General features: G+C 47.3%; 1 protein-coding gene across 1 annotated transcript; it reads right to left on the reverse strand.

The window, feature by feature from the left end:
- Nucleotides 1-3,404: 3,404 nt before the first annotated feature.
- Nucleotides 3,405-352,240, reverse strand: LOC138287453 (cystine/glutamate transporter-like). The gene is made up of 12 exons (XM_069227882.1): nt 351,935-352,240; nt 320,870-320,996; nt 315,763-315,878; nt 262,449-262,574; nt 199,949-200,048; nt 193,979-194,023; nt 180,289-180,412; nt 130,362-130,465; nt 121,716-121,812; nt 112,301-112,450; nt 72,636-72,813; nt 3,405-5,069 (listed from the first exon to the last, which is right to left on the reverse strand). The coding sequence occupies exons 1-12, from the start codon at nt 352,149-352,151 to the stop codon at nt 5,005-5,007; spliced, it is 1,449 nt and encodes a 482-aa protein (XP_069083983.1). The 5' UTR covers nt 352,152-352,240; the 3' UTR covers nt 3,405-5,004.
- Between the last annotated feature and the right edge of the window lie 224,476 nt (nt 352,241-576,716).

Raw genomic sequence — 576,716 nt, forward strand, 5'->3', positions numbered from 1 at the left:
CCTAAAAATAATAACTTCTAACACAAAAGTAATGAAACATAACAGAATTTAAAAAATGATTTTATATGCAACTACATTAAAATAAACAATATTAAACAGTTAAAAACTGTATTTTTACCTATGATATTCTATCCCATGGTATACTTCACATTGCAAACTTCTTTGCAGGATATTTGTATCTAATAATATTTTGTGCACCGCAGTAAGCCTGTCTCTTTTAGCATGAAAGTTTTATGTTAAACCCAACAGGCTTGTAAAGGTGGTTTGTTAATATCTTGTGCTAAAGCCTGTAGACAGGTATTTTGTAACATGGAATCTCACAGATTACTAAGGTAGAAATGGTATGGTGTTCATTACCCCATCTAATAAATGCCAGTTGAGGAAGATTGTGCATAGTGCAGTGGGTTGGCCCTTTTCAGCCATTGACTCTCTAGTTGTGTTAGAGACATTCTTTTCACCTGATCATATGTGCACATCCACCCAAAAAAAAACTTGAGTTCATGGGATAAGTGGCCAGTCCTTAGTCCTAGTTTTGCATTTTCTGCTTACAGAGGCCCCACTTCCGTTTCTTCACAGGCAGTGCTACTCAGTGGGCGGCCATCTTGAAATACAATTGCCTAGAAAAATAACTTAAGTTCATGGGATAAGTGGGCAGTCCTTTAGTTTTGCATTTTCTGCTTACATAGGCCCAGTTTAATTTCTTCACAGGCAGTGCTACTCAGTGGGCGGCCATCTTGGAATACAATTGCCTAGAACGCATCATTGTTTTCATTCTAGGATTGCTCTTCTTTGCTTCAAACTAAGAGTAAATGCAGCACTCCTAGTTTGAGTAATGTATTTATTAAGGCACTTCTCAGATATCAAAATAAAGCACACAAAAATATGAACACTAGCATTTAACTTGAATGCAGTAATACAGGCATAAAAAAGTACAATGCATCAACAATGAATATGTATGCAGTGAATATATATATATATATAGATATGTATGCACAGCAAAGCTAGATATTTAAGAATCAAAATGCAAACATGCATCACCATGGGGATCGAATCCAACAACATCATCCTGGTGCCAACATCAATCTCTGGAACCCTGGACAGCTGAGACGGGAGAAACCTTCTCCAATGGGATTTTGTTCTGGGCAGTGCATCCACCCCCAAAATGAATTCCTTCTACCTCAGTGCCAAGCTACCGCACCTTATATACCTTAAAAACACTTGAGAGGAAGATTTGAGCAATTTACCCCTCCTTTCCTTTGGTTGTTGACTTCAAATGTTGGCTGTACTCAGTCTACATTGAAAACATGTAAAGAAATGGGCCCTGCCCCAATGCGCATTCCAGAGGCAGAGGAGCAGTACTTTTCCATACTGAAAACATTGAAACCATTCCCAGTCTGAAACTCTCTTATCATGTCTACCGTCCACATCCCCCATGCTATGTTCCTGCACGGTGCAACCCGGTGCTGGTGAGAAGAAATGAAAACACATTTAGGGGGTCATTCCGACCCTGGCGGTAAATACCGCCAGGGCCGGGGACCGCGGGAGCACCGCCAACAGGCTGGCGGTGCTCCCTTGGGCATTCTGACCGCGGCGGTTCGGCCGCGGTCAGAACAGGAAAACCAGCGGTCTCCCGCCGGTTTTCCGCTGCCCTGGGAATCCCCCATGGCGGTGCAGCTTGCTGCGCCGCCATGGGGGATTCCGACCCCCTCACCGCCATCCTGTTCCTGGCGGTTCCGCCCGCCAGGAACAGGATAGCGGTGAGGGGTGTCGTGGAGGGCCCCATGGCGGCGCAGCAAGCTGCACCGCCATGGGGGATTCCCAGTGGCATGGGCACTGCAGGGGCCCCCGTAAGAGGGCCCCACTTTGTATTTCAGTGTCTGCATTGCAGACACTGAAATACGCGACGGGTGCCACTGCACCCGTCGCACATCCTCCACTCCGCCGGCTCCATTCGGAGCCGGCATCCTCATGGAGGGCTGTTTCCCACTGGGCTGGCGGGTGGCCTTTTGGCGGTCGCCCGCCAGCCCAGTGGGAAACCCAGAATGACCGCCGCGGTCTTTTGACCGCGGTACGGTCTTCTGGCGGTTCCCTCCAGGCGGGCGGCTCCCGCCGCCCGCCGGGGTCAGAATGACCCCCTTAGTGTAGAAAACAAGCTTTGTGGAAAAATACCTGCACCACTAATGTGACAGCATCTGAAGCTAAGCTAAGCACAAAATGGAGTCAGTGGTTAAATACAGCTAGCATTACAAGGATAGCCCTCACACTTAAAAGCAAGTTGTCAGCCACATTGCTTTGGTAAAATGATTACCTCTGCAAAAAACTATTTTAAGATGTTGGTCCAGTGCAATGTTAACCTTTGAGCAGTCATATTCAAATAGTATTGGGAAAGTATCATTGTTTTACTATTCTAAGGTAGGCGACATATTACTGTGAATCACATGGTGGCAATCTTGGACAACAATACTTTGTGCACATACCATTCCAAGATGGCTGGCTATTGCTATGTTTAACTTTTTGCTTAATTTTTATTGCAAACTTATGTCCACCAAATTTAATCAGTAGTATATATTTGTTAAGTTTGTGTGTGTTTTATTATGAGTGAAAGCAAGAATGAGTCACTGGCTGAATTCCTAAGAACGTGACAATATGCATGTATGACTTAATGAGTACCTAAACCCACCAGTGAGTGACAAGGCAATTTCAGCCAGTCCTATTGGCTTTGCCAATACCTGTTATAGCTTTGGTTAATATTTTTGGGAGTTTGGTAGGTCAGAGGAATCCCGGCTGGCTCTGTTCTTTGGTAAAAAGGTTACAGTCACCAATACAAATATAGAATCCCAGTTGTCAACTTTATACCTTCTCATCTGGTTTCCTATAAGAATTATGTCATATATTAATTGCAATGTGTTAAACAATATTTAGTAAAATGCAGCTGTTCTCTTTTCCCAGAGATCAATGACAAGCTGACTACTGAACTTGCGGGGAAGAGGTGGCCATTAACCTGGCTGCCTCATACCCTGTAGTATTACGTTGTTCTCATTGGACTAACCAGTGGGAACATTGCATTACGACATTCCCACCAGTCAGCCGGGCGGGAACAGTGCTACCATTGTGGTCTCGACTCACTTAAGGGAGCCAAGGCCAATACTGTAGCAATACAGCACCCTTGTAATGCACACTGTCTGCAAAACATGGGCATCGGAAGTGCAGGGGATCCCCTGTGGTCCCCGGCACTATGTTTCCGCCAGCCTTTTCATGGTGAGGTCGCTGCCCTGAAAAGGCTGGTGGAAACCGGACTTGTGATCATTGCAGCAGTGCTTAACTTAGTGCCTCAGTGGCTGACCATGAATCTGACCACCGTCAGCCCATCAGAAACCATGTTCCTGGTGGAGACAGAGGTTCAACCACGAGGGTTGTAATGTGGCAGCTGGACCACCTGGAGTGCGGCAGTCTGACTGCCGCCCTGGCATTGGAATTCCTATGACCGGAAATGCCATAATGAGGCTCTTAGTCTATTTAAATAATTCTGTTTTTGTTTTTATTGCTTTGGACTTTATTACTGTTTGGGTACTCCATAAATAGTTTACACAATATACTAATGTAAGCATGTCTGTTCTCCGTGCCATAGAGGGGTTCATCTCAGGTTAATTTAGTGACTTTGAGGGTTCATCTTGACAAGGAGGGCTATTATACCTTGACATAGCAAGAAACCCACCCCAAATTATAATCAACTTTCTTAGAGGTGGATTGGGACGAGCTTCTTCTGCATGGACTTGCTGCTAGGAAGCTCTGTTTTCAATGTAATTTGAGGAACTTGTGGAAGTGGAATATTTTATTTTCATTACAAAATTGCGACCCACTAAGGCTGTTTTTATTGGTAATATTTGTTTGTGATCATAAACTTGTTCATGAAAGTTACAGTTGTACACAGATGTATGACATTGGTTAGATTGTATCTGACCAACATGTTCCCCTCTGGATTCCTCACTGCACTTTCAAATACTATAAACAGACAAAACAGTGAATAGGTTGGAAAAATGTAATGCTAAAAGCAGTTACAGCAACTGGATGAGTGTAATGTGTCAGCAGTTCTGCATGATAGCTGCTGATATGTCTGATTATTTACAATTATTCCAAATATACAAATATTCATATAAAGATAGGAGGAAATGATCAACAGACCCAAGTAGTGTGCCTGTTTCCTTTCCGATGATAACATCTCATTCCACCACTGCACCCCATCTCCTCCAGCCTTTCCATGAAATTGCTGGTGGAGAAGGGGGTTGTAATCCCCAGGGCAGCGCCCTGGATTAGGACTGCCAGCACCACCAGACTGTCATGTAGTCGAAATCTGGCAGTGCTGGCAGTCGTAATGTGGCGCTCGGACCACTGCATTGGCAGCGATCTGACCTTCACCACGACCCTGGTGGTCATTGGACCTCCAATGTCATAACGAGGCCAGAGTGTCCTAGTAAAGAAGCTGGGGTTTTAGGAGAGTGTCCTGTTTTCACACTGTGCAATTCAGCCTGTGATTGGATTTATCCCTCAATTTCTCATTGAACAAAAAAAAACGTTGATTTGTGTTTCATGAGCTAACTTAGTGCACACATCCACTATGACACCACGTATATAGAGACTTTCAAGCAAAAATACTACTGTTGAAGAAAGGAGAGGAATTCAATTTGTTGTTATAATAATATTGCTGGCTTCCCATGACTTAGGGCCTCACTACAACAATGGTAGACCTACGACCGCTAATGTCACATTGGTGGTCCGACCACCGCACTCCAGATGGTCTGACAGCCACATTACAAACCTATTAGGCGAACCGCCTGGGGCTGCCATTCCCACCATGAACATGGGTTTCGACATGCTGATGGAGGTCAGACTCATGCAAAAGGTAGCTGTTTACTATTGTATGATGGTGCCGCAGGATAGAGCTATTTGATGCCACAGTGGTGTATTTTCCTATGCACAGGTGTTTGAACCTCTGAATCCTCCTGTTCAATAGGTCTTTATTTCTTGTGGAATCACCGTCAACAAAAGCTGTAGCTTCATTGTCAGGAAATCTAGAACCAAACACAGAAACTTTTTTACTATGCAAGACCAGTGTAACAGGAAAGTAACTACAGACTAATGTCTTACAGCAGTTTTTCTTGCTATGTCCACACGCACCAATTGAGAATCACTATGTGTATAGTACAAAAATAACCCTAACAATGCCCCATCATGTCTCTAACTCTAATTTTAATATTAACCTAATTATGAGCCTAATAATGACTATAAATTGTATTCTAATTCTGCTCAAAATCTGGTCACCATCTTCATTCTGTCATTAGTTATTACTTGTAAATAATTTGTAAGGATACATTGTAAATTAAAATATAATTGAAAAAGGAAAGTACATCACATACGTCAAAGTAACATCAGTCATAGTAAATAACCAGTTTCTAACATCCATTTAAATTTGTCAATTTTTACAAAAACATTTTTCCTAATTTTCTACCCCATCATTTTACTGAATACACACTTGCTTGGCTACAAATAGATACAGACAGAGCAGAGGTGGTCTTTAATTTGTACTCTAGTACATTACATCTTAACCTGCAATGTATGCATCAGAGGACTCTATTTCATTTTAATGGACGCCTGCGCAAATGTTCCCTCTGATTCTACTGAACAATGAGAATTGCTTGAACTTTGGATCCCAGGTGAGTACCTTGTGTCATACGTGTTTTAGTTGTTGTAAGGCGAACAGTTTTTGGGATGATATTTCCTAAAGCGAGTACTTTGTATTACGGAGTATTTTACGCCTATGCCACAGCTTAGGTTCTGATTTTCTGGAGAGAACTTGCAGTCAGACAGGAAGTGTGCCGATGGTTATTTAGACTACTGGTTGAAGCTAAAAGTAAAGAAAATTAAACTGTTGGAAAGTGGGTCATTGGTAGTGGTAAGTATGAACCTACAACTGGCAATGAGGCTACGAACACAATACAGGGTCTTTAAAGGTCTCAGTAAATTAGCACCTTGCTAAACCCTTGGTAGCTGTAACCGACCAGGCAGGCCTAAGTTAGGAGACAAGAATGTAAAGCATTGAAAAACACAAATACAGTAAATAAGTGAGACACACCATACAATAAAAATCCCACACCAATTTATAAAAATATGTTATATTTTTTATGAGTAAACACCAAAATGACAAAAATCGAATGTAGAGAACCGGAGATATGATTTTTTTAAGAATAAACACTTTCTACTGCTTAGAAGCACAAAGCATCAAATCAGGACATCTGGTTGCAATAGACCGGACTAAAGTCAAGGTTTGAGTCTGACCGCGATGGAGTCCCTAAGCAGGAGGCCTCAGTCAAAATGTTACCCTCACACTTAGAAACTTTTCTGAAGCTTTTTCTTCTGAGGGCCTTTGATGCTCTTCATCAGGCCGGATTCGGTGAGGGTTTGCCGGCTTGATTTTCAGGGATCTCCTGGTTAAATCTGGGAAGTCACATCTCCAGAGCTTTTCAGCTGGACAAACTCGAAAGCTAGGCCGGGTTGTGGCGAGGGTTTGCCGGCTTGACTTCTCAGGCCAGCTGATCACCTCCTGGAGCCTTTTTGCCAACATTCTCCAAACTTCAGGTGGTGTTTCCTGGAGTCCTCCTTGCAGGTTCAAAGGGTCCAAAACACAAACCCAAGGGTCTGGAATCTCTTGTATGGTCCTTGGAAAGTTAGGACCACAATTTCCACAGTGCACCTGACCAAATCCTTAAAAGTCCACTGGATGCCCTCCAGGCTGGAGACTCTTGCTGGAGCTGATACAGGTGCAGCTCTTTTAACCTGTAGCTGCAGGGAGTCCACTCCTGAGGCCTTCTTAAAGCAAGGCACCATCCCCAGGGCTGTAGTACCAGATTGTGCAGCAGGCACAGTTCACTCAGAATTGCAGGCCAAGAGTGCAGATCCAGAGTCCAACAGGACAGTCCTTCTTTCTCTTGTAGTTTCAGGCAGCAGAACTAAGAGACTATGCAGATCACATATATATTCACAGCTCCTGGGCATCAGGACGGGTGGCACTCCTGAACAATAGAATGCAGGGCGACACCCAGGTGCATGACCTCTTCCTCCAAAGTGTGGCACATTCCTGTCCCAGAAAGCACCATTCTTCCAAATGGCTGAAATTTCAGCAGAGCAGTCGGAGCTAATTAAAATAACTCATTTCCATAGCTCTCCTCTTCTTAACATCTGCAAATTCCCTCCTTAAGCCTGCTACCTGGTGGAGGGGTATAGGGTGTGAGGGTAGGTGGCCTGGCATTCCCTTTATCTCCTGCTCTCCTTTGAGGCTGGATGTTTTATTATCCCTCCCCTTGCTCTGGCATTCCTGTGCAGCTGCAGAGCCCCCTTCAGCAGACAGCCTCTCCCCTAGACAGCCCATTATCACCTAATCAAAACATCCCTGCTAATCCTGTTAGTTCCGACCAATTAGGGGCGACCTCCAGAAGGCTGAATTTTGGCTTACAGAAAGAAAAGACTCATAACCTATTTTCTGTACAAGTTATGATAAATTCACCAATTGCAAATTGTTGGATTTATCAAAACAACTCTTTTAAGTCCTGGAATAACATTTCTATGCCTTTCCTAACAATATTTGCAATCAAGTACAATATTGCAGTGTTAGCCTGTGGAGCCCAGTCTTTACAATGGGGGGAATGAAATGACCAGTTTTCCCTCACCAGGGTTTATAAAGCCTATTCTATAAGGACCATGCTTATGGTTACACAACCCCCCACCCCTGGGACACCTACGAGAGTCCCTGGGGGCACCTAAATGGTAAAAATAATGTAGATTATCACTTTTAAAGTGCCCAGAGCACCAAAGTTGAATTGGGACACAATTTCCATTTAAATGCAGTCTGCATCATCAGGCTGCATTTAAAAATGACAGAAAACCTCCAGCAGTGCCCACATGCAAAGAGCAGCACATCTGCTGGGCTTCTAACTTCCATGCCCCATTATCTACTAGAGTCTTCTAGGTAGCTGGGACACCCTTGACCTATTATCTACTAGGGGCTTATATGGCCTGTCATGCAAATGTAAGGGTACCCTAATACATAGTGTACTGTATTTGTTTCAATGTAGCACTGTCCTGAGTCTGGCTAGCAGAGCCCAGGGCACAGTCAGTCAGTCAGTTGCCATCACTATCAGTCATCAAAACAAATGGGGGTGAACAAGGCAAAATTATGACTTTGCAACAACAACCAAAACTGGTGATGAAACATTGGTTGATAGAGATGGTGATTCTGTCTGATGAGGTGTGTGTGTGTACAACAGGTTGTATACAGTAATGACATACATTTTTTGGTGTGAGCTTAAATAGATAAATATATAAATATATATATATATATGTACCAGTGTTCATTGGCTGGGTGCATTTATGACCCTGTTTTCTTTTCCTGTTCTCCATTTAATTGTTTATATGTTATGGATTTTTATAGCGCTGCCCTCTAAGTGCTTTATAAATAATTAACAGAAAGGTTTAAGGTAACTAATCACTGAATCACAGAAGAAAGTTGACATGAGCTCTGGCAATGGAATACCTGGATTATTATAGCATATAGTCAAATGTTCTACTCTGGCTGCCCAAAAAGCTCAAAACCAGACCACCACAATGTGCAATGCCAAGCCAGTCTCAGTGGAATACAAAGTACTCTGGGCCTGATTTTGGGTTTAGGTGTCATTGCACCTGATAAATACAGTATCACAGGTTTATTTGTCAATTGTGACAAATAATTGCAGCTTGTAGATATTGGTATTTAACGCACCAAAACCTGCGTGATATAGTAAATACTGTATGCTTTTCTTCCATTACATTTTTGTAGGTTGACCTGCTGAAATTTAACAAAGGTTGAGGTATTTAATGCATAGGATAATTATCGGATATGTTAAATAACTTTTAACTTATAATTCTGACCCATGTGTAAACCAGGGTTTACTCAGGAGCATAGCTTGAGTGGGTGGGGTGTTTGGGGTGTTACACCTCTCTAATAAATGTATTTTTGGGTAAATATTTGGGTACAAGTACTTTCAGTCACGTATGGTGAGGCGTCTTTCAGATTGTACCAGGAGTTTTTCCATACACAAAGACAAAAAGGCACACCCACCCTCTTCCTCGATCTGGTTTGAAAGCCTTTAAAAATGCTGGTTATTTTACAAAATATGTTTTTCTCTCAATTAGTACCCCTACCAATCGAGATTCGTCTGTCTCCCCTTCCACTGCCCCATTAGCCCCTCTCATGCACCCTGCTGGTCCTGTAGTGTATTTAAACATGCCAGCATGATCATTGAAAAGTCTAAAACTTACCGCCCTCCCAATTTTTCTGACTAAGCTACACCTCTGAGTTTGCACATGGGTCAGAGTTAATTGACCCACTCATTATCAGGCCCAGAGTATCCTGCATGAAGCACAGGGGTATAGATCCTGGTTACCTCCAGAAGCTCACTATCATGTATATCTTCCAGGAACCAGTGGTCCACTTTATTTCAGCTTATCAGCCCCTTCAAGAGACTAAAATATACTGGAAGATCCTTAGGAGGTCCTACACTGTGGAAAACCATTAACTACCTTCAATTCCAAAAGCTGTTCTGTACAGTGATCATGCCAGGTCAAGCGTAATTGTTTACTTCCGGTGGGAACCTAACCTGCTCTTTACAGGTTTTATTAGTGCTTTGAAATGACCAGGTATCAGCACCTCATAAAAACTATATATGTATTACCTATGTTAGTCAACAGTAGGGAGTTATAGTTGGAACCTAGTTTCCATAGGAAAAACGTTTTGTTTTGCCAATAACTTTATTACCATTTGACAAATCTTCACTGAATTTTCAAAATTAGTATGCCACTCACTTCAGTTGCTGTCTTGAACGTTTCTGGGTGATTCATTAAGGGGGGGGCAAGGAAAAGGGGGAATCACAAAATGGGCTTTCCCTATGCAATTTCCACTATAGATTTTAGACAAAACAACAGCTCGAACAGCTTGATGAAATTACAAAAAATTTGGCAGAAAGTAGTCTCTTGGTCCAGAAAGCATACTTTTTGTGATTTGGTGTAAATCTGTACAGTAGTTTCAGAGATATTTGAAGTAAAAAAATATAGATATCTAGGGACACAGATCCTCTGCAGATCCAACAGATCTCAAGCTGAGATCTGACTGGCTGCCAATACTTTAACCAGGAAGTGTTTGCAGCCATTTGGGACTCTGAACCAGCGGAGTACCAAACAAAAGTTAAAAATAAAGAAATGAGGGCAGGGTTGGAATACCCTGACCACCTAGGCCTGGTGCTGGGGTCCCCCATTAAACCCACCTGGGGCAAAAAGCATTTTTTAGCAGCAAAAATCTCAGAGAATCCATAAATCCCCATTATTATTTTTTTTTTTTAAAGCAAGGGTGGTCTCCCACACTTGTTTGTATTTCCGCCCGAGTGGACCAGGTCCTGGGGACATGTGATAACATACAACCATCCTCTCCATGGCCGATATAGGCCCTGAGAATTGCTACCTACCAGGGGCCAGGACAAGGTGTAGTTAAGAGGAGGAGGCCATGAGGCCCCCCTCCAGAGGCCTTTTAAGGCCCTGGGACCACCACCTCCCTGGGGCTTGGTCTTCAAATTAGGCATTGCCCTGGGGACCACCACCGCCCCAGGAATTTTAAAAGGAGAGAGGGTTCACTTGGCCCATCTCCTGGGCTGTTTTCAGCCTGAGGGACCATCACCTCCCCAGTGCTGGCCCTACATCAACAAAGGAGGGGACCGTATACCCCACCTTGGAGCCATTAATGGCCCTGGGGACTGCCACCACCCATGGCAGGCCTTTTATGTCCACAGGTGCCCACCCTAGGGACATAGTAGTTTGCTGTTGCTTGACAGAAGCTATGACAGCTCCCACCAAGCGAGATCAAACTGTAAGTCCGTACCAAAAAGTAGTAACATTAGACTTTTGGTATAAGTTAGACTTTTGTTCTACCTTTACCTTTGTGAATACTCAAAAGTTGTAATGTTAGTCTTTCATCTAACTTCACCTTTGTAAACACCGAAAAATATTAAAGTTAGACCTTTAGTCTAAGTTAGACTTTTGTTCTAACTTTACCTTTGGGCATATCGAAAAGTAATAAAGTTAGACTTTTAGTCTTACTTTGTGTAGGAGGCTGGCCTGGTTTGTAGTGGGTACCTTGGTTACTTACACCTTATACCAGGTCCAGTTATCCCTTATTAGTGAAATGTAGTAGTGTTCTAGCAGCTTAGGATGATAGAGGTAGCTATAGCAGAGCATCTTAGGCTGAGCTAGGAGACATGCAAAGCTCATGCAATACCACTTATAGTTACACCTTACTTATACACAAGTAAATACAATACTCAGTGTTACCAAAAATAAAGGTATTTATTTGGGTGACACAGTACCAAAATATCTTAGAGACAATGGGCCTCATTCAAACCCTGGCGGTACAAGACCGCCAGGGCCGGGGGCAACGGAAGCACCGCCAACAGGCTGGCGGTGCTTCATTGCCCATTCTGACCGCGGCGTTAAAGCCGCGGTCAGAAAAGGGAATCCGGTGGTTTCCCGCCGGATTTCCCCTGCTTGGGCAGAACCTTCATGGATTCCGACCCCCTTCCCGCCATCCTGTTCCTGGCGGTTTTTACCGCCAGGAACAGGATGGCGGGAACGGGTGTTGTGGGGCCCCTGGGGGCCCCTGCACTGCCCATGCCAATGGCATGGGCAGTGCAGGGGCCCCCTAACAGGGCCCCAGAGAGATTTTCACTGTCTGCATTGCAGACAGTGAAAATCGCGACGGGTGCAACTGCACCCGTCGCACCCCTGCAACACCGCCGGCTACATTCGGAGCAGGCTTCAATGTTGCAGGGGCTTTCCCGCTGGGCCGGCGGGCGCTCCTTTGGCGGGCGCCCGCCGACCAAGCGAGAAAGCCAGAATGGCCTCCGCGGTCTTTTGACCGCGGAGCGGCCAAGTGGCGGTTCCCGTTTGGCTGGCGGCAACCGCCGCCAGCCAAACTCAGAATGAGCCCCAATACTCCTTCTGGAGGTAAGTATTATACACAATATATACACTAGACACCAAAATTAGACACGTAAATAGTCATAGAACAATGCAAACAATAGGAAATGCTATAGAATGCAATGGGAGAAAATAGGTCTAGGGGCAACACAAACATATACTAAGAAAGTGGAATGTGAATCACAAATTCCCCCCTAGACAAGTGTAGTGTGTGCGGAATTGCTTGGAGAGTAAGACAGTAAAGGTAAGTAAACTACCCCACCCCAGAGCCCAGAAAAGCAGGAGCAAAGTATTGCAAGTTTCCTTAGGACACACTACACCTCATGATTGGGATTATGCAGTAACCAACCAAGTCTGCAAACAACAACTGCTGGATTCCTGGGCCTGAAGACTTGCAAAGGAAGGGGACCAAGTCCAGAAGTCGAAAGAAGTTCCAGGAAGGACAGGAGCCCCGGCTAACCCAGAAGAGGGTGCAAAAGAAGAGTCCCCAGTTAGTCGAAGACTGCAGGAATGCACCCTAGGAGAATGTCAGCAGTTTCCTGCATGATACAAAGGATGTCCGACGACATGAATATTGATGCAGATGTGATTTTGTGTTGGAAGTCGCCAACAAGCCTTGGTTACGACAAAAGTGGGTTTTGAATCAAAATGGCGCTGGCTGGACCCAGGAGGAATCTGGGGGCATCAACTCTGTGTGAGGAGGAAGAAGGGGCTCTCAGCACTTTAGAGAGCCCTCGGGATGCTGAACAGCACCCACGGGAGTCCCAGAACACAGGGACAAAGGAGGTGCAAAACACGGTTGTTGCAGCACAACAAAGAAAGGTCCCATGCCACTGGAGAACATCTCAGCGAGTGAAGCGTTGCAGGATGGAGTGCTAGGGACCTGGGCCAGGCTGTGCACAAAGGAATTTGCACAGAGGCCTCAGGAGTGAAGAAGACAAAGTACACAGGGGTACCATTGCTCTCAGGGAAGGCAAGGTCTTACCTCCTCCAAATTGCATCAGCAATACCTCAGTACAGTCTATGTCAATGGGGTCCAATCTCTGAGTCCTTAGGAGCACGCCCCTTGATGTGAGAGGAGTCCAAGGGTACTGGTCGTCGTCTTAGAAGGTGCCTGCTGGAGCAGGAGAGTGACTCCGTCACCCCACAGGAGATTTCTTCGGTCCTTCTGGTGCAGGATCAAGACAGGGAGTCCTCAGAGCGTGCACACTGTGGAAACTGTTGCAGTGCTGGCTGGAGCTGAAGTTGCAGAGGAAAGGTATCCCTTGTGGATACTTTGTTGCTGTTACAGCTGTTCCTGGAGCAGGCTGCGGTTGATCCGAGGTAAGAGGATGATGAAGTAATTGCAGAGGATTCCTGAAGGAAACTTGCAAGCAGAATCTGAAGAGAACCCACAGTAGAGACCCTAAATAACCCAGAGAGGGGGATTGGCTACCTTATCAGGTATGGACCTATCAGGAGGGGTTTCTGACGTCAACTCCTGGCACTGGCCACTCAGAGCCCTCCAGAGTGCCCCCACACCTTGCAAAGCAAGATGGCTGAAGTCTGGGACACATTGTCGCCATCTTGTACTACCTGAGGAAGGCAGAAGCCGAAACATTGTAGTGGAAAAATATTTTTGTTCTTTGGTGAGACCATCTGTTTGATTCACTTCTTTCTTGGATATTTCCTTTTCTTGTGGCACATTGTATCATTTGGGATCCAGATTACATCCCTGGTTGGTTGTTGTTTTGTTGTGATCTCTCATCTACATATATATATATACCCACGTTGTTTCTTTCTTCTTTTTTGCTTAGAATATATTCAAGATGAGCTCAATTTGTCCTTTCTTTTAAAGGTACTTTACCGTGAATCAAGAATCCCAAAATGAGGGGAGAAAACAATTTGACAGTATTCATAGAATAGATGTACCTTTAAAATGAAAAATAATTCTGTTCTATGCACCTTATAGATGTTGGAATAGGATTGTGTAGATATAGGTACTTTACTCAAATTCCCTTGCTCTAGCTTTTTTCCTTTTCCTTTGATGGAATGATATTAATTTGTTCTCATGCTCAAAGGTACTTTACCGTGAGTCAAAAATCCCCCAAAAATCCCAAAATGAAAGGAGATGAAAACTTGATAGGATTCATAGAACAGATGTATCTTTAAAATGAAAAATAATCCTGTTCTTTGCACTTCATAGATGTGTGGAATGTGAATGTTTAGATATAGGCACTTTACTTACAACAATAATAATTAGAGAGGAAGAAAAATCAATAGAGATAGAGTAAATAGTAGTTCAGGCTGAAACGCGTTGCCATTTTTGTTTGAATAGCACTATGCACTTTTGTACTCCACAGGAAATAAGAAAATAAATTACCTTTCGAGTTGATGGACGGTGCCGGCGTCATTCCTGCCATGAGAAGCTGGTAAATATTGCCTCTCTAATGCTGTGTAATGATTTTTGTTTTAATATATAATCATTATTATTATGCTTTTTCTTCCCGTTTATATAACCTGTTGGGAGTGTGCTTTCACATGAGGACAACTTCGTTTTTGATAATTAACCGGCCTGTCCAGCCGGGAAGGCAGCACCACTGCACATCGAAGCAGGTCTGTGTGACTAAAAATGGATTGTCACATAAGAGCAATCAGGTTGGGTTATTCACAGCAAATCTGACAATTTTACTTTGGATTCGCCTACAAAGGTTTTGCACTTTGGGTCATTATTTCGTTTGGCTCCAGCAACCCACTTGGGGCAAAATGAAAAAATTGCAGGACCACCACAACCAGCATGCACTGCTCACTTGAGAGGCCCACTGGGGCGGACTAGTATTTAAAGAGACCAATCAGGTGCCTGTAATTAGACAAGCTGAAGCCATGCTGGTCTTTTCAGTAAGAAAGAGATGCCTGGAACACCTCCAGCACTGGCTTCACCTACGAGGGAGAAACGCTTTTAGATTTTTCTCTGCTGAAGAAAGGATTGACCTTGAAACACGTGTCCAGAGATGATTTTATAACTTAAGGCCTGGAATAATGAAACTGCTTAAAGAATTCACTGTGAGTTGCTGGCTTTGCTTTTTCTTACCGTTTATATAACCTGTTGGGAGTGCGCTTTCACATGAGGACAACTTTGTTTTTGATAATTAACCGGCCTGTCCAGCCGGGAAGGCAGCACCACTGCACATCGAAGCAGGTCTGTGTGACTAAAAATGGATTGTCACATAAGAGCAATCAGGTTGGGTTATTCACAGCAAATCTGACAATTTTACTTTGGATTCGCCTACAAAGGTTTTGCACTTTGGGTCATTATTTCGTTTGGCTCCAGCAACCCACTTGGGGCAAAATGAAAAAATTGCAGGACCACCACAACCAGCATGCACTGCTCACTTGAGAGGCCCACTGGGGCGGACTAGTATTTAAAGAGACCAATCAGGTGCCTGTAATTAGACAAGCTGAAGCCATGCCGGTCTTTTCAGTAAGAAAGAGATGCCTGGAACACCTCCAGCACTGGCTTCACCTACGAGGGTGAAACGCTTTTAGATTTTTTTCTGCTGAAGAAAGGATTGACCTTGAAACACGTGTCCAGAGATGATTTTATAACTTAAGTCCTGGAATAATGAAACTGCTTAAAGAATTCACTGTGAGTTGCTGGCTTTGCTTTTTCTTCCCGTTTATATAACCTGTTGGGAGTGCGCTTTCACATGAGGACAACTTCGTTTTTGATATATATATATATATATATATATATATATATATATATATATATATATATATACAGCATATGAAGTAAATCTGCATCTACCACATTGCAACGGGGGCAGGCAGCATAATTGCTGTGGAAATAATTTATTTTGTCAGGGGTGAGGTAGGCCCTAAGGGTAACATAAATTGAATGAGTCTGAAAGGAGTGTTACGTTGAACTTGGACAGGGTTTCTATGAAGGTAGACCACTCATTGTCCATGCAGGGACGAGACAGGTCACTCTCCCAGGGTCGACACAGGGGTGTGAGCGGCCACACCACATGAGTTCTCAGTGAGTCAGAAGGCCAGTGGGTCAGATGCCTCCCCCATCACATGAAGATACAGCATCTGGTGTTCTTGTGCCATGTTGCCCCATTTACTCCCCAGTGCCCCGATTCGTGAATTATATAGAAGGAAGTGACCGGGGGTAAACCTTTGTCTTCTATCAGAGACTCATACTGGAGGACAACCCCACCTCAGGACAGATCCCCTAAGGTATGAAGACCCCCCTCATGCCAGATGGCCAGCTCAGTTGGGGAGGGAACATGGCACCTTCTAGGTTTACCAAGCAAAGCCAATACCGGAGCATATGAGTCAGCAAACTTGTAATGTAAAGGCATTAATGATAGCAGCAATACGCTACTCGTAAGAGTGTGGGATCAGATGTTGCCACCTTAGACCAAGAAAGAAACAAATGAAGGATAATGGGTAAGGTCCAGGCCATTGATGTTGTGGCACTGTCAGCTATCTGCTGGCACACTAACCATCTAGCCACCCATTGTATTTGGAATGGAAGATAATAATAATCAAAGTTCGGTACCGTTAGTAAGCCCTTAACGGTAGGTAAATAGAGTTTTGAGAGTGCCACCCTGCAACAGGAGTTATTCCAAATTAATTCCCTCGTTAATATCTTGAGGGAGCATAAGAAGGGTCTTGGGATCTACAGGGGGTAAATTGGTGAAATAATATAAAAGGCAGGGCAACATGACCATTTTTAGAAGGGCAATACGTCCCACCACTGATAGTGGCAGTGACCTTCAGAAGTTCGTCTGCACCCTTAGCAATGTCACTGTGCGAGTGAGGTTGCTGTCTAAGAGATCCGTAGATGAGTGGTACACACAGATACCCAAATCCCACAACAAGGTGGGCTGCCAGAATAACCAGATACCACTGAGGTTGAAATTTGGGTTTTGCAATGTGGATGGAAAGGGAAACAAACAGGATTTAGCCCAGTTGACTTTGAGGCCTGAGAGGTCAGCAAAATGGTAGAGTGTTAAACATATTGTGGTGGGGATTCGAGTCCACATCTCTGAGATAGAGGAATAAATCATCAGCTTCGACAGAGATCAAGTAGATTCCGTCCCCCAAAGGTATTCCCCACTTTCTCCCCTGTTTATTGCCAGGGGAAAAAGCAAAGGGGAGAGTGGGCAACATTGGCCGGTGCCTCTGTGTATCTGAATGGGCTCAGAGATGAGGGTGCCCATTTTAACTCTTGCCAATGGTAGAGTGTATAACAACTTAAACAACCTAACCAAAGGATTCCCCAAACCATAACATGGCAACGTTTCAAACAGGAAGGCCCATTCCAGAGAATCAAAGGCCTTCTCCAGGTCTAGTGATAGACATCCAGCCTGAGGCCACTGGTGGGGAGCATATTCCATTATTAGGAAGAATCTTCCATGATTAAAAGAAGTCTTGCGAGCCGGTAGAAACCCATTTTGGGCCGGGTGTACTAGTGCCGGGACCATAGGTGCTAGTCGGTCAGAAAGTATTGTATCAAAACTTTTATAATCTATGTTGAACGGTGCCAATAGTATATATGAGCAGTGTGGCCTCTGGTTTGGAGAGGGAAATAAGCAGTGCCTTGCAGAAGGAAGCAGAGAGGCATGAGGCCAGTGAGGTCTCTTCACCTACTTTTTCCAGCTGAATGGCTAAGAGTAGGGGATATGCCTTGTATAATTTGGCTGGTAAGCCATCTGGCCCCGTGGTCCTACCAGGTGTGAGGGCCAGTATGGCCCCCTGAAACTAAAAAATGTAACAGAATCATCTAGCTCTGCCCTCTTTTCTAGTGTGATGTAGGGTAGGGGCACACTAGACAGGAAGGAGTCGATGTCACCCGTGGTTGTGAAGGTCATTGACTAAAACAATGAAGTGTAATGATGTGTCTGTTTATTGTGTATTTCACGTTGAGTGTGAAGCAAAATTCTAACATCAGATCTTAGGTCTGTTATAGGATGCTTATGAGCCATGCTAGCAATAAGCTGGATTTATTAGCTCTGGCATGAGTCTTAGCGGAGCGATCTGCATAGTTAAAGCAGCGCAAATATTTCCAGCAGTGCAACATGTTTGCGCTATGCTGCCACCAAATGGTATCTGCTTGTAGTATAGTGTCTGGGTTTCGTGGTCCAAGAGCTTATGTTTGAGCTGAGATATATTCTTATCAAGCTGTCGGCGCATGTTTAAAAATATCTCTAAGCAGTGACTCCCTAATTGTCATCATAAATGCTTAAATGCATCCCATTCAATTAATCTAGTTGTCTCCTTGTCGGTGTTGTGTTCAAATTTACCGATGATGGAGGTGCTGATGGGGAATCTTCTAATGCTGCAGGTTGTAGCCTCCAGGTAGAGATGGGGGGAGGACCTACATCCCAATTGAACTGTAGGTATTGGGAGTTGTGACCAGAATGTGTACAGCCTAAATAATTTGGGTAATGGAGGGAATCAAGTCGGATGTACCCGACCAACGTCTATTCTGATGTGTGGGTTGTGTGGAGAGGAGAAAAGGAGCACACCCTGGTGGTGACGTTACACAGACACCATATGTCAAACACTGCCAGTGCTTAAGCTGTTCAGTTAGCACCTGGGCATTGGATCTGGCAGGTGTGTGAGGTAGTGGAGGGAATGATTGGTCAAGGTCAAAATGTAGGACACTTATGAAAGGCCGCATTTAGATCTTGGCAGTGTTACCACCAAACCTCAGCTGCGACGGACCGCATAGGACTGTCAAGTCAATGGTGTTCTGCCTGTCATATTTAGATGTATTTTGGCTGAACCGCTGACTGCTACAATGGAGTGCTCTTGCTAGCAGCCAAACAGGTGGGTGTGTACTGCCGACAGTTTGCTGACGAAGGAAGGACATCGCTGGACCTAACAGACATTGGACAATGGTAGCGGCACATTTACACTCTAACCTTGCCATATCTGTCCCCTAGCATCACACACAACACAACACACCACATACATGCCATTATTCATTGCCATCCCACCACAGCATAACACGTACATGCCACAAACACACATTCACATACATCCATACACAACTTACATACACTATTGATGCTGTCCCACACACAGCACAACCAACACAACTACACACTCAGATACACAAACACACACGCACACAAGCACACCTACACACATCATGACAGTGACCGCCAAACAACACTCACCTGAATGTTGCACACACAACACACAACATACACAAAAACATACACGCCATATACAAGTGGCACACATACTGACAGAACTGCATCACCCACTATACCTCCCTCTACCTGAAACAGTCAATTGCATTGCACACACATAAGCAAGGTATAGATCCCCTTCCAAGGTGCACACATGGACACAGTTGGCAAGTGTGATTGTAGTCATTGTGGTGCCAGAATTAATTTGCTAACGAATACTGATGACATAATGGCAGTTGTGTGTGTGTTCGAATTGTATCAGTGTGACCGCATCTGTGTTTGACCCACTTGTGTCCCAACATATGGATGTCACAGTTATTTAAAAAATTTACTGTGACATATTGGATGTGGTCCTGAGCTCATGAGCAGTGACTCCCAAAGTACATAGCCAATGTGGGTTGCCTACCTTTGTGTCCAGTGATGGGGAGGTCGTGTTTTCTCTATGGTCCAGTGGCAGCAGCAATGGAGGGTCTTGCCAGTAGTGTCCAGCCAGGAACGGAAGTGGAATCGGGAGAAAAGGTACTTTTTCCCCCTTTTTCCCCCCAATCCACCAAATAAGAAGTTGAGGTCGGACCACCACATTTGGCATGGCGCTAAGGCACATTCAAATCTGCATGGCGGAAAGTGTGGCTGGAGTACAGCTGCCAGCAACTCTTTCCTATGGGGCCGTTGCGGCGGCTTGGAATCCTTGGCGAAGTCAGTAGGACTCAGGTGGGTTAAAGTCTGGTGGGCGAACTGTCAAGGCAACAGATGGATTTTCAGTCAGGAACCCGACAGTGTGACTGTTACCATCAAGACCTAAATCTGGCCCGAAGTCTCAGCCTATGTTACACGGGATTCCACTTCAGCAGTAGAGCACCCTAGACAGTCTGTGCAGGAATGACAGTAGATCTGTATTGGGGTGTACAGACTGCCCAAAATGATAAGTCAGCCATCCAAGTGACCTTGAATGACCTTAATGGATATGTAGTGACCTCCTGCTGGGTCTGTCATAATGGTATCTGCTGTGAAAGAGATACCAGGCTCGACCCATATCAGTACGCCACCTGCATACAAGGAGAAATTAGCGGCATACACCTGCCATGCCAACATCTCTGTAGCTTTGTTGCTTCAGTGTGCGTTAAGTGTGATTCTTGTAGGAAGATAATATCTGTGGAGCGACATCTTAGATAGGAGTTGACAGAATAACGGTGTGAGGGTGTGTGCATGCCCCGTACATTCCAGGTAATATTATTAGTGCATGTCATGTTGATGTTTCAGGAGGACATGGTTGTCGGCCACCGCTCCTGGAACAGTTATCTGGTGTAGCAAAATGAGCATTTTGTTGGTGTGAGTAATAGAGTCAATTCCTACTGAACAGGTGAACACAAAAAGAAAAGAACCTAACATACCATTACAGCAGAGTGACAACATGCATCCGCCCAAACTGTTGAACAACATTAGCGAAAACAAGGAGAGCAACAGAAATCAAAGGACATAGTGAGACATCAAATGACCCATCTGGGAAATCTGAGACACGGTTCAGATTAGGTCATCAGCCATTTGAGGAACCACTTCGGGGGAAGCCGCTAAGTCCATTCTGGATGACCAAGTGATGGTGGAGCCCTTGCGGATTTATGGAGTCATCTTCCAAGTCCAAAATCAGAGTAGCATCTCATATCGTGGCAACTATCTGTAGGGCGAGGGAATTGTTTCAACCGGCGTCCTTGGCGTTAGGCCCACATCTGGTGCATGAGGCACTGCCATCTCAGCTCAAGACCGGTGAGTGTTAGCAAGTCCAGACAACTCCAGCCAGTCCCAGGCATCCTTTGGATTCGCAAAAAAGTGCCTTGCCCCATCGGCAACGACACTGAGACATGCAGGGAACAAGAGAGAGTACCTCATCAAGTTTACGGATCCTACACTTGAGAGCTAAGAACATAACACATGCACTATTCATCACAATATTGTTGAGTTTGCAGGTTTCTCTGAGGATCCTGGTATTGAAGCAAGTCGAACACCAGTGGTCTATTGTTGGCACCAGGGAGGGTTTCCACACTGGGAGACAGTGAGCCTGTTTAATTGAGGAAAACTGTGAGAGAGCGGACTGGGGGAGCAGGTCTCGCATCCAGCATCCCACATAAGCAACTATGTTCTGTCCTTCAACTTCCTCAGGGTGGCCCACCACATGGATGTTATTCCTCCTGGAGCGGACTGCAGCATCCTCTGCTCTGCCCAACAGTATAAGAGCATAGTCCATGAGTATTTGTAGGGACGTTTCCATTTGCTGGGATCACAGTTGGAGTGTGACAATAATTTGCCCTGTGGTGCGGACTTTGTCGGGCAGCTTGCGATAGTCTGTGTATAGCAGTGTGAGATCCACTGCCATAATGTCAATGTTGCTCTCTAGAGAGGTCGTAGTTTTCTCTATGGCCTCTAGGACAATGTTTATTACATCACCATGGGGTAGGGGTAATCAGGAGTGATCCGAAGGATCTGCTCCACCAGTTGTCGGCCCAGAAGCAGCAGATTGGCATGTAGTTGTGTTCGGGGCACCCAGGCATAAGCGACCTATGGTAGCTTATGGTTGGAATCCATCACAGAGGGGGATCTGTGCCAATGTACGAAAGGGCCTGCTTGATTGTGCCTGTGGCTCTCAGCAATGGTGCCCAATTGATTGAGAGACACAAGAACAGGGGTATGCACCCCAATAAACCTTGTGCATGCCCCGATCAGGTGAGGGGAAGAATGTGGGTCATGTACAGCCAAGGAATGAGGGACAGATGGAGGATAGGTGCAGGTGCAACTCCCCCATGTCAGACTCCCGGGGGGCCCAAGCAGACGCCACTTATCCCCAGTCACACAGTGCCCACATGTGGCTTGCATGTGGGGGTTTGAAAGGAGTCGGCCGTGGGCCAACTAAGGAAGCAGAAGTTAAGCCAGCTCTCCTTGTGCTGCTGCTGAGTTGTATTGCTTCTTCCTCATTTTCTGAGTTCTTTCTCCCATTTTACCTTGTTTTTACTTCTTTCTCCTTCATTAGTTCCATTTTGTAAGTGCTTTCTCCTGTTTTTCCTCTTTTTTAATGATCTCTCCTTCAATTCCCCCTGTTTTCTGAGTGCTTTTGCAGTTGTCCCTCGTTTTTACTGCTTTCTCCCTCCTTCCTCCATTTCTGAGTAGTTTCTTCTACTGTGAGGTACTGGGTTTTTCAGAACCGGTACTGATCCGGTAACCCAGTGGTGCCAGGGTACACCCAAAGACCTCGGGTACTTTCCTGATTCAGACTACAGAAACTCAGAGTCTTCTAGGTGAAGTAAAAGATCAAATTTATTGGCTGCAACCAATTGACAAGCGTCCTAGAAGTACAACAGCACGACTTGTATGTTCTCAGGAGACTGTGGGGGTCATTCTGACCTCGGCAGTAAAATGCCCTTACCGCCGGTCATAAGACCGCCATAACACCGCCGCGGCCGCGGTCAACCGCCACGGTCATTCTGACCCACAACGGCCAAACCTCCAAAAATCCATCCTCCACTGCAGCCCGCCACATCTGCGGGCAGCGATAAACTGGAGATGACCAAACCTCCACCGTCACGCCAACAGAAATACGCCCATGCCATTACGACCCACGAATCCACACGGCGGTCATTCAAACGCGGTATTCCATTGGCGCTACACACCGCTTACTGAGAGAAGGAGAGAGAGACACAGCAGACAATCCATAGCAAGACACACTGAGGCACACTACACCATCACACACACCACATAGTTCACAAAGCACCACTCACCAACATACTCCTCATCACATACACCACCCCACACCTCACCCACACCACCCCATGGCACCCCAAAGGCACCCACGCTTTTCGGACCAAGAACTCCGGGTCATGGTGGAGGAAATCCTAAGAGTGGAACCCCAGCTCTTCGGCTCGCAGGTGCAGCACACCAGTATAGCCAGGAAGGCGGAGCTATGGCAGCGGATCGTGGACAGGGTCAACGCGGTGGGACTGCATCCCAGGAATAGGGAGGACATCCGCAAAAGATGGAACGACCTACGGGGGAAGGTCCGATCGATGGTCTCCAGGCACAACATCGCGGTCCAGAAGACTGGTGGCGGACCCCCACCCACCCCTCCCGAATTTACATCGTGGGAGCAAGAGGTCTTGACCATCCTGCATCCTCAGGGCCTCGCTGGAGTAGCCGGAGGAATGGACTCTGGTAAGTCCCATCTCAACTACTATATCCCCCCCACCCCACCAGCATGCCAACCCACACCCCCACCCTCACCCCCAACCCCCCAGCACACATCCTCCCTGACAATGTCTCACCAGCACAACCCACCCATCCCAACACCAACTCCTGCATGCCAACACAAATCATGGGCACCCATCACCTAAGCATGACCACTGCACTAACCCCCCCCCCCACTAACTACCCTCACAACACCTCCCTCAAGGGAATGCCTGCACTGGGGGACAAGGGCACCCATAACACGCACGCTATTGCACACACAGAAACAATAACCAAACTCTCTTACCCCATGCAGGACCCGAACGACAACACACCAGCCAGGAGGGTCCAGAAGTGTCCATCCCACCACCGGAACAGGCCCACACTGAGGATAGCAGCTCTGTCGACAGTGAACCTGATGACCAGCCCGGACCATCGGGGACCTCTGGGCAGTTGGTTCCCCTCAGGCAGCCACAGGCCACACCAGACCCGACCCCCTCTGCCAACACCAGCACAGCTCCCACCCAGCGGGCCCATGCCTCTGTCTCTAGGACAGCTCAATCAGCGGTGTGTCTGCCACTACAGGGCACCCAGGCTAACCCAACACCCCAACAACAACAGGGACCTGGGGGCAGTGGTAGCGGGCACACCGTCCAGGGGACAGAGGCCGGGGGAAACCGGGCAGCTCGGAGGGCTGCTGTGCGACAGGGGGGGGAGGAGAGGCCCAGGGAACCCACTCTCCAAGAGGCCCTCACCACCATCATGGGGGCCTACCACCACTCCCAAGAGACGATGGCGACGGTACTGGCCAGGTTCACGGAGATCCAGGCACAGGAGGAGGAACGCTACATGGGGTTCAGGGAGGAGCTGAGAATCATCGGGACCGCAATGGGGACCATCGTCTTGGCCCTCAACAGGATAGAAGACGCGTTGCGGGACCATGTGGCACCACACAGGGCCCCTGTCACTAGCCCGGACCAGGAACAGCCTACCACCTCCGCCGGCGCTAGTGGACAGGAGGCCCCAACACCACGGCAGGCCACCAGAACCCCACCTCCTGCTGAAGAACAACCACCCCGTAAGAGGAGCCTGAGATCCAAAAAAAAGACAGAGTAGGATGTCAAGACCCCCGCCAGCAGGACATACCCCCTGAACTCTTCCCACTGTCCCACATTGCCACCCTGTCCAACCATGAACTGCCTCTGCTCCATCCTTCCACAGGCAAAAGGACAATGCACCTGTGAGACTGAGAACTGGACTCTGCCATGGATATTACTCCACCCCCACCCATCACCCTTATAATCACATGTACCAATATCTAGCCCTGTAAATAAATCACATATTGCACACAAATCAGTTTGGAGTCATGCTGTATTATTAGCAAATGTATTACATATTACTGTTCAATATCTGTTCTGTCAATTAGTGATGACAACATACCAATGTCAATACGCTGTAGTTCATGGGCAAACCAAGCAGAAGTCAGGCACTGCGTCATACAGCACTGAGAAGGGAAGGGAAAATCAAAAATTACCCAAAAATATCTGGTGGGAACTACAGAAAGTACAGATGCAGGAGGCTAGAAGCAATTGGGAAATGGCGTGGGTGATTCTTACCTGGGTGTTACTGGAAATACTGTTGTATCACTCTGTCCCTATTGTCTGTGTCGTCCTCTGAGTCTTCCTTCTCTTCACTCTCCACAGGCTCCACGGCTTCTACAACACCACCATCTGGACCATCCTCCTGCAGGAAAGGCACCTGGCGTCGCAAAGCCAGGTTGTGAAGCATACAGCACGCCACGATGATATGGCACACCTTCTTTGGTGAGTACATTAGGGATCCACCTGTCATATGCAGGCACCTAAACCTGGCCTTCAGGAGGCCAAAGGTTCGCTCAATCACCCTCCTAGTACGCCCATGGGCCTCATTGTAGCGTTCCTCTGCCCTTGTCCGGGGATTCCTCACTGGGGTCAGTAGCCACGGCAGGTTGGGGTAACCAGAGTCACCTATTAGCCACACACGTTGTCTCTGTAGCTGCTCCATCACATAGGGGATGCTGCTATTTCGCATCACATACGCGTCATGCACTGACCCTGGGAACTTGGCATTTACATGGGAGATGTACTGGTCAGCCAAACAGACCACCTGGACATTCATCGAATGATAATTTTTTCTGTTTCGGTACACCTGCTCATCGTCTTTTGGGGGTACCAAAGCCACATGGGTCCCATCAATGGCACCAATGATGTTGGGGATATGTCCAAGGGCATAGAAATCACCCTTCACTGTAGGCAAGTCACCCTCCTCGGGGAAAAAGATGTAGCTCCGCATGAGTTTCATCAGGGCAGACAACACTCTGCTCAAAATCTTAGAAAACATAGGCTGAGACATTCCAGATGACATGGCCACTGTGGTCTGGAATGACCCACTGGCCAAAAAATGGAGGACTGACAAAACCTGCACCAGAGGGGGAATCCCTGTGGGTTGGCGGATGGGGGACATCAGGGCTGGCTCCAGCTGGGCACACAGTTCATGGATAGTGGCACGGTCAAGTCTGTATCGAAGTATTATATGGCGTTCTTCCATTGTCGACAGGTCCACCAGCGGTCGGTACACGCGAGGATTCCTCTTTCTCATCGCAAGTCCCAGCGGACGGTGCCTAGGAAGGACAACATGGAGCACAGAGTCAGCCAAACCACAGGTACGTACAGACAGCTTGCACAGTTAAAGAATGGCAATGGGTTGAAAGGCGTGTATGTGTGGCAATGCAAGGCCTAGGCCTGTGTGTCGCAGTCAAAATTAAGCCATGTAGGCCCTTGAAATGGCGGCTGCCTGACCTGTGAAGTGGGACAATGGGATGTGAGGTCAATGCGCTGGTGGGGCACACCGTGGCAGTAGGCGGTCGAAGACCGCGGCGCAAAGCCGCATTGGTTAACATTGAAGCCTATGGGTTTCAGGAGCCAATTACGAAGTGCGCCGGCGGTCGCGGTACGCACCGCCGCGGTACGCACCGCCGCGGGCGTGACCGCCATTTTCTATCTGCTTAATCACTCGAGACCTGATCATCCACAGGAGAGGACCTATACTGCAAGTGCTGCTGTGACCTCGGTCTGGAAGATACAATGGCTGCTGCGACTGGGGAAAGGGCCCCTGCCTTCACGTCTGAAGAGTTGGAGAAGCTCGTGGATGGGGTCCTCCCCCAGTATGCGCTACTCTACGGTCCTCCAGACCAACAAGTGAGTACACCGGGTGCACATGGAATGGGCTATGCCTGTGTGGATTGGGGTGGATGTAAGTTTGTGGGGTGGGGGGCGGATGAGGAGTGCAACGCCCCACAGATGAGAGCATGTGCCATATGGCAAAGTGGGTGGGGGGGGCCAATTACATCTAACATGCAGGTCATTGATGATTTCCTCGTTTCCACCCTGTACATGTCAAATAGGTCAGCGCCCATCAGAAGATCGAGATTTGGCGTGCCATCGCCAAGGAAGTCCAGAACTTGGGGGTCCACAACAGACGGGGCACCCACTGCCGCAAGAGGTGGGAGGACATCCGCCGCGGAACAAGGAAGACCGCAGAAACACTGCTGGGGATGGCCTCCCAACCTAGGAGGGGTGCCAGTCGCACCATGACCCCCCTGATGTCCCGGATCCTGGCGGTGGCCTACCCTGAATTGGATGGGCGCTTTAAGACATCACAGCAGACACAAGGGGGTGAGTATCAGCACATTCTCCTATCTTTCTGCGCAGTGGAGGCGTCTGGGTGGGGGAGGAGGGCTGTGGGTGACATTAGGCCAGGGCGCTTTCTGTAGTGTAGTCCTCTCCCTTAGGCATGGCCCTGTGCCCCCGGCCCCCACCTCGGTAGGGTGACAAGTACAGCCATTGAAGGTCCAGCATCTCCCATGTGCGCGTTTGACGTCTCTTGGCCTGTTGTCTTAGTCAGTAGTACTGAGTAGTGTACCCCGAATGCGCGGCTTAGTGCATTAGGCACCTGTGTCTGTCCTCTCCGCCAACGGTGTTGACATTGCATGCACTCAACCTGGTCTTCTTTTTTCTCCCCCCACCCTTTCTCTTCATCTTCTTGTGCATGTGTGCATTAGCATCATCAGGTGGAGGAGATTTGGCATCGGAGCACGAGGGAGCTGCAGGACACAAGGCCCCGGTGGGCCCAGGAACAGACACCGAGGGCACCAGTGATCCGGAGGGCGAGGGGAGCACCACGACGGGGACCGCTGGTGAGAGCAGCGAAAGCGACACGTCCTCGGATAGGAGCTCCATAGGGGTGGCGGCAACATCCGTGCCCCCCGCCTCTACAGGTACAGCCGCCACCCAGCGCACCAGCCCCGCCCTCCCAGCAGCCCCTCAGTCTTCGCTCCGTGCCGGTTCGCCCAGGAAGGCGCGCGTCTCCTTCGCCCCAGGCACCTCAGCCCCTGCCCCTGTTGCCCCTGCTGCCCTCAGTGCGGAGCTCATTGACCTGGTAAGGACGCTCATTGTTGGGCAGACGACCCTTTTGAATGCCATCCAGGGTGTGCAAAGGGAGGTGCAACAGAGCAATGCGTACCTGGAGGGCATTCATTCGGGTCAGGCTGCCCATCAACGAGCGTTCACTGCTCTGGCCTCAGCACTGACGGCAGCCATTGTCCCTGTTTCCAGCCTCCCTCTTCTTACTGCCTCCAGCCTTTCTCTGTCTCCTGTTCCTCAGCCTATCCCATCCACACCATCAGACCAGCCTGCACACACCTCAACACCCAAGAGCAGCTCATCCAAACACAAGCACCACAGATCCCACAAACACTCACCCAAGCAACACCCAGATGCAGACATGCCAACAGCCACTGCCACCCCTGTGTCCCCCTCCTCCTCGTCTCCCTCCTCCCTCCCTGTGACGTCTACACTCACACCTGCATGCACCCCAACATCAGCCAGTGCTTCCATCACCACCTCACCCTCCAGGACAGTCCACACTCGTGCAGTCACCACCCCCACTGCCATTTACACGTCCCCTGTGTCCTCTCCCACTGTGTCTGTCACCCCCTCTTCCAAGACACACAAACGCAGGCAGACACCCACCCAACAGCCATCCACCTCACGACAGCCTACAGCACCAGCACCTTCACCCAATGACAGCACACCTGACTCTCCTACAACCACCTCCTCTACCTCCACTTCCATCTCCACTTCTCCTACCCTTTACCTTGGCCCTAAAAAACTTTTCCTGGCTAACCTTAACCTCTTTCCCCCCGATGAGCTCCCCCATCCATCTTCAAAGAGTCCCAAGAGCACCGCAGCCACCACCAGCCCAGCTTCGGGTGTCACTGTTGTGCCTGGGTTCTGGAGCCCACCCTTTGCCAGCAGTGACACATCAATCAGCAGCAAGGACACGTCCAGCCCCCCCCCGGCAAGAGGACCCGCAAAAACAAGGGCCGCCGTGCGAGGACCGACAGGGCTGCCCCCAAGGAGCAATGTGCGGCCACTTCACCACCCACACCATCTAGGGGAGGCAAGGGACCGAGAGCCCCATCAAAGGAGCGGAAGGGCAGCAGGAGCGCGGAGAAGGTGGACCCCACATGCCACATCCCAGCTGGGAAGGAGGACACTAAGGAGGCCAGGAGTCCGTCCCCGAAGGGTTCAGAAACGTCACGGTCCGAGGGCGACTGAGCAGGGAGTCCAGGCCAGGTCTGGCTCCCTTGACCTGCTGGATGAGCACCGCTGAACAGGGCCCGCGGTGCAGAAGAGCACCGCTGAACAGGGCCCCGCCGTGGAGAAGAGCACCGCTGAACAGGGCCCGCGGTGCAGAAGAGCACCGCTGAACAGGGCCCGCGGTGCAGAAGAGCACCGCTGAACAGGGCCCGCCGTGGAGATAGGCACCGCTGAACAGGGCCCCGCCGTGGAGAAGAGCACCGCTGAACAGGGCCCGCGGTGCAGAAGAGCACCGCTGAACAGGGCCCGCGGTGCAGAAGAGCACCGCTGAACAGGGCCCGTCGTGGAGATAGGCACCGCTGAACAGGGCCCCGCCGTGGAGAAGAGCACCGCTGAACAGGGCCCGCGGTGCAGAAGAGCACCGCTGAACAGGGCCCCGCCGTCTCAAGCACCGCTCCGCTGGGCACAGCCGTCTCAAGCACCGCTCCTCTGGGCCCTTCCTCTGAAGCACCGCTCCGCTGGGCCCTTCCTCTCAGGCACCGCTCCGCTGGGCACCGCCGTCTCAAGCACCGCTCCGCTGGGCACCGGCGTCTCAAGCACCGCTCCGCTGGGCCCTTCCTCTCAAGCACCGCTCCGCTGGGCACCGCCGTCTCAAGCACCGCTCCGCTGGGCCCTTCCTCTGAAGCACCGCTCCGCTGGGCCCTTCCTCTGAAGCACCGCTCCGCTGGGCACCACCGTCTCAAGCACCGCTCCGCTGGGCCCTTCCTCTGAAGCACCGCTCCGCTGGGCCCTCCCTCTCAAGCACCGCTCCGCTGGGCCCTTCCTCTCAAGCACCGCTCCGCTGGGCACCGCCGTCTCAAGCACCGCTCCGCTGGGCACCGGCGTCTCAAGCACCGCTCCGCTGGGCCCTTCCTCTCAAGCACCGCTCCGCTGGGCCCTTCCTCTCAAGCACCGCTCCGCTGGGCACCGCCGTCTCAAGCACCGCTCCGCTGGGCCCTTCCTCTGAAGCACCGCTCCGCTGGGCCCTTCCTCTCAAGCACCGCTCCGCTGGGCACCGCCGTCTCAAGCACCGCTCCGCTGGGCACCGCCGTCTCAAGCACCGCTCCGCTGGGCACCGCCGTCTCAAGCACCGTTTATGGTTCACTGTGCCCCCCATGCCTCCTCCTTGACCAGTGGAGACTGTCATCCACCTGATGGACTGTGGCTTTGCACTCCCCAGGATGGTCCAGTGGGCAGCCCACCCACTGTAGAGACATTGAGAGACTGTGGCTTTGCACTCCCCAGGATGGTCCAGTGGGCAGCCCACCCACTGTAGAGACATTGAGAGACTGTGGCTTTGCACTCCCCATGATGGTCCAGTGGGCATGGTGGCTCCTCGTGGATCTGGCGTCGTGGACTCATGTGGCTGTGGTGCCCCCCCCTTCCCTTCCCCCTGTGGTGCCTGTAGTTTTTACATCTGATGCCCCTGCAGTGTTCTCTCCAAAGGACTCAGGTCTCCTGTGTGGGCTTTGCCCTTATTTCTCAAGACTTTGGCCCACGGACATGCTGAATTCGTAGGATGTGCAGGACTTGGTACTTCAGTTATACACTGATGTGTATGTCATTAGTTTTGTTGTGAATATCTTTCATGGTTGTACGATAATTTTCTGGAGCTTTTTGGTACATAAATATTTATTCCAAATATGATTATGTCCTAGCATTTTTCAGGGGTGTTTGGGTGGTGTCACTGTGACTTGGTGCTCTGCATTGGTGAGTACATAGTTGGGGGGGGGGGTGTCGCATATGTGTGTGCCCGTAACCTTTCGTCCTCCCCCTCCCGTGTGTCGTAGGTGCAGTACTCACCGTTGTCGTCTGCGCCGGACTTCGTACTCGTGGTAGATGAGAAGGTAGACGAGAGCAGGTAGGATGTTTAATTCGGGTTCCATGCTGTCCTCCTTCCTCCTGGAGTGCGTAGTGGTGAGCGTTTTCCCGTCCGTAGTCTGTTTCCGCCGTGTTTTTATCAGCGGTGCTCCCGCCCCGGAAAAGGTGGCGTATTGGTGAGTTGTAATAGTGCGGGCGGTACATTGTCTGCCGCCTGTCTGTTGGCGGTGACCGCCGCGCTGTTTGTTTGTACCGCCGTGGCGGTCGGAGTGTTAAGGTGGCTGTCTGTGTTGGCGGTTCCCGCCAGGCTCAGAATCCCATTTTTTTTACCGCCAGCCTGTTGGCGGGTTGGCCGCCGCTTTAACACCGACCGCCAGGGTAAGAATCACCCCCTGTGTGTCAATGCAAAATCAGGTTTCCTTATATACAGTTTTTTAAGCTTCAGGCAAACATTCTTGACATTTTGGTTGGTCATTCACATGTTTTCACTACAAAGGAAAAAACAGTGTCATGATGAAACCTCATATTTCATGTCATCCAACCCATAATAAATTACCCGGCAAGGCCTAGAATTTCACATCAGATAAGTGTGGACCCCCAATAAAAACGGGCACCTCCCCCTCGTAAAGTAAGAAGAAGAAAAGAGCAGGTGCAGGTGGGAGTAAGATTAGGCAGGGTGTGTGAGCGATAATAAGGGTTTTATGGCATGGTGTGCCTTGATGCTATCTGATTCGGCCACTGGGAGAGGGACTGACCAAACAGGTTTGGCCTGAGGCAATGGTTCCAGCTTGCCCAGGTCAGAGAAAAGTCAATCAAGGTGTACGTGTCCTTGGAATCAAATCCGACTGTATTATAAGCCTATGTGAGGGCAACCTTTAAAAATGGGAGCCACGAGTGCAGGACGAAAATGGCGATTTCGAGGTGAAAACGCTGCTGGAATTGAGCGAAAATGCTCATGCTTAGTGTACTAGTCATTATCGGTCTTTTAAAACTAAAATCGTACTGTTGTGGCAAAGTAAATTACATGGGTCCAGAATTTTTAGAACCACAAACCCTCCTTTTGCCCTTACATAGGCAATAAACCTATTCTCCTGCTAATCTGAGTCCAGGTCTATGTTTCTAAAGTCGTTGAGATGTTGCTGTAACATCATCCTAGTATTTAGCTCGTCTCTTGGTGCAGGTTTCCTTATGCATGATGTAACACAGAGGCCACATATCGCAGGAGCACACTGCACGCATAGACAGAACAGGAAAAGAATGGCCAAGATCATCCCAATGACCATCAGAATCTTCCATCCCCATGCTGATATCAGTTCCCAGAGCCATCCCATTAATGACCAATCTCCTTTATCTAACTGAATAGATTCGGAAATTCTATGCAGTTTGGAGATGGCCTGGTATACTGTTGGAGCGTTATCTGGGACAAAAACACAGCAACTCGACTGGATCAATGTACATACTCCACCCCGGTCTGCAAGTATGACATCTAATGCGACCCTGTTCTGAAGGGTCATAAGACGATCCGACTGGAGCTCAGCAGTCAAGTTACCAAGGGCACCAGCGGTTTCAGCCACGGTGGATTCAACCACTCTTATCAATTGCCTTATGCTCCTGCTGTTGCTTATTTGTCCCCAGAACGGCAGAAAACCCTTTACGAAGTCTCCAAATTCTTGTCCTGCAGTGTCTTCTTCACTGAAGACGCCTCTAACTATCCTTGTCTTGTGGTAATCTGCCGCTGCTGTGTAGGTAGGGGGCAACAGGAACGAAACGAAGCATGTGCCCGAAAAGTCAGGGGGCAACCATGTAAAGGCTCTATCATGGCAGATGAAATAGGTGCCCTTAGCTGCCAAGAGCGGAGGGGAGGTCTGAGATGCGAAGACATATGTCTCAGTGCAGACGCTTTCCCCTAGCTGAGCTCTGGGATTCTTGCCAGTACCTTGCAGACACAGGTGACCCTGATGGGGTACAACCCAAATCAGGGAAGATATCTTAGCTTGCTGTTTCTCACTCATTGTGGCTTCATATCCGGTCATGTTCCATCCTATATATGCCATTGTCTCATCTCTGGGGATAGTCTCGTAGGAGATATTGTCCTTCATCATGTCTATGATACCTTTAACTACAGCATTTTTCTTAGGGTTGTCTTCCGCAAAACGTAGGGGGTAGTGTCCATAGATGAATATCGTTCTGAATGCCCACACGGAACCATTGTGGCTAAAAGGCAGGATCAGATAAGGGATACCTTTATCTGCTGTGTGAGGCATAAGGCCACACACCCAACAGTTAGTTGTATTTATCACTAGTTGGTGTTGGTGCAAAAGCTGGATGAAGGAGTTATTAATGAACTCTAGTCTCCTAGCAGATTCATGTTTAGGGAGGAGTTGAAAAGAATGTGGGGAAACAGTGGAAGGAGGAGGTGCAGACGAGGTAGTGGGTGCCAATATCACATTAAAACAGAATAAAATATATCCTATAAAAAACATAAGTATACTAAATAATATAAAAATGCACAGCAGCAAAAACCGTTTCCTGGTTATCGTTTCACATATTCTCTTCTTGAAACTCAGTCTTTTAACATGTTCTCCATTTTGGAAAGATTCCATCCTCTAACCGTTGCCGCTCGTGGCAGTTGGTTTACTTCACTTAGGAGTGTTCTGAAAGTTCCAGGCCGCCCTAGAACAAACCAGACCTGTAGACCTTGTGTCCACAGGCTACCCCCCTAAGTCTTTTCAGCCACGATCCTACAGCCGAACCCGGATGGAGGTTCAAAAAAATACAAAAAGCAAAAAGTCATTCAAAAATAATTTTCCATATTGGAGAACTTTGCTAAAGAGAAGAAAAGTAAACTATTTTATTTGTCCTTTATTCTTGGTCGTAGATTATAACGGTTAGTCCCAGGTATCGTGTGGTCCTGAAAAAGGAGTTCAGGTTCTGTAGTGTCCAATCGAACTGACGGTGATACTGCTGATTGTAAAATGTCATCACTTTCTTTCTCAGTGAGTGTTCCTTTTATTCGTGCATCGCTGAAAGGCAGAAAACTTGGCACGGTTTCAGTCTCTGAGTCGGCGACACCTTCCTGGACCCACCGGTCACATGGCAGAGGTAGGGGTACCCTTTTGCAATGGGTCCCATGGATCCAGTGTTTCTTCCCTTCTACTCGAACAGCTGATCTTGTGGAGAGAAGAACGAGGTGTGGTCCGGTCCACCTGGGCTGCTCGTTTTTGGTTCGCTGAAAGTTCTTTATTAATACCCAGGATCCAGGCTCAATAGGATGACCTGGAGATTCAGAGACCGGAGGCAAGGTGTCGTGGACCTGTTGATGTAAGACACGCAATTTAGCCGTCAATTCATACAGATAGTCAAGCAAGACAGGATGCTCTATCTCGCTAAACTTCTTGGGCCTAGGCACTCCCCATATATTGGCCGGGCGGCCAAAGACTATTTCGTAAGGACTAAGTTTCACTCGTGAATGCACAGTCATTCTGGTTGATAGGAGTGCTAAGGGTAGAGCGTCAGGCCATTTGAGACCAGAGCTCGCTTGTATCTTGGCCAATTTTAGCTTTAGAGTGCCGTTATAGCACTCTACTAATCCAGCTGATTGGGGGTGATTTGCAGGGTGAAACTTTTGGTTGATGCCTAGCCCTTCGCATACTTTCTTCATCACTTGACCCACAAATTCACTTCCATTGTCACTCCAGATCATTCTCGGCATTCCGAATCTAGGGAAGAACTCTTTCACAAGGGCTTTGGCTGTGGATAGCGCAGTATTGTCTTTTAGGGGATAGGCTTCCACCCATCTTGAAAAGGCACAAACAACAACGAGTACATATTTTAAGTTGTTGCACCTCTCCATGTGGATGAAATCTAGCTGCAAAACCTCAAACGGATACGTAGGAGGTGCAAAATGACCAGCTGGAGTTGGGGTTCCTCTACCAGGGTTGTGTTTCAGGCATACCATGCAATTTCTAACCACATTTTCTGCGCACTTGGGAATTCCTGTATTTTGCCATACTGGGGCCAACAACTTACAAATTCCTTTCACACTGAGGTGAGCCATTCCATGAGCCATTGTAACTACTGCAAGCACATACGAATCAGGTAGCAACCATCTCTGGTGTTCTGACAACTCGACCCAACAACCATTCGCATCCAATTTACCCGTACTTTCTCTCCACACACTCAATTCTCTCTCTGTGGCTTCAGCTTGAATCGACTTCACGCTTTCTATCGTGTCTTCACACATTCCAACATCACCAATCCATCTTGCAGGGCCCGCGACATACATTCGGCTCATCACATTCCTTGCCGTTTCTTTTGCGACCTCGTCAGCAAATGCATTCCCACGACCAACATCATCAGTCACCTTTTTATGTGCGCTACACTTCACAATCGCAACTTGCAACGGTAAAGTAAGTGAATCAAGGAGCTCATTTACCAACTGACCATGCTGTATTTTAGTTCCATGCGAGGTCAGGAACCCACGTTCCTTCCACAAACGCCCAAAATTATGGGCCACACCAAACGCATATTGGCTATCGGTATAGATAGTCACTTTCATTCCTTTTGATACTGTACATGCTCTTGTTAGGGCTATTAACTCAGCTGCTTGGGCTGAATTATGTGGGATACGTGCAGCTTCAACAATCGTACACAAAGTTGTCACAGCATACGCCGCAGTCGTGTCACCATTCGGGAGCTTAAAGCATGAACCATCCACCCACAAAGTACCATCACTCTTTGCAATGGGAGTGTCCAGAAGGTCTATTCTCCCTTTCGTTTCCTCTTCTGTTCTACGGAGATAATCATGTTGTTCAGAAGTATCTAACTCCATCACAATTGGCAATAACGTAGCTGGGTTAAGTGTAGTGCATCTTTTTATATGTACATGGCTTGCTAACAATGTCAACTCGTAACCTGACAATCGAGCACTAGTTAAATGCTGTGTCTTGGTTCTGTTTAACAACGTGTCCACTGCATGTGGAACCATTACGACTAATGTGTTATTCATCACTAAACCAGCAGACTGTTGGATAGAAACAGCAGCTGCCGCTGCCGCTCTTAAGCAGCTCGGTAGTGCCTTCGCTACTGGGTCTAAGGTTGAAGAGAAAAAGGCGCATGGACGCTCCCTGTCTCCAAACTGTTGTGTCAAAACTGCTAACGCACAACCTTCTTTCTCATGGACATACAATGTAAAAGGCTTGCTGTAGTTGGGGGTACCCAACACAGGAGCTGAACATAATGCATCACGTAATTCGACAAAACTTTTCTGACAATCTTCAGACCATGGGACGGGATTCGGTATATCTTTACAAGTTAATGCCACCAAGGGTTTGGCTATTAACGAAAAATTAGGTATCCATTGTCTGCAATATGATGTAATACCCAAGAAAGCACGCACTTCTCTTTGTGTTCTTGGAACACTCATTGCTGCAACAGCCCTGATTCTCTCTGGGGTCAGTTGCCTTCCCTCCTTCGAAAAGAGATGACCTAAATAGGTCACTTCTTTTTGACAATACTGTAACTTTGAAAGGGACACTTTGTGGTGTAAATCAGACAAATGACGCAATAATGACAATGTTGCTTCTTTGCAGATCTCCTTAGTATCTGCGGCAACTAGCAAATCATCGACATATTGAATGAGAGTGGCGCCATCAGGTAACATAAGAGTGTCAAGTTGTGCTTTCAAAGCCTGACTATAGATAGATGGACTTTCACAATAGCCTTGAGGAGCTCTCTTAAATCTGAAGCTTCGTCCTCCCAAATTGAAGCCAAAAATGTCCCTGCTCTCTTCTGCAATAGGGATGCTGAAGAAAGCATTCTTCAGGTCTATTACTGAGAACCAAGTGGCTGAAGCTGGAATCATTGTCAACAATGCAGTGATATCGGGGACGACTGGAAACTGTGGCACAACTATTTTGTTCACCTCTCTAAGATCAATTACAAACCTATAAACAGGTGGCTGAGTAGGGTCAGTGTGCTTCAAGACAGGCAAAACAGGACTATTGCAAACGTTGCCTCTTGTCTCTTCAATTACATCCTTCTCAATCAGATCACGAATAATTGCCATTAACGCTTTTTCCCCTTCACTAGAGATCTTGTATTGGGGAATACGTGGCATTTTAACATTGGCTTTTAATGTTATCACATATGGCTGAATTTCCAAAAGACCTACATCATTAGGTCCAGTAGCCCAAAGAGTATTAGGAAAAGACGAAAATTCTGGTGGAAATCTGTCCTTTGACAAATACATTGGTGAAACCACTTTCTTACCCAATGTGAGTTGCACTCCAGAAGGAGAGCAATACAATGTCGCATACAATCTTTTTAACAAATCTAATCCTAACAAGTTCTCGCCACAACCTGTCGTCAAAATAAGGGGTGTTTCAAATTTACAAGGTCCAAAAGAAAGAGATATAGGGTTAGAAATCGGATTTCTAACTGGGGCGCCGGAAAAACCTACTGATACATTTGTTTCGCCAGACAAAGGTGCGCCAGGGAGTTTTGAGTGCATAATAGAACTCTTGGTAGCACCAGTATCCAACAGAAAAGGTTCTGACACACCTGATGCAATCACCTCAACATAAGGCCCACTCTGATCTACTGGAACTGAAACAACTCCCTCTCTTTGTCTATGGCTGTCCTAGCAATCATTACTGTCCAAATGCTCACCCTCTGTATAGTAATCATCAGTATAGTACTGAGCCGTCCTATCAGATGCATTAACCTGTTGATCAAATCTGTTCATTGAGTTTTGAGGGAGGAATGGGCGCGCGCTCTGGGGAAAATATCCACGTCCTCTTCCTCTAGGTGCTTGTGGAACACCTCGACCTCTTAAACCAGAAGTACCATTTGCGCGCTGTAGCAAAGCAGGGCAACTATACTTGAAATGACGCTCTTCCTTGCAATATGAACACTGATTGGGACCTACTGGGATACGTGGTTGAGCATACTCAGCTCTTTGCGAGTTTCTCTGAAACGGTTGGGGCTGATAGTTATTCTGATAGTTGTTCTGTGCACCACTATTCTGACCACCACGTGGCGGGTACGCTTGTTGTAACAGAACCTTCGTTTTCAAATCTTTTGTTTTCTTCTCTATTCTATCTCTCTCATCTTTATCTCTATTTTCGTAGTACTGTGCAGTAGCCAATATCTGCTCTGAAGAGGAAACTGCCCAAGAACTTTCTGAATCTTTTAACTTTTTACACAACTCAGGAAGCAGATTATGCACAAATTTATCGACGAACAAACGTTGACCACCTTCCGTGCTCATATCTTGACCACTGTGGTCCACAAACGTTTCTTCAAACCTGGTGAAGAAATCTGATACCGTTTCTTCTTTCTTTTGCTTACATGCAGACAATTTATCCCAGTTTACACGCATCGCAGGCATTATAGTTTTCATGTAATCAATAATCCTACCAGGAAGCTCTGTCACTAAAGGCTCAGGTTTAGCACCACCAATTTGTCGGGCATCTGCAGCAGCAATATTGGCCCATGTGTCACCTAACTCTTGAGCATGGTCTGCATGGCGAATCTTACCCCATAAAGGCTGTGGAACAACATTCCCAAACAACATGTCTATGTCAGCTAAATTCATAATGCAAGACATCGCAGTCTGTGACAATTCCTTGTAATACCCTGTAGGATTCTTACGGGGATCAGGCAATGTCTGCTTAAGGGCTAAAACTTCAGCTCGCTTCCATGGAACGTGTACCCATACACGCTGGAAGTGAGGCAGGACAGGTGGATTAGCATTTGGGTCCCCTTCCCTCCACTGTGGGGGAACTTCTCTCATGGGGTACTGTTTCCCTTTCTTTTTAGCAGAAGAATCATATTTAAACAATAACCTGGAAACACCTTCAGTCCTAAACGACAATAACGTCGCAACTGCTTTCTCGACATCTGAACCCACAATCAAACCTGTCGAAAAATCAAACCGTACACGACACAACTTAGGCGGATTGGGCTCCAAACCATTTTCCTCTAAATCCTCAGAAAGGAAAGTACACATTTTCTCAAAAACGTATCTCTGTTTCGGTTCTTCCCACTGATGGAAGACATCCATAACAGACTGTAGTTCATATCTCGCTGGTTCAGTAACCCATTTATGCGCCAAATAATTCAGTGTCTCTTTCTCCATACCATCAGGCAATTGGCTACGCAATTGCTTACGCTCTGTAACTGGGTTCGTAGCTAATGACCCAAAGAGAGGGGATAAAAGACTAGTCACAGTGTTTGTCATTCTCTGACGAATAGAGGGAGAGGTTGACAAATGAACAGGAGGAAAAACAGAATGAGACAAGGCAGAGACAGAAGCAGTGTCAGAAACAATACCAGGAGTGGTAGTCGCTATAGTAGTCAAAGTTGTAGGAAGTAAAGGCAGAGCAGATGTCAAAGCCGGTGGCCCTTGAGGAGGCTGCACCGGAGGAATAGGAACCAACTGAAGAATAGCTGGTGGGTGCTGGGGAGGAGCAGGAGGCAATGCAACCACTGGTTGTGCAACTAGAGGTTGCGGAGGTGCCGTTGCATTCTGCGCATAGGGTGGTGGCGAACTTAGCAAATGCGACATTAGGGGATCTTTTTCAGAGTCTTTTGCTGCATCTTGCTGAAGAGGCGACAAAACTGGATAGCATTTATCTACTGTCATTTTGTGTCGCCTATGCAACTGCTCATTCAACTGTTCTGCTTCGTTATCTTTAAACTGTATAGCAGCTTGCATAATCGAAATACCTTTTTCTCTCTTATTTTTCTTAGCTAATTTAATTTCCTTTTGCTTGGCTTCCTTACGCCATAAGCGGAAAGAATCAAACATTGCCGGCCGGGCTTTCTTCTTAAAAAGTCTAACTTCGAGGTTATCTAAGATTTCTGTGTCAAAGCTACCATTTTGGGGCCATTTTAAAACACCATCTTTTCTGGTGTAACGGATCCATACTTCATTATATGTGATGGGGCCTACTCCGTGCTTCACATATAGTTCATAAGTTGGAGTTCCAATCGGAGGAACCGGACATGAGTCCTCCAACCGGGAGTCCCTTTTGCAACCAAGACAAAACAAATTTCCAAGTCTGCTAAGACCAGGCATCTTCGCTCACTAGTCTAGCTTCAAACTTCAAAGGATTATCGTTTACGATAGTCTCGTGAATACACGAGTCCTTCGGCTTTGGTACTTGCAAGTTCCAAATCAAAGTGATCCCGAAGGGATACCAAACCAAATGTCCAACTTAAGGACCAAACCAAGTGTCCAACTAAGGACCAAACCAAGTGTCCAACTAAGGACCAAACCAAGTGTCCAACTAAGGACTGGGAGACGCTCCACTTATACTTAACTGAAAATATCAATGACGTCACCAGAAGACTCGTCTTATCGTTTCGCTCTACCAAAAATCAAGGGTCCAAATCAGGGCGATAGCCAGGGCAGCAGTCCTTCGTAGCCGTCTGGAAGCGGGGAACCTCGCAGCAAAGACTTTCGGACCACGTCGACATGCAGGGGTCGATGAAGTGGCGGCCTTCCTCCAGAATTTTCACACAAAGCTCCTCACGAACCTCAGGCTTGGACCGGTACCGCTGGTATCGCCCCACGTTGGGCGCCAACTGAGGTACTGGGTTTTTCAGAACCGGTACTGATCCGGTAACCCAGCGGTGCCAGGGTACACCCAAAGACCTCGGGTACTTTCCTGATTCAGACTACAGAAACTCAGAGTCTTCTAGGTGAAGTAAAAGATCGAATTTATTGGCTGCAACCAATTGACAAGCGTCCTAGAAGTACAACAGCACGACTTGTATGTTCTCAGGAGACTGTGTGTCAATGCAAAATCAGGTTTCCTTATATACAGTTTTTTAAGCTTCAGGCAAACATTCTTGACATTTTGGTTGGTCATTCACATGTTTTCACTACAAAGGAAAAAACAGTGTCATGATGAAACCTCATATTTCATGTCATCCAACCCATAATAAATTACCCGGCAAGGCCTAGAATTTCACATCAGATAAGTGTGGACCCCCAATAAAAACGGGCACCTCCCCCTCGTAAAGTAAGAAGAAGAAAAGAGCAGGTGCAGGTGGGAGTAAGATTAGGCAGGGTGTGTGAGCGATAATAAGGGTTTTATGGCATGGTGTGCCTTGATGCTATCTGATTCGGCCACTGGGAGAGGGACTGACCAAACAGGTTTGGCCTGAGGCAATGGTTCCAGCTTGCCCAGGTCAGAGAAAAGTCAATCAAGGTGTACGTGTCCTTGGAATCAAATCCGACTGTATTATAAGCCTATGTGAGGGCAACCTTTAAAAATGGGAGCCACGAGTGCAGGACGAAAATGGCGATTTCGAGGTGAAAACGCTGCTGGAATTGAGCGAAAATGCTCATGCTTAGTGTACTAGTCATTATCGGTCTTTTGATACTAAAATCGTACTGTTGTGGCAAAGTAAATTACATGGGTCCAGAATTTTTAGAACCACAACTGTACCCTCATTTTTTAATGCTTTCTCCTTCGTCCCCCCATTTTCTGAGTGCCTTCTCCTGCTTCTCCCTTTTTTTTAATGCTTTCCACTTTGTTTCCCCGTTTTCTGTGTTCTTTCTATTGCTTTTACCTCATTTTTTAAAATGCTTTCTCCTTCCTTTCCCCTCATTTTCTGAGTCCTTTCTTCTGCTTTTCCTTTGTTTTTTGCTGCTTCTTTTGCCTCATTTGCCAAGTGCTTTCACCTGCTTGTCCCTCATTTTTTTAAAACACTTTCTCCTTCCTTTCAACAGTTTTGTGAGTGCTTTCTCCTGCTTTTCCTCCTTTTTAAATGCTTTCTCCTGCAATTCCATTCACAGCTTCTCCTTGTTTTTCCTCTTTTGCCCCTTCCGCCTGCCATCTGTTTTCCCTCTTCCTGCCTAGCCCTGCCCATCTCCTCCCAGTGACCCTCCCTCCTTCCAGGACCTATTTAATGGAGACTGCAATGGACCACGCCCAGTGCCAGGAACATTGGTTCTTCCACCCCATGCAGCTACATCTCTGCAGACCTCCAAGCCGTCAACCCTAGGCACATGAACAACTTCTGATGCACCACCAGAGGCCCGTTCTCCTGCCAGCACTGCTATTTCACCTGCAACACTGAAGCAACCAACATCGCCAGAGACACCACAAACACGACCGCACCTATCATGCAAACTGAGACCGCAACAGCACAACTCAAGTGCATTCTACTCAAAGCACGTTTGCTCAACAAACATGCCATGCAGATCTGGAATACAATCTCATCCCTCACCCCGGATGTCATCTTTTTCACAGAGACCTGGTTGAACCCAGTCTACAACACACCAGGACCAAATCAACAAACACGGAGGTGGAATTGCCATTATCTACAAGGAGCCAACCCCGATAATGGGGCCATCTCAATTTACAACTTCACACAGATGAAAAAAAAAAACATCTGAGACACCCTCGCATACAGACCACCGAGACCATGGCCCAGCTTCTGCAACACCATCCCTGACCTCAATGTCCCAATCGTCATCGACTCCGAACACTACATCTTCCTAGGAGACATTAACAACCAACTTGACGACCCAGATGAGACCAACACAACTGACCTCCTGGAGAACATGAGCAACATTGACTTCCAACAACTTGTCAATGACCCCAACCACGTCGCAGGACACATGCTTAACCCCATTTTTATGTACAACAACAGAGTCAAGTACAGCCACATATCACAGCTCACATGGACTGACCACTACAGCGTCCACTTTATCATCTCAGGATCTATCAACACTGGCTCCATTTCCCCCCAGTCCACAGTTAAAAACTGGAAAAAGGTATCAGAAGACCAGTGGAACAGCACTCACAACCCCCACCTCCCAGGCACATCACCCAACCCAGAAAAGACTGAGAGGAACTTCTCCTAGTGGATCATGGAATGCACCAACACAATCGCCCCCGCCAAGCCAGCCAAACCCAAAGTACTAGCCAGGAGAGCCAGCTGGTTCACTGTGGTGCTGAAATCCTCCAAACGCAACAGCCAGCAACTAGAAAAGAAGTGGCGTGCTAGCAAAAAAACAGAAGGCCATACCACTTTCAGAACAGCACGCAACCAGTATCACCACATCCTGAGGGAAACAAAGAATGCTCTAGCAGGCCTCATAGAAGCAAGAAAACTTTTTCCAACCCCTCAGCCACCAAGAACAACCCTACCCCCTCCCGAGAACTGTGTTACACCCTGGCAGACTTCTTTCACAACAAGATCTCAGCCATTTACGAGAACTTCAAACCTCAGCCCCTGCCAATAACAGCATCACCCTACTTACACCCACAAACATATAATCCAAATAACTGCTCAACCATTGGTACCCTCTCACATCTCAATCCACAATCTCCATCATGAGCTCTGTACGCTCGGGAGCACCCACTGATTCATGTCCCCACCACGTCTTCAACTTTGGTAGTAAGACAATTGACGATGACCTTAAAAAAGTCCTGAACACTTCCATCACCACAGCCTCCTCCCCTGATGATTGGAAACAGGTCGAAGTATGGTCTCTCCGGGAGTAACCATTCGCTGATCCAGCAGACCCGAAAAACTACTGTCCCATCTCCCTGTTCCCCTTTCTGGAGAAGGTTTGCATCTCACCAAATGCATGAAACTCTAGAACCTCCTGGACCCCTCTTAATCCAGATTCCGAGCCAACCACAGCACCGAGACAGCCCTGATTACAGCCCCTGATGACATCAGGACCCTCCTAGACTGCAGTTAAACACCAGCCTTCATCCTCCTCGACCTTCAACATCCTCCCACCACATCTTGATCAACATACTCCACCGAATCGGAATCCAGAGAGACACCCTCAAATGGATCACCTCATACATCAGCAGAAGAACCCAGAGAATCCGTTTCCCACTATTCACCTCGGAACCCAATGAGATCATCTGCAGTGTTCCACAAGGATCACCCCCCTGCCTCACCCATTTACGGCCAATACGATCAGATCGCATGGACTCAACATTATCTCCAATAACAATGACACCCAGCTAATCATCTCCCCCTCCACCACCAGAACCAACTGCCACAGATCTATGGTGAATGTCACAGCCTGGAACTGTCTCAAGCTCAAGACCGAAGTCCTTATCTTTGGGAACAACACCTCGCTGCTAGATCCACACTACATCCCCCAGTTGTAAGAGCATGACCACGCACCTGAAAGGCAGGTTGTCTGCAGGGGCAATGACTGTTACCCCATCCTTCCAGAACACCTCTCGGCACTGCCGACGGAATACAGGAGTCCCAGCAAGTGTCCCCAAAAACGTGGGGAGATTGGATGAGAGAGAGAGAAGAAAGATATTGTCTCTGCTGCCTGGTCCAGTCAGGCTCCCGATGCTCTGGGAGCAGGTAATCACTGTCAGCATTAGTTGTTGAGTGTCCAGGGCTATAATGTGTTGAGGGCACTCTTGTACAGTATTTCTGCACGCAATCTATTATCTTAGCTAATCACCTGTCACTCAAGACGGTCCTCGCACTTCCTCTCCACTCAATTGGGCTTACAGGAATGCGCCATACACTCTCTTAATCAACCTCAAAACTTTTGTTCTCTCTTGGAAATAAAGTCATTTAGCTATACACAGAGGTTCTTAATCTAAAAAAAAAGAAATTCGCTCAACAGAGCGTGCTCCCTCCACTTAGCTTATGTAAACAGCTGCTAGAGCACAGAGGCTGAAGAAGTTGTTTTCTCTTTTGTTGCACAGCAACGACACAGAAGCTTTGCAAGGAATTCCCAGGCTCTCCATGTCAGCTTCAAGAAGAACCGGAACGAAGTCAAGCGCTGACTAATACCTGTGAGGCTTTTTATAGTTTGTGCAGGAATGAGTCATGAGTGATGAGTCATGATTAGCACCTGGATCTTGAAACACGAATCATGAGTGATGAGTCATGATTAGCACATGGCTCTTGAAAACAGGAGGGCTGCCTAACAATCAGAGAAGGCAGATGTCCAACAACGTGCAGGGGCTCAGGTGTTTCTAACTAACCCTGTAGATGCCCCAAAATTCTCACAGAGGTTGAGTAAACAAGCCTTGATAAAATCAAGCAACACTGGGTAAACATTACACCGTAACCTAATTACCCCAACTGAACATAAACAAGTCTTGATGAAATCAAGCAACCCTGGGTAAACATTACACATTAACATGAAATCTCAGGCTACTTGTAATCAAATTGCAGAATTTTTTTAATCTAAAAATCGGCAAATACATGTAGATTTCCCCTTGATGGATCCTTGGATAACCCCCCTGGATTCGCCAAAGCAGTATATCCCGCTGCTTATAGGCTTCCCTCCGTTGCTGCCGGACAGGATTAAAGAAATCCTTCTGGGGATCAAATCAGGTTCACCTATGGATCCCTGTCCACCCAGCATCTTGCAGATGATTCCTGATTTGGTGGCTCCGAAATTAGCCACCATTTTTATGGATGTGCTATGCTCAGGGGTCTACCCTCTTTTATGGAAGCAGGCCACCGTTATTCCCCTCAAAAAGAAGGCAGATCAAACTGCCTTTGATTTAAGCAATCTGCAACCTATTTCCTTGCTACCGACATTGGCTAAGATATTTGAAAAACACATTAATCATGAACTGTCCATGTTTCTTAACGAGGCTGGAGGCTTTGATCAGTCTCAACATGGTTTCAGAAGGGCACATAGCACGGAATCAGCGTTACTAACAACTTCTGACTCCATCCGGAAACTTCTGGATGAGGGACATGGCGCAGTTCTTGTGCTATTGGATCTTTCTGCGGCTTTCTATACCATTTCACCTGATATCTTGGTCTCTCGCCTTTATAATGCTGGAATAAGACATGCAGCGCTTAAAATCCTGGAGTCCTTTTTAAGTGACAGATCTAACATTGTAAGCTGGGAGGGCTTTAAAGCACCGGCCTTCCATCTGCCATGTGGGGTACCCCAGGGCTCGGCGTTGAGTCCTACGCTTTTTAATGTCTATGTGGCCCCCCTGGCAAGACGTATTCGATCATATGGTTTCACTCCATCCTCCTATGCTGATGACCCTCAGCTTATCATTCCAGTGTCTAGGAGCAATTGGGAGGAAGTGGCAGAGCAGTTTAATAGCTGCATGCAGGATATTAATCAGTGGATGAGACAGAATTGGCTTAAGCTAAATACCAACAAGACGGAGATTGTCTTGTTTGGCTGCAGTAAGGATCTGTGGAGTCTGCGATGGTGGCCGGATGAATGTGGGCAAATACCGGTCCCATGCGGAGCTACTAGAAATCTAGGAGTGATCTTTGATGAATCATTCAGCTTTAAACCGCAGGTTAATGCCTTAGTTAAGTCTTGCTATTGGACCCTGAAAACCCTGAGAAATATTTTACCGTTTTTAAAGCAGGAGGAAAGAGTCACGGTTATGTTAGCTCTGATCATGTCGAGAGTGGATTATTGCAACTCGTTGTTGTTGGATATTGATGATTGCACTTTGAGGAAACTGCAACTAATTCAGAATAATGCAGCTCGTATGATTTTAGCACTTCCTCGTTTAGCGCTGGCTTCCTTCAGTCTAAAGTGTCTTCACTGGCTGCCGGTGGTCAAGAGGATTTTTTTAAAATCTCTCTGCCTTACCTTTAAAGCACTACATGGGGATGGTGTGGAACACCTGGTTGACAGACTGAGATGGTATCGTCCAGGACGCGTCCTAAGATCGGAGAAGTCTTTCCTGATCCAGGTCTGTAGAATGCGTAGAGTCAGGTGGGGAGATAAAGCGTTCACAGTAGCGGCTCCCAGACATTGGAATGGTTTACCGCCTGATATCAGGAAAGAACAGAATCTCTCGATTTTTAGGAAAAGTGTGAAAACCTGGCTGTTTCCACAGTAGGGCTATTGGCTTTCTGTCGTCCTCTTACCTTTTATGTCCTCAAGCGCTTCAATGCTAAGGCAGGAACGCGCTATATAAATGCTCATATACATACATACATAACTACCCCAACTGAACATGATCAAGCCAACAACCTGGTGGCAGTTTATTACACACAATACAAAAAGCAGATAAAGGTGAAGAAATCACAACACAAGGGGCCAGAAGCAATGTTCCCCAGCAATATCTGAAAGAGGCCTGGTGGGGGGGGGAGTGAGGAAGAGGTCCTCCATTGCCAAGCCCCTCAGTGAGTATATGTAGGCCGGGGCCAAGATCACGGACCCTGTTGAACAGCATGGTATGGTGGCCGTATCACCCCTGCAGCTAGACCGCAATCAGCAGTAGCCCTGTCAAGGCAGGGTAGGCCCAGGAGAGCAGGTGTTGAAGGGAGACACCCATGTGGGGACAGTGACACAACAGGTGACCCTCCAAGGAAATGTAGGCCTTAAAATGATTCAGCGCAGCCAGGAGCCCCATCAATGTGAGCGCTGGCCTTGCTGTAGGAGTCAACTGTGCCTCTTCTCGTTCACGTGCCAGGTCCTCCAGGCGTAAGCGTCAGAGAAGTGAAAAGAGCACTCAGGCGCTGAGCACCACCGGCACCGCAGGGCTCCTATCCAAGGAGTAACGTTGCTTGAGGTCTCAATGTCAGCCACAGCAGGATAATGGCATTCCCCCACCTCCAAACAGTGGGCAGTCAGCAGCCGCAGTGTCATGGGGAAGGAAGAAACAGTTTCACAGATACTGGATAGGGCAGAGAGTGTGGCAATTAAATTCTAAGTTGCCGATGGCAGGTGACGAACAGGATATTAGGCACATAAAAGGGGTTTTACGGCAGAGCCTTGCCAGTGTGCATCCGCCATTTTGGCTATACAAGCCACACCCACTCCATTGTGATCTTCGTGCAATTTCTCTGTGGATAGGTGAACCAAAATACTGACTGTCGACTGATTTTCCCTTCTAGTTCATGTAGCTGAACTTGGAGAGATAAGTGTGGAGATATTACACTATCATGACACATTCCTAGAATTGGGAGTGCTTTGTTTTACGGATAAGAGGGGGGGGTGATGTGTGGGAAGTGCAATTGAGATTGTTTCAGAGATTGGTACCAAAAGAAATTAGCACCAAAATAAACCAAACTGTTTGAGCTACTACAAGGAGATAACATGCTTGGAACTGAGGAATATTACAAGACTTCCATGTTTCACATCACCAAAGGCTTTTTGACTGCCTGCCAAAACTCTGGAGAGTGTTGCCTCCTGCAAGCTCTTGAACAATTACCTCCACCAAATTTCTCAGAACTACTAGCACTCTTTTCCTGTCTGTTGATCCACAGCTCTATTTGGACTCATTGCATCCTGCCTGCAGGACTAACTTGTTCCATGAATCTTGAGTCCTGTGGAACTGAGAAGTGCCTATCTGCTAGAAGATGGTACCCTCCCTGGGAATAACTTATCCTGGGAAGGAGACTGTTAGTTCATTGGACTGGGAACAGGCTGTGCCCAGACAGAACTGTCCTGTGAGTCTGCTAAGGAGGACTAAGGGCCAGATGTACGAAGCCGTTTGCATGTCGCAAACTGCAAAAATCGCAGTTTGCGGCATGTAAACGGCCGAACGCGATGCTCATTCCCAAATTGCGAGTCGGTACCGACTCGCAATTTGGGAATGCGACTCGCAAATAGGAAGGGGTGTTCCCTTCATATTTGCGACCGCATCGCAATTCAGAGTTGCTTTGTGACCGCGAATGCGGTCGCAAACCAACTCGCAGTTACCACCAGTGTCACACTGGTGGTAACTCATTCGCAAAAGGGAAGGGGTCCCCATGGGACCCCTTCCCCTTTGTGAATGCCGAAAAAAATATTTTTTCAGAGCAGTCAGTGGTCCTATGGACCACTGCCTACTCTGAAAAAAACGAAACCAAATGGTTTTGGTTTAGTTTTAATTTTGCAGCTCGTTTTCCTTCAAGGAAAACGGGCTGCAAAATGAAAAAAAAAACTTCTTTATTTACAAAGCAGTCACAGACATGGAGGTCTGCTGACTACAGCAGGCTACCATCCCTGTGAGTGCAGGGACTCGCTATGGGGTCGCAAACTGCGACCCACCTCATGAATATTGATGAGGTGGGTCTTTGCGCCCCTATAGCGAGTCGCAGAAGGTGTCTGAGACATCTTTCTGCATCCAATTTTGCGAGTTGCAAATTACGAGTCGGTCAGACTCGCAATTTGCAAGTCGCAAAATTGGAGTTTCCTACATCTGGCCCTTAGTTTAGTCAAAGTCAAATATACCTTCAGCTATATAGCTGATTTTACAACATATGCATAAAATTGAAATTTTTTTAGGCTTTGTATATCTTGCCTATCCCAGTCAGAAAAACCCTTATTGAGCCACTGTAGGCACATGTACATTTTCCATAGCATCACATGGAGCCATGCATAATTGAGAAGCCTGCACTTGTGATCAATTCTGCCTTGACTTTTAAGCTATCAACTCCCTGTTCCAAACTTCTTAAAGGAGTTTCACTGACTACAAGACATTTCACGTCAGACTCTGCAAATATGATGCAAACTTTGTAATACAGTTTGTGCCAAGTGATTTAACATTTCCTAATCGGCTGATTAACTTCTTTGAAGCACAGTGTAGGAGGCTGGCCTGGTTTGTTGTGGGTACCTCTATAGTGTCTAGAAGCCAGGCTCTCTAGAGGTTGCTGTAGCTGAGCAGCCAAGAGTTATACAGGAGACATGCAAAGCTCATGCAATAACACTAAGTAACACAGTAATCACACACATGAAAGAAAATACTCAGGGGGTCATTACAACATTGGCGGTAAAAGCCGCTTACCGCCGTGCAGAAGACCGCCAATACACCGCCACGGCCGTGGAAATCCGCCACAGCTATTATGACCCACATCTCGGAATCCGCCGAAATTCAGACACCCACACAAGTCCGCCACACCAAAGGTCAGTGATAAACTGGCGAAAACAAAACCTCCACCGTCACGCCAACAGAAACACACCCATGCTATCACGACCCACGAATCCACGCGGCAGTCTTTTAACCGCGGTATTCCATTGGCGGTACACACCGCCGCGCTCAAAATACACACACATCTCCAAAACACCGCCACATTGGCCAATTCGAAATACACACACCTGATACACATACAAACACCACTCCCACACACCCAACACAATATAAAACACACATCACCCACAAACCCCTACGACCAAAAATTATTGACGAAGGCCAGAGAGACTGCACAGCATAGACAACCTCACCACACAGAGGCACACAACACCATTACCCACACAACATCCACGCACAAAACACCAGACACCACTACACATCACCACACTCATCACCACATACACCACCCAACACATCACCTACACCACCCCATGGCACGGCAAAGACACCCCAGGTTCTCGGAGGAGGAGCTCAGGGTCATGGTGGAGGAAATCGTACGGGTAGAGCCACAGCTATTTGGATCACAGGTGCAGCACACCTCCATAGCTAGGAAGATGGAGCTATGGCGAAGAATAGTCGAAAGGGTCAACGCAGTGGGACAGCACCCAAGAAATCGGGACGACATCAGGAAGACGTGGAACGACCTACGGGGGAAGGTGCGTTCCGTGGTCTCAAGACACAACATCGCGGTACAGCGGACTGATGGCGGACCCCCACCTCCTCCCCCACAACTAACAACATGGGAGGAGCAGGTCTTGACCATTATGCATCCTGAGGGCCTTGGATGAGTCGTGGAGGAATGAACTCTGTTAACTAAAATCTTAACTATCATATCCCCCACCCTACCTGCATGCTATCACAGACCCCCACCCTCACCCCTTCCCCTATCACTCCAACTCCTCACTAATGTACTAATAACACAAACCACACATCCCAACACCAAGCCCTGCATGACACAACAAAGCATGGACACCCCTCACTAAAGCATGCCCACTGCACATACCCATAACACCCCCCAACCATCATCACACAAGCCCCCACACAGGAATTCTAGCACCGGGGTACACGCTCACCCACGTATTGCACAACATGACACACACACATGCAATAATCATGCTTTTACACCCCTGCAGGACCACTACCCAACGTCACCAGACAGGAGGGTCCAGACATCTCTACCCCACCCACAGAAGAGGCCCACAGTGATGACAGCAGCTCTGGCCAACTGGATCCAGATGACCAGCCCGGACCATTGTGGGCCTCGGGACAGTCGGTTCAGCTCGCACAGGCACAGCCCACCACAGACCTTCCACCCTCTGGTAACACCAGCACAGCACCCACCCAGCGGGCCCATGCCTCTGTCCCCAGGACACGTCAATCAGCTGTGTGTCCACCACTACAGGGAACCCAGGATAACCCACCACCCCAACAACAACAGGGACCTGGGGCAGTGGTAGCGGGCACACAGTCCAGGGGACGGAGGCCCAGGAACACAGGGGAACTGGGAGGGCTGCTGTGCGACAGGGGGCGGACAGGCCAAGGGAACCCACTCTCCACGAGGCCCTCTCCTCCATCATGGGAGCATACCACCACTCCCAGGAGACGATGGCTACGGTACTGGCCAAGTTTCAGGAGACCCAGCGCATGCAGGAGGAACAGTATATGGGCTTCAGGGAGGAACTCAGAACCATCAGCTCCGCCCTGGGCACCATCGTAGGGATGCTGAAGGACATACAGAACACCATGAGGGACACCGTGGCACTCCAAGGGGCCGCTGATGACCTGGCACACCTTCCTTGGTGAGTAGAATAGGGAACCACCTGTCATATGGAGGCACCTGAACCTGGCCTTCAGGAGGCAGAAGGTGCGTTTGATCACCCTCCTAGTCCACCCATGGGCCTCATTGTAGCGTTCCTCTGCCCTGGTCCTGGGATTCCTCACTGGGGTCAGTAGCCATGACAGGTTGGAGTAACCAGAATCCCCTAATAGCCACACCCGGTGCCTCTGGAGTTGACCAATCACATAAGGGATGCTGCTATTCCGCAGGATGTAGGCGTCATGCACTGAGCCAGGGAACATAGCATTTACCTGGGAGATGTACTGGTCTGCCAAACATACCATCTGTACATTCATCGAATGATAACTCTTCCGGTTCCTGTACACCTGTTCATTCCTGTGGGGGGGACCAAAGCCACATGGGTCCCATCAATGGCACCTATGATGTTAGGGATATGTCCAAGGGCATAGAAGTCACCTTTAACAGTAGCCAAATCCTCCACCTGAGGGAAAACGATGTAGCTCCTCATGTGTTTCAGCAGGGCAGACAACACTCTGGACAACACGTTGGAAAACATAGGCTGGGACATCCCTGATGTCATGGCCACTGTTGTTTGAAAAGACCCACTTGCTAGGAAATGGAGCACTGATAGCACCTGCACTTGAAGGGGGATCCCTGTGGGATGGCGGATAGCTGACATCAGGTCAGGCTCCAACTGGGTACACAGTTCCTGGATTGTGGCACGGTCAAACCTGTAGGTGATGATTAAATGTCGCTCCTCCATTGTCAACAGGTCCACCAGCGGTCGGTACACCAGAGGATTCTGTTATCTCCTCACATGTCCCAGCTGACGGTGCCTAGGAAGGACAACTGCGACCACAGAGTCAAGCAACTCAGAGGTATGTACCCACAGCTACACAGAACACGAAACATAATCCAAAAAGTTGTCTGTATGTGTGTTGAGTCCAGGCCTAGGTATGTGTGACGCAGTTGAAAATGAAGCCATGTGGGCCCCTGAAATGGCGGCTGCCTGACCTCTAAAGTGGGACAATGGGATGTGAGGTAACTGCGCTGGCGTTGTACACCGTCGCAGTAGGCGGTCGAAGACCACGGCGCAATGCTGCATTGGTTAACATTGGACCCCATGGGTCCCAGGAGCCAATGACGAAGTGCGCCGGCGGTGATGATACGCACCGCTGCAGACGTCACCGCTGCGGACGTGACCGCCATTTTCTATCTGTTGAATCACTCGATACCTGATCTTCGACAGGAGAGGACCTATACTGCAAGTGCTGCTGTGACCTCGGTCTGGAAGAGACAATGGCTCGTGCGTCTGGGGAAAGGGTCCCTGCCTTCACTGCACAGGAGTTGGAGAAGATCGTGGACGGGGTCCTCCCCCAGTACACTCTACTCTACGGTCCTCCAGACCAACAGGTGGGTACACTGGGAGCAAGTTGTATGGGCTATGCCTGGGTGGAGAGGGCTGGTTGTAAGAAGGAAGGGGGCAGAGTTCAGCGAGCATGAAGGACTGTGAATGCATGTGCCACATGGCAAGGCTAGGGATGTGGGCCACTCACTTCGACGGTGCAGTTGCTAATGACTTCTCTTCTCCCCCTGTACATGTCATGTAGGTCAGCGCCCATCAGAAGAAGGATATTTGGCGTGCCATCGCCAAGGACGTGCGGACCCTGGGGGTCCACCAGAGACGGAGCACCCACTGCCGGAAAAGATGGGAGGACATTCGCCGCTGGAGCAAGAAGACGGTGGAGGCTCAGCTGGGGAAGGCCTCCCAACGTGGTAGGGGTGCCCGTCGAACCATGACCCCCCTGATGTTCTGGATCCTGGCGGTGGCCTACCCTGAGTTGGATGGGCGCTTGAGGGCATCACAGCAGACACAAGGGGGTGAGTACAACATCATTCAGCGGACTTTGCACGCAGTGAAGGTGTCTGGGTGGGGGAGGAGGGCTGTGGGTTTCCCTAGGCCAAGGCGAGTTCCGTAGGCTAGGCCCCTCCGTAATGCAGGCCATGTGGCACTCCACCCCACCTCTGTAGAGTGCCAAGTACAGGTATACATGCCCCTGTGTCATCTATGTGTGCTGATGTCCACCATAGCCATGTAGGCCATATCCCAGGAACTGCATCAGTAGAGCCCAACAGCGCGGCGTAGTGCAGGGGGCTGCTGTGCCTGTATTGTCCGCCAACGGTAGCGGTAAGCCATGCACTCAACCTGTCTTTCTTCTGTCGTCCCCCCCCCCCCTTTTTGTGCTCTCCCTGTACTTTTGTGCATCAGCATCATCAGGCGGAGGTACAGTGGCACCGGAGCACGAGGGAGCTGCATCCCACATGGCCATGGAGGGCCGCAACACGGACTCTGAATACACCAGTGGGATGGAGGGCGAGGGGAGCTTCACGGCGGGGACAGGATCAGCAACAAGCGACACAGACTCGTCCTCCGATGGGAGTTCCCTTGTAGTGGCAGCAAAATGTGTGTGTCCCACTTCTACAGGTACAGCCGCCACCCCCCATACCAGCACCAGCCCAGGAGGGTGGGCATCACCTTCGCCCCAGGCACCTCAGCCCCTGCCCCTGTCACCTCTGCTGCCCTCAGTGAGGAGGCCATTGACCTCCTCAGGTCACTCACTGTTGGGCAGTCTACCATTGTGAATGCCATCCAGGGTGTAGAAAGGGAGTTGCAACACAGTAATGCATTCCTGGAGGGCATTCATTCTGGTCAGGCTGCCCTTCATCGAACCCTGCAATCTCTGGCCTCAGCACTGATGGCAGCCATTGTCCCTGTGTCTAGCCTCCCCCCTCCAACTTCCTCTACCCAGACCCAATCCCCTGTACCACAGCCTATCCCAAGCACACCATCAGACCAGCCTGCACACACGTCAACACACAAGGGAAGCTCAGGCAAACATAAGCACCACACATCCCACAGGCACTCACGCAAGCATCACACACATACAGACACAGCAACATCCACTGCCTCCACTGTGTCCCCCTCCTCCTCGTCTCCCTCCTCCCTCCCAGTGTCGTCTACACTCTCACCTGCATGCACTACCACTACAGCCACTATGTCCCGCACCAGCACACCCACCACCACACCCCACTCACCTGCACTCACCACCCCCACTACCATTTAGACATCCCCTGTGTCCTCTCCCAGTGTGTCTGTGACGCCCCCTCCCAAAGTACACAAACGCAGGCACACACCTACCCAACATCCATCCACCTCACGACAGCCTCCAGCGAATGCACCTGCACCCAAATCAACAAAAGTAACACCTCCTACAACCACCTCCTCGTCCTCCACTCCCAGACCCCCTCCAACTACCCGTCCCAGTGTTCGCCAGAAACTTTTCCTGAGCAACCTTGACCTCTTTCCCACCACCCCCCCTCCAATTCATAGGTCCCGTACTAGCGACTCAGCCAAAAAATCTCCGGTACCAGTGGTGCCTGTTAGAGGTATGTGTAGTGCACCGGGCACCAGGGCAGCCAGTGTGACACGGAGCCACAGCACAGCCAGCCCCCCCCGTGAAGCACCAGAAGTTGGACAGTGCCCGACGGAATAGGGGGAAGACTCCAGCCGGCAAAGCCGCTCACAAGGGTCCCGGGGGGACTGTCCACTCAGCCGTGACTCCTCCCAAGGTGGGGAAGGGGCTGAAGAAAGCGCCAAAGTCTGGGAAGAGCAGCACGGCGGAGAAGCCCGCCATCATCCCCGCTGCCCAGGAGGCCACCGCCAGCCCCATTCCCGCTACCCAGGAGGCCACCGCCAGAGTCAGTGCCCAGGAGGGCAGTCCCATCATCACTGGCCAGGAGGCCACCGCCAGAGTCAGTGCCCAGGAGGGCAGTCCCATCGTCACTGGCCAGGAAGCCACTGCCAGAGTCAGTGCCCATGAGGGCAGTCCCATCGCCACTGGCCAGGAGGCCACCGCCAGAGTCAGTGCCCAGGAGGGCACCGGCAGCCACAGCCCGGCTGGGCAATGAGGGACCGCCATGGCAAACACCGCTGCACATGTCAGAGACAGCAAAGTGAAGCACCGCTGAACAGGGCAAGCACCGCTGAACAGGGCAAAGAACGCCATGGCATGCACCACTGAACAGGGCAAAGACCGCCATGACATGCACCGCTGAACAGGTCAGAGACAGCAAAGTCAAGCACCGCTGAACAGGGCAAGCACCGCTGAACAGGGCAAAGACCGCTATGGCATGCACCGCTGAACAGGTCAGAGACAGCAAAGTCAAGCACCGCTGAACAGGGCAAGCACCGCTGAACAGGGCAAAGACCGCCATGGCAAGCACCGCTGAACAGGTCAGAGACAGCAAAGTCAAGCACCGCTGAACAGGGCAAAGACCGCCATGGCAAGCACCGCTGAACAGGTCAGAGACAGCAAAGTCAAGCACCGCTGAACAGGGCAAGCACCACCAACTCAAGCACCGCTAGCCCATGTGCGGCAGGGGCAGTGACGGAACTGGGACCGTCACGGGGAGAGTGATGCACTCTGGGCACCAGTCCCCCTCCAGAACCAGTGGAGAACAGCATCCACTCCGTCTGTCCTTAACAGGATGAAGCACTCTGGGCACCAGTCCCCCTCCAGAACCAGTGGAGAACAGCATCCACTCCGTCTGTCCTTAACAGGAAGAAGCACTCTGGGCACCAGTCCCCCTCCAGAACCAGTGGAGACTGTTATCGACTTGAGAGACTGTGGCTCTGCACTCCCCAGGATATGGCAGTGGGCAATCCACCCACTGTAGAGACTTGAGAGACTGTGGCTTTGCACTCCCAAGGATGGTACAGTTAGCAACCCACCCACTGTAGAGACTTAAGAGACTGTGGCTTTGCACTCCCCAGGATTGAACAGTGGGCAACCCACCCACTGTAGTGACTTGAGAGACTGTGGCTTTGCACTCCCCAGGATACATCAATGGGCATGGAGCCCCCTCATGGATCTGGTTTGGTGCTGTCATCCGGCTGAGGTGCCCCCCTTCCCTTCCCCCTGAGGTGCCTGTTGTATTTCTATCTGATGCCCCAGCAGTGTTCGCTCCGTTTTGCTCAGGTATCGTATCATGTGTGGGCCTTGCCCATGCATTTTGGGCCCAGTGGTCCACGGACATTGAATGGTGCATTACCTGGACTACTATTTGTGATGTATATTTTGTTAATAGTGTATATATGTATATATTTGCTAACCGAATTTTGATATATTACAATGGTTGAACTCATTTCCTTTTGTCTTTGCATTCTTCTGGGGGCTTGGGGGTTGTTACTGTACTGTTTGGATATGCATTGGTGTGTGTGTTGTAGTGGGTGAGGGTCGGGGTGGGGGTGTTGCGTGTGAGTGTCCCTGACTTTTGCCTCCCCTATGTCGTAGGTGCAGTACTCACCGTTGTCTTCGGCCCCGGCGTTGCTGATGATCGTACATGAGCAGGAAGACTATCGCAGGGAGTATTTGAAGTTCTGGTTCCATGGTGTCCTCCTTCCTCGTGGAGTGTGTAGAGGTGAGCGTTTTCCCATTGAAATGGCTGTTTCTGCCGTGTTTTTATCCACAGTGAATCCGCCCCGGAAAAGGTGGCGGATTGGTAGGTTGTGATGCTGTGGGCGGTACTTTGTCTCCCGCCTGTCTGTTGGCGGTGACTGCCGCGCTGTTTGTCTGTACCGCTGTGGCAGTCGGAGTGTTAAAGTGGCTGTCTTTGTTGGCGGTTTCCGCCACGGTCATAATTCCCTTTTTTTTTCACCGGCCTGTTTGCGGTCTTACCGCCGCTTTAACACCGTCCGACAGGGTTGTAATGACCACCTCAGTGTTAAAAAATAAAGGTATTTTATTTTGGTGACACAAATGCCAAAAATACCTTAGAGACTATATGGAGGTAAGTAGTACAAAAAATATATATTTTAGTATGCAAAATCAGGTGTACAAACAGTGCAAATATTGAAAATCACAATAGTTAGAAATTGGCCTGGGGGGAACACAAACCATATACTAAGAAAGTGGAATGCGAATGTCGGTTTCCCACCAAGGCAAGTGTAGTGTGTGGAGGGTCCACAGGATCCCAGGAAAGCAGGACTAAATCACAGTAACTTTCGTAGAACACACAAGAACACGAGAAAGAAGATAATGCAAGAACCAGAAGAGATTGCAAGACACCAACTGTGGATTCCTGGACCTGAAGACCTGTGGAAGAAGAGGACCAAGTCCAAGAAGCACAAAAGATGACCCAGATGAAGGTGCAAAAGAAGAACCACCGCTGAACCACGGAGCCGGTCGTCGTTGCAGAGAAGTGCCTGCTGAAGCAGGGGAGTGACTCCTTCACTCCAAGGGTGATTCCTTCACTCTTCTGGTGCAGGTTGAAGACAGGCTGTCCTCTGAGGATGCCCGACCAGGAAACAGTTGCAGTTGCTGGCAAAAGGCTGAAGATACAATGTTGCAGAAGCCATCTTTGCTTTTTTGTTGCAGTTTGTAGAGTTCCTGGAGGGTCCAAATGCAGTTTCTTTGGTGAGAAGATGAAGTAAAGAATGCAGAGGATTCCTGTTGGAGTCTTGCAATCTGAATCTGAAGAACCCCCAAAGGAGAGACCCTAAATAGCCCTGAAAGGGGGATTGGTCAGCAGGTAAGCACCTATCAGGGGAGGGCTCTGACATCACCTCCTGGCACTGGCCACTCAGATGCTCCCAGAGTTCCCTGCCAACTTGGTATACAAAATGGCAAAACCCAGCGACCCTCTGGAGGAGCTCTGAGCAACATCCCTGGGCTGGTGATGGACAGGGGACTGGGGTCACTCCCCTATCCTTTGTGCAGTTTTGCGCCAGAGCAGGGACTGGGGGTCCCTGAATCAAATATGCCCTTCAAAGCATTTCCAGTGGCTTGGGGAGGCTACCCCTTCCAAGCCTGTAACACCTATTTCCAAAGGTAGAGGGTGTAACACCCCTCTCCCAAAGGGAATCCTTTGTTCTGCCTTCCTGGGCTTGAGCTTCTCAATCAACCGGAGGGCAAAAACCTGTCTAAGAGGTGGCAGCAGCTGGGGCTGCCTGGAAAATCTCAGAAGGCTGTAATGGCAAAATTGGGGGTCCTCTAAGGAGTCCCCAGAGTGCCTGGATTATACAACCAATGCTGGCATTAGCACTGGGGTATGATTCTAACATGTTTGACACCAAACATGACCATATTCAGAGTTATCATTATATAGCTGGACATAGGTATAGACCTATGTCCAGTACATGCGTAAAATGGCATCCTCACACTCACGAAGTCTGGGAAAATGGTCCTGGAGTTTTCTATGGACATGCACCCTTTCACACAGGCTGCAATGGCAGTCAGGTAGAAGCCTTTGCATGGGCTCCCTATGGGTGGCAAAAGATATGCTGCAGCCCATAGGGATCCCGTGGAAGCCCAATGCTCTGGGTACCTAGGTACAATATACTAGGGACTTATAAGGGGGTACCAGTATGCCAATTTTGGATGAAATACTTAGTTACCAGTATGCAACAACAAAACGTAGAGGAGAGAGAGCATAAACGCTGGGGTCTCGGTTAGCAGGATCCCAATGAACACAGTCAAACACACTGACATCAGGCAGAGAATGGGGGTAACCATGGCAAAAAGAGGGTACTTTCCTACACACAGCATCATGGCTGCATCCAGCATCATCAAGCTTTCAGGCTGACTCACACAAACCAGACTAGACGGTGCTTCATATGGTGAGGAAGTGATTTCAACTGCCTTATCTGAATTTGAACTGCACTACAAAATGAAATCGATCCCTAGATTACCTTGTATTATTTTTTACCCATTTTTTTTTTTTTTGATTGACTTGATTTGGATATGTATTTATTTCTATCTAAGTGTAGTGTTATTTCACTAATTGTTGCATTCATTCTCTGAGCCTTGCTACTGAGGGTGAGCTAAGGATTCCTTCTTGAAACCAGGTTAATTCTATGAGCAGTCTGAGCCTTGTCAGAGCTCCATCATAGCTCACATCGAGAATGTGACCTCTCCCCAGCTCAGAAATTAGATTTCCTACAATGCAGTACTAACTCTAACTCTATATCTAACTCTACTATAACTCTGTTCTTCAATCCATGATACCATTATTACATCTATACTTGCATGACATGGAATTTGCTTACACTCTGCTTTATCTCTAGTCTTAGGTCCTCACTGTGAGGCTGGTGGTCTTGAGAACACCAGCCCTACGGTGACGGTTGAACCACTGCATTCCAGGGCATCCGACCCCTCCATTACAACCCTGGGGTCGGACCACCAGGGGACCACTGTCACCACCGGGAACAAGGTTTCTGACAAGCTGACAGTGGGCGGACTCATGGTCAGCCACAGAGGCACTTAACTCAGCACCGCCATGCTGATCATGACTTCTGTTTCTGCCAGTCTTTCCATGGCAGGGACCCCACCACGGAAAGGCTGATGGAAACACAGGGCAGGGGATAGGCAGTGCAGGGCCCCTCCCCTGCACAGCACCTTCAAGAAGTTTACAGTCTGCAGACAGTGCACATTCAAATGGTGCTGGTGTGCTATGGTATTGGCCTCAGCTCCCTTAAGGGAGCCAAGGCCAATACTGTAGCACTGTTCCCGGCGGTCTATGCAGCGGGAGCATCGCAATACGATGTTTCCGCCGGTCAGCCTGGCGGGAACATCGTAATGCAACTGGGGGGAGGCAGCCAGTATGACGGCTGCCTCCTCCCCGCAGCTTTGACAGTCGGAGTATTCTGACAGCCAAAGTTATAATAAGGCCCTCAGGGCCAGATGTATCACTATTAACAATAGCGATTACCAAATTACGTTTTTTTGAGAATCGCAATTAAGTAATCGCTATTGGAATGTATGAACCCCCAGGAGTTTCATATAGCGATTCGCAGGTGCTCACAAATGGAACTACCTCATTAATATTCATGAGGTAGGTCGCAATTTTTGACCCATTGTGAATGGCTACAATCACAGGTATGGTAGCCTTATTATATGAATCATTGTTTTGAGGTGATAGTTTAACTGGATAAACAGAAGTGATCTATAAATCCCAGCACACATTAACCTCTTAAACGTAACCCCAGATCTGGTACTTCAAGGTATGGATTCATTTTGTAACATCAACTATACATACATCCAAGCCATATCCTACAAATTGTTTGCCATTGCCACAAACCAGACGTAAGTCCTCACCTTTTCTATTACTTTCTGTCCACAATAGACTTGTATTTCAAGCCTTGTTCTCACCTGATATACGTATTTTATCTATTTCATCTGTCACTGTGACCTTTCTCACTTACCAATACTGTTTAAAGTAACCTCTTGAATTCTGATGGAACCTGTGTTTGCATCAAGCAAGTCATTCTCCCTAGGGTGAGTATTCTACTGCCATGCACAGCAGGTATGGAAATAAATGGGTACGTTTCTAGATACCTCCATGCATGCACTTTCAAAACAACAATACAAAGTTAGGAAATATCTTGGCAAAACCCTAACCAATTCTAACCAACAACCAACAACACTCTGAGCATATACTATTCCAATAATGAAACCCAAGAATTAAAGCAACATTATATTATATAGAACTTGAGACGCAAAAATAACAGTTTCCTTTTTATTGAAGCCTCCTCACCCTAAACTTAACATGGCCCTTGATCTCAACCTGACCTTTTCCTAAGCCACATACTACTTCTAACTGTTTACTCATTCGCTTTTGACACACCGATATGTTGCCACTTCCTCTGACTTACAATACATATTCAACTAGTTCCTGATCTCTACAAAACAATTGCCTTCTTCAATATATTGGAACAAATGACAAATTCAGATAATGCCTGTCAGGACCATCTGCTGTGGCAAATTCTCCAACATCCAACTTTATTTACAATTTTAGCCAACACATCACCATCACAATTTTCCAACCTGACCTTTTCTTTCAATTAGTCAAAGTCAAAAGTCAGTTACTTATCGGTTATCTTTCTTACACAGTTGTCTTTTTCTCATCACAATATTTATGGTAGAACGGTTGTACCTGCAGACGTGTGCATTAATTGCTTAATTTCCCACACCCTTTTGTTTCAACCCTACCAACTTATTCTTCTCCTGAGTTAGGTCTGATATGAAGGTGTCTCCTTTCTCACTTCCTCCTGGATGAATATCCTCAGCAATTACTTTTCTTTTCAACCTCTCTCAGGTGATAAAATGGCATAGAAGTAGAAGAGCATGCAAGAGAATGCTTGATGTATGTAGGCTAAAAGAAAAGTTATCCAGCTTTACCACTTGAATACTATCCTTTCCACACTCCTTTTGATTGTATGATTGTGAGAAAATGCCATTTTCAACATAAAGGACATTTGTTATTTCAACCAATAAACATAATAGAGCTTCCACAGAACTCTGTCACTTTTCTTCATTCAGTGAGGACAATGAATTCTCAACGTGCACAACATGTGAGTCTAACTCAAATTGTGCAAGTTCCACCAACTGAACATAAGAATAACTTATAAAAGCGTGCAGAGAAGAAAAGGTTTCTCTCCTGTAGATATTCTCTGTGGAACCCCTAAAACATGTAATGAGTGGGCATTATGCCCACATTCCCCCAGTTGTAGGCCAGTTTATAACATCTAGGGTGGCAATGTCACCATGGACAGCTTCTAATTCATCTAAGTTGTAACACTGTCACCTGGAAAAGAAGAGAATGTCTTGTATGACACACGCTAGATGTCTCAATTCAGATAAACATGATATCAATGGCAAACTTAGAAGATCACTGTTTTTCCTTGTTTAGACTATGGGAACTCATGGGATCCCAGCCTGCCGTCTTCATCAATATAAATCCTCAGAATGCAGCAGCACAACTCTTCATATGGCTACTTTCTCAATCCGGCATATAAAATCATTGTATAATGGTACACTGGCTTCCGTGGCCATTTTTGGGTCGAGCATGGCAGCGCGCAAGCAATGGTTTTCTCTGACGTGTAGTTATCTATTTGGGCTCTTAACCATGCCCACCTCACGCCTATCACGTTCACTCGTTCATGGGCTTGCCCTTCAAATGCTTTATTTTAGTCCCTCCTGTGGGAGGTTTGGTTACCGCCTTGGGCATCGCCCCTGTTACATCGCTAATTGCACTTTTGCCAAAACGTTTGACTACGAGCTAACTTCTTTTTGCTTTTGTGTGTCATCTCCACACTAATGCTCATGGCTGATATCGGCACATGTATGTGAAACTGTTTCACTTTTCATTTTCAATTTATGTGGCAAGAAAAGTCTGGTTAGGAGTTTACAGTGCCAATAGGTCTAACTTGTTAGACTCTGCTATTGTGGAGGAAAGGAAGAAGTTCAAACGTGTGCGGCTTTGGTTCCTTTTTTGGCCTCCCTGCTGGATTCGGAGGCATGCTGCATTCCCAAAAGTGCCTGTGCCACGACCCCACTGGCTGGCTCTGTATGTAGCATCTATTGCCCAGAAAGCCTCCCTGCTCTCGGTGGTGGAAATTGTCCGCCTCCTACAGGGTGCTCGTCGGGCTGTGCACGCAACTTCGAGTGAGGTCATCAGAGCCATAAGAAGCCCTTGTCAACCTGCTGATGTCACTTTCGACCCACGTTTTTGTCCCTTTGAGGTGAACGGGTGAAACCAATATCACAAGTGCAACAACATGTCTCAATCCAGATATAAACACAAATGTGTACATGAAATAAAAATACATAAACAATATACAAACAGAATTCATTTTGGCATATGTTGGCAAGCAATGGGGAGGTGGATGGGTCAGTGAGGAATCCACAGGTAGATACCGTATCCACCAGAAAAAGCATTACTGAAGGTACGTAGCTTGTTCTTCTGATGGATACATCTACCTGTGGATTTCTCACCTTTTGAATAGAATCCCCAAGTCCTGCACTTGGAGACGGGTGCCTCCCTACCCATACCACAAAATCTTGCAAGACAGAATGGGCAAAGTGACCATCCCTCCTCACCTCGGAGTCTCAGCAATAGTGCTTCGAAAAAGTGTGGAAGGAGGCCCAAGTTGCCGCTTTACAAATGTCATGGCATAGCAAATCTTTATGCACAGGACGAGCCACCAGGCAATGTCCTCTTATGTAAGACTTTCTTTTAATTTTGCCCACATAGTCAATAAACAGTTGATCATCCAGCAAGAGATCACATGTTCTGAATATATGAAAGCTAACAGCCATTTTAGGGTCCAATTAAGCCTTTCCTCCTCTTTAGCTGGATGTGGCGGAAGATAGAAAGAAGGAAGGGTGATAGACTGGTCCAAGTGGAAGGGAGAAACCATCGTTGGCAGGAAAGCAGCCCTGGTTCTAAACACCAACTTTTCTGCATGGAAAGTCATGAAGGTGGGTTTTCACTTAATACCTGCAATTCACTAACTTGTCTAGCTGACATTATGGCAACCAGAAAGACAGTATAAGAGCGAGTAGTCTCAAAAGACAACTATGTAGGGGTTCAAACAGAGTACTCATATGGTTAGTTAGTACCAAGTTAAGAATCCACTGAGGCATGCTAAACGGAGTAGGAAGATACCTACTAGTACGTCCCTTAATAACCCTTAGCACTTTAGAGGACTTAAAAAGGGAAGGCTGGTCGGGTAAACAAAGGAATGCCGAAAAAGCAGACAAATAACCCTTAACTGTTGCAACTGCATAACCTCGTTGGGCCAGGGAAAGCGCAAAATGTAAAATATTGAACAAATGGGCTTTTAAAGGGTCAACTGAATTTTCTTCAAACCACTTTACAAACAACCCATTTGCCAACATACACCATGGTGGCATGTCGTCTGGCCAATAGTATAACATTCACCATGTCAGGGGGAAGAGAAAAATAAGTCAGGTTGGCATTTAGATGCAGCCTCTGGAAGTGGGGGTGTAGAACCAGAGGTCTTCCCTTTTGAAGGAGACGGAGCAGAGGGCACAGTGAGAGGTGATGTAGATCCATGTACCACACCCTTCTCTGCCAATCCGGGACTATTGATATGACTTGGGCCCAGTCTTGGTGAATCTTCCTCAGAACTCAAGGAATCAAAGGTATGGGGGAAATGCGTAAAGCAGCTGGGAGCCCCAGTCGAATTTAAACGCATCGCCCAATGTTCCCTGGAGTGGATAGTGGAGTCTTCAGCATGACATGCAGTGTGCATTCTCATAAGTGGCAAAAAAATCTATCTGAGGGGTCCCCCATAGCCAAAAGATGCGAATCACCACTTCAGGATGGAGACACCAATTGTGATCGGCTGAAAAATGCAGACTGAGACTGTCCCCACACAAGTTCAGAACTCCAACCAAGTGCTTTGCCATGATGCAAATCCAATGGTCTTGAGCCCAGGACCAGAGTGGTAGAGCTTCTTTGCCAAGAAGATACAACCCCATACCTCCCTGTTTGTTGACGTACCACATTGTGGTAGTATTGTCTGTCAAGACTTAGACTGACTGACCACAAATGGAAGGGAGGAAGGCCTTGAGAGCCACACATAATACCCACAATTAGAACAGATTGATGTGCAGCAACTGTTCTTCTGGAGACTTAAGTACTTTGATCTCCAGATTGCCCAGATGTGCTCCCCACCCTAGAGTGGAAGCATCTGTCATCACTGTGGCCTCCAGAGGACAAAACAGCTTCCCTTGAGGTAGATTGCTGCCCGCATCCCACCTACAAGGATCCACTGCAGTGTCTCTGAAGATTTCGACTGACTCTGAGATCTCTGTTGGATTGAAACCACCGCCTGCTGAGGCACCACTGAAGGTGCAAGGGTGACCAACAGAATGCAGTAAGCTACGAGAACCATTGATCCAGTGTGAAACATCCGAATCATAGCCTGAGTATCCAAATTCTCTGAAAAGGAGGGTAGGCACGATTCAATGTAGTGTCCAGTACTGCCCCTATGAACAGGGTGTGCCGAGTGAGCTCAGGTGAGATTTGGGCAAGTTGATGGAAAAACTCAGGTTGTACAACAACTGAGTTGTCAATTGCAAGTGACCGAACACCACCTCTGGAGACTTGGCTTTGATTAGCTGAACATCCAGTTTAGGGAGTACTGGTACTCCCCACCTTCTGAGATGTGCTGCAACAACCACCATCATCTTTGTGAAGACTCAAGGCGCGGAAGTAAGGCCAAAAGGAAGGACTGCAAACTGGTAATATTGTGACCCCACCGTAAAGCAGTGATACTTCCTGTGCGACTGCAGAATGGGCCTGTGTTACTTGACCAGTACAAGAAGCACATGTGCCAGGGTCAGCATTTTGAACTTCTCCTGCTTGAGGAACCAATTCAAAACCCTGAGGCCTAGGATCGACCTTTTTGGGAACCAGGGAGTACCATTCCTGACCCCATTCCTTCTCCAGAATGAACTCCACTACCTCCTTTTGGAGGGTGGAATTTACCTCCTGTTGGAGTAGTGGAAGATGGTCTTCTGAACTGAAACCTTGTTGGGGAAGGAAAGACGGGGAAATTCCTGGAAGGGTAGAGTGTACCCACTTTCTGCTATAGTCAAAACCCACAGGTCCGATGTTATCGACTTCCACTGTGGTAGAAAATGGGACACTCTTCCTACAACTGGCAAAGCATACTCTAAGAAGGTAAAACTAGAGTTGATTTACTGTGACTTTGGATAGGGAAGAAGAGGAAGTGGAGCAGGAAGGAGCCTGATGGGTGGCTCCTCGCTATCTGCCTTTACCACACCCTCTGTAAGATTTGTAAAGGAGGGATTGGCTGATTGCTGCTGCTGGAACTGCTGCCTGCTATTAAAGGGATAGTTCTGGCCAGATCCCCACAACTTGCAAAATGGCCTGTAGTCCTTAGGCTGAGATTAAAGGCCTAAAGATATCGCTGTTGCTTTGCTGTCCTTGAATCTCTCCAAGGCAGAACCAGCCTTGGTGCCAAACAGTCTTGCACCATTAAAAGACAAATCCATTCGCGTCGCTTGCACATCACGTGACAAGGCAGACCCTTTCAGCCAGACGTGCCTTCAAGAAGCGACTGGGGCTCCCATCTCTCTAGTCACCAAATCAGCTGTGTCCAGGATCCACTGGACAACTTGGCTTGCTGCCGCCTGGCTGTCATTCAAGAGTTCTGCATAGTGTCAATGAACATCTTCTGGTAGCTTTGGAACCACAGCTCTGGCAGAATCCATCGAGGATGAGACTACCCTTTCCCTAGTGAGTCTTTATTATCTAAGTGGAAGAACCTGGAAAGGCCATCTGCATAGGCATGGGCAGTCCCAAGTCTGTGTTCCACTTGAACGCCCTTTCCCTGTAGGGATATAGACCACCTAAGCAGTTTGGGATTTTCATATTTCATTTGTTGAAGTCATCTGAGAGGCCTGTGGTCTGTTTGAACTATGAAGTGAGAGCCAAACAGGTATGACCTAAGCTTCTTCACGGCCCAGACCACAGCAAAGGCTTCTCTCTCTATGGCACTCCATTTTGTATCCCTAGGGAGTAGTCTTCTGCTTATAAAAGCAACAGGCTGATCATGTACCTCATCTCCTTTTTCTCACCTTTGTAGTCTGGCCTGGGACTAAAACTCTGGGCTAGCCCAGGGGCTCTCTGAGGGTTCATACACACCCAAATCCAAAATTTTCTTGACTTCTGCCTGGATGCTCTCTCTGACATGGTCTAATTGTCTGTAATTTTACTTTTTGACAGGCAAGCTGCCACCAGTGTCCACATCATGGGTATACCAATCAGACTTACTGTGGGTCAGAGAGAATAACTCAGCATACTGGTTGAAGACTTGCCTGCAATCACCCTTCTGTTGTTCTGTGGGTGTGTCTGACAAGACCACTTTATCCACAGAACCATCTTGTGGGTTGCTGGAGAGGCGATCAGGGAGAGGTTCACGTTCTTCTTCCTGTCCCTCATCTGTAACCATGAGCCTGGTCACATCAGCTCTGTCATAATAGGGCTAAGGCGGTTGATATGAATTATTCATTTGGGATTTTTGCAACTGCCAAGTTCAAATAAGTAGGTGGCCTCCCCTTTCTTTTCAGGTATTGAGTTGGGCCCAGATCACTTGTCTTGAAGAGCCCTAGGAGCCACAGGCTCTAATACTCAAACGTTCTTCCCTAGTTGGAATTCCACCACAGCAGCATTTTGGTCATACCAGTGCTTTTGAAGCTCCTGGTTGGCCTAAAGGTTTTGGCTTGCTTTGTCCATGTACCATTCTGGAAAATAGTCCAGGTACATAGTTCACTATGTTTTGCTTGGGCTCTTTGAGAGGTCTCTCCCAGCCTTCCCTTACATGACTCAGTGGTCCCCTAACAGGATGCCCAAACAAAAGCTCAAATGGTGAAAATCCTATTCCCTTTGGTGGAACTGTATTCAAAAAGCAGAATTGCAAATAAGACATCTCATCTCCTTCTGAGGTTTTCAGGGAGTCCTCCAATCATGCCTTTTAGGGTTTAGTTAAATCTTTCAACCAACCCATTAGTCTGCGGATGGTATAGAGTGGTGAACTTATAAGTTACACTAAATTCCTCCCACGTGTGTTTCAAGTATGCAGGCATGAAGTTGGGGCCTCTGTATGACACTACCTCTTCAGGAAACCCAACTCTAGTAAAAATATCTAGGGGGGCTGTGGCTGCTGCAGGATCAGTGATGATCCTAAGGGGAATGGCCTCAGGGTATCTACTGGCATGATCCACTAGGATATACCTATTCCCTGATGCTGTCTGGGGGTCAAAGGGACCAACAATATCAACCCCTACCCCTTCGAAGGGCACCCCAACCACAGGTAGCGGGATAAAGGGGCCTTCAGGAGGCCACATGCTTTGCCACTAGCTTGACAGGTGACATAGGACTGGTGAAAGTCCTTCGCCTTTTGGGACATTCCAGGCTAGTAAAAATTATTGACTAGCCTGCTCCAAGTTTGATTTTTGTCCAGATGCCCAGCTAGGGGAATGTAATGCGTTAGAGAGAGGAGAAACTCTCTGTACTACGGAGGTGCTACCACCCTCCTGGTTGCACCAGGTTTGAGTTCCCTGGCCTCAGTGAACAAGAGTACACCCTCCCAATAAACTCTGTGGATACCACTGACTCTACCTTTTTCTTCCTGTGCAGCTTCCTGCCTCAGGCCTTCAAGAGTGGGACAGGCTCTCTCCCTGGCACAGATCCTCCCTGGAGAGTCCCCCTGGGCCTAAGAGCTCTCGGTGGTAAGGCTCAAGCTCTGCAGGCTCAGTTCCCTCTAGGAATAACAAGTCTTCTTCCTGAGAAGAGTGATTCTGACCTGTGATCTGTATAGAAGCTGACTTCCCAGTCTTTTTGACTTTCCTCTTGGAAGGTTAGTCCACTATTTCAGGATCCATTACTTCCTTTTCACTCTGATGTTTTCTCTGTGCCCTAGTCTTAACACATGCCTATTCTGGGATCCCAAGCATGACTGCATGGCTCTTCGGTTCTACTTTAGCCCAGGAGGAATGCTCCAGATCATTTCCAAGCAGACAATCTACTGGGATGGATGGGGACATAACCACATTTTTTCTGTCCAACTACTACCCCCCACAGTCAAAGATTACCATTGCCATGGGATGGAACATTGTCTCATTTTCAGCATTGATGACAGGATAAGACTGTCCTACCAGAAATTGATTTGAGTGGACCAGATGCTTGGTCACCATGGTGACACTAGACCCTGCGTCCCTCAGGGCTTCTACTTTTTCACCATTAATCAAAGGATGCTGGCTGTAGTTGTGCATATTACTAGGCCAGACAATACAGGATAAATCTACCACTCCCTCTGTGACTAGTGTTGCCTCTATGGGCTCACTAACATGGTGAGGCCACAACTCTGATCCCATCTGGAGATTAGCAACTGCATTTACTGCAGGTTGACTAGAAGCATTCATCTTGTTTTTACAACTATGGTGTCCAGTTTGGTGCCCTCTATTCTTGTAGTCATCGCACCAAGCCTTGTTGGGATCAAAGTTCCTACCTTTGTACTCCAGAAGGGTCTCTGAGCCCACCCTCCTGAGCTGGTTTTCGTGGGCCTTTGAGAAGACTCTTTATTTTTGTTACAGCTCCCATCTTTTCCTTTGGAAGGGGGTGGGGCTTTTTGGCCACTTTCTTTTGGTCTTCCCCACCAGTGATAGTTTTGGTCAACCTTGTCTTGTCCCAATGGTCTGCCTTCTTCCCCAACTCTAGCGGAGAAAGTATATCTAGATCTACCAGGTATTGATGTAGCTTATCATTGTAACAATTACCTGGTTAATGCTCTTTCATAAATAGCTTATACAGCCCCTCATAATCTTGTACCTTGTTACCAGTTAAACAACTACCCAGCATTTTTATTGACTAGTCCACAAATTCTACCTAATTTTGACTCTGAGTTTTTCAAGCTTCTCTGAACTTTAAGTTGTACTCTTCAGTTGTAAATCCAAAACCCTCAATTAGGGTACCCTTCATAAAGTCATAGGATTTAGAATCTGCTTCATTAAGTGCCATGAGCATATCCCTACACTTTCCTGAGAATAACTCCCACAACAGTGCGACCCAGTATTTCTTTTTCAATTTCCCACCCATTACACGATCTTTCAAAGGCAAAACTCTATTTGACAATATCTCAAAAAGGTGGGATAACTCCTTTGGGGAGTTTTAGGTTGAAAGGCTTTTCTTTCAGTACTTGTATGCTGCCACCAGAGATCGTTCCTAGGCCCAACTCTTTTCTCTTTGTTTCTATCTCCAAAAGCTGAGCCTCCATGCCCAGTCTTTTGCTCAGCCTGGCTAAAGCAAGGTCATCTTCTGTGGGTGCACTAGTGCTACAGGTAGAGGAGTTACCTTCATCCTCATTGTCCACAGTATTATCTTCTTCTCCAGAGACTTCATCTTCTTCTTCCTCTGCGGAGTTAGTTGCCTCATACTGTGCCACTAGAAGCCGAAGTATTTCTGAGGTGGCATGTTTCCCAGACACTTTATAAGGGGTTATGCAGCCCTTTGTGTGGGGACAGCCATAGCCCTATTCAGGTTTCAGTTCCTCCCTCCATCTAGCCCAGAAAGGCCCATCAGCCTGATGATGGGCCATCAGGATGCAACTGTCAAACCCCAGCTCCCTGTGTGTGTGTGACTGTTTAGAGGCAGTGCACAAAGCCCAGCTGTCACCCACCCCAGACGTGTATTCAGAGAGAGGCAGAGGGACAGAAGGGTTAAAGTAAGGAAATGTCAACTTAAGTGAGTTCAGAGACACCAAACTCCAAATTTCTATCCTTCCCCAATTGGACATTACAATTTAAGGTTGCCTCAAGGTAACCCCAATGCTACCCAATGGGGGAGATAGACCTTGCTTTAGTGAAAAACACATTTAATAGTATATCACTACCAGGACATGTTAAACTTAAACGTACATGTCCAACTTTATAATTACACAGCGCACTGCCCTTGATGCTAACTAGGGCTACCTTGGTGGTGACTTATATGCAATAAAAAGAAAGGTTTGGTCCAGACAAGTGGATGCGCTTGCCAGGTCGAATTGGCAGATGAAAACTGTACACACAGCCTGCACAGTGGAAGATCTGACACATGTTTAAAGGGCTAATGTATTAGGATGCACAATCAATACTGTAGGCCCACTAGTAGCATTTAACATACAGGCCCTGGGCACATATAGTGGACTTACAAGTAAATTAAATATGTCTATTGTGGATAAGCCAATAGCACCATGTTTTAGAGTTCAGAGCACCTCCACATTAGCACTGGGTAGCAGTGGTAAAGTACACAGAATCCTAAAGCCAGCAAAAATGAAGTTAGCAAAACAGGAGGTTAGAAGTCAAAAAGTTGGGGAAAACCATGCCAAGGATGCCAAGTCTAACACCACTCAGGTGTAAGTCAGTTTTATCATGTTTTAAGGGGTGGGAACAAGCACTTTAGTACGAATTACCAGTGGTAATGCTGAAACATTCCTAAGGCCAACATAAATAAATTAAGAAAGATAGAAAGCGTGGAGGCACAAAGTTTGGGTGTGCACCTGCAGAGAGGGCCAAGTCCAACAGCATTCTACACATTAGACCTCATAGGTCTCCCAGACACCTACACAAGGTAATGGACAATCAAAATATGTTTTTTATGAATGCCACACCAAAAGAGACCTCCACTAAAGACTCTACAGAATGGTACTAAAATGCCCACAAAACTATTGGCAGATCACTGCTTGAGAGATGGTTTAGATCAAATAATTGATCAAATTGGAATGGAGTACATTCATGGTCCTCACCAGTCTTGCCACAATATATTACATCATCATTATAAAAATTATATTTCGGCTAATGAGCCGTAAAAGTATACACACCGTAAAATAAGCACATTAACATTTGTCTATTCATCAAGAAGCAATTAATATAGAAACTAAAATCACAAATAAATAATTTTCTTAAGAATCCGCTTAAATACAGTAGGGCATATTAAGAACATATCACTGTATATATCAGGTTCATTATCACTAAGGTAAACAATCCCAAAGTCACAAATGAGAGAGCAACATAGAGGTGGTCCCACTTCAGGGTCACATACTGGCTTTCTCCTTCCCACAGAAACATTTGAGCTGCCCCTAAGGCAGGTAGGCAGGCAGGATCCCTTTCATAGTCATTCATTTATTTATAAAGTTTGATATAGAGCGAACATGACCCTTGCGGATATTAGAGTGCTTTACAATGTTCAAGGGGACCCATGAAAACCTTTCATCTTAATCTAAGCCTCTTTAAGCTTTGTAAACCTAGTAATTAGCGATGATAAATTGGTACGCCTCTTCATCCTGTAAAGGGTTCTCAGCTAGCTTCCATAATTGCAGGACAACCTTAAATTTACCATGCCTCATGACTTGCAGGCAATAGATCAACACTATGGTGGCAGACCACTCAAATTTTTTTTCAATAGTTGTCATAGAAATCCTCAACCAAGCTATGATAATCTAAATATGTAAATAAAATATGAACAAGGTCAGTCAGAGTAAATTCACGTCTCAGCTCACTTACATCCAAAGTACACAGTTACTCTTCTTCTGAAAGCACTCATTCCATATTATTTAGTCAGGTGGTGGATGCCCTCCTATTTAAAACAATAAAAGTGATAAGTTCTCACTTACTGAATGCTGCCATACATTTTTCTGGTACTCTTGGCTTGTAGATCATCAGGTAGTACAGAGGTATCCCACTGAGGGTAATGGCGCAACTGATGCCGGTGCTAAAAGGGTTGGAGTAAAGCGACATTCCTACCATTAGGAAGCACATGACAGTGAAGACAATTGGGATGAATATGGGAACCTGCACAATGGAAGAAAAGAGAGAGAAGTTAAAAAATAAAAATGCAAGTGATATTTACTAAAATGATAAGTATTTTCATGTTACAAATTAAAATGCAAGTACATTGAAAGCACTGTGTTTGGCATTTTGTTACAAAGTATTTTAATTTGCTATGCATACATTTATACATCTATTGCTATTTACTGGGAAAAAACTTTATTTAAGGTTTAGTTAACATTTACAGAATTATCAGTAGATTGGAATTTCACAAGCTACAGGCCATAACCCCCACTCCTTCTCCCTGTATTTGAATAAGGGACTAGCTCAATGTGTCTGTCGGTTTCTAAGAGGTGAATAATTCAGTCTCCAGGATCACAGGGTGAGGCATGTATACAATCTCTAATTGTGTTTTTTCTGTTGTGTGTGGTGAATATTCCTATTTTATGAAAACATATGACTGTCATGAAATTATCAGTAGGTATGTTGTTATGGGCATGATGTTTTATCCAATGTTACTTAATATTCATAGCATTGCTTTTTAATATTGTCTATAGTATGCTAGTGTTTCATGTTTTTCATAGAAAAGTGGAACTCCATGCATGGGTAGCATCCACAATTTACACCTCTAGCTATGCTGTAACTAGATTATTAACAACACTATGACGGTCATTACGGCCAGGGTCACTGTGGCGGACGGACTGTCGCCAATGTGGCAGTTACGCAGCCACATTACAACCCTGGCGGTTGCGCCACAGTCAGGCCGCCAGCACAGCCACTTTTTGGCTACCCCACAGCCTGGCGGTGCTGGCGGTCCCAATCTGCCAGGGCAGCGCAGTAAGCAGCGCTGCCCTGGGGATTATGACCCCCCTCCCTGCTGGCATTTACATGGCGGTTGCACCGCCATGTAAAGGCTGGCAGGGATGGGGTGCTGCACTGCCCATGCACTTGGCATGGGCAGTGCAGGGGCCCCCATGGCCAGCGCCATTGCACTTTTCACTGTCTGTTTTGCTACTATTGTTACTTGATTCAAGTCCTAAATTTCCAAGCAAATCATTCAAATTAATTAGCAGTAAAATAATTTAGGTCAGGTGTCGAGGTTTGACAAGTGGTTGCAGAGTTAGAAATAAATAAACTTTGCATGACGTAGACTGTAATGTTTACAGGTTGTCAAGGGAGCGCTTGATAGATGGTCAAGTCACTGATTTTCACAGACAGCAACACAGAAGCAGATTAGAGAGTCACATAGCTTTGAGCTGTTTATTCACTTAATTGAGAGAACTGAACTTACTGAAAGCGTTATTTCTAATGTTTACAAAAGGCTACAAAATAGTACAAAACTTAACAGGCCGAAAGGCCCCACATCTATTTAAACTAGGACATGTATAAAACTTCCTGTAGGTAGCCCCATTGGGTACCAGTGTTATGTTATTTTATGTTATGTTATTGGGATTTGTAAAGTGCATAACAAATCAACCCCAAAGGGGTCCCTCTGTGCTATGGCACACAGACAGGAAGGCTGAGTTAGAAAGAGAATCAGAAGAGCCAGGTCTTGAGCAGTTTTCAAAACTGGTCAAGTCAGGCACGACCGAATGTTTAAAGGCAGTCCGTTCCAGTGGTGGGGAGCAAAATAGGAGAAAGACTGCCCACTATATCTAACCATGGGTATGAGGTCTGGACGCAGCAGGATTTGCCCTCTGGACCTGAGATTACATGAAGGCAGATAAGGCTGCAGTTTCTTTTGTAGTTAGAGGAGGCCCTTGCCAGACAGAGATTTGTGAACCAGGCAAAGGAGCTTAAACAGAGTACGTTTTCTCACCAGCAACCAGTGCAGGGATTTCAAAGTGGGGTCGGAAGGAGTGTCGGGGAAGATTATAGACCAGGTGGGCAGCCATGTTCTGAACCACCTGAAGTTTGGATAAAAGTGACTTTTTTGCTGCAACCAGGAGTACATCGCTGTAATCTAGTCGGCTTGCAATTAGTGCCTGAGTGAGGGTTTTCCTGGTTTGCAGAGGTAGCCATTGGAATGCCTTCCTCAGCAGATTCATGATGCAAGCAGGCACCATAGGTAGAACGTATCTGTTCTTTCAGGGAGAGGTTCTCATATGTCCGGATGCCAGAATTTTCTCTCCCTTTTTGGGCAGTAGGGTCATACCCATTCCAGGAGGCCCCAAGTTGTCCATGAGCTTTACTTAATAGCAGAATCTTTGTCTTATCACAGTTTAATTGTAGACATTTCAACGTTATCCAGGAGGTTACCTTCTTCACACAATTGCAAAAATCTACTTTTGGTAGATTCAGGATTGGGTCCCATGGAGATGCTCAATTGAGTGTAATTTGAGTAAGAGATGACTTCAAAACCACAGGATCTTACCAATTGAGCCAGGGGATCACGTAAATATTAATTCACTGAGGAGCCATGTGGCAACCCCTTGTCTAAGGTCATGGTACCAGATTTGAAAGACTCTAGAAATACAGTCTGAGACGGGTTACAAAATATTTTTGGAATCCATTCAAGAGCTTTTCCACCTACACCAATATCGAAGAGTCTCTGGATCAAGATGGAATGTCAGATGGTGTTGAATGGGAGAATAAGTTTAGTAGTACCAGTATAGCTGGGAAAACTTTATCATGAGAGAGCCTGAAGGCTTCTAGTACTGCCACCTTTGCAGTTTCTGTGCTGTAGGAGGCACGAAAGCCTGACTGAGAAGGATCCAGAAGGGAATGGGTTTGGTTTTCCAGGAAGGGAATACTAGAAAGTGCAGAGGAATGGAGTTATGTTTCAGAGATAAAACATTAATCGCTTGATTAGTGGATAGAAGATCCCACAGTTCAATTGGATGTTTAGGGATAGAGCATTACAGTGAAGGCCACGTAGGAGAAACTGGTCTGTTACATGGTACAATGAGGAGCCTACTGCTGACCCAGAGAAGAGAATATCATCCGTGCACTCTGGCTGTCTGGGGTTGGTGTCACTCTGAATGGTGCTGACCTCTTGAGAGATGCATGAAGAGCACACAAATTCACAGGATCTACAAGCTTAGTGGCCCTCCAGATCCAATGACAGAGGGGAGGTTCAAAGCAGATTAAGGATTCTGTGGAGGACTGTCTTACCCATAATATCTCTTAGTCCAGCGTTGATACAGCATAGGGGAAGTATTTCATTTACACTGCTAGAAAAAGGAGCAGGGTTCCTGGTAACTCACGGATTTCAGGCATGGACGGATGCAGACGGGTTTGCCTATGACACTTCAGCAGAGCATCCGTGCCAGGATTCTGCTTAAGCACCCCTCGGAGTTGCACGACTGGACTGGTGACCGTATTCCAAAAATGACAGTTGCCGTAGTTTGGGAATAATTCTATTGGTTCCTTCCACTCAAACCACGTTAGCCGGGGAGGACAGGGAAACATTAAGAATAAAGTGCAATGTACATCAAACAGTGTGGATAGGGAAATGGTGGTGAAGCGAGCAGGGTAGTCCAGGTATAATGTACAAGGCAGGCAAGTACATTCTAAAATCAATTAATTTTTAAAAAGCATTCAAGTGTTCCATATTTAGTAAATGAAACAACCTGTTTAGTGCTAGACTAGAGGATCAAATTTAAAGTTCTAAGTTATCAAGCCTCTGCAGCATGTACCATTCTTGCTTAAGACACCACTTCTCAGAATCATTCTGGGATTATAGTGCAATGCTGTTTTCAAATCAATGTGAGGAGGCTCTTCCCTTGTCTAATTGGGCCCAAGACTGTGGAAAAACTTTCTATTCCACCTCTGCATCATTTAAAATCATCATAGATTTAGAAAATGCATAAAGACATACCTCTTCAGCTGTAGTAATGCAAAGGTAGTTTCAGTTCCCCTCCTCCGAGATAAACTGAGCTGCTGTGGGTTTCAGGTATCTCAGTCTTCCAGGAATGCAGTTAGCTGTTTAACTGTAATTTTTAGTTATTTGAAGTTGGCAACAGTTGTGATAACTTGCCTCTGAGTGTTTTTTCTAAGATCAGAAAGATAACTATGGCTTTCTATTCATCCAGGACAGCCATGAGCAATATATACAGATTGATAATGTCCCAAAGTCCTGGAGGAATGGCAGCATTGAAAATTTGAACAGTGTAGATGAGGCAAATGTTACTTAGAGAGCCAGATTTCAGGGTGAGTACCAGTCTATGGATTTCCTTTTCTGATGTAGGAGCAGAGCAAAACCAAATTGTGGAATCAGATAATGGGTGAGAAGGTAAGAGTTGAATAATGTACTGAAAGTTTTTTATGCTAACATAGAGATTCTGGATTTTTAATTATAAGAAAGAAGCTAGTTCAATAAAGAACTTGTGGGAGCTAAGTGTTCTTTACTGACCATGATGGTTGAGAGAAAGATGTAAATTCTAAAAATAAGCATTGTGTGCCATTATCAGTTTGGTGGATCTTTGGAAGTAACTGCACTGGTCTTAAACAAGGCTATTTTGTTGTCTTCCCTGGTACATTTAGAATCATTGTACACTCAGAGTGCAATGCCTAAAATTGAACACTGACAAGGCTTCATTCATGCCTGAACCAATTTACCCGTCTTGATAAAAGAGTATAATGTTATGAATAAATGCAGGTTTTTTCACACTGTGATAGAGCATAACACCAGGTAATGATCAGTCCATGTACATGTAAGAGCACTGAAGACATAGCATGGCTGTGTGCTGCAGAGAAAAGATCTACCCAGTGGCCTCTGATTTGTGGACTCAGAAACAAGTTGAATGAGGCCCAAAGATATCATGGCTAAAATGGCACTGCTTCAAAACTTCCCAAAAAGTAATAAATATGGAAGTTAAAATGGCTCACTATGATTATCCTATTTGTGTGTAGCACCATGCTAGAATGGTAGGTTACTCTATGAAACTGTGGCAAGAATTAGGAAGTTGTATGACTGTGGCTGTATCTTCAGATGATACAATACAGCAGGTTGTAGCATTCTCAGCATATATATCATCATACACAATGCCAGCTCCTCTTTAGAATGAATGCACTGTGACACCCTCACTCTCTAGAGCAATTAAGGCAGAAATGCTTATACCTATCAGGGACAGATATTGCACAATACGCACCAGATCCTTCAGGTACTCATGTCTCTGTGGTGAATAACAGGTATCAGTTGTATAATATCAAAATACTGAGAACTTCCCAGAGAATTCATGTAGTGAAGAAACCCACATCCAGGAAAGTACATATATAAAATGTATATTGTCAATAGTAGAAGAGAAGCAAACAGCTGTGAGAGGCCTAAAGAGCTCCTCATTAACTGCTTTGATGGTAAACGTTATGCATTTAAAAGCAGAACATGACAGAAGCCAGTGACGTCAAATGTCAAATTACAACTTGAACATTCAACAAAGCGTAACAAGTGAGAATGCTACACATCTGTCGCCACACACAGTAGCAAATGATATTGAACATATATAATGAATGGCAAGCAACACTAAACACCCAAAAGCAAATACAACACACAAACATAAAAGACAAAAGCAATACTAGTACAAATAATAATAACTAAACAAATGACCAAGAAATGAAGCACATCAGTCCAAAAACTTGTGAAGAACCCACTCACTATGATTACTTCTGCAAAGCTTTTGAGTTGACTGTTACAGAAGGCTTCCTTTTGCTTAGAGTCAAAGTCCACAACATCCTCCACAGATCTTTCCAAACTGTGATTCTTTTTGTCACTGACACAAACATTTATGCCATATTTAGCTACTCATAAAATATTAAACCATTGGCCATTTGAAATACGTACAGCATTTCCCCTCAACTAAATAATTTGTACATGTTCCCTGAATTTAGACAACCCCATTCACAGTAGCAAAGGAGTTTTAATGCTGGCCCAATCCCCCACATATATATTTGTAGTTTTCTTACTTTTTATTGAACATCCTCAAACATACCTTGCTTCACCCACATCATCATTAGCTCATTTAGCACTACTGCTTGACACCACAACATCAGCCTGGTGACCAATGGCATCTACTATCCAGAAGGGTGAAAGATTAGAAACCATATTTCTCCCTCCCACCATCACTATTTTAAACAGAATTTGACCGGTGGTGGAGTATGTCTTTGTCTGGTAAGCCCATAACAATTTCCTGATGGCCCAGTACAATCTTTTCTTGACTTAAGCTGTTAGAAATCAGGTTTCTGGTTGGCAGAGGTATGCACCCTGTCTGAGCAGGAACCATAATCCTAGTCAGGGTAAGTCAGATACACACCATAATTTCTTCCTAGCCCTGGCACAAGACTCACTACAGGGGGGTAATCAGTCCTTTGTATAGTAACTGGACAAGGCCCATTCAGGTGTTAGTGTCTGCTCCTCCCACCCATCCTGCTCAGCATGAGCCATCCAGGCTATCAAGGTGGTTATCAAGCAGGAATGCACAAAATCAAGCTGTCACCTACCGCAGACATATGTTGGAGACAGGCTAAAAGCACACTGAGCTTTAAAAGCAGAGAAATACCAACTTTCGAAAAGTGGCCTTTCTAAAATATTAATGTTAAATCCAACTTTGCCAGCAAAGACGATTTACCATTACTATTCCTATGATATGAAACATGACAGAGCTATTCCTTCTCAATCAGGAATTGCAGCATAAAAGTGTATAAAAAACCCAATGTTAACCTATGAGAGGGGTTGGCTTCACAGTAGTGAAAAATCAATATTGGTATTTTTCATTACCTGGACATTCAAAACTTAAAAGTACATGTCCTACTTTTTGCTTAAACAGCACCCTGCACTGCGGGTTCTAGGGTCTACTTTAGAGATGGGTTATATATATTAAAAGGGGAGTTTTAAGGATTGGCAGAGTTTTAACTGCCTAGTCAACATGGTAGAAAAACTGCACATACAGGCCCTGCAGTGGCAAGCCTGAGGCATGTATAAAGGGTTACTTGTGTGGGTGGCACAATCAGTGATGCAGGTCCATTAGTAGCATTTAAGTTACAGGCCCCGGGCACAGGTAGTGCTCTCTGCTAGGTACCTAAAGATACATTAAATATCCCCATTGCGGATGAACCAATGCTACCATGTTTTAAGGGAGAAGCACATCGCATGCACTTTAGCACTGTCAGCAGTGGCAAAGTGCTCATAGTCCTTAGACCAACAAAAAGAATCAGAAAAAGAGAAAACTTTTGGGACAGGACCATCCTAAGGCTGGCAGGTCTAACATAAGCCTACTCTGGACACATTCTGCTAACATTTTATTAAATCTTTCTATTTTTAGCATTGAGTTATGGGACATAGTGGGGTGCTTGTGAGTGTTTAATCCCACATTTGTCAAGAAAGTCTTTCATAACCACAAAAGTAAATTGGACACCATTGGCTGTCAAGATCTCACATGATATGTCTTTTTTGCAAAGACGTCTTTAAAAAAAAAAATCATGACACTGCTAGTAGTAGGTTCAGATACCCCCTTCACTTCTACCCAATGAAAAAGATGGTCAGTCAGAAGAATGAAATACCTCAGCTCATTAGATAGGACATTGAAAGGATCCACAGCAATATTCTTCCATACCTTGGCAAGACATTGAGATAACATAAAAATAGGTGCAGCTGTGACCATGTCTTTATCACTGAAAGTACATCGAACACAGTTATGGATCAACTATTGTATATTCCCATCCATCCCAGCCTACCAAAAATTGCATTGTACCCTCAGTTTGGCTGCACTCATTCCAAGATGTGCAATTTTTAAAATTGAAGCCTGAAACAATGAGGTGAGTAAACTTATCATCTCTTACCAATAAGACATCATGGGATCATTCATCTGCAACCTTACAAAAAGACTGCAAATTACCTATCAGCATCTTCTACTTTGGCCATCTTCCTCTGACAAAGGAAATTACTTCATTTCAACATCTGTCTCCAGTTCTTTGTGCCAGTATCCATATTCATAAACACAACTTGATATTAAACTTGAGCAACTTTAGCAATAATGCATTCTTAAACCTCTTCCTCCACACAACCATGTTGACAAAATCTGCTCTGCCCTTCTTACCACCTGAATTGTGTACAATTTCGAAATTGAATTCCAGTAACTTCGGGGACAATGTGAACAATCGAGCAGTAGCTTTCTTAATTTTTTCTCCAGACTGTATGTTAACCAACTGTTGAGGATCCGTTCATAAACATGCCTTTACCCACAAATAGGGATCACATTTGTGTACACCCGCAAAGCAGGTATTCTTTTCAATGTCAGAATACCTAGCTTCTGTACTCCTCAAACCTCTATATGCGAACCCTATTGCCACTTCTTTGGAGGCATCCCACTGAGACAACATAGCCCCGATTCCATACTCACTTGCATACACCCTCACCAATGTTTTGATGGCTCTCTGAATTGGGCTGTAGTGCAGGGTCAGAAACAAGGCTGTTTGATAATACCAAAGTTCTCCTGACATAATTGTGAAGAAACAAAATTAGTGGTGTGTTTCAATAAGTTCTTGTAACACTCTGTGAGAGAAGCATAATTTTTCATAACTTTTGAGTAGAATTCACACATGCCTAAAAAAAGAATGAAGCTATTCTCTGTCACTCAAAAAGTTGCAGGGCTTTTACTAAGCGATTGACTAGCCCAGGTTTGAGTTTGACTCCATCTGCAGTCAAAACAGGGCTCAAATACTCAACTTCATTTACCCCAAAAATTAATTTTTCCTTTCTTTTCCTTTCCTTTCCTTTCCTTTCATTTCCTTTCCTTTCCTTTCCTTTAATTTCCTTTCCTTTCCATTCCTTTCTCCAACAATACATTGAGTACACAATTTAAGACCACATCATGAAATCTCCAGTGTATCAGCAAATATTAAATTATCATCCTGGAATACAACAACATTAGAAATACCTTTCAGCATTTTAGTTATGACCGTTTCAAATACTGACATAGTCAAGGCCAGTCCAAATGTCATTCTGTGAAACTGAAATGCACCATAAATTGCCAAAAATGTAGTTAGGTGATATGAGGCTTTATCCAATTACATCTGATGGTACGCTGCATGCAGATCAAGTTTTGTACACCATTTGGACTGACCTAGAGCCTTAGGTCCTCAATGTGGGGTAGAGGAAAATTCTCAACCCAGGTGTTATTGTTGAGGCCTTTGAAGTTGATGTAGAGATGAAAATCCCCTGTGTTTTTATTGTTTTGCTAAAACAATGGGGAAAGTCATAATGTTGCATCCACTGCCTAAATAATTCCATCTTCCTGTATTTTATGAAGTATTTTAGAGAGATCTCCACTTACACTAAGAAGATTGCTGTGTAACTTATGTTTAATAAGGGTATATTCTTCTTTCACTTTAATGACATGTAGGAAAAGTTTGATTCACCCAACCTCCTCTGTGAAAACATCTGAAAAAATAAAAACCATTGATCGTTGGTGTTAAAAGAGACTGCTGAAATATGAACGTTTTCCTCTAGAGTCACAAGACAATTCTTTCCAGGTCTGATCATCATTTCAAAGTCCACCCAATTCCATCACCCCAAAACATGAATCAAGAAGTCATCAGGTTTTCAAAAAAGTGTGGAATTACAACATACCTCCCATAGCATCACAGATGAAGCTCTTTTTACATGATTGAGGGGAAGCAAAGTAATTACAAATTTGGGGCCATATGTACGAACACATTTTCCCATAGACACAGAATGGGTAAAACCCTTTGCTACATCTGGCCCTTGGTTCCTAATTGGTTAGAGAGTAAAACAGAGAAAGAAAAAGTAGTTAAATGTAATGAGAATGTTTCTCGTGCTGTTGCATTGTATTTTAATCAGAAACACATTCCCATGACAAAGATTTTAGTGTAAGAGACTGATTCATGGGTAAGAGCCTAAGAAAAGTTAAGAAAGGTGAATCAAAATTCTCTTTACTAGCTCAAATTTTGAAAGTCAACAAAGACAACATTTTATCAGAAGGGAAAGGTTGGTGGAACAGAAGGCAACTGGTAAAATAATTCCCTCCTGCACAAGCCAATATTATCAATCGGAGAAGAAATATAGAGAGTGAGTCTGACTGGCAGACCAGGTTGCAACCAGAAAATCATCAGGAAGTTGATGTTCAGCAACCAGTGATAGCTAACAATAAAATTCCTAGTTTAAGTAGGAATCTGGCATGATTTTGTTCATGGGTGTTAACATTTAAAGATTATGCAATGTATTTAACAGTTAATTAATTAATCAATTATTTAATTTATTTATTTATTTGTGTATTTATTTATTTTTTCTTCATTGTCACAATATTACCAATCTTTTTTTAATCAGTTGTTTAAGGGGGAAGATATTGTAAGGTGCTGTAAATTTGATAAGACAGTAGTGTTAGAATAAGAATGTAGAATAGAATGTTAGAAAAGGAATATAGAATATGAATGTTCATGTGGACCTAAAGTTCTAGCAGACAGTATGTCATTTGCTTCCAGGATCTTGGTGGACTAAGATGTATTTTACTATGTCATGTTGTGGGCACTTTGTGCTACAGTAAATCTTCCCTGTCTCAACTTCCTATGAGCGTGGCCACTCACTTCAACGTCCAATGAGTAGGAAATCAGGTTACTTGTTAGCTACATGGTATCTTCCAGTAGAATCATAGGCAACCTTTCCCACTAACCACACAAACTCAGCATGGACCGGTGCAGATGGACTTCACTTCAGCGTGCATGTGGTGGTCTTAAGGCTTTTCCATAGCGTGCATGGTGCAGCAGGTCTTAAATACATACTAGCTACCCTGCATGTTTTCAGGCAACTGACAGTTGAAATGGCAGCTATATGACAGCACACTCAATGCCCACCCTAAGATGACAGTCTTCCACTAACCAGTATGGCATTGCTGGGTATTGAAATCTAGCAGTAGTCACCCCATCCTATATAGGGCTGGCTGACTGCCTCCATGATCTGGCAGCTCAGGGGCAGCCCAGGGGCAACTCAGTTTCTAGGTCAAGGGGTTGCACCAGCAGAGCCAACTGCAGCACCACAAGCACAAACTCACAAAGGGGTGAGGTAACTCAAAGCTTGGTGGAAGAACAATTTTTAGCAGTTCACTCAGTTGGCCAAAGTGTAAATGACCCGCATTTTATTTTCAAAGTTGCCTACGGAGTTATGTTAAATTAGAATATCTATTGTGTTTGCCCAGACCCAATGAAGGGCCTTCTTCAGAGTTTGACGGTTCCAAAGGATATAATGGATTTGTAATAAAGCGGATGGGATATCTGCCATGTTTGTGGCAGAGTAACCTCAAATGTCAAGCTCCAAATCAGGCCCATGATTTTCTAACCCTTTTACCAATAACCACCTGTGAGAAAACAGGGCTGATTGCAGAGGCCCCATAACTTTTTGCCCCCATTTTCCACTTTTTGCTGGTGTTTTCCTGACTTTAAAGGTGCCCTGGGTACTGCTAACCAGTCCCAGGGCCTGTGCTCTGTGTAAAATGGATATGCAAATTAGGCTAATTATAATTGGCTAAGTTAACCTACCTATAAGTCCCTAGTATATGGTAGGGCATGTAGGTTTAGGGACCACAGCATAGGTGGTGCACACCTAGGTGCATTGCTGAGGTGCCCAGTGTCATTTTAAAAGCAAGCCTGCCTTGCTGGCTGCTTTTAAATTAAAGTTATATGCACATTCGACTTTGGAATTAAAGATACTTCCAAAGTCTTAAACTACCTTATTTTTACATATAAGTCACCCCTAAGGTGTGCCCTATGTGCCCCTAGGGCTGGGTGCCATGTAACTATAAGCAGGGACTTTATAAAAATAGATTTATAAGCCCTGGTGAGGTAAAAACAGCCAAATTCGTTTTTCCCTCATTGAAGTAAATGGCCTTCATAGGCTAGAATGGGCAGACTTTATTTTAAATTTTAAAGTCTCCTTAAATGTTACATACCAAGAATTTGGTATCAAATTAATTGTTGTAATAAATCCCACAACTTCCAGTTGTTGGATTTAATATAACTTGTTCAGGTAAAAAGTTTAGACTTTACCTAAAAAGTTGCCAATTTCAGCTCTGCATTGTTTTTGCTGCTGTGCTCTGATTGGCCAGCCTGCAGCAGCTTCTGCCAGGCTGCCTTGATTAGGTGTGAAGTGGCCTGGCTTCACACAAAGGAATGTGCTTGGGGGAGAGAATCTCCCCTCAGCAGATGGTGAGGCAGGAAAGGGGAGGGCTGCCAAACTGGTCTTCAAAGGCAGAGAAGGACGTTTGCAGCACCCAGCAACACCCCCACATCCTGCAACCCCAGACAGCTAGGTGCCCCCTTGATTAGATTAGGAGAGGGCAGGAGAGGGGTGTGTTTATGATTTTTAGCCACACCAGTGGGTGGGCTCAGCCAGATGTAACCTCCAAAAATCAGATTCAGCCATGTTGGATTTTTAGAGACTGTTGCCTTTTGGGATGGATTTTTGCCACACTTCCCAGGAAGTGGTCATCACAGGGGGACGACCCTGTACCTGATTGGAGAACCAGGGCCCCCCTGCTTTTCACCCAGGAGCAAGGATAAAACTGGCAGACCTGCCCCCACACCTCAGATCCCCGCCAACTTTCAAGAAGAAGGAACTTAAGGAGAAGAAGGACTGCCCTGCTGGACCCCTGGCCTGCACCTGGACCCTGCACTCAGAAGGACTGCACCAGCTGCACACTTGGGCTTCACCACAAGAAGGACTTTGCCTGGCTTCAACTGGTTCAAGGAGGGACTCCCTGTTTGCTATAGGTGAAAAATTGCTATCCAGAGTCCCCTGCACCAACTCCTAAAAAAGAGACCAGTTGACCACTGCCCAGTGGCCCAAAAGGAGTTTGCGCCAGGTGCATTCTGGGAGTTGAAGTCCGCACCCCCCAAGGACCATCACAGAACTTCTGGACCCTTGGGGTGAGCTGTGGACCACAAAAGAACCTTAAAAGAACATCTGGGTGAAGCCCCAGAAGTTTGGAGAAGATTTGACAAATTTTGTAAAAAAGCTCCAGAGAGGGACCGACCCACCGCGGAAATTCTAGCCGGCTTGCCTCAACCGCGACCCGGCCTGACTTCGTGGTTCGTCCCGGTAAAGAAAAACATCCGAAAAAGAGACTAAGTCCGAACGTAAAAAGTTGACCGGGACCTCCCAGCCATCGTATCCGAGAAGGGCTCCATGGACGTCGGATCAAGATCCAGGTTTACCCCGGTCGAAGGATTTTCATCTCGAAAAAACGACTAAGTCCGAAGGTAAAAGTCTCCACCGAGGAAACCCACATCGCGTATCCGGACAAGGGCTCCAGGAGGTCGGATTCAACTGGCAGGTTCGTCCCGGTGAAGAAAAACTTCAAAATAAAGACTAAGTCAGAAGGTAACTTTTTAACCGAGGCCTCCCGCGACCTGTAGCCGAGCAGGGCTCCACCGCGGTCGGCCTGAAAGTTTGACTTTGCCCCGGTCGAGGTGCAACCAGATGACCCGATTGTCGCTTTTTGTTTCTAAGCCCTAGAAAAGTAATAATTCTTTAAAAATTCATATCTCCGGTTCCCCTGAACCGATTTTAATCGTTTTTGTGTCATTTTAAAGATAAAAATATAAACTATTTTTATAAATTGGTTTTGGATTTTTAAACTGTTTCCTGTGTTTTATTTAATTACTGTTTTGTGATATTTGAATGCTTTACACTTTGTCTCCTAAAATAAGCCTTGACGCTCGTTGCCAAGCTACCAAGGGTTGAGCTGGGATTAATTTACTGAGACCTAACTGTACCTATGTGGAGGTTAGTGGCTTGTTGCTAGGTGTAGGTACCTACCTGCCCTACCAATAACCCATTTTCCAACATAATTGGAAGCAGCGACGGGATCCTGTACTTGTGTTCAATATCACGTTACAGTTTTAGGTAAAACAAATTAAAAATCCTTTAAATTGTCCTAGTGCAAAAATTGTTTTTAATTTTTAATTTGGATTAATTTCAATTATTTAATTTTTGTAATTTTTCTAAATTCTTGTTTCCAATTTTTGCAAAAAGTTTTTGTTGACACAAAACTAGGGAACCATGGAGCTTGATCTGGCTAGCCTACCCACACTGACAGTAGTCCAGCTTAGGGGGTTGAGTATTGAAAGAGGGTTGCCTGCAACCACTGATCTCAGGAAGCAAATCCTGATCACATCCCTGACAGCATGGGCTGAGGCCCAAGAGGTAGAGTCAGAAGAAGCTCCAGAGGAGGGAGAAAGAAGGGAGGATGCAAGCTCTAACCACTCAGGGGAGGGAAGGCATCTGACCCTAAGTGAGGATGAGGAAGAACGGTCCTCAGTAAATACAGTCACTAGGGGCAGATCCAAAGCTAGTGGTGGGAAGGGGGTCCTTTCAGGAGGAGAGAACCCATCCATCAGAGAAAGAGAGCTGGAGGCCCAGCTAGCATACATAGCTTTGGAAGCAGAGAAGCTGGCCCTAGAAAAGAAAAAGTGGGCATACAAAGAGAAAAGAGATGGAAGCAGCGATAAAGAAGCTGAGGTGTCCATGGGTGGGGGAGTTTGCCCCAGATTACCCAAGGGGGTAGTTCCTGCTTATGTAGAGGGGGATGACATAGATAAGTGGCTGGGGGCCTTTGAGAGGGCACTCCAAATGAGAAGGGTTAGGCCTCAATACTGGGGTTCCCTTTTGTGGGAGTTGGTCCCCAACTCAGGGAGGGATAGGCTTCTGACCTTAAGGGGGGAGGAGGCAGATTCATACCCTAGTATGAAGAGGTGCTTAGCCAAGAAGTTTGGTCTGACCCCAGAGCAATATAGAATGAAGTTCAGGGACACCCAAAAGGTCAGTACCCAGTCTTGGGTTGACTTTGTGGACATTTCACTAAAGGCACTAGAGGGCTGGATTATTGGTAACAAAGTAGATACTTATGAGGGGTTATACAATCTGATCATGAGAGAGCACATCTTGACCAATTGTACCCAAGAAAGGTTACGCCAGCATCTAGTGGACTCTAAGCAGACCAACCCTAGAGAGCTAGGGGAGGCAGCTGATGAGTGGTTGAGAACCAGGGTGGTTGTCAAGTCCCAGGGGGGAGACTCCAAGAAGGGGGGGACAGGTCCCCAAAAACCTAAGGAGGGAGGTGGTAAGCCCACCACAGAGACTCCCTCTGTACCCTAGAACCCTAAGAAGGAGGAGAGTAAATCCCACTCCCACTCTGACAAGCAGAGACAGGGAGACCCAGGGTTAAAAAAACTCTTGGACAGTAGGGCTTGCTTTGACTGTCAGCAGACAGGTCACTTCAGAGGAGATGCAGCCTGTCCAAGGAAGGTGGTCAGCACTGGGCTGTCCAGTGTAGCCATAGAGGAGGATTCCTCAGATGATGAAGTCCTCCTAGCATTGTGCTGGGAGACAGGACCAGATGGTAAGCTGGTGATCCCTGAGGGTGGGAGTAGGCACTTCCACCACATTCAAGTGAATGGGATCCCTACTACTGGCCTGAGAGACACCTGTGCCAGTCACACTATAGTGAGTGACCGGTTAGTGACCCCAGACATGTATGTCCCAGGAAAGACAAAGAAAGTCAGGATAGCCACAGGGGAGGTCACCTCCAAACCTGTAGCCATAGTGCCCCTAGAGAGGGAGGGTATCCTTGACTGGATTAGGGTGGTAGTCAGTGCTGACCTTCCCCTAGATTGTATCCTGGGCAATGACCTCCCAGAGGTGAGTCTGGTCACAGATGGGGTGGTCGCCCAGGGCGCCCCCCCAACCCAAAGTCCTGGGGAGTCAGTCCCTACAGTTAGGAGACAGGGGTCCCCAAGAAAAGGAAAGAAGAAAAGGAAGGGTAGGCCACTCTTAAAGAGAGTTCCAGGGAGCCAAGGGCCTTCTGCCCCAGTAAGGAGGGAGCCCAGAGTTGGCACTGGTGAGGCCTCACCTGACCCCAAGGAAGTCCTGAGTAGTCAGGCAGCTGTCCAGATGCAAGGTGTTGCCCCTGCACTGACAGAAGGGAGAGTGGAAGGAGGGTGTCTGCCACAGGAGGTGGTAGGCCCCCACTCTAGACAGCAAGAGGGGTGCCAGGACCCCAAAGATGCCCCTAAAGCAGCTCAGCCACCTGTCAGTGGAGAGCTTAGGGTGTGGTTCTGGGTACTGACAGCTGTCAGTAGCCTCTGCTGGGTGCTAGCCTTCCTGGCAGCACTGTACTTGGCCTGGGAGGCAGACCCCAGGGCCAATAGCAAAGTAGGCCCCCTGACCCTATTGGTCATGGTGGGGTTGCTCAAGTGTTGGGTGACCTCTTTGGGTAAGCTAGGTGTTGCCCTAGCAAAGTTTGGAGTAGGGGAGGTGGGCACCTCACTATCCAAGTTGACAGAGAGAAAGGAGGAAGACCCCCCTAGAGGAAAGTTTAAGTTTGAGTTGGGTCCTTTTACTGTTGGGATGGCTTCACTACCCAGAGGGAGTGACCCTGACAGGAGGATGTGAGTCTGAGTAGGCCCTGCAAAGGGACAGCCAGTTTTCTTCACTGTCTTCCTCGCCTAACAAGCCAGGAAGACTCTCCCAGGGTTGGGCTGAGTCTCCTGGGCGTGTGGGCTGGGGGGGGGTTGTGTGAGAAAACAGGGCTGATTGCAGAGGCCCCATAACTTTTTGCCCCCATTTTCCACTTTTTGCTGGTGTTTTCCTGACTTTAAAGGTGCCCTGGGTACTGCTAACCAGTCCCAGGGCCTGTGCTCTGTGTAAAATGGATATGCAAATTAGGGTAATTATAATTGGCTAAGTTAACCTACCTATAAGTCCCTAGTATATGGTAGGGCATGTAGGTTTAGGGACCACAGCATAGGTGGTGCACACCTAGGTGCATTGCTGAGGTGCCCAGTGTCATTTTAAAAGCAAGCCTGCCTTGCTGGCTTCTTTTAAATTAAAGTTATATGCAAATTCGACTTTGGAATTAAAGGTACTTCCAAAGTCTTAAACTACCTTATTTTTACATATAAGTCACCCCTAAGGTGTGCCCTATGTGCCCCTAGGGCTGGGTGCCATGTAACTATAAGCAGGGACTTTATAAAAATAGATTTATAAGCCCTGGTGAGGTAAAAACAGCCAAATTCGTTTTTCCCTCATTGAAGTAAATGGCCTTCATAGGCTAGAATGGGCAGACTTTATTTTACATTTTAAAGTCTCCTTAAATTTTACATACCAAGAATTTGGTATCAAATTAATTGTTGTAATAAATCCCACAACTTCCAGTTGTTGGATTTAATATAACTTGTTCAGGTAAAAAGTTTAGACTTTACCTAAAAAGTTGCCAATTTCAGCTCTGCATTGTTTTTGCTGCTGTGCTCTGATTGGCCAGCCTGCAGCAGCTTCTGCTAGGCTGCCTTGATTAGGTGTGAAGTGGCCTGGCTTCACACAAAGGAATGTGCTTGGGGGAGAGAATCTCCCCTCAGCAGATGGTGAGGCAGGAAGGGGGAGGGCTGCCAAACTGGTCTTCAAAGGCAGAGAAGGACGTTTGCAGCACCCAGCAACACCCCCACATCCTGCAACCCCAGACAGCTAGGTGCCCCCTTGATTAGATTAGGAGAGGGCAGGAGAGGGGTGTGTTTATGATTTTTAGCCACACCAGTGGGTGGGCTCAGCCAGATGTAACCTCCAAAAATCAGATTCAGTCATGTTGGATTTTTAGAGACTGTTGCCTTTTGGGATGGATTTTTGCCACACTTCCCAGGAAGTGGTCATCACAGGGGGACGACCCTGTACCTGATTGGAGAACCAGGCCCCCCCTGCTTTTCACCCAGGAGCAAGGATAAAACTGGCAGACCTGCCCCCACACCTCAGATCCCCGCCAACTTTCAAGAAGAAGGAACTTAAGGAGAAGAAGGACTGCCCTGCTGGACCCCTGGCCTGCACCTGGACCCTGCACTCAGAAGGACTGCACCAGCTGCACACTTGGGCTTCACCACAAGAAGGACTTTGCCTGGCTTCAACTGGTTCAAGGAGGGACTCCCTGTTTGCTACAGGTGAAAAATTGCTATCCAGAGTCCCCTGCACCAACTCCTAAAAAAGAGACCAGTTGACCACTGCCCAGTGGCCCAAAAGGAGTTTGCGCCAGGTGCATTCTGGGAGTTGAAGTCCGCACCCCCCAAGGACCATCACAGAACTTCTGGACCCTTGGGGTGAGCTGTGGACCCCAAAAGAACCTTAAAAGAACATCTGGGTGAAGCCCCAGAAGTTTGGAGAAGATTTGACAAATTTTGTAAAAAAGCTCCAGAGAGGGACCGACCCACCGCGGAAATTCTAGCCGGTTTGCCTCAACCGCGACCCGGCCTGACTTCGTGGTTCGTCCCGGTAAAGAAAAACATCCGAAAAAGAGACTAAGTCCGAACGTAAAAAGTTGACCGGGACCTCCCAGCCATCGTATCCGAGAAGGGCTCCATGGACGTCGGATCAAGATCCAGGTTTACCCCGGTCGAAGGATTTTCATCTCGAAAAAACGACTAAGTCCGAAGGTAAAAGTCTCCAGCGAGGAAACCCACATCGCGTATCCGGACAAGGGCTCCAGGAGGTCGGATTCAACTGGCAGGTTCGTCCCGGTGAAGAAAAACTTCAAAATAAAGACTAAGTCAGAAGGTAACTTTTTAACCGAGGCCTCCCGCGACCTGTAGCCGAGCAGGGCTCCACAGCGGTCGGCCTGAAAGTTTGACTTTGCCCCGGTCGAGGTGCAACCAGATGACCCGATTGTCGCTTTTTGTTTCTAAGCGCTAGAAAAGTAATAATTCTTTAAAAATTCATATCTCCGGTTCCCCTGAACCGATTTTAATCGTTTTTGTGTCATTTTAAAGATAAAAATATAAACTATTTTTATAAATTGGTTTTGGATTTTTAAACTGTTTCCTGTGTTTTATTTAATTACTGTTTTGTGATATTTGAATGCTTTACACTTTGTCTCCTAAGTTAAGCCTTGACGCTCGTTGCCAAGCTACCAAGGGTTGAGCTGGGATTAATTTACTGAGACCTAACTGTACCTATGTGGAGGTTAGTGGCTTGTTGGTAGGTGTAGGTACCTACCTGCCCTACCAATAACCCATTTTCCAACACCACCATAAATTTTAAAATAACATTTTTAATTTCTGAACTGTGTCTAGTACAGATTGTGGCAAATTGATCAAATTATTCTACTGTATTGTGTCATCCTTCAGTACATGTCAAAATGCCACGTCTTTAATTTACATACTTCTAGTTATCACCAATAAAGACTGATAGGCAACTCCAGGGTTTAATATGGAACCTGCAGTGGGAGAGGGGGATAGGTATAAGATCATTAAGACTAGACCTTGAGGAGCACAACAGTTGTGGAAAAAGTACCATGCACAGTGTTGTCACAAATTATGTCATTTCAGATGCCACTAAGGAAGTCATCAATGCTGTCATTGAACATGTCATGAGTGATGTAATATGTGAGTATATCAGATGTGCATGGCAGGGATGCAAGTTATAGTTACTTCAGTTAACTATAACCAGTACATTTCAGTGTGTGTTTTAGTTTAAAATGTTATCTTGCAACTGACATTGTCACCTAACCATACGTAACTTTAACCTGTTTTTTTCAGTAAAGTGTTAAAGTTTTTCTAAATATCTAACTATAATTGACACTTTAACCTTTGTTTTTCAGTAAATGTCTAGAATTTTTGATGTAGATCACTATCAATATATAAACACAAACCTATTGGTTCTGTCAAGGTGTCATTACAATGTTTGTCAATAAACAATTAAAGCATTTGTGATAAAAACTATAAGGGGGCCCTGCATTCCTAAGATGAAGAGGAAAATCTCCACCTCTGGAACTACTTTAAAATACTGTCACATTGTCCTGTGGTGATGTTCTATAGACACCAGGAAACAAAGGGTTACATTTTTGTGAGTATTTCTTGGGGACTGCTGCACTCTTTGCAGCACCCACATCACTTACAAAATATGCTAATGATGTCCATGCCCAGATTAGGTCACCACTAAGCAGCAAAGCTATATCTAAATTACCCCATCAAGGGCATTATGTGGAACTGTTTCCTGGGAGCAATGAATAATAATTTAGCAGCTCTGGTCTCTCATATATGATGCCTTCCAAAATGTTCAGCTTTTTTTGTTTTATTTTATTTTCTGTGGGTGTCCTGGTCCCACACTGGACACCCAGAGGTTTTTCTTTTGTTGGGTGCCGCAGGAGAGCCTCAAGACTTCTGTGGCCCTGTCAAATTCCTGTAAGCAGCCTCATTCCATTGGGCCATGCAGGAGCTGGCCACTCTTTTATGTCTTTCTTTTTTTCCGTCACACAGTATGATTAATGTTAACATTCGAATGTATTCCCTCTTTCTTTGTATTATTAATTTAGGAAGGTTTAAGAAATCTCAGGAGATGGAAACTGTAGGAGGCTGGCCTGGTTCATAGGTGGTACTTAAGGTACTTACATCTTATACCAGGTTCAGTTATCCCTTATTAGTTAAATGTATTCAGTGTCTGGAAGCCAGGCTCTCTAGGGGTAGTGCGGATGAGCAGCCAAGGCCTAACTAGGAGACATGCAAAGCTCATGCAGTACCACTGTTGTCACACAGTACTCACACACATGAAAAAAAGGTACTTTATTTTGGTGACACAAATGCTAAAAATACCATAAAGACTATACTCCCTTAGGAGGTAAGTAATACACAAAATATATACACTAGTATGCAGAAATAGCAGTAAAAACAGTTTGAAAACAGTGTAAATAGTGAAAATTACAATAGTTAGAAATGGGCCTAGGGGGAACACAAACCATATATTAACCATATATTAAAAAAGTGGAATTTGAAAATCGGTTTCCCACCTAGGCAAGTGTAGTGTATAGAGAAGCTCAGACTGTTAAAAAATACCAAAGGTAAGTAGTAGAACCCACCCCAGAGCCCAGGAAAGCAGGAGGAAATCAGAGTAACTTTCCTAGAACACACAAGAACAAGAGAAAGAAGATTATGCAAGAACCAGAAGAGAAAATACAAGACACCAATGATGGATTCCTGGGCCTGAAGACCTGTGGAAGAACCAAGTCCAAGAAGCACTGAAGAGTCCAGAGAGAACCCGGATGAAGCTGCAAAAGAAGAACCACCGCTGAAGAAAAACAGTCAGTACTGCACCCAAGAAGACAAATGCGAGTTCCTGGTTGGTGCAGAAGATGTCCCACACCGGATGGATGATTGCAGTCTGGTTTGCATCGCTGGATTCTGCCAACTAGCCCTGGCACACGGCATGCAAAGCTTGCGATTAGCAAACAATGCCGCTGCCCGGGACCAGGAGGGACCTGGTGGACTCTACCCAGGAGGAAGGCACCATATATGCCCTTCAAAGCATTTCCAGAGGGTCTGGGAGGCAACCCCTCCAATGCCTGTAACACCTATTTCGAAGAGGAGAGGGTGTAACATCCCTCTCCCAAAAGAAATCCTTTGTTCTGCTTTCCTAGGCTTGAGGTGCTCAAGCAACATTAGGGCCGAAACATCTCTGTGAGGTGGAAGCAGCTGGGGGTGCCTGAAAAACCTCAGAAGGCTGCAATGGCAGTACTGGGGGTCCTCTAAGGAGCCCCCAGAGTGCATGGAGTCATACAACCAATACTTGGAAAAGCCTTGGGGTATGATTTGAACATGTTTGATACCAAACATGGCCATGCTCGGAGTTATCATTGTGAAGCTGTACATAGGTAGTCACCTATGTCCAGGGCAAGCGTAAAATGGCATCTCCGCACTGATGAAGTCCAGAAAAATGGTCCTGGACATCATAGGGGCACCTCTGCTAGTGCAGGGGTGCCCTCCCACACAAGTACTCTGCACCCAGCCTTCAGGGTTGGAAGGCCTGACATATGGGTGACTTATAAGTGATCTGGTGACGTGTAAATGGCAGTGAAAGTTTCACACAGGCTGCAATGGCAGTCCTGTAGACACCTTTGCATGGGCTCCCTATGGGTGGCAAAAGAAATGCTTCAGCCCATAGGGATCCCCTGGAACCTCAATGCCCTGGGTACCTAGGTACCATATACTAGGGACTTATAAGGGGGCACCAGTATGCCAATTGTGGGTGGAGTACTGGATTACCAGTATCCTATAACCATAATTTACAGGAGAGAGCATAACTTCTGGGGTCCTGATCAGCAAGATCCCAATAGACACAGTCAAACACACTGACAAACAGGCCAAAAGTGGGGGAAACCATGCTAGAAAGAGGCTACTTTCCTACAGAAACTGTGTGTTATCACATTGAGCTCAATTCCCTGGAATGTGATTAATCTTATTTGGCCTGGATCCTAAATTCAGGACATCAATTTTACCTCACATGATTCAGGCTGAATATTGTTCATTTTTTAGTTGCATTCCATGGACAGGGAACCTGGTTTCCATCCTGCCCTATTGTTCTTGCAATATTCAGCCATGCTCTTCCGGGCAGGAAACAGTGTACAGGGGATAGGGTCACTGAGAGACCAACAGTGAACAGCCTAGACCAAACTTAGCTTGGAAGTAGCCTTTGTTCAGAATGTATAGTTCCAACCCAGTAATTTAATTGGTTGGTGTCAAAAGAAAAATGTCTCTTGTGGCAGCTATCTAAGGACACAGAGCACAGTCGAGCCACCCAAAAAAAAAGTCATATAAGGGGGTATTGGGAGCACACCCTGGCCCCAATGCAATTTTTGAGGTGACCTCAAAGGTCTCTCAATAGTCTAAATAGCAAATAAAAAAGAGTTATGGGATCCAGAGGATTCACAGTACCCGACAACTAAAATGTTTGCTGGTTTCTGTGGTTCTAAGCAAGTACTGCACAATTGTACAAGTTAGAGCACCTTGAGACCCGGAGAGGATTCTTGGACAGGGCAAGCTTCATATATGAGTACTGTGAATACTGGGCAAGCTTTACTAACTTATGCATTACCATGCAGGAGTGGTGGTCATTGATGATTCAGAACTACAAACTCCTGAAAGGAGAAGCATTGGACAGAGAGGCTTGCCCTGTCTTCGTAGTACTCAGACATGAAGCTTGCATTGGTTCGTGGTACAAACCAGGATCCACAGATCTAAATAAAAATGTAAAACAAAAATAAATGAGGGCCCTGGCCAAAGACCAAATGCTGTAGGGCAACCCATATGCTCAGTGGGGGTTGGCTATCTGCAGCGGGTTCGGTCCAGGGCTTGAAACCAACCCTTGCGCTGCAAGGGTGAAAGATGTGGTAAGTCGGTGTGGGCCTTAGGAAGTTGTTTGGGTGCACAGCCTTGCCAGTCGCCGCACAGGGTACAAATGACTCTGAGCCGTTTATATCTGATGAGTGCTCTGTCTAGGATGACATCACCAGTTAGAGTTTGCATTCAAAATACTGCAGTGCCTAGATAGGATTCTGCAAATTGCCTTAGCCTCCTTACCATATGTTGTTAGAAGCCTTTCGCAACTTAATTTTATGAATAAATGTATTAATGTCTGTCCTAGTTTTTGCATGATCAAAGGTTGCATATGGGCAGAATGATAAATCTAATTGCAGAACCTATTCCTCAGGTTTAGTGAGAGTGACTGCTCAAGTTATTTACCGTGTTACTATCCCCTACTACTTCTTTCTCCCCATCATGATTGTCTCTGTTCATGCATGTTGTTTCTCCTCATTCATTCATAGAAATTGTACTTATACTAATGAACTCAATGAAGAGATGTTGAATTTGAAGGTTGGTAACTATGTAATAAATATTTTTGAGTTTGTAAATGCTCCAATTCAGCATTTGTGACAGTAAAAATTATTTTTCAGGTGAACTAATCTATTTTGAGGAGTTTTTTTCCGGCTCCTAAAACAGGATTGTGAATCTGTACCAATTTGTTAACAGAAAGGGGTGTGTTGTAGGTGTTTTATCCAAATATGGAACTGGTATGCTACGTGCCAATATTTTACAAAAGAAATCCAATTGCAAACCATAGAAAATTTACAGAGACCTCAAAAGAGGAGGTAACCCATTAGAAACTCTTCCTATTTGTGAATGTAAAAAAAGGGTTTATTGAAGAGTAGGCTGTTGACCAGGTATGGGGAAATTGACTACAGTTTAAAAAAAAGCTTACTTTTTTTTTAAAAAGCCATCACAGTGTGATGGTCTACTGCTCCCAGAAAGTCACCATACCTGTGATAGCCTTCAATCGTAGAAGGTCACAATTTGTACCTCATTCATATTCATGAGTTAGGTTAGAATGCGACCCAACACAATACAGAACCAATGTCGACCAGACGCTCATGCATCTGGCCCCTAGGGCTATATTGACAGTTTGGTGGATGTGATCAGAAAGATGGCAGGTGGTCCCTCTGTGCTTGTAATACAACCCTTGTAATATAGCGGACAGGATTTCTGCCATATTTTGACAGGAATTCTATGTGCCAGGCTCTAAATACAGCTTTTAATAATTTTGGCTGAACTGCAGGAACGTAATGAATCAAAGCGGCATTCAGGGCAATAAAGTTAATGATATGAATTTTTTTGCATTCTATCAGTGGCAATAGTTTTTCACCCTCTTCTAAATTCATACCGCAGTTACCCCCTGATGGTCTAGATACAATCAATAAATCATTACAGACTAGAACGATTACTGATATAAGTGAATTTTGTCTCAAACTAAACATCTTTATATGTAGTTATATAACGTGCAGGCAAAGTAGGGATGCTACAATTGGTACCAACTTCAACCCCAAGGCTTGCCAATCATTTGATGGTCTGATGAAAGGAGCAGGTACTATGCAGATTTGACTTCATGAGATATGCCAAGAAGTTAGTGGTTTGATTATGTTACATTGCTGACTGATTTTTGTAATTTGAAAAGGAGAAAACATAGGTCTAAGGAAGTAAATAGCTGAATTATACAAGAATCATTTGAATAGGGAGAATATTGAGTGATTTTGTTTTAGAGATTAAAAATAGCTTATTGCTCATAATTTATAGTATGATAACAATACCCCACAACCACAAGCACAACCTTGTAGCAAGTGAGGATCGGCCAATATCACAGGATAGTATGCAATAACAATCCTTTTTCTGTTGTAAATAAACAGAGCTTAACAGTCAGGATAAACCAAGCATAAATACACATAGAGAATGGAAACCTATGAGAGAAAAATAGAAGAAGAGAACACAGGCAAAACATTTGACTGCATTCATTTCACTGAATTTTACCACTTAAATGCAGTGGACAAACTGTTCACAGCCACCTCATTGCCTTTGTAGTGCAGTGAACCTGAGCAGTTAATCTACCACTATAAAAAAGAAAATCCTTATAGTGCACACTTCAGAAGGAATTTCTATTAAAAATGAAATGCAGGACATGAAAGAAGAGCTTCTCCTGGATACTGATTTTCAGTTTTTTTGTCACTGTGATACTCATCATGCATAGAGCTCTGACATCACAGTGAGAAAATTGAAAGCAGTTTGTGTCAACTGCTTCCACTTTCATGGATGCTCGGGAGGGAGACATAATTTTACCTTACCCTCTCAGCATGATTAGTGCCGGGGAGGTACCGCTAGAAAGAGAACACTGAAGGAGAGGTGAGTGCAGAGGAGGAGGCAGCCACTATATATCCCAGGTTCCATTGTGGATGTTGTTTTGACCTTTGTGCCCAGAAGCGCTTTACTTAAGGAGGCTCTATCCCCTGCAGCATTGGACGTGCGCTGAACACACACAGGTACATGCCCGGATGAAGACCGGGCAAAGAGCAGGCCCGTCTTTACCCGTCATTGCCTAGAAGAGGCTGGGCTGGGCCACCCTCCTTGGTTCTGCTTGATGGCCTACATTCAATCTTTGGTAAGCCTGGTTTGTTTTCCCTGCTGGTTGTAAGACACACTTGTGATGGGTAAAAGTAAGTTGGCTGTTGGGAAGGATGGATCCACCACTGTTCCTCAAACAGATTCTACTATTGACTCCTTTCTGGTTTGTGCAGTAAACATGGTCTCAATGGAGATTGAATTGACTCAGAGACATCTATCATTAGAGATGGGGGAGAGGCCCAGTCTTGACTTTCCTAGTTTGGATATTGTTCAAGAGTTTGTCTCGTATCTGATAATCGCCTTGATTCAACCCCCACCCCCAGTATTATTAGGTTCTACCTCTCAGATGGGGGTAGATAAGGAGTTGGTTTGTGATACCCCTGATTTGAATTTGTCTGTTATTCCTTGTCGTCCCTCATCAAGGAAAAATAGGAAGACAAAAGCAGACTATGTACCTGGCATTATTAAAAATATGGGGCCCAAAGTGCAATCCTCCTCTGACCTACGGCCTTCTATTGTTGGCTGTCTTCCTGAAGTGGACACGACTCAACCTAGCTGTCCGGTAGTGGATGGGGAGGGTCTTAGCACATCTTGGAATAGTATTACAGGCCAGGTGAAAAGCATGGTGACTGCTGTGATTGCTCCCTTAGTGTAAAGGATTTAGCCCCTCATTACGAGTTTGGCAGATGGTGGAGGCAGCCCGCCAAGCTGGTTCCACCTTCAGACCGCCTGTGCTGCCTGAACCTCGTTGGCCCTATAAAGAGCTCACCACTGGGCCAGCAGTTGGAAACAATGTTTCCACTCACTGGCCCTGCGGTGAACAGGGCCTTAACATTGACGCCGGCGCCAATGTGGTGGTGCGGCGGGTGCAGCAGCACCTGTTGCGTATTCCACTGGCCGTAATTCGGGCAGTGGAATGCGTGACGGGGCTGTGCATGGGGGGCCCTGCACTGCATGGGTAAGTGCATTGGCAGTGTTGGGGCCCCCAGAGGCCCCCGACAACCCCATTCCGCTAGCCTTTCCATGGCGGTGTAAACTGCCATGGAAAGGCTGGCGGATGGGGACTCGTAATCCCCAGGGTGGCGCTGCAAGCAGCGCTGCCCTGGTGGATTACAACTACCGGGACGGTCAGGCTGCTGGTAGCCTGGCTGTGTCGGTGGCCCGACCGTGGCAGCCACAGTCATAATGTGGCGGTCCCACCACTAGCCTGTTGGCGGTGGGACTGCCACCACGAGTCTGGCGGTCACAAGACCGTCAGACTCGTAATGAGGGCCTAAGTGTCTGGAAAGGAATACTCAGGCTCTTGCCTGCAAATTATATGTTTTATCTTCACCTGCACCCAATGTGCAATCTCAAGCCAAAGCTAAGTCTTACAATGGCCCCATTACTCATAAGAAACTCAGGGGCCTGCATCTTTTATTGAGCCAGTTGCCCCTCTAGCAAAAGAGCCTTTGTCAATATTGGGGGTAGTTGATCAAGTAGCAACTTGTTCGACTACATCAGCTGCTGGGCTGCCAAGGCAAGAAGCAGATAATATATAAATGAACCTTTTTCGCAGTCCTTACCCACGTAATCCAGCCGCTTATGGATTTACCTCCAGAATGCTGTCCATAAGTGGCGGTGGTGGTGGGAGTACCGCCTCTCTTAACCCACAAGAAGGAAACTTATTGGGAATTGCAAAATTAAGTTTGCCATTGGCTCTTAAGGGACAGTTCCTCAAGGTATAATGACATTCTTTTTGTAAGGAGAATGGGGTATATTGATCACTCAGTCAAGTCTTTCAAACGGGACTGTGTTTTTGTAAATTGTAGGTGCCTGGCCCTGGCACAATGGTTGTTTAAAACTGGTTACAGGGCTGGTGACTTTGGTCGAGAAATGGACATTGCTTCTCTGGGATATTTCTATACACCTGTTTCATCCTGCCCCTTGAGCAAAATGGCATGAAGGATATATTTGCCACTTTCCGATCTTGATGCTGACTGACTGAAGCAACCCTTGGCCCAACTGTGGACTACTTTGCGGCTCAGCAGAGAAGATGTTGGAGGTATGTTGGGTGGCTTATTGTAGTCTCACGGTGCTGATGATTTTCCACCTTGTGATGCTACCAGTGTCTCTCTTGATAAATTGGTGCAACTATGCAAATCTCCTAGTTGGTTCTCCCCTGCATTAGTGCAGGGGAGTTTAAAATCAGGGATCCTAATCCTGGAATTGGGAGTTTTAACAAAGTTAGTTTCCTGGAATCTTGCAGGAATTAGTAACAAGCTTATATGTCAGGAGTGGTGATTTTGTTGATCATCATGACATTTGTATGTTCTAGGAAACCTGGGCCACTTCTTCACCTTTCAGGTGGGGGTTGCCACCTTTGATCAACCTGCCCTATCCCTCCAGAGGGGCAGGCTGCCAGGGGGCTTTGTAATCTGGTTGAAAATATCCCTGGTATGCACTGCTAATGTTGTTGATCTTTGTGCCCCAGATATTCTGTGTGCAACCTTATGGTTTGCTGGTGGGACCACAATATGTTTAATCAATGTTTATTGTCAGCATGATGGTAGAAAGTCCAGGTTGGTTGCTATGGATGCTAATAATGCCTTTTAGCCAACTCTTCCTGCTGATGTATACAGGATCGTGGCTGGTGATTCCAACTGTAATTTTGAACCCCTTGACACCGTACCATTTTCTGGGGAGGAGGATGAAGTGTGGGGTGTAACCACTTTATCTCTTGATCCTGCGAAAAAATGGTCGGTGGCTGCCTTGCCAATGAATATGTTCACTCTTAATAATAGGTTGAGAGCTTGCAATGGGAGAACTACCTCAGATAAGGATGGGAAGTTTACCTTTAATCGACAGGTAAGAACCAGGCGTATAGATTATGCTTTGGTGGACATATAGCTGTGGAGACATGTTGTTGATATGGTGGTGATTACGTAACTGCATAGCCATAGCAACTACAAGCATTGGCTCTGTTACTTAATTCAGTGGGTAACTCTATTCCACCTCACAAGCATGAATCATTCTATAGGGAGCTTCTTCTCACTCGTAGTCAACACAGATTGAAGTGGGCTCTATTGCCTCCTCCTCCACTATCCAGCAGTGCTTGTATGGGTCTTTTGTTGTTGCTCTGGAAGCAGTTACGGCCCTGGGAGGGAGGTCTCTTTCAGAAGGTTCATGGGAGGCTCACACTGTTATTCATAACATCCTGTTTTGCACCTGAAGGAGCTTTTTATAATGGAACACAGGTCCCTCCCCAAATGGACCCATGAGCCACGCTGGTACACTAAAGCCTGTAGGTAATCCAAGTGTTCATTGATGACCCCCATTAAAAGAGGTATTAGAGCCATGTTCAGGAAGCTAGAGCTTTTCATAATGCAACAATAGTTAAGGCCAAATGAGATTATGAAGTAGCCTATTGCCAGGCCCTCCTTCAAGCAGCAAAAGGAAACGATCATTGTACTTTTTGGCAAACTCTGGCTAAAAGGAGTCCACCTTTCACTGCTTCACCCTCTTGTAATATAATGGCTTCTGCCTGGGTTGAACATTTTTCAAGTCTTTACGTGAGCAATCCCGGAAGTAATGGGTTTGGTGCTACTTTAGCTCTCGTTGGGAGGACACATCTAATTAGCCTGTTTGACCTACCTGTCCCATTACTGTAAGCAAGGTTACAAAAGCCATCAAGCGGATTACACCTGGGAAAGCGCCTGGTCTGGATAAGGTCCTGGAGGACCCATTGAAGCCAGAGAAAGAGATTTGAGGTCCATATTTATGTCTGCTCTTCAATAGCATTATGAATGGGCTTCCCATGCCAAGGACTTGGACAGGGGCCGAAGTTACTCCCTTTTATAAAAAGGACTTAAAGTCCCTTCCATATAACTATCAGCCTATTAGTTTAATTTGACAGCTCGCAGAAACTTTTCAATCGTATTTTATTGAACTGACTCCAAGTCTGGATGGAGGAAGCAGACATACTCACTCCCCTTCAAACTGGGTTCAGAGTGGGGATACGTACCACAGATCAAGTCATCCAGCTGCAATTAGTATACTGCAAACATGTTGTGATAGGTGGTGGACGGTTCTACATAATTTTTGTTGGCCTTCTGCCTCATTTAATCTTGTCCCCAGAGAGGCACTGTGGAAAGTCTTGCCCAATGTGAGTGTGCCAAAATATACTTGCTGACATCTTTGGAAGGCTCACCGAGAACAATTATGCCCAAGTCAGGTGTGGTCCTACTGGGGAAATGAGTGACCTCATCCCAGTGTTGAGGAGTGTGAGACAGGGATGTGCATCAATTCCAACTCTATTGCTGTTATTTATTTATCTTGTGTCTTTTTTGGATCAATATAACAACAATGCCCAGAGTTTTGGCTAGTAGGGGGGGTACCAGCTCTCCTGTTTGCAGATGACACCAAACTGATATTAAAGTCTCCTATGAGTATCCAGAATTTGCTGGATCAGTTTGGTGTTTTCTGTCAACAGAGGGGGCTGGAGATTAACCTTAGTAAAAACAAGTATATGCCATTAAGTCCTTGCCATTCCACTCAATCTCACACAAGGCTAAATGGTGCTTGCTTAGAGAGGGTTTGTGCCTTTGAATATCTGGGGGACACCCTCAATGAATCTTTTGGTTGGTCTCCACAGATTTTTAAGTGCAAGCTTAGACTGGAGTACTACACGGGTGGTATTTTGAGGGTTCTAGCTTTTGCCCAGTGACTGCTGCACTACAAATTTATAATTTATAAGTTTTATGTGGGATGTTATATGGTGGGGAACTTTGGTGACATGGCAATGTAAATGATCTGGAGTTGGTGGTGAATTGCTTTTTTTGTCTCCTTACCAATATTCAGGCCAGTACCCTTTTTGCCCCCCTTTGGTTAGTCCAGGGTTATCGATCTCCTACCCATAAGACAGGGGAGGATTTGGTCCATCATGGAATTGGCGCCCTTTTGGTTGGGCTTTGATTATATCCTAAAGTTCCCTGGAGCTGCCAGGATTCCATGGCTGAGATACATAAAATGATGCCTGCCTGAAAATAGTTGTTAGCACCTATGGGTAAATTTGGAATCTGCATGTCAAGTACCTAAGTCTATGTTAAAGGGGATATACTGGAAATGCGTTGTTGAAGGGCTACATATGCGTGAGAGAGTGGGTACCTTGACTTCTGCTTTTTTTAAATTCAAAGATTCTCACTCACGGGAGGAGTACATGGATGATATTGAACCCCCAGCTGCAAGAACACTGAACATTAAATTCCGGATTGGGAAGCTGCTGGTCCAGTCATTTACAGTGAAGTGGCTGTGTTCTACCTCTGTAGCAGAGATGATCTTCCCTTTTTGTCCTGAGTCACATAAATCTATTGAGCATATCATGTTATTTTGTCCTCATTATCTTGCCCATAGGAGGGCTTGGATCATCCCGATATGTCGCAGTTTGGGGATTACTTAGATCGAACACACAGTATTCAATTGTATTTGCTGTCTCACGGTTTTTATTATATATGCAGAAATGCAGATCAAAAGGGGATGCTTCCTTGATAATAGATCAAGCCTAGGGTCCTGTTTGTGTATGTTGCTATATGCCGCCATTGCAGAATGATGTTTGATGGGCAGGGATTGGGTACTGCATTGAGGATGTTTTATTTCCATTTTATTTTATTTTTTAACTTATGGATGTTGGAGTAGTTCTAAGACTGGTTCATTGATTATCTGTGCATATTTTATTTAATTTTTTATGTTTATTATTATAAATAAGTGTTTCACTATTTTAATCTTGTACTAGTTTTCAGGACTGTTAAATATTTATGAGAGGTTTTATCTATTGTTCAATTATTTTGTATTTCTAAGGCCATCTGCAAAAATAAAGTTATGATGATGATGACACTGTCCCAAGAATGGGTTGGGGTGGCAACCCCTGGTATCAGGCCATGCCCCTGGTCTGCTCTGGAGGGAGAAGAAAGCCCACTAGACATCACAAAAAACATAAAAAAAGAAAAGATGGGGTGGCTTCTGCAGACATCAGGCCTGACCCCCAAGCCCCAAAAGGAACGTGAGTCTTTCTGCTGTTCCAGGACAGGAAGATTGGGGTTTTTACCATAAATTTACTCAAATCCTGGAATCCTGCAGTAGATTGTCAAATCCCAGGATCCTCAGATCCTGCAGTGGATTCTCAAATCCTGTTGTAGCCAGCCACTCATATGGGGCGTTCTGTCAAGGCTTTTGGATTAACTACATGTGGACACCACTGGCTGTGCTGGTGATGGAGGAGTTACTTCTGGGCAGCACCCATGCAGTAGCCACAATCTTAGCTAGCATGACTCCTGTCAAGTCTGTGCGGACAACACCTTGAACGGCAGTCAAGGAAGAGATGGCCAATAATACCCAGGACCAGAGGTGTATGGGAACTGGGGTGAGCGCCAGTGATAAGCTATGACATTTTGCTTGATGAATTTGAAAACAAGGATGTTATTTCTCTGTTTTGGTTAATTTACTAAAGTGGGAATGAGGAATAACTGTAGACATTAGTGTTTCTACACCGACTCCACATTCCTCTCACTTTTTGTGCCTTTCCAACCTCCTCAAATATCTGAAGGTTTTACCTTCTAAAACGCGCTGATAAAACTATACAAGTGTGCACATGTTAGATTTCATTATTTGGTTGGTAACTTTATATAGTTTGTCATCAAAACAGAAAAAGCACACCTGGGTGAGGTAATGCCTTGCCCCTTTGGGCCAGTTAAGGCACAGAGTCGGGTCCCTTGGTCACTGTTCTCAGTGCTGGACTTATGTGTGATATTCTAATATAGTTTTGTTTCGCTTCCATTGAAGTAATTAGACAAACACACCTGAAACCAATGATTTGTAGGTGAAAAGTTGAGGACTGGACAGAGTGTTTGTGATGAACTGAAATTAAGTGGTCACGCAAGTGCAGACCATACAAACCTTTTTCTTTGCACTGAATTCAAGTCAGGAAGAACTGGACTCATTGCATACCTCTGAGAAATGATCACAATGACCTTATAGTTGCACAAGAGCGATGAGGAATGCAGTTTCTTTTTTTGTTTTGTTTTTACAGAAATTAAAATACACTGTACTAATGAGTATTCCACTTTTGTATTAAGGGGATAAGGATCAATTGGTCTCCTCAACTGAATATTATCTGAGTGGAATACTGTGATGCTATTAATTTTGTTTGACCAATGACTTTGTGTTTCACCACTGCGCATATTAGTTGCTCAATGTTCACCAGTAGCACGTTATGGGGGTCATTCCGACCCCGGCGGTCAAGGACCGCCGGGGCCGGGGATGCGGGAGCACCGCCAACAGGCTGGCGGTGCCCCGCAGGGCATTCTGACCGCGGCGGTTTGGCCGCGGTCAGACCAGGAAAACCGGCGGTCTCCCGCCGGTTTTCCGCTGCCCTGGGAATCCCCCATGGCGGCGCAGCTTGCTGCGCTGCCATGGGGGATTCCGACCCCCTCACCGCCATCCTGTTCCTGGCGGCTCCGACCGCCAGGAACAGGATGGCGGTGAGGGGTGTCGTGGGGCCCCTGGGGGCCCCTGCAGTGCCCATGCCAATGGCATGGGCACTGCAGGGGCCCCCGTAAGAGGGCCCCACTTTGTATTTCAGTGTCTGCCTTGCAGTGGCACCCGTCGCACCTACCCACTCCGCCGGCTCCATTCGGAGCCGGCTTCCTCGTGGGGAGGGGTTTCCCGCTGGGCTGGCGGGCGGCCTTCTGGCGGTCGCCCGCCAGCCCAGCGGGAAAGCCAGAATGGCCTCCGCGGTCTTTCGACCGCGGAGCGGCCATATGGCGGCTCCCTCCAGGCGGGCGGCTCCCGCCGCCCGCGGGGGTCAGAATGACCCCCTATATGTTTTGTTCAGTTTAGCCGCCTATTGGCTTTGACATGGCATTAGCCATTATTTTCTGTCTTCAGTTTAGCTGCCTATTGGCTTTGACATTGCATTAGCCATTACATTCTGTATTCTGCCTATTGGCTTTGACATGCTGTATTCAGTTTAGCTGCCTATTGGCTTTGATATGGCATTAGCCATTACATTCTGTATTCTGCCTATTGGCTTTGACATGCTGTATTCAGTTTAGCTGCCTATTGGCTTTGACATGATATTAGACATTGCATTTTGTATTCAGCTCAACTGCCTATTGGCTTTGACTTGACATTAGACATTACATTTGATATTAAGTTTTGCTGCCTATTGCCTTTAACGTGGAGTTAGACATTGCAGTTGAGAATCCAAACTGTATTTTTCCAAGCTATGTTTTTGCACAAGATGAACCAAGATGTTTTTCTCACACCAGACTAGACCTGATAAGAGAGAGTACATTTGGTGTTTTCCTTTCTGCTCAGGCTTGGGAAGAGGAGAAGTCTAGGATATCTGGCCAGTCTCCAAAGGCTTGCGTAGTTTTCCCGAGTCTGAGAGGAGGGGACACGCTTTTGTAAGGATGGCTCGGGGCTCAGAGAATTAGATTCGAATCTGCTTGACTTCGGACTGGAACTTGGCGCCAGTTGCCAGTCTCCTGTGTGGGTAGATAATCTCTTTCTCGCAGTTGACCGGAGTCATCAACTTGCAGACCCCAGAAAGATGAAGATGTAAATAGTTTCTCACACGGTGAAGTATTTGTTTTGCTTTGCATTCAATATCTTATCAATATCATATATATATATAACCTGCTGTGTACATTGCAACTGAGAAGTACTGTGATATATTTTGTTTTCATTGCTGCAATACTTTTACTCATTTGAACGTGTGCTTGAAATCTATTAATTCGTCTCTCACGAACTTGTGGGTGGGGAAGAATTAACAACAATAAAGGTCTTCTTTGAACTCAGAAGAGCATTCCAGATATGTTCTGTAAGCTCTGATACGAGATAAGAAGGAAAACAGAACATTTTGGTACCAGGAGTGGGGTAGGGTCGAATTATATATTTCTACGTGCACAATTTAAAAGTGTAATTGTTTTTTGTTGTTTGGAGAATTACAGAAGCACGGCAGGCCATGTTTGAAAATGCATGTGTAGTTAAACTGCCTGATGGTGCTGTGAGAAACATGTTTTGCTGTGATAAAGCATATTTAGAAAATGTGCCTTTTGAGAGCAGTGATGTTGCTTTTGTTTTTGACAGAAGGGTTTCGGAACTTTTATCTGCTTACAGAGAAATGCAGGAGAAATGTAGGCAGTTGGAACATGAAAATGAGAATTTACGTGAGCAAATTAGCCAGAATACATTAATGCAAGATGATGCTGAAAGTTATAAAACTGCAGTTTTAGAAGAATCTGTCTTTTCCCATTCCAGTAATGAGGGGGTTAAGACAACTTCGAGCTACTCTGAGCCTCCGTGTGAGCCAGGTTTTTTGGCAGTCAAAGTGCATTCCTTAACTGATAACAAGGAGAAGGACGACAATGTGATTTACGAGTTACCCTTGCAAAATGAAGTAAAACGAAAGATTTTAAAGTTTCTTACTGTTTGCATTAAGCAAGAGACACCGAGTTTCATTAGCTTGTTTGATTTTTGGAAACAGAATAGCCCTCATCTGAGTGAAATCCTAACACTTTGGTACAGAGTCACAAGGAAAAATTATATGCAGCTGCGTGCTTGTGATTTGGCAAATAAAATAATGCAGACTTTAGGTTTCTGCGCAGTGCAAGAGGGAAACACTGATTTACATGTAAATCAGGAACAGGGGAAGAAAAGAGTGCCCCTAGCTAGGATCATACACTGGATCTGGTACATGCAAGACAGGGCTAGAGTACCACAGGTAAAAGAGTCACCAGTGAAATTGTGTGCACCATTTGAATTCGTGTCCACTGAGGATAAAAAGCATGTTTGTTTTACTAATGATTCATTGACTGAAATGTTGTTTTCTGGCACAGGAGAAGGAACAGCGTTGTACAATGTGTGTCAGATTTTAAAGCAAGAGCTGCGTGAGATGTGTCATTTTTACACTGATTCTTGGTTTACTGCCAATGGTTTAGCCGTTTGGTTTTCCACACGGCTTGTACCTAACTGGTTCAATTCCCTTGCAGATATTAAAGAGAAAAATTCAGAGAGAGAAGTGTTCACCCAGAATTCTGACTTAGTGGGGATGGCTAAGTGGGTGCACCAGAAATGTGAACAGCTGGGAGAAAAAGCCACTTACAGGTGGGCAGAGATGAAAGAGATGCACATTCCCCTAGATTTGATAAAAACTGTGCAGCACGCACAAGCGCAATCTGCCCCACAAACAGTCACAGAGCCGTTGGGGAGAGAAAAGTTACCAGGACAGATATGGCAAATTGATCAGGTTTTAGGGGGAGTGATTGCTGCAGATTACCAAGGAGAAATCAAAATTATGCTGATAACTAGAAAAGAATCTGATTCATTCATACAAATTGGAGACAGAATTGCCCAACTTGTCACAAGTGCAGTGAATGGAGGTTTGGTAAAGAAGGAGTCTGCCCCAGCCCTTCTAACAGTGCAAGAAAAGGGAAGCTGTGGTGCAGCAGATAAAAACCTCAGTGCTGAGGTGTGGGTTGAAGCCCTAAGTGACCCTCCAGAATCTGCAGAAATTATAACAAAGGGCCCCAAAAACGTCCTGCTGATTATAAAACAGGGAAAGAAAGAGGAAGGGTACATTTCAAATGACAAATGTTATTTGCAAGAAAAGTCATACTTTTTTCTTTTGCAGATCCTACCACGTTTCGCCACTGTCCCTGAGTGTGCTGTGTGGTCCCCCTTCGGGTGTGTGCGTGTGGGGTCGGGGAAGGGACCGAACCCCCAACCTGAACCTGACTGAGTACAGTACAAGCACCATGGATCCATTTTGCGCAAATGGCGCCTTCAATTCAAGTTCAACTTGTTTGATTACATTCTTCCACTGGAACTAAGCAACCTTAACAGCTAACTGTCTGTGTTTTTTTGTTTGGAACTCTGACTTTCACTTACTTTCCAGCACACCTTTCAGGTGGACCGTGCACCTTTACATGAGTAGAACTCATGCTACATCAAATTGCTATTTTAGAGACACTATAATCTCATTTAGAGTATAAAAGTTTCAGTCTTTTCTGTGTAGATGTATCTGATGTGAACGGTTATGAGATCTATATGTTAATCCACTTCCATTGCTTCACAGTGATTGCTTTGATCATTCAAATCTGATTTGCTGATAATGTTTTTTTTTTTGTGCTGATGTTTTTTTTGTTTTTGTTTGACAGAAGAGATATGTGAAACAAAAATTCATTGGTCATAGGGTGGAATGTGATGCTATTAATTTTGTTTGACCAATGACTTTGTGTTTCACCACTGCGCATATTAGTTGCTCAATGTTCACCAGTAGCACGTTATATGTTTTGTTCAGTTTAGCCGCCTATTGGCTTTGACATGGCATTAGCCATTATTTTCTGTCTTCAGTTTAGCCGCCTATTGGCTTTGACATTGCATTAGCCATTACATTCTGTATTCTGCCTATTGGCTTTGACATGCTGTATTCAGTTTAGCTGCCTATTGGCTTTGATATGGCATTAGCCATTACATTCTGTATTCTGCCTATTGGCTTTGACATGCTGTATTCAGTTTAGCTGCCTATTGGCTTTGACATGATATTAGACATTGCATTTTGTATTCAGCTCAGCTGCCTATTGGCTTTGACTTGACATTAGACATTACATTTGATATTAAGTTTAGCTGCCTATTGCCTTTAACGTGGAGTTAGACATTGCAGTTGAGAATCCAAACTGTATTTTTCCAAGCTATGTTTTTGCACAAGATGAACCAAGATGTTTTTCTCACACCAGACTAGACCTGATAAGAGAGAGTACATTTGGTGTTTTCCTTTCTGCTCAGGCTTGGGAAGAGGAGAAGTCTAGGATATCTGGCCAGTCTCCAAAGGCTTGCGTAGTTTTCCCGAGTCTGAGAGGAGGGGGCACGCTTTTGTAAGGATGGCTCGGGGCTTCAGAGAATTAGATTCGAATCTGCTTGACTTCGGACTGGAACTTGGCGCCAGTTGCCAGTCTCCTGTGTGGGTAGATAATCTCTTTCTCGCAGTTGACCGGAGTCATCAACTTGCAGACCCCAGAAAGATGAAGATGTAAATAGTTTCTCACACGGTGAAGTATTTGTTTTGCTTTGCATTCAATATCTTATCAATATCATATATATATATAACCTGCTGTGTACATTGCAACTGAGAAGTACTGTGATATATTTTGTTTTCATTGCTGCAATACTTTTACTCATTTGAACGTGTGCTTGAAATCTATTAATTCGTCTCTCACGAACTTGTGGGTGGGGAAGAATTAACAACAATAAAGGTCTTCTTTGAACTCAGAAGAGCATTCCAGATATGTTCTGTAAGCTCTGATACGAGATAAGAAGGAAAGCAGAACAAATACTTGTAAGGGGTGAGTCTTGGTTCTGCTCATATGAACTTATGGCCTTTTCCTGAAATTACTGCAGACTCATCCTTTGAGAACCAATCAACGATTTTCATAGTTAGGTAGGTGTGAAATTGTTGTTATGGTGGTATCATTCATGGCAGTTGTTTTCATGAGCGGAATACCCTTGCAGATAACACTTGCTTGCAATACCAGCAAATTGCATTTCACGTAATAGGCACAATTTCATGAGAATCACATGCATTTCCTGGAAATCAAGTTTGCACACTCCTACTGATAGCAGTTTCAACAGCACATTGTTATGGAGTTGCTTACAAATAGTGCCCGCATTATTTAGAGAACTCCAACTCCCTTGAGACCTTTGCTAGGTACTGGAACTGTAACAAAACAAACTGCTCACATACACCTTTTATTATGGATTTGCCTTAGAATTTATGCTTATCTTACCTCTTTCCACATTGCTTCATTCAGTTGCTGTTCTTATATTTATAAAACATGACTTTGCTTTCCTGTCTATTTGAAATTTTCATTTTGAGTGTCATTCACCTATGTAAAATTATTATACCCTCAAAACACACTGCAGATATACATTTGCACCACGTGTCCGCTGTTATACAGGTAACACTTCATTGCATCTGACTTACACTGTTAGATGAACCTAGTTATTATTTTTCAACATTTATGGGGACTATGATATATTTGGGAATGCAGTTTAATATCGAGGATATTAAACCACATTCACAAATATATAATTAAGAAATTCAGGCGGTCATTCTGACCGCGGCGGTCGGCGGTCGCCGCCCGCCAAGCGGTTCCCGCCGAAAGACCGGCTATTCCGGCTTTCCCGCTGGGCCGGCGGGCGACCGCCAGAAGACCGCCGGCCGGCCCAGCGGGAAAGCCCCTGCAACAATGAAGCCGGCTCCGAATGGAGCCGGCGGAGTTGCAGGGGTGCGACGGGTGCAGTGGCACCCGTCGCGATTTTCACTGTCTGCAAAGCAGACAGTGAAAATCTTTGTGGGGCCCCCAGGGGCCCCACGGCACCCGTTCCCGCCATCCTGGTTCTGGCGGTGGACACCGCCAGAAACAGGCTGGCGGGAAGGGGATCGGAATCCCCATGGCGGTGCTGCAAGCAGCGCCGCCATGGCGGATTCCCTGGGCCAGCGGGAAACCGTCGGGAAACCGCCGGCTCCCCTTTTCTGACCGCGGCTTTACCGCCGCGGTCAGAATCGCCCAGGAAGCACCGCCAGCCTGTTGGCGGTGCTTCCGCTGCCCTCCGCCCTGGCGGTCTTGGACGGCCAGGGTCGGAATGACCCCCTCAGTGCCTAAAGCAAAGGCGCCATAATTTTAAATCATAATGAGGGATTCAGAAAACTCACTAAAACCAGGCAGAGATGCCACAATTTAGGTAATCAAGGTAGAAGTTTTCCATCCATTACCTTAAATGGCCTGGGTCGATCTGGATACTTGAAACGATGGATGACCAGACCTAGAGTTGTCAGTCCAATGAAAAGCCAGCGAGGGAAGCTAAAGAAAGTCACCAGCTCATCGATATTTCCAATCCATACCATCAAAAATATCAGGGGCAGCTGTCAAGCAAAAGATGAACACCAATTAGTTGGGTGCAGAACTTCTTAGATGCATTTATTAATTCATTATAGCAAAGTGATGAAAAGTTATTTATAAAAAAAATACAAATGCTACTCAAATGCACAATATAAAGCAGTACTAGTGGTCCTGTTGCATGATGAGACAAGGGGACAGATTTATTAAGGGCCTGATTTAGAGTTTGGCAGATGTGTTACTCCATCCGTGACGGATAGCCCTTCCGCTGTGTTACAAGTTTCATAGGCTATAATGGAATTGTAATACAGTGGACAGGATACCCGTCACATTTGTGATGGAGTAACCCCGTCCGCCAAACTATGAATCAGGCCTTAAGTCTGAGCACACAATGCTAGCGTGACACAAAGTGATGCAAGGCAACACAAACTGGTCTGCACTATCTACCACAAGTATTTTGCTCTGAAAAGATCATCTTTTCACAGCTCCAAACCCACTTTCAATGCACGCAGCCTTGGATTTTGATGCATTTTGATCTATTAAGATAGCCAGACCGAGCTTTGCATAAAAAATGAACAACTGCTTAAGTCAGGAACAAACAAGAGGAAAGGTGTTAATTCTTTAAAAAGATATGGTCGAGAGGTTTGCGTCGCCGGAGTGGCAGAAAGAGTGACGCTTCGGTGGCACAAGCCTCTCATAAATAATCCTGTGTTTTTATCTTCACGCAATGCAGCACAGCTAATTTGGATGCTGCCTTGTCCTACATTGAAAAAAAAAATTGTAAATCTGGGCCAAAGTGTTTTTTCTGCAGTATTTTGGAAACTGGCAAAAACTTAAAGAAACAGGAAGCACTTTCTATAGATTGGGGACTAATTGAGGAAAAAGCAGATGGGGAGAAGAAAAAGCTAGAAAGAGGCATAGAGCAAAGAAAGGGAACACAAGTTGGTGGCACCAGAAAACTTAAACACTTAAAAACAATAGACCACAATCTAAATTTGCACCAAGCAGAGCACGACTGCTGTCTATGTAGCACAATTAAACTATCGACTGAAGGCTTTGTGCTCCTTTCTTTTTTTGTGTGGATATTTAAACATTCCTCCTGTGTATGGATTGTGTAACTCTTTATTTTCAGTCATGGTGGAATTAAGACTGTGATCCGTTCTAATTAGGGTACACCATTTTAGTGATGAACAAAAGTAATTCATTCCTCCTAATAGTCTTAACATTGGCAACATTCATCCAGTTTAGCCATGGGAGTTAATATACCTCTAAACATACACCATATAACACGGACTGAAACATTACATAACTTGGACTATTTAGTTATTCCTATGATTCAGGCTCTCCTCTAATATAGCTACATTTCTGAAAAAGCCATTTAACGACAGGAGAAACCTGGATCATTTAAAGCCCAGCGGATAAATCATGTTCCCTCTAGTATGATAGGAGAAACACACGCCACACTATATTTTGAGCTTCCTGCCTACATTGCAGATGTTTTCCCTGTGATGGCTCCTGTTGTCACAGCTGGAGCACCACAGGGGGAACGTGGCTTATGGCTTGGCCCTCTGTGGCTTGGCCTCCTCTTGAATTTGCCCTCTGACATCGCTCTACATGACTGCCCAATGACATGAAACTTCCTTGACTCCATGCCTTTGTGACCATGGACGTCTTTTAGGGGTCTCAGCTGCGACCCCTGGCTTACCCTTTGCGACCACTAGCACTGCCTTTGAAACCCTTGACCTCAAGGGGGAAAGATTAGTGACTGGAATAAAGCAGCATCTCCTCCATAGCTCGACCTTATAGATGTCCATTGGAGTGCCATTTACCTTGTTTTCTATTAAGTTTCTATTACACTAATAGTGAAGAAAATTACATTTTCACTAGTTAATAAAAAATAGAGCTGAAATAGGTATTTCCCTAGCAGCAGAGGTAAGTAGAATACTTTTAAATGTATGTGATGTACATGTTTACAGGTGAGAGTGTGTTTACGAGAGAGAGAGTGTATGTGTGAATGAGTTTGTATGTGAAAATGAAGATCGAAGGGTGCTTGATGTCACTTCCCCTGGCATTTTTGGTAAACTGACCTCCATGCTTTTTACGCTGCCCTTTGGAAGACTTCCATACTCCAGACCCATGGGCTTATTATGCATCTCAGAAATGTACCACCACACTGAGGAGTGAGAGCAGCATTTAGTCTTGCATCCAGACGTACCTCTACAGTTTTTTGCCACCCACGGTTTCTAAGTGAGGATTTACAGCTTGGACTTACTTTGCATCTTGGAAATGTACCACCACACTTGGGAGTGCACTATTTCTAACTGGAGATTTACACCTGAGCGTAACTAAGTTCCTACTAGTAACCTTTCACCATTAGGCACTGATCTCCACTCCGGGGGCAGAGATCTCCCTATGGTAAATTATGGAGAAAAAAATGAATTGTATTATTTCTGTCAATACATTTTTTGAAGATATTTTAATGCAAAATAAAAATGGAAATTAAATGGAAATAGTTATTAATAGCCTAGAACTAATAAATTAAAATGTTACTGAACAGTTATAATCAAATGTAATAGTTATATTATGAATATAATAATTAAAATATAATAATTCAAGTTATCAATATTTTTAAAAATTCCACTCTCACTAGCATTCTAAAATGTAATTAACATTCTGTAAATTTACTTAAAAGTCATGTTTTCAATCAAAGTTAAGTTTACATTTCTATTGAAAGTTTCATATTTTAAAAAAAGTTTATTTTTACATTTATATTCCCTAAATTTAATTGAAATCGTATATTATTTTTAATGTTTAAAGCAAACAAATACATATACATATATATATGTATATTTATATATTGCCAACAATTCTCCTGTTACATGCAGAAAGTTCCCGGACACCAAATGGAGGTCCAAAAAACTTTTATTCACCAATGCTTCCTCCCAGAACAACGCGTTTCAGCCATAGCCTTGATCATGTAACAATTGAGAGTGTCTCACAAACCAACTATATACCACACCCAACATACACATAAGGACAAAAATAAAAGAAGGACTATCAGGTCACCCAACTAGCCCACAGTGTGCAAATCTCAGCACCCTCTTGGAATGTCTAGAACTACCTACCACTAATCAAAACACCTCCCACACTTTCACATCTATCACAAAAACTTATTATATAAAAACACAACAACATTGAATAAAATATGATTAGAATAACTGGCAAAAAAAATATAAGTACACATGTCCAGCAGCTTCAATTAACCTTAATGCACATTCATCTCCTCACTTGAATTTAAACCCCCAGGGCTCAGGGTGCTGAGTCTAATAATCAGTTTTGATTCCAAAATCCTCATTTTTCTCTCTCTATTGCCTCCCCTGATACATCCGAGGCTACTAATTCAGTAGCGGTCCAGGTGTGGACCTAGTCATCCACATATTATTGCCAACAATCCTCCTGTTACATGCAGAAAGTTCCCGGACACCAAATGGAGGTCCAAAAAACTTTTATTCACCAATGCTTCCTCCCGGAACAATTGAGTGTGTCTCACAAACCAACTATATACCACACCCTCCCCTGAAACATCCGAGGCTACTAATTCAGTAGCGGTCCAGGCGTGGACCTAGCCATCCACATATTATTGCCAACAATCCTCCTGTTACATGCAGAAAGTTCCCGGACACCAAATGAGGTCCAAAAAACTTTTATTCACCAATGCTTCCTCCCAGAACAACGCGTTTCAGCCGTAGCCTTGATCACGTAACAATTGAGAGTGTCTCACAAACCAACTATATACCACATCCAGCATACACATAAGGACAAAAATAAAAGAAGGACTATCAGGTCACCCAACTAGCCCACAGTGTGCAAATGTCAGCACCATCTTGGAATGTCTAGAATGGCCCATAAGCTATACCAAAGTTGATCTTGCAATTACAAAATTATCCACATTATTTGCTCTCTTTATACATAAATTCATTGAATCTCAATATAATCATTCAAATAACTTACATATTGCATATAAAATATTACATATTACATATTAAATACTGTTAATAACCCAAATGGTCCAGAGCAGTTTTATACAGTCATTACATATATGGTATTAAATATTAAATATTAATTATTATTAATATCCAAAATAGTCCAAAACAATTTTTCGAAAACATAATATGCACCGAATACCATTCTGTTCCTTAAAATATCCACATTAATCACTCTCCATGACCTAATTAATTATAATCATTTGATTGACATCCATATTAAATATTTAAATATTTTAAATGCGTTGTTCTGGGAGGAAGCATTGGTGAATAAAAGTTTTTGGGACCTCCATTTGGTGTCCGGGAACTTTCTGCATGTAACAGGAGGATTGTTGGCAATAATATGTGGATGGCTAGGTCCACGCCTGGACCGCTACTGAATTAGTAGCCTCGGATGTCTGGCAACGTTGGTGTTTTATTGTATATTTATATATATATATATTTCATTTTAAAAGTTGAAATAAAGTAATTATTTTAACATAATTTCCTAAGGGGTGTTATTTTAAGCTTCTGCCTCTATTATTTTCTGTGGAAGTGTGCTGCACTACCTGTGAGTGGTCATGTGCTACACATACTCCAAGGTGGGATAGAGTATATTTATGAATGTCGTATTGGTTTTGGGGCTATGGTAACTTTAGAAGTGTAGTTTGTGAATAGCAATGGGCTTACTCTTTTGTGGATGGGTGTTTTTATTTGCATGTCCCTCCCTAAACACATCCTTAGCTTTTTCTACAACCCTAAACCCATCAGAATTAGTTGTAAATGTCCCCCTATATCCCACTACTCCCCTGGTACTTCCCCCATTCACTACTAAGTAATAAACTTGCATGTGTGGAGATCGCCTCATAGAAAAGATAGTAGAGGTAGAGGCAGGGAACTCCACCCGTAGGTTTGATAATTCAATATTGTAGTAGTAAGTAGTACAATGATAGAACAACTTTACATACTAGTAAATGCAGTTTGTGAATTGGTCCCAAAGTACCAGAACAATACAGCTCTTGTCCTCCATCAATCAGGGCATGGGCACCATCTGCCTTCCTCGCAGTGACTCAGATTGTCCCATACCTCCTCTCCCATATTACACAATTAGCAGTGAGAAGATACAGAATCATGCTGGCATGTGTGATGCCCGTACCTCCTAAACCCACTTGAAAATGGGCTTGCCATTCCAGCATACTGACTTAGGTAAAAATCATTGATGGGAGTCTTCCTCCCATTGATTAGTATAGTAGGGTCCTGCCAAGTTTCCAAACTCATCAACCTTGGTTAGTAGCTCAATCAATGGTGACCCTTTAGCGAGTCACACTCTTAGGGCCATATGTACGAACACATTTTCCCATAGACACAGAATGGGTAAAACCCTTTCATACACCTGGCCCTTAATGTCTAACCAGATAGAGGTGCAGGTTCCAACTACTCTTCATCTTCTACACCATCATGCCATGTGAAGATGTGCAGGGACAAGGCTGGCACCAGGGAATCTGCCAACCGTTACTCAGACCTACGCTAGGACCAAATAGTTCAGCATTTGCATCCTATTTGGTCCTGGACCCCCGTCATTCCCCCTCAAGAAGGTCCTGTTGGTGTTTCTTGTATTTCTGAGGCGAGATTTACTTTCTACAATACCTTCAAACACTGATTTAAGGCCCAATGGGCAGGTTGTCTGCAAGCTCCATAATGGCTTTCTGCGGGCCTGGAGAAACAACTAATCTCTAGAATAGTCCAAAGCATTTATACTTTCATCACAACTAATCCCATGCAGAAGGACACCCAAAAACCTCCTTACAAGTCCCACCAACCATTGAGCCGGTTCTGGCTACCTCATCTGCCCTTACATCCAGAGATACAATGTTTCAGCCACAGGTGGTTGGATTCAAAGGGCATGAGGGACTTTGACCTCCCACTGGAAAAGAAAAAGATGAAAAGGCAGAGCAGCTGGAAATAAATTGCTTTCGCTGCTCTGTAATGCTGGTGTGAATCCTTGTTTTTTTCCTGTGGAATAGGGGTCAAGGGAATGTGACCTGAGGCCTCCTCAGCATTACGCATGTGTTAGCAGGTCGAAAGATTCCTCGCCCAAGAGGCATAAACCAGGCCGGTGACGACAAACTGGGGGGTGTGGTGAGCTTTTATTTTCACAAACGAGTTTCCCTTTTGGGTTTTCTTCACATGACCCGGGTCGGGAATAAACAGTGCCATTAGACTAAATGGTCAGGGTGAGCCTTTGTTAATGAGGTGTTACAGGCATGGGAGGGGTAGCCTCCCAGAGCCTCTAGAAATGCTTTGAAGGACACAGATGGTGTCCTCCTTGCATAATCCAATCTACACCGGATCAGGGACCCCCAGTCCACACTCTGGTGTGAAACTGGACAAAGGAAAGGGGAGTGCCCACTCCCTTGTCCACCACCACTCCGGGGGTGGTGCTCAGAGCTCCTCCAGAGGGTCCCTGAGTTTTGCCATCTTGGACTCCAAGGTGGCAGGGAACTCTGGGAGCATCTGAGTGGCTAGTGCCAGCAGGTGATGCTAGACCCCCCTCCCCTGATAGGTGCTTACCTGTGTAACTGACCAATCCCCTTTCAGGGTTATTTAGGGTCTCTCTCTTGGGTGGTTCTTCAGATTTGGATAGCAATACTCGAGCAGGAATCCTCTGCATCCTTTACTTTACCTTCTCAACGGAGAAACTGTATCTGGACCCTCCAGGAACTCTACAAACTGCAACAAAGAAGCAAAGACAACCTCTGCAACATTGTATCGTCAGCTCCTGCCAGCAACTGCAACTGTTTCCAGGTCGTTTATCCTCTGAGGATAGCCTGTCTTCAGCCTGCACCAGAAGAACGAAGGAATCTCCCTTGAAGTGATGGAGTCACTTCCCTGCTTCAGCAGGCACCCCTATGCAGCGACGACTGGTGGCATGGGTCCCCTCTCCTGAAGAAGTGCGTGGATCTGAAGTGGTCCCGACAGTCCTGACACCCAACTGTCCAACTTTGGTGGAGGTAAAAGCTCTCCTCCCCACGCAAGACAGTACCCCACTGCACTGCGTGTTTTGAAGTTACCAAGGCTTGTTGGCATCCTTCCACAAAGTTTTTTGTGCACCATGCAGCTCTGGCCCCCAGCACTCTATCCTGCGACACACATCTTCCTGAGTGGTTCTTTGGCTGCATGGGATCCCTTTGTGTAGCGTTACATGGTCCTCCTTTTGCACCTTATTTTCCTCCATGCTGTGGGACTCCTGTGCACACTGCCTGGTCTTCTAAGAGCTCTCTGAGTTGCTGAGAGCCCCCTCTGACTTCTACTCCTGTGTAGAGTGCTCCAGGACCCTCCTGGTCCCGGACAACACCATTTTCCGCTAACAGCATGCTTTGTGTGTGCCAAAGCTTGTTCGCGGAATCCAGTGACACAAACCAGACTGCATTCATACATCTAGCATGGGACATCTTCTGCACCAACCAGGAAACCTGCTTCTGTCTTCTTGGGTGCAGCACTGACTGTTGTTCCTAACTGGTGGTTCATCTTTTGCAACTTCATCTGGGTTAGAAGGGGCTCCTGTTCTCCCTGGACTCTTCAGTGCTTCTGGACTTGGTCCCTTCTTCCACAGGTCTTCAGGTCCAGGAATCCATCATTGGTGTCTTGCAGACTCTTCTGAATCTTGCAATATCTTCTTTCTCGTGTTCTTGTGTGTTCTAGGAAAGTCACTGTGATGTACTCCTGCTTTCCTGGGCTCTGGAGTGGGTTCTATTACTTACCTTTGCTGTTTTCTAATATTCCCAGTGCTCCTCTACATAGTACACTTGCCTAGGTGGGAAACCGACTTTCGCATTCCACTTTCTTAGTATATGGTTCGTGTTCCCCCAGGCCCATTTCTAGCTATTGTGATTTTCACTATTTGCACTGTTTTCTAACTGTTTTTACAGCTATTTCTGCATACTAGTGTATATAATTTGAGTATTACTTACCTCCTAAGGGAGTATAGTCTCTATGGTATTTGTGACACTTGTGTCACCAAAATAAAGTTCCTTTACTGTGTATTTTCTTTCATGTGTGTGAGTACTGTGTGACTACAGTGGTATTGCATGAGCTTTGCATGTCTCCCAGTTAGGCCTTGGCTGCTCATCCACACTACCCCTAGAGAGCCTGGCTACTAGACACTGTCTACATTTTACTAATAAGGGATAACTGGACCTGATATAAGGTGTAAATACCTTAGGTACCCACTACAAACCAGGCCAGCCTCCTCAACAGGGTATGAGCTGTACAAAAATGCATTAAACTGGAGGAGACACTTTGCAAAATGCAATAGACAGCTAGGGTCAGAGCAATAGTCTAGAGGGTCAGAATTTGTCCTATGTGCTTGGTGCCCACAGGTGTGCCTGGATGTCTGTATATAAATGTGCACAAGGTTTGGTATATATAAACAAACGTAGAGGTTTCTCTGCATGGGTACTTGTATTTCTTTAAACAGCTTCTTACAGACTCAATATATATGGATCTATATGGATATGTAAATATGGAATCCATATACTGAGTTTCTACCAAGTCCCACTCGGGTCTAAAATTTCTGACCCACCACTTTCAAAAACAACCAGCCGCCACTGGTTTCAGCTTTCTTTTGGGCTCACTAAAGGTCACTGGCAGACACCTGCAAAAACACTACACCTGCTGCAAAACACAATCCTTATACTTCATATACAGTATTGAAGGCATCCCATATTTACTTTTACTGTTTCACTTTTTTTTGGACCCCGCTTTCTTGACTTGGTTTAATACTTTCTGGTTCTTTGTTTCTTGTTCGTTTCACCACTTTCTTGTCTCTTGTTTACTACATGCCCTATTAATTCCATTTGACATTGAGTTTTTATTTGGCCCTGGTCTCTCTCAAGCTAAGCAAATAATGACTCCATGAAACAACACTAAATCATTGACACTAGACTTCAGATCAATTGTCCATCAATCCTGGTACAAGTTCATGTCTCTGGCACTGAACCTTTAAATGACCTCTCAACAGAGAACACTAGACACTATCCACATGGCATTCAGCTCTCTAAAACTACAAGAAGAAATAAAAGAGCATCACAGCATAGAGCTTCAGTGTCATTCTTGCAATCCACCTTTGTTCTCTGTTTACTGTGCATATAACTGATTTCCGGACAATATGGCACATTCTAATGCTATAGTGCAGAACACTGGGTTGGGAAGAGAACTTAAAGATTTAGAAGAAAAAGTAGGCATTTAGGCATTTTGAGATGTAGCTCACCATAAATATTAGAGCAGGCATAGGTGTGTGTTTTCGAATATGGATCATGGAGAAGAAATAGGGCCACTGTCTCTCCCTCGAGGCTATAACAAACATCCTGTTGGTGAAAAAAAGATATGAGAAGGCTTAGGTCAAGTAAAAGCACAATTGGACTTCAGTAGGGCTAGATATTACCCTCTTCAACACTTTGGAGGTTACAAAAGCATTTAGATTTTTGTTGGCAGTACTTCTTCATGGTTCTAGAATCACACCCTAGTTGAAGGCTCCCATGTAAATGTGTGCATCATTAGCATGCAAGTGGAACATGCAGGTATTCACTCATTACTCTTTTATACTCACCACTTACACATGACTCACTTTCGTAGCACAATATCACATCTGCTCATTTCTACCTACACAATAACAACTATGTTACAGTGATCTCAAGTTCACACAAGTAGCGGATCTATCAGGCTTTGAGGGACTGAATTTTTTTGACCAAGTACATCAATTGCTTTCTTACTTTAATTCTTCTAACAAGTTTTGCTTTTAATATTGAATACCCTCAGTTTGCTTTCCATTTGGGCAAACGTACTAGGATTACCTATACTCATTAAGTCATTTTATTTATTTTTTTCGATTTCCCCTTCAGTCCTAAATGCCTAGATTTGGAGGCATAGTTCTTTGTTTGAACTCCTTGTGTGTGTGCAGTTCCCTGATCCAATGTCTCTAATAAACACTCTGAATATGTCTGTGCTTGAGCTATGCCATTTGTATGCCAAAGGTAAGCCCATGTTTGCTCAACCATATGCAATCCAGGTGAAGGACGCAGAGCATTTTACCTACTGATTCCCTATTACTGACTAAACCAACTTATGACCAAGAGTTCCTACTTGCTGGTAAGACCTTCACTCTAGTGGAGTTAGATGAGCTTGCCTCACATCTGCCATTTCATGTGTTGAATGGTTGGCCCTTATTCCCCATGAACGCTTATTGTAGCTCATTTATTATTCACCGCTTCTTGAAGGAGCATCCCATAATGCCCTGCGGGACCACTTTACACTTTTTATGTTGTTGGAAGCTGCAGGGAGTGGTGTCACAATTGAAACCTAAAATGAAGATTCAGAGCCTAATTCACAAACATCAAAAGAGGACTTACATTCAGGTGAATATGGGTGTATAAACAAAATATTTGTGCCACTGTTGGAATGTAGCGGTGCACACTACGTGCTAATGTAATGCATGTCATATTGTTCAAAAAAGAATATCAAATCTAAATGTGAATTTAAAACCACCCTAATCTGGCTAGTAAGTGGGAATGAATGACATTCATAAACAGACAATGGCACAGATTATCAAAGCTGTCAGGCAACACAGCGCAACACAAAAAGATGCTGCACTGCGTTGCATGACAGGAAGAGAGCAGGAGAGCACCATATTCACAGAAATATTGCTCTCTCCTCCTCTCCCCCTAGTGCCAGTGCTGATTTTAGCTGCTGTGCGCCACAGAATCACTAGCACCATAGTGGTAGGGTGTGTGCATGAGTCTAGCATAGGTTTTGTAAAAGACTATGCCTAGACAAGTTTCAAAGCTGTTCCCACTCTATATGTGTGCCGTATAGTGCAGCACACATGCAAAGTCAGAAAAGCACATAGAAATGAAAACATTTCTCTGTTTAACCCCTGCTTTCAAAAGGCGTTAATTTTTGGCACTAAACCTTGTCTACTAATGTTAGTAGATGGGGTGTACCATCAGAAAGAATGGGTGGTTGCATAGGAATGCCCATGTACCACCCATGTAACGCCCCATTGACGCAAAGTTTCACACTGCATTTCACACTGCTGTGCGTTACATTTCCATACAAACCAACACAAATACACATTTGTGTTGGTTTACTAATCCTCAAAATGGTTTATTATCGGTTTTCTGCAAAAAAGTAATGCTAACCCAATACTAAACCTTTGTGAATCTGGCCCAATGTGTGCTGTCTGAATGGTCGCCATCTTTGAATGGTCATACACAGTAATTGAGTTCAAACAAGCACAAAAACTACTATTGCATTCCCAAGATTCTGTGATGTGGTTGAACAATTGCTAAGCTTGTATGAACAAGATTAATACAAGACCACTTAAAAATGTAAAATCAGATATAAAATGTGTCAAGAAGAAATACATTAGATGATAATGCGATGTTTGTGTTTCAATAGTCATGCATTGCCGATGTATGAAAAGTGTATTAGCTGATGTTAAGGGCATCCGAGGATCAGGTGGATTCCAAAACACGTTTTAACTGCCTAAGCGTTTTGATAAAATTATGCAACATTGTTTCGAAATGTAAATACCAAAAAAAAACTCTGAATTGTTTTTTTCTAAAACATGAACGCAGTATCCCTTAAAACTGTGCAAACCACAAGCAAAGAGCAAATCATACAAGTTATTGCACTAATAGAAATATGCTCAACTCTATTATGTTGATTATCACACAGTTGGAAAAATATGCTTCTGGGGTAATTAATAGAAAGAAACTATATTCCATTCGAACGTTCAATCCCGTGGGTACTAGTGTATCGAGTTTTTTGATCCAATAGATTTCCTTGTGCAACGGTTCTTTCTTGTTATCACTATCATCGCAGTTCTTTATCACTTCCAGTATCATAAAACATAGCTACACAGGACCCCCTCCACTGTGATAACTATCAACCAATTTCTCTCTTAAATGGGGATATTAAAATATTGGCCCGGCCAGTGCCTTAGCGGCCCAGCTGCACAAAGTTACCCCATACTTTGTCCCAGGACACACCTCTAGAAACCACCTATGAACTCTCTCCCATGCCTTACGGGAAGCCAGGAACATGCCAGAGGAAGCTATAGCCTTATCTTTGGATGCTGAAAAACGTTTGATCGCTTAGAATGGGAATACTTTTTTATGACCTTGTGAAAATTTGGATTGGGCGACCAATTTATTGCTAAAGTACGCCTACTAAATGATGGGCCCTCGGGTTAACTTTGGGGGCTTCCTCTCAGATCCTTTCCCCAGACGCAGGGGAATGCAACAGGGATGCACTCTTTCACCATTGCTATTCATACTACCCCAGGAACCACTAGCGGCCGTTATATGTCACTCTCCACTACTTACTGGTACACCAATACAAGGGGGAATTTCCAAACAGACCGCTGAGGTACCGCCGGGCTGAAGACCCCCAGTGCAGGCGGTCTTCCACCCAGAGTATTATGACTGCTGGCAGCCCTCTGCCCTTTTTCGGACGGATAGCCGCCAGCAGCCATACTGGCAGTCGGCGGTGAAGTGGAGGCTGCTCCATCTCCACCGCCATGTCATCAGGACACCGTCCATCAAATCATGTCCCAGGATTCAGCGTGGCGGTGTTCTGGTGACTGGCGGCAGAGAAGCCCCCATGGATCCCGTTCCCTTCCGGAGGATCACCGGACAAGGTAAAGTGATCGTCCGTTAGGGGAGGGGAGGTGTTGTGTGCGTGCATGGGGGTGTGTGTGTGACTGTAGAGGGGGTGTGTGAGTGCGTGTATGCATGCTGGGGGGTGTTGTGTGTATGGGAAATGTGTGCGTATATGTCTGTGTGCGTGTATGTCTGCTTGTATGTGTATTAGTTGTGTGAGCATGCGTGTAGGGGGGTGGGGGGTGTGGGTGTCAATGTTTTTGTGGGGGGGTGGGGCGGAGGTGGGGAGAGGGTCCTGCCACCTTTGGGGGATAACAGGGGGGTCGTGGGTTTGGGGGGAGGCTCTGGGGAGGGGGGAGGGGATGGGGAGACCCCTATCAGTGCCAGGGAACGAATTCCCTGGCACTGACAGATTTCATGGCAGTACAAAACCCAACAAAATCCATGGCGGTATGTGGGGTCCTGATACCGCCGGCGGTCTAGTGATGGCCGCCGGACTGGAGATCGAAGTCTCCAGCCCAGCGGTCGTTACCACCCTGGCGGTCGGAGTGTAGAAGTGGCGGTTTGGCATGGCGGTAACCGCCATGCTTGTAATTCAATTTTTTTTCTGCTGGCTTCTTGGTGGTATTACCGCCACTTCTACACCGACCGCCAGGGTTGTAATGAGGGCCTATATCTCTTTGCAGATGACATTCTACTTACCCTGACAGACCTCAACCGTTCTCTCCCAGCATTAATGGAGATTGTTGAAGACTTTGCAGCCCTCTCTGGTTACCGAGTAAACTGGGACAAATGCGAAACATTACCCCTCTCCTTCATCACCATCAAGTGCGGCATTACATGGATTTCTGTTCCGATGGACGCCATTCCGTCTTAAATACCTGGGCATCCTTGTCAATCGAGGGTTGCAGAACATGGTGGCCCACAACCTCGATCCACTCATTGCACGCATGAAACTGGACTTCGAGAAATGGTCCCAACTCGGGCTCTCAATGTGGGGTAGCAAGCAGGCAGTACAGATGGTCACCTTACCGCGCTTCACTTATGTGTTAGGCATGCTCTCTATCCAAGTACTGCTATCAACTTCAAGACCAATAGAGGCCGCAATCAGAGCCTTTGTATGGGGTACTTCTCGCCCCCCCCTCTCCTCTGCTAAACTCTTAGCACACCGCTCCTGTGGAGGATAGGGGATCCCATCAGTAGAACACTACACCCTTACTCTTCACCTTTCCCAGCTAGGATATATGCTACCCGGAACGACTGACCCACCGCAATGGATTACAACAGAAGGTTTACTACTCTCTTACCGGGGCAGACTTAGAGGCCTATATAATACTTGTACCCTGCAAACCCACTACCATCCACAACCTACCAATCCAATGTTGAAACATATGCACGCAGCTTGGCGTAGAGCGCATCACCTCCTAGGCGTTAACCCACTTTTCCACTTTCGAGCTTCCCTTTGGGGAAACAAAGGCATACTGATCGGAGGGCATCCCTTACACTAGGTACACTGGAGTACAGCGGGCATAGAAAAATTGGACCAGATCATAGAGAACGGTAAGTTAAAATCATTTGAGCGTCTACAAGGAGAATATGGCCTCTACCCCAATCGGGCATGGCAGTATCTGCAACTTAAACACTGTCTGCCCCATGGGCACTTCAGATATCTCCCATCGTCTCCTATCTTACAACTCGGGCCACCTCAAAGGCGTGATGGCGAGTCTGTACGATGTTATCACACAACACCTCTACTCACAACCTCTTCTCAAAACATTACACCTCAAATGGCAGATATGCCTGCAAACAGAACTCGAAGTAGAAAGATGGGCAGAGACATTGCTGTCCGTGGATAGAGGCGTCGGAGAAGCCCGATTGAAGTTCTGCCATTTTAAAATACTCCATGACTGGTATTGGACCCCTACAAAATTACAGAGAGTGGGCCTACTACAGCATGCGGAGTGCTGGCGTTGCCTGGAGACTAGGTGTGATCTGTGACATATCCTTTGCGAATGTCCATCGGTCCGACCCCTATGGACAACAGTGGGCGCTATTCTATGAACCACAATGCCATTACAGACACCGCTTTCCCCTTCTCTTATTCTAATTCATGATATGGGACAGCTTCCTGACCTAGCCCGGCCGCAATGCCGACTACTGCACACAGCCCTGGCGACAAGTAAGATATATGTGCTGCGTCACTGGAGGTCTCCCACAACCCCTACCCCGGAAGAATGGATAGTAGCAATCTATCGGACTGCAGCCTTTGAACGTCCTATAAATAATATGCAGGATCCAGCTACCCTATTTCAGCAAACGTGGGCACCTTTTCTCACTGATGCCTCCTAGTGAGTTTAATACCTGTTCACCAGTTTATAAAAAATACCCCTCACTGTTGCTAACAAGAATCGCTCAGGACTCCCCCCCACATACCCCTTTTCCCTTCACCCTTACCCCCACCTGTTTCCTTAAAATAATACCCCACATAGGGTGCTGGGTGCCCCTCTCACCTCCTCACCTTCTCATCTGCTTACCCTTCCATTGTCTCACTTCCTCACTCTCCCCCCTCATCTAACCCCACTCCAGCCTGGCTCAGTTTGTGCTTTTCATCGCTGTCCTGCCTCCCCATCACTTCCCCCTCTTCCCCCCAGCACTTCTTCATAGCACCTTGCTTTTTTCTAACTCTCCGCCTTTTTTTGATGACCTACATGACACCATATCTATGACATACCACCAATTCTCTCCTATTTTTAAAACCTACCCCCACCACCTCTATGACAGCCTGCTTTGTCCGTTTCCTTGCCACCTTCTGTAGACACACTCCCTTATATTCACCCCAATTCAACATCCCTCAGACCTGTGAAATGCAGCATTCAAACAATCCACCTACCTCTAAAAGCTGCGACCTCTAGTCACTGTTTCCCCCGTTCATCCAGAGGGTAAGTAGAATGCGTTCATGGTCCTGTTAGAGTCACTCCCTACAACCCCCTTCATCAAAGCAATGGGCCTAGTGTGGGTAACACAATAGGTGACTCTGAGGCGCGGTCCAACACCCGATCATAAGTACAACTGCAGCCACCCCCCCCCAACAGCTGAGACTGGACGACTGTGAGACATTTCATCACCCCTACCTTCAGGGCCTACGAGACATGAGGTGCCAAGAAAAATTGCCTGGTCAGATTCCCCTGAGTCACTAGGTGTAGAACATGCCAAAGGGTGGTCACTGAATGCGGCGCTCTCTGAACTGCTGGAATACCATACTATAAGACATGGGGTTGTTTGCAAACCAATAATAGGTGTCCTCTAGACGTGGTATAAAGATCTATTTAGCGTATGTCTAACTGCTTTACTTGAATGTATAGGCAACTCTGTCCTCACCCCTCTCTGACTCCAGACCTTCTCCCTCCATCTTCCTCCCCCCTCTGCCACCAATCCTTCCTTCCCAATCAGACTCAGCAGACCTGTTAGTAATGCCTTTCCAATGTTAACTAAGAAAAAAAGAAGGAAAACTACTCAATGTAATTGTATAATGTTGCATTTCATTAAATAAAAAAAATTACAAATCAAAAAAGAAACACTTCTGAAAGTGAGTGTGACAGTGTTAACTCATGGGTGGTCTGAACTCTGGACTTTGCCCCTTTCCAGTGTGACCTTTTTTAACCCTTTGAGCGCTAGTTGCTTCCATACGCTAGAAAAAATTCATATCTCCGGTTACCCTTATCCGATTTTATTTGTTTTGGTGTCATTTTAAAGATAAAAATATAATTGATTGTTATAAATTAATGTTTTGTAAATTGATGTTGGATGTTTAATGTGTTTTGTGTTTTACTTATTCAACCAAGGGTTGAGCTGGGTTTAATTTATTGAGACCTAACTGGACATAAGTGGAGGTTAGTGGTCTGTTGCTAAGTGTAGGTATTCACCTGCCGTTACCAATACTCCACTTTCCAACAATCAGCATCATTTGAATGGTGCCGGGGGCCATTTTCCTGGGCCAGCTTTGGGCAGGGACTTAGTTGGTAAAGTACATAAAATATTAGTGAAGGAATTACTCATAGGCTGCACCCACCTTCCCCCTCCCGGATTCCAACTACTGGTATTCAGGACAATTTTAACCTTGCTAACATTCTCTCCTGACTTTTTGATTCAAACTGTCTCCGTCATAATCCTCCTGAATATGCACCACATGCGTGTTTACTTGGTGGGACTTTTCCAGTTGTAATTATGGCATCTTCGTCCTACTATAACTTTAGTTTCAGTACTTTCCTCAGGATTCAAATAGTTTTCCTTCAAGATTAAGCTTTTATTTACCTCTGGACTGACAATAAGCAACTACCTACTTTCCTCAATACCTCAAATGCTGTACCAATGCCAATGTCACGGAGAGATGTTGCCATTTCATTTTTCATTTCTCACCTCAGAGTTGGGTTGGTAAAAACCAAGAATCCAAAATTATTGTTATTGCTGAATATTGTGTTGTTTTTCTTTACAAAGTATGCACTACAAACAGAATCCATTTTCTATCCTAAACTCAAGCAAAAATATTATACATTACTTATGTTTTGGTAATAGTTGGGAATAAGACATAGAAGAGTGTAGTATTAGAAAACGGAAATAACACATTAAAGTGAGATTCTAACATTGCAGGCCATCTAGTGACATATTTACATCAGGTAAACCTAGCAATATTCATGAGCATGAAACAGGTAATCACCATCTGTTGATAGTAATAAGCAGAGGATACCTAGTGGGGTTTGATGTGTGAAGTAATTACATATTGTTTGATTAGCAGGTCAAGAGACCAAAGGAAAAATATACCTGGGTAGGAGGAAAATGAGCTCAAAATAGTGTTGTACCAGAGGTGGCCGTTTAAAAGGTTCTTAAATTTAATTACAAATGCAGGATGAGCTACTGCTGTTCTGACAGACTTTACTGCTTGAAACGTTGCAGTCCCATTTACAACCAAGAAGTTTGTTATTCCTTGGATTCTTTCAGGTGCTGGATTCCCCTCAATTTTTAAATAGTCCTACTAAACAAATTTACCTAGAACTGAATCAACTCTCAGTCTCAAAGCAATTGTCAGTCCCCAAATGAAAGTATATAGGTGCCTCAATAATGTTGCTTTTTTCTGTAAATAGGCTAAAATGCATGGCCCTAAGCCTATCCTGTTAGCATGACACATCTACAACTCGCATTGGCATTCAATTCATGCAGCTAGGCTCTGTATTCTCTCCGCAACATTCCTAATTCCTAACCTTGCAGATGCGAAAATCCCTCCATTTAGAGCTCCAAAGCATGACAATGCCACCAGGAAGGGGATGGCGGTGGAAAATCCTTTGAGAGCAATATCAGCAAAGCCCTAGAATAAAACATATGACAGGTTTAGAGCACTGTTTATAGCAGAGAATATTTAAATATAATGGTTTAAATCAAAATGTAATAGTAGCATTTGGAGTTAGGACACCATTTTCACATGATGTGCACCTTGCGTTCAACACATGTCTATAACTACTTAGATTGCAGGTTTTTCTTTGCCAAAGTCATCACCTCTGCAGTAGAACTCAGCAGTAACTGAGCCTAAGACTTACATGCTCCCAAGAACAGGACTCATCACATTTTCAGGTTGACATGCAAATAGGTCATGGGGTCCAGAACACAGGCCTCTACTGTTCTTAACCATAGTTCATAATACTTGAATCTTCCAAGACAAAGGTTTCACAGATTTCCTCAAGTGTAAGACTCATACATTCATGATGGCATCCCAGTACAGGACACATGTCTTCAGAATAGAACTAACAAGTTCTCCAGTATAGTATCCACAAGGCATTTTTTTCTATGCATGTGTTTTAATATTACTGACCATTTGTAAACCATTCTTGCTTTTTTGAAAGAAAATAAATATCAGCTGTTTCTTTCAAAGAAACCTTGAGGAGAATAAAGTCAGGTTTTCTGGCGACCATGCTAATAAAACAGCTTAAAGCTTTTCCATTGATCATGTTCCACAGTAGAAAACCTTTTTGTTCTACAAACTAAGCCCCAACAACTTTAGGACATAATTTACTTCAAGTCGGGCCCATGGGTTATGTGCTTTTCATCATGGCTTTTGTTTCTTCCAGCACAGTGCTCATTTTTGCTCTCTCTCTCTCTCTTTCTTTCTCTCTCTCTCTCTCATGCGCAATTCAACGTACAATAATGTTGTACAGCACTGCAAACTCCTCCCCGTAGCCATCAAGTATTTCAACAAATGGATCACCTTCGGCACAGACTCGCTGCGCCCCTCAAACACAGTACTAAAAGAAGATCCAGACCCCAGGCCAGTTGGTACGCAGAGGAATCCAGACTGATGAAATGCCACTACAAATGACTGGAGGGTAAATGGAGAATGAGACAGAAAAATGCAGACATGAACACTTTCAAATCCACTTTCAAATGATCCGGACCACCAAATGCACCATTCTGAATGACTGCATAAATTCCAGCACCAATAGACCCAAAGACATCTTCACCATTTCACCTCACCATCGACCACCTCAAACTTGATCACCCCCTTATGGACTTCTGCAAGAATCCCTCTCAATTCTTCAGCAATAATATATCCACTATTTACAGCAACTTTAACCCATGACCAAGCCCAACAGACCTCACCAAACGCCTCCCAATTTTATACAAATAACCAATGCTAACCAAATGGTCTGCCACCACCATAAAGTCCATCCACTCAGGGGCCCCATCAAACCCCAGCCCCCACCACACCTAGGGGACCACATAGAGGGGACCTCAACCCATCAGATGCATGCTCACACCCATTCTGAAAGCCTCCACCTCTTCAGTGACCTTCCCAGATGCATGAAAGCTTGCAACTGTCCTCCCATTGCTGAAGAAACCTTCTCCGTTTCCTTCAATACTCCCCAACTACAGAACAATCTACCTGCTACCATTCCCGGCAAAGGTCTTGGAGAAAATCATCAAAAGAAACCTCATCAAGTACTGATCACCAACTACTTGACACCACTGCTTTCAGACCAAACCACAGCAAGGAAACTGCCCTCATCGCTGCCATGGATTCCACAGTGGCCCTCATTCTCCCAGACCTCTTCGCAGCATATGATACAGTCGCCCACTACATCCTCATCCAGCAACTACACAACATCAGAATCCAAAGACATGTACTCAGATGCATCTGCTCCTTCCTGACTGGAAGGACCGAGTCTATCAAGACAGCCTGGAATTGTACACCTTGGATGTCCACAACCTCATATGCAGAGTTCCGCAAAGATACTCCCTGAGCCCAACGTTTTTCGAAGCAAACATGGTCCCTCTAGCCAGCATCACCCACTCTCACATTATCAGCATCCTCTCCTATGCCAATGAAATGCAACTCATTCCCTCCCTCACGGACAAGACTCTCGGTATCCGGATCAAGTTCAATATCTGCATGAATGAAATCGCCCACTGGATGAAGACCAGCTATCTAAAGATGAACACTGACAAGACTGAAATTGTGATCTTTGGACTGAGTACATCAACATGGGAACAACCTGGTGACCAATAGAATTAGAACCGATATCCAACCCCACTACCCATGCCAAGAACCTTGGGTTCATCATGACTTGACATGACAACCCAACTCACTCCTTTCCCCACCTCATGCTTCCATAACCTGAAGATGCTGAGGAAGATTTTCGAATGGCTCCCAATCAGCACCTTGAAAACTGTCAAGCACTCCAAGGCACAAAAGCAAGCTAGATTATGGGAACAGGTTCTATGCCGGGAACAACAAAAACTCACCAGAAGGCTGTAGGACCATTCATAATTCAGTGCCCAGAATCATTCTCAACTTCCCATGCAACACTCACATCACACTAGAAGGGACTCCACTGGCTTCCTATTCACAACTAAGCACAATTCAAACTCCTGATTCACACATGTAAGGCAAAACTTAACACTGGTCCAGCATACCTCCACAAGTGCATCTGTTTCACAAACCTTCCTCCAGACTCCTACTTGCACAAATCCCATGCACATGGAAAAACAGATATTGTGATTGAGCCTTCTCCTACATCACTCGTCAAGCATGGGACGATCTGCAACAACACATAGGGGCCTCCTCCTCACCTCTTGCATTCCACAAGTAGCTGAAGACCTGCCTTTTCTAGCAGTCCCACCACACTCTAGATGTTTTTTAGACTCACACCTGCTCAGCGCCATGATGCCCTTCTGGGTGATAGTGAGCTCTACAAATCTGCATAACAAAAAATAACATAAAACAGTGCTCACCGGCTGTGTAGCTCTAGATGTGGATGCTCTGTACCACAGTACCCCTGCTTTCTGGCTCTAGATGTGGTTGCTCTAAAGCATAAGACCAGTTATCTCCAGCACAAGGAGATATTGCCTTATACCACAGGACTACTGTTACCTGACACTAGATGAGGCTGCCCTATAACTCGTCTTTCTTGTTTTCAGTGTTTATTGTTTGTAAATTCAAGTGGGTATTTTCCAGTGTTTTCCAGACTTCTCAAAAAAGGAGTGCTAAATCTGACATCCTTGGTGTGGCCTTCCTCTTTGGTTTTTGCTGGCATTGGGACTTAAGCCAAGAGTGAGCCCAATCCACCTTGTGTATCTGACCTGCATTCTATCGTGGATGGCCTTAACTATTTACTTTGCCCCGGTCTCACATGACCAGATACCTGCTGTTGATTCTTTGGTGTTTTAGGCATTAGATTTCACTAAAAACTTTTTTAAATCACACCTTCGATTCTATTGATTGGATTGAATTTGTGTTAGGGTAATTTTAGTTATTAAAATGTATCCTATTTTTCTAAATTGGTATAGGATTTTTCATATGTTGTGTTTCCATGTTACTACTGTTGGTATGCTGCATACATACTTAAAACAATAACTCTAAGTTAAGCCTCACTGCTTGTGTGCCAAGCTACCAGAAGGTTGAGCACAGGTTATTTTTAGTGACGTTTGTGGTTCACCATGACAAAGATTGCAGTTGTTGCTTGAGCAGGGTTTCCACCCCCTCATTCAATAACCCAATTTATTTCAAAGGATAATTCAGTGTTTACAAATTTCACCACCAATTTTTTTTGGCAGAAACTCTGTTTTTCAGTGTTCACAAAATATGTTTAAATCGTCATTGTAGCAAGACCCTGTCTAATATGAGGTAATATTTACAGAAGTGTCACTTGCTTTATGTTTTGTAAGGTACATCTTTGATGTTATATTTTATGTAAAATAGATCAGTGAGTTCATGCTTTTTCATACTGTGGGAATGGCTAAAGAATCCATTTTGTATTGCCCCAAGCCGGTCCTCATCCTTTGATACTCAAAGATAAACAGGCCTGAAAAATGTATGCAAAAGTTTAATTGACTCTTATCAAACTAAAGCACCCTGACAGATAGCGTGTAATGCAGGGCTTGCTTAAAAGAGACACCACACGTGACATGCATTTCTTCATTTGCCCAGCAACATTCAGACATCTGGCTGTCCACATAGGTCTGGACAGGGGTTGTGAAGAAATTGGTTTGTTGACGCCTTGGAAAGTCCGAGCCATTTGAATAATGTGAAGGTCATGCTTGTGGTCATCTTGCTCTGCCATCACGAAATCTTGATTTACTGTAATTGGTTAGATGCCTAATATATGTGTATATGTGTACCACCATGCATTTTCTGACCAACATCATGCCATGTCTTTGATGAAGAAATAACCTTTCTTTTATTCTGATGTATGTGTTTTCACACCTTTGTGGTTCTCATGCATAAACGATCTGATACATCTTCTTCAAATTTGACATGGTATTTCTAATCACATGGTCCCACGAATTCACGAATACAGCTCCTTTTGAAACTTGAGCATATTGGTGGAGAATGCGGATCTATGCTTGAATGCAGTCTGGACACTGTCCAGGACTCCTTGAGTTTGCTCTGGATGCCTGTGACATGACAGCTCTGCCCTTCTACCCAAGTGGTGTGAGATTCCTGTCTTTTGCGTCTCCCCACTCTCCAAAACGAATACCTGTCCAGGGCAGATAACGAGGGTGTTTTAAACATTTCCATTTATTCTCCTTTCCAGTCTTTTCCTTACTTCGGTGGCAAGAATGCTGCATCTGCAGCACACTTTTTGTCTCTGTAGAGACACTCTGCTGTGTGTCAGGTGTGGATACTTTTAGTGAACTGGCTTTGCAAGCATTTCTCCAGTGGATATGGGTTGCCTGAGCGCTCCTCTTGCTCCCACTAATAATACTGAGCAGGGCTGAACGTGTATGTGTGCATGTGAATGTGAATGTGGCACCCCCTTCCGTTTTACATGGATATGAGCTTGGGGATGAGAGCCCCAGTCTAGCGACAGGGACAGCTAACACCTCCAAAGGCAATGTAACAGTAGATGGTAATAGGGATCTGGACAGTTGCAAATTTGCCCAGCCCAAGACATCTCCCCCTTATCAGATAGGGATATGCCATGGCACAAGTTGACTGCTAGAAGCATGGAGTTGTGATTTCCTTTACATGGCACGTTTGACTAGCAAAGGTTAGGTTATTTGAGGCAGTTGTTGCTGTTGAAAGGTTAAAAAAAAAAGATTTAACCAACTGAGTGGGATGGATTATGCAAGTGGGATCTGAGAGTGCGAGATATAAACACAACAGGGTGATGTATAGGCGAAAGTACATAAAGAATTCTTGAAATTGTGAAGGGAGAGAGGGAAAGTGTCATGCAATGAGGATGATAATAAAATGTGGAGGTAGTGCAAGCGTGATGTTCGGGGAGTATATTCCTGTTTTCTCCAGCCAAGCATTCCTGTGCCCCCACCCCTCATCACCCAGCATCTTTGCCCGTAAGCACTACCTAAAACAAGACAAAGGAATGTGCATTGGACTATATGCAGATCTAATAGAGGGCTGCCTGCAGTTGCAACAATTTAAACTAGATCACGATAATGGGTACCCTGAGGGGACACTTCAGTTGGCCAAGGCAAGGCTGCTTAAGGATAAGGAAGGGGTGGAAGGCATTGCTCCAATATTAGCTTACCTACTGCAACAGGGAATAATAAGAGAGATAGGGAACGTTAGAACAATGAAGAACGAGCATGTCAGATCACTCTGTGAAGTGATTAGGGTTCTGAAGTTTAAATAAATCAACAATCTGCAGATGTTGCAGCAGGTGCAGAACCAACTCAGCAAGTATTTGTTCAGAATGCAACACACAGGGGGTCATTAATAGTTTGTTGGACGGAAAAGGCCATCTGACAAACTTCGCAGTCAGTGTGGTCCCCTTCCCACGGGCCCAATTACAAGTTTCCAGCTGGCTCAGTGGGAAACAGCCCACAACATTGACAGCAGCTCAGAAAGTGAAAAGCTCAATGGGGCTGGCCATGGGGCCACTGCACTGCGTCTCCGCCATCCTTTACGTGGCAGGGCAACCGCCATGTAAATGCCGGCAGAGAGGGAGGTGATAATCCCCAGGGCAGCGCTGCAGACTGGGACCGGTAGCACCGCCAGGCGGCCAAAAAGTGACAGTGCTGGCGGTCCAACTGTGGCGCAACCACCACGGTTGTAATGTGGCTACCAGATCCCCACATTGGCGGCGACAGAGTTTTAAAAAAAAAGGTCTGTTGAGGGAGTTTCAGAATTTGGCTCAGTCGGTCTGTAGCTTACTGAAGGTCAGGAACTACCAAAGAGAATGTCCGTGCCTGTTACCAAAACACAGTCTGGACAGACTAGTGACTGGATGATGCAATGTTTCTACTGCCTTTCCACATAAAGGAATTTCAGTCGAAAAACATATCACTTCGCAACAATTGTGATTTTATCTTTGGTATTCACTGATGAGCACAAGTTTTCCATTTATTTGAAAGGACCCTGCATTAGTTATGCCAGTTAAGATGAGGTTCCCCATTTCTGCTCACCATAGACTGTGGGCATGGCTCCAAGAACAAAGCCACATATTGTTGAAATATCCAGTAACAGGACAAATAGAAGTGTACTGTACATGGTAGAAAGGATAGCTTAGTGGGTTTAGCATGCATTCTTTGAAGTGGATAATGTACAATGAAAGTAGAAACTGAATGTTGGTGCCTGATAGACATTTGGATACACTTAACTTTAAGGTTCGTATGATTTATATATATTTTGTAAAAAATTATACTGCAAATATTAAATTGATGTTATCAATGATGTTATCAAAGATGTCATGAGTGCTGTATTTTTTGGGGTACTTAGCAGTGGGTGGCGAGGACGCAAGTTATAGTTACTTGAGATAATTCTAACTATAACAGTTGAATTTCAATGGTTTTGGACGTTTAAAATGTGTGCTTAACTATAACGTCCCTGTAACCTTTGGTTTTAAGTGAATTTCTATGTTTTAAAAAAGAAATTCTATTCCCTAGACTAATTTTCAGTACTATGCGTTAATCCAACCACCACTATTGCAGCGAAAGTTGGCCAACTCCTATAACAACCCAACCCCACAATGCCATGCACAGCGGGGTTTGGCCGCAGGGACTGGCCACACTGCGCACAGCCTTTGGCCGTGCGCAAAGGGTGTTGGCCACAGCGCCTGGCCTGTGACCAGAACCTGCAACCCAAACCCTATACCAACCAAACTCTGCATAGCCCCCCTTCAACAATCTATTTAGCCCTGGGGAGGTGATGGTTCCCGGGCAGAGGGGGGTGCACATCCCCCACACATATTTACACAAATGCTCTGGGGAGGTGGTGGACCCCGGGGCAGTGGGAGGCCATACAGCCCCCGGCACATAATTATTTAAATTCCCCAGGGAGGTAGTGGTCCCCGGGATTGCGAGGGGACCACATGGTCCCCAAACATAATTGCATAAATGCCCTTGGTTGGTGGCGGTCCCCTGGGCTGCAGGGGGGCAAGGCCCCCTGCATTGAATTTCAAACCATCCCCATGGAGTTGGTGGTCCGGGGCTGTGGGGGTGACTAGGTACACCCCTCACTTAAAATATCAATGCCCAGGGGAGTTAGCCCACTCAGGGACTTCAGCATTATCAAGCGCAGGAGCCCGGGCTTGGTTTATTTTTACATTTTTGCCAGATCCGTGGATCTGCCATGAATCATGCAAAAAATTGAAAAAAATACTTTTTAGCCCTGCACCAGAGCCAAGGTGCCAGGTTGTCACTACTCTGGCCCCTTTTGTTTTTTTTACATTTTTGTTGTGGTACTCGGCTGAAGCCGAGTCCCAAGAAGGCTGCCAACACTTTCTGGTTGAAGTGTTGGCAACCAATCACAGCTCTGCATTTGCTGTGCACGAGCTCCTAATCTTCACGAAGTCGTTGCAGAGAGTTCAAGACCTCAGATATACCAATTTGTTTTCCTTTTATTATCTCAAAAACTACTGAACAGATTTACACCGAATAAGCAAAAGCACAATCTGCATACCGAACCCTAGCTTTCTGTCAAATTTGGTGACGTTTCTTCCAGTGGTTCAGGTGGTAGTCATGTTCAAAGGTCCTATGAGAATTAACATGGGAAACACAACTTTTTTGACTCCCCCTTTTTCTGACCCCCCGCTTGATGGATCACCCTGAAACCTGAAACTTTCAGTGCGCAACAAGAATCACTGGCACATTTTTTGTGCAAAAGTTTGTGAAGATTCGTCAAACAATGCCAAAGATATAGGCAAGTCAAAAAACACTTTTTCTATGGTCCTAACTATAACTACCTAGTGGTGACCGCTAAATATATGTATATATATACTAATGTCACTGATTGGTGCAAGAGTATTTTTCTATCCATGTTTTTCCTAGGTTTCATAACACGAACGAGAAGATGTGTTTCCTGTATATATCTGTCTGTGTTCCGTTTTGTTTAACTAGTTTATGTGAGTTTTAATATATAAAGTACAGTGACATGGAGTGGCTTCATGTGTTGGTAGATTGCAACTATGTACTTTCTGGCTTTGACGATTGAACATACCCATATTAGAATATTTATTTTCTCTCTCTCTACCTAGTCCCTGTTTTCTTGTTCCTTACAGAACAGAATGCTCTAATGTGTCAATGACGCTGACTATACTTGCGTGTGTTATTGGCATCAGCAGCCTTGCTGTGCTTGCACTGCTGAGGTTTGGGATAGGTGTAAATGTAATGATGTGTGGCACTTGTGATACCAGGCACAGCATTCAGGGACTATCCATTATTTGAGAAATGAATGAAAAAATAGAGTTGTCTCTACCTCAAGATGTGCAATGTGGTATTACAGTACAGCGATCAGTAATAGGCTTCTGATAATAAGGGTGCCAAATGCCACTTTTTTGTGTTTTCGCACTATGCAAGAGTATAGCCACACAACACCTACAGACCCTGTGCACAGAGTGAAGACTGGTGTGTGCCCCATGCCCCACCCATATCTTTCTTAAAGGAACATTTGCATTTCACAATGTCACACTTGTACAAGAAAGGGGAAGTGGCTTCTGACACTACTGATGTGTAACACCGTGCATCTCCTGATCAACATCACACCATGTATTTGATGAAGAAATCACCTGTCTATTATTCTGATTGGACAATGTATTTTCACTCCTTTGTGGTTTTCATGTACAACAGATCTGATGGAACTTCTCCAAATTGGACATGTTATTTCTAAGCACATGGCCCCATAAGGCAATGAATAGAGCTCCGTTTGAAACTTGACTTTGCCTGTGTCTTTTTATTTAGCTCCAACAATACCGCAGCCTATTATCTAGGTTACAGGCATCACACATAGCAGTAGCCCATTACTTCATCTCAGCTCCACTGTAAAGCCTGCCATGAGCATAGTAGACTGTGTCAGCTTTATAATTTGAAAGTGAAAAAGAATAAATGTCTGCAAAAGTTTAGGTAAAGGCAAGGTTTCACTGAATAATTTCTTAATAAATTGTTGGGGTTGCTTGGATTAAGGGAGTGTTGTTTTGTTGAGTTTACTTCAAAATTGCTGCTATCAATGCTTGTTTGTAGCAGATGAAGAACTTAAAGAGCATATATGGGCTTTTCTGCAAGATATAGATTAGGATTAACTTGTGTAAAAGCACAAATTATGTATGTCAGTCAACATGTTCCCAGCAATTAAGCACAGTATTTGAATCTAATTTTTCATGTTTTGTCTTCATGTGTGCTTGTTTCAGACCTTTGTTTATTTTAATGAAAGAGGGTACTTTACTTATGATTATTCATTTTAAAGAGAACTTGGCAAATTAATTGCCATATCAACATTTCTGACCACACTGGCCTTTTTGTCAAGTGTGTTTCTACCGTTTCACTATCAAACTCACTTTTGATGTGTGTCTCAGGGTCGGTTTGGGATCACATTCTGGCCCAGGCACTCCCACAAAGGTGACCCACATTCCCTGATCATCCCTTTCATGGATTACCATCTCGTTAGTCTCATTGGAATCTGGCTGGTAATTTTTTATTATTTTTTTGTAGTTTGGCCCAAAGGCACTGGAGTAATTTATATGAGCACCAATTACATTACACAAGATAAAATCCATTTTTATTTTAGGTGAGGTGCTTTTATTTCGAGGGAGGAAGGGCAGGTGAGAATGCCCCAAGGGCTAAAGCAACACCTGGCACCCAGCCTCAATTTACAGCATGACAGGGGAGTGACTGAGATACTAGCACCACTTTAACATGGCCTGGTGGGGACTGGGGAAGAAAGTAAGTCTCTGTGGCAGGTTAATAGACTGGCACACCTCACAGTCCATGGGTAACTGTACCTCTTTGCAGCAGTGTAGGGTGAAGATCTCTTTTTGCCCCTGCACTACTACATAATTAAATGTGCTTCTCTGTTTCAGTAGCACAATCCTGAAGGTGCCCTCAAACGTTAGCCAACCCAAACAACCATTTGCCAGTGGTATGATGTATGAGGACTTACAACAATCGAAAAAGCAAACATTTCCAAGGCAGAGGCCTACTCTGACACGTTATGCCTAACAGGATCCAGAGTGCTCCGGATCACATTTGCTGCATTCTTATAGATTTTCTAGCTATGTCTACAGTATTACTATCAAAAGCTTATTTTTGTAGTATTCGTATTCTCACAGTAAATGCAGAGTGCCGCTTTTGACTAGCTCCTCTGTCATGCCCCCCTGTGGAGCTTAGCCAATAAGGGTTACAAAGTTGCGAAAAGCCAAGCTCCAGCAGAGGGCCAGATTTGGTGCCACACTGAAAAACTGGATTATTAGTTGGGGGGAATGTGAGTCCTCACCAGATAATAATGCCACAGTTCAGGAACAGGTTCACTTAGCTCTCAATAATTTAAACCTGAACTAAACCCTTGGTAGCTGAAGCACAGAGCAGACAGTTTTAACTTAAGAGAAATGTGTAAAGAATTTATCATTACCAAAACATGAAAAAATAGACATCAAAATGGCAAACATTTGCCTTAGGGAACTGGAGATATGATTTTTAGATATTTTAAGTCATGGTAGTGCCTAAAAGTGCAAAACAATAATCATGGTCATCTGGTTGTGCTACTCTGGTTCCAAGTCAAAATTAAAGCTGATAGCAAGCTTCTGCCAGTCGGATACAGAGACCAGGTTTGTGCTGGAGAAAAATCTTCATTGAAACGTCGTCAAACTGCAGGCTTGGTTCACAGGAGGGCTCAACAATGGTGGCCTAGTGAAGCTGTGAGAAACTTGGCACAGTCATTACCAACAGCGGGAAAGCTCTAGGGGAGCAAAATCCAGAATCTGTGCCCATGAATGTCTTATCAGCAGTTGGATATTGTTCCACGTTAACTTTGGTGGAGCCTTTCTACATTTGGACTTAGAAACACTTCTGGAAGTTGAAGTCCTTTCAACAAGTGGAGTAGAACCTGCAATTCAATGTCAGCGGCTGCGGCTTTGGCAATGGCCCTAGTCTCCTTTGGTTCTGAAAAAGTTTCCAAGTCTCCAGTTTTGCAAGTGTTAGGGTCAGAGGAGTACACTCTAACACCAGCAATGGGTTTAAGACCTTGTAGGCACCATTTGAGAGCTCAGACTCCCTCTCCCAGAAGGTACTAGCAGGGTGAATCCAGTTAGAAGTGATCAGCTAGGCTCTTGGATAGTAGGCTTCTTGCAGCTTTTGTGACCCTGTGGCTTAATAGGAGATCAGCCAACTGACCATTGGAGTACTTCTTTCCTTTGAGTACTTCTTTTTCCTGGTTACAAGTGGGAGCAGGTCCAGCCCTTGGGCTCTCTCTCCATGGGTTCAACATCAGGTACAGTCCTTCTTCTGTCTTTCGAGGGCCAAGAGGTGTTTTGAAGAGGGTACTGGGTGTTCTGAAAAGGGTACTGGGGTTGCCACTTTTATGGCCAGTGGGTGAAACTCCTGGCCAATCCTTAACTAATGGGGTGCAAGTAACAAAGGGTGCCCCTTCCCACTTTTGCAGCACTTCCTTTTTGTTTTACTGTGAATTATCCCATAGAGCCCCCTGTATCTAAAACCAACATGGCAAAACCTTTCTTCCCTCGTGCAGAGCTCCCCCTGCCCACCCAGAGCTGTTGCTCTGATAATGGACAAACCTTCCCTTGTGGTCACTAAAAACCAGTTTTGGGGGCAGCCCCTCTCCTTCTGGGATCGGTACCTCATTAGCTAGCTGGGCAATGAAGGGGGCAGCCTTCTATGCAAGTTACATTTGCTTCTGCCTCCCACTAAAGTAGTACTGTGACACATGCCTCTGGCTTGCTACTGCAGCTTGTAGTACAGTTTTAAGCTGCCATTTCAACCTGGCAAAATAAACCTTTTGCCAGGCCTAAACTTTCTTACAAAAGTCACCCCTAATCTAGGCCCTAACAGCTCATATGGCAGGGTTCATTGTTTTTAACATGTAAGACATGTGGGTTTATATTTTACATGTCCTGTTAGTGAAAAACTCCTGAAGTCGTTCCTTACTACGGTTAAGCCTATCTCGCCTATACACTAACCCTGGGTTATCTTATTACATTTAATAAGTTATATTATCGAATTGGGAGCAGACAGAGATATGCTGTTTAGGATCAAAGGAATTGTAATTTAAAATCCTCTTTAATGGTAACGTCAGATTTTAAGTCACAAGTCGGCAAATGCCATTTTTAGAAAGTTGGCATTTTCTTGTGCTAACTAGGTGTGCCTTTTGTCAGTGTCCTGGGTCACATGACTATAAATGGCTCGGATGTTGGGGTTTCTGTATTCCTCCCAGACAGTGGCATAAAGGAGACTAGGTGTGGGCAGGATGGGCCAGGATGGCTGGAGGTATACCTTTGCCCCAACCACTTACACTCAAAGACCTTGCCTCCAGAGCACATAAAGGAATCTGACACCAGCCTTTTATTACCCCAGACAGTTTGGAGCCTTGCCAGAGAAAGGGAATAACTTTCCAGAACCAGATGTGGGGGTAGGACAGTCCCCCAGATACAAAGGCTGGCACCAGATATACATATTGGGCCCTCAAAACAACACTTCAGTACACTCCTTGATCTGTGGATGAATTTGGAAGGACTGCCCTATTGCCGAAGGGACTGCCTTGCTGCTTGAGGACTCCCTTGCTGCTTGAAGGACCGCCTTGCTGCTTTAAGGATAAGTGGACCAACTTCATGAACCCAGTGTCACCAAGTCCTAGTTTTGCTGGCCTCCTTTGGGAGCTACAGGAACCTAAGTTCGAGAGTGCTTGAACCCTGCTTCTGGCCTCTGCTGGAGTGTGTCCATGCCCCCTAAGAGGGGCCCGCAGGTCCTCGACCCTTGGTAGTGGTGTTGATGGCAGTGCCCCTGCCTCTTTTAAAAGCTGGAACTTGGAAACCTTTTCAAGAAAAACTGCCTGGAGAACAGACAGAGGACCAGAACCTACCTGCCATTCCAAACGTAAAAATGTTCACTGCGACCTCGTCTAATGGCTTCCCGATTACGCCTCCTCCTTGGCCACTGCCTGCTGCCTAGCCCCACTGAAGACTCTACTTTTCAAGAAATTGTTCTCAATCCAAAGGCAACACAAGAACCGGTCCAATCTGCCCACTGTAGCCAACCCACTCACCATCACAGTGAGTCTTAACTTTTGACTTTGACCTGGTTTTGCAAGACCAGATACCCTTAGATGAGTCTATGATCTTTTAGGAGCTATTACACTAAACACTTACAAATGTATAACTTCAGTTTTACTGATTGGATTTAATTTGTTTTGGTTATGTCATTTTTCTTGTGTTGAGTTTTCACTTTATAACTGTTTGTGTAATGAATTAATATGTAACATATTGCCTATAAGTTAAGCATGACTGCTTTTGTGCCAAGGTAGCAGAGGGTTAGGCGCAGGTTAATTTAGAGACATTTGTGGTTCACCCTGACAAGTATTTTGCAGGTTGCTTGAGTGGAGCTTCCACCTTCCTCAACCAATAACCCTATTTCCTTTGGGGAGAAATACACATCTCCCCACAGGAAATCCATTACCGGTTAAGTGACATTGAACACTGGTAGAAAAGTACATTTATCTTAGGTAGGAAAATGTTAACTTTCTAAAGGTGTTTTTTTTTCAAAATAGTAATCTAAAATCCAAATGGAACATTATGTTGAATTTTAAGTTATTATAAGTTAAGGAACTTAAATCATTTTTCTAGCTACTCCCAAACTAAGTGTATTTATTATATGAGGTTATAATATGACCTAGTCCTTTTCTATTTGAGAGACAGCCTTGACGCAGTGAAAAACAACTCTGGAGATTGTTTACTGCCAGTACATGAAAAATGTAAGCACATATGTCCTACCTTTTAAATACTATGCACCCTGCAAGTGGGTATTTAAAGCCTACTCTAGGTATGACTTATAAGTATTAAAAGGAATGTTTAGGCCTGGCAAAAGATTTATTTTGCCAGGTTGAATATACAGGGTTACATCTGCACACTCAGGCTGAAGAGGCTGGCCTGAAGGCAAGGATTGCATTGACACTTTAGTGGTGGCACATTATGTGCTGCAGTCCACAACTGACATTTAACTTACAGGCCCTGGGTACACTGTGCACCACATACTAGTGTCTTATAGGTAAGTTAAATGTGCCAATCGGGGTTTTCAGTGGTGGTGGCTAGTCCTCTGGGGTTTTAGAGCAGTACCCCACCGTATAGTCTGAGCTGCCACTGTGTCACAGCCCTGCATTAGTGTACATGTACAGGAATCTTACCAAAATCCTGCCAGCAATTTTTGCTGCCTACCAACATGCTCTTGTTAGAACGTGCTTTAAAGCAAACTGACTCTTTATGTGTAAGTGCTGAACCCAACCTTCAGATGTCCAATGGCAGAGAAGGCTGACAATTTATATGTGATGATCTACAGACTGTAAAATAAACACATGTTGTACATGTGCGGGGCATAATTTAGAAATTTACCTTCGTGCAGGCACAGTTTGCTATCCATAGCAGACTGTACTGCGCATGCCTCATAGAAGCACACAATGTCAAAGGGCAGGTAAAAAAAAAGCCCTGTCACCAACTAATATCAGATTTAAACAGCTGGGGTGGGAAGACAACCTCTTTTGGCTTCTGGTAGTTGTTAAACTTCCACTCTTGTCAGAGGCTGAGATGGTACCCAGTCAGTCAGTGAGAAGAGATTAGAGAGAAGAAAATGCATCATCACACTATCAGGGGAGCCAGTGGAAGTAAGAGAAGTAAGAGAACTGTTTCCAATCTTGCCATGTAAATTCACCCAGAAGAACGCATGCTTGGTGTAAGAAAATGGGTTCCTGGTTGGGGGTGTGTAAACCCTAGTCAAGCAGCAACTACAATCTGTAGGAACATCCCTCTTTTTGGCATGTTACCCTCAATTTCTGCCTGATGTCAGTGTGTTCGACTGTGTCACTGGAGTCCTGCTAACCAGGGCCCCAGTGCTTATGTTCTCTCTCCTATAAAATTTGTCACTACATACTGGTAACTCAGTATTTCATCCCAAATTGGCATACTGGTGCCCCCTAATAAGTCCCTAGTATATGATACTTAGGTACCCAGGGCATTTGGGTTCCAGGGGATCTATATGGGCTGCAGCATTACTTTTGCCACGCATAGGGAGCCCAGGCATAGGCTTGTGCACGACTGCCATTTCAGACTGCGTGAAATGGTGCATGCACCCTTTCACAGCCATTTTTCACCAGGTCACTTATAATTCACCCATATGTCAGGCCTTCCAACCCTGAAGGCTAGTTCCAAAGTACCTTTGTGTGAGGGCACCCCTGCACTAGCAGAGGTGCCCCCATGTCACTCAGGACCATTTTCCCAGACTTCGTGAGTGCGGGGACACCATTTTACGCGTGCACAGGACAAAGGTCAATACCTATGTCCAGCTTCACAATGGTAACTCCGAAGATGGCCATGTAAGGTGTCTAACACCTGGGAACTGTACCCCAGTACTGATTCTAGTATTGGCTCGTACAATCCTATGCACTCCCTGGGCTCCACATTGGACCCTCAGTACTGCCATACCAGTCTTCTGAGGTTTTCCAGGCAGCCCCAGCTGCTGCTACCTCACAGACAAGTTCTGCCCTCAGGTTGCTTGAGCAGCTCAAGCCCAGGAAGGCAGAACAAAGCATTTCCTTTGGGAGAGGGGTGGTACACCCTCTCCCTTTGGAAATAGGTGTTACAGGCTTGGGTGGGGTAGCCTCCCAGAGACTCTGGAAATGCTTTGAAGGGCACAGATGGTGACCCATTGCATAATCCAGCCTACACCAGTTCAGGGACCCCCAGTCCCTGCTTTGGCACGAAACTGGACAAAGGAAAGGGGAGTGACCACTCCCCTGTCCATCACCACCCCAGTGGTGGGGCCCAGAGCTCCTACAGGGTTTTGCCATCTTGGATTCCAAGGTGGTGGGGCCCTCTGGGAGCATTTGAGTGGCCAGTGCCAGAAGATGATGTCAGAGCCCCCCCAGTTGGTGCTTACCTGTGTAGCTGACCATCCCTCTTTCAGGGCTATTTATGGTCTCTCTCCTGAGTGTATCCGCAGATTCAGAGTGCAAGACCCCAGCGGGAATCCTCTGCATCCTTTACTTCAATTTCTACTGAAGGAGCCACACCTGAACCCTCCAGGAACTCTACAAACTGCAACAAAGAAGCAAAGACAACTTCTACAACATTGTGTCTTCAGCTTCTGCCAGCAACTGTTTCCAGGTCATGCATCCTCCAAGGACTGCCTGTCTTCAGTCTGAAGGAATCTCCCGTGGAGTGACAGAGTCACTTCCCTGCTTCAGCAGGCACTTCTCTGCAGTGACGACCGGTGGCGTGGGTCCCCTCTTCAGACGCCGAGCGTAGATCCAGCAACATGGGTGGTGGACAAAAGTGACCGCGACAGTCCCAAGGTCCGGCTGTCCAACTTTGGTGGCGGTAAGAGCTTGCCTCCCCATGCAAGACAGTACCCCATGCACCGGGTTACTTGCAGTTGCCAACGCGACCTTCCAGGAAGTTCTTCATGCACAGCACAGCTTAGGCCCCCAGCACTCCATTCTGTGACTCACAACTTCCTGAGTGGTCCTCCGGCGGCATGCGTTCCTTTTGTGTCATGCTGCGTGGGTCTCCATGTGCAACTTCTTTGTCCCCATGTGTGGGACTCCTGTGCTTGCTGCCTGGTCTTCTGAGGGCTCTCTGAGTTGCTGAGAGCCCCCTCTGCCTCCCCGTCCTGGGTAGACACCGCCAGGTCCCTCCTGGTCCCAGGCAGCGCCATTTTCTACTAACTGCGAGCTTTGCGTGTGCCAAGGTTTGTTGGCGGAATCCAGCGACACAAACTAGACTGCAATCATCCATCCAGCGTGGCACATCTTCTGCACCAACCAGGAACCCGCATCTGTCTTCTTGGGTGCAGAACTGACTTTGTCTTCTCACCAGTGGTTCTTCTTTTGCACCTTCATCAAGATTAGCAGGGGCTCCTATTCTCCCTGGACTCTTCAGTGCTTCATGGACTTGGTCCCCTTCTTCCACATGTCTTCAGGTCCAGGAATCCATCATTGGTGTCTTGCAGTCTCTTCTGGGTCTTGCATAATCTTCTATCTCAACTTCTTGTGCATTCTAGGAAACACCGTGATTTACCCCTGTTTTCCTAGGCTCTGGGGTGGGTTCTAGTACTTACCTTTGTTGTTTTCTTACACTCCAGTGCACCCCTACACACTACACTTTCTTAGGTTAGGGCCCAGACTTTCGCATTCCTCTATTTTAGTATATGGTTTGTGTTCTCCCTAGGCTCATTGCAACCTATTGTGATTTTCACTATTTGCACTGTTTTTTAACTGTTTTTACAGCTATTACTGTATTATAGTGATATATACTGTGTATATTACTTACCTCCTTAGGGAGTATAGTCTCTAAGGTATTTTTGGCATTGTGGCACTAAAAATAAAGTACCTTTATTTTTGTAACACTGAGTATTTTCTTTCATGTGTATGAGTACTGTGTGACTCCAGTGGTATTGCAAGAGCTTTGCATGTCTCCTAGATCAGCCTTGGCTGCTAGACACTGACTACATTTCACTAATAAGGGATAACTTGACTTGGTATAAGGTGTAAGTACATTTGGTACACACCACAAACCAGACCAAACCAGACCAGCCTCCTACACAATCCTTGTCAGGGTGATGTCACAAGCAAGCCCCAGATTAACCTATGCTCAATACTCTGGTAGTTTGGCACAGAGCAGTGAGGCTTAATTTAGAGGCAATGTGTGAAGTATTTATGTAGCATTGCAAACAGTGATAAAGTGAAACACTACACATGAAAAATCCTACACCAATTTAAAAAACATATGGGGCCTGATTACAACTTTGGAGGAGGTGTTAATCCGTACCAAATGTGACGGATATTCTACCAGCCGTATTACGAGTTCCATAGGATATAATGGACTCGTAATACGGCTGGTGGTATGTCACTTTACTGTCACTTTTGGGACGGATTAACACCTCCTCCAAAGTTGTAATCAGGCCCATAGTCACATTTAATAATAATTTAAGATCAAAACAACAAAAGTCCAACAAGTAGAACTGGAGATACGCAATATTAGAGATGTAAGTGAAAAAAGCACCAAAAAGCACAAACCACCAGCTGTGGTCATCCGGTCACGCCGGACTGGGACAAATTCACAAGGATACAAGGACCAGCTTAGGCCCGTTGAAAAAGAGAATCTTAAATCCTGGCTGGGGAGGGTTGCGAGATCCTGTGTCCTGGATGTGTTGCACAGCCGAGGCCATTCAAGGTCCTGGTGTGGAGATGCATCACGCAGTGGCGGTCCGGAAAGCTGCTAGGATGCAATGCAAGGTCCTACATCGTCGAGTATGTCATTGACGAGGGGCTTTCAGTGCAGAGTCCAGCATCGAACAATCGTCAGCTGCAGGGCTTGCGATGTGGAGTCCTGCGTCATTGTTGAGCATGCAGTTGTTGAGAGGCTTGCAATGTGAATACCTCCGTTGAGGATGTGTCGCTGAGCGGTGGGTCTGAGGAGGCTACAGACTGAGAAGTCCTGCATCGTGAATATGTTGCACAGCATTTTCAATGTAGAGTTTTTGTGAGGTCATGCGTTGCAGTGCAGTCCCGGAGCAGAGTTTTGGGAGGTGATGCATCGATTCTGCAGGGACCACAGCTGGGCTGGCAGAGCACCTTCAGGCCCACTTCCAAGGGTGCAGGTCTAGGGTAGCACCACTTGGGAGGGCAGGACTCACACTTGGCAAAGTTCAGGTGCTGGGTTCAAGGGTGTGGGAGTCTGTTCTGTCCCTGGGGCTCTGACCAGGAGGCCGGCCAGCTAGCCCTTGGAGTCATTCTGGTGGTCCTGGGTTCACGGTGCAGGTCCAGTCCTTCTCACTCAGGCAGGAGGGCAGCTGGGCACCACAGCAAGGAGGCAGAGTGGGACTCCTTCTAGCAGCAAAGCAGCACAGTAGTCCTTCTTTTGATGTATACTGAAGAGTTGGGTCTGAGAGTCCAATATGTATCCCTGGTGTCCACATTGAAGTAGAAGAAGGTTCTGGAGGTTTCCACCCCCTGAAGTGTCAGGAGTCCCCTTCCTCCTTGCCTTGTCTGGAGACACAAAAGACTGGTGACAAACCCTTTGTGAGTGCGTTCAGGCAGAGCCTTTGTGATGTGCAAGTGTAGTAAGTTACAGCTCCTTACCCTCGTTAAGTCAAAATGGCCCATCCTGACAACACCTACCCTCCTTTTGTGTCACTATCTGGGAGAAATACACAAAGACCAACTGCCAGCTACACCTAGTCAGGTGACCCAGGAACAGGCTGCAGACACCAAATGGTTAGGACAAGAAAATGGCGCTTTCTAGAAGTGCTATTTTCGAACATCTTGTTTAACCATTAAAAATGACTTTTAATTACATTTCTTTAGACACCAAACTCATACTGACCACCTGCTCCCAATTGAAAGCTACCATTTCCGTAAACATAATAAGGTAACCCAATGTTATCCAATGAGAGTAATAGGCCTTACAGTAGTGAAAAATTAATTAAAGAGTGTTTCACTAACAGGACATGTAAAACATAAAACTACTTGCTCAGCTTTTTAAATACACTCTCCCAAATGGGCTGCTTAGGACCTACCCTAGGGGTGACTCGTATGTATTAAAACAGAATGTTTAGAAATGGCAAAAGATTTGTTTGGCCAGGTCAAAATGGCAGTAGCAAACTACACACAGGCTGCAGTGGGAAGCCCGAGACATGTTTTAAAAGGATACTTTAGTGAGTGTCACATAGAGTGCTGAAGGCCCACTAGTAGCAATTTACGAAACCTGTGTACATTTAATATCACTTTACTAGGGACTTATAAGTATATTAAATGTGCCAACTGGTTCTAGCAAATGTTACCATGTTTACAGGAGATAGAACAAGACCTTTGGCACTGATTAATAGTGGCAAGGTGCAAAGTCTCCTAAAAGCCCACAAAAATAGGTTCAGTAAACAGGAAAGAAGAAAGAAAAGTCTAGAACATATCCATATTTATTCTTCTCTGCGCATGCTGCATGAGGCTGTAGGAGGCTGGCCATCTATGTAGTGTGCAAAGCTAGGCACACTGTGCAGGGGGTCCACACAACCACACGTTGGTTTACAAGGGTAAAAACTAGATCACCTAATGCTCCAGTTTTTAAGGTAGCTTGGTCGAGCAGTTAGGCCAATCTTGGAGAAGTGCAAAGTATTTGTTGTACTCCCAGCATCACACTTGCAACCCACACACTCAGAGGAATAACTTGGGAACAATTTATAAAAAATATTTTATGTAATTTTTAAGACCAAGATTATTAAAATTAGTTAAGTACTTTTTAAGTATGAATTTTTGAAGTTTAATAAAAATATACTTTTTGTGAGTAATTAGACACCATAGGAATCAATAGAAGATCACCTTTAAAAATACATATAAAATCATACAGTTGGTTTACCAAGTTCTTCTTTTGCAGGTTGGTCGAAGTTGTAGATGGGCACAATGTGCCGGCTGGAGAGGTTTGGGCGGTTCCTGGTTCCGACGGTAGCAGCGGTGAAATGTCTCTGGAGCTGGTGCAGGGCCACTGCGGGAAACCACTTTGAAAAGCCCTGCACAGGTAAGTTTATAGGTGGTTCTTTAGGGTTCCCTTGGAGTGTCAGACTCCTAGGGCACAGCAGGTTCTTCGGTGGAGGGCAGGCGGTGGCCGGGTGCAGAGCGAATCGGTGAGCCAGGAGCTGTGTCAAGGATGCCCTCAGAAGTAGGAGGTAGGCTGGTTCAAGAGTCAGTTGCAGGACAACGGAGGCCCTCTGGCAGGAGGTCCAGTGTGTTTCTGAAGTCCCACAAGTGGGTCTTCCTCTTGGTCCTTTTCCAGCCCAGGGCAGGCTGGCTTTTTTGGTGTCTGACATTGGCTGACTAGTACCCTGGGTATTGGTATCGTTTGACCACTGGAGGGTGCAGTGCCGCCAAACTTCGCACACTAGCAAGGTTTGTCCTCATAGTCATCAGTGTATCATTTGGTCCAGTTGCAGCATCAGGTTCGGGAGTTAGCAGCTGGTTAGTGAAGTGACTCTCACTGGCGTGCTGATTTCTTGCAGTTATAAAGTGGTACCTCCACTCTGGAGGGAGTTCTATGGTGATCTTTGAAGCCTGGAGGTTCTCTGGGGTTCTTTAGAGTTTTTCCAATTGCAGCATGCAGGGTTTGGCGCCTTTTCTTTGTTGCAGCACTTCCACAGTTCTCGTGCCTTGAATCTTCTTGGTGAAGGTCTTCTTTTGTCCATCAAATCTGATTTTCTGGTCTAGGGATGCCCACTAAATACTGTATTTAGTGGGCGTTGTAGGGGGAACCTAGTACCGACCAATGAGTCACCTACCTTTAGCTGGCTACACCCACTACAGTGACCACTTCCTGTGGGAAGGGTCACTTCCCTATCCCTGATTGGCTATTATACTTCCATCCAAGATGGAGGAAAGTGAAATGGAGTGCCCACCTCGCAGGCAACACCTTAGGGGTGGTGCATGCCAGATGGAGCAACTCCTCCCACTCTTTAGTTGAGTTTCCTGCTGTTGCTCCCACCAAAAGTGGGGGTTGCCATCTGCTGCTACCAGCAGGCGTGGGGGTCAAGTTTCCAATGCAGTTAGCCCTTTGAAGCTTGCCGCCAGTCAGTGCACATTCCAGAGGGAGAGGGTGTTGGCACCTCCACCCAGGAAGGGCTTTGTTCTACAAACCAGAAAGATGTATCTCTCCCCGAAGGTTTGTAGATTGGGTGTCTGGGGGTGGCAGGCCGGATAAGACCAGTCAACAACTATGCCAGGGTAGTTAGCTTTGGCAGGTGGCTCCTCTAAAGTGACCCCTGGTCACTTTTTCATAATAAATTCAACACTGGCACCAGTGTGGATTTATGATTCTGATGCCAAACAACCCAGGGTTCAGAGTGGCAATCATGTTGCTGTGAAACTTGTACTGACCAGTGTCCAGCACATGTATTTTAAAATGGCTGCTTTGTTCACTCACTAAGGGGGTCATTCTGACCCCGGCGGTCTAAGACCGCCGGGGCCAGGGTCGGCGGGAGCACCGCCGACAGGCCGGCGGTGCCCCGCAGGGCATTCTGACCGCGGCGCTTCGGCCGCGGTCAGAAGAGCCAAACCGGCGGTCTCCCGCCGGTTTACCGCTGCCCTTTGAATCCCCCATGGCGGCGCAGCTTGCTGCGCCGCCATGGGGGATTCTGACACCCCCTACCGCCATCCTGTTCCTGGCGGTTCGCCCGCCAGGAACAGGATGGTGGTAGGGGGTGCCGCGGGGCCCCTGGGGGCCCCTGCCGTGCCCATGCCAATGGCATGGGCACGGCAGGGGCCCCCGTAAGAGGGCCCCGCAAAGTATTTCAGTGTCTGCTAAGCAGACACTGAAATACGCGACGGGTGCAAACTGCACCCGTCGCACCCCTGCAACTCCGCCGGCTCAATTCTGAGCCGGCGTCCTCGTTGCAGGGGCATTTCCTCTGGGCCGGCGGGCGCTCTTTTGGAGAGCGCCCGCCGGCCCAGAGGAAATGTCTAAATGGCCGCTGCGGTCTTTTGACCGCGGTGCGGTCATTCAGCGGCGGTAGCTTGGCGGGCGGCGGGAATCAGGCCCTAAGTCCCAGATTTGGCAAGGGCACAGTAGGGGCATAGTGCTCATGCAGCTATGCCCTCCCATACAATATAGTGCACCCTGCCTTAGGGCTAAAGGCCTGCCAAAGGGGTGACTTACCTATATGGTATGCAGTGTGGAGTGGACAGGGCACACAGGTAGTGTGCCATGTCAAGTCTGTGTTTTAGGTTTGCACCAGGACACCCAGTCTGCAATGGCAGTGCTGGGTGCATCTGAATGCATGGCCCTATCAGTTCTGCTGCCCTCAGGGGCCTACCATGAGTACCCCATGCGTTGGGTACCTAAGTACATTTTACTAGGGACTTATAGTTGTAGCTAAAGGTGTATCCAATTGTGCCAATGCATCACTACAGTTTTAGGGAAAGAGCTCTGGCCCAGGGAACCTGGTTAGCAGGGCCCCTGGGCACTACACTTTCTAGGCTGCATCATACATCAGGCAAAAAGTGGGGGCTAACCATGTTAAAAAGAGGCCTTTTCTCACACTCCCCCCCCCCCAACGAAATAGGATGAGACTACCCTTTCCCTAGTGAATCTTCATCATCTAAGTGGAAGAACCTGGAGACGCAATCTGCATTGGCATGGGTAGCCCCTGATCTGTGTTCCACTTGAAAGTTAATTCCCTGTAGGGATCTGGACCACCTAAGCAGCTTGGGGTTTTCACCCTTCATCTGTTGTAGCCATCTGAGAGGTGTGTGGTCAATCTGGACTATGAAGTGAGAACCAAGCAGGTATGGCCTCAGCTTCTTCAGGGCCCACACCACAGCAAAGGCTTCCCTCTCTATGGTACTCCAATTTTGTTCCCTAGGGAGCAGTTTCTTGCTAATAAAAGCAACTTGCTGGTCATGTCCATCATCATTTTTCCGGGAAAGGACCGCTTCTATCCCCATTTCAGAAGCATCTGTTTGGACTATGAATTGCCTGGAGTAGTCTGGTGTGCTTGTAGGACTGGAGCAGAGCACAAAGCATTTTTCAGATTGCCAAAGGCCTTTGACAACTCACTATCCAGTTAACCTTTTTGGACATTTTCTTGGAGGTTAGCTCTGTGAGGGGGGCTACTATAGTGCTATAGTCCTTCACAAATCTCCTATAGTACCTAAACAAGCCAAGGAATGCCCTGACCTGTGTCTAGTTTGTGAGAGCTTCCCAAGCTAGAATGGTCTGAATCGTGGGTTGGACCTATCTGGCACTTACAGGCCTTGATAGTAAGGTCTGCCTTCTGTAGAGCCTCAAGGACCTTTCCAAGGAGGATCAGGTGATCCGGTGAGGTGAAACTATATACAGCTATGTCAACCAGATAAGCTGTACTAAAATATTCCAGTCCAGCAAGGACTTTGTTCACCAACCTCTGGAAGGTGGCAGGTGCATTCTTTAGTCCAGAGGGCATAACAATGAACTGATAATGCCCACTAGGAGTAGACAATGCTGACCTCTCTTTTGCTCCTGGGGTCAGACCAGGTGTCAATACAAAGGTACTCAAATATTTGGCTGCCCCTAGCCTGTCTATGGGCTCATCAGCTCTTGGGATTGGGTGTGCATCAGTGTTTTTCACAGAATTGAGTCCCCCTATAATCCACACAAAACCTCATTTCCCTTTTCTCCCCTTTGGAATGAGGTTTGGGGACTAAAACTACCGGGCTAGCCCGGGGCTATCAGAGCGTTCAATGACACCCAAATCCAGCATCTTTTTAACTTCTGCTTGAATACTCTCTCTGACATGGTCTAACTGTCAATACATTTTGTTCTCGACAGGCAGGCTGTCACTAGTGTCCACATCATGGGTACACCAGTTCGTTTTTCCAGGGGTCAGAAGGAACAAGCCAGCATATTGGTTGAAAACCTGCCTGCAATCAGTTTGCTGTTGTTTTGTGAGGGTGTCTGACAAGACTACTCCATCCACAGAACCATCTTGGGGGTTGCCAGAGAGGAGATCAGGGAGAGCCTCACTCTTATCTTCCTGCCCCTTCATCTGTAACCATGAGCATGGTCATATCAGCTCTGTCATAGATGGGTTTTGGGCGGTTGACATGTATAATTTTTTTTTTTTTTTAAACTGCCTGGGTTAACAGACCTCCCCCTTTCTTTCAAGTATAGATAGGCCCCAGATCATTGGTCCCGGAGGGCCCTTGGAGCAACAGGCTCCAACATCCAAACGTTCTGCCCTGGTTGGAACTCCACCATAGCAGCTTTCTGGTCATTCCAGAGTTTCTGCATCTCCTGGCTGGCCTGAAGATTTTTGCTGACTTTCTCCATGTACTCAACCATTCTTGAACGTAGGCCAAGCACATAGTCCACAATGTCTTGCTTGGGCTCTTTGAGAGGCTTCTCCCAGCCTTCCCTAACAAAACTTAGTGGTCCCTAACAGGGTGCCCAAACAAAAGTTCAAATTGAAGGAAACCTACTCCCTTTTGTGGGACTTCCCTGTAGCCAAAGAGCAGGCAAAGAAGCAGGACACCCCATCTCCTTGGGTTTTTAGGGAGTCCTGCAATCATGCCTTTTAGGGTCTGGTTAAGTCTTTTAACCAGCCCATTCGTTTGATGATGGTATGGGGTGGTGAACTTATAGGTCACCCCACATTCCTTCCACATATGTTTTAAGTATGTAGACATGAAGTTGGAACCACTGTCTGATATTACCTCCTTAGGGAACCCTACCCTGGTGAAGATACCCATGAGAGCTTTGGCAACTGCAAGTGCAGTAATTCTCCCAAGGGTATAGCCTCAGGATACCTAGTGGAATGATACACCACCAATAGTATGTATCTGTGTCTTGTTGCTGTTTGAGGGTCAAGGGGGCCAACAATGTCAACCCCTACCCTTTCAAAGTGTACCCCAACCACAGGTAGTGGCACTAAGGGGACCTTTAAGTGCCCACCTGAGTTGCCAGTGGCCTGGCAGGTGGGGAAGGACTGACAAAAGTCCCTCACTTTTTGGGACATTCCGGGCCAATGAAAGTAATTAACTAACCTACTCCAAGTTTCATTTTGGCCCAGATGTCCAGCTAGGGGAATGTCATGAGCTAGAGTGATGAGGAATTCTCTGGACTCCTGGGGCACTACCATCTTCCTGGTTGCACCAGGTTTGAGGTCTCTGGCCGTAGTGTACAGGAGCTCCTCCTCCCAATAAACCCTGTGGGTACCACTGACATTCCCTAACTCTTCCTGTGCAGCTTGCTGCCTCAGGCCTTCAAGAGTGGGGCAGGTCCTTTGCCCCTGGCACAGATCTTCCCTGGAGGGTCCCCCAGGGCCCAATAGCTCTGGGTGTTAAGGCCCAGGCTCTTCAGGCTCAATTCCCTCTAAGAAGATTGGCTCCCCTTCCTGGGAAGAAGGTTCCTGATTTGCGATCTGTTTTGAAGCTGGTCCCCCAATCTTCTTGCTTTTTCTCTTGGGAGGCTGGTCTACTATTTCAAAATCCAGCTCTCCTTTTTCTCTCTGAAGTCTGCTTGTCTTGACACATGACCACTCAGGGATCCCCAGGATTGCTGCATGGGTCTTCAATTCTACATCTGCCCAGGGGGAAGGTTCCAGGTCATTTCCAAGCAGGCAATCTACTGGTATGGATGAGGACACAACCACTTATTTTTGCCCTACTAGCCCCCCCAATCAAAAGTTACCATAGCCATGAGATTAAACTTTGTCTCATTCTCGGCATTGGTGACAGGATAAGACTTCCCTACTAGGAAATGATTTGAGTGAACCAAGTGTTGAGCTACCATGGTAACACTAGCTCCTGTGTTCCTCTCTGCTTCCACTTTCAACCCATTAATCAAAGGGTGCAGTCTGTATTTTTGCATATTACTTGGTCAGACAGCACAGGATAATTCTACCCCACCCTCAGTGACTAATGGTGCCTCTGTGGGGTCACTGACATGGTCAGGCCACACCTCTGATCCCTTCTGGAGATTAGCAACTGCATTTACTGCAGGTTGACTAGAAGCATTATTTTTGTTTTTACAGCTAGGGTCTCCAGTTTGGTGCCCTTTAGTTTTGCAGTCATAGCACCAAGCCTTTCTGGGATCAACATGTCTACCTTTGTACCTCCCCATAGACTGTGAGGAGTTTCTGGGCCCACCCTCCTGTGCAGGTTTTTGGGGACCTTGAGAAGACTCTTTGTTATTTTTGCCTTGGCTCCCATCTTTCTCTTGGGGGGCCTCTTTCTTTTTGTCTCCCCCACCATTGGTAGTTATGGTCACATTTGTCTTGACCTAGTGGTCTGCCTTCCTCCCCAATGCTTGAGGGCAAAGTGGACCCAGGTCTACCAGATGTTGATGTAGACTATCATTGAAACAATTGCTCAGCAGATACTCTTTCATGAACAGGTTAAACAGCCTGTCAGAGGCTGGCCCTCTATGTAGTGGGTAAAACTAGGCACACTGCGCAGGGGGTCCAGGCAACCACCTGTTGGCTTCCAGAGGTAAAAACTAGATCACCTAATGCTCGAATTTGTATGGTACCTTGGTCGAGCAGTTAGGCTAATCTTGGAGAAGTGCAAAACATTTGATACTCACAGTATCAATCATACACCACACACACTCAAAGAAATAACTCAAGACCAATTTACAAAAGCACTTCAGATTTTTACATAAATTATAAGACCAAGATTGTTAAAATTGAGTAAGCACTTTTAAAGTTATGAATTCTTTGAAGTTTTAATAAATGTAGTCTTTCTGTGCGTAACTACGCACCATAGGAATCATTGGGCAGTCAGTTTTAAAAATGCATATAAAATCACACAATTGTGTTACCATGTTCCACTTTTGCAGGTTTGTCAAAGTCATTGAAGGGCACACTGTGCCCGCCGGAGAGGCTCGGGTAGCTCCTGCTTCTGGCTGAATTAGCATTGGAAAGTCTCTTGGAGCAGGTACCGGCCCCTCTGGGGACCACTTTGAAAAGGGTGGTTCTTGCAACTTTAAAGGTGGTGCTTTGTGGTCCTTTACTGGTGTGGAGGTTGCAGGGGGTGAGGGACCCTTGGAGCACTGCTGGTTCCTCGTTGTAGGGCACAGGGCGGCCGGGTACAAAGCAAGTTTGTGATCCAGGAGCTGTGCGCAATGGTGCCCTTTGGAGCTGGAGGTAAGTCTCTTTGAGGGTGGCTCCATGGACAATGGGGGCACTTTGGTGGGAGGTCCAGCGTTTTCCTGAAGTCCTTTGAAAGGGGCTTCCTCTTGGTCCAGTTTCAGCTCTAGAGGAGGTTGTTTTCTTAGTGTCTGACGTCCACTAAACAGTACTCGAGTATTGGCATGATTCTGCCACTGGAGGGCGCAGTGCCACCAAACTTGGCACACTTGCAGGGTCTGCCAGGGCGGACATAAGTGTGTCGTCAGGTCCAGTTGCAGCTCAGGAGATATCGGCCAGTCAGTGAAGTGACCCTCACTGGGTTGTTGGTTCTTTGTTGGTTGCAGAGTGGTACCTCCACTCAGAAAGGAGATCGCGGGCTATTGGAGAAACCTGGAGGCCCTCACAGTTCATTGAGGTCAGTCCAGTGGTCAGCTCCTTGCTGCGGCAATTGACGGTTCCTGGGTGCAGCAGGGACGGTTTGGCACCTTTTCTTGTGAAGCGGGTCCACAGTTCTCAAGCTTTAGTTCTTCTTGGTGCTGTCCTCACATCTTCCTTTCAAATCTAAAATCTTGTTCCAGGGATACCTTCTAAATACTGAATTTATTGGGCATTTTAGAGGGAACCTGTTAGTGTTTAATGGGACACTTACCTTTGGGTGGCTACACCCACTATAGTGACCACTGTGGGAAGGGTCACTCCCTAAACCTAATTGGTTATCTTCCTTCCATCCAAGATGGAGGAACATGAACTAGAGGGTCCACTTTTCAGACCACACCTTAGGCGTTCGTGCATGCTAGGTGAGGACACTCCTCCTACCCTTTGTGAAGTTTCCCTCCTTTACTCCTGCCAAAGGTGGGGTTTGCAAAGGGGGAGGTCAGCTGCTGCTAGCAGCAGACTTGGGGGTAGAGTTTCAAGGGTGGAGAGCCCTTTGAAGTTCACTGCCAGGACAGTGCACATTCCTGAGGGAGGGGGTGTTAGCTCCTCCACCTAGGTAAGGCATTCTCTTACAAACCAGAGAGGCAGGGCTCTCCCCCAAGGTTTGTATATTGGCTGTCTAGAGGCGGCAGCTGGTTAGGACCAGTCAGCAACCGTACCAGTATAGTTAGCTTTTGCAGGGGGTACCTCTGAGGTTACCCCTGGGTACATTTAGGGAAAAATCCAATACTGGTACCAGTTTGGATTTATCATTCTGAGGTGTTTGATGCCAAACAACCCAGGGTTGAGAGTAGCCATAATGTAGCTTAGAAACTTGTGTTGACCACTGTCCAGCGCATGTATTAAAAATGGCTGCTCTGTTCACTCACTATGTCCAAGGTTTGGCAGGGACACAGTGGGGGCATATTGCTCATGCAGCTATGCCCTCACATATAGTATGGAGCACCCTGCCTTAGGGTTGTAAGGCCTGCCAGAGGGGTGTCTTACCCATTACGCCAGAACCTCATGCAACCTCCTTAGCTGCATCCTTCTCAACACCCGCTCTGTCCACAAGCACGCCGTCGAACTCTGGGACCTACTCACCTCATCTTTCTAAGACGTTGCCTTCCTCACCAAAACCTGGATAACTCCCTCCTTGGAACCTTACATCGCCATAGCCATCGTCGAAGGCTATAAGATCACCCGCAGAGACCGCACCAACAGACTGGGAGGAGGAATCGCCATAGTCCACAAGAACATCATCAGAATCTCAACTAACACTGATGACACCCTCGATGCCGCCGAACACTTACACTTCTGGATCCACATCAACGCCAACACCACCGTCAGAGGAACCCTTGTCTACAGGCCCCCAGAGCCCTGACCTCAGTTCAGCGACTCCATCGCCGACATGATCAGCACCCAGGCCCTTGCCTCTACGGAATACGTTTTTCTCGGCGACTTGAATTTCCACCTCGAGAACACCAATGACAGCAACTACACTGCTCTGATCACCTTGCCAACCTCGGTCTCAAACAACTAGTCACGACACCCACCCACTCCGCCGGCCACACACTTGACCCCGTCTTCTCTGCCAGCAGCCACGTCACCTTCAGCCATACCACCGAACTCCACTGGACCGACCACAGCTGCATCCATTTCACCTTCCAGAAACCCGCCACTCACCACCGCCCACAACAAATCCCCCGCCACAGCTAGAACAACATCTCGGAAGACCAACTGATCTCCACCCTCCCCAGGGCCCCACCACTCAGCACCACCAATCCCAACACAGCCACCCTCAACCTCAGACATTGGATAGATGACTGCGCCAACACCCTCGCTTAGCCCAAGAAATCCTCCAACAACCGCACCAGCACCAAGGCCATCTGGTTCACCACCGACCTTCAGGCCTCCAAGCGGTAGTGCCGGAAAATTGAGAAGAAGTGGCACCACGAAGCAACAGAGAGCAACCACGCTGCCCTCATTCATCCATCCGCAAGCACCACCAGCTCATCTGGACCATCAAAAGATCCTTCTACAAAGATCGCATCAACAACAATGCCCCCGACAGCAAAGAGCTCTTCAGCATACAACTCACCAACCCCAGGTCATGCTCCATCGACCCCCCTCCATTGCAAGGCCTCTGCGACTCCCTCAACACCTTTTTCCATCGCAAGATCACGGAAATCCACGACAGCTTCAACTCCTCACCCTCCACTACCACCTTGGCCACCACCAACCGCAACGCACCCTGCCACACCAACCTTTTTCTCTCCTGAACCCACATCAACGACGAGGACACCATCAAAACCATGAGCATCACCCACTCCGGATCTCCCTCTGACCCCTGCCCCCACCATGTCTTCAACAAAGCGAGCCCCATCATCGCCCACCCAACTCCATATGATCATCAATAACTCCTTCGAGACCGCCACCTTCCTGGAGAGCAGGAAGCAAGCCGAAGTCAACGCCCTGCTAAAGAAACCCAAAGCGGACCCCGAAGACCTTAAGAGTTACCAACCCATTTCCCTCTTTCCATTTCCGGCGAAGGTCATCGAGAAGATCGTCAACGACCAACTGACCCGCTTCCTGGAGGAAAACAACACGCTGGATATCTCCCAATGCGGATTCCGTAGGAACCACAGCACCGAGACTGCCCTCATCGCCGCAACCGACAACATCAGGACCATGCTCAACAAAGGTGAAACCGCAGCCCTCATCCTCCTGGACCTCTCGGCTGCTTTTTACACCGTCTGCCACCACACCCTCTGCACGCGCCTCTATGACCCCGGGATCTGCCACAAGGCCCTAACCTGGATCACATCCTTCCTCTCCGGCAGAACTCAGAGAGTCCGTCTCCCTCCCTTCCTGTTGGAAGCCACCAAAACCATCTACGGTGTCCCCCAAGGGTCTTCTCTCAGCCCAACTCTTTTTAACATCTACATGGCACCGCTCGCCAACCTCGTCCGATCCCACAACCTCAACATCGTCTCCTACGCCGACGACACCCAGCTGATCTTCTCACTCACCAATGACCCCACCACTGCCAAAACCAACCTCCACGACGGACTGCATGCCATCGCCAACTGGATGGAGAAGAGCCGCCTCAAACTTAACTCGGACAAGACAGAGATCCTCCTCCTCAGCTCCAACTACTACGCATGGGACAACTCCTGGTGGCCAGCCACCCTAGGAACCGCACCAACACCCACCAACCACGCACGCAATCTAGGTTTCATTCTAGACTCATCGCTCACCATGACCCAGCAAGTCAACGCCCTCTCATCTTCCTGCTTCAACACCGTCCGCATGCTTCGCAAGATCTTCAGATGGATCCCCACTGAAACAAGAAGGAGGGTCACCCACGCCCTCGTCAGCAGCAGACTGGACTGCCAAGCCAAGCCAAGCTCCAGAAGAAACTACAACGTATACAGAATGCCTCCGTACGCCGTATCCTCAACATCCCACGACCACATCCCACGACCTACACTGGCTTCCCGTCACCAAGAGGATCACCTTCAAACTCCTCATCCATGCCCACAAAGCTCTTCACAACACGGGCCCTGCCTACCTCAGTGAGCGACTTACCTTCCACACTCCCACCTGCCAACTCCATTTCGCCAACCTCACCGCCGTCCCTTGTATCCATCGAACTACATCTGGCGGCAGATCCTTCTCCCACCTTGCCGCCAAGACCTGGAACACCCACTTACGACAGGCCCAGGACCTCCTGGCCTTCAGGAAACACCTCAAGACCTTGTTATTTGAGCAGTAGCAGTCCTTCCCAACCCCCTTTCAGGGCCTTGAGACCCTAGCGGGCGAGTAGCACACTTTACAAATGATTGCTTGATTGATAGTTCAGTGTATGGTGGACAGGGCACACAGGTAGTGTGCCATATTGGGTTTGTGTTTTAGGTTTGCACCAGGACACTCAGCCTGCAGTAGCAGTGCTGGGTATATCTGGATGCATGGCCCTAGAGGGTGGCACAATCAGTGCTGCTGCCCTCAGGGGTCTACTCATGGTACCCCATGCCCTGGCCAAATAGGTGCCCACTTACTAGGGACCTGTCAGAGTCACCAGATCCTCGGGGTCTGTGCACGTTCCCAACACTTCCACCACAAGACAGCTCCAATACTCTGATTAGAATTGTCACAGAGTCTAAGAGAGTCCAAGTGGGGAAAAAGGGATTAGGAAGGGAACAGCTGGGAAGGAGACCTGTAGGAAGCAAAAAGGTTTAATCAAACAATATCAAAATTACATCACATGAATATCGATACTAGGCTATGACTCTAAGCATTGTCATTCTGAAAACATGGACAACCTAAGCATAGCCTTGAAATGAATAGGCTTCAAAATGACTGGATACCTGTGAGGGAATCAAGAAAGGTTAAATGCAATTTTCATATTCAAGAATTATCATTTACATGAGGATCAGGAAAGAATCTGTATGATTTCTAAAACATCATATGAATCGTGTTTGAGAAACATATTAGGAACACACAACATTACATCTAGAAACCTGGTTCTTTCTTCTCTCAAATTGCTGGAACATGACTTGCGCACATTGTAGATCTTTACATAGGTAGTAAAAATACCATAGGTTGATTGTTCACCATGAATAACACAAATTAGACTCGAGAAATAAATCACACGACTTGCCAACTCAAAAGCCACCAAGTAAATGCCTTAAAATGGTAGCGCGTACTGAACAACGTGATTTTAAGCACCAGAAACGAATTGCGCGTCTTGCCTATTCGAATGCCACCATGTAACTGTCAAGGAATGATAGCGCACAATGAACATTATGAATTCAGGACGAGAAAACGAATCGCGCGTCATGCCGATTCGAATGCCACCATGCAACTGTCAAGGAATGGTAGCGCACAATGAATATCAAGGGTTAAAGCACAAGAGAACGAATCGCGCGTCTTGCCGATTCGAATGCCACCATGTAACTGCCAAGGAATGATAGCGTACAATGAATAACATGAATTAAGCACGAGGAAAGAATTGCGCGTCTTGCCGATTCAAATGCCACCATGTAACTGCCAAGGAATGGTAGCGCACAATGATAACATGAATTAAGCACGAGGAAAGAATTGCGCGTCTAGCCGATTTGAATGCTACCTTTGTAAATGCCATAAAATGGTAGCGCACAATGAATATCAAGAGTTATCACACAAGAAAACGAATCGCGCGTCTTGCCGATTCGAATGCCACCATGTAACTGCCTAGGAATGGTAGCGCACAATGAATATCAAGAATTAAGCACGAGAAAAGAATTGCGCGTCTTGCCGATTCGAATGCTACCTTTGTAAATGCCATAAAATGGTAGCACACAATGAATATCAAGAGTCAACACACAAGAAAACAAATTGCGCGTCTTGCCGATTCGAATGCTACCAAGTAACTGCCAAGGAATGGTAGCGCACAATGACTATCAAGAATTAAGCATGAGAAAAGAATTGCGCGTCTTGCCGATTCGAATATCAGCATGCAAATGCCTCGAAACTACCAAGCGCACATTCACACGCACAAGAGTACTTTAGATTATCATGCAAAGATTAGGCCCAAGAACTTGAGAGTTTTCGATAACGGGGTTGGGGACCCAGCCCTACCTCCGTTTTACCGCCCTGATCTAGGATCACCAATGAAAGTGAAAAAAGGGCAAGGCCTGGAGGATCAAAGTAGGCCGCCGGAACAGGAGCTTAGGAAGTTGCTCCTGCTCTGCACCGGGACCTCTGAATAGTGAGCACGTGGAGCTGGGCTGGCTCCCTGTTATAGGCGGTGATTCTAACCGCGGCGGGCGGCGGTCGCCGCCCGCCATGCGGTTACCGCCAAATGACCGCACCGCGGTCACAAGACCGCGGCGGCCATTCTGGCTTTCCCGCTGTGCTGGCGGGCGACCGCCAAAAGGCCGCCCGCCAGCACAGCGGGAAAGACCCAGCAACGATGAAGCCGGCTCCGAATGGAGCCGGCGGAGTTGCTGGAGTGCGACGGGTGCAGTAGCACCCGTCGCGAATTTCAGTGTCTGCTAGGCAGACACTGAAATTCCTTTTGGGGCCCTCTTACGGGGGCCCATGCCATTGGCATGGGCACTGCAGGGGCCCCCAGGGGCCCGCGGCACCCCCTACCGCCATCCTGTTCCTGGCGGGAGACCCGCCAGGAACAGGATGGCGGTAGGGGGTGTCAGGATTCTCAAGGACACCGCCAACTTTCAGTTTCTGGCCGCGGCTGAACCGCCGCGGTCAGAATGCCCAGCGGTGCACCGCCAGCCTGTTGGCGGTGCTACCGCGGTCATTCGCCCTGGCGGTTTTTACCGCCAGGGTTAGAATGACCCCCATAGAGTCTTAGCCCAGCCCACCAACCACACCCAGTCATGCTGCAGGGAAAGCTTCTAGAAGACCCTGGAAAGGGACCACACCCTGACACAGTCTGAAAGCCTGCAGAAGTACATTACATGAGAACAGTATTTATGTGCATGCTGAACATAAGTCCTCAGGATTAAACTCTGCAATGCAAAAGGTTAAACAACATCATATCAGCACAATGCATAAATTATGTTAGCTTGAAATTATTTGGTTTTTGCATTCTAGTTGCCTGTAGAGCGCGCACTGGCCTGATGTTGACAGGACCTATAGTGGCAATTAAGGGTGTATCCAATTGTACCAATGCATCACAACAGATTTAGGGAAAGAGCTCTGGCCCAGGGAACCTAGTTAGCAGGGACCTTGGGCACTACAATTTCTAAGACACATCAACATCAGGGAAACAGTGGGGGGATAACCATGTCAAAAAGAGGTCCTCTCTCACAAAGCCCATCATAATCTTGTACCTTGTTTTCAGCTAACCAACCACCCAGCATTTTTACTGAATAGTCTACAAAGTCTACCCACGTTTGGCTCTGGGTTTATCGAGCCTCCCTGAACTTTATTTGGTACTCTTACGTTGTAAATCCAAAGCCCTCAATCAGGGTACCCTTCATGAGGTCATATGATTTAGAATCTGCCTCATTCAGTGTCAGAAGCCTATCCCTGCACTTTCCTGAGGATAACTCCCACCACAGTGTGCCTCAATTTTTTCTCTAACTTTCCCACCAAATACAGGCTCTTTCAAAGGCAGAAAAACATTTGACAACATCATCCCCTTCAGTGAAGGGAGGGACAACAACTTTTGGGAGCTTGATGTTGAAGGATTTCTCCCTCAATACTTGTATGCTGCCACCGGAGATGGGTCCTAACCCCAACTCTTTTCTCTGTTGCTCTATTTCCAAGAGCTAACTCTCCAAGGCCAGTCTCTTGGTCAGCCTGGCAATATCCAGGTCTGTTTTTGTGGGTGCTATAGTGCTTCTGGTAGAAGAGGAACCACCCTTATCCCCATTTTCCACAGGATCTTCTTTACCCACCACAGATGCATCATCGTCTTCTTCATTTGGGGGATTATCTTTTTCATGCTGGACCATCAGAAACATAAGTTTCTCTGCACTGCGGCTTTTTCCAGTATGAATTTGGTACAGCTTGCAGAGTCTCCTTAATTGGTCATAGCTATATGCCTCATAAGGTTCCAGGTCAAGCTCCTGGGTCTTGGTCTCTGCATCCGTCATTTTTACTTTACTAAATTTGGGACCTTCTTTCAGAATTTAGGCCCATAGTTATACTTTTTTTTACGCTGCATTTGTGTCATTTTTTGTTGCAAAAACAGCACAAACTTACAAAATATAATTGTATTTTGTAAGTTTGCGCTGATTTTGCATCAAAAAGTGAGGCAAATGTGGCGCAAAAAAAGTATAAATATGGGCCTTACAATCACTTTTTTGGCTAAGCCAACTAAAGTAAAAACCTTTTACTAGAGTTGTAGGGACCTAACCAGGGCCCTAACAATTATTTAAAAAATTTGCAAAAAAAGTTTAGTCAATTCAAAATTACAAATAATTAACTAAAGGCAATTTGGAGAGTTCTGCGTGTGCTCACAAAATTGACAAGGTGGTATCAGCAAATGCAAAGTCTTTATCCCACAGCTGATCCATCAAATGTAGGAGGCTGGCCCTCTACGTAGTGTGCAAAGCTAGGCACAATGTGGAGGGGGTCAAGGAAACCACATGTTGGTTTACAGAGCTAAAAATTAGATCACCTAATGTTCTAATTTTTAAGGTAGCTTGGTCGAGCAGTTACGCCAATCTTGGAGAAGTGAAAAGCATTTGTTGTACTCACAGCATCAGTCTTGCAACCCAGGCACTCAAAGGAATAACTTGAGACCAATTTATAAAACTACTTCAGATTTTTATGTAATTTTTAAGACCAAGATTATCAAAACTGGTTACGTACTTTTTGAGATATGAATTTTTGAAGTTTAATAAAAATAGTCTTCCTGTGTGTAACTATGCACCACAGGAATCAATGAAAGGTCACCTTTAAAAATACATATAAAATCTTACATTTGGTTTCCCAAATTCTTCTTTTGCAGTTTGTTCGAAGTCGGTGGTGGGCACACTGTGCCAGCTGGGGAAGTTTGGGCGGCTGCCGGTTCTGATGGGAGCAGTGGTAAAAGGTCTCTGGAGCTGGTGCAGGGCCAATTCAAGGGACCACTTGGAAAAGCACTGCACAGGTAAGTTTATAGGTGGTTCTTTGGGGTCCCCTTGGAGTGTCGTGGCACAGCAGGTTTTTCAGTGCAGGGCACAGCGCGGCCGGGTGCAGAGTGAATCGGTGAGCTAGGAGCTGTGCGCAAGGATGCCCTCAGAAGCAGGGGGTAGGTTAGTTCGAGGGTTGGTTGCAGGTTAACAGGGGCACTCTGGCGGGAGGTCCAGGGTGTTTCTAAAGTTTCTTGACTGGGGCTTCCTCCTGGTCTTTTTCAGCCCCAGGCATGCTGGCTTTCTTGGTGTGCAAGGTTGGCTGACCAGTACCCAGGATATTAGTACGGTTTGACCACTGGAGGGTGTAGTGCCACCAAAGCTTGGCACACTAGCAGGGTTTATACTTGCAGTTGTTAGTGTATTGGCTGGTCTAGCTGAGGTGTGCGGAGTTCAGGAGTTAGCAGCTGGTCAGTGAAGTGACCCTCACTGGCTTGATGTTGTAGAGTGGTACCTCCACCCTGGAGGTAGTTCTATGGCAATTGTCAAAGCCTGGAGGTCCTCTGGGGTTCTTTAGAGTTTTTTCAGTTGCACAGCAGCTCCTCAGTCATGATTGTCGGGTTCTGGCTGCAGCAGGCACTGCTTGGCTCCTTTTCTTTGTTGCAGCAGGTCAACAGTTCTCGTGCCTTGAATCTTCTTGGTGCTGGTCTTCTTTTGTCCATCAAATCTGATTTTCTGGTCTAGGGATGCCCAGTAGATACTGTATTTGGTGGACATTTTAGGGGAAACCTGGTAGTGACCAGAATTACCACTTCCTTTGGGAAGGGCCACATTCCTATACTTGATTGGCTATTTTCCTTCCATCCAAGATGGAGGAAAATGAAATGGAGTGCCCACCACGCAGGCAACACCTTAGAGGTGGTGAATGTCAGGTGGGGCCACTCCTTCCGCTCTTTGTTTGAGTTTCCCACTGTTGCTCCCACCAAAAGTGGGGGGTCACACAGGGGTTACCATCTGCTGCTAGCAGCAGGCCTGGGGGTCAAGTTTCAAAGGCGGTTGGCCCTTTGAGGCTTGCTGCCAGGGTAGTGCACATTCCTGAGGGAGGGGGTGTTGGCACCTCCACCAAGGAAGGGCTTTGTTCTACAAACCAGAGAGACGTATCTCTCCCCGAAGGTTTGTAGATTGGGTGTCTGGGGGTGGCAGGCTGGATAGGACCAGTCAGCAACCATGCCAGGATAGTTAGATTTGGCAGGAGGCACCTTTAAGGTGACCCATGGGTACTTTTTATAATAAATCCAACACTGGACCCAGTGTGGATGTATCATTCTGAGTTGTTTGATACCAAACAACCCATGATTCAGAGTGGCCATCATGTTTCTGTGAAACTTGTACTGACCTGTATCCAGCACATGTATTTAAAAATGGTGGCTCTATTCCCTCACTATGTCCCAGGTTTAGCAAGGACACAGTAGGGGCATATTGCTCATGCAGCTATGCCCTCCCGTGCAATATAGTGCACCCTACCTTAGTGCTGAAGGCCTGCCAAAGGGGTAACTTACCTATATGGTATGCAGTGTGGAGTGGACAAGGCACACAGGTAGTGTGCCATGTTGAGTCTATATTTTAGGTTTACACCAGGACACCCTGCCTGCAATGACAGTGCTGGGTGCATCTGGATGCATGGCCCTAGAGGGTGGCACAATCAGTGCTGCTGCCCTCAGGAGCCTACCCTTAGTACCCTATGCCCTGGGTACCGAAGTATCTTTTACTAGGGACTTATAGTGGTAGCTAAAGGTGTATCGAATTGTGCCAATGCATCACAACAGCTTTGGGGAAAGAGCTCTGGCCCAGGGAATCTGGTTGGGAGGGGACCTGGGCACTACACTTTCTAGGCTACATCATACATCAGGCAAAAAGTGGGGGCTAACTGTGTGAAAAAGAGGCCTTTTCTCACAGATGCCCCGTAAATTGCACTAAGCCCTCCTTGAATTTACCACTCTCTCCCAAATGTAACAAACAACTTTTCCTCATTTACTTTCAACAACACCACAGTCTTATTGGGAGTGTCAGTATCATGGAGAAAACAGATAAAACAATGCTGCTATCTAGTGGGAAAGTTTAAGTACTTCCCATCCTACCCTCAGATACCACCCCAGCAAACCCACAGATATCCACCCCTATCACCACACCTACCTGCAGACACCACAACTACTGACACACCTACATGCACCACATCCAGCATACCTGCAGTCACCACCCCAACAGCCAGTCACCCACCTACCACGGCATCCACCAGCACCTCCAACCCCCTCAGCCCAAGACACATTAACGCCCTCACTCAAGCATACCTCCCACAATCATACACCCAAGACATCCACTACTACACATCAGACAACCACTCCCTCAACCTCCAAATCCCTACCCCCTTCTGATGACCATCTCTGTGTGTCTAAAAAACCTTTCCTTTGTAGGTTAGACCTTACCCCTGTCCTCTCCACACATACCACACCCAAAAGGGTTGCATCTCTCCCCAAGGCCATCCCTTCCACCTCCAAGGCCTCCCCTGCCCCCTTGCAAAGACCCATACCCTGCCCAGAAGAAGCCCACCCCTCCCAAAAAAGGAGCCCCCTCCAAAGCCCAAACCCAAACCCCTCTCCAAAACCCGATCTCAACCCCCAGATAATCCCTGAGGTGGCTGCCTGCCCCCTTGATGCCCCTGTGTATGTCCATTGCAGGGTTATTTCATGGTGGTGTTGTATGTGTTCCATGCCACATCGATGGATATGTGTGTTGTATGTGTGGAAAGTTCCTCTTCAGTGTTGGTTGGGAGTGTGTAATTGTACATGTGCAGTAGTTGTGTTGTTGTTGCTGTGTGTGACAATGTTGTGTAGCTTTCAGTGTCCCTGAGCATGAGCTGTGTGGTAATGTGTATTTGTGTAGTGTTGCAGTGCAGTGTGTGTGCTGACTAAAGTGTGCTTATTGTTAGTGTGTGGGTGTCCGTGTTGATGTCTGTTTGTGGGTGGGTGTAATGTGACACTTGTAGGTGTTGCCTGTAGCATACACCCCCTATGATGTGTTTCCCGGCACTTTGTGCTGTTTTTAAATGTTAACGATACAGGTAGGTGTGTGTACTTACGGTTGCCTTCGCCCACGGCGGCATTGATTTTGTTGTCTTTGGGTGAGCAGGAGCAGCGGCATAAGGTTTTTGAACGGCTCCATGGATTCTCCGGACGTGTGAGGCTTTCTACAGGTGAGTGTCACCGTCTATACTGTCCATTTCTGCCAGCTTGTACATGGTGGTTGGACCGCCACGATCACATTGGCGGTGTGCAACCTCATAATGGATCCAGCCAAACACAGACTACTCAGGCCTGTTCATGTTTCCAGGTGACTGTGGCGGTTTGTACTGCTTGGGGGTGGAGGCGTACTGACAAAATCTACATACAGGAATCTGCTCTGTCGATGGCGGTCAGACCGCCTTCGCCAACATGGCAGTCCTTGGACTGCCATACTTGTAACCCACTCCTAAGTGTTTTATGTAAAATGTTACAAAGTTGGATAATAATTGGAATATATATATATGCAAAAATATATAAGAAATACAAGAAAATGTAATTATTCTTAATCTTGGTATGATTTTGTATGTTGTGGAATAATATCTATGTATATATGTGTTTTTTAGGCCCTGATGAAGTCCCCGCATGTGGGACAAAACGTGTGGGCGGGGTCTGTTTTTAAACTGGCGAGTCCATGAGAATAAAGGAGTTTGAAAATTTACAATTTACGTCTGGAGACTTGATTCCTGTATGGAATCAGCCCTGCCCAAACTGCTGGGCCAGGTTCTCCATGAACTGGAACACAAGCAACTCAAAACTGGTTTGCCCTGATTGGGGCCCTTCATCCCAGGTTTTTTTTCTAGTGGCACAGTGTGCAAAAGATGTTTGTGCAATTTTCACTACATACATTGCTCTCCCGCATTGCTAGTTCATGTTGATCCTGCTCCTAATGGAAGCAGTCCTTCCCAAACTGCTGGACCTTGTTCTCCCTGAACTGGAACATAAGCAACTCATAACTGGTTTGCTCTGATTGGGGCCCTCCATCCCGGTGTTTGTTTCTAGTGGCACACTGAGCAAGGGACCTAATTCTGGGCATACCCTAACATTCAATAAAAGCATTGCTTTTGCCACACCTTCCATTAGAATGACCATGGGTATCCATACAAAGATCAGGCATCAGAGGCCTCTAAATTAACCACTCCAAGGGCACTAGTTACTAACTCTCTGACAGAACTATCTGGAAGCCATTTGACACACTCCAAAGTGTTGACTCATCAACCACACTACACAAAAACTGAAAGAAAAGATTTTAAAAGATATAAAAATGTTCCCCATGAGGCTCTCATTGCTGACAAATATGCAAGTATCAAAAATATTTACCAAGGCCGACATAATATTCTTCACAAGCAAACCAGAATGCATTATTTCAGAAGGTCACTTGTTAAAATACTTTATTTCGGTGGTTTGCCCTAAAAGCATGCATAAAAAAATATATAATACAAAACAATACATTAATAAATAAAGAATTATATATTACTAACATAAAAACAGTAGAATTAAATTCTCATAAAAGACAGCAAAGACTAATCGATCTCTAGACTTCTAAGGTGCTCCATTTCTTATATTCCCTATATTGCTTGTCACAATATATTACTACGGCCATCTCTGTGAGGGATTTGTTAGCTCCACATAATCAGCTTGTAAATCCTTAAAACATTTTCAGCAATTAAAAACACCAGTTTAAAACATGTATGCCCCTCCTACACTACCACCAATGCTCATTCAGAGCATGGCTTCTATGTTAGCCATAGAACTAGCCCACTATTGATCCTCGTAAAGTGGCAGTGCAACAACGAGCCTATCAAGGGCCTTTCTTTACCAGAGTCCTTAAACTTCATGTGGAATAACTCCCCCAGCCCCCTCGTATGCCCCCTCCCGAGCCAGAGCCCTAGCTCTTCTGATCCACACACCCAGGAGAAAACGGCTCATAAGATAGACTAAAGTCTTTTCTGTACTTGTCTTAAACAGGTGCATCACCACTCAATAATCCCCAATCCCCAGGGATAAGCAAACTGGCCTATGGCACCGCCGCCTTAAGGCTCGATGCCCAAGGTAGACAATAACAATATGATTGACCGTTTCAGGCTTAGATTTACACAGGGGGCATACGACAGATGGCCCATCTCCTCGCCACGAACTACAGAAAGCGTTTAAGGGCAAGCAGCCGAATCTAAATCGCAGATACAAACCTTTTGCTCTAGGTGGCGAGACATAGTCCAGGAAATCTTCAAATTTGGGCACAACTTTGAATTCCAGATATGTTTCTGTGAGATGACCCAGGTTAGCCCCATACTGTTGGCACTCCCTAATACACTGCCAGTAAGCCACCTTAACTACCTGTTTGTCTTCATGGCAGATTTGGTCCAGCTGTTCCCAAAGTGCCTCAAGCTTCAACTTTTTAAACCATGCGAAGACAAAGCCCAGCCAAGGGACTTTCCGAGCTGAGTCTATCCTTACCAAGTGTCTTAGATATGCACTATACGTGGCCAACTCGGGGGTAGACCAAATCCGTACCCAATAGAGTAGGGGTTTTAGCTGTATTTAATCAATCACCTGATTAATACCCATTGCATATCTCAAGGTTATAAGCGGGGTACTAGGTAGTACGGCTGCTAGCGCCCTAATAAAATTGTTTTCAGCTATCTTTGTCCTATCTGAGTTAGCATATCCCCATATTCCTGCTCCATAGGTTGCCGCATTGAGGGCCTTAGTTCGATAAGCCTCAAGAGCTGGTGAGATAGAGCGAGTGCTTGTGGCTCAGAAGAATGGCGTTAGATCTATGTGCTAGTGTTAGGGAACTTTTTACTACTTGAGGGTCCCATTTTAATTTTGGGGACAAGGTGATACCTAGATAATCAAATTCTGACACCCTTTCAAGGTTGGAATCACCCACTTTTATGTTCCTCGTCCTGACTGTAGAATTTTCAAAGACCATAAACTTGGTCTTAGAGCAGTTTATCTCCATCCCCCTTACTCTACAAAAGGACCCGAATTTTAACACCAGATTTTGCAGTCCCATTGGAGGCTTGGAAGTTAGTATTGAGTCGTCTGCAAAAGGAAGCATGGGAATTTTCCCATCATAAATGATGGGAGAATCATTTATACACTATCCAAGATATTTGGTGATGTCATTCATATATAGAGAAAAAAGCTTAGGGGCCAGCACACAACCTTGTTGAACCCCCCAGCTTATCGGAATTCTAGTTGTCACTTCTCCTTGCCCACCCCAGCAGACCTGGGCGTAGTTTCCACACTGTAGTCTAATCAAGATGTCCACTGGACTACTAGGGACTCCTATCTTCCTTAGAACTTGCCACAGTTCATCACGTGGGATTACGCCAAAAGCAGTTTACAGATCAACAAATACTACATAAAACCTCTGACGTTGGAGGAGGACATGTTTCCAGTACAATACTGAAATCCAAAATACCTGATCGATGGTACTTGTCTTGGGCCTGCAAGGGTGAGAATATCTGTACGGTAACCGCCCAGCCCAACAGTTTGTCAAGAACCTGCCTAGCAAATATTTTTGGGAGATTATCCAGCAGGCTAAAGGGCGATAGTTCGCAGGGCAGCTCACGTTTCCTTTTTTAAACACAGGAATAATGTCGGCCTCTTTCCAGGTATCCCACATTCTGCCCCCGCTTGCTATTGCATTAGAAAGAAGATTTATATACCCTGCCCACACTCGTGGTTCGGACTTGTATAGGTCTCCGGGAGTTCCATCCAAGCCTGGAGCTTTAAGAGGTTTCAGACTATCGATAGCTGCCAACGTGACTTCCATTGGAAAAAAAATTAGAGGACTATGGGCCAGATGTATCATCACAGCCCTTTGCGATTCGGAAATACCGATTTTTAATAAATCGCTATTTCCGACTCGCAAAGTGCCATGTATCACATTTCGGTAATAGCGATTTCTTAAAAATCGCAAATGCTATTACCGAATCGCAAATTGCGATACCGCCCCCATTCGCAGCTATGGGCCTGTCGGCCCATATCTGTGAATTTTTTGCATTTCCAAAACTGCGATTTCTGAACCAGAAATCGCAATTTCGGAAATGCAAAACCCCAGGGTGCTGGGGGGCTAAGGCCCCCCTCTGCTGCACCCCAAACATTTTTTTGGGGACATGTAAGGTGCACACATGCCAAAAGGGCATGTGTGCTTTACATGTAAAATTTAAAAATGCATTTTAAATGCATTTTTAAATTTTGCACATGGTTACCACCAAGTTCAACTTGGTGGTAATTAGCGATTCCTAAATGCCCAAATCGCATTTAGGAATTGCTTCATACATGTGCTAAGAAATCGCAAATAAGGAATCCTTATTTGCGATTTCTAATTTAGAGAGTCGCAATTTGCGACTCTCTAAACAGGGTCGCAATTTTAAGGAAACGCTATTTTAGCGATTCCTTAAAATTGCGTTCAGAATGTATTTCATACATTCTGAACTGGCATTTTGCATTCGCAAATGGCCATTCGCACCGTTTGCGAATGCAAAATGCTTTCATACATCTGGCCCTATCTGCCTCACCTGCCTCACCCAAAGCTATACAAGGGTTATCTGCCCCTAATGCTATATTAAGGTCTACTAAGGGCTCCCTGTGTTGATGTGGGGTACCACCAGAGACCTCTCCCTTATCATTTACACTCACGAATATAAAGCACCAAAGTGTTCCTCCCACTTATCTGGTGCAATGTTGCAGCGCCTCAAAGTACCCAATTCACCAGTTCCATCTGATATTATGGCCCAGAAGGCATGATTATCTCTTAGCTTCAATGCCTTAAGTAGCTTTTGCCAGCTTTCATCTTCTCTTTCTTTCCTTGCCACCATTTGAGGCTTTTTTTTTACATTGCTTGTGCGTACTTAATATCTGCTCAATTACACTCCCTTATGGCGGTTACCAGCGCCCACTAAGCCATCCTACAATCCTGATTAAACCAATGTGGATGTTTTGCTCCCGGGCTATGGCTGCCTCGGTATTCACTAGAGAAAATCAATTTAAGTTTATCAAACAGTAGACCATGAGTTTGTAAAAAAAGATTGGGGTCTATATGCAGATCTTCAAATTCATCTAAAAACTGTACGAACCACTGATAGATCTCAGCATGCGCTTTCCGATCAGCCAGGACTCTAGGTCACGTAAGTCGTAGCTGATTATTAGAGATACTGGGTCCCGGCAGGTCTGAAAGTCCCCAGTTGGGAGACCTAACAAATTTCCCTCCATTAAGCCATAATGCTAGCGGGCGATGGTCACTCTCAGTGGTGTTAAATACCTCCATATCTACCAGATCCGGCCATAATCGCACATCCAACAAGATATAATCAATCACACTCCTCTGGTGCCGCCTTCTAAAATTGGGCGCTCGCGCTTGATATAAGTTTGTTAACAGGCACGTAGCCCGTGGGCCGCCACCATTGCCACTATCTGCAGGGCCATGTGGGAAAGATGACTTATTGGCCTACCTACCAGCTGTGGGACACCCCATTGCTTATCCTCTTCCCTGATTACCATGTTGAGGGCAAGACATGGTTCAAATGAAGTATTGAAGTCTCCAGTCACTATTAGGCTAGACTTACTTTTATAAGTTTACACTAGCATTTCAAGCATTGCCAAAAACCAAGGACTCTGTTTGCTGGCTAAGTACGTTCATACACATTCAATATAACCAAGGTCAATCCACTTGGGAATCATAAGCTAATGCCCATTAGGTCGGGGGAGTCTATTCTCAGTAATTCCTGTCTACAGACTATGTCATTTCTGACCAAGATCATAAGTCCCCCCATTGCCTGGTCCATTTTCCTTGGTGGCAGGACCTCAACGCTATAAGTGGTAAATCCTCTAACAAAGACCTTGTTAATAGCCCATGTTTCTTGGAACACACAGACATCATATTTCCCTATAAGGGAGTTCCATGCTTTGTCAGCTACCTTAGGGTTCACCCCCGCTACATTCCAGGAGATTAGTGATATGTTTGTCCTTTATTCGGCCACCTTTTAGGAAGGATCACTCCTTTGTCCACAAGATGCCCCCCCTACCGGAGCCTCTAGGGTTGATTCGGTGACGGCTGGTCCTTGGGGTGTAAGAGTTCCCCTGTCCTTTGTAACCCCAAAGGACCTAGTCAATCTAACTGGTCGAGTGTGGATAGCGGGTAGTAACGGTTGCAAATAGGTACCTTAAAGGTAGTATGTTGTATACATCCGGTTTGTAGTTGATGTTGGTCAGACAGTATACAGTATTCCCAAAACCCCTTGCTACTGGGGAAAAAAAAAAAACAGGGGTAACACTCTAATACCCCCATTCACTTGGTTTTTAGCACCAATCATATTTAAAAGGGATTGGACACTGCTAGATGACTTTAAGTTCACAATTATACAGTCCCCATGTGAAGCTTTTGGCGTAGGACCCACCCACGCTACCCTTGAGGTATTGAGAATTTCCTCATACAGGACAAGTGGCCAGCCCGACTGTTTCCGTAACCAATGTGCAACTTTATTTAGTAATGAGTTATGCGACTCACTTGTTCCTCTAGGTAACCAAGGAACATTCTCTAGGATAATAATGTAGGGGGTACACTCCGGAAGAATGCTAGGTCGTATATCAAAGGGGTCAGTACGCAAACACACAGACCCAGCTTCCTCAGATCCGCTGACATGGTCTCCTACCCCTTCCTCATCACCCACTCGGTGTCCACTACTTGGGCATTGGAAAAGTCCCTTAGGGGGTTTATGAAATACAGGTGGACCTCTACCTTTACTTGTTGTTTGGTGGATCAACGATTCCTCTCCGTTCCCTCTCGGGCATGTTCTCTGGGTATCAGGGATTTCACCTGGCTCATGGGTCCTGCCACAACCTCCCTCCCTAGGCTTGGTAAAGGGATTTCTGTTGTTGTGGCTAAACTCAATTTGTTTAATCATAGCCTCTATCGAGTTGAGACACTTGATTAGAGGCTGCAATTTTAAGTCAAGGATGCTATGTAATTTTTCTTCATCACCTCACTACTACCTCCCCTACCAACCAGCTCTTCATCATTAGAAGCTCCTATTAATGAGGCCCCCAGCACCTCCTGGGGCAGGGAATATAGGGAGGATACAGAAAGCCAACGCTCTGCCAGCTCAATTTCCTTATCGATTATCCCCACAGCCCTTACTATAGATTTGTCCATACTCGACTTGCAGGGACCTACTTGACCTATAGAGTTCGTAGGCCCGGGGGCAGCCTTCCTAGTTGTCTTACGACAAGATGTCTTAGCTCTACGCATGCTCCGAGATTAAAGTAAGGGGCCCCACCAAGCACCAACCAGAGGCTCAAGCACTTATCTCCTAGCTAACTTCCCGCTGCTCATGAGATTGCAAATAAGAATCGAAAAAGTGAGCACAGTCCCTTCTGTGGACCCCAACTGCCGGAAGTGGAGATCATTCAGTGCACCTCCGGTCGCCGCAGTAGGCAGTATGCAGCTTCCTCCGCCACCTGGTCTGCTGTGAGATATAGTACGGACCCCCTGTCGATTTGCCAAGTTCTTAATGATGGATGTTAAAGGGGTGGCCTAGCCTAGCCTCCTTCTGGCTCCGACGGGTGTGGACGGGCCCGCCCTTGGCCTGGGCTTTGCCCAGGCGCTGCCCGAGTGCGTACCGCACTGCGTTGTCCCCCTGGCTCTTTATAGCACTGCTGGCGAGGTGATTAGGGACAGATGGTGCAGTGAGATGGCCGCCTTCTGGAGCCTAGAGCTGTCTGGGATTCATAGTCCCCCTTCCAATGTTCAGCGCGTCCCATGCTGCATTGTCCCCCTGTCGCTTTATAGCGCTGCTGGCGAGGTGATTAGGGACAGCTAGTACAGTGAGATGGCCGCATCCTGTGGCCTAGAGCAGTCTGGGACTCGTAGCCCCCTTCCTATGTTCAGCGCATCCCACACTGCATTGTCCCCCTGACGCTGTATAGCGCTGCTGGTGAGGTGAATAGGGACAGCTGACGCAGTGAGATGGCTGCCTCCTGGGGCCTAGAGCAGTCTGGGACTTGTAGTCCACCTTCCAATGTTCAGCGCATCCCACGCTGCGTTGTCTACCTGGCGCTCTATAGCACTGCTGGCGAGGTGATTTGGGACAGCTGGTGCAGATAGATGGCTGCCTCATGGGGCCTAGAGCAGTCTGGGACTCGTAGTCCCCCTTCCAATGTTCAGTGAGTGAGTGTGTGGGATAGCAAACAGTTCCTTCATAAACTTCCACAACCATGTTTACCTGGAATGAGATGGGGCGATGGGTCCAGTGAGTGAGTGTGTGGGACAGCAAACAGTTCCTCTATAAACTTCCACAACCATGTCTACCTCAAGAAAGAGGCAAACAGTCACAGCTCAAATCGCCAAGATTTCAGGAGGTCTTCACCACAACAAAATTCTTCAATGTCCAATGGGACCTCAAACTTGATGGTCTACTTTTGTCTAATTCCAACTAAAAAATCTCACATCAACACTAATAGAAAAGTGCAGGCCTATACCAAAAACTTGTATGTTTTCAAAGACAAATAGGACACAGAAGTGTCCGCAGAACAAGACCATAATATACCAGACCCTGGCTTCAGACCACTGAGGCTTATTTCAACCTCACCCATATTGCTGATAAATCCAGCCTATCATCTCCCATCAGCAAACACCTCAAATGCAAAAGTTAAAAACCTGGGATATTATTGAATTCTGAGCTCTGATCATTTACCAGATAAACGACATGGTCAAGGACATCAATGTGCAGCTCTCCCTTCCCTGCATCTCCTACTAGCTTGCCACTCTGTAGAACTGGCTAGGGCCTTGTTCTATCTCACCCAGACTACTTAAACATGTCTTATACCAGGTTGACTGGCAACAAAGGCTCCATAACTGAGTGGTCATATTAGAACTAAAGCGACAACACCACCACCACATAAAATCAGCCTTAGGACAGTTCCACTGACTCTTGGTAGATACAAGAGAAACATTAAAAGTTATTTGTACCATGAACATGGTTTCAGAGTCTGAGGTCCAGAATACCTTTGGAACCTGGCTACAAAGTGTGTGCTAAGCTGAAAACTGGGATGAGCTGTGGAAAATCTCCCAGGGAGCTTAAGATGAAACAAACATAGAGGGAGATCCTTGAATACAGGAACCAGTTTTTGGAAATCACTGAAGCGTAACCACAGGGTGGAAGCACATGGCTAGGTCCAATCTTAGGTGCCATTGTGGGTGGGTGGTGGATTGGGATGCAGCCCCAAGGGATTGATATTGACTAGGATTAATTTAATCATTCCATCCATCACCTTGTTGTTTTTGCATTTACTTTTACCAGGACATACACCTTCTTCCTCACAGGGGAAGAGAAACAAGGACTTACCAGCACAGGTCTCCATGCAAGTGCTCCTGGGCAGGAAAGATAAGCATCCCCTGGCAGGACTCATGGAAAATCTAATATGTCACATTGGTTGTAACCAATAGGATAAGGGTTAAAAAAATCTGCATTTACAAACAGACTCCAACTCACCATGGCCACAGCTTCGGATGCCAGTACCTCCTCAGCTGTCAGGAATGTATAAAAGGAGATGTTGGTGAGGATATAAGCAATAGTTACGATACTGAGGGACACTATCACTGTTAGAGGGATGTTGCTGCAATAAATCAGAGAATATATTTTACATATTTGACACTTTCAGGATAGGTATCACTAGATACAATAAATTGCAACTTCTGAAGCACTTTCACATAAGAATGCTTGAAGAGCACTAAACATTTGAGAAGTACACAGAGAGATACCTGAAAATTAATTATCTTGTTTCAGACATTATTGGAAATTGTGAAATATAAGTATGTAATAACATATATATATAGATATATTGGAATGTGGTTGCGGAAAACAATATGTTGGGAGTCATTTATACAATATATGCACCTTATTCTAGCACCTGTCACTTTCTGACTTGACCCAGGGTAAGACTGGGAGGCAGTTGTGGGATAACACGATAAACAATATATCTATACATATGTATATATATATATATATATATATATATATATATTCAAACAACAGTCCTCTCACAGCACGCTCTGCAGCTGGTGCTGGCGTCAGGGATGGACCATTTCCCTGCATTTAATTTTCTTCCAAAAAACAAGCGCAGCACTCCAAAAGACTTCATCTAATTCCTTAAAGTGTTTGAAAAAAAACCATCATCACCACCAACGCGTTTCGACTATCGCAGTCTTGATCACGGTAAGTAAGTGCATCTTTTGTTTTGCCTACATATATATACTCCCACCCTCTGCCATTATCCAGCATTCTGGGAGATGAAGTGCAAAACAACCATAACCACAGTGTAAATTAAAAATGTTCCTCATCAACAGCATTAGTGTGGGGACGTAGCCCATGTCTTATCTGCCCCAGTTCTTATACCTACAATGAACACATACAGACCGCAAGTTTGGTTGTGGAAAAAAAACACAAACGTGACAGAAAACACAATAGCAAAGTAGGGGTGTACCAAGCTCACACCTTAGTAGCCGCAGCTTTAACACCCACCACCAAATGTTCACAAACATCACATACCAAACACCATGACCACATAAACCACACCAACACACACTTACATGTACCACATACCATGAGTTATTTTGGGCAACAAATAACATCAATTTTGTTTTCAGTTTTTACAATGCACTCATGACCAAAAGAGATTCAGGGGCATCAGGGAAGAAGAGGAGGAAAGACAAATGAAGGATTAAAGTCATCCAGGAGTGAATGATAAAATGAAGATATGACTTTCCAATTGATTCTAAAAAGATGTCAGGTGGGTTTTATTGAGAAAGTTACAGATGGATGAGCTTTGGTGTTGTAGAGTCCTGGCCTCAAACTGTTCAAATTTGATAGGAGCTATGTGAGACGGTGCTGGGAGGCCAAAGTTTGGTGTCTGGTCCAACAATGTTTATGAACATCACTCAAAAACACAGCAGCAAAGTCACTGTAGACAAGTTCTACACATTGGCGGCCCCAACCGAAACAGCTACCAAACATACATACAGACAACAAACTATGATAAAAAATCACCATGGGTTTGCAAACATTACACAAAACACAAAACACAGCCCCAAAGTCTGCATTATCTTACATAACATCCATGACATACACATAAATGTCAAAAGTTATATTGTGTTACAGAAAGCATACAAACATATCACCAAGCTCTCAGTAGCCTTCTGAAACAGCTGCACTTACAGGTCACAAATTACTGACAACTAATGCCCCTAAGTCATACTAGTGCAACCATTTTAAAAAGCTGTTGCATAACTACAAATGCTATAGCATCCTCAATTTTTGCAAACATTACAAAACAAAAAGCAAACTTATATACTTTGAGTACAAACTTACATACTTTGAGCTATAGATAACAAAGCAAATAGAAATAAACTTCATCTGTAAAACAGATGCAGATAAGTAGGCAGAAGCAATATTCCTGAACATCGAAAATATAAAAAAAAAATCCACATCCTTCTTCAAAAAGTAAGTTACATGAACAAGAAGAACTAAAATTAAGGGTAAGTTGAGACTGACAGTTCAGTACAAACTGCAACAGAAAACCTAAAAAGTACAAAATTTGCTTCCACCATACTATACACACTTTAGTACGCCCAAATTAGTCAATGCCAAAATATCAAATTAGATAATCTATAATGTTACTAATTAACTAAATATTGAGTACACACAGATAAAATATCATTTTTTATTTCAAAACTATTATGTCATCAAATAATCCCGAAACTAATTTCATGTACTACTACGTGTCTTGTTCATAACCAAAAAAATGTATAGCATGTGCTTAAAGCCACATTCTTTCCTGACAGCCCAATAAGTACTGACCCAAAACAATTGTGCAATTGCAATTTCATTTTAAGCACCACTTAATGAACATAGTGAGGTTGTCACACAAGCCATTACATACTCAACAATATTCTCACTCTGGGGGCTATCCACAAAGGTAACTTTACACATAAGTAAATCTACACGTATAAGTTTACTCTTACACATTTGAGTGACTTTACTACTTTCGGCTATTCACCATTTCATTTACAAGTTTAAATGTACATGTCTCTACCCCCTGAAACAGGAGGAGGAGACAAATGTATGAGGGTAAAGGTACTAATGCCTTAAAAGGATCAATAGTAAGTCCAGGGCTTTCATGGCCAACCATTAATACTGCAACGTTGTCCCACAGAAAATAATGGGGGTAGTGACATAAAATACAACCCCATATGAAATAAAGTTCAATTAAAATATTTGAAATAGTTAAACATATAATTAGAACTAAAATTAAGTCTTTTTAATTTTATTTTAAGATATTTCAATAACCTTTTTGAATTAAAAAAATAATTGTACCATTCATTTTGATTAGAATATAATTACTTTTGATTCATTCTTGTTAGACCTGGCATCCTTGACGTGGCCTCCCCTGTATTTTTTGCCTCTGCTTCCCATGTTTTGATTGTGTGCCGGACTCTGTTTTTGGACTCTGTTTTTGGACTCTGTTTTTGCTGTTTTTGGTACTCTGGGCACTTTACCACTGCTGACTAGTGCTAAAGTGCAAGTACTCCTGTGTAAAGTGTATGTGTAACTGGCTTTTCCATGATTGGCACATTTGATTCACTAGTATGTCCCTAGTAAAGGGCACTAGATTTGCCCAGGGCCTGTAAATCAAATGCTACTACTGGGCCTGCAGAACTGTGTATGCCACCCAACTTAGTAGCCCTGTAAACATGGCTCAGACCTGCGACTGCAGTGTCTGTGTGTGCAGTTTTAAACTGCCAATTCGATTTGGCAAGTGTACCCACTTGCCAGGCCTACATCTTCCCTTTTTATACATGTAAGTCACCCCTAAGGTAGGCCCTACGTAGACCCATGGGCAGGGTGTAGTTTATGTTAAAGATGGGACATGTACTGATGTGTTTTACATGCCCCAACAGTGAAATACTGCCAAATTTGTTTTTCACTGTTGCAAGGCCTATCTCTCTCATAGGTTAACATGGGGGCTGCCTTTAAATCTTCTTAGAGTGCAGATTCCCTTTGAGAACAGATAGAAATGTGGGGTTTGGTGTCTCTGAAATCACAATTTACATCTTTTAGTCAAATTTGTTTTTAGATTGTTAGTTTGAAAATGCCACTTTTAGAAAGTAGGCATTTTTGTGCTTAAACCATTCTGTGACTCTGGTTGTTTGTGGATACCCAGTCTGGGTCAGACTGACAGTTGGGCTGTGTGTGAATCTCCTCTAGACAGTGAGACAAAGGGAGCTAGGTGTAGCCTGCATATACTGATGAGCCATATGAGCGAGAGTGGAGGGAGGAGTGGTCACTTATACCTGAATGGCTATGCGTGCCCTCACACAATGTAGTCTCCAACCCCCTGGTGTGAGTCTGAGGCCTGACCTAGGCAAGGCAGGATCTTGTGAACAACAGAAACTTTCCTTTGAAGTTTGCCTAAATCAAAGGCAGAAAGGGGTATAAGTAGTGGACCCAAAACCCCAGACTTGAGATCACTTCTGGAACCAAGAGAAACCTCTGCCAAGGAGAAGAGCTGAAAAGCTGAGGAGAAGTGCTGTCCCTGCCTGTGACTGTGCTTTGTTGGGCTATCCTGCAGTTGCTGCTTCTGCCTGTGAAAAGGTACAAAGGCTGGACTTTGTTGTGTATTCCTGCTTGAAAAGAATATCCAAGGGCTTGAACTGAGCTTGCCTCCCGTTTTGAAGTCTCAGGGCCATCAAAGGCTTCCTCTGCCAGCACCTGGACTCTTTGCCGAGACTCCTACCCTACCAAGTGGTGCCCTATCCAGTCCCTGGGCCCTTAAAAGGTGAAGTTGGCAGAACAAGAGCTGAAATCCATGCACAGAATGCCCTGTGGGGAAATTTTTGATGCACCATCTGCAACACAGCTAATAAACGACACACCACCCGCTTTGCGGCAAGAATCGGTGTTCCACCTGCATTGCGGCTGGGAGATTGGCGCATCCCAGCTGGAGAAATGACACAACACCACTTGCGTCTGCTGATAACAACGCAAACTCCACACACACAGTTTTCTAACACTGTGTAGCCGGATTTCTCACACATTGTCCCTGGGCATCAAAAGTCATTGTGAATCGGCGTGGATCTGAGGTGCCAGTCCTGAAATCGACACATCGCTCTCTTTCGTGGGAGAAAAAAAGAGGCATCACTGACCCAACTGGAGAAAAAAATGACGCACAGCCTCACTTGTGAGTACGAAATCAATGAATCGCTGACTTTTCCAACGCACCCTCGCCCATGTAGCTTTATTTTTTACGCAAACCAGGTACTTTGTGCAAAATCAACATTTCCATTGTTTTCAATGGAGTAAGACTCATTCTTTTGAAAATTCACATCTTGACTTGTGTATGTTGGATTTTTGTTGTTTTGGTCTTGTTTGATTTAGATAAATATTACCTATTTTTCTAAACTGGTGTGGTATCCAGTTTGTAGTGTTTTCATTGCATTACTGTGTGTGTTGCTACAAATACTTTACACATTGCTTCTGAGATAAGCCTGACTGATTGTGCCAAGGTACCAACGGGGGGTAGGCAGGGGTTATCTAACTGCGTTTGTTGTGTGTGGCTCTCATTGAGAACCACTAGCATGAACATTTTCTAGATCTGGCAACTAACTGCTATGACATACCAAAACTTGCTAACAAAAGCTGTTGCTATGTCATAAAGGAATTCCAGGTTGCTCTGGCGGAGCTCTACATAGCTTATCAGAGCAGTGCTAAAAAGCTAATAATAATGAGTAGATCATTTTGGGGGCTGTACCTAACACAAAACTATAAATGGATAAAAGTGAATTACAGGGATGTTTTTCACCTCAGGGTTCGTAGTGACATCATAGACAACTCAAGCTTTGAGCTCCCCGTCTTTTTGATATCACTCTGAACCCCTCAGTGAAAAACAGCTCCCTAAATCATGCTGACCCATCTATAATTCAATATATAACACAAAAATATAATAATTTTTCTAAACTATATTAATTTGTTAAAGTTTCATAAACTACTTTACTGTAGGGAAAGTTTATCAGATTTGAAAAAATATTAAGAAGATGTTTATGTTAAATGTGAGCATACATTATTTTATTAATATGTGATATTTTTTTAATGTATAACGGAATAAAAAAGATACAGCATTAATAATAATTTAAATTAACAAGCTGATTGCTTTGAATATATGAAATTGAATGAAAATTATTTTTCTGAATAACGGAATTCACCCGGTCTGACCACTCCATCGTAATTTTCACCATCACCAGACCACCCCGCACCACCCCCACCATCAACTACTCCCCCTCCCATTTTGATTCTTTCCTTCATTCATTTCTATGGGATGGTGTTGCAGTACCATTGTTAGCCATATGTGGAGCTGACTATCTCCATCTCTGAGTTGGAGTACATTTACTGCTCTTTGGGGTCCTTTTTAACTGTAGTAACTTTAGAAGTGCACTTTGTGAAAAGCGATGTGTTTACTCTTTTGTGGGTTGTTAACCTTCTCTCCCCAAGCACCTCTTTGGCCTTTACTGAACTCCTCCTTACTCCTCCTTACTCCTCCCTAAACCCCACCTTTTTGTAGTAAGTCCATCCCATTATTCAATCACTTTCCCTGGTTCCTCCCCCATTTACTACTGAGTTGCAAACTTACATGTGTGAGGATCTCCCATAGAAAAGATATGAGAGGTGGAGATTTAAACTTGTATGTTTGTGAATAGCATTTTTTAGTAGATTAGTAGTAGTATATTGTAGTACTACTCAACATATTACAAAATGTAGTTTGTGAATAGGTCCCAATAAATCTAACAGCATGCAACAAGGTGTAAATTTTTCCTTCTAAAACTTTGTTTCTCAGCATATATTATTTGAAAAATGCATTTCAAACTTCCAAAGAGGCCTACACACATATTCTGGTTCCCTTATGCCCTGCCAAAACATAATTCCAGGCTCCACGGTGACTCTTGATCAGGCCATTTACACCTATTTGCTAGTCATCTGACTAACACTAACATATTAATGCATTGACTTTGCTCTTGACTCATTGGGCACTATGTGTGTGACCTCCACACATATAGGCGTTTGAGAATCTCAGCTTTACAGCTATACCTCTTTTGGCCTGCAAAGCGACAGGCGATCACAGTAGGATGCGATTACTTGGCACATTCACTCGACACCAGGGATTTCTTTATAGGGAGAGAGGTCCCTTGTTATGTTATGTATATTTGTAAAGCACACCATTGCAAGCAGGTATGTGTGGTTAGCCCAGCATATAGTACGTTAGTTATTTGTAAAGCCAATTCTTCAACTTCTTGCAGAATTCAAGGAGGCTCTGATGTAGAGTGGAAGGATGTTCCATGCTTTCTTTATAGGAAGAGTAGGCAGATGCCCATCCACCTGATCTAGTTAGGTGTATTTGTCGAATGTGTGCAAGAAGAAGTCCTGTGCAGCAGAGGCGTTTGGGTGGTTGGTGGAAGGAGATGTGACTGTTCAAGTAGTAGGGGCCTAAGTTGTGTAGTGCTTTGAATATGTGTGTGAGAAGTTTGAAATGAGCATGCTCGTGCTCGTGCATCGGGAGCCAGTGCAGCCAGTGGAACTCCCTGAAGCGTGGTCTGATGTATGTTCTGTGTGCGAGGATGAGGATGAGTCTGGCTGCTGAGTTCTATATGGTTTCTGGTCTTCTAATGATTTACTTGGTGATCCCAGTGTAGAGGGTATTCCCACAGTCCAACATGAGGTGAATAAAGTGTGAGTGACAGTTTTTCTACTGTTGCTTGAGATCAATTAGAAGAGCTTCCTCAGAATCTTCAGGGTGTGGGAAAAGGATGCAAAGTCAGCTTTGACTTGCACAGTTGTGTCTGGTTTGCTGTTGGTTATTATTCTGTGAATCCTGGTGTGGGTGATGGGTGTGGATATGGGTTTACGTTCGGTTGGCTTTCAATCAGTTAACAACTTTGGTCATGCAGGCGGTGTTAGGTGTCTTGCTCAAGATAAAGAGTATGAGTTGCATAAAATCAGCATAGAAGAGGATGTTGATGATGTGTGCACAGATGACATTGGCCAGAGGGATCATGTATTCATTGGAGAGGGTGTGGCTGAACAATGAATCTTATGGCGCTTTGCAGATTACTTTGCAAGCTTCTGAGGAGTAGAGTGCCAGGCTGACAGCTTGTGATCTGTTTATTAAGAAGGAGCAGATCCAATGGAGAGCGGGTCTTAGCAGGCCAATCTTGTGCAGGTGCCTGATGAGGATGGGCTGTGAGCCCATACCAAACGCTGCAGAAAAGTCCAGGAGAATGAGACCTGTTGTGACTTGTCTATCAAAGATCATGCAGATGTCATCTATGGTTGCAGTGCTTTTTCTGTGCTGTGCTTGGGATGAATCTGATTTAGGAGGGTTTGGTAGGTTTCTATGGGTTCCAGCTGAACAAGGGCCCAAATTCTGCAGCTACTAACATTGTAAAATAAACATGTCATTTTTTAGATCAAATGTGATGTCTCCAGATCGTGTTTTGGGGTGTGTTGTGTCGCAGCTGCTAGGCCCAACAACACAAATGGGGCACCGGTTTTATCGGGTCACGTATTGGAATCACAGGATAATAGGGCTAAACATAATTTTAGAGGTGTTAGAAATTGGATCTCTAGTTGGCAGAGGTATGAACCCTTTCCAAGTAGAGACCACAATCCTAGTCAGGGTAAGTCAGATACACATCCTAATTTAACCTGTGTTCATTCTATGGTAGCTTGGCAGAGAGCAGTCAGGCTTAACTTAAGAGGCAATGTGTAAAGTATTTGAGCAACACTTAATTACAATAGCACAATGAAAGACACCAGAAAAAGACACCACACGAATTTAGTAAGACAGTGGTTGCTTTATCCATGCAAATTAAGACCAAAACTACAATAATCCAATAAATATAATAGGTATTCATTTTCGAGAGTAAGCAGGCAGTGCTTTTAGCAATTGTTGTGGTTCAAAGCAATGCAGGTAGTCTCAGAAGCAAATGTGTTTCTTTTACCTTGATTACTGCCCCACGGGGAACTTGTGAGCGATCCCAGGCTGCGATTAGCAATGCTGAGAAGTACTGTGGTGTCCTTGCTAAGACCACTCTGGTCTGAATACAGGTATTGTGCCCAGCAATTACAGTTGCAGATGCAGTGTGGGGGCAGACTACGATACGGCTGGAATCCGTTTGTGCTGGGGAAGTCATTGACAAGGTACTTGGTGGGAGCCCATTGAGGTAGTAACTGCTGGCCTTAATCCGCAGGTGTGCATCGCTGTGCACTCCGCCCAGAGGACAACCCCTGCATGCAGGGTCCATAGGTCAGGACAGAAGTTTTTTGGTCGTCGGTGATCACAGAGCCGGAGCGCCCAACCTTCGGGAAAAGATGCATTCAGTGACACTCGGTCTGAATACAGGTATTGTGCCCAGCAATTACAGTTGCAGATGCGGTGTGGGGGCAGACTACGATACGGCTGGAATCCGTTCGTGCTGGGGAAGTCATTGACAAGGTACTTGGTGGGAGCCCATTGAGGTAGTAACTGCTGGCCTTAATCCGCAGGTGTGCATCGCTGTGCACTCCGCCCAGAGGACAACCGCTGCATGCAGGGTCCATTGGTCGGGACAGAAGTTTTTTGTTCGTCGGTGATCCCAGGGCCGGAGCGCCCAACCTTCGGGAAACGATGCATTCAGTGACACTCGGTCTGAGCGCACTGCACATAGTCGAGGATGAGCACTAGCTCTCAACGTGTTCCCCACAGGAAAGAGGCAGGTTCAGGACATACTGCGCCAAAAGGGGGTGGAGAGCGCAAGTCCTCCAAGTGCTCTCAGAGTAGTAATGCCGGCTCCAGGGACACAAGGTTGAATGACCCTTACATCAATGCAGGAGATTTTAGAAGTCTTGCTGCTGGAGAAATAGTTGGTCCCATGACAACCAGGCCAGCATGACAAATTACCAGAAAGTTGCAGATCTTGAGTTGCAAGGTTTTTAAATTCCCTGAGACCTCAGGGAGAACAGGAAGCAAGCCGGCCGGCCCAGGAGTCACTCTGGGCACAGTCTGTAGCTCTTTTTTTGCAGAGCAGAGGACAGAAGGCATCAGGGCAGCAGTTCCTATGAACAGTCTGGCAGAGCAAAGTGGTAATCCTTTCAGAGTAGCAGCCTTCACTCTAGCAGAGGTTCTTCCTGGTCCAGAAGTGTACTGATTTCAGGGGGTTAGAGACCCAGTACTTACACCCAAAAATGCCTTTGAGGTGGGGGTGACTTCAAGGATTTTTTTTTCTGAAGGGCACGGGCCCCCCTTTCATCCTAGCCCTGGCTCCAGACTATCAGTGAGGAGAAATCGGCCCCTTTCTGTGGGTTCAGTGAAAGTGTGAGCCCTTCCCAACCTCCTCCCCAAGAAGACCCATCATTATGCAGATGAATGCAGAGTCAGCTGAGTGTCTTTTGGGTGTTTGAATGTAGCTGTCACCCAGCCCAGGGCAAATGTGTATTGAAGACAGGCTGTCAGGCACACAGGGCAGTAAGGGCAGAAAAATGCCTATTTTCTAAAAGTGGCATTTCTAGAATAGTAATCATAAATTCAACTTTACCAGTAAAGAGGATTTATCATTACTTAGAAATGGGGTTTCTGGTTGGACGTCAGTTTGCACTCTGTCCAAGCAGGGACCCTCACTCTAGTCAGGTTAAGGGAGTTACACTCCTTAGACAACCCCTGCCCATCCTCTTGGTAGCTTGGAACAAGTGGTCAGGCTTATATCAGAGGCAATGAGTAAAGTATTTGTAACGATACACACAGTAATACAGTGAAAACACTACAAAAGGGACACAACACCAGTTTAGAAACATTGCCAATATTTATCTAAATCAAACACAACCAAAACAACAAAAATCCAACATACACAAGCAAAGTTATGAATTTTTAAATCAAAAAAGAGTATCAATCCATAGAAATCGATAGATGAGTTGTTTTTACACAAGGTACCTTGTTTGCGTCAAAAATAAAGCCACACTGGGAGCGTGCATCGGAAAAGTAAGCAATGCGTTGATTCCTGACTCGGAAGTGAGGCTGTGTGTCAATTCTTCTCTGGTCAGGTAGGTGATATGTAATTTCTCTCTCTCACAGAAGAGTGATGCGTTATTTTCCGGACGGGCAACCTCGGATCTGTCCAGCTTCACTGTGGTTTTGACGCCCAGCAACGATGCATGTAAAATTCTGGCGCACGGTGGTAAAGAGCCGTGCTGCATGGGTTATGCGTCAATTTCGGAAGCCGCAAGCGGGTGTTGCATCGATTTTTCAGCCGCAATGCATGTGGTGCATTGATTTTTTCAGCCACAAGGCAGGTGCTGCGTTGATTTTTGTCCCGCTCCGCTCCGGTGCGTGGATTTCAGCCTTGGTTCCACCAGCTTCTCCTCTCAAGGGCCCACGGACTGGATAGGGCACCACTTGGCTAGGTAAGAATCTCAGCAAGAGAGTCCAGGTGCTGGTAGAGGAAGCCTTTGATGGCCCTGAGACTTCAAAACAGGGGGCAAGCTCAGTTCACGCTCTTGGAGACACTTCACAAGCAGGAAAACACAGCAAAGTCCAGTTGTTGTCCTCTCTCAGGTAGAAGCAGCAACTGCAGGCCAGCCCAACAAAGCACAGTCACAGGCAGGGGCAGCACTTCTCCTCAACTTTTCAGCTCTTCTCCTTGGCAGAGGTTTCTCTTGGTTCCAGAAGTGATCTTCTTCAAAGAAAAGTCTCTTTTGTTCACAAGAAACTGCCTTGCCCAGTCCTGGTCCCAGACACATAATAATAATGGAGACTTCATTATGTGAGGACAGGCACAGCCCTTTCAGATGTAAGTGTCAGCTATTCCCGCCCCACTCTAGATCAGGAGACTCATCAGAATATGCAGGACACACCTCAGCTCCTATTGTGTCACTGTCTGGAGGGAATTCACAAACATACAAACTGTCAGTTTGACCCAGAAATAGATTCCACAGGCAAGCAGAGGCACAGGATGATTAAGCAAGAAAATGTTCACTTTCTAAAAGTGTTGTTTTCAAACTGACAATCTAAAAACCTACTTTATCAAAATATGTATTTTTAAATTGTGAGTTCAGAGACCCCAAACTCCATTCTCTATCTGCTCCCAAAGAGAAACTACACTTCAAAGATATTTAAAGGCAGTCCCCATGTTAGCCTATGAGAGAGATAGGCCTTGCAACAGTGAAAAATTAATTTGGCAGCCTTTCACTATTAGGACATGTGAAACACACCAGTAAATGTCCTACCTTTTAAATATACTGCACCCTGCCCATGGGACTTCCTAGGGCCTACATTATGGGTGCCTTATATGTACAAAAAGGGACGGTTTGGGCCTGGCAAGTGGGTACACTTGCCAGGTCAAACTGGCAGTTTAAAACTGCAAACACAGACACTGCAGTGGCAGGTTGGAAACATGTTTACAGTGCTACTAATATGGGTGGCACAATCAGTGCTGCAGGCCCACTAGTAGCATTTAATTTACAGGCCCAGGGCACCTCTAATGCACTCTACTAGGGACTTATCAGTAAATCAAATATGCCAATCATGAAAAAGCCAATGAGGGGTACAATTTACACAGAGGGCCCATTCTTTAGCACTGGCCAGCAGTGGTAAAGTGCCTAGAGTACCAAAAAACAACACAGAACGCAAAGGCAAAAATATTTGGGAAACAACGCCAAGGATGCCCGGTCTAACAATTGCCATTCCACTGATATCAGACATGATGCAGCTATTCCTTTCTGATCAGGAATGGCTGCTTACAAATATTTTATGGAATTTCCAATGTTGGCCTATGAGAGGATCAGGCCTCACAGTAATGAGAAACGACTTTGGGACCCAGACCATGTAAAACATAAAAGTCCATGTCGTGCATTTTACATGGCACCCTGCCCTATGGACTAACTAGAACCTACCTTGGGAAAGACTTATATGTAAGAAAAGGGATGTTTAAGGCTTTGCAAGAGGTTTTAAATGCCAAGTCGAAGTGTCAGTGAATTGCACACATGGGCTGTGCAGTGGCAGGCCTGAGACGTGTTTACAGGGCTACTTAAGTGGGTGGCACAATCAGTGAAGCAGACCCACTAGTATCATTTAATTTACATGCTCTGGGTGAGTAGTATACCACTTTACAAGGGGCTTAGTGTTGAATTCAATATGCCAGTTGTGGATACACCAATACTATCATGTTTAGGGGAGAAGCAAATGTTCTTTAGCAGTGGTTAGCAGTGGTAAAGTGATCAAAGTCTTGAGCCAACAAAAGGATACAGCAACAAAACAGGAGGGAAAAGGCAAAAGGCCTGGGGTAAGACAACCCTAAGGATGCCAGGTCTAACAAGAGGTGTACAGATGAGAACTGTTCCTAAACTCAATATCTTCTGTACATTTCAGAAATACAAAGGTTTCCTTCATGCCCTTTTTTCATTCATTTTATTTTACAGTATGAATTGCTTCATCATCAGTACACAAACAAACATTATTCAAAGCTTCAGCTCAGCTTTTGGCTTCTGGTATCGCATGTTTTTGGAGAACCTAGGCCCACAACCAGAAGGGCCTATTGGATGTAACAGAATATTGCTTTTGTAAATCGCCATTGTGATAAAAAAAATTACAGATGAAAACATTATCACAGCTGGCTGATTTTCTACTCATTTACATTATTTCTTGATTTCAACTATTAGTTTCTTGAAAGATAACCATGGAGGGCTCTACACAAATGACCCATTGCTGAATTCTGAATTTTGTCTACAGTTCAGAATGTATAGCTTTCAGAGATCTCCACCCTTTTCCAGACTGCAGATAGGTTGAAGTCACATAAATTAGGAAACCTCTGTTTGTTCCATAAAGCTGGGAGATCCTAGTACAGCAAATCTTTCCGTGATGCCATGCCCTGCCACCAAAAAAACTAAATGTGGCTATATTTTGGCTAATTTCTCATGAGTGGCAACTTACTCATTATCACCACCTGCCTTGTAAGAAGGGCTTCTGCCTTAAAACTGAATCAGAAGGGAACTTGTAAGGTCATGGTATTTGAATTTATCATAACCAATTTAAAGCAGTGCAGAATTGTACTTTACACTAGCACTGCATGTCATGGTTAAAAATATTCACTGGCATGATTCAACTCACCGCTCAGGGTTTGTGATCTCCTCTGTTATGTAGGTGGTGAAAAACCTGAAAACAATAAATAAGAAAGATGTCAATCTGACTTGAAGAAAAGGTGTGAAAGGAAAACACGATGGAGAGCAACTTAAGAATCTTGAACAGGGTTGTACTATGGAGAAAACATACTGGGCATGGTGTAGAGATGGACTGAATAAACAAGGTGTATGAAGCATGCAATTAGACTTGATGACCTGTGAGCAACAGATTCACAGCTGATACATTGTTGGTAATGTAACCGTGATCACGGACCTCCTGGCTAGCTTGAGGTTTTGTGTCATGAGTGATGATTACTAAAATGATATTGTCTTTTACCACTGGTGTCCAAGGGCCTGTGGTACTATTGTCTCCTAAAGGAAAACCTTTTATACCCTTTGTTCTCTTGACTGTTGAGCAGTTGGTGGTTGCAGTAGGTTGTAAAATGTTTGGTGCCCAGATGACATAGTAGTCACTCACAGTTTACTCAATGGCCATTCAGAGGTATCAGTATTAAATGAATAACAACTGTAATTACATTTAGGGAAGATAGGGTGCCTAGAATCAATTATACCAACAACAGAATGTTCCAGGACATTCCAAGGTTTAAACCTCACCCTTCAAAGGTTTCTAGTGCTTACAAAATTCTAGAGCATAAGAAACTAAAATCTGAACTTCTAATGGTTATACATTGCAAACAGTGGGTCTTTGGCCAGCTAACAATCTGTCTTCGAGACACCTTTATTGGTTACCACTCATATAATGGATACCACAATGTTTTGCTGGTGTCATGATAGTGCTGGGACTTTGTCTTAGTTAAGGTGGCTGCTCTTGGTTCATACAGGATAGGTCAGTGTGACTGGGCCATTGATGTTGGGATTATGTCCAATACCCAATTTTTGTTGCCTAGTTTGCAATGGTTCCTATCCCACAAGGTCAGACACATTCTGCTGCAAACATAAGTGGACACAATGGGCTGAATACAAATGTCATTGCAAGCATAAATTAAAATGATCTTTTTATTTATTATTAACAGTTTGATGTATTGCTCATGCAACAAAGGGCATTATGGCTTCTTCTAAATTATTATATAAGAACAGTTGAACAATTGGACTTACAACAAATGTGTGAACTTTGCACGGAATTTATAATGAACATCACAGAATGAGGTTTTTGTAGGACAGTTATATGGTTCAGGAATGGAGGGAGCATTAAATGAAAAATAGGCAGAAATATTGTTTTGTTAAGTTGGGAATTTTAGAAGATAATTCCAGGTGGCAATTGCATCTCACATAAAGGAGTACGTCTAGGAAACAGGCATAAAGTGAATAAGAGAGTTTCAACTTTTGAAGCCTCTTTGGTGCCTTATATGGAAAGCAGATCAGATAAGTAGGGCGGATTTTTCAGTGCACATCTTCATAGACAAAGTAGCATAATCTGAAGTTGATGCTTGGTCAAACTATTTGCCTTCTCCCATCCTGTTTGGCTGACATTTGTTTTTGTTGGGCCTAGGACCCTCTGCACTTTACCAATGCATAGCAGTGCTAAAGGGTTTGTGCCCACTTCTCTGAACATGATGAAATTGGCTTACGCCTTATGGGCCTGTAGCACCTACTGTTCCATCCACTTACGTAGCTCTTTAAAACATGCCTCAGGCCTGCCATTGCAGCCTGTTTGCAGAATAAAAGGCAATTTCGGCCTGGGAAAATAAACCTTCCAAGCCTAATCTTCTTTTTTTATACATGTAAGTCACACCAAGGGTAGGGCCTGAACAGCCCATATAACAGGGTGATTGGTATTTAACAATTTTGACATGTACTTTTAAGTTTTAGATGTCTTGGTAGAAACAAAAACCTTACATTTGTTTTTAACAACAGCAAGGCCAACAGCTCCCATAGGATATCATTGAGTTACCTTATTACAAGAAATAAGATAACTTTTGTTTCGGAGCAGTTAGGAATGTCATTTTTACACTCAAATGAATTGTACTTTAACACCCTCTAACCATTTGGTGCCTGCAGCCTATTTCCTGGGTCACATGACTAAGTGTATTTGGCATTTGTCCTTTGTGTATTCCTCCCAGACAGTGTCAAAAAAGTAGGAATGTTTTTGCCAGGATGAACCATTCTGACAAGACAGGTGGGGCATGCACTCTCCTCAGTACAATCCTTTTTTCTGTGCCCAGCCTGCACTCCATCGGATCAGTCTGAACCTATGACTCTGTCCCCGTCCAGCATGACCATATAACCTCAGGTGACGCTTTGCACCTTTTGATAATACTTTTATCTAAACCTTTAAAATTCAATGTCTCCAGTTCTACTAATTGGATTTTTTGTTGTTTTAGTCTCAAATTTTAATCTAGTTGTCTAACTACTTGATTTGGGATTATGCTTGTGTAGTGTTTTCACTTTACTACAGCTTCTGTGCTGTATTTGCCTCTAAATTAAGCCTGAGTGCTTTTGTGCCAAGCTACCAGAGGTCTAAGCACAAATTAATTTAGTGAGTTTGGTGGTTTATCCTACCAAGGATTGTGGTTGTTGCTTGAGAAGGGTTTCACCCTCTCAACCAATAACCTAATTTCTCACAAACACAAGCATCCTCTATGATTGGACTCCAAGTATATGATGAATAAGGCTAAGAAAAGGATAAGGGTGTGGGAAACACTATAAGACATTTCATAACTATGAGAGATATATTTCCCAGTCTTGGGGAAATGAGGAAAACTAACCATGATCAACTGTGTTGAAAGCCACTGACAAGTCCAGCTATATGAGTAAACAGGTAGTCTCCATTGACTGGCATGCGATGCACATAATCCAAGATTTTCAATATAGATGTTTCTATGCTGAGACCATGACGAAATCCAGAAGCATAGCCTGCAAGTAGATGTTTCTTGGTAATGATAGTATTCAAAGATTTCCAACATATCCCTCCATGTTATTCCCCTACCCAAAAAAGGTTGGATAACAGTCAAAGGGTGGACAACATGCCTGGATCAAGACTGCATTTTTTTAGGATGTTCTGGTCTTAACTAGTCTGGGAAAATTCCTTGGGTGAGGAATGTATTTATACATTAGCTAGATGAGAACATTTTATTTGGTAATGCACACAGGTAGATGTGCTAGGTAACAATGCCTTGTTTCGGTCAACTTAACAATGTACAGATGGATTATTCTTGCTGATGGGAAGAAAATAGATTTTGGTGGAGTAGCATTGCCCTATGAGTAGTCAAATCTAAAGCTGTTTCTGATGGAAGACATCTTAGGAGATGCAATTCCCCATATTTTAGTGAGTGAGGGTGAGAGTATGGGTTCCAGACCAGGGATAGAATTGAATCAAATGTGCTAGAAGAGGGTCTCAAAAGGGTTAGGTAAGCTTGTAATCTTGCAATGCTTGTCATCTTTTCTCATCCTTCTATGATGTAGGTCATCTAATTAGACTCATGTCATTTTATAGGACTTTGGAAAACTACAATTGTCTTGGTCTTTTCCGTAATATTTTAAATATTTTTAATTGAATACAGTACAGTGAGTTGACTACCATATGAGTGATAACATTATAATTGTTGACAGTGGTATTTGTGCCAACAAATAGTTTCAGTTGTTTTAGTTAGGTGGAGTATGATAGTTTTCTTTCAGGGTGGATACAGCCTTTTATGAAAGAAGAACTATTTGTCTATTTTCATGTGGAAGCAAGAATATGGAAGGGAATAGCAAAGTGGTTTGAACAGTCATTTGGAATAGCACAGAACCATTTAATGATGTCTAGATCAGCAAATATGAGATCAAACATATTGACCTTTTAGGTTTAGCCAGAGAGGAACACCACAAAATGTAATGTTGTGTAATGTACGGTGGATTTGTAGAGTGTGCTTGTCAAGCTGGGAATGGTTACTGCCCTCTGACCCCTGTGGCTCCCCTAAATCTAGTATTTAGGGGCACCCCTGAACCTAGCTCAACAGATTCCTAGTGACCTCAAGGCAAGACGCAAGGAAAAAGAAGAAGGACTGCTAAGCCAACCCCCCAACAGAGAAGGCTCCAGATACCAACTGATTTGTCCCAGCCCTACCAGCCTGTCTGCAGCTCCAAAGACTCCTTCTCCAAAAGGCGACAAATCCTGCAGGACCAGCAACCTCTACCAATCCCCTGCCTAGCAGAGGACCAAAAACTCCAGAAGACAGCAGCTCTGTCCACAAGAAAGGACTCCAGAACCTCCCCGGATCTGCAAGTCCTGCCCACTCTGCACCCGATGCCCACAGCCCATGTCCAGGTGACCCACTGTAAGTCCCCAGGTGATTCTGACCTTGTGTCCATCCTGGATTGACCCCTCCTGGCCAACACAGTGAAGTCTGCAGCCTGAAAACAGAGGATCTCCTGACCACGACTGGATCCGACGAATATACCTGCAGCCTAAAGGTACCCCTGCAGGAATCGGGTCTTATGGAATCCGACCGACGGTCCAGCGACATTCAGCGAGCGGCCCTCCTTCCTGTCCAGCCTGTGGTTATCTGGAATCAACCCCCTGAACCTAGCCTGAAGCATCTTTTGTGACCCCCGGGGTCCCCCCATTGAAAAGCATTTGGAGCCCAGCACCCAGCTGCCCCTGTGCCACTGAGGGTGTGTGCTTGGTGCCCACCTGCGGCCCCCAGTTCTCACCTAAACCCCCTAGGTTTGTTCTCCAAAGACGCAGGTACTTACCTGCCAGCAGATCTTTTCCGAGCACCCCCTGTTCTCATAGGATTTCATTGTACACCTGACACCAACTTTGACCTCTGCACCCAGTTGCCCAGTGTTGCTGGTGGGGCCCTTTTGAGGTCAACCTAAAGTTCGACCAATGGACCTCCTAACCTCCGAAGGCTGGAGTCATAAGTGAAGTACTTACCTATAAACTGTACTAATACTCCCAGAGAACTCTATGAACTCCCATAGAAAATTGCACTGTCAACTTTTGAAATAGAATTTTGTTACAGCTAAAAACAAGCAAAGTATAATTGATACTTATGCTTGAGACCTACTGCAAAAACGTTCTTCTGGTTCTAGAGATAAAGTAACAAATATATTTTTGCTATGTAAAAACAATTGGCCTGGAGTTAGTCATTGGGTATGTGTCTTATGTCTTGACTGTGTGTGTACAACAAATGCTTTGCACTGCCTTCTGATAAGCCTAACTGATCAACCACACTACCACAAAAGAGAGCATTAGTATTATCTGCTTTAGCCTATGTTAAGCCTGTGGGGAACCCCTGGACTCTGTGCACTCTATATCTTATTTTGATATAGTATATATAGAGCCAGCTTCCTACAAATGTGGCCGTCAATTGACTGCAGTGAGGGAAAAAGTATAGGAGAGACCGTTGAGGAGCTAGTAGTAAAGCAGATGGAAGGAGAGTAGGGGTAGGGTTAGTGTAGTCAAGTAGATGGAGCAAAACAGTAAGCAGAAAAATAGAAGAAGAAATAATGAGAAAAATTTGCTAGGCTCCAATGGATCATACTTTCCAGTTAGAGTAGTCTAGATGGTGGAAATGCTTTTTACCACATGGGACGGTGTTTTGAGACCGTACTGCTGCTGGCAAATCTATTATAAGAAGTAGTTTATGAAATGTAGGATTTGGAAGAAGACAAAGTGGTTGGTAGAATGTGGAAACAGAAACTGTGAAGGTCATCTGTATGACTCTTATTTCAGAGTTTTGTTTTTTGGAGGTGGGGGATTAGGAAGCTTAAATAGAGGAGAATACAAATCACAGACTAATTGTAAGTCTCCCAGCAGTCCAAAAGATTTGAAGAATGAGGAATTGAGAAATTAATCATGATGAAAATCTTCATAGAATAGGTATCACTGGTGGCTGTTCTGCTAGCCAGGGTGGTATTTAGGACGTAGGCTCAAAGACTGTCCTAAAGATCACCTTGTTCGTGCACATATAAAAAATGAATTCATAGCAAACATACTTATGAGGTCACTCACCAACCACCGTAAGCAAACATTCCTGAGTAAAACGCCAGGGGCAGTTTGTCCAGTGTCAGTGAGCTGCTGTCGAAAGGATTCTGGAAATTTTCACTGTGTCCTACAAAGGAAGAAACACAAAAAAAAAAATTGTGCCCACAATGCTACCAGGTCATATGTTAACTGTGATGCTATCAATGTAATAGTTGAAATTCAATGTTCAATACAGTTTGAAGAAAGGTGTATTGGAAGCTGATCATGTATTGCTATTTTACCTGCTCTTTGATCAGCACAAATAGGGTGCTGTGCTTGTTCTTCCTATTCTACATTGATTGACCCCACTGCCTTGCAAGTGCTATTACAACAGATATGAAACACAAACTTTACAGTGGTTCAGACGAGGCTCACACCTTTTCTGCACATCTCATATTCATTTGAACAAGTGTATTATTTTTTTCAAAGCAACTTAAATTCATTTCAATATGTCCCACATTTATTATATATGTATCATAATCATTTTATAGTGTGTCATATTCATTTCAGTACACCTCATTGTTGTAGAATGCTCCCCAGCCTGGGAGCATGCAAATGACCACTCACTGAGCTCTGTAACAGACATCCTTATTCCTCAGCATACTACCACAAAAGAGAGCACTGCACACTGATTAAATCAGGACCATTAATAACCACACCTTAACACCTCCCACCAAGTTGCATAATTCCTCTGAATTGACAGAGAAACATAAGGATGCTAGCGCACATATGGGCATATTTAAGAGCCCCTAGCATCACCTTAGTGCTGCCATAGCATAATTTTTTTTATGCTAAAGCAGAACTAAAGTTGCATTTTCCCCACGCCATATTTACAAAGTGGGGCCATTTTGTAAACCCTTGTGCCACATTATGCCTGCGCCAGGCATAATGTATGCAAGGAAGAGATTTGCTTGCACCATTTTTTCCCCGCACTTTTAGCGCCTACTCAGAGCAGGAGTTAAAAGGCGGCATACCATTATTTATATTTATAATGGGCCCCTATATCCTCTGCAGGAGTAGAGGCAACATTTTGCTGCTACTCCTGCAGAGTACATCTTTAGCGTAAAAACAAAATTACGCTATTGCCCCCTACACTGCGCCATGGTGCACCGTATTTTAAATATGGCGCACACATGGTGGTGGTAGGAGAGTGCGAAGAGCGCAAGGAAAGTGGCACTGCACTGGGTGCAGCGCCAATCCTTAAATCTGCCCAATAGTTTCACATCTCTATAGCTCCCCGCTTGTTAAATAAAAAGTACAAACAACAATCATATTATATTGCTGAAATAGGTCGTCAACAACTCTGGTTGTGTATGAAGGCACAGGTTCTGATTCTTGATCTGGACAGTTAGGCGGGACCGCCTCATTCATGATTGCAGGAGCTGACGAATGTCGAGGTAGGTGCTTAAAGATTTGCAAGTTCAATGTGATGGACTTTCTGGGCCATTTTCGAGAAGTGTCTGTGACACGAACCTTATCAGCATTCATGGATTGGTCCACTGTCCATTGTGGCAGTTTGGATCCAATGGTTCTCCCAATTAGCAGGGTGGCAGGACTCTCGCCAGTTGTAGAGTAAGGGATTGACAGAGGTCCTGATTTAACTCGATCCCCTCTATCGATGCTCGTTGAATTACCCTTTCGAGGGTACTCTTAAATCGCTCCATAACACCATTGGCTTTGGGCCACAGAGGTGTGCTCTTCTTTTGTTTGACATTTAGTCTGACTAGAAATGCCTTGAATTATTTGCAATTGGACATCAGACCAGTGTCAGATTTGAGAATGGTGGGGATACCCCACGCTGCAAAGATGTCATCCAGCTGCTCAATGAATTTGTCATGAGTTCTTGATGACTACTCCTCTACTAAAGGAAAGTGTGAAGAATCATCAGTGACTACCATGAGATGATGTCTGTTTCCTAAGGGCCCAAAGAAATCAACAACAACTTTCTCCCAAGCCTGTGCAGGAAGGTCAGGTATTGTCAATGGATGCTGCATCACTTTGGGGGAAAGACGGTTGCAAAGATGGCACTCTTTTATTTCCCTCTCAACTTGCTTGTCTAGGGGTGAGAACCACACTTGGCCTCCCAGGGCTCTTTTGGTGGCTATAATGCCACAATGTCCTTCATGGGCTACTTCAATGACTTGCTGTCTTAGGCTGATCGGCATGAAGATTTGTGAGACTCTCAGTATAACACCTTCCATGGACAGTTCATCCTGTACATTTTAGAATTTTTGAAATTCAACATTTTTATCAAAAGGGTGAGTACTCCTCTATGACTGAGTTGAAATGATGCCTTTGAGAATAAGCATGTTCTTATCAGCATTAGTAGCAGCAATAATCTGTTCAATCGATATAGCTGCTGGTGTGCTGGACCGTGCAATTAAGTAAATGTACTCCTCAGCTGTTTTGAATGTCACACTGTGGCGATGTAGAGGTCCTTGTGAAAAGTAGTCAGCAGGGTTCAGATCTGTACCCGCTTGTGTACAATTGCATAGTCGTATTCTTGTAGTAGCAACCCCCACATCTCAATGCGAGGGGGCATCTTGGCTTACAGATTTCTAAAAATAGTGAGCAGTGCTTGGTGGTCTGCAATGATAGTGAAACATTTTCAATATATAAACACATGAAAATGTTTGCAGACCCATTGGAGGAGGCTAAGACAGGTAAACAGATGAGGAGGCTGCTTAGGTTTCTGAATGGTGGAGTTTTTAATATATAGTCACAACAAAGACATAATACTGATCCAGTGTTTAAGAAGTGTTTCTGGCAATCTATCTATTGTTTTCCTCCCTTCATGATTGATGGCATTTCTTTGTCTCTCCTCTAGGAATCTCTTAGGACAAGATGGCGTTGCTGGGATACTCAGAAAGGAAAAGAGCGTTAAGTTGGTGCTCCTACAGTCTTAGTGACGTCTACACCGTCACCGCACCCATGACAGGCTCAGAGATTTATAATCAGGAGGATAGCCCCTGGTCTTTTCTGGGTTCTAGATCAGCTCAACTTGCTTCCACATTGATTGGTGGACTTCAGCTTAGTCATCAGCTTCATGCAGAAGGTCTGGCAATGTTCAGCTATATCAGGGTAGGCCTACAGTGGCTGCTTAACCAACTTGCATTTTACACAGCCCTGAACTACCTGGAAGTATATCTGTTAAAAATAAAAGTGGTTTCTTTTGGTAGGAAAAGGTTCTTGGGAAGCAACTGGTATTATAAGAGCAACAACATTATTTCAGACCACTGTTATAAATACTATGGGGTACATTTTGACACCAGGGGTAGTGTGGTTAGACAGAGAAAGGAGGTTAAAGTCAAAACCGTGGCTCTGCAGGTGTCTCTTTCAAAATTATTGGAAGTCATGAAATCAAAGATCACACCCTCATTGACCTACGGTCAGGAAGTCATGTTTTGGTAGAGGTACATGTTTGCTAAATAAGTTGGTTACCAAGATATATTAGAGGGTTTTTCGTTTACCGCAATTCTCATCCCCTACGCAGATTCTGCTGGAATTTTGCTTTTTAGATCAGCGGGCAGTAGGTGCTAGTGCCTTCTTGAAACTTTGTCATAAGCTATGGAGGGTAAAAGTGGATAGTTTGGAGTTGGTTTTGTGGCTCGAAATTAGCGCGAGGGTGGTAAAAAGGTCACACTCCTATTTTTTGGCTGATTGCAAACTGTTATTGAGACTTGAAGGTCTTTGGGCTAATAATCCACCAGAGTCACGTTTTAAATTTGGTATTAAAGAGAGTGTTCAATATTTGTTTTTTCCACTCATCGAGCTCTCCTTGCCAAATGTAAACATGTCTGGGCGATAATTAATACTTTCCGGCCAGCTACCCCAGATAGTTATTTCTCTTGCTCTTATGGCATCCATGTGAAAGAGAAATTCATAGCCCTAAGGATGGGTGATTGGGCTTTCTTGAACATTTACCCACTTGGCTGCTCAACCCTGGGGAGGGTATGATGTGCAGGGGTTGGGGTAGCTGGGAAGAATTTTTTGTGCATTTGGTCTGTCTGTGTCCAGCTTTGCGGGAGGAGCGTAGATTCTTGCTGCGGAACAAGTGGAATGAATTGGGAGTCCGCTCCTGCAGGCAGACCATTATTACGTCCTTGGATCCAGACAATATGATGTTGAATGTTTTGTTGACCAAATTTATCATTGTTGTTCAGGTCAAGTTTGCTAAGGGCACTGCGAGCAGTGATTAATGGTGTAGGAAAATGTTTTTCTGCTCTTGCTCCTTAGGGTTTTGGACCAACTCTGCACAGTTTTTAGTTTTTTTATGGTTCTTATGATATGGCTGCTATTTTATGATGGATTAACCAAAGCACGAAAGCACTTTAAGGACCTATGCAGTCGTCTGCTCCATGTTTAAGCATTATAAATTGAATATGTCTATTGCTCATGGAAGGGTGTATGGGACCTAGGGAAGCACTTTATGGATCCTTGAAGTTACTTTAGTAACAATTATGTGCAATTCGTATTCCGCAGTTGGACCTCTTGCTATTATTGGAATGTCTCCATGTTGATGTTAATTTACTTTCTTTTCAGCTGATACATTTTGTTTTTGTATAGTATTTAATGCAACTGAGTATTTTATTTTGATTGTTATGTCTGATATTAGTATTGTGTTTTAGTGTTAGCATGGGGTTTTGAATTTATGTATGTGTTAAGACATGGGTGTGTATTTTGTTTTTGCACTATTCGATTGGCCTTGGTTTTAAATTGTAATGGATTTTAATGTCTGTACAGTAAATAAATTACATTTACATGCTTCCACATTGCGGTCCAAGGTAATAGGGGTCTGGGTCCCCCTTTTAGCCCCCTGAAGTCACTACTTGTTTCCCTTCGGTGCGGGTTCTTGTGGGCTGTTTATGGCACTTCTAACCGGTAAGCTTCCATTGTGGTTCCAACATGCTGGTGGAATTGACATCAATAACATAATGTGCAAATAAAAAAAATACAAAAAATCCTCTTGGACCCATGAACACACATAAAAGAAATAAGTGGGGGTGGTCAGGCAGCAAATCCCGAGCATGTAGCCCTAAGAGTCTCCACCTCGCAATGCCTTCCGATTGCTTTGTTGGCCTGGCCCATAACAACACAGATGTGTACTGCACCTCCACTGCCCACTGTCCGTTTTTGGCATCACCACTTTGGGCGAAACCCATTGCGTAGGATCGGTGGATCACTCAATGATGTTGTGCTTCAAAAGTTACTAGTTCTTTCATAACAGCTTCTTGCAAGTGAAAAGCAATTCTGCGGTGCCACTGGGCAACATGTTAAATGTCCTCATTAATGTGAAGTCACACTTGCATTGTCTCGAGCCTTCCTAGGCCATGAAACAATGAAGGAATTTGACAACACAATTTCAGATTACCTGTAGAGGTTGTAGTTATAGATATCAGTCCCTTGTCGGCAGCAGTGGCAAAACTGAGTAGGCATGCAATGGACAAAGTTCCTTAAAGAATGTGAATTGGTGCTTGCACTGATACTGTTTTGTATCACATTGTTGCCGTGAATGACCCTTGACTCTGCAATGATTTAGAAGCAGCTCACGTGTATACTTTTGTGTTTGACAGATTGAGGCATGGCACAGGAGGCAGACGATTGAACTTCTCAACTGGCATAATGTTAATCGATGCACCATTGTCCATGATAAAGATTATGGAATAACTGGTGACTTTTTTAATCTTGGGGCAATGTCCAAATGAATGTGGTTGTTTCATTTGATAGTTTGCTTTTGTATTTTGTTCTTCCTTGCAAGCAGCCAAACTGACATGCGCTCCTCGTTCCTTGGTCGGTACCATTATAGCACATCCATCTTCTTCACTGGTGCTTGATAATAACATCGAAGAGCTTTTGTAGGATGAAATTGACAACGATTGACTGGTTTCTACTTGTCGTACCTGTTTCTTTTTGGTGGGCATGGCGAGAATGCTTCTGGAATCTTATGGGGTCTATTTTCTCTTCTTGCTTTGACATATTTAATTTCTCTTTTGCTTTGCAAACCGTTTTGAAGTGGTTTCTTTCCTACAGCCTTAGCAGCTCTGTCCTATGTATGGACATTAACCTTCATGTGGAAATAAAAATCCACATCAGAAACTCAACTTTTCTTTCTTTGAAGATGTCGTCTTATGTGCCTCTACCTTGTACTTGTGTTTGCTTTTCATGATCAACACCGATTCATTTTTCACTGTTTCAGCTTCCATATCAGCAGCTTCTCGATCTGCTCTTTTAATCAGCTTTTGCAGTCCGTAGTATTTTCTCTAAACTGAGTGTCTCTCTCAACATGCACCTTCTGAAAGAGTCTGAAAGTTGTCCATCAATGACTCTGAGGCGTATGTCTTCTGCATCATTAAATTCACTAATCTTATAGCGTTCACATCAAGTCTTTCAACAAACTCATCCATCGTTTCACCAGTTTGCTGTTTCTCTTTTTGTAATGTATCTCTTTATGCAGTTTTTTGATGATTTCAATAAATACACAGTATTTGCAGCAAAAGATAGCCAGGGGCGCAGCCCTGATTAAATTCGGTGCAACCCAATCATGCATATTCACCTATGTACATAGGTCCATTAACAACAAGTATGGCATCCAAGGCAATCAAGGAAAATGAACAATCAAGAAAACATGTCTACATCGAAGGGCATGCACCAATGTAAAGTGGTAGTCATACCAAAGGATTATATGACGGAACACCGAATTAAAAACAACTACTAACCTTAACAACGAGGTCGGAACACCGACCTCGTCCTTACTACTAATGATTTTACCACGAATGCCTTAACAACGATATTTAGTTGTAAAGGCATTCCTGATAAAATCATTAGCAATAGGCACCATTCACCCTACATCCCTCACCCCACCCCCCCAACCCCACCCCAAAACCTAAAACCCCCTGACCCCCCACCCACTCCCCAAAACCAAAAACACCCCACCCCCCCAACCCCACCCCAAAACCTAAAACCCCCTGACCCCCCACCCACTCCCCAAAACCAAAAACGCCCCACCCCCCCAACCCCACCCCAAAACCTAAAACCCCCTGACCCCCCACCCACTCCCCAAAACCAAAAACGCCCCACCCCCAACCCCACCCTAAAACCTAAAACCCCCTGACCCCCACCCACTCCCCAAAACCAAAAACGCCCCACCCCCCCAAACCCACCCCAAAACCTAAAACCCCCTAACCCCCCACCCCCTCCCCAAAACCAATAACGCCCCACCCCCCAACCCCACCCCAAAACCTAAAACCCCCTAACCCCCCACCCCCTCCCCAAAACCAAAAACGCCCCACCCTCCCAACCCCACCCCAAAACCTAAACCCACCACTTACCTTCGCCAACTCCCTTCTTTGTACCTTAACCACTTCTGTGCCTTGGACGAGATGATCTCGTCCAAGGCTACAGTTCCCCTGTGCCTTGGACGAGATCATCTCGTCCATGGCACAGGGGAACTTGGGGGCGCGCTAGCGCGCCCCCGTGAACCCCCCCTCCCCCCCCATGTCGGGGATGGAAGGGGAAGACCTTCCCCTTCCACCCCCGACCCCCCCCCCACCCCCCCCCTGTGACGTCAGCGCGCTCGCGCGCGCTGATTAGTCACAGGGGCCTCCCTCGTCGCGCTGAAAGCTCTGCTTCCAGCGCAATTGAAAAAGAAATGCAAAAGCATTTCTCTTTCAATCACTTGGGAGGCCCGGAGGGGCTTCAAAGGGAAGGAAAAGTATTTCCTTCCCTTTGAAGTCTCTCTGAGGGTTTCAAAAGCCGGATTGCTTGCCCTTGGGGGCAGATTGGCCGATTTTAGGTCAATCTGCCCCCAAGGGGGCAGAAACCACTAAGCACCGGGGATTTGTTTTTTGGCGCCAATGTCACTCAGGGGGAGCGACCCCGTAGGCAAGGGTCGCTCCAGCGGGGGGGGGGCCTGGGGGGGGCAAACTTATTTTAGGCCATTTCTGCCCCCCCTGGGGGCAGATCGGCCTATTATTAGGCCGAACTGCCCCCAGGGGGGGCAGAACCCTCTAGGCACCAGGGCAAATTTTTTTGTTGTGTTTTTTTTTTTGTTTGTTTGTTTTTTTCGAGATGGGGAGCGACCCATCAGGCAAGGGTCGCTCCCCTGGGGGGCAAATTGTATTTAGGCCATTTCTGCCCCCCTTGGGGGCAGATTGGCCGATTTTAGGTCAATCTGCCCCCAAGGGGGCAGAAACCACTAGGCACCTGGGATTTGTTTTTTGGCGCCAATGTCACGCAGGGGGAGCGACCCCGTAGGCAAGGGTCGCTCCGGGGGGGGGCAAATTTATTTTAGGCCATTTCTGCCCCCCCTGGGGGCAGATCGGCCTATTATTAGGCCGAACTGCCCCCAGGGGGGCAGAACCCTCTAGGCACCAGGGCAAATTTTTTTGTTGTGTTTTTTTTTTTGTTTGTTTGTTTTTTTCGAGATGGGGAGCGACCCATCAGGCAAGGGTCGCTCCCCTGTGGGGCAAATTGTATTTAGGCCATTTCTGCCCCCCTTGGGGGCAGATTGGCCGATTTTAGGTCAATCTGCCCCCAAGGGGGCAGAAACCACTAGGCACCTGGGATTTGTTTTTTGGCGCCAATGTCACGCAGGGGGAGCGACCCCGTAGGCAAGGGTCGCTCCGGGGGGGGGTGGCAAATTTATTTTAGGCCATTTCTGCCACCCCTGGGGGCAGATCGGCCTATTATTAGGCCGAACTGCCCCCAGGGGGGGGCAGAACCCTCAGGGCACCAGGGCAAATTTTTTTGTTGTGTTTTTTTTTTTTTCTTTTTTTTTTTTCGAGATGGGGAGCGACCCATCAGGCAAGGGTCGCTCCCCTGGGGGGCAAATTGTATTTAGGCCATTTCTGCCCCACTTGGGGGCAGATTGGCCGATTTTACCACTAGGCACCTGGGATTTGTTTTTTGGCGCCAATGTCACGCAGGGGGAGCGACCCCGTAGGCAAGGGTCGCTCCCGGGGGGGGGGGGCAAATTTATTTAAGGGCATTTCTGCCCCCCCCTCCCGGGGCCGGCTGAGCTAGAGGCCAAACTCCACAGGTAGGCACTTTGCAAAAAACACCTCTGTTTTCTGTGAAAAAAAATGTTCTGTCCACGTTGTGTTTTGGGCCATTTGCTTTTGTGGGCGCTAGGCCTACCCACAGAAGTGAGGTACCATTTTTATTGAGAGACTTAGGGGAACGCTGGGTGGAAGGAAATTTGTGGCTCCTCTCAGATTCCAGAACTTTCTGCCACTGAAATGTGAGGAACATGTGTTTTTTTAGCCACATTTTGAGGTTTGCAAAGGATTCTGGGTAACAGAACCTGGTCCGAGCCCCGCAAGTCACCCCTCCTTGGATTCCCCTAGGTCTCTAGTTTTCAGAAATGCACAGGTTTGGTAGGTTTCCCTAGGTGCCGGCTGAGCTAGAGGCCAAAATCTACAGGTAGGCACTTCGCAAAAAACACCTCTGTTTTCTTCAAAAATTTTGGATGTGTCCACGTTGCGCTTTGGGGTGTTTCCTGTCGCTAGGCCTACCCACGCAAGTGAGGTATCATTTTTATCGGGAGACTTGGGGGAACGCTGGGTGGAAGGAAATTTGTGGCTCCTCTTCGATTCCAGAACTTTCTGCCACAGAAATGTGAGGAACATGTGTTTTTTTAGCCAAATTTTGAGGTTTGCAAAGGATTCTGGGTAAGAGAACCTGGTCCGAGCCCCGCAAGTCACCCAATCTTGGATTCCCCTAGGTCTCTAGTTTTCAGAAATGCACAGGTTTGGTAGGTTTCCCTAGGTGCCGGCTGAGCTAGAGGCCAAAATCTACAGGTAGGCACTTCGCAAAAAACACCTCTGTTTTCTTCCAAAATTTTGGACGTGTCCACGTTGCGCTTTGGGGTGTTTCCTGTCGCCGGCGCTAGGCCTACCCATGCAAGTGAGGTATCATTTTTATCGGGAGACTTGGGGGAACGCTGGGTGGAAGGAAATTTGTGGTTCCTCTCAGATTCAAGAACTTTCTGCCACAGAAATGTGAGGAACATGTGTTTTTTTAGCCAAATTTTGAGGTTTGCAAAGGATTCTGGGTAACAGAACCTGGTCCGAGCCCCGCAAGTCACCCCTCCTTGGATTCCCCTAGGTCTCTAGTTTTCAGAAATGCACAGGTTTGGTAGGTTTCCCTATGTGCCGGCTGAGCTAGAGGCCAAAATCTACAGGTAGGCACTTCGCAAAAAACACCTCTGTTTTCTTCCAAAATTTTGGATGTGTCCACGTTGCGCTTTGGGGTTTTCCTGTCGCTGGCGCTAGGCCTACTCACGCAAGTGAGGTATCATTTTTATCGGGAGACTTGGGGGAACGCTGGGTGGAAGGAAATTTGTGGCTCCTCTCAGATTCCAGAACTTTCTGCCACAGAAATGTGAGGAACATGTGTTTTTTTAGCCAAATTTTGAGGTTTGCAAAGGATTCTGGGTAACAGAACCTGGTCCGAGCCCCGCAAGTCACCCCTCCTTGGATTCCCCTACGTCTCTAGTTTTCAGAAATGCACAGGTTTGGTAGGTTTCCCTAGGTGCCGGCTGAGCTAGAGGCCAAAATCTAGAGGTAGGCACTTCGCAAAAAACACCTCTGTTTTCTTCCAAAATTTTGGATGTGTCCACGTTGCGCTTTGGGGTGTTTCCTGTCGCTAGGCCTACCCACGCAAGTGAGGTATCATTTTTATCGGGAGACTTGGGGGAACGCTGGGTGGAAGGAAATTTGTGGCTCCTCTCAGATTCCAGAACTTTCTGCCACAGAAATGTGAGGAACATGTGTTTTTTTAGCCAAATTTTGAGGTTTGCAAAGGATTCTGGGTAAGAGAACCTGGTCCGAGCCCCGCAAGTCACCCAATCTTGGATACCCCTAGGTCTCTAGTTTTCAGAAACGCACAGGTTTGGTAGGTTTCCCTAGGTGCCGGCTGAGCTAGAGGCCAAAATCTACAGGTAGGCACTTCGCAAAAAACACCTCTCTTTTCTTCCAAAATTTTGGACGTGTCCACGTTGTGCTTTGGGGTGTTTCCTGTCGCCGGCGCTAGGCCTACCCATGCAAGTGAGGTATCATTTCTATCGGGAGACTTGGGGGAACGCTGGGTGGAAGGAAATTTGTGGTTCCTCTCAGATTCAAGAACTTTCTGCCACAGAAATGTGAGGAACATGTGTTTTTTTAGCCAAATTTTGAGGTTTGCAAAGGATTCTGGGTAACAGAACCTGGTCCGAGCCCCGCAAGTCACCACTCCTTGGATTCCCCTAGGTCTCTAGTTTTCAGAAATGCACAGGTTTGGTAGGTTTCCCTATGTGCCGGCTGAGCTAGAGGCCAAAATCTACAGGTAGGCACTTCGCAAAAAACACCTCTGTTTTCTTCCAAAATTTTGGATGTGTCCACGTTGCGCTTTGGGGTTTTTCCTGTCGCTGGCGCTAGGCCTACTCACGCAAGTGTGGTATCATTTTTATCGGGAGACTTGGGGGAACGCTGGGTGGAAGGAAATTTGTGGCTCCTCTCAGATTCCAGAACTTTCTGCCACAGAAATGTGAGGAACATGTGTTTTTTTAGCCAAATTTTGAGGTTTGCAAAGGATTCTGGGTAACAGAACCTGGTCCGAGCCCCGCAAGTCACCCCTCCTTGGATTCCCCTAGGTCTCTAGTTTTCAGAAATGCACAGGTTTGGTAGGTTTCCCTAGGTGCCGGCTGAGCTAGAGGCCAAAATCTACAGGTAGGCACTTCTCAAAAAACACCTCTGTTTTCTTCCAAAATTTTGGATGTGTCCACGTTGCGCTTTGGGGTGTTTCCTGTCGCTGGCGCTAGGCCTACCCACGCAAGTGAGGTATCATTTTTATCGGGAGACTTGGGGGAACGCTGGGTGGAAGGACATTTGTGGCTCCTCTCAGATTCCAGAACTTTCAGCCACAGAAATGTGAGGAACATGTGTTTTTTTAGCCAAATTTTGAGGTTTGCAAAGGATTCTGGGTAACAGAACCTGGTCCGAGCCCCGCAAGTCACCCCTCCTTGGATTCCCCTAGGTCTCTAGTTTTCAGAAATGCACAGGTTTGGTAGGTTTCCCTAGGTGCCGGCTGAGCTAGAGGCCAAAATCTACAGGTAGGCACTTCGCAAAAAACACCTCTGTTTTCTTCCAAAATTTTGGATGTGTCCACGTTGCGCTTTGGGGTGTTTCCTGTCGCTGGCGCTAGGCCTACCCACGCAAGTGAGGTATCATTTTTATCGGGAGACTTGGGGGAACGCTGGGTGGAAGGAAATTTGTGGCTCCTCTCAGATTCCAGAACATTCTGCCACAGAAATGTGAGGAACATGTGTTTTTTTAGCCAAATTTTGAGGTTTGCAAAGGATTCTGGGTAACAGAACCTGGTCCGAGCCCCGCAAGTCACCCCTCCTTGGATTCCCCTAGGTCTCTAGTTTTCAGAAATGCACAGGTTTGGTAGGTTTCCCTAGGTGTCGGCTGAGCTAGAGGCCAAAATCTACAGGTAGGCCCTTCGCAAAAAACACCTCTGTTTTCTTCCAAAATTTTGGGTGTCCACGTTGCGCTTTGGGGTGTTTCCTGTCGCCGGCGCTAGGCCTACCCACGCAAGTGAGGTATCATTTTTATCGGGAGACTTGGGGGAACGCTGGGTGGAAGGAAATTTGTGGCTCCTCTCAGATTCCAGAACTTTCTGCCACAAAAATGTGAGGAACATGTGTTTTTTTAGCCAAATTTTGAGGTTTGCAAAGGATTCTGGGTAACAGAACCTGGTCCGAGCCCCGCAAGTCACCCCTCCTTGGATTCCCCGACATCTCTAGTTTTCAGAAATGCACAGGTGTGGTAGGTTTCCCTAGGTGCCGGCTGAGCTAGAGGCCAAAATCTACAGGTAGGCACTTCGCAAAAAACACCTCTGTTTTCTTCCAAAATTTTGGATGTGTCCACGTTGCGCTTTGGGGTGTTTCCTGTCGCTGGCGCTAGGCCTACCCACGCAAGTGAGGTATCATTTTTATCGGGAGACTTGGGGGAACGCTGGCTGGAAGGAAATTTGTGGCTCCTCTCAGATTCCAGAACTTTCTGCCACAGAAATGTGAGGAACATGTGTTTTTTTAGCCAAATTTTGAGGTTTGCAAAGGATTCTGGGTAACAGAACCTGGTCCGAGCCCCGCAAGTCACCCCTCCTTGGATTCCCCTACGTCTCTAGTTTTCAGAAATGCACAGGTTTGGTAGGTTTCCCTAGGTGCCAGCTGAGCTAGAGGCCAAAATCTACAGGTAGGGACTTTCGCAAAAAACACCTCTGTTTTCTTCCATAATTTTGGATGTGTCCACGTTGCGCTTTGGGGTGTTTCCTGTCGCTGGCGCTAGGCCTACCCACGCAAGTGAGGTATCATTTTTATCGGGAGACTTGGGGGAACGCTGGGTGGAAGGAAATTTGTGGCTCCTCTCAGATTCCAGAACTTTCTGCCACAGAAATGTGAGGAACATGTGTTTTTTTAGCCACATTTTGAGGTTTGCAAAGGATTCTGGGTAACAGAACCTGGTCCGAGCCCCGCAAGTCACCCCTCCTTGGATTCCCCTAGGTCTCTAGTTTTCAGAAATGCACAGGTTTGGTAGGTTTCCCTAGGTGCCGGCTGAGCTAGAGGCCAAAATCTACAGGTAGGCACTTCGCAAAAAACACCTCTGTTTTCTTCCAAACTTTTGGATGTGTCCACGTTGCGCTTTGGGGCGTTTCCTGTCGCGGGCGCTAGGCCTACCCACGCAAGTGAGGTATCATTGTTATCGGGAGACTTGGGGGAACGCTGGGTGGAAGGAAATTTGTGGCTCCTCTCAGATTCCAGAACTTTCTGCCACAGAAATGTGAGGAACATGTGTTTTTTTAGCCACATTTTGAGGTTTGCAAAGGATTCTGGGTAACAGAACCTGGTCCGAGCCCCGCAAGTCACCCCATCTTGGATTCCCCTAGGTCTCTAGTTTTCAGAAATGCACAGGTTTGGTAGGTTTCCCTAGGTGCCGGCTGAGCTAGAGGCCAAAATCTACAGGTAGGCACTTCGCAAAAAAACACCTCTGTTTTCTTCCATAATTTTGGATGTGTCCACGTTGCGCTTTGGGGTGTTTCCTGTCGCTGGCGCTAGGCCTACCCACGCAAGTGAGGTATAATTTTTATCGGGAGACTTGGGGGAACGCTGGGTGGAAGGAAATTTGTGGCTCCTCTCAGATTCCAGAACTTTCTGCCACAGAAATGTGAGGAACATGTGTTTTTTTAGCCAAATTTTGAGGTTTGCAAAGGATTCTGGGTAACAGAACCTGGTCCGAGCCCCGCAAGTCACCCCTCCTTGGATTCCCCTAGGTTTCTAGTTTTCAGAAATGCACAGGTTTGGTAGGTTTCCCTAGGTGCCAGCTGAGCTAGAGGCCAAAATCTACAGGTAGGGACTTTCGCAAAAAACACCTCTGTTTTCTTCCATAATTTTGGATGTGTCCACGTTGCCCTTTGGGGTGTTTCCTGTCGCTGGCGCTAGGCCTACCCACGCAAGTGAGGTATCATTTTTATCGGGAGACTTGGGGGAACGCTGGGTGGAAGGAAATTTGTGGCTCCTCTCAGATTCCAGAACTTTCTGCCACAGAAATGTGAGGAACATGTGTTTTTTTAGCCAAATTTTGAGGTTTGCAAAGGATTCTGGGTAACAGAACCTGGTCCGAGCCCCGCAAGTCACCCCTCCTTGGATTCCCCTAGGTCTCTAGTTTTCAGAAATGCACAGGTTTGGTAGGTTTCCCTAGGTGCCGGCTGAGCTAGAGGCCAAAATCTACAGGTAGGCACTTCCCTAAAAACACCTCTGTTTTCTTCCAAACTTTTGGATGTGTCCACGTTGCGCTTTGGGGCGTTTCCTGTCGCGGGCGCTAGGCCTACCCACGCAAGTGAGGTATCATTGTTATCGGGAGACTTGGGGGAACGCTGGGTGGAAGAAAATTTGTGGCTCCTCTCAGATTCCAGAACTTTCTGCCACAGAAATGTGAGGAACATGTGTTTTTTTAGCCAAATTTTGAGGTTTGCAAAGGATTCTGGGTAACAGAACCTGGTCCGAGCCCCGCAAGTCACCCCATCTTGGATTCCCCTAGGTCTCTAGTTTTCAGAAATGCACAGGTTTGGTAGGTTTCCCTAGGTGCCGGCTGAGCAAGAGGCCAAAATCTACAGGTAGGCACTTCGCAAAAAAACACCTCTGTTTTCTTCCATAATTTTGGATGTGTCCACGTTGCGCTTTGGGGTGTTTCCTGTCGCTGGCGCTAGGCCTACCCACGCAAGTGAGGTATCATTTTTATCGGGAGACTTGGGGGAACGCTGGGTGGAAGGAAATTTGTGGCTCCTCTCAGATTCCAGAACTTTCTGCCACAGAAATGTGAGGAACATGTGTTTTTTTAGCCAAATTTTGAGGTTTGCAAAGGATTCTGGGTAACAGAACCTGGTCCGAGCCCCGCAAGTCACCCCTCCTTGGATTCCCCTAGGTCTCTAGTTTTCAGAAATGCACAGGTTTGGTAGGTTTCCCTAGGTGCCGGCTGAGCTAGAGGCCAAAATCTACAGGTAGGCACTTCGCAAAAAACACCTCTGTTTTCTTCCAAACTTTTGGATGTGTCCACGTTGCGCTTTGGGGCGTTTCCTGTCGCGGGCGCTAGGCCTACCCACGCAAGTGAGGTATCATTTTTATCTGGAGACTTGGGGGAACACTGGGTGGAAGGAAATTTGTGGCTCCTCTCAGATTCCAGAACTTTCTGCCACAGAAATGTGAGGAACATTTGTTTTTTAGCCAAATTTTGAGGTTTGCAAAGGATTCTGGGTAACAGAACCTGGTCCGAGCCCCGCAAGTCACCCCTCCTTGGATTCCCCTACATCTCTAGTTTTCAGAAATGCACAGGTTTGGTAGGTTTCCCTAGGTGCCGGCTGAGCTAGAGGCCAAAATCTACAGGTAGGCACTTCGCAAAAAACACCTCTGTTTTCTTCCAAAATTTTGGATGTGTCCACGTTGCGCTTTGGGGTGTTTCCTGTCGCTGGCGCTAGGCCTACCCACGCAAGTGAGGTATCATTTTTATCGGGAGACTTGGGGGAACGCTGGCTGGAAGGAAATTTGTGGCTCCTCTCAGATTCCAGAACTTTCTGCACAGAAATGTGAGGAACATGTGTTTTTTTAGCCAAATTTTGAGGTTTGCAAAGGATTCTGGGTAACAGAACCTGGTCCGAGCCAAGCAAGTCACCCCTCCTTGGATTCCCCTACGTCTCTAGTTTTCAGAAATGCACAGGTTTGGTAGGTTTCCCTAGGTGCCGGCTGAGCTAGAGGCCAAAATCTACAGGTAGGGACTTTCGCAAAAAACACCTCTGTTTTCTTCCATAATTTTGGTTGTGTCCACGTTGCGCTTTGGGGTGTTTCCTGACGCTGGCACTAGGCCTACCCACGCAAGTGAGGTATCATTTTTATCGGGAGACTTGGGGGAACGCTGGGTGGAAGGAAATTTGTGGCTCCTCTCAGATTCCAGAACTTTCTGCCACAGAAATGTGAGGAACATGTGTTTTTTTAGCCAAATTTTGAGGTTTGCAAAGGATTCTGGGTAACAGAACCTGGTCCGAGCCCCGCAAGTCACCCCTCCTTGGATTTCCCTAGGTCTCTAGTTTTCAGAAATGCACAGGTTTGGTAGGTTTCCCTAGGTGCCAGCTGAGCTAGAGGCCAAAATCTACAGGTAGGCACTTCGCAAAAAACACCTCTGTTTTCTTCCAAACTTTTGGATGTGTCCACGTTGCGCTTTGGGGCGTTTCCTGTCGCGGGCGCTAGGCCTAGCCACGCAAGTGAGGTATCATTGTTATTGGGAGACTTGGGGGAACGCTGGGTGGAAGGAAATTTGTGGCTCCTCTCAGATTCCAGAACTTTCTGCCACAGAAATGTGAGGAACATGTGTTTTTTTAGCCAAATTTTGAGGTTTGCAAAGGATTCTGGGTAACAGAACCTGGTCCGAGCCCCGCAAGTCACCCCATCTTGGATTCCCCTAGGTCTCTAGTTTTCAGAAATGCACAGGTTTGGTAGGTTTCCCTAGGTGCCGGCTGAGCTAGAGGCCAAAATCTACAGGTAGGCACTTCGCAAAAAAACACCTCTGTTTTCTTCCATAATTTTGGATGTGTCCACGTTGCGCTTTGGGGTGTTTCCTGTCGCTGGCGCTAGGCCTACCCACGCAAGTGAGGTATCATTTTTATCGGGAGACTTGGGGGAACACTGGGTGGAAGGAAATTTGTGGCTCCTCTCAGATTCCAGAACTTTCTGCCACAGAAATGTGAGGAACATGTGTTTTTTTAGCCAAATTTTGAGGTTTGCAAAGGATTCTGGGTAACAGAACCTGGTCCGAGCCCCGCAAGTCACCCCTCCTTGGATTCCCCTAGGTCTCTAGTTTTCAGAAATGCACAGGTTTGGTAGGTTTCCCTAGGTGCCGGCTGAGCTAGAGGCCAAAATCTACAGGTAGGCACTTCGCAAAAAACACCTCTGTTTTCTTCCAAACTTTTGGATGTGTCCACGTTGCGCTTTGGGGTGTTTCCTGTCGCGGGCGCTAGGCCTACCCATGCAAGTGAGGTATAATTTTTATCGGGAGACTTGGGGGAACGCTGGGTGGAAGGAAATTTGTGGCTCCTCTCAGATTCCAGAACTTTCTGCCACAGAAATGTGAGGAACATGTGTTTTTTTAGCCAAATTTTGAGGTTTGCAAAGGATTCTGGGTAACAGAACCTGGTCCGAGCCCCGCAAGTCACCCCATCTTGGATTCCCCTAGGTCTCTAGTTTTCAGAAATGCACAGGTTTGGTAGGTTTCCCTAGGTGCCGGCTGAGCTAGAGGCCAAAATCTACAGGTAGGCACTTCGCAAAAAACACCTCTGTTTTCTTCCAAAAATTTGGATGTGTCCACGTTGCGCTTTGGGGTGTTTCCTGTCGCGGGCGCTAGGCCTACCCACACAAGTGAGGTATCATTTTTATCGGGAGGCTTGGGGGAACATACATTAGCAAAACAAGTGTTATTGCCCCTTGTCTTTCTCTAAATTTTTTCCTTCCAAATATAGGAGAGTGTGTAAAAAAGACATCTATTTGAGAAATGCCCTGTAATTCACATGCTAGTTTGGTCACCCTGGAATTCAGATATGTGCAAATAACCACTGCTCCTCAACACCTTATCTTGTGCCCTTTTTGGAAATACAAAGGTTTTCTTGATAGCAATTTTTTACTCTTTATATTTCAGCAAATGAATTGCTGTATACCCGGTATAGAATGAAAACGCACGTCAGGGTGCAGCTCATTTATTGGCTCTGGGTTCCTTGGGTTCTTGATGAACCTACAAGCCCTATATATCCCCGCAACCAGAGGAGTCCAGCAGACGTAACGGTATATTGCTTTCGATAATCTGACATTGAAGGGAAAAGTTACAGAGTAAAACGTAGAGAAACATTTATGTTTTTTTCACCTCAATTTCAATATATTTCTTTTTCAGTTGTTATTTTCTGTAGGAAACCCTTGTAGGATCTACACAAATGACCCCTTGCTGAATTCAGAATTTTGTCTACTTTTCAGAAATGTTTAGGTTTCTGGGATCCAGCATTGGTTTCATGCCCATTTCTGTCACTGACTGGAAGGAGGCTGAATGCACAAAAAATTGCAAAAATGGGGTATGTCCCAGTAAAATGCCAAAATTGTGTTGAAAAATTGGGTTTTCTGATTCAAGTCTGCCTGTTCCTGAAAGCTGGGAAGCTGCTGAGTTTAGAACCACAAACCCTTTGTTGATGCCATTTTCAGGGGAAAAACCACAAGCCTTCTTCTGCAGCCACTTTTTCCAATTTTTTTGAAAAAAACGAAATTTTCACGGTATTTTGGCCAATTTCTTGGCCTCCTTCAAGGGAACCCACAAAGTCTGGGTACCTCTAGAATCCCTAGGATGTTGGAAAAAAAGGACGCAAATTTGGCTTGGTTAGCTTATGTGGACAAAACGTTATGAGGGCCTAAGCGCGAACTGCCCCAAAGAGGCAAAAAAAGGCCTTGCACAGGAGGGGGAAAAGGCCTGGCAGCGAAGGGGTTAACCACGCATGTTCGTTGTTCAGAACATACGTAGTTAAGGCACAAAAATACGAAGTCGTGGTTAAAAAAAGCGTTGTTACGCTTTCGTTAACCACGACTTTCGTAATAAAAAAGTCGTAAAAAAGGATATTTACCATACCAAAGTGGTCCTTTAATAAATGATTGTTCGTAGCATTGCATTTAGGGTGAAAAGATTCAGTATTTTCATAAAACATAAAACTTCAGTTAATAACAACTACAGTTGTAACAGTTGTAACTGGAACCTGTATCAGTAATTCCCTGCAACCCCCATCCCCTGTACCCCATTCCACACCTCAGCACCGCAGCAGCAAGGCCAGGGAAAGCATGGCCCACCCGGATCATGACAGAGAGGGAGGTCATGTGAAAGGGCCTCAGACGGGACCCAAAGTGCTCTGCCAGGCCATCACAATGCCACCATGTCTCCTGCATCAGTGCTCTAAGATCAGACAGTATAACATCCCAGCTGGATACTTGCGCAGCCCCCTCTTATCCTCCCTGCGCAGTGCCACCCTTTTTGCCTGTGTCCACACCAGAAGGGACTGCATCCATGCTTTGAGCAAAGGGTGTTTCGGAGCTTTCCACCTTTTGGTGATAAGGCATTTAGCTGTCAGAAGGCCTACGTCTGGAAACCTTGAGGTCACTTTATGTTTCTTAGCCCTAGTGAATATACCCAGCATGCATGCTCCCCATGTATGCAGTGCTTGGCATGTTGTGCAAATGGAGTACCGGGTCGATACACCTTGCCACTAAGTCTGCAGAGAGGGACAGGACCACAACATGTGCAGTAGGTCCGCCAAGACCATCTGTACAAGGTCAGGCAAGGTCACCCTCCGAGCGGGCATGCAAGGTGGCACATGTAGGTGTAGTGTGAGCTTGCAATGCGCTAGCTAGCCAATGTACCAGGTGCCTACCTGTTCTCATAACCTGCATATACTGTACCATCAGGTACGTTGATAGTTCAGTCGATAGGTCCCCTCAGTGCTGTGTCAGTGATGTTAATACGGAGATGTATAAAATAAACTGTCCTGGCACAAACCAGTTTCGTCTGTCAGTACTTCAAAAGGAGTCAGAGTGCTTTAGCTGTTTAAATCCCCCAGCTTGTGCAGCCCTGTGGCGTGCCAGGTTCCCAGATCTGCTGTGGATGTGGACATGGCATTCCTAGGTGTGCCCAGTAAGGCTAGCGCTGGTGCATAAGAAACAGTGGCACATGTGAAACTGAGACTTCGACGATAATAACGGTGCACAACGCCTAGGAGCAAGGACTTTGGTGCCCTTGGGTGCGTGTTCAGGTGCAACAGGTGGGGCATATTAGCTAGCGTCTAAGGTGGCAGCATGGTAGAAGTGTCCAACAGCTGCAGGCCCAAGAGCCATCTACCCACCCACTGTAATTGAGAGGCTAAATATTATTGTTCCAGATTCAGCACCGCAAGACTGCCCTAGTTTGGTGACATGTATAATTTTGCTAGTGCTACTCTAGACGACCCATGTTTCAGATAAATTCCCCGATCCTGGGCTCAAGTTCCCTCAAGAACTTGGTTGGGACATATATAGGTAAGATGGAAAAATAATATAAAAGCCAGGAGAGTACCACCATCTTTAGGAGGGCCACTCGCCGCATCACTGACAGTGGCAGTGTCTGCCAAAAGATTATCTGGGCTCGAATAGATGTGACCACATGCTTGAGATTCCTGTCATATAAATCTTCCATAGAGTAGTGTATTCGTACACCCAGGTATCGAAACGTCTTGGGCTGCCAAAGGACAGGAACCCCAGAGAGCATGAGGCCCGGATCTTGCAATTCCGGTGCAAAGGGGAACAAGCATAACTTCACCCAATTCACACGTAGACCGGACAGGGAGGTGAAATGCTGTAGTATTCCAGTGATTTCGTCAGGGGTATTGGAGATGTTTCTGAGATATAAGAGGGGGTTGCCTGCATAAAGCAACACAATATGTGGCCTGTCACCCAGTGGGATGCCCCAAGCCTCTCCCCGATGCAGGAGAGTGATTCCATCGCCAATGAGAAGAGTTATGGGGAAACAGGACAGCCTTGGCAAGTCCCACTGCCGATCGGGATCAGCCCATAAATAGCAAAGGCAGTTTTGACTCTGATCAGGGGCTGAGCATATAACAGCTGCACTAAGTGCAGAAAGCGGGAGCCGAGGCCATATAGGTGCAGTACCTGGAACAAGAAAGGTCACTCCAGTCAATCAAAGGCCATTTCAAGATCCAGTACTAGTCATCCAACTTCAGGCCAGATTCCTGTTGAATATTTCATGACATGGAAGAAACGCCTGAGATTCAGCGAAGTGCTGTTTGCTGGTATAAACCTGTTTTGATCTAAATGGACCAACTTTGGGACTAGAGGCGCTAAACAAATCACCAGGGTTTTAGCCAGGATCTTGTAATCTGTGTTAAGCATTGCTAGTGGCCTGTAGGACCCCATTTCTATTGGGTGTCTGCCAGGCTTAAGTAGGGAGACCAGCAAGGCCTCACACTGGGAAGCAGTTAAAGAAGCCACAGACAGTGCCTCCTCATACATGTGCAGTAGGAAAGGAGCAATCTAGGGGGCGTAGGCTTTATAAAATTCTGCTGGGAGGCCATCAGGGCCTGGAGTTCTGCCGGTGGACAGGGCGCGTTGTTCTCCTGTAGCTCAAACAGCGTTATAGGCTTGTCCAGCTCTGCTTTCTGCTCATTCGTAAGGAAGGGCAGGGAGAGCGGGGAGAAAAATGCATCAAAGTCCATAGAGTCTGCTGACACAGTTGTTTGGTACAAGAATGTATAGTATTGCGTAAACTCTTTGTATATCTCATGTTGGATGTGTTATAGGGGTACGCGGCTGAGCACAATGTCAGGATAGGGGTGTTAGATTGCTCCTGACGTATCAGTCAGGCCAACAACCAGCTCAACCCGTCTCCCGCAGCATGTATGCGAGCCGAGTGTGTCGCATAGTTGAGGCAGCATAGCCTCTCCAGTAAAGACACACCAGTGATCCCGCGCTACTCTGCAGTGTCCTGTATTGCATGTGTTTCGTTCTGTAGAAGCTCATCTTCCACTCACGTTAAGTCACTTTCAATTGATCTGCACATGTTCCACTGACTGCCCAGGCAATGAGCACGTATGGTGACCTTAAATGCTTCCCATTCAAGGAGCCTTGAGGATGCAGTGTTGTCATTACAGTCAAATTAGTCAGTTATGGCAGTGCGCAGAGATGTCAGGAAGGAGATATCCTCCAGTGCCTCAGGTCGTAGTCGCCAAGTAGGAATGACAAGGGCAGAATTGTCCCATGCCAGCTGTAAATATTGTGGGTTGTGGTCACAATGGGTACGGCCAAGATAGTCCATATGCCGCACTGTGAGTATCAGATTGTCTGTGCAGAGGATTCTGTCTAGTCGTACGTGTAGCTGGTGCAGGACAGAATAGAACAAATACACCCTGATCGTGTTATTTCACTGATGGCAAATGACGGTCAAATGCCAGTGCTGGAGCTGTATACATCGTGGTTGCAGTGGGTAATGGCGGCAAGGATCAATCAAGCCTGGGTTGATGACACTATTGACGTCCACTCCTATGAGCCACGGGAGACCAGTCCAATGGGAGAATATTCTAACCAACTTGTTAAGGAAGAGAGTTTGTTTTGTGTTTGGTGCATAAATTACCCCAATAAGAGTATGCGGCCATCGAGGCACCCGCAAACAAACATGTAGCGGTCTTCAATGTCCACAGCCTGTTCGTCAGCCACAAAGGGGGTGCCCGTCCTAATCTATTTGAAAGCTCCCCTAGCATATGAGGAGAAATGGGTTGCAAATAACTGACCTCACCAAGGCCGCTGCAGCCTAGTGGCCTCTGGGAAAGTGAGGTGCATTTCCTGCAAAAGCGCAATGTGCATGGAATGCCTTTTGAGGTATGAGTAGATGGAGTACCTATGTGCAGGGATGTGTATACCTCTCACATTCCACGTGAGGATGTTAGTTGGGGCGTTGCTGGTCAGTGGGGGTTCAATAATGCAACTGTTCATAAAGCATCCATGGGCCACCCTACAATCAGCAGCCAGGCTGCATGCAGGAAAATAGAGGCAGGGCTCCATTCAGCAACACACAAATGTGGCTTAAAACAAACATGTGCCACGAGAACAGTTAATACCAACAGTTAGGAAATAGAATAAAAAAAATAATTAGAAATTCACTTAAAAAAACAAAGGTTAAAGGGATGCTATAGTCAGGCTTACATTTTAAGCGTACCAAACAATAGAAATTCACCAGTTATAGTTAGAGTTATCTCAAGTAGCTATAACTTTTGCCCCAAGGTAACTATAACTCACGCCTCTGCCATGCACAGTTTTTTCGTCAAAAATGTTACTTCAATATTACATTGATATTATCAATGATGCTATCAAAAATGTCATGAGTGTCATAATTTGGCTACTTTTCTTTATTTTTAAAACATTTTCTGGGATTCAGCTGAAGCCAAGTCCCAACATGGCTGTCAACACTTTGTTGTTGAAGTGGGGGCAGCCAATCAGACCTCAGCACAAGATCGGGAGAGGTAGCAAATCCTTTGCATCCCTATATAAAAAATTTGGATTTCCTTTAATTTCTCTAAAACTACTGAACTACCGCCAAATAACAAAACAGCCTCTTCCTACACCAAGAGCTACCTTTATGCCAAATTTGGTGTAATTCCTGGGGGGCGAGGCCTGGCTGCCGGGCAAGATGGCCGGCACTAAGTGAGGCTCTGCCGGGCTGCGGGACGTTTATCCTGATTATTTCCCCTGCAGGCGGTGCTGGCTGGGGCGAACTGAGGCGCAACCCCTGGTGAGTCCCGCCGTCATTTTGGACGCGGCCGAGACCCGCGATCGGGGCCGGTGTTGTGGCCCAGACTCGTGCGTGGAGGCCTAGCAGCAGGCCGCTGCCCACGCGCGCGCTCCGGAGGGTGGGACGCTAGCGGAGAGCTGCTCCCGGCGAACACGCTCAGCCAGGAGCGAGAAAACGTATCGGAGGTCTGATCGGTGGCTGGATCGGGCCGTGGCCCCCGTGGACTTTGCGGCCCTCGTGGACTCCGCGGCCCTGTGGACCCTGCAGCTCTGGTGCTTCTGGTCGTACTTGCGCTCTGGCGGCCTGGTGGTGCAGGCGGGCGCGAGAGGAGTCGAGCTGGGGCTGGCAGCGGACCACCTCAGAGAGGAGGCGGGACTGGCACAGTGGACTGGTGGATACCTGCTGGATGAGGGGGCCGGCTGCTGGCGCGTGAACGGACGGAGGTGTCAGCGGAGTGCTGCTGAAGTGCTCCTTCTGGGAGCGGCGTCTTAGAATTACTTGGCTGGTCTGGATCGGCGGACATGTCTTGAGCCGCCTGAGAGGATCTGGCTGTACGTGGTGGACGGGCGCTGGAGAGCAGGTGGTGGCGAACTGATCCTGGTGGGCTGCAGCTGGGTCCGAGGTGATCATTTGAGGACCTGGAGTTAGAGGGGGCCCCCGCACCGGAGTGCTGGTTCTGGCTGGGGCCCGGACGCGGTCCTGTGCACCGAAGACTTCCTGTGCTGGCTCAAGGTAATGCTGGCACGGATTGGCCTGCTGTGTGGAGTGTCCCGGCGCGGGTCTGTCGTCCTGGGTGCCGGCTGGTGGGCCTGAGGTGAGATTTAGGCGGCTGTGAAAGGGTTGCCTGATTGCGGACGTCCCCAGATCTGGATATCACTTACCTCTCTTGCGTAGGCAGGAGTCGGTCACGGGCTGAGCTGGAATCATGGGCAAGGCTGATCAGCGTCAAGCAAAGCTCACCTTCGAGGGTGGGAAGAAGAGGAGCGCGGCCTCTGCCTCTCAGCCCTGTGATGCTGAGGTCGGAGAGGGGGGCCCGGAGGTGTCTGTGCGATCCATGTTTTTAGAGATCAAGAACAGCCTGGCTGGTATTGATGCGAAACTGGACCATGTGACTGAACAACTTGACCGCATTAAAGCCCGGGTAGATGATCATGATTCCAGATTTGAGGTTCTGGAGTCGCGTACGTCGGAAATGGAGGACGCACGTCGGGGGGATAGAGACCAGATTGCGCAAATGGAGCGCATTTTGGAGGTGATACAGAATAAAAATGAGGACTTGGTGGCGAGGTCGCGCCGCAACAATATTCGTATTGTAGGGCTGCCGGAGGCTACTGATATGAGCCGCATGGAGGATTTGTGGAGAGCATGCTGTCGGATCTGTTTGCGGGCAAGCTCTCTCGGATGCTGGTGGTTGAGAGGGCGCACAGATCCCTGGGGCGTCGGCCTCCGACGGGAACTCCTCCGCGCCCAATTATAGCGTGCCTATTGAATTACCGGGACCAAGATACTGTTCTTCGTCTGGCGAGGGAGAGGAAGTCACTGGTATACAAAAATTCTGAACTCAGTTTCTTCCCTGATTATACCCCGGGTGTGCAGGCACTGAGACGTGCTTTTTTGCCGACTAAACGATTGTTGAACCAGGCTGGAGTCAGGGTTGCTTTGCTGTATCCTTCCAAGTTGAGGGTGCGGCATGAGGGGAAAGTATTGTATTTCACAGACCCGAAGCAGGCAGCCAGGTTTGCTCGGCGATTGCCTAGACTGCCGGGGGCTGTGGAGCCGGGGGGGTCGGGAGCGGAGAGTGCCGCCTTGAGTGACAATGACTAGTCGGCTCTCTGCTGGGCTGGTGGTACTGGCTGGGACCGCTGGGGTGCGCGGGTCCGCCTCTGTGTATGGGACCGCCTGGAGCTCAGCTTTGCTGTTCGGCCCATGTGCTCCTCTTCCCTAGTGGATACTGGGTGGAGAGCTGTTAGGCTGGCTATCGCCCCTAGGATGAGTCCTGATAGTTGTGGCCTTGATCTCAAGGGGTGGGTTTCGGGGTTGAGTGGGAGGGTTTTTGAAATGGTCCAATTGGGGGGCCTGAGTGGGTGGGGGTTGCGGGATTTGCTGGGATGCGGGATGTCTGTTCACTATGTTGTTCTGACTGTTTTCTTTACAAGTCATTGGCAGGCAGGGATGCACTCTCTGGCGAAGCGGCGTATGCATGTGGGGGAGAGATGGGGTAGATGGTGTGACTGCGGTTCGGTGCTTGACGTGGAATGTGCGTGGGCTCAATGACAGGCGGAATGCGAGGTTAGTGGCAGCATATGTTAAACGACATGACATTGATATCTGTATGCTGCAGGAGACCCATCTGGCGGCGTGTACGCTGGGCAGACGGAGAGCTGGGTGGGTTTGGCGAGACCCACTGCTCGACATACTCTAGTTACGATCGTGGAGTGGCAATCTTGATACGTAAGGGTCTGCAGTGGCGTACTCGAGATGTGATTGTCGACCCAAATGGCAGATATGTCCTACTGAGTGGTACGCTGTCAGATAGAGCCTGCTGGCTTGTTGCGGTCTACGGGCCGAATGTAGATGACCCGGAGTTTTTCCTGGAGCTGTGGCACTTGGTGGAGTCGTTGGGTGCTGGTGCAGTGATTTGGGGCGGTGATTTTAACGTGATTCTGGATTCTAGGATGGATCGCGAGAGTGTGGCCAGAGCGCAGCATGTTACGGCAGCGAAATCGCTGGCGGCAGTGATGCAGAGTGGTGCGTTAGTAGACCTGTGGCGGCAGAAGCATGGAGATGCGAGAGAGGGTACGTGTGTGAATTATGTCCACGGCAGTTGGTCCCGTATTGATCGCTGGCTGGGCACGAGAGACGTGGAGGCCTGGACGAGATCTGTAGATCATCTCTCCCGCACTCTATCGGACCACTCGCTGGTTAGATTGGTGTTGGAGATACCCAGCGAGTTGAACCAGTCATTTATGTGGCGGTTGCCCTGCGGGGCACTTCGTGATGCGGCCTTTCGGGCGGAGGTGCGTGAGGCTATTATGCTGTTTTTTGCTGAGAATCAGGGCTCTGTGAGATCGGCCGGTACATTATGGGAGGCATTTAAGGTAGTCATTAGGGGAATATGTCTCTCGAAACAACATGGAACATTGAAGGCCTTGAGGCGGGATATGGCTGACATCGAGGGGAGGCTTGTGGAGCTGGAGCGGCGTCTGACTGAGAGTTGGTCTGGCGAGGTACTAGCGGAGATCCGCCGAGAGGTGTCCTTATATGAGGATGCCTCCCTAAGATAAATTTTTTTACGGGGAGTCATGCGCGGGCTCGCCGCTATGGAGAGGGAGAGAGAGCTGGGCGCACGCTCGCTGATATGTTGCGCAGGCCTTGGGCCAGTAGCTATGTCACTGAGGTTGTTGGCACTGGGGGTGAGAAGGTGACAGGAACGAATGGTGTAATGCAAGTTTTTACAGAGTATTTTGCGCAGCTGTATGATGCCCTGGAGGCCTGGATGCGACAGCTGCGCAGATGTATTTTGCGGATATTGCACTGGTGTGGTTTGATGAGGCACACAGGTCGTACCTGGATGTACCGTTTTCTGTGGAGGAGGTGGCGGCAGCGATTCGCAGCCTGCCCGGCGATAAGTCCCCTGGCGTTGACGGCCTGACTCCTGCGTTTTATAAGGAATATGCGGATATTCTCGCCCGTGCCTTCTGGAGGTATACGCAGAGTCTCTGGAGACAGGGTCCCTTCCTGCCTCGCTCCGGGAGGCTTTGATAGTAACGATTCTTAAACCTGGGAAGGATCCGGCTCGATGTGACTCGTATCGCCCACTTTCTATGATCAACATTGATAATAAAATCCTGGCAATAATGATTGCGGTGCATTTGCAGCCACTCCTCCCCAAGCTGGTGCTCCCGGATCAGTCGGGATTTGTCCCCGGGAGGTCCACGTGTCACAACTTGCGCACATTTTTTGTGGTGGCGGGCTCTTTGGGGGAGGAGGACAGGGCGGCGGCGGTATTTCTCGATGCCGCCAAAGCTTTTGACTCTCTGGCATGGGAGTATATGTTTGCACTTCTGGCCCGGGTGGGTCTCAGCGCGCAATTTGTGCAGCTGATTAGATTATTGTACACCCTGCCCACTGCTCGGTTGCGTCTCAACAGGTGCGTGTCGGGCCCATTCCCTGTTGCCCGCGGTACGCGTCAGGGATGCCCACTGTCCCCGCTACTCTTTGCGGCGGTGATGGAACCTCTGGCGGCGGGGTTGCGACAGAAGTTTAATGACAGGGGTTTGCAGTTCCGACAGAGACCTATTTTGGTATCTATGTATGCTGATGACATTGCGCTATACGTGCGGAATCCCGATCGAAACCTGGACATTTTATTGGACGACATCGTGCGCTTCGGCACCTTTTCTGGCATCACGATCAACCGGTCGAAGTCGGTGGTCTTGCCTTTGACTCCGAGTGTGGCGAAGCTCGATTCGCGATACCCCATGGCTTGGGCGGAGGGGCCGGTGCGCTATCTGGGAGTTCAGCTGAGCTGTGATGTTGATACACTTTGGCTGGCTAATTATGGTGCTGTAATGTCGTGGCTTGAGGAGAAGGTTGAGACTTGGAGCGCCCTACCATTATCGTTAATTGGGCATATCGCCATTACGAAGATGGTGGTTCTTCCTAAATTCCTGTATCTCTTCATTAACCTCCCCCTTCCGCTCACGCAGGGTTTCCTGCGACGCCTGCGCTCTGCGCTGATTCGCTAGGTATGGGCGGGTCGCCGGTCTCGCCTCACCTGGGAGAGGCTGACGCTACCGTTTGAGTAAGGTGGGCTTGCTGCCCTGGATCTGGAGTTATACTATAACTGTGCACAAGCGCACTTTGCATACTATTGGTTGCATCCGATTCGATACTTGCCGCATCTGGCGCCCGAGAGCGATGCAGTGTGGCCGGATGGATTGTTGCGTGTGCTTGGGGGCCGGGCTCGGTCTCGGCCTAAGGGAATTGATACGGTGGCATGTACAGCGAGAGCGTGGGGGATGCTGATGCAGCATTCTGGGGTTAGCGCGCCGTTTGCGCCCTCGTTGCCTGTTATGGCGGTTGCTGATGCTCAGATGTTCCGAGACGGCGGGGTGCGTGGTTTTCTTCGAGATGTGGGCTTGACGGGGCTGGGGGACTGGTTTGTGGACGGTCGCCTGATTAGTCTTTCGGAGGTGCTAGATGGCAGTGGCGGGACGGCGTTGCAGCGAATGTATGCTCTCAGGTTTCGTGCTTTGCTGCGGGACAGATTTCTTGGATCGCCGGTGGCACCCACGGAGTTCCGTGCTCTGGAGGTGCTGTGCTGCGCGCGGTCGCCGAGTTAGCTAGTTACCAAACTGTATAACTGCATACAGGAGCAGAGAGGCGGCTCTGGGGAGTCCTCTAGGGTCATGTGGGAGAGAGACGTTGGGGAACCTATCGCAGAGGCAATGTGGCGAGGCTGTTGTGCCCACATGAGAGTGCTGTCCCCGAATTACAGGTTACGGCTGCTGCACTTTAAGTTTTTGCATCGTCTATATTATACACCCAGCGGGCTCCACTCCATGGGTTTGCGCGCGGATGCATGCTGTGAGCGCTGTCGTGCGCCGGATACGGGTTTTCTGCACCTGGCGTGGGAGTGTGCGGAAGTTCACGCTTTTTGGGTGGAGGTCTTGCATACAATTGCTGAGGTAACTGGCTCTGAGATACCCATCTCTCCTAGGGTGGCGCTGCTTGGGTGTGTGGATGAGATTAAGGGACCGCATAGGCGGCTGGTGGGCTTACTTTTGCTGCTGGCCAAGCGTAGAGTTGCCATGTGCTGGGGCAGGGGGCGGGCGCCGCGTAGATCCGAATGGCTGCGGGATGCTGCCTTTTGTCACGATCAGTTGACGGTCCTTTGGGAGCTTATGCCTGAAGGTTCCCGGCCGAGGGATGTCTGGGCTCCGCTGAGCGAGTATCTGACGTCTAGAAATGTGCAGGCAGACTGATATGAGTTTGCCCGCGCTTGATGCTTCCTATCCCCCCCGATTGGGTTAGAGATTGTGTATAGTTGAGGTCTGCTGGTATAGTCTGCTTTGTGTGCCCTACCTGCCTTTCTCGTTGTTCTTTTTGTTGCTTCACCCCTCTTTCGCTGGTATATCGACCCTGATGTTTGATATGACAAACCTCCTGGACTGAATATGCGGACTATGTCGAATGGAAGTCCGGCGGGATGGACCGGAGATGTGGCCCCCGATATTGATGCATAATGTGAGAAACACTTGGAGTTTTGTTGACCGGGATAAATGCTGAAGTTGAGGAGGGTTGTAGTATGTACAGTTTGTTGCTATAATGGAGGGGTTTGTTTGTGTTATTAGTCGTTTAGTATTTTGCAAAACTCAATAAAAATAAAAATAAATTAAACAAAATTGGTGTAATTCCTACCAGTGGTTTCAGTGCTATCACTGCTCAAAATCCTTATGAAAAAATAAAAAAATAAATGGGTGAACTGTGTTTTGGGACCCCACCTTTTTTCTCTATCACCACTTGAAGGATCAACCCCGAAACTTTCCAGACAGAAGCTGAAGTGACCACCATTGTTTTTGGAAAGGTTCAAACAGCGCCAAAGTTATTTGCAAAACAAAAAACGCTTTTTCTATAGAAACTAGATCCTAACTACTGCCACTAGGGAATATATATACATATATATATATATGTATATATACATATATATATATATATATATATATATATATATATACTTTTATTTTAATCGGTATATGAAGTTCTTTCAATTGCCATATATAATGCAACAATATTCACCTGAAAAAATTAGCATTTTTGTACATTATATTTCATAAGGAAATCGTTTCTTTACATTCTTGCATTTCTTTACATTATGCATTTGGCATATCTCTGTGCCTGGCAAACCATGCACTGAGAGAGTCACTCCAAATAACACCAACATTCTGCATTTTCCAATATTTATTTTCAGAAGTATATAATTCATGTGAAAAGATTATTTCCATCTGTATTTATGTATTTTATGACTGCAGACCAAATTCAAATAGTCACTGACTGCATAGGTGCATTGTACTTCAGAATCTTTTCAGATTGCTGCTGCTGTTCACTTGGACCTGTGCCTTCTGCAAGCACCAGCCTTGTGTTTGCACCTGGGTCAGCATGCATGATCCGAGGTCGTAGATCATCATCTTGTTTCTTGACGGTGAGTAATTGTTCTATTTTTCGCACTTGATCATTGTTGTGTTTAGCTTTTTGCATCGTATCTATTTGTCACTGCCTTTAGCATTTTGCTTTGAATTGATGATGGCTCTGTGTTATTGCGCACCACAGTATTTCTTCTTTCAGCTGTACCAACGAACTCTGGTGCCTTTCCACAGGGCCTTCAACTCTTTCAATGGCCCTATCTGGGCTGGAGCAGGACTTCAACTCCACACACGCCAACTTCGATCTGCTTCTCAGCAATTTGGGCACACATGGCAAGCGTGAGCATGTTGCTGTATTGTTGCAAACTCTCATGGAGAGCAGTCTTGTTTCTTCATGGCACGTATCCACTACTTGTTGCCGGTCGTAGCATTCTCCCCAGCCCAGGAGCATGCAAATGACTACACCACACATGGAGCTAGAACAGACGTCTTTAATCCTCAGCAAACTTCATGTACTGCACACTGATTATTTCATAACTGCTAATAACACCTCCTAGCAAGTAATGCTATTCCTCAGTTGAATCCGCCGAGAACTGCAAGGGTCCTCGAGCACATGGTGTCGTAACACTACAATATTTATTTCAATATGGGTTATATTCACATCAACACCATTTACAATAATCAGAATACTTGTAATGCACACTTAAATAAATGTCATTTTCTTTTCAAGATGAATTAAATAATTTTAAAAGACAGTGGCCCTCATTACAACATTGGCGGTAAAAGGCGCTTACCGCCGTACAGAAGACCACCAAAACACCGCCGCGGCCGCGGAAGTCCGCCACAGCTATTATGACCCACATCTCGGAAACCGCCGAAATTCAGACACCCACACAAGACCGCCACACCAAATAAACTGGCGAAAACAAATCCTCCCCCGTCACGCCAACAGAAACACGCCCATGCTATCACGACCCACGAATCCACGCGGCGGTCTTTCAACCGCGGTATTCCATTGGCGGTACACACCGCCACGCTCAAAATACACACACATCTCCAAAACACCGCCACATTGGACAATTTGAAATACACACACCTGATACACATACAAACAACACTCCCACACACCCAACACAATATAAAACACACACCCACATCACCCACAAACCCCTACGACCACAATTCATGGACGAAGGCCAGATAGACAGAGAGCACAGCAACTGAGAACCCCACCACACAGAGGCACTCAAAACCATCACCCATATAACATCACACGCACAAAACACCACACACCACTACACATCAACACACACATCAACACTTACACCACCCCACACATCACCCACACCACCACATGTCACGCTAAAGACACCCCCGGTTTTCCGAGGAGGAGCTCAGGGTCATGGTGGAGGAAATCCTACGGGTAGAGCCACAGCTATTTGGCTCACAGGTGCAGCACACATCCATAGCCAGGAAGATGGAGCTATGGCAAAGAATCGTGGACAGGGTCAATGCTGTGGGACAGCATCCAAGAAATCGGAGGACATCAGGAAGAGGTGGAACGACCTACGGGGGAAGGTGCGTTCTGTGGTCTCCAGTCACAACATTGCGGTACAGCGGACTGGCGGCGGACCCCCACCTCCACCCCCACAACTAACAACATGGGAGGAGCAGGTCTTGACCATCATGCATCCAGAGGGCCTTGGAGGAGTCGGTGGAGGAATGGACACTGGTAAGTCAAATCTTAACTATCATATCTCCCACCGTACCTGCATGCTATCACACACCCCCACCCTCACCCCCTCCCCTATCATTCCAACTCCTTACTAATGTACTCATAACACAAACCACCCATCCCAACACCAAGCCCCGCATGCAAAAACAAAGCATGGTCACCCCTCACCAAAGCATGCTCACTGCACATACCAATACCAACCCCCTAACCATCATCACACAAACCCACACACAGGAATGCTTGCACTAGGGTACACAAACACCCACCGATTGCACACCATGACACACACACATGCAATAATCATGCTCTTATATCCCTGCAGGACCACTACGGAACGTCACCACACCGGAGGGTCCAGACATCTCCAATCCACCCACAGAAGAGGCCCACAGTGACAACAGCAGCTCTGCCCTACTGGATCCTGATGACCAGCCCGGACCATCGTGGGCCTCGGTACAGTTGGTTCCCCTTGCACAGCCACAGCCCAACACTGACCTTCCATCCTCTAGTAACACCAGCACAGCACCCACCCAGCGGGCCCATACCTCCGTACCCAGGACACGTCAATCAGCGGTGTGTCCACCACTACAGGGAACCCAGGATAACCCACCACCCCAACAACAACAGGGGCCTGGGGGCAGTGGTAGTGGGCACACGGTCCAGGGGATGGAGGCCCAGGAACACAGGGGAACTGGGAGGGCTGCTGTGCGACAGGGGGCGGACAGGCCAAGGGAACCCACTCTCCACGAGGCCCTCACCTCCATCATGGGAGCATACCACCACTCCCAGGAGACGATGGCGACGGTCCTGGCCAAGTTTCAGGAGACCTAGCGCCTGCAGGACGAACGGTATTTGGGGTTCAGGGAGGAGCTCAGAACCATCAGCTCCACCCTGGGCACCATAGTAGGGGTGCTGAAGGATATACAAAAGACCATGAGGGACACCGTGGCACTCCAAGGGGCCCCTGACACTAGCATGGACGATGAACTGCCCACCACCTCCGCTGGTGCTAGTGGACAGGACGCCCTACCACAGGACCACCACACCAGCACCCCACCCCCTGCAGACAGACAAACACCCCGCAAGCGGTCCCTGAGATCCAGGAACAGGACAGAGCAAGATGGCAAGACCCCCGCCAAGAAATGAGACCACCCTGATTGGCTTCCCACTGTCCCACTTTGTTACCCTGTCCATACTGAAACAGCCCCAGCTCCACTTCCTATGCCCATATGGGCAGTGCACCTGTGTGACTAATGGACTGGACTCTGCCATGGACATACCTCTACCGTCCCCCATAACCATATTACTACCCCTCTCCATTTTTGAGCACTTAAATAAACACCCTTGAACCACAAAACAATCTGGAGTCAGTCTGTGATTTGATAAATATGTATAATCAATGACAGTGTCAACATGCGTTTCCATTTGTAAAGCCAACATACCTATGTCACACATCACAAGTCCTTGAAGGATGCAAGCAGATGACACACGTTGCTAACCACACCTGTGAAACCGTAATGGAAAGGTACAACTCAGTGACCAAATACTGTTATGAAATGACAGACAGGATAGAGGTAGAAGTGTGAAAGTGAATGTAATGGTTAAAAGAAAACTTTTCTCACCTGTGTGTCACTGGAAATATTGCTGGATAACTGACTCCCTGTTGTCTAAGTCTTCTTCTTCAGTGTCCTCCTCATCACTGTCCACAAGCTCCACATGCTCCACAGCTGCCACAACACCGCCATCTGGACCATCCTCCTGCAGAAAAGGCACCTGGCATTGCAAAGCAAGATTGTGAAGCATCGAGCAGGCGATGATGATCTGGCACACCTTCTTCGGTGAGTAGAATAGGGAACCACCTGTCATATGTAGGCACCTGAACCTGGCCTTCAGGAGGCCGAAGGTGCGTTCGATCACCCTCCTAGTCCGCCCATGGGCCTCATTGTAGCGTTCCTCTGCCCTGGTCCTGGGATTCCTCACTGGGGTCAATAGCCAGGACAGGTTGGGGTAACCAGAGTCCCCCAATAGCCACACACAGTGCCTATGGAGTTGACCCATCATGTAAGGGATGCTGCTATTGCGCTGGATGTAGGCGTCATGCACTGAGCCAGGGAACATAGCATTTACCTGCGAGATGTACTGGTCTGCCAAACATACCATCTGTACATTCATAGAATGATAACTCTTCCTGTTCCTGTACACCTGTTCACTCCTGTGGGGGGGGACCAGAGCTACATGGATCCCATCAATAGCACCTATGATGTTGGGGATATGTCTAAGGGCATAGAAGTCACCTTTCACTGTAGCCAAATCCTCCACCTGAGGGAAAACAATGTAGCTCCTTGCGTGTTTCAGTAGGGCAGACAACACTCTGGACAACACGTTTGAAAACATAGGCTGGGACATCCCTGATGCCATGGCCACTGTTGTCTGAAAAGACCCACTTGCAAGGAAATGGAGAACTGACAGCACCTGCACTTGAGGGGGGATTCCTGTGGGATGGCGGATTGGTGACATCAGGTCTGGCTCCAACTGGGTACATAGTTCCTGGATAGTGGCACGGTCAAACCTGTAGGTGATGAGTAAATGTCGCTCCTCCATTGTCAACAGGTCCACCAACGGTCGGTACCCCGGAGGATTCCGCCATCTTCTCAAATGTCCCAGCTGACGGTACCTAGGAAGGACAACAGCGACCACAGAGTCAACAAAATCCCAGGTATGTACCCACAGATACACAGAACACGACACCAAAGACAAAAATCTTCCTGTATGTGTGTCGAGTGTAGGCCTAGGTCTGTGTGACGCAGTTGTACATGAAACCATGTGGGCCCCTGAAATGCGGGCTGCCTGACCTCTAAACTGGGACAATGGGATGTGAGGTAACTGCGCTGGCGTTGTACACCGTCGCGGTAGGCGGTCGAAGACCGCGGTGCAATGCTGCATTGGTTAACATTGGACCCTATGGGTCCCAGGAGCCAATGACGATGTGCGCCGGCGGTGATGATACGCACCGCCGCGGACGTGACCGCCATTTTCTATCTGTTCAATCACTCGAGATCTGATCTTCGACAGGAGAGGACCTATACTGCAAGTGCTGCTGTGACCTCGGTCTGGAAGAGACAATGGCTCGTGCGTCTGGGGAAAGGGCCCCTGCCTTCACTGCTCAGGAGTTGGAAAAGCTAGTTGACGGGGTTCTCCCCCAGTACACGCTACTCTACGGTCATCCAGACCAACAGGTAAGTACACAGGGAGCACGTTGTATGGGCTATGCCTGTGTGGAGAGGGCTGGTTGTAAGAGGGAAGGGGGCAGAGTGCAGTGAACATGAAGGACTGTGAATGCATGTGCCACATGGCAAGGGCAGGGATGGGGCCCACTCAATTCGACGGTGCTCTTGCTAATGACTTCTCTTCTTCCCCTGTACATGTCATGTATGTCAGCGCCCACCAGAAGAAGGACATTTGGCGTGCCATCGCCAAGGACGTCCGGACCCTGGGGGTCCACCAGAGACGGGGCACCCACTGCCGGAAAAGATGGGAGGACATTCACCGCTGGAGCAAGAAGACGGCGGAGGCCCAGCTGGGGATGGCCTCCCAACGTGGGAGGGGTGCCCGTCGCCCCATGACCCCCCTGATGTTCCAGATCCTGGCGGTGGCCTACCCTGAGTTGGATTAGCGCTTGAGGGCATCACAGCAGACACAAGGGGGTGAGTACACCCTCATTCTGGGGACTTTGCGCGCAGTTGAGGGGTCTGGGAGGAGGGCTGTGGGTTTCCCTAGGCCAGGGCGACTTACATAGGCTAGGCCCCTACGTAATGCAGGCCATGTGCCACTCCACCCCACCGCAGGAGAGTGCCAAGTACAGTTATACATGCCCCTGTGGCATCCATGTGTGCAGATGTCCACCATAGCCATGTAGGCAAGATCCCAGGAATTGCATCTGTAGAAGCCAAGAGCACGGCGTAGTGCAGGGGGCTGCTGTGTCTGTATTGTTCGCCAACGGTAGCGGTAAGCCATGCACTCAACCTGTCTTTCTTCTGTCGTCCCCCCCCTTTTTCTGCTCTCCCTGTTCTTTTGTGCATCAGCATCATCAGGCGGAGGTACAGTGGCACCGGAGCACGAGGGAGCTGCATCCCACATGGCCATGGAGGCCCACACCACGGACTCAGAATGCACCAGTGGGACGGAGGGCGAGGGGAGCTACACATCGGTCACCGGATCACCAACCAGCGACACGGACTCGTCCGCCGATGGGAGCTCCCTTGTTGTGGCGGCACCATCTGTGCCCCACACTTCTACAAGTACAGCCGCCACCTTCCCTACCAGCACCTCCCTCCCAGCAGCCCCTCAGCCTTCGCTCCGTGCCCGCTCACCCAGGAGGGTGGGCATCACCTTCGCCCCAGGCACCTCAGCCCCGCCCCAGTCACCCCTGCTGCCCTCAGTGAGAAGACCATTGACCTCCTCAGGTCACTCACTGTTGGACAGTCTACCATTGTGAATGCCATCCAGGGTGTAGAAAGGGAGTTGCAACACTGTAATGCATTCCTGGATGGCATTCATTCTGGTCAGGCTGCCCTTCATCGAACCCTGCAATCTCTGGCCTCAGCACTGATGGCAGCCATTGTCCCTGTGTCTAGCCTCCCCCCGCCAACTTCCTCCACCCAGACCCAATCCCCTGTACCCCAGCCTATCCCAACCACACTATCAGACAAGCATGCACACACCTCAACACCCAAAAGTAGCTCAGGCAAACATAAGCACCACACAACCCACAGGCACTCACACAAGCATCACCCACATACAGACACAGCAACATCCACTGCCTCCACTGTGTCCCCCTCCTCGTCGTCTCCCTCCCAGTGTCGTCTACACTCTCACCTGCATGCACTACATCTACAGGCAATAGAACTCGCACCAGAACACCCAGCACCACACCCTGCTCACCTGCACTCACCACCCCCACTACCATTTACACGTCCCCTGTGTCCTCTCCCAGTGTGTCTGTGACGCCCCCTTCCAAAGTACACAAACGCGGGCACCCACACACCCAACATCCATCCACCTCACGACAGCCTCCAGTACCTGCACCTGCACCCAAAACACCTAAAGTGACACCTCCTACAACCACCACCTCTTCCTCCACTCCCAGACCCCCTCCAGCTACCCATCCCAGTGTTCGTCAGAAACTCTCCCTCAGCAACGTTTACCTCTTTGCCCCCATCCCCACCCCTCCAATTCATAAGTCCCGTAGTAGCGCCTCAGCCAAAAAGACTCCAGTACCAGTGGTGCGTGTAACAGGTGTGTGGAGTGCACCGGCCACCAGGGCAGGCAGTGTGACACGGAGCCAAAGCACTGCCAGTCCACCCCCTGTAAAGCATCTCAAGTTGGAAAGTGGCCGACGGGACAGGGTGAAGACTCCTGGTGGCAAAACTGCTCACAAGGGTCCCAGGGGGATTGCAGAGTCAACTGTGACTCCTCCAAAGGTGGTGATGTGCCAGAAGATGTCTGCACAGTCAGGTGAGAGCAGCACGGCAGAGAAGGGCGCCATCCTCCCCAGCGGCCGGGACGCCACCGCCAGCACCGTCGTCACTGGTCAGGAGACCACCGCCGGAGACATTGCCCAGGAGGGCAGGAGTATCGTCACTGGTCAGGAGACCATCGCCGGACTCAGTGCCCAGGAGGGCAGGAGTATCGTCACTGGTCAGGAGACCACCGCCGGAGTCAGTGCCCAAGAGGGCAGGAGTATCGTCACTGGTCAGGAGACCACCGCCGGAGTCAGTGCCCAGGAGGGCCCCGGCTGCCACAGCCCCGCTGGGCAATGAGGGACCGTCATGCCACACACCAATGCACAGGTCAGAGCCCGCCATGGCAAAGCACCGCTGAACAAGGAAATCAGCGCCATGGTGAAGTCCGCTGAACAGGGCAAAGCACCGCTGAACAGGGCAGAGAACCGCTGAACGGGTCAGAGACCGCCATGGCAAAGCACCCCTGAACAAGGAAATCACCGCCATGGTGAAGACCGGTGAACAGGGCAAAGCACCGCTGAACAGGGCAGAGAACCGCTGAACAGGTCAGAGAACCGCTGAACACGGAAACACCGCCACATCAAGCATCGTTATCCCATGTACAGCTGGGACTGTGACTGAACAGGAACCGTCACGGGGAGCCTAATGCAGTGTGGGCACCATTCCCCCTCCAGAATCAGTGGAGACTGTTATCCACTTGAGAGACTGTGGCTTTGCACTCCCCAGGATGGAACATTGGGCAACCCACCCACTGTAGAGACTTGAGAGACTGTAGCTTTGCACTCCCCAGGATTGAACAGTGGGCAACCCACCCACTGTAGAGACTTGAGAGACTGTGGCTTTGCACTCCCCAGGATGGAACAGTGGGCAACCCACCCACTGTAGAGACTTGAGAGACTGTGGCTTTGCACTCCCCAGGATGGAACAGTGGGCAACCCACCCACTGTAGAGACTTGAGAGACTGTGGCTTTGCACTCCCCAGGATTGAACAGTGGGCAACCCACCCACTGTAGAGACTTGAGAGACTGTGGCTTTGCACTCCCCAGGATGGAACAGTGGGCAACCCACCCACTGTAGAGACTTGAGAGACTGTGGCTTTGCACTCCCCAGGATACATCAATGGGCATGGAGCCCCGTCGTGGATCTGGCGTGGTGCTGTAATCCGGCTGAGGTGCCCCCCCTTCCCTTCCCCCTGAGGTGCCTGTTGTATTTCTATCTGATGCCCCAGCAGTGTTCTCTCCGTTTGTGGACAGGTATCTATTGTGGGCCTCGCCCATGCAATTTTGGACCAGTGGTGCACGGACATTGATATGTGCATACCTGCACTACTTCTCGTAATGTATATACTTTTGAATGTGTATATATATATCTGTATATATTTGTTAACTGTATTTTTATACATTACAATGTTTGAACTGATTTCCTTTGGTCTTTGCATTCTTCCGGGGGGGTTGTGAGTTGTTACTGTGATGTTTTGAAATGCATTGGTGTTTGTGTTGTAATGTGCGAGGGTGAGGGTGGGGGTGGGGGTGTTGCGTGTGTGTCCCCCTGACTTTTGCCTCCCCCCTCCCCTATGTCGTAGGTGCAGTACTCACCGTTGTCTTCGCCGCCGCTGTTGCTGGTGTTCATAAATGAGCAGGAAGACAAGGGCAGGTAGGATGTGTAATTCCGGCTCCATGGTGTCCTCCTTCCTCGTGGGATGTGTAGAAGGTGAGCGTTTTCCCATTGCAAAAGCTGTTTCCGCCGTGTTTTTATCCACGGTGAATCCGCCCCGGAAACGGTGGCGGATTAGCGGGTTGTGATACTGTGGGCGGTACATTGTCTTCCGCCTGTCTGTTGGCGGTGTCCGCCGCGCTGCTTGTCTGTACCGCCGTGGCGGTCGGAGTGTTAAAGTGGCTGTCTATTTTGGCGGTTTCCGCCACGGTCATGATTCCCTTTTTTTGTCCGCCGGCCTGTGTGCGGTATTACCGCACCTTTAACACCGTCCGCCAGGGTTGTAATGACCCCCAATACATTTTATTATGCTTCATATTCTATTCACTGAGATTTACATTTATTTCAGTGCATCATATTAATTTAAAAATGTGTCATATTCCTATGCCATGTGTCAGCAACTTCAGTGAATACCATATTCCTTTTACTGTATGTGACATTAATTTCTGTGCTTGCTACATTCTTTTCAGTCTGGTTGTTATACGTTTCAATATATGACAAATTAAATTTAGTATATGTTTAATTTATATTATTCACTAGGTAATATTTTCATTCTGATTTGTTTTTCATTGACTTTGCTACACTTTATATTGATTCTGCCATCTGCCATATTGGATTTGAAACATCCTGAATGGCTTTCCATGGCCTTGTAGATATGGAGTGAGGCAACACAACGCAAGTCGCTGCATTGCCTCGTTTTGTGATAGGAAGGCATGCCATGCCATGCCATGTTCCCACATAACAGCCATGGCATTTGACACATTCCCAGATTTACCCCAAGGGGAGGCGTAAGGGAGGCGCAATGAGGAGAAATACCATTATGTCTTCTTGTTTTTTCCCATTTCTATCTGTGCTGAAGAATGCAGCAAACACAGTAAGAGGAAATCACATCCATTGATTGTTTTTGTGCAGGAAGGTGCGCCTTCATACAATCATACCTACAACACGGACACCCTTGCACCATGGTGCAAGGATGCCTGCATTGGTGCATGGCCGCCAATTGTGACCCAACACTATGGAAGAGGACAGGAAGGCGCCATATCTTATAGATACACTGCATTCCTGCCCTTTTCTTTTGATGCAGGGCAGCGCAGCAAGAAAGCTTGCAGTGGTGCCCTGTGCCAAAATATTGTAAATATGCCCCCTGGCCTGGAGCTAGGGCCTGAAATCAGATATTTGTGGCACTGGAATGCATTCCATGAAGATGTCACCAAGGAAATCCTCTAGACAACCTTATTTGATACATTGAAGGAGCCTGAGGCAGTCTCTCGACCTACTTTACTTACATAACTATTACTGAATAGCATAGTCCTCCATGGAAGTGAACGAGCCACAAGACCCAGTGTTAAATATACTCCAAAGGTTTGAAGGCAGCCTCATACTATACAACTCTACATGCTTCTAACGTTAGAAGGGAAGATGCTGATGACTTGGGGCTCTTTTTACTCAAATAGCTACAGCTAGACATTCACGTTTATTATGTGAGCGAGGGTCGCTCCAACCTCGTCATGGCAGCAGGTAAGAATACTTGGGGTCCACCCGTCCCAGAATCCAACAACTACCTGAACTCGAGTCTTCAGGCAGTGGGCACCTTCAGCAGTTGACAGTGCATCTAGATGCCTGGACACACCTCTGTCCTGGGGGTCAATCAGTGATGGATTACGCTTGTGATGGCCAACTCTTGCTCATAGGGGTCTTTATGTTCTTTCCGAGGTTACAAGAAGATTTGCATGGAAATTAAAAAGGAACAAATTATAACATTGGTGGGAAGGACTTATTTAACTTTCACAAATTTCCCATATACTCATATCCCTCTTTTACAGTGATATAGAGGATATCCTTCTTTAGGAGTTTGCTTTGTGGCTGTAAACTCTCAACCTCTTATCAAGGGAGAGACAAGGCTTCCTAAAGCAGAGGTCCTTCTAGCCCTTAGTGCCTGCCATTACCTGCTTATTCCAGCTCACTAAAGAAAGTAATCCAATCACTTTTCTGCCTTCAACTGCAAGGCCCAACGACAAAGGGACTTATTACAAGACAGGTGGAATGCAATTAACACATGCTTTTACGCATTAATTTTGCTCTGCTTGATTACTACTGGTTAGGTTTTTCTGCACCCTCTTTAACCGGATTTGGAGGAAAAACAGGGAATAAAGATCACATGAGAAGAATTCAAAGCTTTCCCCCGATAAAGAAAATGTTCATGTCACTCACCTACTCGCCCACCAGTCTACTCCACTCCCCACTGGCTCCTAATACCTTTAGTACCTGCTAAGATCAGGTGGCAAATGTGTGCAGTAAAACCGCATAGAATAGGGGATGTAATTGGTCCAATGTGGTTATTCCCTATTTCATTGGGCTTTACTTGTAACTGCACATGACTGTGGCGATTTTCCTGGACAGAAACAGCAAAACTGCATGTGGTTTTACTGCGAACCAGTACCATGCAACTCAGAATCAGGTCCAAAGTCTAGCTAGCTCACTGTAACTGAATAAAGGAGGTTGTAAGGGGATTATACTGTTTAACAGAGGACACATAACTTAATGGGCTACATCTGTCTTCCATTGGCAGGTTATTATCATTATTGTGCTTTCCTCAATGAAGCCAAATTCTTCACTTAGGCATTTGTACTTTGTAAGTAGCACTACAAGTTTTTTGGTATTTATTTCACAGACATTTCCTCCTGTATCCAACATATAGGGCCATATTTATACTTTTTGTATACAGTTTTGCGTCAAAAAAATTAGCGCCAGCTAACGCCATTCTGAAGCGCCATGCAGGCGCCGTATTTATACAATGACGTTAGCCGGCGTTAGCCGGCGGAGCTGCCTGGTGTGCGTGAAAAAAAATGACGTACACCAGGCAGCGGCGGCGTAGGGGAATATGGAGCTTGGGCGCCAAAAAATGGGGCAAGTCAGGTTGAGGCAAAATCTTCGCCTCAACCCGATTTGCCCCATTTTTTTTTACTCCCAACCCCCATTGAAATGACTCCTGTCTTAGCAAAGACAGGAGTCATGCCCCCTTGCCCAATGGTCATGCCCAGGGGACTTTTGTCCCCTGGGCATGGTCATTGGGCATAGTGGCATGTAGGGGGGCACAAATCAGGCCCCCCTATGCCACAAAAACAAAAATAAAAAAATTACTTACCTGAACTTACCTTATGTTCCCTGGGATGGGTCCCTCCACCCTTAGGCGTCCTCCTGGGGTAGTCAAGGGTGACAGGGGGGTTTCCTGGGGGCATGGGAGGGCACCTCTGGGCTCCTTCCGAGCCCACAGGTCCCTTAACGCCTGCCCTGACCAGGCGCTAAAAAACGACGCAAAAGCGGCTGGATGTCATTTTTTTGGACCCGCACACTCCCGGGTGTGATTTTTGCTCGGGAGTGTAAATACGGCGCACATGCCTCGGAGTCAATTTTTTTGACGGGAACGCCTACCTTGCATATCATTAACGCAAAGTAGGTGTCCACACTAAAAAGTGACGCAAACTCCATGGACTTTGGCGCTAGACGCGTCTAACGCCAAAGTATAAATATGGAGTTAGTTTTGCGTCGGAATTGCGTCAAAAAAACGATGCAATTCCGGCACAAACAGAGTATAAATATGCCCCATAGTCGCCACTAGGTAGTTATAGTTAGGACCATGTGTATTTTGACTTGCCTATATCTCTGGCACTGTTTGAAGAATCTTCATGATCTGTCAAGTGGGGGCTGAGAAAAAGGGGGCTAAAAAAACATTGCATTTCCCATGTTAATTCCCATAGGATTCTTTAGACACAACTACAGGCCGAAAAACTGGGCGGAATTGCACCAAATTTGACAGAAAGCTAGCTGTCGGTTCACAGATTACTCTTTCGCTTATTTGGTGTTCAGTAGTTTTATGTTCAGTAGTTTTTGAGTTATTAAAGGGAAAATACATTTGTATATCTATGGCAGAGAATAATTGCAAAATTTGTGAATTTATCGCGAATATGCATGAGCAAAGAAGCGTTGCAGTTGTCTGTCCCCAACTCGACTACAAAGTTGCCCCCACTATTTTATTTCACGGAACACAATCCCCGGGGGTGAAAATCCAAATTGAAAGTGGCATGAGGATTCAGGGTGAAGGTACCCTGACCCCAGGGGTGTGATATAGGTGTGTTTTATGTGCCAATTATGGGTTTAAAATAATTTTGCGTCACTGTCTGTGATATTGGGGAAAATTCACAAATGTTTGTGCATTATTCACGATTATGGAAACATTTAAAATAAAAACCACACTCATTCATACACTAATTTATTCACTCATACATGCACTCAGAGACTTATGCGTCCACTGGTACACTCACTCAGATACTCATGCACCCTCCTTACACCCTCTTAGGCTCACACACCCACTTTTAGACCCACTCACGCACCTACTCACAGATGCACTGAAAGCCCCTGTGGCCAACCTGTGATGCCCACAGCCAAAAGATGTGCATGGCCTGGGGTTAGGTTGGGTGGGGTATAAGGGCTTGGCTGCAAGGTCTGGCAGCAAAAAACAAAGCTTACAGGGACGTTATAATTAGGTTCTGAATTTACTCATACAAAACCATGGAAATTCAGCAGTTATAGTTAGAGATTTTTAAGTATCTATAACTCGCACCCTAAGGTAACTATAACTCGTGACTTCGCCATGCACAGCTAATTACTCCACATATTATATCATTGATGAGATCTTGTATGGCATCTTTGATATTATCACTGCAACATTTGCAATAAATTTATTGATAAGAAACTGTGCTTGGCAAGAGCACAAGTTATAGTTACCTTAGGACGCAAGGGCTATAAAGCATTTCTTTTTATTTTACGCCTCCAGTTGTAAAAAATAAAAATAAAATTAAGCGTGGTCTCCCTCGCTTTGTTAGGCTAATACCCCTAGGTGGGCCAAGTCCGGGGATTTTTTTTTTTTTAATGGGGGGGGGGGGGGCTCCTGGCCCGTTCCCAATGCCCCAGGGACCACCTCCTCCCCAGAACTTACATTTATTGTATGTGGGAGAGGTTTGTGCCCCCTCCGCTGCCCTGGAGGCCGCCACCTCCCCAGGGCTCTTGTAGTATGCGGTAGGGGGGGTCTCCTGTCCATCTCTTGCTGCTCCGGGAACCACCACCTCCCAGGGGCGATTTTGTAATTAATGCAGGGGGCCCTGTGACCCCCCGCTGCCCCAGGGACCACCACCCCGCTGGGAAACACTATATTTGAATTGGGAGGCAGCGGGGCCTTAAAAGCAGGTCCAGATGTCAAAATCCAAAGTTTCATCTTTGTCCCCTGCACACGTGCAAAAATGCTTCAGCAAGCATAGAGCTGCCGTTAAAGCAGCTCCATGCTTGCTGGAGCATTGGCAATGCCTTAAGGCTTTCCCCGCAGTGCCAGGTAGCCTGTAAGGACTTTTCAATAAAAAAAATTTTAAACAATTAAAATAGTTGGGACCACAGGGAGAGCCCTTGATGGCTCCCTCACGGTCTCACATAGCCCATAAAAGGCATCAACATACAAATATAATTTAAAAACAAATTCAAAATAATGAGCACGGGGGAGCCCTTGAGGGTCCCACATAACCGACAAAGGGCTAAAAAAATAGAAAACCTCCATATCTCAGTGTGAAGGGGGTGCGAGTTCAGCTGGACTCTTCTTTTTTTATAAAAGAAATATACTTTAAAAAAAAATATTAAATACATTTTCTGTGTTAAATCCAACAAAAATATCGCATTCTAAGAATATGAAATATTAAAGCCTAAAAAAACTCTCACTTTCTCTTTTGCTTTCTTTATGTCTCTCTTTCAATCAATTTCTCCCATGCACAACCACTTAGACACTTATGCACCCACTCCCTGACCCACTGAGACACTCACGCACCCACTCACAGGCCCACTCAGACACTCACGCACCCACACACAGACCCACTGACATCCTAATGCAGCCACTCACAGACCCACGCACACACTGATGCACACACTAAAATACTGATGTACGCACTCTCACACCCAGACAATCTGACAGCCCCTCTAAACCCCAGATACACCCTCTTAGCCCTATTCTCGCACCCAGAGAAGCTGCTACTAACTCCCGCCACACATGACAAAAGGGCTGTGCACAGCGTGGGTTTGGGTGGTTAGGGGGTGTTGACCACTGGGTCTGGCTGCAGACCCTGTGGCCAACTACCGCTGCGCATGGCTGAAGGCTGTCCATGGTAGCGGTTGGATTAACGTATAGTAATTCAAATTACTGGATGTTTAAAAAAGCATAGAAATTCACTGAAAAAGCAAAGGTTATAGGGATATTATAGTTTAGAAATAGAATAAAAAACAAACATAGAAATTCACTTAAAAAAACAAAGGTTACAGGGTGGTTAAAGTTAGGCTCACATTTTAAACATACAAAATCATAGAAATTCAGTAGTTACAGTTAGAGTTACATCAAGTAAATATAACTCATGCCCTAAGGTAACTATAACTCATGCCCTCACAATGTACATATCAGGAATGGAACATAAGCACAATTGAAATTGTTTTTTGGGATGTTAAAATATATGTAAAAGAAAGAAAATTAGAGACAACTCTTTTTCGAAAAACCCACAGCAACAAACAGCATTCTGCATGGAACAAGCTCTCATCTGAAACATCTAATAAAAAACATACTATTTGGGGAATTCCTGATATTACGTAGAAATTGTTCAAATGATGATGAAATGAAAAAACATTATGCTGAAATGAAAAAGAGATTCTAACAAACAGGATATAAAAAAAGTGAAATACATCAAGGTAATAAAAGAGCTTGTAAAATAAAGAAGAGACACACTCTTAATACAAAAGAAAGAGAAAAAGCCAGTGGAAGATGCACAAATAAGAGTGATATTGGATCATAGCAAGAAACACTTTGCAATTCAAAAAATTTTAAACAGATTTTGGAATGTGCTATATAGAGACCAGGATATCAAGGATAAAGTAGGACCAAATTCTTTGATAACATATAAAAAAGTACCTTCATTGAAAGACATGCTTGTAAAAAGTCATTTTTTATTACCTCAAAAAGAAATGTGGTAAAGTAAAAACAATGGATTTTTCAAGTGTAACAAATGCAAAGCCTGTAAAATTGGAGTAATTGGAGAAACGTATTTCGAAGAGCACAATGGAAAACAAGTAAAGATAAATCAAAGAATAACACAATTTGTGGTATATGTCATAGAATGCATGCGTGACAAAAATACGAGGGCAGCACAATATGCAGCCTGAAAAAAAGAATCTTAGAACACACAAGAGCAGTACAAAAAGAAGATATAAGTTATGCAATAGCAAAACATTATCTTAAACACTCAGATGAAAATTGGACAAGTATGAAATACTATGGCGTAGCATACGTCAAAACGAATGAAAGAGGAGGAAACAGAGAACAAATACACCGGAGATGGGAATCTAGATACATCATAAGGCTGCAAACAAGAATACCATTTGGGCTCAATGAAGAACTTCACATACATTTGTAAACAGAGGAACAACAAATAAGAAAAAGACTACACTTAAAAAACTTGAGCGAAAAACGAGGCAAAATAAGAGAAATCAAAGGGCAATTAAAAAAGAACATGAACAAAGCATTCTATGTGCATTAGGATCAAGGTAGGATGACAAGGAAAAGGACACACTTCAAAATCCAACAAAGAAAAGGAAGAAGAACCCAGTCAAAAAGGAAGAAACTAAAGGACAATGGGAAAATAATTAATCTAATCAAAATGGATCAATACATCATAGAAAAATAGATAATATCGTAAATAGCCAGTTAAAGCTGAAAATAAACAAAAAGGAAAAGAATCTGTGACCACAGACACTAATAAATTAATAGAGTTATGATAGGAACATTAAAAAATTAATAATCATGAGAAATAATTGCTAGAAGTGAATAGTTTATAGTATTAAGAGATTGCTGCGAATTGAATCTGATAATGTAAACAACTATTCTTCATTGATTATTTTTTTATCACATAATAAAACAAAAGGGACTTCAACTCCCAGAGTGCTTCATTATAGCGAAGAGGGATAAAGGGTGAAATGGAAAAAAGCACACATACCATGATCAAGACTTGTGTAGTCGAAACGCGTCAGTGTGCAATTACTCTGTGTGGAAACCAACAATAAAGCTGGAAATAATCAATCTCAGGAGAGCGGTTTTGAAATTATTGGTACTGTGATTTAACACAGAGCATGGTCGGGCTCCGAAAACCATCACTGGTTGAAAGTGTGCTGTAAATGAACTGGCCATGGAGGAATGTTTTTTTGATATATATATATATATATATATATATATATATATATATATATATATATATATATATATATATATATATATATATATATATATATATATGTATATTCACGTTTATTTTAATGGGTATATGTAGTTCTTTTAATTGCCATATATAGTACAACAATATTCACCTGAAAATATTTGCAATTTTGCACATCATATTTCATAAGGAAATCTTGTTTCTTTACATTCCTGTGCTGCCATTCGACATAGCTCTATGCCTGGCAAATATTATTTCCATCTGTATTTAAGTATCTGTGAACGCAGACCAAATCCATAGAGTACCACCAGCACAGAGACAATAATTGTTTCAGTAACTACTTGGCGTACCATTGATCATAGGTGCCGGAAGTAGGGACGTGGGGTGCTGCAACACCCCCAGAAATAACAGTGATGGAGATAAGAAGGTAAATGCCTAATAAAGATGTCTTTTAATTTTGTCTTTTTCTTGATACATTTGCTGTGTATTAAAAGTCAGAGGTCAGATCTCAGGCTATCAAATTGCTGCTTATTCTCACTACAAAGTGAGAGGATTTTGTAAGTGGAACTAGGAGACAATCTTGCTGGCGTACAGGGAGTGTGAAAGGAAAAGCTGTAGGTTGTTATTTTTTTTCTACTCGCAAGCAACATTTAAATACCTGTAGATGGACTGTAAACAATATATGAGCAGATAAGAAAGCACAAGATAGGCACTTTTTAAATAATTCTGAAGAGTGATGGTAAAACATTTGTATAGTATCACAACACATTTAGGCCCTCATTACAACCCTGGCGGTAAAAGCTGCTTACCGCCGTGCTGATGTCCGCCAACATACCGTGACCGCGTCAGAAATCCGCCACGGGTATTATGACCCAAACATAGAAATCCGCCACTCTACAGACACCTACACAAGTCCGCCAGACCAAAGGTCAGTGATAAACTGGCAATAGCAAAACCCACACCGTTACGCCAACAGGAATTCACCCACAGTATCACAACCCACAAATCATAGCAGCGGTTTTTCAACCACGGTAAACCATTGGCGGTAGACACCGCTGCGCTCAAAATACACATACACAAACAAAACAACACCAAATTGGACAATTCAAAGTACACAAACCTGTCACACATACACACACCACACCCACACACCCACAACACTATAAAACACCCACCCACATTACCCGCAACCCTTTCAATGAAAAAAAAGATTGCTAACAGAAAGAGAGACAAGCCAGGAGCACCCAATCAATCTGAGTCACAGAACACCAGCACCCATACACCATTCATGCACATCACAGCATACACCACAACACAGCACCCCATACCTCACCCCACACATCCTCACACATATCACTCACACCACATCCATGGCACCTCAAAGACACCCCAGGTTCTCAGAGGAGGAGCTAAGGGTCATGGTGGAGGAAATCATCCGGGTAGAGCCACAGCTATTTGGATCACAGGTGCAGCAGACATCCATTGCAAGGAAGATTGAGCTATGGTGGAGAATCGTGGACAGGGTCAATGCTGTGGGACAGAATCCAAGAACAAGGGATGACATCAGGAACAGGTGGAATGAACTACAGGGGAAGGTGCGTTCCGTGGTCTCAAGACACCAGATTGCAGTACAGAGGACTGGCTGTGGACCCCTTCTCCTCCCCAACAACTAACAACATGGGAGGAGCAAGTCTTGGCGATCATGCATCCTGAGGGCCTCGCAGGAGTAGCAGGAGGACTGGACTCTGGTAAGTCAAATCTTTACTACTTTATCCCCCCCTACCTGCATGCCATCACAAACTCACCCCCCCACCCCATCACTCCACCAACTCACATATACCCCACTAGCACAACCCACTCATCCCAATCCCAAGCCCTGCATGCAACAACAATGCATGGACACCCATCACAGACCTGCATGGACACCCATCACCCCAGCATGCCCAATAGAGAGACGCACCCAGCCCACAAAATCACCAGTCACACAAGTCTAAGATGACAGGGAACTCACAGTCATAGAGGGAAACACAGCCATGCACAAGATGACACAAGCAGATACATTGACAATGCATTTTTCTCCCAACAGGACCCCTACCCAACGTCACCGGAGAGGCGGTGCCAGCCACATCCAGCCCCCCCCCCAGAAGAGGCCCACAGTGATGACAACAGCTGTGCACGCCTGGATCACGATGACCAAGCTGGCCCATCTGGGACCTCCAGACAGTCGGTTACCCTGCCACAGTCCCAAACCACCACTGAGCCTCCCCCCTCAGGAAACACCACCGCACCCACCCAGTGGGCCCATGCCACTGTCCCCAGGACATGTCAATCAGCAGTGTGTCCACCATTACAGGGAACCCAGGCAACCCCACAAACACAGGACGATCAGGGACCTGGGGTCAGTGGCAGTGGGCACACGGTTCAGGGGACAGAGGCACAGGACAACAGGGAAGCTGGGAGGACTGCTGTGCGACAGGGGGAGGACAAGCCCAGGGAACGGACCCTCCACAAGGCACTCTCAAACATCATGGGAGCGTACCACCATTCCCATGAGACCATGGGCCAGGTACTGGCCAAGTTACAGGAGACCCAGCGGCTGTAGGAAGGACAGTACCTGGGGATCAGGGAGTACCTAACAAAAATATACACCATCCTGGTCACCATTGCAGGGGTGCTGGCTGACATGGGCAAGACCATGAGGGAGGCAGTGGCACAACAACAGGCGCCTGACACTAGCCAAATCAAGGAACAGCCTTCCACCTCCGCCTGCGCTAGTGAGCAGGAGGCCCCACCACAGGACCAACAGGCCACCAGCATCCCACCCCCTGCAGAAGGAGAACCCCCCCGCAAACGGTCCCTGCGATCCAGGCAGAAGACAGAGAACATTGCCAAGACCCCTGCCAGGAAATAAGACCCTCCTAATTGTCACCCTTCTGTCCCACCATGTCACCCTGTCCACCTTGAACTGACATTCCTCCACTTCCTGTGTCCCCTCAGACAATGCACCTGTGATACCAATAGACTGCACTCTAACTGGACATTCCTCCACCATCACGCCAGCCCCTTGCACATACCCCCATACTTATTGGCACAAAAATAAACACCCTTGAAACAAATACCATATTTGAGTCAGTGGCATAAATCGAGAAATGTATTAGTACAGCATTATCAAAGCATTGCAATGAATATGTACAGTGAAATGTACTGCAGGATGACCTTTGGTGGGCAGCAGTACATATAGCAGGAGCCAGAATGGGGCACACAGATCTGAGAATAGAGAATCCAAAGCGTACAGTCTGTGTCCATAGACAGAGGGTAAGAGGCTGCCATGTACAATATCCAAAAGTTTACTGAAAAGTACATTTGAGTTACAGTCTCATACCTGTGTATCACTGGAAGTACTGTTGTATAATGTTTGTTCTGTTGTCCACATCTTCTTCATCTGCCTCCTCTTCCTGACTGTCCACAGGCTCCACCGCTGCCACAAGACTATCTCCAGGCTCATCCTCCTGCAGAAAAGGCACCTGACATCTCAAGGCCAGGTTGTGCAACATACTGCATGCCACAATTATCTGGCACACCTTCTTGGGTGAGTAGTACAGGGATCCACCTGTCAGATGGAGGCACCGGAACCTGGCCTTCAAGAGGCCGAAGGTTCTCTCAATAATCCTCCTTGTACGCCCATGTGCCTCATTGTAACATTCCTCTGCCCTTGTCCTGGGATTCCTCACTGGGGTCAGTAGCCATGGGAGGTTGGGGTAACCATAGTCACCTGTAAATATCGAGGGACAACTGTTAGACACACACTAACCCTTAAGGACAACCCCATACCCAGACACCTACTTATAGTGGGTGGGACCTTGGGCTCACCTATAAGCCACACCCGGTGCCTCTGGAGTTGGCCCATCACATAAGGGATGCTGCTAATCCTCAAGATATAGGCGTCATGCACAGAGACAGGATATTTGGCATTCACATGGGAGATGTGCTGGTCCACCAAACACACTATCTGCACATTCTTTGAGTGATAGCTTTTTCTATTCCTGTAAACCTGTTCATTCGTGCGGGGGGAACAAATGCCACATATGTACTATCAATGGCACCAGTGATGTGGGGGATATGTCCCAGGGCATAGAAGTCAGCTTTCACTATGGCCAAATCCTCCACCTGGGGGAATAAGATGTAGCTGCGCATGTGTTTCAGCAGGGCAGACAACACTCTGGACAACAGGTTGGAGAACATTGGCTGAGACATTCCTGATGCCATGGCCACTGTAGTTTGAAATGAACCACTTGCCAGGAAATGCAGCACTGACAGAACCTGCACTAGAGGGGGAATACCTGTGGGCTGGCGGATAGCTGACATGAGGTCTGGCTGCAATTGGGCACAGAGCTCTTGAATTGTGGCATGATCAAGTCTGTATGTGATGATAATGTGTCTGTCCTCCATTGCCAACAGGTCCACCAGGGGTCTGTACACCAGTGGATGCCGCCATCTCATCATCTGCCTCAGCTGTTGTAGCCTATGGAGGAGAACGGTGACCAGAAAGTAATATTTCCACATAGAATACACAACTGTGCTTAAGTTAGGTCACAGAAGCAGTATGTGAAGTTGAGAGTCAGTTGGTGGGCCTATGTCTGCTGTGACGCAGTTAGGTGCCATGCTATGTGCCCCCCTGAAATGGCAGCTGCCTGACCTGTGAGGAAGGACAAGTGGAAATGAGGTAAGTCCGCTGGCGTTGTGCTCCATTGCGGTAGGCGGTCAATGACCGCCGCGCAACTTCGTATTGGTTATCATTGGGTCCTATGGGTTCCAGGAGCCAATGGCGATGTACTCGGTGGACATGACCGCCATTTTCTAACTACTCACTTGCTTCCTGACCGTCAACAGGAGAGGACCTACACTGCAAGTGCTGCTGCGACTTGAGTCTGGAAGCGACAATGGCTACAGTGTCTGGAGAAATGGCATCTGCCTTCACTGTGGAGCAGTTGGAGAAACTGGTGGATGGGGTCCTACCCCAGTACACGTTACTCTACGGTCCTCCAGACAACCAGGTGGGAACACTGAGAGCATGATATGTGGGCAATGCATGTTTGGAGTGGGGTGGATGTAAGCCACATTTTGGGGGGTGCTGACGCGTCCTGGCCTGAGTGCGGCATGAGAGGTGGTCAGTGTATGTGCGTCAGGGCATGGGTGGGAACTGGGGGGCAATGAGTATCCTGGTCTGGACGGGTGAGTAATTTCCTTTCCTCCTGTCTTTTCCCTCTAGGTCAGCGCCCACCAGAAAAAGGGTATTTGGCGTCCCATCGCCAAGGAGGTACAGACCCTGGGGGTCTATCACAGGCAGAGCACCCACTGCTTCAAGAGATAGGAGTACCTGCGCCGCTGGACGAAGAAAACGGCAGAGGCCCAGATGGGGCTGGTCTCCCAACGTGGAAGGGGTGCCCGTCGCACCATGACCCCCCTGATGTTCTGCATCCTGGCGGTGGCATATCCGGAGTTGGATGGGCGCTTGAGGGCATGACAGCAGCCACAAGGGGGTGAGTACAGATTCTGAATCCTGACTTTGCACGCTTTAAGAGGTAGCTGGGTGGGGTATGTGGGCTGTAGGTGACCCTAGGCCACGGCGATCATGGCAGGGTGGGTCTCTTGTGTTGAGGCTCTGAAGCACTCCAAACCCAATGGTGTAAGTGGGCATATACTACTGGGGAGGGTCCTGTGGGTGTCAGGTGTGCAGATGCTGGCGTTAGCTATTGTACCCCATGGGCTTGTGACTACCTTAGTGACTGGTTCGGCATGGCCTAGTGCATAGGGCAGCTCCCTGTGTGCTGTGTACGCCGACTGTAGTGTTGTTGCTGGCATTGACCAAGTGTATCCTCTGTCTCTTCCCCCCTTTTTTGTTTTGTCACCCTGTCCTTGTGTGCATTAGCATCATCTGGCGGAAGAGCAGAGGCACCGGCGAAGGAGGGAACTGCATCCCACATGGCCCATGAGGGCGAATCCACTGAGGGTGAAGGCACCAGTGGGACGGAGGGCTAGGGGAATACCACAACGGGTACAGGAGGAGAGACAAGTGAGAGCGACTCCTCCTCCGATGGAAGCTCCCTGGCGGTGGCGGACACCTCTGTGCCCACCCCAACACCAGGTACAGCCGCCACCCCCCCTACTAGCACTGCCCTCCCAGCAGCCCCTCAGCGGGTTTCCCGTGCCCGCTCACCCAGGAGGGTGGGTATCTCCTTCACCCCAGGTACCTCAGGCCCTGCCCCAGCCAGCCCTGCTGCCCTCAGTGAGGAGGCTATTGACCTCCTGAGATCCCTCACTGTTGGGCAGTCAACCATTCTGAATGCCATCCAGTGTGTTGAGAGGCATTTGCAACAAACAAATGCATACCTTGAGGGCATTCACAGAGAGCATTTCAGTCTCTGGCCTCTGCACTGATGGCAGCCATTGTCCCTGTGTCTAGCCTCCCTCCTCCAACTTCCTCTACCCAAACCCAATCCCCTCAGCCGGAGCCTATCCCAAGCACACCTTTAGACCAGCATTCACCCAAACACACAGAAGTGGCTCAGGCAAACACAAGCACCACACATCATCCCACAGGCACTCACACAGGCACCATACCCATGCAGACACACCAACATCCACTGGCTCCACTGTGTCCCCCTCCTCATCCATCCCCCTCCCCATATCGTCTCCACTCACACCTGCATGCACTACATCCTCATCCACTAGGTCCATCACCAGCACGCCCATCACAACACAGCCCTCATGAGTGGTCACCGACCTCACACCCATGCACACGTCCCCTGTGTCCTCTCCCGCTGTGTCTGTGATCCCTCCTCCCAAAGTACACAAACGCAAGCACCCACCCACCCAACAGCCATCCACCTCACAACAGCATCCAGCCCATGCACCTTCACCCAACCTCAGCAGAAAGACACCTCCTGCAACCACTTCCACTTCCTCTACTCCTAAACCCTCTCCATCTTCCTGTCCCAGTGTGTCTCCATTTTCCTTGCAAACTTTGACCTCTTCCCTACACCTCCCCATCCTTTCCCTCGGGCCAGGGTGTCCAGATCCCAGGCCAGCACCTCAGCCACCAAGTTGGCATCTGCTGTGGTACCTGCAAATCCCAGGGGTTCAAAGGGGGCACCCATCAGGGTAGCCAGTGTGCCTGCGACCCCTGCAAAGGACCAACCCATTCCGCCTTCTGCCAAGGTGAAGAGGGCGCCAGCAAGCAGCACAGCCAAAAAGCATGACCCACCCAGCAAGGCCTCCTCCAAAACTGCATCTGCCAGTGCCAAGGTCCCAGCAGCATCTGCCAAGGTGGGGAAGGGCAAGAAAACCCAAGGCAAGGCACTTCAGGCCTCGGAGCCTCCAGGTGAGGGACTGGTGCCCACCATAAGTAGTGACAGCTCAGCAACCTGTATAGCGGAAGGCACCTCCACAGGCACCGCCACCTGCACCGCCATCTGTCCCGCCACCTGCATCGCCTCTTGCACTGCCACCTGCACCGCTGCTGCCACAACAACAGTCAGCAGCATCATCCCTAGTGGGCAGCGTCCGAGGCTGCAGGAGACAGCCTGGTGTCTCCCTCCACTACTACCTGCACCACGGCCTGCACTTGCAGCATCTCCGCCGCAGACACCGCCGCAAGCACCTCCACTTGCACCGCCACATGCCCATCCGGTGTCACTACATCTGTCATCAGCAGCATCCCCAGTGGGCAGCCGTCCGGGGATGCAGGAGGGGGCCTGGACCCTCCACCCACCACTTGAAGCACCACCACCAGCACCGGCACAACCAGCAGTTTGCAGCCTTACTCGCCGCAGGATGGAGTGTGGCTCTGCCTCCATGGAGTATCATGCTACCTGTTCCCTGCACATCTTGTGTCTCAGACACCCAGGTGAGGGAAAGGGAACTGCCACACCCCAGTAGCAGCATCACTGGGCACAAGGCCCCCTCCAGAACCAGTGGAGATGTGCATCCACTATCACTTTCCTTGGCAGGATGAAGCAGACTGGGCGCAAGGCCCACTCCAGAACCAGTGGAGATATGCATCCACTATCACTTTCCTTGGCAGGATGAGGCACAATGGGCACTATTCCCCCTCCAGAACCAGTGGAGATATGCATCCACTATCACTTTCCTTGGCAGGATGAGGCACACTGGGCACTAAGCCCCCTCCAGAGCCAGTGGAACATGTCACCCACTGAGAGACTGTGGCTTTGCACTCCCCAGGAGCAAGCAGTGGGCAACCCACCCACTTGAGAGACTTGAGAGACTGTGGCTTTGCACTCCCCAGGACCAAGCATTGGGCAACCCACCCACTTGAGAGACTTGAGGGACTGTGGCTTTGCATTCCCCAGGACCAAGCAGTGGGCAAATCACCCACTTGAGAGACTTGAGAGACTGTGGCTTTGCACTGCCCAGGACATCGCCGTGGGCATGTTGTCCCATGTAGGAGCAGTGGTGTGGTACCATCTTCTGGCTGAGGTGCCACCCCTTCCCTTCCCCCTGAGGTGCCTGTGTGTTTTCGACCTGATGCCCCTGCAGTGTTCTCTCCGTTTTAAGGCAGAAGTCGAGTGTGGGCTTCGCTCATGTTTTTTTGCCCACTGGGTCAAGGACATTTGCAAAGGACAGTGTACGGCCTTCTGTACATATTGTAAATATTTGTATATACTGTTGTTTACAATCCTTAACTTTATCTGCATATTTCTAAATATAACTATTTGCACTCAATTCCTTTTGTCCTTGTGTTCTTCAAGGGGGTTACGGGGTGTAAATGTAATGTTGCTGCATGTTTTTGTGTGTATGGTGTTGTGGGTGAGGGTGGGGGTGGGTATGTTGCGTGTTGCGTGTGTGTGTCACTCCCTTTTTCCTCCCCCCTCCCCTGTGTGCTAGGTGCAGTACTCACCGCGGTCGTCGTCGTCGTCGTCGCCGCCTTCTTTGATATTCCTGGTGTATTAGCAGACACACCAGCATCAGCAGGACCTGTAGTTCGGGCTCCATGGCGTCCTGGTTCTTCGTTGAGTGTTGAACGGTGAGTTGTTTCCCTTCCAAATATTGTTTCCGTCATGCTTTTGATGCCGTTGGTACCGCCCCGGAAAAGCTAGCGGATTGGTGGGTTGTGATAATGTGAGCTGTACATTGTCTTCCGCCTGGCTGCTGGCGATTACCGCCCCGGTGTTTGTTGCTACCGCCGTGGCGGTCGGAGTGTTGAAGTGGCTGTCTGTGTTGGCGGTTTCTGCAATGATCGTGATCCCATTTTTTTTACCACCGGCCTGTTGGCGGTATTACTGCCGCCTTAACACCGACCGCCAGGGTTGTAATGAGGGCCTTAGTTAGGTGATGTGAAAATTATAATTTTTCACTGTAACTTGATTTCCACATATTTTTGTTTATGCTCCATATAGTTTTATCAGCAAAACTGCATGCCTGTGCAAATTCAGTGGCCATTTCAATGACAAATGGGCTCTGTAAATGGCAGTGTGCTCCAAACTCCTCTACCGGCAACAGACCACAAACCTCCTGATGAATGGGTGTGGCTAGTTTGCCTCACTTGTTCTATTTACTGTGTTTGGATGTTTACAATCCCTAAGACCTCAGTGATGTCACATTAGTGGCAGCAACCCCAGTGATGTGACTTTGGTGGCAGCTCTCCCACTCTGATAATTGTTCCAGCACCACTACGATTGATGCAACATTATTGCTAAATTAAACAAACAGCTTAATATATGACACACTATAGGGATATGACAACATTGGATTACTTTTCGCTACTATTACTGATACAAATAGACCCAAGCTGCTTGCAGTGTAAAGATAGCATACAATGTCTCAGTTATGTTACTATTTTGAAGAGAGTGCACGTACATCTGGGGTTCGCTTACAATGCTTGGATGCAGTTGAGGGCTAGGCTGGAGTGGGAACCCACAGCAGCCCTGGCAAATTTTGTCACACCAGCCCCCATATGATGTGTAGCGAGTGAGCCTGATCACTGCTAGAAGGAGGATTTTAGGGGCTTTCTCCCCAAGAAACTTTTGGAGAAAGAAAGACCAAAATGGTGCATTTTACAACACATTTTTCATTACATATTTAAGTATATTAACTCCCAATGCATAGTAAATAGTAAATGATGACCTCAAGAAGCACCAGGATATCCAGAAATATGTACCATAGACATTCTTACAGAGAACACCAAAAATAGACACAAGAGAGTAGTGAATCAAAGAACACAAAGTATAGGTCAGACCAGCCCAATACAGTGTGTACCTGGACCAGAAAGCATAGAAATGTTACACATATGCACCAAGGCCACTGAGGCCAGAGACGGTGGAAATGTCACACAGAAGCACCAAGGCCAGTAAGCATGGAAATGTCACAAATGAACATGCAGGCCAAAAAGAATGGAAACGTCAACGTAAGCACACTAGCCAGAAACCGTGGAAGTTTCACACATAAGCATCCAGGCCAGATGGAAATTGGAAATAAGCACCTAGGCCAGAAGTATGGAAATGTCACAAATAGGCACCCACCCAGTCCAGAAAGCATAGAAATGTCACACATAAGCACCCAGGCCAGGAACCGTGGAAATGTCACACATAAGCACCCAGGATAGAAAGCATGAAAATGCCACACATGTACACCCCAGCCAGAAAGCATTTAAATGTCATATGTGGCCAGGGTATGCCCAGACGTGGTGGGTCCCGTGCTCACTGTGCCACTGGTTTCAAGCTAGCCTGGCTGATGAGGGGTGATGCCCCAAAACCAGTCCCAGGATACTTGTTTCTGGTTCAGGAAGGACCTGGCCTGGCAATTTGTGCTGGACTTTTCCCATGGGGAGCAGGGTCAAGACTGATTTGCATATGCCTGGGTCCAAACTAGGGTGGCATGGTGAGCAAAAGAACAATGGATTTGACCCAGATCTGTGACTGGGGGTGAGTTTGACAAGTTTTAGCACTCTATCCATCAACCTCTTGTATTATACATGGCACACAGGCCAGAAAGCGTGAAAATGTCACACATAAGCACCCAGGCTAGAAAGCATGGAAATGTCACACATAAGCACCCGGTCAGAAAGCATGGTAATGTCACACATAAGCACCCAGGCTAGAAAGCATGGAAATGTCACAAATGACACCCAGGCCAGAAAGCATGACAATGTCACACAAAGGCACCCAGGCCAGAGGTGCTGGAACAATTTTCAGAGTGTAGGTGCTGCCATCAAAGATACATATCTGAAGCCAAAGGATTGTGAAAAACCCAAGCATCACAGAAAGAAAATGCATAGCAAATGATCCGTGCCCATTCCGGTGGAGGTAGTGAGGGTGTGGTATGTAGGCAGTGGGGTATTTTAAAGACCACGGTTGCAAATATATTACGAAAGCATGTTGTGGTAGCGCTCTTTCATTTACACGCAGCAAATTTTCCATTGAAATTGCCAAGAAATCCCACTGAGCTGCAGTTTTACTGATAAAACTATGTAGCATTTAAATAATTATGTGTGGAAATTGGGATTCAGAAAGTATTTATAATTTACACACCACCAAGTAAGGTGTCTTGATTTATTTTGAGCATATTAAAATCATGGTGGTCATCACACTTCAGAATTGCAAAATAATGTGCTTCGTTTTTCTAAATACTGATATACTTTGAAATATTTTGTGCAGTTCCTTTACAGATAGATAGTTTTACAAACTCCTCTAGCTTTGCAGCCACATAAATAAAAGTAAATATCACTTTCCATCAAAAAAGAATAAACAGCAATTTGTCCGACAGCATAGCCAGACATTTTTCCTGACTTTGAATACACAGCAAATGCAACAAGATGAAAAGAAAAAAAAATAAAGGCATTTGTTGCCCATTCCCCTTTTGAACTGTGCGCTGACTACTTTGGGGGGGGCATCAGCAGCATCCCCTATTTCCAACACCTATGTTCGAGGCCATAAAACATGAAGATGGAACACATTAAGGTCGGACAATGCAAACTTAGCAGGTCATACTCATCACCACCAGTCTGCTCTGCTTGTGCTGCCCTCTATCCTCGTGGCTCAAGGACACTGGAGAAAGCCGCACACAGTCTTGGTTCAAAACTCAAGGTCACTCTGCCTCAGAACGGAAGCACCCAGGGAACCCTGTGCATGTTTGCAAGGCAAGGAGCAGCCAGCGTGGGCTTAGATATCCCCTTCTTTTCCTCTGACTCTGCCAGAGGTTTACTGGTGAGTCTGGACAATTGGCCTTTGAAGTAGCCCATGGATAGACAGACTCTGGTCCCCACCCCCTAGACATAGGAAGGATCACCACCATAAGCCCTCATACTCATATAGCACAGCAAAACTCTCATGGCTCAAATCCTTGGGGCAGCCCGCTTTGCTCTTTTCACAGCTATGTTACAGGCAGCAGCGATATGATTGCACAATCTTGGCTGGTCTCTTCTCAGTGCAGTGAGTGGACCCCTGCTATCTGCACCGTTTGATCTCTGCAAGGACAGCCGTCCCCTCATCCTGAAGTCCCTGGTGGCTTATTAGAAGCTGTATTGTGGGTTTAGCTTAGCGTGTTGTAACTGAAGTGCATCATCACAATCACAGTTAAAATAAGCATTTGCATTGCAATGGGTCTCAAGTTAGAGCTATTAGCCCTTTAAATTCCTAACTGGACTTTTCTTGCCGCATAAATTGAAAATGAAAAGTAGAACAGTTGACATAAGTGAGCCAATTCAAAGCATCACGGCCACCATGAGTGTGAGTGCGTAGGAGCGACACAAAAGAAAAAAGAAGTTCACTTGCAGTCAAACGTATCGGCAAACGTGCAATTATCCATGTAACAGGGTCGATGGCCACGGAGGTAATGAAACTTCCCGTGCGGTGGGTGTGGTTAAAAGCCCAAAGATAGATTACAACAGGTCAGAGCGCTTGCACGCTCGACCTAAAAAGCATACACATGCAGCCACTTACTGCCAAAGTCACCTTTTCGTCTTCTGTCATCTCTGTAGCAGGTGCAAAATACAAGTGTATCATCAGCCAGTGCTGTATGCTGTAGTGCTGAACTCCGGTAGAGCAGGCAGCACACCAAGAATAAACAAGGCTGTTCTCTGCGAGGTGTAGGAGGGGGCGTTGTGGTATAGGGTAAAGAGGGGGTGGGAGGGAGGGGCTCCTGTAGATGCCATTCGCGAGCTTCTGGTTGTCGGCCCTCCTCGTTCCTGCACAAGTCACTTCCCAGCCCAGAACTAGAAAGACATCATCCCACCGGGGACCGCCGGGAAAATTGTGCTGATTTAATAAATCACAAGCAAATTGTATTTCTGACGAGGAGGAAGGCAGGGCAGGGGTTTGGGTGAAACGGCGAGGTGGGAGGGTGACACCGTGAAGGGCGGGGGAAGGGTGACAACACCATGGAGAGGGGGAGGTGGGTGGGGGTGCAGGAGATGAACTGCATGCCAAAATGTAAACAAGCAGGAAGAACAAGCATTAGTAACTGCAAGAAATAGAGCTACCGTCAGTAGAAACAGAGTAAAAGTAAGTGCCAAGAACAGGAACCAATAAAAAGCAAGGAAAGCAAGGGGGCAGGATGTAAGCCCCTTTTAAGATTTAAATTAAACACAACAGATTTCACAAGCACAGCGCAAGAGCTGTGTAGGTAAAACCTAAAAAGAAACAAAAGCAGTGCAGGCTTCAATCAACACGTGTGACGCTTGCATGTGCTTGCTGCTGGTGCGGGCCAGGACGGGACGGGATGGAGAAGTAATGGCTGGCAGCATCATGGGCTTGGTTGCAGACTGCAGAGTGCACACTCACAGTGGCCTTCTGATTTTGTTGAATTGGGACAATTTTGATAAAAAATCAGCCCCCAGTAACAAAACTAGCCCCTGTTTCAAAACCCGTCCCCGCCCTTCCAGCCTCCCGGTAGGATCGCCCGGTGGCCGGCATTGCCAGTCCTGTTTGGAGGCCTTTTTTTTTAGAGTTTAGCAGATGGGTTACCTTGTTGAAACATGGCAAATAATTTGTCCCCTGTATTACAAGTGGCATAGGCTCAAATGTGCTTGTAATTCAGAAAGGACACACAAATAAAATAAAGAGCTTGGGTAATCAATAAATGCAAAAAAATATGGGAAGCACACAAAGCAGGGTGAATTCTTCAGACCCTATGCCCACCTTTCCCACTCTTTATATCTACATACAGTCGTCCTATTTGTCCTAACCTGAAAAGAGAGCCACCATTCCAGGAACAATGCACACAGTGATGGTCACAAGTTTCAGAGCTGCAAGAACAGTTTGAAGGTTGGCAGCCCATCTTACAGTCAAGCAGTTCAACGCAATAATTAGACCTGTGGGTAAACAGAGAGAAAGCTCAGAGCAGCCCGAACTTCACATAATACAATAAAAATGTATTCTTTTCAGGTTATGATTTTCTTGAAAAATGAAATGTCATCTTTGTGATATACATTAGCCTTGCAATCACACAGTTTGTGATACTATGATAGTAGTTAATGTATATTGGAAAAAATAAACTCCAGCTGTCACTGCGTCTAAGAAAAGATCATTAGGGGCTTATTTACAAGCTCCTGTGTGTCGCCAGAACATCACTTTTATGACAGTCCTGCGGCGCACACTGCAAATCCATATCTACAAGGCCACATAAAGCTGTCCTGTGTGGCTTTTCATGGCCTTGTAGATATGGAGTGAGGCAACTCAGCAGAAGTCGCTGCATTCCCTCACATTGCAATAGGGAGGCGTGGCATGGATGTTACAGTGGGTGTTTCCATGTAACACCCATGGCATTTGACACATTCCCAGATTTACAAGATTTCGTAAACCTGGAAATGCATCATAAGCTTACGCCTCCCCAGGGGACGCATAAGGGAGGCGTAACAAGGAGAGATAACCTTATTTCTCCTTGGTTCTCATCATTCTATGTGTGCTGCATTGTGCAGCACAGTCCATGAATAGTATGTGGAGTGGAATTAAGCCATCAAAAGTGTTAAATGCAGCTAAAATATCAAGGAGATTGGAATGAAAGTCATTTGCGGAGAGCTGTGCCAATGAAGTTGGAAACACGAGTAAGGGCATTTTCAGAAGTATGGGCTCCATGGAACCCTGACTTGATGGATCAAGTAGTTTATTAGAAGAGTGATAGGTATGGTTTAGCCATTCAATCATAGGCTCTAAGGATTTTGTAGATAAGGGGTAGATGGAAAAAGGCAAGGTTGAGGGAAGGATAAATGAAATCACAATTAGCATTTAAGGAGATATAATATCACTGCTTACTTGAAGCACTGATGGTATTCATCAGAGAGAAATGAAAGGTTGACTGAGTAGGGGAAAAAGGTGTGGGAGCAAGAATAGGGTTCTAGTTTTGACAATGAGGAAGCAGAAGAGGTCAGAGGAATTACAATTGGGGTTGGCAGGTTTTAGACTTAGAAGGCCCTTAGCATAGTTTTTTACAGCAGCAATTGACAGCGGGACCACAGCAGCCTTTGGAAATAGGTGTTAAGGGCTGGGGAGGAGAAGCCTCCCCCAGCCTCTGGAAATGCTTTGAAGGGCACAGATGGTGCCCTCCTTGCATAAGCCTGTCTACACCGGTTCATGGAACCCCCAGTCCCTGCTCTGGAACGAAACTGGACAAAGGAAAGGGGAGTGACCACTCCCCTGTCTATCACCACCCAAAGGGTGGTGCCCAGAGCTCCTCCAGTGTGTCCGAGACCTCGGCCATCTTGAATTCAGAGGTGTGAGGGTACAGTGGAGGCCTCTGAGTGGCCAATGCCAGCAGGTGACGTCAGAGACCCCTCCTGATAGGTGCTTGCCTGACTAGGTGGCCAATCCTCCTCTGAGGTCTATTTAGAGTCTCTCCTGTGGGCTTTTCCTCAGATAACAACATGCAAAAATTCACCAGAGTTCCTCTGCATATCCCTCTTTGACTTCTGCCAAGGATCGACCGCTGACTGCTCCAGGACGCCTGCAAAACTGCAACAAAGTAGCAAGAAGACTACCAGCGACATTGTAGTGCCTAATCCTGGGGCTTTCTCGACTGTTTCCTGGTGGTGCTTGTTCTGGGGGCTGTCTGCCTTCACCCTGCACTGGAATCCAAGAAGGAATCTCCCATGGGTCGACGGAATCTTCCCCCTGCTAACACAGGTACCAAACTTCTGCTTCACCGGTCCTCTGGGCCCCCTCTCATCGTGATGAGCGTATTCCCTGGAACACAGGTGCTGGATCCAAGTGACCCCGACAGTCCAGTGGTCCATCTGTCCAAATTTGGTGGAGGTAAGTCCTTGCCTCCCCTCGCCAGACAGTAATCCTGTTTACTGCGTGAACTGCAGCTGCTAGTGCTTCTGTGCACTTTTGCAAGGAATCCTTTGTGCACAGCACAGCCCAGGTCCCCAGCACTCTGTCCTGGATTGCTCAACTGTCTGAGTTGACCACCGGCTTCGTGGGACCCTCCTTTGTAGTGTTGAGATGACCACCATGCTCAGTTTTCTTGAACCCATGTTCAGGTACTTCTGCAGGTGCTGCCTTCTTCTGCATGGGCTCTCTGTGTTGCTGAGGGCCCCCTCTGTCTTCTCTTCCATGTGGCAACCTCCTGGTCCTTCCTGGGCCCAGGCAGCACCCTTTTTCTCCAACCACGACCTTTGCAGCTAGCAAGGCTTGTTTGCGGTCTTTCTCCAAAGAAACAACTCTGCATCCTCCAGCATTCCATGCAACATCTTCTGTGCAAAGGAAAAGTTCCTGGCACCTTTAGTTGTTGCAGAATCTTCAGCTTCTTCTACCTGGAGGCAGCCATTTTGCACCTTCATCCGGGGTTTAGTGGGCTCCTGCCCCACCTGGACACTTTCGTGACTCTTGGCCTTGGTCCCCTTCATTTACAGGTCCTCAGGTCCAGGATTCCATCTTCAGTGCTTTTCAGTCAGTTGTGGTCTTTGCAGAATCTCCCATCACGACTTTAGTGTATTTCTGGGGAAGTAGGGTAACTTTACTCCTACTTTTCAGGGTCTTGGGGTGGGGTATCTTGGACACCCTTAGTATTTTCTTACACTCCTAACAACCCTCTACACACTACACTAGGCCTGGGGTCCCTAAGTGGTTTGCATTCCACTTTCTTAGTATATGGTTTGTGTTGCCCCTAGCCCTAATGCATCCTATTGTATTCTACAGTGTTTGTACTACTTTTCTAACTGTTTACTTACCTGATTTTGGTTTGTGTGTATATTTTGTGTATTTTACTTGCCTCCTAAGGGAGTATATCCTCTGAGATATTTTTGGCACATTGTCACTAAAATAAAGTACCTTTATTTTTAGTAACTATGAGTATTGTGATTCCTATAATGCTATATGATATACGTGGTATAGTAGGAGCTTTGCATGTCTCCTAGTTCAGCCTAAGCTGCTCTGCTATAGCTACCTCTATCAGCTTAAGCTGCTAGAACACTACTAATCTAGTAATAAGGGATAACTGGACTTGGCACAAGGTGTAAGTACCAACAGGTACCCACTATAAGCCGGGCCAGCCTCCTACAACCATAAGCAGTGGAAAAGTGACTGTACACAGGTCAATTATGGCCAAAATGTAAATGACCAATTCAGCTTAAGCCCCTCCAGCACTGAAGCTCCGAAGTACTGCATCATGAGATCAATACACAGATTAGCTGGTGGGAGCTCCAGTACTAGGCTTTGCTGAGATGGGACAGTTGTGTATTAAAAAAATAGCAGAAGCGGAATGCCACCAACCAATGCCAAAGTTATTAGGAATCCACCAAAGACACTCAAAAAGAGTGAATGGATGGCTGAAGGTATTGCTGCAAATATAGTCTGGAGGGTGCTATCGAATCCAGAACCAACAGCCCTAAAAAAGTGCACAATTCCTGCAGTGTTAGATGCATTGAAAATTCTGCTCATCAACTCTTCAAAATGAATGGGGAAGTTGGTAAGGACTGTACCTCTGTTGATGTCCTTGCAAGTTGGAGGTCATAGGTCTCTCTGGCTGATGAAACAATAGCACCTTTGGTCTGCTCAGCTTATCAAAATTGACATTTGAAGCAGCAATATGCATCCACATTTCTGCTACTTTTATTTCTCATGGCGGGATATAATACATGGTCGCAGCAAGTTACAATCTGAAAAACCGAAATTACATAGGCAATTCCAGGCTTTCATTCCACAACATCTTTCACTGTTCAGTATCACATAACTTCCATCCGAAAGTATTTGAAATACCGGGTGAATCAAAGAGACAAATTCAAAATTTTGCACCCTCCCACTTAGTAAATACCATCTCTGTGTGTGAGCCGAAACCGCAGAGATATACTTTTTTGTTTCTGTTTTGCCGGTTTCGGTTTAGGGGCATTCTTCTTTTTGCGGCTAATCGCCCTTACCACAAGATTTATGTCCCACCATGCCGTCATCACTATTCACTGCCTCTCATCTACTTTTAAGACCAGCACCATTATGCAGGTCGTTTCTCTTACACCCCTCCCTTTTTATCACTCTACTGCCGGTTCCATTCTTACCTGCTTGGATAAAATATCTTTTAACTATTCCTCTGCACTTAAATCTGTATTACGGTCACTCCTGACTATAATTCCACTGTGAGACTAGCTGCCTCTTATGCGCTACAGTTCAACCATGCCCCTACACCCCTCCTTTTTACCGTACCTTAGCATTTCTCCAGTATCTCTACCACCAACTAACATCACATACTTTTAATTTTCTAGTCTTCGATGGGCTTATCACGACCCCTTCCTACAACACCAATTCTGGTTTACATGATGCCATAACAATACTATTTCTCGCCCACTACGTTACATCTAACTGGAACTCCTTACCTGGATCACCACAAGATACCGGTGGACTACATGACTGTCCAGACTCTCACATGTGAACTACATTTACCCATAATTTTCGGTACGTTGCCTCCTCAGTTTCAGGAAATTATTACATTACCTCCTCTCTGGTTTTTGTTATTCTGGTGCTTAAACTTATGGTCACAGAAATACTTCAACAAGCTCATTTAACATTCTGACCTTCTGAGCAAGTTATGATTTTACGTTATTTCACTGGTGCTAAGTACACAACTCTCCTTTTAAACACTTGTTTACCTGTGTGCTCACGAATCATGGTTTTTTCCTATCACATCTCTGTTTTGTAGATCTAGTTCATCCTCCTGTACACATCTTAATCCTCCGTCTCATCTTTTCTTAAAGTCTGGTATTTTGGTTCTGCTTGACGTTTTACCTTCACCTGCCCTTTGATCCATTCGTTTTCCTTCCTCTCACCATCCTACTTTCCCTTTATGCTTCCATCATATTTTCTTTTTACTCTTCTTACTCCCGAGTATCTTTTATTATAATGCTTTTTCTTTTCTTGCACCATTATATTCTGTTTTTGATTTCTGATTCACAGCCTTGAAAAAGTCCTTTGGACGAAACACGTGTTGGCTGTTTGTGCAATGCACATGCTTACCTGGAATAAAAGTCATTATTGGAAAAACAACCTCGATTAAACTTTGGACTCTTATTTCCATTTTGGAATATACTGCTCAGACTGCCTTCTGGAGTGCCCTGGTATTTTCCTTCAACCACTTCAAGATGGTGACTGCGGTGATGAGGTCTAGTGTTTTAGGATCCACCACATAGATAGCGGGTATGAGCGTGTGGCGTCTTCTCAAATGCACAGACTGAAACGCGAGGGACGTTCTAGGGTATGTGGATTCGTACACCCTCTGATCCCAAGTATGTCTTTTTTGAATATTTATGGTCTATAGTGAAGACTGGTTTGTAAGATGGGTCCGTCTTTCCTCTTTCTTTTGAATGTTCACAGAAGAGGCGAAGTAAAGAAACTTCCCTAGTGCATGGCTGCAATTGGATTTAGCTTTACAATGGATGTTGTAAGTACGATCAATATTCCCACACCCCTTTTAGTTATGACCCTGACAGAGGGTTGGTGTTGTGAGATTTATATTTCTTATGTCTCTCCAGAATACACATGCTGATTACCCTGAATAAGAGTACATTTGGGGCATTGAATGACGCTATATTTAATGTGATTTTTTTCTATTGATGAACTCTTAGCGAGCACATTCTTTGTCATGATGAATTAGTTAAGTTGTGATGTTCACACACTGGGACCCTCACTGGATTATTCCACACAGTGACCTAAGCACGGGTGCTATAATTTTGATTGGCTTTTTAACATCAATATGTATGTGCATGTAGCACTTATGGCTGTGGCTGGCATGAGTGATGGTTGATACCTCTGTACTCCATTCACTATTTACCCCTCGCTTTGATGCATGAGATGCAGGAAATGAAAATTATAGCTAATTTGTGCTTATTGAATTTTGTAGCTGTGGTAGGGAGACAATAGTGCCCTGATGACACTCTGAAAACATTTTTGGGGTCAGAACGTCAACAATATTCACCTATTTGGTTGTAACATGAATAATAATATGGATATTGTTTATGGTGTAGGCTTCCACTGTAAATTTGGTGAAATTTACAGTTTGTCATTGTATTGTATATGGATTTATGTTTTTTAACCCATGTGAGCACTGTGTCGTCTGCACTATTACTTTTTCAAAGTTTGACAAAGTCTATGTAAGACAATGAATTAAATATAGAGTTGAAATATTCACAGTATTGGCTGGCATCCAAGATATATATGTGGGGGATTTATGCATAGGTATATACAGTGAATGAATTAAGTTTGATTGAACAGAAGTAATTAACAGAGGCTAGCAGATCTTTGGTGGTGCTAGTCCTGGTGGAATGAGTCCCATGTGACGTTTGTCTTGTATATAATTATGTAATTACCCCTGTCCTGTGGGCTTATAGGGTTGTCTCTGTTGGATATGTACAGAGACAGATAAAAGCGGGCAGTAATCCTTTCGGCTATGGAACAAAATCACCGAGACTCAGCTGGGCCCGGCTGTAAAGGAAGGCTGGGAGGTAGCAAAACATTTTCATACGTCTGCCTTGGAGGCATTTAATTCAGGCTTAGTCCTCGCTATGGATAAGCTGGCTCCGTTGATAGTAAAGCCGGAGGGGAGGCCTAAGAAAACTAGTTGGCCCTGGTTTAATAGCGACTTGAAGGTGCTTCAGAGGAGGTACCGTCAACAAGAAAGACAATGAAAGCTATATCCCAATGAGATAGAGAAGATGAAACTAAGACCTGCTCTAAAAACGTATAAGGTAGCCTGTTTTGAGGCACAATCAGCCTTTATTTCTACAAAAATCAAGAATACATCTAATGCTCCTAAAGAACTATTCAAGGTAGTTCCTTCTTTAATCACGCCTCCGGTCCCCCCTACCAGCTCACCTAATTCTCAGGCAACGTGTAATCAAATTGCGTTTAAAAAAAAAACTAAAATCCGTCAAATGCATGCAGATTTCCCTTTGCTAGACCCCTGGATAGCCCCCTTGGATTCTTCAAGTCAGGATACCCCTCTGCTTACATGTTTTCCTCCGTTGCTGCCGGATAGGATTAAAGGATTTCTAATGGGGGTTAAGTCAGGTTCACCTATGGATCCGTGTCCACCCGACATTTTACAGATGATTTCGGAACCGGTTGTTCCGAAATTAGCTACTATTTTTCAGGAAGTCCTATCTTCAGGGATTTTACCTTCTACATGGAAGCAGGCCACTGTTATTCTTTTAAAAAAAAAGCCCGATCAAACTGCATTTGATGTAAGCAATTTACGACCCATTTCTTTGCTACCTACATTAGCTAAGATTTTTGAAAAACACATTAATTACAAACTCTCCATGTTCCTTAATCAGGTAGGAGGCTGCGACCAGTCACAACATGGGTTTAGAAGGGCTCATAGTACGGAATCAGCACTACTAACGACATCTGACTCCATCCAGAGACTACTGGATGAGGGTCAAGGTGCAATTCTTGTACTATTGGATCTTTCAGCGGCATTTGACACCATCTCGCCTACGATCCTGGTTTCTCACCTCCATAATGCGGTAATAAGACATTCTGCTCTTAAAATCCTGGAATCTTTTTTAAGTAATAGATCTATTACTGTAAGCTGGGTGGCCTGAGGAATGTGGAAATCCACCGGCCCCGTGCGTGGCGACCAGAAATTTGGGAGTGATTTTCGATGACTCATTAAGCTTTAAGCCACAGGTTAGTGCTATAGTCAAATCTAGCTACTGGACACTGAAACTCTTCAAAAAATGTTTTCCATTTTTGAAGCAGGAGGAAAGAGTTACTGTTATTTTGGCATTGATTATGTCCAGATTGGATTACTGTAAATCCTTGCTGTTGGATACGGATGGGGGTTCCTTGAGGAAATTGCAGATAATTTAGAACAATGCAGCTTGTATGATTCTGGACCTCCCACGTTTTGCCTCGGCTTCTCATAGCCTAAAGTATCTTCATTGGCTTCCGGTTGGCAAGAGGATCATTTTTAAAGCCCTTTGCCTAACTTTTAAAGCACTCTATGGGGACTGTGCTGAACACCTGGCTAATAGACTCAGGTGGTATCGTCCAGGGTGCGTCCTAAGATCGGACAATTCCTACCTGATACAGGTTTGTCGAACTCATAGAGTCAGGTGGGGAGATAAAGCTTTTCCAGTGGCGGTTGCCAGACATTGGAATGCTCTACCGTTGGATATCAGGAAAGAACATAACTTGCTGATATTCAGGAAGCGAGTGAAAACATGGTTGTTTCCACGGTAAGGATGCTGGTCTCGGTCGTTCCCTCCTCATTTATGTCCTTGAACGCTTCGATGCTAAGGCCGGAACGCGCTATATAAATCTCCATATACATACATACATACATATATGTGAAGTTTGCTATGTCAGCATTACAAGTGCCATGCAAGGACACCTGCTTGCAAATCATAGAATGACTAACAGTAGTCTCACATTTGCTTCCACTAAGAAAGACCTCTGTTTCCCTTTGCAAACATTTGTAAGTAAAAGCAACTTCCACACCGTGTGCACCTTGTCCCCTAACTGCTCAAATCTGCCAACTTCAAAATGTTTTAAACATTTGCGAAACTGAAATGTTGAAGCAGGATTATTGATTACCCCGTGTATTAGCCATACTGCTGATAGAATTTGGGCTACAGAAAAAGGCAATTTTTCCAATTTCTTGATGTTAAGCATGATGTAACTAGCTTTTCTTTCAGCCATTATCTCTTGCTGTCTGGTCAAATTCAAGGTGGCAAATGACTCAGTAGAGTTAACGTGCTGCCAGGGCACTTTTAAGAACCTGCAGTGTCCAACCCAGCTGCATAATGGACTTAAGTTACCTCTGTACATGATGTAAAAACGACATATCATTCTGAATGATGTCTATTGCAGAGGACACTAAGGACCCCATTATGAGCCCGATGGTCCATGGGCCTCCAGACTCGCGAAAGGGGTGGTCAGACTTCCCTATTATGACCATGGCAGAGCCGCCACGGTCCACCTGCCGGCACTGCCAGTTTGCCGCCAGCCTGACGGTGCCAGCGGTTTCAAACCACCAGGGCAGTGCTGCCCTCCAGATTACGAGTCACCTTTCTGCCATCCTATGCATGGTGGTCCCACCGCTAGGCAAAGTCTGGCGGAAAGGGTGTGCCGGGGGCCCCATGGTGGCCCCTGCACTGCCTATGCACTTGGCATGGGAAGTGCAGGGGTCCCCATGGACAGCCCCGTCGCGCTTTCCACTGCCCGAATGATGCACAGCCACATTGCCACCGGCTCGCTTACGTCAATGTTAAGGCCCTGTTCAATGCAGGGCCGCGGCAGAAACAGCGTTTCTGCCCGCCGGCCGGTGGTGTTCTGGCTGCACTGGTGGTCAGGTGGTGGTATGAGTTTGGCGGGTGGCGTAATGAGGCCCTATGTTATTTAGCGTGTAAATTAGGTTGAACAACGTGTTCATAACATCATCGACAACGGCCAAAGGCTTCTCCATGCTTTCTTTGTCAATCTGCCTTAAACGTGCAGCAGCGTTCATTTGTGAAAGCTTCCAAATTTATATATGGCATGTAGAAAACATTTCTAGCATGGTTTTCTAGGACCCATCAAAAAATCTTGTATGTTGACACCCTCTGAAGGAGACTAAGGCCCTCATTCCAACCCTGGCGGTAAATCCCGCTTACCGCCGCGCAGAAGACCACCAACACACCGCTACGGCCGTGGAATTCCGCTACAGGTATTACGACCCACAGCTCGGAATCCGCCACAATACAGACACCCACACAAGTCCGCCACACCAAAGGTCAGTGATAAACTGGCGAAAACAAAACCGACACATCACGCCAGCAAGAATACGCCTACAGTATCACGAGCCACGAATCAATGCGGCGGACTTTCAACCGCGGTAAACCATTGGCGGTACACGCTCAAAATACACACACATCTACAATACGCCACCACATTGGACAATTCGAAATACATACGCCTGATACACGTACACATACCACACCCACACACCCACAACACTATAAAGCACACACCCACATTACCCACAAACCCTTACTACCAGAAATTTGAAAGCAGGCCAGAGAGAGACACTACCTAAAACAACACCAGCATCCACAGACACACAACACCATCACTTACAAAAAATCCACACACCTCAAACAACACACACAAACACATCCCCTCACACATCACAACAGACACCACCTCACACATCACCCACACCACATCATGGCACCTCAACAACACCCTGGTTCTCTGACGAGGAGCTCAGGGTCATGGTGGAGGAAATTGTCCGGGTAGAGCCACAGCTATTCGGCGCACAGGTGCAGCAAACATCCATTGCAAGGAAGATGGAGCTATGGTGCAGAATTATCGACAGGGTCAACGCAGTGGGACAGCATCCAAGAACACGGGATGACATCAGGAAGAGGTGGAACGACCTACGGGGAAGGTGCGTTCCGTGGTTTCCAGACACCAGATTACTGTACAGAGGACTGGCGGTGGACCCCCACCTACTCCCCCACAACTAACAACATGGGAGGAGCAAGTCTTGGCAATACTGCATCCTGAGGGCCTCACAGGAGTAGATGGAGGACTGGACTCTGGTACGGCAAATCTTTACTACCTTATCCCCCCCACCCCACCTGCATGCCATCACATACTCCCACCCTTACCCTCACACCCATCACCCCAACAACCCACAGATACCCCACCAACACAACCCACACATCCCAAACCCAAGCCCTGCATGTAACACCAATGCATGGACACCCATCACCCAAGCATGTCCAGTACAGAGACTCACTCCTGCCCCAAAATCACCAATCACACAAGGACCAAGCCAAGAATGCAAGCACAGGAGTAGAGGGTCAATCACCCATTGCACACGATGGCACACACAGATAGAATAATTATGCATTTACACCCCAACAGGACCGCTACCCAACGTCACTGGACAGGAGGTGCCAGACATATCTAGTCCCCCCACAGAAGAGGCCCACATTGATGACAGCAGCTCTGCACGTCTGGATCAAGATGACCAGCCCGGCCCATCAGGGACCTCGGGACAGTCGGTTCCCCTGCCACTGTCACAAGCCACAACAGAGCCTCCCCCTCAGGAAACACCATTACAGCACCCACCCAGCTGGCCCATCCCTCTGTCCCCAGGACACGTCAATCAGCAGCGTGTCCACCACTACAGGGAACCCAGGCAACCCCACTAACATAGGACGATCAGGGACCTGGGGGCAGTGGCAGTGGGCCCACGGTTCAGGGGGCAGAGGCACAGGATAACAGGGAAGCTGGGAGGACTGCTGGGCGACAGGGGGAGGACAGGCCCAGGGAACCCACTCTCCACGAGGCACTCTCCAACATCATGGGAGCTTACCATCATTCCCAGGAGACAATGGCAATGGTACTGGCCAAGTTTCAGGAGACCCAGCGGCTGCAGGAGGAACACTACCTTGGGATCAGGGAGGACTTGAAGTCCATTAACACCACCCTGGTCACCATTGCAGGGGTGCTGGCAGACCTTCTCAACACCAGGAGGGACACAGTGGCACAACAAGGGGCCCCTGACACTAGCCTGGACTATGAACAGCCCTCCACCACTGCCGGCGCTAGCGGACAGGAGGCAACGCCACAGGAACAACTGGACTCCAGCACCCCACCCCCTGCAGATGGAGAGCCACCCTGCAAACGGTCCCTGAGATCCAGGAACAAGACAGAGAACATTGCCAAGACCCCCGCCAGGAATTGAGACCCCCTTCTGAATGTCACCCTTCTGTCCCACTTTGTCACCCTGTCCATCCTTAAACTGCCATTGCTCCACTTCCTATGCCCCTTTGGACAATGCACCTGTGAAACAAATAGACTGGACTTTGCCATGGACATTCCTCCACCATCCCCCCAGCCCATTTTACAACCCCCTCCACTTATTTGCACAGAAATAAACACACTTCAATCACAAAACAATCTGGAGTCAGTCTGTGCTTACACAAATGTGTAATTGCAATAACCATGGAATATAGCAATGTCAATTTACTTGTTCACATACCAATGTAACACAGCTGTAGGCCAGGAGGAAACATAACAGAGGGCACATAGTGGGACCCAGATCTGTGAAATGGAAAGTCAAAGTGACAAGTCAGGGTCCATACACTGAATGAAAATGACAGACTTATGCTCGCTCCAAAAATAGTATGAGATGTGGGAGGCAGTGACATCTTCTTACCTGTGTCTCACTGGAAGTATTGCATGATAATGTTGTTTCGGTTGTCGATGTCCTCTTCTTCTGCCTCCTGTTCTTCACTGTCCACAGGCTCCACAGCTGCAACAAGACCACCAGCTGGCCCATCCTTCTGCAGAAAAGGTACCTGCTGTCGCAAAGCCAGGTTGTGCAGCATACAGCAGGCCACGATGATCTGGCACACCTTCTTTGGTGAGTAGTATAGGGAACCACCTGTCAGATGGAGGCACCGGAATCTGGCCTACAGGAGGCCGAAGATGCGGTCAATCACCCTCCTAGATCGCCCATATGCCTCATTGTAGCGTTCCTCTGCCCTTGTCCTGGGATTCCTCACTGGGGTCTGTAACCATGACAGGTTGGGGTAACCAGAGTCACCTGCAAATATAGAAGGACAACTGTTAGACACACACTAACCCTTAGGGACAGCCCCATACCCAGACACCTATTCACACTGTATTGGGACCTTGACCTCACCTATTAGCCACACACGGTGCCTCTGGAGTTGCCCCCATCACATAAGTGATGCTGCTATTCCACAAAATGTAAGCGTCATGCACTGAGCCAGGAAACTTGGCATTCATGTGGGAGATGTACTGGTCTGCGAAACACACCATCTGCACATTCATCGAATGGTAGCTCTTCCGGTTTCTGTACACCTGTTCATTCGTGCGGGGGGGGACAAATGCCATTTGTGTCCCATCAATGGCAACAATGATGTTGGGGATATGTCCCAGGGCATAGAAGTCACCTTTCACTGTGGGCAAATCCTCCACCTGAGGGAAAACGATGTAGCTGTGCATGTGTTTCAGCAGGGCTGACAACACTCTAGACAACACGTTAGAGAACATTGGCTGGGACATCCCTGATGCCATGGCCACTGTTGTTTGAAAAGACCAACTGGGCAGGAAATGTAGTACAGACAGGACCTGCACTACAGGGGGTATCCCTGTGGGATGGCGGATAGCTGACATCAGGTATGGCTCCAACTGGGCACACAGTTCATGGATTATTGCACAATCAAGTCTGTATGTGACTATGATGTGTCTCTCTTCCATTGTCGACAAGTCCACCAGGGGTCTGTACACCAGAGGATGCCGCCATCTCATCACCTGCCCCAGCAGACGTGCCCTATGGAGGAGAACAGCGAGCAGAGAGTCATCCAACACTGAGGTATCAGAATGTGTTATTTGCAGAAACGTTATTTATCCGCAATGTGCCTGTAACTGTGTGTATTCAAGACCTAGATAGGTGTGATGCAGTTATTATCCATGACATGTGGCCTCCTGAAATGGCGGCTGCCTGACCTGTAAGGTGGGACAAGGGGATATGAGGTAACTGCGCTGGCGTTGTACACCGTCGCGGTGGGCGGACGAAGACCGCGGAGATAATCTGCATTGGTTAACATTGGGCCCTATGGGTCACAGAAGCCAATGACGATGTACGGCGGCAGTGACGGTACGCAACTAGCCGTGGGCGTGACCGCCATTTTCTGTCTGTTCACTCACTTGATACCTGACCTTCAACAGGAGATGACCTACACTGCAAGTGCTGCTGTGACCTGTGTTGGGAAGCGACGATGGCTCGAGTGTCTGGGGAAAGGGCCCCTGCCTTCACTTCCAAGGAGTTGGAGAAACTAGTGGATATGGTCCTTCCCCAGAACACGCAACTGTACGGTTCTCCAGACAAACAGGTGAGTACCCAGTGAGCATGGTGGATGGGCAATGTCTGCTTTGAGTGGTGTGGCTGGAAGAAACATGGGGGGGGCTGAGGCCTACATGTGCGGATGCTGAGTGTATGAGCGTCATGGCATGGGTGGGAACTGGTGGGCAATGAGAATGATGGTCCGGCCGGGTGAGTAATGTCCTATCCCCCTCTACCATTCCTCTAGGTCAGCGCCAGAAGAAGGCTATTTGGCGTGCCATCACCAAGGACGTCCAGACCCTGGGGGTCTACCACCAACGAAGCACCCACTGCTGTAAAAGATGGGAGGACCTGCGCCGTTGGACCAAGAAGACGGTGGAGGCCCAGCTGGGGCTGGCCTCCCAACGTGGAATGGGTGCCCGTCGCACCATGACCCCCCTGATGTTCCGGATCCTGGCGGTGGCCTATCCGGGATTGAATGGGAGCTTGAGGGCATCACAGCAGCCACAAGGGCGTGAGTACACTTTCATTCAGCTGACTCTGTGTGCTTTACGAGGTGTCTGGGTGGGGGAGGTGGGCAGTGGGTTCCCCTAGGCCAGGGTGAACTTGGTAGGCAAGGTCCTTTGTGAGGCAGGCTATGTGGCACCCCAACCCCACTAGTGGTAAAAGCCATCTACACCTAGTCAGGCTCCTGTGACTTCCAGGTTTGCAGCAATTGGGCTTAGGCCTCGTACCCCATGGTCAGGTGAAATTTCGTTAGTGCATCACGTAGTGCAGAGGGCTGCTCCATGTGTGTTGTGTCCACCAACGGCAGTGGTGTTGCATGCACTGAACATGTCTTTCTTCTGTCTCCCCCCCCTTTTGTGGTCTCCCTGTTCTTGTGTGCAATAGCATCATCAGGCAGAGGAGCATTGGCACCGGAGCAGGAGGGAGCTGCATCCCACTTGGCCCTGGAGGGTGAAGCAACGGAGTCTGAAGCCACCAGTGGGACGGAGGGTGAGGGGAGCTCCACGACGGGGACAGGAGCAGAGACCAGTGACAGCGACTCCTCCTCTTATGGGAGCTCCCTTGTGGTGGCGGCCACCTCTGTGCCCACCGCATCAACAGGTACAGAGACTGTGGCTTTGCACTCCCCAGGATAAGGCAGTGGGCAATCCAGCCACTGGAGAGACTTGAGAGACTGTGGCTTTGCACTCCCCAGGATAAAGCAGTGGGCAAACCACCCACTGGAGAGACTTGAGAGACTGTGGCTTTGCACTCCCCAGGATAAAGCAGTGGGCAACCCACCCACTGGAGAGCCTTGAGAGACTGTGGCTTTGCACTCCCCAGGATACAGCTGTGGGCATGGAGCCCCCTCATGCAGCAGTGGCGTTGTGCGTTCATCTGGCTGAGGTGCCCCCTCCCCCTCCTCCTGAGTTGCCTGTGTATTTTCGATCTGATGCCCCAGCATTGTTCTCTTCGTTTCCAGTCAGGTATCTAGTTCGCCCATGCATTTAGGGCCCAGTGGTCCACGGACAATGATTGGTGCACTATCCGGACTTGTGTAGTTGGTGTACATAATTGTATATACTGGATTATGAATTTTGACAATGAGATTTCACATGATTACATTCATTCAAATCATTTCCTTTTGTCCTTGCGTTCTTCCAGGGGGTGGGGGAGTGTATATGTAATGCTGCTGCATGTGTTTGTGTGCCTGGTGTTGTGGGTGAGGGTGGGGTTGTTGCGTGTTGCGTGTTGCGTGTGTATGTCACTCTTTCCCCCCTCCCCTGTGTTGTAGGTGCAGTACTCACTGTGGTCGTCACCGCCGCCGTTCATACTCCTGATAGACGAGGAGCTAGACCAGCATCAGCAGTATCTGCAATTCAGGCTCCATGGCGTCTTGGTTCCTCATTGGGTGTCGAGAGGTGAGTGTTTTCCCTTCTGTGTACTGTTTACGCCGTGTTTTTGTTTGCGTTGGTTCCGCCCCGGAAAAGGTGGCGGATAGGCGTCTTGAAATACTGTCAGCTGTACTTTGTCTACCGCCTGTCTGTTGGCGGTTACCGCCACGGTGTTTGTTTGTACCGCCGTGGCGGTCGGAGTGTTAAAGTGGCTGTCTATGTTGGCGGTTTCCGCCATGTCGTGATCCCATTTTTTTTGCCGCTGGACTGTTTGCGGTATTACCGCCACTTTAACACCGACCGCCAGGGTTGTAATGAGGGCCTAAGTTGTTCTTTGGCAATTGCTAACATGGAGGAACGTAACCACTGTTGGCAAGCTTTACCCCATCTATATGTACTAATGATACTTGAGTTTTGAACTGTGATGGTTGTGAGGGTCCAGTCGGCTTGCTCTGAAACCATGTGTGAAAATAACAAAACATGTCTGACAACCATTTTTGTCCACTGGCCACAATAACCAACTGCCGGGACGTGAAAGTCAGGAATTAAAAGTACCATTAGTACTTTTAACAAACCCAACTACTAAGCTGCGCTTCAGTGACATTTAAAAGTGTTTGCCAATTGTGAAATTTTGCTGGTATCGTGATGCTGGGTGCATGCAGTTCTTTTATTTTTACGAACCCCAGGCTTGTTGTTTGGTGAATTGTGTCATTCAGAAATATTATTTGTAAGTGAATAAGGTGTGCTCTAAACAAAGCTTCCCTACCCTGTATCTGTCAATCATGTGTTCCCCATACACTCTTTAACTCAACAGAGTTCTTCCAAAATTCATAGACCTCAATGGTCAATCGAGAAACAAAGGAGTTTGAATAAATTAATTTGGTGTTGTTTATTGATGTAAAGGATTGCTTTAGATCTCGATCTTTACTCTCCACAATAGAATTTTTCTCAGGATGATATGTTGAGGAGTAATAGAGTTGAACACCTATCTCTGCCATGGCGTCTCTGAATGCCCTGAAGACAAAAACAGGGCCCTGGTCTGAGTGGAATGCTGCAGCTGCAAAGGTACCAATGAAGACTTGCGAATCTTTAATAATAGCCCAGATGTCAGCGAAACATTATGGCCATACCCACAGGATTCTAGAACATGAATCTACAGCAACTAAGATGCATTTGCATGCACCATCAGATTGTAAGGGACTGCAATGGTCCAGGTACACACATTGTAATGGTTTGCTTGGCACTAGAAGGGGTCTATGCAGTTAATTTGTTGACAGGTGTCACAGCAAAGGATATACTGCTTCGTCTATTTGTATAGACCTGGCCACCAATAGCTTTTTTGTAGCAGGGATATAATAGCCACCACACCAGCATGGGCAGAAGCAACACTCTCATGCTCTGCTCTCTGATCTTGTTTGGGGATTACACAGTCGCTGGTATTGTTGCAAAGGCACTGTTTTGGTCACGGAGGTGGTAGGTATATTTAGCAGGGTATGCTTTAGGTAGGGGCTTGCCTTTAGCAGAGGCTTTCACAGCAGTCAATGTATCATTGTCCAGTCCTGTGTGAGAATGAGTAATTGCAGCAACAGAAGCTACTGCAGATTTGGCAGCTTCATCAGACAAAGTGTTTCCTACTACGTGTACTCCTACACATTGTTGGCCTAATGTATGTACTACATGAGCTCTTGTGTTTGATAGTGTTCCCTTTTGAATCCCTGAACCCGTTTAGGCATCAATGATGTAAGTAAGCATTGTGGGATTGGACACAGTAGTACGAATCACACACGATCAATGTGGGCTGTTCAGGATCCATTGTAGGAAGCTAGCCTGGTGTGTGGTCGGTACCTATGGTACTTACATATTACACCAGGTGCAGTTATCCCTTATTAGTGTAGTGTAGGGGGTGTCTAGCAGCCAGGCTCTCTAGAGGTAGCTGTGGATGAGCAGGTAAGGCTTATCTAGGAGACATGCAAAGTTCATGCAATATCACTGTAGTCACACAGTACTCACACACATGAAAGAAAATACTTTTTGGTGACAAAATTACCAAAAATACCACAGAGACTATACTCCCTTGGGAGGTAAGTAATACACAAATTATATACATTAGTATGCAGATATAGGCATACAAACAGTTAGAAACCAGTACCATTAGTGGAAATCACAATATTTAGAAAAGGGCCTTGGGTGAGCACAAACCATATACCAAAAAAGTTGAATGCGAATGTCGGTCCCCCACCTAGGCAAGTGTAGTGTACAGAGGGGAGATGGGAGTACTAGAAAAGCCCAAAGGTAAGTACCACAACCCACCCCAGCAACCAGGACAACAGGAGTAAATCACAGCAAGTTTCCCAGATCACACAAAGGAAGGAAAATAAGAATTATGATAAAGTCCAGAAGTGACTGCAAGTCACCAACAGTGGATTCCTGGATAAGAAGACCTGTGGAAGAAGGGGACCAAGTCCAAGAAGCACAGAAGAGTCCAGGAAGAACAGGAGTCCCTGCTAACCCGAATGAAGGTACAAAAGGAGAACCACCGGTGGAGAAGAAAAGTCAGTACTGCACCCAATAAGATGAAGTCGGGTTCCTGGTACAAGTGATGTCCCGCTGCGCCTGGAGGCGGATTGCAGTCAGGTTTGCGTCGTGAGAGTCCACCAACAAGCCTTGGTACATGCAAAGCTTGCGGTTAGTGGAAAATGGCACTGCGAGGGACCAGGAAGGACCAGGTGGACTCGACCCAGGAGGGGGAAGTCAGAGGGGGCCATCAGCGACACAGAGAACCCACAGAACACCAGGTAGCACACACAGGAGTCCCACAGGATGGGAACAAGAAAGTTGCAGAAGAGGTCCATTCAGCACTATGACTAGGGCTCCCACGCCGTTGGAGAACCACTCAGGAAGCTGTGCGTCGCAGGATAGAGTGCTGAGGGCCGGAGCTTCAAGATGCATGAAGATCTTGGAAGAAGGAAGCCAATGAGCCTTGGCAGCTGCAAGAGACACAGTGCAAGGGGGTACTGTCGTGTTTGGGGAGGCAAGGTCTTACCTCCACCAAAGTTGGACAGTTGGGGGGTCATTACGACATTGGCGAGCGGAAGCGGTAACCGCTGTGCGGCCGCCAATGCGGCCGCACTCCCGCGGCCCCCATTCCGACATTCCCACTGGGCTGGCCCAGCAGGGATGAGGCCGCAACATAGGAGCCGGCTCCTAATGGAGCCGGCGGTGTTGCAGCCGTGCGACGGGTGCAGTTGCACCCGTCGCGCTTTTCACTGTTTGCTATGCAGGGGCCCCCTGTTAGGGGGCCCCTGCACTGCCCATGCCAGGGGACCCAGGAAACCCCTTACCGCCAGCCTCTTCCTGGCGGTGCAAACCGCCAGAAACAGGCTGGCGGTAAGGGTGTCATAATCCCCAGGGCAGCGCTGCTTGCAGCACTGCCCTGGCGGAGTATCACCGCCGGGGCTAAAACGGCGTGAAACCGCCGGCCCCGGCGGTGCGACCGCGGCGCTACCGCCGCGGTCGTAATAAGGGCCTCCGTACCGCCAGCCTGTTGGCGGTATGGACGCTACATTACCCCTGGCGGTCTCCGACCGCCAGGGTCGTAATGACCCCCCCTTGGAAGAGAGGACCATCAAGACCACTTCAGTCCACCACCATACATGATGCAGGATCCATGCAGCTCAGCAGGAGAGGGTATCCATGCAGCTGGTCATCGTTGCAGGTGGTGCCTGCAGAAGTGACTCCTTCACACCAAGGGAGATTCCTTCTTCCTTCTGATGCAGGCTGAAGATGGGCTGTCCTCAGAGGATGCATGACTGGGCAAATGTTGCAGTTGCTGGAGGGAGCCAGAGATACAATGCAGGAGACGTCTTGCTTCTTTGTTGTGGCTTGTTGGTTCCTGATGAGTCCAGATGCAGTTTCTTCATTCAGAAGTCAAAGTGGAGAATACAGAGGATTCCTGATGGAGTCTTGCAATCCGAAACTGAGGAACCACCCAAAGGAAAGACCCTAAATAGCCCTGAAATGGGGATTGGTCATCTAATCAGGTAAGCACCTATCAGGGGAGGGCTCTGATGTCACCTACTGGCACTGGCCACTCAGATGCTCCCAGAGTTCCCTGCCAACCTTGAATCCAAGATGGCAAAACCCAGGGACCCTCTGGAGGAGCTCTGAGCACCACCCCTGGGGTGGTGATGGACAGCAGAGTGGTCACTCCCCTTTCCTCTTGTGCCAGAGCAGGGACTGGGGGTCCCTGAACCAGTGTAGACTGGTTTATGCAAGGAGGGCACCATATGTGCCCTTCAAAGCATTTCCAGTGGCTTGGGGAGGCTGCCCCTCCCAAGCCTGTAACACCTATTTCCGAAGGGATAGGTTGTAACACACCTCTCCCAAAGGACATCCTTTGTACTGCCTTCCTGGGCTTGAGCTTTTCAAACAATAGGAGGGCAGAAACCTGTCTGGGAGGTGGCAGGAGCTTAGGCTGCCTGGAAACCTTCAGAAGGCTGAAATGGCAATACTGGGGGTCCTCTAAGGCGGTCCCAGAGTGCATGGGATCATACAACAAATGCTTGCAAAAGCCTTGTGGTATGATTCCAACATGTTTGATACTAAACATGCCTATGTTCGGAGTTACCATTATGTAGCTGGACATAGGTAGTGACCTATGTCCAGTACAAGCATAACATGGCATCTCCGCACTCACGAAGTCTGAGAAAATGGGCCTGGAGTTCATGGGGGCACCTCTGCTAGTGGAGGGGTGCCCTCACACACAGGTACTTAGCACCCTGCCCTGTGGGCTGGAAGGTCTGACATAGGGGTGACTTACAAGTGACCTGGTGCAGTGAAAAGTGGCAATGAAAGGGTGCTTGCACCTTTTCACACAGGCTGCAATGGTACTCCTGCAGAAGCCTTTGGATGGGCTCCTATGGGTGGCAAAATATATGCTGCAGCCCATAGGGATCCCCTGGAGCCCCAATGCCCTGGGTACCTACGTACCATAAACAAGGGACTTATAAGGGGCCACCAGTATGGCAATTGTGGGTTAAATACAGAGGTTTTGGAGAGAGACCATAATCACTGGGGTCCTGGTTAGCAGGATCCCAGTGAACACAGTCAAGCACACTGACATCAGGCAGAAAAAGGGGGTAACCATGCCAAGAAAGAAGGTACTTTCCTACATCCATATGTTCCGGTGCCAAAATGAGAGCCTTAAACCCTGCAAGTTGTTCAGTACAGTCTGCGTGCAGGTACGAGGAGGGTGGAATGTACCATCCCACATGACTCCACTAATTGTCGCACAAGCAGCGGAGTACTGATGTTTGGTACCTACAGCTGTTTGTGCTGAACCATCAGTATAAACGAAGCTTCTGTATTGATTAAGAGGCATGATGTTAGAGGATATGGGATATTTAATCTCATATTGTAGAAATTCTGGGGTCTGTAGTTTGGGGTCAAAAACATAATAGAAGTCAATGGCAGTCAGGGAGGTTCCACATTGAATCTAGTGTGGATGTAATGCTTTTGCGTTTTGGACGCTAGTTTTGGTAACCTCCTTGAGAGCTGGCACTGAGGTAACAACAATAATGCATTTCCCTTGGGCAAGTGGCCTCTCCTCAATGACAGCCATCTGTACAGCAGTCAGTATTTTTTCTGTTGTGGCAAAATGTTGTTCTGCATTGGAGTAGGAATGTGATTTGTATGCTATGGGTATTGTGTCACCCTATTTAAATGTGTCATAGGTGAACCCAATGACACCAGGAATTATTGTGATTACCATTTTTGTTTTGTTGTCACATGTGTGTAAGTGTTGTGCTTCGAGCATGTCTTGTTGCAAGTCTCTAAGTATGCATGTATGTCTGGATGAATTAAGTCATAAAGTGGGTTTATGCGTGTGACCATAATCTGGAATATATGTTCTGCCAAAATTAAAGAAACCCAGTAATGATTACAGTTTCTTGATGGTATTTGATGATTTAATTTAAGCGCATTTTTCTAAAAAAGTGCAGTGCTAGGTTTTTGCCTTAATCAGATAATTTATATCCTAAGAATAGGAACATTAAGAAAAGAAATTTGAGCTTTCTTTTTTTATTATTTATTTTATTATTATACAATAATAACAATATAGTCAATGTCCCACATCTGAGAGGCCAGCATTAACAGCACATGAAATAAGTAAAGCACATTCATCAACAACAACATGCAACCTCCTCACAGTGTCAGGATTCAGGCTTCACTACGCATGATATAATACTATCAAAATTCGGTGCACTCCCAATGAGCACACTGAAAATCGAGAGAGCTAGACAACAACCAGCAGGTTCAACCCAGGAAACTAAGAAGAGAGAAGGAATTGAAGAGTAAAGTGAGGAATAGGGAAAGGTGAAAGAAAAAAAAAGTTCAGGACAGTTCTGCCACCGACATTGCGTCAATATTCCTGCAGACCTTATGGGAGAGCATAGAGGGAAGGAAACCTTCTAACGCAAGCTTTAGAAAATGCCAAGCTTCTAGTCGCTGCCAAAATCTCGATTCACCAAAAAAGCTTGCAGTGGGCCCCATATATCTTTCGGACGCGAGCCCTCAGGCATGAGCTCCCAGTATATCATCAGCTGCTCCTGGCAGTATGAAGCATCCCGCAGCCACTCACGACTACGAGGCACTCAACCACATTGCCAGCACATCGCAACCCTGCGCTTGGCCAGCAGCAACAGCAGCCCTATCAGTCTTCTGTGAGCAGCGGGGACCCCTTCCACATAGCCTAAGAGGGCAAGCTTAGGAGTGTGCAGCAGCTCAGTATCAGTCATCTCCTCAATAATTTGCAGCACCTCTGTCCAGTATTCACTCACCCTGGACAACTCAATGCGAAGTGCAGAAAGTCAGCATCAGGTACCCCACATTTTTCACAACACGCGTCAGCACGCAGACCCACGCGTCTCAAGCCACGGGGCGTATGATACAGCCAATGTAAAAACTTAAAATGAATAAGGCGTAGTCGATAATTAGGAGACAACTCTCTCATATGCGCGCAGCATCTGTGCCACACCTCATCCTAGATGGCCTCACTGATGTCCGCCTCCCAGCACACTCTTGCCTTCATCTCAGTCTCAGGCGACTTGCTCCACATACAAGCATAAAGCTTGGTGATAAGTCTACGCGGGGACCGCGTTTTGGTACAGCAGCTCCAACGCACGACACACTGGAGGCATCGCGGGGAAGCTGGGGTAACGCGAGTGGAACATAGCACTGATTCTAAGCACATATAGCTGGTTCATCGCAGTGTCACACCCATCACTTAGCGCCACCTCAGACAAAATGACCAGTCCATCAGAAAACCAGGAGCCCAAGGTGGCCTGGCTGGACTCCTGCACAGCTGCTCGTCCACAACATCCAAAACTGGCATCGCAGGTGCACACGGCTCACGCACTTTAACACACCTCAACAGCGCAGACCAGGCCCTCGCTGTGCAAGCCACAGTATTGATCTTATGCAACTTGGGCTGAACCGGGTTCCCCAACACAAGCGGCAGCCTATCAGGCCATATAGCGTCTGCTGCAGGTGCCAAATGTGGCAGATACTGCACAGGGTACAGCCAAAAATGTGAGAAATGTGCCTGCGCACAGTAATAATAGAGCTCTAAATCTGGGGCCGCCAGACCACCCATCTCAAACGAAAGTGTCAATCTCTCCCACGAAATTCTAGGCTGTCTAGCAGCCCAGACTTACTTCGTCCTCCAAATGTCTACCATAGCACCCCCAGTCATCACATGCAAAAGGGCCCTAGCAGCCCCCACATGCTGCGGCCGAGCTGAGCTCTCACGATCTGCCACAGTATCCAATATCACATTGAAATCCCCCCCACAGCAAGGTCCCAGATCCCAACGAGTCAATCAGCCGACCCACCTCTTGGAAAAAATCTGGGTCATCAGTATTTGGACCATGAAGCAACACCAATCTGCAGGGCCTATCCAGCAGCGTGCCGCGCAGCACAACGTAGTAACTGTCCGGATCTACAAGCGTCTTTTCGATGCGCCACTGTAGCCTCTTCCTTATCAGAATCGCCACACCTCTGGCATAGCTCGAGTGTATAGCAGTATGATACTCTCCAATCCAGCCAGCATTTATCCTACTACGAGTGGCCCAAACCAGGTGGGTTTCCTGCAGCATGCAAATGTCAATCACGTGACGCTGCATAGAGGCAGACAGCAGTCTCATCTTGCACCCGTCATTCAGCCCACGTACATTCTAAGTAAGGCAGCGCACAGGCGTCACACTATTTCCAGCCATTCCAAGCAGTCATCCAGCCACCCAACCCTCCACACCACAAAGTTGAGGTGTCGTCAGTATGCAGAAAGGGAAGCAAAGACAAGGAAAGGAAGACATATTAAGAAATCCAAAACCAGAACAACCCTAACCCCCACCCACGCTGACCCCCCCCAAACGTGTCTGTGCAGCAATCCCCCCCAAATACACCTCCCAAATACCAGTATTAAACAGTTTCAAAGGACTCATCCAAAGGGGCGTGGAACAGGCCATCCCAGACACCATCCCATGCCGGACGGGTGGCAGGGGGAACTCGCAAAGCAACAAGTACAATAGAGCAGCCATCTTACATATTAGAAACAATAACCAGTGTATTAGCAATAAGGCGGCGGGCGGGGCCACCATTGCCCCGGCACAGCAGAGACCATTTAGTCATTGTCACTCAGGACACCTCTCTCTCTGCCAGAATCTCTCGAACCCTCCGACAGTGCCTTTTTGGGAATGGACTTTGCGAACTTGGCGGCCAGTTTCGGATCAGTATAGAAATGCAGCTTGCCCTTATGCTGCACACGTAGTTTGGCTGGATAAATGAGGGAGTATTTGGCGTCTGTCTGGCTTAGAGTGCGCTTGACCGGCAGGAAGGCGCTACGGGCAGCCTGCACCCCAGTACTGTTGTAAATCACAGGTCTACGCTCTCTGGTGAGTCTAAGCACAGTTTCTCTGTCCTGGTAATTCAGCAAATGAACAACTATAGTTTGCGGCGGATGCGGCGGTCGAGGACCCAAAGACCTGTGGGCCCTCTCCACCACCAATACCTGGGGGGGTGCACTGGGAAATAGCTCAGACAGCATCGTCTCAATATATTCCTCCATACGGCCCATAGCCGTCGCCTCGGGAAGACCAGTAATGTGTATGTTATTGCGGCGTGACCGGGCCTCCAAGTCCTCGTTCTTGGTGCGGATCACCTCCAGCACGCGTTCCATGTGTAGCAATTGTTCTCCATCTCCACGACGTCCATCCTCCAAGTCCGAGGTGTGGGATTCCAACTGCTCAAAACTAACCTCATGATCATCCACCCGTTCTTTTAAACGATCCATCTGCTCAGTCAAACGGTCAAGCTTAGCATCGATGCCAGCCAAGCTATGCTTGAGATCTAAGAACATAGCCTTTACGGAAGAAGCTGAAGCCCCCTCCTCAGGTGACGAGTCATCCGCCGAAGGACCGGCAACACCGTCCTTCTTCCCCCCCTCCCCCTCAAAGGTGAGTTTAGGCTGTTTGTGATCAGCCCTCCCCATCCACTGCGCAAGTCTCTGGGTTAGCGATCAAAGTGCGTCACACCTCTCCAGCACTGGTCGCCCACCAGGCAAAGCCACCCAGGACAAGAACGCCGCACAGGTACGGACTCCGAGTCGCCGGTCCCGTCCGGAACCGCAAGACCAGCACTGACGCAGATGTCCACAACAGCAGCCCAGATGGACATCCGCTACACCGCAGGGGTATGCGGCTCGAGTCCCGCCGCTGATCAGGCCCGTCAGTCAGTCACAGCTGGGCCCAATTCAGGTCAAGGTGCCAGGCCGCAGCACCCCAAGCAGTCACCCACTCCCCACATGCAAAGAGGGGGAGGGGTCCAAACCCCGCGGGCCCCAGGCAGCAGCAAGCACCAGCAGAGCGCCCAGGCATTGAAACCGCGAGCCGGCAAGGTTGGCCCCCAAACCCCCGCAGGCACCCGCAGCCCACCCCGGCCGCCGAACAGGCCCCAACGGGGAAAGAAAGCAGGCCGCTGAATGCATGTACCAATAGGAGAGGGGAGGGGGATAGCCTCCGAAGCCCCCACCGGCTGCTAAGGGGACATTAAGAGGACCAAAAATCAAAGGGGTCGCTCCCCCTTGCTACCCGTGAGAATGCGCCGACAGCAGCCCAGCCCACACCCCGTCAGGCGCCTGCGGCCTACCCATACTGCCGAACGGGCCCCCCAGGGTACAGGAACCAGGCCGCCAAAACACGCACACCCAAAAGAGAAGAGGATGGGGCTGCCCCTAAGGCACGACCCCCTTACACGGGAGCAGAAAACGGCCAAAACAATTGAGGGGTCGCTCCCCCGTGCCACCTGAAAGAGCGTGCCGGCAGCGGCCCGGCCCACCTCCGCAACTGAGGCCTGAGCCTCACCGAATCCGGTTGGGCCCGTCTGGAGACGCCGGGCAGGCCGGCTCACCTTCCGCCAGCTGAACGGCTCTGACGCCACCCGCAGCCTCCTGGAGCTTCCACGCGCCGCTTACAGTGCGACCCGGGGATCGGGAGGCTGCTCAGCAGGAGAATCGGGAGGATTTCTTTCCCCGCCATGCAGAGCCCCACAGTGTGGCGGCCATCTTACTGGTCGGCCACGCCCCCCAGAAATTTGAGGTTTCTTGAAGCTAAATTTGTAGCCTTGGGCAGCGAATCCTAGAATGGTGTGATCCACCCGGGTCAAACGTGCATTGAGGACGTCATGTGTAAGGTATATGTCATCGACATAGGACAATGTCTCAGGTCAATTTCCTGTAGTATTGATGATACAGAGGCAGAAAATTCCCTGGGGCTTTTCTTATACCCCTGAGACAATCTCCAATAGTGCCTAAGGCCTAAGGTGTTGAAGGTGCTAATATCCCAGCATTCAGGCGCTAGGTTGTTTTGTATTTCTTTCGCACTGTATTGTTGCTAAGTGCGATGCTGTGTGCATTTTGGATTGAAAATGTGCGTGTATGACTGTTCAAATGTCTGTAATCTAACACTGTTCTATATGATTGGTCAGATTTTGCTACAGGAAATAATGCATTATTCAATGCAGAGACACAGGATTCCACTACTCACTGGTACTGCAGTTGTGTTGGAATCTCTCTCACGGGTGCTTTAGCTTCATGTTTAATTGGGTATTGAGGCTGGATCTCTGTATGAGATCTGATTGGTATTACATGGTAGGGGGAATTCTATCCCACCCTACGTGCTTGCAGTACAGCGCAGGAGCCTGAGCCAAATCCCAATCAGCAGCGTAGGCTTCCTTTACTATGGCAGTCATTATGAACACGGCAATAAAGACCGCCGACCGCTGTGTCGGCGGTGAACAGAATCCTGGCGTTGGCGGTGAATGGAACCCCGCCATATAATGAACGAAAAACCCAACCCCGCCAAAAATCACCAAACCACCACTCCCCGCCATGACTCTGTCGACTGGAATCCTTGACCTACCCACCCCGCCACCGCCAAGCACACCCACATCCCGCCCTCCAAATAATGATGCACAAATCACCTCGGCGACAGTGGAGGCCGAACGACCATTGGCGGCTGCAACCGCCACGGGCGGCAAGTGGACTCAACATCAAGAAGTGCACACATTGGATAAGCGTATGACCCACACACCTGACACACATCCAGAACCCCATAAAACACCCCCAGACACACCCCACAATCCCTTGCAATGAAAGCAGGACAAGAAGATGGAGGGCACCAGAGGCAGACAGCGAACGCCAGCATACAGGAGATGAACACCGACCCACAGAAGAGCACGCTTACCTCGTTCCCAGCCCCAACACCATTCACCACACTCACCAAGTCCCCCCCAAACATCCACGCTTCACCGAAAGGGAGTTAAGGACCATGGTGGACGAGATCTTGGAGGTGGAGCCACAAATCTTCGCAAGGAAAATGGAGCTGTGGCAGACCATTGTGAACAGGGTCAATGCAGTGGGACACCATCCACGCACCAGGGACAACATCCGCAAGAGATGGAACGACCTGCGGGGGAAGGTCAGGGGCATGGCATCAAGGCACCACATTGCAGTGCAGAAGACTGGGGGAGGACCCCCACCAACACCATCCGACTACACTGACTGGGAGGAAAAGGTACTGGCCATTCTGCACCCAGAGGGACTCACTGGACTCACTGGAGGAATGGACTTGGGTAAGTCATCTACAATTACCCCATATCCACCACACCTGTAATGCATGCACCACCCCACCCCACCCACACCCACCAGGACCTACACCCCACCCAGGCATCAGCCACTACATCCACCCCCCCTGCATGACCACAAACCCACTAACAGGCCCACATCCCTCCCACTGTGCACAGTCACCCACCCCTGCACGTACCCACAATGGAACGACACCCCCCACTACAATGAAACCCCACACTGGCGCTAAATGCAATGTCATCCTCACAAAGGCACCCTGGAAGGCCACTGAAAGTAACACTAGCACAAAATAGCCCAGTCATGTTCACCTCAAACGTTCCTGCAGATGTAACAGACATGTCTATGTCCCCCAACAGGCACCACCACCCATGCAACCCTAACAGACGGGACAAGGAGTGCCAGTGCCCCCCAGGGAGACAGAGGCACCTCACAGGACACTGGTGAAGGATCCCTGGACACTGATGAGCAGACAGGTCACTCACACAGTCCTGGACTCTCACCATGCAGCAGCCCCACCCAGGAAACCACTGTCACCCCTACCACCCAGTCAAGACCAGCAGCCCAGGGCGGGGGTCCCCACACCAGTGTACCCAGGGCACAGAATGGTGGAACACAGGTACAGAGGCCACAGTCTCCCACTCCCAACATGCAGGAAGGCGAGGGCCCCAGTACAAGTGGTACTGCCAGACCTGTGCAGGGGACACAGGCACAGGGGGCTAGGGCAAGTGCAAGGGTCGCAGTGGGCCAGGGTGGAGGCCACAGGATGGATGCAGCAGCCCAGGACGTGATATCAGAGGTATTGGGGGCCTACCAACATACCCATGACAGGTTGGCACAGATTGTGTCCACCCTGGAGCACAGTCAGAGGATGCAGCAGGAACACCACCAACAAGCCATGGAGCAGTGGAAAGAGCACAATGCCACAATGGCCACCATAGCAGGAACACTGCTGCAGCTGGTCAAAAACCAGTCTGACACCCACACCGGACAAGAGGCCCCCACAACAGCACCGGATAACTAGCACCAGATGGCCCCAGCAGCAGAAACATCCCAGGAACTACCCTCACAGGAAACACAAGGGCCTACCATGTCATCCCATGAAGCTCAACAGCAGGCGCCCAAACGGACCCTCAGGCCAAGATATGGCACTGGAACCTCAGCTAAAAACATGGCCCCCTCCAACAATTAACTCTGCAAGAAATGCAAAGCAACCATCCCACCCAATCACCAACCACACATTGCTAAGAGGCAATATGAAGTACTGTTAGACAAGATGGACCCATCAATACTACCAACACGGCTGCCACCATGTTGGTCTTGAGGACCCCCACCCTTATGACTTCCCATCACTGTAAATAGCACAATTCACTCACTTCAACCAATAAAACACTTTTCACACCTGTAACACTGTCCCCTGTGTTAAATTGTGAGCAAAGTGGAGTATGGATGCAACTGGCAGAGAACAACTTTATTATCGAATCTGTGCATGATGGGAGTCCTGTGTGCCTAAATGGTGGCAAGGAGGAAATGCATATATTTTCAGTCAGTACCATGCAGAATTGGGCCATGGTTCCCCTATCATTGCTAACCCCCTATATGACAGAGCACACTGACAGTATTAGTCACTAACCCCAATGACAGGCCTAAGTCCCACACAGTTACTGGAAGTAGAGTTGAATCAGTTGCTTCCTGGAATTGATATCTTCCCCTTCCTCATCATCACCATCACTCTCCTCACCTCTCTGAGGTAGCTGAACAGGACCCATAGAACCCTCCACCTCCAAGAGGGGATAGAATGTCTCACTGCCACGTTGTGCAGCATGCAGCAGGCCACCACTATTCTACACACCTCATCAGGCCCATAGGCCAGGGAACCCCCAGAGATATGTAGACACCAGAATCTAGCCTTCAGGAGACCTATAATTCGCTCTATTACCCTCCTAGTACGTACATGGGCCTCATTGTAATTCCTCTCTGCATCCGTCCTGGGATTCCTCACTGGTGTCAGGAGCCAACGCAAGTTTGGATAGCCAGAATCACCTAGAAAATGGTGCAATACAGACTCGTCATTGGTATGACCCTTAGTCAGACAGGCTGGTTTTCTTCAATGTGTCAGTTACTGACAGGCACACTTACCTATGATCCACCCTCTGTCCTCTTGTAGTTGTTCCATCTTCTGTTGCACACTACTGTTCCTCAACACAAAGGAATCATGGACTGAACCTGGGAACATGGCATTCACATGTGAAATTTACTGGTATTCAGTACATACCAATTGGATGTTCATGGAGTGAAAGTTCTTTTTTGTTTCTGTACACCTGTTCACTCACTCTTGGGGGAATGATCGGAATATGGGTGCCATCGATGGCACCTATGACATGGGGTATGTTGGCAGAGGCATAGAATTCAGACTTAGTGGCAGGAAGGTCAGTACTTTGGGGAAACCGCACATAGGACTGCAGATGTCGTACGAATGCATTCAGAAATCTTGTCAGTACCTGGCTGAACACTGGCTGTGAAAAACCAGCACCCATGCCCACTGTCACTTGAAATGAGCCCGTGGCCAGGAAATGGAGTGCGGAGAGCACCTGCACTTCAGTTGGAATGGCATGCTGATTACGATTTCCCGGAGTTAGTGCAGGATCCAGTAATGCACAAAGGTCCTGAATAGTTGCACCTGTGAGTCTGTAAGTGATTATGATCTGACTCTCCATCATGGTCTAATCAAAACGCAAAAAAGTACACTGTTCCAAAAAGAGAAGAAAAATCCAGATAGGACGCCGGATATCGGTATGATATTAGGAGTGCCCTCATGCGTCAATGAAGACGCTAAGCATCATCATTGGGCTAACTCCTCGCCAGACCGGCACTGCAATATCTGACGGGTCACCACACAGATGGTGGTGGCTCTATACCGAAAAAGTGGTTGTGCAGATCCGTAGGTATCTGCAGTTTGTGCTGACAAGAAGAGAAGGAGAGTGCAATGTGGGGTTAAAATTGGCTCTGCACATCCAAAGACTAAATTTAATAACTCAAAGATGGCTGTCAGGGCAAGATTAAAATCGGTGGCGGAGTGTTCGGAGGAAATAATGACCGCCGATCACTCCTACATAGGGGGAAAGAAGAGATTTGCTCTAACCTTCCACTAAGGGGTCAACATGTTTCGTGCTCATGCGCTTCATCAGGACCAAAGTTCGTCACTTCTCCTACAAAAGAGGGTGCAGTATGTGCTAAAAAGTCACTTACTGTACGTCATTAGTCGTCAAGGTCAGACACCCAATAGGTCGCCCTAAAAACAGGAAAAAGAACATAAAAACATATATTGGTGCCTAAGCACAAAACATGTACCCATAATTAAAGGGGGTAAACATCATACCTAAAACGGCATCATCAGGCACAAATCACACTATAAAGCGAGCTTACCATCCCAGGTGGAAACCAGGCATCCTTGGGACGCGTAGCCCTCAGACAAACGGAGAATGCACTGTGTAGAAGCATAGTGGCAAAATGTTTCATCAAAAAACAATCATGTGACATATACAATTCAAAGAATATAAACTCATGTTAACCTCTCTGTGTACACATGTAGTCATATCCAAGTGACGCCGATGATATAATGAATATAAGGAGTAGTAAATCATTATGCTGGTGTAAGATGAAAGAGTCAAGCTAATGTGACAGTCAAAACTAATTCATTAAGTACAGCTATAATTTAGAATTTGCATCAAAATAATATTGTTGTAATAAACGGTGAAAGCACGTAGCAATGGTCAAAATTCAGACATTGCCGCTTAATCAAATTAGGAGCCAATGTAACGTTCTGATATAAACACACAACGCCGTGTACGATGGTGTCAGTAACGTATGGAGAAGCCGTCAGAGCGGCTCTCACAAAAGCCGGTCAAATCAGTAATGGACTAGATGACCGCCACGGTGAATCCTCAAGTAGGCGCACATACTAGGGAAGATACCAGAAAGTAACCCAAAAAGCCCCCAAAAAAGGGGGGGGGTGTTGGAACCATCCCGGGTGTTTAAGCGATCGATAAAGCATTGTTACGTAAAGTAAGTCGGTAAACTTCATTACCAGCAAAATTTCCTCACAGGTACCAGGGTTTTGACTTACTTGATATCTTCCTCTTGTCCAGCCGTTCAACCTACCCGGAGACGCGTGCCTGAAAAGTAAGGCGCGACGTGTGTGGGAGGTTTTAAATCAATATCGGAATCGCAGGGCTGTGGGCCGGCACAACATGTGACCGGCTAAACACTAAAAAAGGACTAACTAAGCCAGTAAGAGCACAACTGTAAAACTGGCGGCCATCATGGAATGGTCCTCAAAGTAACTTTGTACTTATTCAATTCCTATGTCATATAGACCACCAGAGATGAAAGTAAACCCAGGAAGGCCACACAGAAACCAAAAGTTAAATATTCATACTCCACTCAACAAGTATGGTCCAAAATGAGAATATATCAAGTTATGTCGACTGAAAATTAATATACATGGACGTCAGTATATGAACACAAAATATTGGTATACATAAGGATCAGAGGGTCCACCAAGGAATCTCGTCGTTAAGGCCTTCGTTGGATGTCTTAAGTTTGTGTATCCAACGTTGCCTGGTTTCCACCTGGGATGGTAAGCTCGCTTTATAGTGTGATTTGTGCCTGATGATGCCGTTTTAGGTATGATGTTTACCCCCTTTAATTATGGGTACATGTTTTGTGCTTAGGCACCAATATATGTTTTTATATTCTTTTTCCTGTTTTTAGGTCTGACCTTGACGACTAATGACGTACAGTAAGTGACTTTTTAGCACATACTGCACCCTCTTTTGTAGGAGAAGTGACGAACTTTGGTCCTGATGAAGCGCATGAGCGTGAAACATGTCGACCCCTTAGTGGAAGGTTAGAGCAATTCTCTTCTTTCCCCCTATGTAGGAGTGACGGCGGTCATTATTTCCTCCGAACACTCCGCCACCGATTTTAATCTTGGCCTGACAGCCATCTTTGAGTTATTAAATTTAGTCTTTGGATGTGCAGAGCCAATTTTAACCCCACATTGCACTCTCCTTCTCTTCTTGTCAGCACGAACTGCAGATACCTACGGATCTGCACAACCACTTTTTCGGTATAGAGCCACCACCATCTGTGTGGTGACCCGTCAGATATTGCAGTGCCGGTCTGGCGAGGAGTTAGCCCAATGGTGATGCTTAGCGTCTTCATTGACGCATGAGGGCACTCCTAATATCATACCGATATCCGGCGTCCTATCTGGATTTTTCTTCTCTTTTTGGAACAGTGTACTTTTTTTCGTTTTGATTAGTCCATGTACAGGGAGAACGTACACTGGACCAGTAATCTCCCAGTCCCTCTTATTGTTTAATCTCCATCATGGTCCCCATATCCACAAGTGGTCTGTACACCGATGGTGCCCTTCCTCGCCACAAGGGTCGGTACCTATGACGGGTTACAAAAAGGAGTGATGAAGACACATACATAGGCACACAGGTCATCATTTGTGCACTGCATTGTTCATTTTAGTGTCTCTACAATAACTGCTACCTGACAGATATACATGTACATCACAAGGAGGGAAAAGAGTATTTCATGTGTGCTACAATACTGAATGGACAGAGGCCTAGGTGCTTCATGTGGCTCATAGGGCCTGCATTGTGAGTAGTAATTAATTCTAGATGCGTAGGTGATGGCAAAATGTCTTCCCACTGTAAATCTGCCCTTTCGTTGTGGAAGTGACCTCATACCGCTAGTGGTTGACGTCACAGAGTAAGGCGGTGTTTACTGCTGTTCGCACCCTCATAGGTAAACATAGATGCCAACGGGGATCCTGGCGTATCATGATCGCCGCCGGCGGTGACGGTGCACACCGCCGCGGAACGCACGCGCGTTCGTAATCGTTTGATCACTTGACTCCCTGATCTCGTGCGGACAGGTACTCCACTCTGTGTACTGCTGCGGCCTCCCTCTGGCTATGGATGTGCCACGTGTTGCAGGGGAAAGTGCCCCGGCCTTCACCCAGGAGGAACGGGAGAAGCTAGTTGACGGGGTCCTGCCCCTGTACGCAAAACTGTACGGACGGCCAGAGGTACAGGTGAGTCTGGGTTTCGGGGGCACTGTGTGTGTGTAATGGATGGTGTTGATTGCACATATGTGTGCACCTCTGAGCCTGCCTGGGCCATGGTGCATGGCATGCTGCGTGCGACTGTCCTGTATGTCTGAGAGTACTGTCCGTCCCATAGTGGACGATTAGCCAGCTATTTCTATCGTGCAAGTGCCTGGCCTCTGTGTTCCATTTATGTGTCGCCCTTTTAGGTCAGGTCCCACTAGAAGAAGGTACATTGGCATGCCATCGCAAAGGAGGTGCGGACATTGGGGGTCTACAACCGGCAGAGCACCCACTGTAGAAAGAGGTGGGAGGACCTGCGGCGCTGGGCGCGAAAGATCAGTGAAGCCCAGCTGGGAAGTCCTCCCAATGTGGAAGGGGTGCCTGTTGGGCACTGACCCCCTCATGCGACGGATCTTGGCGTTGGCGTACCCAGACCAAGATAGGCGCTTCAAGGCTGCACAGCAGTCACAAGGGGGTGAGTACTCATTTACCATACTTCAGTCTGGAAGGATGTCTGGGTATGCATTAGGGTTCATGCTGCTTAAAAGCAGGGACTTTGTGTCCATCTACTTTATGGTCCCCAAAGGGTGTAGGGGTGTCTCTGTCAGGTTTCACCTACGTCGGCTCCTTCTCCTTAGGTATTTCACGGGATGGGTGTAGAGCAGTATTCTGGTCAGTAGTCAAGGCAAGGCCATGGGCATAGTGAACAGTGCTGCCTGTTGGGTGTGTCTTCTGGGTGGGTGTAAGTGTGGCCATTATGTACCTGCATTCAACTATTTATAAGTGTCTCTCCTGTTTTGTCTCCCCATCCCTGTTCTCTTGTGTTGGTTTGGTACAGCATCAACATCAGGCGAGGGAGCTGAGGCACCGGCAAGTGGGGAGGCAGCGGCCCACGGATCCTCCGAGGCAGAGACAACCGACGCCCAGGGGACCAGTGGGTGGGAGGGTGAGGGGAGTTCCACGGGGAAGGATACTACCACAGGAGGTAGTGACTCTGAGACCTCCTTGGATAGGGGGTTCACCGGCGGACCCTAATGGCCACACCACTACCGTGACATCTTCCGCCACCCCCATTCCATCACCGCCCTCCCTTCTGCTCCCCACAGAGTTGGCTGTGCCCGCCCACCCAGAAAGGTGGGCGTCTCCTTCGCCCCAGGCACCTCCTCCCCTGCCCCAGTCAGCCCTGCTGCCCTCACAGAGGAGGCTATTGACCTCCTGAGAACCTCTGTAGGGAAGACAACCATCGTCAATGCCATCCAGGGACTAGCATCAGAGATGCAGCAGACAAATGCCTATCTGGATGGCATTCACTGTGCTGTGTCTGCCCTACAGAGATCTTTTTAGGCTCTGGCCTACTCTCGGACGGCAGCCAGTTTCCCTGGCCATTTCGTCCCCCCTCCAACCTCCTCTACCCCTTCCAGCACCCCACTCCCTTCACCCGTCCAAGGCACAAATTCAGACACCCAGTCAAGCAAATAAACACACAAGAAACACACTTCAAAACACAAGCACCACACCTCCCACCACAAGCATTCACACAGCCAACAGACACCTGCACACACAACAACGTCCACTTCTCCCAGTGTGCCCACCTCTTCCGCCTCCCGGTCTGTCCCCTCTACATCCACACCCTCATGCACTGCACCTTCACTCACTGTTGCTGCTCCTCTTCCTGCACTCATCACAAGAGCAGACATCCATAAATGCACCCCATACACCACACCTGCACTCACCACCACTACTGTAGTTGACACATGCAGCACACTCACCAGACTTGCAGACACCCACACAACATATATCCACACTAGCTGTCTGTCTTCTCCCACTGTGTCCACCCCCCTCCTCCCAAAACACACAAACGCACCAAGACACCCACCCATCAGACATCCACCACACCACGGCATACTGAGCAGCCACCTGCACCCACTACACGCACCCCTACACCACATGCATCCACACCCTCTGCCTCCACTTCCACGCCCTCATCCACGCCCACTCCAATTGCTCCAAAGAAACTTTTCCTCTCCTGTGCTGACGTCTTCCAACCCACTGGCCCACCCCGTCTTGTCCCCAAACGTGCTCACCTCCTTGCCCTTTCCGCTCCTTCCACATCACAGCCCACCCCTGTCTGCCCTTCACATTCCTGTGCCCCTTCCCCAGATAAGAAAAAGGCCAGGACGGAGCCTAGGCCATCTAGCTCCATCCGATCCAAACAGCCCCCACCCCCTTCAAAGGACAAGCCCACTCCCCCTCCAACTTCCAAACGAAAGTCAAAGGCCCACCCCCGTCAAAAATCCCCACCCCCCACCACCCACTGCCCCCCTTCCGTGAGTTGCCTGGATGCCCATATGGTGCCCCATTAGGTGGAGTACCATGCACTTGTGGGAGTCAGGTTGGGCCCGTTGTGGCCCATGGCAATTGTCGCCATGCGGACTGGCCATTGGCCCTGTTCAGACTGTTTGGCTCTGTGAGCTTCATATTAACGTTTCTGTGGGACCTGTGTTTGGGCTGCACGCCGTTGAACCCTGGTCTTTTGTTTCATTTGTTATGGGTGTGGGGCATCTGTATGTACTATGGTCAACTTGGATGGGCCTTGTATCGAGTAAGTACCTCTTGCTGTGGGGGGTATGGGTTGTGCTGCTGTTAAGGGTTGGGGGGCGTTACAGGGTGGGTGGAGTGGGTGGGTATGTGACTGTGCCCTTTCTTCCCTTGTTCAGTAGGTTGCGGTACTTACCGTCGTCGTCTTCGTCGGCGGTCTCGGTCGTGGAGGTATATGGCAAGGAGCAGGGCTGGCATGGTCTGCAGCTCTCTATCCATGTCTGCCGCAGCAAGTTCTGTGGGACTCCTGTGAGTGTTTCCTTATATTTGGTTCATTTCTGCCTGGCTTTGTGTGGAGGTGGTTCCCACCCTGGAACTGGCAGCGGAATAGTGGTTCATAATTTGATTGGCAGGTTGGGCCTTTCCGACGGCCTGTGGGCGGACTCTGCTGTCGTCGTCGGCACTCCTCTGCTGGCGGTGGGTGGTTCGCGGGATGCCTGACTTTCGTTTGGTTCTTTATTTGCGGCCGGCCCGCTCCTCTGTTGGCGGTTTCTACCGCCACTGCCGGCGGAGCTGAACGGACCGCCATGTTCATAATGAGGGCCTATGTGTGGAACTAGGTTTGAGAAATAAGGCAAAATAAGATCTTCCCCTTGTGGAAGCATGGGGACAAATTTAGGTGGCCAATCTTTTTTTTTTCACAATAGGATATCATAATTTAGTTTTAACCATCTCCAGAAGATTACTTTAATTGTGTGCTCAATGTCTCCCTCAATCTGTATATTTAATCAGTACACCCAGATGGGTGGGGAGATGTGCCTGTCCACTGTTTGACTTTAAGGATGTTGTTAGTCGGTGTCACATCCAGATGATCTATAAGACTCTAGCAACATATCGTGACCTCTGCCCTGCCGTCTAGCAGAGACAACGCCCAGGTCCTGTTCTTCAACAATGTTCACAGTACAAGTGACATCTTTAATTAAAATTGCTGCCACCTTTTTCTTTTTAAGTTTAAGTTTCTTTTTTGCTGTTGAAGTGTATCTTTCTTTTTTGTGAAAGTCTCTGTGGAGTGCTGTGAGTCCTTTTTCAGCTTCACGTAGTCGCTTCAGTGTTTTGACCATCCTCCTCTGTCACTACATTTATCTGGTGTGTCCTGGAAGGAATGAGATAGGCGACTATTAGCATATTGATATCTATCTGGTGTTTTTAAAGTAACATTATTTCTAAAATTGTAACTTTTTTGAGAGGTCTCCGGTGGAGATTCTCCTTTTTGCGGTCTTCTATCTTCATTTTGCTTTGGTTTATCCCAGTGTTTTTTAGAGCTCTCTTGTGCTTGCTTAATACCCTCCTTAGAGGAGGTACTCTGTAGATATGGTTTAGTTGGCCTGGCCCCCAGACTATCACAACTTATATTCGTATCAGTTTTGGAAATAATCTTTGGCAGCTCATGCTCCTGGTCCGCTGAGGAACCTGCCTCAGCTAGGGCTGGGCTAGGGCTGCTGCTTCCCCTTTGATATTACTTAAAATTATTGAGGAGACTGTGTCAAAATTGAGCATCAGCTTCATCCCCAAGTCCAGGGCTGGGGCTGCCCTGTGTTCATTTTGAATTTATTTTAACACTTCCAATAAATTTGTGAGTGTCAGTATACCATGTGTAGTGGTATATATTGCGGCAAAGATTGTCCCCCAAGTGGTGCAGTCTACTATTGAGCAAACCATCCCAAATGGCAAGTCCATTGTGACAATTCTACATTTACCTTCAGGTCGCGTATGGGTAAACACTGCTTCCAGATGACTCATTTTTTGCGCAACACAGAACGGAATCTTCTCCTGCTCAGTGGGCGCTTTTCCCATTATTGAAGGGACAGTTTGTGGATTAATCCCGGTAACGGGCAATTGAGTTATAGCTGGAGAAGCACTCACTGGGGCAGTGTTTAAAGTCTGCATTACAAATTGTGTTAAGCATCTGTATATTGCTAATAGCTCATTGTATAGTGTGTGTACTTTAGCCACTTGCAGAGTCTACACATTGGTATGTGGTGTATTTGTAGGCAATGTTGGCCACATTGGACCTTTATTGCTTGAAGGACCTAACCTAAAGGGTTGTAGTACATGTGGAAGGGTGCCATTAAACCAGTCTTGGTGTTCTTTATAATTTAGAGGCATTTCTAAATATTGGTAAGCTCTGTACTGTAAGGGTACATTCACTACTCTGCATGCATGAAATGTGTTAGAGTCAGTGTTTATTTCAGGGAAGGTGATCCATGAATAGAATATTTACGTTCTTTGAGCGTCTTGAGCTCCAACTACGAATGTGACATCCCTGCCCTCATTTGTTAAGCCATTAGCTAAAAGGAACTGTGTGACAGGTTGTCTACAATTCTCTCTGATATTTACTGGTTGTGCCATGTTAAGCAATAGGTATCAGAGTCGGGAACACCAAGGGGGGAATCCTTTTAAGGTACAATCATGATCAACCTACAGCCTAGATAGGTGCTCTCTATTCATCTGAGGAGGATTTTCCCTAAAACCACGGACGTCTACGTAAAATGGTACTTAGGGTACCTTAGTGTGCGCGACACAGACATACTCAGGGCACCTATATAATTAGTGCCTAACCATTATTGGCGGCGCCATGTCATAGGACTCCTATTGTTAGAACAAGACTGCTGGATTAGGTGCGACAGCCCCACTGTTTTGGGGTAATTGAGTCAATCCCACAACGTCTTGGTAGCTGTCGCCTAAACCCTTAAGGCTAGCTAGCAGCACCTCACCAAAACCTAAAAGAATATGTGAATTGTGGCAGCCTGAAAATGATGCTCTGTGACTTCTCAGGGGAAGTTGTGGTCGACAAGTCCCACCCCTTTCTCTTGTTAGCAAAAGGTCTTATACACACACACACAGGCAAAGAAGGAGTTACAGAATGGTTTTCAATGCATTTAATGAAATGACTGCAATCTACGATAAAATATATGTGCGAAATTATTAGGACAATGAGGCATAACAGTATTAGAATGGTGGTGACCTGTGAGAAGAAAATAAACAGTACCAACATATTGGATTAATATGCATAAATGAATCCTACCTAAACTCTAACTCCTAAGAGAGAGCACAGAGGGGATAGCCCAATCTGTACATACTTAGTCCATGAGAGGAGTACCCACTCCCATTTCCTGCTGTCTCCTGGGTTGGCTGTAGAGACAGGGTCAAGGTCAGCAATGAAATGGCATGCAGTGTGGATGGAATGTTGGCTTGAATTACCTCCCTGTTGTCCCTTGGCCTACGCAGTGTTTTTATAAGAAAACATATTTTCGTTCCATGAAAGGGCCTGACATGGACACGTGCCTAAGTGTCGGACAGATTGCAAGCTCTTGTGGTGACAACTGCTATCTGGATTACCATTTACTAGGAGTCGTCAACCTTGGACAGATGTACACAGTGAAAAGACGTGCAAAGAATAATAAAACCAATGCTTTCGCAGAATCACAAAGTTACAGCTGATAGAAAATTAAAAAATCCCTGCTGAAAGCAGGCTAGCTAAAGATGAATTAAACTGAATAAATGAAATCAGAGCACATATGTAGGTATGAGGGCATGGGCCACAGTTCTAAGCTAAGCTAAAATACATGTGCCTAGGCAGAGCGTAAAATGAACTCATGACAAACTGGTTACTATTACTTCCGTGGGAATTATTTTGGGGGCCTTTCGAATACTTGTTTTTATGTTTTTCTCCCCCTTTGTTCTTCTGCTGGAAACCGAGACCAACTTTGTGGGTGTAGTGTGATGTAGTGTGGCACTGCAAGACATCTTGCTGCGCCGCGCTGTGTCATTTTGAAAGTGCAGGGATGCGAAGTATTTACAGAAACATGACTCATCCCTGTATTTTCCTCTGTGCTGGCACACAAACTGCTGCCTAGAACCAAGGCAAGCTCCCTTGTACCATGGTGCAAGGGTGTCTGCATTGCAAGGACAATAGTGTATGTGCAGGAAGGGGCACCTTCCTGCACATAAACAATCATTATTGGTGTTTCAATCTATCTGTGTGTGCTGCAAAATGTGGCACACATAAACTAAGGAAAAAGCGGGGAGAAATAATGTTATTTCTCCCCATGTGCCCCTTTAACGCCACCCTGAGGTGTCGTAGGAATCTGACTCATTACCAGTCTTGTAAATCGGGAAATGCATCAGATTCCATGGGTGCTGCTTGGGAACACCCACAGCAACACCCACGGAATACCCCTTTCACACAGAGTGATATGTGAAAGGGGGCCATATTTACAAGGCCATGAAAAGCCACGCAAGGTGCCTTTGCATGGCCTTGTAAATACGTGTGGGCACACTGCACCATGGCAACGTCAGAAAGCAATTATGCTTTGGTGGTGCAGCGTGCCCCTAGGGGCTTCTAAATGAGGCCCTGAGTGACTTACTAGAGTTGTCAACAATATTTACCCAGGATTGGTTGGGAACTTCTGGCTGACCCCCAAACTTTAGCAATACATTTTGGGAGTCAGCCCAATTTTCTGAATCAAACTGTGCTTGGTCCCCAACCTCTAATGTTAGAAGTGTGTCCCTCCTAAGTGTTGGCATGTGTTTCCACAGAGCCCTCCCCACCCCCAAGTGTGCCACAGGAATCCTGTGAACTTTCAGTGCAACCTCATATGCAGAAAAACATTTATGAATGTCATCTCCCTCCACATAACTGGGCACCAAATACTTGAGTATATGAACCCTTTTTTTCTCCATCAGGTACTGCATGTGTCACGTAAGCTCTCATTATTCTAATGAGACTACTGGATTTAGAGTGGCAGAATTGCCTGCAGTGTGGGAGACTGAGTCTGACCCACTATAGGTGACACCTGTCGTTCCTATCCAGGTTTTGCTCTGGCTAACTAGCAGTGCCTCACCTCTACCCAAGGGCAGGGGTGATTGGGAAGCCGAGCGCATGACATCATTGGTTTCTCAGGGAAGCCGTGGTCACTAAGGTCTCATCCGTTTCTCTCAGTTACCTTAGTCTCATATATGCAATGAGAAACAGAGGCAGTATATGTTTCAATAATGATTTTAATAAAGCAACTGCATCTTGGATAGCAAAGCATGAGCTGCAATAATCATGACGATGCAGCATGACAAGATTAAAATTGTGACAAGGAGAGTAAAGCATAGAAATAAGGCTACCTTGTTGTCACTAGAATCAATATTCCTACTTAGGCTATACTAGAGCACAGCATGTTAAGCTCTAATTCTGCCCTTCAGGTTCCCCTGGGAAGACATCATCCCCCATACCTGAGCAAAGGCCTGAAGTCTACAGAAGCAGTTGTAGCAAAGCATTCAGCAATCAGCATACAGTCGTGGTTCTCTGGCTGGAATCTCCCTCTAACGTGTAAGGGACAAGGAAGTGTTTTTTTAATAATGCAGCTGATGTTCTGAGAAAATGTCCTACATAGGTATGTGTGTTTTCTATGAATGTCAGAGACAAAACTTTATACCACGTTCATCGGCAACCTATCTTACTGCAGCCTTGGAAGAAGAGTGAGCAAGAATATCTTGTTTGAGAACAGAGTGCTGGCCTAGGCAAAAACAGCTATATAGAGAAAATAAAACAAGACCGTAAAAGTAGCTACTGTAACAATAATAACATAAAGCTGAATAAAATATATCTAGGTTAAAGTGCACAGCGGCAGGCCTAGTATGCTAAAATAATGTGCATAGAGCTATAACTAAAATGGCTACACAACACATGTATCTTTCAGACTCAGTTCATGATCCGGTAATCTTTTTCTCTGCTGTTGCTCTCCCTGGCTCGACCTTTTTGGCCTCCCTTTCAGCCTTTTTTCTCTTTGGCCTGCATCTTCAATGTGGCCATCTGCACCTTGAATTCTCTCCTTCCCTTCTCTTTCTCAGCTCTTCTGGTGATAGGCCACGGGAGGAGGCACTGCTTCCTGCACTCAAATTCAAGGATTTCACCCTCAGCCACTGCAGCTGGTTCCTCAGAACAGCCATTCTTAGGCTCCCCCAATCAATCATTCTCCTTGGAATGGGCTTCTCCCAGACCCTCAGCGCCTTTAGAAATTCCACCTTCTTGGTGGCACTCTCAGTAGGAACTCCCATCTCCTAACAAAAGTCTATAAGCTGGACCATAGTGTATGCTTCCAAATTGGCCAGCTCATGTTCTATGGCTCCAGTTGTGGAAACCGTGGGCAAAGACATGATGCAGAGGAACATTTTAAAAATGCAAAACAAGGAGAAATTGGAAAAATCCGAAATGGTCTTGGATGTGGATGGGTAATGTACACCAAATTACTGTATGTCACTGCACAAACACAAGTCCTATTCTCTCAGCTGTTCATCAATGTTAGAAATTGGATTTCTGGTTGACAAGGTATGCACCCTGATCAAGCAGGAACCACAGTCCTAGTCAGGGTAAATCACAACACACTCTAAATTATCCTGTGCTCACCCTGTAGTAGACTGACACAGAGCAGTCAGGTTTAACGTAAGAGGCAATATGTAAAGTATTTGTACAACACAGTAAAACAGTGAAAACACCACAAAAGATTCCACACCAGATTAGAAAAATAAAGAATGATTTTATGAATGAAGCAAAATCAAAATGACAACAATCTAACCAGTAGAAGTTCAGCTATACATTTTCAAAGAATATCACGTAGAGGGAATACGCTTTTAAATGGGATTTAATGGGAATATAACCGCAACAGCCAATGCAATCTGTCCACTTCGGCCCTTTCAAGCCCTCTGCTGACTCAAGACTCAGGCCTAGACTTTGATTCGGACAACATCGTCCACCCCTGCTCATCTGACTGGATTTCCTTTCTGGCAGTCTCCGATTACACACATGACTGACTGCTCTAGGCCTTTGACAAGGAGGTCCGGAATAGAGTCCACTTTGAGTGCCACGTCCCACACAAAGTCACTGAGACTCTAGGACTTGACACCAATCTTGCCACCTTCCTCAGACAATCCTATTAGGATCCCAAGAAGGGGATTGACAGGCCCGGGAAGGCCTGTCAGGACAAACTCCTTGACCTCTCTGGCCCCTAGTGCAAAATTCTCAACATGGCTGTCTTTGCAAAGCAATCTGATACCCCTATTGATCCTGACACTTTGGGTGCTCCTCTCATTGTGTTCTATGTCCCGTAGGCAATGCCAACTGCGCGGTTTCAGTGGAGCGCAGACGGTTGATGCTTATGACCATAGACCCTAAACTCACTGAATTGACAAATGGGATGCTATTCAGCGATAAATTCATCAAGGACCTTGGAAAATTTGTCCACACATTTATGGCCTTGGACAAGTCCCAGAGTTCCATTCAAAAAGTCGGCCGTTATAAAGGGTGAGCGTCCGGCTGTTCTTCCTCTCACAGCCCCCATTCCTCCACCTAAACTGGAGGCAATGGCTATGCCACCCAGACCACAGAAACTTTCTACCTCGCCAGAGCGTGAGGTGGCCAACCTCGTTTTAACAGGGGCACCTTCCATGCCCAACCCAGTTACAATTCCAGATCAAACATCCAAGGTAAGATTGATTCCATCCACTTTTGTAGTGTTGGGGGCAGGACACAATTGTTCCTAACCATCTCGTCTTCCCTGATGTCATATCTCTGGGTACTGGAGACACTAATGGGATTCAGAATGTAATTCTTTGGGGCTCCCGTCCAAGACCTTCCTCCGCCACCTCTCAATTTTTCCCAATCAGATCGGTCTTTTATTCAGCAAGAAATAGACCAACTCCTAACAAAAGAGGCACTCTGCCCTTGCCTCCCTGATCCCTCAGATTTCTGCAGCAATATCTTCTTAGTGACGAAGAGATTGGTGGCTCCCAACTGGTTATAAACTTGAAGGAGTTCAACAGTTAGATCCTCTATCATAATTTCAAGATGGAAGGGATCCATCTCCTCAGAGATTTCCTTCAGGAGGGCGACTGGATGGTCTGCCTCGACCTGAAGAATTCTTATCTCTCCATCCTGGTTTGACAACCACATCAGATATTTCTCCAGTTCAGATGGGAGCACTTCAAGGTTCTTCCCTTTGGTCTTTTCTCCGCCCGTGGTGTTTTACCAAGGTCATGCGCCTAGTGGTGGAGAGACTACTTTCCAAAGGTGTTCATCTGAATATTTACTTAGATGACATTCTAAGCCCAATAACTACAGCTGCCCCTGAGTCACCTGGATTGGACCATCGAGCTCTTGCCAGATCTAGGTTTAACCATCAACAAAAAGAAATCAGCCCTTTCTCCCTCCAGTTGCATGGAATTTCTTGGTTCCAGATCAACTCCTCTTCCTCCCAACTGTCCCTTCCATCTCAAAAGTTACGAGCAGTTCGGATGGAAATCAAATCCACTCTTCAATTCTCTCTGACAACTTTCGCCAGGATGGAAGGTCTCCTGGCCTCCTTGATCCAAGCGATCTTCCTGGCTGCTACACTACCATGCTCTACAGAGCTTGAAGATACAGAAACTCTAAAGGGGAGTGACATCCTCAGATTTAATCTCACTCACCCCCAGGACCAAATCCGAACTCCTGTGGTGGTTAGACCACTTATCAGCATGGAACAGCAGGGCCATTTTTGGCACTTAGCGAGTGTTTGTACTCGAGCCCATGTTGTAGTTTGAGAGGAATACAGAAACAGTTTTATTGACATGATTCCTGGATTGCAGTATCTACAGACAAAATTCAGTTGACCACGGTCTTTGATAAATGTTGGAGAACACCAATGCAGTATGAGGGGAAAGTGACATTAATTTCCATCACTGTGCACAATCATGAGGTCTGAATGTTGTCAATCCACAATGCTTTCAACAAAAAGCAGCAATTGATGCCATTTTAACTCTCTCTGACCAACCCAAGTAATGTCTACATTAGTTAAACCTAGGTTCCTGTCAATGCCACTCTTTCTCAATCAGTCAATCAGTTATTATTTGTAGAGTGCAGCACTGTTAACCCCTAGGGGTATCTAGACGCTGGGGTGTGAGGTCTGGTTGAAAAGTCAGGTCTCAATCTTCTTTCTGAAGTCTGCAAGGATGTTTGCTGTTCAAAGATGGAAGGGTATGTTGTTCCAGGTCTTGGTGGTGGATGTAGGAGAGGGAACGGCTGCCTCTCTGGCTGTGACAGATGCGAGGGGTGTGTGTGAGGGCTAGTGAGGAGGAGCGCAGGAGTCTGGTAGGTTGATGGAAGTTCTTTTGGTGGTTGATGTAAGCCAGTCCTTGATTGTGTAAGGCCTTGCTGGCCTGCATGAGGATCTTGACCTGGCATCTTCTCTGGATGGGGAGCCAGTGGAGGTTTCTGAGGTGTTAGTGATGTGGGTCAATTCGGGGAGCTCAAGGATGAGTCTGGCTGCAGTGTTCTGTATGGTCTGGGGTCTTTTGAAGAATTGGGTGGAGATACCCGAGTAGAGTGCGTTGCTGTGGTCGAGGCAGCTGGTGACAAGGGTCTGGGTGACTAACTTTCTGGTGTTGACTAGGATCCATCTGAAGCATCTGTAGAGCATGCAGAGAGGATGATACTGAAGATGCATATGTGGTCTGTTGGCTCAGGTGTGGGCCAAGTTCGGCTGACAAACTGCTGCAGCCCCATATGGATGTGTCTCTGCCTTAAACCGGGATGTCTGTCTTGTTGGAGTTAAGTAGAAGGCAATTGACCCCCTTCCAGTTGGCTACAGTGGTCATGGTGGCACCGAAGTTAGTTCTGGTGGTGGGGGGGTCCTCCCTGAGTGAGAGGATGAGCTGTGTGTTATCTGCGTAGGATATGATGTTGAGACCATGGGATCTGACGATGTCCGCAATGGGGGGTCATGTAGATGTTAAACAATGTGGGGCTGTGAGATGATCCTTGGGGTACGCCATATATGATGTTCTTGGGTTTGGAGTTCAAGGGAGTCAGCCAGATGCTCTGCATACGTCCTGTAAGGAAGGAGGCAGTTCACTTGAGGACGTTCTCATGTATGCCGATGTTGAATCGTCTGTTGATTAAGGTGTGGTGAGATATGGTGTTGAATGCTGCTGAGAGGTTGAGGAGGATCAGGGCTGCAGTCTCTCTGCAGTCAAGGAAGGTTCTGATGTCGTCTGTGGCTGCGACCAGTGCAGTCTCTGCACTGTGATAGGTTGGGAATCCTGATTGGGGATGTCAAGAATGTTATTTTGTTCCAAGTTTTCGGTGAGCTGTTGGTTGATAGCCTTCTCAAGAACTTAAGCGGGGTAGGGAAGGAGGAAGATTGTTCAATAATTTTGGAGTTTGCTGTGATAGGAGAAGGGTTTCTTTGAGAGGGACTTGATCTTTGCATGTTTCCATCCATCCGGAAAGGCTGCCCTTCACTTTCTTTGGCCCAAAACACAAAACTATGGCCCACAATCCACAGTCTGACCTTTTTGGAGACAAACAGGGGTAGCACACAGGAAACAGCAGCAGAATGAGGAAGTTTTGAAGATGAAAGTCAGTTAAAATCATGGACAGCAACTAAAATATGAAAGAGCATATTTGATTGGATGGTGGAGATGTGCAGGGAACAAAAATTAGGTAGTGACTTTAAGAAAAAAAAATAACCAACTGCTTAGGGAAAATAAAAAATTTATGTTGATTGGGATATGCTTCGAAATTGCAAACAGTCAACCACAACTGTTATGGTTAATGTGAAGCTAGTATGCTATTGAGAGAAAGTCTTGTGAACTTTTGACCCACTGGTAGGCAGAGACTATTGGAAACATGGTTACTTTGGAAATATGGAGCTAAAAGAGTGTTGGGGGAAGGAAACAAGAGCGTGCAATGTTAAACTGAAAAGCAAACTGGTGCACATTAATTGCTCAGTAAGAAGTGTATGTGTTGTAATTGACAATATTTTAAAAAGTAAAACTCAAATGAAAAGGATTGACAGAAGATTATTGAATTCTTTTACAGACTGTGTCCCTCATTTGGAGACCGCCATGTTACAAGTGTGGCGGTTTGGCTTCTGCCAAACTGCCACCTCCCCGCTGGTACCACCAGGGCGGTAGGACAGCCGGGCCAGAAGTCAGGACCTCTGGGCCAGCTGTCCACTGAAGACCTCTGGTGGTATTAGGAGTCACCTGTCTGCCAGGGTTTCCGCCGCAGTAGCACCTCCATAAAAACCCTGGCGGAAAGGCTGCCGGTGACAGGGAATTCCTTTCCTGTCGCCGGCAGATGACTCCCCTAACCTACCTTCGATTCCTTGACCCCCCAAGTCCCCTCCCATGACAGCGTCCCACCCTTCATGACAGCACCCCCCTCCTCCACCCTCCCTTCCATGGCAGCACTACCCTCTCCGCATACACTCACCCACAAGCACCCTGTATACACGCATGCACCAACATGCGTGCATACACACATTCACCAACACACATACATACACACATTCACCAGCATGCATACATACATGCATTCACCAATACGCATGCATAAACGCATTCAGCAACTCGCATATATACACACATTCACTCGCACCAACAGACACGCATTCACGCAAACATACAAAAACGCACTCACTTCAACAATCACACATGCATAAATACTTGCATTCACACTAGCAGACACAACACCGCCGCCCCTCCCACACCCTCCACTGTTGGACAATTGACTTACTTTGTCCGGCGAGGAGGTCGTCCGCCAGGGAACTGGACCCAGCGCTTTCACTGCCAGCAGTGCTCCACCATCAGGACACCGCCATGCCGTATTACTGGTCGCAATACGGTGGGCAGAGTCCTTGTGGTGGGGTGGTGACAGCAGTGGAACTGCCTATGCGCCGCCGGCCGCCAGCACGAGTGTTGTAGGCCCAAAGTTGTGGCAGAAATCCTTCAGTACTCGTAATGTGGTGGTCTTCTAGTGCCGGCGGCTTCGGCGGTCTATGTTAAAGAAAGCCAAGGTCAAAATGACCACCTGTATGTGGATCTGCTGATCCACTGTGGACCACATTGGGGGATGCTCACTGAGCCCACACAACCTACTGTATTGAGCTTCTTTACAGGCAACATGGAAAGGGTTATCAAATAGTGACAATTTAGAACTTGTATAACAAAAAATGAAAGATGAAAGCAAGTCTGTGATTTGCTAAGTACAGCAGTATGAGGGAGAGCACAGTGGGAACGGTAGCCATTAGTGGTACTTTTCTACTGAGAGTGGAGAAGGATTGACATATTTCTCACTTGATGTTTGCAGTGGAAAACAGACATTAAGATATATTAACAAAAAAGTTGGACAACAGCAAAGAGATTTCACCGGTATGTCAATTAGGTTATACGATAAACTGGTATATTTAAAAACAAAACTTATGTGTGTATATAAGCTGAAAGAAAATGTGTAGTTTCCAGAAACTACAATAAAAAGCAAAATAGAAGTGAGGTTAGATGAGAACATTAAATAAACAAATATTGACCAGCAAAGGAGGTAGAGGAATTGCTATACTGCTAATATAGTTTTTATTAAGCCAGTAAGAATGTGTTTGAAATTAGATGTGGGTGCTTACTTATAGTATGCCAGTTAATAGTATGTAGTGTGCACCCACTTGCACAGTCAGGCACTTATACACCTAGTTACACTCTTGTAAAAGCACTTATGTACCCACTAGTCATATAGAGAGATAGTCACTGACACATTCAGTCGCTTACCCATAACACCATTCACCCACCCATTTACTCACCCATACCTCTACTTACATAGTCATTCACACACCAATGCAGGCACTGTCACACCCACTCACACACCTATACAGCCATTCATGTACCCAGCACTCAGATAGTCAGTTACACACACATTTACACACCCATACACTCAGTCACCCACCCATACAACCACCCACATACATATTTACTAAATCATACAGCCACTTACCCACCAAGTCAGATAGCAACAGAGGCACTTACATATCCACTCACATACCCACACAGCACTTATATATCCACCACTAACAGAGCCTTTTGCACCCACAGTTATACACCTAAACACCCACCAAAACAGCTAGATACCAATCTATACAGCCTCTTACATACCCTTTTAGACATCCATATAGCCACTAACACACCCATTCACATGCCCACACAGCTACTTACACATCCAATGACACACCCATTGAGGTACTGATACACTCACTCACTTACCCACTCAACCAGTCACACACCTAGCCATCCACCCATACAGCCACTCATTTACCCATTTATACACCCATACGTAGATGCTTAGACAGCCTCTTACATACTGACATAACCATTTATGTAGTTACTCACTTGATTACAGTATGTAGTGTAATAGTATGTAATGGAAAGATAAATGTATTCTTTATTTCCTTTCCAGATATCTACTTGGGTTTAAAGAGGATTGGGAGATGGAACAGTGAGGTGAAAACAAATTAATAATTTTGCTTGGTGACAGCATCCATAAACTGACCAACAGATTACATTTTAGTGCAACTGGCATATGGCATTTGCTACAGTGAGTGACCATATCTTCCAGTTTTGGTGAAACAATGGGGACGGTACACATCTGGTCAAGAGGTACGGGTCCCACAGATGGGCCAGCTGCTGCTGACGATGCAACACCTTCCCTCTCTCTCATCATGTTGTGATATGTCCTTTTATGTGTGGTTTTCAGGTGCTTCCAAATAAAGATGTGTCATTTGAATGCTTCTTCAGCAGACCTCTGAACAGTTCTTTGTTGCATATATTGCATTGGACAAATTTTAGAAAGAACTTTCTTTGCTCATAAAGGATGGAGAAATATTTTGAAACATTGAAGGAAGTCTTTGAATGTAGTAAGTGTTCTTCTTCGTCGTCCTTATCCTCTTCTATTCTATTTTCGGCAGAAGACATTTTAACTTTGAAACTCTCTTTTAAAGGAAAGCCATAGAACAATGAAGTTGTGGTTTTGAGTGTGTCTCCAGAGAAACTTGAAACCCAAATAACTGATTTGAGGTATGGTTTCCAAAGTGGATGGGTGGAGACTTTGAGCCTCATTTATTAGGAAATGGTACAGCGTGGTTTCGCAAGCAATACTGATGCGTCATTTCCAAAATGCAGGAATGTGCTGTATTTTCAAAACTATGGTGCATCCCTGATTTTACCCCTGTACCGGAGCTAAATCAGCTACCTACCACCAATGCAGGCAGGTGGAGGTGATTGCTTATGTGCATGAAAGGACACCTTCCTGACATAAACAATCAATAATGACGACTCACTCCTTCCATGTATGATGCAGAATGCAGTACATGTAAAAAGAGCAAAAAATGAGGAGAAATAAAAGTATTTCTCCTCATTGTGACACTCTTATGCCACCCTTTGGGAGGGTTAGTTGTTGGCGCTGCCTCAGGTTTACGGTTTCTCATAAATCTGGGGTAGCATCAAAAAGCAATGGGTGTTGCATGGGTACATCAGCACCTACTGCACACCCATTTGCCGCAGAAAATTGCGTGGCAGAAATTGGCTCAGTGCTGCTTTGTAAATATGGAGCAGGGGACGCCGCCACTGAAACATCTCTAAAAGTAACACTCTGGTGGTTCAAGGGCCTCGAAAATGAGGCCCCTAGTGCATGTAATGAGAAATGTATGTTTGGCTGTGTTCCAGGAATTGTGGCAGATTTGTGGTGGCATCACAGCTGATCCATGGATCCATAAAATCAATACAAAAAAGAGAAAGGCTTGCTGTATTGTATTTATATAAACTTTACATCTGTTACCTTCCATTGTTTTGTTAATTGTTACTTTTAAAATGATTAAGAAGAATAAGCGTGCCAATAAAATGTATTTATAAAGTTATGTAAATCTATATTGCTGAATTAATTATTACTCAATTGGGTGAAATTGTAGTACATTTTAAAATTAAAAAAGGTTAGAGGGAAATCATCATTAGTAAAAAGAATTAAAAAGCCTTAGAAATTCATTGAAAAAACTGGTTACAGGGATGTTATCGTTAGGAAATAGAATTAAAAAAAACCTTAGGAATTTACTGAAATAACCAGAGGTTATTGGCATGTTATAGTTAGGAAATAGAAGTAAAAAACCATAGAAATTCAATGAAAAAAATCAAAGGTTGCAGGGATGTTATTGTTAGGAAACAGAATTAAAACAACTTAGAAGTTCACTGAAAAAGTCAGAGGTTACAGGGACGTTATAGTTAGGATTAGATTTTACACACACAAAACCGTAGAAATACAGATGTGGTTGTTGTTTGAGCTAACTTTAACTTACGCCCCCATAGTGCACTGCTTAACGCCTCACATTTTACATCACTCATGACGTAGTCAGTGACATCACTGATGACATCTCAAATGACATAGCTGATAATATCACTGATGACATCCTCCAGTGAGTGTAAGTGTTTTGTAAACGTTTCTGAGACTTAAAGATATATACTAAGTTAAATTACTATTCTTGCTGTACTAGTAATACATTTTACGCTTTACCAAAGCTATTTTTAGGTCTGGCTATATGCAACTTTAGATGTCTGCATGATATAATGTAACTGCTAAAGACAACACACAATAACAAGCAACACAAATTATAACATTCTATTCCACAAATAATATACAGAAAGGAGCTTTATGGCATTCCTCTTGAGCCACTGTCTGTTGCAAGATATTTTGCTGATGGTTTCATTTTTCATCTTCAGCAGATCAACACAATGACAGGTCAAAAAAGTAATTTCTTTCTTATGTCTTTTATGTTTAGCTTGAAGTTTGATTTATTAATCAGTGTGCAAAGTTATACAATCTATATGATTTTTCTGTTTTTATACTTTGTTTGAAAAAAACAAAAATTGAGCTTTTACCTTTTACTGCTCAAAATCCTAATATGAAACACAAAAATACATATATTCCCCATATTTTGAGAATGCATTGTGTTCTTCAAAAAGTAAAATCATGCAAAGGTTTGTAATTTACAATGAAGTCTGAAAATGCAGTCTTGTAAGAGTTGCTTGTAACAGAGAAACGATTACCTCATAGGAACATGGCTTAAGCCCCACCTGCTAGTGTAACATGACGCCAGATTACAGCGCCTCCCACTTCTCCCATTCCTAAATTCAGCACCTTCCTCCGCATATTCAACCTAAATCAATACAAGGTGATCAGTTGTGCATGAGTTCAACCTTCAGAGGCCAACAATCTCTTCAGCAAGAACTAACCACCTTTCACAAAAAGCCATGTCCTGCACCACACATTCAGGAGCATTCCAAACTGAGATAGGAAGCCTGGCAAAAAGCAGACACACAGTGTTGATCATGCTAGTTGCCTTAACCACAGCAACTGACATCCTCAGAACATTGTAGCAAACTGCTAACTCCATCAAGGTGAGGGATTGTGAGGGGTGGTGGAAACCTTTGCAAACTGATAAATTTCAAAGTTCAAGGGTAACATAATTAACTTTGACCACACTTAATAGCTACCTATAGTTTGTAGTGCTCTGGTATACGTGGCGAGATCAGCTCTAACCCATGCATTAATGGTATGTATACATATACTTACAGACCCCTGAAGCAGTGATGAGCTTTACAGCCAAGATAGGTGCATGGCAGGGGGTAAAGAGAGGTTCTATTAGATAACGTCCAAAAGCCAGTGACACAACAGCAGCAGTTCCTGGTCTGAAAATAAAAGGTAACATTAATTTTATTTTTTTTCCTCCATTCTTGCTTTATTTTGGGCACAGCACAACATAAAAGGGGTCATTATGACCCCGGCGGTCGGTGCTAATGTGGCAGTAGTACCGCCAACAGGCTGGCGCTCCTTACTGCCACATTATGACATTGGCAGGTTGGCTGAACCTAACCCGCCAATGTACCACTCTGACCGCCATGGCGGTAGCAGTTGCCAGGCTGGAGATGAGAATCTCCAGCCCGTCGGCTGCCATTGTGCCGCCGACGGTATGATATCCCTGCCTACCGCCATGGTTTTCATAGCATTCATAACGCCACGAAAACCATGGCAGTAGGCCCTATCAGTGACAGGGAGTTCTTTCCCTGCCACTAATAGGAGGCCCCCACCCCACCAAACCTCCCCAGACAGCCCTCACCCCATACAGCCACACCCCCCAAAACACACACGCACGCAGACACACACTCATCCACACAAACATAAACACATGCAAACATGCATTCAAGCACACATCCCCACACACATCATTACATGCAGTCCGACACGCATACACATAACCATACATCCACGCACTCACACACATTCATCCACGCTCTCACACACATTCATCCATGCACGCAAACAACACTACACACACACTCGCACACACTCGCACACACTCACACCCTCCACCCCCCCCCGTCAGAGACCCGACTTACCTGTATCCAGGGGGTCTTCCAGCAGGGGACGGGCTGAAGCGTTGCTACTGCTAGCAGAACACCGCCAGGCCGTATTATTTGTCATAGTACGGCTGGCGGCGGTCTACTGGCGTGGCGCTGCTGGTGGTAGCAGCGCCACCTTACCGTCATCCGTCAGTATGGCCACAGCCAGATTTCCGCCCTTCTTGTGGTGGAAATCCGGCTGTGGTCATAATATGGCGGACGGATGGTAGCCGCAGCGACGGTCTTTTGGCGGCCATCACCGCGGCGGTAGGCGTTTTTTACCACCAATGTCATAATGAGGGCCAAAGTCTCTGGCATGTCAGGTGGTGAGATATGTGTTATTATCATTGAGAAAGTTATTAACAGTTATTAGTTATAGTTATTAGTCAGTTTAAACAGCGAGTCAGGGAATAGTTTGTAAAAAAATATAATTGTGTATGTAAGCAAAGATACTTATTATCTTTCTCGTGTCACCATACTAGCTGAGTTGCTTTCTAATTTCCTAGTCATGTACCTACTTTTATTATTCAGTGAGGAGATATCACTTTCCAGATGCCCATTCATTACCAAGAGACCGACATGAGCTTTCAGGTGAGGTCAGAAGCTGGACCTGTGAACCTAGAAGATGTGTTCATCTTTGACTTCCAGCAGAAGCTCTGTACTTAGCCAGAGGAAGGAAGGAATGCACCAGGGATGAAACACTGTCTGCCCTTGTACATGTTAGGACTTGACTTGAAGGACTGAGGAAAGGCCTTGTATTGCTGTATACTGGCGTGTCTGTTGTGGACCTGCTTTATCAAATCAAGAACCTAGGACCAATGTTGCCAAACAAATCACTGCCTGAAGAGCAGAGTGCTGAGCCCAAACCCAAATGTCTAAAGACACTGAGATTTTCAAGGTGCTGAAATTCAAGTCAACTTGTTCTCAGGAGTTTTATTCCTGTATTATGGCAGATCTGCCTTAATACAACAGGAATTAAATGTGAAGGATCATTTCGGACATAGGAAATGTGGATGGGAGAAATGAAAATGAAATAAATTGCATCGTTGAAGTGTAGGTGGTCAGGAAAAGTACAGTTTTATAGATGTAACTAAACTTGGGATGCACTGGGTGTTGCTGGGCTAGTTACTATGACCCTATGACAGGGTAAGAGAATATCATCCTACCTTATTTATTACATCTTGTCAAATCAGACCTTTAGTTGTCCTTGATTAAAGTTCACCTAGAAGCCATCATTGTTTGTCGGAAGTAGTTAAAGATGTTTTGAAATGCCTAATAAGGGTTTTCCACCAGTCAGAAGACCTTTGCCTCCTTAGCAGCTGAACCCGAAGTTATCAAAACTGATGGGCCCTCCTTTTCAACTTATCCATGAAGCAACACAACAACACTTGTCATGGAAACAGCTTTTTAGTTGCAATCACCTCAGCTCATAGAGCTAGTCAATTGAAGGTTATTTCTTCTGTAGAAACCTTCACAGTTTTCCACCACAACAGGGTTCTATTAAGCAGCCTTCATTTTTTACTATGATGGGATCATAGTTTCATATCAATCAATCTATCATTCTAGCTACCTTTTTTTGTTCAAACCATACATCTACAACTGAGAGAAAAATATATTTTCTAGGTCTTAAAAGAGTTCTACGTTTTATTTGGACAGGACAAAGTCCATTAAGAACTCTTCCCATCCGTTAATAATTATGGCTCAATAAGACATGGTCTAGCGACTTCCAAACAACCCACAGCTAGATGGATAGTTTTTTGCATTTTGTTATGTTACCAGATAGCAAACAAACCATGTCCTCTTTGGTCTGAACCCTGGTTATAATTGATATGCCTCAAGTCAAATACTTTACGGACTCACAAGGTAATGATTCTTGACAGAAACACTGGAGCTTTAGAGCATTTTTTCTATTACCTGCCACTATATTCAAGGCTGATGACTTTCAATGAAGATCCAGAGATGTTACATACCTGTAGACATAGTTTTGCATCATATGAATCTTCATTGAAGTCATAAACACCCTCCCTCCTCCCCGGCTGTCAGGCACCTTCAATATCCTGTGCTTCATGGAAAAAAGAACTGCCACTCTCAGGCAAACTGCCACCGCAATGCATTTGTGGGAATGAGTCTCTCTAGGGTCCATGAGGGTACAGGCCATGTTTTCAAGTTTCAGTGTTAGCCTATCAGGTTGTCTTTTCCTCTCATGCTGTCTCTGTCAAGGGCAGACTTTTGTCTATGACAATGTGTTGCAGATATCAAAAAGGCCTTTTTTACAGAATATATGTCCTGCTACCCTTCTACAGTACTCTCAAGGAAAATATATTTTTTTTAAAGTTTACCATGTGGGAATCCATACACGGGGTAGTAGTCTGCTCTTTTTTTCATGCAACAGTTCCATCATTTGTAGCCAATCACAGGGGTTTACAATCAGCCTAATTAAAATGTATTAGAAGGGTCGTTCTGCAAACCCTGTGAATGGTGTCACAATTCACTCCCTGCGCTCTCATACCCCACACCAATGGGGGTCCAAATGTGGAAATTTCCAGTGCCCAGATGACATTCCAGAGCTTCCACTATATTCATATTCATATTTTGGCCAACGGCCTCTTGGACACTATTTTGAAATTCCAATTCATTAGGTATTAGGGTTAGTGGAAGACACACTGCTTTTCTTGCTCAAAACTGCAATACTTAGATTTCCCTGTTCACTACTTTGTCTCCACTTCTGCAGGCAAATGATGGAGTCACCCGTGGTTGACCAGTGCTAGCCTGTTCACACCTAAGGCATGTGATCATAATGAGCTCTTCTAAGCCCCAGTTTCTTTCAGGGCAGCATCGGTCATTGTGGCAGTGTTCTTATTTGACCCACCACTTAATTCTAGTGCTCTTGAGCTATTGCTAAACCTTATTGTCTAAAGATTCCTGAGCTGTAGCTAAGTCCTCATTCCTTGAACTTGCACTGCTTGCTGTGCTTCCTTGATTCCTGAAACAGCACTATTTGTGTGCTTTCTTGATCCTTGAACTTTCACTCCTTCTTTATTTACTTTTTTTCCAGTTTCTTTCCATTTACCTTAGTGCTAGTTTCTAGTGTGTTACCATCTTACTAATGTTGTTTTAGTTTCCAGTTTGCTTTATACAACGTTTAGTCTTTCTTTTTTTTTCTTTCCTGTTAAGCACTACTCCACTCTAGTTCCATGTGTATTGTGGCTGTGTATTTTAGTTCTCCACCCTTGCTGTTACTAACTTGCATGTACCTATATGATTGCCAGGATTGGCGGGGCACAGCTAACAATCTGATTCCTGTTGTTGACCACTGTGAGCATTGTCTTTATGTTACTTTTATAACATCACCAGAGGTATCAGAAAAGGAATAACACAAATAAAGTGGTGAGAATGCTAGGACTAAGGTGATGTGTCCAATGGTCCTTGGTAAGATGATACAGAAAATACCATGCTACCAGAATATTACGGCAAAAATCGAGAGGACCAAAATTTTGATAAGGTGAGTTAATATAGATAGATATAGATTTACTTTACTAAACTCTACATATATGAACCTTGGTATGAAGATCTGGAATTAAGAATAGTAAATCTATACTTACCTATATGCACTTATCTTCCTGATATTGTTGTCCTCAATATTTTTGCCATGATATTCTGGTAGACGATAGTGGTGCTTTCAATATATTTCGACATACAATGCCCATATGAAAGAAAGTGAACCAAAGGAGACATATAGTGCATGTGTGCTCAAGGAAATTAACTTACAAGTAGTCTGATGAGAGGAACATTTTGAGAAATACCTCAAAAGGATTGCTGAAGAGGAAAATGTGCTAGGAAAAAGTTGACTTTCTAAGGTGGGCCAGGAGTGAATAATTGAGAAGACAGCTTGCTGGCCTTCTTGTCAAAATGCAGGGATTGGGAAAGCTTGATCACACTGCGTCCCTGGAAGGAAACAAGAATGCGAGAACTGAGATCAAAGAAATATTTTGGGGAATGAACATACGGATATGAAGGTGAATGAACTGTCTGCTTCATCAAAGAGCAGAGAAGGTGGTGATAAAGAGTGTGGGTGGGTTTCTGAAAATGAGTAGAGTCACGTGTAAATGCATGGAAAGGGTAACATAGATACAGGAAGCTAGCTCCCATTGTTTTCCATCAACTATCTTCATAACTCAGTTCTACCTGGTTTCTCAAACACCAATTGCTTCTTTGTCACTCCTCACACTCTAGCAGGAAGCAGCAGGTTAGTTACTCGTGTTGTGATATTGCATCCTTACCGTAGCATGATAAATTCCACCCACACCCTAATGAAGGCTGGCAGTGGCCCAAGGATTTCCAAGATGTAGATATAATCTCCCCCAGATTTTTTGATGGTTGTTCCAAGATCTGCATATGAGAGAGCACCTAAAACAAAAATATTTCAGAAAGAAATTTATAACAAAGAAACTGTTGCAGGGCTATTAGAATATTCTTTAGTGGGACAGATAAGAGTGACAATAGAGCAGATAAAAATGAAGAATGCTATGCTGCAACAGGGAAAAATAAAAATATAATGCTCATGAAAAGCATATGTCATAGCCAAACCTTAGACATTGTAAGTGCAGGGTAGCCATAGGTGTATATGGTCTGGGAGTCTGTCAAACACGGACTCCACAGCACCATAATAGCTACACTGAAAACTGGGAAGTTTGGTATCAAACTCCTCAGCACAATAAATGCACACTGATGACAGTGTACATTTTATTGTGAAATACACCCCAGAGGGCACCTTAGAGGTGTCCCCTGAAACCTTAACCGACTATCTGTGTAGGCTGACTAGTTCCAGCAGCCTGCCACAACCGAGACATGTTGCTGGCCCCATGGGGAGAGTGCCTTTGTCACTCTGAGGCCAGTAACAAAGCCTGCACTGGGTGGAGATGCTAACACCTCCCCCAGGCAGGAGCTGTCACACCTGGCGGTGAGCCTCAAAGGCTCACCCCTTTGTGCCAGCACCGCAGGACACTCCAGCTAGTGGAGTTGCCCGCCCCCTCTGGCCACGGCCCCCACTTTTGGCGGCAAGGCCGGAGGAAATAATGAGAATAACAAGGAGGAGTCACTGGCCAGTCAGGACAGCCCCTAAGGTGTCCTGAGCTGAGGTGACTCTAACTTTTAGAAATCCTCCATCTTGCAGATGGAGGATTCCCCAATAGGATTAGGGATGTGACCCCCTCCCCTTGGGAGGAGGCACAAAGAGGGTGTACCCACCCTCAGGGCTAGTAGCCATTGGCTGCTAACCCCCCAGACCTAAACACGCCCTTAAATTTAGTATTTAAGGGCTTCCCTGAACCTAAGAATTTAGATTCCTGAAACTACAAGAAGAAGAAGATTGCCGAGCTGAAAAACCCCTGCAGAGGAAGAACAGAAGACACCAACTGCTTTGGCCCCAGTCCTACCGGCCTGTCTCCTGCCTTCCAAAGAACCCTGCTCCAGCGACGCTTTCCAAGGGACCAGCGACCTCTGAATCCTCTGAGGACTGCCCTGCTTCAAGAAAGACAAGAAACTCCTGAGGACAGCGGCACTGCTCCAAAAGAACTGCAACTTTGTTTCAAGGAGCAGATTTAAAGACCCCTGCAACTCCCCGCAAGAAGCGTGAGACTTGCAACACTGCACCCGGCGACCCCGACTCGACTGGTGGAGAACCAACACCTCAAGGAGGACCCTCCGGCGACTCCGAGACCGTGAGTAACCAAAGTTGTCCCCCCTGATCCCCCACAGCGACGCCTGCAGAGGGAATCCCGAGGCTCCCCCTGACCGCGACTGCCTGAACTCCATTTCCCGATGGCTGGAAAAGACCCTGCACCCGCAGCCCCCAGCACCTAAAGGAACGGAACTCCTGTGCAGGAGTGACCCCAGGAGGCCCTCTCCCTTGCCCAGGTGGTGGCTACCGCGAGGAGCCCCCCCCTTGCCTGCCTGCACCGCTGAAGAGATCCCTTGATCTCTCATTGAACAACATTGAAAACCCGACGCGTGTTTGCACACTGCACCTGGCTGCCCCCGCGCTGCTGAGGGTGTACTTTTTGTGCTGACTTGTGTCCCCCCCGGTGCCCTACCAAACCCCCCTGGTCTGCCCTCCGAAGACGCGGGTACTTACCTGCTGGCAGACCGGAACCGGGGCACCCCCTTCTCTCCATTGAAGCCTATGCGTTTTGGGCACCTCTTTGACCTCTGCACCTGACCGGCCCTGAGCTGCTGGTGTGGTAACTTTGGGGTTGCTCTGAACCCCCAACGGTGGGCTACCTTGGACCCAAACCTGAGACTTGTAAGTGATTTGCTTACCTGACAAAACTAACAAAAACTTACCTCCCCCAGGAACTGTGAAAATTGCAGTGTCCACTTTTAAAACAGCTTATTGTGTTTTATGTGAAAAGTATACATGCTAATGTAATGATTCAAAGTTCCTAAAGTACTTACCTGCAATACCTTTCAAATGTGATATTACATGTAGAATTTGAACCTGTGGTTCTTAAAATAAACTAAGAAAAGATATTTTTCTATAACAAAACCTATTGGCTGGATTTGTCTCTGAGTGTGTGTTCCTCATTTATTGCCTGTGTGTATGTACAACAAATGCTTAACACTACTCCTTTTATAAGCCTACTGCTCGACCACACTACCACAAAATAGAGCATTAGTATTATCTATTTTTGCCACTATCTTACCTCTAAGGGGAACCCTTGGACTCTGTGCATACTATTCCTTACTTTGAAATAGTGCATACAGAGCCAACTTCCTACATAGATGCTCTATCTAACCACCAAATTCCTACCTTCATAATATCCCCAGATGCCAGACTGAATTCAGTGGTGTTGTGGTCTCTGTGTTGACTCTGTTCCACTTCGGAAGAGACAGCTGAAGTAGCATATAAGCATCTCTAAGCGCACTGATGTTGGTTTCTTTCTTGAAACCGTCTGCATTCTCAGATGCAGAGCTCAAAAGCAATTAACTGTACCAGTGTGCAGATCTCTAAATTGTGACTTCGTTAAATGGACTATACTGTAATTCTTCAGAATGGGGAGGTTGGAGTGCAGTGGCGAATCTGCAGTTAGATCGAGTATCCACCAGAAAGACATTTACGAAAGGTAAGCAATATGTCTAGCCACAGATTTCCCACCTTTAGAATATATACCAAAAGCTGTACTTGCCAAAAGTGGTGGATCTGTCGAATGACTCAGATCAAAAATTCCTCCAGGACCAAATAGCTCTTCCTATTGAACCTGGCTGTCAAGACAGTAGTGCTTTGTGAATGTGTGCTCTGATGCCAATTTGCAGCCAAACAAATATCCAGTACAGGCAGTTGTGTCAGCACAGTGGCAGCAGCAGCAATGGGTCTGGTGGAATGGGCACTCAGACCTTCCACAGGTTTCTTTTTGGCTAGTTTGTAGCAGATCTTAATGGCTGGACAAAGCCATTTTCTGCATTGCTTTACCATTTTTTGTGCCAGTGAACCCCACAAAGAGCTGATTGTCTACGCAATAGTCTTGGGTGCAATTAATGTAAAACTCTGTGCAATTTTGGGACACAGATGATGAAGCCTCTCCTCCTCTTCCAAGGGGTAAGGTGGAGCAAAGAATGTTGAAAGTGTAATGGACTGAGCTACATGGAAGTAAATTACAACCTTCACTAGGAAGGCTGCTCTGGTCCTCAGCACCAGTTTCTCATAAAAGAAGGTGGTGTAGGGCCACTAGATTGAAAAAGGCTGGAGCTCACTCATGCAAAGAGGTGAAAATATCACAATGAGAAAGACCATTTTCAGAGTCAGAAGAGGTAGAGGGCAGCTGTGGATTGGCTCAAAGATGTGCACAGAAGAAAAGTAAGACACAAATAAAGATCTCACTGTGGCATCACAAAAGGTCAAACATATGAATTAAGCCTTTAAGAATTTGCATCACAATAGGTGATTTGATCAAGGATGGCAGATCCAGTAAATGCAAAAAGGCCAAAAGGGCCAACACATAATTGTTAACAGTGTCCACTGCAAGTCCTTGCTGTGCCAATGACAATACAACCAGCAACACATCCAACCGTTTAACTTGTAATAGGTCTGTATAGCGGGTGCGACATCAAGCCACAACCTTGTCCCAGCATTTGGCGCTAACAGACTTTTTCAAAGGACGCTTGGCTGCAAGTACAACATCTACTTCTTCGGTGGGCAATCGAATATAGTCAACTGTCACCACACAATCTCCACTTACAGAGGTGTAGATTATGCAAGACAGGTGCAAGACCCTGCCCTGCTGTTGCATTGGAAGATCCTCTCAAAGCATCAGTCTGATAGGAGGACTGATGTTTTTGCCCAGAGGTTCCCAGTTCCACAATCTCCTTGACCAATGTAAAGCCACTACAATGACTTTGGCCCAGTCACTCATGATCTTCTTAAAAACTTGGGGCAGGACAGTTGGAATCGGGAAGGCAGACAGGAGTCCCTTGCTTCACTCTAGGTTGAATTCATCCCTTAGGGAGCCTATGTGAAACTCCAGCATTCAAATTTGCTGACATTGTGCATTCTCATCGGTGGTGAATTGATCGATCCAGGGTTCTTCCCATTGTTGGAAGACACCCCTCTCCATGTCCGGGTGTAACTGCTTTTCATGATCCTATAGGCTCCGCCAAGTGGTGCACAATCAGGGAACAGCCTGATGATTCGACCAGTTCCGGACACGCAAGGTCTTCGTGCACAGGATGCAGGAACCCACTTTGCCCAGTTTGTCGCAATACTACATGAAGGTGGTGTTGTTTCATGTGGACATAAACCAGCATTGCTTAATGAATGGCAGGAATGCTTTCAATGTCAATGGCCCAAACCTCCAACAGGCTTATGTTGAGACAGGTCTCCGCCAGAGACCAGAGTCCTCTAATCTTCATCTTTCTAAAACCACATTAAGCTCTGGGCCTGGTAGGGAGAGGGGCTAGCCACTGGTCCAGTGAGTGTTGAGAAGCCACCATTGCAGATCTTTTGAAGCCTCCTCATAAATCTGCATCGATTCTTATAGGTTCCCTTGGTGCTGGGCCTACTGAGACTTCAGATCTCTTTCCAGAGCCTCTGTATATCACCTGGCCTGGTGGACCAGCAGAATAAAGAGGCCAATAGAGCCTAGAAGCCTTAGAGTCACTGTAACGGAGACCCAGGACTAAGCCTGAACAATTAAGATCACAGCTGATGTACTGAACTCGCTAATCGGGAAAGCCCAATAACGCACTGTATTGAGGATGGCTCCGAAAAAGCAGAGCGTTTTCAAAAGAGCCAGTTGTGTCTTCGGCATGCTGATAGTGAATCCCAGTGATGTCAGGAGGTGGTCCACGACTGACTGCGTTGAGCCCGCCTTAAACACCCAGTTGTCATCGTAGGGGATGACTGGTATACATGACCTCTGAAGGTATGCTGCAACTCCCGCCATCATTCCTGAGACCTACTGACTGTGCCACCTTGAACCAAAAATAGTCCCTGCATGAAGGGAACATGGAAATAGGCGGCTAGTAGGTCCAATGCTAGCTGGCAGAATTCTAAAATAAGGCAAAGGCCTCTACCCTTTTTCAACATTAGGAAATAGCAAGAGTAACCCAATTCCAATTTCCGAGGCTGGAACTCTCTCTAAGTTCCCTTTCAGCAAAGTAGCATAAACGTCCTGCAGAAATATGGACAAGTGTTCCTCCGAAAGCAGCTATAATGTGGTGGGTTGAGAAAGAATATCAAGGTGCAGCCTTATTTAACTAACTTTAGGACTCAACTTCCAGATGTCATTGCCAACCATCACTGTAGAAAATGGCTGATTCTGCTACCCACAGAGTGGTAATGTAATACTGGAGACAAACTAAAGTGGCGTGGAGAATGCTGCTGGGGGTTGTGGATTGGTAGGTTTTCTGTCCCTGCGGGCCTGGACATTGTTGACTTTGAAAGGACTGGGGTGCCTATTGCTAGGCTGGTGGGTCTTTGCATTGTCTGTAAGCAAAGCCCCTGGTGATGCCACAAAAGCAGCAAAACTATTGGTGATACTGACTTGCAGGTGTGGAGATACTGCAGGAGAACACATATATATCTGCTTTACTTGAAGCATTCTAGTAAGGAATCTTCCTTCTCCACAAAAAAATGAGGTCCATCAAAAGTCATATCTGTGATTGAGCCCTGAATTCCACCTGAGAAGCCTTTGGATTTGTGCTTGGCTTCGGAGCACCACGCTATTTCCAACTGCTCTGCTTAAGTAGCTGTAGTGTCCAGTCCTAACCTGATCATGTATTTGGCCGCATCCTGGTTATCCTGAATAGCTTTCACAAGGTAGGCATGGAATTTCTCTGGGACTGCTGGCAGGATCTCTGGGACCATGTCCCATAATGAACGGGCGCACCTACCCAGCAAGCAGCTGGTGTTGACTGACAGAAGATTGAGGCGAGGTTGTGAGAACATCTGTTTCTTGGATGCCTCAATTGTCTTCAACTCTATCTCTCTGGGGGTGTCTTAGGGAAGTAACTAAGATTAACTCTGCTAGTGGGTGATTGAACTACCAGACTCTCAGGAAAAGGGATGCTGCTTCAGGAAAGCATTGTCAACCGTAGCAGGTCTGTGGCATTGTGATACCTGTCTTTCACAGGCAGGCAGGTACAGGAAGGCACAGGGTTTAGCCACAGTCCCCATGAGTGTGTCATTCAGGGCTCAATTAAATGACAGCAAGGGCTCAAATGAGGTCTGCCCTGACTATAAGACTTCAATATGGACATTGGTTTGCACCTCAACAGATGGTACTTGTAAGTCCAAGTCCTCAACAGTTCATCTAATGACTACAGCAAATGAGGCTGTTTTTAATTTTGTTGAAGGTCCAGGAGTGAACCCAGGCTAGTGAGAAAGTTTTCAATCCACTTGCCTCTTGTAGGTTGAAATAAAAGTTGTCATCATCATATAATGGGGTAAATTCATCGCCATTGTCACCACCGGTACCAAAAGCTGGTTGACATTGGTTAGAATCTGATTCCAAAAGTTATTGGAGAGCTGAAGGGCAGCTCCTAGGTAAAGGTGTTGTACTGTCAGAGTCAGAATGGACTAGGGTTGGGTCTCTTAGAATTGTTGCAGGGGCATGACCTCGGCTGAGGCCGATAATGATTCGGCACACAGTTACACAGGACAATAGGATTGAGGTCCTCTCTGGCATCGGTGGGGCTAGTTCTGATGTTGCAGGAACTGCTGTGGATGGTGGCACAAGAGGGAATCAGAGCTGAACCAAAATTGGGTTCAGGAGGCAAGATGGTGCTGAGGGCGGACTTGACGGCGGTACCGTGACCGAAAGCCTATGTGGATCTGTGGGGCCTGACGGCGCTTTAGAGCGATCTGGCAGGATGCCAAAGATTGACAACATGATTTAATTCCATGACTCATCTGGTGCTGACTCCCTGGAAGCCCCAGAAATTCGGGATGCATTGGGATCAGTAACAGAATTTGCTCCTCTCCATGTGTTCTGCTTTCCTTCTTATCTCGTATCAGAGCTTACAGAACATATCAAGAATGCACTTCTGAGTTCAAAGAAGACCTTTATTGTTGTTAATTATTCCCCACCCACAAGTTCGTGAGAGACGAATTAATAGATTTCAAGCACAAAAGTAGTCACAGCATTAAAACAAAGTATATCTCAGTTGCAATGTACACAGCAGGTTATATTTATAAGATATGGATAAGATATTGAATGCAAAGCAAAACAAATACTTCACCGTGTGAGAAACTGTTTACAGCTTCATCTTTCTGGGGTCTGCAAGTTGATGACTCCGGTCAACTGCGAGAAAGAGATTATCTACCCACACGGGAGACTGGCAACTGGCACCAAGTTCCAGTCCGAAGTCAGGCAGAAAAGAATCTAATTCTCTGAAGTCCTAGTCATCCGTTACAAAAGCGTGCCCCCTCCTCTCAGACTCGGGAAAACTACGCAAGCCTTTGGAGACTGGCCAGATCTCCTAGACTGCTCCTCTTCCCAGGCCTGAGCAGAAAGGAAAACACCAAATGTACTCTCTCTTATCAGGTCTAGTCTGGTGTGAGAAAAACATCTAGGTTCATCTTGTGCAAAAACACAGCTTGGAAAAATACAGCTTGGATTCTCAACTGCAACGTCTAACTCCACGTTAAAGGCAATAGGCAGCTAACCTAAATATCAAATGCAATGTCTAATGTCATGTCAAAGCCAATAGGCAGCTAAGCTGAATACAAAATGCAATGTCTAATATCATGTAAAAGCCAATAGGCAGCTAAACTGAATACAGCATGTCAAAGCCAATAGGCAGAGTACAGAATGTAATGGCTAATGCAATGTCAAAGCCAATAGGCGGCTAAACTGAATACAGCATGTCAAAGCCAATAGGCAGAATACAGAATGTAATGGCTAATGCAATGTCAAAGCCAATAGGCGGCTAGGCTGAACAAAACATATAGGGGGTCATTCTGACCTTGGCGTTCCATGACCGCCATGGCGGAGGGCGGCGGAAGCACCGCCAACAGGCTGGCGGTGCTTCCTTGGCGATTCTGACCGCAGCGGTAAAGCCGCGGTCAGAAAAGGGGAGCCGGCGGTTTCCCGGCGGTTTCCCGCTGGCCCAGGGAATCCGCCATGGCGGCGCTGCTTGCAGCACTGCCATGGGGATTCCGACCGCCTTCCCGCCAGCCTGTTTCTGGCGGTGTCCACCGCCAGAACCAGGATGGCGGGAACGGGTGCCGTGGGGCCCCTGGGGGCCCCTGCACTGCCCATGCCACTGGCATGGGCAGTGCAGGGGCCCCCTAACAGGGCCCCACAAAGATTTTCACTGTCTGCTTAGCAGACAGTGAAAATCGCGACGGGTGCCACTGCACCCGTCACACCCCTTCAACTCCGCCGGCTCCATTCCGAGCCGGCTTCATTGTTGAAGGGGCTGTCCCGCTGGGCCAGCCGGCGGTCTTCTGGCGGTCGCCCGCCGGCCCAGCAGGAAAGCCGGAATGGCCGCCGCGGTCTTTCGGCGGGAACCGCTTGGCGGGCGGCGACCGCCGACCGCCGCGGTCAGAATGACCGCCATAATGTGCTACTGGTGAACATTGAGCAACTAATATGCGCAGTGGTGAAACACAAAGTCATTGGTCAAACAAAACTAATAGCATCACACTGTGAGACTGGGAGCGAGACCACAGGACACCTTGATGTACTCACGATTTCTTAGAAGGAGAGTGATGAGGCTGAAACATGGCCAACTTAGACTTCTTATGGTTCTTCTTGAACTTCAACTTACCTGAGATCATGATGAAGACCTGTCACAGTAGCGGCACCTGGGTGCAAGAATGGGTCTAATCTCTTGACTACGACCATATCTTACGTTGCTTCCTGCGGTGTTGGTGATGCACAGCTTGATTATGCAATCCCATATTGCCTTCAGGTGCATAAGTACACACACGAGAAAGGACGAGGATCAAGAAGATCTGAGCAGTCCTATGCAACAGATGTCTGTACATATTCTGGAAATAAGGTGACTGGATTACCCCTCTGCTTCATGCAGACACAAAGAAAGATCACCTTGTGCTTTTTGGAAGATTCCTTCATCATACTGGCTTTGTCCTACATTGGGATCTCAATAGATAAGGCTGAAAAGAATTCTTGGTATTCTTTTAAGTACTACTAGTGGATTCACCTGATGAATCTCTAAGCTGCCTGCTAGGATGAAAGGAACATCGGTATCAGGACAAGTGTACGAAGGCTGGGAACTTCCATACAGTGACTGGTAATTTTTTGATTTAGTTTAATCAAAGAGAGTATCTTGTGTTAGGGGAATAAGCTTGTGGTATGAAGGGTGCTTTCTACAAGTCTCCTGGCAACTCCTGTCTACTTGTGCTCCTCGACCTCTGTTGTATTTGATACAATCAACCACCAGGCTTTGTTAGACACCCTGAACAATCAAATGTGTATTGATGGTGCCATCCTTAAGCGGTTCGCCTCATACCTCAAAAAAAGATTTGCAAATTGTAAAAATTGGAAATGACGTTCCAGATATAGTCAGCCTGCAACAAGGGATCCCCCAAGTTTTGAATCTCTCCCCAACCCTTTTCAGCTTCTACCTTGAACCCTTCTGTGCAATTCTCAGGAACTCAGGAGTTCTCTTCCACCTATATACCAACAAATCCTACATTTACCTGAAGTTCTCATGCCCAAAAGATCTCACTTGCCTATCCAACTCCCTGACTAGAAATTAAGTTCGGTATCAAACAACTACCTCAAACAAAACCTAGTGAAAACAGAAATTCTTCTTATCTCTCCAAAGAAAGCTAACTCTTCGATCCTTTATACCATTGCCAAAATCCAACTACGTCCATTCAGAGCAGTCCTACAAGCAGCAGCCATTTCAACAGGACACAAGAAATTCAATCACATCTCCTGCATTCTAGACTATCTCCAGTGGCTTCCCATAGAGGGGAGAGCTCAATTTAAGACTATCTGCATCATTCATAAAGGTCTTCACTCCTCTTTACCCCATACCTCTCTGAGAATCTAAAAATCTCCAGTGCCAACCGAGACTCAATAAATTGCCTCTACTTGAAGCCCCCCTCCACCTTCAAGCATGAGCGATACATGAACCAATCGTTCTCCAGAGGTGACACAAGAACCTGGAACTCCTTCCCACTGAGTCTACACCTGACCATGTCACATGTCATGTCACCTTCAAAAAATATCTCAAAGCTCTTCTCTTTGAATGTCACCTGGCCTTAACTGTTCTTACATTCTCATGCCCCCTCCAATCGCATATCAACCTCAACTGTCACAAATAATTGCTGGTACTTTACCACCTGCTTTTCATTGCTATGTTTTTCTATGAATATGTTTGAAGAACTCTGCCTCCTGGGAAAAGCTATCCTGATGATCATTCCACCTTTTATCTGCAGGTATATCTTCCATTTGTTATTGATATGTTCTGCTTTATTGTGAAGTGCTGTGATGCCTCCGGGGCATGTCCGTGCTATATAAAATCGCAAAATAAACTGATAAATAAGCAAATAAATAAATAAAAAAACAGTTATGAAAATAAAGGGCAGTTCATTTGAAATTACTGTTGTCTCATTTTCTTCCTCACTACAAAGTCCTGAAGGATCCACAAAACATCAATATAAAAAATGGAAGGACATTGGTAGAACTTATGTAATAGTTACCTTTAAGAAAGAGGATAATATCAAGAGCAACATGCACTGATGCTGAACCTTAAGGTACATGGAAGATGGCTCTGGGGCAGTGGCAGTAGTACACACTGGATCAATTACATATTGTTATCATCAAGGAAACATCTGTAACCCTCTGAAAGCACAACATTTTGGCTAAAGTGGGGGAATAGCTATGTGGTGTAGAAGCCATAGAGTGCATAAACGGCTGCACTTTGTAGTGTGCATTAACTAGATTCAAAAGCAATTAACTCTTGATATTTCATTGTCTCACCCTGAATTTCATAACAATCCATTAGCCTCATGGGAGGAAACACTTCATGATATTTAGTGATTTAAGAAGTGGCATTAAAAAAACCTTCCTCTGCTCTTTGTACAGCTTACAAAATAAAAACATATGCATTTGCGATTGTTCTGAACGCGTATCACATGGACAGGGTATTAGATCCCTATTGGGGTGCACCTTAGGAGGATAAGCTACTAAAAAGTGGGCCAGGCCCAGACGAAACCTTGTCAATAAAAATATATGGTGCCGCGGGACAGTTAAAAGATAAGGTTTGATTTTAGATGTAGTACATAAGGGTAGATAAGCTGTCACCATGCCTTTCCCCAGATCGATCCTCTCTCCATCAGTAGCCAATTTCTTTTGGAATTCATTTTTTACTACTGGGATGTCCTGCTTGCCTATGGCCCAAGGGTTAAAGAATAAGTCTGATCTGTTAAGACTGCTCAGGGACTCTTTAATGTACATAACCCAGGCACTTCTCTGTACTCCATCCAGCCTCATGCAGTCCATAAGCAGTGTCTGGGTGAGAGCTGCTTCCGGCTTAGTCCAAACAGACATCCAGAGGGCTAAAGAGGCTAACTTAATCAGGTCCTCCAGAAAAGGGAGACCTAATTCTGCATGTGGAATTATAGTGGGAATGCTCTGAGAGAGTAGATTTCCCAGAAATGTATTTTCTCTTATTTGCAGAGATGATGCACCTGTAAAACCCCATACCCCAGCTCCATATCTAACAATCGAAGTAGGCCTTGCCCTATAGATAGTGGTAATGGGCTTTTTTGGTGCGTAGCTTCGTTTGATGATGAATTTCAGTAGAGTTGCCACTGCTTGGTTGTATTGTGTGACCCTGATTTCTCTCAGGTGCTTCCAGTTAGACACATTGTCAAAGGGAATCCCCAAATACGTGAAGATATTCACACTGCTCAGTTGGATACCTTCAATATAAAACTGTGGGGCTCTAGTTCTTTGGTGGCCACAAATGTGTATGATTTTGTTTTATTTGTGGACAATCCCAAGGGGGTCATGAAATCCACAAATCTGCTTAAGAGTTTTTAGAGGCCCCTCCCAGTCTGTGCCATCAGAACACAAACATCGGCATATATTAATACCGGTTGTGGTCTGTCGGCGATCTTAGGAGGATCTGCCTTTTTGTCAACCAGAGCTCCTTCTAGACCATTTATATAAAACGTAAAAAGGAAGGGTGCAAGAACACAACCCTGTCTTACCCCTTTCCTAACCTTAAAGGGGCTGGTACATTGTCCCTCTTGCCCAAATCTGACCTTAGCTTCCACATCATTGTGGAGTTGGGCCAACAGGGACACTATGGCCCTCATTACAACATTGGCGGTAAATCCCGCTTACCGCCGTGCAGAAGACCGCCAACACACCGCCACGGCCGGGGAATGCCGCCACTGCTATTACGACCCACAGCTCGGAATCCGCCCAAATCTAGACACCCACACAAGTCCGCCACACCAAAGGTCAGTGATAAACTGGCGAAAACAAAACCTCCACCATCACGCCAACAAGAATATGCCTACACTATCACGACCCACGAATCCACGCGGCGGTCTTTCAACCACGGTATTCCATTGGCGGTACACACCGCTGCGCTCAAAATACACACACATCTACAAAACACAGCCACATTGGACAAATCCAAATACACACACCTGATACACATACACACACCACTCCCACACACCCAATCCAATATAAAACACACACCCAAATTACCCACAAACCCCTACGCCCACATTTTTTGACGAAGGCCAGAGAGACAGGAACCCCAAGACAACACCTGCATCCAGAGGCACACAACACCATCACACATACACATCCACGCACAAAACATCACACACCCCTAAACATCACCCCACACATCACAACACACACCACCTCACACATCACCCACACCACCCCATAGCCCCGCAAAGACACCCCAGGTTTTCTGAGGAGGAGCTCAGGGTCATGGTGGAGGAAATCATCCAGGTAGAGCCACAGCTATTCGGATCACAGGTGCAGCACACCACCATAGCTAGGAAGATGGAGCTATGGCGCAGAATAGTCGACGCAGTGGGACAGCACCCAAGAACTAGGGATGACATCAGGAAGAGGTGGAACGACCTACGGGGGAAGGTGCGTTCTGTGATCTCAAGACACCACCTGGCGATTCAGAGGACTAGCGGTGGATCCCCATTTCCTCCCCCACAACAACATGGGAGGAGCAGGTCTTGGCTATACTGCATCCTGAGGGCCTCGCAGGAGTAGAAGGAGGAATGGACTCTGGTAAGTCAAAGCTTTAACTACTTCATCCCCCACCCTACCTGCATGCCATCACAAACCCCCACCCACCCCCTCGCCCCCATCATTCCAACCCCTCAAATATCTCCCACTATCACAAACCACACATCACAACACCAAGTCCTGCATGCGACACCAAAGCATGGACACCCATCACCAATGCATGGCCACTGCCCATACCCACACAGACCCCTAAACAATAAGCACACAAGCACCAACACAGGAATGGAAGCACTGGGGTACAGGGTCACCCACCCATTGCACACCATGGCACACACAGATGCAATAATCATGTCCTTACACCCCTGCAGGACCCCTACCCAATGTCACCGGACAGGAGGTTCCAGCCATGTCCACTCCACCCACAGAAGAGGCCCACAGTGATGACAGCAGCTCTGTCCAACTGGATCAAGATGACCAGCCCGGCCCATCTGGGACCTCGGGACAGTCGGTTCCCCACACACTGGCACAAGCCACAACAGACCCTCCCCCATCTGCCAACACCAGCACAGCACCCATCCAGGGGGCCCATACCTCTGTCCCCAGGACACGTCAAGCAGCAGTGTGTCCACCACTACAGGGAACCCAGGCTAACCCACCACCCCAACAACAGCAGGGACCTGGAGGCAGTAGCGGTGGGCACACAGTTCAGAGGACAGAGGCCCAGGAACACCAGGGAACTGGGAGGGATGCTCTGCGACAGGGGGAGGACAGGCCCAGGGAACCCACTCTCCACGAGGCCCTCTCCAACATCATGGGAGCATACCACCATTCCCAGGAGACGATGGCAACAGTACTGGCCAACTTTCAGGAGACCCAGCAGCTGCAGGAGGAACAGTATTTGGGGGTCAGGGAGGAACTCAAAGCCATCAATACCACCCTGGGCACCATTGTAGGGGTGCTGAAGGACCTCGTGGACACCAGGAGGGACATTGTGGCACAACAAGGGGCTCCTGACACTAGCCTGGATGATGATCTGCCCACCACCTCCGCCGGCACTGGTGGACAGGAGGCCCCACCACAGGACCAACAGGCCACCAACACCCCACCCCCTGCAGAAGGAGAACCACCCCGCAAGCGGTCCCTGAGATCCAGGGCAAAGACAGAGAACAATGCCAAGACTCCGCCAAGAAATGAGACCACCCTGATTGTCATCCCCCTGTCCCACTTTGTAACCCTATCCATCCATCAACTGCCCCAGCTCCACTTCCAATGCCCCCTTGGACAATGCACCTGTGAGACTAATAGACTGGACTCTGTCATGGACAATCTTCCACCATCACCCCTGACCCATTTACAATCCCCTCCACTAATTAGCACTTCAATAACAAACCTTAAATCACCAAACAATCTGGAGTCAGTCTGTGCTTTCGTAAATGTGTATTTGCAAGAACAGATTTTTAAAGCCAGATCCATTGCATTGTCAACATACCTATGTCACACAGCTCTAGTCCACGAGGAAATAAAGCAGATGTCGCACAGTGGGACCCACATCTGTGAAATAGAAAGGGAAAGTGACAACTCAGGGTCCATACACTAGGTGTAAGTGACAGACAGATAACAGGTACAACAAAGGTATCAGATGTAGCAGTCAGTGATGTCTTCTTACCTGTGTCTCACTGGAAGTATTGTAGAATCACTGTGTTCCTGTTGTCGATATCCTCTTCTTCTGCTTCCTCGTCTTCACTGTCCACAGGCTCCACAGCTGCAACAACACCTCCTTCTGGACCATCCTCCTGCAGAAAAGGCACCTGTCGTCGCAAAGCTAGATTGTGCAGCATACAGCAGGCCACGATGATGTGGCAAACCTTCTTTGGTGAGTAGAATAGGGATCCACCTGTCATATGGAGGCACCTGAACCTGGCCTCCTAGTCCACCCATGTGCCTCATTGTAGCGTTCCTCTGCCCTTGTCCTGGGATTCATCACTGGGGTCAGTAGCCATGACAGGTTGGGGTAGCCAGAGTCACCTGCATATAGAGAGGGACAACTGTTAGACACACACTAACCCTTAGGGACTACCCCAGACAAAGATTCACACTGGATAGGTTTCATGTCCTCACCTAATAGCCACACACTGTGCCTCTGGAGTTGCCCCATCACATAAGGGATGCTGCTATTCCTCAGAATGTAGGCGTCATGCACTGATCCTGGAAACTTGGCGTGCACATGGGAGATGTACTGGTCCGCCAAACATACCATCTGCACATTCATTGAATGGTAACTCTTACGGTTTCTGTACACCTGTTCACTCCTGCGGGGGGACCAAGGCCACATGTGTCCCATTAATGGCACCTATGATGTTGGGGATATGTCCCAGGGCATAGAAGTCACCCTTCACTGTAGGCAAATCCTCCACCTCAGGGAAAACGATGTAGCTGCGCATGTGTTTCAGCAGGGCAGACAACACTCTGGACAACACGATAGAAAACATTGGCTGGAACATCTCTGATGCAATGGCCACAGTTGTTTGAAGTGACCCACTTGCCAGGAAATGGAGTACTGACAGGACCTGCACCAGAGGGGGGATTCCTGTGGGATGGCGGATAGCTAACATCAGGTCGGGCTCCAACTGGGCACACAGTTCCTGGATTGTGGCACGGTCCAGTCTGTAGCTGAGTATAATATGTCGCTCTTCCATTGTTGCCAGGTCCACCAGGGGTCTGTACACCGGAGGATGCCACCATCTCCTCACCTGCCCCAGCGGACGTGCCCTATGGACGAGAACAGCGAGCACACAGTCACCCAACACTGAGGTATCAAATAGAATATTTATTGCACACATTTGTAAATCTGCTATGTGCCTGTCTTAGTGAGTATGCAAGGCCTAGATATGTGTGACGCATTTACAATCTATGCCATGTGGCCCCATGAAATGGCGGCTGCCTGACCTGTAAGGTGGGACAAGGGGATATGAGGTCACTGCGCTGGCGTTGTACACCACCTCAGAAGGCGGTCAAAGACTCCGGCGCAATCCGGCATTGGTTAACATTGGACCCTATGGGTCCCAGGAACCAATGACAATGTACGCCGGCGGTGACAGTACGCACCGCCGCAGACGTGACCACCATTTTCTCTCTGTACACTCACTTGATACCTGATCTTCAACAGGAGAGGACCTACACTGCAAGTGCTGCTGTGACCTGTGTCTGGAAGTGACGATGGCTCGAGTGTCTGGGGAAAGGGCACCTGCCTTCACTACTGAGGAATTGGAGAAACTAGTGGATGGGGTCCTCCCCCAGTACACAATACTCTACAGTCCTCCAGACAAACAGGTAAGTACACTGTGTGCATGCTGTATGGGCAAAGCCTGTGTGGAGTGGTGTGGATGGGAGATAGAGGGGCGGAGAATGCGGCGTGCATGAAACGACGTTTAGTGCATGTACGTCATGGCAAGGGTAGGGACGCGGGCCAATGACTGTGATGGTCCAGATGGTAATATCTTGTCCTTTTGCCCTGTACTATTCCTGTAGGTCAGCGCCCACCAGAAGAAGGATATTTGGCGTGCCATCGCCAAGGAAGTCCGGACCCTGGGGGTCCACCACAGACGGAGCACCCACTGCCATAAAAGATTGGAGGACATTCGTCGTTGGAGCAAGAAGACGGCGGAGGCCCAGCTGGGGATGGCCTCCCAACGTGGGAGGGGTGCCCGTCGCACCTTGACCCCCTGATGTTCCGGATCCTGGTGGTGGCGTATGCGGAGTTGGATGGGTGCTTGAGGGCATCACAGCAGCCACAAGGGGGTGAGTACACTCTAATTCAGCTGACCGTGCATTGGAGGTGTCTGGTTGGAGGAGGTGGGCTGTGGGTTCCCCTAGGCCAGGGAGAGTTTAGTAGGCAAGATCCCTTTGTAAGGCAGGGGATGTGGCACCCCACCCCACCAGTGTTCAGAGCCAACTACACCTAGTCAGGCTCCTGTGACTTCCAGGTGTGCAGCAAGCGGGCATAGGCCTTGTACCCCATGTCCCTGTGATTAATTAGGAAACCCTAAGTGCATGGCGTAGTGCAGAGGGCTGCTGTGTCTGTAGTGTCCACCAACGGTAGCGGTATTGCATGCACTGAACATGTCTTTCTTCTGTCTCCCCCCCCCCTTTTTGTGGTCTCCCTGTTCTTGTGTGCAATAGCATCATCAGGCGGAGGAGCAGTGGTAGCGGAGGAGGAGGGAGCTGCATCCCACATGGCCCTGGAGGGCGACACTATGGAGTCTGAAGCCACTAGTGGGACGGAGGGCGAGGGGAGCTCCATGGCCGGGACCTGAGCTGAGACCAACTACACGGACTCTTCCTCTGATGGGAGCTCCCAGCGGTGGCGGGCCCCTCTGTGCCCCCCGCATCTACAGGTACAGCTGCCACCCCCCCTACCCGCACTGCCCTCCCAGCAGCCCCTTAGCCAGTGCCCCATGGCCGCTAACCCAGGAGGGTGGACATCTCCTTTACCCCAGGCACCTCAGGCCCTGCCCCAGTCAGCCCTGCTGCCCTCAGTGAGGAGGCCATTGACCTCCTCAGATCCCTCACTGTTGGGCAGTCTACCATTCTGAATGCCATCCAGGGTGTAGAGAGGCAGTTGCAACAGACAAATGCATACCTGGAGGGCCATTGTCCCTGTGTCCAGCCTCCCCCCTCCAACTTCCTCCACCCAGACCCAGTCCCCAGTACCTCAACCAATCCCAAGCACACCCTCAGACCAGCATGCACACACATCAACAGATAAAAGTGGCTCAGGCAAACATAAGCACCATACATCCCACAGGCACTCACACAAGCACCATACCCATGCACACATACCAACATCCACTTCCTCCACTGTGTCCCCCTCCTCCACATCTCCCTCCTCCCTCCCAGTCTTGTCTCCACTCACACCTGCATGCACTACATCCTCAGCCACTACCTCCATCACCAGCACGCCCATCCCCATACACCGCTCACGTGCACTCACCACCCCCACAACCATGCACACTTCCCCTGTGTCCTCTCCCAGTGTGTCTGCGAGCCCTCCTCCCAAAGTACACAAACGCAGGCACACACCCACCCAACAGCCATCCACCTCACAACAGCCTCCGGCCCATGCACCTTCACCCAAATTCAGCAGACGTACACCTCCTACAACCACTACCTCTTCCTCCACTCCCATACCCCCTCCATCTGCCCGTGCCAGTGTGTCGAAAAAACTTTTCCTGGCTAATCTTGACCTCTTCCCTTCACCACCCCCACCCCTTCCATCCCCTAGGGCACGCTTTTCAAGGTCCCAACCCAGCACCTCAGCCACCACATCAGCCGGACCAGTGGTGGCAACAGTAACTGGCTTCTGGAGTGCGCCAGGCAGCAGGGCAGGCAGTGTGCAAAGGAGCAAGAGCACGGACAGTCCCCCACCTCAGAAGCATCAAAGGTTGGCCACTGCCCGCATGGAGAAGGGCAAAACCCCTGCCATCAAGCCCTCTCCCAGGACTACGGTTGGAAGTGTGAAGACAGCTGCGCCAACATCTAAGGTGGGGAAGGGGCACAGAAAGCAAGGCAAGTCCTCGCAAACCTGCACGGCGGACAAGACCGCCACCAGCACCGCTGCCCAGGACACCGCCACCACCAGCCCCGCTGCCCAGGACACCGCCGCCACCAGCACCGCTGTCCAGGACACCGCCGCCATCAGCACCACTGCCCAGGACACCGCCGCCACCAGCACCGCTGCCAAGGACACCGCAGCCGCCAGCCCCGCTGCCCAGGACCCCGCCGCCACCAGCACCGCTGCCCAGGACACCGCCACCACCAGCACCGCTGCCAAGGACACCGCCAAAACCAGCTCCGCTGCCCAGGACACCGCCGCCACCAACACCGCTGCCAAGGACACCGCGCCACCAGCCCCGCTGCCCAGGACCCCGCCGCCACCAGCACCGCTGGCCAGGACACCACCACCACCAGCCCCGCTGCCAAGGACACCGCGCCACCAGCCCCGCTGCCCAGGACCCCGCCGCCACCAGCACCGCTGGCCAGGACACCGCCACCACCAGCCCCGCTGCCCAGGACACCGCCGCCACCAGCACTGCTACCAAGGACACCACAGCCACCAGCCCCGCTGCCCAGGACCCCGCCACCACCAGCACCGCTGCCCAGGACCCCGCCGCCACCAGCACCGCTGGCCAGGACACTGCCACCACCAGCCCCGCTGCCCAGGACACTGCCGCCACCAGCACCGCTACCAAGGACACCACAGCCACCAGCCCCGCTGCCAAGGACCCCGCCACCACCAGCACTGCTGCCCAGGACACCGCCGCCACCAGCACCACTGCCAAGGACACCGCCGCCACCAGCACCGCTGCCCAGGACACCGCCGCCACCAGCACCGCAGGCCAATGAGCGCCGCAAAGGCCGCCGCGCATGAAGCCGCCAGGAGCAGGATGAAGCACTCTGGGCACCAAGCCCCCTCCAGAACCAGTGGAGAAAAGCATCCACTACCTCAGTCCTTGGCAGGATGAAGCACTCTGGGCACAAAGCCCCCTCCAGAACCAGTGGAGAAAGGCATCCACTACCTCGGTCCTTGGCAGGATGAAGCACCCTGGGCACAAAGCTCCCTCCAGAACCAGTGGAGAAATGCATCCACTACTTCAGTCCTTGGCAGGATGAAGCACTCTGGGCACCAAGCCCCCTCCAGAACCAGTGGAGAAAGGCATCCACTCACCCTATCCTTGGCAGGATGAAGCACTCTGGGCACCAAGCCCCCTCCCTCCAGAACCAGTGGAGAAAGGCATCCACTCACCCTGTCCTTGGTAGGATGAAGCACTTTGGGCAAAAAGCCCCCTCCAGAACCAGTGGAGAAAGGCATCCAATACCTCAGTCCCTGGCAGGATGAAGCACTCTGGGCACAAAGCCCCCTCCAGAACCAGTGGAGAAAGGCATCCACTACTTCAGTCCTTGGCAGGATGAAGCACTCTGGGCACAAAGCCCCCTCCAGAACCAGTGGAGAAAGGCATCCACTCAACCTATCCTTGGCAGGATGAAGCACTCTGGGCACCAAGCCCCCTCCCTCCAGAACCAGTGGAGAAAGGCATCCACTCACCCTATCCTAGGCAGGATGAAGCACTCTGGACACCAAGCCCCCTCCAGAACCAGTGGAGAAAGGCATCCACTACCTCAGTCCTTGGCAGGATGAAGCACTCTGGGCACAAAGCCCCCTCCAGAACCAGTGGAGAAAGGCATCCACTACCTCAGTCCTTGGCAGGATGAAGCACTCTGGGCACAAAGCCCGCTCCAGAACCAGTGGAGAACTGTTATCCACTTGTGAGACTGTGGCTTTGCACTCCCCAGGATACAGCAGTGGGCAAACCACCCACTGTAAAGACTTGTGAGACTGTGGCTTTGCACTCCCCAGGATACAGCAGTGGGCAAACCACCCACTGTAAAGACGTGTGAGACTGTGGCTTTGCAATCCCCAAACCACCCACTGTAAAGACTTGTGAGACTGTGGCTTTGCACTCCCCAGGATACAGCAGTGGGCAAACCACCGACTGCAAAGACTTGTGAGATTGTGGCTTTGCACTCCCCAGGATACAGCAGTGGGCAAACCACCCACTGTAGAGACTTGTGAGACGGTGGCTTTGCACTCCCCAGGATAGAGCAGTGGGCATGGAGGCCCCTCGTGGATCAGGCGTCGTGCAGTCATCCGGCTGAGGTGCCCCCCCTTCCCTTCCCCCTGTGGTGCCTGTTGTATTTCTATCTGATGCCCCAGCAGTGTTCTCTCCGTTTTGATCGGGTATCTTGTGTGGGCCTCACCCGTGCATTTTGGGCCCAGTGGTCCACGGACTATATAGGTGCAGTACCTGGACTTGGATTCTTGTTGTATATATTTGTAAATAGTGTATATATATTTATGTGTACAGGATTTGAATAGATTACAATTGTTACAGTCATTTCCTTTTGTCTTTGCATTCTTCCGGGTGGGGGTTGGGGGGTGTAAATGTAATGTTTCAGCATGTATTGGTGTGTATGTTGTTGTGTGTGAGGGTGGGGGTGTTGCGTGTTTCGTGTGTGTGTCACTCTCTTTTGCGTCCCCCCTCCCCAGTGTCGTAGGTGCAGTACTCACTGTGGTCTTCGCCGCCGGCGTTCGTGCTCCTGGTAGAGGAGCAGGAAGACAAAGGCAGGGAGTATTTGGAGTTCAGGGTTGTAATGACCACCTATATTTGGATTAGCACCTTTATCGATGAGCATCGCCCATAATTTGCTTCTGTCCACATTGTCAAAAGCTGCTGTTAGATCCATAAATGACAAATAAAGACACCCTTGCTTCGCCCCCACATTGTTTTCTCTAATCAGGTGAAGGTTTAAACATTGGTCGACTGTCCCCACCGCCGTCCTGAAGCCAAACTGAGACTTGGAGATAATGATATTGTCTAGAGCCCAGGCTTCCAAATGGTCCAGGAAGATTCTCCCAAAAATCTTTTTGCGGTGGCATCAATCAGAGGAATTGGAAGATAACAAGCAGAATCACTACGGTCTCCTTTCTTAAAGATTGGTACAATAATGGCACTAGACCATGATGGAGGGGGGACAGAGGTTGATGCAGCTCTGAAAACGTTTACCAAAATTGGTGCCCAAAGATCAATGTTGTACTTAAAGAGATCAGCTGGGACCCCATCTGGCCCTGGAGCCTTATCTGGCAATGAGCCCTTAATAACTAGAATGACATCGTTCAGGTGAATGTCCAGTTCCTCAATGCCAGGAATGGCAGGGGCATTTACGACGGTCATTTCACAGTCATCCGAATGACCTACATATAGCTTTGTAAAATGATTGACCCATCTCTGCTCTGGGATGTGTACCTCAAAACCTTTGTTTGCATCAGAGCTAAAAAAAAGGGGTATTGACAACTTTCCAAAAGAGTGGATTTTAACACCTGCATGAGATTTGCATGGGCGTAAGTGGTTGATTTATCGAACCATTTGCAAGTTTGATTTTGGGAGATTGGGTAGGTAGAGTTAAATGTGTCCTAACTGCCATGCAGATGTCTGCGAAAGCTCCCAGGATCTGAGACGGGGTAACTCAGTGTTTAGGCAGATTTCAAAGGTGTCCAAGTTTTTGCCCACAACCCTACTTAGGAGAGTTTGTCTGTCTACATTTTGCCATTTACATAGCACACCTTTATTCCTATGGTATTCCAAAGGGTCTCCTATTTTCTGCAGACTTCTCTTTTTGAAACCATATTGGAATTAAAGGACCAGCAGATAATGATCGCTGAGGCCACTCTTAAAAGAACCCAGTTTGTCCCGCCAAGTCCATGACATCATTACGTGATCAATTACAGACCAGCCCCCTCTCTCAATTAAAATAATATCAGGGGATGTAAAGGTAGGTGAGATGCCACTTGCCAAAACTAAATCATGAGCTCTCATAAAATTATTTAACTTGTCCCCACAGGGGTTGTGGGTAAAGTGGAAATAGTTGCAATCATCTTCATCATTTAATCCACAGATCTTATTGTCCCCTGTGGAACAAAGGGAGACTTTGAAATCCCCACCCCATATAATTATAAAATCCTTTTAGCCCGCCAAACCAGGAATCAGCCCCTATATCTGTTCTGAGTGGGGATAGAACATTTTCGGCCATTACCAGGGTTGCTGCTGACGCCCTTGGGTGGCTAATAAAAATAGCCCAGTGGTACAGCCTGGATGTTGACATTACTTTCCTGCGCGGTTTCACACTGCTTGAGTATCCAGTGTGCCTGCTGTGGATTTTTAAAATGTACTACCACACAATCACCTGGGAGGCTTTTCTTACTGTTACCCAGCCAAACGTCCGTCCTTACTCCAATAATACCACTCCAAAGGCACTCACTGCCCCCCCAGTGTTTAATTTAGCCAATGGACTACTTTATTTTTAAGTTGGTCATCCTGCTCGTTAGTATTGAGTGACAGGGATGGGATATTTTTTAGCACAATTACGTAGGGGGTACATTGAGGTGGAAGTTGCAGAGTTTGTAGGTTCTTTCCCTTAGGTGAATTATGTGCTTTAAACTCCATCATCCCTGTACTCCCAGGGACCTGTCCTCTCCCATTTTTACCTAGAGGTGCAAATAAGGATTTAGCTGGAATTCTACTGCTATTAGCGGGCTGGTCCATGGGGGTATTTATCAGCTTATTCAGTCTTTCTGATCTAGGATAATGGAGGATAATGGCCCTTAATGTACCACAGCACAATGTTCTGCTGCTGTGCCTGGGGGACAGATCACTGTGTCCGGCTCCGTGCTCGGGGTAAGGGCTGGGCTACACTTTGTAGATTCTAGTAAGTGTTTTAGTGAGGAGCCTATACTCCACAACAAGTTTACTAGAGGTTTAAGGGCTCTCTCTAACATGGATTCAATGTAGGCTTTGTCCCCAAGTTCGGCCTCAGGATCTTGAGGACCCACAGGTTCCACCCTTTGTTTTTTCCCAGCTATAGGTGGCTTACAGACCAGGGAATTGCCCCACTTAGACCCGTTGGATTTGGAGGCTATTGACTTGAACATGCTCGAATTCCAAGGGGTGGACTTCCTGTTTTATAGGGGGAGAAGCAGGATCTTCCTCACACACAATGGTGTCTTTATCCATAATGGACAGGTTGTCTTCTCTACCGGATGAGAAGTTAAGTTTGTCCTGCAAGACACAACCCTTTCGTGTGCTTGTTATCTTGCGCCCCTTCTTTGGCTTACTAGCCTCCAGGCGGTTCCTGCCCTCCTCCCCTCCCAGAGTTACAATGTCACTAGATTTGGACATGGGAGGTGGCGAGGAAACAGGTGTTTTCCTTAATACCCCCAGTCTTTCTTCGACCGATTCAATTTCGGTGTTTAATGCGGACATGGCCATGGTAAGGTATGATACTATGGAAGCTGTAGGGTTAGTATCTTTCGAAGGAAGTCATAGCGCTCTCCTTTCTTTTGCCCATTTTAACTTGAGTGCACTAGAACCCAGAGGAAGAAAACAGCAATATGATGTAAAGTAATGTAGAACACCAACAGGGCCTGCTTGATGATAGATGTTATGGGGGTGGCCCAGCCCAGCCTCCTTCTGGCTCTGACAGGCGTGGACGGGCCTGCCCTTGGCCTGGGCTTTGCCCAGGCACAGCCCGCACTGCGGTGTCCCCCTAGCGCTTTATAGCACTTGCAGGCAAGTGAGTGGGTGCAGCTAGAGCTCAAAATGGTCGCCTCCTGGGGCCAAAAGCAGTCTGAGACTCATAGTCCCACTTTCAATGTTCAGCACGTCACTGAAAAGTGTCATCCATACCCAAGTGCTCCAAAAGCTGCTGGAAGAAAAGGGTAGGGTCTCCTCTCATACCCAGCGAACCAGGTGAGAGTCCCTCTTCTCCTCCCTCTACAAGGGATACAGCATTCAGCGATTCCTTATCAACAAAGCACCTGATTCAGCAGCAAAGTTCAGACAGAAAGCGTTCTCAAGTAGAAAGCAGAGAACATGAAGAAGAAGACACATCTAAGACCGACTTTCAAAGTAGATCCCTGCAGCTCCTGCAGCCCCCACCAGCCTGACAAAGGTACAGTGTTGAAATCTAAATCCACTCAACATATTTCAAAGATCATTGAGTATGTATGGGGTCATCATGTGCAGAAGGACACACACAAACAAAAATATGTTCAAATTGCACATCAGAATGTATTTAGAGTACTGTGAAAATTGGGTTACATGTTTTGGAAAGATCAGGACAATAATATTAAGTAACAGAATGTTTTTCACATCTTTGAGTATTGACATACTTTTAAAGTGGACATCTGCATCGCAGTTGCAAAATATGTTGTAAGGAAGATCTAGAGAGTATTGAAAGAGACCAGCAGGCTGCAGCTACATAATACCTATGGACTAAAATCTGATAACTGAAGTTGTGCTGCCTCTATCAATTTTCCAATTGACCCTGAAGGGGGAGACCTGTCTGCTCAGGCCATGGATTGTTGTAGCTTAATATAGTTATTATTATATAAGTAGAGGGGATTTTTCTCCATTAAAACAGACGTTAATGAACTACCGAACTGGAAACAGGACGCTGCTAGAGGGACTCACCAGGAACCACCTTGGACTGCTGTGCTGACCTGTGACCTGCTGGGTCATTAGGAGGAACTTTCACTATCTGCATCTCTTGTGCAGGCCTGTTTTTGGGCCTTGCAGCCCTGTGCTCCCCCTTTCTGTCTCTAGGGACTGGGTGCTGTGGCCCCTACCCCCCTGCGCTTCATTTGATTGATGTAGCACATGAGAAGTGCTTTTTCCCTACTCGCTGGAGTGCCTGGAGTAGCACTCTTTGAGATTTGCCCATCGTGCTGCAAGAGCGTTCTTCGGTGTCCCCCTGATGGAGAAAGCACTGTTGCGACACGAGATCCACGAGTGCGTCTGAAACGTACTGTCCCAAGTGCCCCCGGGGCGCGTGCCAATGAAATCAGGAGGGATTCCCCAGTAATTGTGTCCCCGGGGGACTAGGGCGATCTCAGGAGTCCTGGCGGGGCACAGGAAGGCACCCACTTTGGGTTTCTCACCACTGCGACCCAGGGAGCAGCTACAATTGCCTGCCAACCAGGCAGGGAAGAAGAGCGGCCAGCCCGAGGCGTGAGAGGCTTCCGAGCCTCTCTCCTCTTGCCAGGAGGCAGGAGAGCCTCATTAGAGGCTCCACCCAGCCAAGAAGGTGTGCACGGATCCCCCAGATGAGGAGGGGGCACCCAAGAAGCAGGACACGGGGAGACAAGGCTAAGGCCCTCTTCCCTGGTCACCGCGATAGGAGCGCAGGAGCTCTATGTGTGTAGAAATCAAGGACACCTTTTCTCCCCCCCCCCCACTAGTATACCGCATGGGCATCAGGCCTGTTTGGCTAGCCATCCAGAGGTTCCCAGTCATGTCTCCATTATTCCTGAGTGTCCCCTACTCAGAGCATAGGAGCTCCCGTGTTTCACCTATGGGATTAGGGTTACAACCCCTTGTATAATATGGGTAATGGGGCGTGATGGATAATATTTTGACTTCCTGGTGATATGATGGCTTAGGTGGGCATTTATGATGTTGTTCGGCATTTATAGCAACATGTGTTTCCTAGGGCAAATGCATTCTGGATGATATGATTTTTCAGACTTGCCATATAGTTTTTAATGTTCCTGGTATGGGCATTTATGATATTTTTCTGACAAGTGCATATTTATAGTAATGTTTTCCTAACTACTGCTTATGTTGCAGAATAATAAGTAACCTGTGTCTTATGTGTGACTACTGCTGATTTCTGCAGGGTAACAGTATTATGTAATGTCCTGACAACTGCTTGGGTAGCAGGGTATTACTGTCATGTTATGTTTTGTCTAATGATGTTGTGAACAATACAGATTATTTTTATATAACTTGGTGTTGTGTTCCCTTTGTGGTGTATTTAATGCATCACATGTGTTGTGTGTGTTGTGCAAATGCTTCACACATTGCCTCCGGGATAGGCCTGACTGCTCATGCCAAGCTATCAACGAGGTGAGCAGGGGTTATCTTGGACGTGTAACTCCCTTGCCCCGACTAGAGTGGGTGGGTTCTGCCTGGCTTAGGTACATAACCTAGCCAACCAGCAACCCCATTTCTAACATGCTCCAACACCTAAGCGAGGCGCTATAAAACAAATAAAGTATATGTGAGAGATGGGCTATGGAGAAATGAGAGGCATTGTTGGAGAGTGATGGTGAGGGAATCTTTGAAGAACCCCAATAAAGATGACAGTATCCTGGTGCACTGTAAGGTCATCACTTACTATGCTTTAAAAACTAAGATAATTGAACAGATATTGAAAAATGTGATGTAGCATGCACTGTTTTTCCAACACAAAAGGATGATGGACGGAGTGCTGACAATGCAAATACTCACCCCCAGTCACAGATCTGGGTTTAATCCATCGTTCTTTTGCTCACCATGCCACCCCAGTTTGGACTGCAAATCAGTCTTGACCCTGTTCCTTATGGGAACAGACCAGCTCGAACTGCCAGGCCAGGTCCTCCCTGGACCGGAAACAAGCATCCTGGGACCGGTTTCAGGGTATCACCCTTCTTCAGCCAGGCTAGCTTGATTCCAGTGGCACAGTGAGAAAGGGACCCACGTCTGGGCATACCCATGCACTGTTTTTGCCATTTTGTCCCAAATTTCCTTGCAGCAGGGAGAACAGCCTCAAACTATTTCCGTAGTGAGGCTCTCTCTATGCATCACTATGAGGGGTGGTCAGACAAAATTTGCCAGGTTTGCTTTGGTTTTCCAGTCTGGCTCTGTATATCTGGATCCTAAATTGGGGATTAGTGGTCTCCACAGCCATGTGATAAGTAAGCTCTGTACAAGTCCTATACGCCTTCCGGAAACACTGACCTCTTGTGCACTGTCAAAATGTCAACTTGCTAGTAAGAATTCTCAATCGGTGGCTGGTGATGGCGCTTTCCTTTACAAATGTCAATTAAAGTGTTTCTGATGTTTTTAGACCTGACACATTTTGAGACGTTGTTACTGTGTGAGAAGGGAGACATGCCTTTAAGGGGAGGACCTTCATCTCTAGCACAGCCCAAGGCACTTTTAAATTAATTGCCTCCTAGCACACAACCCCATACGGGCGTCCCTCACCCATTTTCTGCCCTGCCAACACCAAACACAAAGCTGCTGAGGCCATCGCTGATGTCCTTGGGAGGTTTCACACCTTGCAATGGACATCAGCTGTGCAGAACCTGAAAACAATTAGCTGGAAACCTGGGGCGATATTTATGGGATTTGTGGTACAAGGCAGTGCAGCAAGTCACCTTGCTGCGCTGCCCTGCATCAGAGGGAAAGGGCAGAAATGCACCGTATTTATCATACATGGCTTATTCCTGTCCTTTCCTCCTGTGCTGATGGCCTTTTGACAGCTTAGCACCAATGCAGGCACCCTTGCGCCATGGTGAAAGGGTGACTGCGTTGCATGCAGGATTGTTTTTATACAAGAAGGAACACCTCACATAGAAGGAGAGAGAACAAAACAAGGAGAAATAAAGATATTTCTCCTTGTTACACTTCTGCTGGGTGAGGCGTATCTTTTTGTCGCATTCCCCGGTTTACAAGTTCTTGTAAATCTGGGAATGCATCAAAATCGATGGATGTTGTTTGGGAACACCCAGGCGCCACCCAGGGAAATGCATCCCCAGCACAAAGTAATGTAACGCAGTAATTTGTGCTGCATTACATTTCTCGAGATTTATAAAGGCATACATGGCCACACAAAGTCGCCTTGCGTGACTTCATAAATCTCACCTAAAGTTTGCATGGCTCTTGCAACACATTGCGTGGCGCAAGAGCAACGCAAACAAGGACAAAAATATGGCCCCTGGTCTCTGCAGGGGTTTCCAGCTAATTGTTTGCACACCATGTGATATCGGCTCCTCACCAGATGACCCTGTGAAGGGAGCTAATATTGTGTGACACACGGTGGCGCCATGTGAGTTTGAAAATAATTTTGTTACTTTTCAACTGGAATGGAGCCAACAGATTTATAATGCAAACCATAAAGAACATTAGGCTTTACAATGAAATGGAACAAATAGTGTTTTAAAACCCAAAAGGTTTACTTAGGATTTAAAATATTTACGGAAGACAAAATGAATAATTAAGATCAGTCAACTAGTCATTTATATCAAGAAAATATCATGAAGTTCAGAGTAAGATGCAGGAAAGTATTAAGCAGGACCAGATGTAATTAAGTTTTAGTGAGTACAACAAGTCATAAATCAAAGAGCATGTCGAAGGAAAATGAACCCACAACCCCCAAGAAGGTGCTTTTTTATAATACAAAATACAATTAAAATAATAATTTGTTACACTTGTGTGTGGGCCCCACGACTTGAACAAATCATACTATATAAGAAAGAACGATACCGTTTCTGAGTTCACATCCTTAACGTTATCCCACACATTCACATAATGCAGTCCCCACCCTGGTGCTCTTATGCACCTCAGTAGTTAGTGCAAATGTTTTTAATTAATGCACAAACACTGGTTCTCATAATATAAAATCATACTAAAGTCCCAATAGGTAAACCAATGAAGAAAATTCGCTCTCAGGGAAATAGTGTGCTACAGGACTCTAAAGAAAAGCAACTTCATTCTGTGTCTGGGAAAGTGACATTAAATCTCAAAACATGTTTTTTTTTAAATTGCTTACGCATGAACGTCTGTTTGCAGGCTGAGACAGAAGGAAAAAGATGACTGTGTGTATTTAAGAATGGATGAAAGCAACATTAGGTATTTTGAAAAATGAAGGCCTACGTTATCCAATGTTAGAATAAATGTAATCACTTATAGATACATTAAACAAACTCTCTGTCACTGGCATGATTTCTAGTGAAGACATTTAGGCCCTCATTCTGACCTTGGCGGTCTTTTCGCAAGACCGCCGAGTTACCGCCGCGGTGAAGACCGCCGACCGCGGCGGTATGCCGCTGTGCGCATTCTGACCGCTGGGAGCGTTCCGCCGGAAAACCGCCAGCAGCCACACTGGCGGTCGGCGGGAAAGTGGAGACTGGTCAACCTCCACCGCCACGCCAGCAGAACACCGCCCACAGAATTACGACCCACATTTCTGTGTGGCGGTCTTCTGTTGGCGGTCTTCTGTTGGCGGTCACCTCCCCATGGCTCCCGTCGCCTCCCGGAGGACCAACGCACAAGGTAAGTTGACCGTCCGTGAGGGGAGGGGGTGGGGGGGTGTTGTGTGATGTGGGCGTGCATGGGGGTGTGCGTGTGAGTGTGTAGAGGGGGTGTGTGAGTGCGTGTATGCGGGCGGGGGGTGCTGCTGTGTCTATGGGTAATGTGTGCTGTTCGGCAGGTGCGCATGTCTGCATGTATGTGTGCGGGTATGTGTCCCCGTTGTGTATGTGTGTGTAGGGGGTGTGTATATGTGCGTGTTGGGGGTGTGTGCATGTCGGGGTGCATGTATGTGCATGTCGGGGTGGGGGTGGGGAGGGGGTTCGTACCACCTCTGGGGGGTGGCAGGGGGGTGGAGGGTGTGGGGGGAGGACTCGGGTGGGTAGTGGGGGGTGGGGGAGACCCCTATCAGTGCCAGGGAAGGAATTCCCTGGCCCCGATAGTGCTTACCGCCATGGTTCGCACGGCGGTTCCCGCCCGCAAGAAACCGCGGCGGTAGGCAGGGTCATAATACCCTTGGCGGTCTTGGGACGACCGCCGGGCCGGAGTGCGCAAACTCCAGCCCCGCGGTCATGACCGCTGTGGCGGTCGGAGTGGAGAAGTGGCGGTCGGTCGCGGCGGGGACCGCCGCGGTCAGAATGCCATTTTTAATACCGCCGGTCTGTTCGCGGTCCGACCGCCGTCTCTCCGCCGACCGCCAGGGTCAGAATGAGGGCCTTAATTTGGATATACAAGGAACTCTGCAGTGCTTTTGAAACCAGTGCACTGCTACAACTCTTACTCCCAACCCCCTAACAAAAGCAATTGCACCCTTCAGCCTACCGGGAAAACGCCAGGTGCAGCCAGTCCGGCCTTGCAGATAGAGAATCCATCCATCTTTACTGAGGAAGAGACAGGGCTCATGTGAATGCTGTTTTTCTTCTATTTATACAAACTTAAAGAATAGACCTACCAAACATGGAGAGGACCCCACAGGCCAGCCAGACGATGAGGGAGACGCCGATGTTGCCCGAGTTCTTCAGCACCCCCTTGGGAGAGATGAAGATGCCGCTGCCGATGATGGTGCCGACATTGAGGGAGATGGCCCGCAGCAGCGTGATCTTCCTCTTCAGATAAACCTTCCCCTCGTTCTTCTCTTCCTCCCTACAATTTTCCTGAGAGATCTCCATCTCGTTTCCTCTCACCTGACCTTTCCTCTCCTCTGTCTGTTCCTCTCACTGGGTCGGGGTACTAACAGCATCTAATATGAATAAAACATTTTAGATTGCTAAAATGTCGCATTTGCAATTGCAGTGGCCATAGGCATGGTAGCTGGCTATGTGTTTATGTCACATTTCATGTTGAAATTTGCAAATATGACTCAAATGTGGTAAACATCCTTAAATATTTATGCATGCTGACTGTTTGCATTTTTAATTAGAGTCATCGCCAAAGGACATATCAGTGCCACGTTACAAAACTAAAGTCAGCTTCATTTTATTATGTTCATTTTTGCTCAGACTCACAGGATATTGGTTCTTTGCCTCAACTGGAACCTGGATTCCCAGTTCCGAAGTCGGCAACTCTGGCCCATGGTCATATTGCCTACACTCCCCAGTGAACATATTGTCTATCAGCTACATTACCTGTGAAGGACTGTAATCAGCCTCCATTTTAGAACGGAATGGGTGACAGCTATAATTTTGCATCTCAGCTAGTAAGGCAGATCTAATACATACTTAGGCCCTCATTTCTACACTCGGCCGACCGCCAATATTGGACCGACAGTCGGCCGCCTATGCGGCCAGGAACCCGCCGGCCGCATTTGGACATCCCCGCTGGCCCAACGGGGAGCAGGGCCATAACATTGCAGCCGGCTCCTAATGGAGCCGGCGGCAATGTGGCGGGTGCAGCAGCACCCGTCATGCTTTCCACTGTCTGCCAAGCAGACAGTGGAAATCGCGATGGGGCTGTGCCTGGGGGCCCCTGCACTGCCCATGCCAAGTGCATGGGCAGTGCAGGGGGCCCCCCGAGTCCCCTTACTGCCAGCCTTTCCATGGAAGTGTTTACCGCCACGGACAGGCTGGCGGTAAGGGGAGTCGAAATCCACAGGGCAGCGCTGCCCTGGTGGATTGCGACCGCTGGGACCGCCATGGCGGTATACCGCCGGTCCCGGCAGTATGACCGTGGAGGAATGGAAGTACCGCCAGCCTGTTGGCAGTACTTAAGCCACTTTAACCCTGGTGGTCACCGACCGCCAGGGTTAAAATGAGGGCCTTAATCGTGTTATGACATTTGCAGGGGTGGCTCCTCTATAAGGGCGGAGGAGCATCGTCCCCCCTGCCAGCAGCGGCATCTGCAAAATCTTTTAAAGAAAAGGATAATAAACTGTGTTTATTATCCTTTTCTTTGAAGGGGCAGAGCCACGGGCTTGACATGTGTAGGAGGCTGGCCTGGTTTGTAGTGGGTACCTTGGGTACGTACACCTTATACCAGGTCCACTTATCCCTTATTAGTGAAATGTAGTAGTGTTCTAGCAGCTTAGGCTGAGTGAGGTAGCTATAGCAGAGCAGCTTAGGCTGAACCAGGAGACATGCAAAGCTCATGCAATACCACTTATAGTTACCCAGTACTTATTTACAAGTAAAGAAAATACTCAGTGTTACCAAAAATAAAGGTATTTATCTTGGTGACACTATACCAAAAATATCTAAGAGACAATACTCCTTCTGGAGGTAAGTATTATAAACAATATATACACTATATTGTCCAAAATTAGACAAGTAAATAGTCATAGAACAATGCAAACAGTAGGAAATCCTATAGAATGCAATGGGAGAAAATAGGTCTAGGGGCAACACAATCCATATACTAAAAAAGTGGGATGTGAATCACAAAATCCCCTCTAGACAAGTGTAGTGTGTGCAGAATCACTGGGAGAGTAAGAATACAGTAAAGGTAAGTAAATAACCCCACCCCAGAGCCCAGAAAAGCAGGAGTAAAGTACTGCAAGTTTCCTTAGGATACACTACACCTTGTTTTGGGGATTGTGCAGCAGCCAACCAAGTCTGCAAAGAACAACTGCTGGATTATTGGACCTGAAGACCTGCAAAGAAAGGGGACCAAGTCCAGAAGTCGAAAGAAGTTCCAGGAAGGACGGGAGACCCTGCCAACCCAGAAAAGGGTGCAAAAGAAGAGTCCTTGGATAGTTGAAGATTGCAGAAATGCACCCTAGAAAGATGCCAGCGGGTTTCTGCATAAATCAAAAGATGTCCCACGGCGTGAAGATTGTTGCAGATGAGATTTCGTGTTGGGAGGTGCCAACAAGCCTTGGCTACAGCAAAAGTGCATTTTTCATCCAGGAGGGACCTCGGGGCCTCAACTCTGTGTGAGAAGGAAGAGGGGGCTCTCAGCACTTTAGCAAGCCCTCAGGATGCCAGCCAGCACCCTCAGAGGCCACAGGGTCCAGGTTCAAAGGAGGTGCAAAACACAGTTGATGCAGCACAACAAAAGAAGCACCCAAGCAGCCGGGAGAACAACTCAGCGAGTTGCGCGTCACAGGGTGGAGTGCTGGGGACCTGGGCCAGGCTGCGCATGAAGGAATTTTGCAAAGAGTGCACAGAGGCCTCAGGAGCCGAAGAAGACACAACAAACATGGGTACCATCGTTCTCAGGGAAGGCAAGGTCTTACCTCCTCCAAATTGCATCAGCAGGACCTCAGGACCGTCTATGTTGATGATGTCCACCCTCTGTGTCCTTAGGAGCACGCTCATCACTGTGAGAGGAGCCCCAGGGTACCAGTCGTTGCCTTGGAAGGTGCCTGCTTGGAGCAGGGGAGTGACTCTGTCACTCCATTGGAGATTTCTTCGGTCCTTCTGATGCAGGATGAAGGCAGGGAGTCCTCAGAGCATGCACACTGTGGAAACTGTTGCAGTTGCTGACTTGGAGCTGAGGTTGCTGAAGAAAAGTGTCTCTTGTAGACACTTTTTTGCAGCATTTCTTGGAGCAGGCTGCAGTTGATACGAGCTCAGAAGAGTCTGAAGTTGTTGCAGAGGATTCCTGAAGGAAACGTGCAAGCAGAATCTGAAGAGAACCCAGAGGAGAGACCATAAATAGCTCAGAGAGGGGGATTGGCTACCTTATCCGGTATGGACCTATCAGGAGGTGTCTCTGACGTCACCTGCTGGCACTGGCCACTCAGAGCCCTCCAGAGTGCCCCCACACCTTGCAAAGCAAGATGGCTGAGGTCTGGGACACACTGGAGGAGCTCTGGGCACCACCCCTGGGGTGGTGATTGACAGGGGAGTGGAAATGGCCCTGAACTATGTGGGGGCACCTTTGCTAGTGCAAGGGTGCCCTCACACTTAGTAACTTTGCACCTAACCTTCAGCAAGTAAAGGTTAGACATATAGGTGACTTATAAGTTACTTAAGTGCAGTGAAAATGGATTTGAAATAGTGTGTGCACTATTTCACACAGGCTACAATGGCAGTCCTGTGTAAGGGTTTGTCTGAGCTCCCCATGGGTGTCAAAAGAAATGCTTCAGCCCATATGGATCTCCTGGAACCCCAATGCCCTGGGTACCTAGGTACCATATACTAGGGACTTATAAGGGGGGTCCAGTATGCCAATTGAAATTGGTAAATGAAGTCACTGGCCTACAGTGACAACTTTAAAAGCAGAGAGAGCATAAGCACTGAGGTTCTGATTAGCAGAGCCTCAGTGACATAGTTAGGCACTACACAGACATACATATTAGGCCACAAACTATGAGCACTGGGGTCCTGGCTAGCAGGATCCCAGTGAGACAGGCAAAACACACTGACATATAGGTTTTTATTTATGAGCACTGGGGTCCTGGCTAGCAGGATTCCAGTGACACAGTAAAAACACGCTGACACACACTCACAAACAGGCCAAAAGTGGGGGTAACCATGCTAGAAAGAGGCTACATTCCTACACAGTGCACTGAGGGGGAGTGCACAGGTGACCACTCCTCCCCCAACTCTAGCACAGATGGCTCATCAGGATATGCAGGCTACAACCAGCTCCCTTTGTCCCACCGTCTAGAGGGGATTCACAAACAGTCCAAACTGAACCAGACAGGGAATCCACAAACAGGAAGAGTCACAGAATGGTCTAAGCAAGAAAATGCCTACTTTCTAAAAGTGGCATTTTCAAACTAATGATCTAAAAACCAACATAACTATAAGATGTATTTTTAAATTGTGAGCTCAAGAGACCCCAAACTCCTTATTTCTATCTGCCCTGAAAGGGAATCTTCACTTTAATAATATTTAAAGGCAGCCCCCATGTTGACCTGTAAGAGAGATACACCTTGCAACAGTAAAAAAAATAATTTAGCAGTATTTCACTGTTAGGACATGTAAAACACATCAGTACATGTCCCACCTTTATCATACACTGCACCCTGCCCATTGGGCTACCTAGGGGCTACCTTAGTGGTGCCTTACATGTATGAAAAGATAAGGTTTAGGCCTGGCAAGTGGGTACACTTGCCAAGTCGAATTGGCAGTTTAAATCTGCACACACAGACACTTCAGTGGCAGATCTGAGCCATGTTTACAGGGCTACTCATGTGGGTGGCACAACCAGTGCTGCAGGCCCTCTAGTAGCATTTGATTTACAGGCTCTGGGCACGTCTAGTGCACTTTACTAGGGACTTACTAGTAAATCAAATATGCCAATCATGGATAAGCCAATTACATATACATTTTACACAGGAGTAATTGCACTTTAGCACTGGTTAGCAGTGGTAAAGTGCCCAGAGTATTAAAAACAGAGTCCAGCACACATCCACAACCTGGGAAGCCGATGCAAAAAGTTAGGGGAGACCACGCCAAGGATGCCAAGTCTAACAGCAAGGGTGAAGGGGTGAAAATGGTGATTGCTAGAACAGAGAGATAGAGCAAGAGCGAAGGTTCCAAATCACAGCCTAGACCCTTAATCCTTTATCCTGTGTGACATTTGTGAGAGGACGAGTATCATACCAGCCCTTAATGTGGCTCACCCACGCAACACACATGACAAGTGAACACCATGTGCATTGGCTGTTTTGAGTTCTCACACACAAATGAGGAGGTCTATTCCTGAGGGCGACGTCCCTGGATCTGTAAATAATGTGAAGGCCCGTAGGTTGCTTTCATAATTAACAGCCTGGCAGTGAGCACTAGAACTCAAGAAGCAGAGTGGAAGGAGAGGCATATAGGAAGGGTGAGGGGATAGAAAAGGACACATCGAAAATGAGAGGAGCAAAACCGGGAAGAGAGAAGAGGCCGGGGTGTGGAAATCGGGGATAAGGTAGAGAGATGTTTGAAAAGAGAGGGGTTTAGGGTGGTGCAAGGGAAGGGGAACGGAACTGAGAAGAGAGAAAGAGAGATTGAAGAGGTGAGGGGCCAAGTTAACCTGAGACAGAGGCAACAGAAATTGAAAACGAGAGGTGGTCTTGCAATGTCTCATGGGAATTTTACAGCTGTGGGCTCCTTCTCTTTGTTTAGCAGTGGCCACCCCGGGTCTGCATCAAAATGCATTGGGGCCTGGGCATCCTGCGTGAGTGTGTCTGAGAGGGCTGGTAGGACATCCTGCTCAGAACTGAAAAGCCGCTAGGTTGTGTGCATCAAGCAAAGAGGATGGTGCTGCTTCTGGGTAGCTTTTGTTTTATATCCTACATGTAAGGAACAGGAAACCTGGGGAGAGCTTCAATGAGAGAGCTAAATAAACAGGGACAAGAAAATGAACAACAGGGAAGGGGAAGCAAGACAATGTAGGGCAAGAAGGGGTGGAGCAAACAATGACGGTGAGAGGGGAGACAGATCTCCTGGTGTCTAAAAAAATTATGCGACCTATTGAGTGCTGGGAGGAATTGAAAAAAAAATATCTTGAAAATGAAGAGTTGCTACAGGAAGGACACTGGTCGGTAGCCACTGACCAGAGTTCACACGACGGCAAAGCAGAGCAACAAGGAGCAGGAAGTCAAAGCAGACAACCTGCTATCTAATCAGAAGCCGGTATATTAGAGAGACTTTGGACTGGGTCAATGGTAAGTTCAGGTAAGTAAGGAGTGGGGTCTAAGACATTTTTAAGAATTTTGTTTTAACAAATGACGTCACAAGCACAGCATGTAAGAGCGCGCCGTGCAGTCAAAACCTAAAAAGGAATATTTAGGAGCTTCTAATAAACTTAATCCACTTAATCAAAATGGAATAGTTGGGATGGGAATATCCCCTACATGGTGTACAGTCATGTTCTCCCGCCTTGAGTGTCTAACTGCTAGTATCCAGTCTCCTGATTTTTAGGTCTGGCCTAAATCTTTACCAGCCACATGTTTAACCCCTTCGCTGCCAGGCCTTTTCCCCCTCCTGTGCCGAGCCTTTTTTTGGCTATTTGGAGCAGTTCGCGCTTAGGCCCTCATAACTTTTTGTTCACGTAAGCTACCCACGCCAAATTTGCGTCCTTTTTTTCCAACATCCTAGGGATTCTAGAGGTACCCAGACTTTGTGGGTTCCCCAGAAGGAGGCCAAGAAATTAGCCAAAAAACAGTGAAAATTTCATTTTTTTAAAAAAAATTGGAAAAATGGGCTGCAGAAGAAGGCTTGTGGTTTTTTCCCTGAAAAGGGTATCAACAAAGGGTTTGCGGTGATAAAATCACCAGCTTCCCAGCTTTCAGGAACAGGCAGACTTGAATCAGAAAACCCAATTTTTCAACCCAATTTTGGCATTTTACTGGGACATACCCCATTTTTACGATTTTTTGTGCTTTCAGCCTCCTTCCAGTCAGTGACAGAAATGGGCATGAAACCAACGCTGGATCCCATAAACCGCAACATTTCTGAAAAGTAGACAAAATTCTGAATTCAGCAAGGGGTAATTTGTGTAGATCCTACAAGGGTTTCCTACAGAAAATAACAACTGAAAAAGAAAAATATTGAAATTGAGGTGAAAAAAACATCAATTTTTCTCTAAGTTTTACTCTGTAACTTTTTCCTGCAATGTCAGATTTTCGAAAGCAATATACCGTTACGTCTGCTGGACTCTTCTGGTTGCGGGGATATATAGGGCTTGTAGGTTGATCAAGAACTCTAGGTACCCAGAGCCAATAAATGACCTGCACCCTGCAGTGGGTTTTCATTCTATGCCGGGTATACAGCAATTCATTTGCTGAAATATAAAGAGTAAAAAATAGCTATCAAGAAAACCTTTGTATTTCCAAAATGGGCACAAGATAAGGTGTTGAGAAGCAGTGGTTATTTGCACATCTCTGAATTCCGGGGTGCCCATACTAGCATGTGAATTACAGGGCATTTCTCAAATAGACGTCTTTTTTACACACTGTCTTACATTTGGAAGGGAAAAATGTAGAGAAAGACAAGGGGCAATAACACTTGTTTTGCTATTCTATGTTCCCCCAAGTCTCCCGATAAAAATGATACCTCACTTGTGTGGGTAGGCCTAGCGCCCGCGACAGGAAACGCCCCAAAGCGCAACGTGGACACATCACAGAAAACAGACCTGTTTTTAGCAAAGTGCCTACCTGTAGATTTTGGCCTCTAGCTCAGCCGCCACCTAGGGAAACCTACCAAACCTGTGCATTTCTGAAAACTAGAGACCTAGGGGAATCCAAGATGGGGTGATTTGTGTGGCTCGGACCAGGTTCTGTTACCCAGAATCCTTTGCAAACCTCAAAATTTGTCTAAAAAAACACATGTTCCTCACATTTCTGTGGCAGAAAGTTCTGGAATCTGAGAGGAGCCACAAATTTCCTTCTACCCAGCGTTCCCCCACGTCTCCCGATAAAAATGATACCTCACTTGTGTGGGTAGGCCTAGCGCCCGCGACAGGAAACACCCCAAAGCGCAATGTGGACACATCACAGAAAACAGACCTGTTTTTAGCAAAGTGCCTACCTGTAGATTTTGGCCTCTAGCTCAGCCGCCACCTAGGGAAACCTACCAAACCTGTGCATTTCTGAAAACTAGAGACCTAGGGGAATCCAAGATGGGGTGATTTGTGTGGCTCGGACCAGGTTCTGTTACCCAGAATCCTTTGCAAACCTCAAAATTTGGCTAAAAAAACACATGTTCCTCACATTTCTGTGGCAGAAAGTTCTGGAATCTGAGAGGAGCCACAAATTTCCTTCCACCCAGCGTTCCCCCACGTCTCCCGATAAAAATGATACCTCACTTGTGTGGGTAGGCCTAGCGCCCGCGACAGGAAACGCCCCAAAGCGCAACGTGGACACATCACAGAAAACAGACCTGTTTTTAGCAAAGTGCCTACCTGTAGATTTTGGCCTCTAGCTCAGCCGCCACCTAGGGAAACCTACCAAACCTGTGCATTTCTGAAAACTAGAGACCTAGGGGAATCCAAGGAGGGGTGACTGGCGGGGCTCGGACCAGGTTCTGTTACCCAGAATCCTTTGCAAAGCTCAAAAATTGGCTAAAAAAAACACATGTTCCTCACATTTCTGTGGCAGAAAGTTCTGGAATCTGGGAGGAGCCACAAATTTCCTTCCACCCAGCGTTCCCCCAAGTCTCCCGATAAAAATGATACCTCACTTGCGTGGGTAGGCCTAGCGCCCGCGACAGGAAACGCCCCAAAGCGCAACGTGGAAACCACCAAAATTTTGGAAGAAAACAGAGGTGTTTTTTGCGAAGTGACTACCTGTAGATTTTGGCCTCTAGCTCAGCCGGCATCTAGGGAAACCTACCAAACCTGTACATTTCTGAAAACTAGAGACCTAGGGGAATCCAAGGAGGGGTGACTGGCGGGGCTCGGACCAGGTTCTGTTACCCAGAATCCTTTGCAAAGCTCAAAAATTGGCTAAAAAAACACATGTTCCTCACATTTCTGTGGCAGAAAGTGCTGGAATCTGAGAGGAGCCACAAATGTCCTTCCACCCAGCGTTCCCCCACGTCTCCCGATAAAAATGATACCTCACTTGTGTGGGTAGGCCTAGCGCCCGCAACAGGAAACGCCCCAAAGCGCAACGTGGACACATCACAGAAAACAGACCTGTTTTTAGCAAAGTGCCTACCTGTAGATTTTGGCCTCTAGCTCAGCCGCCACCTAGGGAAACCTACCAAACCTGTGCATTTCTGAAAACTAGAGACCTAGGGGAATCCAAGGAGGGGTGACTGGCGGGGCTCGGACCAGGTTCTGTTACCCAGAATCCTTTGCAAAGCTCAAAAATTGGCTAAAAAAAACACATGTTCCTCACATTTCTGTGGCAGAAAGTTCTGGAATCTGGGAGGAGCCACAAATTTCCTTCCACCCAGCGTTCCCCCAAGGCTCCCGATAAAAATGATACCTCACTTGCGTGGGTAGGCCTAGCGCCCGCGACAGGAAACGCCCCAAAGCGCAACGTGGACACCACCAAAATTTTGGATGAAAACAGAGGTGTTTTTTGCGAAGTGACTACCTGTAGATTTTGGCCTCTAGCTCAGCCGGCACCTAGGGAAACCTACCAAACCTGTACATTTCTGAAAACTAGAGACCTAGGGGAATCCAAGGAGGGGTGACTGGCGGGGCTCGGACCAGGTTCTGTTACCCAGAATCCTTTGCAAAGCTCAAAAATTGGCTAAAAAAACACATGTTCCTCACATTTCTGTGGCAGAAAGTTCTGGAATCTGAGAGGAGCCACAAATTTCCTTCCACCCAGCGTTCCCCCACGTCTCCCGATAAAAATGATACCTCACTTGTGTGGGTAGGCCTAGCGCCCGCGACAGGAAACGCCCCAAAGCGCAACGTGGACACATCACAGAAAACAGACCTGTTTTTAGCAAAGTGCCTACCTGTAGATTTTGGCCTCTAGCTCAGCCGCCACCTAGGGAAACCTACTAAACCTGTGCATTTCTGAAAACTAGAGACCTAGGGGAATCCAAGGAGGGGTGACTGGCGGGGCTCGGACCAGGTTCTGTTACCCAGAATCCTTTGCAAAGCTCAAAAATTGGCTAAAAAAAACACATGTTCCTGACATTTCTGTGGCAGAAAGTTCTGGAATCTGGGAGGAGCCACAAATTTGCTTCCACCCAGCGTTCCCCCAACTCTCCTGATAAAAATGATACCTCACTTGCGTGGGTAGGCCTAGCGCCCGCGACAGGAAACGCCCCAAAGCGCAACATGGACACCACCAAAATTTTGGATGAAAACAGAGGTGTTTTTTGCGAAGTGACTACCTGTAGATTTTGGCCTCTAGCTCAGCCGGCACCTAGGGAAACCTACCAAACCTGTACATTTCTGAAAACTAGAGACCTAGGGGAATCCAAGGAGGGGTGACTGGCGGGGCTCGGACCAGGTTCTGTTACCCAGAATCCTTTGCAAAGCTCAAAAATTGGCTAAAAAAACACATGTTCCTCACATTTCTGTGGCAGAAAGTTCTGGAATCTGAGAGGAGCCACAAATTTCCTTCCACCCAGCATTCCCCCACGTCTCCCGATAAAAATGATACCTCACTTGTGTGGGTAGGCCTAGCGCCCGCGACAGGAAATGCCCCAAAGCGCAACGTGGACACATCACAGAAAACAGACCTGTTTTTAGCAAAGTGCCTACCTGTAGATTTTGGCCTCTAGCTCAGCCGCCACCTAGGGAAACCTACCAAACCTGTGCATTTCTGAAAACTAGAGACCTAGGGGAATCCAAGGAGGGGTGACTGGCGGGGCTCGGACCAGGTTCTGTTACCCAGAATCCTTTGCAAAGCTCAAAAATTGGCTAAAAAAAACACATGTTCCTCACATTTCTGTGGCAGAAAGTTCTGGAATCTGAGAGGAGCCACAAATTTCCTTCCACCCAGCGTTCCCCCACGTCTCCCGATAAAAATGATACCTCACTTGTGTGGGTAGGCCTAGCGCCCGCGACAGGAAACGCCCCAAAGCGCAACGTGGACACATCACAGAAAACAGACCTGTTTTTAGCAAAGTGCCTACCTGTAGATTTTGGCCTCTAGCTCAGCCGCCACCTAGGGAAACCTACCAAACCTGTGCATTTCTGAAAACTAGAGACCTAGGGGAATCCAAGGAGGGGTGACTGGCGGGGCTCAGACCAGGTTCTGTTACCCAGAATCCTTTGCAAAGCTCAAAAATTGGCTAAAAAAAACACATGTTCCTCACATTTCTGTGGCAGAAAGTTCTGGAATCTGAGAGGAGCCACAAATTTCCTTCCACCCAGCGTTCCCCCACGTCTCCCGATAAAAATGATACCTCACTTGTGTGGGTAGGCCTAGCGCCCGCGACAGGAAACGCCCCAAAGCGCAACGTGGACACATCACAGAAAACAGACCTGTTTTTAGCAAAGTGCCTATCTGTAGATTTTGGCCTCTAGCTCAGCCGCCACCTAGGGAAACCTACCAAACCTGTGCATTTCAGAAAACTAGAGACCTAGGGGAATCCAAGGAGGGGTGACTGGCGGGGCTCGGACCAGGTTCTGTTACCCAGAATCCTTTGCAAAGCTCAAAAATTGGCTAAAAAAAACACATGTTCCTCACATTTCTGTGGCAGAAAATTCTGGAATCTGGGAGGAGCCACAAATTTCCTTCCACCCAGCGTTCCCCCAAGTCTCCCGATAAAAATGATACCTCACTTGCGTGGGTAGGCCTAGCGCCCGCGACAGGAAACGCCCCAAAGCGCAACGTGGACACCACCAAAATTTAGGATGAAAACAGAGGTGTTTTTTGCGAAGTGACTACCTGTAGATTTTGGCCTCTAGCTCTGCCGGCACCTAGGGAAACCTACCAAACCTGTACATTTCTGAAAACTAGAGACCTAGGGGAATCCAAGGAGGGGTGACTGGCGGGGCTCGGACCAGGTTCTGTTACCCAGAATCCTTTGCAAAGCTCAAAAATTGGCTAAAAAAACCACATGTTCCTCACATTTCTGTGGCAGAAAGTTCTGGAATCTGGGAGGAGCCACAAATTTCCTTCCACCCAGCGTTCCCCCAAGTCTCCCGATAAAAATGATACCTCACTTGCGTGGGTAGGCCTAGCGCCCGCGACAGGAAACGCCCCAAAGCGCAACGTGGACACCACCAAAATTTTGGAAGAAAACAGAGGTGTTTTTTGCGAAGTGACTACCTGTAGATTTTGGCCTCTAGCTCAGCCGGCACCTAGGGAAACCTACCAAACCTGTACATTTCTGAAAACTAGAGACCTAGGGGAATCCAAGGAGGGGTGACTGGCGGGGCTCGGACCAGGTTCTGTTACCCAGAATCCTTTGCAAAGCTCAAAAATTGGCTAAAAAAACACATGTTCCTCACATTTCTGTGGCAGAAAGTGCTGGAATCTGAGAGGAGCCACAAATGTCCTTCCACCCAGCGTTCCCCCATGTCTCCCGATAAAAATGATACCTCACTTGTGTGGGTAGGCCTAGCGCCCGCAACAGGAAACGCCCCAAAGCGCAACGTGGACACATCACAGAAAACAGACCTGTTTTTAGCAAAGTGCCTACCTGTAGATTTTGGCCTCTAGCTCAGCCGCCACCTAGGGAAACCTACCAAACCTGTGCATTTCTGAAAACTAGAGACCTAGGGGAATCCAAGGAGGGGTGACTGGCGGGGCTCGGACCAGGTTCTGTTACCCAGAATCCTTTGCAAAGCTCAAAAATTGGCTAAAAAAAACACATGTTCCTCACATTTCTGTGGCAGAAAGTTCTGGAATCTGGGAGGAGCCACAAATTTCCTTCCACCCAGCGTTCCCCCAAGGCTCCCGATAAAAATGATACCTCACTTGCGTGGGTAGGCCTAGCGCCCGCGACAGGAAACGCCCCAAAGCGCAACGTGGACACCACCAAAATTTTGGATGAAAACAGAGGTGTTTTTTGCGAAGTGACTACCTGTAGATTTTGGCCTCTAGCTCAGCCGGCACCTAGGGAAACCTACCAAACCTGTACATTTCTGAAAACTAGAGACCTAGGGGAATCCAAGGAGGGGTGACTGGCGGGGCTCGGACCAGGTTCTGTTACCCAGAATCCTTTGCAAAGCTCAAAAATTGGCTAAAAAAACACATGTTCCTCACATTTCTGTGGCAGAAAGTTCTGGAATCTGAGAGGAGCCACAAATTTCCTTCCACCCAGCGTTCCCCCACGTCTCCCGATAAAAATGATACCTCACTTGTGTGGGTAGGCCTAGCGCCCGCGACAGGAAACGCCCCAAAGCGCAACGTGGACACATCACAGAAAACAGACCTGTTTTTAGCAAAGTGCCTACCTGTAGATTTTGGCCTCTAGCTCAGCCGCCACCTAGGGAAACCTACTAAACCTGTGCATTTCTGAAAACTAGAGACCTAGGGGAATCCAAGGAGGGGTGACTGGCGGGGCTCGGACCAGGTTCTGTTACCCAGAATCCTTTGCAAAGCTCAAAAATTGGCTAAAAAAAACACATGTTCCTGACATTTCTGTGGCAGAAAGTTCTGGAATCTGGGAGGAGCCACAAATTTGCTTCCACCCAGCGTTCCCCCAAGTCTCCTGATAAAAATGATACCTCACTTGCGTGGGTAGGCCTAGCGCCCGCGACAGGAAACGCCCCAAAGCGCAACGTGGACACCACCAAAATTTTGGATGAAAACAGAGGTGTTTTTTGCGAAGTGACTACCTGTAGATTTTGGCCTCTAGCTCAGCCGGCACCTAGGGAAACCTACCAAACCTGTACATTTCTGAAAACTAGAGACCTAGGGGAATCCAAGGAGGGGTGACTGGCGGGGCTCGGACCAGGTTCTGTTACCCAGAATCCTTTGCAAAGCTCAAAAATTGGCTAAAAAAACACATGTTCCTCACATTTCTGTGGCAGAAAGTTCTGGAATCTGAGAGGAGCCACAAATTTCCTTCCACCCAGCATTCCCCCACGTCTCCCGATAAAAATGATACCTCACTTGTGTGGGTAGGCCTAGCGCCCGCGACAGGAAATGCCCCAAAGCGCAACGTGGACACATCACAGAAAACAGACCTGTTTTTAGCAAAGTGCCTACCTGTAGATTTTGGCCTCTAGCTCAGCCGCCACCTAGGGAAACCTACCAAACCTGTGCATTTCTGAAAACTAGAGACCTAGGGGAATCCAAGGAGGGGTGACTGGCGGGGCTCGGACCAGGTTCTGTTACCCAGAATCCTTTGCAAAGCTCAAAAATTGGCTAAAAAAAACACATGTTCCTCACATTTCTGTGGCAGAAAGTTCTGGAATCTGGGAGGAGCCACCAATTTGCTTCCACCCAGCGTTCCCCCAAGTCTCCCGATAAAAATGATACCTCACTTGCGTGGGTAGGCCTAGCGCCCGCGACAGGAAACGCCCCAAAGCGCAACGTGGACACCACCAAAATTTTGGAAGAAAACAGAGGTGTTTTTTGCGAAGTGACTACCTGTAGATTTTGGCCTCTAGCTCAGCCGGCACCTAGGGAAACCTACCAAACCTGTACATTTCTGAAAACTAGAGACCTAGGGGAATCCAAGGAGGGGTGACTGGCGGGGCTCGGACCAGGTTCTGTTACCCAGAATCCTTTGCAAAGCTCAAAAATTGGCTAAAAAAAACACATGTTCCTCACATTTCTGTGGCAGAAAGTTCTGGAATCTGAGAGGAGCCACAAATTTCCTTCCACCCAGCGTTCCCCCACGTCTCCCGATAAAAATGATACCTCACTTGTGTGGGTAGGCCTAGCGCCCGCGACAGGAAACGCCCCAAAGCGCAACGTGGACACATCACAGAAAACAGACCTGTTTTTAGCAAAGTGCCTACCTGTAGATTTTGGCCTCTAGCTCAGCCGCCACCTAGGGAAACCTACCAAACCTGTGCATTTCTGAAAACTAGAGACCTAGGGGAATCCAAGGAGGGGTGACTGGCGGGGCTCAGACCAGGTTCTGTTACCCAGAATCCTTTGCAAAGCTCAAAAATTGGCTAAAAAAAACACATGTTCCTCACATTTCTGTGGCAGAAAGTTCTGGAATCTGAGAGGAGCCACAAATTTCCTTCCACCCAGCGTTCCCCCACGTCTCCCGATAAAAATGATACCTCACTTGTGTGGGTAGGCCTAGCGCCCGCGACAGGAAACGCCCCAAAGCGCAACGTGGACACATCACAGAAAACAGACCTGTTTTTAGCAAAGTGCCTACCTGTAGATTTTGGCCTCTAGCTCAGCCGCCACCTAGGGAAACCTACCAAACCTGTGCATTTCAGAAAACTAGAGACCTAGGGGAATCCAAGGAGGGGTGACTGGCGGGGCTCGGACCAGGTTCTGTTACCCAGAATCCTTTGCAAAGCTCAAAAATTGGCTAAAAAAAACACATGTTCCTCACATTTCTGTGGCAGAAAATTCTGGAATCTGGGAGGAGCCACAAATTTCCTTCCACCCAGCGTTCCCCCAAGTCTCCCGATAAAAATGATACCTCACTTGCGTGGGTAGGCCTAGCGCCCGCGACAGGAAACGCCCCAAAGCGCAACGTGGACACCACCAAAATTTAGGATGAAAACAGAGGTGTTTTTTGCGAAGTGACTACCTGTAGATTTTGGCCTCTAGCTCAGCCGGCACCTAGGGAAACCTACCAAACCTGTACATTTCTGAAAACTAGAGACCTAGGGGAATCCAAGGAGGGGTGACTGGCGGGGCTCGGACCAGGTTCTGTTACCCAGAATCCTTTGCAAAGCTCAAAAATTGGCTAAAAAAACACATGTTCCTCACATTTCTGTGGCAGAAAGTTCTGGAATCTGAGAGGAGCCACAAATTTCCTTCCACCCAGCGTTCCCCCACGTCTCCCGATAAAAATGATTCCTCACTTGTGTGGGTAGGCCTAGCGCCCGCGACAGGAAACGCCCCAAAGCGAAACGTGGACACATCACAGAAAACAGACCTGTTTTTAGCGAAGTGCCTACCTGTAGATTTTGGCCTCTAGCTCAGCCGCCACCTAGGGAAACCTACCAAACCTGTGCATTTCTGAAAACTAGAGACCTAGGGGAATCCAAGGAGGGGTGACTGGCGGGGCTCGGACCAGGTTCTGTTACCCAGAATCCTTTGCAAAGCTCAAAAATTGGCTAAAAAAAACACATGTTCCTCACATTTCTGTGGCAGAAAGTTCTGGAATCTGGGAGGAGCCACCAATTTGCTTCCACCCAGCGTTCCCCCAAGTCTCCCGATAAAAATGATACCTCACTTGCGTGGGTAGGCCTAGCGCCCGCGACAGGAAACGCCCCAAAGCGCAACGTGGACACCACCAAAATTTTGGAAGAAAACAGAGGTGTTTTTTGCGAAGTGACTACCTGTAGATTTTGGCCTCTAGCTCAGCCGGCACCTAGGGAAACCTACCAAACCTGTACATTTCTGAAAACTAGAGACCTAGGGGAATCCAAGGAGGGGTGACTGGCGGGGCTCGGACCAGGTTCTGTTACCCAGAATCCTTTGCAAAGCTCAAAAATTGGCTAAAAAAACACATGTTCCTCACATTTCTGTGGCAGAAAGTTCTGGAATCTGAGAGGAGCCACAAATTTCCTTCCACCCAGCGTTCCCCCACGTCTCCCGATAAAAATGATACCTCACTTGTGTGGGTAGGCCTAGCGCCCGCGACAGGAAACGCCCCAAAGCGCAACGTGGACACATCACAGAAAACAGACCTGTTTTTAGCAAAGTGCCTACCTGTAGATTTTGGCCTCTAGCTCAGCCGCCACCTAGGGAAACCTACCAAACCTGTGCATTTCTGAAAACTAGAGACCTAGGGGAATCCAAGGAGGGGTGACTGGCGGGGCTCGGACCAGGTTCTGTTACCCAGAATCCTTTGCAAAGCTCAAAAATTGGCTAAAAAAAACACATGTTCCTCACATTTCTGTGGCAGAAAGTTCTGGAATCTGGGAGGAGCCACCAATTTGCTTCCACCCAGCGTTCCCCCAAGTCTCCCAATAAAAATGATACCTCACTTGCGTGGGTAGGCCTAGCGCCCGCGACAGAAAACGCCCCAAAGCGCAACGTGGACACCACCAAAATTTTGGAAGAAAACAGAGGTGTTTTTTGCGAAGTGACTACCTGTAGATTTTGGCCTCTAGCTCAGCCGGCACCTAGGGAAACCTACCAAACCTGTACATTTCTGAAAACTAGAGACCTAGGGGAATCCAAGGAGGGGTGACTGGCGGGGCTCGGACCAGGTTCTGTTACCCAGAATCCTTTGCAAAGCTCAAAAATTGGCTAAAAAAACACATGTTCCTCACATTTCTGTGGCAGAAAGTTCTGGAATCTGAGAGGAGCCACAAATTTCCTTCCACCCAGCGTTCCCCCACGTCTCCCGATAAAAATGATACCTCACTTGTGTGGGTAGGCCTAGCGCCCGCGACAGGAAACGCCCCAAAGCGCAACGTGGACACATCACAGAAAACAGACCTGTTTTTAGCAAAGTGCCTACCTGTAGATTTTGGCCTCTAGCTCAGCCGCCACCTAGGGAAACCTACCAAACCTGTGCATTTCTGAAAACTAGAGACCTAGGGGAATCCAAGGAGGGGTGACTGGCGGGGCTCGGACCAGGTTCTGTTACCCAGAATCCTTTGCAAAGCTCAAAAATTGGCTAAAAAAAACACATGTTCCTCACATTTCTGTGGCAGAAAGTTCTGGAATCTGGGAGGAGCCACAAATTTGCTTCCACCCAGCGTTCCCCCAAGTCTCCTGATAAAAATGATACCTCACTTGCGTGGGTAGGCCTAGCGCCCGCGACAGGAAACGCCCCAAAGCGCAACGTGGACACCACCAAAATTTTGGATGAAAACAGAGGTGTTTTTTGCGAAGTGACTACCTGTAGATTTTGGCCTCTAGCTCAGCCGGCACCTAGGGAAACCTACCAAACCTGTACATTTCTGAAAACTAGAGACCTAGGGGAATCCAAGGAGGGGTGACTGGCGGGGCTCGGACCAGGTTCTGTTACCCAGAATCCTTTGCAAAGCTCAAAAATTGGCTAAAAAAACACATGTTCCTCACATTTCTGTGGCAGAAAGTTCTGGAATCTGAGAGGAGCCACAAATTTCCTTCCACCCAGCGTTCCCCCACGTCTCCCGATAAAAATGATACCTCACTTGTGTGGGTAGGCCTAGCGCCCGCGACAGGAAATGCCCCAAAGCGCAACGTGGACACATCACAGAAAACAGACCTGTTTTTAGCAAAGTGCCTACCTGTAGATTTTGGCCTCTAGCTCAGCCGCCACCTAGGGAAACCTACCAAACCTGTGCATTTCTGAAAACTAGAGTCCTAGGGGAATCCAAGGAGGGGTGACTGGCGGGGCTCGGACCAGGTTCTGTTACCCAGAATCCTTTGCAAAGCTCAAAAATTGGCTAAAAAAAACACATGTTCCTCACATTTCTGTGGCAGAAAGTTCTGGAATCTGGGAGGAGCCACCAATTTGCTTCCACCCAGCGTTCCCCCAAGTCTCCCGATAAAAATGATACCTCACTTGCGTGGGTAGGCCTAGCGCCCGCGACAGGAAACGCCCCAAAGCGCAACGTGGACACCACCAAAATTTTGGAAGAAAACAGAGGTGTTTTTTGCGAAGTGACTACCTGTAGATTTTGGCCTCTAGCTCAGCCGGCACCTAGGGAAACCTACCAAACCTGTACATTTCTGAAAACTAGAGACCTAGGGGAATCCAAGGAGGGGTGACTGGCGGGGCTCGGACCAGGTTCTGTTACCCAGAATCCTTTGCAAAGCTCAAAAATTGGCTAAAAAAACACATGTTCCTCACATTTCTGTGGCAGAAAGTTCTGGAATCTGAGAGGAGCCACAAATTTCCTTCCACCCAGCGTTCCCCCACGTCTCCCGATAAAAATGATACCTCACTTGTGTGGGTAGGCCTAGCGCCCGCGACAGGAAACGCCCCAAAGCGCAACGTGGACACATCACAGAAAACAGACCTGTTTTTAGCAAAGTGCCTACCTGTAGATTTTGGCCTCTAGCTCAGCCGCCACCTAGGGAAACCTACCAAACCTGTGCATTTCTGAAAACTAGAGACCTAGGGGAATCCAAGGAGGGGTGACTGGCGGGGCTCGGACCAGGTTCTGTTACCCAGAATCCTTTGCAAAGCTCAAAAATTGGCTAAAAAAAACACATGTTCCTCACATTTCTGTGGCAGAAAGTTCTGGAATCTGGGAGGAGCCACAAATTTGCTTCCACCCAGCGTTCCCCCAAGTCTCCTGATAAAAATGATACCTCACTTGCGTGGGTAGGCCTAGCGCCCGCGACAGGAAACGCCCCAAAGCGCAACGTGGACACCACCAAAATTTTGGATGAAAACAGAGGTGTTTTTTGCGAAGTGACTACCTGTAGATTTTGGCCTCTAGCTCAGCCGGCAGCTAGGGAAACCTACCAAACCTGTACATTTCTGAAAACTAGAGACCTAGGGGAATCCAAGGAGGGGTGACTGGTGGGGCTCGGACCAGGTTCTGTTACCCAGAATCCTTTGCAAAGCTCAAAAATTGGCTAAAAAAAACACATGTTCCTCACATTTCTGTGGCAGAAAGTTCTGGAATCTGGGAGGAGCCACAAATTTGCTTCCACCCAGCGTTCCCCCAAGTCTCCTGATAAAAATGATACCTCACTTGCGTGGGTAGGCCTAGCGCCCGCGACAGGAAACGCCCCAAAGCGCAACGTGGACACCACCAAAATTTTGGATGAAAACAGAGGTGTTTTTTGCGAAGTGACTACCTGTAGATTTTGGCCTCTAGCTCAGCCGGCACCTAGGGAAACCTACCAAACCTGTACATTTCTGAAAACTAGAGACCTAGGGGAATCCAAGGAGGGGTGAGTGGCGGGGCTCGGACCAGGTTCTGTTACCCAGAATCCTTTGCAAAGCTCAAAAATTGGCTAAAAAAACACATGTTCCTCACATTTCTGTGGCAGAAAGTTCTGGAATCTGAGAGGAGCCACAAATTTCCTTCCACCCAGCGTTCCCCCACGTCTCCCGATAAAAATGATACCTCACTTGTGTGGGTAGGCCTAGCGCCCGTGACAGGAAATGCCCCAAAGCGCAACGTGGACACATCACAGAAAACAGACCTGTTTTTAGCAAAGTGCCTACCTGTAGATTTTGGCCTCTAGCTCAGCCGCCACCTAGGGAAACCTACCAAACCTGTGCATTTCTGAAAACTAGAGACCTAGGGGAATCCAAGGAGGGGTGACTGGCGGGGCTCGGACCAGGTTCTGTTACCCAGAATCCTTTGCAAAGCTCAAAAATTGGCTAAAAAAAACACATGTTCCTCACATTTCTGTGGCAGAAAGTTCTGGAATCTGGGAGGAGCCACCAATTTGCTTCCACCCAGCGTTCCCCCAAGTCTCCCGATAAAAATGATACCTCACTTGCGTGGGTAGGCCTAGCGCCCGCGACAGGAAACGCCCCAAAGCGCAACGTGGACACCACCAAAATTTTGGAAGAAAACAGAGGTGTTTTTTGCGAAGTGACTACCTGTAGATTTTGGCCTCTAGCTCAGCCGGCACCTAGGGAAACCTACCAAACCTGTACATTTCTGAAAACTAGAGACCTAGGGGAATCCAAGGAGGGGTGACTGGCGGGGCTCGGACCAGGTTCTGTTACCCAGAATCCTTTGCAAAGCTCAAAAATTGGCTAAAAAAAACACATGTTCCTGACATTTCTGTGGCAGAAAGTTCTGGAATCTGAGAGGAGCCACAAATTTCCTTCCACCCAGCGTTCCCCCACGTCTCCCGATAAAAATGATACCTCACTTGTGTGGGTAGGCCTAGCGCCCGCGACAGGAAACGCCCCAAAGCGCAACGTGGACACATCACAGAAAACAGACCTGTTTTTAGCAAAGTGCCTACCTGTAGATTTTGGCCTCTAGCTCAGCCGCCACCTAGGGAAACCTACCAAACCTGTGCATTTCTGAAAACTAGAGACCTAGGGGAATCCAAGGAGGGGTGACTGGCGGGGCTCGGACCAGGTTCTGTTACCCAGAATCCTTTGCAAAGCTCAAAAATTGGCTAAAAAAAACACATGTTCCTCACATTTCTGTGGCAGAAAGTTCTGGAATCTGAGAGGAGTCACAAATTTCCTTCCACCCAGCGTTCCCCCACGTCTCCCGATAAAAATGATACCTCACTTGTGTGGGTAGGCCTAGCGCCCGCGACAGGAAACGCCCCAAAGCGCAACGTGGACACATCACAGAAAACAGACCTGTTTTTAGCAAAGTGCCTACCTGTAGATTTTGGCCTCTAGCTCAGCCGCCACCTAGGGAAACCTACCAAACCTGTGCATTTCAGAAAACTAGAGACCTAGGGGAATCCAAGGAGGGGTGACTGGCGGGGCTCGGACCAGGTTCTGTTACCCAGAATCCTTTGCAAAGCTCAAAAATTGGCTAAAAAAAACACATGTTCCTCACATTTCTGTGGCAGAAAATTCTGGAATCTGGGAGGAGCCACAAATTTCCTTCCACCCAGCGTTCCCCCAAGTCTCCCGATAAAAATGATACCTCACTTGCGTGGGTAGGCCTAGCGCCCGCGACAGGAAACGCCCCAAAGCGCAACGTGGACACCACCAAAATTTAGGATGAAAACAGAGGTGTTTTTTGCGAAGTGACTACCTGTAGATTTTGGCCTCTAGCTCAGCCGGCACCTAGGGAAACCTACCAAACCTGTACATTTCTGAAAACTAGAGACCTAGGGGAATCCAAGGAGGGGTGACTGGCGGGGTTCGGACCAGGTTCTGTTACCCAGAATCCTTTGCAAAGCTCAAAAATTGGCTAAAAAAACACATGTTCCTCACATTTCTGTGGCAGAAAGTTCTGGAATCTGAGAGGAGCCACAAATTTCCTTCCACCCAGCGTTCCCCCACGTCTCCCGATAAAAATGATTCCTCACTTGTGTGGGTAGGCCTAGCGCCCGCGACAGGAAACGCCCCAAAGCGAAACGTGGACACATCACAGAAAACAGACCTGTTTTTAGCAAAGTGCCTACCTGTAGATTTTGGCCTCTAGCTCAGCCGCCACCTAGGGAAACCTACCAAACCTGTGCATTTCTGAAAACTAGAGACCTAGGGGAATCCAAGGAGGGGTGACTGGCGGGGCTCAGACCAGGTTCTGTTACCCAGAATCCTTTGCAAAGCTCAAAAATTGGCTAAAAAAAACACATGTTCCTCACATTTCTGTGGCAGAAAGTTCTGGAATCTGGGAGGAGCCACCAATTTGCTTCCACCCAGCGTTCCCCCAAGTCTCCCGATAAAAATGATACCTCACTTGCGTGGGTAGGCCTAGCGCCCGCGACAGGAAACGCCCCAAAGCGCAACGTGGACACCACCAAAATTTTGGAAGAAAACAGAGGTGTTTTTTGCGAAGTGACTACCTGTAGATTTTGGCCTCTAGCTCAGCCGGCACCTAGGGAAACCTACCAAACCTGTACATTTCTGAAAACTAGAGACCTAGGGGAATCCAAGGAGGGGTGACTGGCGATGCTCGGACCAGGTTCTGTTACCCAGAATCCTTTGCAAAGCTCAAAAATTGGCTAAAAAAACACATGTTCCTCACATTTCTGTGGCAGAAAGTTCTGGAATCTGAGAGGAGCCACAAATTTCCTTCCACCCAGCGTTCCCCCACGTCTCCCGATAAAAATGATACCTCACTTGTGTGGGTAGGCCTAGCGCCCGCGACAGGAAACGCCCCAAAGCGCAACGTGGACACATCACAGAAAACAGACCTGTTTTTAGCAAAGTGCCTACCTGTAGATTTTGGCCTCTAGCTCAGCCGCCACCTAGGGAAACCTACCAAACCTGTGCATTTCTGAAAACTAGAGACCTAGGGGAATCCAAGGAGGGGTGACTGGCGGGGCTCGGACCAGGTTCTGTTACCCAGAATCCTTTGCAAAGCTCAAAAATTGGCTAAAAAAAACACATGTTCCTCACATTTCTGTGGCAGAAAGTTCTGGAATCTGGGAGGAGCCACCAATTTGCTTCCACCCAGCGTTCCCCCAAGTCTCCCAATAAAAATGATACCTCACTTGCGTGGGTAGGCCTAGCGCCCGCGACAGGAAACGCCCCAAAGCGCAACGTGGACACCACCAAAATTTTGGAAGAAAACAGAGGTTTTTTTTGCGAAGTGACTACCTGTAGATTTTGGCCTCTAGCTCAGCCCGCACCTAGGGAAACCTACCAAACCTGTACATTTCTGAAAACTAGAGACCTAGGGGAATCCAAGGAGGGGTGACTGGCGGGGCTCGGACCAGGTTCTGTTACCCAGAATCCTTTGCAAAGCTCAAAAATTGGCTAAAAAAACACATGTTCCTCACATTTCTGTGGCAGAAAGTTCTGGAATCTGAGAGGAGCCACAAATTTCCTTCCACCCAGCGTTCCCCCACGTCTCCCGATAAAAATGATACCTCACTTGTGTGGGTAGGCCTAGCGCCCGCGACAGGAAACGCCCCAAAGCGCAACGTGGACACATCACAGAAAACAGACCTGTTTTTAGCAAAGTGCCTACCTGTAGATTTTGGCCTCTAGCTCAGCCGCCACCTAGGGAAACCTACCAAACCTGTGCATTTCTGAAAACTAGAGACCTAGGGGAATCCAAGGAGGGGTGACTGGCGGGGCTCGGACCAGGTTCTGTTACCCAGAATCCTTTGCAAAGCTCAAAAATTGGCTAAAAAAAACACATGTTCCTCACATTTCTGTGGCAGAAAGTTCTGGAATCTGGGAGGAGCCACAAATTTGCTTCCACCCAGCGTTCCCCCAAGTCTCCTGATAAAAATGATACCTCACTTGCGTGGGTAGGCCTAGCGCCCGCGACAGGAAACGCCCCAAAGCGCAACGTGGACACCACCAAAATTTTGGATGAAAACAGAGGTGTTTTTTGCAAAGTGACTACCTGTAGATTTTGGCCTCTAGCTCAGCCGGCAGCTAGGGAAACCTACCAAACCTGTACATTTCTGAAAACTAGAGACCTAGGGGAATCCAAGGAGGGGTGACTGGCGGGGCTCGGACCAGGTTCTGTTACCCAGAATCCTTTGCAAAGCTCAAAAATTGGCTAAAAAAACACATGTTCCTCACATTTCTGTGGCAGAAAGTTCTGGAATCTGAGAGGAGCCACAAATTTCCTTCCACCCAGCGTTCCCCCACGTCTCCCGATAAAAATGATACCTCACTTGTGTGGGTAGGCCTAGCGCCCGCGACAGGAAATGCCCCAAAGCGCAACGTGGACACATCACAGAAAACAGACCTGTTTTTAGCAAAGTGCCTACCTGTAGATTTTGGCCTCTAGCTCAGCCGCCACCTAGGGAAACCTACCAAACCTGTGCATTTCTGAAAACTAGAGACCTAGGGGAATCCAAGGAGGGGTGACTGGCGGGGCTCGGACCAGGTTCTGTTACCCAGAATCCTTTGCAAAGCTCAATAATTGGCTAAAAAAAACACATGTTCCTCACATTTCTGTGGCAGAAAGTTCTGGAATCTGGGAGGAGCCACCAATTTGCTTCCACCCAGCGTTCCCCCAAGTCTCCCGATAAAAATGATACCTCACTTGCGTGGGTAGGCCTAGCGCCCGCGACAGGAAACGCCCCAAAGCGCAACGTGGACACCACCAAAATTTTGGAAGAAAACAGAGGTGTTTTTTGCGAAGTGACTACCTGTAGATTTTGGCCTCTAGCTCAGCCGGCACCTAGGGAAACCTACCAAACCTGTACATTTCTGAAAACTAGAGACCTAGGGGAATCCAAGGAGGGGTGACTGGCGGGGCTCGGACCAGGTTCTGTTACCCAGAATCCTTTGCAAAGCTCAAAAATTGGCTAAAAAAAACACATGTTCCTCACATTTCTGTGGCAGAAAGTTCTGGAATCTGGGAGGAGCCACAAATTTCCTTCCACCCAGCGTTCCCCCAAGTCTCCCGATAAAAATGATACCTCACTTGCGTGGGTAGGCCTAGCGCCCGCGACAGGAAACGCCCCAAAGCGAAACGTGGACACATCACAGAAAACAGACCTGTTTTTAGCAAAGTGCCTACCTGTAGATTTTGGCCTCTAGCTCAGCCGCCACCTAGGGAAACCTACCAAACCTGTGCATTTCAGAAAACTAGAGACCTAGGGGAATCCAAGGAGGGGTGACTGGCGGGGCTCGGACCAGGTTCTGTTACCCAGAATCCTTTGCAAAGCTCAAAAATTGGCTAAAAAAACACATGTTTCTCACATTTCTGTGGCAGAAAGTTCTAGAATCTGAGAGGAGCCACAAATTTCCTTCCACCCAGCGTTCCCCCACGTCTCCCGATAAAAATGATACCTCACTTGTGTGGGTAGGCCTAGCGCCCGCGACAGGAAACGCCCCAAAGCGAAACGTGGACACATCACAGAAAACAGACCTGTTTTTAGCAAAGTGCCTACCTGTAGATTTTGGCCTCTAGCTCAGCCGCCACCTAGGGAAACCTACCAAACCTGTGCATTTCTGAAAACTAGAGACCTAGGGGAATCCAAGGAGGGGTGACTGGCGGGGCTCGGACCAGGTTCTGTTACCCAGAATCCTTTGCAAAGCTCAAAAATTGGCTAAAAAAACACATGTTCCTCACATTTCTGTGGCAGAAAGTTCTGGAATCTGAGAGGAGCCACAAATTTCCTTCCACCCAGCGTTCCCCCACGTCTCCCGATAAAAATGATACCTCACTTGTGTGGGTAGGCCTAGCGCCCGCGACAGGAAACGCCCCAAAGCGCAACGTGGACACATCACAGAAAACAGACCTGTTTTTAGCAAAGTGCCTACCTGTAGATTTTGGCCTCTAGCTCAGCCGCCACCTAGGGAAACCTACCAAACCTGTGCATTTCTGAAAACTAGAGACCTAGGGGAATCCAAGGAGGGGTGACTGGCGGGGCTCGGACCAGGTTCTGTTACCCAGAATCCTTTGCAAAGCTCAAAAATTGGCTAAAAAGAACACATGTTCCTCACATTTCTGTGGCAGAAAGTTCTGGAATCTGGGAGGAGCCACAAATTTCCTTCCACCCAGCGTTCCCCCACGTCTCCCGATAAAAATGATACCTCACTTGTGTGGGTAGGCCTAGCGCCCGCGACAGGAAACGCCCCAAAGCGCAACGTGGACACATCACAGAAAACAGACCTGTTTTTAGCAAAGTGCCTACCTGTAGATTTTGGCCTCTAGCTCAGCCGCCACCTAGGGAAACCTACCAAACCTGTGCATTTCTGAAAACTAGAGACCTAGGGGAATCCAAGGAGGGGTGACTGGCGGGGCTCGGACCAGGTTCTGTTACCCAGAATCCTTTGCAAAGCTCAAAAATTGGCTAAAAAAAACACATGTTCCTCACATTTCTGTGGCAGAAAGTTCTGGAATCTGAGAGGAGCCAAAAATTTCCTTCCACCCAGCGTTCCCCCACGTCTCCCGATAAAAATGATACCTCACTTGTGTGGGTAGGCCTAGCGCCCGCGACAGGAAACGCCCCAAAGCGCAACGTGGACACATCACAGAAAACAGACCTGTTTTTAGCAAAGTGCCTACCTGTAGATTTTGGCCTCTAGCTCAGCCGCCACCTAGGGAAACCTACCAAACCTGTGCATTTCAGAAAACTAGAGACCTAGGGGAATCCAAGGAGGGATGACTGGCGGGGCTCGGACCAGGTTCTGTTACCCAGAATCCTTTGCAAAGCTCAAAAATTGGCTAAAAAAAACACATGTTCCTCACATTTCTGTGGCAGAAAGTTCTGGAATCTGGGAGGAGCCACAAATTTCCTTCCACCCAGCGTTCCCCCAAGTCTCCCGATAAAAATGATACCTCACTTGCGTGGGTAGGCCTAGCGCCCGCGACAGGAAACGCCCCAAAGCGCAACGTGGACACCACCAAAATTTAGGATGAAAACAGAGGTGTTTTTTGCGAAGTGACTACCTGTAGATTTTGGCCTCTAGCTCAGCCGGCACCTAGGGAAACCTACCAAACCTGTACATTTCTGAAAACTAGAGACCTAGGGGAATCCAAGGAGGGGTGACTGGCGGGGCTCGGACCAGGTTCTGTTACCCAGAATCCTTTGCAAAGCTCAAAAATTGGCTAAAAAAAACACATGTTCCTCACATTTCTGTGGCAGAAAGTTCTGGAATCTGGGAGGAGCCACAAATTTCCTTCCACCCAGCGTTCCCCCAAGTCTCCCGATAAAAATGATACCTCACTTGCGTGGGTAGGCCTAGCGCCCGCGACAGGAAACGCCCCAAAGCGAAACGTGGACACATCACAGAAAACAGACCTGTTTTTAGCAAAGTGCCTACCTGTAGATTTTGGCCTCTAGCTCAGCCGCCACCTAGGGAAACCTACCAAACCTGTGCATTTCAGAAAACTAGAGACCTAGGGGAATCCAAGGAGGGGTGACTGGCGGGGCTCGGAGCAGGTTCTGTTACCCAGAATCCTTTGCAAAGCTCAAAAATTGGCTAAAAAAACACATGTTTCTCACATTTCTGTGGCAGAAAGTTCTAGAATCTGAGAGGAGCCACAAATTTCCTTCCACCCAGCGTTCCCCCACGTCTCCCGATAAAAATGATACCTCACTTGTGTGGGTAGGCCTAGCGCCCGCGACAGGAAACGCCCCAAAGCGAAACGTGGACACATCACAGAAAACAGACCTGTTTTTAGCAAAGTGCCTACCTGTAGATTTTGGCCTCTAGCTCAGCCGCCACCTAGGGAAACCTACCAAACCTGTGCATTTCTGAAAACTAGAGACCTAGGGGAATCCAAGGAGGGGTGACTGGCGGGGCTCGGACCAGGTTCTGTTACCCAGAATCCTTTGCAAAGCTCAAAAATTGGCTAAAAAAACACATGTTCCTCACATTTCTGTGGCAGAAAGTTCTGGAATCTGAGAGGAGCCACAAATTTCCTTCCACCCAGCGTTCCCCCACGTCTCCCGATAAAAATGATACCTCACTTGTGTGGGTAGGCCTAGCGCCCGCGACAGGAAACGCCCCAAAGCGCAACGTGGACACATCACAGAAAACAGACCTGTTTTTAGCAAAGTGCCTACCTGTAGATTTTGGCCTCTAGCTCAGCCGCCACCTAGGGAAACCTACCAAACCTGTGCATTTCTGAAAACTAGAGACCTAGGGGAATCCAAGGAGGGGTGACTGGCGGGGCTCGGACCAGGTTCTGTTACCCAGAATCCTTTGCAAAGCTCAAAAATTGGCTAAAAAGAACACATGTTCCTCACATTTCTGTGGCAGAAAGTTCTGGAATCTGGGAGGAGCCACAAATTTCCTTCCACCCAGCGTTCCCCCACGTCTCCCGATAAAAATGATACCTCACTTGTGTGGGTAGGCCTAGCGCCCGCGACAGGAAACGCCCCAAAGCGCAACGTGGACACATCACAGAAAACAGACCTGTTTTTAGCAAAGTGCCTACCTGTAGATTTTGGCCTCTAGCTCAGCCGCCACCTAGGGAAACCTACCAAACCTGTGCATTTCTGAAAACTAGAGACCTAGGGGAATCCAAGGAGGGGTGACTGGCGGGGCTCGGACCAGGTTCTGTTACCCAGAATCCTTTGCAAAGCTAAAAAATTGGCTAAAAAAAACACATGTTCCTCACATTTCTGTGGCAGAAAGTTCTGGAATCTGAGAGGAGCCAAAAATTTCCTTCCACCCAGCGTTCCCCCACGTCTCCCGATAAAAATGATACCTCACTTGTGTGGGTAGGCCTAGCGCCCGCGACAGGAAACGCCCCAAAGCGCAACGTGGACACATCACAGAAAACAGACCTGTTTTTAGCAAAGTGCCTACCTGTAGATTTTGGCCTCTAGCTCTGCCGCCACCTAGGGAAACCTACCAAACCTGTGCATTTCAGAAAACTAGAGACCTAGGGGAATCCAAGGAGGGATGACTGGCGGGGCTCGGACCAGGTTCTGTTACCCAGAATCCTTTGCAAAGCTCAAAAATTGGCTAAAAAAAACACATGTTCCTCACATTTCTGTGGCAGAAAGTTCTGGAATCTGGGAGGAGCCACAAATTTCCTTCCACCCAGCGTTCCCCCAAGTCTCCCGATAAAAATGATACCTCACTTGCGTGGGTAGGCCTAGCGCCCGCGACAGGAAACGCCCCAAAGCGCAACGTGGACACCACCAAAATTTAGGATGAAAACAGAGGTGTTTTTTGCGAAGTGACTACCTGTAGATTTTGGCCTCTAGCTCAGCCGGCACCTAGGGAAACCTACCAAACCTGTACATTTCTGAAAACTAGAGACCTAGGGGAATCCAAGGAGGGGTGACTGGCGGGGCTCGGACCAGGTTCTGTTACCCAGAATCCTTTGCAAAGCTCAAAAATTGGCTAAAAAAAACACATGTTCCTCACATTTCTGTGGCAGAAAGTTCTGGAATCTGAGAGGAGCCACAAATTTCCTTCCACCCAGCGTTCCCCCACGTCTCCCGATAAAAATGATACCTCACTTGTGTGGGTAGGCCTAGCGCCCGTGACAGGAAATGCCCCAAAGCGCAACGTGGACACATCACAGAAAACAGACCTGTTTTTAGCAAAGTGCCTACCTGTAGATTTTGGCCTCTAGCTCAGCCGCCACCTAGGGAAACCTACCAAACCTGTGCATTTCTGAAAACTAGAGACCTAGGGGAATCCAAGGAGGGGTGACTGGCGGGGCTCGGACCAGGTTCTGTTACCCAGAATCCTTTGCAAAGCTCAAAAATTGGCTAAAAAAAACACATGTTCCTCACATTTCTGTGGCAGAAAGTTCTGGAATCTGGGAGGAGCCACCAATTTGCTTCCACCCAGCGTTCCCCCAAGTCTCCCGATAAAAATGATACCTCACTTGCGTGGGTAGGCCTAGCGCCCGCGACAGGAAACGCCCCAAAGCGCAACGTGGACACCACCAAAATTTTGGAAGAAAACAGAGGTGTTTTTTGCGAAGTGACTACCTGTAGATTTTGGCCTCTAGCTCAGCCGGCACCTAGGGAAACCTACCAAACCTGTACATTTCTGAAAACTAGAGACCTAGGGGAATCCAAGGAGGGGTGACTGGCGGGGCTCGGACCAGGTTCTGTTACCCAGAATCCTTTGCAAAGCTCAAAAATTGGCTAAAAAAAACACATGTTCCTGACATTTCTGTGGCAGAAAGTTCTGGAATCTGAGAGAAGCCACAAATTTCCTTCCACCCAGCGTTCCCCCACGTCTCCCGATAAAAATGATACCTCACTTGTGTGGGTAGGCCTAGCGCCCGCGACAGGAAACGCCCCAAAGCGCAACGTGGACACATCACAGAAAACAGACCTGTTTTTAGCAAAGTGCCTACCTGTAGATTTTGGCCTCTAGCTCAGCCGCCACCTAGGGAAACCTACCAAACCTGTGCATTTCTGAAAACTAGAGACCTAGGGGAATCCAAGGAGGGGTGACTGGCGGGGCTCGGACCAGGTTCTGTTACCCAGAATCCTTTGCAAAGCTCAAAAATTGGCTAAAAAAAACACATGTTCCTCACATTTCTGTGGCAGAAAGTTCTGGAATCTGAGAGGAGTCACAAATTTCCTTCCACCCAGCGTTCCCCCACGTCTCCCGATAAAAATGATACCTCACTTGTGTGGGTAGGCCTAGCGCCCGCGACAGGAAACGCCCCAAAGCGCAACGTGGACACATCACAGAAAACAGACCTGTTTTTAGCAAAGTGCCTACCTGTAGATTTTGGCCTCTAGCTCAGCCGCCACCTAGGGAAACCTACCAAACCAGTGCATTTCAGAAACCTAGAGACCTAGGGGAATCCAAGGAGGGGTGACTGGCGGGGCTCGGACCAGGTTCTGTTACCCAGAATCCTTTGCAAAGCTCAAAAATTGGCTAAAAAAAACACATGTTCCTCACATTTCTGTGGCAGAAAATTCTGGAATCTGGGAGGAGCCACAAATTTCCTTCCACCCAGCGTTCCCCCAAGTCTCCCGATAAAAATGATACCTCACTTGCGTGGGTAGGCCTAGCGCCCGCGACAGGAAACGCCCCAAAGCGCAACGTGGACACCACCAAAATTTAGGATGAAAACAGAGGTGTTTTTTGCGAAGTGACTACCTGTAGATTTTGGCCTCTAGCTCAGCCGGCACCTAGGGAAACCTACCAAACCTGTACATTTCTGAAAACTAGAGACCTAGGGGAATCCAAGGAGGGGTGACTGGCGGGGTTCGGACCAGGTTCTGTTACCCAGAATCCTTTGCAAAGCTCAAAAATTGGCTAAAAAAACACATGTTCCTCACATTTCTGTGGCAGAAAGTTCTGGAATCTGAGAGGAGCCACAAATTTCCTTCCACCCAGCGTTCCCCCACGTCTCCCGATAAAAATGATTCCTCACTTGTGTGGGTAGGCCTAGCGCCCGCGACAGGAAACGCCCCAAAGCGAAACGTGGACACATCACAGAAAACAGACCTGTTTTTAGCAAAGTGCCTACCTGTAGATTTTGGCCTCTAGCTCAGCCGCCACCTAGGGAAACCTACCAAACCTGTGCATTTCTGAAAACTAGAGACCTAGGGGAATCCAAGGAGGGGTGACTGGCGGGGCTCAGACCAGGTTCTGTTACCCAGAATCCTTTGCAAAGCTCAAAAATTGGCTAAAAAAAACACATGTTCCTCACATTTCTGTGGCAGAAAGTTCTGGAATCTGGGAGGAGCCACCAATTTGCTTCCACCCAGCGTTCCCCCAAGTCTCCCGATAAAAATGATACCTCACTTGCGTGGGTAGGCCTAGCGCCCGCGACAGGAAACGCCCCAAAGCGCAACGTGGACACCACCAAAATTTTGGAAGAAAACAGAGGTGTTTTTTGCGAAGTGACTACCTGTAGATTTTGGCCTCTAGCTCAGCCGGCACCTAGGGAAACCTACCAAACCTGTACATTTCTGAAAACTAGAGACCTAGGGGAATCCAAGGAGGGGTGACTGGCGGGGCTCGGACCAGGTTCTGTTACCCAGAATCCTTTGCAAAGCTCAAAAATTGGCTAAAAAAACACATGTTCCTCACATTTCTGTGGCAGAAAGTTCTGGAATCTGAGAGGAGCCACAAATTTCCTTCCACCCAGCGTTCCCCCACGTCTCCCGATAAAAATGATACCTCACTTGTGTGGGTAGGCCTAGCGCCCGCGACAGGAAACGCCCCAAAGCGCAACGTGGACACATCACAGAAAACAGACCTGTTTTTAGCAAAGTGCCTACCTGTAGATTTTGGCCTCTAGCTCAGCCGCCACCTAGGGAAACCTACCAAACCTGTGCATTTCTGAAAACTAGAGACCTAGGGGAATCCAAGGAGGGGTGACTGGCGGGGCTCGGACCAGGTTCTGTTACCCAGAATCCTTTGCAAAGCTCAAAAATTGGCTAAAAAAAACACATGTTCCTCACATTTCTGTGGCAGAAAGTTCTGGAATCTGGGAGGAGCCACCAATTTGCTTCCACCCAGCGTTCCCCCAAGTCTCCCAATAAAAATGATACCTCACTTGCGTGGGTAGGCCTAGCGCCCGCGACAGGAAACGCCCCAAAGCGCAACGTGGACACCACCAAAATTTTGGAAGAAAACAGAGGTTTTTTTTGCGAAGTGACTAAATGTAGATTTTGGCCTCTAGCTCAGCCCGCACCTAGGGAAACCTACCAAACCTGTACATTTCTGAAAACTAGAGACCTAGGGGAATCCAAGGAGGGGTGACTGGCGGGGCTCGGACCAGGTTCTGTTACCCAGAATCCTTTGCAAAGCTCAAAAATTGGCTAAAAAAACACATGTTCCTCACATTTCTGTGGCAGAAAGTTCTGGAATCTGAGAGGAGCCACAAATTTCCTTCCACCCAGCGTTCCCCCACGTCTCCCGATAAAAATGATACCTCACTTGTGTGGGTAGGCCTAGCGCCCGCGACAGGAAACGCCCCAAAGCGCAACGTGGACACATCACAGAAAACAGACCTGTTTTTAGCAAAGTGCCTACCTGTAGATTTTGGCCTCTAGCTCAGCCGCCACCTAGGGAAACCTACCAAACCTGTGCATTTCTGAAAACTAGAGACCTAGGGGAATCCAAGGAGGGGTGACTGGCGGGGCTCGGACCAGGTTCTGTTACCCAGAATCCTTTGCAAAGCTCAAAAATTGGCTAAAAAAAACACATGTTCCTCACATTTCTGTGGCAGAAAGTTCTGGAATCTGGGAGGAGCCACAAATTTGCTTCCACCCAGCGTTCCCCCAAGTCTCCTGATAAAAATGATACCTCACTTGCGTGGGTAGGCCTAGCGCCCGCGACAGGAAACGCCCCAAAGCGCAACGTGGACACCACCAAAATTTTGGATGAAAACAGAGGTGTTTTTTGCAAAGTGACTACCTGTAGATTTTGGCCTCTAGCTCAGCCGGCAGCTAGGGAAACCTACCAAACCTGTACATTTCTGAAAACTAGAGACCTAGGGGAATCCAAGGAGGGGTGACTGGCGGGGCTCGGACCAGGTTCTGTTACCCAGAATCCTTTGCAAAGCTCAAAAATTGGCTAAAAAAACACATGTTCCTCACATTTCTGTGGCAGAAAGTTCTGGAATCTGAGAGGAGCCACAAATTTCCTTCCACCCAGCGTTCCCCCACGTCTCCCGATAAAAATGATACCTCACTTGTGTGGGTAGGCCTAGCGCCCGCGACAGGAAATGCCCCAAAGCGCAACGTGGACACATCACAGAAAACAGACCTGTTTTTAGCAAAGTGCCTACCTGTAGATTTTGGCCTCTAGCTCAGCCGCCACCTAGGGAAACCTACCAAACCTGTGCATTTCTGAAAACTAGAGACCTAGGGGAATCCAAGGAGGGGTGACTGGCGGGGCTCGGACCAGGTTCTGTTACCCAGAATCCTTTGCAAAGCTCAATAATTGGCTAAAAAAAACACATGTTCCTCACATTTCTGTGGCAGAAAGTTCTGGAATCTGGGAGGAGCCACCAATTTGCTTCCACCCAGCGTTCCCCCAAGTCTCCCGATAAAAATGATACCTCACTTGCGTGGGTAGGCCTAGCGCCCGCGACAGGAAACGCCCCAAAGCGCAACGTGGACACCACCAAAATTTTGGAAGAAAACAGAGGTGTTTTTTGCGAAGTGACTACCTGTAGATTTTGGCCTCTAGCTCAGCCGGCACCTAGGGAAACCTACCAAACCTGTACATTTCTGAAAACTAGAGACCTAGGGGAATCCAAGGAGGGGTGACTGGCGGGGCTCGGACCAGGTTCTGTTACCCAGAATCCTTTGCAAAGCTCAAAAATTGGCTAAAAAAAACACATGTTCCTCACATTTCTGTGGCAGAAAGTTCTGGAATCTGGGAGGAGCCACAAATTTCCTTCCACCCAGCGTTCCCCCAAGTCTCCCGATAAAAATGATACCTCACTTGCGTGGGTAGGCCTAGCGCCCGCGACAGGAAACGCCCCAAAGCGAAACGTGGACACATCACAGAAAACAGACCTGTTTTTAGCAAAGTTCCTACCTGTAGATTTTGGCCTCTAGCTCAGCCGCCACCTAGGGAAACCTACCAAACCTGTGCATTTCAGAAAACTAGAGACCTAGGGGAATCCAAGGAGGGGTGACTGGCGGGGCTCGGACCAGGTTCTGTTACCCAGAATCCTTTGCAAAGCTCAAAAATTGGCTAAAAAAACACATGTTTCTCACATTTCTGTGGCAGAAAGTTCTAGAATCTGAGAGGAGCCACAAATTTCCTTCCACCCAGCGTTCCCCCACGTCTCCCGATAAAAATGATACCTCACTTGTGTGGGTAGGCCTAGCGCCCGCGACAGGAAACGCCCCAAAGCGAAACGTGGACACATCACAGAAAACAGACCTGTTTTTAGCAAAGTGCCTACCTGTAGATTTTGGCCTCTAGCTCAGCCGCCACCTAGGGAAACCTACCAAACCTGTGCATTTCTGAAAACTAGAGACCTAGGGGAATCCAAGGAGGGGTGACTGGCGGGGCTCGGACCAGGTTCTGTTACCCAGAATCCTTTGCAAAGCTCAAAAATTGGCTAAAAAAACACATGTTCCTCACATTTCTGTGGCAGAAAGTTCTGGAATCTGAGAGGAGCCACAAATTTCCTTCCACCCAGCGTTCCCCCACGTCTCCCGATAAAAATGATACCTCACTTGTGTGGGTAGGCCTAGCGCCCGCGACAGGAAACGCCCCAAAGCGCAACGTGGACACATCACAGAAAACAGACCTGTTTTTAGCAAAGTGCCTACCTGTAGATTTTGGCCTCTAGCTCAGCCGCCACCTAGGGAAACCTACCAAACCTGTGCATTTCTGAAAACTAGAGACCTAGGGGAATCCAAGGAGGGGTGACTGGCGGGGCTCGGACCAGGTTCTGTTACCCAGAATCCTTTGCAAAGCTCAAAAATTGGCTAAAAAGAACACATGTTCCTCACATTTCTGTGGCAGAAAGTTCTGGAATCTGGGAGGAGCCACAAATTTCCTTCCACCCAGCGTTCCCCCACGTCTCCCGATAAAAATGATACCTCACTTGTGAGGGTAGGCCTAGCGCCCGCGACAGGAAACGCCCCAAAGCGCAACGTGGACACATCACAGAAAACAGACCTGTTTTTAGCAAAGTGCCTACCTGTAGATTTTGGCCTCTAGCTCAGCCGCCACCTAGGGAAACCTACCAAACCTGTGCATTTCTGAAAACTAGAGACCTAGGGGAATCCAAGGAGGGGTGACTGGCGGGGCTCGGACCAGGTTCTGTTACCCAGAATCCTTTGCAAAGCTCAAAAATTGGCTAAAAAAAACACATGTTCCTCACATTTCTGTGGCAGAAAGTTCTGGAATCTGAGAGGAGCCAAAAATTTCCTTCCACCCAGCGTTCCCCCACGTCTCCCGATAAAAATGATACCTCACTTGTGTGGGTAGGCCTAGCGCCCGCGACAGGAAACGCCCCAAAGCGCAACGTGGACACATCACAGAAAACAGACCTGTTTTTAGCAAAGTGACTACCTGTAGATTTTGGCCTCTAGCTCAGCCGGCACCTAGGGAAACCTACCAAACCTGTACATTTCTGAAACCTAGAGACCTAGGGGAATCCAAGGAGGGGTGACTGGCGGGGCTCGGACCAGGTTCTGTTACCCAGAATCCTTTGCAAAGCTCAAAAATTGGCTAACAAAACACATGTTCCTCACATTTCTGTGGCAGAAAGTTCTGGAATCTGAGAGGAGCCACAAATTTCCTTCCACCCAGCGTTCCCCCACGTCTCCCGATAAAAATGATACCTCACTTGTGTGGGTAGGCCTAGCGCCCGCGACAGGAAACGCCCCAAAGCGCAACGTGGACACATCACAGAAAACAGACCTGTTTTTAGCAAAGTGCCTACCTGTAGATTTTGGCCTCTAGCTCAGCCGCCACCTAGGGAAACCTACCAAACCTGTGCATTTCTGAAAACTAGAGACCTAGGGGAATCCAAGGAGGGGTGACTGGCGGGGCTCGGACCAGGTTCTGTTACCCAGAATCATTTGCAAAGCTCAAAAATTGGCTAAAAAAAACACATGTTCCTCACATTTCTGTGGCAGAAAGTTCTGGAATCTGGGAGGAGCCACCAATTTGCTTCCACCCAGCGTTCCCCCAAGTCTCCCAATAAAAATGATACCTCACTTGCGTGGGTAGGCCTAGCGCCCGCGACAGGAAACGCCCCAAAGCGCAACGTGGACACCACCAAAATTTTGGAAGAAAACAGAGGTGTTTTTTGCGAAGTGACTACCTGTAGATTTTGGCCTCTAGCTCAGCCCGCACCTAGGGAAACCTACCAAACCTGTACATTTCTGAAAACTAGAGACCTAGGGGAATCCAAGGAGGGGTGACTGGCGGGGCTCGGACCAGGTTCTGTTACCCAGAATCCTTTGCAAAGCTCAAAAATTGGCTAAAAAAACACATGTTCCTCACATTTCTGTGGCAGAAAGTTCTGGAATCTGAGAGGAGCCACAAATTTCCTTCCACCCAGCGTTCCCCCACGTCTCCCGATAAAAATGATACCTCACTTGTGTGGGTAGGCCTAGCGCCCGCGACAGGAAACGCCCCAAAGCGCAACGTGGACACATCACAGAAAACAGACCTGTTTTTAGCAAAGTGCCTACCTGTAGATTTTGGCCTCTAGCTCAGCCGCCACCTAGGGAAACCTACCAAACCTGTGCATTTCTGAAAACTAGAGACCTAGGGGAATCTAAGGAGGGGTGACTGGCGGGGCTCGGACCAGGTTCTGTTACCCAGAATCCTTTGCAAAGCTCAAAAATTGGCTAAAAAAAACACATGTTCCTCACATTTCTGTGGCAGAAAGTTCTGGAATCTGGGAGGAGCCACAAATTTGCTTCCACCCAGCGTTCCCCCAAGTCTCCTGATAAAAATGATACCTCACTTGCGTGGGTAGGCCTAGCGCCCGCGACAGGAAACGCCCCAAAGCGCAACGTGGACACCACCAAAATTTTGGATGAAAACAGAGGTGTTTTTTGCGAAGTGACTACCTGTAGATTTTGGCCTCTAGCTCAGCCGGCACCTAGGGAAACCTACCAAACCTGTACATTTCTGAAACCTAGAGACCTAGGGGAATCCAAGGAGGGGTGACTGGCGGGGCTCGGACCAGGTTCTGTTACCCAGAATCCTTTGCAAAGCTCAAAAATTGGCTAAAAAAACACATGTTCCTCACATTTCTGTGGCAGAAAGTTCTGGAATCTGAGAGGAGCCACAAATTTCCTTCCACCCAGCGTTCCCCCACGTCTCCCGATAAAAATGATACCTCACTTGTGTGGGTAGGCCTAGCGCCCGCGACAGGAAATGCCCCAAAGCGCAACGTGGACACATCACAGAAAACAGACCTGTTTTTAGCAAAGTGCCTACCTGTAGATTTTGGCCTCTAGCTCAGCCGCCACCTAGGGAAACCTACCAAACCTGTGCATTTCTGAAAACTAGAGACCTAGGGGAATCCAAGGAGGGGTGACTGGCGGGGCTCGGACCAGGTTCTGTTACCCAGAATCCTTTGCAAAGCTCAAAAATTGGCTAAAAAAAACACATGTTCCTCACATTTCTGTGGCAGAAAGTTCTGGAATCTGGGAGGAGCCACCAATTTGCTTCCACCCAGCGTTCCCCCAAGTCTCCCGATAAAAATGATACCTCACTTGCGTGGGTAGGCCTAGCGCCCGCGACAGGAAACGCCCCAAAGCGCAACGTGGACACCACCAAAATTTTGGAAGAAAACAGAGGTGTTTTTTGCGAAGTGACTACCTGTAGATTTTGGCCTCTAGCTCAGCCGGCACCTAGGGAAACCTACCAAACCTGTACATTTCTGAAAACTAGAGACCTAGGGGAATCCAAGGAGGGGTGACTGGCGGGGCTCGGACCAGGTTCTGTTACCCAGAATCCTTTGCAAAGCTCAAAAATTGGCTAAAAAAACACATGTTCCTCACATTTCTGTGGCAGAAAGTTCTGGAATCTGAGAGGAGCCACAAATTTCCTTCCACCCAGCGTTCCCCCACGTCTCCCGATAAAAATGATACCTCACTTGTGTGGGTAGGCCTAGCGCCCGCGACAGGAAACGCCCCAAAGCGCAACGTGGACACATCACAGAAAACAGACCTGTTTTTAGCAAAGTGCCTACCTGTAGATTTTGGCCTCTAGCTCAGCCGCCACCTAGGGAAACCTACCAAACCTGTGCATTTCTGAAAACTAGAGACCTAGGGGAATCCAAGGAGGGGTGACTGGCGGGGCTCGGACCAGGTTCTGTTACCCAGAATCATTTGCAAAGCTCAAAAATTGGCTAAAAAAAACACATGTTCCTCACATTTCTGTGGCAGAAAGTTCTGGAATCTGGGAGGAGCCACCAATTTGCTTCCACCCAGCGTTCCCCCAAGTCTCCCAATAAAAATGATACCTCACTTGCGTGGGTAGGCCTAGCGCCCGCGACAGGAAACGCCCCAAAGCGCAACGTGGACACCACCAAAATTTTGGAAGAAAACAGAGGTGTTTTTTGCGAAGTGACTACCTGTAGATTTTGGCCTCTAGCTCAGCCCGCACCTAGGGAAACCTACCAAACCTGTACATTTCTGAAAACTAGAGACCTAGGGGAATCCAAGGAGGGGTGACTGGCGGGGCTCGGACCAGGTTCTGTTACCCAGAATCCTTTGCAAAGCTCTAAAATTGGCTAAAAAAACACATGTTCCTCACATTTCTGTGGCAGAAAGTTCTGGAATCTGAGAGGAGCCACAAATTTCCTTCCACCCAGCGTTCCCCCACGTCTCCCGATAAAAATGATACCTCACTTGTGTGGGTAGGCCTAGCGCCCGCGACAGGAAACGCCCCAAAGCGCAACGTGGACACATCACAGAAAACAGACCTGTTTTTAGCAAAGTGCCTACCTGTAGATTTTGGCCTCTAGCTCAGCCGCCACCTAGGGAAACCTACCAAACCTGTGCATTTCTGAAAACTAGAGACCTAGGGGAATCTAAGGAGGGGTGACTGGCGGGGCTCGGACCAGGTTCTGTTACCCAGAATCCTTTGCAAAGCTCAAAAATTGGCTAAAAAAAACACATGTTCCTCACATTTCTGTGGCAGAAAGTTCTGGAATCTGGGAGGAGCCACAAATTTGCTTCCACCCAGCGTTCCCCCAAGTCTCCTGATAAAAATGATACCTCACTTGCGTGGGTAGGCCTAGCGCCCGCGACAGGAAACGCCCCAAAGCGCAACGTGGACACCACCAAAATTTTGGATGAAAACAGAGGTGTTTTTTGCGAAGTGACTACCTGTAGATTTTGGCCTCTAGCTCAGCCGGCACCTAGGGAAACCTACCAAACCTGTACATTTCTGAAACCTAGAGACCTAGGGGAATCCAAGGAGGGGTGACTGGCGGGGCTCGGACCAGGTTCTGTTACCCAGAATCCTTTGCAAAGCTCAAAAATTGGCTAAAAAAACACATGTTCCTCACATTTCTGTGGCAGAAAGTTCTGGAATCTGAGAGGAGCCACAAATTTCCTTCCACCCAGCGTTCCCCCACGTCTCCCGATAAAAATGATACCTCACTTGTGTGGGTAGGCCTAGCGCCCGCGACAGGAAATGCCCCAAAGCGCAACGTGGACACATCACAGAAAACAGACCTGTTTTTAGCAAAGTGCCTACCTGTAGATTTTGGCCTCTAGCTCAGCCGCCACCTAGGGAAACCTACCAAACCTGTGCATTTCTGAAAACTAGAGACCTAGGGGAATCCAAGGAGGGGTGACTGGCGGGGCTCGGACCAGGTTCTGTTACCCAGAATCCTTTGCAAAGCTCAAAAATTGGCTAAAAAAAACACATGTTCCTCACATTTCTGTGGCAGAAAGTTCTGGAATCTGGGAGGAGCCACCAATTTGCTTCCACCCAGCGTTCCCCCAAGTCTCCCGATAAAAATGATACCTCACTTGCGTGGGTAGGCCTAGCGCCCGCGACAGGAAACGCCCCAAAGCGCAACGTGGACACCACCAAAATTTTGGAAGAAAACAGAGGTGTTTTTTGCGAAGTGACTACCTGTAGATTTTGGCCTCTAGCTCAGCCGGCACCTAGGGAAACCTACCAAACCTGTACATTTCTGAAAACTAGAGACCTAGGGGAATCCAAGGAGGGGTGACTGGCGGGGCTCGGACCAGGTTCTGTTACCCAGAATCCTTTGCAAAGCTCAAAAATTGGCTAAAAAAACACATGTTCCTCACATTTCTGTGGCAGAAAGTTCTGGAATCTGAGAGGAGCCACAAATTTCCTTCCACCCAGCGTTCCCCCACGTCTCCCGATAAAAATGATACCTCACTTGTGTGGGTAGGCCTAGCGCCCGCGACAGGAAACGCCCCAAAGCGCAACGTGGACACATCACAGAAAACAGACCTGTTTTTAGCAAAGTGCCTACCTGTAGATTTTGGCCTCTAGCTCAGCCGCCACCTAGGGAAACCTACCAAACCTGTGCATTTCTGAAAACTAGAGACCTAGGGGAATCCAAGGAGGGGTGACTGGCGGGGCTCGGACCAGGTTCTGTTACCCAGAATCCTTTGCAAAGCTCAAAAATTGGCTAAAAAAAACACATGTTCCTCACATTTCTGTGGCAGAAAGTTCTGGAATCTGAGAGGAGCCACAAATTTCCTTCCACCCAGCGTTCCCCCACGTCTCCCGATAAAAATGATACCTCACTTGTGTGGGTAGGCCTAGCGCCCGCGACAGGAAACGCCCCAAAGCGCAACGTGGACACATCACAGAAAACAGACCTGTTTTTAGCAAAGTGCCTACCTGTAGATTTTGGCCTCTAGCTCAGCCGCCACCTAGGGAAACCTACCAAACCTGTGCATTTCTGAAAACTAGAGACCTAGGGGAATCCAAGGAGGGGTGACTGGCGGGGCTCGGACCAGGTTCTGTTACCCAGAATCCTTTGCAAAGCTCAAAAATTGGCTAAAAAAAACACATGTTCCTCACATTTCTGTGGCAGAAAGTTCTGGAATCTGGGAGGAGCCACAAATTTCCTTCCACCCAGCGTTCCCCCAAGTCTCCCGATAAAAATGATACCTCACTTGCGTGGGTAGGCCTAGCGCCCGCGACAGGAAACGCCCCAAAGCGCAACGTGGACACCACCAAAATTTAGGATGAAAACAGAGGTGTTTTTTGCGAAGTGACTACCTGTAGATTTTGGCCTCTAGCTCAGCCGGCACCTAGGGAAACCTACCAAACCTGTACATTTCTGAAAACTAGAGACCTAGGGGAATCCAAGGAGGGGTGACTGGCGGGGCTCGGACCAGGTTCTGTTACCCAGAATCCTTTGCAAAGCTCAAAAATTGGCTAAAAAAACACATGTTCCTCACATTTCTGTGGCAGAAAGTTCTGGAATCTGAGAGGAGCCACAAATTTCCTTCCACCCAGCGTTCCCCCACGTCTCCCGATAAAAATGATACCTCACTTGTGTGGGTAGGCCTAGCGCCCGCGACAGGAAACGCCCCAAAGCGCAACGTGGACACATCACAGAAAAGAGACCTGTTTTTAGCAAAGTGCCTACCTGTAGATTTTGGCCTCTAGCTCAGCCGCCACCTAGGGAAACCTACCAAACCTGTGCATTTCTGAAAACTAGAGACCTAGGGGAATCCAAGGAGGGGTGACTGGCGGGGCTCGGACCAGGTTCTGTTACCCAGAATCCTTTGCAAAGCTCAAAAATTGGCTAAAAAAAACACATGTTCCTCACATTTCTGTGGCAGAAAGTTCTGGAATCTGAGAGGAGCCACAAATTTCCTTCCACCCAGCGTTCCCCCACGTCTCCCGATAAAAATGATACCTCACTTGTGTGGGTAGGCCTAGCGCCCGCGACAGGAAACGCCCCAAAGCGCAACGTGGACACATCACAGAAAACAGACCTGTTTTTAGCAAAGTGCCTACCTGTAGATTTTGGCCTCTAGCTCAGCCGCCACCTAGGGAAACCTACCAAACCTGTGCATTTCTGAAAACTAGAGACCTAGGGGAATCCAAGGAGGGGTGACTGGCGGGGCTCGGACCAGGTTCTGTTACCCAGAATCCTTTGCAAATCTCAAAAATTGGCTAAAAAAAACACATGTTCCTCACATTTCTGTGGCAGAAAGTTCTGGAATCTGGGAGGAGCCACAAATTTCCTTCCACCCAGCGTTCCCCCAAGTCTCCCGATAAAAATGATACCTCACTTGCGTGGGTAGGCCTAGCGCCCGCGACAGGAAACGCCCCAAAGCGCAACGTGGACACCACCAAAATTTAGGATGAAAACAGAGGTGTTTTTTGCGAAGTGACTACCTGTAGATTTTGGCCTCTAGCTCAGCCGGCACCTAGGGAAACCTACCAAACCTGTACATTTCTGAAAACTAGAGACCTAGGGGAATCCAAGGAGGGGTGACTGGCGGGGCTCGGACCAGGTTCTGTTACCCAGAATCCTTTGCAAAGCTCAAAAATTAGCTAAAAAAACACATGTTCCTCACATTTCTGTGGCAGAAAGTTCTGGAATCTGAGAGGAGCCACAAATTTCCTTCCACCCAGCGTTCCCCCACGTCTCCCGATAAAAATGATACTTCACTTGTGTGGGTAGGCCTAGCGCCCGCGACAGGAAACGCCCCAAAGCGCAACGTGGACACATCACAGAAAACAGACCTGTTTTTAGCAAAGTGCCTACCTGTAGATTTTGGCCTCTAGCTCAGCCGCCACCTAGGGAAACCTACCAAACCTGTGCATTTCTGAAAACTAGAGACCTAGGGGAATCCAAGGAGGGGTGACTGGCGGGGCTCGGACCAGGTTCTGTTACCCAGAATCCTTTGCAAAGCTCAAAAATTGGCTAAAAAAAACACATGTTCCTCACATTTCTGTGGCAGAAAGTTCTGGAATCTGGGAGGAGCCACAAATTTCCTTCCACCCAGCGTTCCCCCAAGTCTCCCGATAAAAATGATACCTCACTTGCGTGGGTAGGCCTAGCGCCCGCGACAGGAAACGCCCCAAAGCGCAACGTGGACACCACCAAAATTTTGGATGAAAACAGAGGTGTTTTTTGCGAAGTGACTACCTGTAGATTTTGGCCTCTAGCTCAGCCGGCACCTAGGGAAACCTACCAAACCTGTACATTTCTGAAAACTAGAGACCTAGGGGAATCCAAGGAGGGGTGACTGGCGGGGCTCGGACCAGGTTCTGTTACCCAGAATCCTTTGCAAAGCTCAAAAATTGGCTAAAAAAACACATGTTCCTCACATTTCTGTGGCAGAAAGTTCTGGAATCTGAGAGGAGCCACAAATTTCCTTCCACCCAGCGTTCCCCCACGTCTCCCGATAAAAATGATACCTCACTTGTGTGGGTAGGCCTAGCGCCCGCGACAGGAAACGCCCCAAAGCGCAACGTGGACACATCACAGAAAACAGACCTGTTTTTAGCAAAGTGCCTACCTGTAGATTTTGGCCTCTAGCTCAGCCGCCACCTAGGGAAACCTACCAAACCTGTGCATTTCTGAAAACTAGAGACCTAGGGGAATCCAAGGAGGGGTGACTGGCGGGGCTCGGACCAGGTTCTGTTACCCAGAATCCTTTGCAAAGCTCAAAAATTGGCTAAAAAAAACACATGTTCCTCACATTTCTGTGGCAGAAAGTTCTGGAATCTGGGAGGAGCCACAAATTTGCTTCCACCCAGCGTTCCCCCAAGTCTCCTGATAAAAATGATACCTCACTTGCGTGGGTAGGCCTAGCGCCCGCGACAGGAAACGCCCCAAAGCGCAACGTGGACACCACCAAAATTTTGGATGAAAACAGAGGTGTTTTTTGCGAAGTGACTACCTGTAGATTTTGGCCTCTAGCTCAGCCGGCACCTAGGGAAACCTACCAAACCTGTACATTTCTGAAACCTAGAGACCTAGGGGAATCCAAGGAGGGGTGACTGGCGGGGCTCGGACCAGGTTCTGTTACCCAGAATCCTTTGCAAAGCTCAAAAATTGGCTAAAAAAACACATGTTCCTCACATTTCTGTGGCAGAAAGTTCTGGAATCTGAGAGGAGCCACAAATTTCCTTCCACCCAGCGTTCCCCCACGTCTCCCGATAAAAATGATACCTCACTTGTGTGGGTAGGCCTAGCGCCCGCGACAGGAAACGCCCCAAAGCGCAACGTGGACACATCACAGAAAACAGACCTGTTTTTAGCAAAGTGCCTACCTGTAGATTTTGGCCTCTAGCTCAGCCGCCACCTAGGGAAACCTACCAAACCTGTGCATTTCTGAAAACTAGAGACCTAGGGGAATCCAAGGAGGGGTGACTGGCGGGGCTCGGACCAGGTTCTGTTACCCAGAATCCTTTGCAAAGCTCAAAAATTGGCTAAAAAAAACACATGTTCCTCACATTTCTGTGGCAGAAAGTTCTGGAATCTGGGAGGAGCCACCAATTTGCTTCCACCCAGCGTTCCCCCAAGTCTCCCAATAAAAATGATACCTCACTTGCGTGGGTAGGCCTAGCGCCCGCGACAGGAAACGCCCCAAAGCGCAACGTGGACACCACCAAAATTTTGGAAGAAAACAGAGGTGTTTTTTGCGAAGTGACTACCTGTAGATTTTGGCCTCTAGCTCAGCCCGCACCTAGGGAAACCTACCAAACCTGTACATTTCTGAAAACTAGAGACCTAGGGGAATCCAAGGAGGGTTGACTGGCGGGGCTCGGACCAGGTTCTGTTACCCAGAATCCTTTGCAAAGCTCAAAAATTGGCTAAAAAAACACATGTTCCTCACATTTCTGTGGCAGAAAGTTCTGGAATCTGAGAGGAGCCACAAATTTCCTTCCACCCAGCGTTCCCCCACGTCTCCCGATAAAAATGATACCTCACTTGTGTGGGTAGGCCTAGCGCCCGCGACAGGAAACGCCCCAAAGCGCAACGTGGACACATCACAGAAAACAGACCTGTTTTTAGCAAAGTGCCTACCTGTAGATTTTGGCCTCTAGCTCAGCCGCCACCTAGGGAAACCTACCAAACCTGTGCATTTCTGAAAACTAGAGACCTAGGGGAATCCAAGGAGGGGTGACTGGCGGGGCTCGGACCAGGTTCTGTTACCCAGAATCCTTTGCAAAGCTCAAAAATTGGCTAAAAAAAACACATGTTCCTCACATTTCTGTGGCAGAAAGTTCTGGAATCTGAGAGGAGCCAAAAATTTCCTTCCACCCAGCGTTCCCCCACGTCTCCCGATAAAAATGATACCTCACTTGTGTGGGTAGGCCTAGCGCCCGCGACAGGAAACGCCCCAAAGCGCAACGTGGACACATCACAGAAAACAGACCTGTTTTTAGCAAAGTGACTACCTGTAGATTTTGGCCTCTAGCTCAGCCGGCACCTAGGGAAACCTACCAAACCTGTACATTTCTGAAACCTAGAGACCTAGGGGAATCCAAGGAGGGGTGACTGGCGGGGCTCGGACCAGGTTCTGTTACCCAGAATCCTTTGCAAAGCTCAAAAATTGGCTAACAAAACACATGTTCCTCACATTTCTGTGGCAGAAAGTTCTGGAATCTGAGAGGAGCCACAAATTTCCTTCCACCCAGCGTTCCCCCACGTCTCCCGATAAAAATGATACCTCACTTGTGTGGGTAGGCCTAGCGCCCGCGACAGGAAACGCCCCAAAGCGCAACGTGGACACATCACAGAAAACAGACCTGTTTTTAGCAAAGTGCCTACCTGTAGATTTTGGCCTCTAGCTCAGCCGCCACCTAGGGAAACCTACCAAACCTGTGCATTTCTGAAAACTAGAGACCTAGGGGAATCCAAGGAGGGGTGACTGGCGGGGCTCGGACCAGGTTCTGTTACCCAGAATCATTTGCAAAGCTCAAAAATTGGCTAAAAAAAACACATGTTCCTCACATTTCTGTGGCAGAAAGTTCTGGAATCTGGGAGGAGCCACCAATTTGCTTCCACCCAGCGTTCCCCCAAGTCTCCCAATAAAAATGATACCTCACTTGCGTGGGTAGGCCTAGCGCCCGCGACAGGAAACGCCCCAAAGCGCAACGTGGACACCACCAAAATTTTGGAAGAAAACAGAGGTGTTTTTTGCGAAGTGACTACCTGTAGATTTTGGCCTCTAGCTCAGCCCGCACCTAGGGAAACCTACCAAACCTGTACATTTCTGAAAACTAGAGACCTAGGGGAATCCAAGGAGGGGTGACTGGCGGGGCTCGGACCAGGTTCTGTTACCCAGAATCCTTTGCAAAGCTCAAAAATTGGCTAAAAAAACACATGTTCCTCACATTTCTGTGGCAGAAAGTTCTGGAATCTGAGAGGAGCCACAAATTTCCTTCCACCCAGCGTTCCCCCACGTCTCCCGATAAAAATGATACCTCACTTGTGTGGGTAGGCCTAGCGCCCGCGACAGGAAACGCCCCAAAGCGCAACGTGGACACATCACAGAAAACAGACCTGTTTTTAGCAAAGTGCCTACCTGTAGATTTTGGCCTCTAGCTCAGCCGCCACCTAGGGAAACCTACCAAACCTGTGCATTTCTGAAAACTAGAGACCTAGGGGAATCTAAGGAGGGGTGACTGGCGGGGCTCGGACCAGGTTCTGTTACCCAGAATCCTTTGCAAAGCTCAAAAATTGGCTAAAAAAAACACATGTTCCTCACATTTCTGTGGCAGAAAGTTCTGGAATCTGGGAGGAGCCACAAATTTGCTTCCACCCAGCGTTCCCCCAAGTCTCCTGATAAAAATGATACCTCACTTGCGTGGGTAGGCCTAGCGCCCGCGACAGGAAACGCCCCAAAGCGCAACGTGGACACCACCAAAATTTTGGATGAAAACAGAGGTGTTTTTTGCGAAGTGACTACCTGTAGATTTTGGCCTCTAGCTCAGCCGGCACCTAGGGAAACCTACCAAACCTGTACATTTCTGAAACCTAGAGACCTAGGGGAATCCAAGGAGGGGTGACTGGCGGGGCTCGGACCAGGTTCTGTTACCCAGAATCCTTTGCAAAGCTCAAAAATTGGCTAAAAAAACACATGTTCCTCACATTTCTGTGGCAGAAAGTTCTGGAATCTGAGAGGAGCCACAAATTTCCTTCCACCCAGCGTTCCCCCACGTCTCCCGATAAAAATGATACCTCACTTGTGTGGGTAGGCCTAGCGCCCGCGACAGGAAATGCCCCAAAGCGCAACGTGGACACATCACAGAAAACAGACCTGTTTTTAGCAAAGTGCCTACCTGTAGATTTTGGCCTCTAGCTCAGCCGCCACCTAGGGAAACCTACCAAACCTGTGCATTTCTGAAAACTAGAGACCTAGGGGAATCCAAGGAGGGGTGACTGGCGGGGCTCGGACCAGGTTCTGTTACCCAGAATCCTTTGCAAAGCTCAAAAATTGGCTAAAAAAAACACATGTTCCTCACATTTCTGTGGCAGAAAGTTCTGGAATCTGGGAGGAGCCACCAATTTGCTTCCACCCAGCGTTCCCCCAAGTCTCCCGATAAAAATGATACCTCACTTGCGTGGGTAGGCCTAGCGCCCGCGACAGGAAACGCCCCAAAGCGCAACGTGGACACCACCAAAATTTTGGAAGAAAACAGAGGTGTTTTTTGCGAAGTGACTACCTGTAGATTTTGGCCTCTAGCTCAGCCGGCACCTAGGGAAACCTACCAAACCTGTACATTTCTGAAAACTAGAGACCTAGGGGAATCCAAGGAGGGGTGACTGGCGGGGCTCGGACCAGGTTCTGTTACCCAGAATCCTTTGCAAAGCTCAAAAATTGGCTAAAAAAACACATGTTCCTCACATTTCTGTGGCAGAAAGTTCTGGAATCTGAGAGGAGCCACAAATTTCCTTCCACCCAGCGTTCCCCCACGTCTCCCGATAAAAATGATACCTCACTTGTGTGGGTAGGCCTAGCGCCCGCGACAGGAAACGCCCCAAAGCGCAACGTGGACACATCACAGAAAACAGACCTGTTTTTAGCAAAGTGCCTACCTGTAGATTTTGGCCTCTAGCTCAGCCGCCACCTAGGGAAACCTACCAAACCTGTGCATTTCTGAAAACTAGAGACCTAGGGGAATCCAAGGAGGGGTGACTGGCGGGGCTCGGACCAGGTTCTGTTACCCAGAATCATTTGCAAAGCTCAAAAATTGGCTAAAAAAAACACATGTTCCTCACATTTCTGTGGCAGAAAGTTCTGGAATCTGGGAGGAGCCACCAATTTGCTTCCACCCAGCGTTCCCCCAAGTCTCCCAATAAAAATGATACCTCACTTGCGTGGGTAGGCCTAGCGCCCGCGACAGGAAACGCCCCAAAGCGCAACGTGGACACCACCAAAATTTTGGAAGAAAACAGAGGTGTTTTTTGCGAAGTGACTACCTGTAGATTTTGGCCTCTAGCTCAGCCCGCACCTAGGGAAACCTACCAAACCTGTACATTTCTGAAAACTAGAGACCTAGGGGAATCCAAGGAGGGGTGACTGGCGGGGCTCGGACCAGGTTCTGTTACCCAGAATCCTTTGCAAAGCTCTAAAATTGGCTAAAAAAACACATGTTCCTCACATTTCTGTGGCAGAAAGTTCTGGAATCTGAGAGGAGCCACAAATTTCCTTCCACCCAGCGTTCCCCCACGTCTCCCGATAAAAATGATACCTCACTTGTGTGGGTAGGCCTAGCGCCCGCGACAGGAAACGCCCCAAAGCGCAACGTGGACACATCACAGAAAACAGACCTGTTTTTAGCAAAGTGCCTACCTGTAGATTTTGGCCTCTAGCTCAGCCGCCACCTAGGGAAACCTACCAAACCTGTGCATTTCTGAAAACTAGAGACCTAGGGGAATCTAAGGAGGGGTGACTGGCGGGGCTCGGACCAGGTTCTGTTACCCAGAATCCTTTGCAAAGCTCAAAAATTGGCTAAAAAAAACACATGTTCCTCACATTTCTGTGGCAGAAAGTTCTGGAATCTGGGAGGAGCCACAAATTTGCTTCCACCCAGCGTTCCCCCAAGTCTCCTGATAAAAATGATACCTCACTTGCGTGGGTAGGCCTAGCGCCCGCGACAGGAAACGCCCCAAAGCGCAACGTGGACACCACCAAAATTTTGGATGAAAACAGAGGTGTTTTTTGCGAAGTGACTACCTGTAGATTTTGGCCTCTAGCTCAGCCGGCACCTAGGGAAACCTACCAAACCTGTACATTTCTGAAACCTAGAGACCTAGGGGAATCCAAGGAGGGGTGACTGGCGGGGCTCGGACCAGGTTCTGTTACCCAGAATCCTTTGCAAAGCTCAAAAATTGGCTAAAAAAACACATGTTCCTCACATTTCTGTGGCAGAAAGTTCTGGAATCTGAGAGGAGCCACAAATTTCCTTCCACCCAGCGTTCCCCCACGTCTCCCGATAAAAATGATACCTCACTTGTGTGGGTAGGCCTAGCGCCCGCGACAGGAAATGCCCCAAAGCGCAACGTGGACACATCACAGAAAACAGACCTGTTTTTAGCAAAGTGCCTACCTGTAGATTTTGGCCTCTAGCTCAGCCGCCACCTAGGGAAACCTACCAAACCTGTGCATTTCTGAAAACTAGAGACCTAGGGGAATCCAAGGAGGGGTGACTGGCGGGGCTCGGACCAGGTTCTGTTACCCAGAATCCTTTGCAAAGCTCAAAAATTGGCTAAAAAAAACACATGTTCCTCACATTTCTGTGGCAGAAAGTTCTGGAATCTGGGAGGAGCCACCAATTTGCTTCCACCCAGCGTTCCCCCAAGTCTCCCGATAAAAATGATACCTCACTTGCGTGGGTAGGCCTAGCGCCCGCGACAGGAAACGCCCCAAAGCGCAACGTGGACACCACCAAAATTTTGGAAGAAAACAGAGGTGTTTTTTGCGAAGTGACTACCTGTAGATTTTGGCCTCTAGCTCAGCCGGCACCTAGGGAAACCTACCAAACCTGTACATTTCTGAAAACTAGAGACCTAGGGGAATCCAAGGAGGGGTGACTGGCGGGGCTCGGACCAGGTTCTGTTACCCAGAATCCTTTGCAAAGCTCAAAAATTGGCTAAAAAAACACATGTTCCTCACATTTCTGTGGCAGAAAGTTCTGGAATCTGAGAGGAGCCACAAATTTCCTTCCACCCAGCGTTCCCCCACGTCTCCCGATAAAAATGATACCTCACTTGTGTGGGTAGGCCTAGCGCCCGCGACAGGAAACGCCCCAAAGCGCAACGTGGACACATCACAGAAAACAGACCTGTTTTTAGCAAAGTGCCTACCTGTAGATTTTGGCCTCTAGCTCAGCCGCCACCTAGGGAAACCTACCAAACCTGTGCATTTCTGAAAACTAGAGACCTAGGGGAATCCAAGGAGGGGTGACTGGCGGGGCTCGGACCAGGTTCTGTTACCCAGAATCCTTTGCAAAGCTCAAAAATTGGCTAAAAAAAACACATGTTCCTCACATTTCTGTGGCAGAAAGTTCTGGAATCTGAGAGGAGCCACAAATTTCCTTCCACCCAGCGTTCCCCCACGTCTCCCGATAAAAATGATACCTCACTTGTGTGGGTAGGCCTAGCGCCCGCGACAGGAAACGCCCCAAAGCGCAACGTGGACACATCACAGAAAACAGACCTGTTTTTAGCAAAGTGCCTACCTGTAGATTTTGGCCTCTAGCTCAGCCGCCACCTAGGGAAACCTACCAAACCTGTGCATTTCTGAAAACTAGAGACCTAGGGGAATCCAAGGAGGGGTGACTGGCGGGGCTCGGACCAGGTTCTGTTACCCAGAATCCTTTGCAAAGCTCAAAAATTGGCTAAAAAAAACACATGTTCCTCACATTTCTGTGGCAGAAAGTTCTGGAATCTGGGAGGAGCCACAAATTTCCTTCCACCCAGCGTTCCCCCAAGTCTCCCGATAAAAATGATACCTCACTTGCGTGGGTAGGCCTAGCGCCCGCGACAGGAAACGCCCCAAAGCGCAACGTGGACACCACCAAAATTTTGGATGAAAACAGAGGTGTTTTTTGCGAAGTGACTACCTGTAGATTTTGGCCTCTAGCTCAGCCGGCACCTAGGGAAACCTACCAAACCTGTACATTTCTGAAAACTAGAGACCTAGGGGAATCCAAGGAGGGGTGACTGGCGGGGCTCGGACCAGGTTCTGTTACCCAGAATCCTTTGCAAAGCTCAAAAATTGGCTAAAAAAACACATGTTCCTCACATTTCTGTGGCAGAAAGTTCTGGAATCTGAGAGGAGCCACAAATTTCCTTCCACCCAGCGTTCCCCCACGTCTCCCGATAAAAATGATACCTCACTTGTGTGGGTAGGCCTAGCGCCCGCGACAGGAAACGCCCCAAAGCGCAACGTGGACACATCACAGAAAAGAGACCTGTTTTTAGCAAAGTGCCTACCTGTAGATTTTGGCCTCTAGCTCAGCCGCCACCTAGGGAAACCTACCAAACCTGTGCATTTCTGAAAACTAGAGACCTAGGGGAATCCAAGGAGGGGTGACTGGCGGGGCTCGGACCAGGTTCTGTTACCCAGAATCCTTTGCAAAGCTCAAAAATTGGCTAAAAAAAACACATGTTCCTCACATTTCTGTGGCAGAAAGTTCTGGAATCTGAGAGGAGCCACAAATTTCCTTCCACCCAGCGTTCCCCCACGTCTCCCGATAAAAATGATACCTCACTTGTGTGGGTAGGCCTAGCGCCCGCGACAGGAAACGCCCCAAAGCGCAACGTGGACACATCACAGAAAACAGACCTGTTTTTAGCAAAGTGCCTACCTGTAGATTTTGGCCTCTAGCTCAGCCGCCACCTAGGGAAACCTACCAAACCTGTGCATTTCTGAAAACTAGAGACCTAGGGGAATCCAAGGAGGGGTGACTGGCGGGGCTCGGACCAGGTTCTGTTACCCAGAATCCTTTGCAAAGCTCAAAAATTGGCTAAAAAAAACACATGTTCCTCACATTTCTGTGGCAGAAAGTTCTGGAATCTGGGAGGAGCCACAAATTTCCTTCCACCCAGCGTTCCCCCAAGTCTCCCGATAAAAATGATACCTCACTTGCGTGGGTAGGCCTAGCGCCCGCGACAGGAAACGCCCCAAAGCGCAACGTGGACACCACCAAAATTTAGGATGAAAACAGAGGTGTTTTTTGCGAAGTGACTACCTGTAGATTTTGGCCTCTAGCTCAGCCGGCACCTAGGGAAACCTACCAAACCTGTACATTTCTGAAAACTAGAGACCTAGGGGAATCCAAGGAGGGGTGACTGGCGGGGCTCGGACCAGGTTCTGTTACCCAGAATCCTTTGCAAAGCTCAAAAATTGGCTAAAAAAACACATGTTCCTCACATTTCTGTGGCAGAAAGTTCTGGAATCTGAGAGGAGCCACAAATTTCCTTCCACCCAGCGTTCCCCCACGTCTCCCGATAAAAATGATACCTCACTTGTGTGGGTAGGCCTAGCGCCCGCGACAGGAAACGCCCCAAAGCGCAACGTGGACACATCACAGAAAAGAGACCTGTTTTTAGCAAAGTGCCTACCTGTAGATTTTGGCCTCTAGCTCAGCCGCCACCTAGGGAAACCTACCAAACCTGTGCATTTCTAAAAACTAGAGACCTAGGGGAATCCAAGGAGGGGTGACTGGCGGGGCTCGGACCAGGTTCTGTTACCCAGAATCCTTTGCAAAGCTCAAAAATTGGCTAAAAAAAACACATGTTCCTCACATTTCTGTGGCAGAAAGTTCTGGAATCTGAGAGGAGCCACAAATTTCCTTCCACCCAGCGTTCCCCCACGTCTCCCGATAAAAATGATACCTCACTTGTGTGGGTAGGCCTAGCGCCCGCGACAGGAAACGCCCCAAAGCGCAACGTGGACACATCACAGAAAACAGACCTGTTTTTAGCAAAGTGCCTACCTGTAGATTTTGGCCTCTAGCTCAGCCGCCACCTAGGGAAACCTACCAAACCTGTGCATTTCTGAAAACTAGAGACCTAGGGGAATCCAAGGAGGGGTGACTGGCGGGGCTCGGACCAGGTTCTGTTACCCAGAATCCTTTGCAAAGCTCAAAAATTGGCTAAAAAAAACACATGTTCCTCACATTTCTGTGGCAGAAAGTTCTGGAATCTGGGAGGAGCCACAAATTTCCTTCCACCCAGCGTTCCCCCAAGTCTCCCGATAAAAATGATACCTCACTTGCGTGGGTAGGCCTAGCGCCCGCGACAGGAAACGCCCCAAAGCGCAACGTGGACACCACCAAAATTTAGGATGAAAACAGAGGTGTTTTTTGCGAAGTGACTACCTGTAGATTTTGGCCTCTAGCTCAGCCGGCACCTAGGGAAACCTACCAAACCTGTACATTTCTGAAAACTAGAGACCTAGGGGAATCCAAGGAGGGGTGACTGGCGGGGCTCGGACCAGGTTCTGTTACCCAGAATCCTTTGCAAAGCTCAAAAATTAGCTAAAAAAACACATGTTCCTCACATTTCTGTGGCAGAAAGTTCTGGAATCTGAGAGGAGCCACAAATTTCCTTCCACCCAGCGTTCCCCCACGTCTCCCGATAAAAATGATACTTCACTTGTGTGGGTAGGCCTAGCGCCCGCGACAGGAAACGCCCCAAAGCGCAACGTGGACACATCACAGAAAACAGACCTGTTTTTAGCAAAGTGCCTACCTGTAGATTTTGGCCTCTAGCTCAGCCGCCACCTAGGGAAACCTACCAAACCTGTGCATTTCTGAAAACTAGAGACCTAGGGGAATCCAAGGAGGGGTGACTGGCGGGGCTCGGACCAGGTTCTGTTACCCAGAATCCTTTGCAAAGCTCAAAAATTGGCTAAAAAAAACACATGTTCCTCACATTTCTGTGGCAGAAAGTTCTGGAATCTGGGAGGAGCCACAAATTTCCTTCCACCCAGCGTTCCCCCAAGTCTCCCGATAAAAATGATACCTCACTTGCGTGGGTAGGCCTAGCGCCCGCGACAGGAAACGCCCCAAAGCGCAACGTGGACACCACCAAAATTTTGGATGAAAACAGAGGTGTTTTTTGCGAAGTGACTACCTGTAGATTTTGGCCTCTAGCTCAGCCGGCACCTAGGGAAACCTACCAAACCTGTACATTTCTGAAAACTAGAGACCTAGGGGAATCCAAGGAGGGGTGACTGGCGGGGCTCGGACCAGGTTCTGTTACCCAGAATCCTTTGCAAAGCTCAAAAATTGGCTAAAAAAACACATGTTCCTCACATTTCTGTGGCAGAAAGTTCTGGAATCTGAGAGGAGCCACAAATTTCCTTCCACCCAGCGTTCCCCCACGTCTCCCGATAAAAATGATACCTCACTTGTGTGGGTAGGCCTAGCGCCCGCGACAGGAAACGCCCCAAAGCGCAACGTGGACACATCACAGAAAACAGACCTGTTTTTAGCAAAGTGCCTACCTGTAGATTTTGGCCTCTAGCTCAGCCGCCACCTAGGGAAACCTACCAAACCTGTGCATTTCTGAAAACTAGAGACCTAGGGGAATCCAAGGAGGGGTGACTGGCGGGGCTCGGACCAGGTTCTGTTACCCAGAATCCTTTGCAAAGCTCAAAAATTGGCTAAAAAAAACACATGTTCCTCACATTTCTGTGGCAGAAAGTTCTGGAATCTGGGAGGAGCCACAAATTTGCTTCCACCCAGCGTTCCCCCAAGTCTCCTGATAAAAATGATACCTCACTTGCGTGGGTAGGCCTAGCGCCCGCGACAGGAAACGCCCCAAAGCGCAACGTGGACACCACCAAAATTTTGGATGAAAACAGAGGTGTTTTTTGCGAAGTGACTACCTGTAGATTTTGGCCTCTAGCTCAGCCGGCACCTAGGGAAACCTACCAAACCTGTACATTTCTGAAACCTAGAGACCTAGGGGAATCCAAGGAGGGGTGACTGGCGGGGCTCGGACCAGGTTCTGTTACCCAGAATCCTTTGCAAAGCTCAAAAATTGGCTAAAAAAACACATGTTCCTCACATTTCTGTGGCAGAAAGTTCTGGAATCTGAGAGGAGCCACAAATTTCCTTCCACCCAGCGTTCCCCCACGTCTCCCGATAAAAATGATACCTCACTTGTGTGGGTAGGCCTAGCGCCCGCGACAGGAAACGCCCCAAAGCGCAACGTGGACACATCACAGAAAACAGACCTGTTTTTAGCAAAGTGCCTACCTGTAGATTTTGGCCTCTAGCTCAGCCGCCACCTAGGGAAACCTACCAAACCTGTGCATTTCTGAAAACTAGAGACCTAGGGGAATCCAAGGAGGGGTGACTGGCGGGGCTCGGACCAGGTTCTGTTACCCAGAATCCTTTGCAAAGCTCAAAAATTGGCTAAAAAAAACACATGTTCCTCACATTTCTGTGGCAGAAAGTTCTGGAATCTGGGAGGAGCCACCAATTTGCTTCCACCCAGCGTTCCCCCAAGTCTCCCAATAAAAATGATACCTCACTTGCGTGGGTAGGCCTAGCGCCCGCGACAGGAAACGCCCCAAAGCGCAACGTGGACACCACCAAAATTTTGGAAGAAAACAGAGGTGTTTTTTGCGAAGTGACTACCTGTAGATTTTGGCCTCTAGCTCAGCCCGCACCTAGGGAAACCTACCAAACCTGTACATTTCTGAAAACTAGAGACCTAGGGGAATCCAAGGAGGGTTGACTGGCGGGGCTCGGACCAGGTTCTGTTACCCAGAATCCTTTGCAAAGCTCAAAAATTGGCTAAAAAAACACATGTTCCTCACATTTCTGTGGCAGAAAGTTCTGGAATCTGAGAGGAGCCACAAATTTCCTTCCACCCAGCGTTCCCCCACGTCTCCCGATAAAAATGATACCTCACTTGTGTGGGTAGGCCTAGCGCCCGCGACAGGAAACGCCCCAAAGCGCAACGTGGACACATCACAGAAAACAGACCTGTTTTTAGCAAAGTGCCTACCTGTAGATTTTGGCCTCTAGCTCAGCCGCCACCTAGGGAAACCTACCAAACCTGTGCATTTCTGAAAACTAGAGACCTAGGGGAATCCAAGGAGGGGTGACTGGCGGGGCTCGGACCAGGTTCTGTTACCCAGAATCCTTTGCAAAGCTCAAAAATTGGCTAAAAAAAACACATGTTCCTCACATTTCTGTGGCAGAAAGTTCTGGAATCTGGGAGGAGCCACAAATTTGCTTCCACCCAGCGTTCCCCCAAGTCTCCTGATAAAAATGATACCTCACTTGCGTGGGTAGGCCTAGCGCCCGCGACAGGAAACGCCCCAAAGCGCAACGTGGACACCACCAAAATTTTGGATGAAAACAGAGGTGTTTTTTGCGAAGTGACTACCTGTAGATTTTGGCCTCTAGCTCAGCCGGCACCTAGGGAAACCTACCAAACCTGTACATTTCTGAAACCTAGAGACCTAGGGGAATCCAAGGAGGGGTGACTGGCGGGGCTCGGACCAGGTTCTGTTACCCAGAATCCTTTGCAAAGCTCAAAAATTGGCTAAAAAAACACATGTTCCTCACATTTCTGTGGCAGAAAGTTCTGGAATCTGAGAGGAGCCACAAATTTCCTTCCACCCAGCGTTCCCCCACGTCTCCCGATAAAAATGATACCTCACTTGTGTGGGTAAGCCTAGCGCCCGCGACAGGAAACGCCCCAAAGCGCAACGTGGACACATCACAGAAAACAGACCTGTTTTTAGCAAAGTGCCTACCTGTAGATTTTGGCCTCTAGCTCAGCCGCCACCTAGGGAAACCTACCAAACCTGTGCATTTCTGAAAACTAGAGACCTAGGGGAATCCAAGGAGGGGTGACTGGCGGGGCTCGGACCAGGTTCTGTTACCCAGAATCCTTTGCAAAGCTCAAAAATTGGCTAAAAAAAACACATGTTCCTCACATTTCTGTGGCAGAAAGTTCTGGAATCTGGGAGGAGCCACCAATTTGCTTCCACCCAGCGTTCCCCCAAGTCTCCCAATAAAAATGATACCTCACTTGTGTGGGTAGGCCTAGCGCCCGCGACAGGAAACGCCCCAAAGCGCAACGTGGACACATCACAGAAAACAGACCTGTTTTTAGCAAAGTGCCTACCTGTAGATTTTGGCCTCTAGCTCAGCCGCCACCTAGGGAAACCTACCAAACCTGTGCATTTCTGAAAACTAGAGACCTAGGGGAATCCAAGGAGGGGTGACTGGCGGGGCTCGGACCAGGTTCTGTTACCCAGAATCCTTTGCAAAGCTCAAAAATTGGCTAAAAAAAACACATGTTCCTCACATTTCTGTGGCAGAAAGTTCTGGAATCTGGGAGGAGCCACAAATTTGCTTCCACCCAGCGTTCCCCCAAGTCTCCTGATAAAAATGATACCTCACTTGCGTGGGTAGGCCTAGCGCCCGCGACAGGAAACGCCCCAAAGCGCAACGTGGACACCACCAAAATTTTGGATGAAAACAGAGGTGTTTTTTGCGAAGTGACTACCTGTAGATTTTGGCCTCTAGCTCAGCCGGCACCTAGGGAAACCTACCAAACCTGTACATTTCTGAAACCTAGAGACCTAGGGGAATCCAAGGAGGGGTGACTGGCGGGGCTCGGACCAGGTTCTGTTACCCAGAATCCTTTGCAAAGCTCAAAAATTGGCTAAAAAAACACATGTTCCTCACATTTCTGTGGCAGAAAGTTCTGGAATCTGAGAGGAGCCACAAATTTCCTTCCACCCAGCGTTCCCCCACGTCTCCCGATAAAAATGATACCTCACTTGTGTGGGTAGGCCTAGCGCCCGCGACAGGAAACGCCCCAAAGCGCAACGTGGACACATCACAGAAAACAGACCTGTTTTTAGCAAAGTGCCTACCTGTAGATTTTGGCCTCTAGCTCAGCCGCCACCTAGGGAAACCTACCAAACCTGTGCATTTCTGAAAACTAGAGACCTAGGGGAATCCAAGGAGGGGTGACTGGCGGGGCTCGGACCAGGTTCTGTTACCCAGAATCCTTTGCAAAGCTCAAAAATTGGCTAAAAAAAACACATGTTCCTCACATTTCTGTGGCAGAAAGTTCTGGAATCTGGGAGGAGCCACCAATTTGCTTCCACCCAGCGTTCCCCCAAGTCTCCCAATAAAAATGATACCTCACTTGCGTGGGTAGGCCTAGCGCCCGCGACAGGAAACGCCCCAAAGCGCAACGTGGACACCACCAAAATTTTGGAAGAAAACAGAGGTGTTTTTTGTGAAGTGACTACCTGTAGATTTTGGCCTCTAGCTCAGCCCGCACCTAGGGAAACCTACCAAACCTGTACATTTCTGAAAACTAGAGACCTAGGGGAATCCAAGGAGGGGTGACTGGCGGGGCTCGGACCAGGTTCTGTTACCCAGAATCCTTTGCAAAGCTCAAAAATTGGCTAAAAAAACACATGTTCCTCACATTTCTGTGGCAGAAAGTTCTGGAATCTGAGAGGAGCCACAAATTTCCTTCCACCCAGCGTTCCCCCACGTCTCCCGATAAAAATGATACCTCACTTGTGTGGGTAGGCCTAGCGCCCGCGACAGGAAACGCCCCAAAGCGCAACGTGGACACATCACAGAAAACAGACCTGTTTTTAGCAAAGTGCCTACCTGTAGATTTTGGCCTCTAGCTCAGCCGCCACCTAGGGAAACCTACCAAACCTGTGCATTTCTGAAAACTAGAGACCTAGGGGAATCCAAGGAGGGGTGACTGGCGGGGCTCGGACCAGGTTCTGTTACCCAGAATCCTTTGCAAAGCTCAAAAATTGGCTAAAAAAAACACATGTTCCTCACATTTCTGTGGCAGAAAGTTCTGGAATCTGGGAGGAGCCACCAATTTGCTTCCACCCAGCGTTCCCCCAAGTCTCCCAATAAAAATGATACCTCACTTGCGTGGGTAGGCCTAGCGCCCGCGACAGGAAACGCCCCAAAGCGCAACGTGGACACCACCAAAATTTTGGAAGAAAACAGAGGTGTTTTTTGCGAAGTGACTACCTGTAGATTTTGGCCTCTAGCTCAGCCGGCACCTAGGGAAACCTACCAAACCTGTACATTTCTGAAAACTAGAGACCTAGGGGAATCCAAGGAGGGGTGACTGGCGGGGCTCGGACCAGGTTCTGTTACCCAGAATCCTTTGCAAAGCTCAAAAATTGGCTAAAAAAACACATGTTCCTCACATTTCTGTGGCAGAAAGTTCTGGAATCTGAGAGGAGCCACAAATTTCCTTCCACCCAGCGTTCCCCCACGTCTCCCGATAAAAATGATACCTCACTTGTGTGGGTAGGCCTAGCGCCCGCGACAGGAAACGCCCCAAAGCGCAACGTGGACACATCACAGAAAACAGACCTGTTTTTAGCAAAGTGCCTACCTGTAGATTTTGGCCTCTAGCTCAGCCGCCACCTAGGGAAACCTACCAAACCTGTGCATTTCTGAAAACTAGAGACCTAGGGGAATCCAAGGAGGGGTGACTGGCGGGGCTCGGACCAGGTTCTGTTACCCAGAATCCTTTGCAAAGCTCAAAAATTGGCTAAGAAAAACACATGTTCCTCACATTTCTGTGGCAGAAAGTTCTGGAATCTGGGAGGAGCCACAAATTTGCTTCCACCCAGCATTCCCCCAAGTCTCCTGATAAAAATGATACCTCACTTGCGTGGGTAGGCCTAGCGCCCGCGACAGGGAACGCCCCAAAGCGCAACGTGGACACCTCCAAAATTTTGGATGAAAACAGAGGTGTTTTTTGCGAAGTGACTACCTGTAGATTTTGGCCTCTAGCTCAGCCGGCACCTAGGGAAACCTACCAAACCTGTACATTTCTGAAAACTAGAGACCTAGGGGAATCCAAGGAGGGGTGACTGGCGGGGCTCGGACCAGGTTCTGTTACCCAGAATCCTTTGCAAAGCTCAAAAATTGGCTAAAAAAACACATGTTCCTCACATTTCTGTGGCAGAAAGTTCTGGAATCTGAGAGGAGCCACAAATTTCCTTCCACCCAGCGTTCCCCCACGTCTCCCGATAAAAATGATACCTCACTTGTGTGGGTAGGCCTAGCGCCCGCGACAGGAAACGCCCCAAAGCGCAACGTGGACACATCACAGAAAACAGACCTGTTTTTAGCAAAGTGCCTACCTGTAGATTTTGGCCTCTAGCTCAGCCGCCACCTAGGGAAACCTACCAAACCTGTGCATTTCTGAAAACTAGAGACCTAGGGGAATCCAAGGAGGGGTGACTGGCGGGGCTCGGACCAGGTTCTGTTACCCAGAATCCTTTGCAAAGCTCAAAAATTGGCTAAGAAAAACACATGTTCCTCACATTTCTGTGGCAGAAAGTTCTGGAATCTGGGAGGAGCCACAAATTTGCTTCCACCCAGCATTCCCCCAAGTCTCCTGATAAAAATGATACCTCACTTGCGTGGGTAGGCCTAGCGCCCGCGACAGGGAACGCCCCAAAGCGCAACGTGGACACCTCCAAAATTTTGGATGAAAACAGAGGTGTTTTTTGCGAAGTGACTACCTGTAGATTTTGGCCTCTAGCTCAGCCGGCACCTAGGGAAACCTACCAAACCTGTACATTTCTGAAAACTAGAGACCTAGGGGAATCCAAGGAGGGGTGACTGGCGGGGCTCGGACCAGGTTCTGTTACCCAGAATCCTTTGCAAAGCTCAAAAATTGGCTAAAAAAACACATGTTCCTCACATTTCTGTGGCAGAAAGTTCTGGAATCTGAGAGGAGCCACAAATTTCCTTCCACCCAGCGTTCCCCCACGTCTCCCGATAAAAATGATACCTCACTTGTGTGGGTAGGCCTAGCGCCCGCGACAGGAAACGCCCCAAAGCGCAACGTGGACACATCACAGAAAACAGACCTGTTTTTAGCAAAGTGCCTACCTGTAGATTTTGGCCTCTAGCTCAGCCGCCACCTAGGGAAACCTACCAAACCTGTGCATTTCTGAAAACTAGAGACCTAGGGGAATCCAAGGAGGGGTGACTGGCGGGGCTCGGACCAGGTTCTGTTACCCAGAATCCTTTGCAAAGCTCAAAAATTGGCTAAAAAAAACACATGTTCCTCACATTTCTGTGGCAGAAAGTTCTGGAATCTGAGAGGAGCCACAAATTTCCTTCCACCCAGCGTTCCCCCACGTCTCCCGATAAAAATGATACCTCACTTGTGTGGGTAGGCCTAGCGCCCGCGACAGGAAACGCCCCAAAGCGCAACGTGGACACATCACAGAAAACAGACCTGTTTTTAGCAAAGTGCCTACCTGTAGATTTTGGCCTCTAGCTCAGCCGCCACCTAGGGAAACCTACCAAACCTGTGCATTTCAGAAAACTAGAGACCTAGGGGAATCCAAGGAGGGGTGACTGGCGGGGCTCGGACCAGGTTCTGTTACCCAGAATCCTTTGCAAAGCTCAAAAATTGGCTAAAAAAAACACATGTTCCTCACATTTCTGTGGCAGAAAGTTCTGGAATCTGGGAGGAGCCACAAATTTCCTTCCACCCAGCGTTCCCCCAAGTCTCCCGATAAAAATGATACCTCACTTGCGTGGGTAGGCCTAGCGCCCGCGACAGGAAACGCCCCAAAGCGCAACGTGGACACCACCAAAATTTTGGATGAAAACAGAGGTGTTTTTTGCGAAGTGACTACCTGTAGATTTTGGCCTCTAGCTCAGCCGGCACCTAGGGAAACCTACCAAACCTGTACATTTCTGAAAACTAGAGACCTAGGGGAATCCAAGGAGGGGTGACTGGCGGGGCTCGGACCAGGTTCTGTTACCCAGAATCCTTTGCAAAGCTCAAAAATTGGCTAAAAAAACACATGTTCCTCACATTTCTGTGGCAGAAAGTTCTGGAATCTGAGAGGAGCCACAAATTTCCTTCCACCCAGCGTTCCCCCACGTCTCCCGATAAAAATGATACCTCACTTGTGTGGGTAGGCCTAGCGCCCGCGACAGGAAACGCCCCAAAGCGCAACGTGGACACATCACAGAAAACAGACCTGTTTTTAGCAAAGTGCCTACCTGTAGATTTTGGCCTCTAGCTCAGCCGCCACCTAGGGAAACCTACCAAACCTGTGCATTTCTGAAAACTAGAGACCTAGGGGAATCCAAGGAGGGGTGACTGGCGGGGCTCGGACCAGGTTCTGTTACCCAGAATCCTTTGCAAAGCTCAAAAATTGGCTAAAAAAACACATGTTCCTCACATTTCTGTGGCAGAAAGTTCTGGAATCTGAGAGGAGCCACAAATTTCCTTCCACCCAGCGTTCCCCCACGTCTCCCGATAAAAATGATACCTCACTTGTGTGGGTAAGCCTAGCGCCCGCGACAGGAAACGCCCCAAAGCGCAACGTGGACACATCACAGAAAACAGACCTGTTTTTAGCAAAGTGCCTACCTGTAGATTTTGGCCTCTAGCTCAGCCGCCACCTAGGGAAACCTACCAAACCTGTGCATTTCTGAAAACTAGAGACCTAGGGGAATCCAAGGAGGGGTGACTGGCGGGGCTCGGACCAGGTTCTGTTACCCAGAATCCTTTGCAAAGCTCAAAAATTGGCTAAAAAAAACACATGTTCCTCACATTTCTGTGGCAGAAAGTTCTGGAATCTGGGAGGAGCCACCAATTTGCTTCCACCCAGCGTTCCCCCAAGTCTCCCAATAAAAATGATACCTCACTTGTGTGGGTAGGCCTAGCGCCCGCGACAGGAAACGCCCCAAAGCGCAACGTGGACACATCACAGAAAACAGACCTGTTTTTAGCAAAGTGCCTACCTGTAGATTTTGGCCTCTAGCTCAGCCGCCACCTAGGGAAACCTACCAAACCTGTGCATTTCTGAAAACTAGAGACCTAGGGGAATCCAAGGAGGGGTGACTGGCGGGGCTCGGACCAGGTTCTGTTACCCAGAATCCTTTGCAAAGCTCAAAAATTGGCTAAAAAAAACACATGTTCCTCACATTTCTGTGGCAGAAAGTTCTGGAATCTGGGAGGAGCCACAAATTTGCTTCCACCCAGCGTTCCCCCAAGTCTCCTGATAAAAATGATACCTCACTTGCGTGGGTAGGCCTAGCGCCCGCGACAGGAAACGCCCCAAAGCGCAACGTGGACACCACCAAAATTTTGGATGAAAACAGAGGTGTTTTTTGCGAAGTGACTACCTGTAGATTTTGGCCTCTAGCTCAGCCGGCACCTAGGGAAACCTACCAAACCTGTACATTTCTGAAACCTAGAGACCTAGGGGAATCCAAGGAGGGGTGACTGGCGGGGCTCGGACCAGGTTCTGTTACCCAGAATCCTTTGCAAAGCTCAAAAATTGGCTAAAAAAACACATGTTCCTCACATTTCTGTGGCAGAAAGTTCTGGAATCTGAGAGGAGCCACAAATTTCCTTCCACCCAGCGTTCCCCCACGTCTCCCGATAAAAATGATACCTCACTTGTGTGGGTAGGCCTAGCGCCCGCGACAGGAAACGCCCCAAAGCGCAACGTGGACACATCACAGAAAACAGACCTGTTTTTAGCAAAGTGCCTACCTGTAGATTTTGGCCTCTAGCTCAGCCGCCACCTAGGGAAACCTACCAAACCTGTGCATTTCTGAAAACTAGAGACCTAGGGGAATCCAAGGAGGGGTGACTGGCGGGGCTCGGACCAGGTTCTGTTACCCAGAATCCTTTGCAAAGCTCAAAAATTGGCTAAAAAAAACACATGTTCCTCACATTTCTGTGGCAGAAAGTTCTGGAATCTGGGAGGAGCCACCAATTTGCTTCCACCCAGCGTTCCCCCAAGTCTCCCAATAAAAATGATACCTCACTTGCGTGGGTAGGCCTAGCGCCCGCGACAGGAAACGCCCCAAAGCGCAACGTGGACACCACCAAAATTTTGGAAGAAAACAGAGGTGTTTTTTGTGAAGTGACTACCTGTAGATTTTGGCCTCTAGCTCAGCCCGCACCTAGGGAAACCTACCAAACCTGTACATTTCTGAAAACTAGAGACCTAGGGGAATCCAAGGAGGGGTGACTGGCGGGGCTCGGACCAGGTTCTGTTACCCAGAATCCTTTGCAAAGCTCAAAAATTGGCTAAAAAAACACATGTTCCTCACATTTCTGTGGCAGAAAGTTCTGGAATCTGAGAGGAGCCACAAATTTCCTTCCACCCAGCGTTCCCCCACGTCTCCCGATAAAAATGATACCTCACTTGTGTGGGTAGGCCTAGCGCCCGCGACAGGAAACGCCCCAAAGCGCAACGTGGACACATCACAGAAAACAGACCTGTTTTTAGCAAAGTGCCTACCTGTAGATTTTGGCCTCTAGCTCAGCCGCCACCTAGGGAAACCTACCAAACCTGTGCATTTCTGAAAACTAGAGACCTAGGGGAATCCAAGGAGGGGTGACTGGCGGGGCTCGGACCAGGTTCTGTTACCCAGAATCCTTTGCAAAGCTCAAAAATTGGCTAAAAAAAACACATGTTCCTCACATTTCTGTGGCAGAAAGTTCTGGAATCTGGGAGGAGCCACCAATTTGCTTCCACCCAGCGTTCCCCCAAGTCTCCCAATAAAAATGATACCTCACTTGCGTGGGTAGGCCTAGCGCCCGCGACAGGAAACGCCCCAAAGCGCAACGTGGACACCACCAAAATTTTGGAAGAAAACAGAGGTGTTTTTTGCGAAGTGACTACCTGTAGATTTTGGCCTCTAGCTCAGCCGGCACCTAGGGAAACCTACCAAACCTGTACATTTCTGAAAACTAGAGACCTAGGGGAATCCAAGGAGGGGTGACTGGCGGGGCTCGGACCAGGTTCTGTTACCCAGAATCCTTTGCAAAGCTCAAAAATTGGCTAAAAAAACACATGTTCCTCACATTTCTGTGGCAGAAAGTTCTGGAATCTGAGAGGAGCCACAAATTTCCTTCCACCCAGCGTTCCCCCACGTCTCCCGATAAAAATGATACCTCACTTGTGTGGGTAGGCCTAGCGCCCGCGACAGGAAACGCCCCAAAGCGCAACGTGGACACATCACAGAAAACAGACCTGTTTTTAGCAAAGTGCCTACCTGTAGATTTTGGCCTCTAGCTCAGCCGCCACCTAGGGAAACCTACCAAACCTGTGCATTTCTGAAAACTAGAGACCTAGGGGAATCCAAGGAGGGGTGACTGGCGGGGCTCGGACCAGGTTCTGTTACCCAGAATCCTTTGCAAAGCTCAAAAATTGGCTAAGAAAAACACATGTTCCTCACATTTCTGTGGCAGAAAGTTCTGGAATCTGGGAGGAGCCACAAATTTGCTTCCACCCAGCATTCCCCCAAGTCTCCTGATAAAAATGATACCTCACTTGCGTGGGTAGGCCTAGCGCCCGCGACAGGGAACGCCCCAAAGCGCAACGTGGACACCTCCAAAATTTTGGATGAAAACAGAGGTGTTTTTTGCGAAGTGACTACCTGTAGATTTTGGCCTCTAGCTCAGCCGGCACCTAGGGAAACCTACCAAACCTGTACATTTCTGAAAACTAGAGACCTAGGGGAATCCAAGGAGGGGTGACTGGCGGGGCTCGGACCAGGTTCTGTTACCCAGAATCCTTTGCAAAGCTCAAAAATTGGCTAAAAAAACACATGTTCCTCACATTTCTGTGGCAGAAAGTTCTGGAATCTGAGAGGAGCCACAAATTTCCTTCCACCCAGCGTTCCCCCACGTCTCCCGATAAAAATGATACCTCACTTGTGTGGGTAGGCCTAGCGCCCGCGACAGGAAACGCCCCAAAGCGCAACGTGGACACATCACAGAAAACAGACCTGTTTTTAGCAAAGTGCCTACCTGTAGATTTTGGCCTCTAGCTCAGCCGCCACCTAGGGAAACCTACCAAACCTGTGCATTTCTGAAAACTAGAGACCTAGGGGAATCCAAGGAGGGGTGACTGGCGGGGCTCGGACCAGGTTCTGTTACCCAGAATCCTTTGCAAAGCTCAAAAATTGGCTAAGAAAAACACATGTTCCTCACATTTCTGTGGCAGAAAGTTCTGGAATCTGGGAGGAGCCACAAATTTGCTTCCACCCAGCATTCCCCCAAGTCTCCTGATAAAAATGATACCTCACTTGCGTGGGTAGGCCTAGCGCCCGCGACAGGGAACGCCCCAAAGCGCAACGTGGACACCTCCAAAATTTTGGATGAAAACAGAGGTGTTTTTTGCGAAGTGACTACCTGTAGATTTTGGCCTCTAGCTCAGCCGGCACCTAGGGAAACCTACCAAACCTGTACATTTCTGAAAACTAGAGACCTAGGGGAATCCAAGGAGGGGTGACTGGCGGGGCTCGGACCAGGTTCTGTTACCCAGAATCCTTTGCAAAGCTCAAAAATTGGCTAAAAAAACACATGTTCCTCACATTTCTGTGGCAGAAAGTTCTGGAATCTGAGAGGAGCCACAAATTTCCTTCCACCCAGCGTTCCCCCACGTCTCCCGATAAAAATGATACCTCACTTGTGTGGGTAGGCCTAGCGCCCGCGACAGGAAACGCCCCAAAGCGCAACGTGGACACATCACAGAAAACAGACCTGTTTTTAGCAAAGTGCCTACCTGTAGATTTTGGCCTCTAGCTCAGCCGCCACCTAGGGAAACCTACCAAACCTGTGCATTTCTGAAAACTAGAGACCTAGGGGAATCCAAGGAGGGGTGACTGGCGGGGCTCGGACCAGGTTCTGTTACCCAGAATCCTTTGCAAAGCTCAAAAATTGGCTAAAAAAAACACATGTTCCTCACATTTCTGTGGCAGAAAGTTCTGGAATCTGAGAGGAGCCACAAATTTCCTTCCACCCAGCGTTCCCCCACGTCTCCCGATAAAAATGATACCTCACTTGTGTGGGTAGGCCTAGCGCCCGCGACAGGAAACGCCCCAAAGCGCAACGTGGACACATCACAGAAAACAGACCTGTTTTTAGCAAAGTGCCTACCTGTAGATTTTGGCCTCTAGCTCAGCCGCCACCTAGGGAAACCTACCAAACCTGTGCATTTCAGAAAACTAGAGACCTAGGGGAATCCAAGGAGGGGTGACTGGCGGGGCTCGGACCAGGTTCTGTTACCCAGAATCCTTTGCAAAGCTCAAAAATTGGCTAAAAAAAACACATGTTCCTCACATTTCTGTGGCAGAAAGTTCTGGAATCTGGGAGGAGCCACAAATTTCCTTCCACCCAGCGTTCCCCCAAGTCTCCCGATAAAAATGATACCTCACTTGCGTGGGTAGGCCTAGCGCCCGCGACAGGAAACGCCCCAAAGCGCAACGTGGACACCACCAAAATTTTGGATGAAAACAGAGGTGTTTTTTGCGAAGTGACTACCTGTAGATTTTGGCCTCTAGCTCAGCCGGCACCTAGGGAAACCTACCAAACCTGTACATTTCTGAAAACTAGAGACCTAGGGGAATCCAAGGAGGGGTGACTGGCGGGGCTCGGACCAGGTTCTGTTACCCAGAATCCTTTGCAAAGCTCAAAAATTGGCTAAAAAAACACATGTTCCTCACATTTCTGTGGCAGAAAGTTCTGGAATCTGAGAGGAGCCACAAATTTCCTTCCACCCAGCGTTCCCCCACGTCTCCCGATAAAAATGATACCTCACTTGTGTGGGTAGGCCTAGCGCCCGCGACAGGAAACGCCCCAAAGCGCAACGTGGACACATCACAGAAAACAGACCTGTTTTTAGCAAAGTGCCTACCTGTAGATTTTGGCCTCTAGCTCAGCCGCCACCTAGGGAAACCTACCAAACCTGTGCATTTCTGAAAACTAGAGACCTAGGGGAATCCAAGGAGGGGTGACTGGCGGGGCTCGGACCAGGTTCTGTTACCCAGAATCCTTTGCAAAGCTCAAAAATTGGCTAAAAAAACACATGTTCCTCACATTTCTGTGGCAGAAAGTTCTGGAATCTGAGAGGAGCCACAAATTTCCTTCCACCCAGCGTTCCCCCACGTCTCCCGATAAAAATGATACCTCACTTGTGTGGGTAGGCCTAGCGCCCGCGACAGGAAACGCCCCAAAGCGCAACGTGGACACATCACAGAAAACAGACCTGTTTTTAGCAAAGTGCCTACCTGTAGATTTTGGCCTCTAGCTCAGCCGCCACCTAGGGAAACCTACCAAACCTGTGCATTTCTGAAAACTAGAGACCTAGGGGAATCCAAGGAGGGGTGACTGGCGGGGCTCGGACCAGGTTCTGTTACCCAGAATCCTTTGCAAAGCTCAAAAATTGGCTAAAAAAAACACATGTTCCTCACATTTCTGTGGCAGAAAGTTCTGGAATCTGAGAGGAGCCACAAATTTCCTTCCACCCAGCGTTCCCCCACGTCTCCCGATAAAAATGATACCTCACTTGTGTGGGTAGGCCTAGCGCCCGCGACAGGAAACGCCCCAAAGCGCAACGTGGACACATCACAGAAAACAGACCTGTTTTTAGCAAAGTGCCTACCTGTAGATTTTGGCCTCTAGCTCAGCCGCCACCTAGGGAAACCTACCAAACCTGTGCATTTCAGAAAACTAGAGACCTAGGGGAATCCAAGGAGGGGTGACTGGCGGGGCTCGGACCAGGTTCTGTTACCCAGAATCCTTTGCAAAGCTCAAAAATTGGCTAAAAAAAACACATGTTCCTCACATTTCTGTGGCAGAAAGTTCTGGAATCTGGGAGGAGCCACAAATTTCCTTCCACCCAGCGTTCCCCCAAGTCTCCCGATAAAAATGATACCTCACTTGCGTGGGTAGGCCTAGCGCCCGCGACAGGAAACGCCCCAAAGCGCAACGTGGACACCACCAAAATTTTGGATGAAAACAGAGGTGTTTTTTGCGAAGTGACTACCTGTAGATTTTGGCCTCTAGCTCAGCCGGCACCTAGGGAAACCTACCAAACCTGTACATTTCTGAAAACTAGAGACCTAGGGGAATCCAAGGAGGGGTGACTGGCGGGGCTCGGACCAGGTTCTGTTACCCAGAATCCTTTGCAAAGCTCAAAAATTGGCTAAAAAAACACATGTTCCTCACATTTCTGTGGCAGAAAGTTCTGGAATCTGAGAGGAGCCACAAATTTCCTTCCACCCAGCGTTCCCCCACGTCTCCCGATAAAAATGATACCTCACTTGTGTGGGTAGGCCTAGCGCCCGCGACAGGAAACACCCCAAAGCGCAACGTGGACACATCACAGAAAACAGACCTGTTTTTAGCAAAGTGCCTACCTGTAGATTTTGGCCTCTAGCTCAGCCGCCACCTAGGGAAACCTACCAAACCTGTGCATTTCTGAAAACTAGAGACCTAGGGGAATCCAAGGAGGGGTGACTGGTGGGGCTCGGACCAGGTTCTGTTACCCAGAATCCTTTGCAAAGCTCAAAAATTGGCTAAAAAAAACACATGTTCCTCACATTTCTGTGGCAGAAAGTTCTGGAATCTGGGAGGAGCCACAAATTTGCTTCCACCCAGCGTTCCCCCAAGTCTCCTGATAAAAATGATACCTCACTTGCGTGGGTAGGCCTAGCGCCCGCGACAGGAAACGCCCCAAAGCGCAACGTGGACACCACCAAAATTTTGGATGAAAACAGAGGTGTTTTTTGCGAAGTGACTACCTGTAGATTTTGGCCTCTAGCTCAGCCGGCACCTAGGGAAACCTACCAAACCTGTACATTTCTGAAACCTAGAGACCTAGGGGAATCCAAGGAGGGGTGACTGGCGGGGCTCGGACCAGGTTCTGTTACCCAGAATCCTTTGCAAAGCTCAAAAATTGGCTAAAAAAACACATGTTCCTCACATTTCTGTGGCAGAAAGTTCTGGAATCTGAGAGGAGCCACAAATTTCCTTCCACCCAGCGTTCCCCCACGTCTCCCGATAAAAATGATACCTCACTTGTGTGGGTAGGCCTAGCGCCCGCGACAGGAAACGCCCCAAAGCGCAACGTGGACACATCACAGAAAACAGACCTGTTTTTAGCAAAGTGCCTACCTGTAGATTTTGGCCTCTAGCTCAGCCGCCACCTAGGGAAACCTACCAAACCTGTGCATTTCTGAAAACTAGAGACCTAGGGGAATCCAAGGAGGGGTGACTGGCGGGGCTCGGACCAGGTTCTGTTACCCAGAATCCTTTGCAAAGCTCAAAAATTGGCTAAAAAAAACACATGTTCCTCACATTTCTGTGGCAGAAAGTTCTGGAATCTGGGAGGAGCCACCAATTTGCTTCCACCCAGCGTTCCCCCAAGTCTCCCAATAAAAATGATACCTCACTTGCGTGGGTAGGCCTAGCGCCCGCGACAGGAAACGCCCCAAAGCGCAACGTGGACACCACCAAAATTTTGGAAGAAAACAGAGGTGTTTTTTGCGAAGTGACTACCTGTAGATTTTGGCCTCTAGCTCAGCCCGCACCTAGGGAAACCTACCAAACCTGTACATTTCTGAAAACTAGAGACCTAGGGGAATCCAAGGAGGGGTGACTGGCGGGGCTCGGACCAGGTTCTGTTACCCAGAATCCTTTGCAAAGCTCAAAAATTGGCTAAAAAAACACATGTTCCTCACATTTCTGTGGCAGAAAGTTCTGGAATCTGAGAGGAGCCACAAATTTCCTTCCACCCAGCGTTCCCCCACGTCTCCCGATAAAAATGATACCTCACTTGTGTGGGTAGGCCTAGCGCCCGCGACAGGAAACGCCCCAAAGCGCAACGTGGACACATCACAGAAAACAGACCTGTTTTTAGCAAAGTGCCTACCTGTAGATTTTGGCCTCTAGCTCAGCCGCCACCTAGGGAAACCTACCAAACCTGTGCATTTCTGAAAACTAGAGACCTAGGGGAATCCAAGGAGGGGTGACTGGCGGGGCTCGGACCAGGTTCTGTTACCCAGAATCCTTTGCAAAGCTCAAAAATTGGCTAAAAAAAACACATGTTCCTCACATTTCTGTGGCAGAAAGTTCTGGAATCTGGGAGGAGCCACAAATTTGCTTCCACCCAGCGTTCCCCCAAGTCTCCTGATAAAAATGATACCTCACTTGCGTGGGTAGGCCTAGCGCCCGCGACAGGAAACGCCCCAAAGCGCAACGTGGACACCACCAAAATTTTGGATGAAAACAGAGGTGTTTTTTGCAAAGTGACTACCTGTAGATTTTGGCCTCTAGCTCAGCCGGCACCTAGGGAAACCTACCAAACCTGTACATTTCTGAAACCTAGAGACCTAGGGGAATCCAAGGAGGGGTGACTGGCGGGGCTCGGACCAGGTTCTGTTACCCAGAATCCTTTGCAAAGCTCAAAAATTGGCTAAAAAAACACATGTTCCTCACATTTCTGTGGCAGAAAGTTCTGGAATCTGAGAGGAGCCACAAATTTCCTTCCACCCAGCGTTCCCCCACGTCTCCCGATAAAAATGATACCTCACTTGTGTGGGTAGGCCTAGCGCCCGCGACAGGAAACGCCCCAAAGCGCAACGTGGACACATCACAGAAAACAGACCTGTTTTTAGCAAAGTGCCTACCTGTAGATTTTGGCCTCTAGCTCAGCCGCCACCTAGGGAAACCTACCAAACCTGTGCATTTCTGAAAACTAGAGACCTAGGGGAATCCAAGGAGGGGTGACTGGCGGGGCTCGGACCAGGTTCTGTTACCCAGAATCCTTTGCAAAGCTCAAAAATTGGCTAAAAAAAACACATGTTCCTCACATTTCTGTGGCAGAAAGTTCTGGAATCTGGGAGGAGCCACCAATTTGCTTCCACCCAGCGTTCCCCCAAGTCTCCCAATAAAAATGATACCTCACTTGTGTGGGTAGGCCTAGCGCCCGCGACAGGAAACGCCCCAAAGCGCAACGTGGACACATCACAGAAAACAGACCTGTTTTTAGCAAAGTGCCTACCTGTAGATTTTGGCCTCTAGCTCAGCCGCCACCTAGGGAAACCTACCAAACCTGTGCATTTCTGAAAACTAGAGACCTAGCGGAATCCAAGGAGGGGTGACTGGCGGGGCTCGGACCAGGTTCTGTTACCCAGAATCCTTTGCAAACCTCAAAAATTGGCTAAAAAAAACACATGTTCCTCACATTTCTGTGGCAGAAAGTTCTGGAATCTGGGAGGAGCCACAAATTTGCTTCCACCCAGCGTTCCCCCAAGTCTCCTGATAAAAATGATACCTCACTTGCGTGGGTAGGCCTAGCGCCCGCGACAGGAAACGCCCCAAAGCGCAACGTGGACACCACCAAAATTTTGGATGAAAACAGAGGTGTTTTTTGCGAAGTGACTACCTGTAGATTTTGGCCTCTAGCTCAGCCGGCACCTAGGGAAACCTACCAAACCTGTACATTTCTGAAACCTAGAGACCTAGGGGAATCCAAGGAGGGGTGACTGGCGGGGCTCGGACCAGGTTCTGTTACCCAGAATCCTTTGCAAAGCTCAAAAATTGGCTAAAAAAACACATGTTCCTCACATTTCTGTGGCAGAAAGTTCTGGAATCTGAGAGGAGCCACAAATTTCCTTCCACCCAGCGTTCCCCCACGTCTCCCGATAAAAATGATACCTCACTTGTGTGGGTAGGCCTAGCGCCCGCGACAGGAAACGCCCCAAAGCGCAACGTGGACACATCACAGAAAACAGACCTGTTTTTAGCAAAGTGCCTACCTGTAGATTTTGGCCTCTAGCTCAGCCGCCACCTAGGGAAACCTACCAAACCTGTGCATTTCTGAAAACTAGAGACCTAGGGGAATCCAAGGAGGGGTGACTGGCGGGGCTCGGACCAGGTTCTGTTACCCAGAATCCTTTGCAAAGCTCAAAAATTGGCTAAAAAAAACACATGTTCCTCACATTTCTGTGGCAGAAAGTTCTGGAATCTGGGAGGAGCCACCAATTTGCTTCCACCCAGCGTTCCCCCAAGTCTCCCAATAAAAATGATACCTCACTTGCGTGGGTAGGCCTAGCGCCCGCGACAGGAAACGCCCCAAAGCGCAACGTGGACACCACCAAAATTTTGGAAGAAAACAGAGGTGTTTTTTGTGAAGTGACTACCTGTAGATTTTGGCCTCTAGCTCAGCCCGCACCTAGGGAAACCTACCAAACCTGTACATTTCTGAAAACTAGAGACCTAGGGGAATCCAAGGAGGGGTGACTGGCGGGGCTCGGACCAGGTTCTGTTACCCAGAATCCTTTGCAAAGCTCAAAAATTGGCTAAAAAAACACATGTTCCTCACATTTCTGTGGCAGAAAGTTCTGGAATCTGAGAGGAGCCACAAATTTCCTTCCACCCAGCGTTCCCCCACGTCTCCCGATAAAAATGATACCTCACTTGTGTGGGTAGGCCTAGCGCCCGCGACAGGAAACGCCCCAAAGCGCAACGTGGACACATCACAGAAAACAGACCTGTTTTTAGCAAAGTGCCTACCTGTAGATTTTGGCCTCTAGCTCAGCCGCCACCTAGGGAAACCTACCAAACCTGTGCATTTCTGAAAACTAGAGACCTAGGGGAATCCAAGGAGGGGTGACTGGCGGGGCTCGGACCAGGTTCTGTTACCCAGAATCCTTTGCAAAGCTCAAAAATTGGCTAAAAAAAACACATGTTCCTCACATTTCTGTGGCAGAAAGTTCTGGAATCTGGGAGGAGCCACCAATTTGCTTCCACCCAGCGTTCCCCCAAGTCTCCCAATAAAAATGATACCTCACTTGCGTGGGTAGGCCTAGCGCCCGCGACAGGAAACGCCCCAAAGCGCAACGTGGACACCACCAAAATTTTGGAAGAAAACAGAGGTGTTTTTTGCGAAGTGACTACCTGTAGATTTTGGCCTCTAGCTCAGCCGGCACCTAGGGAAACCTACCAAACCTGTACATTTCTGAAAACTAGAGACCTAGGGGAATCCAAGGAGGGGTGACTGGCGGGGCTCGGACCAGGTTCTGTTACCCAGAATCCTTTGCAAAGCTCAAAAATTGGCTAAAAAAACACATGTTCCTCACATTTCTGTGGCAGAAAGTTCTGGAATCTGAGAGGAGCCACAAATTTCCTTCCACCCAGCGTTCCCCCACGTCTCCCGATAAAAATGATACCTCACTTGTGTGGGTAGGCCTAGCGCCCGCGACAGGAAACGCCCCAAAGCGCAACGTGGACACATCACAGAAAACAGACCTGTTTTTAGCAAAGTGCCTACCTGTAGATTTTGGCCTCTAGCTCAGCCGCCACCTAGGGAAACCTACCAAACCTGTGCATTTCTGAAAACTAGAGACCTAGGGGAATCCAAGGAGGGGTGACTGGCGGGGCTCGGACCAGGTTCTGTTACCCAGAATCCTTTGCAAAGCTCAAAAATTGGCTAAGAAAAACACATGTTCCTCACATTTCTGTGGCAGAAAGTTCTGGAATCTGGGAGGAGCCACAAATTTGCTTCCACCCAGCATTCCCCCAAGTCTCCTGATAAAAATGATACCTCACTTGCGTGGGTAGGCCTAGCGCCCGCGACAGGGAACGCCCCAAAGCGCAACGTGGACACCTCCAAAATTTTGGATGAAAACAGAGGTGTTTTTTGCGAAGTGACTACCTGTAGATTTTGGCCTCTAGCTCAGCCGGCACCTAGGGAAACCTACCAAACCTGTACATTTCTGAAAACTAGAGACCTAGGGGAATCCAAGGAGGGGTGACTGGCGGGGCTCGGACCAGGTTCTGTTACCCAGAATCCTTTGCAAAGCTCAAAAATTGGCTAAAAAAACACATGTTCCTCACATTTCTGTGGCAGAAAGTTCTGGAATCTGAGAGGAGCCACAAATTTCCTTCCACCCAGCGTTCCCCCACGTCTCCCGATAAAAATGATACCTCACTTGTGTGGGTAGGCCTAGCGCCCGCGACAGGAAACGCCCCAAAGCGCAACGTGGACACATCACAGAAAACAGACCTGTTTTTAGCAAAGTGCCTACCTGTAGATTTTGGCCTCTAGCTCAGCCGCCACCTAGGGAAACCTACCAAACCTGTGCATTTCTGAAAACTAGAGACCTAGGGGAATCCAAGGAGGGGTGACTGGCGGGGCTCGGACCAGGTTCTGTTACCCAGAATCCTTTGCAAAGCTCAAAAATTGGCTAAAAAAAACACATGTTCCTCACATTTCTGTGGCAGAAAGTTCTGGAATCTGGGAGGAGCCACCAATTTGCTTCCACCCAGCGTTCCCCCAAGTCTCCCGATAAAAATGATACCTCACTTGCGTGGGTAGGCCTAGCGCCCGCGACAGGAAACGCCCCAAAGCGCAACGTGGACACCACCAAAATTTTGGAAGAAAACAGAGGTGTTTTTTGCGAAGTGACTACCTGTAGATTTTGGCCTCTAGCTCAGCCGGCACCTAGGGAAACCTACCAAACCTGTACATTTCTGAAAACTAGAGACCTAGGGGAATCCAAGGAGGGGTGACTGGCGGGGCTCGGACCAGGTTCTGTTACCCAGAATCCTTTGCAAAGCTCAAAAATTGGCTAAAAAAACACATGTTCCTCACATTTCTGTGGCAGAAAGTTCTGGAATCTGAGAGGAGCCACAAATTTCCTTCCACCCAGCGTTCCCCCACGTCTCCCGATAAAAATGATACCTCACTTGTGTGGGTAGGCCTAGCGCCCGCGACAGGAAACGCCCCAAAGCGCAACGTGGACACATCACAGAAAACAGACCTGTTTTTAGCAAAGTGCCTACCTGTAGATTTTGGCCTCTAGCTCAGCCGCCACCTAGGGAAACCTACCAAACCTGTGCATTTCTGAAAACTAGAGACCTAGGGGAATCCAAGGAGGGGTGACTGGCGGGGCTCGGACCAGGTTCTGTTACCCAGAATCCTTTGCAAAGCTCAAAAATTGGCTAAAAAAAACACATGTTCCTCACATTTCTGTGGCAGAAAGTTCTGGAATCTGGGAGGAGCCACCAATTTGCTTCCACCCAGCGTTCCCCCAAGTCTCCCAATAAAAATGATACCTCACTTGCGTGGGTAGGCCTAGCGCCCGCGACAGGAAACGCCCCAAAGCGCAACGTGGACACCACCAAAATTTTGGAAGAAAACAGAGGTGTTTTTTGTGAAGTGACTACCTGTAGATTTTGGCCTCTAGCTCAGCCCGCACCTAGGGAAACCTACCAAACCTGTACATTTCTGAAAACTAGAGACCTAGGGGAATCCAAGGAGGGGTGACTGGCGGGGCTCGGACCAGGTTCTGTTACCCAGAATCCTTTGCAAAGCTCAAAAATTGGCTAAAAAAACACATGTTCCTCACATTTCTGTGGCAGAAAGTTCTGGAATCTGAGAGGAGCCACAAATTTCCTTCCACCCAGCGTTCCCCCACGTCTCCCGATAAAAATGATACCTCACTTGTGTGGGTAGGCCTAGCGCCCGCGACAGGAAACGCCCCAAAGCGCAACGTGGACACATCACAGAAAACAGACCTGTTTTTAGCAAAGTGCCTACCTGTAGATTTTGGCCTCTAGCTCAGCCGCCACCTAGGGAAACCTACCAAACCTGTGCATTTCTGAAAACTAGAGACCTAGGGGAATCCAAGGAGGGGTGACTGGCGGGGCTCGGACCAGGTTCTGTTACCCAGAATCCTTTGCAAAGCTCAAAAATTGGCTAAAAAAAACACATGTTCCTCACATTTCTGTGGCAGAAAGTTCTGGAATCTGGGAGGAGCCACCAATTTGCTTCCACCCAGCGTTCCCCCAAGTCTCCCAATAAAAATGATACCTCACTTGCGTGGGTAGGCCTAGCGCCCGCGACAGGAAACGCCCCAAAGCGCAACGTGGACACCACCAAAATTTTGGAAGAAAACAGAGGTGTTTTTTGCGAAGTGACTACCTGTAGATTTTGGCCTCTAGCTCAGCCGGCACCTAGGGAAACCTACCAAACCTGTACATTTCTGAAAACTAGAGACCTAGGGGAATCCAAGGAGGGGTGACTGGCGGGGCTCGGACCAGGTTCTGTTACCCAGAATCCTTTGCAAAGCTCAAAAATTGGCTAAAAAAACACATGTTCCTCACATTTCTGTGGCAGAAAGTTCTGGAATCTGAGAGGAGCCACAAATTTCCTTCCACCCAGCGTTCCCCCACGTCTCCCGATAAAAATGATACCTCACTTGTGTGGGTAGGCCTAGCGCCCGCGACAGGAAACGCCCCAAAGCGCAACGTGGACACATCACAGAAAACAGACCTGTTTTTAGCAAAGTGCCTACCTGTAGATTTTGGCCTCTAGCTCAGCCGCCACCTAGGGAAACCTACCAAACCTGTGCATTTCTGAAAACTAGAGACCTAGGGGAATCCAAGGAGGGGTGACTGGCGGGGCTCGGACCAGGTTCTGTTACCCAGAATCCTTTGCAAAGCTCAAAAATTGGCTAAGAAAAACACATGTTCCTCACATTTCTGTGGCAGAAAGTTCTGGAATCTGGGAGGAGCCACAAATTTGCTTCCACCCAGCATTCCCCCAAGTCTCCTGATAAAAATGATACCTCACTTGCGTGGGTAGGCCTAGCGCCCGCGACAGGGAACGCCCCAAAGCGCAACGTGGACACCTCCAAAATTTTGGATGAAAACAGAGGTGTTTTTTGCGAAGTGACTACCTGTAGATTTTGGCCTCTAGCTCAGCCGGCACCTAGGGAAACCTACCAAACCTGTACATTTCTGAAAACTAGAGACCTAGGGGAATCCAAGGAGGGGTGACTGGCGGGGCTCGGACCAGGTTCTGTTACCCAGAATCCTTTGCAAAGCTCAAAAATTGGCTAAAAAAACACATGTTCCTCACATTTCTGTGGCAGAAAGTTCTGGAATCTGAGAGGAGCCACAAATTTCCTTCCACCCAGCGTTCCCCCACGTCTCCCGATAAAAATGATACCTCACTTGTGTGGGTAGGCCTAGCGCCCGCGACAGGAAACGCCCCAAAGCGCAACGTGGACACATCACAGAAAACAGACCTGTTTTTAGCAAAGTGCCTACCTGTAGATTTTGGCCTCTAGCTCAGCCGCCACCTAGGGAAACCTACCAAACCTGTGCATTTCTGAAAACTAGAGACCTAGGGGAATCCAAGGAGGGGTGACTGGCGGGGCTCGGACCAGGTTCTGTTACCCAGAATCCTTTGCAAAGCTCAAAAATTGGCTAAAAAAAACACATGTTCCTCACATTTCTGTGGCAGAAAGTTCTGGAATCTGGGAGGAGCCACCAATTTGCTTCCACCCAGCGTTCCCCCAAGTCTCCCGATAAAAATGATACCTCACTTGCGTGGGTAGGCCTAGCGCCCGCGACAGGAAACGCCCCAAAGCGCAACGTGGACACCACCAAAATTTTGGAAGAAAACAGAGGTGTTTTTTGCGAAGTGACTACCTGTAGATTTTGGCCTCTAGCTCAGCCGGCACCTAGGGAAACCTACCAAACCTGTACATTTCTGAAAACTAGAGACCTAGGGGAATCCAAGGAGGGGTGACTGGCGGGGCTCGGACCAGGTTCTGTTACCCAGAATCCTTTGCAAAGCTCAAAAATTGGCTAAAAAAACACATGTTCCTCACATTTCTGTGGCAGAAAGTTCTGGAATCTGAGGGGAGCCACAAATTTCCTTCCACCCAGCGTTCCCCCACGTCTCCCGATAAAAATGATACCTCACTTGTGTGGGTAGGCCTAGCGCCCGCGACAGGAAACGCCCCAAAGCGCAACGTGGACACATCACAGAAAACAGACCTGTTTTTAGCAAAGTGCCTACCTGTAGATTTTGGCCTCTAGCTCAGCCGCCACCTAGGGAAACCTACCAAACCTGTGCATTTCTGAAAACTAGAGACCTAGGGGAATCCAAGGAGGGGTGACTGGCGGGGCTCGGACCAGGTTCTGTTACCCAGAATCCTTTGCAAAGCTCAAAAATTGGCTAAAAAAAACACATGTTCCTCACATTTCTGTGGCGGAAAGTTCTGGAATCTGGGAGGAGCCACCAATTTGCTTCCACCCAGCGTTCCCCCAAGTCTCCCAATAAAAATGATACCTCACTTGCGTGGGTAGGCCTAGCGCCCGCGACAGGAAACGCCCCAAAGCGCAACGTGGACACCACCAAAATTTTGGAAGAAAACAGAGGTGTTTTTTGTGAAGTGACTACCTGTAGATTTTGGCCTCTAGCTCAGCCCGCACCTAGGGAAACCTACCAAACCTGTACATTTCTGAAAACTAGAGACCTAGGGGAATCCAAGGAGGGGTGACTGGCGGGGCTCGGACCAGGTTCTGTTACCCAGAATCCTTTGCAAAGCTCAAAAATTGGCTAAAAAAACACATGTTCCTCACATTTCTGTGGCAGAAAGTTCTGGAATCTGAGAGGAGCCACAAATTTCCTTCCACCCAGCGTTCCCCCACGTCTCCCGATAAAAATGATACCTCACTTGTGTGGGTAGGCCTAGCGCCCGCGACAGGAAACGCCCCAAAGCGCAACGTGGACACATCACAGAAAACAGACCTGTTTTTAGCAAAGTGCCTACCTGTAGATTTTGGCCTCTAGCTCAGCCGCCACCTAGGGAAACCTACCAAACCTGTGCATTTCTGAAAACTAGAGACCTAGGGGAATCCAAGGAGGGGTGACTGGCGGGGCTCGGACCAGGTTCTGTTACCCAGAATCCTTTGCAAAGCTCAAAAATTGGCTAAAAAAAACACATGTTCCTCACATTTCTGTGGCAGAAAGTTCTGGAATCTGGGAGGAGCCACCAATTTGCTTCCACCCAGCGTTCCCCCAAGTCTCCCAATAAAAATGATACCTCACTTGCGTGGGTAGGCCTAGCGCCCGCGACAGGAAACGCCCCAAAGCGCAACGTGGACACCACCAAAATTTTGGAAGAAAACAGAGGTGTTTTTTGCGAAGTGACTACCTGTAGATTTTGGCCTCTAGCTCAGCCGGCACCTAGGGAAACCTACCAAACCTGTACATTTCTGAAAACTAGAGACCTAGGGGAATCCAAGGAGGGGTGACTGGCGGGGCTCGGACCAGGTTCTGTTACCCAGAATCCTTTGCAAAGCTCAAAAATTGGCTAAAAAAACACATGTTCCTCACATTTCTGTGGCAGAAAGTTCTGGAATCTGAGAGGAGCCACAAATTTCCTTCCACCCAGCGTTCCCCCACGTCTCCCGATAAAAATGATACCTCACTTGTGTGGGTAGGCCTAGCGCCCGCGACAGGAAACGCCCCAAAGCGCAACGTGGACACATCACAGAAAACAGACCTGTTTTTAGCAAAGTGCCTACCTGTAGATTTTGGCCTCTAGCTCAGCCGCCACCTAGGGAAACCTACCAAACCTGTGCATTTCTGAAAACTAGAGACCTAGGGGAATCCAAGGAGGGGTGACTGGCGGGGCTCGGACCAGGTTCTGTTACCCAGAATCCTTTGCAAAGCTCAAAAATTGGCTAAGAAAAACACATGTTCCTCACATTTCTGTGGCAGAAAGTTCTGGAATCTGGGAGAAGCCACAAATTTGCTTCCACCCAGCATTCCCCCAAGTCTCCTGATAAAAATGATACCTCACTTGCGTGGGTAGGCCTAGCGCCCGCGACAGGGAACGCCCCAAAGCGCAACGTGGACACCTCCAAAATTTTGGATGAAAACAGAGGTGTTTTTTGCGAAGTGACTACCTGTAGATTTTGGCCTCTAGCTCAGCCGGCACCTAGGGAAACCTACCAAACCTGTACATTTCTGAAAACTAGAGACCTAGGGGAATCCAAGGAGGGGTGACTGGCGGGGCTCGGACCAGGTTCTGTTACCCAGAATCCTTTGCAAAGCTCAAAAATTGGCTAAAAAAACACATGTTCCTCACATTTCTGTGGCAGAAAGTTCTGGAATCTGAGAGGAGCCACAAATTTCCTTCCACCCAGCGTTCCCCCACGTCTCCCGATAAAAATGATACCTCACTTGTGTGGGTAGGCCTAGCGCCCGCGACAGGAAACGCCCCAAAGCGCAACGTGGACACATCACAGAAAACAGACCTGTTTTTAGCAAAGTGCCTACCTGTAGATTTTGGCCTCTAGCTCAGCCGCCACCTAGGGAAACCTACCAAACCTGTGCATTTCTGAAAACTAGAGACCTAGGGGAATCCAAGGAGGGGTGACTGGCGGGGCTCGGACCAGGTTCTGTTACCCAGAATCCTTTGCAAAGCTCAAAAATTGGCTAAAAAAAACACATGTTCCTCACATTTCTGTGGCAGAAAGTTCTGGAATCTGGGAGGAGCCACCAATTTGCTTCCACCCAGCGTTCCCCCAAGTCTCCCGATAAAAATGATACCTCACTTGCGTGGGTAGGCCTAGCGCCCGCGACAGGAAACGCCCCAAAGCGCAACGTGGACACCACCAAAATTTTGGAAGAAAACAGAGGTGTTTTTTGCGAAGTGACTACCTGTAGATTTTGGCCTCTAGCTCAGCCGGCACCTAGGGAAACCTACCAAACCTGTACATTTCTGAAAACTAGAGACCTAGGGGAATCCAAGGAGGGGTGACTGGCGGGGCTCGGACCAGGTTCTGTTACCCAGAATCCTTTGCAAAGCTCAAAATTTGGCTAAAAAAACACATGTTCCTCACATTTCTGTGGCAGAAAGTGCTGGAATCTGAGAGGAGCCACAAATGTCCTTCCACCCAGCGTTCCCCCACATCTCCCGATAAAAATGATACCTCACTTGTGTGGGTAGGCCTAGCGCCCGCGACAGGAAACGCCCCAAAGCGCAATGTGGACACATCACAGAAAACAGACCTGTTTTTAGCAAAGTGCCTACCTGTAGATTTTGGCCTCTAGCTCAGCCGCCACCTAGGGAAACCTACCAAACCTGTGCATTTCTGAAAACTAGAGACCTAGGGGAATCCAAGGAGGGGTGACTTCGGGGCTCGGACCAGGTTCTGTTACCCAGAATCCTTTGCAAAGCTCAAAAATTGGCTAAAAAAAACACATGTTCCTCACATTTCTGTGGCAGAAAGTGCTGGAATCTGGGAGGAGCCACAAATTTCCTTGCACCCAGCGTTCCCCCAAGTCTCCCGATAAAAATGATACCTCACTTGCGTGGGTAGGCCTAGCGCCCGCGACAGGAAACGCCCCAAAGCGCAACGTGGACACCACCAAAATTTTGGAAGAAAACAGAGGTGTTTTTTGCGAAGTGACTACCTGTAGATTTTGGCCTCTAGCTCAGCCGGCACCTAGGGAAACCTACCAAACCTGTACATTTCTGAAAACTAGAGACCTAGGGGAATCCAAGGAGGGGTGACTGGCGGGGCTCGGACCAGGTTCTGTTACCCAGAATCCTTTGCAAAGCTCAAAATTTGGCTAAAAAAACACATGTTCCTCACATTTCTGTGGCAGAAAGTTCTGGAATCTGAGAGGAGCCACAAATTTCCTTCCACCCAGCGTTCCCCCACGTCTCCCGATAAAAATGATACCTCACTTGTGTGGGTAGGCCTAGCGCCCGCCACAGGAAACGCCCCAAAGCGCAACGTGGACACATCACAGAAAACAGACCTGTTTTTAGCAAAGTGCCTACCTGTAGATTTTGGCCTCTAGCTCAGCCGCCACCTAGGGAAACCTACCAAACCTGTGCATTTCTGAAAACTAGAGACCTAGGGGAATCCAAGGAGGGGTGACTGGCGGGGCTCGGACCAGGTTCTGTTACCCAGAATCCTTTGCAAACCTCAAAATTTGGCTAAAAAAACACATGTTCCTCACATTTCTGTGGCAGAAAGTTCTGGAATCTGAGAGGGGCCACAAATTTCCTTCCACCCAGCGTTCCCCCACGTCTCCCGATAAAAATGATACCTCACTTGTGTGGGTAGGCCTAGCGCCCGCGACAGGAAACGCCCCAAAGCGCAGCGTGGACACATCACATTTTTTCATTGAAAACAGTGCCTACCTGTAGTTTTTGGCCTGTAGCTCAGCCAGCACCTAGGGAAACCTACCAAACCTGTGCATTTCTGAAAACTAGAGACCTAGGGGAATCCAAGATGGGGTGACTTGAGGGGCTCTGACCAGGTTCTGTTACCCAGAATCCTTTCCAAACCTCAAATTTTGGCTACAAAAACGCATTTTTCACACATTTCGGTGACAGAAAGTCCTGGAATCTGAGTGGAGCCACAAATTTCCTTCCACCCAGCGTTCCCCCAAGTCTCCCGATAAAAATGATACCTCATTTGTGTGGGTGGGCCAGGTGCCTCCAACAGAATAAGGCCCAAAACTTGTAGAGATACAGGGGATAGTACTGCGAGTTTATAAGGACATATTCTTTTATACATCTTTAGACTGACTCTGCTTTGGGGACCCACATACGTGAGGTGTCATTTTATTTGGGAGACTGAGGGGAACACTGGGGAGTAGGAATTTTGTGCTGGAGTGGTGATCGTACGAAGAAAAGTCAGGAAAATATGCTTTTTTTAAGCACATTTTGAGGTTTACAGAGGAGTCTGGGTAAGAAAATGTTGGGGGATCCACGCAAGCCACTCCTCCCTGGACTCCTTGGGGTGTCTAGTTTTAAAAAATGTCTGGGTTTGGTAGGTTTCCCTAGATGAAGGCCGCACACAGGACCAAAAACATAGGTGCCCTCTCCCCCCCCCAAACACAGGTAGTTTTGTAATATATCGTTTTGATGTGCCCACATACGTCCGTGATGTGCCAAACACTAAAATTTTGAAAAGAAACACACTTAGGTTATGTGAAAAAGACCCCTCACCCACCAACCAAGTTGGTGGCATGCTTCATCATCGGGGTCCCACCTGAGGCACCTAGCGTGTCATAGGTGTGCTGCGACGCCTGATTACAGCGGAGCAGGTTTGGTCATTTTTACCACACATACTGGTTGGATTTGGCACGAGGGTGAGTGATGGTTCAGTGGATCAAATTTTACTAACAAGAGCTTTCACAAAAATGAAAAGCACTGTTAGTAACTGAAAGGCAAAAAACTGAACCAATGACTCACAGCTCGTGAGCTGTAAAGCCGCGACAAGGCACCAACCGCTTTACAGTCCATTCACACAACTTTCATACATGACACACACAAGGCCATTCACACCGCCAGCCACGGGCCCAGCACATTACAACACTCACATCGACAGACAGCGCCACTCAAGGGCCCATCACTTACATACGCCCACATGCCTGATACAACAATCACACCAGCTGATGGGAGTGTGTGGACTGGTGTTTGGCTGGCAGTGTGTTGAAGTAGCCAACATCAAGTCAATATGTACAGTCTCAGCCAAGCCCCACTCCACACACAATGGCATCATATATTTTTTTTTTTTTTAAACAGAGGAACCCCTAACTAAGTAGAAAGAATTACAAAACAACAAACACAAAAGCTCTAACTAAGAACATGACAGAAATGCTAACCATGAAACTAAACACATGAAAATACAAAACAGACATGAGTTTACACTCATGGTTGTTCCCAGAAATTCTTCTGGGTGTGATAATTCTTAAAACAAGCACCGACACACAGCCCAGGCTTTGAAGGACAATCTGGGCAGTACATTCGAGACTCCCTCCGGATACCTCTTCGAAAACACACTCTACATTTCTTAGCTGGAAAGTCTTTTTTGGGTGTGGGAGGAATGTGCTCAGCAAAGTGGCGATCTTTCAATCTAGCCACATCCTCCACCACTGCTTCTCTAGGAACTCTGGCCTGTTCCACCACAATAAGGCTCTCTATCACTGACTCCTGAAATTTCACAAATGTCATCTTTGAGTCTGGAGACCTATCCCTAAACACAATAAAAGCATTGAAGGTTGCTAAGTGGAAGAGGTGAAGTGCTAACTTCTTATACCAAACATAAGACTTACGAATAGCAGTATAAGGTTCCAACCTCTGGTCAACTCTATCTACACCTCCCATGTGCTTATTATAATCTAAAATGCACACAGGTTTGCGCACTTCAGCAACCTGGCCCCAAACAGTCACAGGGGAAGTACTCTCATCATGGATGGTACTTAGCATGTAGACATCCCTCTTGTCTGAAAATTTCAAAGCTAGCAGCTCCTCGTTCCGCAAGGCACAGCACTGTCCCCTCTCAAGTTTTTTACAGACAAGCTCCTTTGGATAGCCTTTCCGGTTAGAACGGATTGTGCCACAAGTAACTGTGTCCACTCTAAACAATTCCTTGAACAACTGCACACCAGTGTAGAAGTTATCTACATACAAATGGTGACCTTTGTTGAACAGTCGTCTACCAAGATCCCACACTATTTTCTCAGTAACTCCAAAAGTGGGAGGACAACCAGGGGGGTCAATATTGGAATCCCTACCAGTGTACACACGGAAACTATACACATATCCTGTCCTACTTTCAGACAGCATATACAATTTAATTCCATATCGTGCCCTTTTGCTAGGAATGTACTGCCTAAAAAACAAACGACCCTTGAAGAGGACCAAAGACTCGTCCACACTTATCTCTTTGCCTGGAACATAGACCTCCGAAAACCGATCTACAAAATGATCAAGGACAGGCCTAATCTTAAAAAGACGGTCAGAATTTGGGTGATCTCGTGGCAAGGCTAATGCATTGTCAACAAAATGCAGCATCCTAAGAAGAAGCAAATACCGATTACGACTCATGGTAGCTGGAAATATAGCTGTTGCCATCAAGGGACTAGTAGACCAATAAGAAGCCAGTGACGGCTTCCTTATAAACCCCATCAAAAAAGTCAAACCCAAAAACTTTTTTATCTCCTCCAAATTTGTGGGAATCCACTGGGCAGCTCTAGAGTGTGGCCTAAGTCTAGCAGCGTTGTCCCTCAAATGCTGCTCCGCATACAAATTAGTCTGCTCAACAATCTCTTCCAAAAACACATCATCCATGAATAACTCAAAGAAATTGATAGGCATAAAGTTCTCTGTATTGGCGTTACACCCCGGGAGACCAGTAAAGGCAGGCAACTCTGGCTGCTCCATGTTTGGGGCAACCCAGACATCAGGTCTTCTAACGGGAAACCTTTCAGCCCCAGGTTGCTGCACTATTGGCACATCAATGTCCTCCTCTAAAACAGAACCTTCATCTGCACTGAGTGTGGCTTCATCATCAGAAGATTCCCCTCCAACAGAAACATCACTGCCAGAATCTCTGACTTCCTCCTCTGCCTCAGATGCAGAGTCCGTCTCATAGTCATGATCAGACTGTGACTCAAAAAGCATACCAACCACCTGCTGAGCGGTCATCCTGCGGCTAGCCATGATCTCTCCTGCTAAAATTAACTGGACAAATTCACCACCAACAACCAGCACTGTGTAAGACAAGTAACAAAGTGTAGCTTTGTTAGTAAGAGTTACAAACTCAAAAACTATACCGCTCACTTGCCTGAAAAAGCTTGATTCACCAGCAACTACACAGCAATCACCAATGATATCCCACTAAAAAGAAAGAAAGAAAGGCAAATTAGAAATAAGACAAAACAAATATCATTGTGCACAAACCTAAGGACAATTTCACACACAATCCTGCATTTAGTACACCCCCTACAAACATGTCATTCATGCATGGCAACAATACTCATTTGGAGTAAATTGTTTTTACTTACCTAAAACATGCAACTCTGCAAACTGCAGGTCAACCACCGCCAAAACCGCAAGGAGCCACAGCAAATAAAGCAAAAGCTTTGAACTAGAACAAAAAGGAGGAAAACATTTTTTATCACAAATGCAAAGACTTCTTCAGTTGACAAACACCCCACCATCAAACATTTTAGAAATTGGTGCCTAAGTGGATTCTGCCATAGGGGCAGATGGGCCTACTAAAAAAATAGGCCTGTCTGCCCCAAGGAAGCCAAAAAATACCTTTAGTACTGTGTCCCCATGGAGTGCGACCCTTGCCAAAGGGGACAGCCCTCAAACAAAAAAAAACAAAAAAAACACACACAACACTATCCCTGGTGCCTAAGTGGCTTCTGCCCCCTTGGGGGCAGGTGGGCCTAAGAAAATAGGCCCATCTGCCCCCAGGGGGTGTAGAAATGGCCAACAGGTCAATGCCCCCCTTGGGGGGGCGCCCCGTGACCAAGGGGACGCCCCCCCACAAAAATAAACAAATAAAAAAAAATCCCTGGCGTTCTAGTGGTTTCTGCCCCCCTTGGGGGCAGAAATAGGCTGATCTGTCTCCAAGGGGTGCAGAAATGGCCTGGGTACATGTGCCCCCAAAGTGGGGGGCGACCCTTGCCCAAGCCCCCCCCCATCCACTAACACACACACACACACACACACTATCCCTGGTGTCTACGTGGCTTCTGCCCCCCTTGGGGGCAGGTGGGTCTAGAAAAATAGGCCCATCTGCCCCCAGGGGGGGCAGAAATGGCCAACAGGTCAATGCCCCCCTTGGGGGGGCGCCCGTGCCCAAGGGGACGCCCCCACACAAAAATAAACACACAAAAAAAAATCCCTGGCGTTCTAGTGGTTTCTGCCCCCCTTGGGGGCAGATCAGCCTAAAAATAATAGGCTGATCTGTCTCCAAGGGGTGCAGAAATGGCCTGGGTACATGTGCCCCCAAAGTGGGGGGCGACCCTTGCCCAAGCCCCCCCCCCATCCACTAACACACACACACACACACACTATCCCTGGTGTCTACGTGGCTTCTGCCCCCCTTGGGGGCAGGTGGGTCTAGAAAAATAGGCCCATCTGCCCCCAGGGGGGGCAGAAATGGCCAACAGGTCAATGCCCCCCTTGGGGGGGCGCCCGTGCCCAAGGGGACGCCCCCACACAAAAATAAACACATAAAAAAAAATCCCTGGCGTTCTAGTGGTTTCTGCCCCCCTTGGGGGCAGATCAGCCTAAAAATAATAGGCTGATCTGTCTCCAAGGGGTGCAGAAATGGCCTGGGTACATGTGCCCCCAAAGTGGGGGGCGACCCTTGCCCAAGCCCCCCCCCATCCACTAACACACACACACACACACACTATCCCTGGTGTCTACGTGGCTTCTGCCCCCCTTGGGGGCAGGTGGGTCTAGAAAAATAGGCCCATCTGCCCCCAGGGGGGGCAGAAATGGCCAACAGGTCAATGCCCCCCTTGGGGGGGCGCCCCGTGCCCAAGGGAACGCCCCCCCACAAAAATAAACACATAAAAAAACATCCCTGGCGTTCTAGTGGTTTCTGCCCCCCTTGGGGGCAGATCAGCCTAAAAATAATAGGCTGATCTGCCCTCAAGGGGGGCAGAAATGGCCCTAAAAGACATGCCCCCCAAAGGGGAGCGACCCTTGCCCAAGGGGGCGCCCCCCCCATCCACTACACACACAATCCCTGGTGCCTAAGTGGCTTCTGCCCCCCTTGGGGGCAGATGGACCTAAAAAAATAGGCCGATTTGCCCCCAAGGGGGGTAGAAAAGGCCAACAGTTCTCTGCCCCCTTGGGGGGGGCGCCCCTTGCCCAACATAAATACACATAAATACACATAAAAATAAAAAACCCTGGTGATCTAGTGTTTTCTGCCCCCCTTGGGGGCAGATCTGGCTAAAAAGTAGCCAATCTGCCCTCAAGGGGGGCAGAAATGGCCCTAAAGGACATGCCCCCCACAGGGGAGCGACCCTTGCCCAAGGGGGCGCCCCCCCATTCACTACACACACAATCCCTGGTGCCTAAGTGGCTTCTGCCCCCCTTGGGGGCAGATGGACCTAAAAAAAATAGGCCGATCTGCCCCCAAGGGGGGCAGAAAAGGCCAACAGTTCTCTGCCCCCTTGGGGGGGGGCGCCCCTTGCCCAAGGGGGCACCCCCCCCCCACATAAATGCACAGAAAATAAAAATCCCTGGTGATCCAGTGGTTTCTGCCCCCCTTGGGGGCAGATCCGCCTAAAAAGTAGGCCAATCTGCCCCCAAGGGGGGCAGAAATGGCCATAACACACATGCCCCCCAAAGGGGAGCGACCCTTGCTCAAGGGGCCGCTCCCCGACACAGAAACAAGAAAGTGAAACAAAAAAAAGAAAATCCCTGGCGTCTAGTGGGCATTTCTGCTGCCCGATCGCAATGCGATCGGGCAGCAGGAATGCTCAAAGAGACACCGGGGGAAAGGAAAAGCCTTTCCTTTCCCCCGGTGCCTCTTTAGCCCAAACCCCCCACCCACCGGGAAGAGGAACTCACCTCTTCTCCGTTCGCCGCACAGGAAGCAAATGGCTTCCTGTGCGGCGAAATCCCCATAATGAAGTCAGCGCGCGATCGCGCGCTGACGTCATTATGGGGGGGTGGGGGGGTCGGGGGTGGAAGGGGAAGGGCTTCCCCTTCCATCCCTGACTTTGGGGGGTGGGGGGAAGCACACAGAGGGAGCGAGAGCGCTCCCTCTGGGCTGTGTGCCGAGGACGTAGTGGTTACGTCCTCGGCACAGCAGCACTGTGCCGCAGGATGTAACCACTACGTCTGCGGCACAGAAGGGGTTAAAAAATCACATGACAACAATACATTTGCAAATGTTTCAGTGATAATATCAGTGATACTATAAAAGATGTTATGAATGATGTATTATGTGGGGTAATTACCTGTGTATGGTCAGGGCGCGAGTTATAGTTACCTTAGGGCTCGAGCTATAGTTACTTGAAATAACTCTAACTATAATAGCTCAATTTCTATGATTTTGTGCGTGTAAATTATGTAAATTATAATTATGTAAAATATGTAGCAATCTTTCATATGTTTCCCTGGCCCGTGACATCAGGTGGGGAAACAGATGAATACCCCGCTCCCAGCAAGCGGGAACAGTTTTACAGATCCAGCTTGATGGTAGCCAAGTAAACTGGCTTTTTCTTGGCAGGAGCTGTCACAGCTCCTGCCAGGTGAGAGCAAACATCTATCTCCAGAGGGCGGGCACCTCGGGAGATAGCAGGATCAGCCCGGGGGGATGGCAGACCCCAGGGCCAATAATGACTCCAGGAGGGGGGCCGCACGGCCCTTCTCCTTTAATTGGCATGGTTTGGCCCCTAGGAGGTGGTGGTCCCCGGGGTTGTATATGGCCCAGAATGGGGCACATGGTCCTACTTCTAGTTTTGATTATGTATTTGGCCCTGGGGAGGTGGTGGGCCCCGGGCCCCAGGATCATAATTAATTTAGCCGTGGGAAGGTAGTGGTCCCTGGGGCACATTAATGCCCCAGGAGGTCGGGTCCATGCAGCCCCCCTTCTTTTTTTAAATAAAGCCCCTGGGTAGTGGTGGTCTTTGGGCTCAAAAGAGGCCTAGGAGGGGGGCCAAGTGTTCTCTCCTCCTTTTTTAAAAATATCCTCATGCCCCCAGGGCCAAACTGAAAACAAGCGCAGGAGACCACGCTTGTTTTAAAAAAAAAAAAAATTTGATGTGGATTCGCGAATCCAGCATGATTTGGCAGCAAACATTAAAAAATATGCCTTTTTATACTGTCAGTGTTCCGGGGGACTCCAGCAACAAGGCTAGGTAGTCAGGGTATACCTTCCCTACCCCCTTTTCTCTTTTTTTAATCTTTTTGTTTGGGACATGGCTGAATCCAAGTTCCAAAATGGCTACCAACACTTCCTGGTTGAAGTGTTGGTAGCCAATATAGATCTCTGCACGCGATCGGAAGGATTCACAAAGTGATTGCGCTTACAAATTTGGTTTTGTCTTAATATCTCAAAAACTACTAAATGGATTTACATCAAATAACAAAAAGGGTGCTTTCCAGAGCAAGAGCTACCTTTTTGCCAAATTTGGTGTAATTCCGTCCAGCAATTTGGGCTGTAGTCATGTTTGAAATCCTTATGGGAAACTGCATGGGGCAAAATATTTTTCTCTCTGCCCCGCTTGACGAATCGCCCCAAAACTTTCAAGACAGCAGTTGAACTGACTGTCGTACTCTGTAGGCTCTTTATGGGCCAGGGAACTGCCACCTCCCCAGTGGAAGCCCATAATAATATAGGGGAGGGGGGCATCACTGACTTCCTCCTGGGCCTCTTACAGCCCCGGGGACCACCACCTCCATGGAGCAGGCCCTCTATAGCTTTGAAGGGCCATGGGGACTGCCATCCCCCAGGGCCAGCTCCCTATATCCTGAAGTGCCCACCCTTGGGACATAATTGTTTGCTGTCACTTGGCGGGAGCGACGCCAGCTCCTCCCAAGTGAGCGCAAACAGTAGTCCGCTGTCAACAGAAGGGAGCAGGAAAACTGCTCCAGCCTGCTGGGAGCAGACTTTTCATTTGTTTTCCTGCCCATTGTCAAGCAGGCAAGAAAACAGTTGAAGCTGTACTGCTACTTACCGCCACATATTACATCGGTAATGACATCTTGTATGACATCTTTCATATCATAACTGCGGCATTTCCAATAACATTAGTGATAACAAAACTGTGCATGGCAGGGGCACGAGTTATAGTTACCTTAGGACACGAGTTATAGTTTCCTGAGATAAGTATTATTATAACTTTTCAGTTTCGATACTTTTGAACCTAACTATAACATCCCTGTAACCATTGTTGTTTTCTGTGAATTTCTAATATATATATATATATATATATATACATACATACATAAAATCATATATACATACATACTTACATATACATTCACATACATACACATATACATATATGCTCCAAATCCCTAGTGGTGCCACTATGAGTGTCTCCCCACTCTCCGCCCATTCAATTCTCCCAAAACTTCTCACCATCCACAAGAAGTACAGGCACTTGGGTATTTGTAAAGAATCAGTTTCATAAATGCTCCAGCATCTGTCATTATGACACATTTCGGCAGGAAACCTGCTTTTGTCACAATACTCATGGTCATTGTAAAAATAATAAATATAAACTATAGCGGGCATATCAGCCACCCTCTACATAATGTGGAAAGCTGGGATATATAAGCGCTCATAGAAATCGAAGCTGCAGAGGCATTGTCATGTAAACAAACATACTTGTGGTATGCACAAGTTCCACTGTGTGTGGGCTACAGGTATATGCCAATATTTTTTGGGAAATGTTAAGTGGCACGAACCAAAGGACCCAATGTATAACATAATACATCAAATTATACAAAAAAGTTTATTATGCAGGGGCGGTCTTATTGTGTCTTGTCCAAAAACAACAATTCAATAGAACAAAATCACACAAAGTCAATATAATAGTAAGATGTCTTTCCAGTTCTTTTGTCCCTGTAAAGAAAACTTATAAAAGCATACCTCAACTCAAAACACCAAGCACTGCTGATATTGTAGCCACTGAGGCTTTGGCCACTCTGTACTCCTGACGGCCCCCAAGGGCCTGACCCAGATACCTAATAGCTCCTTCACTTCCACAAAGTATCCCGTACTCCAGAGAACATTTCTAAATCAAAGAAAACAGTGAGTTAAAAAGCAAGCAAGCAAAGCAGCTATCCCCAAACAGATAAACAGCAGAGAGCGGAAAATCTCAGTTTCACTCACCATCTCAGAATATAAAAGTTAAAAGAAGAACCAGCAGTAACCCCCATTGCTGTAAGTCTTAAAGAGCTACAAGTGGACATACAACTCTTCATCGCAGATCAGAGCTCTCGGTTCCTTACTGTATCTAGACTCTAGTGCTGCAGAAAGGAAAATGTGGACATGTTTTAGGTACGGTATTTTTATCTGGTATGCCATGACTGAAGACTGCAATGGTGGTGGAACAGTTTTCAGAATGGGGGATGCTGACCTTCAACGTTGTGCTTTTTGTGACAGAAATCATAGGGATTTTGCAATTCAAGGGTAGCACAAAGAACACATTTTGCAAATGAGCTGCAGCCATTCAGTAGGAAAGTGAAGTGGCGAGGGTGTAATTATAGTATGTAGCTGGTGGTGCATTTTTGGGGCACATTTATTGCTAAAGGAATTTCATCGAAATAGCCACTACATTTGCACAGACAGCCATGCAGTTCCATTGAAAACATTATATAACACATAAACAATGTGTGGAAATTGGGTTTCAATCACACTTCAGAATAAAAGGAAAATGCTTCCTGTCCTTTCCTACTTGCTGCTGTATTGTGAATCATTTGTGCAGTTTATTTGCAAGCCTTATTTACATTGTGTTCTGTTGGAGAAATGTTGATATTGATAATTAAATTGTTGACAGGTATCTTTATACATGAAAACAGTAGAACAGCTACTTGCAAAGCCGTTCCTCGGACTGAGTTGGGAGAACAAACTGATTGTAAAACAATTAGGCCCTGACCGACCAGACCTAAAATACAACAAACCACCCAAGACAGGGGGAAGACGTGTAACTGTACATTCTCAAACTCCTCGTATACAAAAGTGGAATGGCTTACAGGGAGTTCTGCTTCCCTTGCCTGCTATTTGGTCAGATAAAATATAGAAGCATGCACATGCAAGAATCAATATGGAAAACAGGACAAGACTGGAAATGTCGGGAGACACACTCACTGAAGAGCATTTGAGTGATGCATACTGAAAAGCAATACAGAATCACATTGAAAAGAATAGAGACATACAAAAGTAAATGATTATACTCATTTCTGTGATGCTTTTGAACTGAAGTTATGAGGGTATTTTGAATCTGAAAGTTACTGAAATCCTGCTATATTCAGAGGCCTTGTAGATTTAACTGTGAGCATAGACAGTGAAATGGAAGCACAATTGGCAAGTGCTACAGTCTTCAAGGGCATCTCTAAAACCATACAAGATGTACTTCTTGAGTATGTGCTAGAGATTATATGAAGCTGTGTTGTACAACAGTTGAAAACCACAGACTTTGTAGCTATTTGGGCAGATGTGGCCAATAAGACACTGTCCGTCTTAATCTTTCGGTATATTGACAATGACAGTAAAGTGGTGAAGAGATTCCAAGGATTCACACATTTGAGAGACTTGCATGCAGACACCATCCCTGTAGTTATAATCAGTGAACTCAGCTTGATCTTCCCAGAGAACACCTAAAAAGAAAAACTATTTGCACAAAGCTATGATGATGCTTCAGTTATGAGTGGAATTTTTGGGGGAGTGCAAGTACAAAAAATAATTTGAGATGTGTATCCTAATGCCCATTATGTGCACTGTTATGCCCATCAATGTAAACCTATTATGTATCAAGCAGCAACAAGCATCTTGGAGGCCCAAGTTTTCTTTTTGGATGCAGCAAAAATGGCACCATTCTTCTCAGGTTAAAAAAAAGAAAATACTTCAGGACATTGTAGCCAGAAGACTTCGAAAGGGATCTGCAACTCATTAGAACCTTTCAAATTTGCACAATTAATGTCATCTACGAATATAGAGCTGATCTTCAGAAATGGTACAACACTATAGAAGCCAGTAGTGACTTTGAATGCAAAAGTAGAAATTAGTCCTGAGGCTTTGCAAGAACAGTATATGACACGGAATTTCAGTTTGTTTCTGTTTTTGTTTCATGTCATAATGCCTCATGTTGACACACTATACAACCAGCTACAAAAATGAGAAATAGATACTGTATGTCTACAAAGAGCTACAAGTCAGTTTGTCAACAGCATGAGTCAGAGAAGGTATTGGCAACTTAGGCAACAGACTGCCAAAAGATCCTAGTTTTTCTCACCGTAGGTGAAACATAAGCAGCTTTGTCTAAATTGCAAAGGCATAGTGTAACACTATAGAATTCATGCATGCAGAGGAGCGTTTTTCGTTTACCAAGCATCTTGTGTGTACCACATTACTGCAAAGTGACCAGTCTGTAAATTATAATATTTCCTTCCCTGAACAAGCACTAAATCAGGCTGTGGAAGCTTAGCCTATTCTCAACAAGGAAAATCTGAGAATTGAATTAACTATACTATAAGGAATACATGTATCCCGGCGGGCTACTGGTGACATTTCTTTGCTCACTTTAGTGAAAAGCTTAATATGGAGAAATCGCTTACAGAGCTACCGGCTTTACCAATAATACTCATAATTATTCCCATGACAAAAGCAGCCTGAATGATGTTTTTCAACTTTCAACAGAATTAAGACATTCTTGAGGAACATCATGATTGAGGGAAGATTAAGGTCCTGAGTTAGACCTTCGCGGAGGGGTTACTCCATCATAAATGTGACGGATATCCCATCGGTCATATTATGATCTCCATAGGATGCTATGAGATCAAAATACAGTGGACAGGATATCTGTCACGTTTGTGATAGAGTACTCCCCTCCACCAAAATCTAAATCAGGCCCAAAATGCTTTAGCAATGCTCTCTATGGTGGAGAAGTGTGGCACAATGGTTAGAAACAGAGATCTGGCTCAAGACCAGGGTTCAAGTCCCGCTTCGGCAGGTTTTGGGCTCAATTCCCTTGGACCAGATAATACTCGCCTTGGTGCCTAATCTAATTAATGAGACCCACTCTACAACTCTGGGCAATAGCTTGCTTAATCTCCACAACGGCCCCAACAGCGCTTGGATGCCTTGGGGGTGCCCAGGAGTGGGCACCTCACACGGAAAAGCCAGGAGGGGTTCCATAGCGGTATGAGTGCAGCGCCTTGAGACCCTAACGGGTGAGTAGTGCGCTATACAAGTGCAAAGTTTACAGTTTATGGAGAGAGACCTTGTTAAGAGAATTCTAGACTTTAATGTTCAAGTCATTGAAAAGTTTGCAGCTGTTAAAGACAGATGTGCTGATTTTGTCCACAAGAAGTGAACATCAGAATGCATTAATCCTACCATTTCTAGACTGCTGGTAGTTTGTGACATGCTCAATTGTTCCTATTCTGTTGTACAGAGTTTGGACTCTGAGTCAGTGAAATTTGCGATATAATTCCCAGATTAATTTGTAAAAGTATTTAAATAAAGAAATCTGTGAAGTAGGTACTAAGCACTGTTATCTCAAAGTCCATTATACAGCTCTCTAATTACAGAAAGGAGAAGCTATGTCATTATGATTAAATGTTTGTATTGACCTTATAACAAGACTGGAAGAAGAAAGTGTCAGACAGGTATACTGCAGAGCATAGACCGTCAACTTTGTGTGCACGTAAGATAATTTAAAACCTTGCTTGTTGCACTGTAAAATTTGTACACTACAGTAACTAAACAATTTTAATTCTGTAAAATATGGAGTATTTTTCATGTGTTTAACTATTTCAAGTCTACACTATCACAATTGCTTTATAAAGCATCTTGCTTCATCAAATTTGCTTTCAAATGCATGTTTTTCCCACTATTTCTTTTAAAAAATTTCAACGTGGAAGAACCCTCCAACCACCTCCTCTTATGATACTCACCCTCACTCGTTTCACTCACTCTCAATGCAACACTCAGCAACAAATTTTACACCCCACCACTTTCAAATGTTACCAGCCGCTGCTAACCCCAACACAAAAGCAGAAATGAATCCTGATACACCCTTTTTCTTTTTCATGCTGACTTTGACTCCGCTATATTATGCCTGTAAATCTGTATCAACCTTTATGAATAAGTATGCATAGATTCACCTAGATTTTGCATCACCCTCAAAAGCAAAAAACCATGGCAGACTAAATGGGGGGAACCCTTTTGCAACAGTAACTGCTTCAATCAATCAATCACGTAATTAATAGAGCGTGCTACTCACCCGTCAGGGTCTCAAGGCGCTGGGGGGGAGCTACTGGTCGAATATGCCATGTCTTGAGGCGTTTCCTGAAAGTCAGGAGGTCCTAGGTGTGGTGTAGGTGGAGCGTTATGGAGTTCCAGGTCTTGGCGGTGAGGTAAGAGAAGGATCTTCCTCCGCCGGTGGTGCGGTGAATGCGGGGGACGGAGGCGAGTGCTCGGCTGGCGGGGCGGAGCTGGCGGACGGGGGTGTGGAAAGTGAGTCTGTCATTGAGGTAGGCCGGACCTGTGTTGGGGAGGGCTTTGTGTGCGTGGGTGAGTAGTTTGAAGGTAATCCTCTTCGATACGGGTAGCCAGTGTAGGTCTCTGAGGTGGGCAGAGATGTGGTCGCGGCGTGGGAAGTCGAGGATGAGTCGGGCGGAGGCGTTTTGGATACGTTGCATTTTCATTTGTAGTTTGCCCATGGTTCCTTCAGAGAGTGCATTGCCGAAGTCCAGTCGACTGTGACTAGGGCGTGGGTGACTGTCTTTCTGGTTTCAACGGGAATCCACTTGAAAACCTTGTGGTGCATGCAGAGGGTGTTCTAACAGGAAGAGGAGACTGCGTTGACCTGCTGAGTCATGCTGAGTGCTGAGTCCAGGATGATTCCCAGGTTCCGTTCTTGGGTGGTGGGAGTGGGTGCGGCACCTAGGGAGGAAGGCCACCAGGAGTCGTTCCAGGAGGAGGGGTTGCTGCAGAGGATGAGGATCTCTGTTTTGTCTGTGTTTAGCTTGAGGCGGCTTGATTCCATCCAGTTGTCAATGGCGTTAAGTCCATTGTGGAGGTTGTTTCTTGCGGTTGTGGGGTCTTTCGTGAGGGAGATTATCAGCTGGGTGTCGTCTGCGTAGGATACTATGTTGATGTGGTGGGATCGTGCGATGTTGGCGAGAGGAGCCATGTAAATGCTGAAAAGTGTTGGGCTGAGGGAGGATCCCTGGGGAATGCCACAGATGGTTTTGGAGGATTCGGACAGGTAGGGCAGAAGGCGGACTCTCTGGGTTCTGCCAGAGAGGAATAAAGAGATCCAGTAGAGGGTCTTGCCGTGGATCCCGGCGTTGTGGAGGCGTGTTAGAAGGGTGTGGTGACAAACGGTGTCGAAGGCTGCGGAAAGGTCCAAGAGGATGAGCGCTGCGGTTTTCCCTTCGTTGAGCATGGTCCTGATGTCATCAGTGGCAGCAATGAGTGCGGTCTCCGTGCTGTGGTTCTTGCGAAATCCGGATTGGGAGGTATCAAGAGCTTTGCTGTCTTCCAGGAAGTGGGATAGTTGGCTGTTCATGATTTTCTCAATGACCTTCACTGGGAAGGGGAGGAGGGAGATGGGCCGGTAGTTTTTGGGGTCATCTGGGTCCGCTTTGGGTTTCTTCAACAGGGCGTTGACGTCGGCGTGTTTCCAGCTCTCCGGGAAGGTGACTGTCTCAAAGGAGGTGTTGATGATGGCGCAGAGGTGGGGGGCAATGATGTCACTGGCTTTGTTGAAGCCTGGTGCGGGTAGGGGTCTGAGGGGAGATGGAGTGGATGGAGGCCATGGTGTTGATGGTGTCTTCATTGTTGATGTGGGTCTAGGAGCATAGAGGGTTGGTGTTGCTTGGTGCGTTGGGTTCATGGTTGTCTGTGGTTGGCTGGTGGGTCTGGGGTTTGAAGCTGTTGTGGATGTCTTCGATCTTTTGATGGAAGTAAGTGGCGAGGGAGTTGCAGAGCTCCTGTGATGGCGGGGGTTCGTAGGAGCAGGGCCTTGGGTTGGAGAGTTCCTTGATGATGCCAAAGAGCTCTTTGTTGTTGTGAGCGTTGGTGTCTATGCGGCTTTTGTAGCAGGTTCTTTTGGTGGTGTGGATCAGCTGGTGATGTTTGCGGATGGCAGTCTTGATGGCGATGTGGTTGGATTCGGTGGGTGTAAGGTGCCAGGTCTTCTCCATTCTTCGGCATTCCCGTTTGGAGGCCTGCAGGTCGAGGGTGAACCATCTGGCCTTGGGTCTGTGGTGGATGTCTGAGGGTTGTTTGAGTGGTGCGAGGGTGTTGGCGCAGTCTTCTATCCATTGATGCAGGTTGGTGGCGGCTGTGTTGGGGTCCCGGGTCCTGGGAGGAGGTGCCTGGGCGAGGGTGGAGATCAGCTGTTCTGTCGAGATTCTGTTCCAATAGCGACGGGGGGCTGAGTGGTGAGGTGGTGAGTGACCGGCTTCTGGAAGGAGAAATGGATGCAGCGATGGTCAGTCCAGTGGAGTTCGGTGGTATGGCTAGACGTGGTTGCTGGCTGAGAAGATGGGGTCGAGTTTGTGTCCTGCGGTGTGGGTGGGCGACGTGATGAGTTGCTTGAGGCCGAGGTTAGCGAGGTTGTCGATTAGGTTGGTGGTGTTGATATCGTTGTTGTTTTCTAGGTGGAAGTTCAGGTCGTCGAGGAGGATATAGTCCGTTGAGGCGAGGGCTTGGGCGCTGATGGTGTCGGCGATGTCGTTGCAGAAGTGAGTTCGGGGGCCTGGGGGTCTGTAGACCAGTGTTCCTCTGAGGGTGGTTTTGGCATTGACGTGGATTTTGAAATGGAGGTGCTCGGCGGAGTTGATGGTGTCGTGGGAGCTGGTGGAGACTCTGATGGTGCTTTTGTGGACTATGGCGATTCCTCCTCCTGGTTTGTTGCTGCTGTCTCTTCTCGTGATCTTGTAGCCTTCAGGTATGGCTATGGCTATGTCTGGTTCTGAAGCCGAATTCATCCAGGTTTCGGTGAGAAATGCGACGTCAGGCGATGAGGAGGTCAGTAGGTCCCAGAGTTCGATTGCGTGCTTGTGGACGGAGCGGGTGTTGAGCAGAATGCAGCTGAGGTGGTTGTCTGTAGCTATGTGTTGGAGCTTGGTGGTTAGGTTGCAGGTGAAGTTGCAGGCTTTGCAGGAGAAGGGTCCTTTGGTGTGCTTCGGAGTGGACTGGAAGCAGATGAAGGAACGTCCTGGATTGAGGGCGTGGAGGTCATTAGCTGTGTAGCGGTGACTGGTGGTGCGGGGGGCGCGTGGGCCAGGTGGACTGGCGCAGGGCGCGGTCTTGGCACAGATGGGCGCAGACGAGCTTGGGCGACAGCGGCGTGCCTGCGCCGCGGCTGCCATAAGAGAGGAGGTGGGAGGGAGTGGCAGCCTGGAGGAGGGAGGGGAACCGCAAATGGGAGAGCAGGGAGGCGGGGCCGCAGGGGCTCAGCGGCGGGAAAAAGAGGACAGAAGTGGAGGGAGGCGGTGGGGCCACGGGGACGCAGCGGCTGGGGTGAGCAAAAAAAACTAAATAGAAAGGAGAAGAGGAAAGAAAAAAAGGGCACCTGGAGACAAGGTGGCGGAGGCGGCGGTGTAGGGAGCGACCTGCCTGCCTGAAGCAGGGTCAAGGGTCGCTCTCTTCACCGCGCCGCGGCTGCCATAGGAGGGGAGGTAGGAGGGAGTGGCATCTGGGAGGAGGGAGGGGAACTGCAAATGGGAGAGCAGGGGGGCAGGGCCGCAGGGGCTCAGTGGCGGGAAAAAGAGGATAGAAGTGGAGGGAGGGGGGCGGGGCCACAGGGACGCAGCGGGTTGGGGCGAGCAAAAAAAAAAAAAAAATAGAAAGGAGAAGAGGAAAGAAAAAAAGGGCACCTGGAGTCGAGGCGGCAGAGGCGGCGGTGTAGGGAGCAACCTGCCTGCCTGAAGCAGGGTCAAGGGTCGCTTAACTACTATAATGGCATCTGCACGGGCACAGAGGTATGCTTTCACCCAACATAAGAACATGCAGACAACAAGGATGAAGGAATAATTTTTAAAGTCTAGCTGAATGGGTCTTCTCTTTGCTCTGTTTTCATATGTTCAATAACTTGATAATATTTCTTCATAATAGTTTTCTCTGAGCTTCAGATAATTTTTGGTAATTGTAAAGAGATCAATGCTCAGCCAGTACATGCACCAATGCTTCCCCTTCAACTTCTATTAACAGAAACCCTTTTTCAAAAATCACTTCACTCTCAGAATCATTCACACTCACAATGTTCTTTTTACTCTTTTTCAACTCTTATTGAGCGGATCAGTTCATTCTGATCAAAACTTTGTCAAGTCTTCCCATTTGACAAGTGTTAGACCTGACATCCTTGATGTGGTATTCACCCAAATTTCCTGCCTTCATCCATCCTGTTTTACTGAATTTGTTTTTGTTGGCTTAGGACTCCGTGCGCTTATTCACTGCTCATCAGTGCTAAAGTGCCTGTGCTCTCAACTTAAAACATGGTAGAACTGGCATCTATCTAATTATACATTTTACTTACTTGTAAGACCCTAGTAAATGGCACTACACATACCCAGGGCCTGTATATTAAATGCTGCTAGTGGCCCTGCAGCACATAGTAGTACCACAAACGAAAGTAGCACTTTTAAAACATGTCTCTTGTCTGCCACTGCAGCCGGTAGTGCAGCTTGAAACTGTGATTTTTACCTAACAGAATAAACTGTGTTTAACCAGGTCTAAACCTTCTTTTAAATACTTATAAGTCACACCTAAGGTAGGTTGTGTAGACACATAGGGCAGGATGCATTGTATTTAAAAAGTAGGAAGTTTATGATGCCACTTGCCAACCAAACATAGTTTACCAAAGTTCACCATCAACACGATCACACAGTGAAGTTAATAAAAAGGCAGTCGGGTTGCCGCCATTTTGTAACTCATGTGAGTGTGACACAGCAAGTAATAGGTCAAGTGAGTCACGGTCCTGTACGTTTGATTTTTAAACATGGGCTCGGGAAAGCTTCAGGTATATTTTCACACAAACAATCCACATCCATCATAGTTCAGTTAAGCATGTTATCATAATTAACATTCCCAGTCCCACACAAACAAATAATATATCTGGTGGTGTATATTTATTTTAAACACAGGCATTGGAGTCAGACTCAGGAAAGTTTCAGGGTCAGAGAGTGAGAGTTCAGGACAGAGCTGTAAAAAATCACTTTGATCAAGGAAATCGCAGCTGCCTTGCATGAAGCAGGACACCTTTCTCCAGCGATTGTGTCACAGTCACTGCAAAAAGTCAAAGCCAGGTGTATATTTGATTTTTAAATATTGGCACGTCGGCTTGAAAAAGCTTCAGGGACCATGATGTCACATAATCCTCCATGCTTAATTTTAAGAATGTAAGTGGACTTTATATAAGCAACACACTAGTTAAGCAATGTGCCACATATTTTCAACTCTGGCAACAGTGACATATCATAACATAGTTAAAACACTATTGTGAGAAGCTGGCCTGGTTTGTAGTCGGTAGCAAAGGGACTTACACTTTATACCAGGTCCAGTGATCCACCTTAGTGAAATGTAGGCAGTGTCTAGCAGCTTAGACTGTCTAGAGGTAGCTGTAGCAGAGCAGCCAAGGCTGAACTAGGAGACATGCAAAGCTCTTGCAATACCACTATAGTCGCACAGTCCTTATACACAATAAAAGACAATACTCAGTGTTACCAAAAATAAAGGTACTTTATTTTAGTGACACAAGGCCAAAAATATCTTAGAGGCAATACTCCTACTGGAGGTAAGTATTATATACAATATATACACTAGTAACCAAAATGAGGTATGTAACCAGTCATAAAATAGTGTAAACAGTGAAAAAAAACCATATACTAGAATAGTGGAATGCGAAAGTCAGTTTACCCCCGGGCAAGTGTAGTGTATAGAGGGGCGCTGGGAGTGTAATAAAACACCAAAGGTAAGTAAAATACCCCACCCCAGAGCCCAGGGAAACAGGAGTAAAGTACAGCAAGTTTCCTCAGAACACACTAGAAGTCTTGGTAAAGGACTATGCAAGAACCAAGCAAGACTGCAAGAAACCAACAATGGATTCCAGGACCTGAAGACCTGTGGAGAGAGGAGATCAAGTCCAGAAGTCGATGAAGAGTCCAGGAAGAACAGGAGCCCCTGCCAGCCTGGATGAAGGTGCAAAAGTGGATTTGGAAGAAAAGTACAGAAATGCACCAAAGAAGACAGCTGTGGGCTCCTGCTTGGAGCAAGAGATGTCCCACGTCGACTCGTTGGAGTACGCCTACAATCGTTAGTTCATGCAAATACAGATTTTGCATCAGAGATGCGCTGCCCGGGCCCGGAAAAGACCTGGGGGTCTTGACTCGGACTGAGGAGACAGAGGGGACTATCAGAACTTCAGAGAGCCCTCAGAAGACTGGGTAGCACACCCAGAAGTCCCAGGACACAGAGACAAAAGAGTTGCAAATTGCAGTTGTTTAGGCACTACACAAAGGGATCCCACACCGCCGGAGAACAACTCAGGGAGCTCACCATCACAGGATAGAGTGCTGGGGAACTGGGCTATACTGTGCATGAAGGACTTTTGGAGGAAGTGCACAGAAGCCCAAGGAGCTGCAGAAGACGCAGTACACAGGGGTACTGTCTTGGCATGGGGAGGCAGGATCTTGCCTCCACCAAATTTAGACACCTGGACCTTTGGACAGTCACGAACACTTTGGTCCACCACCTGTGTTCCAGGGATCATGCTCATCGACAGGAGAGGAGTCCCAGAGTATCCCAGAGTACCGGTTGTCATCACCGAGAGGTGCCTGCTGAAGTAGGGAAGTGACTCAGTCACTCCACAGGAGATTCCTTCGGTTCTTCTGGTGCAGGGTGAAGACAGGCAGTCCTCAGAGCATGCACAGTCTGGAAACTGTTGCAGTTGCTGTCTGGAGCTGAAGTTGCAGGTCACAGTAGCCTTCCTGGATACTTTGTTGCAGTTACGGCCGTTCCTGGAGCAGTCTGAGATTGATCCGATGGTCAGAAGCTGAAGCAGAGGATGCAGAGGAGTCCTGGAGGAGTCTTGCAAACCAAATCTGAGGAAACACCAGAGGAGACACCCTAAATAGCCCTGAGAGGGGAATTGGCTACCTACCCAGGTATGCACCTATCAGGAGGGGTCTTTGACGTCACCTGTTGACACTGGCCACTCAGATGCTCCCATAGGGTCCCCACACCTTGGACTCCAAGATAGCTAACGCCAGGGACACTCTGGAGAAGCCCTGGGCACCACCCCTGGGGTGGTGATGGATAGGGGAGTGGTCACTCCCCTTTCCTTTGTCCAGTTTTGTGCCAGAGCAGGGACTGGGGGTCCCTGAACCGGTGTAGACTGGATTATTCAGGGAGGGCACCATTTGTGCCCTTCAAAGCATTTCCAGAGGGTCTGGGAGGATAGCCCTTCCACGCCTGTAACACCTATTTCCAAAGGGGGAGGGTGTAACACCCCTCTCCTAAAGGAAATGCATTGATCTGCCTTACTGGGATTGAGCTGCTCAATCCCCAGGAGGGCAGAAACCTGTCTGTGAGGTGGCAGCAGCTGGGGCTGCAGTGGAAACCTCAGAGAGCTGGTTTGGCAGTCCTGGGGGTCCATTGTGGAGCCCCAAGGGTGCATGGAATTGGTCCCCCAATACCGGATTGGTATTTGGGGTTCAATTTCACAATCTTAGACACCTCACACGGCCATACTCAGAGTTACCATTGTGAAGCTACATTTATGCATTGACAGGTATGTGGTGCACGCTTATAATGGTGTTGGTCCTGGACAATGTGGGGGTACCTTTGCTAGTGCAAGGGCGCCCTCACACACAGTAACTTTGCACCTAGCCTTCAGTAACTGAAGGTTAGACATATGGGTGACTTATAAGTTACCAAGTGCAGTGAAAATGCCTGTGAAATAGTGTGTGCACTATTTCACTCAGGCTGCAGTGGCAGTCCTGAAAGAGTGTTTCTATGAGCTCCTTACGGGTGGCAAAAGAAATGCTGCAGCCCATACGGATCTCCTGGAACCCCAATGCCCTGGGTACCTTGGTACCATATATCAGGGACTCATAAGGGGGGTCCAGTGTGCCAATCTGAATTGGAATATGGAGGCACTAAACTATAGTGACAAATTTGGTAAACAGAGAGAGCATAAGCACTGGAGTTCTGGTTAGCAGAACTCCAGTGACACAGTCAAGCATACTGGCAGCGCAGTAAAACACACTGAGGCCACAAGCCACAAGCTATGAGTGCTGGGGTCCTAACTAGCAGGATCCCAGTGAGACAGTAAAAACACACTGACAAACATGTTAACCATGCTAGAAGAAGGCCACCTTTCTACACTATTTTACTTTAGAAATGAGACTTCACAATAATTACATTTTGCCTTCCAGTCACTTTGTTGCTCAAATGTGAATTTACCTTGAAAAAAAAGGAAGAGATGTTTGGCAAAACAGGAATAGTTGGTTTAATTAAACACTAGGGCTGGAAGAACAATTACAGAAATGAGGTTTGAGGACTTTCTCAAAGCACCAATGGATCTGAGTGGTGTTTTATTAATTTCTCTCAGCACCATAAAACAATGTCAGTATTCCTTTTTAGGTAAGGAAAGTGGGCCGTTGTCTAGGAGTCGCAAATAAGGTCCTGATAACAAATGCAGGTGGGCCTCGACCTTGCGTGGACACAATGAGGGCCAGTGGGTAAGTGTCCCGATGTCCAGCATGAGGGGTGCCTGATCGCTGCATGTCACTGTGTGTGCTGTGTTCTTATTGGCTAAGTGCTCCTAACTTCATGTGGCATCTATTTGAGTTTATGGAGTTTTGGGAATGCACGCACCCCTCCAACCATGTGTGTTTTATTGGAGTCAATTGTATTGGACAATTTGTGGTTTCTCTGTACCTATCCGTGGGATTGATCTGAGTTTCCTGATTGTGTGTTTGTCTAATGGCTATGTATCACCCCACATGTAACTGTCAATCAGTAACCTCAGACCTAGGTCTCAGAGCCTGCCCGGCCAGGTATTATGGAGTCGGGGTTGATGGACAGTTCATGATGGGTGAATTTGATAGAAGTGATCTGATTTCGTTCTTATATGTCACTGTATCATTGTATACATCCACAGAGACTTCTTTCCAGCCCCACTCCTCATCTGCACTGCTGTTACATGAACTGCACATGGAGAGGGAGGAGAACAAGGACCAGAAATGGCCAATCACTGCATAGCTTCAGAAAAAAGTCATGCACTGATTGTCCATTGTTCTATGGATCTGATTCTCTGCACCCCTGTGCTCCCTCAGGCCTAACTGCTTGTCATAAGCAAGTCCAGGTGCTGGGCTCCTGCTGTTATGTCACCATATACAAATTTAGAGCAGAGTCAGGATTGGTTTCGTCCAGCAAACCCATTGTTCATTAGGAGTCCTGAGGGCTGCGCTATGATCCCCCTGGCTCACTAATTGTGCAGTGTGAGTGGCCTCTAGTGTGCATGTCTGGCTGGTCACTGAAAGGCAGCCGTAACTGAAATGGTTAGTAGTGCCTGTTGACGTCAATGTTAAGCCACATCCCCGCTCACTCTACCTTGTAACCTCAGTCACTCATTCTGCTACAACCAGGTTCAGGCCACAACTGAAAAAATAAATGCTGCGGCCCGAAAGAAAATTGGAAATTTAAGTTTACAATTCATAACAGCACTAATGAGGGGCACTACAGTGGGTCTGGGAGTCAACATATATAGGGGACAATTTCCCGATCATCCAAAGAGCAACAGCTTCTGTCGGGGTTGTTTTAGGAAATTAATTTGCATAGTCAGCAAAGTGTGATATGTTGGCAGGCCAAGCCTTTGGATGAGATTCTGACCTATGCAAAATATTGTAGTGATTGTTGGAAAGCTAAGGAGAAAACAACAAAGGTGAACTTGATGATGGCTCATATGAAGTTTTTCCAGAAGGGTGGTCAAGGTGAGTCTCAGTGGCCTTCACCTAGTTTTGGTCTTGATGCTTGTGCTTTTGTTAAATCAAGAGCCAATGATGCACAGTTTGTGCAAGGTAGAAATTGCGGTCTTCGTGGTATAGGCTTTACTAATAATATGCCTAATCACAATGTTAATAATGCAGAGATGAGACATTGCCTGTGCCACAACTATGGGAAGACTGGTCATTGGAAACTGAATTGTAGGCTTAATCCAAATAGGTTCCAAAATGAGTCATTGATTATTCCGCCAATGAATCAGAACATGAATCAGATGTCAGAGATTGGAATAGTGCAGTCAACTTCCCCACCGCTACTGGCTGCATCACACGCAGAATCCTAGGCAGTTAAATAGGAATATGCCTTCACATCTATTTATGCAAAAGCCTATTTAAAATAATATGCAAGGTTTCCTGCAGAGTTTTAGTTTTATCAAAAACCTTCAGTGAGCAATGTTGATGTTTCAAAATTTACAGGAGTCCCTACATGACTGAGTTTAACACAGTGGTGGTGTCTGAGGGGAAGGATGATTGAATGCTTAGAGCAAGCCAAGAGAAAGAGACCAGAACGGTCCATATGTAGTAGTGAATGGCAATCAGTTACCATCAGTTATAATTTTTGATTCATACAGGTACCACCGGCTCCACGGTTAGACTGATAGAGGTTCCCAACCCCTCTTGGGAAGACAAGTTCAAGTCACAGGCATGTCAAATAAACAAGTGGCTAATTAGTTGTCAGCTTATGCCCTATTAGAAATTAATGTCATCAATATTGATCATGAATATGTAATCAGTGAGATGAGTGCTGCTAATCTATTAGGAAAGGTTTTGCTTTGCAAATTGAACTATCATTTACTGTTCATGAATATGTAATCAGTGAGATGAGTGCTGTTAATCTATTAGGAAAGGTTTTGCCTTGCAAATTGAACTATTGTTTATTGTTCACCCAATGATGTTTTGATTCAAACAAAGGGTGCAACTTAATTTTTGGTGGGAGACCTGTTTCTCCGCCAGGGTGACGGAGCATAGTACTCTGTACAACTGGTATTCTGAACTCACATATTTGAAAGTGCTTACATACGCAAAGGAGTATTGGTAAAATTAAATATTTGGCTAAGATCACACAATTTAAGCACAGAAGCCACAATTTTTCCAGGTTCCATGGTATCACTTTGTACACATCACTCACTAAATAGGTATTTGTTAATCCTTTTTTATGTTAACATTTAGCTTTTACCATTTTTGCATTTTTTGTATATTGCAAACTCTATACTGAAGTGCTTTACATCAGCAAATGTTACATTACACTAGGTCACATCCATTTTTAGGCACAGGGAGAATAAGGGCCTGATTTAGAGTTTGGCAGAAGGTTTACTCTGTCACAACAGAGGTTATAATGGGATTTATATTCTGGCTGATGGGATACCCCTCCACCAATCTCTAAATCTAGCCCTAAGTGGTCTGCCTAGAATCACAGGATGTTGAATGGACGCTAAGACTCGAACCTGATTCCCCAGTTCCATTGTCACCAGCTCTGGCCTTAATGCCACATCCTGGGCAGAGGGAGAATGGTAGACAGAACCCATATGAAACCTCTGCTCTTTACGACCTCAATGTTTCAACAGGAGCTTGAGTTGGTTCAAGAGCTCTAACTAGGGCAAAACCAGTCCAAGGTTGCTTGTGTTCTGGTTCAGGGAGGACCTGGCCTGTCAGTTCGGGATGAGGAGCAGGGTCAATACTGATTTGCATATGACTGGGTCCAAACTGAGGTGGCATGGTGACCAAAAAAATGATGGAATTTGATGTGGCTCAGAGCGATTCCAAGTGGCTGAGATCGATTCAAGCATTCCATCTATCACCTTGTTCTTGAGTTGAGCCTGAGAAAGGCTTCAGGCTCTGAGCTTTCAGTGGGTCATCCACCACTACATTGTAGCATTATTTAGTGAATTACTGATCTGTCGGGGAAATCCCATTTCTAAAGCTGATTGTCCCTCCCCTGAGAAGACTAGTTTGTATGCATTTTGAAGAAATGTGTGTAGTAAAACTGTTATTGAATTGTAGGAGAAAGTTTCCGCAAAGAAGAACCAACCATGCAGTGACTCTTTGCTGCTCTGGTTGAGACACAGGCAAATGTATTATGTTTTGGCACAATGCTGTGTAGCAAATAGAGTTGCTGCACCGCGTTACATCAATGGTGAAAGAAAAATAGTGTTGTGTTGTTTTTCTCTCTCTGGCACACCATAGGTTGCCATTTGCCAGTGTATTCACCTTTGCACAGTGATGCAAGCGTATCTATGCATTCTGTCAAGTATAGGTTTTGTGCTAGAAAGGACCCTTCCAGTACACAATCTATGCTTTAATTCTTTCTCTACTTTAAATGTGTGTTATACTGCACAATGCAGCACACATTATCTGTTATGCCTGCCCCAAGGAGGCATAATTATTTGCTGCAGATGTTAGTAGACAGGGATTTGCCTCAAAACCCATGGGTGTTTGCATGGGTATGCCCAAGTACCAGCCATGATATGTCCCCTTGATGAAAAGTAGTGCAAAGTAGGTCATAGAGCTAATCTGTGTTACTTTATTCAATGCAGAGCATGATTTGCATTGGAAAGTAAATCCCACCTCAACACTTTGTGATGAATTTGTGTCACTTTTGTGACACAAACCCAGCGCAAACTGTTAATTAATGCTGGCCAGAATATTTAAACGTGTTGTTATCAACATTATTAAAGTGATTTGTGTTTTTAATGCATGATAAAGTAAAGTTATCAAATGGCCAATGGAGAGAAAATGTTGCTGTACTGTGTAAAATCAGAAGGTAATGAGGATACCATAGAGAAGTGGTCCATGGAGCATTAGAAAAATTGGTTTGAGCTTGACATTGAACATGCCAGATTTCTGTAGACATGTTCCTGGTTGTCATGAAGGTCTAAACCACCTGTAACAGCTAGCTTTTTTTTATGGTTATTGTACAGTGTTAAATGTACAAAACCCTATAACATTAGAGGTGACCGAACATGTAGCTATGCCAATTCGCTTAATTTCACATTGTGGGTATCAAAATGGTAGATCAGTTTTCACACTGTCTGCAGCACCTTGTACTTATGTGCAGTGCTGTTCACAGGATCATGGTTTAATTATGTCTTTGAACTTTATGTACCTCTCGCAGGAAAACAGCTGTTACAATGAAGACTGAACCATGCATGCAGTTACCACAAAGGCTTAACCATGAATGCAACTGTGCTATGCATGCCATTACCATGCATGCCATTACAACAAACTTTGTTGTAAAGACATTAATGGTAAAGGTATGCAGGTAAGAATTAAGCATATATGTATATATATATATATATCTATATATCTATATATATCTATAAGTATCTATCTATCTATCTATCTATCTATCTATCTATCTATCTATCTATATATATATATATATATATATATACACCATCCACAGGTCCACCTTGTGGCACGCAGATTTCACGGGTGCAAACGTGAGGAAAGAACCATTCCTTCACAATCTCCAACACCAACAATTGCAAAACAATTGATTCGTATGCACTCCAGGAGAGTTGTATTGCTTCTATTCAAGAAAAGTGTAATAAGACACCACCAAAGCCTTCCCATGAGTCTCTATTTATATTTCAATATTTAATCATTCAACTTCTTTTTTGATGTTTAGTAGTAATAGTGAAGTTTAGTGAATTCTGATTATGTTGTAATTGTTATAAGTTTTTATAGGGGACTACGTGTCCCATAATGCACTTGGGTGGTGGTAGGAAAACGCACTATAAATAGAGACTCATGGGAAAGCTTTGGTGGTGTCTTCTTACACTTTTCTTGAATAGAAGCAATAAAACTCTCCTGGAGTGCATACGAATCAATTGTTTTGCAATTGTTGATGTTGGATATATATATTTATATATATATATATATATATATATATATGTACATATATATATATATATACATATATATGTGTGTGTGTGTGTGTGTTAATATAGATATATATATACATTCACTAAAAACTAAAGGTTACAGGGACGTTATAGCTAGGTTCAGATATTACACACACAAAACCATAGAAATGTTGTTGTTGTAGTTAGAGTTAACATCCTTGCCATGCACAGTTTTCTCATCAATATTTTTACTGTAAATGTTACAGTGATATTATGAATGATGTCATAGAAGATGTCATGATCAATGTAATTTACCGCCGTAATTAGCAGTGGGGCGAACGTTATAGTTACCTTAGGGCAATAATTATAGTTACTTGAAATAACTATAACTATAACAGCTGAATTTCTATGGTTTTATGTGAGTAACATCTGAACCTAACTATAACGTCCCAGTAACCTTTGTTCTTTTAGTGAACTTCTGTTTTTTTAAATTCTATTTCCTAACTATAACGCCTCTGTAACCTTTGTTTTTTCAGTGACTTTCTAGGGTGTATTTAAGTGAAATGCACATCACAATGGACAATGGGGGTGTGTGGATGCAGGCCTGGCCTGCCATTGTGCTTTCTTCACCCAAGCTTGCGGCTCCTGCCCCCCCTCCTCCTTGCCATCCATTGTCCAAGACCAGGCCCCTGCTCCCTTATTACAGCCCTGTGTGGCCGTTGTTCTGCCACTGACCTTCCTACCTGCCCTGAACAATTAGCTTGCTGACACATCTACCTCCTCCTTACCCTCTGCTGTCTGAGTTGATGCACCAGCCCCCTCCTACTGCCCTACATGGTCCGATGTGCTGACACTGCCCCCTCTCTCCTGACCTTCATGGACTGTTATGCTGCGGCTTTCCCTTCTGTCTGTCCAATATGGTCAGCTTGTTGCCCTTGCCTCTTTCTTTTCTGCTCTTTGTTATCTGTGTGCATGCCCTGTCCCTTTCCTATTGCTTTCCATGGTCCATTGTGCTGCACTGCCATCACACTTACACTGCGTGATGTATTGTGCTGCTGCAACCCCTGACGCTTGCCTTGTAAGGTCAGGTTGATGCCCCTGTCCATCTTCCTCCTGCCCTCTGTTATCTGACTCCATGTCCCTACCCCATTCTTCCTGCCCTCCATGATCCAATGTGCCATACTTGCAAACACTTTGAACTTGGTAAGAGGGAGATTTTGAAAAAAAACTGGGGAATTCATTACCCCCATTGACCTACAATGAAAAAGTGGATATTTTAGGCAGGAGGCAGATAAAATGATGCCCTTTTGGGGCTATATTGGTCTACTGCCACTGCCTCTTTCTTTAATGGTCTCTGATATCGTGGCACAGCCTCTCCTGCCAGTCCAGCATTGTTGGTTTGTTGCCCCTGCCCTCCATGGTCCATTGTGCTGCCACTGCCCCTCCAACCTGCACGGCATAGCCAACCTTTTGCTTCTATAGCCTCCTCTATGCTCTTAATTACTGAGTCTGTGCCCCTGACCTCCGCCTCCCCACAGTATTCTAATGAACAGCTAGACTGATAACATTCTCCATTTATTACAAAAGTGTGGTATTCCTGACATAATCTTGATATAACCAAAACTGTAATATCTAAAGCATTTCATTTAGAAATTAGAAAAATGAGAGTGTATCATTACTATAGAAATTCTATATCAGGACCGGAGGTGATGATTATGCATTCTCTATACAATGGACTGTATACTATAGTTTCTATGGGGACCTCCTCACTTAGGCGCATGGGACATGTAGTATTAATATTTTTTCAGTGTTTTATGTTATGTTCTTTTAAGCTATTGTGAGTTTAAAGTGAAGAAGAGAATTCCTAACCCTCACCTCCGTGGGCTTAATAGAATTGAAACTTTCCTTCTTGTTAACTAGGACAGTTTTTCATTATGGTTAGTGCTGTAGAAAACTAAAATGAGGGCATATTTTCTGAGTGCTCAAATTGCGACATAGCACGTTTAAATTATTTGCAATATCTATTTTTGTATCCAATTGATCACTTGATTATTTGTTACACTTAGGGGAGAGGATGTGGTGTTACAGCCAGAGCTGCAGACTTTGCAACTGAGGAACCAGGATCGAGTTTCGATGTCAGCTCAACATCCTGTGATTTATGGGCAAATCACTTAGGGGGTCATTACTACCCTGGCGGTCAGAGACCGCCAGGGGTAATGTAGCGTCCGTACCGCCAACAGGCTGGCGGTACGGAGGCCCTTATTACGACCGTGGCGGTAGCGCCGCGGTCGCACAGCCGGGGCCGGCGGTTTCCCGCCGTTTTAGCCCCGGCGGTGATAAACCGCCAGGGCAGCGCTGCAAGCAGCGCTGCTCTGGGGATTATGACACCCCTACCGCCAGCCTGTTTCTGGCGGTTTGCACCACCAGGAAGAGGCTGGCGGTAAGGGGTGTCCAGGGGCCCCCTAACAGGGCCCCGGCCAGCTTTTCACTGTCTGCATAGCAGACAGTGAAAAGCGTGACGGGTGCTACTGCACCCGTCGCACGACCGCAACACCGCCGGCTCCATTAGGAGCTGGCTCCTATGTTGCGGCCTCATCCCCGCTGGGCCGGCGGCCGCAAACTTGGTTTGCGCCCGCCAGCCCAGCGGGGATGTTGTAATGGGGGCCGCGGGAGTGCGGCCGTATGGCGGCCGCACGGCGGTTACCGCTTGGCGGCGGCGGTAGCCGCCCGCCAAGGTCGTAATGACCCCCTTAATCTCTCCATGTCTAAAACCAAAATTATTATGTTGTTGTGTAATGTAACTGATGCTCATGTAAAGCACTCCAAAACTTAAAGGTTAAGTCTGCACTATATAAAAGTGCAAAGAAACAACAACAAAAATAAGTGTCTTGCACACTTCTGCCATTGGGCTATACTTTGGCTACATTTGGTTTATATTTGTGCTACATTTGGGCTCTTGTTTCTCTGGTGGTCATCTTGGGAGGCTTTTTTTATTATGAAACTCCGTAATTTCCTGATTTACTACAGTATCCTCAATAGAAAATGCTTTCCGTTTTCCGCTTCAATTCCATCAAGGTGGCGTTCACATGTGCTACACTTTTGACATAAATTCAGAATGTTAGCACTCTAGTTGCTCATTAGAACTCTGTAGAGAAGCTGCTGATCACTAAGGAGTTAAATGGCAGCCTGCTGCTGGTGTTGAAAGTGCATGTTTCAGTCCGCATGTCAGATGTTTTGATGAACAAGAAGAGGAAGAAATTTGAGAAATCACTTAAAACATGTCCTCATTTTTCTTTCAACAGCTCTAACCATAATTTCTAGGACAAAATGAACCCCTTTATGTTGTTCCTTTCTAAATTAAATGTTTTAAGTTTTACTAGTTTAATTCAATCAAGATGGCTTCAGATGTGCCACACTTTTTCATAAGTAAGTCTGTTAGCGATCTAATTTTATGACAAGACCGGAGGCTCCTATTATGCTATTCTTTTCTTGTTTATTGAAATAGCAGCTGCAGTCAAGACAAAACTACAACTCCCATCAGGCCAAAGAAAGTGGTCAATAGGAAGCAACAAATAGTCAAGTATAATGCACCAATCACCAATGGGCTGCCCCTGTAATACTTATCTTGACTAAGAACAGCCCTCTTTTCTTGCTGCTCGCAGTCAAGATAAATATCTTCATTCATTTAACATTGTGTTTATATGCACTGTTTAGTACTGATTATTTATTTATTTAACATTGTTGCTCGCGGATATGCTTATCGTGCTGCTGTGTTCTTTCCAGTCGGCTTGTAGCCGCACGCCTTCCTTGCGGCGCGAGCTCATACCTTACTTCGTCCGTTTTCCCTTCACAGCGCGACTGCCATTTTCAGACGGCGGTCCCAGGGAATGAACAGCAAGTTATTATCGCGCTCCTCATATTTTCACCCCTTTGTCTTTCCACTCCATAATTTCTTGTCGGACCTTCCGGCAGCTCCTGTTCCCCGTGGCACACCTCAGCCTTCGACCGCTCTTGTTGTCTCCCCTCCCATAGGTGGAGCCTTTCCTCTGCATCAGCTCTGGTGAAGAAAAATTAACCCTTTCCTCACCGTTTTTTGCCTCTTGCTTCCCAGAGCTTGTAGCTTCATCACAATGGACAGCTCCCCCATTTCTCATGCTGCCATTGAGGAGGAGGAGGAGGAGGTTATTAAAGAAAATGTAAATGACTTTATTAAACCTTCAGTTGAACAAGCAGTCACTGCTTGACTAGACACATTGTCAAAAACTATTGCAAATTCTGTGGTATCCAATGCTGATTGTAATTGTCTGTTTGCCTTTCCTTTCTAGGTACCAACTGCTATTTTGATAGAGGCCTTAGTTAAGATGTTTTCTAAATTCTTGTTCACTAAAATGTTTAGCATGAAGCCCAACATGCCAATGCTAATTTTAGGTTAGTTAAGGTGTTCACTAACACCTATTGCAAATAGACAAATGACTGAGATTTGCTTTGTTGATTCATGTACTAATGAGACTCTGCTAAGTTGACTCATATTAACGATGCGCTTAAATTCTGAATGTGTATAATCCATGCATTGATTAAGTCGTGTTCTGATTGCCAAATGATAGTGTTTTCTGATGTTTTTCATTGCTATTGAGATTAACCTGTGTGGTATTAAATTGCTAAAATAGGGAAATAAATGTTCTAACTTCAAATTAAATCAGTGTGGTTATTCATGACTGGAAGGTCATGGTGTGTCCAATTATTGATTCCCATTGATTATTTATTGATTAGTGATTGTTATTACTAATTGTTTATTGATTTATTGAATGATGATGGTAACAAAATATTTCGTGCTGGGAAGTCTCCAAACGCGATCCAAAGGTTCATCTACCTAATTGCGTCTCCTTGTAAGTTTACTTATTAAGGCTCTGACACGCTAACAGAAGCAGCCCATTTGGAAAACGCTAGCGTGGGCCCTGTCTAATTATCATTATGGGTGCAACGAGCTGTGTGCTTATTAGGTAACACCAACTCTGCTATAACCCATGAGCGCAGAAAGGGCCCCCTGCTCAAGCTCGATCTCAAGCTTGTCAGTCTGGCAGTCTCAGATCCAGGGATTAAAGCGGAAGGTTTCCTTTTTGGTGACTCGTTTATGAAAGAACTCAGTAAATATGTTGCTACTTGCATCACTAGACAAGGCGCAATAATCGCTGAAGAAAATGTTCTCCAGTTGAGTTTTCGCCAGGGCTGGCAGAGGCAGGAAACGCTTTGCCGGCCGAACATATAATAGCCAAGGTTCCCGTGGCACATATACCAGCACCTACCAAGAGTAGAGACCTCAATGTTATCCTCAAAGAAATCATGGTTTCAGAAACAAGGGCAACAGAGGCTCCAGGTTCTCTTCCCAGCCCGGTAAGTCAACCTTTTCACCTTCCTGTCGTAGGAGGTCATCTTTTATTGTTTCTTACAAAGTGGCAGTCTCTCACAGGAGATCCTTGGGTTTTAAACACCATTCAGGGATACACTATTGAGCTCTATTCAGAGCCTTTTCAATCAATCTTTCTTCATCCCACCCAGTTTTATTTAGAAATTACACACTTGATTTCCGCGAAGATTCAATCTCTTCTCCAAAAACAAGCAATTGTCCCTTGCCCCCTCGACCCTTTGGGCTTTGTCAGCTCAGTCTTCTTAGTTCAAAAGAAAAACGAAAACATGTGTCCGGTTAGCAATCTAAAACACTTCAACCAATTTGTAGTTTACCATCACATCAAAATGGAGACCATCCTGCATCTCAGAGATTCTCTACGTCAAGGCGACTGGATGGTTCAGTTGGACCTTCAAGATGCGTATCTCACAGTCCGTGGGCATCCGGTTTCAAGGAAGTTTTTACAATTCCAATGACTCAATCAAACATATCACTTTTCCCCCTTCCTTTCGGCCTTTCTTCCCCCCTATGGTGTTTCACAAAACTTATGAAGCCTTTCTCAGAGCCTGAGGAGTCAGATTGATCATTTACTTGGAAGACATCATCCTCATGAACCAAATTTGTTCATCTCTTCTTTCTCACGTTCATCTAGCCTATACTCTTTGCACAGATCTCGGCTTCATTATCAATGACGAAAAGTCTTCCTTAGTACCTGTTAAAAAAATAGAGCTTTTAGGTCTCCTGGTGGATTCCGTTTCGGCTACACTTCTTCTGCCATCAGCAAAGATAAAATCTATCAAATCCAAAATTCTTTGCGCAGTTCTCTTCTTTCTATCAGAGCAAGAATAGTAGGTCTCTGTCATCCTCAATCCAGGCCATTTTTGCAGGCCCGTTACATCATAGAGCCCTCCAAAGATTAATGATTCGTCATCTTCAAACAGGTCTGGCTTATTCAGACTCTATGGCCCTAGATCAAGACTCTCGAACAGAGCTGCAATGGTGGATAGACCATTTAGACGCATGGAACGGCAGGACTATCTTTGCATAAGATCTTGTATTAGATCGGTTTGGGTGCACGGTGCGGTCCAATCTCGACTGGAGGTATATGGTCTCTAGAGGTGTCGAAGTTGCACATCAATTTTTTAGAGATGCTTGCCTGTTCATTTGCGATCAAAAGCCTCGCGAGAAACAGGGTTTGTTGCTCAGTTCTTCTCAGGATGGACAATGTCTCAGCAGTCCGTTACATCAACCATTTGGGAGGCACAAAGTCCAAACCTTTAGCGGAATTAGGGAAAGGGTTTTGGGATTTTTGTCTTCAAAACTGAATTTCAGTCCATGCAGAGTGCTTACCAGGCAATCTCAGTTCAGTGGCAGATTGGCACTCTCGCCATTTTCGAGACTCAATTGATTGGAAGCTCCATCCCAAAGTCTTCAACACCATTCATCACATATGGGGTCTTTTTCACATAGATCTCTTCGCTTCTCAACACACAGCTTCCACAGTTCTTCAGCTGGCACCCAGATCCCTCAGCTCTAGCTTTCAATGCTTTTTCTCAGGATTGGTCAACATCCCTAAATTATTCCTTCCCTCCTTTCATCATGATAGCCTGATTACTAGCTCAAGCATGACATCAACAAGCTAGGTGGGTTCTCATTGCTCCTTTTTGGCAATCCCAAGTGTGGTTTCCCACTCTTCTGGAAGTCTGGTAGACTTTCCCTTTCTTATTCCCTCCTTTCTGGAACTACTCTCCAATCCCCTCGGCCTATCTCACAATCTTATCCTAGACAATCTCCTAACTCTTTCGGCCTGAAAAATATCAGGGAATCCCAGCCTTTCCCTTCTATTTCAGCAAAGGCTTCAAACCTCATCGAAATTTCTTGGGCTCCAGGAACAAAAAAGGTGTACAAATCAGCCTGGTCTCTCTGGCATTGCAGTGTGTGGGAAAACACATTGATTCCCTTACAGCAGATATAACCTTTATAGTTAATTTTCTGGCAGCAGAAGTCAGTAAAGGTAAGACTTACCGTACCATTAACTTGTACAGGTCCGTCATTTCTTCTTCACACATTCTTCAAGTCCTTAGCGGGCATCAATACTTCTGCCTTTGGGGCCCATTCGGCCAGAGGAGCTATGGCTTCCAAATGTTTTTCGGCCGGTTCCCGGCTGGAAGACATTCTCAGATTGGCTGACTGGTCTAATAATAATGTATTCAAAGTGTTTTATTGTAAACCAGTTCAACATGCTTCATTAAATGTGATTGATTCGCTTTAAAGTAGCATGATAGGAGCCTCCGGTCTCGTCACAAAATGTAGATTTCCCTAGCAGTTTAAGAAGGAAAGTCTTAATTTTATTAACGACACGGAGGCAAGTATTATCCCACCTCTACAAATTCTTATCTTTCTTGGTTCCCTCCATCACATCATCTTCAACGACTCCACAGGCTTCCTCCTAAGAGCTGCTTCGCTCAATGACACCTTACAGGAGCTCACACTTCAGCGGCGTTTCAAGTCAACCATCTGTACCCAGACGGTCAGACCCTTCCAAGTTCTGTTTCTGGACTGTTTATTGTTCTCCAGGAACTTTTGTCTGTTTTTATGGCAATATGCATATGTTGTTCCATTATTCCATTATTTGTTACTTTTTTTATCTTGCTCAAGAAAAGAGAGCTGTTCTCAGTCAAGATAAGTATTATAGGGGCAGCCCATTGGTGATTGGTGCGTTATACTTGACTACTTGTTGCTTCCCATTGGCCACTTTCTTTGGCCTGATGGGAGTTGTACTTTTGTCTTATAAACAAGAAAAGAATAGCATAATACTCGCCTCCGTGAAGACTTCCCTTCATAAACTACTAGGAAAATCTACATTGTTCCATAGAACGCTCTGAAAGGCTGCAGTAGAACACAAGAGAATCAACAGACAGGCTGCTCCTGTTGGAAGTACGTTTTACTGAGAATGTCAGACTTCAATCTCATATGGATAAGAAAGATAGTGTGAATTTACAGAAAATATGCTCTCATTTTAGCTTCTGGAGCACCTTCCATAACCTGTATGGAAAATCATGAGAAAACAGTTTTTTATCAAATGTGATTCCCAGGCAAAGGCTTCTTCATTGGGTAACATCACCTTAGAACACACCACAATTTCTAAAATTAGTATGGTACCATCCGTAAATTAGTTATATTGTAACTATAATCTGCTGTCACCCTTTACATGTTCTCCTTTTTGTGACCCTCAAAACTTGCAATTCACTACAATGCATTTCCATAGGGTGCTATCACGTATATTCGTCCCAAGATGGCTGCGAGCCCTTCCTGGTTGAAGGGCTGACAGCCAATCAAATATCACCATGAAATCTGTGCTTAGGTTCCGCCTACATATCTATATTTCTTTTTTCTTTAATAACTCCAAAGCTATGTGAAAGATTTACAAAAAATAACAAAAAGTACAATCTGTGCGGCAAGTTATAGTTCCTGCCAAATTTGGCGTAATTCTGTACGGTGGTTCAGGCTCCAGTCGTGTCTAAAGTCCATCAGGCAAAATGCATGTGGAAATGTTTTTTGGGAGCCCCCTTTTTTCTTGGTCCCCGCTTGATGGATCACACCGAAACTTTCAAGGCAGCAGCTAGACCAACTGTCAAATATATATCAATATATTACCTAAGGACAGTTGGCAGTCACAAGTAGGTAGTTATAGTTAGGACCCAGTTTCCATAGGAAAAGTATTTTTTGTTTTGCCAACAACTTTGGCACCGTTTGAGAAATCTTCATGAAATGTTTTGCCAAATGTGGTGTATATCTGTCCAGTGGTTCAGGCTGCAGGCATGTCTAAAACATCTATGGGAATTAACATTGGGAACACACTGTTTTTGCCCCTCCCTTTTCTCAACCCATGCTTGACAGATCAGCCTGAAACTTTCCATGCAGAACAAGATACAACTTGACACTTTTTTTGGAAAAGATATAGGCAAGTTAAAAAAATGCTTTTTCTTTGGACAGTAGGACCCTCATATGAATTCTCCACCGCCCACCAATGCCATACCGCCATCAGGCTGCCTGTGCGGCCTGAACCCCACTGGCCCTATTATGGTTTCCCTGCTGGGCCGGAAGACACAACCAGTGCTTCCGCCTGCTGGCCCAGCAGGGAACAGGGCCTTAACATTGCAGCCGGCACCTAATGGAGGTGGCTGCAATGTGGTGGTGCAGCGGGTGCAGTAGCACCAGCCTTTCCATGGCGGCATTTACCTCCGGGTCCGCCAAGCTGCACACTGCCGGCAGCCTGGCGGTGTCAGCAGTTGGACTGTGGCGGCTCCGCCACGGTAATAATGAGGTGGTCAGACCTCTACGACCGCGGCGGTCCAACTGCCGCTTTAACCCCTAGGTCCGACTACCTGTAGGCATTATATATACATATATATATATCAACAGTTTCCAATGCAGCAGTGTCGGCATGCTCCAAACCGCTATTGGTGCCGGTTACAGAGTGACAGCCCCCATACTTAGAAATCCATCACTATCCACACCATAAAAAATAATTTGGCACTTGCGCTTGGGATTCAATTATTTTAGTCATGATTAGGCAACAAGCATCACCGTGTTTCGGTCCCACATGGACCTTGGTCATGATAACGGGCAGCATAATGCATTACACTTTTAAACAAAAATGTCCAAACAAAATAAAGAAAAGACCCATTCTCCCAGTTCTTTCTGGCAGACATCTTTGAACATACATCCTCTTTGAACATACATCCAATCCAATGAAACCCTGCTACTATATAATGATTACCAAATTTAAATATCCTATATATGTTGAATAATCAAAAATTAGTTGACATTTTTAACCACTCACAAAATGCAGCCCAAGTGGGCCACCTTTATAACTAACATCTTTACACTTATGTCATTTCAACAAAAGCCGGAGTCTTGCAATTAAATATCAAAACATAATCATGAAGAAAATGGACACTATTTCTATACATTTCAAAATATAACTAAAGGCAAAGTTGGCTTTATTTTTCCACAAAAAAAGGGGAATTCATATTTGGCCCTACTCTCCTCTTCTCTGGCTGCCAGCTGTCCCATTCTGGTTGACTGGTCCTAATTATTTTTTATTATTTTTTAAATATTTACAAATTATGAATTTACTAGAAATTGACTTTCTATGAGAGGAGAGGGAAACTAGATAAATACATGTATCTCTGTATCCACATTTAATCAAATTGGCTCTAGGGCATCCAATTTTAACATGTACCTGGTTTCAAGTCTACGGTGATTTTTCTGCCTGTTTCCCCACCTTGGATTCTTGGGGATCATGTCTATTATTGAATAGCGTAATCAATATGTGTTGCTGTCATGGGTTTTCAAAAAATGTCTCACTAGTGGGTAGCTGTTATCCCTAGTCTTCGGGTGAGACGGCATAGCCAAAGAACGACTGACTGCCTAATAGTGTGTAGAAAGCTGCTTTAATGAGTTAGGTGCATCTTTCAGCACAAACCCCAAAAACCTTGGCTGTACAGCTCACAGACCAATGTCAGTTTTCCTCACTGCTATGCTTCAAATAACTACCATACAACCCCTCCCTCCCAAGAGAAAAACCCCTCCCAAGCAACCAAGCAGACCCACACTCACTTCACTCAAACCCCACATCCGAAACCTCGTGCATTTACCATTAAATGCAATCCCCTTTCCAACAGCCTACTCCCTTCACCCCTCAAAACTTCAAATGACCTTCCAGATATTAAAAAGTTTCTTGTGATCATTTTAAAACTTGGTCCTCCAAAACCGCCACCAGAAAAACCATAGAGTTTTTTCTGCCCCCCACCTCAGAATCTACCTCCCCACTGGTAAGCATCTCCGTCAAGATATTCCAGATCTGCATTAAATTGAGCTCCACCCCAACTATAGATAGATGAACTCTACCAGGGCAAAAAAAAACCACCAATTCATACCTGAAGTCTGAATGTGTGAGAAAAACAAAAACCTTCCTGTTTGCAAAATGTTTGCAATTCCCTGCTGCCCTTCCAACACACCCTGTCAATTGCCCCTGTTTTTTAGCCCCACGCCAAATTCTCCTGGGCATCAGTTCCGTGAACACTACAGTTGTCCCTGCCTGTGACCTTTTGATCAATGCCAAATCTGTTTTGATATTCTTAACAAGAGCTAAACCTTTAATTTTAACTACATCATTCTCTCCTGGGTGTACAATGAGAACATCCAAGCAGGGGCAGCTTCTTTCCAAAGCGTCCAACTTGGGTACCAGTTCAGGGCTGAGCATACCGCTTTGTCTAAACCATTTCATCTGCACCACTGTATCTGGAAACACCAGCTGACATCCGCCCCTCCTAGTGTCTGCATGCCTTGCAGCCCATTTCACAAAAGAGTGGTTGCAGATCCACACCTCAATATGCCACTTTTCAGGGCCTGCAATGCAACCTAGGAGAAAAGGAATGCAATTATTATCCCTCATGAAAAACCCAACCGAGACACAAATAGCACTGATAGCAGTTAGACTGCCAGCGTCCCATGCTCTTAATCTCCGTAGCCTTCCAGTCCCTATGTTCTGCCTCCAATGCCATCTCAATCCAAAAGGAGAGAGTCCCAAAATCCTGTGACTTGTATTCTACCAATCTAAGGGCTCTCCTCAAGTCCCCGAAAACTTGCAAGGGCAAAAAAAACCAAGCCGTCCTGATGTCAGAAGACCTCCCCCTGCACCCCTCCCTGTTTGGCCAAGGATATCCAACATTCTCAGGGGCAAACCCTTGAATCTGGATGTGACAACATGGTAAAGCAACAATCTCTTCAGGGGTGGTCTGTTTTCAACCTGGGGATCCATAGCTGCACAGCCACATCCAATGTCTGCAAATACTGCCAACAAACCCCTGTGTTTATCTTGCCCGTGATGACCTTGGTGACCTGAAATGCCCGGAAAAATAACCATGTCATTATTACAGAAAAAGTCATGGACTCCCACTCATCCCCACACACCTGTGACAGAACTGCGATCATCTCTTTGACGAAGCATAGAGCAATAGGTCAGTACACCCTAGTACCCATACCCTACTCACTGGCCCAACCCTCCAGAATCCATGCTCCCAGTTCCCCTGCGGTTGGTTGATTGCCTCACACTAGCTTCCCGTAGAATGCAACCCCAGACAACTTACACGCGATTACCAATGCAGATAGACCTCCCTCAATGAGGCACATAATAAAGTTCATAACATCCGCACAATGCGAACCCCTTTCTGCAGCAGGAGCCACACCGCACCTGACTGAACAAACTCATCCCATGCCAAACCATATGTTTTTCACATGGACTACAATAAAGACCCTATGATGAGTTCCATCATGCGCTCTCTCCAACAGCCCACAAGTGGTCTGGAATCTCTGTTGTTTTCTCGTCTGCCCATGACACAAACCCACGGAATCTCATCAACTGAAAATGAGAAAGAGCATCAGCAACCTCATTTTGTATTCCAGCAATATGTTGTGCTCTGTAAATAACATTTGAATGTAAACATTCCAGAACAAACACCCACAGCAGATGTCAAACCCTGTTGTCCTAGGCCGATTGCCAGTTGACCATGTTCACCACGGACATATTGTCCACATTGAAAATAACTGTCTTGTTCACAAACTGCCATCACCATAAACAAACTGCCACCACAAGAGGGAAAAATTCCAAAAGGCGATGCTACTGCCTCCTCTTTTCCATCCCTCCGGCCATTCTTCCATTCAATGCACCACTGGCCTTACCAGAATATTACAAACCATGTCCACCTGCTGTGTCAGGAAACAGCTCGACAAACCATTCCATCTGTTCCCCCAGGACCGACATGAGAATGCCAATGCACTGACTCAGGAAAAACTCCCACAGTTTCAAATCCTTCTAAACCCCCGCTTTGAGGCACACCCGGTGGTGTGGGAGGGATGTGCCTGCCAAGGCCCAACCTAACCTCCTGAAAAAGCCCTTCCTGCTCTGACTGCCCACACATACAAAGTAGAAGTGGCACAGGATAATCTGTATGTCTTTAACCTGTGCCTTCTCCTTTGACAACATCTTGTCAAACAATTCAGCGCATCGTCCTTTCATATCCTCAGGAAGACAGATTTCCATCTTAACTGAATCCAGTTCCATACAGAGAAAGGTGATCACCTGGACCGGGCCAACTATCTTGTCCGGTTCTAGAGGAACTCCCAAATCCTCCATTAAGTCTTGAAACAAGCATAGGCTTCTGTGAAAATCATCAAACTGCCCTGCACCCACCATGAAGAAATCATCTAGGTAGTGAGTCATCATGTCTTTTCCTGCCCTGTTCGAGAATACATTTTGCAAGATCGTACTGAAAATCTCAAACCACAAACATGAAACAGAACAATCAATGGGAACTGCCTTATCCAAAAAGAACTTGCCCCCAAACTGTATACCCAAAAGCTTGTAGTCATCCAGGTGCACTGGTAGTAAACGAAAAACGGACTTACCATCACACTTCACCATCCAGGTTCCAGGGCCCATGGCATTCACCAAATGTACCGCTGTATCAACAGATCTGTATCACACCCTTATACAATTCTCAGGTATAAAGTCATTCACTGATCTTCCCTCTGGCTAGGGAAGGTGATGGATTAAGCTAAACTCACCGGGCTCCTTATTAAGCACTACCCCAATCAGGGACACTCACAAGTTTTCCAACGGCCATTCCTCAAATGGCCCCTCCATCCTCCATTCGCACACCTCCTTCAGTAGTTTGTCCCAAACCAGATCCCCATACCCGTGAACTGATTTCAAGTTCTCCACCCATTGTTGAACCCTGGACCCTTCATAACATAAACACAAACCATATTGAAAACCTGATAATAACTGCCTCATGCGGGGACCCCACCACTTGCAACCAGAAGCACAACCTTTCAAGCTTAACTGGAGGACATGCTTTTTCCCAGTAGATGCTGGCCTCCCTTACGCCACCCTTGCTCCCCGGATCCACCCCACTAACCTGTATGACCCTGCAGTCCGACACCAGATCTGTTTGTGCTACACTGAATAAGCATGTGTCTCCCCCAACATTTTGAACATTCGTGGTGATACTTGCAGTACTTTTGCACACATTGCCCTCTATTGTATGACCAGCATGCACCTGAATTTCCCAGCCCTCTGCCTGCTGCACCCTCACAGCCGGGGTGGGATTCCACCAAAAGGGCCTGTAGCTGGCTGGCCAGCCACTCACTGTATAAGTTGATGGGGCTGGACCCTCATGAGTCATGGTCCTCAAGAACAATTCTTTATCAAGCTGTCCCCACATCCTATCTTCTTCACGGCCAAATGGGCTCAAAACTCCTCATCATATCTAACCCATGCCCAACCCCCAAAGATCACCTGTGCTCTCTCTACCACGTTCAAATATTTAAAGAGTACCGCACATCGCTCTGGATACTTTTCACAGAAGACACTCCCATAAATTAAGAATGTTGTTGTCAAATTCTCTACGTTGACTGGCACCTTAGGCCGGCAGGACAGCCCATATTCCTCTTCTTTTGATCTCTCTTTAGCCTGTACCTCTCTGTATAACAGCTTGAAAAGCTCTATGTGTTCCCCTTTCCAAATGTGTTCTTTTGTAGACAATAGAAGATAATCCCCCAAAGGTTTAGTGATGCCCATATAAGGCAGCATCTTGTGTCTTACCTCTGTGCTCTCCTTTTTCTCCCCTGTTTCTTGCTCCCCCAAATGTACTACCCCAGAATCCGACCCTATCTCTGAAACCTCTGCATCCGTGCTGTGGTTCTGCACATACTTGCCTTTTACTAAGCGAAGTGTTTCCATTGACAATGCCATAGCATCCCCCGTTTAAATCCCCACCTCCTCTATCACATAGGCAGCGTTGCATGTCTTACCTTTTCTTAATGCTAGGGCCCGCACAGAAGCTATCCGTCCCACTGCCTCATGTGTTCTGTGATTCTCAGATGTCCCAGTCGTGGCTTTGGAGCTCTGTCAAACACTAACTCCTCTCTTAACAACCCTCTCTACCATGCTGAGTCAATTGCGATCTTGTCCATTACTCTTTCTTGCTGGTCACCAAAATCTTCCCCTCCTCCAGCTCACTCTCTTCATGGTCAGTCTCTCAACCAGCCTCTGCACCCAATCCTTCACTTTTCCCACTCGTACCTGGCACCTCTCTGTCACCTATACCCCCCTCCCCACAATGGGCCTCGTACAAATGCTGTGTCAGTCCAAAGTCGTCCCAGATCAGGCCGCACAGACACACTCTTTGTGTTCTGCCTGGGGTTGGCAGGCCGTACTAGATCTTCCCGGCTGTCTATCCACCATTCCTGTCACCTGTCCCTGCCTGTAGCCCTTGGCTGATGCTAAACTGCCCCTGCTCAACCTTCCCTGTTCTGATAGAGGGTCCACTATAGCCCCATACTCACCAGCCAGGTTCCTCTTCCTGGAATGCCTCCAGTCCCAGCCACATCACTGTTCAGGTGTTCATCCTTGGATACCCCCCCCCCCCGGACCCTCCTGTATCATGCTAGGCCAACCAACCCTGGTCCACAATCACCCCAGTCACCTGGCTGCTTAAGCGGCAAAGCATGGACCACTACCATCTGCTCCCCCTCTATGGCACCTGGTGGTAAAGCAAAATTAAAATCCTCTGCCAAGTGGTGCTGCTGCAGCCCAAACCCACCTGTATTCCCTCCCTGCTGCCCACCCAATATAGCTGCCACCTTGTGCTGGGCCTGCCTGCCTGGAGTAGACATGTCTAGAGGCAGACACTCACCTTCTGCCTCCCGAGGAAAGCGTGATGCCCCCTGGCCATGAGGTGACACTGCCCTCTTAGGCCTAACTCTCCTGGTGCATGCAGAGCCAGCAAGGCTGCTCCTGTGGTCCTGTCTTTGGGCCACCCTCTCCATGTGCCCCAGTGCCAGGTAAGGCACAGGCTGTTTTTCCCTCTCCTTGCTGCCGCACACCCAGCATGATGCATTGCCTCCAACACGCCTTTTGCCCTGGGAGCTGTGGTAGCCCATCTTTGGTTCTGCACCCCTGCAGAGTGGAGGCACTGCTAATGGCTACCCCCAACTGCTTCCACACCCAGAAAGGGTTCTTCCGCCCCCTCTTCTTCCTTGCTGGCATGCATTCGCCAAAGTCTCCCGTACCCTCAAGGGTTTTCTGCCCCCGCATCAACTCACCAGTGCCTTTGGGACCTTGAACAATGGCGGGACACAAGCCATTACGGTCATGGCCACACCGACACAGTGCTATGCTTTGGGTGGCCCGGGCCACTTTGTCGAATCCCTGCAGCCAGCAAGTCCAGCCTGACCACCTTCTTTAACATTTTGATAGTTTGGGCTACGCTGGCTTCCATAATGAGACCTGCAATCCTAAAAAAAAACACTGTCAAAGAAACCTAAGAATCCACAACTGTCCCTAAGTCAGCCGGGGTGTATCTACACTAAAATGGCACCACTCCTAACTCTCCCTAGTCTATATTTCAAAAACCCTCCTGTCCCTGCACCTTGGACCAATCTTAACTGTCCCTCTTCTTAGGACCCTGCCCGAAGATTCTGACCACCCCCCCAAAAGCCCCATTATTGCCCTCAAATATTGTAATACTCTTTTGTGTGCCTGCAGCATTGTACTTCAAATGAAAAGTTTATTACGGCCACATTTTGACATGTATACTGCAAATTCAGTTTTACACATTAAGGGGGTCATTATGAACATGGAGGTAAACACCGTTTCCAGCCGTGGCGACGCTGAACAGAATCCCGCCATTGGTGGTGAACAGAAACGCACCATATAAAGATGCAAAAATCTGAATCTGACAAAAATTTCCCTGCCACCAGTCACCTCCAGGACCTTGTTGGTGAAAATGCTGGGCATCCTGCCCTGCCACCACTGAGCACATAAACTCCCCTCCCTCCAAATAATGATGCACAAATCACTGCTGCGGTAAGTGGAAGTCGAACGACCATTGGCGGTACAGACCGCCACGGCCAGCAACGGGACCCAAGTGTAACATTGGCAAGTTTGAAACCCACACACCTGACACACATCCACAACACTATAAATCACTCACCGACACACCCCACAATCCTATGCATCGCCAATAGGACAACTGAGATTGAGAACTCCACAAGCAGACACTGAACGCCACAACACACAAATCACACACCCAATCACACAACAGCACCTTCACCTAGATCCACATAACACACTACTAACAACACACACACTTCACAGAAAGGGAGCTAAGGACCCTGGTAGACGAGATAATGAAGGTTGAGCCACAATTATTCGGGACACAGGTCCAGCATGCTCCCATCGCCATGAAGATGGAGTTATGGCAGACCATTGTCAACAAGGTCAACTCAGTGGGACACCACCCATGCATGAGGGACGACATCCCCAAGAGATGGAACGACCTGCGCGGGAAGGTGAGTTCCATAGTGTAGGAAAGAACCATCTTGCCTGTCATGTTACCCCCATTTTTACTTGTGTGTCAGTCTGTTTTTGCCTGTCTCACTGGGATCCTGCTAGCCGGGACCACAGTGCTCATAATTTTTTGGCCTAAATGTGTTCCCTGTGTGGTGCCTAACTGTGTCACTGAGGATCTGCTAACCAGAACCTCAGTGCTTATGCTCGCTCTGTATTTAAAATTGTCACTGCAGGCTAGTGATCATTTTTACCAATTCTGATTGGCACACTGGATCACCCTTATAATTTCCTAGTATATGGTACCTAGGTTCCCAGGGTATTGGGGTTCCAGGAGATCCCTATGGGCTGCAGCATTTCTTTTGCCACCCATAGTGAGCTCAGACAATTCTTACACAGGACTGCCACTGCAGCCTGAGTGAAATAACGTCCACGTTATTTCACAGCCATTTTTCACTGCACTTAAGTAACTCATAAGTCACCTATATGTCTAACCCTCACTTGGTGAAAGTTAGGTGCAAAGTTAATAAGTGTAAGGGAACCCTGGCACTAGCCAAGGTGCCCTCACATTGTTCAGGGCAATTTCCCCAGACTTTGTGAGTGCGGGGACACCATTACACGCGTGCATTACATATAGGTCAATACCTAAATGTAGCTTCACAATGATAACTCCGAATACAGCCATTTAACATGTCTAAGATCATGGAATTTTCCCCCCATGCCAAATCTGGTATTGGGGTGCCAATCCCATGCATCCCCAGGGCTCCAGCATGGACCCCGGGTACTGCCAAACTAGCTCTCTGGGGTTTGCACTGCAGCTACCGCTGCTGCCAACCCACAGACAGGCGTCTGCCCTCCTGGGGTCTAGGCAGCCCAGTCCCAGGAAGGCAAAACAAAGGATTTCCTCTGAGAGAGGGTGTTTCACCATCTCCCTTTGGAAATAGGTGTTAAGGGCTGGGGAGGAGTAGACTCCCCCAGCCTCTGGAAATGCTTTGATGGACGCAGCTGGTGCCCTCCTTGCATAAACCAGTCTACACCGGTTCAGGGTTTCCCCAGCCCCTGCTGTGGCGTGAAACTGGACAAAGGAAAGGGGAGTGACCACTCCCCTGTCCATCACCACCCCAGGGGTGGTGCCCAGAGCTCCCCCAGTGTGTCCCGGAACTCTGCCATCTTGAATACAGAGGGGTGAAGGCACAGTGGAGGCCTCTGAGTGGCCAGTGCCAGCAGGTGACGTCAGAGACCCCTCCTGATAGGTGCTTACCTGGTTAGGTGGCCAATCCTCCTCTGAGGGCTGTTTAGGGTCTCACCTGTGGGTTTCTCTTCAGATAACGAATACAAGAGCTCACCAGAGTTCCTCTGCATCTCCCTCTTTGACTTCTGCCAAGGATCAACCTCTGACTGCTCCAGGACGTCTGCAAAACCGCAACAAAGTAGCAAGACGACTACCAGCAACAATGTAGCGTCTAATCCTGCCGGATTTCTCAACTGTTTCCTGGTGGTGCATGCTTTGAGGGCTGTCTGCCTTCACCATAGACTGGAAGCCAAGAAGAAATCTCTTGTGGGTCAACAGAATCTTCCCCCTGCTAACGCAGGCACCAAACCTCTGCATCACCGGTCCTCTGGGTCCCCTCTCATCTTGACGAGTATGGTCTCTGGAACACAGAAGCTGGATCCCAGTGACCCCGACAGTCCAGTGGTCATTGTGTCCAAATTTGGTGGAGGTAAGTCCTTGCCTCCCCACGCCAGACAGTAATCCTGTGTACTGCATGAACTGTACCTCCTAGGGCTTCTGTGCACTTTTGCAAGGACGCCTTCATGCAGAGCATAGCCCAGGTCCCAGCACTCTGTCCTGCATTGCTCAACTCACTGAGTTGATCACCGGCTTCATGGGACTCTCCTTGTAGTGTTGAGACAACCGCCATGCTCAGATTTCTTGAACCCCTGTTCACGTGTTTCTGCGGGTGCTCCCTGCTTCTGCGTGGGCTTTCTGTGCTGCTGAGCGCCTCCTCTGTCTCTTCCTCCAAGGGGCGACCTAGTGATTCTTCCTGGGCCCGGGGAGCACCCATTTTGTTCAACAGGACCTTTGCAGCTAGAAAGGCTTGTTGGCAGTCTTTCTGCATGGAAACAACTCTGCATCCTCCAGCACTCCGTGGGGCATGTTCTGTGCAAAGGAGAAGTTCCTGGCATCTTCTGTTGTTGCAGAATCATCAGCTTCTTTCACCCAAAGGCAGCCATTTTGCACCTTCATCCGGGTTTTAGTGGGCTCCTGCCCCCCCCGGGCACTTTCATGACTCTTGGACTTGGTTCCCTTCCTTTGCAGGTTTCTCAGGTCCAGGAATACATCTTCACTGCTTTGCAGTCAGTTGTTGTCTTTGCAGAATCTCCTATCACAACTTTAGTGTGTTTCTGTGGAAGTAGGGTAACTTTACTCCTACTTTTCAGGGTCTTGGGGTGGGGTATCTTGGACACCCTTAGTGTTTTCTTACACTCCCAGAGACCATCTACACTACACTAGGTCAGGGGTCCCTAAGTGTTTTGCATTCCACTTTCTTATTATATGGTTTGTGTTGCCTCTAGGCCTATTGCAACCTATTGTATTCTACAGTGTTTACACTACTTTTCTAACTGTTTACTTACCTGATTTTGGTTTGTGTGTATATTTTGTATATTTTAATTACCTCCTAAAGGAGTATATCTTCTGAGATATTTTTGGCACATTGTCACTAAAAGTACCTTTATTTTTAGTAACTCTGAGCATTGTGATTCTTATGATATAGTGCTATATGATATAAGTGGTATAGTAGGAGCTTTGCATGTCTCCTAGTTCAGCCTAAGCTGCTCTGCTATAGCTACCTCTATCAGCCTAAGCTGCTAGAACCCTACTAATCTACTAATACGGGATGACTGGACCTGGCACAAGGTGTAAGTACCATCAGGTACCCACTATAAGCCAGGCCAGCCTCCTACAGTCATGCGTCAATGTAAATGACGCATGTGCGTTATGCAACTAAAAAAAGTACAGAAATGTCAAATTCAAAAAGTAATTGAAAAATGTGACGCATGTGCACAGGAAGTGATGTAATAGGAAATCCTGTCTACAAGCATGGAACAGTGGGTGTAGTTTCACTTTCTCTTTACAGTCTTTGTGGTTGTGTGGTTGAGTGTAGGAGCTGGTGGTTGATTGTAATTTGTGTTTGGAAGTTTGTGGTGTCTCTTGTGCCTGTCCTGTTGAATTTTGTGTTCATTTTGTCCCAGAAGTTGTGTTTTTATGTAGTTTTTGTCCAGTTTTGTATTTTTACTGTTGGGTATCTGTCTGGGGTTGTTAGTTATTTGGGATAGTTGGGCTAAGCTAGTGGGGTTAAGTTTCCTTTTATTCTGTATACTTACTTATTGGGGTCAACTCTGAGCATCAGTTGACATTTCTGGTAAGGGGAGGATGTCCAGAGTGTCTGCAGATGAGCTTGGTTGCTTTATTTGTCTGGTTCAACACTACCTGCAACTACCTGCCAAAGATGCTGGAAATGGGTGGCCAGGTGATCCTCAGCTACCGGACCAAGGCCAGGCGGCTGCTGTGGGACAAGGTGCTTCACCACCTGAAGTGTTTTTACGAAACTGGCAGGAATGAGCACCAGCTGAAGCATCTCTGTGCAAGTCTGGTGTCTAGGGAGCAGGATCTGCTAGATCACCTTGGGATTGAGATCGGCAGAACTGCTGGTGAGTCTCTCATTGACATACTATTGACTGTTCACTGCTTTTGAATGACAGTAGCAGATAAGTTGGAGTGCTGCATGCTTGTGCATGCTTGTGGACAGGTTGTACGCAACTAGTATGAAGGGTATCTGTGTCAGTTCAGCCTGGAGTTCACATTTCCAACAATGAAACCAATGCAGGTCAGATGTCTGATGAGTCCTGTACAACCATCACAAAGACACACATTTCAGAGCCCATAGTGTCACCTGTGTCCCCGCATAGTGCCATGTATAAAACACCAAGGCACCGCCACCCTTCCATATTTCCCCAGGATTGGGTCAACAAAGTGGTGCAATGCATGCATAGAGCAACTTTGTCAACATAAAATGCACATGGCCCATGCCCCAGCCATTATGTTTGCACGGGGGTTTACCCTCCTTAGGGGCCAATGTATATGGGGCATTTGATACCATGAGACAACTGTGCCACATCAGTCATGAATTTATCAACGCATGATCATTGCAGACTTTCAATTGAGCTACATGTCTATCACAAAGCACCTCTGGGTGGCTTGCAGGACAAGCTTGAGAACTTGAGTTGTAAGTCTTGCAAAGCGCCAGGGTAGTGTCATGTTTACACTACACAACTCCCCTTTATAACATATTGTTCCATTATGTATAGACCATCCACACATGGTATTGTCAGGGGTGTGCTAAGAGGCACACATAATGTGGGGCAGCACTAGGGTCCGGAATCATGGGAGGCTAGCACTGCCCATGCATCAATATGTAACATATTAGCAGCACAAAATTAACCTCAAACACCTGATTTGTAATTTAGCGTTACTAATGCGTTAGAAAATGACGCAAAGGCGGCAGTCACTTTTCATTACTCAAGTCCCAGGTGCTGCACCACTGTTGTCCTATTGGCCCCTTTGTGTCATTGGGTGAGGCCCTGTAAGGGAGATTTAACATAAATTGGGAAGATACTACTGCCAGTTCCACGTTCCACGTTCCAGTTCATGCTCTGTCACCGACAGTCTCTACCTCCCCAATACCACACACATGTGCGGAGTCTGTTCCACTGGCATACAACTCCTCACTGACAGTATGAGGCTGCACTGCATCAGCTCCGTCTCTGCCACCTCACTCACTAACCTGCAACTCCAGATGAATCCCACAGAGCAAGTGTGTCTGTGTTGAACACTATGGCCCTCATTCTGACCTTGGCGGTCTTTTCGCAAGACCGCCGAGTTACCGCCGCGGTAAAGACCGCCGACCGCGGCGGTATGCCGCTGCGCGTATTCCGACCGCTGGGAGCGTTCCGCCGGAATACCGCCAGCAGCCACACTGGCGGTCGGCGGGAAAGTGGAGACTGGTCAACCTCCACCGCCACGCCAGCAGAACACCGCCCCCAGAATTACGACCCACATTTCTGTGTGGCGGTCTTCTGTTGGCGGTCTTCTGTTGGCGGTCACGTCCCTATGGCTCCCGTCGCCTCCCGGAGGACCAACGCACAAGGTAAGTTGATCGTCCGTGAGGGGAGGGGGTGGGGGGGTGTTGTGTGATGTGTGCGTGCATGGGGGTGTGCGTGTGAGTGTGTAGAGGGGTGCTGCTGTGTCTATGGGTAATGTGTGCTGTTCGGCAGGTGCGCATGTCGGCATGTATGTGTGCGGGTATGTGTCCCCGTTGTGTATGTGTGTGTAGGGGGTGTGTATATGTGCATGTTGGGGGTGTGTGCATGTCGGGGTACATGTATGTACATGTCGGGGTGGGGGTGGGGAGGGGGTTCGTACCACCTCTGGGGGGTGGCAGGGGGGTGGAGGGTGTGGGGGGAGGACTCGGGTGGGTAGTGGGGGGTGGGGGAGACCCCTATCAGTGCCAGGGAAGGAATTCCCTGGCCCCGATAGTGCTTACCGCCATGGTTCGCACGGCGGTTCCCGCCCGCAAGAAACCGCGGCGGTAGGCAGGGTCATAATACCCTTGGCGGTCTTGGGACGACCGCGGGGCCGGAGTGCGCAAACTCCAGCCCCGCGGTCATGACCGCCGCGGCGGTCGGAGTGGAGAAGTAGCGGTCGGTCGCGGCGGGGACCGCCGCGGTCAGAATGCCATTTTTAATACCGCCGGTCTGTTCGCGGTCCGACCGCCGTCTCTCCGCCGACCGCCAGGGTCAGAATGAGGGCCTATGTCTATGCCCATGTACTTCTGCCTCACTGGATTGACAATAGTGTACAATGGCAGGCCAACCACTATTTGCAATACATACGTCACAATGCAGTCATTGTGCAGGTAGACAAAGCAACTGCACATGAGTCCATATATCCATTCCAATTCCTCAAGTGTGTCTGCCTTGTGATGGCACACACATTTTACTCTGTTCATTGCAGCATGTGTAATGCAAATCCCCAACACCTTTGCAATACCCACACAATCCCAGGGTAGAGCTATGGTAATGACATAGTTGTTACCTATATCTGTTGCAGGCAGAAATGCCATGGGTGTGACAATGGTCCTGCCACTGCTAAAACCATAGCATGGCCCTCAGATGGATAATACATGATCAAACAGTCCAATTTGTCAATGGAGGTGTTGTGCCAACACACAGCTGCATGACAATGCCACATATAAATGTTGCAGGGTGTAGCAACATAGGAGTCTCTGGCCCAGTGCTAGTGGGCAGATGTGTGGCTCCAACTCAGTGTCATTGTGTGATCGTAGTGGTGTGTCTGATTTCCACTAAGATGACTAGCTCACTCCTCCCAACTAGTTCACACTGAAATTTGTTGTCCACTCGCAGTGACTATGATTTGACACTAAGCATGGTTTACCATTCATGTCTTACAGGAGGACCAGCCCCCTACACGATTGGTGAACATGGTTGGCACATGCAGCACACACACCAAACCTGCAGACACATAGACAACAAACATTTACACAGGCAGCCTGTCTTGTCCCACTGTGTCCACCCCCCTCATCCCAAGACACTCAAATGTTCCAAGACACCCACCCAACACACATCCACTACACCTCAGCATACTGTGCAGTCACCTGCACCCACGTCCCGCTCCTACACCTGTCACAACCACTCCCTCTACCTCCACTCCCACACCTTTATCAAGGTCCACCCCGATCGCCCCTACAAAACCTTTCCTATCCCGTGTTGACTTATTCAAACCCACTGGCCCACCCTATCTCGTCCCTACATGTGCCCACCTACTTTCCCTGTCCACTCTTCCCACCTCACAACCCACCCCTGTCCCCCCTTCCCATTCCCATGCTAACTCCCCTGTGAGCAAGAGACCCCGTACTGGCCCAGGTACATCTGCCCCACCCCAGTCCAAGGCTGCTCCACCAGCTTCAAAGGCCAGACCCAAGCCCCCTCCACCTCCCAAACATAAAGCAAAGCCACCCCTCCTAGTCGTAAGTCACCACCCCCACCACCCCTGCCCCTGTTCCCTGAGGTGCCTGGATGCCCCATTGTTGCCCCTTTAAGGTGGAGTACCATTTGCACTTGTGGGAGTCAAGTTGGGGCCATTTGGGTCCATCGGACTTTGAAATATGGACTGGCCATTGGCCTTCTGTTGGACTTCTGTTGCTCCTGGAGCTTAATAAAAAGTTTGTGTGGCCAGTGTTGGTTTTGGAACACTCTGGATCCATGGTTCATCATTTCTTTGTGGGGGGGGGGTGCTGTGCACATGTGTGAACTTTGGGCAGGTTGTTTAGGACTTGTGTTGGGTAAGTACCTCTTGCTCTGGGGTGTATGGCTTGTGCTGTTGTGAAGGGTTGTGGGTGGGTTGTAGGGTGGGTAGAGTGGGTGGGTATGTAACTGTGCCCTTTCTTCCCTTTTTTAGTAGGTTGCGGTACTTACCGTTGTCGTCTTCGTCGGCGGTCTTGGTCGTGGAGGTATATGGCAAGGAGCAGGACCGGCATGATTTGCAACTCTCTCTCCATGTCTGCTTTAGCGTGTTGTGTGAGCCTCCAGTTAGTGTTTCCTTATATTTGGTTCGTTTCTGTCTGGCTTTTCATGGTGGTGGTTCCTGCTCCGGAACTGACAGGGGTCTAGTTCTTCATTATTTGATGTTCGGGTGGGGCCTTTCGGTCGACCTATGGGTGGCCTCTACTGTCGTTGTCGGGACTCCTCTGCTGGTGGTGAGTGGCTTTCAGGCTGCCTGTTTTTCAGGTGGTTCATAATTTGGCAGCCCAGACCGCCTGACTGTTGGAGGTAGTTACCACCACCGCCGGCAGAGCTGTGTTTACCGCCATGTTCATAATGAGGGCCTAAATGTTTTGTAATTATGTGTTCTTGTCTAATAGGTGTGTGGAGGGACGTGATATTCTCTCTAAATTTGCAAGCCTTGCATTTATTGCATTTGTAACACATACATGGGTTTAAACCAAGTCTTGCTGTCAATCCTGATGTCATTGGTCACCAGTTTGTCCCTTAATGGCCTTGCCTATCTATAAGTGATAAGTGGTTTGATGGAAATCTTGTCAACTATAGCAGCGTCACTTTTTTAAAGATGTCAGTGATTGGACAGAAGTATATGTAGTTACATATCTCAATAAATTTTATTTTGGTTTTGGTGAACTATTTTGGATTTGCTAAACAGTGCCTCATCATATGTAAACCTCTTCACTCTCTGGCAAGCTGTTTCCAAAATATCCTTACTATAACCTCTGTGTCTACACTGCTGGCTCATATCAGTAGTAATGGTCTTTAAGCTGACATCAGTATTGCAAATAAGCCTTGCTCTCAGATATTCTCCATAGGGGATGGTTTTCTTTAGGCTTTCAGGGTGGCAGCTAGTGGTGTACAAAGTACTGTTCCCTGCAGTAACTTTCCTGTGAACCTTAATGGTGATCTCAACATCAATCACTTTCACTTCCACATCCACAAACAGTCACTTCTCTGCACTTATATGGCTGGTAAAAGTAAGATGTAAATTGTTTTGTATTATGGTCATTGATGAACATCAATGCCTGATTTTTAGCTCCTTACCATATTGCAAAGAAATCATCAATGAAACTCACCCAACGAATTCTGTGCGAGGCCCACTGCTTGTGTTCTTCAAAGACTACCTACTCCTCCCACCAGCCAGTATGCTAATTTGCTTATCTGGAGGCCAAGCAGGTACCCATTGCAGTCCCTTGCTGCTGGTCATATATAGGACCATCAAAAGAGAAAATAATTTTTGTGTGACAAAATTTGATCATTTCATGTAGCATGCTATTATGTCCATAATTTGTGACTGGTCTTGCTCTCAGAAAATTTTGGACTGCTCTAATTCCATCCTGATGGACTATACGTGTATACAAGGAACTCACATCAAGTGTTATCATTAGCATATACATCTCCCATATGATATCAAATATTCTTTTGAGAAAGTCAGTGGAATTCTGTATAAATGTGTTGGAAAGTGGATTTGGTAAAAGTTTTACTTTTGGACTTAGCCTTTTTTTCAGGACAAGTTTTTCACCAGGACAAAGTCGCAGATTGGATCTCTTTGGGTACCTATCGCATGACACCTCGGTGAAGAATTCTACGTTCGGACTTAAATGAGTTTTTGTGATGGAAATCTTTGTCTGGGACGAACTTGAAAATGGATCTGACCTCCCTAGAACCCTGTATGGTTATGCTGCGTGGGAAGCCTCAGGCAACTTATTACATTCAGACTTTGTCACTTTTTTGGAGCTTTTTCTCTCCATCGGACCACCCTCCATAGCAAGCCAATTTCGAGTCAACCGTGTTAAATTGCCTTTCCAGGAGCCCCCAGCGAAATCTTGATAGTCTGTGACTCCGAAGCTTTTCAGTGGGAAGAACCCGCAAGTCAGACCGGGCTGCGGTCGTCGTAAGCCAGCTTGACTCACAATGTTGAGTCGGTCCCTTTATGGAGCTTTTTAAAAACAATTCTCCAATCTTCTCCAAACTTCTTGATCTTCTTCCAGAAGGTATTTTGAAGGCGCTTTGGGAGTCCACTGCTCACCCCAAGGTTCCAGAAAGCCCCTAGTTGCTCCTTGACGGTTAGGACTCCATATCCTAGAATGCACTTGGCTGAGTGTCCAGGTGCAGGTCAGGTGTCCAGCAGGGCAGTCCTTCTTCTTCTTCTTGTCTTCCTGGTAGTGATCTGAGGTGTGAATGCAACTCTGGCATATTTATCCTTGTTCCCAGAGTGGAAAGCAGAGGGGGCCTCTTGACCAATCATGTGCAGGCCACCACCCTCTTTAATGGGAAGTGTGGTAAAAATAAATCCTAGGAAGCACCACTCCTTAAAAATCCAAAATGGCAGAATTTAATCTTGGAGGTTAGGTCTGGCTGAGCCCATCCACTGGTGTGGCTATGTTCCCTTAACACAACCCTTTCCATCCCTCTCCTCATCTAAGCAGGGGGGCACCTGGCTGCCTGGTTTTACAGGAAATGGGGGAGGTCAACTTGCAGCACCAAGGGCCAGATGTATCATCAAGGCCATTTGCGAATCGGAAATAGCGATTTCTAAAAAAATCGCTATTTCCGACTTGCAAAGTGCCATGTATCACATTTGCGAATCAGTAATAGCGATTTCCTAAAAATCGCAAATGCTATTACCGAATCGCAAATTGCGATACCGGCCCCATTCGCAGCTATGGGCCTGTTGGCCCATATCTGCGAATTATTTACATTTCCAAAATTGCAATTTCTGAACCAGAAATCACAATTTTGGAAATGCAAAACCCCAGGGTGCTGGGGGCCTAAGGCCCCCTCTGCTGCACCCCAACTTTTTTTGGGGGGACATGTAAAGTGCACACATGCCAAAAGGGCATGTGTGCTTTACATGTACAATTTAAAAATGCATTTTGCACACGGTTACCACCAAGTTCAACTTGGTGGTTATTAGCGATTCCTAAATGCCAAAATCGCATTTAGGAATTGGTTCTTACATGTGCTAAGGAATCGCAAATAAGGAATCCTTATTTGCAATTTCTAATTTAGAGAGTCGCAATTTGCGACTCTCTAAACAGGGTCGCAATTTTAAGGAATTTTAGCGATTCCTTAAAATTGCGTTCAGAATGTATTTCATACATTCTGAAATGGCATTTTGCATTTGCAAACGGGCATTCGCACCGTTTGCGAATGCAAAATGCTTTCATACATCTGGCCCCAAATGTCCTTCCCTCATTTGAAGTCCTGTTTGGCTGATCTCCCTCCGTCCTGTTTCACCATCTGCTGAGTCAGTTCTCCTTCCCCAGGCACTTTCTTTGTGTTCAGCCCAGGCCACTTCATAACTCACCAAGAGCAGCCTGGCTGGGCAGCCAGAGGCTGGCCAATCAGGGAAGGGTACTACAGAGCTGAAACTGGCAACTTTCAGGTAGAGTTCTAAAACTCTTTCCCTGAGTTAGTTATTTTAAATTCAATAATGGCAAGTTGTTGGATGTATTATAACAATAAGTTTGATACCAAACCTAAAATATTTAGCTCCTTCTGAGACTTTTTTAATTAAACATGAAGTCTCTGCATGTTAGCCTATGGAGCCCATTCACTACAATGAGGGAAAACAAATGTTGCTATTTTCCCTCTTACCAGGGCTTACAAAATGTCTTTTATAAGGCTGCTGCTTATAGTTACACTGCACCCAACCATCGGGGCACCTAGGGGACACCTTAAGGATGACTTATATGTAAAAAAAGGTGGTTTAAGACTTTGGAAGTACTTGTAATTCCAAAGTCGAATTTGGAGGTAACTTAAATTTAAAAGCAGCCAGCAAGTCAGGCAGACCTTTAAAATGACACTGGGTACCTCAGCAGTGCACCTGTGGGTGAACTATCTATGCTGGGGTACGTAAACCTACATGCCCTAGCATATAGTAGGGACTTATAGCTAGGTTGATATAGTTAATTATAATTACCCTAATATGCTTATTCCATTTTATGCAGAGCTCTGGCCTTTGTACTGGTTAGCAGTACCCAGGGCACAGCAAAGAGTCAGTAACCACTAGTATCTGTCCAAAAGGTTTGGGGGTGAGGTGGGAAAAAAGGAGGACTTTCCTACACTGCCCCCCCCCCCCACATGAAAGGTGATGGGAAGTAACCTACACCCTGGTAGTACTAAGTGGAAAAACCTGGAAAGGCCATCTGCATGGGCATGGGCATGGGCATGGGCATCTGCATGAGCCATCTGAGAGGTATGTGGTCGATTTGAACACAGAGGTTAGTGCCAAACAGGTATGGCCTCAACTTCTTCTGCGGGGACCAGACCAAAGCAAAGTGCTCCCTCTCAATGGCATTCCATCTCTGCTCTCTGGGGAGTAGTCACCTGCTGATGAAGGCAACTGGCTGACACTGGAACCTCTTCACTGACTTGTACTAACACTGCCACAATCCCTGTCTCGGAAGTGTCTGGTTGAACTATAGACTTTGTTGTAGTCAGGGGCCAGTAGAACTGGTGCTGAACACATAGCCTTCTTCAGAGTGTCAAAGGCTTACTGACACTCTGGAGTCCTAATGACTTTATTTGTCTGCTTCTTTGAGGTGAGTTTTGTCAGAGGGGCCTCAATGGTCCCATAATTCTGAACAAACTTCTTGTAATACCCGGCCAGGCCAAGAAAGGCCCTGACCTGAGTCTGGGTTTTAGGAGCCTTCTAAACCAGGATGGTCTGGATCTTGGGCTGGAAAGGTTATGCATGGCCTCCACTTACATGATGGCCAAGGTACGCCACTGAACTCTGCCCTATCTGGCATTTGCTTGTCCTGATAGTCAGGCTGCCTGGGGTCAGTCCAAACTTCTTAGTTAAAAACTTCTTCTGGTCCCTCCCACATGATGGAACCAATTCCTGTAAGAGCAAACCCCAATATTGGGGCTTAACCCTTCACGTGTTCACAGGGACTACCCCTTTGTACAAAACCCACCATCCCTGGACATCTCAGAGTCTTCTTCGCTGCCACCATCCCTTTGTTCTGCTCTTGCTCACCTTTTCTTCTCTAGGGCCAACCTTTCTACTTCCAAAGCTATGTAGGCCAGCTGGGCTTCCAGCTCTCTCTCTCTGAGGGACAGGTTCTCTCCTTCTGAAGGTACCTCCTGCCCCCAACTAGCATTGGGCATGGCCCTGGTGATCGTGTGTAGTGAGGAACAGTCTTCTTCCTTCTCAATGAGGTGTGTCTGTCCTCTCTACCCTGAGAGGTTGGGCCTAGTGTCCTCCCCCTCATCTCCCACTGGAGCTTCCTCTGTGCCTACTTCTTGGGACTCAGCCCAGGCTGTCAGGAATTTGATCAACACACTCTTTTTGAGAACAGATAACCCCCTCTCAGCGCAAAACCCACTAAGCTGGACTACTGTTATTGCTAGACAGATCAGGCTCCATGGTCCACACAAAAAACGTTTGCAAAAATTGGAATCAAGTATTTAGAAAAATCACAAAAATTCAATAATTGAAATGAGTCCAAATTAAAAATCAAAAATTGTTTTTTGCACTCAGACAATTTGGAGGATTTTTAATTTGTTTTACTTAAAACTGTAGTGTGATACTGAACACAAGTACTGGATCCCACCAATGCACACCAAAAATGTAGAAAAGCATATTATTGGTAAGGGCAGGTAAGTACCTACACTTAGCAATGGACCACTAACACCCACTAGGTCCAGTCAGGTCTCAATAAATTAATCCCAGCTCAACCCTGGTGGAACGGCGGCTCCTAATACCACCGGCAGTCTTCTGTGGACCACTGGGTCGGAGATGCTCATCTCCGGGCTAGCGGCTCCAACCGCCCTGGCGGTATGAGTGGAGATGTGGCAGGTTGGCAGAGGCCAACACAGCACACTCATAATGTGTCGGTCTTCAACGCCAGCCTATTGGCAGTGGAATTGCAACCTTTGCCCTGGTGGTCAGGAGACTGCCAGGTTCATAATGACCACCAAAGAGTTAAAGCATTCAGAAAACACAAAACTGGAAAAAAATAAAACACAAGAAACCTTTTAAAAATCCCAAACCATTTTGTAACAATAGACTATGGCCCTCATTATCACATTGGCGGTCAGCTGACCGCCACGGCGGCAATGGCGGATGTACCACCAAATTTTGACCATGGTGGTGATCCCTCCCATAAACAGCCAATGTACCACACGAACCCTCAGTACGGTCCGTCCACTGACCACGGCCGTAAGCACCTTCAAGCAGGTGGAAGACAACGACCCGCCCACCATATTATGACATAGCAGACTGCCAGGATTTCTGGGGCAGGACCACCGCCACCAAAAGCCTGTCGGAAACACATCACATAAAAGGAGCCACTCGCCTCCAGGGACACAGAGGAGTCTGCGGTTGCCATGTAACCCGATCTGGAAGTCCTGCTGATGCTGTGACACGTGATGGCAGTCCAGGAGCACCAACGCCAACGAAGACAACGACTGTGAGTACAGCCACGTAGCACACAAGGGGGGGGGGAGAGTGACACACACACATGCACAAACACACATACCACACACCCAGAACAATCTGTTAATCAACAGCAACATAACCCAGGAGCAATGAAAGGTAGGACACATACCTCTGGTCCAACCTCTGCAATAATGTTGGAAAACTAGCTCAATCTGAAATAAATAAAGATATACATATGTACACATATACAGCAAGGACCATTGGCCAGTCCACAGTAAATAAATGGCCACAGTGAAACATCCAAGGCCCAACTTGACTCCTGACAGCCCAGTTACTCCACTGGGAAGGGGCATCATGTTGTTAATAGGCAGGTACCTCAGAGTGTGGGGGGAAAAGGGGTGGTGGGGGGCTTTCTGCTTGGGAGGGGGGTCCTTGGGCTTGGGTTTGGGAGAGGGTGGGTCTTCACCCTTTCATTTAGGGGGGAGGAGTGGCCTTCAGGCGGGGGGCTGGAGTGCACCTTAGTGGCAGGTGAAGTCTTAGGGGGAGGAACAGGAGTCGACTGGGAGGTGGAGGTACTGGGCTGGTGGGGAGGGATCTTCTTCTTACTGGCAGGACGGGGGAGGGAAGAGGTCAAGGTGGGAAAGAAAAAGCTTTTTAGGACCTATGGGGTGGGTTGTGGGAGGAGGATTGGGAATGGAGGTAGAGGGAGTGTTTGAAGGAGGAGTAGGTGTGCTGGACTTGGATGCAGGTGCATGGATAGTGTGCATGTGTGAGGTGGATGGCTGTTGGGTGTATGAGTGGGAGCGTTTATGTGTAATTGGAGGGGGCAGACAGGGTGGGAGAGGACAAACAGGATATGTGTATTTGTGTTGTGGTGAAGTCTGCAAGTGAGGTGGGTGTGCTGCATGTGGTTGTGTTGGTGGTGGTGATGACTGCGCATGTAGTGTGCGGGTGCATGTCTGCGTGTCTGCTGTTGTGGTGACTGTGGGCAAGGCTGTACAGGTGACAGGATCTAGGACTGATGATGTAGTGCATGCAGGTGTGAGTGTTGATGTGACTGTGAGGGAGGAGTAGGGGGAGATAGTGGCTGTTGTAGTATGTGCATCTGTGTATTGGCTGTGTGTGCTTGTGGAGTGAAGTGTGGTGCCAGTGTTTGTTTGTGCAAGTCCTGCCTGTTGTTTTGGGTGCATGCTTGTCAGATTGTGTGCGTGGGATTGGTTGAGGGAGAGGGCTTTGGGACTGGGAACAGGTAGTTGGAGGGGGGACGGTATAACCAGGGACACTGGCTGTCGTCAGAGAGGAGGCCAGAGCCTGAAATGATCTCTGAAGGGCAGCCAAGCCACCGTGAACACCCTCAAGGTAGGCATTGCATTGCTACATCTGGGATGCCAGCCCTAGGGTGACATTCACTATGGTTGACTGTCCTACAGAGATGGATCTGGGGAGGTCAATAGCCTCCTCACTGAGGGTAGCAGGGCTCACGGGGACAGGGCCTGAGGTGCCTGGGGTGAAGGAGATGCCCACCCTCCTGGGTGTGCAGGCACAGGCAACTGGGAGGGGGGCTACTGGGAGGGTGCTGCTGGTCTGGGGGATGGCAAAAGGTCTACTAGCTGGGGTGGTCCCAGAGGGCTCCACCATAACCAGGGAGCTTCCATCGGAGGAAAAATCTGAGTCTGTAGTCATGGCTCCTGTCTCCCCGTGGTGCTCCCCTCACTCTCCAATCCACTGGTCCCCTCGGCATCGGTGCTCTCTGCCTCCTGGGCTCCTTTGAGCCGCAGCTCCCCCACTCACCAGTGTCCCTGCTCCTTCGCCCGATGATGCTAATGCACACAAGGACAGGATGAGAAAATGAGAGAGGGTGGTGGAGAAAGAAAGGGAGCACAGGGTCAATCACAGCCAGAACAGCACATGTGGCATACACATCACAACAACTCACTGGTACTAATACAGTGCAGTATGGACCAGAATGACAAACCATTACCTGGGTACAACAGCAGTAAGGAACCCAAACACTACCATCTGCACACCTACTGTCTGCCATGGCATGTAAGCTATTTACCAATATCAAATATTCACACTACCCTACATAGCTAAGCAGGACGACAATGGAAAAGCTAAAGCGGCATATTGGGGCACCCACTGACTAGAACCTTGCACTCAAACCCCATGACAGGCAACAAAAACAAAATACCACACACTCTGTACTCACCCCCTTGTGCCTTCTGTGCTGCCCTCAAGCTCCCATCCAACTCAGCATTGACCACTGCCAGTGTGCGGGCCATTAGGGGGGTCAGGCTACGACGGGCACCCCTCCCTCATTGGGAGGCCATCCCCAGCTGGGCCTCCATGGTCTCCGGGGCCCAGCATCTCAGGTCCACCCACCGTTTCCTGCAGAGGATGCCCTGGTGGCTATGGACTCCTAGTGTCCTCACGTCCTTGACAATGGCATGCCACAACCCTTTCTTTGATGGATGCTGACTTGCAGAGGAGACACAGACAGGACACCATGAACTCAGCAATCCATTCTGTAATACAGATGGCATACATTCTGCATATGACCCACATTAAGCACACACATGACCCCATCTCTGCATACACATTGAATGCTACTAAACCCCCACAAATGACACACTGCCAGCACACACATACATCTACATGAAGCCATGTCACATCCAACATACCCATGATGTACTCACCTGTTGGTCTGGAGGCCATACAACTGCCCATGCAGGGGTAGGACCCCATCCACAAACTTCTCCAGCTCCTCCAATGTGAAGGCTGGGGTCCTTTCCCCTGTAGCACCGGCCATCGCAGGTTCCAGACACAGGTCACAGAAGCACACGCAGTGGAGATGTTCAACCGTAGAGAGTCAGGAATCAAGTGAAGTGGTACAGAAGAAGTGACTGTCAGGTCCGCAGCGGTGCACACCGTCACTGCCGGCATTGATCTGCATAGGTTCCTGTACTCCATAGAGCTCCATGTTAGACAATGAGTACTTGCACGACAGTACAGACCGCCTTCCACCATGATGTCAAACGCCGGCAGAGTGAGGTCAATTTCAACTGTCCCTGCATACAGGACAGATGGTTGCCATTTCCTAATGCTAGTACTCATGTTGGACTAATATATGTGTGTCATTGATTTAGATTGTACACACCTATACAATTCCAGTCTTCTCCATATATATATATACTCTGTGTACTGTGATATTGTGTGTCCATACTTACTGTAGTCAAACACACATTTGAATTTTGGCTCACTTAGATACCAACCACTGCAGGAGATGATGAGGAGGAGGCAAGCACCTGGGTACAGACCCCTTGTGGACTTGGCTGCACTGGAGGACCGGCACATCATACTCATCTATCGTCTGGACAGGGCCACAATCACTGAGCTATGTGCACAATTGGAGCCTGATTTAATTCCTGCTATCAGTAGCACTACAGCAATTCCCCCTGAAGTACAGGTACTCTTGCTGCTCCACTTCATGGGAAGTGGTTAATTCAAGGTGACAGTAGGCTAGGCTGCAGGAATGCCACAGCCAATGATTTTGATTGTGTTTGGAAGGGTTTTGGCTGACTTTGCTCAAACACATGAGCAGCTACATCTCATTACCCCTGGTTGAAGATTTGTCCACTGCAAAGGCTGGATTCTACACCATGGGACACATACCACATGTGATTGGGGCCATTGACGGGACCCACATTGCCTTGGTCCCTCCTAGGGCAAATGAGCACGTCTACAATAATAGAAAGAGTTACCACTCTCTAAATGTCCAGATGGTGTGCCTTGCTGATCAATACATCTCCCAAGTCACTGCCAAGTTTCCTGGATCTGTGCATGATGTATTGAGGTATTGAGGAATAGCAGCATCCCACAGGTGATGGCACGACTACAGAGGCACAGAGGGGCATATTTATACTCTGTTTGTGCCGAATGTGCGTCAGAAATTTTGATGCACATTCGGCGCAAACCGTGCACCATATTTAAACTTTGACGCCCGAGCCTGCGGACATCAAAATTCCTCCGTGTGCGTCATTTTTTGGATGCAGGAAACTGCCTTGCATTAATGACATGCAAGATAGAAGTTCCCACCCAAAAACTGACTTTAAGGCCTGTGTGCCTTATTTATACTCCTGCGTCATTTTGACGCACAGGAGGGGGTGGGCCTTAAAAAATGGCACACAGTCTGATGTGTGCCGTTCTTTAACGCATGGGTGAGGGCAGGCGTTAAGGGACCTGTGGGCTCACTTCCATGGTCTCTGACCATGGAAGGAGTCTAGAGATGCCCTTCCCTGCCCCCAGGGACACCCCCTGCCACCCTCGCCCACCCCTGGAGAACACCCATGGATGGGGGGACCCATCCCAGGTAAGTTGAGGTAAGTTTAAAAAAAAAAAAATTAAAGTGTCATGGGGGGCCTAATTTGGGCCCCCCTACATGCCACTGTGCCCAATGAGCATGCCCAGGGGACAGAAGACCTCTGGGCATGCCATTGGGCAAAGGGGCATGACTCCTGTCTTTGGTAAGACAGGAGTAATTTCAATAGGGGTTATGTGTCACAAAATGGCGCAAATCAGGTTTGAGGCATGATTTTTGCCTCAAACCTGACTTGCACCATTTTATGACGCACAACCCCCATTTTCCCCTACGCCGGCGCTGCCTGGTTTGGGTCATTTTTTTTTACTCTGACCACTCCGCAGCACCGGCTAACAACATTCCTTAAATAAGGCACCCGCATGGCGAGTAGGAATGGCGTTAGCCGGCGGTAACATTTTTGACGCAAACCAGCGCCAGCGCTGGTTTGCATCAAAAAGTATAAATATGGGCCAGAGTGTGGCTCATAGGTGAGCTTGAGTCTCCACACAATGTTTGTCAGTGTATGCCAACTGGAGTTGTACTCCGTGCCATTGTACATGAGTAATGTGTGTCCCTCACTTCTTCCAGGTGACTCCAGCTATGCATACCTGTCCTGGCTGTTGACCCCTGTTAGGTATCCGAGAACTGGGGCTGAAAATCGGTACAATGAGGGACATGGCTGTACTAGGAGGGTTGTAAAACGCACATTTGGTCTACTCAAAGCCAGGTTCAGGTGCCTCCATTAAACAGGTGGGTCCCTATGCTATACCCCTAAAAAGGTCTGCCAGACTGTGGTGGTCTGCTGCATGCTTCACAATTTGGCCATCAGACGCTAGACGCCATGTGCCCTACCTACAGGAGGAGGGGGAGACAATGCACCTGTGCCAGCAGTGGACACTGAAGACAGTGAGGTGGAGGAAGAGAAGGAGGATTTGGACAACAGGACACACATCATACAGCAGTACTTCCAATGACACTCAGGTAAGACTGTTGATCTGTTCATATCTCTATTTTAGTTAAGTGATGTGTGCCAGCTGTGTTGTGCAAATCACTGTCTTTACATTTCAATTGAATATCACTTATGCCTTCCCTTTTTGTTGGTGTGGTCACAACTGTGTACTGATGTAATTACTAGACTGCTTAAGTACATTTGTTGGATGGATTCACACATTACAGGACATTTGCACAGGATAATACAGTTCAATACATTGCACATTTCTGTCCGATAAAGCACTAATACTCTTGTTGTGTTCAAGGGTGTTTACTGAAGTGATAATGATGAAGGGATAGTGCAACGGAGTGGGGTGATGGTTGAGGAAAACTTCAGTGTAGTGGCCCAGTTGGCTTGTAGCACAGGTCCAGTGTCCATAGGGCCATAGGAAGAGGAGCAATGGCAGTCCAAAGTGAACAAGGTGACTCAGTGACACACAAGGAGGACATTATGGAGGGCCTCATTTCCTGGCGGTAGTCTTGGTCTTGGCAATAATCTCTGCTGTCTGTCTGGGTCATGGGGGTGGTTCTTCTGCTGCAGAGGGAGGGGTGCTGGTGGCCTGTGGGTCTTGTGGCAGGTCCAACTGCCCACTAGCTGCAGCAGAGGTTGATGGCTGGTGATTGGACTGGCTAGTGGAAGGTGCCCACTGGTGTGTTGTGTACTCATGCATGATGTTCGCCATGTCTCCCTGCACCCCTGCAATGGAGGCCATGTTTGTATTTAAGCCCTGCAACTGCTACATAACCTCCTGGTGGTGTTCCCTCTGCAGCCACTGGTTTTCCTGCAAAATGGTAATTGCCTGGCCCATCCTGTCCTGGGATTTCTGGTATGCCCCTAGGACATGGGTGAGTGCCTCCTGGGCAGTCGGATCCCTGAGCCTGGCTTCTCCCTGGCGCAGAGCTGACCTCCCACTGTCCCTGGCCCCCTGTGCCTATGTTCCCTGAATGGTGTGCCCACTCCCACTTAAACTAGGACCTTTACCGTCTTGCCTGTGTGGTGTCAACTCGGGTCCCTGTACAGGTGGGCACACTATTGATCGACGTGTCCTGGGGACAGGGGTCTGGGGACATTGAGTGGCTGCTGTGGTGTTGGAGTCGGAGGGGGGCCCTGTGGTAGGCTGACTGTGGGCCTACTGACCAGTGGTCACAGATGGGCCAGGGAGTTCATCAAGCTTGGGACATCCAGAGTTGCTGCCATCACTGAGGACATCTTCTGGTAAAGGACTGGGTTGCCATGGCAGCTGCTCGCCACTGATATTGGCTGGGGCACCTGTGGGGATGTAAGTGTTTTGTCAGGGTCATTGCACATTTCTACCTTACCCTATGGGTTTGGTGTTGTGGTCCAACCTTTGGTTGTGTATGGTGATGGATTGTGGGATTGGTAGTTCTACATACTGTCCATGCATTGCTGGTGGGTGTGCGTGCAGAGCTGGAAGGGATGTGCTTGCAGTGGGTAGGGCATGCAAGGGCACAAGTTTAGGTGGGATCATTGGGGTGGTGCATTGATGAAGTAGGGTGTAGAGAGTTGAATGTTCGCTGTGGTTGTCGAGTAGGCTCTCATTATTCTAATGAGACTACTGGATTTTGAGCGGCAGAATCGCCCGCGGTGTGGGAGACTGAGTCCAACCCACTGCGGGTGACACCTATCGCTCCCATCCAGGTTTTGCTCCGGCTAACTAGCAGTGCCTCATCCCTACCAAAGGATAGTGATGATTGGGCAGCCGAGCACATGACATACTTGGCTTCTCAGGGAAATCGTGGTCACTCAGGTCTCATCCGGTTCTCTCATTTACAATTCAGTCTCATATATAAATGACAAACAGAAGCAGTTTCAATATTGAGTTTAATAAAACAACTGCATCTTAGATAGCAAAGCATGAGCTTCAATAACCAGGACAACACAACATGACAGTATTAGAATTGTGACCAGAAGAGTGAAGCATAAAAACAACGCTATCATGATGTCACTATAATCAGTGGACTAATTCCTACCTAAGCTATGATAGAGCACAGCATGTTAAGCTCTAATTCTGTCCTTCAGGTTCCCATGGGAAGACATCAACCCCCATACCTAAGCAAAGGCCTGTGGTCTGCGTTAGCATCTGTAGCGAAGCATTCGTCAATCAGCATACAGTGGTGGTTCCCTGGCTGGATATCCCTCTAATGTGTAAAGGACAAGGAAGTGTTTTTATAACAACACAACTTATGTCCCTACATAAGGATGTGTATTTTCTACGAATGTTGGAGACTAAACTTCTACCACGTTAACCGGCAATGTACTGTGCTGTAGCCTTGGAAGAAGCACCAAGTGATCAACAATGTCTTGTTTGAGAACAGAGTGCTGACCTAGGCAAAAACAGTTAGATGAAAGGAAAATAAAACAAGACAGTGAAAATGGTTATTGTAACAGTAATATGATGAAGCTTAATAAAATATATCTAGGTTAAAGTGCACAGCGGCCTAGTGTGTTAAAATAGTGTGCATGGAGCTATAACTAAAATGGCTACACAACATGGTGATTCATGGGACGTAAGTTGAAGGGTGGTGTTTTGCTGGCGTAGCTGTGAGGGTGGTGGGTCCTACAGTTCTTCACCTTCATTGGGTCTGGTGGACTTGTGGTTATAGCTTGTTTCTGTCAGTTTTGTGTTTGCGTGTCATAATCTGGCGGGCGGATTACCACCTCCATGGCAGTCTGTTGGTGGCCGTCACCACAGCGGTCTTTGGAATAGACCACCAATGTCATAATGACCACTTTTATTTTTATCTTACGACTTTGGCAGTCCCGTGATCTCCATGTTGGCTGTGGCAGTCTGACTGTCAAATGGCTGCCAGAGATGAGTCTGGCACAGTGCATACGGAACACTGCCAAAGCACCGCCAGGCAGGACAGACAGCCGCGGTTGAATGGAGGCACAAACAGTCCAGTGGAGACCATGTTTCTGCCGGACACATTACAAGTTTGCGCACCACCAACATAACCGCCGCGGTCGAACCACCATGGAACACCAAGTGGAAACAAACAGCATAAAAGGAGACACTCACCTCCAGAAAGCCATACACGTCCAGAGCCGCCATGGAGCCACTAGACATCATCCCACTGCTCCTGCTTGCAGAAAGACAATTGATTCATCACTGACAATGACAACAACCGTAAGTACACACACTCACCTGTTACATTTAAAATTCGTCAAACTCTGTACAGTTACATAACATGCAATAGGGAGGTGGGTGGAAGGACTGCACTCACATGTAACAGTACAGTGACACACACACTCACATACTGCATCAAAGATACCTACATATACACAGCACGCTCACTGCAGCCAGCACACAAACACACACCACACATCAATAACACACAGCCACTCATGGCAACACAGCACAGGCCCAGCCTCACACATTCCCATACAACATACCAGCACGTCACGAAAACACTACAACCGCACAAATAGAAACATGTCACACACTAACAACCAACACTGGCCAGGGACTCGACACATACAATGCAATGAACAACCGTATGTGATGGAACACTCACAGTTACACCATCATACAACCTTGCAATCGAAACACACATCACACACACACACACAGTACATTGAAGCCATAATGCAATACATGCAGATCCAAACAGTCAAATCACACAAAGCCACACAGCGCAACAAACACACATCAACACAAACCCAATAGTATAACAACAATATATTTTTCTATATATACATAACCCATCACACAACACACACCCTATCCCTGGGGGACAAAAGCACTGCACACAACCTCACATACTCCTCTAACAAATCATGAAGCACAAGCAGCAAACACACAAATAAAGGCACACTACCAATGACAGCCAGGAACAGCTCAAACCTAGGAAATGAAATGCAGGACAAATATGTAACCAAAAGACCAACAACTGTTTGCTTTACTTGAAAACAAAGGGGGTTATTCTAACTTTGGAGGAGTGTTAATCCGTCCCAAAAGTGACGGTAAAGTGACGGATATACCACCAGCCGTATTACGAGTTCCATAGGATATAATGGACTCATAATACGGCTGGTGGTAAATCCGTCACTTTTCCGTCACTTTTGGGACGGATTAACACCTCCTCCAAAGTTAGAATAACCCCCAAATTGTCTATAAATAGGAAAGTCCAAAGCCATAGACCAGTCCATAGGTCAAAATAATGGCACCAAATGGTGCCCCTACTTGACTCCTGACTGCCATGTAACTTCCTCCGGTAGGGGCATCAAGGGGGCAGGCAGGCACCGCAGAGATTCTTGGGGGGGTTGGACTTGGGAGAGGGGGCTTTAGGCTTTGGTTTGGGAGGGGGTAGGACCTTCTTGGGAGGGGTGGCCTTCTTTTTGGTAGGGGGAGAGGCATGAGTGCTGGTGGGGATGGAGAGGCCTTGGAGGTGGAAGGGATGGCCTTGGTAGGGAAACAGTCTTTTTAGGGGTGTCACAGGGAAAAGAGTACGGAAAAGTTTAAACTCAGAAAGGAAAAATATTTTTTACACAAGGGGATGGTCATCAGAAGCGGGTGTGGGTGTGGAGGGTGAGGGAGTGGTTGGTTGATGTTTAGGTGTGGATGTTTTGGGTGCGTCTTTGTGGGAGGTGTGCTTGTGGGAAGTGGGTGTCTATTGGGTGGGTGAGTGAGGGCATTTATGTGTCTTGGGCTGCAGGGGGGTAGAGGTGCTGGGGGATGCCTTGGTGGGTGGGTGGCTGTCTGCTGGGGTGGTGACTGCAAGTATGATGGATGTGCTGCATGTAGGTGTGTCAGTGGTTGTGGTGTCTGTGGGTGTGGTGACTGGGGTGGATGTCTGAGCGTCTGCTGTGGTGGTGTCTATGGGTGTAAAATGTTGCTGGATCACTGAATATTGGTATGGTGCCTGCAGGTGTGTCAGGTGTTGTGTCTGTGAAATTTGGTGTGTCAGGGCAGGTTGTGACTGTTGCTGTGTCTGCAGATGGATGTTGTCTGTGTGCATGCCGGTGGTATGTCTTGTGATGCTACCCTTGGATGTTGAGGTGGATGCATGCCTGTCTGTTTGTGAGCTTTGGCTGGGTAGGGGAAGGAGGGATTTGAACTGGGAAGAGGAAGGCGGAGAGGGAAGGTAGACAAGAGGTAACAGGCTGCCATCAGTGTGAGGCCAGAGCCTCAAATGATCTCTGTAGGCCAGAGATTGCACTGTGAATGCCTTTCAGGAACGCATTGTTCTGTTGGATCTGGGTTGCCAGTACCTGGATGGCATTCACAATGGCCCTCTGACCCACACGAATAGACATCAGGAAGCCTATAGCCTCCTCCCTGAGGGCAGCATGGCTAACAGGGTTGGGGCAGAGGTGCCTGGGGCAGAAGAGATGCCCACCTTCTTGGATAGGTAGGCAGGGCCTACTGGGTGGGGAGCTACAGGGAGGGCGGTGATAGAATGTGGGGTGGTGGACAAAGATGGATCCGTCACAACTAGGGAATGGCCACTGGAGAAGGATTCCTAAGAAAATGTAGTAGATCCGGTCTCCCCTGTGGCACTACCATCGCCCTCCGGGCCACTGGGTCTCTCGTTGCCAGTGGTCTCGTGACTGGAGGTCCCGTGGCCGGAAGCTTCTCCACTTGGCTGTGCCCTAAATCCTTCACCTGCCAGTGTTGATGCTGAAAAGATATAGGGGCTCATTCTGAGCCCGGCGGGCGGCGGGAGCCGCCCGCCTGGAGGGAGCCGCCAAATGACCGCACCGCGGTCAAAAGACCGCGGTGGCCATTCAGACATTTCCTCTGGGCCGGCGGGCGCTCTCCAAAAGAGCGCCCGCCGGCCCAGAGGAAATGCCCCTGCAATGAGGACGCCGGCTCAGAATTGAGCCGGCGTAGTTGCAGGGGTGCGACGGGTGCAGTTTGCACCCGTCGCGTATTTCAGTGTCTGCATTGCAGACACTGAAATACACAGTGGGGCCCTCTTACGGCAACCCCTACCGCCATCCTGTTCCTGGCGGGCGAACCGCCAGGAACAGGATGGCGGTAGGGGGTGTCAGAATCCCCCATGGCGGCGCAGCAAGCTGCGCCGCCATGGGGGATTCCAAGGGCAGCAGAAAACCGGCGGGAGACCGCCGGTTTTCCTTGTCTGACCGCGGCCGAACCGCCGCGGTCAGAATGCCCTGCGGGGCACCGCCGGTCTGTCGGCGGTGCTCCCGCCGACCCTGGCCCCGGCGGTCTGAGACCGCCGGGGTCAGAATGACCCCCATAGTGAAGTAGGGTCATGACATTCACAAGATAACACTTCCTTCATACATTACACATAAGTCCCATTACATTCTGTTCACCAACACCCTCAGAAAGTACCAGTATAGTGCCAACATGATGTCACAACAAAATATGATGTAAGTCCCTCAAAATCTACATTGTAGCACACCAGCAAAGCTACCTTACAGACACCTACATTACCATGATTTAAGTTGACCAATCACACTGACAATACCATAACAAGGTGACTATGCCACTTGAAACAGGTTGTCTATCCAGCGCATTCAAAAGGCCAGGGCACTCGTATGAAATAAGATAAGAGTCTGTACAGTAAGGTTCTTGGTCTTCGGAAAATCAATATATAATCCAAACAGAGTTAAAGTTCAGTGTCTTTATTGTTGTGCGAGGTTTTCATACATGTTCATCACATCAGAAAGATTCCATATGTGGTCATCACAACAACAGCCAACACGTGTTTCGTCTCCGAAAAATTAATCTCATTGACTTCCTCAGGGCTGTAAGAAACATAATAATGAGCTTGGTCATAATCTGTAGTTTTACATGATTATGGAAAATTAATACCTGGCACTAAAATCGTGGCTATGTCCTTCACCAGTACCAACTGAGTGTCTAAAATCATCAAGTGACATTACCAAACGGAGCCACAGAGAAAAAACTGTGATTACAGTTTACCACAAGTGATAAACCTGTTATTATTATAAATATCACCAAAGGTTTGATGTGCACGTGAAACGAAGTAGAAATTGAGAATTAGAAATAGGGATAAAGACTCCCACTAGATATGTGGCGATGAGAAACGGAAACTAAGGTTGAGAAATATACCCTTGATGACAGGGTATCATTAGGAAAAAAGGAAACAGAAAGGCGTCATAAGACCTAGGAAATTGGTGAGTGAGTGTGCTAAATTAAGCATTCGCAAGTGTGTCTGAATAAAGAAAAACGTACCAAAATATAAGTAAGGTGTTAACATGAATAGATGGCTTATCCTAATCAAGTAAAACTCTTCAAGATAATGTACGATCTGAAATAAAATGATTGTAAGTCATTAGGAGGAAGATAATGAGTAAGATGAATTAAAAAGGAGCTAACAAAAGGACTATCACGTACCAATAGAGAAAGAGTAGTGGGAATCACGTGACGGGGGCAAAACATTATTATCCCCGAGTCTTCGTGAGGGAGTACTCATAAGTCAGCACGTATGGATCCAAAATCTTTTACAGTGCGATCTAGAAGAGAAGATCGCTATACTAAGTAGTGACAAGCGTCAGCAATATGGCATAAATCTAAAAGTAAAGGGTCACGTACCTATAAACAAAACAGTTCTTTTGGGTAAATTCTTGTGTTGGGGGCGCTGTGTCTTGCTCCCCGATAATTAATCTGGCGTGTATGTAGAGAAAAAGGACGTGTAAGCCCTCCGTCTCATCTAAAACCGATGTAACAAAGATTATAATCATATGTTGCTTCTAAGTTGAGCAACCAGACGCAGCACCCTCAAAATAAAGTGCAAAATACATAAGTTAACATTAATGTCACCTACCTAGAGGTATAAGGTATAGAAGAGACACAGAGTAAGGTCTCAGGAGTGTGTGTGAAACTCCTCGGCATGACGGGCAGTATGTTTGTTTGGTCCTTCTTTTGTTCGATGATGAGAATCATTGGCTGGTCCGAAATAGAAAAAGGACAGAGTGTTGAAAGAAAAAGTTGGCGCCATCTTGGAGTGTGAAAGACACAACTAAAAGACAGTGTTCAACTGGGTGGATGAATTTGCTAAGCATTATCTAATGCGAATAATCTTAGGTGCTTAGAAAAATTGATAGAAAGACACTGAATAAGGTGTCACACGACACAGAGTAAGGTATCAGGAGTGTGTATAAAATTCTTCAGCATGACAGGCAGTATGTTTGTTTGGTCCTTCTTTTAATTGATGATGAGAATCATCGGCTGGCCCGAAACAGAAAAAGGACAGAGTGTTAAAAGAAAAAATGGGCACCATCTTGAAATTGCTATGCATTAATTAATGCGAACAGCCTTAGGTGCTTACAAAATTGATAGAAAGACACTGAATAAGGTGTCACACGACACAGAGTAAGGTCTCAGGAGTGTGTATAGAATTCTTCGGCATGACGGTCAGTATGTTTATTTGGTCCTTCTTTTAATCAATGAGGAGAATAATGTAACTTAGAAGTAATTTGTTTGAAGGGTCCCAAGAATAAGAGATGATACAAAATAGTAAAAACAAAGTGTAATAGGCCAAGTAATCCTAAGTAGTCATCATCCTAATTATTCGTTTCACGTGATCATCAAACATTGGTGATACTTCCCAATAAAGTGTGAATTCATATGTAATGTAAATACTGTAATAATAGTAACACTTCACATTTGAGCAGAGTTCATCATCTTAGCACCAGAATTAAACTGGGCTCATTCTTCCATATTAGGTAGTGTTGTATACTATGTTGATAGAGTTTGACTGTAACCAGGCATCCGTTGACGCCGGTACATGCGCGCTGACGGAGCCCGTATCGATGTACCCCCGGGGCACTCGAGAGAGTCCCGGAGGGGTGACGTCAGACACAAAAGGCGTCTCGTCGGGCAGTAAAAGGGAAGACAGACGAGGTGAAGATTGTTGGAGAGAGCAGGAAGAGACCCGAGAGGCGCGGACCGAAGGAAAAGAAACACTGGAGCTACAGGACGTCGGAGAAAAGCGCAACGAGACAGGAGGGACGCAGGAGAAGAAAGGAGGCCACGGGGCGCCTCCCGCCATTCCCGGAGAGAAGTCGGGAGATCACAAAGGGGCCAGCCACGTCCCCGGAGGGGCGTGGCACCCACAGGTACGTTCGTACCTAACCTGGGGTTTCTGGCCAGCTTGGTTAAGGGGAAAGAAACCAAGGGAGGGGAAGACGGGGAGCGAGGAGGGGAGATCCTATAAAGAAGGGGAAACATACTGAACCCCCCCTAACCTCACTGTAAGGGGAAGTCCGTCATAAGAAAAGAGATAAAAAGCAAAGAGAGAGAAAAGAAACTAGGAGACTCACGGGAAGGTGACACACTATTGCAAGAAAGTCATCCCACCACAACCCTACACCTCCCTCTCCTCCCACCAACCTATTAACTCTATTCAGGCCCTGCCTTACCTCTACACTTACCTGTTTTCCCACTCTTCTTTTGTTTTGGGGAAACCTGGGCTGCTGCCATGAGGGAAAAGACCGGACCTCCTTCGATTCAGGAACAGGCCACACCGGAATCTCGATTGAAAACCCTGTCAGAGAGAAAAGAACCCGGAGGAATATAATAAGAATCCGACCTGAGACATAAGAACTAAAAAGACAGCCATAATTAATTATAAATAAATCACTTATCCACTCAAACCTGCGTCTATAGAGTTATTTCAATATCCCTTCCACCTGGAGGTAAAGAACCCATTACAGTGGTGTCAGAATTGGGATATTGGAATAGGCGACAGGACAGACTGAGACCATGGAGGGTACTCCCACCATAGCGGACATGATGCAGAGACATCTGCAGATCGTCTGGGAGGAACAACAGAAAGAAGCAAAAGTGGAAAGGGAGGCACCACAAAGCGCTCTCAAAAGTCAGGCCACTATCATGGCCAACAATCAGTTGGTACATGAGAATGCACTAAAAACCTTGACAGATACCATTGCGGCCACCAGAGTACATCCGAATGTACCCAGCTCAGTCTTACAAAGGTATCAGGAAGGCGAAGATCCGGACGCCTTTTTTACCAACTTTGAACGGGTTGTTACTTCAGCCATCTGGCCTCAGGATAGGTGGGGCCAGTATATCGCCCCTTTGTTAACCGGGACCCTCCAAGCAGCTTATCAAGTGGTAAACCCGGGAGGTACAACACCCTATCAAGACATTAAAAAGAGCATCCTGGAGCGGGTGGGCTTTGACACAGAACATTACAGGGTCAGGTTTAGGAAAGCCAAGTGGGAACCATCCCAGAATCCCAGGGCATTATATTTTCGGATAAAAGATTTGGGTCTTAAATGGTTAGGACGCATAGGAACTAATAGGGAAGATATTATCGAGGCCATCATCTTGGAACAATATCTAGATGCCCTACCTACCCATACCCGCAACTGGATCAAACAACACCTGAGTCCTGACACGAACATTACTATTGAGTTGGCCTGTGCTTTCCACCGCTCCTTCGAGTTTAAGAAACCCCTCCCTCGCACAACGCCTACCCCCATCCGACAGAACCTCGGACAAACCTCGTCCATGGGGCGAAGACCGGTAGAAGACCCAGGAAAATCAAGAGGGGCAGAGAGACCGTATGTACAGCAACCCCAATGTTATAGTTGTGGGGAATGGGACCATATAGCCAGGGTTTGTCCCCTGAAAACTGAGAAACCAGAGCCTATGGAAATAGGAATTACTAGAGGGAGGGTCTTCTTTACAGGGGGAAAAGATACTCAATACAAGAAAGAGCTTTTCATCAATGAGAGACTAACTGTGGCACCTATCGATTCCGGATGTAGTCAGTCCGTAATCAGGGTGGATTTGATAGACAGCAATACCTTCACTCCGGGACTTACTGTCTCCATTTGTTGTATACATGGGGAAACGAGAGAGTATCCCATGACTTGGGCCACCCTTTCATGGGAGGGAAAGGAAACCCCCAAAAGGATGGGAGTGGTTGAACGATTGGTTGAAGAAGCCTTCATCGGAACAGACTTCAAAGACTTTTCGATACTTTTGGATAGTACAAGGAATAAAGAGGACACAAGTTCCTGGTGGAGGAGTGCCCCCTTTTCTACCATACAAATACAACCCCAGGCTATTCGGTACAAACCTACTAGGAATGAAAAACTAGAAACAAGGAAACTCTATGGAAAAGGGGACTCGAGCTACAATAGCGTAATTACACGGGTCCATACCCTCACTGGTCTTCCCCCATTCCGTATTCGTCAAAGAGAAGATCCTAGTCTTATTAATGCATGGAAGACCGCCCGACCCCGAACCCCTGGTGATAAGGGCCCTTCTTTCACTATAATTAAGAATTTGTTATATCGAATCACTAGCAATGAAAGGCAAGAAAAGAAACAACTACTGGTTCCCGAACCCTACAGGCAGCAGGTGCTACATCTGGCCCATAGTCAGCCGGGTGGTAGTCACTATGGGAGAGAGAAGACAGAAGAGTACCTGTTAAGGAGATTCTATTGGCCTGGGGTCTTTTCTCAGATCAGAAAGTTCTGTCAGCAATGTCCTAAATGCCAATTGGTCGATCCTGGACCAAAGAAAAGAGCCCCATTACAGCCTCTTCCCATTATTGACATACCTTTTTCAAGGATAGGAATGGACATAGTAGGTCCTCTTCTACCTTCCTATAAAGGCTACCAATATATACTAGTATTGGTAGATTACGCTACCAGGTACCCCGAGGCCATCCCCCTCACCAGTATTAACACCAAGAGTGTTGCCAATGCAATGATAGGGTTCTTTTCCCGAATAGGTTTTCCCTGAGAGATTTTAATTTGACCAAGGTACCCAGTTCATGTCCAATTTAATGGCTCAGATTTGTCAACTTCTGGGAATTAAACAAATAAGGACTGCGGTTTATCATCCACAAACGGATGGGTTGGTGGAGAGATACAACCGCACCCTGAAAACTCTCTTAAAAAAATCGGTTTCAGAGTCATGTAAGGACTGGGATAGGAGGTTACCTTTAGTATTATATGCCATCAGGACACATGAGCAATCCTCCATGGGACATAGTCCTTTTGAATTGGTGTTCGGACGACAGCCTAGAACATTATTAGACATGGCAGCAGAGTTATGGGAGGAGGATGATAATGGGGAAAAATCCCTTTTGGAATATACCAGCAATTTAAAATCCCGATTACAAACTGTATGGGAAGACGTAAGGTAACATATGGAAAGAGCCCAGGGTAAGCAAAAGCAATATTACAATAGGAACACGCAAATGCGAACCTTAGCAGAAGGGGACAGGGTGTTAGTACTTCTACCCAGTTCCGACAACAAACTGTTGGCAAAATGGCAGGGACCATATAAGGTGATAGGAGTAGTAACCCCTGTTACCTATAACGTCCAACTAACTGCTAATCCCAAAAGATCCCAGATCTTTCACATCAATCTGCTAAAAAAAATGGGAAGAATCTATGGTAAACCAGACAGCTGGATATTTAGTTAACACAGTTAAGAAACTGGAAATAGGATGGTGTCCCACAGACCGCCCTTCTGAAGACGAGGTACCCCAAAGAAATACAGAAATCTCGTTCCAACAGAATAGCCAGTTAACCCAACTACTCAACGATCATAACCAAGTATTTTCCCCGATACTGGGTAAAACCAAGTTAGTACAGCACCAAATTATAACTCAACCTGGTAAAATAGTCAGGTTACGACCATATCGTATCCCCGAAGCCAGGAAAGTTCTAGTGGAAAAAGAAATAGAGAAAATGTTAGACCTAGGTATTATAGAGCCTTCACAAGCCCCTGGTGTTCTCCGGTGGTGTTAGTACCAAAGCTGGATGGATCTATACGCTTTTGTATTGACTTCAGACAGGTCAATGCCGTATCCCAATTTGATACTTACCCCCTTCCAAGGGTAGACGAACTCATAGAAAGATTAGGGAAAGCCAAATATATGTCTACCCTAGACTTGACCAAAGGGTACTGGCAGATTCCTATAGCACCAGAGGATAAAGAAAAAACGTCATTCTCTACCTCCTCGGGCCTATATCATTTTAATGTTCTCCCTTTTGGGTTACATGAGGCACCAGCCACCTTCCAACATCTCATTGATACCATATTACGACCTCATACCAGATACGCAGCCGCCTATCTGGATGATATCGTTATTTATAGCGAAACTTGGGACGACCATTTGTCACATTTAAACAAGATATTTACAGTCCTACAAAAGGCCGGTTTGATAGCTAACCCCTCCAAAAGCCGACTAGCGTTTAATGAAATCTCGTACCTGGGGTATCACATAGGAAGAGGTATCATTAAACCACAAATGAATAAAGTAGAGGCCATTCTACGCATAAAAACGCCTGCCACGAAAAAAGAGATACGTTCGTTTCTAGGCCTAATGGGGTACTAGCGGAGATTTATACCACACTATTCCACGTTGGCCGCTCCCCTGACGGATCTCCTGAAGAAAGGTCAGCCCAAGAATATTACGAATCTCAACCCCGTCCAGTCCCATAGTTACCATACCTTACAAAGGTGTCTTACTACCAAACCGGTATTAAAATGTCCTGATTTTGATCTCCTGTTTCACCTGCAAACGGATGCCTCCGACGTGGGTCTGGGGGCCATTCTTTTTCAGAAAGATAAGGAAAACGTGAGCCACCCTGTAGTCTTTATTAGTCGCAAGCTTTTGCCAAGAGAACAGAGATATCCAATAAATGAACGGGAGTGTCTGGCCATCAAGTGGGCGATTGAGAGCCTGCAGTATTACCTCCTAGGAAGGTCTTTCCTGCTGTACACGGACCACGCTCCTCTTACATGGCTCTCGAGATATAAAGATACCAACGTCCGTATTCTGAGATGGTTTATGGAGCTTCAACTTTTTTCCTTCCAGGTTTGCTACCTCCCTGGTGATCTTATGGGTCAGCCTGACTATTTGTCCCGGGCCCTCTGGGACTCGAACAGCCCCATTCGGGGGAGGGGATGTGTAACCGGGCATCCGTCGACACCGGTACACGCGCGCTGACGGAGCCCGTATCGATGTACCCCTGGGGCACTCGTGAGAGTCCCGGAGGGGTGACGTCAGACACAGAAGGCATCTCGTCGGGCAGTAAAAGGGAAGACGGACGAGGTGAAGATCGTCAGAGAGAGCAGGAAGAGACCCGAGAGACGCGGACCGAAGGAAAAGAAACACAGGAGCTACAGGATGTCGGAGAAAAGCGCAACGAGACAGGAGGGACGCAGGAGAAGAAAGGAGGCCACGGGGCGCCTCCCGCCATTCCCGGAGAGAAGTCTGGAGATCACGAAGGGGCCAGCCACGTCCCCAGAGGGGCGTGGCACCCACAGGTATGTTCGTACCTAACCTGGGGTTTCTGGCCGGCTTGGTTAAGGGGAAAGAAACCAAGGGAGGGGAAGACGGGGAGCGAGGAGGGGAGATCCTATAAAGAAGGGGAAACATACTGAACCCCCCCAACCTCACTGTAAGGGGAAGTCCGTCATAAGAAAAGAGATAAAAAGCAAAGAGGAAGTAAAGAAACTAGGAGACTCACGGGAAGGTGACACACTATTGCAAGAAAGTCATTCCACCACAACCCCAAACCTCCCTCCCCTCCCACCAACCTATTAACTCTATTCAAGCCCTGCCTTACCTCTACACTTACCTGTTTTCCCACTCTTCTTTTGTTTTGGGGAAACCTGGGCTGCTGCCATGAGGGAAAAGACCGGACCTCCTTCGATTCAGGAACAGGCCACACCGCAATCTCAATTGAAAACCCTGTCAGAGAGAAAAGAACCCAGAGGAATATAATAAGAAGTCGACCTGAGACATAAGAACTAAAAAGACAGCCATAATTAATTATGAATAAATCACTTATCCACTCAAACCTGCGTCTATAGAGTTATTCCAATATCCCTTCCACCTGGAGGTAAAGAACCCATTACATTGACAGTAATGATTAAGTTCATATTTGGACATACAGACGGTCATTCTGACCGCGGCGGGCGGCGGTCGCCGCCCGCCATGCGGTCACCGCCAAATGGCCGCTCCGCGGTCTGAAGACCGCGGATGCCATTCTGGCCTTCCCGCTGGGCCGGCGGGCGACCGCCAAAAGGGCGCCCGCCGGCCCAGCGGGAAAGCCCCTGCAACATAGAAGCCGGCTCCGAATGGAGCCGGCGGTGTTGCAGGAGTGAGACGGGTGCAGTAGCACCCGTCGTGATTTTCACTGTCTGCTAAGCAGACAGTGAAAATCATGGTGGGGCCCTGTTAGGGGGCCCCTGCACTGCCCATGCCAGTGGCATGGGCAGTGCAGGGGCCCCCAGGGGCCCCACGACACCCGTTCCCGCCATCCTGTTCCTGGCGGTAAAAACCGCCAGAAACAGGATGCCGGGAAGGGGGTCGGAATCTCCATGGCGGCGCTGCTTGCAGCGCTGCCATGGAGATTCAGCCCAGCAAGGGGGAAACCGGCGGGAAACCGCCAGATCCCCTTTTCTGACCGCGGCTTTACTGCCGCGGTCAGAATGGGCTGGGAAGCACCGCCAGCCTGTTGGCGGTGCTTCCGTGGGACCGCCAGGGTCGGAATGACTCCCACAGTGTACAAATTATAAGTTATTATGATAGTAAAATTAATCACCTAGGAAGTACCTTTTCTTTCAACACTCTGTCCTTTTTCTATTTCGGACCAGCCGATGATTCTCATCATCGAATAAAAGAAGGACTAAACAAACATACTGCCCGTCATGCCGAGGAGTTTCACACACACTCCTGAGACCTTACTCTGTGTCTCTTCTATACCTTATACCTCTAGGTAGGTGACATTAATGTTAACTTATGTATTTTGCACTTTATTTTGAGGGGGCTGAGTCTAGTTGCTCAACTTAGAAGCAACATATGATTATAATCTTTGTTACATCGGTTTTAGATGAGACGGAGGGCTTACACGTCCTCTTTCTCTACATACACGCCAGATTAATTATCGGGGAGCAAGACACAGCGCCCCCAACACAAGAATTTACCCAAAAGAACTGTTTTGTTTATAGGTACGTGACCTTTTACTTTTAGATTTATGCCATATTGCTTATGCTTGTCACTACTTCCTTAGTATAGCGATCTTCTCTTCTAGATCGCACCGTAAAAGATTTTGGATCCATACGTGCTGACTTATGAGTACTCCCTCACGAAGACTCGGGGATAATAGTGTTTTGCCCCCGTCACGTGATTCCCACTACTCTTTCTCTATTGGTATGTGATAGTCCTTTTGTTATTATGTTTCTTACAGCCCTGAGGAAGTCAATGAGATAAATTTCTCGGAGACGAAACATGTGTTGGCTGTTGGATGTTGTTGTGATGACCATATATGGAATTTTTCTGATGTGATGAACATTTATGAAAACCTCGCACAAGAATAAAGACACTGAACTTTAACTCTGTTTGGATTATATATTGATTTTCCAAAGACCAAGAACCTAACTGTACAGACTCTTATCTTATTTCATACGAGTGCCCTGGCCTTTTGAATCAGTTAGTTTTTTCCTATTGGAGAAACACTGGAGGTGCTGGGAGGACCCTCCGTTCGGGAGCACCGTATTTACTATCTATTGTTAAAGAAATGTTTTGGTGATATTCTGTTAGCGCCTATCCCTATAATTTCCCCCTCCTTTCTTACCAACTTTTGAGTCTCTATCCAGCGCAACCTAGTCAGGCACCAATCAAGAAATAGTCCAGAAATGTGATATAGCTTTCCACAATTCCAGTACACATATTTAACACACAAATACTTTATCCTGATGTTATGTACCAGCCTGATAGACCTGACAGCCTTAGGGTGGATCCCCCCAACTTTTTACCTACCTCCCTCTACTTTTTCACACAGTTTTTTCTGCTTAACAGTGCTAAAGTGCATATGCTCTCTCTCCCTTAAAACATGGTAAGATTGGTCCACACCCATTTGGCATATTTGATATACTTGCAAGTCAATAGTAAAGTGCATTACATGTGCCCAGGGCCTTTATATTGAATGCTTCTAGTGGGCCTGCAGCACTGGTTGTGCCACCCACATGAAAAGCCCCTTAACCATGACTCAGGCCTGCCATTGCTAGACCTGTGTGTGCCGATTCACTGTCACTTCGACTTGGCATTTAAATGTATTTGCCAAGCCTTAAACTCCCCTTTTTCTACACATAAGTCACCCTTAAGGTAGGCCCTAGGTAACCCATAGGGCTGGGTGCTGTGTAGGTAAAAGGCAGGACATATACCTGTGTGTTTTATATGTCCTGGTAGTGAAAAACTCCTAAATTAATTTTCCACTGCTGTGAGGCCTGCTCCTTTCATAGGCTAACATTAGGACTACCCTCATATACTGTTTGAGTGGTAGATTCTGATCAGAAAAGAGTAGACAGGTCATATTTAGTATGGCCAGAATGGTAATACAAAATCCTGCTGACTGGTGAAGTTGGATTTTATATTACTATTTTAGAAATTTTACTTTTAGAAATTGAGCATTTCTCTGCACTTCAAATCCTTCTGTGCTTTAGAGCCTGTCTCCAATCCACGTGTGGGCTGGGCTGGTTGACAGCTCCCTTATGCATTTTACCCAGACAACCACAAATACAGGATGCTCAGTCACACTTGCACACATCTGCATACTGAATGGGTCTTCCTAGGCTGGAAGGGTGGAGGGGCTTGACACTTACATTTCAAAGGCTAGTGGCCTGCCCTCAGACAAAGGACTCCCACACCCCCTACTTGGACCCTGGCAGACATACTTGTACTGAAAGGGGACCTTGTGCACTTTAAAACCACTCTTTGAAGTCTCCCCCACTTCAAAAGGCACTTTTAGTTATATAAACTGGGTCCCTGACCCTACCAACTGAGACACTTCCTGGAACAGATTCTCTGAACCAGATCCTGCAACCTGCCAAGAAAAGCTGCCCAAAGGACTCACATTGACTGCTTTGCTGTGGAGGACTGCTGCATTGCTGTTGCCCTGCTGCCTTACTGGCCTCTGGTTCTGCTGAGAAGTGCTCTCCAAGGGCTTGGCTTGAGCTGGCCTCCTGTTTCCTGAAGTCTCAGGGCCAAAAAGACATCATCTCTGCAAAGGAACTCCTTGTGAGGCGGAAATTGATGCAGAGCCTGCCTGCCTAGCAGTGAAAAAATCCCTGCATTGCCCAACCGGAACGACGCACACCAGCTCCCCGAGTGGAGATTGGTGCAACGCCAGCATTGCGACCGGAACTTCGACGCACTGTGCCATTGTACCGAGGGCACAAAATAGTAGAGTAACATGACTCCAAATACATTTGCATGTGCACACCTGGCTACTGTACATCAATGTGTTCACAAGTAATAACTCACAATCTTGACAGAGCTAACATTCTATAAAATCACTCAATCACCTGCTAAATGAGCTAACATGTCTCTGTACTTACCCCCTTGTGGCTGCTGTGCTGCCTTCAAAAGCCCATCCAACTCAGGGTTGGCCACTGACAAAATGTTGGCCATTAGAGGGCTCAGCGTCTGATGGCCACCCCGTCCTCGTTGGGAGGACATCCCCAGATGGGCCTATGCAGTCTTCCAAGCCAGACGTCTCAGGTCCTCCCACCTCTTCCGACAGTGGGTGCTTCGCTGGTTGTTGACCCCAAGGGTCCACCCTTTCTTGACGATGGCACACCAAATCCCTTTCTTTTGATGGGCCTTGACCTGCATGGATGACATAGACAATAAAGAATGTCATGTCCACATGTACCACACTAAAACAGGCAGAGTTATCTACAACTTAGTACAGCAAGGCAAACATAGATTGTCCGGTACATCCTCTCCACTGACAGAAGACCATATACAGTGAGGACATATGTGTGCTCCAAACAAGCAGACAACACGCATTTACAACACCAGCAGTCATGTTATTACATATGACCAGACACCATACGCATATGAAAATTGGATTTTCCGGGGGAGTATGGCATTGAACCTCCAGTAACCATGTGTCACAAGATGGGTCAGGAAACATACATAACACACTCACCAAAATACCTCAGCAATCTAACTCTCTCACCAAACATAAGTACATGCTCATGAAGGCACCCATTCTAGCACAACTTTAGCACCCAAAATACTTTAAGGACACAATCAGGAGCATTGCCCATCACCATTTGCTTAGCATATAAAAAAAAAAGCTAATGAGACATATGTGCACCTGGTGCACTCACTTATTCCTCGGGTACACCATAGAACTGCTCATACAGAGGTAGGACCTCCTCCACCAGCTTCTCCAGCTCCTCGGGTGAGAAGGCAAGGGCCCTATCACCTGTAGGATATGGCATGATTGCTCAGAGAGGCAGTACACAGCAGCTCAGGTCATGGAGATCTGGCTGGCAGCAGTGTCAGGAGCCAAGTGACTGATGCAGTACGAGATGGCGGTCACGGCCGTCACGTAAGAGACGTCACTGACGTTGGGCATCACCACTGGCCCTAGACGGCCAAAGGCAGCAATGTGATCCAACGGCAATGTCCACCATGGTAGTATCTGCCTACCACTATGACGACTTCCACCAGCGGTCGCTGGTCGTTTCCTGTTGTCCAGTACAGTAGGTCAGGCAGTAGCCATTTTAACCGGTTCTGTGCCTTGGACGAGGTGACCTCGTCCAAGGCTACAATTCCCCTGTGCGCACCCCCGTGCACCCCCCAAGGCGGGGATGGAAGGGGAAGACCTTCCCCTTTCACCCCCGACCCCCCCCCCCCACTCCCCCTGTGACGTCTGCGCGCGAGCGCGTGCTGATTTGTCACAGGGGCCTCCCACATCGCGCTGGAAGCTCTGCAAACCAGCGCGATTGAAAGAGAAATGCAAAGCATTTCTCTTTCAATCACTGGGGGAGGCCCGGAGGGGCTTCAAAGGGAAGGAAATGTATTTCCTTCCCTTTGAAGTCTCTCCTAGGGTTTCTAAAGCCGGATTGCTTGCAATCCGGATTTTGAATCCCCACTAGACACCAGGGATTTTTTTTTTTTTTTTTAGAAAGTGACATAAGGGAGTGACCCCTTGGGCAAGGGTCGCTCCCATGGGGGGGCATTTTTCAGGAAGGCCTTTTCTGCCCCCAGGGAGGGGCAGAAACCTCTAGGCACCAGGGATCATTTTTTTTTTGTTTTTTTTTTTTTGTTTTTTTTAGAGATGGGGAGCGACCCATCAGGCAAGGGTCGCTCCCCTGGGGGGCAAATTGTATTTAGGCCATTTCTGCCCCCTTTGGGGGCAGATTGGCTGATTTTAGGTCAATCTGCCCCCAAGGGGGCAGAAACCACTAGGCACCGGGGATTTGTTTTTTGGCGCCAATGTCACGCAGGGGGAGCGACCCCGTAGGCAAGGGTCGCTCGGGGGGGTGTGGGTTGGGGGGGCAAATATATTTTAGGCCATTTCTGCCCCGGGGGGGCAGAAACCTCTAGGCACCAGGGCGAATCTTTTTTTGTGTTTTTTTTTTGGTTGTTTTTTTAGAGATGGGGAGCGACCCATCAGGCAAGGGTCGCTCCCCTGGGGGGCAAATTGTATTTAGGCACCGGGGATTGATTTTTTGGCGCCAATGTCACGCAGGGGGAGTGACCACGTAGGCAAGGGTCGCTCCCGGGGGAGGGGTGTTGGGGGGGGCAAATTTATTTTAGGCCATTTCTGCCCCCCCGAGGGCAGATCGGCCTATTATTAGGCCGATCTGCCCCCAGGGGGGGCAGAAACCTCTAGGCCCGGGGGGGGTGGGGGTTGGAGGGGCAAATTTATTTTAGGGCATTTCTGCCCCCCCCTGGGGCCGGCTGAGCTAAAGGCCAAACTCCACAGGTAGGCACTTTGCAAAAAACACCTCTGTTTTCTGTGAAAAAATATGTTGTGTCCACGTTGCGCTTTGGGGCATTTCCTGTCGCGGGCGCTAGGCCTACCCACACAAGTGAGGTATCATTTTTATCGGGATACTTGGGGGAACGCTGGGTGGAAAGAAAATTTGTGGCTCCTCTCAGATTCCAGAACTTTCTGCCACAGAAATGTGAGGAACATGTGTTTTCTTAGCCAAATTTTGAGGTTTGATAAGGATTCTGGGTAACAGAACCTGGTCAGAGCCCCACAAGTCACCCCATCTTGGATTCCCCTAGGTCTCTAGTTTTCAGAAATGCACAGGTTTGGTAGGTTTCCCTAGGTGCCGGCTGAGCTAGAGGCCAAAATCTACAGGTAGGCACTTTGCAAAAAACACCTCTGTTTTCTTTCAAAAAAATGGGATGTGTCCACGTTGCGTTTTGGGGCGTTTCCTGTCGCGGGCGCTAGGCCTACCCACACAAGTGAGGTATCATTTTTATCGGGAGACTTGGCGGAACATATATTAGCAAAACAAGTGTTATTGCCCCTTGTCTTTCTCTACATTTTTTCCTTCCAAATATAGAAGAGTGTGTAAAAAAGACATCTATTTGAGAAATGTCCTGTAATTCACATGCTAGTATGATCACCCCGGAATTCAGAGCTGTGCAAATAACCACTGCTCCTCAACACCTTATCTTGTGCCCTTTTTGGAAATACAAAGGTTTTCTTGATAGCTATTTTTTACTCTTTATATTTCAGCAAATGAATTGCTGTATACCCGGTATAGAATGAAAACGCACTGCAGGGTGCAGCTCATTTATTGGCTCTGGGTACCTAGAACCTGATGAACCTACAAGCCCTATATATCCCCGCAACCAGAGGAGTCCAGCAGACGTAACGGTATATTGCTTTCGATAATCTGACATTGCAGGGAAAAGTTACAGAGTAAAACGTAGAGAAAAATTGATGTTTTTTCCACCTCAATTTCAATATTTTTTCTTTTTCAGTTGTTATTTTCTGTATGAAACCCTTGCAGGATCTACACAAATGACCCCTTGCTGAATTCAGAATTATGTCTACTTTTCAGAAATGTTTAGGTTTCTGGGATCCAGCATTGGTTTCATGCCCATTTCTGTCACTGACTGGAAGGAGGATGAAAGCACAAAAAATTGCAAAAATGGGGCATGTCCCAGTAAAATGCCAAAATTGTGTTGAAAAATTGGGTTTTCTGATTCAAGTCTGCCTGTTCCTGAAAGCTGGGAAGCTGCTGAGTTTAGCACCGCAAACTCTTTGTTGATGCCATTTTCAGGGGAAAAAAAGGAAATTTTCACAGTATTTTGGCTAATTTCTTGGCCTCCTTCAGGGGAACCCACAAAGTCTGGGTACCTCTAGAATCCATAGGATGTTGGAAAAAAAGGACGCAAATTTGGCTTGGTTAGTTTATGTGGACAAAAAGTTATGAGGGCCTAAGCGCGAACTGCCCCAAATAGGCAAAAAAAGGCCTGGCACAGGAGGGGGAAAAGGCCTGGCAGCGAAGGGGTTAAGGCCCATATTTATACTTATTTAGTGCCGCATTTGCGCCGCTTTTTGATGCAAAAATGGCGCAAACTTACAAAATACAATTGTATTTTGTAAGTTTATGCCTCTTTTGCGTCAAAAAATGGCTCAAATGCGGCGCTACAAAAGTATAAATATGGGCCTAAGTCCCTTAGATAATCGAAAAGTAAATTTTCTGATGCGTCACAAGGTGGGAACATATCTACAGCATAGTTTTTAGTGCTAGCAGTGCACAAACATGTATGAATTGTCAGAATTAAGAGAAATGTTGTCATGTTTGTAAAATAAAAGTAAGGTTAGTGGCACAGTCAGCACCTTCTTGGCGATTGGATAGATCGTTTTTTGGGGCATTTGATTGAAAAACACGGTCAGATGTCTCTATCACAGAGACTAGCTGAGGTACTGTAGGAGGCTGGCCTGGTTTGTAGTGGGTACTTAAGGTACTTAGGGCCATATTTATACTTTTTGACGCAAAACTGCGCTAACGCAGTTTTGCGTCAAAAAAATTAGCGCTGGCTAACGCCATTCTGAAGCACCATGCGGGCGCCGTATTTATTCAATGACGTTAGCTGGCGTTAGCCGGCGATCGCCGCCGGCGCTGCCTGGTGTGCGTGAAAAAAAATGACGTACACCAGGCAGCGCCGGCGTAGGGGAATATGGAGCTTGGGCGCCAAACAATGGGGCAAGTCAGGCTGAGGCAAATTTTTCGCCTCAACCCGATTTGCGCCATTTTTTTCGACTCCCAACCCCCATTGAAATGACTCCTGTCTTAGCAAAGACAGGAGTCATGCCCCTTTGCCCAGTGGCCATGCCCAGGGGACAGAAGTCCCCTGGGCATGGTCATTGGGCATAGTGGCATGTAGGGGGTCACAAATCAGGCCCCCCTATGCCACAAAAAAAAAAAAAAAAAAATACTTACCTAAACTTACCTTAAGTTCCCTGAGATGGGTCCCTCCATCCTTGGGTGTCCTCCTGGGTTGGGCAAGGGTGGCAGGGGGTGTCCCTGGGGGCATGGGAGGGCACCTCTGGGCTCCTTCCGAGCCCACAGGTCCCTTAACACCTGCCTTGTCCAGGCGCTAAAAAACGGCGCAAAAGCGACTGGACGTCATTTTTTTTGACCCGCCCACTCCCGGGCGTGAATTTTGCCCGGGAGTGTAAATACGGCGCACATGCCTCTGAGTCACTTTTTTAGACGGGAACGCCTACCTTGCATATCATTAACGCAAAGTAGGTGTCCACGCTAAAAAATGACACAAACTCCATGGACTTTGGCGCTAGACGCGTCTAACGCCAAAGTATAAATATGGAGTTAGTTTTGCGTCGGAATTGCATAAAAAAAAACGACGCAATTCCGGCGCAAACAGAGTATAAATATGCCCCTTACACCTTATACCAGGTCCAGTTATCCCTTATTAATGAAATGTATTCAGTGTCTTGAAGCCAGGCTCCCGAGGGGTGGTGTGGATGAGCAGCCAAGGCCTAACTAGGAGACTTGCAAAGCTCATGCAGTACCATTGTAGTCACATCAGTACTCACATACATGAAAGAATATACTCAGTGTTACAAAAATAAAGGTACTTTATTTTGGTGACACAAATGCCAAAAATACCATAGAGACTATACTCCCTTAGGAGGTAAGTAATACACAAATTATATAAACTAGAATACAGAAATATCTGTAAAAAGTTAGAAAACAGTGCAAATAGTGAAACTCCCAATAGTTAGAAATGGGTCTGGGGGATCACAAACCATATACTAAGAAAGTGGAATGCGAAAGTCGGTTTCCCCCCTAGGAAAGTGTAGTATGTAAAGGGGTACTGGGAGTATTAGAAAACACCAAAGGTAAGTAATAGAACCCACCCCAGAGCCCAGGAAAGCAGGAGTAAATCACAGTAGCTTTCCTAGAACACACAGGAACACGAGAAAGAAGATTATGCAAGAGCCAGAAGAGACTGCATGACACCAACATTGGATTCCTGGACCTGAAGACCTGTGGAGGAAGGGGACCAAGTCCATGAAGCACTGAAGAGTCCAGGGATAACAAGAGCCCCTGCGAAACCGGATGAAGGTGCAAAAGAAGAACCACCGGTGAAGAACAACAGTCAGTACTGCACTCAAGAAGACGGATGCGGGTTCCTGGTTGGTGCAGATGATGTCCCACGCTGGGTAGATGATTGCAACCTGGTTTGCGTCACTGTATTCCGCCAACAAGCCTTGGCAAATGCAAATCATGCAGTTACCGGAAAATGGTGCTGCCGTGGACCAGGAGGGACCTGGTGGACACTACCCAGGAGGGTGAGTCAGAGGGGGCTACCAGCAACTTGGAGAGCCCTCAGAAGACCAGGAAGCATGTACAGGAATTCCACAGCATGGGGACAAAGAAGGTGCAAAAGGAGGCCCATGCAGCACTACACAAAGGGATTCCATGCCGCTGGAGAACGACTCAGGAAACTATGCGTCGCAGGAAGGCGTGCTGGGGGCATGAAGAACATTGTGGATAATGGCAACAAGCCTTGGCAACTGCAAAACATGTGGTTCAAGGGGGTACTGTCTTGTGTGGGGAAGCAAGCTCTTACCTCCACCAAAGTTGGACAGTAAGACATGAGGACTGTCGGGACTACATCAGTCTACCACCCGTAATGCTGGATCCAGGCACTTCATCAGGAGAGGGGACCCAAGCCACTGTTCATCACTGCAGAGGGGTGCCCGCTGAAGCAGGGAAGTGACTCCTTCACTTCGAGGGAGATTCCTCTGTTCTTCTGGTGCAGGCTGAAGACAGGCAGTCCTCGGAGGATGCACGACCTGGAAACAGTTGAAGTTGCTGGCAGGAGCTAGAGCGACAATGTTGCAGAAGTCATCTTTGCTTCTTTGTTGCAGTTTGTAGAGTTCCTGGAGGGTCCAGATGCAGTTCCTTCGGTAAGAAGGCGAAGAAAAGGATGTACAAGATTCCTCCTGGAGTCTTGCAATCCCAATCTGAAGAACCACCCAAGACAGAGACCCTAAATAGTTCTGAAAGGGGGATTGGTCAGCTACACAAGTAAGCACCTATCAGGGGAGGGCTGTGACGTGACCTGCTGGCACTGGCCACTCAGATGCTCCCAGAGTTGCCTGCCAACTTGGAATCCAAGATGGCAAAACCTAGGGACACTCTCGAAAAGCTCTGAGCACCACCCCTGGTGTGGTGATGGACAGGGGAGTGGTCACTCCCCTCTCCTCTGTCCAGTTTTGCACCAGAGCAGGGACGGGGGTCCTTGAAATGGTGTAGACTGGATTATGCAAGGAGGGCACCAAATGTGCCCTTCAAATTATTTCCAGTGGGCTAGGGAGGTTCCCCTCCCAAGCCTTTAACACCTATTTCCCAAGGCGAGAGGATGTAACACCCCTTTCCCAAAGGAAATGCTTTGTTCTGCCTTTCTGGGCTTGAGCTGCTTGAGCAACAGGAGTGCAAAAACCTGTCTGTGAGGTGGCAGCAGCTGGGGCTGCCTGGAAACCCCCTGAAGACTGTAATGGAAGTACTGGGGGTCCTCAAAGGAGCCCCCAGAGTGCATGGAATCATAAAAACAATGCTTGAAAAAGTCTTAGGGTATGATTCCAACATGTTTGATATCAAACATGGGTATGTTCAGAGTTACCATTATGCAGCTGGACCTTTGTCCAGTACACACGGAAAACGGCATCCCGGCACTTACGAAGTCTGTGAAAATGGTCCAGGAGGTCGTAGGGGCACATCTGCTAGTGCATGGGGTGCCCTCACACATAGGCACTCTGCACCCTGCCCTCTGGGCTAGAAGCCTGCTGTAGGGGTGACTTATAAGTGACCTGTGCAGGGTAAATGGCAGTGAAAGGGTGCATGCACCTTTTCACACAGGCTGCAATGGCAGTCCTTCAGAACCCTTTGCATGGGCTCCGTATGGGAGCCGAAAAATATGTTGCAGCCCATCGGGATCCCCTGAAACCCCAATGCCCTGGGTACTTATGTTTCATATACTAGGGATTTATAAAGGGGCACCGGTATCCAATTGTGGGTGAAATACTGAGTTACTTCAAAACACAAGGGGGGGGGAAAGGGAGAATTGGGCGGTCCAGTGTACGTTCTCCCAATAATATGCAAATATAAAGTGGTACACTGTTCCGAATAAGAGAAAAGAAAAGGAGTCCTGAATTTCAGGAGCAATGGTCCTCACACACCTTAGTTGGTGTCATGCTTCATCATCGGACAGCTCCTCGTCAGACCGGCGCTGCAATGTCTGACGGGCACCCCCCGAAGGGGGGCTCTTTGCCGGAGATCTTTTTATATATTCGATGATGCCGTGGGACCTAATATGGATCCGAGAAAAGGGCAGATCCACAAGAGAGAGAAAGATAAGGATAAAACTGGCTCAAATCCCTCACTCAATGATTTATTGCTTGCTATTGGGAAATGGTCAAGATTAAAAAAATGTAGGGAGTGGAAACAGAGGTAATGCTCGGACACTCACACAAAACATTTAAGAAAAGAGGATGGTGGAAATAATCCACTCCTCATTAGTATGCGGTCGACATGTTTCGCGTCTATGATGGTCCCACAGGATCCAGTGACGCTTCTTCAGGACCTACTAAATCAAAAAATCACTCTCACAATATCAATGTACCTATACTCCTGCTGACTACTGTTCACAGTCAAGGCGTCATCAGTCACTTACTGAGGTCAAACCGGACTGGCTTCTCTTTCCTACTAGTCACCCCTCTTTCCTGAAAGAACAGGTTCCATGGGATCACGCTGGCCTCTTGCCTGGCTATCCGAAATTTTTTCAAATCGCCGAGGTCCTCCGTAACACCTACCCTGGGGTTCGCGGTCCCGGATCTGTTGTCCAATGGCCTTTTACTTTACATAAATAGCACCATGGTTTCTTTTCTTTGTTTTGATTAAAGGAGGATTTGGACCCACCACCCCCACCAGAGTGTTTTTGTGGGCCTGATGAAGACTCATTTTTAGATTTGTCCCCACCCTTGTCAGAAGACTTACCATCCTTCTTTTTGTTGCCATCTTTGTCACCCCCTGTATTAACTTTTCTTTTCACCCTTGTTCTGACCCATTTGTCTGCCTTCTTTCCCAATTCTTGGGGAGAGGTCAGATCAGAGTCCACCAAGTACTGGTGCAACAAATCAGACACACAATTATTAAGAATATGCTCTCTCAGGATCAAGTTATACAGGCTGTCATATTCAGTAACTTTACTGCCATGTAACCACCCCTCCAAGGCCTTCACTGAATGGTCAATGAAATCAACCCAGTCTTGTGAAGACTCCTTTTTGGTCTCTCTGAACTTTATCCTGTATTGTTCAGTGGTTAAGCCATAACCATCCAGGAGTGCATTCTTAAGTACTGTAAAATTATTGGCATCACTTTCTTTCACAGTAAGGAGACTATCCCTACCTTTTCCACTAAATGATAGCCATAGGATAGCAGCCCACTGCCTTTGAGGGACATTCTGTACAACACAGGCCCTCTCAAGTGCAGCAAACCACTTGTTAATGTCATACCCCTCCTTATAAGGGGGAACTATCTTGTGCAGATTCCTGGAATCATGCTCTTTTGCAGGATGACTATGGGGAATACTGCTGCTGCCACCATGGGTTTCTAAACCCAACTTCTGTCTCTCCTTCTCTACTTCTAAGGTCTGTCTATCCAAATCCAGCTGTTGCTTCTTGAGCTTCAGTCTGGTTTGTTCCACTCGCAATCTATTGAGCTCCCTTTCTAACAATCTGTCATCAGGGTGGGTGGGAGGGACATGTCTTGAAACAGAAGTATGATGAGAATGGACAGAAGGAGACCTGTCCCTTACAGAGGACACCCTAACAGCTTGGCTAACAGAAACATCAGTACCACTGTGGTGTGAATAAATGCTTTTGCTATGATGTGAGACAACACTATTTGTATGGTGTGGCTCTCCATCATTACCAACTATGCTAGACTGTCTAGTAATGGGCAGGCTAGGGAGTTTCTTTCCTGAATCTTTTCCTGGGGTAGTCCCTGGATCAGATTGGGAACCATTAGCTACTTTTTCAACAGATGGGGCACTTTTAGCCTTATCTTGTTCTCTAAGCATGTTAAGTAACAATTCCAAGGAAGGATTCTTCCCTACACTCAACCCTCTCTCTACACAGAGACTCCTTGCTCCTTTCCAGCTAAGGTGATCATATGCAAGTTTGGACAGATCAACATGTTGGCCTGTGCCAGACATTTTTAGAGAGAGTTAAAGTGATAGTAAAAGATAAAAAGTTTGTCAGAGCTTTTAGAAAGACAGAGAAAAAAACTTTTTAAACTTTTTAGAACTTTTTAGAAAGTTTAGAAGTACTTTTCAGCACTTAGAAAAGAGTGAAAAGAGGAAATGCAAAACTTTTTGGCTATGTGTATATACACTGAACTTGTTTTGTATATTTTTCTCTTATGAAAAGTACAATGACAAGAGTGGTAAGTAGTCTCAAAGCACTTATCCCACCGCTGCACAACCAATGTAGGAGGCTGGACTGGCTTGTAGTGAGTACCAAGGGGTACTTGCACCTTGCACCAGGCCCAGTTATCCCTTATTAGTGTATAGGGTGTCTAGCAGCTTAGGCTGATAGATAATGGTAGCTTACCAGAGCAGCTTAGGCTGAACTAGGAGACGTGTGAAGCTACTACAGTACCACTTAGTGTCATATGCACAATATCATAAGAAAACACAATACACAGTTATACTAAAAATAAAGGTACTTTATTTTTATGACAATATGCCAAAGTATCTCAGAGTGTACCCTCAGTGAGAGGATAGGAAATATACACAAGATATATATACACAATAGCAAAAATATGCAGTATAGTCTTAGAAAACAGTGCAAACAATGTATAGTTACAATAGGATGCAATGGGGACACATAGGGATAGGGGCAACACAAACCATATACTCCAAAAGTGGAATGCGAACCACGAATGGACCCCAAACCTATGTGACCTTGTAAAGGGTCACTGGGACTATTAGAAAATAGTGAGAGTTAGAAAAATAACCCTCCCCAAGACCCTGAAAAGTGAGTGCAAAGTGCACTAAAGTTCCCCTAAGGACAAAGAAGTTGTGTTAGAGGAATAATGCAGGAAAGACACAAACCAACAATGCAACAACGATGGATTTCCAATCTAGGGTACCTGTGGAACAAGGGGACCAAGTCCAAAAGCCACAAGCAAGTCGGAGATGGGCATATGCCCAGGAAATGCCAGCTGTGGGTGCAAAGAAGCTTCTACTGGACAGAAGAAGCTGAGGTTTCTGCAGGAACGAAAAGGGCTAGAGACTTTCCCTTTGGTGGACGTATCCCTCTCGCCGTGGAGAGTCGTGCAGAAGTGTTTTCCCGCCAAAAGAATGCCAACAAGCCTTTCTAGCTGCAAATCGTGTGGTTAGTGTTTTTGGATGCTGCTGTGGCCCAGGAGGGATCAGGAGGTCGCAAATTGGAACAGAAGGTAGAGGGGACATCGAGCAAGAAAAGGAGCCCTCTCAGCAGCAGGTAGCATCCAGAGAAGTGCCAGAAACAGGCACTACAAGGATGCATGAAACGGTGCTCACCCGAAGTTACACAAAGGAGTCCCACATCGCCGGAGACCAACTTAGAAAGTCGTGCAATGCAGGTTAGAGTGCCGTGGACCCAGGCTTGGCTGTGCACAAAGGATTTCCGCCGGAAGTGCACAGGGGCCGGAGTAGCTGCAAAAGTCGCGGTTCCCAGCAATACAGTCTAGCGAGGTGAGGCAAGGACTTACCTCCACCAAACTTGGACTGAAGAGTCACTGGACTGTGGGAGTCACTTGGACAGAGTTGCTGGATTCGAGGGACCTCATTCGTCGTGCTGAGAGGAGACCCAAGGGACTGGTAATGCAGCTTTTTGGTGCCTGCGGTTGCAGGGGGAAGATTCCGTCGACCCACGGGAGATTTCTTTGGAGCTTCTAGTGCAGAGAGGAGGCAGACTACCTCCACAGCATGCACCACCAGGAAAACAGTCGAGAAGGCGGCAGGATCAGCGTTACAGAGTTGCAGTAGTCGTCTTTGCTACTATGTTGAAGGTTTGCAGGCTTCCAGCGCGGTCAGCAGTCGATTCCTTGGCAGAAGGTGAAGAGAGAGATGCAGAGGAACTCGGCTGAGCTCTTGCATTCGTTATCTAAAGTTTCCCCAGAGACAGAGACCCTAAATAGCCAGAAAAGAGGGTTTGGCTACCTAGGAGAGAGGATAGGCTAGCAACACCTGAAGGAGCCTATCAGAAGGAGTCTCTGACGTCACCTGGTGGCACTGGCCACTCAGAGCAGTCCAGTGTGCCAGCAGCACCTCTGTTTCCAAGATGGCAGAGGTCTGGAGCACACTGGAGGAGCTCTGGACACCTCCCAGGGGAGGTGCAGGTCAGGGGAGTGGTCACTCCCCTTTCCTTTGTCCAGTTTCGCGCCAGAGCAGGGCTAAGGGGTCCCCTGAACCGGTGTAGACTGGCTTATGCAGAATTGGGCACATCTGTGCCCAATAAAGCATTTCCAGAGGCTGGGGGAGGCTACTCCTCCCCTGCCTTCACACCATTTTCCAAAGGGAGAGGGTGTAACACCCTCTCTCAGAGGAAGTTCTTTGTTCTGCCATCCTGGGCCAGGCCTGGCTGGACCCCAGGAGGGCAGATGCCTGTCTGAGGGGTTGGCAGCAGCAGCAGCTGCAGTGAAACCCCAGGAAAGGCAGTTTGGCAGTACCAGGGTCTGTGCTACAGACCACTGGGATCATGGGATTGTGCCAACTATGCCAGGATGGCATAGAGGGGGCAATTCCATGATCATAGACATGTTACATGGCCATATTCGGAGTTACCATTGTGAAGCTACATATAGGTAGTGACCTATATGTAGTGCACGCGTGTAATGGTGTCCCCGCACTCACAAAGTCAGGGAAATTGGCCCTGAACAATGTGGGGGCACCTTGGCTAGTGCCAGGGTGCCCTCACACTAAGTAACTTTGCACCTAACCTTTACTAGGTAAAGGTTAGACATATAGGTGACTTATAAGTTACTTAAGTGCAGTGTAAAATGGCTGTGAAATAACGTGGACGTTATGGCAGGCCTGTGTAAGAATTGTCAGAGCTCCCTATGGGTGGCAAAAGAAATGCTGCAGCCCATAGGGATCTCCTGGAACCCCAATACCCTGAGTACCTCAGTACCATATACTAGGGAATTATAAGGGTGTTCCAGTAAGCCAATGTAAATAGGTAAAATTAGTCACTAGCCTGTTAGTGACAATTTGGAAAGAAATGAGAGAGCATAACCACTGAGGTTCTGATTAGCAGAGCCTCAGTGAGACAGTTAGTCACTACACAGGTAACACATTCAGGCACACTTATGAGCACTGGGGCCCTGGTGAACAGGGTCCCAGTGACACATACAACTAAAACAACATATATACAGTGAAAAATGGGGGTAACATGCCAGGCAAGATGGTACTTTCCTACACAAAGGTCATTTTAGGTTTAACCCCTAGGGTGCCTTGGACGAGGTGATCTAGTCCAAGGCACCGGTTCCCGGGTGCCATGGACGAAATCACCTCGTCCAGCGCCCGGGAACTGGGGGGAGCGCTAGCACTCCCCCCATGAGCTCACCACCCACCCTCCCAAGGCAGGGATGGAAAGGGAAGCCCCTCCCCTTCCACCCCGACCCCACAACCCCACCTGTGACGTCAGCGCACATCACGCGCTGACAATCACAGAGGGCCTCCTCCCATCACGCTGGAAGCTGAGCTTCCAGCGCGATCGAAAGAGAAATGCCTTGCATTTCTCTTTCGATCACGTGGGGGAGGCCCAGAGAGGCTTCAAAGGGAAGGAAAGGAATTTCCTTCCTTTTGAAATGCCCACTAGACACCAGGGATTTTCTTTATTTTTTTAAATTGGCATAAGGGAGCGACCCCTTGGGCAAGGGTCGCTCCCAGGGGGGGCATTTTTTTGGAAGCACCAGTGATCTTTTTTTTGTGGTTTTTTTTGTTTCGTTTTTTTGGAGGTGGGGAGCGACCCCTTAGGCAAGGGTCGCTCCCCTAGGGGGGCAAATTATATTTAGGCTATTTCTGTCCCCCTTGGGGACAGATTGGCCTATTTTTATGAGGCCAATCTGCCCCCAGGGGGTACAGAAACCACTAGACACCAGGGAGTTTTTTTTTTTTACGTGAATTTCACGCAAGGGGAAAATTTATTTTAGGCCATTTCTGCCCCGCTGGGGGGCAGATCAGCCTATTTTAATTAGGCCGATCTTGGGGGCAGAAACCACTAGGCACTGGGGATTTTTTTGTTTTTTTTTGTTTGACAGATGGATAGCGACCCCTTGGACAAGGGTCGCTCCCCTGGAGGGGAAAATTGTATTTAGGCCATTGGGCCCAAGGGGGGCAGAAACCACTTGGCACCGGGGATTTTTTTTTGCGCCAATGTCACCCAGGGGGAGCGACCCCGTAGGCAAGGGTCGGTCCCGGGGAGGGGTTGGGGGTGTGGGGTGAAAATTTATTTTAGGCCATTTCTGCCCCCCATGGGGCCCGCTGAGCTAGAGGCCAAAATCCACAGGTAGGCACTTTGCAAAAAACACCTCTGTTTTCTGTGAAAAAAATTGATGTGTCCACGAAATGTTGAGGTTTGCAAAGGATTCTGGGTAACAGACCCTGGTCAGAGCCCCACATGTCACCCCTCATCTTGGATTCCCCTAGGTTTCTAGTTTTCAAAAATGCGCTGGTTTGCTAGGTTTCCCCAGGTGCCGGCTGAGCTAGAGGCCAAAATCCACAGGAAGGCACTGTTTTCTGTGAAACATTGTGATGTGTCCAAGTTGTGTTTTGGGGCATTTCCTGTCACGGGCGCTAGGCCTACCCACACAAGTGAGGTATCATTTTTATCGGGAGACTTGGGGGAACACTGGGTGGAAGGAAATTTGTGGCTCCTCTCAGATTCCAGAACTTTGTGTCACCGAAATGTGAGGAAAATGAACGAGTTACTTACCTTCGGTAACGACTTTTCTGGTGGATACATTAGCTACCTGTGGATTCCTCACCTAATGAATACTCCCATGGCGCCAGCATTCGACGGAAATCTTCTTCCTAGTCTCTGCACGTCGACGAGGACGTCACTCTAGCCCACGCGACGCCGACTGACGTCATACAGGCAATAAGAGGTCCTCGACGACGTGCCGACGTCAGTACCAACATTTTTTACGTGCATGAGAACAACAACCCAATGCAATGAAAGAGCAAGGCAACATCCCATAACCTTGTAAAATACACAATATTGCAATGAATAGCTGTAAATTTAATATAACTCTCTCTTTTTTTTTTTTTTTTTTTTTTTTTAAACGAACAAATATATGCAAATCATGTATATACACAAAGATATATACATATATATATACAGATAAATATACACAAGTATCCATATATACAACATCTATTGCAACCTTGAAGACCAAGAGGAGCGCACTCAAGGATTACTTGGTAAGACCAGAAAGGCAATGGGGAGGCGGGTGGGACCGTGAGGAATCCACAGGTAGCTAATGTATCCACCAGAAAAGTCGTTACCGAAGGTAAGTAACTCGTTCTTCTGATGGATACAACTACCTGTGGATTCCTCACCCAATGAATAGAGTCCCAAAGCAGTACCACGCCCGGTGGCGGGTGCCTAAATGGTCAAACCAAGAAATCCTGCAGCACTGACCGTGCAAAATGGCCGTCCCTTCTGACCTCAGAGTCCAAACAGTAATGTTTCGCAAAAGTGTGAAGGGACGACCAAGTTGCGGCCTTGCAGATGTCGACCACAGTAACACCTCTGGCCAAGGCCGAAGTGGCCGACTTAGATCTGGTGGAATGAGCTCTAATGCCCTCAGGAGGATCCTTATTTGCCAAAGAGTAACAGATTTTAATGCAAAGAACAACCCACCTGGAGAGTGTTCTCTTGTGGACTGCCTTTCCTCTCCTCTTGCCCACGTACCCGATGAACAGCTGATCCTCCAGCCTGAAATCCTTTGTTCTATCAATAAAGAAGCTCAACGCCCTCTTTGGGTCCAGACGGTGCAGTCTTTCTTCCTCTTTAGAAGGATGAGGCGGAGGATAGAACGTGGACAAAGTAATTGTCTGAGCCAAATGGAACGGTGAAACAACCTTCAGGAGGAAAGCAGCCTTGGTCCTCAACACCACCTTATCCCCATAAAAAGTTGTATAAGGGGGCTTTATCGATAAGGCCTGCAACTCACTCACTCTCCTTGCAGATGTTATAGCTACCAGGAAAACTGTTTTTATAACCAAATACCTTAAGGGGCAAGAATGCATAGGCTCAAAAGGGGACCCCATAAGGAAAGTCAGGACCAAGGACAAATCCCATTGCAGCATAACGAATGGTTTTGGAGGATATTTATTTAGAAGACCTTTCAAGAATCTGATAACAAGAGGGGATTTAAATAACGATGGTTGGTCTGGAAGACAAATGAAGGCTGACAAGGCCGACAAATAACCCTTAATGGTAGCCACTGCACAACCTTTCTGCACTAGAGACAGAGCAAAAGACAAAACGTCCGATAGATGAGCATGTAAGGGATCAATCTGCCTCTCTCCACACCACGCAACAAATTTAGACCACCTATTAGCGTAGATAGATTTAGTGGAGTGTCGCCTGGCCGCTAATATAACATCCACTACATCAGGCGGGAGAGAGAAGGAACTCAGGTTTCCCCGTTCAATCTCCAGGCATGTAGGTGCAGACTCTGGAGGTTGGGGTGTAAAACCTGCCCCTGCGACTGCGAGAGGAGGTCTGCCCTGAAAGGGAGACGGAGCGGAGGGCACATTGAGAGTTGGAGAAGGTCAGAGTACCACACCCTCCTTGGCCAATCCGGAACTATTAAGATGACTTGGGCCCGGTCTTGGCGAATCTTCCTCAATACTCGAGGAATCAAGGGTATGGGAGGAAACGCGTAAAGCAACTGGCCGCACCAGGTTATTTGAAACGCGTCCCCCAACGCTCCCTGCATCGGATACTGGAGGCTGCAGAATAACGGACAATGCGCGTTCTCCAGAGTGGCAAACAGATCTACCCGAGGAAACCCCCACCTTTGGAAGATCAAACGGGCTTGATCTGGATGGAGACGCCACTCGTGGTCTGCCGAGAATTGGCGACTGAGACTGTCCGCACGTACATTCAAGACCCCGGCCAGATTATTTCCTACCAAGCAAATCTGATGGTCCTTTGCCCAGGACCATAGTCGAAGAGCTTCTCTGCAGAGAAGGTACGACCCTACTCCTCCCTGTTTGTTTATGTACCACATCGTGGTAGTATTGTCCGTCAGGACCTTTACCGACTGACCACGAAGGGAAGGGAGGAAGGCCTTGAGAGCCAGACGTACAGCCCGTAACTCTAACAGATTGATATGAAACATCTGTTCCTCTGGAGACCAAAGGCCTTTGATCTCCAGATCCCCCAGATGAGCTCCCCACCCTAGAGTGGAAGCATCCGTTATGACCGTGGCCACTGGTGGCGACTGTGCGAACTGCTTTCCTTGTGAAAGATTGTTGCTCGCAATCCACCACTTCAAGTATACAGCAGCATCTCTGGAGATCTTGAGAGCTCCTTCTAGATCTCCTTTGTGTTGAGACCACTGCCTTCGGAGGCACCACTGAAGAGCCCTCATGTGCCAGCGAGCATGCGTGACCAACAGAATGCAGGAGGCAAACAGACCGAGCAGACGAAGGACCTTGAGGACTGGAACTACCGCTCCACTTCGAAACATTGGAACCAATTCCTGAATATCTTGAATCCGCTGAGGCGGAGGAAAGGCTCGACTCAATGTTGTATCCAGTACTGCCCCTATGAACAGGAGGCGCTGAGAGGGCTCCAGGTGAGATTTGGGCTCGTTCACCGAAAAGCCCAGGTCGAACAACAACTGAGTCTTTGACTGCAGATGATGCGACACAAGCTCCGGAGACTTGGCTTTGATCAACCAGTCGTCCAAGTAAGGAAATACTGCTATCCCCTTCCTTCTGATCTCTGCCGCAACCACCGACATCACCTTCGTGAAGACTCGAGGTGCTGAAGTAAGACCAAACGGAAGGACCGCAAACTGATAGTGCTGCGATCCTACCACAAACCGGAGATACTTCCTGTGTGACTTGAGTATCGGGATATGAAAGTAAGCATCCTGCAAGTCGACAGACACCATCCAATCTTCCTTGTTCAACGCCAAAAGCACCTGAGCTAGGGTCAGCATCTTGAACTTTTCCTGTTTGAGGAACCAATTCAAGATCCTCAGATCCAGGATTGGTCTCAACCGACCATCCTTCTTGGGAATCAGGAAATACTTTGAGTAACAACCTCGACCCCTTTCCTGCTCTGGGACCAACTCCACCGCGCCCTTTGAAAGGAGGACTTGTACCTCCTGTTCTAGCAACAGGAGGTGTTCTTCTGAACAATAAGATGGGCGAGGCGGGATGGGGGGCGGGAACTCCCGAAAGGGAAGGGTGTAACCTTTTCCCACAATACTGAGAACCCAAGTGTTCGTTGTAATAGTCTTCCACTTGCTGAGAAAATGCCGTAATCTTCCCCCTACAGGAGAGGAGTGAGTGGGAAATGGTGGAAGCCTAAGGCTGCTTTCCCTGCTGCACCCCTCCAGAGGACGAGGAAGAGGCAGAGTGCTGCTGAGAGGCTCCTCTGGTGCGGGCCCTACCTCTCCCTCTAAAAGATCTATAGGGATGGGAAGAGGCAGGTTGCTGGAATCTCCCCCGAAAGGAAGAGGAGGAAGAGCCACGCCCAAATCCACGAAACCTCCTGAAAAATCTGGAAGAGGCCGAGGAAGAAGGAGCTTGGAGCCCTAACGATTTGGCTGTGGCCCTGCTCTCCTTAAATCGCTCCAAGGACGAATCTGCCTTGGTCCCAAACAGTTTGTCCCCATCAAACGGGAGGTCCAATAGGGTTGACTGCACATCCGCAGAAAACCCCGAATTACGGAGCCAGGCCTGTCTCCTTGCCACCACAGCCGTGCCCATTGCCCTAGCCACCGAGTTGGTCGTGTCCAGCCCAGACTGAATAATCTGGGTCGCGGCAGCCTTGGCGTCCGAAACAACATCCAAAAGACCCTGGGGAAGCTCCGTAAATGATGACGAAATGTCATCCATAAGAGCATGGATGTATCTCCCCAGAATGCAAGTTGCGTTGGTGGCCTTCAACTGCAGACTGCAGGATGACATTTTTTTCTTGGACTGCGCATCCAGCTTTTTCGAGTCCCTGTCTCCAGGCACCGTCGGGAAAGATCCAGCCGCTGATTTTGATGAACAGGAGGCTTGCACCACCAAGCTCTCCGGTGTAGGGTGTCTAGAAAGAAAGCCAGGGTCAGATGGCGCAGCTCGATACCTCCTGGCCACAGCCCTATGAACCGCTGAGGAAGAAACTGGCGTCTTCCACACCTCTAGCACCGGATCAAGCAAAGCCTCATTAAACGGCAAGAGAGGCTCCGCTGCAGCAGAGGCCGGATGTAGCACCTCCGTTAGAAGATTCTGCTTCGCCTCTGCCACCGGCAAAGGCAGGTCCAGAAAGTTAGCTGCCTTCCGTACTACAGCGTGAAAGGAAGCCGCCTCCTCCGTATATTCCCCTGGAGACGAAAGATCCCACTCAGGGGAAGTGTCCAGCCCACTGGCTGTATCCAGACCATGCAGTCCATCACCAGAGTCCTCCAGTTCTCCTTCCTCCAGGACTCGTTGGTACTCCTGCTCTTCCAATAGACGAAGAGCCCGTCTCCTCGAATGTAGCCTCTGCTCGATACGCGGAGTCGACATGGCCTCCGCCGAAGTCGAAGATCGGCGCCGATCCCCAGAAGCAACCGACGCCGCGTCCGGCGCCACAGGCAACTTCGACGCCGATGAAAGAGCAGGACGAAGAGAACTTGGAGCAGATGGACCCACCGGAGTCACAGGACGAAATCCCGACGTCGACGGGATGGAAATCTCCGGGGCCAATCCCTCTGAAGCCACCGGAGCGGCCACCGGCGCCGACACCAGCGCCGAGCCCACGTTCCCAAAAGGGAGAAAGGGCATGAAGGGTGCCGGCCGTAGAGGCGCAGGATCACCCAATGAAAAGGCCAAAGGACCAGCCGTAGCACCCCCTGGAGCCATCTGTTGGAAGATGGTATACATCGCATTTAGGAATGCGGTACTATCGGCTCCAGGGGTGGGAAAAGCCGGATACTGGGGTGCCTGTATCGAAGGCGACCCCGACGCCGGCCTCGACGTCTGCAACGCCGGAGACAACACAAGAGGCTGCATCACCTCAATCACCAACGCCTGCCCAGGTGAAGTCGGTGACGCCGGAGAGGGCAACGGCGTCGACGGATGCGGCGTGACCGTGGGACTGACCTCCCAAGTCCTCCGGCGCCGATCCGAAGGTGACCTGGAACGAGTCTCCTTGCTTGAACGGCGCCGTGAATCTCTACGGTGCTTGGAGTCTCGATGACGCCGATGCCTTGGCGAAGAAGACTTCTTGTGATGCTTTTCTTTCTTCGACTTCGCCATAAACAACTTAGCCTCACGTTCCTTGAGGGCCTTCGGATTCATGTGCTGGCATGAATCGCAAGTTGAGACGTCGTGGTCGGAGCTCAAACACCAAAGGCAGTCGGAGTGAGGATCTGTAACTGACATCTTGCCCCCACACTCTCGACAAGGCTTGAAACCCGACTTTCTCTGCGACATTATTACCGCAGAAAAGGACTACGCAGCAAAAATACACTGTAACCACAAAAGTAACAGTTGCTCCCTCGAAGATAACCGTTTCGAATGCACGGAAAAAAGGGAACTGACGTCGGCACGTCGTCGAGGATCTCTTATTGCCTGTATGACGTCAGTCGGCGTCGCGTGGGCTAGAGTGACGTCCTCGTCGACGTGCAGAGACTAGGAAGAAGATTTCCGTCGAATGCTGGCGCCATGGGAGTATTCATTAGGTGAGGAATCCACAGGTAGTTGTATCCATCAGAAGTGTTTTTTTAGCCAAATTTTGAGGTTTGCCAAGGATTCTGGGTAACAGAACCTGGTCAGAGCCCCACATGTCACCCCTCATCTTGGACTCCCCTAGGTTTCTAGTTTTCAAAAATGCGCTGGTTTGCTAGGTTTCCCCAGGTGCCGGCTGAGCTAGAGGCCAAAATCCACAGGAAGGCACTGTTTTCTGTGAAAAATTGTGATGTGTCCACGTTGTGTTTTGGGGCATTTCCTGTCACGGGCGCTAGGCCTACCCACACAAGTGAGGTATCATTTTTATCGGGAGACTTGGGGGAACACTGGGTGGAAGGAAATTTGTTGCTCCTCTCAGATTCCAGAACTTTGTGTCACCGAAATGTGAGGAAAATGTGTTTTTTTAGCCAAATTTTGAGGTTTGCCAAGGATTCTGGGTAACAGAACCTGGTCAGAGCCCCACAAGTCACCCCATCTTGGATTCGCCTAGGTCTCTAGTTTTAAAAAATGCACAGGTTTGGTAGGTTTACCTAGGTGCCGGCTGAGCTAGAGGCCAAAATCTACAGGTAGACACTTTGCAAAAAACACCTCTGTTTTCTGTCAAAAATTGTGATGTGTCCATGTTGTGTTTTAGTGCATTTCCTATCGCGGGCGCTAGGCCTACCCACACAAGTGAGGTATCATTTTTATCGGGAGACTTGGGGGAACGCTGGGTGGAAGGAAATTTGTATCTCCTCTCAGATTCCAGAACTTTCTGTCACTGAAATGTGAGGAAAACTTATTTTTTTAGCCAAATTTTGAGGTTTGCAAAGGATTCTGGGTAACAGAACCTGGTCAGAGCCCCACAAGTGACCCCATCTTGGACTCCCCTAGGTCTCTAGTTTTCACAAATGCACAGGTTTGGTAGGTTTACCCAGGTGCCGTCTGAGCTAGAGGCCAAAATCTACAGGTAGGCACTTTGCAAAAAACTCCTCTGTTTTCTGTCAAAAAGTGAGATGTGTCCATGTTGTGTTTTGGGGCCTTTCCTATCGCGGGCGCTAGGCCTACCCGCACAAGTGGGGTATAATTTTTATCGGGAGACTTGGGGGAACACTGGGTGGAAGGAAATTTGTGGCTCCTCTCAGATTCCAGAACTTTGTGTCACCGAAATGTGAGGAAAATGTGTTTTTTTAGCCAAATTTTGAGGTTTGCCAAGGATTCTGGGTAACAGAACCTGGTCAGAGCCCCACAAGTCACCCCATCTTGGACTCCCCTAGGTCTCTAGTTTTCACAAATGCACAGGTTTGGTAGGTTTCCCTAGGTGCCGGCTGAGCTAGAGGCCAAAATCTACAGGTAGGCACTTTGCAAAAAACACCTCTGTTTTCTGTCAAAAAATGTGATGTGTCCACGTTGTGTTTTGTGGCATTTCCTGTCGCAGGCGCTAGGCCTACCCACACAAGTGAGGTATCATTTTTATCAGGAGGCTTGGGGGAACATAGAATAGCAAAACAAGTGTTATTGCCCCTTGTCTTTCTCTACATTTTTTCCTTCCAAATATAAGAGAGTGTGTAAAAAAGACGTCTATTTGAGAAATGCCCTGTAATTCACATGCTAGTATGGTCACCCCGGAATTCAGAGATGTGCAAATAACCACTGCTCCTCAACACCTTATCTCGTGCCCATTTTGGAAATACAAAGGTTTTCTTGATAGCTATTTTTCCCTCTTTATATTTCAGCAAATTATTTGCTGTATACCCGGTATAGAATGAAAACGCACTGCAGGGTGCAGCTCATTTATTGGCTCTGGGTACCTAGGGTTCTTGATGAACCTACAAGCCCTATATATCCCCGCAACCAGAAGAGTCCAGCAGACGTAACGGTATATTGCCTTCAAAAATCTGACATTGCAGACAAAAGTTATACAGTAAAACGCTGAGAAAAATTGCTGTTTTTTTCACCTCAATTTCAATATTTTTATTTTTCAGTTGTTATTTTCTGTAGGAAACCCTTGTAGGATCTACACAAATTACCCCTTGCTGAATTCAGATTTTGTCTACTTTTCAGAAATGTTTGGGGTTTCTGGGATCCAGCATTGATTTCAAGCCCATTTCTGTCACTGACTGGAAGGAGGCTGAAAGCACACAACATCGTAAAAATGGGGTATGTCCCAGTAAAATACCAAATTTGTGTTGTAAAGTTGGGTTTTCTGATTTAAGTCTGCCTGTTCCTGAAAGCTGGGAAGCTGGTGATTTTAGCACCGCAAACCCTTTGTTGATGGCATTTTCAGGGGGAAAACCACAAGCCTTCTTCTGCAGCCACGTTTTCCCATTTTTTTGAAAAAAATTAATTTTTCACTGTATTTTGGCTAATTACTTGGCCTCCTTCAGGGGAACCCACAAACTCTGGGTACCTCTAGGATCCCTAGGATGTTGGAAAAAAAGGACGCAAATTTGGCTTGGTTAGCTTATGTGGACAAAAAGTTATGACGGCCTAAGCGCGAACTGCCCCAAATATCCAAAAAAAGGCCTGGCACAGGAGGGGGAAAAGGCCTGGCAGCGAAGGGGTTAAGGGTGGGTATGGGTTTTTCAGTGGCAAGGGAATTTTTAGAGTTTAGGGCGAGTATGGGTTTTTGAGTTTCAAAGGGTTTTTTAGGGTTAAGTGTGGGTATAGGTTTTTGGGTGGCAAGGGGTTTTTAGGTTTCAGGGTGGGTATTCATTTTTGGATTGCAACGGAATTTTTAGAGTTTAGGGTGAGTATGGGTTTTTGGGTAGCAAGGGAATTGTTAGGGGTCTAGGTTGGTGATGGGTTTTTGGATGACAAGGGAATTTTTAGGGTTTAGGGTTGGTATGCGTTTTTTAGTGGCAAGGGAATTGCTAGGGTTTAGGATGGATATGGGCTTTTGGGTGGGAGGGTGTTTTTAGAGTTTAAAGTGTGAATAGGGTTTTTGGGTGGTAAGGGTTTTTAGGGTTTATGACAGGTATGGGTTTTTGGGTGCTAAGGTTTTTTTTTAGGGTTTGGGGGTATTGATTTTTTGGTGGTCAGACACTTTTTAGGGTTTAGGGTGGATATGGGTTTATGGGTGGCAATGGTAATTTTAGGGTTTAAGGTGGATATTGTTTTTTGGGTGGCAAGGAATTTTAGGGTTTAGGATGGGTATGGGTTTTTTGCGGCACTGCTAATTCCAAATGTTTAGGATGGGTATAGTTTTTTGAGTGACAAAATATTTTTTAGGGTTTAGGGTGGGTGGGTATTGGTTTATGGTAGGCAGGACGGACAATTTGTATTTATAGTGAAATGCTAACCATGAGCAAGACTCGTAAGAGCTGAAGCGAACGCGCTGGTGTTTGCTGAAGGTCATTAAAAAAGTTCTGAATTGGAACTACATATATATATATATATATATATATATATATATATATATATATATATATATATATATATATATATACACACATATATATATATATATATATATATATATATATATTTATATTTATGGATGGCTGTATATAAATAGATATATATTTGGGAAATGCCACTTTCAGGGTGGTGATGGGTTTTTGAGCGGCAAGGGAATTTTTTGGGTTAAGGGTTGGTATGGGTTTTTGGGTGGCAAGGGTAATTTTAGGATTTAGGGTGGGAAGAGTTTTTTGGTGGCAAAGCCATTTTAGAATTTAGATGGGTATGAGTTTTTGGGTGGCAAAGGTCATTTTAGTGTTTAGGGTGAGTATCTGCTTTTTAGTTTCAAAGGTTTTTTTAGGGTGAAGGGTGGGTATGGGTTTTTGGGTGGCAAGGGTTTTTTAGGTTTCAGGGTGGGTATTGAGTTTTGGATTGCAAGGGAATTTTTAGCGTTTAAGGTGAGTGTGAGTTTTTGGGCAGCAAGAGAATTTTTAGGGTTTAGGTTGGTGATGGGTTTTTGGATGACAAGGGAACTTTTAGGGTTTAGGGTTGGTATGGGTTTTTGGGTGGCAAGGGTAATTTTATGGTTTAGGGTTGGTATGAGTTTTTTAGTGGCAAGGGAATTGTTAGGGTTTAGGATGGGTATGGGTTTTTGGGTGGAAGGTGTTTTCAGAGTTTAGGGTGGGTATAGAATTTTTTGGTGGTAAGGGTTTTTAGGGTTTGTAGTGGGTAATGGGTTTTTGGGTTCTAAGGGGTCTTTGGGGTTTAGAGTCGGTATGGGTTTTTGGGTGGCAAGGGAAGTTTTTGAGTTTAGGGTAGGTATGGGTTTTTGCGTGGCAAGGGTTGTTTAGAGTTTATGACCGGTTTGGGTTTTTGGATGCTAAGGAGTTTTTAGGGGTATTGGTTTTATGGTGACCAGACATTTTTTAGGGTTTAGGGTGGGTATGGGTTTTTGGGTGGCAATGGTAATTTTAGGGTTTAGGGTGGGTATGGGTTTTAGGGTGGCGAGGACGTTTAGGGTTTAGGGTGGGTAAGGGTTTTTTAGGGTCAATCCATCAATCAATCATGAGTAGAGTGCATCACTGTCACCCCTGGGGGTATCTGGGTGCTGGTCTGTGATGCCTCTCTCGAAAAGCCAGGTCTTGAGTGTCTTCCTGAAGTCTGCCAGTGAGGGTGCAATTTAGAGGGGGTCATTCCGGGCCTTTGTGGCGATGTAGGAAAAAGAGTGGCGGCCACTGTGACTGCACCAGGTTCTGGTTGTGTGTGCATAGACCAGAGAGGAAGAGCGCAGGTGTCTGGTGGGTTAGTAGAAGTGTAGACGGTGGTTGATATAGTCTGGTCCTTGCTCATGTAGGGCTTTGTAGGTGTGCCTGAGGATCTTGAAACAACATTTCTTCTGGATGGGGAGCCAGTGGAGGTTTCTGAGGTGGGGGTGATGTGGGTGCACCTGGAAAGGTCCAGGATGAATCTGGTTGTGCTGTTCTGAATTGTCTAGAGGCTCTTTAGGAGATGAAAGAATATGCTGGCATAGAGGGTATTGCCATAGTTGAGGTGGCTGTTGAGAAGGTCCTGATTGACAGTCTTCCTGGTGTTGGCTAGGATCCATCTGAAGATTCTGCAGAGCATGCACAGGGTGTAGAAGAGGGAGGAGGTGACTGAGTTGATCTGCTGCTTCATGGTCAGCTCACTGTCAAGGATGATGCCAAGGTTGCGAGTGTGATCTGTAGGCATGGGAATGGGTCAAAGTTTGCTGGCCACCAGCTCTGGTCCCAAATGGAGGTGTTTTTCCAGAAAATCTGGACTTCCGTCATATCTGAGGTGAGCTTCAGGAAGTTGGTCTTCATCCAGTCGGCTACAGTGGTCATGGCATTGCAGAGGTTGGTTTTGGTTGTGGAGGGGTCTTCAGTGAGTGGAAGAATCAGTTGAGTATTGTCTGCAAAGCAGATGATGTTGAGTCCATGGGATCTAACAATGTCAGGCAGGGGAGTTATGTAGGTACTGAACAAAGTGGGGCTGAGGTATGAAAGCTTGAGTATGCCACAAATGATGCTCTTTTGTGCAGAGGTGAAAGGGGGTTTTTGGATGCTCTGAGTGCTTTGTGTTAGGAAGGAAGCGATTCATTTGAGGGCACTGTTTTGTATTCCATTGCTGTGGTGCAGACTCGGCCCTGTGGTTGGAATGAAAAGCTGACTGGGAGGTCCCTGCTTGAAGGATCACTCCAAAACCTTACCTGTGCAACAAGAATCACTGCAACACTTTTTTGGGAAAATTTTGTGACGATTCGCCAAACAGTGCAAAGTCAATAACACTTTTTCTATGGAAACATGGTCATAACTATAACTACCTATAGGTAACCGTCAATAGGTAATATATATTTATTGCTTACTACTTAAATGGTTACCAAGTGTATGGCTTTACCAGTCATGGCTTTAGAACAAAATGTTTATTGTAAAGGCTTGCGTGGTAAAGACACATTCATCGAAAAAAAAAAATTGTAAAAGGAATGTGTGATAAATACGCATTTTTTGTTGTCATGAACGCAGGGTAAAAGCATGCGTGGACATGGCATGTGTGGTTCCATCATACAACCACTCCCTTACGGGCCACACTACATAAAACATCCTAGTCAAAAAGGAAGTTCAAAGGAGTACCCAGAATCTCAATGCAGATCAGAATACATTACAATTTTGTCCATCATATTAAGAACTAAATAAATACAAGAGGCCCAATCAACCACACTAATGTAGTTATTATACCTCTTTTATAGCTATTACACAGAGGGAAGGTGTAGATGAGGACCTCTAAGAGGCAGGAAAGGTGGGGGCACCTGGCCCTGGCCAATGCCTCTTAACCCATTACCTGGTGAGAAGTGTAGGCAAGGTCATACAAGTGTGGTGGTTGAGTTGGAAAGAGCCATCCTTCTCTGTGATCTAAAAGTGATTTTAGTAAGGATTGTGCCTATTTGTGCTGGAGCCAGTTCAAAGGCAACAGGACCCCGACAGGAGAGATGCCACTCTGGTCTGCAGATTATTAAACAAGCTATTTGTAAGAATTGTTTCTTCCTGGGTTAGCTCTGTGTGGTCTCTTTTTCTGGGAGGGGTTGGGGAAGAATTATTACTACAGAAAGCAAGACAGACACTGGTAAAACCAGAATGAAGGCTGGAAGGCTTGAAGCGGAGCAGAGGCCAAATGATGCATTTAATGAGTTTGTGCATGGGGTTCCTCATGAAGTAGAAATGAAAATAGGACTAGGAGACAGGGCAGAAGGTAACGGATGAGGTGAAAAGGCAAGCAGATGTGAAAGAAAAGAGAAGGGTGGAATGTTTTGGAAGTTAGGAGGAGGAAGGCAGATATGGAGGCGAGATTGTAAGGAGTTAAAAAGGAGAGACCTGGAAGGATGGGTGAGAATTGGATATGAAGTAGAGGGAATAATGGAAGAGGAGACAGCACAAGAAAATGGACACAGGAGATAGGAAAGTCAGAATTGAAAGAAAGATAGAAGAATAGAGAAACAAAGAAAACAGGAAATGCGAAGAAAGAAAAGGTACAACTTTGGAAAGAAGAAAATACAAGGATACAAGTAATAGAGAGTAATATGGAGAGGGAAGAAGGATATTTAGGTAAGAAAGCAGAAGAGAGGGAAGATTTGAGTGTAGAAAGAAAATGGGTCATCCATGGAGGCGTTGAGCAATGAAAGTGAGATAGAAAAAGCAAGAAGTTAAAATGCAAGAAATGGAGAGAAAAAGAAAGAAAGAGTAGTGAATTATAGCAAGGAGAAGAAAAAAGAAGTAAAATAAATAAGGAAGGGAAGAATGGTACAAACAATGAAAAGGGAATAGGAAGACAAAGAGGAGCCAAAACAAGGGGGTAGAAGACTAGGAAATAAACAAGATGTGTGAGAAGCAGTCAAGCTAAAGATTATATAGAGAAAGAGAGGATGGATAGGGAGATTAAAAAGAATTGGGTAAGAGAGAAAGGTAGGAAGTAGATTAAAGAGAGAGGGGACAGGATCATGGAAAGTGGAAGAGAACAGAAAAGGAATAAAAGAGCAAGGAGATAAGGACACGCAGGAGATAGAGTAGAAGTGGAGAGAGATGAGAATAGATGCAAGAAAGAGATAGGAGAAGCATGGAGAAAACAAAGACAGAAGAATGATAGGTAGAATGATTAGGCTACATGAGGCAGTGGCACTGGTGTGGAGAGGTGGAAGGAGTAGGCCTGGGAGGAAAAGGTGGAGTTTTACTCCTCAGAGTTTAAAAAAACTCTACAAAATTCTGTGTAACTCCGCAAATGGTCAGAATTAATGCTCTGCTGCCTGTATCCCAGTTCTTTTTCGTGCCAGCAGCATGTTCCATGCTGAAAAATGAGTGTGAATGGCACCATGCAGTCTGCATTGTGCCAGCTATTTTGTTTAACCTGTTTTTTGTTCTGTGCATGGTGCTGGGCCTGATTTTTTTATCCATTCTAAATCTTTCCAATCCTCCCCCTATTCCACCCATCCACCCATTTACCTTTCTTTTTATCAGTGTGTGTCTTTGTGTTTGTATATCTTATGTTTTTGTCCTTTTTTCTTTTTCTGTGACTTTTTGTAGTTTTTTTTTTTGGTTTTCGCTTAACTTTATGACTTATTCCTTTCCTTTTTTAATAATTCCTTCCTACTTTTCCTATTTCTTTTTTTCCCCACCCAGTGCTATGGCAAAGGAGGGCGAGAGAGGAAACCATGGTGTCCATGCGGTTGATAGCTGCACGCCTTGCAGTCACTAGTGCCACCAAGGGGTGTAGCCCTACCCTATTTTTTTGGTGGCAGAGGTGGCAGTACTGATTTTGATGTGCTGTGCCACCTCCCCTCCGTGCTGGTAGCAGATAGCAGGCCTGGGAGTGGGTATGCCCTGTGGGAGCGTCAGCTTGTGTGTGGGGGGTGCCAGTGCGTGCTCCAGAGAACAGAGTCAAGTGCACCCAGTAGTAGTTGCACCGCTGGGTCGACATCACCTGCTGGGCATCACATTTTGTGACAAATGTGCCAAATAAAATCTATATATCCCATTCCTTTCCTTGTACTGCAGTACATTGTTTTTCCCACCATCTACTTACGGCAGCCAGGATATCCGTATTTTCTACATGACATGTGTGACGTAGTATCATTATTATTCATCTGCCTCTTTGGAGTCAGGGTAGAATTGAAAGGCATTTGGAGAAGTGCAGGGTCATTGGAATTAAAGAAAGATAATTGTCAATTACAGCTGCTCCAGCTGCAGACTGCAGGGAGTAGCAAATTACCTGATGCGCTAGCCAGCATGCCTCTATTAAGTTAGCAGAGCAAGAATAATTATAGTTTTTTAGGAAATCATTTAAATTTTAAATCTGGTGTTATTCTGCCTTAATTTCTTTCAGCCAGTGAGGCATGTGTGGATAAAAAATGGCCCTGTGTTTCTACTAATTACATCAAGTTTCAATGGACCTAGGGGAACAGCAATGTACTGTTAATGTGCCACTTTACAATTTTTGCATAGAGCATTGTTTACAATTTGTCTTGACACAGTTACTCCTGCTGGTCCACCACCATCACGGACATGGCAGGCAATAGCAAACCAGTTGTGGTGACAGAGGCTGGAGGCCATCCAGGCTGAATACCGACAGCTGGTGACTATGGAGGAGGAGGCTGAAGCGGCAGCATCTGCCGCTGCCCCTGGCCCCATTTCCTCCAGCCTGCCACCTGCTCCTCCATTCTCCCAGCAACAACATCGCCAGCGCCACCAGCAGTTGGAAGCTGCCTGCACCACCACTGCTGAGGACCATCCCACTCAGACCGTCAGTTCTAGCACCACGTGCTGTGTGAGTTAGCACAGCTGGGCCATTGTCATGCCTCGAGGCCCAACAGTAAGAACTGCAGGCCCACCTTGAAAATGCCCTCTTTTTTTTATTTTTTGCTTTGGCTGGAATTTTTGTTGTTGTGGGTGGACAGGGTAGGAATTGGGAAGGGCAGTTGGGAACATTTTGGACTTTGTTTTGGACTCTTTGTTGGATGTTTACCTTGGACATTGATTGGGGCGATATTGTTTGGGAAAGGGTTGGGCCTGTTGTGGGTGGAGAGGATGGGTTTTATTTTGTTTTGTTGTTAAGTAAATGGGAAAAAATTATTCTATCATACTTTATGCCTGAGGTAACTTTATTGTGTTTTACTTTTATTTTGCACCACTGCCTTTTCAAGCAGCCTGTTGTAATCCTCTTCTCAAAGTGTATACCAGTTAGTTATAGTTAGTTATACCCTTGTCCTACTACCCTCTGTAACTATATTGACCTTTAGGGGCATATGCTGCCATGGTCTATATTACCTGCAACACCCTAGATAAACAATTGCTTATCTGCAGTAGAAGTCAGTTACTTAATAACTATACTCCACACTTCTCTTACCTGAATAAATGGAGTGATGGCTGCTACCTCTTTCAATCTTCCAAAACCTTGTTCCAGGGTCTCCCAAGGTGCCTTCTTAATGATGGTGGTACTGCACTAAGAGGAAAGGCATCACAGACAAAGTCCCACTCCCTCCAAGGTGAGATCCACCTGTAGGATGTATCAAAAGGATTATCCATCACATGCAATTATATTGAAAGACACAGAGTTAGTGGTTTATGTTTAGATCACAGCTTTACAAGGACTTAGATCAGATTATTACCACCATTTACAACCAATCATGAACAAATTGCTGCATGTACCAGGTTGATCAATCTCACAGCTTTCATCATAACAGTTAGTCGAGTGTGTGCCTCATGTGATAATGTTGCATCACAAGTCTGTCTCCAGTTACAACTAACAGGCCCCCCGACCACAACCACATATGAAGAGTTTCACATTAGAGCCAGTAAACACAGTGAGCAGTATATCACAAATCAACATAGTTCTCCCCAGTCAACAGAGTTGAGTAGGCCTCAGAGTCATCATCATCATGGTTTCTCTTTAAAGTTGATACCTTCCTTCTTCTGGCTGTTGAGGTAGTCCCACCCTGAATCCTTCCATTCTCCTCCTGACTGAGTAATGATAAATGACTCAGTACAACTCAATTCCGACCCGAGCGAGATAAACCTGTAGCGCTCTGCTGTTGAAGAACAGGAAGAGAAAGAGAATTTGAGTAGTGTTTGTGGATTTGTGTTTGTTAACTAAAGTGACTGGTCTGGTCTCTGAAGAACCAGAAAAAAAAGGAGTGGACCCTGCAAGTAAATTTTGCTAAGTGTGAAAGGACCACCCTCCCTCACTGTCTGCCACCACATGAATTATCACTCACAATCGCTCAATAATATATCACTCATTGGTGGAATCTTTCAATCCAAGCACAGTGGTAGGTACACAACTGTATCTCCTCTTTGATGCAAACACAACACTGGAATTTTGCAGTCTTGCCAATCAAATGATCTTCTGGGACAGCCCTGCTAAGTGATAAAAAAAAGATAGGCATGGGAGGAAGGCAGGCATTGTCTCCAATGTCCTGTAGGTATAAGGGAGGCTATTTCACTGCACACTGGTCCAACGGCAATCTGCCATACATGTTCATAAAAATGGTGGGGCTGAATAAATCAGACGCAAACATAATGTTCCACTAGCTATGTCTTATTTTGGCAAAGTAGTTGGATGATAAATAATTAAAAAATTCTATGGTGGCCTACTCAGTCAGGGAAGTAGAGTTAATCCTCAAACTCAGGTGGCTCGCCCTGACATTGGTCAGCTAACACACTTGAGTCTCAGTAGCGGCTTGCGGATGTTAAAGAGGGTGGGGTGCCACACGTGGGGGGAGAAAATACTCATAACATTAAAAAAATACGTACCTGTGCGCACTGCCGCAACACGCTCGCTCCTCTGCTGGCTGTAGGCACAGGCTCCCAGCCTTCCTAGCGGCCAATCCTGATGCTGCTCAGAGCAGCTTCAGGATTGCCTGGGAGCACCAAGCCACTCCCAGGCAGACTGACAGTGTTGCTGGGCTGGAGAGAGTACTATGTGCATGGGTGTTTGGCCAGCCCCAGACGGCCGGCCAAACACACATGCACTGTGAGGGGGAGTGCTGAGCACGCCCGCTCACACTCGTCACCCCTGTGGCCATGCCCCTTTACAAGGAAACCATTACAAACATTGTAATCAATTCCTTGTAAAGGTTTTGCAGCCTCCGCTGCTAGTGGGGTGGGGGCAACTCTCCTCCGCTCTCATCGAGGAGCCACCCCTGTTGAGTCTGACCAATCTCCCTCATTCTCCTCTTCTTCCTGTTCTATGTCAAAAACAGTGTAATTGTGTGGTTTGAAGTATTGGTTCATTTTGATTGTGGTCATTCTCTCCATGTTTTGAGGCAAGAAACTGGTCCATCTCACGGTGACAACTGTGCCAGCTGCACTGAACACACACTGAGCAGAAACTGTGGATACTGGACAAACCAGTTACTTTATTTCCAGCCTGCTGAGCACTAGACATTGGTACATGTTCCCATAACAATACACCAATGGGTTTTGATCTACATAGGCCTCTTTTGGGTTCTCCGGATACTCCTGAAACATCCTCTGAATGGTCATTGGTGCTGCCACTTGCTCAACTTCTTTTGCCTTCGCCTCTGCACTGGAGGTAAGACCTGCCACTTGAAACCAAGCCACTGCAGAGGTTGGTGCCAATTATTCTGTTCCTGTTGTTGTGATTGTTGCCAGTGTTCGTGTTGCTGATTTTGGTTGCTGTGAGACAACAGGACTGCCCTCTCTGGAAGTTAAAGGTAGCCACCCGAGAACATCTGCCTGGGAGTAGGACTTTAATTAACAGATGTTCTTCTTCCACATCACTGGCTTGCTCAAGAATCCACGCCTTGTATTGTGAAAAAACCCCTTCTGAAAAAGGAATGATAGTGGCCAGTATTTTTATGTACCTTGGATCAAGTATTGTGGTACAGATGTACTCTTTGGATGACGCAATGTCTCTTTGCAGCCTTGTATTAACAGCCAAGTGAAGGATTAAGCTCTCAATCAAGGAATGTGCTTCTGTGCTTTCGTTCACACTTACAAACCTTTGTGACACCATTTTTAGTTGGTCCTGTAGTAGATGCAACAACGGGATGGCTGTCCTCCTTGCTGACTTCCCTGTGAAAACCGCTTGGAAGTAGCATCTATGTCAAGCATTTGACTAGGCTTCATTTGTCAGCATCCATGGGCATGCTTTTCCCAATTGCATGCACTCCTCTTTGAAGGACATTGAATGACATTGTCATTGATTGATCTGTAATGCTCAGACGTTGCAACATGCAATAGGTTGAGTTCCAAAGTGTTGATACCTCCTATATGAGGGCTTTAACTGGTACTTTATTAGCACACTGAATGATCCTCAACTGCTTCCGGGCTTTAAAAGAATGGCAGGAATGAGTGCAGATTTTTCTGTAAAAGGTCAGTATGTTGTTGACAATATCTTCTTTTTTGTGACAGTCCTGCACAACCAGGTTGATGCAATGCGTCAAACACATGACACTGAAATAGCCACCATCTGCCATGGCCCTAACTATATTACTGTCATTGTCTGTGGCAACAAATCCAATTCTTAGACTTCTGGGTAACAGCCATTCAAACATTTTGCGGTTCAAGTTTTCCAAGATGTATGAGATTTCTCCATGGCAAACATGGCTACTATTGCATGCTGTTGAATGCCCTTAAACGTTTTTCAATGCTGAGACCTTTAGATAGGTGTTGCCTAACCCTTGCAAAAGAGATCCCATTAGCACATGTAAGCAGTTGCTTGATAACTGGTCCACATGTCTGTCATCAGGTGGATAGTATGGAGAGCACTCTGCTGCAAAGCTTGTCCAATTAATTGTAGCACATTGTGATGGAGTGCTGGAACAGCAACTCTGGCAAAATAGGTCCAACTGGGAACCTTCCATTTTGGGCAGATTTAAAAAATCCCACTACTTTCACAACAGAAAAAGGGAGGATGTCCAGCGCTAATATTTTAGCTAACTTCTCTTTGTATTAATGTGCTGGTGGGTGGTTGCGTTTGTAGGGCCCTTCCTGCCTAAACATGCCCTTAATAGTAGCCTGGATTTTATTCTTTTCTGGTGCTATTGGTGCAGATGACTTCCAGAGGGAACTAGGAGGTGGTAGACTCAGTGTGCATCTTGGGGGCAGTCACTGATGGCTGTGGTGTCTCCATTTGACTTTTGTGCCATTTCTGGGTTGCTGAGGTGGGTAATACTGAAGTACTGCTGGGGACAGGGCTGCTTTGTGTGAAAACAATTGGGAGTGTCAAATGGAGCATATTGCAATGTCATTCTCCTGTTTGCTAATCATAAATTAGTCCTAAATTGGTGAGAAGAACATTTTTCAAGAACCAATGGGGGCACTGCCATTGCCCGAAGAACTGGATGCAGGTGGGTGTGATTGCCTCTCTGCAATGTGTACTTCTATTGAGGTAGTGGTGGATGCAGGTCTCAGTGGGGGGCTTACACATATGAAAGCTGGTGGTGGCACCAGTGCCACATCCCTCAGTGCAGGCTGAAGGTGGGGTAATCCTAATGTTGGTGACCTCTGACCGCGCTTCCATTAACAATGACTTGCTTGTTGTCCTCCTCCCCTTTCACAATTCTAAGGCTTTCAGGAACTTTACTTTTCCCTTGACCCTCATGGTGGGTCTCAGGCTCAGCTGGGGTCCAATCCATTTCTAGATCATCAGAAGGTAGGCTAGGAGAAGATGGAAGAGTACTCTTCAGTTTTCTGGCTGGAAATTTGAGAAGACAGGGGTTCAAGAACTGGTACATCTTGCTCAGCAGAAAGCTTAACCTCCTGCTCATCTCCTAATCTAGGAAGATCAACTATTGCTGGCTGTGGCTCCTCCTGTTGTCCACTTTGTTCAGTTTCCTGTGATGATTAGGTACTAGCTGCTCGTCACCATGACTGTAGTGGCTGCCTCACTGAGAGACATTGCTTTCGGCTTTGGTTGGGATGATGCTGTTGAAGTGGGAGTGCTGCTTCCAGCTTGCTGGATATGAGTACAGTGTGGCAGGTACACATTTCCTGAAAATGTGTTGGTTGGCCTGTCATTTGTGGAAATCTGCTTCTACTCCTCCTCATTGGCCAATTTCTTGGCAGCACCTTTTTTTTGGGCCATTGTTAATCTCTGTCAGTTGGCAGTGACACTTAGCTGCAAAAGTCAAAGAGACTGGAAGACTCACATGTTGTGGTCACATCATTGTGCTGGCCTCCTGTCTGGCAGTATTCTGTAGGTCTTGTGCACCTAAAACCAATCAAGCAAGAAAAGCATTTAGAGAAAAGTGCCATTTTTGCAGTTTTCTTTTAATCATTCATATTACAGACAATAACATTGTGTGTGATTAGTGTATCCATTCATGTCAAAGCACACCACCATAATATAATATGTACATTTTAGTCAGGATAACAACATACAGATGTAACATTTTTCTTTAGGTGCATTTACAGCAGGAGAATTGTGGCAGGCAGAGGGCTCATAGGAAAATTAATCTTTAAAAAAACAATGCTGGTGTTCACTTATGGCAGGCAGGGACTCCAGGGCAAATAGAATAATCCTTAAAAACAATTGCTGGTGTGTGCCTATGGCAGGCAGTGGGGACCAGGGGAATATGAAAGAATCCTTAGAAAATGAATGCTGGTGTGAGACAGATGCCAATGGCAGTCAGGGGGTGTACAGAGAGAAACAATTTAAATAAGTTAAAAAAATGAAAACATAAATCAAAAGTAAATAATTCAAAAATTAGAAATAAATAAATAAAAAACTAAAATTAACAAAAATGCTGGTGTACTGGGGGACTATGAGGAACTCATTTGGGGTTTGGGAGGCAGAGAGGTGCAGGTGAAAAATTGAAAAAATGCATTATTATTCATTGTTCATACATATCCCACTATGATCCTCAAGCATATTCATTAAACTGACATAAAAGAGCACATGCATGCTCACGGCAAAAGCACACTGACTGCCTACACAAAATGGCCACTGGCCACATGGTCAAACAACAACGAAGGAGGCATGGACATCAAAGAAGAGCACATGCAGACCTATGGCAAAAGCACACTGGCTGGCTGCAGTAAATAGTTGTCGGCCACATGGTCAAAAACCAACAACAGCAAGCAAAGAGGCATTGGAGAACAAGAACACATGCAGGCCTTTGGCAAAATCACACTTATTGCCTACACAAAAAGGCCACGAGCACATTGTCAAACAACAAGCGAGGAGACATGGGCAACAGAACACATGCAGGCCCATCATAAACGCACACTGATTGCCTACACAAAATGGGTGCCGGCCACATGGTCAAACAACAACAAGCAAGGAGGCCTGGATAACAAAGAACACATGCAGGCCTATGGCGAATGCACCCTGGCTGGCTGCACAAAATGGCTGCTGGCCACATTGTCAAACAACAAGAAGCAAGGAGGCATGGGCAACAAAGAATACATGCTGGTATTTGAAAAAAGCAGATTAGCTGGATGTAAAAATATAGCAGCCGGCCACATGGTCAAGCAACAACAGCAAGCAAGGAGTCATCAGAGAACAAAGTACACATGCAGACCTCTGGCAAAAGCACACCGACTGGCTAGACAAAATGGCCACTGGCCACATGGTCAAATACCAAGCAAGGAGGTATGGATAACAAAGTATGCATGCAAGCCTATGGACACTGACTACACAAAATGGCCCCAGCCACATGGCATGGACAACAAACAAAGCCAAATGGTGGCCTATGGCAACACACACACTGGCCAGACAAAGGAGGCATGGTAACAACAATGACAAAAGCACTACCATTAATTCAGCAATGGCAAAAATTAAAATTAAGTGAGCTATAAAAAATTTACTACAACACATATCCTTTCAAGGCAGCAAATATTACCCCAACAACTTACACATTTTGCAGAAAAATACCTTGCAATACAAAAGAAAACCCCATATTTTGAAATGATTCCAATGCCACATGTGGCCTAAATGATGTTATAAAACAACGTATACCTAAGAAACAGTTGTGTCATGTACCCATGAATAGTACTAACTTGATCTCATTTTTCAAGGGTTTGGGTGCTCTTCTTACACCCATTTTGGCTTTTAAAGTAGGCCTACTCAAAGGAAAGTCTCTCTTGTTTGTGAGATCCTGCCTTGCCCAGGCCAGGCCCCAGACACACACCGGGGGTTGGAGACTGCATTGTGTGAGGGCAAGCACAGCCCTTTCAGGTGTAAGCGAGCACTCTTCTCCTCCCTCCTAGCACAGATGGCTCATCAGGATATAAAGGCTACACCCCAGCTCCCTTTGTGTCATTGTCTAGCGAGAGGTGCAAACAGCCCAACTGTCAAACTGACCCAGACAGGGAATCCACAAACAGGCAGAGTCACAGAATGGCCTAAGCAAGAAAATGCCTACTTTCTAAAAGTGTCATTTTCAAACACACAATCTCAAAACCAACATTACTAAAAGATGCATTTCTAAATTGTGAGTTCAGAAACCCCAAACTCCACATGTCCATCTGCACCCAAAGGGAATCCACGATTTAATCACATTTAAAGGTAGCCCCAATGTTAACCTATGAGAGAGATAGGCCTTGCACAGAGAAAACCGAATTTGCCAGTATTTCACTATCAGGACTTATAAAAAACATTAGTATATGTCCTACCTTAAACACAATCAATCAATCAATCAGTGAATTTATAAAGCGCGCTATGTACCCGGACGGGTTTCGAGGCGCTGGGGGTTGGGGGGGGGGTGCTGCTAGCGTTAGAAGACCCATGTCTTGAGGAGTCTCCTGAAGGTGAGGTGGTCCTGGGTCTGGTGTAGTGAGGTGGGGAGAGAGTTCCAGGTCTTGGCCGCGAGGAAGGAGAAGGATCTGCCGCCAGAGGTCTTGCGCTGGATTCGGGGGACGATGGCGAGGTTGGCGGAGCGGAGTTGACGTGTGGGGACGTAGAAGTTGAGTCTGGTGTTTAGGTAGGTGGGTCCGGTGTTGTGTAGTGCCTTGTGTGCGTGGGTGAGAAGTTTGAAGGTGATCCTTTTATCCACAGGGAGCCAGTGGAGGTCCTTCAGGTGGGTGGAGATGTGACATCGGCGGGGTATGTCGAGGATCAGGCGGGCGGATGCGTTCTGTATGCGTTGGAGTCGTTTGATGTCTTTCGTTGGGATGCCTGTGTAGAGTGCGTTGCCGTAGTCAAGTCTGCTACTGACGAGCGCTTGAGTTACCGTCTTCCTGGTTCCTGTTGGAATCCACTTGAAGATCCTGCGGAGCATGCGGAGGGTGTTGAAACAAGAAGAGGAGACGGCGTTGATCTGTTTGGACATGGTGAGGGCAGAGTCGAGGACGAAGCTGAGGTTTCGTGCTTGGCTGGCTGGGGTGGGTTGGGGTCCGAGGGCGGTGGGCCACCAGGAGTCGTTCCAGGCCGAGGGGTGCGTCCGAGGATGAGGACTTCCGTTTTGTCGGAGTTGAGCTTCAGGCGGCTGTTGTTCATCCACTCGGCGATGGATTTTAGTCCCTCGTGGCGGTTGGTTTTGGCGGTGAGCGGATCTTTGGTCAGGGAGAGGACGAGCTGGGTGTCGTCGGTGTAGGAGATGATGCTGAGGTTGTGATGACGGGCCAGTAGTGCGAGGGGGGCCATGTAGACGATGAACAACGTTGGGCTAAGAGAGGAGCCTTGGGGGACGCAGCAGATGAGGTTGGTGGCTTTGGAGCGGAAGGGTGAGAGTCGGACTCTCTGGGTTCTGTCGGAGTGGAAGGATGAGATCCAGTTGAGGGCTTTGTCTTGGATGCCGGCTTCGTGGAGACGGGTTAGCAGGGTGCGGTGGCAGACTGTGTCGAAAACGGCTGATAGGTCGAGGAGGATGAGGGCTGAGGTTTCGCCGTTGTCCATTTGTTGTCTGATGTCATCTGTGGCGGCGAGGAGTGCGGTCTCAGTGCTGTGGTTTCGTCTGAATCCAGATTGTGAGGGGTCTAGGATGGAGTTGTCTTCTAGGAAGTGGGCGAGCTGCGCGTTGACGATCTTCTCGATGACCTTCGCTGGAAAAGGGAGGAGAGAGATCGGTCGTAAGTTTTTGAGATCGTTGGGGTCAGCCTTGGGTTTCTTGAGGAGGGGTTGGATTTCTGCGTGCTTCCAGCTGTCCGGGAAGGTGGCGGTGTTGAAGGAGAGGTTGATGATCTTGCGGAGTTTGGGGGCGATGGTGGCGTCGGCTTTGTTGAAGACGTGATGTGGGCACGGGTCCGTGGGAGATCCTGAGTGGATGGAATTCATGGTTGTTAGGGTTTCGTCGTCGTCTATTTGGGTCCAGGTGGTGAGGTGGCAGGCGTGGGAGGAGTCGTCGGGGTGGGGTCTGGCGGAGGTGCGGTGTTGAAGCTGTCGTGGATGGCTGCGATTTTCTGGTGGAAGAAGGTGGAGAGATCGTCGCAGAGTTTCTGGGAGGGAGGGATGTCGTTGACGTTGGCGTTAGGGTTGGAGAGTTCCTTCACGATGCAGAAGAGTTCTTTGCAGTCTTGGGCGTTGTTGTTGAGGCGTTCTGTGAAGTGGGCGCGCTTGGCGAATCGGATCCGTTGGTGGTGTTCACGGTTGGCGTCCTTGAGGGTGGCAAGGTTGTCGGGTGTGCGCTCGAGGATCCATTTCTTCTTGAGTTTCTGGCAGGTGCGTTTGGAGGTGGTCAGTTCGTCTGTGAACCAGGCTGTTTTTTTCTTTTCTTGGTTAGCGGTGGGTTTCTTGAGTGGGGCTAAGGTGTTGGCGCAGTTGAGGATCCATTGATGGAGGTTGATGGCGGCGGTGCTCGGGTCGGTGGGTTCGGGTGGTGGGTATTTGGCGAGTGTGCTGGTCAGTTGGTCTTCGGTGACTTTTCCCCAGCGGCGGTGAGGCGGGAGAGGGATGCAGTGGTGTTCGGTGTTTTTCTTGAAGGTGAAGTGGACGCAGTGATGGTCGGTCCAGTGGAGTTCGGAGGTGTGGCTGAAGGAGATGTGGTTGCTTGAGGTGAAGAGTGGGTCAAGCGTGTGTCCGGCGATGTGGGTGGGGGTGTTGACCAGTTGACGGAGTCCGAGGTTGAGGAGGTTGGTGGTCAGTGATGCGGTGTTGGCGTCGTTGTTGTTTTCCAGGTGGAAGTTAAGATCTCCCAGGAGGATGTAGTCTGGAGAGGCGAGGGCGTGGGTGCTTGCGAGGTCGTTGACGGTGTCGCTGAAGGGGGCTCTTGGTCCTGGAGGGCGGCATATGAGGGTTCCTCTGAGGGTAGTGTTGGGGTCTGTGTGAATCTGGAAGTGGAGGTGTTCGGCTGTCTTGAGGGTGTCGTCCGTGTGGGTGTGAATCTTGAGGGTAGATTTGTGGGCGATGGCTATCCCTCCGCCGATTTCGTTGGTGCGATCTCTTCTGGTGATCTTGTATCCGTCAGGTATGGCGATGTCAGGGGCCGAAGAGTCGTTCCACCAGGTTTCGGTCAGGAAGGCCACGTCTGGGGCGGTGGTGTCGAGCAAGTCCCAGAGCTCGATGGCGTGTTTTCGTGCGGAGCGTGTGTTGAGGAGGATGCAGTGCAGGTGGTTTGTGTTGGTTGTTGCTGGCTTTGTTGTTCTGTTGCAGGAGAAGTTGCAGGAGCGGCAGGAAAAAGGTCCTTTGGTGTGCTTCGGGGTGGCCAGGAAGCACTCTGTGGAGGGGCCAGGGTTGAGGGCGAGGAGTTCGCGGGCCGAGTAACGGAAGTAGGAGGTGCGGGGGCGTGAGGGCCAGGGGGGGTGGCGCTGGGCGCGGTCCAGGCGCGGACGGGCGCAGACGGGCTTGCCTCTGGTGCGCCTCCGGCGCGCCAGCGGCGCGGATGCGCAGCGCCAGCCATTAAGAAGGGAGGAGCAGCTGGGAGGCGGGAGGGAGCGGCGAATGGGGGCGCGAGGGGGGCGGGGCCGCAGGGAGGCAGCGGCAAGGAGCGGAGAGCAAGGGGGAGCGCACAAGGGGCGAAAACACGAAAAACAAGGCAAAAAAGTTGGGCACAATTTTAACAAACAGCCACAATTTGAAAACAATCGGAGAAATACACTAATGGCACAGTCTAACAATCGGGGAGACAACAATCAGAGGGGCAACACGGGGGCAGAAGCACAGGAGGCGAGGCGCTTGAAAAAACAGTAAAACGCACTACAGGGCGGCGAAAAGTGTCACAATCAGAAAGGGCACGGCGGGGGCAGAAGCGCAAGAGGCAAGGCGCTGAAAATGGAAAAACACTTACAGGACGGCGGAAAAAAACGGCACACGGGTCAAGTGAAGCCTCGAACACGCTAGCAGCAGCGTGGGCGGGGGTCAGAGGCAGGAGACAGCAGGTTGGTGCTGCGGACGTGGGGGCGAGCTCAGGACCTAAAACAGGTCAGAGGTCGCTCACTCGCGACGCGCAGCGCCAGCCATTAAGAAGGGAGGGGGCAGGGGGGAGGTAGGAGCAGCTGGGAGGCGGGAGGCGGGAGGGAGCGGCGAATGGGGGCGCGAGGGGGGCGGGCCGCAGGGAGGCAGCGTCAGGAAGCGGAGAGCAAGGGGGAGCGCACAAGGGGCGAAAACACGAAAAACAAGGCAAAAAAGTCGGCCACAATTTTAACAAACAGTCACAATTTGAAAACAATCGGAGAAATACACTAATGGCACAGTCTAACAATCGGGGAGACAGCAATCAGAGGGGCACAACGGGGGCAGAAGCGCAGGAGGCGAGGCGCTTGAAAAACAGTAAAACGCACTACAGGGCGGCGAAAAGAGGCACAATCAGAAGGGGCACGGCGGGGGCAGAAGCGCAAGCAACAATGCGTTTGAAAAAACAGTAAAACGCACTACAGGGCGGCGAAAAGTGGCACAATCAGAAGGGGCACAGCGGGGGCAGAAGCGCAAGAGACAAGGTGCTTGAAAAAACAGTAAAACGCACTACAGTGCGGCGAAAAGTGGCACAATCAGAAGGGGCACGGCGGGGGCAGAAGCGCAAGAGGCAAGGCGCTGAAAATGGAAAAACACTTACAGGACGGTGGAAAAAAACGGCACACGGGTCAAGTGAAGCCTCGAACACGCTAGCAGCAGCGTGGGCTGGGGTCAGAGGCAGGAGACAGCAGGTTGGTGCTGCGGACGTGGGGGGCGAGCTCAGGACCTAAAACAGGTCAGAGGTCGCTCACTTGCGACGCGCAGCGCCAGCCATTAAGAAGGGAGGGGGGAGGGAGGAGCAGCTGGGAGGCGGGAGGGAGCGGCGAATGGGGGCGCGAGGGGGGCGGGCCGCAGGGAGGCAGCAGCAGGGAGCGGAGAGCAAGGGGGAGCGCACAAGGGGCGAAAACATGAAAAACAAGGCAAAAAAGTCGGGCACAATTTTAACAAACAGTCACAATTTGAAAACAATCGGAGAAATACACTAATTGCACAGTCTAACAATCGGGGAGACAGCAATCAGAGGGGCACAACGGGGGCAGAAGCGCAGGAGGCGAGGCGCTTGAAAAACAGTAAAACGCACTACAGGGTGGCGAAAAGAGGCACAATCATAAGGGGCACGGCGGGGGCAGAAGCGCAAGGGACAAGGCGCTTGAAAAAACAGTAAAACGCACTACAGGGCGGCGAAAAGTGGCACAATCAGAAGGGGCACGGCGGGGGCAGAAGCGCAAGAGACAAGGCGCTTGAAAAAACAGTAAAACGCACTACAGGGCGGCGAAAAGTGGCACAATCAGAAGGGGCACGGCGGGGGCAGAAGCGCAAGAGGCAAGGCGCTGAAAATGGAAAAACACTTACAGGACGGCGGAAAAAAACGGCACAAGGGTCAAGTGAAGCCTCAAACACGCTAGCAGCAGCGTGGGCGGGGGTCAGAGGCAGGAGACAGCAGGTTGGTGCTGCAGACGTGGGGAGCGAGCTCAGGACCTTAAACAGGTCAGAGGTCGCTCACTCACGACGCGCAGCGCCAGCCATTAAGAAGGGAGGGGGGAGGGAGGAGCAGCTGGGAGGCGGGAGAGAGCGGCGAATGGGGGCGTGAGGGGGCGGGGCCGCAGGGAGGCAGCGGCAGGGAGCGGAGAGCAAGGGGGAGCGCACAAGGGGCGAAAACACGAAAAACAAGGCAAAAAAGTCGGGCACAATTTTAACAAACAGTCACAATTTGAAAACAATCGGAGAAATACACTAATGGCACAGTCTAACAATCGAGGAGACAGCAATCAGAGGGGCACAACGGGGGCAGAAGCGCAGGAGGTGAGGCGCTTGAAAAACAGTAAAACGCACTACAGGGCGGCGAAAAGAGGCACAATCAGAAGGGGCACGGAGGGGGCAGAAGCGCAAGAGACAAGGCGCTTGAAAAAACAGTAAAACGCACTACAGGGCGGTGAAAAGTGGCACAATCAGAAGGGGCACGTCGGGGGCAGAAGCGCAAGAGACAAGGCGCTTGAAAAAACTGTAAAACGCACTACAGGGCAGCGAAAAGTGGCACAATCAGAAGGGGCACGGCGGGGGCAGAAGCGCAAGAGGCAAGGCGCTGAAAATGGAAAAACACTTACAGGACGGCGGAAAAAAACGGCACACGGGTCAAGTGAAGCCTCGAACACGCTAGCAGCAGCGTGGGCGGGGGTCAGAGGCAGGAGACAGCAGGTTGGTGCTGCGGACGTGGGGGGCGAGCTCAGGACCTAAAACAGGTCAGAGGTCGCTCCTCTGCACCCTGCCCATGGGGCTACCTAGGGCCTATCTTATGGGTGACTTACATGTAAGAAAAGGGAAGGTTTAGCCCTGGCAAGTGGGTACACTTGCCAAGTCGAATTGGCAGTTTAAAACTGCACACACAGACACTGTAATGGCAGGTCTGAGTCATGTTTACAGGGCTACTAATGTGGGTGGCACAACCAGTACTGCAGGCCTAGTAGTAGCATTTGATTTACAGGCCCTGAGCACCTCTAGTGCACTGTACTAGGGACATACCAGTAAATCAAAGATGGCAATCATAAAAATCCAATGACACGTACATTTTACATAGGAACACTTGCACTTTAGCACTGGATGGCAGTGGTGAAGTGCCCAGAGTAACAAAAACAGCAAAAACAGAGTCCAGCACACATCAACAACCTGGGAAACAGAGGCAAAAAGTTAGGGGAGACCACACCAAGGATGCCAAGTCTGACAAACAGGAATCTGTTTTGTTTTGTGAACATGAGATGGCGTACAGTCTGTTTTTGTTTTCTTTTACGTTTTTAAAGGGGTTTGTGCAATGTGTCTGTCATGGCGTGACGAAGGTCCCTTTGGATTGAAACACATTGCTGTAATAAATTCTCTTATTTTGACACTCTGTCCTGGAGTGCGAGTTTTTGTGTTTGTGTGCACTTTAAATATATATCGATATATATTTCCAAACAAAGATTGCCTACACTCAAGGAACGTTCATACAATTTTATTTCAAAATCACCTATACCACCACCGTCGCGTTTCGACTACCAAGTCTTGCTCACAGGGTATATGTAGCTGCAATTGCAGACAGAGATAGTGATCCTTCCACCTCAAAACAAAGTGAAAAGTGACCAGGAGATGGACCAAGCACTTGGAGGAGCCTGCTCGCACCCCTCAGACGCCTCCCAAGACAGACCAACACCAGGAAACCTCTTTGGTTCACAGACACCCTCAAGGAATCCAAAAAAACCTGCTGCACCCTCGAGAAAGCCTGGCGCAAGGACCACACCACAGAAAACATGTCTGCCCTCAAAAATGCCACCCGCGAACACCACCAACTGATCCGCGCCACCAAAAGAACTTCCTTCACAGACAGACTGGACAAGAACACTCACAACAGCAAAGAACTCTTCAACATTGTCAAAGAGCTCTCCAATCCTAACGCCAACGCCATCACGCCCTCACAAGACCTCTGCAACTCCCTCGCCACCTTCTTCCATCGTAAGATCACCGACCTACACGACAGCTTCGGATACCAGACCCAGCCAACCACCACTGAACCTTCAACCCCAGCCATCACCCTCAACGCCTGGACTCACATCAGCACGGAAGAGACCAAAGCTACCATGAACTCCATCCACTCCGGTGCCCCCTCGGACCCCTGCCCACACTTCATCTTCAACAAAGCCGACGACATCATCGCCCCGCATCTCCAGACCATCATCAACAGCTCATTTGCTTCTGCCACCTTCCCCGAGAGCTGGAAACACGCAGAAGTCAACGCCCTACTGAAGAAACCTACGGCGGACCCCAGCGACCTGAAGAACTTCCGCCCCATCTCGCTCCTCCCCTTCCCTGCCAAAGTCATAGAGAAGACCGTCAACAAGCAACTTACCAACTTCCTTGAAGACAACAACCTAATCGACCCCTCTCAGTCCGGATTCCGAGCCAATCACAGCACAGAAGTCGCCCTCATCCTCCTCGACCTCTCGGCTGCCTTCGACACCGTCTGCCACCGAACCCTAATATCCCGCCTCCGCTCCACCGGTATCCAAGAACAGGCCCTGGACTGGATCACCTCTTTCCTCTCCAACCGCTCCCAAAGAGTCTACCTCCCACTGTTCCGCTCAGACCCCACCGAGATCATCTGCGGCATCCCACAAGGCTCCTCGCTCAGCCCGACTCTCTTCAATGTCTACATGAGCCCCCTCGCCGACATCGTACGCAAACACAACATCAACATCACCTCCTACACCGACGACACTCAGCTGATACTCTTCCTCACCAATGACCCCACCAGCGCCAAGACCAACCTGCAAGATGGAATGAAAGACGTCGCAGAATGGATGAAACTCAGCCGTCTGAAACTGAACTGAGACAAAACGGAAGTCCTCATCCTCGGAAACACTCCTTCCGCCTGGGACGACTCTTGGTGGCCCACGGCCCTTGGCACCGCACCAACCCCCATCAGACCACGCACGCAACCTCGGTTTCATCCTGGACCCACTTCTCACCATGACCAAACAAGTCAACGCCGTATCATCTTCCTGCTTCCTCACCCTCTGCATGCTCCGAAAGATCTTCGTTGGATCAACACCAGAAAGACTGTGACCCACGCCCTTGTCACGAGCCGTCTGGACTACGGAAACACCCTATACGCAGGAACCACCGCTAAACTCCAGAAACGTCTGCAGCGAATACAAAACGCTTCCGCCCGCCTCGTCCTCGACATACCCCGCAACAGCCACATCTCCGCCCACCTGAGACACCTGCACTGGCTTCCCGTCAACAAAAGGATCACCTTCCAGCTCCTCACCCACGCACACAAAGCCCTCCACAACAAGGGACCCGAATACCTCAACCGTTGCCTCAGTTTCTACACGCCCACCCGTCAACTTCGCTCCGCCAACCTCGTACTCGCCGCCGTCCCTCGCATCCGCCGCACTACAGCAGGTGGGAAATCCTTCTCCTACCTGGCGGCCAAGACATGGAATTCCCTCCCCACCAACCTCAGGACCACCCAGGACCACCTCGCTTTCCGGAGGCAACTCAAGACCTGGCTCTTCGAGCAGCAGTAACCCCCTCCCCCTAGCGCCTTGAGACCCTCACGGGTGAGTAGCGAGCTTTATAAATGATTTGATTTGATTTGCTGGACAGGTACAGGGAGTTGGAGTCTCTGGAGGGTGAACGGATGCCAAACTTTAGCGAGAGCTCCATGTTACACATGTAGCGGGGAGTTCCCGAATTCCATAAACTGTGTCAGCAGAGCGGAATTCTTTACCCACACCTAACAAGGAGACTACTGCACCCCCTGTAATGGGTGCCTTTTATATTGAAAGTATCTTTATTTAAAGTTTTAGTGAACATTGGAAATACAGTGGTCTCAAAGCGCATTTAAAACAGCAACAAAAGAATTGTGATAGCTTTATGTTCCTTTAAACATGCGCATAAGTGTAGCATTATAAATAGAGGTTTTGAACAGTAGCGTCCGTATGTTGTCACTCGGGCTTAACGTTGGATCAGAAGGTCCCAATGGAAAGGTGGGAGGGGAGGAGAGGGTAAAGGGAAGGGGAGCCAGGTGAAAGGTACATCAGCCAAAGAGAAAACACAAGCCGAGGGACCAATGGTCTGAACAGGGTAAGAAGCAGAGTGCCATAGGAGGGGTCCACCCTAAGCTGTCATGAGTTCTTACTTATGTAACACATAAGGTAAGTGCACATGTGGTGTTACATGAAGTGCCAGCATGAGGTATTAAAGGAAAAGTTCCCTGATCAACATAACACTTAACAATTAATCCAGAATACATTTCGGCGAACCCTGACCTTTCAGTCAGGAATAACCACACCAGTTTATTCAAAGTTAGTGAATTTATTTCCCTATATTAACAAAGCTAGCACAATATAGATGTGTCTCAACACCAAATGATAAACATAAATGAACATTAATAGCTGTCCATAACGGCGAAACAGATGCAATCTATGCAGCATTTGAATAACAAGGCATTCGATAATAGCAATGCAGATCACTAAAACTATAATCTGTAATGAGCTAATTGCATACATTTAGTCAGCATAACAAGGTCTCAAATTGCATCGTGCAACAAAAGGAATCCTCATCTAACCTCAAATTAGCATCGGCATGTGGGACTTCATGCAAAAACAATTTAGCAACATTAATTTAGAAAAAACTCCTAACTAGGGCTCTTATCAAAAATCAGCAGTTGGTTACCTAAAAGAAACACAAAGCAATTGTACAATTTCCTTTCATATTTACCAATTACAATCAGTATTCAAGGAAGTCTTCGTCTCACAGGTACCGTTTCTCGATCAGCATGGGATGGGGCAAAGGGGCAGGGGTGGACGGGGCAGTTGCCTCACGGCGGCAAGATAAACTACTACTTAATGCAAAGGGTCAAATCAAAGTTAAAGTCTCTAGGGTAAGAATAATTTAAGTCTCTTTCTCTCGATTAGAGAAAGCATCAAAGTCTCTTTCAAAATGGCGTCGCAGCAACGTGGGCCATAATAGCTGCAATGTCCTGCAAAATGGCGGGTATGGGCGATGTCCAATAATGGCTGCTTTCCTCTCGTGCACCTGGTTTAAATAGACAACAGTTCAAATCCAGTAGGGTCTTCCATTGGAGGGTTCATAGGTTGGCTTCAAATTGTCCAATCAAAAACAACAGTTCTCAAGCTTTTACTTAAGCATACATTATCCTTGGAGACGGGTACGCAAGTTGCAACATTTTATACCAATTAACTCACTTTCAGAGCTTCCATTGTCCGCACCTGCAGATTGACCTTGGAGCAAAGAGAAAAATGCCAGGCTGGCACGAAACCTTAAGATAAGCATGTGAACGATCTCAGTGGAAAAGTACAGCTTCAAGCAGAAATACACGTTTAATAGCACATTGGAAAAATACGAGCATCTAAACCGTGAGACCAGGCAACTAGGCCAAAGCCTCCACTAAAGTAATGCTAAGCTAAAACATTTCAAACAAGCAAATCATAGCACACGTTTATGATTATGTCGGATTAGTGCAATTCCAATACATCACGTTACATAAAGCACGCTTATAAATGTTGGCAAACTACTCTGAGGGCAGATTTTATCCCCGTACAATCTTTATTAGTTCGGTTAAAATCACTCTTGATTATTGCAGCACTACGTTTAAGCATCAATAAATGAAACCCTTTATTTTCTGCGTCATCAATCCCTCCTCTGATGACTACTTGTCATCACACAAACTATTCCCACAAATTTTATTCCATTAAAATTCTGTCAGTTCTCTTTTCCTTTTAGTTCCCCTAGTTTTCGCTTTATATTCTTCTGCCATTCTTTTCATCATTTTCTCTTCCTTCCTTCTTTTAATTCTTTCCATAATCATTATTATTCCCCTTTTTATTCCCCAAATTCCAAATATGCAAATCAGTACTATTAAAATTCCCTGTATTATTTTTAGCAATATTCCATTCCAAATTCCCCCAATCCAATTTCCCACTGAAGCAAGTCCTTTTCCAACCTTCTCCCACACTCCTGGTTCTTTCAATTCCTTCAAGTCTGCACTCTCTTTTGTTAGATTAGCAAGCATAGTTTTAATTTTCACACTGTTGTCGGGAATATACGTGCAACAGTGGCGCGCACCAAGCATTTTGCAAACGCCGCCATCCTTTGCTAAAAGAATGTCTAAGGCAAGCCTATTTTGAAGAGTCATAGCTCTTTCCGCTGCAAGTTCAGCATCTATCAGGATTATAGCACCTGAAAACTTTGTCAACATGTTATCCACTATAGTAGACAACTTTCTTATTTTGATGGAATTCAGCACAACTCCCAACGAAGGAATCATGGCTCCAAATATATCTCCTACCACAGCAGCTGCGGTCTCTCTTTTCTGGATACGATGGGATCCAGATGTCTTTGGAATCAATGATAGGACATCCAGTTGATAAACCTTTGGGAACACTATACCCAAATAACATCTTCCCCACCATCCCTTCGGAAGACGATAATAGGCATTATACCCACAAATGTAATATACACCTGGTATGACAGGGTCAAGTCCGTTCATCATGAATGTCCATTTGGCCTTAAAGATAAACGTATGTTTACATTCACTCGCTCCTACGAAAATGTTATCATAATAAGATTCACCTCGATATATACAAACTTTCCCTACATGCCAAGCATCTAAAGCTATTCTCCCTTGTGTCTTTATTGCGGCAAAATCATAATGATCTACTGAAGTCCTCTTATGTAGCTCTTTTTCTAATTTCGCATTCATTTGTGCCCTTCTATCATCTGTGCGATCTAAAAAGCTTATTTCTATTGCAGAGAGCGAGCAGGTAAGGTTTTCCCTATGAGCGTGAGCCGTTTCAAAAGGTTGCATTGGCTCGAAAAATTCCCTCATTATTTTAGCATCTCAATCTTTAGCAATCTGGCTTAGCTGCGCTATTATAGGAACATATGCAAAGGTAACATCATAATTTGAGTAAAAATACTGTATGTTAGTTTGACCATAAAATCTAGACATTACTATACTACATGTAATCCCGTATGTAAGAGGCATGTGGTGATAAGTCACCCCTTCCTTTACTGATGTTGGTATCTGTGTACACACATAACAATCTTTCGCATCCATAGTCTCAACATATTCTGTTAGCAAGCGATAGAAAACATTATACGAAAGTTCTTTCTTATCGTGCAAGTGTCTCTCATCTAATTCTAGTCTTTTCAATGCGGTTAGTTCAGTGACAATAACAGGAGCAAAAGTAGAAGCATCAATTTTCTCATTCTCACCCTTACCATGCATTCCAAGCACTATTGACATTATTATTAGTACACATGCAATTACCAAGCCTATACACGCATATTTACAATATTTCTTTCTACTGTTTTGCGTCATGATCTGTATAGAATCAGAGAGCTAGAAGCACCTATAAAAGAAACGATTTAGCAATTCAGTTACAAAGCTGAACGAGCGCAATGTTCACACAGTCTTCTTCAAGAGCCAAGTCACTTTCCGGTTAGCAGCATTTGTCTCAATTCGGCAATAACTCAGTCTCTATTCGGCAATAACTCGTTTTTTGTTTTTTTTTCAGTTCAGCAAGTGTCTTATCCGGTTTAGCAATGTCTCAGCTGGTTGTTTGTATCACGTTAGATTGTAGCAAGCAATATCATTTATTACCCTTTCAATCAACAGTGTCCATAAAACTTTTCTTTTCTATTGGTATCTCTTCTTCTTCGTTCTCGAGGCTTAGAGATACAAATTCGTCAGTCCAATCGTCATTGACTACATATGCCCATTCTGGACCGGAATATCTCCTGTTTGGTATCCTTTTCCTTTTCAATTTTGCTTCTCTTTTCGATTCTGCCTCACTGGTACTTTCCTCTTTTGCCAAGTCTTTTCCTTCAGTTGAGGATGGTACCACGACAGTCACTTCCTTTTTTTTCTCTTTCACTTTTGGCCTTTCTCCGTCGTTCAAATTTTCTTTAGTCCTTTGTTTTATTGGTGATATACTTAGTCTCCTCTTTGCACCGTGTCCATTTGATGGACCTGCGATCTTTTCTGTGGAAGCTTGAACTGTTTCGTTCTGTTCTGCCTTGTCCCCTCCCTCTGGGGAATCAATCACGTTCTCCTTTTCTTTTTCTGTATCGTCTGCTTCTGGGAAAGCCCTCCTCTGATCAGGCTCTCCTGCTTTTTCACCTCTTTCGAGCCCTTCGTCACCGTTACTTTCGTCAGACTCTTTATCACTTTCAGCTGCTTCAGGCTCTTTGTCACCTTCAGCTGCTTCAGGCTCTTTGCTACCCTCAGCTGCTTCAGGCTCTTTGTCACCCTCAGCTGCTTCGTCACTGTCTGAGGTTTCTCCTTGGTCTTCCCCAAGTGAATCGGTTGCTTCGTCCCCAGAGAATATTTCTCTCTCTTCTGTTCCTGCCTGTTCGCTTTCAGTTCGGTTTTGCTCTGTCTCAGCGCTCAGCACTGTTTTATCAGGCACTGGCAGTTTCAGCGCTTCAACTTCCTCATCTGTGGGACACAGCACTTTCTTTGTGTGACTGGCGTGAATCCAGTTGGGAACTCCCGCACACTTCACAGCGGTAGTGGTCGTCAAGATCACTTGGAAAGGGCCTTTCCAACGGGGTTCCAGACACGACTTTCTCACGTGCTTCTTTACCACGACCCAGTCACCTGCTTTCAGTGTGTGTCCTGGACCTTGGATCGGTGGCAAGGTGGTCGCTTCCACCTGGTGAGAGAAAGAGCGAACCACGTCAGCCAGACCCTTGCAGTAGTCTAACACCATATCATCTGTAATATTCAAAAGCGCGTTTGCGGGAACTGCAGGAAGTCTCATAGCCCTGCCCATGAGAATTTTGTGCGGAGACAATCCAGTCTTTCTATCAGGGGTGTTTCTCATTGACATTAACACCAAGGGCAATGCGTCAGGCCATTTCAAATTTGTCGATGCACATATTTTCGCCATTCTTGATTTCAGTGTACCATTCATTTGTTCCACCAGTCCTGAGGCTTCAGGGCGATAGCTACAATGCAGTTTTTGCTCAATGTTCAGCGCTGCGCAAAGTAACTTTATCACCTCGTTATTGAAGTGACTTCCCCTATCTGATTCTAAAGAGATCGGGAATCCGAAACGTGGTATTAACTCCCTCAACAATAGTTTTGCAACTGTAAGGCTGTTGTTTCTACGTGTGGGGTATGCTTCAATCCAGTGACTAAAAATGCACACAATCACCAACACATACTTCAGACCTCCATGCACAGGCATCTCAATGAAGTCCATCTGCATTCTACTAAACGGGCCACTGGCCCTGCCAATGTGGCTCGCGTTCACAACTGTTCCCTTCCCCGGGTTCATCTGCTGACAAATGACACATCGATGGCAAACTGCTTCTGCAGCTTGACGAAATCTGGGGTTAAACCAATCAGTTTTGAACAATCTTATCATGGCATCTCTCCCTAGGTGAGCCTGCCCATGATAGAACCGCGCAAGCTGTGATAAGAGACTATTTGGCAAAACAAATTTTCCCTCATTTGAAACCCATAACTCATCTGGTCTCTTTATACATTGTGATTTAATCCAGGAATCTCTTTCATCCTCCCTGACGTTATTCTGTAATGCTTTTAGTTCATCTATTGTATCTACGACCTTCAAGGCAAATGCTTCAGCTGGTTCGAGTTCTGGTTCACTTATCGAATTCCATTCATCTCTGAGTAATATACAGTTCAAGGCACAAAATCTTGCGACTTGATCCGCATATGCATTTCCCAGAGAAACATAGTCCTGTCCTTTTGTATGAGCACTACACTTTACCACTGCAACTTCGGCTGGCATTTGGATGGCGTGTAACAATTCCCTTATTCTCTCCCCGTTTTTCACTGGGGATCCTGAAGAAGTCAGGAAACCTCTCTGTGACCATAGTTGTCCAAAGTCGTGCACAATTCCAAACCTGTACTGACTATCAGTGTAAATGGTGACTTTCATCAATGCAGACAGTTGACATGCTCTTGTAAGGGCTACAAGTTCTGCTACTTGTGCAGAATAGACTCCTTGAAGCCAGGACGCTACCAAGACACCTGTTACAGTACATACAGCATATCCTGCTTTCAAAATTCCCATCCCATCTCTTAGACATGAACCATCAACGAAAACAATTTGGTCATTTTCATCAAGCTTAGTATCCTTAATGTCAGGTCGAGGTTTTGTGCAAAATTCAGTCACCTGAAGGCAGTCATGCTCGACGTCTTCAGCGTTCTCAACCTCAGCATTTTCACCGGGAAGCAAGGTTGCTGGATTCAACGTAGTGCACCTTTTCAACTGCACATTCGGTGAGCCCAGAATTATCGTTTCATACCTTGTGAGTCTTGCTCCAGTCATGTGTTGCGTTCGGGAGCGGGTCAAAAGTATCTCAACTGAGTGAGGGTCCATGACTGTTACTGGGTGTCCCATCACTATTCCTTCACTCTGAGTGAGGCTGATACCAACTGCTGCTACGGCGCGCAAACACCCTGGAAGTGCTGCTGCGACCGGATCCAAAGTAGCTGAAAAATACGCTACTGGTCTGTTTATGCCACCATGGGCTTGAGTCAAGACAGACAAAGAACATGCATCACGTTCATGACAAAACAATGTGAAAGGCTTCGTGTAATCAGGCATACCTAAAGCTGGAGCCCTGCACATGCATTCTTTCAATTCGATAAAAGCATCCATCTCATCTCCTTTCAGCTCAATTTGATCCAAGGCATCCTTCTGGGTCAGCTTCAGTAAAGGCTTTGCTAGAGTTGAGAAGTTGGGAATCCACTGACGACAGTAGCCCACCATTCCCAAAAACTTCCTCACCTCCCTCCTTGTCTTTGGTGGACTCATTTGAAGTACACTCGTTATTCTATCCTTCATTATTCTCCGTGACCCTTTCTCTATCTGGTGACCCAAGTATTTCACTTTCTTCTGACAGAACTGCAATTTGGAAGGAGACACCTTGTGTCCATTCCTTCCCAAATGGTTCAACAGAGCAATGGTATCGGCTGTGCAGCCACTTTCTGTCTTTGATGCAATCAGTAAGTCATCGATGTACTGTACTAGGGTTGACTCGAATGGCAATTCTAATGCTTCCAAGTCTTTCTTTAGGATCTGATTGAATATTGACGGTGACTCAGAAAACCCTTGAGGAATTCGACACCAACTGTACACTCTGTCTAAGAATTTGAAACAAAAGAGAAATTGGCTGTCCTCATGAAGAGGCACCGAAAAGAATGCTTGTGACAAGTCGATGACTGAGAACCACTCGGCATCGCAAGGGACTTGAAACATTATCACAGCTGGATTTGGTACGACAGGGCAACATTTGATTATGATGTCATTTATTTTCCTCAAGTCCTATACAATTCGGACCTTTCCACTCGGCTTTATTAGTCCCATGATTGGTGAATTACATGGACTGCTTAACACTTCTTTCAGTACTCCCTGCTTTACAAATTCGTCAATGAGTTGGGCAACTTTCATGAGGGTGTCTTGTGCCATGTGGTATTGTGGGGTCTGGGGAAAGGTTGCATTGGGCTTTACAGTCACTTTCACTGGTTCCACTCCTTTCATCAATCCCACCTCTTTCCCTGTCATATCCCACACTTCCTTTCCGACTGTTTCCCGTAATTCAGCTGGAATATCTTCTTCAGTTATCATCGGGAAAAGACAAATCAGAGGATACTCTTCATCGACAGTTTCCATCTCATCCCCCTCTACACTGTCCTCTTCTTCCCCATCACTGCTCGTCTGAATTTTAATTCCCTCGTTCGAACACATAATCGAACAACCCAATTTGCACAATAGGTCTCTCCCTAACAGTGCTATCGGGCTTGAGTCACATACCACAAATTTATGTAACCCTTGATAGTTACCAATGCTGACTGGTACCGGATCTGTAATTGGGTTTGTCAGGTGCCTGTTTGCTACTCCCACCACTTGAACTGTCCTCCCTGAGAGTGGCAAATTTGGTACTTCAATGATCTTAACAGTTGAACGTGTGGCTCCTGTGTCAACCAAGAATGAGACACGATTACCCATTACTCTTCCCTCCACGTACGGACCCTTTTGATCAACTTCCAAGGATGCTGCAAGCACACAATCTCCTTCCTCTCCTGAACTTTCACTCTCCCATACATTGTTTATTCCACTCTCACTGTGTAATGGGAACTGTTGTACGGTGGCATTTGTATTCATTACCTGACCCGAGACCTGTGGAGGAACCATCACTTGCTGCTGACTCATTGGTGCCAAAGGTATTTGCATTTGCTGATTAGGTACCATGGGAAACTGCTGTTGCATTGGCTGCATTTGCGTCATCTGCATACGGGGCATCTGCATCTGCTGCGGCTGCATGGGCTGTAATCCCTGCAGCTGATTTATGGTCTGAAAATTTGGGTTTGGACCTCTCATTTTCGGTCCCCTCATTGTCTGAAATGCATTGACATCATTGTTTTGCTGACCAACACCTGCACCTTCCTGCACCACCATCGGGCACTCGCGTTTCCAATGACCGACAATTCCGCACACGTGACACGGCATCACCTTTTTCAATGCCTGCACACCATTCGGAGTCACAACAGTGTTCAAATCCGGACCATTATTCACAAAACCTCCTCTGCCTCTTCCTCTCGCCTGTGGCTGAAACATCATATTTCCCTGCAACTGCGGCTGCGGTTGCGGTACCTGTTGTTGGAACCCTTGCAACCCTTGCAAACCTTGCAGACCTGTCTGAGCTGCTTTAAGCTGCATCATCATCACTTTCTCTTTCAACCTTTTCTGTTTCACTTCAATTTCGTCGCTACAGTATTTCGCATATTTCAACACCTCATCAATAGGTTTCGACTGCCAACAAATCAAATGCGACTTTATCATCTGACTTATCTCTGGTCTCAGCCCTTCCACAAATCTAAACACAAAATGAAGCATGTCCTTCGCCTCTATTGTTTCCGTGCCACTGTAGTTCTTGAACGCCTTCAACAACCTCTCATAGTAACTATGAATCGACTCTTTAGCCTCTTGGGCAGTTCGATCAATCTTCTGCCAATCCACATTTTTCGCAGCAACCTTCGTCTTCAAATGCTCAATCACCTTATACTACAGGCTCATCACCATAGGTGATGGTGCACCCGTATCCCTGTCTCTCTCTGGTTCACTTGTCGGCCAACCTACAGCTCTTTTGCAATCCTCCCACAAATCTGCCGGAACCACAATCTCAAAGAGAGTGTTCAGGTCTTCCCAGAGACATTTTGCAAGCTTCACAAACCTATCAGTCTGTTGATACCATTCAATCGGTTTCTCTCTCAGTTTAGGAAAATCATCCGTAAAAGACTGAATGTCGCTTCTGTGCCACGGTACATGTACTAATTTTCCCCCTGCTGTCTCCCTCATTGGTAACATGGTTACTGCATCACTACTCTGTGGTCTTTTCTCGTTGAGCTCTGGGACACTGTCTTTCCTCTTTTCCTTTCTCTTTACCCATCTGCTTTCCCATTTGTCTAAACACCTCCACACTTGTGCACTCTGCAACAATTCTCTAAGGTGCGCCTTCATGCCTGCTGACCTCATGTGTTCAAAATCTGTGGTCCCGAAATCCAACCTGTAGCTCCTGCTCAAGTGTTTCGTCTTGTCTATATCAACCCCGTTTTTGTCAGCTATTTCTTGCAAGCTTCTATGTACCTTGTTCACTTCTCTCGTAATCCTGGGACATAGATACCTCAGCTCTTCTTCCGAGTAGGACTCTAACCTATTCACACCCATAGTCCCTTCCACCAATTCTTGTGCTTCCATGTTCAACCTGACCCTATTCAGATAGTCTTCTCCCTTCCCACTGGCTGAGCTTTGTGTGGAATTCAGACTGTTGAACCACTGTGTCAGCTGTTGCGCATTCAACCCCATCAGAGTAGCATTCACATCGACTGCCATTGATGGTTGCGGCAACTTTTCAGTGTTCGATGATAACGGTATCATCAGTGGGGGACTCGACCTCACCAGTGTTGACTGAGCACATATAGGACTAAACTCCATCAAGGACCCAGATCCAGTTGGCTGAGTCGCTATCGGAGTTATCCCTGGAGTGTTTTCTATGCATCTCCTTTCTGTCCCACTCTGCAGCATTGATCCCTGACCGCTCATACCTAAGTTAGGCTGGCTGTACAAAGGTACCGGTGGACCTACAGTAATGGGTAGTGATATCGCATCTGGGTTCTGTCCATTTCCCATGTTCTGAGACATGTTCATTCCCACACTATGGGTCATCATTGCCGGCATGCCCATCTGACTCCCCGTCATCTGAGCATGTGCGTTTCCCCCCTGCATCTGCTTTTGAGGCATCAAAAAATGAGTTGATTCAGCTTTGCCAATGTTGGGTTGCAACCATTCTGTCCTCCCATTGCGGTTGGATCTAGAATCATTCCCGTACTGTTGTCACTGCTGTAGTACCTTGGGACCTGCAGCTGATAATTTTCTGCTGGTTTCAGTATAGGCACATCTGGATATATTCTCCTAACCTGCGGTATCTGCGGGGTGAACAGTAAACTCGGGTCCTTAGATCCTGATGATGCTCCTGAACTCTGAGTTTCACTGTTCTGTACTGGTGCCGGAGGGGCAGAACTGGTACTTGGACCTTGTCCACTCTCTGCATAAGGTGGTGGACGGTCGTTCAGCAATTGCATGATTAACTCCTCATCCTCTAACTCCTCTTCTCTTCTCAACTTTTCCTCGTCCTCTCTATCCTTGGAACACCTCCTGTTTGTCTTACAGGTAGCTTTCTTACCTGTCTCCCCTTCTTCCTTAGTAATTGCGGGAAACAATTTTATCCCCTGCAATACATCTGACCTCCACACCTTCTGTGCATTATCCCACCTAGCGTCCGCTAGTGTCTTTTCTACCTTCCTTATCCTAGTCTCGAACTTATTTTGCTGCTGCTGTCTAGCCATCAGTTCCCAAATCGCTAGAGCCTCAAACTGTGCTGGCCTTGGAGGTACCTTCATGTCGTACATCGCGAATCTCAAATTCTCTAGGATCCTTATATTGAATGTCCCATGGATCGGGAACGCTACGCTCCCATGTTTCTCTGTCAGCTTGTGCCATTGCTTTAGCCAAAGGGACGGAGCTACCCCCTTTTCCTCCATTACAATGTAAGCTGGTGTGCCTTCGGGCGGCGTCTCCTCTCCTACGCTCGCTTTAATGTAAGACTCCCCCTTCATCGCACTCCTTAATGCTTTAAAAAATTTCATTTTCTCGTGTTTTATTTCACAAAGTTTGTAATCAATAGGTGACTTTAATTCCCGGAATACTCTTCGCTTGCCTTTCCCCTTCCAATCGAGCCCCACGGACTGCGTCCAATCCGTGCGCGACCCTTCTCTGCAACCAACCTATCCCAGCGCGGCTCCTAGTGACGTCACACTCACACACACTGCGGTTGACAAAGCCTCGCGGCTAGTCCTCCTTCACTCAGCTCCTCTCGTAACAACTTCTTGCATGTATCGCGAGCTACCAAAAAATAATAATAAAACAGATCTGTCGGTTTACTACAGGAAGGGTAACACAATCGCTTCAGGACCTTAGGGATTTTTCACTAGCCTCGGCAGTTATTCCATCTTTCTCGGTCCCCACGTTCGCAAGCAAATTCTGACCCGCAGACTGCTCTCAACTTGTCAGTGATCTATTCTAGTGCACTTAGAATTTTGTCAAAGCCCGAAGTCGAAGTTTCTTTCACTCC

Source organism: Pleurodeles waltl, chromosome 4_1 (genome assembly GCF_031143425.1).
Source record: "Pleurodeles waltl isolate 20211129_DDA chromosome 4_1, aPleWal1.hap1.20221129, whole genome shotgun sequence".
Classification (NCBI taxonomy): Eukaryota; Metazoa; Chordata; class Amphibia; order Caudata; family Salamandridae; genus Pleurodeles; species Pleurodeles waltl.

Excerpts from the sequence above, each read along its gene's own strand:
- LOC138287453 (XM_069227882.1), bottom strand. The coding sequence starts at position 352,151 with ATGGAGATCTCTCAGGAAAATTGTAGGGAGGAAGAGAAGAACGAGGGG. Across the intron at positions 315,879-320,869 it reads GTGGAATTTATCATGCTACG|ACCAGGAACTGCTGCTGTTG; the intron begins GTAAGGATGCAA and ends TTTTATTTTCAG. Across the intron at positions 262,575-315,762 it reads CATCACTGCTTCAGGGGTCT|GTCTAATTATTGCGTTGAAC; the intron begins GTAAGTATATGT and ends GTTTACCCACAG.